The sequence below is a fragment of the Carettochelys insculpta genome, chromosome 24 (assembly GCF_033958435.1).
Source record: "Carettochelys insculpta isolate YL-2023 chromosome 24, ASM3395843v1, whole genome shotgun sequence".
NCBI classification, from domain to species: domain Eukaryota; kingdom Metazoa; phylum Chordata; order Testudines; family Carettochelyidae; genus Carettochelys; species Carettochelys insculpta.
The window spans coordinates 15,178,964-15,755,679 of record NC_134160.1 but is presented as its reverse complement, the minus strand read 5'-3'; the positions used below and the strand labels follow the sequence as shown (position 1 = coordinate 15,755,679).

The following is a 576,716-nucleotide window of genomic DNA, read 5'->3' as shown; positions in this document are numbered from 1 at the left end:
CAGGTTTCCAGCACTTTTTAAAATCAGAATTCTGAACTGAACAATGTTTATTCTGTTTCTGTCCACATTTCTCATGGGGAAAGACAGCCCCACTTTCTGCCCTGTGCTGGAGTATCTAATACTGCACCAGAATTCTGACAGGGGCTGGGATCTGCTCGCTGGGGACTACACAACACTCAATTTACTAGTGAGCTTGTCTCTTGGTTCCACTCTGGTCCTGTGTGGGAGGCTTTATGCAGGTGGAAGTCTCCCAACACACCCTGGAGCTGCTGCTGACGGGGCACTACCAAATGTCCTTTAGGAACGTGTACAAAGGGCAGGAGCCTGGCTGTTGAGAAGGGTCTGCAGCTGGCTCCTGGTGTCTGTATCCACGTGCACCTCTGTTATTGCTAAGGGTGACAGATGTTCGAGCTATTGTTATGGAGACTTGACCTCTGGGACGGTCTGGGCCCCTCCCATGAAGGACTGTCAATGGGCTCCGGAGTAGCCGCTGGTGGGGCTCGCGCCCATGCTGAGGTTCTCACTGGTGGCCATGTTTGCTCTGGGAAGGAATTTTCTCCAGGTCAGATTGGGCAAAGACCTGCAGGAGGGGCTCAACTTCCTCTACAGCAGAGACAGGTAAAATATGGCCCCTGGGCCAGGTCCAGCCCACACGGCTACCAGGCCCAGCCCGCAGCCCAGCAACAGCCTCAGTCGGGCTCCCTGTCTTTCCCATACAATGCAGGCAGCTGTGGATCTATGGGCTTCTCTGAACACTGTGAGCCTGGAGCGGGGGAGATTTTGTGTGCTGTACCCCCAGCACAATCTGGCAGCTCGCATTTGCCACTTTCCAGCCAAGGGGAGATGCCTGTTTGCAGGACAGCCAGTGCACAGCTTACCTCTTGACCCCCTCCGCTGGCCTTGCAGCCTTCAGAGCAGCACACACAGCTGAAGAACCTGCTGGGCTGCTGGCCGGGATCTGTCCAGGCAAGCACCTCCTAGCAGAGCCTGCCTCTGGCATCCCAGCCCCCAATGCCAACTCTGTGCCCCCCTCCTGTCCCTCTACTGCACAGAACCCAAATCCTCATCACCCCCACTCCAGCACCTATACCAACTCTCATCACCCCGGAGCCAGCTGGCGAAATGCTGGGAGCCCTGGTTTCTCAACACTTCTTATGATACAATCTCTCAATTGCTCTGGTGTCTCTATCTGAAGGGCCTTTTCCAGCCATTTGTGACCTCCAGATACTTTCACATTTGGGGCTGAAATTCTCCAGCTCTGGCTGTGCCTGGGAGTGAATTCTGAGTTTTGAACATTCCACAGAAAATAATTTGTTCATTCCTCACCTCCTCATCGTGACATACCCACCCTGCTTTCAGTTACCCCCATCTATACTGCAAGTAAACCTTCCACACCACTTAAGTCCTACTTAAGCCTTCAGGTTAGAGCTTACATGGGATCTAGATGTTCTACAGATTTTCTGTTGGCCCTCTATAGAAGGCTGAGTGAGTCAAGCATCCTGAGCAGTAGCAGCAAGTGAGCATACGATTAAAGAGGGTGTCATTACAGCCAGGGGATTTGTCATCCCAAACTTGAAAATTGGTAAATTTCACTTTTTCAGCTGTTTAAACCTGCAGTTTCATGGTGTCACATAAGAATGGCCATACTGGGTCAGACCAAAGGTCCATCCAGCCCAGTATCCTGTCTGCCGACAGTGGCCAATGCCAGGTGCCCCAGAGAAGGAGAACAGAAGACAGTGATCAAGTGATTTATCTCCTGCCATCCATCTCCTGCCCTTGTACTGAAGGCTAGGGCACCATACTTTACCCCTGGCTAATAGCCATTTATGGACCTAACCTGCAAAAATTTATCAAGCTCTTTTTTAAACCCTAATAGAGTCCTGGCCTTCACAGCCTCCTCGGGCAAGGAGTTCCACAGGTTGACTGTGCGCTGTGTGAAGAAAAATTTCCTTTTATTAGTTTTGAACCTACTACGCATCAATTTCATTGGGTGTCCCCTAGTTCGTGTATTATGGGAAAAGGTAAATAATTTTTCTATGTCCACTTTCTCCACACCATTCATGATTTTATATACCTCTATCATATCGCCCCTCAATCGCCTCTTTTCCAAACTGAAAAGTCCCAGTCTCTCTAGCCTCTCCCCATATGGGACCTGTTCCAAACCCCTAACCATCTTAGTCGCCCTTTTCCGTACCTTTTCTAATGCCAATATATCTTTTTTGAGGTGAGGAGACCACATCTGCACGCAGTACTCAAGATGTGGGCGTACCATAGTTTTATATAGGGGAAGTATGATATCTTTTGTCTTATTCTCTATCCCTTTTTTAATAATTCCTAACATCCTATTTGCTTTACTAACTGCAGCTGCACACTGCGTGGATGTCTTCAGAGAACTATTCACTATAACTCCAAGATCCCTTTCCTGATCTGTCGTAGCTAAATTTGACCCCATCATGTTGTACGTGTAATTTGGGTTATTTTTTCCAATGTGCATTGCCTTACACTTACCCACATTAAATTTCATTTGCCATTTTGCTGCCCAATCACTCAGTTTGCTGAGATCTTTTTGTAGTTCTTCACAATCCCTTTTGCTTTTGACTGTCCTGATCAACTTGGTGTCATCTGCAAACTTTGCCACCTCACTGCTTACCCCATTTTCTAGATCATTGATGAACAAGTTGAAGAGGATCGGTCCCAGGACTGACCCCTGGGGAACACCACTAGTTACCCGCCTCCATTGTGAAAATTTACCATTTATTCCAACCCTTTGTTTTCTGTCTTTTAACCAATTGCTGATCCATGAAAGGATCTTTCCTCCTATCCCATGACTGCTACTAATCCACTCAGCACTGGACAGGGAAAGATGGAAAGAAATAGTGAAAGAAGCATCAGACACACACGGGCACTGATCCCACGGTTATTGATGATGATGATGATGATGATGATGATGATGCGCTCTGTGTTGTAACCATGGGGGCCAGACCCACAAAGAGATGGAGGGGGTCACACACCAGTTGGCTGGGAGGTCATGGAGTTGTCACCCTCACTTCTATGCTGGACTCTGAAGGCTGCAACTGCAGAGCTTCTTGGTAGGAGTGGGTCTGACCTCCCCTGTGCAGCTGGGAGTGCCCCAGTTAGGGTAGTCCTGTCTGACTTGGGAGGGACAATATTTGCTCTCTCTCTGCATAGCTGGAGAAAGTTCTGCACCCCTGCCCCACACTCACTTCTTGTCTCTGTCCTTTCCCTGCCCAATGGTGCTATGAAGCCCCTTTGATGGTGTACTCCCAGCAGCACAGGGGAGAGATGATCCAACTCCACAAGTCTCCTCCAGCTGCAGGAACCTCAGGCTTCTGCCCAGTCTTAGCCAGGGTCCTGCAGCAGATGGAAGATCCCAAGGGTAGGGTTGTCTGCTCACCCCCTAATATCAGAGCAGTTTTCAGGGGAGGGACAGGTACTGTCCCCTGTGCAGTCGGAGTTAGGAAATCGCCTTTGATATGGTGCTCCTAGGAATAAGAAGACATTTGATTTTATGGGGAAGAGTTTATTCCATAGTCCGTGCTGCATTAAATTAGTAGGGACCTAGTCATCATGGCTAGTTCTTTGAAAACCATGTGTTCAATGGGCAGCAGCAGCAGCAGCCAGAACAGCTAACAGATGGTTAGGAGCCATTCAGAAAGGGATTAATAACAAGGCATAAGACAACCTAATGCTGCCACAACATAAAACCTTGAATTTGCATGCAGTTCTGGTTGGCCCTTCTAAAAAATATGTATGAAAATTGGAAGAAGTGCAGAGAATGTACAGCACAAACTATGAGGGGTAAGAAACCACTTCTGTATGAGGAGAGATTAAAAAGAATGAGCCTGTTCAGTTTAGAAAAGAGATGACAAAGGGGGAGTATGCTGGAAATCTACATATAATGATTGGCACAAAATGAATAAGAAAGTGTTATTTCCAGCTTCCCATGACACAAGAACCAGGGCTCACCCAATGAAATGAATAGGCAGCAGGTTTAAAACAAACTCTTCCAAATAGGGTACAGTCCCCCTGTGGAACTCACTACCAGGGGAGACTACAACTATAATGGGGTTCAAAAAATAGTTCTTGTAGTCCATCTGTGCTCCAGGTGTCCCTAAAGCTCTGATTGCTAGAAACTGAGCCTCGAGGACAGAGCTGGGGGCTCCCGCTGAACCATCTGTCATAGTCCACTGCTTGAAGCCAGGATACTTTGATAAGTGGACCCAGAACAGCCATTCTTAAGTTCCTGTGAAAATGAAGGAAGGGCCACCACGATTCCAATTCACTGAAACAATTCACACTGATGCCCAGTATCCTGAATAGAATCACAGAATACTAGAACAGGAAGGAACCTCAAGAAGCCATCAAGTCCAGTCCCCTGCAGCAGGACCAGCCATAACCTCCCTAGTCAATTTGTTCCAGTGTTTAACCACCCTAACAGTTAGGAAGTTTTTCCTAATGTCCAACCTTATACCTCCCTTGTTGCAGTTTAAGCCCATTGCTTCTTGTCCTATCATCAGATATTAAGGAGAAAAATTTTTCTCCCTCCTCCTTGTCCCTTTTAGGTACTTGAACTGGGGCATGGGGCCCACCTGGAGCTGTGGGGAACAAGGCTATTCCTGCAGCAGAAGTAAAAGAGTTAATGATTTCTTACACTGGAGAGGCACTTTGTCTTAGAAATGCAGAATGATCATCCCAAAGCCTGGAGATCTAATGTGACATTTCCGAGTGGGACACTAATACAGTGAAACATTTCAAAGAATCACAGAATTCTAGGCCTGGGAGGGATCTCAGGAGGTCATCTAGTCCAGCCCCCTGCCTAAAGTAGGATCAACTCCATCTAAATCGTCCCAGCCAGGACCATGTCAAGCTGGGACTTTAAAACCTCTAGGGATGGAGATTCCACCACTTCTCTTGGTGACGCATTCCAGTCCTTCAGCTCCCTCCCGGTGAAATACTTTTTTCCTCATATCCAACCTACATCTCTCCCTCTGTAACTTCAGATCATTGCTCCTTGTTCTGTCATCTGTCACCATCAAGAACAGTCTCTCTCCATCCCCATTAGGGCCCCTTTTCAAAAAGTTTGAAAACTGCTGTCAAATAGCCCCTCAGTCTTCTCTTCAGCAAACTATGTAAGACCAAATCTCTCAGCCTCTCCTTGCAGGTCATGTGTTCCAGGCCCCTAATCATTTTTGTTGCCCTCCCCTGAACCCTCTCCAATGCATCCACATCATTTCTATACTGGGGGCCAGTGTACTGGATGCAATACTCCAAATGAGGCCTCACCAGAGCCAAGTACAGGGAAATAATAACTTCTCCAGATCTGCTGGAAATGCTTCTCCTAATGGACTCTAGCATGCCATTAGCCTTCTTGGCTACAAGAGCACATTGTTGACTCATATCCAGCCTCTTCATCCACTATAATCCCCAGGTCCTTTTCTGCTGCACTTCTACTTAGCCAGTCAGTCCCCAGCCTATAACAATGCTTGGGATTCTTCCATCCCAAGTGCAGGATTCTGCACTTGTCCTTGTTGAACCTCATCAAATTACTTTTGGCACCTCCAATGTGTCTAGGACACTCTGGACCCTATCCCTACACTCCAATGTATTTACCTGACCCCCTAGCTTAGTGTCATCTGCAAATTTGCTGAGGATGCAATCCATCCCCTCATCCAGGTCATTATTACAGATGTTGAATAGTTACTGGCCCTAGAACCGATCCTTGGGGCACTCCACTTGAAACCGACTGCCAGCTGGACACTGAGACATTGACCACTACTCGTTGGGCCCATCTGTAAAGCCAGTTTTCTATCCTTCTTACAGTCCATGTATCCAGTCCGTATTTCCTTAACTTATGGGCAAGAATATTGTGGGAGACTGTATCAAAAGCTTTGCTAAAGTCAAGGTGTATTACATCCATTGACTTCCCCATGTCCACAGAGCTAATCAGATTGGTCAGGCATGACTTGCCCTTGGTGAATCTATGTTGATTATTCTTGATCACTTCCAAGTGATCACCTCTTCCAAGTGCTCCAAAATAGATTCCTCAAGGATTCCCTTCATGATTTTTCCAGGGACTGAGGTGAGGCTGACCAGTCTGTAGTTCCCTGGATTGTCCTTCTTTCCTTTTTTAAACATGGGCACTACATTTGTCTTTTTCTGATAATCTGGGATCTCTCCTGATCTCCACTAGTTTTCAAAGATAATAGCCAAAGCTCTGCAATGATATCTGCCAATTCCCTCAGTACCCTTGGATGCATTAAATCTGGACCCATGGATTTGTGTACCATTAGCTTTGCTAAATAGCTCTTAACCTGTTCTTCCCACACCGAGGGCTGCCCACCTCCTTCCCATACTGCATTTCCTAGAGCTGTAGTTAGGGAGCTGACCTTATCTGTGAAGATTGAGGCAAAAAAGCATTGAGAACTTCAGCCTTTTACACATCATCTGTCACCAGGTTATCTCCCTCATCCAGTAATGGCCCCCCATCCTCCTGAGAACCCTCTTATTGTTAACATGCCTGTAGAAGCCCTTCTTGTTGCCCTTCACACTCTTTGCTGGCTGCAGTTCCAATTGTGCTTTCACTTTCCTGATTACCCCTGGCATTCTCCAGCCATATATTTATACACCTTACTTTACTCATCTGTCCAAGTTTCCACTTCTTATATGCATCCTTTTTTGAGATTAAGCTTGCCAAGGATTTCCCTTGTAAGCCAAACTAGTTGCCTACCATATTTGTTTTTCTTACTGCACATCAGGATGATTTGTTCCTGTGCCTTCCATAAGACCTCTTTAAAATACTGCCAGTTCTCCTGAACTTCTTTCCCCTTCTTATTAGCTTCCCAGGGGATCCCGCCCATCAGTTCTCTCAGGGAGTCAAAGTCTGCTCTTGTGAAATCAAGGTTCTGTATGTTACCGCTCACCTTTCTTCCTTTTGTCAAAATCCTGAAATCCACCATCTCATGGTCACTGCAGCCCAGGTTGCCACCCACTTCTATTTCTCCTGCTATCTCTTCCCTTTTTGTGAGTTTGACTTATTAAAGTGCTTTTCAATTAAACTCATTGCAGTTTCCTTTCCAGGAGCATCTTCCCGTTTATGATGCAGCATTTGTGGCCATAAAGATTCATTGTCCTTTGTCTGCTACATATCTGCGGCATTTGGAGTGCATTTATACTGTGAGATGTGATTAAGGGCCTGGGGTGGATTTTAATTCACTGGGGATTTCTCCAGTTAAAGGAAATGAAAACATGTTGCAGGCAAGTATGCGCCTGTTCATTATTACAGTGGCAATTAATTTTAAAATGGTTCAGGAATGCTTGCTGAGCGCAGTCAGAAATGTTATCATTGCCATCAGACGGGACCCAAGAAGGGAATTCAACCAAGCGAATGTCAGGGCTGAGTGAGCCTGGCCTGGTGTTTCTAGAACCAGGCTCAGGTGAGATTGTCTCAAGCTGTGCAGAATTGGGTGACTCCACATAGTAAGCAATGGCAGCTCGAAGAAGCGAAGATGGCAGGGCTGGCGGCCAACTTGCCAGTCAGTGTATTTTATTTGTTTTTAAAAAGAAAAGCTTTGTGCATGTGCACACACCCCGCCCCCCCCCCCCCCCCACACACGGAGCTTTAGAAAGGGTTTGGGCTTCTTCTTGAGAAGCTGCTTGCAGCCCCCTTTGGGGGGAGTGAGGATACACAGAATTTCTGGACATTTCAAAACTTTAAAATACAACTCTGAAAAAATTTGGACCAGCCCTAGAGCAGGGGTTTCAAACTGGCCTGCGGGGGCAGGGAAAAGCAGAGGAGGCTGTAAAAGTGTTGAAACATTTCTGACAAAGTGGGTCTTTGCCCACAAAAGCTTATGCTCCAAATTATGTTAGTCTATAACGTGCCAGAGGACTTCTTGTTGTTCTTGAAACATTTCTTGACTTTTGTCCTCTTAAAAAGTCAATTTATTCCCCTAAATTCACCCTCATGTGGCAGAGCACAGTGTGTGGGTCTCTGTGTGTGTAGGTGTGTGTCTCTTCACATGTTGCATCTGCTCTGCTTCTCCTCTGCCACTTCATGCCATAAACCCCTAGAAATGGAAAGGCTGTAAGAGCACACAGGGAACATGGGAGCCTAGAACAAAAGCTAAGTGAGATTCACATTGCCCCAAGCGTCCCCAGGGAGGGATGACTCTGGAAGCCATTGTTCTGGGGGCATACAAGCCTCCTGGCCTAGGACTCTGGTGTGTGTTCACAGAACAGTTGAGCAGGATCCAAGCCCCTAGGTAGATACTGGTTAGCTAAGCCTGCCTGAGCCATACACACTTGTGTCCAAGCTGTAACTGGGGTTATATCAAGGGTCCTCAAACTTTTCTACTTTGTGTGTGTAATGCCAACAGACCTGGGTTGCCAGTCTCAGCGATAGAACCTGTGAGCACTGGGTCTAAAGCCCTGTACTCTACCACATGAGCTAAAGGCCAGCAGGCTCTCAGTCAAGGCTGTAGAGCAGGGACTTCACTCACCCCAGATGAGATCTCAGTGCCTCTGGGTACTACATGCTTCCCTGGGCTGAGGAAGCCCATCCCGAGCTTCTGGGACCTTCCAGTAGTTCTTGCCAGCCAATGCACCAGTTGTAATGCTGACAGACCCCAGGGACAGAACCTGTGAGTATAGGGTCTAAAGCCCTGTACTCCATCACATGAGCTAAAGGCCAGCTGGCTCTCAGCTAAGGCTGTAGAGCAGAGACTTCACTCATCCCAGATAGGGTCTCAGTGCCTCTAGGCACTACATGTGTATCCCCCCAAGTCCCAGCTGCACTCCCTCCCAAGAGGGCTGAGACCCCCATGGGGAAGAAAATGCAGACAGGAGTAAAGGGGGCAAGGCTGGGGAAGGGATCAGAGCAGAGTCAAGGGTGGAGGCCAAGACCAGCTGCTGGGACCCCAGGCACAAGGCACAAGGAACCAGGGAATGAAACTGGCAGCCAGGGCCAGGGTCAGGAATGGAGCTGGGTGGTGCTTCTTCCCTGGCCCCCACAGGGGCTGGGCCAGGTCTCAGCCACACATCCCAAACAGGGGGATAGGGGGATCATTTGGGAACCTCTGTATTATAGCCATTTTACAGCTGGGGAAACTGATGCACAGAGCAGTGACATGACTTGCCCAATGTCAGCCAACAGGCCATCTGAGAAGCAGCTCTAACCACTACTCAAGACTACCTTGGAAGAGTCTCACAGCGTTCCAAGGGCTGGAAAAGTCCCTGTGCAGGATGTCCAAAGGTAAGGAAAAGTTGGCAGAAAACCTGCCATGTCTGCCTGCAGCAGCTACCCATGGGCGGGGCCTCTCACACGTTAGGGACACGCTGCAGCAGGTACTCCACTCGACAGCAAGGTGGCCGTGTGCAGGTGGGTGGGGAGCTGCTTGCTGCTGGCAGCACAAAGCCTTCTCCAATGCCGATGGGTCCAGCCACTCAGCAGCCACCGCAGAACCCTGCCCAGGCAGGTCCAGCGCACTACTGAGGTCTGTTTGGCTGTACCTTGGAATCCACCAGGAGACCAGCACCTGCTCCTGGCTTGCTGCATGGCCACAGGCCAGGCCTGCTCCACATTCGCCCATGTGTGTGATGAAGCTAAGAAGAGCCACCTGGCCCTGGTGGGCGCTGTGAGGCCATGCGTGAAAAATGCTGCCTACCACCCGAGTGTTACTACCGGTTAACTAGACACTCCTTGGCAGGAGGGGCAGCCTGGCTGTGCTCAGGGACCAATGACTAACAACTGTGTACCTGGGGTTTGCAGAGCACGGGGCTGCAAGCCGCCCTGGCCAGCAGAGCCCACTGGGGCTAGCAGCTCCTGTCTGCATGGGGCGCAGCTGAGCACAGACAAGGGACCTGGCTGTGAAGGGAGACGGGAGAGCACAGGATGTGGATTCAGGCGCTCCTCATCTCTCCTGCTGGGCCAAGCAGCCTGCTGCTGGGACCCTCTGCCGCCATAACACCCCAGCCTTTCCCATGCCACCAGCAGCTATGCCATGGCCTGACACAGACTTAGGTGCCTCCCAGGCTCCAGCAATGCCCTGGCTGCAGCTCAGCCTGGTCAGTACAGCCGGAGCTTTTCACCTGCTCCCAGTCTGTTCTTCTGGCTGGCCCCTGCCTCATGCTTGGCTGCCCCTGGCTTTGGCCCCAGCTGCCTCTCCCCCCGCCTCCTCTGGCCCCATCACTATGGCTAGAAGGAAACATTGATGACTCTGGGCCCATGTGTACTGAAGCTACCAGGCCACTAGGCAGCAGCAAGGCCCCTTTCTGACCTTCCTGTTCCTGCTCAGACCCCTGGAGATACTGAGCCAGGCTGGATCCCGGCAAAGCACGTGCTGCACCGGCTGGCTCTGAATTCATGTGAGGGAGTGCTGAGCAGGTGCTGCTCAGATCCGCGCCACTCTTGGGAAGATGAATGAGTGTTACCGAGATCCCTGGGCCTATCTAACAACTCTGAAATAGACCCGGATGGTGGGGGCTTGAAAACCTCGAGCACTACTTGCCATCTGGAGTTAACAGCAGAGAATTGGGGAGGCTTCAGGCTGCTTGGCAGAGTGGCCTAATGAGTAGGGTGCTGCCCTAGGAGACAAGGGATGGCGATTCTATACCCTCTTCTGTAACAAACTGGGTACACTGGCTTCTCTCTCTGTAATGGTGCGTCTACACTAGCCGGCTCCTTCGAAGTATCTGGCACAACGTTGAAATAGTACGCTTCGCGTCTACACGTGCCGTGAGCTTTCAATGTTGAAATCGACTTTAGGCGGCGAGACATTGAGATCACTACTCCTATCCAAAGATGGGAATAGCGCCCTACTTTGATGTTCAACGTCGAAGTAGGGCGTGTGTAGACAATCCACATCCTGCTACGTCAAAATAGTGGGGTCCTCCGGGGTGGTCATCAGCTGAGGGGTTGAAAGACGCTCTGTCCAGCTCCTGTGGGGCTCTATGGCCACCGCGTGCAGCAACCCTTAGCCCAGGGCTTCTGGCTACTGCTGCTGCTGCAGCTGGGGGGTCCATGCTGCATGCACGGGGTCTGCAACAGGTTGTCAGTTCTGCGGATCTCATGCTGTGCAGGCCAATTGTGTCTGGGAGGGGCCCTTTAAGAGAGCGTCTTGGGGCTTTGCAGACCAAAAACTACAAGAACTTTACCAAATATTCATAAGCCTGAATTACCCACGAGGAGGAGTAAAAAAACAAATAGACAGGGCCAGACGCATACCCAGAGACCAGCTACTCCAAGATCGGCCCAAAAAAGCCAAGAACAGAACACCACTGGTCATCACCTACAGCCCCCAACTCAGACCACTGCAATGAATTATTAAAGACCTACAACTTATTCTTAATCAGGATGCCACACTCCAGAAGGCCCTGGGTGACAGGCCTGTTCTCTCTTACAGACACCCTCCCAACCTCATGAGGATCCTTACTAACAGCCACAGTCTATACCCCAGGAACACCAGTCCTGGAACCTTTCCCTGCAACAAAGCCCGCTGCCAGCTTTGTCCACATATCTTCTCTGGAAATACCATCACTGGACCTAACCAGGTTACTCACAGAATCACGGGCACTTTCTCATGCTCCTCTACTAACATCATATATGCCATCATGTGCCAACAATGCCCAGATGCTTTGTATATTGGACAGACTTCTAACTCCCTTAGACAAAGGGTCAACTGGCACAAAACAGACATCAAAACACTCCAGATCCACAAACCGGTTAGTCAACATTTTAATGGAATGGGGCATTCTGTCAATGACCTCAAGGTATGTGTGTTACTGAAGAGAAATTATCGCTCCGTTTTAGAAAGAGAAGTGGATGAGCTGACATTTATATTCAAATTCGGCATATTAACACATGGTTTAAATCGTGATGGGAACTTTGAGTCACTATAGGGGCTCGTCTGCATACTTGGCTCAATCTAATTCTTGATCTTCCCCCCCACCCCTCCACTCTCTGATTTGCTCACCTTGATTATCTTTTTCTGATTTGTCCTCCTTGCTTGCTGTTTTTGGTTCTCTGTGTCTTAAATATTGAGCCTGTTCTGGTCTGGCTATGGTCTGAAGAAGTGGGTCTGTCCCACGAAAGCTCACCTAATAAACTATTTTGCTAGTCTTTAAAGTGCTACTTGACTGCTTTTTGTTTTGACTCTGAAATTTCAGCGTCACTAACAAGTAGGTTTCTTGTTGCTGCCGATTTGGACAGCAGCGGGGTTAGTACGGGTGGGGATGAAACAAGTTAATGTAAAGGAAATGCTATTAAAGTGATATTTATAGACAAATAATAAAACTGCGTTCAGCCTTTAAGCCATAAAAACAAGCCTGATTTTGACTCATCACACTGACAGCTCTTTTTTTAAATAAAAACCTCAAGCCAAAATCATGTACTAAAATCTTTTCACACAAATGAACGCTCAGTAAAAATGAATTTTGTGCTATTTTCTTGGCGGTCTGCTGTCGACAACATCCTCAAAAGGAAGAGAACTGGATGTTGCTTTGGAGAAAGACATTGCATATTTTGAGGAGACTGGTAATTTACAGAAAACGTGATGGATCCTGTGGAGAGGAAAGACAGAGCCTGGAGCCCTGGACCCGCTGCAAGATTTGCAGCCTGACCGAGGAGCTAGGAACCAAAGTCAGCACATGTATTAAAGCAAATGTTTACAATATGCAACAGTGCCGGATTCCAGCATGACCTTACCTGATACCGTGCTGCAGTTAATATGAAGACTAACATGGCAACAGGTTCAAGTTTATGCTGATGCTTAAGTCCTGCCCTGTGGATGAGAACAATAACAAAACCCACAGCTGATCTCAATATCGCTGCTGTATAATCCAAAGTAGGTTAGTTCTGTAGAAGCTCACATACTTGAGCTCAAGTATTTGAGCTTTGGGGCAAGTCTCATTTCGAGGTTAATGGAAAGACTAAGGTGTCTCACGTTACTCTCAGTGTTTCAAAGATAGACTCGCACTCCAGCAAGCTGTCAAAGGTTCATGATTCAAAACTGAGCTCTTTGAAAATAAATGAATTTCAATGGGTGTGCTCAGTCTCCAAAGATATAACATAAATCTCAGGCTAAAAGTATATTTTCCTGACTTGGCATTTTCAAAAGCTGCAAATATGACTTGGTATCATAAATCAGATAACAAGATGCTTTAGAAATCCCAGCAAACTCAGCTGTTCCATCAGGAACTAAGGAAATGTCTTCCACGTAGTCTCTCAGAGGTAAGAGTAGCTGATATTGCAAAGAGTTAGGCCGACACCAAACCCCAGTTCTGTAGTTTTTATCTGAGGGTTTGGTTCCGGCCTCTCTGTAATTCCAAGATCTAAATAAAATGTACATTTCTGGTTTGTTGTCTGCACTTCCAGTCTCTGCCAGCTCCAGTGATGGGTTTGTAACCCAAGAGCTATAATCTCTTACAGTCCAAGCTGAATATTTAACTCATTAGCCCCCTTCCCAGTGATTTGTAGGTAAACAACTGCAATGTCTTCTTCACTCAGTTTGGTAGCATCATAAAATCATAGAATCTCAGGGCTGGAAGGGACCTCAGGAGGTCATCAAGTTCAGACCCAACACCCCCCCCACCCCGCCCCGCAGAGCAGGATCAACCCCAACTAAATCATCCTGGCCATGACTCTGTCAAGCCGGGACTTACACGCCTCTAGAGATGGAGATTCCACCACCTCTCTCGATAACACATTCCAGTGCTTCACCATCCTCCTGGGAAAATAGTTTTTCCTAATATCCAACCTACATCTCCCCTACTGTAACTTGAGACCATTGCTCCTTGTTTTGTCATCCGTCACCACTGAGAACAGCCTCTCTCCATCCTCTTTAGAGCCCCCTAGTAGGAAGAGAAAGGAAAGTGAGTTAGAGTGTAACTAGTACTTGAGAACTGGGTAGTATTTCTTTAACTAATGTGTGAGCTTCTAGTGATCTCACAATCTCTTTTTAGCATCACACTTTCATCCTCTTTCCAAACATTCCTTAATGGCCTTCATTACGGCGCAATGGGCTATTATTATTCCTGGGTGACTGGTGGGGAACTGAGAGGCCTTGCCCAAGGTCACAGGAGATCAGTGGCAGAAGCAGCTTGAAAAATAGACACCAGGTCTCTCAGGGACCACCAAGTGCCTTCACCAACACCATCCTACCAGGAGGCAGTTCCTGCTTCACTTTCCCACCCTCCATGCTCTGCTGGCTGAGCTGAGCCAACCTGGGCACAAAAGTGGCTGAGGAAGAGGCCCTGGTGTGGGTTAGAGGCAGGGGATGAGGAGCATGGCTACTACCCTGAAGGTATGGACAAGGGGTGTTCTAACCCCATCTGTGTGCCTGGGATTGTGCAGTGTGTCCTGGTGCTCCTGTGGCTACAGCCCTGTCCTACACAGCCTACCACCACTACCTGGGACAGTGGCTCAGAGCAGATAAAGGTGGAGGGGCCCATTTCATCACATGGACCTGCAGAACCAACCGCTAATGACCCTTTTCCCTTTCTTCTTCATCTCCTCCTAGCACCTGGGGCGGCTCCCTGGCCCTGCAAGCAGCTGCCTGTCCTGCTCCCTGCTGTTGCTGATCCAGCCTCCATGCGGGTGCCATTCCCACAGCTCCCACTGGCCAGTGAGTGAGCTCTCAGGGAAGGGGTATGGAGGCAACCTGCCCCCTCACGCTGTCATTGGACAGTGTGCCCCTTACCCCACCTCCCAGCCTGTTTCCCAAACTTTTCCCTTGCTCCCTTGGCCTCATGATGCTGAAGCTGACTCTGCTTGGCAACTGGTGATGGTGTGTCTGTCCATCGCCTGCAGCCAATGGGAGGTGCAGGAGTGGGGCTTGCATGGCGGTGTGGGGCCTGCAGTGCTGCCTGGCCATCACTGTCCTCTGTGGCTCTGCCAGCAGCAGCAGGGGTCGGGGGCTGCTTATGGGGAGCTGAACTGCCCCTAGCAAACGTGCTCCACAGCACGGACCTGCCAGTCTTATGACAGATAGGCTACGTCTACACGTGCCCCAAACTTCGAAATGGCCATGCAAATGAGCTGATGGGAATAAGGGGACTTCGAAGTAGGCGGGGTCCTTTCGAAAAGGAGCCCCGTCTGGACGAGACACGCGGCGGCGAGGCGCGTCAATTTCAAAGTGCCGCTGCCGCCCGCATGCTAATGAAGCGCTGAATATGCATTTCAGCGCTTCATTAGTAAACTTCGAAATGGCCATTTGCGTGGCCATTTCGAAGTTTGGGGCACGTGTAGACACGGCCATAAAGTCCAATCCCTGGGAGGCTCCCGTGGGCAGTAGGACTGAGCAATACTGGGGGAGGCACATGTGAACCTCTCCTGCGTGGCAGGGCTCTGCTGGGCTCTTTGAAATGTCCTGGGCCTCTGCGCAATGACCTCTTTGCCCCCCTCCCCTATTGCCAGGCCTCTCTACAGGCCAGCCTCCCTGGGCAGAATACAACTCCCCCAGTGCTAGTTTCCTCTTTCCAATAGGGCTGGCAGAGCACCCAGGAATCCCATGGCTGCAGTGAGTCATGGGAGATGTAGTCCAACGGGGGAGCCTGGCCCAAGACAGAAAGGCAACATGAGACACCCAAAGTACAACTGCCATGAGGCAACATGGGGACATATTTGAATTGACATTTTCAGGTTTAAGGCTTTCGTTTTTCAATAAAAAGCTGTGACTCCTCCATAGAAAGGAGGGGCTATTTGTAGCCACCCATAGGCAGACTGAATCCTGGGACCTCTGGAGCTCAATGCAGGAGCCTCTATAGTCTGAGCTAAAAGCTGGCTGGCTCCCAGCTAAGGCTGTAAAGGAGACTCAGTCTTGTCCTCTGTCAGTGGTCCAGGTGAATCACAGTCAGTCACGCATGGTGGTGGGAGTTACATAGTCACGAAAAAATGTATTTGGGAAAAACTCAATTTTCCATTACCAAAGTTTTGATGACTTTTTTTGAGCAGCCTCAGGTCTAAGTATGTCTCTGCCTGTCGCCTGGGATAAGTCTGCGCCTCCATTTCCTATCTGACTGTCTAGTTGATTTACTGGCAGCTTTTTGAGCCAAGTGTTGTCTTTCTCCATGTGTGCATCGCTCACTGCAGTGGACACTGACCACAGCTGGGGAACCCAGGACCACCTGTAATATTAATAAGAATCCAACTGAATTTACAAAAATGGACATTTTAAAACACAAAAGGCCAAACACTGAACTAGTTCCTTCATTTTGATTTGCCCTTCACTTACCAGGACTTAACTTCTCCCTGGAACTTGTCCCCAGCTACCAGGAGTCATAGGGAGATATCCAGATCTCCAGACATATCGGGCAAAGAGCTCTCTGCCTGCAGCACACCATTAAAAGGGACTTTCTAAGTTCACCATCCTTCCACTGCACAAGACAAATGAGGATAGCAATGCAAGCAGACTTATGCGCAGCAAACCATATGCTGGGGGGCTAAAACCCCGGAGAGGGGACTTCATGATTCTCTTTTCATATTATACAAACAAAGATGGGCCCACTCCCAAGCCCCTCCTCTCCTATTCATCCAAACCATGGGAATGTTCAGCTCCAGACCTTGATGCTAGAGTTTGTCGCTAGTTAAAAGGAAGAATTAATATTGCAGTGGTCTGGCTGGGGCTTTCAGGATAAATACAGAGCTATAAGGTTGTTGGGTCAGAGCCAAGGAAGGTGCATTGGCTGGGGCAATATGCAGCATTACCAGGTTGAGCACCTGGTGCAGGCATGAAGGAATCTCATTCTTGGGGCCTATTTTGTCCTCTGCAGCTTGATTTGGAAACAGCATGGATAGTCTTGGTGCAGCTGGAGAGCATCACAGTCCAAGGGCTTAATTCTGAGAAATGTGGACATTGTAGAAGTGCTTAATGACTTGGTGTTCACCAAAAAGCTTGGCGGTGATTGGTTGCCTACCATAGTGAATGCTCGTGAAAATGGGGTGGGTTCAGAAGCTAAGTTACGAAAAGAACAAGTTAAAAATTACTTAGACAAGTTAGATGTCTTCTCTTCACCAGGGCCTGATGAAATGCAACACAGAAAACTCAAGGAGTTGACCGAGGAGCTATCAGAGCCATTAGTGATTATCTTTGAAAAGTCATGGAATAGGGGAGAGATTCCAGAAGACTGGAAAAGGGTGAATATGGTGCCCATATGTAAAATGGAAAATAAGGACAAACCAGGCAATTACAGACCAGTCAGCTCAACTTCTGCATGGAAGAGAATGGAGCAAATAATTAAGGAATCCATCTGCAAACATCTAGAAGATAGTAAAGTGATAATTAACAGTCAAGAGGGATTTCTAAAGAACAAATCATGGCAGAACAATCTGATAGCTTTCTTTGACAAGATAACAAGCTTTGTGGTAAGGGGGGAAGCAGTCGATGTGGTATATCTTGGCGTTAGTAAGGCACTTGATGCAGTCTTGCATGACCCTCTCATTAACAAACTAGGGAAATACAACTTAGAAAGGGCTGCTATAAGGTGGGTGCATAACTGATTGGATGCCCATTCCAAGTGAGTACTTATCAATGTTTCACAGTCATGCCAGAAGGGCATAATGAGTGGGGTTACACAGAGTTTAGTTCGGTGACCTGTTCTGTTCAATATCTTCGTCAGCAATTTTGGTAATAGCACAGAGAGCACACCTTTAAAGTTTGCAGATGACACTGAGCTGGGAGTAGCTGCAAGTGATTTTGAGGATAAGGTTATAATTCAAAATTGTCTGGATATACTGGAAAAATCATCTGAGAGAAACAGGATGAAATTCAGCAGGAACAAATGCAAAGTACTCCCATTCAGAAAGAATATTTAGTTGCACACATTCAAAATGGGAACTGACGAATGTTCCATCTAACCTTTTCAAAATGTGTAGAATTTTCCCATCCAAGTGCAGAATAATCTTTGCTATGTGCACCTTGATGTGTACCACTGTGCACCACCAGTAGAAACAAAAACCTAGCTGTGGATGCTCTGATAATCAGCTAGGGGACGTTTGAATCTCTCCTGAGCAGACTCATGAATGCAGAGTATAGGATAAAATTCTGAAGTAGGCCATGATATTTGCTAAGAACCATTGTTCCAAAATGGAGTCTGGTAAGCTCCCTCCCCCTTCCCCCCCTCAACCCCAGCCATATGGGGAGGGCATCCCAGCTAGTGTAAATAACTCCTTAGGCAGCCAAATTCCAGGAAGGGACCCTGCACAGAGGGGGATCAGACTGCTGTTAAAGGGTGATTGACAAGATTCTTTTGCTACCTTCTGGTTTAATCCTGCATTGCCCACTTGCTTTCATTCTGTAGAGATAACATGAATGCTCATGTCCATGCAAAGATTACATCAGGATGCCAGACAAGACATCACTGCTTTACACATCAGTGTGTTACAGACAAGAAGATATCGCCACTTTACAGCACGGTGTTGACGACTGCACTCTTCAAAGGACGAGCTGTGTATAGGTAAAATGCTCTGTTAACTGCATGTGGAAACTCTAACTGCCAGATTGTTCATTAATTCATCTGAAGTGCTCATTGATTGTTCATTGATTATGCTCATTTCCTTACTGTCTGCTTCTATTCTTTCCTCTGCCGATCAGCTCTCTATATAACCGCTCATAACTTGATGCCTGTCAGTGCATTCTGAAACTCAGCCAAATTCAGAATCACTCTGCCAGCTGGTTGCAATAAACCTTTGTTGTTTCACATGCAGTATCCAAAATTTATTCCAACACTGATCTTACAGGGAAGATGAAAAATGATAACCTAGGAATGAGTACTGCAGAAAGGGATCTAGGGAACATAGTGGACCACAACTTAATTATGAGTCAACAGTGTGATGCTGCTGTTCAAAAAAAATGGAAGCATCATTCTGGGCTTTAGCAGAAGTGTTGTAAGCAAGGCACAAGAGGCAATTCTTCTGCACTGCTTAAACCTCAGCTGGAGCATTGTGTCCTGCTCTGGGCATCACATTTCAGGAAAGATACGGACAAAGTGGAGAAGGTCCAGAGAAGAGCAACAAATACATTTGATTGAAGGTCAAGAAAACATGACCTATGAGGGAAAGATTGAAATAATTGGGATTATTTAATCTGGAAAAGAGTAGACTGGGAGTGGACATAAGAGCTCTCAAGTACCTGACCAACCTGATGGCCATAGAGCCAGTTACCTTGTCATAGAAGGCAATGGGGAAGGCAGTGAGTGTGATAAACCTTGACTCTAGCAAAGCTTTTGATACAGTCTCCCACAGTATTCTTTTCTGTAAGTTAAAGAAGTATGGATTGGCTAAAGGGACAGAAAGGTGAATAGAAAGCTGACTAGATCCACAGGTTTATCAGGTAATGATCAACATCCGGTTGGCAGCCGATATCAAGAGTAGTGCCCCAAGGGTCAGTTTTGTCCATCAGAACAGGAGCAGCTATCAGGGAGTTTGCCTGGGAAAGCACCCAAGAGGAGCTCAGGTGTATGTGGCATTTGGGGGGGCTGCATTGTGAGCTGGTGGGTTGAATTTCTGTCTGTGTGTCTTAGTGTTTGCTTGATTTTGCAGAGAGGGGTAGTTTGAATAGCTGCCTGTGTGCCTGAGCATCTGTTTTGCAGAGAGGGGCAGTTGGAAAGTGTGTTTGGCAGTTTGGCAAGTTTGTAAGGTGTGAATTGGGAGGACTTCCTTCCTTCCAGGTGGGCCTTCAAGGGCTGATTAGGTTGGAGGCAAAGGCTTGGAGCTGGGCCTAACCAGCGAGCAGCTTTATAAGAAGGCAGCCACAGCAAACCGTGTGAGCAGTGAACAGGAGCAGCTAACAGGGAGTTTGCCTGGGAGCTCACATTATGGGAGAGTCCCATATCTGTTTTCCCTTTCTTATACATTGTTTCTCTTGTGCCCTTCAAGGCATCACTAGAAACATCTAAGAGATGGCTCTGAAAAGGGAAAAAATGGACAGTGACATGACTAGTGAAAAGTCTGTTGTTGTGACCTGCACAGAATGTGCCGTGTTTGTCTTCCTCCCAGATGATAGAAAGAATTTTCTATGTAGTAAGTGCAAACTGGTAGCCATTTTGGAAGAGACAGTTAGAGGACTTGAGGCGCAAATATCAACCCTCAGATCCATCAGGGAGGGTGAAGACTTTCTGGCTAGAAGGCACCATATAATACTGCAGGAACAGCAGGCTGCTCAAAACAAGGAGAAGAACTGAAAGCATGTTACCTCCAGGAGAAGAAAACCCGTTCAGGTCTCTCGAATTCCAGTGGAGTTAAGTAACCATTTTTAAGCCTCTCTCCACAGGTGATACGGCAGAGATACCTGGGACTGAGACCTCACAGGGATTGGATTTGAAAGAGTACCCATGGTTTCTAAGGCATGGGATGTGCAGTCCTAGGGAGGGGAGTTCTATGACCACCACCCCAAGAGAAGACACGTGATGGTCGGAGGCTCCCTCCTAAGAGGGATGGAGTCATCCTTCTGCCTTCTGGACCTGAATCCCGGCAAGTTTGCTGCTTGCCAGGGGCTAAAATCTGGGATATTTCAGAGTCTCTGCCAAAAATAATTAAACCTGTACACTATTACCCCTTCCTACTTCTCCAAGTAGGAGCCAATGATACAGTGAAGAGCAACTTTGACAAGATCACAGTGGATTATATAACTCTAGGAAGGAAGATCAAGGAATATGGAGCACAAGTGGTGTACTCGTCAGTTCTCCCTGTGGAAGGAGGGGGTCCAGGTAGGGATCATCGAATCACAGAGGTAAACGCGTGGTTGCGTAGGTGGTGTAGCAGAGAAGGATTTGGTTTCTTTGACCATGGGATTCTCTTTTGTGAACAGGGATTGCTGGAAAGAGAGGGGATCCACCTAACGAAGAGAGGAAAGAGCAGGCTTGCAAACCTAGTGAGGAGGGTGTCAAACTAGGCTCGTCAGGGGAAGGGGACACAAGCCCTGAGGTAAGTGGGGAAGGAGAAGGGAACAATCAAGTAGATTTCCTGGGTGGAGAGGAGAAAGTGGGCCAATCAGCCACTTCCCTAAGATGCTTGTACACAAATGCCAGAAGCCTGGGGAACAAACAGGAAGAATCTTCTGGCTCAGTCAAAGAAGTACGAGGCGGTTGGAATAACAGAGACTTGGTGGGACGATTTGCATAACTGGAGCACAATCATGGCAGGTTCTAAATTGTTCAGGAGGGACAGACAGACAGGGGAGAAGAGGAGGAGGGGTTGCGCTCTGTGTGAGGGAGCCGTGTGATTGCTCAGAGCTCCAGTATGAGGAGGGAGAAAAGCCATTTGAGTGTCTTTGGGTTACGCTTAGAGGTGGAAGTAACAGAGGTGATGTTGTGGTTGGTGTCTGCTATAGACCTCCAGATCAGGGAGATGAGATAGATGAGGATTTCTTTAGACAACTAAGTGAAGCTTCCAAATCACAGGCCCTAGTTCTCATGGGAGACTTGAATCATCTGGACATTTGTTGGGAGACCAATACAACAGCACACAGACAATCCAGGAAGTTTTTGGAGAATGTTGGGGATAACTTCTTGGTACAAGTGCTGAAGGAACTGACCAGGGGCCGTGCACCACTTGACCTGCTGCTCACAAATAGGGACGAACTAGTAGGAGAAATAGAAGTGGGAGGAAACCTGGGCTGCAGTGACCATGCAATAGTAGATTTCAGGATCCGGACAAAAGGAATAAGTGGGAGCAGTAACATACAGACCCTTGATCTCAAAAGAGCAGACCTCACCTCCCACAGAGAACTAATGAGCATGATCCCTTGGGAAATGAAGATGAACGGGAAAAGTATTCAAGAGAAATGGCAGTATTTTAAAGAAGTCTTACTCAAAGCACAGGAACAAACCATCCCACTGCAGAGTAAGAAATGCAAACATGGTAGGCAACCAGCTTAGCTTAACCGGGAAATCCTTAGTCAGCTTAAACTCAAAAAGGATGCATACAAGAAAGGGAAATGTGGACAGTTGACTAAGAAGGAGTATAAACGTACAGCTGGAGAATGCTGGGGAGTAATCAGGAAATCGAAAGCACAATTGGAACTGCAGCTGGCAAGGGATGTGAAGGGTAACAAGAAGGGTTTCTACAGGCATGTTAACAATAACTGGGTTATCACAGAAGGTGTAGGGCTGTTACTGGATGAGAACGGTAACCTGGTGGCCGATGATGTAGGAAAAGCTGAAGTACTCAATGATTTTTTTGCCTCAGTCTTCACAAAGTCAACTCCCATGCTCAGGTGGTAGACAATGCAGTATGCAAAGATGGATGGCAGCCATCTGTAGGGAAAGAACAAGTTATGAGCTATCTAGAAAAACTAGATGTACACAAATCCATGGGTCTAGATTTAATGCACCCAAGGGTACTAAGGGAATTGGCAGAGGTCATTGCTGAGTCATTGCCCATTATCCTTGAAGACTGTTGGAGATCGGGAGAGATTTGGGATGACTGGAAAAAGGCAAAAGTAGTACCCATCTTTAAAAAAGGAAAGGACAATCCAGGGAAATATAGACCGGTCAGCCTTACCTCAATCCTTGGAAAAATAATAGCGTGGATCCTCAAGGAATCCATTTTGGAACACTTGGAAGAAGGAAAGTGATCAAAAGTAGTCAACATGGATTCACCAAGGGCAAGTCCTGCCTGACCAATCTGATTAGCTTCTGTGACGAGGTAACAGGCTCTGTGGACATGGGAAAGTCAGTGTATATGATATACCTTGACTTCAGCAAAGCCTTTGATACGGTCTCCCACAACATTCTTGTCCATAAGTTAAGGAAATATGGATTGGATCCTTGGACTATAAAATGGATAAAAAGCTGGCTTCACAATCGGGCCCAAAGTGTAGTGGTCAATGGCTCAATATCTGGATGGCGGTTGGTTTCAAGCAGAGTGCTGCGAGGAATAACAACAAGCTGTACACTCACACCAAAATGCAAGTCTACAGAGCCTGCATCCTCAGCACCCTCCTTTATGGCAGCGAGACTTGGACCCTGTATGCCCTCCAGGAAAAGAGGCTGAACATCTTCCACTTGCGCTGCCTCAGGCGCATCCTTGGAATTTCATGGAAGGACAGAGTGACCAACGCCGCCGTCCTCGAGCAAGCTGGAATCCCAACCATGCACACCCGGCTCAGGCAGCGTCGGCTCTGCTGGCTTGGCCACATCCACAGGACGAATGATGGAAGGATTCCAAAAGACATCCTGTATGGTGAGCTAGCCTCTGGCAAAAGACCTCCCGGACGCCCCCAGTTATGCTACAAAGATGTCTGCAAGAGAGACCTCAGAGAGGTAGACATTGAGCTGGACAACTGGGAAGAACTAGCAGACGACCACAGCAGATGGTGGCAGGGGTTACACAAGGGCCTTCAGAAGGGCGAGATGAGGATCAGACAGCTAGCAGAGGAGAAGCAAGTGCACAGAAAGCACACTAAGGACTTGCCAGGCACCCACCACATCTGCAAAAGATGCAGCAAGGACTGTCACTCTCGTGTGGGTCTTCATAGTCACAGTAGATGCTGTAAATGAAGTCCTCAATTGAAACTATAAAGGGCGCGATCCATAGTCTATGCAGCCTGAAGGATGCCTACTACTGCTGCAAGGCTCGGTTCTGGGGCTGGTGTTGTTCAAAATCTTTATTAATGACCTGGATGAGGGACTGGATTGCACCCTCAGCAAGTTTGCGGATGACACAAAGCTCAGGGGAGAGGTAGACATGTTGGAGGGTAGAGATAGAATCCAGAGTGACCTGAATAAGTTTGAGGATTGGACCAAAAGAAATCTGATGTGTTCAACAAGGAGAAGTGTAGAGTCCTGCACCTGGGGTGGAAGAATCCCAAGCATTGTTGTAGGCTGGGGACTGACTGGCTAGGCAGCAGTACAGCCGAAAGGGACCTAGGCGTTATAGTGGATGAAAGGCTAAATATGAGTAAACAGTGTGCCCTTGTAGTCAAGAAGGCTAACAGCATAGTAGGGTGCATTTGGAAGAGTATTTTGAGCAGTTCTAGAGAAGTTGTTATTCCTCCCTATTCGGCACTGGTGAGGCAACATCTGGAATATTGTGTCCAGTTTTGGGCCCCCCAATATAAAAAGGATGTGGACGTGCTGGAGCAGGTTCAGCGGAGGGCAACAAAAATGATTAAGGGGCTGGAGCACAAGACCTATGAGGAGAGGCTGAGGGATTTGGGCTTGTTTAGTTTACAGAAGAGATGACTGAGGGATGATTTAATAGCAGCCTCCAACTTCCTAAAGCAGAGTTCTAAAGAGGATGGTGAGAAACTGTTCTCAGTGAACAAGAAAAAGTTTTGTGGCACCTTTTAGACTAACAGATATTTTGAAGCATAAGCTTTCGTGGGCAAAGACCCACTTCATCAGATGCATGAGTGGGAGAAGGTGGTTTGAGAGGGGTATTTAAAGAGTGGGGTCCCAGAAAAAGGGAGGGCCAGAGCTGACAAGGTCTATTCAGCAAGGTGGAAATGGCCTGTTATCAATAGTACATATCAAAATAGGAAAAAACAAGTCAGATCAGACAAGGGGATATGAGCCATTGTCAGAGCCTAAAGGGAAGATATGAACATCCAGGGCAGAGAAGCTGTTTTTGTAAGGTGTGAGTCACTCCCAGTCTGTGTTTAATCCTTGGTAAATGGAGTCACATTTGCAAATAAATTGCATCTCAGAGATTTCTCTCTCCATTTGATTTTTGAAATGTCTTTGTTTCAGGACTGCCACCCTTAAATCTGCTACTGAGTGTTCAGGGAGATTGAAGCGTTCCCCCACAGGCTTCTGTACATTACCATTCCTGATGTCTGATTTATGTCCATTTATTCTTTTACGTAGAGACTGTCCAGTTTGGCCAATTTAAATTGCAATGGGGCATTGCTGGCACATGATGGCATATATTATATTAGAAGATGTACTAGTCTATACACTATCAAAACAAAAAGCAGTCAAGTAGCACTTTAAAGACTAGCAAAATAGTTTATTCCTGAAGCAGAGCTCTAAAGAGGATGGTGAGAAACTGTTCTCAGTGCACAAGAAAAAGTCTTGTGGCACCTTTTAGACTGACAGATATTTTGAAGCATAAGCTTCGTGGGCAAAGACCCACTTCATGAGATGCATGAGTCGAGAAGGTGGTTTCATAAACTATTTTGCTAGTCTTTAAAGTGCTACTTGACTGCTTTTTGTTTTTATATTAGAAGATGTGCATGTAAAGGACCCCCTCATGGTATGGTTGATGTTAGGTCCTGTGATGATGTCACTGGTGTAGATATGTGAGCAGAGTTGGCAGCGAGAACCGTTGCAGGGGCTGGTTCCAGGCCTTGAGCCACTGGTTTGTGATTTGTTCTCAGTGGTGTCAGATGGCAGAACAAGGAGTAATGGTCTGAAATTAGAGGGACAGGTGTAGGTTGGATATTAGGAAAAACTGCTTCTCCAGGAGGGTGGTGAACCATTGGAATGCGTTGCCTGGAGAGGTGGCTGATTCTCCATCACTCGAGGTTTTTAAGTCCCAGCTTGACAAAGTCCTGGCTGGGATGACTTAGTGTGGGTTGATCCTGCTTGAAGCAGGGGACTGGACTAGATGACCTCTTGAGGTCCCTATCAGCCCTATGATTCTATGATTCTCAAAATTGACTTGGATGAAGGGATGTATTGTACCCTCAGCAAGTTGACAGATGACACTAAGCTGTGTGGAGAGGTAGACATGCTGGAGGATACGGATAGGATCCAGAGTGACGGACAAATTGGAGGATTGGTCCAAAAGAAATCTAATGAGGTTCAACAAGGGCAAGTGCAGAGTTCTGCACTTGGGACCAAAGAATCCCAAGTACTGCTACAGGCTGGGGACCAAGGCTACCAGTGCACTAACAAGTTTTCTCAGCAAAACTAGTGGAGCATCCACACACAAAATGTGTTTTGTCAATAGTTTGTCGACAAAACTCAACACTTCGGCCGAGAGGCAGAATGCTGCTGGCAATGAGGCATAACACTGCCGTCAACCAGCTCTGTCTACAAAAAAGCTGTGTTGACACTCTGGTGGGCCTTCTCTCAACAGACATGGTTTCCACAACAACAGGCAGCCCTGTCTGCTGTGCTTCTGGGTGCCTGTTTTGTCGAGAGAGAAGCCAGGCAGTCTTAGGTTTTTGAAAGCTCCAGGACCAGACGGCATTCACCCAAGGGTTCTGAAAGAACTCAAATGTGAAATTGTGGAGTTATTAACAGTGGTTTGTAACCTATCCTTTAAATCCACTTTGGTACCAAATGACTGGAAGACGGCCAATATAACACCAATATTTAAAAAAGGCTCTAGAGGAGACCCTGGCAATTATAGACCGATAAGTTTAACATCAGTACCAGGCAAATTAGTAGAAACACTAGTAAAGAATAAAATTGCAAGGCACGTAGAAGAGCACGAATTGTTGGGCAAAAGTCAGCATGGTTTCTGCAGAGGGAAGTCGCGTCTAACTAATCTATTAGAATTCTTTGAAGGGGTTAATAAACATGCAGACAAGGGGCACCCAGTGGACATAATATACCTAGATTTCCAGAAAGCCTTTGACACGGTCCCACACCAAAGGCTTTTATGTAAATTAGGTGGTCATGGGATAGGAGGAAAGATCCTTTCATGGATCGGGAATTGGTTAAAAGACAGAAAACAAAGGGTGGGAATAAATTGTAAATTTTCACAATGGAGGAGGGTAACTAGTGGTGTTCCCCAGGGATCAGTCCTGGGACCGATCCTGTTCAACTTGTTCATCAATGATCTAGAAAATGAGGTAAGCAGTGAGGTGGCAAAGTTTGCAGATGACACCAAGTTGTTCAGGACAGTCAAAACCAAAAGGGATTGTGAAGAACTACAAAAAGATCTCAGCAAACTGAGTGATTGGGCAACAAAATGGCAAATGAAATTTAATGTGGGTAAGTGTAAGGTAATGCATGTTGGAAAAAATAACCCAAATTACACGTACTACATGATGGGGTCAAATTTAGCTACGACAGATCAGGAAAGGGATCTTGGAGTTATAGTGGATAGTTCTCTGAAGTCATCCACGCAGTGTGCAGCGGCAGTTAGTAAGGCAAATAGGAAGTTAGGAATTATTAAAAAAGGGATCGATAATAAGACAAAAGATATCATACTTCCCCTATATAAAACTATGGTACGCCCACATCTTGAGTACTGCGTGCAGATGTGGTCTCCTCACCTCAAAAAAGATATATTGGCATTAGAAAAGGTTCAGAAAAGGGCGACTAAGATGATTAGGGGCTTGGAACGGGTCCCATGTGGGGAGAGGCTAGAGAGACTGGGACTTTTCAGTTTGGAAAAGAGGCGATTGAGGGGCGATATGATAGAGGTATATAAAATCATGAATGGTGTGGAGAAAGTGAACATAGAAAAATTATTTACCTTTTCCCATAATACAAGAACTAGGGGACACCAAATGAAATTGACGGGTAGTAGGTTCAAAACTAATAAAAGGAAATTTTTCTTCACACAGCGCACAGTCAACCTGTGGAACTCCTTGCCCGAGGAGGCTGTGAAGGCCAGGACTCTATTAGGGTTTAAAAAAGAGCTTGATAAATTTTTGCAGGTTAGGTCCATAAATGGCTATTAGCCAGGGGTAAAGTATGGCGCCCTAGCCTTCAGAACAAGGGCGGGAGATGGATGGCAGGAGATAAATCACTTGATCATTGTCTTCTGTTCTCTTTCTCTGGGGCACCTGGCATTGGCCACCGTCGGCAGATGGGATGCTGGGCTGGATGGACCTTTGGTCTGACCCAGTATGGCCATTCTTATGTTCTTATGTTCTTATCATGTTCCCTCTCAGCCTTCCCTTTTCCAAACTAAACAAACCCAGTTCTTTTAATCCTCCCTCATAGGTCATATTTTCTAGACCTTTAATCATTTCAGTTGCTTTCCTCTGGACCCTTTCCATTTTCTCTACTTCTTTCCTAAAATGCCCAGAACTGGACACAGTATTCCAGCTGAGGCTCAACCAGGGCAGAATAGAGTGGAAGCATTAATTCTCATGCTTTGGTCAGAACACTCTGGTTAATGCAACCCGCAATCATGCCTTTTTTTCCTCCCTTCTTTGCAACAGTGTCACACTGTTGACTCATACTTAGTTTGTGACCTCTAAATCCCTTTCTACTGTATTCCTTCCTAGGGAGTCCCTTCACATGCTGTGTGTGAAACTGATTGTTCCTCCCTAAGTGGAGTACTTTGGATTTGTCCTTATTGAACTTCATCCTGTTTACCTCAGACCATTCCTCCAGTTTGTCCAGATTATTTTGAATTCTGATCCTGTCCTCCAAAGCAGTTGCAACCCCTCCCAACTTGGTATCATCTGCTAACTTAATAAGCGTACTCTCTAAATCATTGTTGAAGATATTGAACAGAACTGGCCCCAAAACTGACCTTTGCAGAACCCCACTTGTTATTCCTGTCCAGCCTGACTATGAACCATTAATAACTACTCTCTGTGTACAGTTATCCAGCCAGTTAAGCACCCACATATGCATGTGTGTGTTATATACTGTTACACACACACACATATACACTATACATTTATATTTCAAATCTGGAATTTAAATATAGTTGCAGCCTTCATTTATAAAGCTACAGACTGACCAGATTCAATACAGGAGTCAAATTACAGAAACTACAAATTCCTGGGAGATGCACCGGCTGGAACACCCCACTCTGAGGCACACCTGGGGCCACCATGGATGGGGGCTGCTTTGTCCTGGCTGGGGGCACTCCCAGGCTAGGCTGCCGCAGATGGTGGTTGCTCTGGCCACACTGGAGCACATTCCACCTGCAGCAGTGCCACAGGAAGGGACACTCCAGCTGGACCAGAGCAGCAGAGGTCCCCGGTGTGCTGTGAGCAGGGCACCCCAGCCACCCTCCCCATTGCTTTAGTCAGTTAACTGGTTAAACTTAGCCTTTAACCAGTTAACCAATTACACGGGATTTTCCATCCCTAGTCCGGCTGAGAGGGAGGTGCAGGAGTGAGCTAGGGGAGGGGTGTCTGGCTGGCAGGAGGGTACAGGAGCAAGGGAAAAGGAGAGCTGGGTGTCGGGGATGCAGGAGCCAACCAGGACTGGGAGAGCTGGGTGGTGGAGCGGGAGGAGAGGGATGGGGTTGCAGGATCTGACCATGAGGGGGGGAGCTCACTTGGCTCTGCACTCCCTTGCCGCTCCCACGTACTGCCCTCCACTGCTCCTATTGGGCAAAGTCTGCCCAGTAGGGATAGTGGGAAACTCTCCCATGAGCAATTTCCAGCTCTGCATTCTCCCAGCCAGGGGGAGGGTGAGCAGCAGTGCACAGCACCATGCTTCTTCTCCATACACCAGATCCGGCCCACGAGGCTTGGGCCCCTGCCCCCATGTCGATACTGTTTTTGAATGAAAAGGTGTTGATGCTTTGTTGGCAGGGTCATTGTGCTTGTTGACTGGCTAAAGCACAGGCCACCTGCACAAAGCATCCAATTGTCAGGGAGTGACTATTTAAAAAAAACCAAACAATCAGAATGCTGACTTGTGCAAGTGTCAGTGGGGTGATGAAATCAGTGAGTAACTAAGTGATTCTGGAAAGCAGTGGAGCAAAGGGTACAATATTTTCTTTAAAAGACCCTGACTTGAGTAAAAGTTGAAGTTTCACAAAAATAAATCACTTGAGTAAGGTACAGCTACTGAAAACCTCTACTTAAGAAATGTACCTAAGTATTTCTACTTCAGACAGGGAGCCGTGTTAGTCTGTAGCTTCGAGAACAACAAGAAGTATTGTGGTACCCTATAGACTAACAGATATTTTGGAGCATAAGCTTTTGTGGGCAAAGACCTGCTTTAAGACCCGCTTTTGCTCATGAAATTTATGCTCCGAAATATCTGCTAGTCTGTAAGGTGCCACAAGACTTCTTGTTGTTCTATTTCTACTTTGTTACTTTCCACCTCTGTGTATACCCATCAAACTTAATTACTGAACACTACAACAATTAGCTCTAACCTCAGCAAGGATAAATGGTCACATGTCCTAACCACTGACTAGAGCACCCTGGCTATTCAGCGAGGTGTGGTTAAACTGTTGACTTCAACAGGATAAGTCAGCTCTGTTGTACTCAAACCCCGCTGATAGAAACCTAGCTATAGGCTGGGGAGGGCAGAGGGAGGCTGGCTTTTATTTTAAACACACCCCAAGTCTCAAACATTCTAGGACAGCCCTTTCAGGGATTTTCTCTAAAGATGACCTCTTGCACAAACGCGGAAGAGCTAGCTGGGTTCCCACAAACTTTTTATTTATTTAAAAGGTGAGCAGATCATGGTGTTCCACCCAAACTTTTACTTATTTATAGCTACAGAAACCTTGTAAGAGAAACACAGGTAGTCACAAAAACTCTTTTTAATAGATAGTTACATTTCCAACTGCCAAGTTTGACATTGCATATATGACCCCTCACCATTTTCTAACTTAATCACTTTAGGTATCTTACAAACAGTCTTTTTCCTAAGCAGGGTTCTGTAACTTAGCAAGCATCTTCTGATTTGGTCATTTTCTTTAAAACACTGTGAGGATCTTGACTGAATGGCACTGCATTTACCAAGGTCACTGCTCACGCTAAATGTTCCTGAGTTAAGCATGGACACTGCCTATGCCTAGCAGAAGTGATGGCAATAATAGCGTTAGGGTTGCCAGATTTTTGGAAAACTTATGCTACCTCCCATAAATTTGCAAAAAAACAGGTGGGTGGAGGGGAGCCCCCCACAGACACATGGTGGGGAGCCGGCTGAGCACCAGGCCTTGGCTGGCAGCCCCAGCTGTGGGATTCCCAGACAGAGGGTGAGGAGATTTCGAAACCTCGCAGCTGAGAGCCATCTCGGGTGCAGCGCCCCAGCTGGTGGGGAATGGGGGACCCTGCAACCCTGTGGCTGGGAGCCAGCTGGGGCACCAAGACTCCGCCAGCAGCCCCAGCTGTGGGAACCCCAGCAGGGGTGGGGAATTTCCCTGACAAGTCCCACATTCCCCATTCACACAAAAATGTCCAGCAGGGTATTTTTGTGTAAATGCAGAACACAGGACTTGCCGAGGAAATCTAGGACTGTCCTCTTATTGCAGGACATCCAGCAAGCCTAGTTTAATGAGCTTTTCAAACACAGTTCAGCACACAGGTTCTTCAGCTTGCATTGTGTACCTTCCAAAGTCCATGTCACTCAATCACGGTGCCTTTGGACACCGTCTATGACACACCCCTCAGAATCTTCAAAAAGCTTTTTCCTAAGGCAGTGATAAAGGACAGCGCAAACAGCAACATGTACAATAGACCATAAGACCTTTTTTTATGCTGATGACATGGTGTAGCAGGGTCTCTGCCCCGTGTCGCTCCCAAGGTGCTGCTCTCAGGGCTCCACAGCCTAGTCCAAATTCACAGGCCCAGACAACCAAGGTCAATACGCATCACCCTGCAGTTAGGGAAGTGCAGCCTAATGGCCAAAGTCCATACACCTTGCCCCCGCAGTCAGGGCAGTGCAGCGTAACAGCCAAGGTCCAGCCTCCACAGCCTAGTCAAAGTTCTCTGGATTCTCTGCCTATGGGGGCCTCTGCAGCCAAGTCACAGTCTGCAGACCCCATGGCCCAGCCCCAGTCTGCAGACCTCAGCGTCCAAGTCACTGCACACAGACCCAGAGCCTAGTCACCATTCCTCTTTCTGGGGGGGTTACGGGGGGGGGTAGGGGAGCTCAGGCCCACCCTTTCCACCGAACTCTAGCCCAGAGCCCTGTCGATGTGGGTGTGTCACCCACAGCCACCAGCTCAGCAGGGATCCCACACCACAACACGCTGAGCTCCAGGATTCCCTCCCGGTCCTCTGCCCTGGGCTGCTTCCTACCCCCTCTGCGAGTGGGAGCGTTGCTCCAGCTGTGGTTGCACCTCCCCAGAGTGTTGTTACAGCTGCTGCTGCTGTTGTTGCTCTGTTCCTTGGGCAGCTGCTGCTGCTGTCACCTCTGCTGTGGCTGTTGCTGCTTCAGCTCCCTGGGCAGCTGCTTCCCAGCTTTCATCAGGAGCTCCTTCCACACTGCTGGCCAGCCCCAGCTGCCAGGCTCCCCTGACTTTTATGCTTGGGCTGCAGCCTGAGCATGGCTAGCAGAACATTTGGGGTGGGGTCTTTTCCACCCTGGCCCCCACACCCCTGCTCAGTGAGGGGTTGGTACACCCTGTCACACATAGCACTGGCTCAGCTAGTTCCACGTCAAGCCTCTTCCTAAATTCTTAATAGCTGCCATCCCTGGCATTCTCTTCAAGAACTTGTATCGGTGTTGAGCAAAACCAAAAGTGGTCCCAATTCATCTTTGTTGCACTAAGGTCCTCCAGAAGACATCCTCAAGCTGTTAAAAGATTTTCAGAAAAAGAAAGAGCATAAGTCCCCCCACTGCTTGTTTTCAGATTCCCCAAGCACAGGTTGGTTCTAACCCCCATTACACCCCAGTCTCGACCATCACTTGCTAATCGTTCATTTACCTCTTTGACATCTTTTCTGGTCACCTTGTTCTTTCGTGATTCCTGCAAGCTGCAATCACCTTCTTCCACAGGATAGATAACAAGAGGCTGCCTAGCTCATCAGGCTGCCTCAAGAGTCATTGGGTTTAGGCGTTGGGTTCTGGTGTATCCCTCAGTGACTGTGCCAAAGGACTCCCCTTACCTACTACCTCTTCCTCAGAACTGTCACTGATATAGTGAGCAGTTGAAGGCCTTGGTGCTAAAACAAAGCCCAGACTTCTGATCAGAGTAGACATAGAGTCCAAATAGTTTCAGCTTTTCTATGATTTCTGAAACATGCATTCTTGGAACAAAATGGCCTCTTTTTGTATGGCACTGCAGTTCCAGAGGTGATGTAGATACATCTCTGTTTTAACTATCTTCTCATTGGAGTTTTTAAATATTGTCAAGTCATTTTATGTATCATTGTATTAAGCCCTGTTCTATAGAAATTTAATTATATTTTGTAGAACAGTTCCTAGAAGTAGGTAAGGCATGGGTGTCCAACCTTTTGGCTTGCCTGGGCCACATTGAGTGAAGAGGAATTGTCTTGGGCCGCATATAAAATATATAATATAGTTAATGTATATAAATCACATAATAATGTTAAAAGTTTATGATCTTGTGGGGCCATATTACTAGCTGTCCAGGGCCGCATGCGGCCCGCAGGCCGCGGGTTGGACACGCCTGAGGTAAGGTAAAGACAAAACTCTCTGTACCCCTTCTTTTTCGATTGCTTAATTGATTGTCCTGTTGAGTGAATGAGGTGTGAATGGAATGGCGTGGGAGACAAGCACCTCCAGGTATGGAGAAGGTAGATCCAAGCCCAGTGAGAAGAACAATGGAGCCTGTGAAGTGGGCCCATTGAAAGAAGACTGGACACATGGACGCCTTGGGAGTCACCAGCAAGTGCCTGCCTTTGGAAGCACCACCCAGAAGAAGCTGCTAAATGCGTATTCTTAAAACTGCTCTCCACGAAGACATGAGAGGAACCGTCCAATACAATGGCACATTATCAGATGCTTTTACCATCAGGAGCGGCGTTAAACAAGGATGCGTCCTTGCTTCAACATTGTTCGGGATCTTCTTCGCACTCCTCCTTAAACGCCTTTGGATCTTCAACAGAAGGCATCTTTTTGCACACAAGATCTGATGGGAAACTGTTTAATCTTGCAAGGCTGAAAGCTAAATCTAAGGTGCTGGAAGTCCTCATCAGAGATATGCTGTTCGCAGATGACACTGCTGTTGTGTCACACACAGAAGACCAGCTTCAGAAGCTGCTGGATCGGTTCTCCAAAGCATGCAAGGACTTTGGGCTCTCCATCAGCCTAAAGAAGACAAATGTACTTGCTCAGGACGTTGCTGTTTCTCCATCAATCAGCACTGACAACTATACGTTAGAGGTCGTCCACCAGTTCGTTTACCTCGGGTCCACCATCACTGACATCCTGTCCTTGGAGACTGAGCTGAATAGGAGGATCAGTAAAGCAGCCACAACCCTGTCCAGACTCAACGAGAGAGTGTGGAACAAGCAGCTGTACACTCACACCAAAATGCAAGTCTACAGAGCCTGCATCCTCAGCACCCTCGTTTACAGCAGTGAGACTTGGACCCTGTATGCCCGCCAGTTTAGTGACAGGTCCCAGAGGTGCGATACCGCAAAGGATGAAAGACAAAGACGAACATAGACAGCAGGGGGCCAACAGTTCTATAGTCTGAAGGCCCTGAGTTTATTATTCTCACAGCTTTTATAACCAAGTGAGAGCACATTATTATGAGAAAAGCAGTCAGCTACAATCAGCTACAATAACTGGCTCAGCACTTCTATCTCTAAAAAAGCCACATCAACCCTCCCAGTCCTTGAACATGAACTCTCAAAAACACCTAATCAAAACAACACAGCTCCCGGCGGCTTGCCTACACGAGAGCAGGTGTTCCGTCTAGATGCCAAGATCCCAGCCAGGCCCGGGAAACATGTAGGAGGGAGAAGGCAAAACTCCTTCACGCCAGGAAAAGAGGCTGAACGTCTTCCACTTGCGCTGCCTCAGGCGCATCCTTGGAATATCATGGAAGGACAGAGTGTCCAACACTACTGTCCTTGGGCAAGCTGGAATCCCAACTATGCACACCCTCCTCAGGCAGCGGCGGATCCGCTGGCTTGGCCACGTCCACAGGATGAATGATAGAAGGATCCCAAAAGACATCCTGTATGGCGAGCTAGCCTCTGGCAAAAAACCTCCCGGACGCCCCCAGCTGCACTACAAAGATGTTTGCAAGAGAGACCTCAGGTAAACAGACATCAAGCCAGGCAGCTGGGAGGAGCTGGCAGACGATCGCAGTAGGTGGAGGCAGGAACTGTACAAGGGCCTTCAGAAGGGTGAGCTGAGGATCAGACAGCTAGCAAAGGAGAAGTGAGCCCACAGAAAGCACAGCAAGGACCTGCCAGTCACCCATTACATATGCAACAGAGGCAGCAAGGACTGTCACTCTCGTGAGGGTCTTCACAGTCACAGCCAACGCTGCAAATGAGGATGCCAAACGGAACTACAAAGGGCGCGTTCCATAGTCTATATAGACTGAGGGATGCTGCTACTACTAAAACTGCTCTCCCAGATGATGCATCTGCATGAGCTGGCTGACTTGTGGCAGCCCGCCTGAGAGAGAGGACTGTATAAATGAAGGCATCTTGCACAGGCACCCTGGGTTTTGTCTTGTCATCACTGGAGCCCCGATTCGGATCGGCAGAAGCCCAGCTCCACCCCTCCCCCATTGAACTCACCTGGTCAGTGCAGTTATGGGGAGCAACTATTGATAACAGCAACAAGACAGGAGTGTGTTTGTGTGTGTATGTATGAATGGGAATGGGATATATCATATGCATATGATAAGCGTTGATTGCTATATGTGTATTACCAATAAATGTGGCATTTTGCCTTTTCCCCTGAAAAGATCCTGTGCAGTACTTTTCAGTACAACACTGATACACTGATTGGTAGAGGGAGGTAAGGGGAGCTCTTGGAGGGGTCATATGACCCACTTCTGGGTTGGTCACGCTGCCCCCAAAACTAGCCCTATTCAGTTGAACCCACTCTCAGAGAGACCCTTTGGAGGCAAATCCCCTCCTTACTGGTAGAAGGCAGAGTTCTTATAGGGGTCACATAACCCACTTCTGGGTGGGGCAACCTGCCTTAGAACTGCACCTCCATTGGTCAAATCTGCTCCGTGCATGGTCATATGGGATCTAAACCCATTTTGATTGATAGAGGGTGGTGGGATGAGATCTTAGAGAGATCACATGACCCATTTCTGGGTGGGGCAGCCTACCCCAGAACTGCACCCCATTGGTCAAATCTGCTCTTAGGGTGGTCCTGCATGGACAAAACCCCTATCTATTGGTTGAGGGTGGTGGAGAGGGGTCACTTGGCACCATTTCCTTCTAGTAATGTGTCCAGCTTGACTCCAGAAGTATTACGCCCACCCCCAGGGGCAGGACTTCCATTGACATGTGGGTGTGGATAAGGGGTCAGTGGGCTGGGCTAAAGTTTTATTGATGGTAGATGCCTTATACTACTCTGGTGGCTTGGTGTGGTAAGGTGTGTCATCATGGAAGCCACAATAAGGCAGGACTCCCGAAAAACCTTGTGAGAAAAATCAGAGTACCTGTCTGAGACCTTTATGGAAATGTCCAGACAGGACTGGCACTCTGTCCCCAGCAACATTAACAAGCTGCTGTAAGGGTACTAGGCTGCATAGGCTTAGATTCACCCCAACCTAACTGCAATCTATTTGTAGCATTGTAAAAAAGAATACTCACCAGACGTGCCCTCTCCAGCATCAAGGTTTGGCTCTAAAAACTCCTGGGATGAGGGGACTGGCTCCAAAGTTAAAAATAGCTCCTGGCTATTTGCAGGATCAGCTTCTCCACTTACCAGCTAATTGGTTTCTTCCTCCTCTTCCTCATGCACCTCCTTGCTTTTGCCAGAGGATTGCTGTGCAGTTTCTCTGGAGGAATCCAGACAGTCTTTTGCGGCTGTGGTTGGGTCACTCCCTAGAATCCCACCCAGCTCTTCATAAAATCGGCATGTTTGGGGAGATGACCCAGACCATCCATTTGCTTCTTTTGGTATGCCTGCCTGAGCTCCTTTATTTTCACCTGGCACTGGTGAGCATCCCTGGAGTACCTTTTTTGCTGCATACCCTATGAGATCTTGTATAAATGCCTGCATTTCTTTTTCTGGTTCATAGCTGCATCAGGACAGATTCATCCGCCCCAACAGAAATGAAGCCCTGGATCTCCTAAAGACCTCTTTTACAACCCTGAGAACTCACAGCCAGAAGTGTTGCTGACGTGTGCTCCAGAGGTGTGCTGCCTGGCCGGATAGCTACGTTAGCTGCAAAGGAAATGAATTCAAAATTCCTGGCCTGCTGCCTTGTTCCTGCTCACACAAGCCGGGTCTACACGTGCACGCTACTTCGAAGTAGCGGCACTAACTTCGAAATAGCGCCCGTCACGGCTACACGTGTTCAGTGCTATTTCGATGTGAACATCGATGTTAGCCGGTGAGACGTCGAAGCCGCTAACCCCAGGAGGGGATAGGAATAGCGCCCTACTTCGACGTTCAACGTCGAAGTAGGGACCGTGTAGTTGTTGCGCGTCCCACAACATCGAAATTGCGGGGTCCTCCATGGCGGCCATCAGTTGAGGGGTTGAGAGACGCTCTCTACAGCCCCTGAGCTCAATGGTGGCCGTGTGGAGCGGCCCCTTAAAGGTCCGCTCCCCCTCCCTTTCCTGTGCAGGAAGTTGAGAGAATGTGCAAGTGGCAGCCCAGGCACGTGGCCAGCCTGCACGTCTCTGAGGCACCAATGTCTGCCACCCCAGCTGCGATGGCCGCCTGGCAGCCCCCCTCAGTGCCCCCAGGGGACCCCCCCCAACGGGACCCAGGGCAGCCAGGGCTCACGGGCTGGCAGCCAGGGCGGCAAGCGGCAGTGGGGCCCCTCCTGGACAGAGGCCGAGCTTCGGGACCTGCTGGGGCTCTGGAGCGAGGAGGAGGTGCTCCAGGTAATGGGGAGCAAGAGGCGGAACGCGGATGCGTTCGCTCAGCTGGCCGAGGGCCTGGCCGCCCGGGGTCACCCTGCCCGCACTCCGGACCATGTCCAGAGTAAAGTCAAAGAGCTGTGGCAGGGTTACGCCCGGGCCCGGGATGCGGCTGGCCGATCTGGGGTCGCCCCCGTCACTTGCCCCTTTTACAGGGAGCTCAGGGACATCCTGGGCCCCCGGCACACCTCCTCCCCTCTGGCCACTCTTGATACCTTGGCTGAGGAGCCCCAGCAGGCCCCGGAACCAGAGTCCATCCCGGAGGTAAGCCCCGCACCCCGGGGGCCCCCCCAGAGCCCACCACCGGGGCACCAGAGCAGGAGGAGGAGAAGGAGGAGGGGGACTCCTCCTCTACTGACACCGGGCTCCAGATCCTCCTCCTGCCATCCCAGAGCAGCAGCCAGGCGTCCACCCCCCGGCTGTCCCCCGACCGTGGGAGTGGCCCTACAGGTATGTACCCCCCCGGTGTACACCCCCGGGGCTGAGGGGCGGGGGTAATAGATATGTGGCCAGGGCCCTCCACATGCCCAGATGGCCATGGCCCCAAGGACAGCACTGCCATGTCCCTCACAGGAGTGCATCAGCCCCTGCACCGCGCCCCCCCCAGCACGACAGTGCCATGCCCCATCCCCGGGGCTGGGGGGAGCGGAACCTCTAGGGTCCCCTGGGAGGAGGGGGTGGGACACCCTGCAGCAGCAGCAGCAGCCGCATCAGTAGCAGCATGTGATGGAGTGGGGGGAGTGCAAATGCGAGTCTCAGGCTAGATATGGGCAACAAGCTGAATAGCTCCCAGTGGCTAAGGGTGATCCTGGGGCTACAACTGGCAGGTTACACCTCTGCCCTGAACAAAGAGGAGGGAGGAGCCGAGCTGGGTTTGAATCGGGGGCGGGGCCGCAGGTAGAGGCTAGGGGAAGGGAGAGCTGGAAGGCAGCCAGCCTGAAGAGGGGGAAAGCTACACCCCAGAGGGGAACCCCTTGGGGTCTTCTCCCCAGGACGGGTTGGAAGGACTGTCTCTGACTGCTGTACTGTCACTTATGGGAGAAACTGGGCATCTGTTGCCTAAGAAGCCTCCTGTTGTACCTGCTGAGTGAGAGTCACTCCCGCCGGGGGACGGGGTGCAGTGCAGGGGGACTCCTGAACCCCATCACAGCAGCATCTCCCGGGGACGGGGATGGGGAACCTGCAGCACAGGGGTGGGGGGATAAGGGCCACGGCTCGGGGCCCACACTAACGCCTGTCTCCACTCTTCTTCCCCCCTCCTGTGTTCCGCAGCTGCACCATCGGAAGGACCGGAGAGCGCCGGCGAGGCTTCAGTGGTCCCGGAATCCCCTCCGGGGCCATCGCTCCAGGCCAGCCCCTCGGCGGAGGACCGACCAGCCCCACGGCGGGCAAGACGGCGGACCCAGCACCACCACCCGACGGCGACGGACCCCCCAGCTGCTGGCCCTCCACCGCCGGCAGCTGGAGGTCGTGGAGCAGCGCCTGCGGGTGGAGCAACACCGCCTCCATCTCCAGGAGCGGGCGCTGGCCTGGCGCCAAGAGGCATGGGGGACCTACATGGAGACCTTCAACCGGCTAGTGGACTACCTGGTCCCCCATGCCGCGCCGGCCGCCACTGCGCCCGCCCTGACTGCTCCACCCGCCGCGCCACCCGCTGCTCCGCTCGTCGCCGCGCCGTCCGCCATCACCCCGCCACCCGCCACCGAGGGCCGTTCCGCCGAGGGAGACCTGGGGCCAGCTGAGACTCGCCGGACGTATCTGCCGGTCCGTTTGGCCTCCAGCCAGCCCCGGACAGGGCTGTGGCTGAGGCAGGGCTCCCAGCCGCCCACCCCCAGTGCTGGACTATAGGGGCGTGGGGCCCAGGACGTGGCCCCCCCCTGCTTGTATATAGTTTGGACTTATTCATTTGTGCCCCCCGTTTGCCCCCCCCCATGTAAATAGTTCTCCCCTTCCTTGCAATCCTTGGGTTTTTTTTTGTAAATACATGCATACTTTTTTATTTTTCACTTATAATAGTTAGAAGTTCTTGTATATAGTTTGGTATTAGTTAAAAGAACAGTTAAAAGAAAACCAGTTTGATTTCACAAACAAGTGCGTGCTTTTATTTGTCCAGGAAAAGTGTGGGCGGGGGTGTGCTGTTGGGTGCTCTGTGGTGTGGGTGTAGGGGCAGGGAGTGTTGTGGAGGAAGGGGGGGGGGCGCAGTGGGGGGCCTGGCAGAGTTCACCCCGCGGCCTCATCGAAGTGGGCCCGCAGGGCCTCCCGGACCCGGGTCCCTTCGGGGTCCATCTGGCGACTGGGGGCAGCAGGTGGCTGCACGTCGGCCCTGCCGGCCTCCACAGCCCAGCCCTGAAAAAAGGCCTCCCCCTTGCTCTCCACCAGATTGTGTAGGGCCCTGCACGCACCCACAATCTGGGGGATGTTGGTGGGGCCCACATCCAGGTGGGTGAGGAGACATCTCCAGCGCCCTTTGAGGCGGCCAAATGAGCGCTCCACCACCTGGCGTGCGTGGTTCAGGCACTGGTTGAAGCGCTCCTGGCTGGCAGAGAGATGGCCCGTGTATGGGTGCATGAGCCAGGGCTGGAGGGGGGTATGCCGCATCTGCGATGACGCAGAGGGGCATGGTGGTGTCCCCCACAGGGACCTCCCGCTGGGGGATGTAGGTCCCCGCCTCCAGCCGGCGGCACAGGCCCAAGTTCCAGAAAACCCGGGCATCGTGGGTGCTGCCAGGCCAGCCCACATAAACGTCCTGGAAACGGCCCCAGCTGTCCACCAAGGCCTGGAGGACCACTGAGTGGTAGCCCTTGCGGTTGATGTCGCATCCTCCACTGTGTTGCAGGGCACGGATGGGGATGTGGGTCCCATCCAGAGCCCCGAAGCAATTGGGGAAGCCCAGCGTGGCAAAGCCCGTGATGGTGGCATCTGGGTCCCCCAGCCTCACGAGCCTGTGGAGGAGCATGGCGTTGATGGCGAGCACAACCTGCAGGGGAAGCACATGGGAGAGCACCAATGAGGGGTGAGCAGGGGGTGCGTGGCCCTGCCCTGCCAGGGCCCCCCTGCCCGCCCCTCCCCTCCCCTGCCCTGCCCTCCCCTCCCCTCCCCTGCCAGGGCCCCCCTCCCCTCCCCTGCCCTCCCAGAGCTGCCTCCCCTTCCCCCCGTGGGTCCTCTTACCTCCATGAGGACAGCCCCGACAGTGGCCTTGCCGACGCCAAACTGGTGTCCCACGGATCGGTAGCTGTCTGGAGTGGTCAGCTTCCAGACAGCGATGCCAACCTGTTTCTCCACTGGCAGGGCACGCCGCATGGCGGTGTCCTGGTGCCTGAGTGCGGGGGTGAGCCACTGGCACAGCTCCATAAATGTCTGCTGGCTCATCCTGAAGTTCCTGAGCCAGCGGTCGTCGTCCCACTCCTCAAGCACCAGCCGCTCCCACCAGTCGGTGCTGGTGGGGTAGCTCCACAGACGGCGGCGTGTGAGGCGGGGGGTGGGGTCGGGGTGCTGCATGGTTGGGGGTTGAGTCCTGCTCCCCTGCAGGCCACTCCTCCTCCGGTGTGGCAAGGAGGTGCTCAGCTGCCTCCCGCATGGCATGGATCAGGGCGAGCCCTGCTCCTGCAGGGAGGGCTGGGTGGACCTCTGGCTGCTGCTGCTGCTGCTGCTGCTGCTGCTGCTGCTGCTGGGGGTCCATGCCTGCGTCGCTCGAGGTCTGTGTGCCTATGGCTCTGCAGACCGCGTGCTGTGCAGGCTGAGTGTGTCTGGGAGGGGCCCTTTAAGGGAGCGGCTAGCTGTTGCCCCGGAAGCGCTAGTCCGCCCTGTGACCCTGGCTGCAGCTGTGCCTGGCACCCCTATTTCGATGTGTGCTACTTTGGCGTGTAGACGTTCCCTCGTGGCACCTATTTCGATGTGGTGCTGCGCAACATTGATGTTGAACATCAACGTTGCCAGCCCTGGAGGACGTGTAGAAGTTATTCATCGAAATAGCCTATTTCAATGTCGCCACATCGAAATAGGCTACTTTGATGTAGGGTTCACGTGTAGACGTAGCCACAGAGAGCAGCTGAGGTGAAAATGGTGGCCAAAATGGACAGATTGGTGCATTGTGGGATACATCAGGAGGCCAATAAAACCAAATTTTAATAATGCTGTGTCTATACTAGCCTGAGGTCAATGTTGCAAATTTGATTTTGGCATTGCTCCTCTTGCAAAAGCAGGAGTGTAACAGTCAACCTTAGGACCCCTTAAAATTGACCTGTAGTGCTTTATAAATTGGACCTAGGTCCCTTAAAATCAAATTAATCCCTAAGTGTAGACCAAGTCTAAGAGTATAAAAGCTCAGATCATTTTGGGCATTAAAAAGCCCTTGTCATATTCCCCGAAAGGTGAGAATTAAAGCTAATCAAAACTTGTTCAGACTGTTTGATGGGGATCCAATGCCTTATGGGCACTGGAAGGTGCAACTCTAATAATGCTTCTAAAATGGATGCAGGATCTGAGTTCCAGAGTTGTTTCACTGCCAGCAAATCCCAGTGCTGATGGACTGATTCTTCCCTCTTACTTCCTGCTGGGGCAACACTTCAACGTGTTTTAATGATGGGGAGGAGAAGCAAGGAGTAAAGAATGGCACAGTCCCAGCCTCCTGCCCTTTAGCTGGTGCAGAGGGGAGCCCCTTCCATCCCACAGTGCTACACAACAGTCTCAGCCAGTCACCAGTCTGCCCCACAGACACCCTAAGTCTGACGCTGCCCACACGGCTCAGAGCGGTTAATTTGCTTTTTCCAGACTTGTGGCAATTAAACCTTTGCAGTGCCTGGCACGATTGGGCATGACTGAGCCAGCCAGACAGGCCACCTCTCTGGGCACCTTTGCACTCCCTGGAGCTCACCCTGCCTCTGCTACCACACTTGCCAAGGCCTTTCTCTTCTTCCTCTGACATGTGCCCTTCCTTTTCCTGGGTCTGTGCTGTGCCTCACTTCTGGCTGCCCTGCTCCTCTCTGACCTGCCTGCGTATCTCATCTCTGCTGTCCCACCAGGCAGCAGCAACTTCCTTTCCTCCCACGTCACTCTCAGCATGTGGTCCACGGGTGACAGCCACACAGTGGTCATCTCTGGGGACTGAACTGAAACCTCCGGAGCTAACTCGTGAGCCACTTCAGCTTCAGGTCAAGGACCAAAGTCAATGGAAGCACCTGCCAATACTGGAGGGGAGGGGCACAGTGAGAGCAGCTGGCTTCAGCATAGTTACTGAGCATGCTCAGTTGGGCAGACACATGATCACATGCTCTGCTCCCTCCCCAATGCATCACATCTGGAGCTCCACATGATCACACCTGACATTCAGGCTGCAAAAATAGGAAGTTGAGAAGCCCAGTGGAGGACTGTGCTAGGCACTGTACAGAGAAAAAATAAAGGCAGACTCTACCCAGCAGAGCTCCCAGGCTAGAACGGCCACGGTCCACGCAGACAGTGGGGGATGTGGGAGGGTTGGAAGGGAGGAGCAACAACAAACCCAGGTCTAAACTAGAGATTTCTGCTGACAGAGCTGTGTCAGTTGCGGGTTCGATAACATGTGAGCTGTGACTGACAGAGATGCGCCAGCAAAACCCCCCAGTGTAAGAGCAGTCATGGCAAAGCCAGACTATTACTGGGACAGCCTACTGTTCCTGAGGTGGGCACAGTAGATCTACTGGTAAAAGTGCAGTTATATCAAAGCAAGAAAGCAGTCCAGTAGCACTTTAAAGACTAACAAAATAATTTATTAGGTGATGAGCTTTCGTGGGACAGACCCACTTCTTCAGATCACAGCCGTATGAGAACAGACTCAATATTTAAGGCACAAAGAACCAAAAATAGTAATCAAGGTTGACAAATCAGAGCCCTGGACTTTGTCAACCTTGATTACTATTTTTGGTTCTCTGTGCCTTCAATATTGAGTCTGTTCTGGTCTGGCTCTGGTCTGAAGCAGTGGGTCTGTCCCACGAAAGCTCATTACCTAATAAGTTATTTTGTTAGTCTTTAAAGTGTCACTGGACTGCTTTCTTGTTTTGATAGTATATATACTAGCATGGCTACAGCTACACCAGGAGCACTTTGCCTGCATAGTGTTGTGGTATTATTTATTTGTATTACCCTACCACCTAACCACCCACTGAGCTAGGTGCTGTACAAACACAGAACAGCCAGATGGTCCCTGCTCAAAGGAGCTCACAGTCTGAGCCCTCCTGTGTTCTTATATTGGTAAAATGCCATAGTGGGCCAAACATTGTAGGCTGTGCTCCCCAGGTACATCCTGACCCAGGGGATGGCTGAGCCCATTGTCCCTCCATCCTGGGCTCCCTTTCACACTGGGCTGCTCTTGCTAAGTCACATACTGCTGGCAGGCCCTGCACTTTTACAACCACCCTGAGTCAGACCCAGCTGAGTTACTTAACTGCTTTTCCCTGTTACCCATGAACTTACCATATGAAGGCTTCAGCCAATTTCCCCGTGCTCCATAGCTAAGGGCCCCAGGTCTGTACCATCCTGCCCTAGTCAGGAGGCTGACCAGTGCCAGTCTATTACTCAGTCTGCCCTTCCCTTGAGTGAGCCAATGGGAAAAAAGAAAGATTTCTGAATTAAAGCAGTGGCCTGCTGAGAGACAGGGTCTTTGTTCTGGGCTGAAGCTGAGAGACACAGATAAGATGCTTACCGTGAAGCAGGATGAATGAATCCAGTAAATATCATGGCTGTCTCCTAATCAGCACAAAGATATGCAAGTAGAAAGGAAATGTTTAGTTAGTTATTTTGGATTTGGTGTGGAACTTCTCAGGCTGGTTGATCATTTTCCCTCGTGCTCTGTAACTTCTAAGCTGAATCTCAGGAAGGAATTTTCTGTGCTTTTTGATTTTAGTTGTTTTTAATTACCCTCAGCAGCCATAAGCAGTATGCTTATTTACTTTGTTGTTATTTCTTCATCTTTTGTAAATAAATTATATTTTTAAGGCAATGGTTTAAGTTCTGTGTCCTAAAGAAGTGTCTGTGTAAGTGTCTGCCTAGACCCAAGGGTCAGCTATCAGATTATAGCTTAATTTCTTATCTTTGTTTCCAAGTCTCTCTGACAGCAGAGGGAAGCTTGGGTGCTACCCCACAGGGAGATATCCAAGTTTGTCTTCCTGGGCTTTAAGGGGCACTTTTCCACTCGGTGGTGGTGGTGGTGCTTACCTCCCAGGGTCAAGGAATCTGTGATCTTGGGGAGCTTTTTGAAGCAGATCCTATACAGGCAAGATATTGTTAAGATTTCCTGTGGGCCCCCACCTTCTGCATTCAGAGTGTCAGAGTGGGGATCAGTCCTGAAACACTGTTATTGGTAAAACCACAAACAGGTTTCATAACTTCAGTAACGTTGAGTTTGAGCAATTGTAAAAGAGAGACATGAAGGACAGAGATGATTACCAAAGAAAACCAAAACAGCACACAATCTAAGCTCTATAACTAAACAGGATGTGCATGGAGCAGTGTTTCACCCTGACAGATGGTACAAGCAGGTCACAGCTCTTCACTGCATAGCCTGGAATTCTGCTCCAGCCCAGGTCCACCTTCCACCTCTGAGGCTTTGTCCATGTCGCCCAAGTAATGTGGCTGTGGGGGAAAAGAGGCCAAGAACTCATGCCAATTCCCCCTTTTTATAGCTTCCTCCAGCTTGCTGGAAAGATATTTGCTGGTGACAAGGGGGTCTGCCCCATTGGCCAAGCATTTGTCATTACCTACACTCTCTCTCTGAGCAGTCTCCATTGTATGGCAAGTGTGATGAATTTGTATACTTTTCAATGGGCCATCAGCACACCTGGCTGCTCCATTGTTGCACCTGAAAGGCTGGTTGTGGTTGTTCCCACCCTCACACCATATTTCAGTCACGGAGGTATAGCAAAACTTCATACCTTCCCCTGTGGTGGCAGCACATCCAGCCAGACTTTAACCTTCAGTCGATCAAGATTTTAAAAATGATGCCTCACAAGGCATACCTTGTACAGAACATCTCACAGTTGTGCAACAGTGGTGAATGTGGGGGCTCCAGGGGGCTCCTTTGAGGCACAGAGTGCCATACATGACATATGAGTTCATTTCCTTTCTAAAACCTATTTTTGCAGTGATGAGGGTGGCTCTGGACATTGCTCTGAAAGCAGCTCTGTGCACTCGGAGCACTGAAAAGTGGGATGCTGTCATTTTTCCAGCGTTGGTCATGTGTGTAGAGACCGCCTCTAGAGCCAGCAAGTTCACTTCACCTCTCATTCTGCCATTACTCTGCTTACTTTGACTCAAAGATAACTGAAGAGTCCAGGTTTAGTGTGATGAGCTCTTCCGCTGTTGTCAACAGGAAGCACAGGATGAAAAGTGAGTTATTTTATTTAACCCAAGCAAAAGAAATGAAATAGGTGAGTAGCAACAAAGGACTAATCTACTTTTCAAAGAAATGGCCTTCCCCTCCTGCAGCCACAGAACTGCTGTATGTCACAGATGTTCTGAAGCCAAAAAGCCACTTTTCACAGAATCAAACAAAGCTAGAGGGATTCTTTTCAGGAACTCCTGTAGATAGAGCTATAGCCTCTCTGTGCACTTCCTCAGCCAAACATTTAACATCAGATACTTTAGGGAGAGAAAAAAATCCAGATTGACTGATTGCTGTGTGCAAACTCTTCAATAAACAAACAGAAGGGAAGAAGGAAACGGCTGCTGTGGGTAATACACAGGAGATGTGAACAAAGACCTGTGCAGTGTGGCTGTTGTTTCTAAGAGTGGGTTAATGTGAAACAGAGGCAATTAGAGAAAATGAAAGGATGGAATAGAAACAAACCCAGTAGGATGAAATAAATCACAACAAAGTTATTTTTATGCCCTCAGAAAAGTTTTCCTCAGCACCTTCTTAGTTTCCAGAGGTAAATTGATTTACAAAGACATCTCAAAAACAACAAGAAATCCTGGGACACCTTATAGACTAACAGGTATTTTGGAACATCAGCTTTCGTGGGCGAAGACTGATGAAGTGAGTCTTGGCCCACGAAACTTATGATCCAAAATATCTGTTAGTCTATAAGGTGCCACGGGACTTCTTGTTGTTTTTGAAGATGCAGACTGACCCAGCCACCTCTCTGAGAAAGACATCTCAGTGGCTTGTTTTTTTTAATTCTAGCTAATCTAGCTAGATATTTTCGGTACTCACACAGGCCCCTTTATTATCCTATCACAGCCTTGCACAATCCACATAATTCCCCTCTGAGGCAGGGAAAGGCTGTTATCCCCATTGCACGTACGGGGAACTGAGGCACAGAAAGGCAAAGGGACTTGCTTAGGGTTCCATAGGATATCTATAGCAGAACAGACTAGCACCCTTAATTACAGGGTAGTAACCTGACCACCATGCACTTGGTGTGTGGGCGTGAATGTCAGTTTCACCCTGCAGGCCAATGTCTCTCCTACTCAAGTCAGTGGCAGAATTGTGCTGTGTTCCTAGTCCAGGGCAGAACAAGAGCACTCCAAAAAGTTGATCTTTGTTCCCATAGTCTGTAGTCAGATACTTCCCAGAGCTTTGGAAGAGGAGGGGCACATGCCTGCAGGGTAGCAGAGATCAAACACTGAGCAGAGCATAAAGGCATGCATTGTGGTATACTGGCAGAAGTGTCTACACTGGCTCTTTGTCAACAATAAACTGGGACGAGGGGGAATCTCTCTTAGAATCATAGAATCCTAGGGCTGGAAGGGACCTCTGGAAGTCATTGAGTCCAGCTTCAAGCAGGATCGACCCCAACTAAGTCATCCCAGCCAGAAGTTTGTCAAGCTGGAACTTAAAAACCTCTAAGGATGGAGATTCCACCACCTCATTAGGCAACACATTCCAGGATTTCACCACCCTCTTGGAGAAATAGTGTTTCCTAATATCCAACCTACTCCCCTCCTGTAACTTCAGACCACTGCTCATTGTTCTGCCATCTACCACCCCTGAGAACAGTTTCTTTCCATCTTCTTTCGAGCTCCCCTTCAGAAAATTGAAAGTTGCTATTAAATCGCCCCTCAGTCTTCTCTTCTGCACACTAAACAAGCCCAAATCCTTCAACCTCTCCTCATAGATCATGTGCTCCAGACACTTAATCATTTCCGTTGCCCTCCACGGAACCTGCTCCAGCACATCCGCATCCTTTCTCTCATAGGGGTGGAGGTTTTGTTTTGTTTTCTTTTCTTTTCTTTTTTTGCCACAGCTTCGCTTTTTCCCCAACAAAAGGGGCATTGCAGAGTGTACACTCACACTGTTTTGTCACCAAAAGGCAGTTTTTGGCAACACTTACCCTGGGTCACATCCCCTGCTTCCTGGTCCCTCACACTGGCTCTGTCCGGCTGAAGCGGAGAACATTTCATGGCTGCCAGGCACACTGGGCGACACCTGCAGAAGCTCCTGGTCCTCATCTACCTCAACTGCCCCATCTACAGTTTCATCTCCCAGGTCAGGTCCTCCATGTGCAGCCTCTGTGTCCTCCAAAGTACCACGGGGCTCTTGGCATTGGAGGTGGGAACACCCCTGAGAGAGCACCCAGCTCCTTATAGCACAGGAGCGTCAGGTCACGTCACAGGCCATAGGTTTGCCTCTGTTCTTTCATCTTTGCTCTGCACCGCAGCGTGTCCTGCTCATGCCCCTTTTCACACAAGCATCAAGAGGTGTGCCTGTGGGTGCCCCCATTCCTACAGGTGCTCCCACTGGCACTGAACAGATGGCTCTCCCCACACACTGATCAGCTCCAACAGCTCCACAATGGTCCAAGCAGGGGAGTGTTGATGTGATGGTCAGGCATGAGCCCCTGGGAAGATGCCATGAGACCATTGCATGTGGAGCCAGCCTGCAGGGCTGAGGGGAGTCCAGGTGCTTAGGCTGATTTGTGAGGTCGGCTCTGTGTGGTGTACCTCATGCATTGCCCATGTGGTTGAAGCCAGACAGTCACTCTCCTCTCCAATGAACTCACACAGAAAAGTCAGCCAGCAGGAAGTGGGATTTCTTCTCACTGGGCTTGCATGGGGGTGAGGCCAGGTGTCTGGTCACTGGGCTGCAGGGCAGTGGAATTCAAACTGCTGAGCAGAGCGGCTAGCTGAGAATTGTGGGCCACTCCCTGGAGGCCAGAATCAGTGACAAAACACCTTGAGATGTCTACACTGCATGTTTGTCAGCAAGACAGGGAGGGGAAAAAACAAAAAGTCCCTCGTGGAGCTGAAAGATTTTTTGTTGACAGAAAAGGTCATTTTTTCCAGAGAAAAGTCATGCGGGAGTGTGAACATTCCTGCAGCTTTGTCACCAAAAAGCTCTTTTCCTTCACAAAAACTTAGCAGTATGGACAAAGCCTAAAACACAGGGGAGGTGTGCTGGGTGGAACTCACCCCCAGGGCCCAGAAGAGAGCAAGGAATGTTGCAAGAAAAACATTTTATAGGAGGGTCTAAGTTGAAGGAGGATCCTGCCTGTTCAAATGTTCTGCTGTCTCCTCTGTGTGTCAGGCTACCCCAGCCCAGACTCCTTCAGTCTTACACCCCACCTGTGCATTGGGGTCTCTCATTCCTCTAATTTTAGCTGGGGAACCATGCCAACGTGCTTAGAAAACTTACATAGGCTTAGTTTGTCACAGGTACATAGGCATCTAACTCCTACAGGGTTGAGGGTCTGCACTTTGGGGTGATCTGAGACCATGATCTCCATCTCTCTCCCCTGACACCAGAAGGATGCAGAATGACATCTATCCGGACCTTTGTTCTGTTGGCAGGGGAAACGTTGTTATATTTTGTTCTCATAGAAACATTGTTTTGTATATGAATGCTTACTGATGTTCCCATGAGGTTCAATATTGTATTTAGCATTGTTAGTGAATCCTCCTTAATTTTCTCATGAAATTCAGCATTGTTTTGTTACTGAAATCCTGTTCATGTTCTATACAACTGAATAACTCTACCTCCCTGTAACTTACATTCTGTTAATAATCTGTTGGTACTTTACCTCCTGATTAATAGGGAATTACCAGAGCGGAATGTCATATGAGCCGTAGAAATTCAGTTTGAGCTGGAGGAATGGATAAAGGGAGTATGAGAAACTCTCCCCTGGTTTGTTGGGAGGGGTGGTGAACAAAGGAGGAGAGAGGTATAAGTATTGCTCACTGCTTGTTGCAAGGTGTGCAGGCTTTGAGGAGAGATCCCCCTGCACCTTACTCGGCATGCCAAATAAAGATTCTTCTTCCACTCTCGGTGTGTTATTGGGCCAGCGTTGCACACCGGGCACTAACTGCCACTGTGCCACCTTAAGAAGGAGGCAACAGTTCTCTGCTTCGACACAGTGGTGGCACCACCATCAGCATAGAAGCCCTGACCCCACCCAGGACCATGGTTCAGTGCTGACCCAGAGGGAACAGGGTCATCTACTGAGTCACCATGGGAAAGACTGGCAAGTGATGGGCTTAGAAGTGTGTAATTGGCCCTTCTAGGGTAAGACGGGGATGGGCATGGACGGACAAAGACCAGGGCTGTCACAGCAGATAGGAGATCAACACAGCTGTGCAGTACTGGTAGCTGGCTGGATTCAAACTGCCGACTGAGCGATATGTGATTTCCATATTCCCCATTTGCTGGGAGCAGCAAACAGGAGCAGCTAACAGGGAGTTTGCCTGGGAAAGTATCCACAAGAAGCTCAGGTGAGTGTGGGTTTGGCAGGGCCGCATTGTGAGCTGGTGTCTGTGTGTCTGAGCATTTGTTTTGCAAAGAGGGGCAGTTTGAAAGTTTGCAAAGTGTGACTTGGGAGTGCTTTGCTCCAGGTGGGCCTTCAAGGGCTGATTAGGTTGGAGGCAAGGCTTTTGGCTGGGTCTAGCCAGCCAGCAGCCTTGTAAGAGGGCAGCCACAGTGAACAAACACTGTGAACACTATAACAGCAACAAAGGGTCCTGTGGCACCTTATAGACTACCAGAAAAGTTTTGAGCATGAGCTTTCGTGAGCACAGACTCACTTCATCAGATGCTGGTCATGGAAATCTGCAGGGCCAGGTAGAGAAGGAGAACAGAAGACAATGATCAAGTGATTTATCTCCTGCCATCCATCTCCTGCCCTTGTTATGAAGGCTAGGGGCACCATACTTTATCCCTGGCTAATAGCCATTTATGGACCTAACCTGCAAAAATTTATCAAGCTCTTTTTTAAACCCTAATAGAGTCCTGGCCTTCACAGCCTCCTCGGGCAAGGAGTTCCACAGGTTGACTGTGCGCTGTGTGAAGAAAAATTTCCTTTTATTAGTTTTGAACCTACTACCCATCAATTTCATTTGGTGTCCCCTAGTTCTTGTATTATGGGAAAAGGTAAATAATTTTTCTATATTCACTTTCTCCACACCATTCATGATTTTATATACCTCTATCATATCGCCCCTCAATCGCCTCTTTTCCAAACTGAAAAGTCCCAGTCTCTCTCACCATATAGGAACTAACGATACAGCCAAGAGCAACCTTGATGAGATCACTGCAGATTACATAACCCTAGAAAGAAATATCAATATCCATAGAGCACAAGTGGTCTTCTTGTCCATCCTCCCTGTAGAAGGAAGGGGTCCGAGTAGGGATCATCGAATCGCCAAGGTAAATGTGTGGATGCGTAGGTGGTGTCACAGGGAAGGATTTGGTTTCTTCGACCATGGCATTCTATTTTATGAACAAGGATTGCTGGGCAGAAATGGGATCCAGCTAATGAAGAGAGGGAAGAGCATCTTTGTGGGCAGGCTTGCAAACCTAGTGAAGAGGGCTTTAAACTAGGTTCGTTGGGGGATGGTGACACAAGCCCTGTGTAGCAACCCAGGATAGTAATGTATCTTTTAGTGGAAACTTTGTATTACCATGTATTGTTGTATCACCATGTATTACCTTATATCTTTTTAATGGACCACAGACTTTTGTATTACCCTTTAGATTGGTTATTGTATGCTACTTTGTACCTTTGTATTACCCTTTGCATTGGTCATTTTATATTCATAGACACGTTGTTCTGGATTCCATATTGTATTAAAAACTGCATCTTAACTTTGTGTTTGCCTGTAAACCTTGTGCTGTCTGTGTGAGAGTGGTTGTGTGTGAGAGCCTCCTGGCAGTGTGAATGTGGATGCTTAAATAGTTACCCTCTGGAGCCAGCTTGTCTGGACAACAAAGACGTGGTGGCTAAAGAACAAAGAGAACTGGACTCTCCAGCAATGACCCACCCTGAGAGGAAGATTAAGTGCCATCTGTAGGTGATGAGTCACACAGAAACCTGGGCAGTGGGAAAGGATCAAACCCATCTGCCATTGACAGGTGACTCATTGTGCCTGGGGCAGTGGGACAGAATCAGGACTGTGCACCACTGCAGGGTTGGGTTCCTCTTCTCATCTTGTCAACATCGGAGCATTGATCTGGATCAACAGAACCTGGCTGCACACTCACCTCTAATCCATCTGGCCAGTGGATTAGAGTGAGCAACCTTTGGTAACTATAAACAACCACAAGATGGGGTGTGTGTGTGTGTGTGCGCGCGCGCGCGCCTCTGAATAAACTATGTATATTATATGCATACAATATAATGGCATTGTATTCTCAATAAACGCAGCATTCTTGCCTTGTCCCTCTAAAAAGATCCCATGTGCTTCTTATAAGCATAATGTTTGTGGTGAAGAAATGCGAAAGGGGGAGCAGCAGGTGCTGTTGTTTTTTGGGAACCAATAATAAGGAGTGCGTGGAAAGTGTTTAGCCACGGTGATAAAAATTTACACTGCAGAAGTGTTTTGGAAAATGTTTATACTGCAGTAATATTTTGGGAAGTTTAAGTGATTGATCGCAAAAGGTTTGCAAATCCCCATTTGTAGCCTGGCTGGGTAAAGAGGGGAGGGGAATTAGATTTCTCACCACAGGAATTGTCTTGTTAAGGAATACACCCCACCAGTCATAGCATGGCAGAGTGAAAGAGAGGGAATTAGTATTCCATTCTGCCCTAATAGTGTGGGGAGAAAAGGTTGTATACCCTTGATTGTAGTCAGGCTGAGCCCAGAGAAGGGATTGAAGTTTAGTGTCTTCGATCTACTGCCTACCTTGTAGGAGTCCTAAGGGGAAAAGACACACAATTGTACTGTCGAAGGACAAAAATTGCTGTTTAGGAGGTTGGATACATTAAAAAAATGTTCAAAAGAAAGCAGTCTTTTAAAAAGGCTTCCCAAGAAAAGACTGAAAATTGGCCTTTGTAAGGAATATTACCCCTTTTTGACAACTACAAAAATTTGGACATCACCCCTTGTCTCATCAGGCACTGGCTGATTTCCCCACAATTTCAGATTTGGAGGATAAATTGGCCACATATTTACTGATATATAAACCATCTACCCCAATGAAAAAGATGCAGCTGCAGTCTGGCTGTTATGGAAAGCCTGTAGTGAGTTGTTTAAGGATTAGCTAATGGCAGAAATAAAAATTCAAATGTACACAAGGAAAGGAACCAAGAAATGTGCAGGCTATTTAAGACACTTTCCCTTCAAAATTGGTCGTGGAGCAAGGCCTGTATCCATGTAAAGGAAAAGTTCAGCTAAAAAGGCAGGATCAGGCCCAGACAACAAATAAAGGGAACTGTTTGCTAAAAGCCCAGGGTGGAGCTATAGTAACAGGAGAAAGAGACACAGTGAAATTCAATGTAAAATTCAAATTCCTGGAATAACACTTAAAATAGTGATAGCTAAAAAAGATGTATTTTGTGGGGAATTACCAAGTGATTTATGGAAAGAGAAATAAGTTATCTCTGCACAGTCTGGAGGGAATTAAGCAGTTAAACGTTGTAAAAATGTTATAAAAAAGAATTGTTGGTTTCTTTGCATCCATTGGGTCCTTTTCCAAAGGAATGTCTGCAAATAAGCAAGGCAAAAAGAGACCATAATTTAAATCTGGATAATTTAGTCAAATTTGTTTTAAAAAATTAGGGGGCTTCTATTGGACCTTAACTGCCCCATATGTATAAAAGGAAACATAAACTATGTACAGTGATGTAAAATAAGTTAAAGTAATACAAGAGATATTAAGAAAAAGAAATGACTGTAATATCTGTGTGTACATATAAGTATATTGTATAAATATGTGAGGTTTTTAGAACCTAACCACCACTGATGTGTTGTAGGTTTATAAAGTCTGTTATAGGCTTAAAATAAATTGGCTTTCATTTTTTTAAAAAATAATGTCATTTCAAAGTTGCAAAACTGACAAGACACTTTTTGCCAGACACAGGTAGCTCGTGTTGCTTGACTTTTGGCTTAACTGTTAGTCTTCAGTATTTAATTCTTATGCTATCTTAACGGTTTTCTTTTTAGACCAAGTTGTGGCTGATACAAGTGGCAGCCAGAAAACCCTGAATTTCTTGTTTTTGGGGAAAAAAAAAGCAAATAAAAGCTGTTGTAAAGGAATAAAAAAAGGCATTGTTAGGAAAACTGAGCCTTAATGTGGCTTTGAGTTATCAGACTGTCACTTTGATAAAAGTATGTGAAAACTCTGTATGCATAACCGAAAGAGTTACAGCTTATGTAAAAATGTATGGCTAATGTTATGGAAGTTTAACTGTGAAAGGAATGTGCATTTTTCTATCATATATTCAACATCTTTTATAGAAGGAGTATAAAAAGAGCAAGCAAAACATGCTGCTTAATGAAAATCTTTTAGGGCTCTGAGAAGGAGCCAAAATAAACCTTGCTTTCCTTCTCAAACCACTATGTATTGTGGAAAAACTGCCCATAAGCAGCACAACAAAGGGTTGCAAATAAGGAATACTCCTCGTTCAGCAAAAAAAAAAGAAAACTGCAGAATAAAAGGGGAAAAGTTAATTCTAAGTAGAAAAAAACCTGTATTTACAGTGCTAAAAACTAAAAGCAAATACAAAAGGGGGTTTGCTTCTATGAACAAAACCCTTATTTCTATTTAATTCACCCCCAAGTTAAAATAACCTGCTTAAATTAAAACTTATGCAAAGATTTCAAGAGGGTATTGAACACACTGGCCCCAATAATAAATTGTCTAAATAATAGCTATGGCATGGCAAAATATTTATAAACACCCACTTCTAAAAAAATCCAATGCTAATAATACTGTATAACACTGAAATAAATAATATTTAACATTCCTAAGTAACCCTGTAACAAAGTGCAATGTATATGATTTGGTGAAAGAAAGCCTTAAGGAATGTTGAAAATGGTAACTGAAAACACCCCGGTGTTAAAAAGGACAGTGTGGGGGAGCTAATTATAGTAATAATGCTTCTCAATTATCAGTAAATAAACTCAAAGATTAGTACAACAGAGAAACTATTACAAACACAACCTGCTGGATAAAAAGAAAACAGAGGCACACCACCTCAAAATTTTTGAATAATTGACCAGTGTGATAATTCACCCAAAAGCAACTTAAAGAGTAAAAACCATTAAAACCTTGCCTACCCACAGAGCAAAAACAAATAAGTCCTCCGCTTTCCCCCAAATTGGCGAAGACATTTGTACTGCCAAAGGAGTATTTTAAAACATAATCTTCCCCCAAAAGGGGCGGAAAAATGTTATTTTTGTCTTTCAGAAAATCAAAAGAAACTAGTTCAAGCTGAAGAGCTACCCAGAAAACCATGGATCTGCTGTTGCAACAAAACTTGTGTTTTATATGTTTAATGTTTGTCTCTTGTGGTGTTTGCTTTATTGCTAGCATTGTTGTGTAATGTATCTAATATATATGTTCTCTGCTAATTATGTTGCATAACTGAGATATGCTATGATAAAAGGAGTTATTTGTGCTGTCAAATTATTATCTATTGTATGGCAAAATATGTTAATACTGGCAAACAACATTAATTTTGGTTTAGCTATATAATTAGATTTATTAAAAATAAATTAGCCAACTAATGTCACTGTACAAATTCAAAGACAGAGTTTGGTAACTTTACATCAAGTGTGTAAAGGGTGGTGTCCCAGCTCTAAACGCATATTGACTATTGTGTTTCACACACATTGTATTAATGTTATCCTAAATTTCCCTTGTGGGATTGTGTTTCATGTGCTGTTGAATGAGAATATACCTCAAATTAAAACCCCAAACAGAAGTCATGAATCAATACATAGCCCTAAAGAAAACATGTGAAATTTAAATGTGACCCACTGAAGTGACTTGAGGGGTCAAGGAGTGGGAATGTGGCACCCTGGATAGTAATATATCTTTTAGTGGAAACTTTGTATTATTATGTGTCATTGTATCACCCTGTATTACCCTATATCTTTTTAATGGACCACAGACTTTTGTAATACTGTTTAGATTTGTCATTTTATACTACTTTGTACCTTTGTGTTACTCTTTACATTGGTTATTTCTATATTCATAGGCACTTTGTACCAGATTCCATATTGTATTTAAAATTCCTTCTTAACTTTGCATTAACCTGTAAACCTTGTGCTGTCTGTGTGAGATCCACCTGGAAGTGTCAATGTAGATGCTTAAGAGAGTTACCATGTGGAGCCAGCTTGTCTGGCCAGCAAAGATGTGGTGGCTAAAGAACAAGGAGAACTGAACTCTCCAGCAATGACCCACCCTGAGAGGAAGATTAAGTGCCATCTGTAGGTGATGAGTCACACAGAAACCTGGGCAGTGGGAAAGGATCAAACCCATCTGCCATTGACAGGTGACTCATTGTGCCTGGGGCAGTGGGACAGAATCAGGACTGTGCACCACTGCAGGGTTGGGTTCCTCTTCTCATCTTGTCAACATCGGAGCATTGATCCGGATCAACAGAACCTGGCTGCACACTCACCTCTAATCCATCTGGCCAGTGGATTAGAGTGAGCAACCTTTGGTAACTATAAACAACCACAAGATGGGGTGTGTGTGTGTGTGTGTGTGTGTGCGCGCACGTGCCTCTGAATAAACTATGTATATTATATGCATACAATATAATGGCATTGTATTCTCAATAAACGCAGCATTCTTGCCTTGTCCCTCTAAAAAGATCCCATGTGCTTCTTATAAGCATAACACCTGACGTAAGAGGGGAAGGAGGAGGGAACCGCAAAGTAGGATTCCTGGGTGAAGAGAAGAAGGTGGGCCAATCAGCCACTTTTCTATGGTGCTTGTACACAAATGCAAGAGCCTTGGAAACAAACAGGAAGAATTAGAGGCCCTGGCACAGTCAAAGAAGTATGAGTTGATTGCAATATCCGAGACTTGGTGGGATGATTCGCATAACTGGAGCACTGTCATGGAAGGGTATAAACTGCTTAGGAAGGACAGGTGAGGAGAAAAGGAGGAGGAGTTTCATTCCATGTGAGGGAGCAGAATGATTGCTCAGAGCTACAGTATAAGGAGGGAGAAAATCCAGTTGAGTGTCTTTGGGTTAAGCTTAGAGGTGGAAATAACTGAGTTGATGTTGTAGTTGGTATCTGCTATAGACCACCAGATCAGGGAGATGAGGTTGATGAGAATTTCTTCAAACAGCTAAGTGAACCTTCCAAATCACAGGCCTGGTTCTCATCCTGGTTAAAGATCCAGACATTTGTTGGGAGACCAATACATCAGCACACAGACAATCGAGGTAGTTTTTGGAGAAAGTTGGGGATAACTTCCTGGTACAAGTGCTGATGGAACCAACCAGGGGCCATGCACCACTTGAACTGCTGCTCACAAATAGAGATGAATTAATAGGAGAAATAGAAGCGTGTGGCAAGCTGAGCAGCAGTGACAATGTGATGGTGGATTTTAGGACCCAGACAAAAGGAAGAAAGGTGAGCAGTAACATACAGACCCTTGATTTCAGAAGAGCAGACTTCAACTCCCTAAGAGAACTGGTGTACAGGATCCTTTGGGAAATGAAGATGAAGGGGAAAAGAGTTCAGGATAACTGGCAATATTTTAAAGAAGTCTTATTGAAGGCACAGGAACAAACAATCCCGCTAACTATTCAGAAATGCAAATCTGGTAGGCAACCAGGTGGGCTTAACAGGAAAATCCTTGGTCAGCTTCAACTCAGAAAGGAAAGTGGAAACACGTACAGTTGACTAAGGAGGAATATAAATATATGGCTGGAGAATGCTGAGGAGTAATCAGGAAAGCAAAAGCACAATTGGAACTGTAGCTGCCAAAGGATGTGAAGGGCAACAAGAAGGGTTTCTACAGGCATGTTAACAATAAGAGGGTTATCAGGGGCCATTACTGGATGAGAGCAGTAACCTAGTGGCAGATGATGTAAGAAGAACTGAAATACTCAATGCTTTTTTTAACTCAGTCTTCACAGAGAAGGACAGCTCCCACACTATGGTGCTAGACAGTGCAATATGGGAAGGTGGAGAGCAGCTCTCCCTGGGGAAGGAACAAGTTAAGAGCTAACTGGAAAAACTAAATGTACACAAATTGATGGGTCTGGATTTAATGCACCCAAGGGTACTGAGGGAATTGGCAGATGTCATTACCGAGTCTTTGGCCATTATCTCTGAATACTCTTGAAGATTGGGAGAGGTCCCGGATGACTGGAAAAGGGCAAATGTAGTGACTATCTTTAAAAAAGGAGGACAATCCAAGGAACTAGAGATCTTACCTCAGCCTTACCTCAGTTTCTGGGAAAATAATGGAAAGGATCCTCAAGGAATCCATTTTGGAGCACTTGGAAGAGGGGAAAGTGATCAAAAGTAGTCAACATGGATTTAAAAAGGGAAAGTTGTGCCTGACCAATCTGATTAGCTTCTATGATGAGGTAACAGGCTGTACAGACATGAGGAAGTCAATGGATGTGATATATGTTGACTTCAGCAAAGCTTTCAACACAGTCTCCATAAGTTAAGGAAGTATGGATTGGATACGTGGACTATAAAATGGATAGAAAGCTGGTTTGACAGTTGGGCCCAACGGATAGTGGTCAATGGCTCAATATCTGAATGGTGGTCAGTTTCAAGTGGAGTGTCCCAAGACTCGGTTCTGGGGCCAGTGTTCTTCAATATCTCTATTAATGACCTGGATGAGGGACTGGATTGCACCCTCAGCAATTTTGCAGATGACACCAAGCTAGAGGGTGAGGTGGATATGTTGGAGGGTAGAGATAGGATCCAGAGTGACCTGGATAATTTGGAAGATTGGGCCAAATGAAACTTGATGCAGTTCAACAAGGAGAAGCGGGGAGTCCTGCACTTGGGACAGAAGAATCCCAAGTGTTGTTACAGGCTGAGGTTCGACTGGCTAAGTAGCAGTACAGCGGAAAGGGATTATGGGGTTATGGTGGATGAAAGGTTGGATATGAGTAAACAGTGTGCCTTTGTAGCCACAAAGGCTAACAGCATGTTAGAGTGCTTTAGGAGGAGGATTTCGAGCAGATCTAGAGAAGTGGTTGTTCCCCTCTTCAGCACTGGTGAGTCCACATCTGGAATATTGTGTCCAGTTTTGGGCCCCCCAGTACAGAAAGGATGTGGATGTGCTGGAATAGGTTCAATGGAGGTCATTGAAAATGATTAAAGGGCTGGAGCACATTATCTATGAGGAGAGGCTGTGGTATTTGGGTTTGCTTAGTTTACAGAACAGAAGACTCGGAGGTGTTTTAATAGCAGCCTTCAACTTCTTGAAGGGGAGCTCTGAAGAGGATGGAGAGAAACTGTTCTCAGTGGTGACAGATGACAGAACAAGGAGCAAAGGTCTGAAGTTACAGAAGGAGATGAGTAGGCTGGATATCAAGAAAAACTACTTCACCAGGAGGGTGGTGAAGCTCTGGAATGTGTTACCTGTAGAGGTGGTGGAATCTCCATCCCCAGGTTTTTAAGTCCTGGCTTGACAAGGTCCTGGCTGGGATGACGTAGTTGGGGTTGATCCTGCTTGAAGCAGGGGCTGGACTCAATGACCTCCTGAGGTCCCTTCCAGCCCTAGGATTCTAGGATTCTATTATTTGCTGGTGTGCTCACAAGTCATGGCATGATATGCATATGCAACATATGCCCTGCCTTGTGCACACACACACATCTGATGACAACTTCCCTCATGGTGTCTGACCCAAACAAGATTCCCCACCCCTGCACTATTGGGTTAGGGAGGGTTGGATCGGTTGCTTGGCAAAGATCTGTAATGCAGTACAACAAGGGAGATACTGGGAGTTAAGGCTTGTACATAGCAAGGTGGCAAGGATGTAGGGAACATGTTATAGATAATCGTCAGGCACCAGAATACCTCTATATCCATCATCTTGCATGTGATATCTGAGTTGTGCACATTGACTCGCCTCCCACATGGGCATGAATCAGCAGTCAATGCAGTTAAGCTGGGCTGAGTGAGCAGAGAAGTAGATGCAGCTACAGTCCTAGAAGAGATTCTTGACTTCCTTCTTGATTTCCCCTCTCTCCGGTTCTTACCTGTTTGATACTTTCCGGCTTCTCTGGGGCTCTTGTTTTCGCTGACAGCCTGGCAGCCCCCAGCCACACCTCTTCTGGGAGTATGGAGCACCCCACATACAACTTGACCAGGGGCGCAGTAAGTCTGTCATCCCACTTCGGTCTCTCCCAGCTATGTCGGTGTGTGCTGCAGCCAGCCAGATATATCTTGGATCTCACAGCCTTAAAGTGTCCACAGGGTGACCCCAACACACTCCCAAGTCCCTAATCTTCCCCAAAAGCAGGTGTCCTGAACTTTGTGCTGCCCTGGAGAGGAACAAGAATATAACGTTTGATCCTTTAAGGGACCAGTGAGCACACAACTTGCTACTCCAAATGGAGTTACCCCGTCACTTCAGCTGGAATGTGCCAGATTAGATAAAACACAACTATCAAAGAGACACTCCACGTGGGCACAAGGCAGGAGGCATGAAAGGAAAACATGGTTACAGAAGAAAAATAAAACACCCATTGGTACCATTCCTCACTGAAAAAAACATCCACTGGTGCTGTGCCTCACCTAACAAAAACACCCTCTGGTACCGTGATTCATGTAACAAAAAAACCCACTGGTATCATTCCTCAAGTAACAAAAACACCCACTGGTGCCACGCCTCTTGTAACAAAAAAAACCATTGGTGCCATGTCTCAACTAACAAAAGCACCCACTGGTGCCACGCCTCACCTAACAAAAAACACAGACTGATGCCATGACTCATGTAACAAAAAAACCTGCTGGTGTCATTCCTCGTGTAAAAAAAACACCCACTGGTGCCATGCCTCACCAAACAAAAACACCCACTGCTGATATGCCTCACCTAACAAAAACACCCACTGCTGATATGCCTCACCTAACAAAAACACCCACAGGTGTGGTGCCTCATGTAACAAAAACACCCACAGGTGTCATGTCTCACCTAAAAAAAACACCCACTGGTGTCATTCCTCATGAAAAAAAAAATTGGTGCTGTGCCTCATGTAACAAAAAAAACCACTGGACCTGTGCCTCACCTAACAGAAACAACCACTGATGTCATTCCTCACCTGACAAAAACATCCACTTGCACCATGCCTCATGTAACAAAAACACCTCCTGGTGCTGTGCTTCATGTAACAAAAATATCCACTAGTGTCATTCCTCACCTAACAAGAACACCCACTGGTGCTGTGCCTCATGTAATACAAACATCCAGTGGTGTCATCCCCCATGGAACAAAGACACCCACTGGTGCCATCCCCCATGGAACAAAAACACCCACTGGTGCTGTGCCTCATGTAACAAAACCACCGACTGGTGCCATGCCTCACCCAACAAAAACACCCACTGTTGCCGTGCCTCACCTGAAAAAAAACACTGACTTGCACTGCACCTCACCCAACAAAAACACCCACAGGTGCTGTGCCTCACCTAAAAAAACACCCACTGGTGCCATGCAATATGTAACAAAACCACCCACTGGTGCCATGCCTCAGATAAGAAAAACACCCACTGGTGCTGTGCCTCATGGAACAAAAACACCCACTGGTGCCATGCCTCACCTAACAAAAACACCCACTTGTGCCATGCCTCACCTAACAAAAACACCCACTGGAGCCGTGCCTCATGGAACAAAAACACCCACGGGTGCCGTGCCTCACCTAACAAAAAAACCCAATTGTGCCGTGCCTCACCTAACAAAAACACCCACTGGTGCCATGCAATATGTAACAAAACCACCCACTGGTGCCATGCAATATGTAACAAAACCACCCACTGGTGCCATGCCTCAGATAAGAAAAACACCCACTGGTGCTGTGCCTCATGGAACAAAAACACCCACGGGTGCCATGCCTCACCTAACAAAAACACCCACTTGTGCCATGCCTCATCTAACAAAAACACCCACTGGAGCCGTGCCTCATGGAACAAAAACACCCACGGGTGCCGTGCCTCACCTAACAAAAAAACCCAATTGTGCCGTGCCTCACCTAACAAAAACACCCACTGGTGCTATGCTTCACCTAACATAAGCACCCACTGGTGCCATGCCTCACCTAACAAAAGAACCCGCTGGTGCCGTGCCTCACCTAACAAAAACACACACTGGTCCTGTGCCTCACCTAACATACTAGAGCAGATTCAACACAGAGTTGTCTTACCACATGGTTTCAGCAGCATCACTGACCCAACTCTAGAGGAGAACCTTACGGCTTCCCCAGAATGCAGTGTCTGCTCATATGCAGAGAACATGATGGGCAGAGAGCAGAGGAGTTTTGCGGCATCTGACCCATCTTTACGTAACCCTTCTCCATGGGGGCCTCATCCTCTTCAGAGTCACTCTCAGAGGTGCTGGGTAAGGGTAGATTAGGTCCACAGTGCCCACTGCCTGTGTTGTGTAGTGGATGTGGCCTTGAACTTTCTTTTCATCCTGGTCTTGTGTCATAGTCCATCTCAGAAGGGTCACTAACCAATTCTCCCAGGGGCAGCAGGAGGTTTCTATGTGTTGTCTTCATTGGCCCTGACCCAACCTCAGGTTTAATCTTCTAGACAGACAGGTCCCTAAGTCTTTCCACCACCAGGTACGGTGTTGCCTTCCATCTATCAGCAATCTTGTGTTTGCCAGCAACACCTGGATTTTGCAGCAGAAGTCTGTCCCCAGGTTGGAGCTCCTGCAGGCGCACTCTTGCATCATACCGGTGTTTGTTACGATCTGTGTTCTTGCAGGCAGGTGCTGTAGCCAAACGGTAGGCATCCTGCAGCTTTTCCCTTAGTCAGGAAACATACTGTAGATGCATCGAAGGGTCCTATGGCACCTTATAGACTAACAGAAAAGTTTAGAGCATGAGCTTTCGTGAGTTAACTCACTTCTTCAGATGCTGGTCTGCAAAGTATTTTTCACCTTCAGTCCATTCGGTATGATGTCCATTTGTTTGCATTTGGAGAGAAAGATGATGTCTGTCTGAATTTGTGCAAGCTTCCTCGTGAGATTGATAGATTTCCATTCCATATGGCTAAATGCAGTGCCTTGCATGTTGTCAAGTATCTGAAGCATCTGAAGAAGTGAGTTAACTCACGAAAGCTCATGCTCTAAACTTTTCTGTTAGTCTATAAGGTGCCACAGGACCCTTCGTTGCTGCTACAGATCCAGACTAACACGGCTACCCCTCTGATACTGTAGATGTGTCTCATAGCTTTCTCCATCCTCTGACACCCCAAAGCATAGGTCTATGGGTAGTCTGGGTTCTCGTCCAAACATCAGCAAATACAGGGTGGCTCCGGTAGCATTGTTCTTCGTGGCATCGTAGGCATGCACCAAAAAGGCAACATGTTGACTCCAGGATGCCTTCTGCTCCGGGTGCAGCGTCCCCAGCATATCCAACAGAGTTCGGTTAAATCGTTCTGGCTGAGGGTCACCTTGTGGGTGGTAAGGGGTTGTCCTGGACTTTTTTATTCCTGCCACCTTCAGCACCTCCTTCAGGAGGCGACTTTCAAAGTCTCGCCCCTGGTCAGAGTGTATCGGAGTTGGGAGTCCAAACACTGAAAAGTACTTTTCCCACAATATTCATGCTACAGTGGTGGCTTTCTGGTCATGCATGAGGTAGACCTGAGTGTACCGGGTATAGTGGTCAGTCACTACTAAGATATTTCCAATATTCTTCCTATCCAGTTCTAGAGACAAAAAAATCGATGCATGCCAATTCCAAGGGTTTGCTGGTCGTGATGTTCTATAGATAGGCTTCTCTAGTGGGTAGAGTCTTCCTTTGCACACATTGCGCACGTCTCACATTTCCTGCATACACCTCAGCCATCTGGGGCCAATAGAACCTATTGCGGATAAGCTCAAGGGTTCTTTCCATTCCCAAATGCCCAAAATCATCATGCAGGGCCCTTATGGCCAGGGCTCTGTATTCTGTTGGCAATACCCGTTGTGTTCGTCGATTTTGCAATGGATCTACTGTGACCCAGTGCAGCACACCTTGTATCATTCTGAGTTTGCTCCACTCCCTCAACAGTAGTTTACTTCCAGGAGTGGAGGGAACGATGGTCATAGGGTTTTCCCCCTGTCTTTTTGCAAGTAGGGTGTCACGGATATCAGCTCTTTTTGCAATTAGACTCTTTGCCAGTCCACCGCATTGAGCCTGGGCAATGGAGACCGGTCCAACACAACGTAGTTCACGGAGGCCGATGGCACACTCTCAGGTGGTAAACCCAGAGTTTCTGCAATACAACTCTCAGGGGCCTCAGACTTGCAATAACTTCCACTGCAAACGGCTCTCACTCCATTTAAAGTAATCTCAGCAGTTTCTGATGGTTGTGGGCACTGCGACAATGCATCTTCATCGATGTTGCTTCTCCCAGATCGGTACTGTATGCTGAACTCATAGCTGGCCAATGCAGCCACCCATCTCTGCCCACTAGTGTCCAGCTTAGCACTGGTCAACACATACATCAATGGATTGTTGTCTGTCCATACCTGGAACTTAGCACCATGCAGGTAGTCACAAAACTTCTCAGTGATGACCCACTTCAAGGCCAAGAACTTGAGCTTGTGGATGGGGTAACGAGTCTTGCTGTCAGACAATCCTCAGCTGGCAAAGGCCACAGGTCTATGTTTGCCGTCCACTTCTTGGTATAAAACCGCCCCTAAACCTTCCAAACTGGCATCAGTATGTAAAATGAAGGGTTTGTTGGAGTCAGCAAACACTGGTACTGACGCATGAGTTAGGCAGTTAATGATCTCTCAAAAAGCTCTCTCACACCTCTCATCCCATTGTGATCCAAAAGGCTCTAGAGGACCATGGCGCTTCTGCTCTGGAAGCCTTGGGGGCCTCCACTTACCCCGGTCTTAGTCTTGCTCTTGCCAAGTGGGTATCCGCGGGTGAGATTGTTCAGAGGCTTGACAATGGTAGCACAATTCTTCACAAATCTACAGTAATATCCACTAAAACCTAGAAAGCTTTTAAGCTCCCAGTAATTGTTGGGACGTGGCCAGGTGACAAGTGCCTTTATTTTATCTGGGTCAGTACTCACACCTTCCTGGGACACAATGTGACCCACATACTTCATGTTCTACAGAACTGGCACTTGTCAATAGAAAGCTTCAATCCATGGCCTCCAACCGGTCAAGGACCTTAAGAAGTCTTTCCTCATGCTCCTCCAATGTTCTTCCAAATACGATCAGGTCATCCAAATAAACCAAGACTTGCAGTAAGTTCATGTCTCCCACAACTTTCTCCATAAGATGCTGGAATGTGGCTGGTGCCCCAGAAATACCCTGAGGCATGCATTCGAACTGGTAGAACCCTAATGGGCAGATGAAAGCTGTCTTCTCTTTATCTTCTGCTCCCAGAGGAATCTGATAATATCCACTTTGAAGGTCTAAACCGAAAACCACTGGCTTCCCAGCAGGCAATCTAAATCATCTTGAATCCGCGGAGTAGTGTACTGGTCAACCATGGTATGGCTGTTTTTGGTGCGGTAGTCAATACACATCTGAATTTTCCCATTCTTTTTAGGGACCACCACAATGGGTGAAGCGTATGGGCTGCGGGATTCTGTAATGATGCCATTCTCTACCAGCTCTTGAAGATGCTGTCGGACATCTTCCACCTCAGAAAGGGATATCTTCCTAGATCTCTCCAGGAAAGGTCGAGCATCATGCAGTCTGATGTTATGCTCGATCCCTTTTGCACATCCCACATCCCACTCATGGGCTACGTCTACACTAGCCAAAAACTTCGCAATGGCCATGCAAAGGGCCATTTCGAAGTTTACTAATGAAGCGCTGAAATACACATTCAGCGCCTCATTAGCACGCGGGCGGCCGCAGCACTTCGAAATTGACGCGACTTGCTGCTGTGCGGCTCGTCCAGATGGGGCTCCTTTTCGAAAGGACCCCGGCTACTTTGAAGTCCCCTTATTCCCATCTGCTCATAGGAATAAGGGGACTTCGAAGTAGGTGGGGTCCTTTCGAAAAGGAGCCGCGTCAATTTCAAAGTGCTGTGGCTGCCCTCATGCTAATGAGGTGTTGAATATGTATTTCAGTACTTCATTAGTAAACTTCGAAATGGCCATTTGCATGGCCATTTCGAAGTTTTTGGCTAGTGTAGACACGGCCATGGAGTGAGAATACCTTCGATCTCTCGCAAAGCTTCTTCCTTAGCCACGTCTTCCACTCCTCAGACAGTGGTGAATTTCCCAAGTCAAATCTCTCTGGATCTATCATTGGGGCCTGAGTGCCACACTGAGGCCTGACCACCGATTCGGGCTCAAAAAGATCTGCTATCTTTTGTCCTTGTTTCACAACAACGTCATGATTTGTTTCATTAGCAATCAGTATAGTAGCCTTTTCCTGTGCTTCAGTGGGTAAAACTATGACTCCACGGGGAGCCAGCAGTCCGTCAGGGAGACCTCCTTGAATGGGCTGCTCTGCCATGGCTAGAGTTCCTCCTCAGCTTTTCAGCCAGGTACTCCCGGTGAGCACCTCTTGCTCTGTCCTTGCAGGCACTACTAAAGGAGTTGGGCCTGCATACATCAGAGCTCCCATTGGTAGTTCAGGTGACTCCTGTTTAGCATCCTTGATCTTCTTGTACGCTCCAGCACAAAGTGTATGAATCATCAGAGTGGTCAGGTATTGGTCCCCGGCCTGTCATCTGCAATATTCCACCATTACCTTAATGAGACTGGAATTGGTCCCTGTTAGTACGGACACATCAGAGGTACCCTTGGGGTCAGGGCATATTAAGGCAGCTGTGTCTACCTCCTCTTTTACACCTGCCACCTCTTCTGGGAACTCTAGGTGCACTTTGATATATCCTGCGTAGGGGTATTCATTCATGCTGAGTCCACTCAGACCAAGACCCATCAGTGGTTGAATAGGCAGGTGCCCAAGCATTCGTTGGTAGAATGACTTGAATATAATAGTCACCCGAGATCCTGTATCCAGCACAGCTCTACATTCCATCCTTTCTATCTTCACAGTGACCTCTGCTCGTGGCCCTATCAGTCCTCGTGGGATTGCAGTGGGTCTGGCTCTTCTAGGGGAGCCTTCAGTTCCTGTGAGCTTAGGCAGCTCCTTTCCCAAACTCTGTGGCCGTTTCCCAACTAATCCTCAGCTTCCCATAAACTAAGCCGGGATTTTCCTCATTTTGGCAATTGGCAGCACTGTGCCCATCCTGACCACAACTGTAGCAGAAAAACTGTCCTCTCCTCCTCTGCCTGGGTGGGATGGTGGCTCCAGATACCGATGTCTCCATCACCACAGCCTGAGGCTCCTCATCCCTGCCAATCCTAGCCTGGTCAATGATGCTTTGCAACTCAGCCATCTGAACTCTCAGGACCTGAACTTGTTGAACCAGGTCTTCTCTGGTGTTCACCATCAGCACACTGGCTGTTGGTAGGTGTGCTGGGCTGGCTGGCTCAGGCATCTGGGCTTCCCAGAACTCACTGGCAGCCTCTCTCGCTTCCTCTTCTCTGATCTCTTTAATCAGCTGGGAATAGCTTGGTGGGTGCTCCTGTCGTTCTCTTAACCCGAGATGAAGTAGAATTGGACTGTAATACTGAGTTCCTCTTACAGTTTGAGCAAGTCTGGCCTGGTCCATCTGCTCCACAGTAACTGCTTCCCTAATGACAGCTCTCTATAGCAGTCTCCCCAGCCTGTGTATATAGGACGAAACCTTCTCTCCCTGGTGCTGTTTAGCATTAAGGAAGATACAGTAACTGTCTTCAGGGCTCTCTACACTCCCACAGGCATGAGTGAGGGCCTCTAGGCAATCCTTTGCACTGGCCTCAGGTTTAGTGAGCCTCAAGGTGCGATTCACATCTAATGCTGGGCCCCTGAGACTCTCTATTAAGCATCTTCACTTCTCTCTGTCTGGTACGCCCACTGCTCTAGCATTTCAGTAGTGTGTTCAAGCCAGGGTTCAAACTCCTCTTCCCCGGGAAATAATCTTAGCTTACAATAGAAGCTCTCCATAACATGGGGTAGCACACAATTTCCCAATGTCTGCCCCAGGGCTTCTGCCCAGGCATCAGCTGAGGCTGCCACCCTTGAGCTAGAGGCTTCTGGGCCAAGGCCCAACAACCCTGATAGATTAGCCACGATACAAACAGTAACTTCCTCAAATACAAAGCACATTTCATTCCCCCTGAGCAAATCACTCAACATGTGCTTGTGAGGGGTGCTGACCCAGGATCCTGGACGAGCACCCAAAAATGTAACCCTTCTGCCAGAGGAATTGGCATCATCCAGGGCCAGGTTCAACATCTATGGGTTCCTTTTCATCCATCTCACACAGAACCGGCTCAAGCCCCCACCCAGTAGCCTAAGAACATCACACACCCCGGATGCCTCGGAGGGGCAATGCTTCCCCACTTGCAAGCACAGAGTCTGAGTGTAGAAAAGAACTTTTAATAATAGAGGCAGAAAAGTCAATTAGCATAAGCTTGGGAAAATTATCACATAACCCTTCCTCAAGTAACCGTCCCAGCTCAAATGCATTGAGCAATGTCCTTGGCCTCTCAGGCTCACTAGTCCAATACTGTAAACGGCCAATCCACACACCCAACTTTCTCCACACCCCCCAATTCAAATGTCCCACTAACAACTTGGTCCAGTCCATGCGGGCACTGACTTCTTATGCTGATGCATTCCCTCATGGAACCTGAGACAATGCCACCTTTGTGTTGGTCCAGCATTCTTCTTGCTCCTACCAGCCATCCACTGGTCGCGCCATCCGTTTGCTGCTCCTCCCACCAGCCGCCCGCCGGTCATGCCATATGCTGCTCTCCCACCAGCTGCGCCGTCTGTCTGTCCACAGCTCCTCCTACCGGCCACCCACCAGTTGTACCATCCGTCCTTCCGCCCGCAGATTCTCCTTTCAGCTGCCCACTAGTCACACTGTCTGTCCGCCCACGGCTCCTCCTACTGGCCACCCCACAGTCATGCCATCTGTCCACCTCCATGGGTCTGGCCTGAGGCAAAACCCTGTGATTTCAGTTTTTGGTGGCCTCAGCTGCTACCCTGCAATTTCAGCTCTTAGTATCTACCAAAATGAAGTCTCACAAAAACACTAGCATCCGGCTCTATCTTTTAACAGGTGGGGAGGGCTAATCAAACCAAGCTTATAGCTATATGGCAAAGGCACTCAGCTAGCAGGCTCAACCGATATCCCTCCCCTTCTGCTTTACAATGCTTTAAACCAGGAAGCCCTGTGTAATCCATGTCTTATGTAGTTATATCGACTGCCCTGTCCCCCACAATGGCGTGGAGCATTGGTGAGATTTCACAACTCTTATACTGAGTGTTAGCATAAATTGTGATTTCACAACGTGTTTACATTAGACAACACCTCATTGCTTCCTTGCTACCCATCAGTCTTTGTTTGCAAGGTATCACACATGCACACCTTTGCATTCTCATACAAATGACCTCTTGGAGACACATTCCTCCCAGTCTTCAGCAGCATTGAGTTCCTGCTGGCACATTCCTTACATCTACATATTTCTATCCCCTTTGGTGAAGCATATCCAGCAGGAAGCAAGGTGACAGGCCATGTGGTGGAAGGAAACTCCAAGCTGCTTCTTCTCTAAGATGTAGATTTGTGCCCCTGCCCCCTTTCCTGCCCCAGAAGGGCCACCTAGGAGTCAATGTCCTACCAGTGTTGTTTATGTTTGGCTGAGGCTTCAGCTTGCCCTTTGTCTCTGCAGAACTGCTTTGGCCAGTCCCCAAACTTAGGTAAAAAGGGCACTTTGAGTCATGCTCTCTGCTTGGTTTTTAACTTCATCAAAACACAGGTGTGTGCATTTTGCCATGGCAACAATGATCAGCATATTATGAATTTTTCCATGGTGCCTCACAATGCTCATGCCTTGTACAAATATTATTATGACTGTGTGTCAGTTGTGAACATGGGTCCATTCTGCCACAGCCCTACTTTAGAAATACTCCCTTTGACTTCAGTGGGACAACTCAAGGGCTCTGGCCATGCTGGTGAGAGTGTATGGCAGGTCCTCTTCCAGGCCCAATCTGCCAAGGGTGTGAATCTGTTCTAGCCCCAGTTATTTCTCATGCTAAAAAAGCTGTTTACACACCATAAAGACAGAAATCACATTGGTAGGGGCCTTTGTTTTAAACTTTTTAAATTTAAGTTTTCCCAGGAATTTATCCATATTTATTACAGCCGCAACAAACACAGGTAAAAATCAATGTAAAAACTATTCATTTTTCTGAGTAAATTTAAAGATTTATTTGGTGAACAGAAAGCCAAGACAAGGAAAAAGAATTCTGTAGATTAATGTTTTGAATTCTGCTCATCAGTGTGCTTTGCTGCAGAACTAAAACGCAACTCAAAACACAATGCTGCCTCTGAGTATAAGGCCTGATCTACACTAGGGGATAAAATCGAATGTAAGGGTCTTAAGTTGATTTTATAAAGCACCATGCATCACCACAATACTCAATAAGTCAGTTTTAAGGGGCTCTTAAGGTCGACTTTTGTACTCTCAATTTCACTGGGAGTAATGCCAAAAATAGATTTTTCAGTGTCGACTTCTGCTAGTGCAACAGCAGCGTTATTATAATCAATTTAATCAGCCTCCAAAAGTATTCCCCAATGCCCCAAATGTACCTTTTCTAGTCAATGCTTTGCCTCCCAGAAGCAGGGCTCATCAGCCCAGGAAGTTTGACTTCATTTCCTTTCCTTTCGGACTAGTGTGGTGAGCAGAACTCAGGAGCACAGCCCAGAAGCATCCCTAGCCATGAGTTCCCAGGGTCACAAAAGAGCCCCAGCATGGAGCCATCAGGAAAGCCAGGACCTCAGTGCTGTGTGTGTTTGGGGTGGGGGTGGGGGGTTGGGGGACTAATCTGTGCTTATTAAACTGCGAACCAGACAAATAAATGCACAATTTATGGGAAGATTTCCCAGGGCATTCTGCAGAAAGGTTACACCAGGGATGTTCTACAGTGCTGGGTGAAAATCCAACCCACTCTTCCCCACACCACATGGCTGCCAGGCTGAGTGGACCGTGCTTCCAGACAGAAGCATGCTCTGTCCTGTGTGAGGGTCAGTGCTAGAGAGGGCTTACCCTTGTGGCTCCCTCCCAGAGCTAGCAAGATACACAACAGTCACCATGCTAAGCCCTAAAGAGGAGATTCCCTGCAACATTTAACAATGTATGGCTTACGGAGCTGCCCCTCCGAAGCCACCAGGCAGCTGGCGGGGTAGCTCCCTTTCCCCACCACGTGGCTGCTGAGCTGTGCAAACCATGTTTCCAGACAGTGGCATGCCCTGTCCTGTGCAGGGTTCAGTGCCTGAGGGGGCTTTGCCCCTGCACAGGACTTGGCAGGAGAGGCTGAGAAACTTGTTCTGTGTATTATACATTTTACAGGGCTGCCGTCCCCCACCCCTAGGATGCCAGGTGGCTGTTACATTTTTAAGCAGTTCCTGCTGGAACTGTACTCAAGGACACCTGCCTCTGCCCTCTGTGGTGTTCTGCACTGGATATTTGTTAAAGAGTGTTGTCTTCTGTCCCTTGTTTGAAAAGGTATCCCACACCCAACTGGTCTTAGGGTTAAAGACAGTTTCCTGTGCAGGGCCACACTTCCTTCCCAAAGCGTGTGACTCAGGGGACAATTTCCTCTAAAGGAATGGAGCTTGTGGGCTCTCTCTCTTCCTTCCTTCTTCCACACTGGCAGCTGAGCTAAGGTGCCTTTACCAGAAGAAGTAAGGGAATCCATGCTGTTTGCAGGCTAAAGAATTCTTGACTGGGGCCTACGGGTGCCAACAGGTGCCTAATGACCTGAATGCTCCATGTTTCCTCAATTTTACTATCCTCTACTACTTCCCCAGCTTTGCCAGATGTCTACTTCTGATGGGCTCCTCGCATCATGTTGAAGACATACGTGTAATGAACTGACAACAAACGACAACAGTCTCAAGGGTTCATCTTTCCTCAACTTTTCGATCATCTAACACTTCCTTAACTTTTCCTTCTCTTCTCTTTTCTTTAGTCTTGGATTCTATAATGAGCCTTGAAGTAATTACAGTGCTTGAGCCACTACTACTGTTTAAGGTTATTAAATTATTAAGATTATTAAACTCGCTACTTGAAACCTGGCTCCTTCAGCCCAAATTAAAATCTCAGGCTCTCTGTCTTTTGACTTGTATTGATGTTTCTACATCTCTTTGGCTCATGAAGCGGGCACTTTAGACAAAGATGTATTTAAAGCAGCTGATATTTTCATTTCTGGGTTGAAATATTTCAGGCCATTCTCCTCTGTTAAACTCCCATGAAAAAGTGTTTTCCTGGGTTTCCTCATCTTCTCTTTTCTTAAGTCTGGGATTCTACAATGATTCTAGAAGTAATTACAGTGCTTGAACCTTGTCATGGTGCCTTCTCCCACTCTAACCACTAAACATCAATGCCCTCCCAGTGTTGGGGAGAGAACCCAGGATCCTGGCTACCAGGCCTTCCACCCCCTAACCTACTAGACCCTGTTCCCAGAGCAGGGAGAAACCCAGTAAGTATCACCAGAGCAGCCGCCTGCCCAGATCGCTATGGCCCTGGGTTCCACAGCCTGAGCAACAGAGAAGCAGGGAGGGGCAGGCAACAGGGGAAGGGCCTTTGGGTCTGGCCTGGAGTGTCAAGAACTATGGGGGTGGGCTGGGCCCATGGAGACCATTAACGGAACAGTTATAGTCCCCCTTCCTGAGCCCCCTACAACCCAGTGCCAGAAATCCCACAATCCAGATAAAAGGGTGCCTCATGAAGGCCTTCTGTCTCACAGAATGTTTGAGAGTAGAGTACATGTCATTGCCTCTTCTTTCTTTGTGAAGATAGCGCTCCATGTGGTCCCTACAGATGCTTTCTTTGGTATCTACGCCAGCTGCAAGTGGCACTTGAGTATCACGGGCTTCACCAGGGGAAGAGATTATTGGGCCAGAAGTAGTTTCCTCTGGATTTACTTGAAGTAATTACAGTACTTGAGCCAGTACTGTACTCTGGGCAGATTGGCACATCAATAGCCAGCTCTGATAGTGACAATCATCAAAGCATTCTATGCAGGGGCAGGCTTCAGAAAAATGGCCATTTGTTTTCAACAGCAGGGAGGAGTGAGAGAAATGCACTCTGGGATCATGACATTGCACACCCAAAACCACATCTGGTGACTTTTTTCCCCACAAGACACTAGCACAGAAACCCAAAATGCAATGGGGCTGCAGGAACTGTGGGATAGTCACGCATAACGCACTGCTGCTGCAGTCGAACTTAGTATTAGAGGGTTGGCCATGTTAGTCTGTATCCACCTAGACTAATCGATATATTGCAGCATATGCTTTCGTGGACGAAGCTCCAATAAGTCTGTTAGTCGAACTTAGAAAATTTAGTGCGGACATCCTTTGTGAGCAGGTGCGGACATTCAGCTTTGACTTTATCAAATCTAAGTATTACAAAGTTGAGTTTCCCAAATTCAACTTTACTCCCAAGTGCAGACACAGCCATAGAGAACAGTGGATCCAGTCCCAAAGAAAACTTTCATTTGACTAAGCAGTTTACCGTGATAGACTTGGAACTAGTGTTCCCTGCAGGCTAAGCACTTGGGCAGCTGCCCAGGAAAGAGTCAGGTGCTGCCCAGCTGATTAGCAGAGAGCCCACAGCTACCTGCAGCCAGTAGTGTGTGTTTCTATTGGTGATGCACATAACAAAATTTAGTCTGCCCATGGATGGAAAAAAGTTAGAGGGAGCCCTGCTTGGAATTATTTGACTAGAAATATTTCCATTTAATAGCTGGACCATGCTTTTTGCAGTGCAGACTACTCATGCTTTCCATCTGTTTTTTTTTTCTTTTTTTAATTTTGAATATTTCCGTGTGTTCAGAGAATCGTAGAACAATAGAGCTGAAAGAGACCTGAAAAAGCCATCGAGTCCAGCCCCCTGCTCTAAGCAGGACCAAACCTATCAGATCAGCCCTGCCAGGGCTTTGTTGAGGCAAGACTTAAACACCTCCAGGGATGGAGATTCCACTACTTCCTTGGGTAGACCATTCCAATGCTTCACCACCCTCCTAGTGGAAAAGATTTTCCTAATGTCCAACCTGGACCTTCCCAACTGCAGCTTGAGACCATTGTTCCGTATTCTGCCATCCATGACCACTGTGAACAGTCTCTCTCCAGCCTCTTTGCAACCTCCCTTCAGTAAGTTGAAGGCTGTTATCAAGTCCCCCCTCAGTCTTCTCTTTTGCAGACTAAACTGTCCCAATTCCCTCAACCTTTCTTCATAAGTCATATGCTCCAGCCCCATAATTATTTTGGTCGCCCTCTGCTGGACCCTCTCCAGTGTATCCACATCCTTCCTATAATTGGGGGCCCAGAACTGGGCACAGTACTCCAGATGTGACCTCACCAAAGCCGAATAAAGAGGAATAATCACTTCTCTGGATCTACTGGCAATGCTCCTCTTGATGCAACCTAATACGCCATTAGCTTTCTTGGCTACAATGGCACACTGTTGACTCATGTCCAGCTTCTTGTCCACTACAACTCCCAGGTCCTTTTCTGCAGAACTACTACCGATCCAGTCAGACCCCAGCCTGTAAAAATGCTTGGGATTCTTCCAGCCCAAGTGCAGGACTCTGCACTTGTCCTTATTGAACCTCATCAGATTTCTTGCAGCCCAGTCTTCCAATTTGTCTGTCAGTCTGGACCCTGTCCCTACCCTCCAGCGTATCTATCTCTCCCTCTGGCTTAGTGTCATCTGAAAACTTGATGAGGGTGCAATCCAACCCCTCATCCAGGTCATTGATAAATATATTGAACAGAACAGGACCCAGAACCAAACCCTGGGGCACTCCACTAGAAACCAACTGCCAGCCTGACATGGAGCCGTTGATCGCTACCCGCCGGGCCCGACCTTCTAGCCAGCTTTCTATCCATCTTACCATCCATTTATCCAATCCACATTCCTTTAACTTGCTGACAAGAATATTGTGGGTGACCGTATCAAAAGCTTTGCTAAAGTCAAGATAAATCACATCCATTGATATTCCCCTATCCACAGAGCCAGTTATCTCATCATAGAAACTAATCAGATTGGTCAGGCATGACTTGCCCTTCATGAATCCATGCTGACTATTCCTGATCACTCTCCCATCCTCCGAGTGCCTCAAAATGACTTCCTTGAGGAGCCCCTCCATGATTTTTCCAGGGACTGATGTAAGACTGACTGGCCTATAGTTCCCTGGATCATCCTTCTTTCCTTTTTTAAAGATGGGCACTACATTTGCCTTTTTCCAATCATCCGGAATCTCTCCCAATCTCCATGACTTTTCAAAGATAATGGTCAAAGGCTCGTCAACAACATTCGCCAACTTCCTCAGAACCCTAGGATGAATTAGGTCCGGACCCATGGATTTATGTACGTTTAGCTTTTTTAGATAGCTCCTAACCTGTTCTTTCCCCACCAAAGGCTGTCCACCTTCATCCCACAATGCATCACTTATCGCATTAGTCTGGGAGCTGTCCTTGTCCGTGAAGACAGAGGCAAAGAAAGCATTAAATACTTCAGCTTTCCCTACATCATCTGTCACTGGGTCACCTCCCTCATCCAGTAGGGGCCCCATGCCCTCTCTGATCGTCCTCTTCTTGCTAACATGCCTGTAGAAACTTTTCTTGTTATCCTTCACATTCCTCACAAGTTGCAATTCCAGTTGCACTTTCACCTTCCTGATAACTGCCCTACATTCTTGAGCTACACCTTTATATCCCTCCCTAGACATATGTCCAAGTTTCCACTTTTTGTAAGCTCCCTTTTTGTGTCTAAGTTTTCCAAGGATTTCCCCATTAAGCCAGTCTGGTCTCCTACCATATTTACTTCTCTTGCTGAGCATCAGGATGGTTTCTTTCTCCGCCGTCAATAGGGCTTCCTTAAAATACTGCCAGTTTTCATGGACTCCTTTTCCCTTCATGGTAGCATCCCAGGGGATTCTGCCCATCAGGTTCCTGAAGGAGTCAAAGTCTGCTTTTCTGAATTCCAAGGTGTGTAATTTGCTGCTCTCTTTCCTTCCTTTGGTCAGGATCCTGAAGTCTACCATCTCATGATCACTGCTTCCCAGGTTGTCACCCACCTCTACCTTCCCTATTAGTTCCTCCCTGTTTGTAAGCAGCAGGTTGAGCTGTGCACGACCTCTAGTCGGGTCCTTCAGCACTTCTACCAAGAAGTGATCCCCAACATTCTCCAGAAATTTCCTGGACTGCTTATGTATCGCCGTATTGGTCTCCCAACAGATGTCAGAGTAATTGAAGTCCCCCACAATAACAAGAGCCCGCGATCCAGAAACTTCTCTCAGTTGTCCAAAAAAAGCCTCATCTACCTCATCATCCCAATTTGGCGGCCTGTAGCAGACACCAACCACCACATCTCCAGTGCTGCCTACACCACTAAGCTTGACCCATAGATTCTCAACAGGCTTTTCTCCTTCTATGTACTGGAGTTCCAAGCAGTCACAGTGCTCTCTTACATACAGTGCAACTCCTCCTCCTTTTCTCCCTTGCCTGTTCTTCCTGAACAGTTTATACTCTTTCATGACAGTGCTCCAGTCATGCGAGTCGACCCACCAAGTCTCTGTTATCTCAATCAAGTCATAGTTCTCGGACTGGGCCAGGGCTTCTAATTCCTCCTGCTTGTTACCCAGGCTTCTGGCATTGGTGTACAAACACCTTAGATAACCAGTTGATCTCCCCACCCTCACTGCTCGAACCACGTGTCCACTTTTGTTGTACATTCCTCTTTGCATTTCTTCCCGGCCTCCAAGTTCCTTTCTACCCACAGGGTTTCGGTCACCTTCCCCCAGTGAACCTAGTTTAAAGCTCTCCTCACTAAGTTTGCAAGCCTACTTGCGAAAATGCTCCTTCCTCTCTTGGTTAGGTGGACCTCCTCTCTTCCCGATAATTCTTGTGCCCGGAACAGCGTCCTATGACCCAAGAATCCAAAGCCCTCTCTCCGACACCACCTGCGTAACCATGCATTTACTTCTTCAATTTGATGATCCTTACCTAGCCCTTTACGTGTTGAAACGTTCTGATCCAGATTTTCATTTTCTTCCCATTTTAGTGCTTCAAAACTTTGCTGTCTGCTAACAGCTTGAAATGTGCACATGGTGGGCATGAGGTTCATCCATACGTTCAGGTGAGCACCTACCTCAGAGCCTGCCTGCCCATATATTCTAGACCAGCAGTTCTCAAATAGGATCTATGAACCCCTGGGTTCCACAAGGGTAGAGTCCAATGTGGATACAAATTTTTACCGATGGATGTGCATGTCCATGGATATTAATGAGTATCCATGGAAGAGCAGAGTTTTCCTGTGAGCTGCAGTGGTGAAAGGAGAATAATGTGCAGCCACCACTCTCAGGAGCCAGTGCTCCAGACTGTCAGCTCTTCTGGGGCAGCTGTACTGCCCCCAGCCCTGCCCCTGCCCCGTCCCTTCCATGGCACTGTCTGTGTCTCCTATCCAGGGGCCTGGTTGCTGCCCTAGTGCGTGGGGCTGGGGACAGTACTGATGTGCCAGAGAAGCAGCCAACATAGGGCACTGACTTCTGGGAGTCACAGCCCCATGTTCTGTTCCTTTCCCCACTGGGGTGCCCAAGAGAGACTGGTGGTTCTGCAGGTACTGATTTATCTTTGTGGAGATCCACGTCTGCAGGGATCTATGTGAAGATTACTCCAGGTGGCTGTGAGTCATGCTGGTGCCCCGGCACTGCTGATCTACTCTACCCTTCTCCATCCCTTCTGGTGCCTCCAGCTTGCCAGGGAACAGCTGCTCAGCAGTGTGCAGGAGGTGCTAGGAGGGAGTGGAAGGAGTGGGATGGGGTGTGCTTAGGACAGGGGGTGGATAGGAGGTGAGCAGGAGTGGAGCAGGAACTGGAAGAGGTGGAGTGGTTGTGGGGACTTGCAGAAGGGTGTGGGGGCAGGACCTGGAGCTGAGCGCAGGTTGAGCATCCCTGGGAAAATTAGAAGACAGCTTGGGAGTCCATGAGAAATTTAAATCAAAATGGGAGTCCTTGGCTGGCTGAAGTTTGAGAATTGCTGTGACAGACAAATGCGTAGCCTCACTGTAACAGGCAGCCTGCATAGACACACAGACTATGTCTTCATATCAGAATATACCTCTCAGGCAATACATTGCATTTTCCTAATTAAATAAGTTTTTATATTTGAATGATACAAAAGTAAGGTGAAAATCAGAAAACACAGGAATGCTACTTTTTGTAAAACCTGGGAATTTTTTTTTAGTAAAAGTTAGTTTAAGCTAAAAGGAAACGGCTTACATATTGTCTGTCACCTAAATGCGGCTGCCCCTGGGGTGGGGCACAGCACCTGCTAAATAATGGAATTGAAAATTATTTTAGGACAGTAAGTGTGGAGTTAGACCTGGAGGTCTGGTATAACTATCAGTGGCTGCAGAACTTCTGCACATTCATGGAACTTTGTGGTTTGCTGTACCCCACCCTGAAGCCCACCTATGAGACATGCTTTGACTGTTCAAACTCAAGTGGCAACTGCTCTGTGGAAGTTTTCAATGCTTGCCAACTACTGGTCAGTGGGAAATCAATTCGGGGTGGGCAGATCTACAGTGGGGGCTGTGGTGATCCAGGTACCCAAGGCAATCTGTGCCTGTCTGCCGTGGAAAACCATGACTCTGGGAAATGTGCAGGACACAGTGGATGGATTTGCTGCCATGGAGATTCCTAACTGTGGTGGGGTGATAAATGGAATGCACATCCCAATCCTGGCCCTGGGTCACCTAGCCTCAGTGTACATAAACTGCAAGGGGCAATTCTCTATGGCGTTGCAGGTGTCGATGGAGCACAAAGGTCATTTTACCAACATCTATGTGGTATGGTGGGAAAGGTGCATGATGCATGCATTTTCAGAAATTCAGAAAGCTCCAGGATGGGACTTTCTTTCCAGACCAGAAAAATCAAGATTGGTGATGTGGAGATGCCCGTAGTGATACTGGGCAATCCAGCTGACCCTCTGCTCCTTTGGCTCATGGACACATACACAGGCACCCTGGACTGCAGCAAAGAGCATTTCAGCTATAGGCTGGTGGTGGTGGAATGTGCCTTTGGCCCTTTAAAAGCCAGATTCAGGTGCCTTTTGATCTCTTTGGACCTCTGTGACACCAACATCCCTGCTGTGGTTTCAGGTTGCTGTATTCTCCACAATATTTACAAAGCAAAAGGGAGGGGTGAAATTTAATGCCAGCCTGGATAGCAGATGCCCTAGGCAGTGTTTATGAACAGGCAGACACAAGGGCAATCAGCAATGCACAGCAGATGCTACAAAAGTTATGGATGCTTTGGAAAATAGCTCTGTGAATGAGCAAACAGCCACGTCAATCTGCTTCATTTACCTATTATGATTTTTTTTTTTTTATTTAAGGGAATGAGGGCTAAGGGGTGGGAAGAAGAAAGAGAATCCTGCCATCAATTGTGGGGGAATGTGAGCCTTCTGAAGCGTGGAGAGGTCCTAGGGATGGACAGTGAAACTGTTCTTCCCCCTTGCATTTGGGGCCCCTGATGAGGGGCAGTTGAGCAACATCGAGGGAAGGTTTGGCAAGGAGGAGGCTGTATAACTGTGCATTCTATGGTGGGTGGCCCTCTGAAGTTCCAGCATGGGCTGGAGGATGTCGGTCTGTTCCTTGACAGCCAACAGGAGCTCTGCTAAATCCTGGTTCCTGTGCTGAAACATGCTTTGCCGCCACTACTGGGTATACTTTCTATCAGCAGGAGCTTGGCCTTGCTCCTTCTGGCCCTCTTGCAACTGCTGCACGAGGAGGTTAGAACATAAGAACATAAGAACATAAGAATGGCCATACTGGGTCAGACCAAAGGTCTATCGAGCCCAGCATCCCATCTGCCGACGGTGGCCAATGCCAGGTGCCCCAGAGAAGGAGAACAGAAGACAATGATCAAGTGATTTATCTCCTGCCATCCATCTCCTGCCCTTGTTATGAAGGCTAGGGCACCATACTTTATCCCTGGCTAATAGCCATTTATGGACCTAACCTGCAAAAATTTATCAAGCTCTTTTTTAAACCCTAATAGAGTCCTGGCCTTCACAGCCTCCTCGGGCAAGGAGTTCCACAGGTTGACTGTGCGCTGTGTGAAGAAAAATTTCCTTTTATTAGTTTTGAACCTACTACCTGTCAATTTCATTTGGTGTCCCCTAGTTCTTGTATTATGGGAAAAGGTAAATAATTTTTCTATATTCACTTTCTCCACACCATTCATGATTTTATATACCTCTATCATATCGCCCCTCAATCGCCTTTTTTCCAAACTGAAAAGTCCCAGTCTCTCTAGCCTCTCCCCATATGGGACCCTTTCCAAGCCCCTAATCATCTTAGTCGCCCTTTTCTGAACCTTTTCTAATGCCAATATATCTTTTTTGAGGTGAGGAGACCACATCTGCACGCAGTACTCGAGATGTGGGCGTACCATAGTTTTATATAGGGGAAGTATGATATCTTTCGTCTTATTATCGATCCCTTTTTTAATAATTCCTAACATCCTATTTGCCTTACTAACTGCCGCTGCACACTGCGTGGATGTCTTCAGAGAACTATCCACTATAACTCCAAGATCCCTTTCCTGATCTGTCGTAGCTAAATTTGACCCCATCATGTAGTACGTGTAATTTGGGTTATTTTTTCCAACATGCATTACCTTACACTTACCCACATTAAATTTCATTTGCCATTTTGCTGCCCAATCACTCAGTTTGCTGAGATCTTTTTGTAGTTCTTCACAATCCCTTTTGCTTTTGACTGTCCTGAACAACTTGGTGTCATCTGCAAACTTTGCCACCTCACTGCTTACCTCATTTTCTAGATCATTGATCTAGGTTCTGCTTTGTTTGTTTCCTTCTGTGCATCACACTGATCTTTTCACCCCCGTTCACCCTGCCTGTTGAAGACACGTAAGGCCATCATTTTGATGCAATTTTTGAAGGTGATACACCACACAGACCCACACAATGAATGGGTGTCTGTTTGACAATCACTGAAACTTTTGTTTTATGAGTCCGCTTTTGGCTTCTTAAGGATGGCAGTGAATCAACCTCTGCAGAACAGAAGTTACAGCTCCTCCAGACCATTTCATTTCAGACATGGTAAGTGAAGTGGGCACGGGGTATTGAGAGAAAGTCCTGTAAAATGTAAAGTGCAGGAAAAAAAAAAAACTTTCTCCATGTCTTTTTCCTGTGTAGGGAAAAAGCCTTTTAAACCAGGACAACCCCATGCTGGACCTGCTGGTGTCCAAGAGCAGGGTCCACACAGCCAGAAGCCACATGGTGGGAGAAGGAGTTGAGCCTGCTGGCCATGTGACAGGTTGGGGGGCACACCTGTGGATTATAAAGCCCCCTCCCCCCAAAAAAAATTCTCAGCATCTCCTCCTAAATCCTGTTCAGAGGAGAATACTTTTAAAGCAGTGAAAGCCCACACTGGACGTGATGGCTACGTCTACACGTGCCCCAAACTTCGAAATGGCCATGCAAATGGCCATTTCGAAGTTTACTAATGAAGCGCTGACATGCATATTCAGCGCTTCATTAGCATGCGGGCGGCAGCGGCGCTTCGAAATTGACGAGCCTTGCCGCCGCGCGGCGCATCCAGACGGGGCTCCTTTTCGAAAGCACGCCACCTTCTTCGAAGTCCCCTTATTCCCGTGAGCTCATGGGAATAAGGGGACTTCGAAGAAGGTGGCGTCCTTTCGAAAAGGAGCCCCGTCTGGCCGCGCCGCGCGGCGGCAAGGCTCGTCAATTTCGAAGCGCCGCTGCCGCCCGCATGCTAATGAAGCGCTGAATATGCATGTCAGCGCTTCATTAGTAAACTTCGAAATGGCCATTTGCATGGCCATTTCAAAGTTTGGGGCACATGTAGACACAGCCGATGATGTCCAGAAGCAGGGTCCACATAGCTCACCAGCCATGTGGTGGGGCACAGAACTCAAGTCCACCATCTGTGTGGCAGGCTGGAGGCAGGGCCCAGCCCTGTAAAATGTGAAGTGTAGGAAAAAAATCTCTCGATATCTCTTCCTAAATCCTATATAGGATTACGCAGGCATTGTCGAGGATTATCCGGCCCTCTGACTACTATCCCATGCTTCTCATCCATGTGGGCACTAGTGATACTGCCAGGTGTGATGCTGAGCAGGTCAAGAGTGACTTCAGGGCTCTGGGGGCACGGGTCAGGGGGTTTGGGGTGCAGGAGGTATTCTCTTCAATCCTGCCTGTCAGGGGTAGGGGCCCAGGCAGAGACTGGTGTATCCTAGAGGTGAATGCTTGGTTGCGTAGATGGTGTCACCAGGAAGGCTTTGGTTTCCTTGACCACGGGATCCTTTTCCAAGAAGGACTGCTAGGCAGAGATGGCGTTCACCTTTCCAGGAGAGGGAAGACCATATTCGGACACAGGCTGGCTATCCTAGTGAGGAGGGCTTTAAACTAGGTTCGATGGGGGCAGGGGAGCAAAGCCCGCAGGTAAGTGGACAGCATGAATACAAGGGAGATAAATTTGAAATGGGAGGGCAGTTCTGGGAAATTTCAATGGCCAGGGAGCAGTGCAATAATGTTAAAGGGACGTACATTCATGAAATATTCATGGCATTTCCTGTGCTTCTTCTAGGTTGCAGAAAGAGGCATCAGCCTCCTAATAATAACAGTGAAAAAGAAAATATGCTCATACTCTGTGGGCACAGGGCTGGACAATTTGCAAGAATGCAGTGCCATGATGCCATATTACTTACTGGTACTGGCATGGCTAGGTGTGCTACTATGGATGCTTGTGGGAGGATTGCTTAGTGGTTAGAGAATTGGCTTTGTGAGCTCCAGGTGTTGTGCTCAATACTTGAGGGGGCCTTTCCAGTGTCTGGGGCAGGTTAGATTTAAAAAAAAAATCAGTGAGGGCTGGTGATAGGCCCTGCTGTGAGTATAGGGGACTTAAGGACCCTTCCAGCTCTATGAGATACGTATACATGGCTTTTCTCTATTAAAAAGGGTGCCAGAACTCAAGTCTGAGGATTCGTCATAGGGATTATAATGTTCAGTTTTAATACCTTGGTCCCCACACTGTTGCAAGGTGGCAGGGGCTCCTGTCCCACTCCTCACACTGCTGCACTGCTGGTGGTAAAATTTTTTCTAGTATTCTAATGGAAAAACAGTGCTGGAACTCAGTTCCAGAATGTTCCACCAGAAAAAAAACTTGTACGTATGTATCTCCATGTTTCAAATCAGGTGTCCCCAAAAACCTTGTGAGAAAAATAAAAGAGTACCTGTGTGAGTCTTATGGAGATCTCCAACCAGGATAAGCACTCCATCCCCAGAAATATTAATAAGCTCTTCTAGGGGCTCCAGGCTGCGGACGCATAGATCCACCTCCCGCAACTCACTTTGAGCAGTTTAAAAAATATACTCACCAGAAGAGCCCTCTGTAGTACTGCTGGACTCTGGACCATCCTGCAATGAGGAGACTGGCGCCCGGTTGATGAAGAGTTCCTGGCTGCTGGCAGAATCAGCTTCCTCAGCCGTCTGCTGAATTTCTCACTGACTGGCATCTTCCTCTATGGGCTTCCATCTCCTCACCTTCGCTGCTCTCACCAGAGAGCTGAGCACTGTCTCTGAGGAGTCCATGCAATTCTTGGTGACCTTGGTTGGGTTCTTCCCCAGAATTGCACTGAGCTGCTCATAAAAGCGGCATGTTTTGGGAGATGACCCAGATCACCCATTGGTTTCTTTCACCTTGTGATAATTCTGCCAGAGTGCCTTGATTCTGACTCGGCATTGCTGAGCATCCCTAGCATACTCTTTCTCCATCCTGCTGTTTGCAGGGGGGTGGACTAGATGACCTCCTGTGGTTCCTTCCAGCCCTAGAATTCTATGATTCTATGATCATGCCCTCGGAAATCTTACCATAAATGTCTTAATGTCTTTTGCTGGCTTGCAGTTTGCTCAGCACAGATTCATCACCCCATACATAAATGAGATCCTGGACCTCCTGGTGGCTCTGTGCTGGAGCTCTTTTGGAACCCTGAGAACTCCAATCAGAACTAGAACCCAGAAAACTCATGATGGCTAGATATGATTGTTCCTGAGGTGTTCTCCTGAAATGTGCTATCCACTTTGGTCAGAAAGAAAATGAATTTAAATTCCCGGGCTTCCTGTTATCTACTTCCTGTGCATCTGGAGAGCAGCAGAGGTGAAAGCGGCCAGAACAGACACATTTGGGGAATTGTGGGATACCTCTGTAGGCCAATAAAATCAATTTAAAATAACACTGTTTCCACACTAGCATTAATTCTCCCTTTTAATCAAAACTTGGTGTTACTGTGCCTGGAAGGGGGAGGGCAAGAAACTCAGCTTTAGCACACCTTAAAAATTCACCTAATGGCATTTGCAGTGAAGACAGCCACATTGTAAAATTGAGCTAAGTGCCTTAAAATTGACTTTCTGCTCTAGTGTAGACAAAGCCTTAGGGAGCAGAAGAATAAGAAGGGACACGATAAGATCTATAAAATTACACACACATGTGCAACAAACAACAAAATAGAAGAACACTATCAAGGTTGCAAAGTCAAGCACCCCAAGTTAGGGAATTGGCTTTCTGTCGCCTTTGCAGCCATAGTTCAGTCCCCTTCTGCAGGTGCAGTTTATGTTAACATGACCACATGCTGTTTTTTCCACAGGACCCTCCCTCACTCCATGCACAGGAGGGACGTGTTCTGTCATGAGCAGCTAGTCGTCGTCTTGGTCAGTGTGTGGCAGGGTTCCCTCTTATCTTTTCCATCCATGGGCAGAATAAATTGTGTTATGTGCACCAAAGCATATGCAGATGTGTGCCTCCAATAGAAACACATGTTGCCCACTGCCGATATGTCTACACAATGAAATAATTCTGGAAGTTATTATTCCAACATAATAATAATAACAATAATAATAATCATCATAACCATCTAGAGTTCTTATTCCAAAATAAACTATTATGGAATAACATACACACAACAGGAACACCCCAAAATAAGCAAAACTTATTCCGAAATAGCGTGTCCACACACAATAGAGACTATTTCAGATCAGAGCCCCTGGAAACACTGCTTCCAGGGGCTCTAATCTGAAGTACCACGTCCACACATCAGTGTTATTTTGGAATAATCTATTCCAGAATATTTTATCTCAAAATAGCCTCTATTCCCTGTCTATACAGCCCCTATTCTGAAATATCTATTTCGGAATAGGCGCTATTCCTCATAGAATGAGGTCTTCAGAGTTCAAAATAGGCCACTGGTCATTTCAAAATTATTTCCTTATTCCTGCTGTTATTCTGAAATAAATTGCTTTGTAGACACATCCTGTGGGTGCTTTGCTAATCAGCTGGGTGGCTCTGTTAGCCCGAGACAGATAGAATTACGAAAGTTACCAAATTTGTCAGAAGATGGGCTGGTCTGCAAGGCTCTACCCCCTCCACTTCTATCATCGGTTAATGTATAGTTATAACAAGGTAATAGGGTAAAGATAACAGTGTTTTATTGACTATGATACAATACAGTAATAGAAAATAGGACTCCCTAGAATATACAAAAATAGACTGAGTAACGGCTTGGTTGTTAGCTCAATCAACCCTTGAAAGAAAATTACAAGGTAAGGATGGATCGGACAATATCATTTCCTCAGGTGACAGGATAGTTCAAGAATTAGCCTTTAGGGATGTTCCGGGCTGCAGACAGGAGCGGTCAAGCGAGGACGTGGTCTTCTTCTGTCTTCTTTCTCCTTTCTTCTTTCTTCTGCTCTTGACTCGCCGTCCTGTGTGTGGAATGCCTAAAGAAAATGACTTGCCAGGGTGCGTGTGGGTGCGCATATAAATTGTCTCTAACTCAAAAATAAGATAACGTAAATATCAAAGTAGACTGACTTATGAGGCCTAGCAATCTTCAGATTGCTGCCCTAGCTATCAGCTGGCCTCTCTCTCTAGCTCTCTCTGTCAGACTGGCCTATGAGGCCTAGCAGCCTGCAGCTGTTGCTCTAGCTACCAGCCCTGACAAGGGGCCCTAGAGAGTGCACTGCAGGAAGCTACCACACTGAGGAAAAAGGCCCTGAAGGGCGGCTCTGCCCCTTTATATACACTCTTGTCTCCAGGCGGATTAAAATCACTCCCCACCCTAATTTTTGCGCCTTAATCTTCCCACCTTGCTTGGGGGAAGGAGACAAGCTCATGGCCAGATTTCAAAATGGAAACCACACAGGGAATCCATTTTGAAACAGAATGGAAAATGGATTTCTATATAAAGAAATTACACAAAGCTGTAACATTCCAACTTAACTCTAACATCTCCTAAATCTATGCTAGGTGGCTGCCCAAGCACTCATCTTACAGGGAACACTGGTGTGTGGCCCCAGCCCCACAGACTGTGCACTATTCGTACCTGCTCTGTAGACAGTACTATTCACTTCCTTACAGGCTTTTTATTGCGCCCAGCTGCTGCACAATAGCTTTATGTTCACATTGCTCCAGTGAGGGGAGGGCATGGTGTAATCCTCATTTTATAGCTGGGGAACTAAGTAAGGGCCATTGGGATCTAGGTCTGTGGGCCTTAACTGCCACTGAAATTATTGGGATATAGGAACCGGAACACCTTTAAGGGCCTGCACCAGAGAAATTAGCATCAAAGGAATCAACCAGTGCTGGGACACTTAGCACCTGACCTTTCGCCCTGTCCTGCATTTCATGTGTTCAGTGCACAGCTCCCATAGAGTTCAGCTGCAGCTGTCCTTGTCCCTGGGGATTCAAACTGGCACCTCCAAAATGAGCAGCACACTATGAGGCTGGGTTCCCACTAAGAGCATTTTGCTGGGGCAGTTACAAGGCTATCCTACACTGACAGTAACAAAGCATTTCCAGCATGGATGCAGCTTAGCTGTACCAGAGAAACAATTCCTCTACAAGCAGATCTCATTTACACCCTGGAATGAAACAAGATTATCAGTAAAAATGTGGTTTAGCCAGTGTAACTGGAGCTGCACAAGGGGAGTCTGCCAGCACCGCCAGGGACCAGAGTTCATCCTGCCCTTGACACAACTATTGTGACATGAGTCTGCAGTGTAGACAAGACCAGCTGTGAAGAGTTTGGTTTAGGTGACATACCTAGCACCATGTAGGAGCTCAGTGGCAGATGCAGGGGTAGAATCGCATTCTCCAGGATGGCTTTTCACAGCCTTTGCCATAAGACTGTCCTTCCTTCTCCTGCAGTCCACGCCTCCTTCCCCGCATACTTCCCAAATTCTGCAACAAGCCAGGCAGGATCCCACAGAGCACTTCTTCATGGGATGATACTGAATCATCCCCAAAGCAAATCCATCTTGTTCACTGAATGAGTCAGGGCAGGGTCTGTGTGCGTGTAATTGATGACATTAGGGCTATGATTTTGTCATGGATATTTTCAGTAAAAGTCACAGACAGGAGCCAGGCAAAAATAAAAATTCATGGAAGCTGTGACCTGTCCTTGACTTCTACTAAAAAGATCTCTGACAAAATGGGGATCTGCAAGTCTCCCCACTGCCTGAAGTAGGGCAGCTACACGGAGGCTAGGAGCCAACTGCAGCAGGAGGCAGGTCCACAGGCCCCCATGACCCATGATGGACAGGAGCTCAGAGGTTTCTCCACCTCTGGCTATTCTGGAGCTGCCAGTTTCCCCACAACCTGCTGTGGCTTGCAGCACTGGAGGCCACCCGAGACTGCAGGGGTTCCCCTGAGTTTCTGGTCCCCATGGGTAATAGGAGACCCTGCAGCTCTTGACCACTGCATGCTGAAGTCACAGAGGTTCCTGGAAATCATGGATTCTGTTGGGTCCATGACCTCCATAACTAAATTGTAGCATTAGTCATAGTGTATATACACACGGGGTCAAATTCTCAATGAGCCCCCACCTAACTTCTAATGGTTAAATCTGCAACCTCAAAGATGTTCTTTTAGCAAAGTTTTTGGGTGTGAAATTGCCTAGACTTAAAATAAAAAGGCATACTGAAAAGGCCCCAGAAATTCCACCCTGTGGTATTGCCCCAGAGCAGCTGACCTTTAGGTCTCAGCACACCTTTGGCACAGCTGCTTTACCTCCTCAGCTGGAATGAATGGAGTCACATGACAGAAGCTCTGGATGGAAGCTGGCTTTTGATGGTACATTTGCAGGATCCCTGGAGCCTGGGTTTACAGACACAGGCTGATCGCTTGTGCTGCAGTGCTGAAAATGGCTGTGAAGGTGCTCAGGCCTGGAGCGTGAAGCCTATCCCCCTCCATAGGTTTCAGAGTCTAAGGCTCAACCAGAGCTCAAACAGCAGCTGGAGTCTCTACAGCCAGGCCCTGAGACTCACTGACATGGTCTCCGGCTTGCTGTAGAGTTGCTCTTTGAGGGTTGGTGGCTCAGTTGAAGGCACAGTTTTGTTTCTCTTTTCAGGTGAAGGTGAGGAAATCCAGGCCAAGCTTTGCATCTCCTCCAGGCAGCAGGAAGGACAGGCCCTCAGAGAGGCAGGGCTGCAAGGGAAACATTTGTGTGTGCTTTGGAACTTCATGTTCCTAGAAGATGCCTCCCTAAGAAGGGCTCTTCTTGGACTCCTGAAAGCCTCTTCAGTCTATTGATAAAGTCAGATGGGAAACTGAGGCAGCAAATTTGCTTGTTCTGGTTCTGTCATGTCCCGGACATGTCAGACAAAGGAGGTACAACCTGTAGTGATCTGCTGCTGCAGTCTTCTGTGTGAGAAAAGGTGAGTGGGGAGAGATGGATTAAGCCAGAAACCAGGTATGATTTTTTCAGTATTACCCGTATCTAGAGAGGAATCTGGGAACAGATATGGAGGAGAAAGAGAATGTTTAGTTAGACGAGATCAGGGTTTTTTTTAATTTTAGGTTTTGTTTGTGGGACTTCTCAGACTGATTTATGTACACCCCTCGCCCCTGAACGCTAACCTTTAAACTGGATCCCAGGGAAATAATTCTCTGTGCTTTAATCTACTTTTTTAAATTGTTCTATAACACCTAGCAACTAGGTATACTTATCAAGTATGTCTTTGTTTTGTTTTTTAAGACTATGATTTGATTCCTGTATACTAGAGGGCAGGAGGTTCTGTGTGTATATGCTTGTGACTGAGAAGTCAGCTAATTTTAAGAAATTGCAGTTTGTTGTAAAGCTCTCTCCTCAGGGAGGGTTAAGAGCTTGGGGTTACTCCAGAGGGGGACATTCCAAATGTGTTTTCCTGGGTTCTCAAAGGGGATTTTGCACTTGGGTGGTGGCAGCATGTTGCTCAGTATTAGGGAAAATGTGACCCTGGGGTGTTGCTTTTTTAAGCAGGAGCCTTTAGTGGAAGGGTACTTAAAAATTCTTGCAGGCTCCCACCCTCTGCACTTGAAGTGCCAGAGTAGGAAACAGCCTTCATGAAGGAATTGGGGGTTATTAAGTTCCTGACAGGGCCTCAGTTGGTTATTGGTGCATTAATTAGTCTTAAAAGGCTTCCCTAGTCTGCAGGGAACCATGATTTAAGTAGCCTAGGATTTACAGACCTCCCCTCTACATCTCTCCCACTGGAAAGAGGAAAGAAAGGCTGGCCCATTTGAAAGGGGACTGGAAGGAAAAGGCAGTGACAAATGTAGGAATTACCTGACTGGGGAAGGGCTAAAACTATCTCATATCACCCAAGTCCCCCGCAGTGGTCCATGGAAAGTCTCTTCCATCACTGGATGGAGTGTCCAAAGGTCTGTGGTTTCTCATCAGCTCAGCTTTCCATACCCCAGAGGTCAGCAATCTTTCCGAGGCAGAGTGCCAAAATTTGACCCTTTTGACCTCTATGAACAGTCCAAGTGCCAGTGATACTTTAAAAGTCACTAAACAGTCCTACTTACAACAGCTTCATTAACAAATTAAGAGGCAGAACTTTACTGTTTAGGTGGTGGTTGGTAGCATTAGCTGGTCATTTGCTAACCCACAAGTGCAGTGTGACCATCTGTCATGTTTTTGGCGGGATGGTCCCATATTTGGGATGCCAAAAAGGCATCCCTACTTATTTTAGAAAAGGGACTAATTGTCCCTTATTTTCCACCAGCAGCTGCTGGCTGGAGAGCAGGGATCCTGCAGGTTAGCCAACTTTCCCCTTCCCTGGGGCTTGGGTAAGCAAGGGGGAGTATGGGCAGCTGCCTCATCCCTGCCATTTCCCTGGGGCGCAGGGAAGATGGGGAGGAAGTGCTGTGGCTGTCCCTTCCCTGCTGCTTCCTCAGCGCTCCTGGGAGCGCTGTGGGCTGTTAAGCCTGGAGGTTGGGGAGGGTGGGCAGCTGCCAACTCCTTTCCTGCTCCCTGGGGCTTAGAGGAGGTGGGAGGAGCTGCCCCTCCCCCCATATCTCCCTGTTCCATATTTGGGACAGGGAGATATGGTCACCCTACACAGGTGGTATGGCTTTGAGCAAGCTCCCGGCTGCATGTGTGAGGAGTGGTAGGGCTGAGCTTCCACCTCATGTGCCCATGAAAATTGGCTTTTGTGTCACTCTTGCTGACCTCTGCTTTACTGTATCATGAGAAGTGCCTTTACATTCCAAAAGGTCAGTCCAGACCTGAAGTGGGGAGAATGTGCCATGACATGCCAGTGGCTGGCCATTTTGACTGTTGTAAGAGTCAGGACTTGGTGGTATGGATTTTCTGGTGGTAAGAATTTTTGCCCAAGTACTTCATTTTGGAATCATTATAAACTATTCCTAGTGTTTTTTCTTGTTCAATCTGCGGCTGAGTGCCCTAGTGTGAGTAACACCTGCCATCATCATTTTCAAATGCAAATGTTGGAGCTGATTACATCATGTCACTGCAGTCCAACACACCTCTCTGGCATGCAGAGACTATGGCACATGGCAGTATGATGCTGCTGCAGCCAGGTCTCCTACATTTACAAGGTGCATCACTCTCACTGGAGCATTTGATTAACTTCCACATAGTTGGAGGAGGAAGCACAACATTCTCAGGTGCAGTTTTGGAGAAGAGAGACTTAGGATTGTCATTGCATATCCTTCCACACTCCAGCAGCTCAAGGGATGGTGTATCTGAATCCAAAGCACTTTTACACACCCATGGCTGAAGTGGTGCTCCCTTCCCATAGATTCATCTGTTGTTGGTAGTAAGGAGTTGAGTTTTGGTGTTGATGTGGTGCCTTTACTGATTTCCATTGCCCATGATTTCTGCTCACTGACACAGTGACACAATTTGATTGTCAATAGCATGTAACTATGAATTTGATTGCCTATTCCATGACATTGCCACGTTGATGTTACCCAGCAGAGAGTATCCAGCTCACAGAATTTGAGGAGCGACTTGATAGCCATTTTCAAATATTTCAATAGCACTTATAAGGAGGATGACCAATTTTTCTCCATGTCCACTGAACGTAAAACAAGAATTAATGAGCTTACTCCATAACAAGGGAGATTTAGGATAGATATTAGGAAATCTTTTTAACTGTAATGGTAGTTGAACTCTGGAACAGGCTTCCAAGGAAAACTGTGGAATCCCCATACTTGGAACTTTTTAAGACTAGTTGGACGAAAATGTGTCCTGATGGTTTAGGTTAACTCAACCCTGTCAAAGCACAGGGGACTGGGCTGGATGACTTTCTGAGGCCCCATTCAGTCCTATATTTCTATGAAATACAGATTATCCCCTTTCCCCCTTTTTTTTTTATGTGGTGCATTTGACAACATTTTGTGCAATTGATCAGTTTCACTTTTTCTCCAGTATAGATGATTTATTCTGTTGACTGTGTGAATCTTTCACCCACCAGCAGGAGTTGGCAAACATTTTTAACAGGAAAATGTGACTACAAAGGCACAAAAAAATTGCAGGAGAGTCAGGGCAGGGGCTGTGCCTGGACTGATCTTTAATTTTTTTTAATTAAAATACTTAAATTGAGGGTCCCCCTTTAATGTAACAAAAAAAAAGCAGTCATGTAGCACTTAACAGACTAACAAAATAATTTATTAGGTAATGAGCTTTTGTGGGGCAGACCCACTTCTTCAGCTCTGAAGATAGTGCTGTACTAGAAATGCTATTATATTATTTCCAGAGCTGAAGAAGTGGGTCTTCCCCATGAAAGCTCATTACCTAATAAATTATTTTGTTAGTCTTTAAAATGCTACGATTGCTTTTTTGTTCTGTTAAGATACGACTAACACGGCTACCTCTCTGTTACTATTCCCCTTTAATAGGGACATCAATCACAAGAACTACATATACCAGTATACAGTGCATTGTAGTATTAAGAAGCTGAATCTGGAGTCCGGAAGAGCATGGCATGCTGGGATATGTAGTCCCACCTGGTTCTATCTGTAATAACACTTCGGGACAGATACACTGCAATCAGCTGTGCGTTGTTTGGCTCAGAAACAATGGGCTTATATTTCACATACTGAGTGTACGGTATTAGCATCCTATACTATATATAATTCTTTATACATTTCCTTATCAGTGATGCAGATTAAGTCTACTTCTTTGGTTTTACAAAATAGGCTACTTATGAACTGATTATTTCTCACTCACACCAGAGTTGTTTTGAGGGATCAGTTTGTAGGGGCTTTGGGACAGGGATTGTAACTTCTTATATAGAAGTGATCCTGACTGGAGTTTTGACTAAATTTAACAAAGCACAGAGCTAAAAAAACTTAGCTCTGTAACTATCCTGTGGGTAAACCAAAGGCCTCTGGGTCAGGTCTTAGTTACACTGGTGGGAGACTGGCTAGGATCTGCTTTTCTCTAGCCTGGATATCCCATCCTAGGTAGGAAGAAGTACTGTCTAATGATTAAAATACATGAGTGAAAGCTAGGAGATCTAGGATCTATTCCTAGCTTTGCCACACACTCAGGCCCTGACTCGGCAAAGACTTCCACACATTTAACATGGCTCTCATGAGGAGTCCCATGGAAACCAATAGGAATGCTTAATAATGATAATGCCGTGCCTCAGTCATGAACCTGGACTTTAGTGCTGCACAAACACTGAACAAACAGATGCGTTCTAATCCCAACATGTGTATCATCCATGCATTTGTAGTAAGAAAGTTAAGTACAGTACATACAAAATATTTGTTCAGCCGGGATCTTTGCAACCCTAGTGATTTTGGCCCAGACCTGCAAATGTATTTAGGTGCTAACTCCTATTGATTTCAATTGAAAGTTGGTGCCTAAATACTTCCCAGCATCTGGATCTTTCTTTCTTTGTGCCCTATAAAATAGGGATACTATTACTCATCCACAGCATGGAGGTATCATGTAGCTTAATTAATGAATGCAATTAAAACACTTTGAGATTCCGTGAGCAGGTCCCGTTTTATACCTGGCCTCTGGTACAAGGGTTTATTATCTCTGTCTTTATTCCTACTACACAGAGGACTACAGAAAGGAACTTTATCATCTGAAGTAGTGCAAACTGCAATATCCACATTGTTGTACAATACTTCATTTTTTTCTTTTGTTTTTCTTTAAATAAGAGCTCAGTCTTTGCTGGAGAGAATTGATATTTGTTTGCATGTGATCATTTATGACACTCTGCAAACATGGATCTCTTGGAACTGAAGAGGATCAGTCTGGTTTATACATTGGTAATCCAAGTGTCAGGACCCCCTGAAAAATCATGAGATTAAGGAGAGAGTTCTTTGTATTTACCTTCTGGTTCCCGATTCTTTAAGCTGGGCTCAGGTTATGTTTTCAGAGTTTCCTCTACAACTATGAGGGATAGCAACTCAGTTCTTGTATGTTGAAAACTGAAATTTTTGTCTAATAATGCCCTTCCTGGAACAAAAATAACAAGAAGTCCTGTGGCACCTTAAAGACTAACAGATATTTTAGAGTATAAGCTTTCCTGGGCAAAGACCCGCTTTGTCAGAGGCATGAGTGTTCTCGAAGATACTGGCTAACAGGGCTATCTCTCTGATACTTGTCACCAAAATATTGTGTGTGTTGGGTGGACCAGCTTAGAATATTTGTATGGAGGAAGGGTGTGTATCCAATGGGGAACCTACTTGGGAGTGTGTATGGGGCGGGGGGCTGTATAGGGTGTAGATGACCCCATCTGGGGGATGTGTATGGGGTGGGGAGGCCAATGGGGTGAGGAGCATGGGAAATCCATTTGGGATGGAGCACTCAGTCCTGGTGTGTGCTGGCACTGGGAACTTGGGGCATGTGCATACAGCATCGGGGTATGGGGAGGACGAGCGCTCCAGGGGCACGTTCTGTCCGGGGTGCCTTGGAGCTGGGCGTGCACTGATCCCCGCGCCCTGGCCGGCATGTGGAGCACCTGCCTTCGGGCTGTGCCTCTGCTTAACCCAGAGCGATGCGCAGAGCGAGCTGGCGGGCTGCGGAGCGGGCCCGTGCCGCGGGCTAGCGGAGCCCCGATGCAAGAGCTAACGCTGCGCGAGCGGCGCCCGGCCCCAACCTGGAGCCGGGATCCGGAGCGGCAAGCAGGGCCGGCCGAGCCATCCCATGATGCACCGCGCCGCCCCAGTCCCCAGTGGGCCGCCATGTTGTCGGAGTGAAAGGCAGGGGGAGAGGCAGCCAGCGAGAGGCCTGGGGGGGGCTGAGATCCAGTTTCATCCTACCGCTCCACCCGTGAGTATCTGGACCGGACCGCGACTGAGCTGGGCCTTGCGCCCCAGGCGACCCGACGGTGGGGCCATATTGGGGTTAAGGACTCGAGGAGGGGGTTGATGGGCCCCGAAAGACAGCCGGGCGCTGTGGCTGAGTAGCTCCTCTCGCGCTGTTCCCTGTACATGTTTTGGAGTCAGAGCAAGGCCCCTATTGTTATCAAAGGAAGGGGGGAGGGGGAGTGGGGAGGTGCAGGGTCCCCATAATATTCCCTAAACCCCTCCAGCCCCTCCCCCACAAACTCCATTAACCCTTATCCTTGGTTCCCTGTGAAGTTGGGGTAATCTCCTGGGGGAGAAGGAAATAGTCATTGTGGGGGTGCCGGGGGTGGGTTCAAGCTATTGCGGTTTTAAAAATAACCAAGGCGGGGGTCTTCTTAACATGTAATTCATCGCGTGCGTTTTAACTTGGCTTTACGGCGTCGTCGGCGGGGGGGAGGGGGCCTTCACTAAATGTGATAAATAGCGTCCAAGCCGTGTACACAGTTCAGATTCCTATCAGCAGGAATTGCTGGGATCTCTGTGTGTTGAGCTGTACATTCGTGTATGTGTAATGTGTGTATCAGCTATAACTAGGATTTCTGGGGGTGTGTGCATTCAATTCTCAAGAAAAGTTGTGATCCATTTGTATTGTCATAAATTTTCCCAGTATTCCTATGGTTTGGGCTTTAGCTTTGTAATAGTGGGGTGTTTTGGTTTGGGTGGTTTTCTTTGCTAAGCCTTGTTATGTTTTTTTGTGTAAGAGTGTGTGAGTGAGAGCGAAGGGAATAAAATACGGTACTTTCTGATGTGCTATTAAGTGTACATATGCTGTTCTCTCTTCATTTTGCCTCTTCCTGTAGTATTTGTTTTGGATAATTTTTAATTAAAAATACATATCTATATATTTTTTTTGAAAAGAACAACATTGGAGCTTGTTCTTTACCCCAAACCAAGAGACATTCATGGTTTTTATTTTTTCTGTTTAGTGCTTAATAACTTTGTTCCAAGTAGAAATTTTATTAAGCAGACCATAAGTAACGGATTTCCTTTTTATTGAGGGGGTGGATAGTTTATCATTTTTCTTATGATGTGTTTTAATGGTGTTTTAAGAAGTTTAGTTATCAATTTACCCACTTCCTTCTGTCTACTTACATGCTAATGAAAATATGAACTTTTACATTTGTGTAGGCCAAATGCTTCTTAAACAATGGGTAGGCAGCTTTAATTGGAAAAATAGAGCTCTGTACAGATGCCTAATTTAATTTTACAAAATACGTTTCCTTTAAGATCTAACCTTTTAAAATATTACAAACTCTTTAAAAATCAGAGTACTTGGAGAACAGTTGAGTTCTAAATTTGTTGCAGTTAAGCTACATATAGAGTACAGCTGTTTTTTTCCAAAGGCCACCACTTTTTGTAGTGATAATTTGTTTAGCAGTGTACCCACAGTTACCCTTGCTTACAGACAACAAATTACATGCTGTCTAAACTGTGTTATTTTGCTATAACACAACTTTTTGTTTGCTCCTATGTGTAAAGGGAAAGAAACTTATCTTAATAGTTATTTGATGTTGGCAGTCTCTTTTTGTGAAGTCCAGTAGGAGGCTGTTTATTTTGTAAATGAGCAGCTCAAGAGAAGCTCTTTACATGGAAAATACAGAAGGAATTTGAAAAGTATGAAAAGATCCAGTAGCCATAAGACACTGGCAGTGATATGACTTGCAGCTGTTTGCTAGTTGACCAGTATGTGTTGTGTAGGTGACTTAAACGTATTCTGAAGCTCTCTGTATGCTTTGAATGATGGTATGGTATTCAGCTGCCTGCTGCATTTACCACGTATCTGTTAAAGATATATCTCAGAACTAAACTTGAACTTCCCATCATGCTCTCCCCCCCCTCCCCCGATCTCTTTCAAAATGTCTTCTGTGCCAAGATTTCTTTTCTGACTCGGTTGCTTTCTCTGTTAAAGGAAAGAGGAGGTTCCTGAGTGCACAAACAGTTGTAAAGAATGTGCTAATCCTGTTGTTAAATCCTGATTGTCATTTTCTGGCATGAGAATAGTATTTTCTAAGACTTCCTTCTTTCTGGTGAGGTTTGAGAGAGTAAGTGATAGCCCCTCAAGTTATGGGAGCAAGAAACCTTAATCACCACCCATTAACTTCGGGAGTAACGATGAAATCTCTGAGGTATTTTATGCAAATATAAATATGTAGCAGACTGATGCTTGAGGAGGAGCAAGTCTGAGACGTAGAAAAGGACAGGTCCCTTCTATATTTAATGCTTTGAAATTCAGGAGGTGGTTGAATTCTTTCATGTTATGCGGTGCATCACTTATGTGGTATAGTTTAAGAGAAACCCCTCGATTGGGCCACAACTGCCAAAACCTTAAAGTTTACTTCTTAATTATGTGCTATTATCTGTCATGTAGACATCTGTAGACAGCAAAATTTTGTGAATAAGGACATTAATTTGGACACTCATGCTGCAGTGATTTACGCACATTTACCTTTGTTCTGTGAGTAGTCTCATTGGTTTCATTGGAGATATGCAAATAATTGTGTGTATATGTGACTAAGTGAATCTGTGAAGATTGGGAACGGAGTGGGGGAGGGGTGTGAGTATGTTTTTAAGATTGCCTCACAGTATACTTTGCCATTTATTCCAACAGGAATTAGTTTAGTTTTAGTTATCCATAATATTACTCCAGAATACCTATGTACTTTCCCATTGTCATCACAGTTATAAGTTCCTTAGAAGAAATTGATGATAGAGAGAATCCTTTTTACCTCTTCTGTAAGAGAGATTGATTGATTTAATTTTTACTTGCTTTGCATGTGAGGGTATGTGTAGAATTAATAGGAAAGCTAAAAAGTATATCCTGGTAAAAGAGTGTCTTGTGAAAGATTATAAGGCTTTAGTGATGAGACCTGATTATAGTGTGTTATATTTAATATCTGAGAAGTGGAATGATACTGCCTAGTTTTGTGGTCAGATTTAGACAGCTCTTTCAACATGTAAAGTGGTGTGCATAAGTGCAAAGTTACTTGTTTACATATCTCTAGAAAAATAAAAGAAACTACATTTGTAAACTTAAGGAGAGGGGGAAAATCCTAATATTGAAATTATTATATTCAAATTCCACTAGCAGGTGAATAAGAGAGAAACACTGCACATTGGTAGGGGAATGCTGGGTGATTTTGAACAAATTAAGATGTCTCTTTGTTGCCATCTTGCATTCTACTGCAGTTACAAAGTTGTTCCTGGAAGTCAGTTGTAGGATTTGACTATAGTCAAAAAGTGGTGTGATGAAAAGAGGAGATAAAAGCTCCCTAAAGAGCTGCTTGCTGGTTTGGGCCATTTTCAGTCAAGATATATTAGGGAGAGCCTTATCATGAATGTGGACATAGTTTTCCTTCCATTTGTGATGGACTAACAGCAGAATTTGCCCATCTTAGTGGATGTTCTTGGTGGCTTTGCATTTGGGTGATTGAGAGCAATGGTAATAATTGACACACAGGTTCTAAATAGACCTCTGAATTCTAATCATTAGTGGAGCTTGAATTTCTTGCAACTTTAAAAAGCATATGCAAGCAGGTATGTAGTGGGAATTACGTAAAGGAGTGGGGGAAAAAAAACAGTTCTCCATCAAGGTGTATAAAATCTTATGTGATATCACTGTCCCTGTTGAATTGTTGGTATTTTTGCTTTCACAAAACTAAAAAGATTTACCACAACAGCAAAAAATCAGCATTTCATAGTCCATCAGAATATTTTGGGGATAGTGATTTATTAGTTGATTAGCAAGAGCTTTATAGGATGGATTCTCTTTTCTTCCTTTGTTAGAAAGTTTCTACAATCCGAGTTGAGGATTGGTGTTTTTTTTTTGTTTTGTTTTTTTTTGGTATTTCCCCTCTTCCATCAGTAACTGAATTGAGGCTGTTGGCTGATCTAGATCTGGAACATTCTGTTGGTGTCTCAGTCACTAAGGCTACATCTACACGAGAAGCCTCTGTTGACAGAAGTCACTGTTGGAAGGGATTTCCTGGCAAAACCTCTGTCAACAGATAGCGTCTACCCATAAAAGCAGATTGAAAGCGCAATCTGCTCTGTTGACAGAGAGCAGCCAGACTGCCTGACCTTTTCTCAACAGAATGGCTGACTGGAAGCTCTGCAAACAGGGCTTCCCAGTGAACCTTGCTGATTCTAACTTTGGTGTAAGTCTGACCACAAAACCACAGAAGGGTCCTGGAGCATCCACATGACTGTTTTATTGACAGAACATTGTTGAGAGAGGTGTGTTATACCTGAACAGGGAGAGGAGGTATGCTGCCAGTGGATGCACCGGGCTTTGTCAACAAACTGTCCACAGAACATATTTTGTGCGTAGCTGCTCCATGGCTTTTCCTGACAAAAGTCCAATTTTGCTGGGAAAAGCCTCTCATGGAGACATAGCCTAAGAGGTTAGCTGTTCTTTCTTCAGGGAATCTCCCATGAGTATGTGGGTATACCTTGTGGTCTCATGACCCAAACAAGCTTTTGAGTTTGCAAGAGAGTGCTAGTCTTATTCCTACCACTATTCCTAAAGTGACACACATGCAAAGCAGGGGCACGTGAGGTGCTTGTTGATGTTACACAGCATTCTCTTTGAAAGTCTGTATTCAATCAAAGAGGTTGTGATGGTTCAGTAGGGACACCCTGCAAATTCTAGGTATGCAAATGCAATGAGCAAAATGATCCTATCCTAGAAGCCCCTTTGAGTTATGACAGTCTTGTGGCCCACTGAGAAGAAGGGCTGTTCATATGGCCCACTCATTATCCTGGGTTGCCCATTGCTGGCTTAGACTGAGAGAAAATGTTAGTGTCCTGAGTAGTGTTCCCTGTAAGATCAGTGCTTGGGCAGCTGCCCAGGAGAGATTCAGGTGCCACCCCAGCTGATTAGCAGAATGCCCACAGAGGGCATCATATGTTTCTATTGGTGGTGCACATTTCCAGATGCCTTGGTGCACAAAAGAAAACGTATTCTGTCCATGGATGTTAAAAATTAGAGGGAACACTGGTCCTGACCATGAAAAAAATTTCATGTGCGCAGCTTGGTGGTTTGATTCCAAGATAATAGGCACATATAAATGTATTAGATATACTGGCCACATCCAAGAGAATAAACAATCATTTTGACTAATATCAAAACAAAAAAGCAGTCAAGTAGCACTTCAGAGACTAACAAAATAATTTATTAGGTGAGCTTTCGTGGGACAGACCCACTTCTTCAGACCACAGCCATACCAGAACAAACTCAATATTTAAGGCACAGAGAACCAAAAATAGTATATAGATTAGCATGGCTTTCTCTATTACTATTTGACTGTTGTGTCTGTTTGATATTTTACTAGCACAAAGTTTGTTAAATTTTTAACTTTGATCTATGGGTCAGATGTGACTAACAGAAAAGCATACACCCATCAGAAGAAGTAAAGATTTTTTTTCTTGATACAGGCAATGTGTGCTTAATCAGTTATTAAAATTATTAAACATTGAAAAACCTTTGTCTCCCTAGGTGTTGGTGGAATGAGCGTTGCGTGTGTTTTGAAAAGAAAAGCAGTGCTCTGGCAGGACTCGTTCAGCCCCCACCTGAAGCAGCACACACAAGACACAGCTAATCCCAACATGCCTGTTGTTTTGACATCTGGAACAGGATCCCAGGCTCAACCACAGCCAGCTGCAAATCAAGCACTTGCAGCAGGGACACACTCTAGTCCTGTCCCTGGATCCATAGGAGTCGCAGGCCGCTCTCAAGACGACGCTATGGTGGATTACTTCTTTCAGAGGCAGCATGGTGAGCAGCTTGGGGGAGGAGGAAGTGGTGGAGGCGGCTATAATAACAGCAAACATCGCTGGCCTACTGGGGATAACATTCATGCAGAACATCAGGTAATACAAAAAGAAAGTTTAAATATTTCACACTGAATACATGAACAAATCAGGCTTAGGGTAGCTGCTTTTAATGAACTTTCTTAAAGCTTAAGATGGTTATTGTGTGGCTTGGATGATATAACCCAGACTTCCTTTCTTTTCAGAATTTTAATACTAGTTATAAATGAAATGTTTTCTCACTTCTGATCCTATTGAACTGGAAATCCCACTCCACTCTATGATGGTAGTTAAAATGAATCTGATGGCAAAATTAATCACTCCTCTTTATTGTTGTGTGTGGGGTTTTTTTTTTTTTTTTTTGGTATATGTGAACCAGTTTAGCATTGTCTGTTGCTTTTTACCCTAAGCTGTGGTAAAATTGTTTTTTAATGGTATTACAAAACTCTGTCCTTTTTAAAGCATGGTGGAAATGTCACTCTTTAAATGCACGCAGGTCTGTTACTTGTCTGCAGCACAAGGAGAAGTGAGGGAAAGGAGGGCTGAGCATTGTTAACTGAACAAGAAAGAAATTGCCTAAGAAACAATTGTTTTCCTGAATGCTAGGAACAGAACTCTGTTTTCACATGTATTTAACATCCTAAAGAATAGTGTGATACTGCTACTGTGCCTATAAATAAGAAAAGGAAGACAGAATTTAATTGTTAGCTGTAATGTTTATCTTTTCCAGCCGAAAATGGTTTAAATCACAGCTTAAATTACCCTATCTTAGACAAGTGCATATACCACTGCTTAGCAATCTGTTGTGACATATAGGTAAGTCTTTAACTACATGGAGGAGCAAGGCAAGGGAGCTAGAAACGTCATTTAGAGGTAAGCACATTTTTTGAAACCAGTGGTTCCCAGAAATCTATTGAAAACAGCAGGAACAAGATTTCTGTAACCTCAATAAAATCTCAGCATTACTTACATAACTATTTGGATTTCTGTCAAAGTAGAAAAAGGATAGTGTTTTAAACTATGATTGATTGTTTAAATCCACTGTTTAAAGGAACACAGCCAACTAGTAGCATGCCCAAAATTTGATTTAATATTCAATTTATTATAATTTGGTGACACCAGCTGCACTCCAAAGAACTAGTTCATTTAAAACTGAACCATTTTATCACAAAGTATGAAACACAAATCAGAAGTGTTACCCCTAGCCCTTTCTTCCCACAAAAGTGTTCTGCTTTTTCTGCAGGACTGTTTAACAGGTAAACACTCCTGAGAATTATGCAACTTCAGTAATAGAAGCACACGTATAAACAAGGAAGTAAACAAAAAACTATATTAATTTCATTTCCCTCAGCAGTACAGGATAAAATCCAGAATATGAGAAATGTTGTTGTCAGATCTCTTCTAAACTCATTTAAAAAAGAAAAGCCTAATTTTCCTCATGTAGTACAGTGTTTAGCTAAAAAGTGCTTGAAGAAAAATGATGTTGGACTCCAGTGTAGAATAACTGACTGTCATTATTCTTCTTAGGAAAACCCTTTGACAGTAGAAGTTGTAGTCCAGTTTTATTAGTTGAAAGATTTAACTAAATCTTGGACTTAGGTGAGAGAGGTCAGGGCATGCTGCTTACGTACTTTTTACGTATTTTGCGATCTCTAATTTTTGCTGCTGCTAAGTGACAACCTGTAGGTACCAGACAGGGGCTTGGCATAGGTTGGGGTGACCTGGGGACATTTTCTGTGAGGATGGTTTTGTTGTGCTGAAATGCACAAATGGGCAAAATTATCAATCCTTGCATCTCCTCAGAAGGAAGCATTGCCACCAGGGGGTAGAAAACTTGAACGTATTTAAAAAAAAAAAAAAAAATTCTGCAGTTTCTGTGTGTCTGCAGTCTTTACTGCATTCTTTAGTACTGCAATCTTTACTGCATTCCTTTAAACTCTTTTTAGCTTTTATTTAAAAATATAAATTTGACAAGTTTTCAAAGATGCGTCTCAATGACATCAAATGTATTGTGGCTCTCTCTTTTCAGAAAACTCTTGAGTTAAATAATAGAACATGTGACAGTACTGGAAAATGTCACTTGAAAAGCTCATTGGGGCTGTTTAATTCTTTTAAAGCATTTAAGTGCAGGATTTTTGTGGTTTTTTTACATCCCAGACATGAAGATGTTAAATGCAAAAACAGTCTGATATTAAGGCTGCAATTTGGTGTCAAAATGTCAAGAAATACACGACAGTATCAGTTTAGTGGTTTTGCAAGTACCTGGCATTTATTTTTATTTTCCATGATTATAGTGTAGCTTCATGGATTGTTATTGTGACCTACATGCTTTATAATACTCACCTTAACACACTTTATGGCTGTAATGATTTTAGTTCCTAATCTGGTGTCAGCTGTACACATTTATTTATTTTGCATTCAGCATATGCTTTTTGAATTACATTAAATTAAAGAGCAGTTTTAAGGTCGTTATAGAACAGGACGTTGATTTGGGTTGGCTTGTTTTGCACCAACCCCCACAAAACTTTTTGAAAACTTTTAAATTGTAAATATAAATTTTCATTTTCTTCCCGTTTAGCCCTGACCTTCTGAGATGCTGCATATGGGTACAGGTGTCTGACAACATGCATGTGTAGGATCTGTGCTGTGGTCCTATATGTATCACCTTGGGTCATGGATCATTCACTTTTAAGGAGATGGAAGTAGACCAGTGTTCCCTCTAACTTTTTTCCATCCATGTGCAGAATAAATTATATGTTCGCTATGGCATATGCCACATACAGATGTGCACCACCAGTAGAAACACATGCTCCAGGCTGTGGGTGATGTGGGTATTATGCTAATCAGCTGGGTGGTATTTGGATCTCTCCTAGATGGCTGTCCATGCACTCAGCTTACAGGGAACAGTGAAAGAGACTATCTGGGATCTAGGCTGGGGTATTAAGTCAGTTTGTAGACAACTTAAAAAATAGGAACAGGCGGCTAATGAACAGCAAAGGGTTAATGTGAATAGTGTTTAAAAACCAAATTTCCACTGAACAAGTAAAACTCCAAGTTTATATAGCAGGGCTGCAGAATTTTTTTTGGGTTTCAAGGCCACTGACCCACAGAAAAATTAGTTGGGGAGAAGGTATATAAAATTGAGAAGCCAAAAAAAATAATGCTCACTGATGTGGCCCCTCACTCCCCTCCAGTACCACTGGCGGGGGGGTTCAGGGTTTCCCCTAGGCCAGGGTGGGACCAAAAGTGGGTGGTGGGGAGGCTTCAGCATGGAGTGTGCAGGATAGGACTGCCAAGGAGCAGGTGTAGGGTGTGGGAGGGAGGGCATGGGAGTTGCCTGAGATTGAGGGATCTGGGTGGGAGGTAAGGTGCATGAGTGGGCTGGGGACAGAGGTGAGGGGGTCAGGAGAAGGTTGAGAGTGGGGGTCTGGGTGGGAGGGAGGGTAGAGGAACAGGCTGAGGGTGGGGCTTGGGGCAAGAGTGGGCTAGTGGTTGGAGAGTCTGGGTGATGGGGAGAGGTACGTGCTGCCATCCATTCTCCCAGCTGAGGGAAGGGGAATAGCAATGTAGAGACATACTTTCTGCAGAGGCTTTTCTCCAGCCTCTCCCAGGCATCACTCTTCTTTTGCTCTGATTGGTTGGAATTAGTCAGAGCAATGGGAGGTGGTGCTTGGGAGAGGTGGGGAGAAAAGCCTCTCCAAGGAGCTGTGAGCTGCCTTCCCTCCAGCTAATTGAGGGGGAACAGGAGCAGCAGCTGCTTCCTGCTCCTGCTATGCAGAGCTTCTCAGCCAGGGCTGGCCCCAGCTTGTCAGATCCTGCCCACCCCCACCCACTGTGGACCAGTTGCTGGGCAGGGGAGCCCTGGGTCTTGGGGGTCCAATCCAGACAAGCTGTGGTCTGGGTCCAGGCCACATTCCAGGGAGTCTCCACTCCTGTTATATTTTCCCCCTCTTTTAAGTTGCTATAGTGTGTGTTTACGGCCTGAGTCTGCAACATTAAATCTCACTGCAGTCAGTGGGAGTGGTAGGATGCAGAGCACCCTAAGGATCAGGCTCTCAGATTTATAGTGTTTTGGTCCCTGCTTTAACTCAAGTGGCATCTGGCTCAATTTGGTCTGTGGAGCCATATCTGCAAGTGGTATGGAGGGACTTGTGTTGTTGTGGAGGGCAGAGCTGAACATCATGTGGGGAAAATTAGTGGTAGCAAAAGGTCATAGAGGTTAATTATATGTTAATGCAGTTTAGTGTGAAATGTCCAGGGTTTAGGAGATTATAGCTAAATGTGGGAAGATCTTTATATTTTTATAAAGGGTTGCTTCCTAATCTGTGTTTCTTTGGCTTGGTGTCAACTGTTCAGATGTAATGTATTGTCAGCACTTTGAGGCTGGAATCTCACTGTCTCTGACACTAAAGACATTCCTGCAAATCCAGTAAATAACATTTCAGCCTGTAGTACAACAATAGTTTGTATAACACGTGTGTTAACATAAATGTTACTTGCTCTTCATTGTTTACCATGTTTTTATTTTTTCACCTGTCTCTTCTTTCCTCCTTGGGGTGACAACTGGTAAGAATTTGACAGGTGTAACTGAAGAACACGTTTCTGTATGTGCCAAAAGAAGTAGACAGTGTCATCCTAATCCCAAACTGTCTTCAAAATTGGAGGATAAATGACTTGTCTGCTGAATTGCTGTACATTAAACCCTCTATTTAATGGACTAGTGGGGGGAGGGGTGTCTGCTAATGCTGAAAGTCTGTTAAATCCGAACGGTTTACTCTGTTCATCACAACACCCCCTGCAAATAAATGCTGGTGACTCATCAGAGCTTCTGGAGCTGCCAGAGCCACCTCTGCCGCGGCTGTTGCTGGAGTCACCGCACTCTTCTCCCATCGGGGTGGGACATGTACGCGTGGGCAGGCAGCACTCATGTATGTGCCCCACCGCTAGTGGACGGTGCATGTGCCAGCTTCAGCAATGGTCTTGACGGCCACTCTAGCAGCCCCTCCAGCTGTGGTGGTGGGCTCGGTGAGTCTCTGGCAGTTACTTTTTCTTGGGGTGGTAGTTGGGGTGGCAGACAGTATCCTTTATTTCCGAAGTTCGCTAAATCAGGGTCTGTTGAACTGAGTGTTTTGTGTGTGTCTTTTTTGACCTTTTCTCTCTCCCCCTCAGGGAAAAAAAACTGGTTTTTTTTTTTTTTTGGTTTAATAAATTTTATCAATCAATATTCCATTCTCATCTGGGTAACTGTAGAGCACGTGTTGTATTTTATAAATCCAGTGCTGCTGTTGTATACCAATACTGACATAACTGATTTTGGAGGGTTCTTTGATTTTCCAGCACCTGGTAGCTGTGGTACTCACATGTTTATCTCATAGAATCGTAGAACAATAGACCTGGAAGAGACTTAAAAAAGCCATCAAGTCCAGCCCCCTGCCCTAGGCAGGATCAAACCCATCAGATCAGCCCAGCCAGGGCTTTGTCGAGACGAGACTTAAACGCCTCTAGGGATGGAGACTCCACTATTTCCCTGGATAGACCATTCCAATGGTAAACACATACTCCCCTCCTTCTCCTTCATTATTAGTAACCCATACCCATTCATGCCAATCAATAGCCAAGGCTTCAGCAGCAGCAGAGATTGTGCCGAAGACAGGTGTGGGAATGGAACCAGGCATGTTGGTGGAGCTGGAGTGGAGCTGTGGCTGGAATTGGAGCTTTTCTGGGGGCTTGAGTGGAACTGCAGCTGGGGCCAGAGGGAATGCAGTGGAGCCTGGCTGGAGATAGAGCTGGGAGCTGGACAGGTTTGGGGGGAGCAGTGAGGCCGGAGTGAGGGTGGCTGTCTTCAGCCCTGCTTTGTGGCACCCTAAATGTTCCTCAGCAACCCACCAGTGCAGCGGTTTCCAACCTTTTCCAGACAGGGACTCATTTTGACAATTCGGGAAGACTTGGTGACCGAAGGCAATTCAAACATAGGGTGGAGGGGGGAAGCAGGACCCTAACTAGCTAATTTTGTGCCTGAGGCAAGAATATAAAATTGAGCCCCCTCATACTTATATAGTCACAGTAATTTAATAGAAAAAGGAAAATACATTAATAATAATACTGTTTATTATAGTTTATTATTATTATAATTGATCTGAGTTGTGGTGGCGGAAAGGTCCTCACCCCTAAACTGCTCCACTCCCATGCTCCCCTAGCTTAAATCCCACACAGAGGCTGGAGGGCCTAGGGGGAGATGCAAATAAAAAATGCAAACTGTCAGATCAGCCACATAGAACAGAAGGGGGGACAAAAAGGCGGGCATAGAGAAGAGCGGGGGCAGAGACTACTTACTGCAAGTCTATTAAGTGGCTTGCTGCGGATGACTATGAATACCAAAGGTGGAGAAACTGTCTTTGGAATGCATAATTGCTTCTTTATTGATAGAGATAGCTGCTTGATGTGGCATTCTTAAGGAGGTGCAAATGGCTTCAAGAGCCGCAAAAGGGTCGCCAGCAGCTCAGAGCCGCAACAAATTTAATTGTGACCCATGTTTGGTTGCCGACCCATAGTTTGGGAGTCCCTGTACTAGTTGTACTTCCCCCATGGTTTGGGGACCAATGCTCTAGAGGTTAACTTCGTAAAAACATGAAGGTTTAGAAGTATCTGCAAAATAATTTTTTTTCTTTAAAGTTTAATTGAGGCCATTTATTTTACAACAAGAACTACCCTGGTAAAATGTTTAATCTGTAAGTAAGAAAGGATGAAAGTTCAGTGCGTATTCTGTGTCCATTTACTTTTAGGCTGTCTGCGCAGATTGCTGTTGTGATGGTGGTTTTTACTATTATGCCACTTCTGCAGAAAAAACTGAATTGAGACCAGTAATTCATTTCACATAAGACACTTAACAGTTACCAGATATGAGTTCTGGTGACTAACAGCCTAGGCCAAAAGAAATTTGCCTGCCCTGCACCACCATGCTCAAACTGCTGGTGACTGACCCAATCTGCTGGGGCCGCTGCTGCGCAAGCCACACCAGGACGTGCCGCGAGCTGTGCCTCGAGCTGCACAGGCTGCAGCTGGTGGGACCACAGCAGCCTGTGGCCGTGGGCTGGAGCTGTTGCCACTGCTGCTGTGTCCCACCAAGTGTTGGGGAACATGTGTGGGGCAGGCAGAGGATGCTTTATGTGCATGACTCTGAGGAGCTGCATTTTGCCACACCGTGGTGTCCAGTCTGTCACATGTGGCAAATGGAAAGCATATTGGACACTGCAGGCCTAAGCTTTATTTGATGCTGAAGGACTACATATCTTATTACATATCTTTGCAATTACCAAGTCCCACTAGAAAACAAGACACTTGACTTAGAGGAGAGTTATCTTCGGCACTTCATAAAACTAAGAAAAGCTGCTTTTTTCCTTGCACACAGACGTTGCAGGAAAATGAGGCATTGACTGACTTTTCCACATTTCATTCAAGTGTCATCGTTCCTTAAAATACAGTAATATCCCCTTGTATTTACTGTAATTTAGAAAACTTGTACCCAAAATGCAGTTTGTTAGTAATAGAGAAGTCTGTCATAGTTTGAAGATGAGAACAATCTTTAGGGATTTAGTTTGAGGGCACCCGTAATAAGCTAATAACCCTGGCAGCATGCTACTCTTCCTAGTTAACTCCTCAGCTCTGAGGAGATATCCATGCATTCAATAGGAGAATTGTAGTGAGAGTAACAGAGCAAGGACTGGAGTTCATTTCTGGTTTTGTCTGTCTGTCTGAAGTTGTAGGTGTCTGAATGGGGAAACATTGAATTTCTTAATCAGTACTGTACATGTAGTTGGGTAAAATCTAGTTCTCCTGATTCATCACCTTTCCCTAAATCCACGTTTAAAATAAGCAGCCTGTCTTCTAAATTTCCATTTCATTCTGGGGATGACAAACATTATCAAGTTTGCCTATGGAGGGAATCCTCTCCTATTTTTGTAAAATGACCTGGGAAGCCAAGCAGACACAGGTTCCGGTCTTGCTTAACAGGAAGTCCTGCTTAGCTGTACTTTTTTTCTGCCAGAGACACTCAGGCCAGGTCTACACTGGACCTGAAAGTCTATTTTAAATATGGCAATTGCATATTGTGGCAGGACCTCCCTGGGTCTCACACCTCTTCCTTCAGCTGGAGGGGTTTAGCAGAGGCAGGTGCAGCCTATATGGGCCTGCTGGTTAGTCCTTTTCCCTCCTTTTTCACAGCCAGGGCTTCAGCCTCGCTGGGAGAGGGGAGCCCAGGCGCTCTCCCATTGACCTATCCCTTTCCCCCTTTCTGTCTTTTGTAAATGTTATTTTCTCTCCTTCTCTGTCTCCTCTCCTCTTCCCTACCGTGTCCCCCACCTCTCTCTCTGTGTCTCTGCCCTGACTGGGGCTGCCTTTTAAACCCTGCTGCCACTCTCTGTTGCCTCCACCTGGGAGTTTCACTGGCCGTTGCTCATCTTCCCCTAGCCCAGGCTGCTACAGACTTTGTGGAGTAAAGTGACTAGAATTTGGGGAATATTGTGTGACATAGCTGGTTTTATTTTTATGTATTAAAAATATTCTTAATTCATAAACTCTTTCCCTTTCTGGATGTTTGTGGAAAATGACATAATTCAGGCATTGTTTTTCTGGCAGGGTTATGTATTGGATAATGGGAAGAAGGATTGATGTGAAAGTAACAGTTGTTTGGAGTGAATGAGGTACAAAATACTCAGATCTGTTGTTTTCAAAAATAAACTATCATTCATAGATATTTGTATTACCAGAAGAGATGTGTCATGTAGAAGAGCGTGGGCAATATTTTCCCTTACAAGTGCATGAAATCCTTGTCATTAGGATATGCATTTTCCTCTCCCATGTTTTTCCCAAGGGTGGATTGCCTGAGGAAAGGTTGTGAAGGAAGAGAGAATGTTGGGCAACAGAAATATCTGCTACTGTATGGGCTAATGGTAAAGGGCCAGTTGCTCATTAAAACTCCCACTGCAGTTGTCACATGTTCTTCTAGTATATTTTTGCACCATTTGCATTTTCAGATATAGTGGAACCTTAGACTTATGAACATTTCAGAGTAACTAACAATTTCCATGTCTGAAATATTCATAACTGAACAAAATGCCACTAATGTGCCGAAGAAAAATGCTGCTTTAACTATCTTCATTTACATGAAATAATCAGAGAAAGTTTCCGTACCATGTCAAATCCTTTTGATAAACATTCACTTTATTTTTTTAATCACTTGCATTTAACACTGCTGTATTTGTGGGTATGTGGTTTTTGTTTTTGCTCTCTGCTTCTACTTGCGGTGATGAGGTGTGTGGGTCAGTTTGCAGGTTTTGTGTTTGTAACTCTGAGGTTCTGCTGTAGTTAGAAGACCTTGCACCGCCTGTGGAAAAAGATTGACTGCTGGTGGACAGGGTGTGAGGAGTGCTGGGAGTCTTCATCACTCCTCCCACCAGGACCCTACTTGAGAGAATCCTAAAAGACCCCCATCCACTGCCACTACATTGAGAACTTGGGGAAAAAAACTGGATCAGGGTAAGGTATTTGAGGTGACCAACAAATGGGATGCCAGCAAACTGTTCCTCCACAAGGAAAGCTTCACAGACTGGTGGTTTGTGCACCAGGCCCAGCTCAACTGCATCCCTCTAAATGGGGCCATCTGTCACAGAGACTGTGACAAGCAGTGCAGGAGGTTCAGGTTCAGCAATGAGACCCTGTGGGGCTGCCAGGTCTTCTCCAGGGCCTGGCAGCTCCGCCACAATGTTGTACAGAACTGGCTCATTAAAGCCCTCCTGCTGACCCTGGGCAGCCTCGCTGTCTACTCGGTTGTTCCAGGAACCAACAGCCCATTGAGATCAGACGTTGTTGTTACAAATGAGCATGCAGTGGAGGTCCTCATGTTTGATGTCTCCATCCCATTCAAGAATTGGATCCTAGCCTTCCATGAGCCTGGAAAGAGGAAGATTGTCAAATACAACCTCCTGGAGGACACCCTGAGGGCCCAGGGATACACCTCGGAGATACACAACCTGTTGGTGTGGGGCCTGGGTATGTAAGACTCTTGAAATGAGGCAGTACTGGAAATCTGTGGCATTGGATGGTGCTGTGCCCAGCTCATAAGGCAGCTGATGATCTCTGATGCTATCAGGTGATCCCAAGACATCTATACCAATTGCATCATGGGCCACCACTGTACCAGGAACAGTAACAGAGATCATCCCGAAAAGATGTGACAGAGTCACCACCAGCCTCCCCTAATGCTTCAGTCTACCCATCTACCTGCATCGCATCACCATAGGGCCACTGAAGAGAAACACCGATGAGAGACAGAGACCAGCAATAAGAGACAAAGTCAGGGACTGCTTCTGCTGACAACCTGTGGACTTTACTTTTAAGAGACTCCTGAGGCCTCCCATCCAGGAGGGATGTACTCAGAGGCACCACCCTCTTCTTTCTGTGGTTGCCTTTTTTTCTTTCCACAAGTGCCAGAGGAGACCATTGATGAGGGGCATGGTCAGGGAGAGCTCCCACCTCCTTTCCTGATGGGCTAAGGACTCTACACTTAACTCATGGAGTCATCCACTGAGGAGGGGCACAGCCAGGGGCATCACCCACTTCGTCTCCCTGCAGGCTTTGCTTCTCCCCCAGATGTTGGATGAGACCACTGAGAAGAAACGCTTCCTCCACTATGGACTGTGTTTTATTGTTTCAGATATTCCTCTGAATCAAAGAGGACAGAAGACCAACCACATTGCGGAGCACGCACCACTCATATGACTGTGTACTCTGCCAAGGACTAAGACCCTCTTCATTTTACAGGTGGCTTCCCTGAAACGGTGGTTTCAGTACCCACCTATCTTCATCTGGGACAAGGAGAGTTGCATTTATGGGATTTAGTGTACTTTTGCTTCCTTGTTCTCTCATCCAACCTTGCTTTGTGGATTTCTTTGACTTTTGTGTTTTAACTTGCGGATGATGTACCTTGTCTTTTAAAACATTCATTCAATAAAACTCTTTATCTGTGTGTTGCAGAATCACTTCCTTGTCATTCTGTCTGTGCTGGTATTGCCTTTGTGCATTTTTCAAAATTCTTGTTCTGCCTCTCAGCAATCTTTTTTTTTTTTTTCTCTCCAATGCACCACAGATAGTCTAATTCAATCCCTCTCTTTTAGTTTCTGTGCAATTCCTCTCTGCTCTTCCGCTTCCTGGATTGCCGTGTTTGTCAGGTTTGCTCCACTTGCCTCCATCTGAGCTACTGATAGTGTAGGAATAGATAATTTTTGGGAGTAAGAGGAGGAACACCAAGCTCTGGTTATTAGTTCCATTATATTAATACTCCACCTATCTGAATTTTAGTACCCCACTGAAGTTGGAGCTTCAGTTTTGGATTGCAGTGCCATAGGACCTGCTTTCCCATTGGGTTGGAAATTTCAAGGGCCCATGACTAAATTTCAGGCTTTGCTCTTAACAAGTGGGAATGGTGCTAGAGGTAGTTTAATGCCGGAAAAAAGGAGAAGAATCTTGGTGGGTTCTGTGGTGACTGTCGTGGAACATGAAGTTATACAGACTGCTTCATGACAGGCAAAGTGGATAACTTTTCCTGAGGGCTCTGTTTGAAGGGAATGTTGTGAGCATGAAGACTGATAAATCCTGCAATGGATATTTGAATGATAATATTGGAGGACTAGTTGTGTGTGCTTCTGTGGGTGTAACTTGTCTGCCCAAAAGTTAATTCTAAGATAGGAGGATTTGATTTTATGAAATAGGTTCAGCGGTAACTGCTCAGGATTGGGGAAACATAAGATTAGAATTAATAGTCATTTTGACCCCCCAGTTCATGGTTTGTGGTAGCATGGAGATAATTGCAACATAATACTGAAGTGCCATGGTCCAGCACACAGGCTGACTTGGTCATGAAAGGAAAGCGTGTGCCATACTGAGCAGTGTGAATTTTATTGTGGAAAGCTATCTTGCTTTTATGGTTGCAGTTGGTCTGAATTCCTCTTCTCTTGGTCCTCTGTTAAGTGCAAGTCCAGTCACATTGTGTGGGAGAGCTAACCGCTGTAAATGGCAAGCCAGGCATTTCTACCTGGAACTGGGGACGACTGCCCTTGTAACCAAGATAGGAGATTTTATGAAATGTTAGGATTTTAAAATTAAGGAATCATTCTCTTACAATGTTGAGAATGAGCCTTTACAGCCTGCCATGGAGGTAGGGAGTTCGTGGACTGGGGTTTTGTGGGGTAGAGGTGAAAATTTACACACTTATGAAGTTCCATCTGCCATTTATAAATGCTAATGACATTTTGTAAGAACTCTGAAATCTCTTTGCCGAGCTCCTGAGTCTGCAAACTCTTGCCCTGGTTGGTACATATTAAAATCAAACTACAAATAGCTGGGCTTATCAGAAGCAGCAGAAATGTAGCACTTTAACGACTTAACAGAATGATTTATTCAGTGATGAGCTTTCATGGGACAGACCCACTTCGCCAGATCACTTTAACTTCCACTACAGTTGGAGTACAGACTAACATGGCTACCTCTCCTTATCAAAGTTCAATATAAATTGATAGTTTTCAGTAAATATCAATTTCATCTGATACATCGTAATTGATGAAAAATTATGCATTGATAACTCCCTGTCCCTTGTCCTTTCAGGGCTTGGGTGTAACTGTTCCTGCTGGTGTGCAGCTAGTCTTCTGCACCTTTGCTGTCATGGCCTCACTCACTGATTAGGGTTGCGGGACTACCCTGGGCAGCATGTGTTCAGCAACAGGGTGGGGATTCCCTGTGCCTGGGGTTCATCCTCTTACTTGCAGCCGTCACTGAGGGCCTTTGGTTTGCCAGCAGAGGACCACAGCCTCCCTGCATCTGGGTCCTGGGTGTCTTGGGATATTGCAGTCCCAATGTCAGTGCTGTCCTACTTCTAACCCCAGTCCTGCTTCTCATAATTTCCCACAGTTGTAAAAATACAAATAGTTAACAAATGGGAAAAAAAAATTACACCAAGACTCATGTAGGCTATGGAGAGGAGCTCCTTTGTTCTTCACAAAGTAGGCGCTTTGGAACAGAGCAAGACAAGAGCCACTTGATGTTCAAATCAAGGGAAGAAAGTGTCGGGGTGGGTAGGCCACTGTCTTAGAAAACCATCATCCGGCACAGTCTGTCAAGGTCTCACATGGAACCTGTAAGGAAAAAGCAAAAGAGGAGGACATCAGACAATGTGGAGAGGATCTAGTGAGATTGAAGGACAACAACTGGGGTACTCGTGGAGTCAGCTAGAAGTTTTGTCTTGAAACAGAGTGAAGTGTAGGAGACTTGTAGGTGACTTATGCTCCATGCGGAATACAAGAGTTAAAATCAAGTAAGTCAAGCCCTTTTGCTCTCCATTTCTTAACTTCGCAGTTTGGCACAACAGTGGAGACAGCAGGCAGATTCTGGCCTCCTGAGCAGGTTAAATCTTCTTTTGAGTGAGTTGAAAATTCTTATGCACAACACAAATACTGAGGTGGTACGTGGATGTGTACTTCCAGTACAAAAGCCTAGCTTTAAATTTGTATTTTAAACAGTTCATAGGTGTGGAAGAAGAAGAAAAATATTAAAAGAAGTGATAATAAGGAGCAATGTGTAATATGTTAATATAAAATCAAATAAAAAGAAAATTTTAATGCTGCCTTTGTAGTACAGTAGACCCTTGAACTGCATGACTTTGAGTTGTCCTTGACTCGCATTAATGCAAGCCAAGCACAACTCAAAGCCCTTCTGTGGCTGTCTGCCCACCAGGCTCCCCCAGCTGGGGGAAGCCAGGCAGGCAGACACCTGTGCCTCTGTGGGATACCAGGGAGAAGCAGTGCCTTGCTCCCAGAGTGGCGGGCAGCAGTGAAATAGGCTGCCACCTGGTTCCCTGCTCCCTACCACTCTGGGAGCCAGGAAACTGACTGCCCCATCAGGGCTGGTCAGTTTCCTGGCTGCTGTCAGCGGTGGGGAGACATGAATCAGGCTGCTGTTTTGGTTTCTAGCTTGCTTTCCTTCCACCTTCCCCACCACTTTTGGGACCCACGTGCTAGTCAGTTTCCTGGGTCCTGCAAGTTGAGGGCAGAGCTGGGAACCAAGCCACAGCTTGGTTTCCACTCCCCCCCCTTCCCCCCCACAACTGTGTGAGCCCTGGGGGGCTGGTCAGTTTCCTGGTTCCTGCAAATCTAGGGGAGCTGGGAACCAAGCTGCCGTCTGGTTCCCATCTCCTCTGACTTTTGCAAAATTTGAGTTAGGTGGGGGTTGTGAGGAACGCACCTACTGCATAGCTCAGTCTGCTGTACATCCTTCGTAACAACTCAGGCTAGTAAACATACCAAAATGGAACATACTGAAAAAAGCTATGTAAATTAATCAAAGATATGGCCTTTAAGTAAAACATAGAAATATGAACCAGAACCCCAATTTAACAGTCTATTCTCATAGACAGTTAACTCTTCAGAATCTCCATCACTAAAGCTGTTCTCAAAAAATAAAATAAAATAAAATAAAAAAACTGCCAAAATACTAGCATGCTACAGACTTTTGCAACTATCCCTCCTGCATGCATATTATCCACACACAACTCAGCTTTAAGATGCTAAACAAATCTGAGTCAACTAGAAATAGTAATGCTCTCCTTGAAAATATCAATATGGCATTTACTAGCGGCAACTCTGCCAGGTAGCAAAGATCTGGCTTTAATGCTAATGTTCTTCCCCAATAAATTCTAAAACATTATGGAATCATTTGGTCAAAAAAATAAACAGGATCTGTGGTACATGTTTTTAATGATTTACCATGTATACATTATAACACAGGATTTTAAAAAGTTAAGATCAGACTATTCAGGTATCCATGAAACTCCAAAAATTGTTGAAAGAAGCCTTTTCTCTGTTGTGTTAAGTTATGAACACCTATGTAAACGGTGTGTGTAATGCAGTCATGCAAATTTCATGAGCTAGTCTTTGGCTCCAGTATTCATTCACTAAAGCATGAATTGTGCAGAGACAGAGCATCTCCCATGGTGGTTGATGATGATAAGAGCGTGTCTCATTGACTCTTGCTGTAGCTGTGATGAGAGTAAGTCAGGACATGCCAAACAACCTCCCCATCCCGCCATACAGATGCCAGCACCCATCCACTCTCTCTTTCCCCCACCTAACATAATCAGCTCTCCTCCACCCTCTGCTCCAGCCTAGCCAGAGCCTGGGAGAGAGTCTGCCTGTTGGAATTTCAGGCACCAGTAGCCTCAAACTCATTTCTCAGTCCCCATCCCCATCTCACCCCAAACCTACCTGCGCCATGCAGTTTCTTCCTATGTCCCCCACCTTTCCTGAGCTGGAGGCTGGGAAAAAGTGCTGCGGCGGGAGAAGGGAGCACAAGCAGCTGGTTGCTGTAATGAATAAACTCTTTCCTCTTCACTCCCAGCTGGCTGGTTGACTACCACAGCCCAGCTGAGAAACAAAGCACCCCAAACTCTTCTCCTTATGGGTTGGGAGACACACTCTGTTCTCCTGATCAGGGAGCTTCTACAGCTGTGGGAGAAGTGTCCTTCCCACAGCCAGGCAGCTTCCTGTATGGCAGCCCAGCTCCTGGAGGGGGCTCATAAAGCAGTTGCATGGCTGCCCTGTTGCTCTGGTTACAGGGAGCACTGGTCACTACCCCCGTCCCTCTGACATCTGTGCCCTTAGCCTGGGATGCCACCTTCCCCTCCCCACTAACACCCATGCCCTCACTGGCATTTACAGCCACACCGATCTGAAACCAAAGTGTGAGCGATTGGTGTGGGGCCCTGGGCAATTGCCTTGCTTGTTACTCTCCCTCCTCCCACTGCATACTGGCACTGGCTCTTATATGCAGAAAAACAGTTTTTGTGGCATACGTGGGCCATAGAATTTGTATAGCATCTTGGGATACTGGGGCTCAGAAGCTAAAAATTGAGAACCTCTTCTCTAGAACTTCAGGATCCTCCCTTCAGCAAGACTTATCTATTGCAGTGTTTCCCAAAGAGTGGTACCTGAAAAGATTTCAGGGGGTATGCAGCATAAAATAAATTATCAAAAATCAGGAGATAAGCATTGGGATAGCATTGGGAGATGGGCTACGCTGGTAAGGCAGAATTCCCGAAAGGGGACGTGAATGTTTTAAGTTTGGGAAACACTCGTCTATTGAATCAGAAGATGGGTAAGTAAGTTCTTAAGCACTTTAGAGGATTCCAGGGCAACTGTTCAATAAAGCTGTGTCTACTGTGCAGGATTTTTCAGAAATAATGTATTTCAATGTTCTGAAAAGAGCTTTCACACTATAGAACCCAGTTTGTAATAAAAGCAATGCATTTTGGGCATGTATCCCATTGTGCCTTGCTAGGCATTGTGGGAAATTGTCCTGTGAACCCCCTTCTCCTCCTGATTCCCTGCTGTCTGCTCCCTCCACACCTGCCCCCCAATTTCCTTCTCCTTTGCATGCCATTTCAAAGTGCTACACCAGCATGTTCAAGGAAGCGCATCCGTGGATCCTGCATTACAACAAGGTATAGACCCAGTAACCACTGGTCCTTAGGGTGGTCGATCAGGTAACATTGGCAACATGCACTTCAGTGAGTGTAATAATGGACTTTGTTAACAACTGTTCGGAGGAGGAGGAGGATCAAGATGATGCAGATCAGACCTGCAGCCTCCTCACATCCCACGTTCTCAGAATGCAGAAGGTTGTTCTTGCTTTGTCACACAGTCTAGGCACAGTGGACTGTTGCTTCTGGGCCAGGGAGACCAACGTGGAGTGGCAGAATCACATTGTCTTGCAGGCTTGGGATGAAGACCAGTGGCAACAGAATTTTAGGAATTGTAAAGCCACCTTCTTTGAGCTGTGTGTTGAGCTGACACCAGAACTGCAGTGCAGGGACACCCAAATGAGAGCTGCTCTGTCTGTGGAGAAGTGTGGTGCTGTTGCTCTTTAGAAGCTGGGTACCCCTGATTGCCACTGGGAAGTGTACTGTTGGGGCAGTGCTGATACAGGTGTGCAGGACAATCAGTTGTGTTTTGCTATGCTGGATTGTGACTCTGGGGGACGTAGCTGAGACTGTGGCTGCTTTCACAGAAATGGTATTCGGTAATCGATGGGATCCATATTCCAATCCTCACCCCCTCCGCCTTGCCTCAGGGTATATCAACCGTAAGGGTACTTACCAGCAGTGGTCCATGTCACTCGTGGATCACTGTGGGCGTTTTATAGACATAAATGTGGCATGGTCTGGAAAGGTGCATGACGCACAGTACTGAAAGTTGCAGGAGGGCACTTTCTTTCCAGATTGCACAATAAGTTTGGGAAGAGTGTGTATGGAAGTGTCCATTGTGATCCTGGGGAGGCCCTGGCTCATGAAGCCTTGCACAGGGCAACAAGGCGTGGCTCAAGTACAAGCTCAGCAGATGCTGTATGGTCCGGTTGGCAATGAAAATAGCAAGAGCCATTTTTTTGGGTTTGGTAAAAAACTCAAGAATTCAAGAGCCACAATGCATGTAAATACAAGATGGTCCTTAATAAATAATGTGAAACCATACTTCTTGTAATCCCTATTTTAAGAATAGTGCATGCACAATGATTTTTCATATGATACATGTTTACTGCAAGACATTCACAAATGTTTTACATAGTTTCCTTACACTTTACATGTGTGTTTGCACCACTGTCTTCCTGACTTTAACTCCTGAACCTTCTTTCTCTTTGGAGGATGTTAGAGGAGTTATCCAGCATTTTGAGATCACATATTGTTTACAATTTAGATAAGAAGATGAGTTGTTCATTTTTTTTGGGCTTTTAGACATATTCACCATTTATTGAAAATAATCAGGAGGTTTTTTTGCTTTTTTTTTTTTTTTTTTACAATTATCGCATCGGGAGCCACAAAGAAGTCCTTAAAGAGCTGCACGTGGTTCTGGAGCTACAGTTTGGAGACCACTGCACATAGTGGTTGAGTATGGATTTGGATGCATGAAGGGGAGGTGACAGACGTTACATAAGAGGCTTTGCCTGCTTCAGGACCATTTCCCTGTGGTGCTGGCCACATGTTGTTGTTGCCTCCACAATCTGTGTGAGAGCAAGGGTGATGTGTTTGCACAAGGCTGATGTGCAGTGGCAGAACATCTGGCCAGTGTGTTTGAGCAGCTGGACGCTGATGCTATCAGGGCATCCCATAGGGTGGCAGTTAATATCAGGAAGGCCCTTAGGAACCAATATGACAAGGAGAAATGCTAAGATTATTAGGGAGTTCCTGGCTATGTGGCCCTGGCTGGGTGACATCCTTCCCCTCCTCCCTCTCGGCTGTCTACCTGTGTTAACTGTAAGAATAAATGTACTGAACACACCTTAATTTTTTCTTTATTTAAATGGTTATTCATAATGGCGCAATAAAGTATAAGGGTGGGAGGCAATGGAAAATGAGGAGAGAGGGGAAAATACACCTGAGTTTTCCTTCTTGTGTGCAAATAGGACACACAGCAATGGATAAGGGTGGGGGGTATTGGAAAATGAGCAGGGAGAGACGGGATCACAGGTGTTTCAGGGACCAGCTCTCTCACCTGGTTCATAGCTGGGGAGAGGTGTGGAGTGATCAGAGTACTGCGGGAGGGAGGTGGGTAGCATACCAGGACAGACACTGGGGTGCTAGGAAGGGTCATGGAGCAGAATTATGCTGTTGCATACAGGAAAGCCTTTGCCGGTGAAGGTACTCATTGTTCTGAGCCACGAGACTCTGTGTGATAGTGGCCTGCTCATCTAGAGCATGCTCAGATTTGCCTGTGGTCTCCTCTTTACTTCTGTGCCCTGCCCTCTTAGTTTGTTTATAGTCTTTCTACCTTTCTGTCTTGCCAATCTTCACTCCATGTATTTGACACCTCTTGGCTAGTGTTGTTCACAAGGTCCTTCAGGAGCTCCTCCCTGGCCTGCTTCATATGCCTCCTTAGATTGGCCAGTCAGCTATCAAGGTTGCCAGAGGAAGATGATTGTAGAGCTGGAAGTGGGGCTGTTAAAATCAGAGAGAGAAGAAGGACACATTAGTCCACTAAATGCAGAACAATGCCTGTGTTACAGGAGACCTTGGGGTCCCCAGAAATGGCAGGGTTGGGGGTAAAGGGAGGATGATGGGGGATTTGACTGGTGTTAGTGGTTGCTCCATAACATGTATAGCACACACACCCTCACTTGTCCATAGGTTGCTATATCTCTGTGGGATAGCTTGCTGCTGAAAGTTGACAGGAAGAGGAGGCAGCACCTCCTTAAGACCAGTGAGCTTAGAATTGTAATGTACACTCTGGCAGTTATGTCTGCTCTGGTCCCACCATGGTAGCTGAAGGAGTGGATTGGCAAGGTCACTTACCACGGGGGAGGGGAGATCCTTGCTGTCCCCTGGAATCTTCAGAAGAAGAATCAAAGGTATCTTGGAAGATCCTTTGGAAATATCTCAGATCATGTTTAGATGGAAATATGGAAACCTAAATGGATCACTAAAATCTTCCATAGGAAGCTTCCAGAAGCACCTCTAAGTGTTGAGGTGCACCCCCTGCCCCACACACGTGTAGAGCAACCACCTTCCTTTGTAGTGCTTGAACAAACGGTCATTGTGGTGCTCCTTGTGTGTGCTCTGCGTTGGGTTCCTGGAAGCTGACTTTATCATCCTATGAGCTCAACAGATCCTTGCTGATCAGTGGGGTCTGGGAACCAGGAGATTCCCTGCTCTTTTGCTAAGCTGGCACTGCATAGGGACACTTATCATGGCAAACACATGAGAATTGTTTTTAATAAAATTAATAAATGCTTAAATATTATTTTTAATAATGAAATGTTATTGTAATAGAATTTTCTCATGGAACACTTTATTTTCACTTCATTTGGGAAATACTGGCTTATAGTGGATACTCACCTGGCCACCGTGGGATGCCTCTGAGGAGGCCAATGAAGTCATAATTGGCTCTGCTTAGTACACTGAGCCAATATCAGAATTGTAAGGTGGGGGGGATGGGGGAGATGAAAGTTGTTCATTTTGGTGGAGTTAGTATTCTGAGTTAAATGCCCTGTTATTCCAGAATAATAGGCTTTGCAGTGCATACGCAAGGAGTTTTTTACGGTGTGGGGGAAGAGATTTTTAAACAAAAACAAAAAAAACCCTAGTGTAGACAAGCCCATAGTGCAGGGGTGAGCAAACTTTTTATGTCAGGGCTCCACTTTTCTTCACTGAAATTAGCAGACCACCCCCATCTGAGGTAGGACCACAGGAGGGGATGTGGAGGAGGGAGAGTACTTGGGAAAAGGGTGCTGGAGGGTTCCAGGGCGTGCCCCAAAGTGGAAGTGACACCCAGGGAGAGGACCCTGGCAGGGCATGCAGGTGACTCCAGGTGCCTCACAGGAGGGGGTAATTTGAAGGGGTTTGGGCAGGGAAACTCTAGGTACTCATCTGCATCACCACCTCCAGGTGTTGTCCTTGCTCGTGCAGGGAGGTGGTGATCCCACGCTGTGCTGTGTGTGGGCAGGGTGGTGCATTTCTCTCCTCCGCCTCCCCCAGCCCTCAGTGCACCAGCACTTACCCTTCATTGGGATCTTGGAGTGGGGGAAGGTGTCCTGGGTGCCAGCACATACTGCGGACCAGATTGATAGGGCGCCGTTTGTATTGATCACCACACTCCCTAAGCAACAGTCACAGGGGAGGGAGGGGAGGCTGAGGGAGCCAGCACAAATCACAGGGGAGCAAGCGGAATCTGGGGGAGGAGGGGAGGATGACTGATCATACTGTGCCCCCTCACAAAATTTCATGCCTCCTGCCGTAATGGGAATATGCGTATGTGTCGCAAAGAGAGAATACCATCAGCAACAGTGCAAGCCTAAACAAATGGCTCAGTGGGTCTTCCATTACAGAGATTATGGCCTCAGAGGGCTCAAGAGACCAACTTCCCCATATCTTCAACAGTTCCTCATTCCAGTCCCAGCTCTCGACTAAACATAAGTTTTGATTGGAGTTCAGGAGTAGCAGACCAATGATTCAACACCTCCTGACTCCTGCATGCCTTTTTGGTAGCAGTCTTGAATGCTTTTTCAACACTTGAACTGTGATAACAGACCAGCGGGTGTTCAACAATGTCCCTTTTTGCCATATGATAGTTTGCATTCTTCCTTGAGTGTCCCCGTGGGTGCTCCATGATAGGTGTCGGGCTCACCCCGGCGCCGCAGATTGGATCTTTCCAGCAGTTTCTGCCGGACTGCGCATGCGCCGGTGCGCGCCGCTCCCTTGCGCGCTCCCGGCCACGTGCGCGATCCGGTCCCCGCCAGTTCCTTCTTAACCGCCATCGGCTGCAGACGGAATCCGCTCAGGCTGCGGCCAGAGTCAGCGTATTTAATGTTCTTAGTGTTTTCAGAGTTTCTTTTCAGTCTTTCAGTTACCTTGTTTTTTTCTCTTACTGCAAAAAAAAAAAAAAAAAAAGTATATAACAGCATAGGCAGAAAGCCTTAGTAACCAGAGGAGCAGCGGAGGCCCAGGGACGTAAGGCCATTAGGCCTCCTGCCACGGCAGGCTGGGTCTGAGAGAGGGGAACAAGCACAGAGAAGGTGCTAAGTACCCTATTAACAACTCAGAGACTCACCACAATGTCCTCTTCAGGATTCAAGAAGTGTGTGTCATGCCGCGAAGCTATGCCGGCCTCCGATGGGCACAGTCAATGTATTAGGTGCCTGGGGGAATCTCACGTCACCCAGAAATGCTCCTTCTGCGCAAAGCTCACGGCCAGAGCCGGGAAGGACAGCAAAATGCGGCTAAAAATGCTACTCTTTGATAAGGCCCTCCAGCCAGACGTGCCGGAGTGGCCTCAACAAGACGGACCCACAGGGCCCCATAAAAGGAAGGCGGCGTCCCTCACCCCATCAGTGCAAAAACGGAGCAAGCTCTCTCCAACCCGATCTCTGCTGGCAGCCACAGCGAGCGGGATGGGTGCAGCACATAGCCCCCAGCCACAATTACAAACAAGCGGCGGCGCAGAAGCGCACGTGGCAGAGGCTGAGCCTCCGATGATTAAACAGCCGGCCTGCACCGCGGTCAGAGCGGCGGCCAGGCAAGCGCCGGAACCGGCGGCACCGCAGCTAGCAGCACAGACCCCCGGGGTGCCGACGGTGCAGGGCTCGCAGGCACGCGGCCTGCGGGCGCCGGGGGAGACCACCCGTGTGGCACCGCAGTTAAGCGTGCCGAGCGCGGCGCCAACAGCGGGGCCGAGATCCCCGGCGCGGAGAGGGGCGGAGTTAGCCCCAGAGGGGAGGGGAAAGGCGGCAGAGAAAACCCGGCACCGCAGCTCTTCTCCAGACAGGGCTGCAGGGTTGCTCTCTCTAAGCCCTCCCCTTATGCTGCGAACTCCAACAAGGAGGCAGGGGTCTCCCCCAGTCTACCCTGAGCCTCCCTCCCCGTTCCTCCAGCCAGCGTCACCATGGCTTGGGCCACCCTCACCTTTTCTGGGATTTGACCCCCTGGAGTACTACCACAAATCAGTTTCACCACTTTCTCAATCACCCAGACAATCTCGTTCCCCCAGACGCTGGGGATATGCTCCTTGAGAGTGGTCCAGGTCTCCATCCCAGGAACCGTGCCCACGTTGCCATGGTCACCCCATCATGCTGGGAATAGACAGCACACCCCCAGGGACAGGTCGCCCCAGACGGTTCACTATCCCCGAGGGCAATCGCGGACGGGGACAGAAACGCAGCTATCTCAGGGGGAATTGGCTATGGAACCCTGAGATTTTCCCTCGCAAGCCTCCAGCGAGAGGATGTATCATCGTCAACAGGACCCCGAGGGCTCAAGGGAGGCTTACCCCAGTGGTTCCTCTCTGTCCACCCCCCGGACGATCTCAAACAGTTCCAAGAGCTGTTTAAAAGGGTGGCCTTTATGCAAGGCATCCCAACAGCAGAGGTGCAGGAGAAGCACCATAAACTCCTCAAAAACCTGAGACCTCCGGCCTCTTCTAAAATAGTTATTCCGCTCAACGAAGCAATTATGGAGTCTGCTACCACGATATGGCAGACCACAGCGTCCGCTCCACCTATAAACGAGAGCGGATAAGAAATACTTTGTACCGGCAAAGGGCATGGAGTTCCTGTTTAGTCACCCACAATCAACTTCACTGGTGGTGGAATCGTCTCAACAGAGGTCAAAAACTTCCCAGTACAAGGCAGGGGGAACGGACAAAGATGCCAAGAAGCCAGAGCTATTTGGCAGAAAGGTCTACTCCTCCTCTACCCTACTGTTGAGAGTGGCAAATTATGCAGCACACCTAGCGAACCATAATTTTGACAATTACTCCAGACTAACTTCTCTCATGGACTCGCTTCCAGAGGATAAGAAGCTGGTGCTGAAGGCCATCGTGCAGGAAGGCTACGCAGCCTCGAGCACAGGAGTTCAGATTGCCCTGGACGTAGCAGATACGGCGGCACGCTCAACAGCTACGGCAGTGGTCATGCACAGGGAATCCTGGCTTCAGACATCGGGTATCCCGAGGGATCTGCACGCGAAGATTGTCGATCTCCCCTTTGACACACAGAAGTTGTTTGCTGAATCAGCTGATTCGGTCCTTCATTCCAGTAAAGACTCAAGGGCCACTCTCAGAACCTTGGGGATTTATACCCCTCCATACAGGAAGAAAAAGTATTACCCTCAGCAAAGACGATACCCGTATTAACCCCAGTGTGCTCAGTACCAAAGGGGCTACGAAAAAGGGCGGCATCAACGGCACCAACAGTATAGAACTCCCAGGCGACGTTCCCAACAGAGCCGTGCCTCCTCGGGGCAGGGCCGAAGGCAACAAGTTTGACGGACAGATCGAGGGCTGCACTATCGCTACCATCGCGCAATGTCATCCAAAGCTAATGTTCCATCATCGCCTCCGACTGTTCTGCGCCCAGTGGCAAAAGATCACCACAGACAAATGGGTACTGGAGATCATAGCCACGGGATACACGATCCCCTTCCAGTCGCTCCTACCGCCACGACCTCCACCCAGGCCCCATCTCACGGACACCTCCCACGAAGCAAGACTCAAGCAGGAGGTGGACCATCTTATGCTTATAGGGGCAGTGGAAAGAGTGCCGGAGCAACTCCAAGGGAAAGGGTTTTATTTAAGATACTTCCTCACAGAGCAAAAAAACAGGAGGCTGGAGGCCCATCTTAGATCTTCGAGGCCTCAACCGGTACTTGCGCAAAAAACACTTTCGGATGATCACAGTCGCCTCTGTTCTCACGGCACTGGACAATGGAGATTGGTTCACAGCCCTCGACTTACAAGACGCGTATTTCCATATAACAATCCACCCGGCTCACGGACGCTTTCTCCGGTTTATGGTCGGCAAAGAACATATTTCCAATACAAGGTTCTGCCGTTCGGCCTCTCCTCGGCCCCCAGAGTCTTTACCAAGACCCTGGCAGTGGTGTCAGCCTACCTGCACAGACAGGGGGTGTTTATATTCCCATATCTGGACGACTGCCTACTGAAAGTGGCTTCGAAGGAAGAGGTACTATGCATGATATGCGTTACAGCAAGCACGTTCTCTTCGTTGGGCCTGGTCATCAACCTGGCGAAGTCAAAGATCGACCCCACACAGGACATAGAGTTCATAGGGGCACGCATAAACTCTATCACAGCAAGGGTTTATCTACCGGATGCCCGCTTTCGCGCCATTGGTTCCCTCGTACAGGTCATCACCTTCAGCCCCATGGTGCCGGTTCTAATGTGCTTACAGCTGCTAGGCCACATGGCAGCAGCAACATTTGTAGTACAGAACGCCAGATTGCATATGCGCAGCATGCAGCATTGGCTGGCGAGCGTCTACAAACTGGCAGCACACACTGTCCGCAGGGTGGTGTTGCCCACGACAGAAGTGCGCAGATCCTTGCGATTGTGGGTGAACCCCAAGAACATGCTAACGGGTACCCTTTCATCAACCACAAACCTCTATCTTCCTCACCACCGACGCCTCCCACATAGGGTGGGGAGCACACATGGGCGAAAAGGTAACGCAGGGACTGTGGTCCCCTACGGAACAGTCGCTGCATATAAATATACTGGAGCTCAGAGCAGTGTTCAACTCCTGCAAACACTTTCGAGACTATATACAAGGCAAAGTAGTCGGGATCAATACAGACAATACCTCCACCATGTTTTATATAAATCGACAAGGAGGAGCTCGGTCCCGTGCCTTATGTGCGGAAGCAGTCCGGCTGTGGAACTGGTGCATCGCCAACAATATAACCTTGAAAGCCTCGTATTTACCAGGCGCTCACAATGTGAAGGCAGACCAGCTGAGCAGGCGCTTTGCACTCACACACGAGTGGCAGATCCGTCCTGGTCTGCTACGACCGCTTTTTCACGCATGGGGGTTTCCCCAGATAGACCTGTTTGCCACTCAACACAACAAGAAGTGCCCTCAATACTGCTCCAGGGCAGGACTGGGACGGGAGTCCCTGGGGGACGCATTCGCGATCTCGTGGAAGGGCCCCCTGCTCTACGCATTTCCTCCCACAGTGCTCATCCACAGGGTCTTGCAGAAAGCTAGGAGAGAGAGAGCCCGCATGATCCTAGTAGTCCCAACTTGGGATCGACAGCAATGGTTGCCCTTGCTTCTGTGCACGTGGGACCGCCCACTGATGCCCCTTCCGGTGGTGCCAGTCCTGCTCACGCAAGCCCAGGGGTCCATAGTGCACCCACACCCCCGAGGCCTGCGACTGCAAGCATGGTTAATCCATGGCTCAGCTCCCTAGAGAGTACATGTACGGAGGGAGTGTAACAAGTCCTAGAAAGTAGCCGAAGGACTTCTTCCAGGAAGACCTACAAGCAGAAATGGACTTGATTCGCTGCATGGTGCTCTACCAAGCAATTAGCTCCTCTTGATGTGCCTATATCTGTAATATTAGGATATTTACTGGACCTCAAGAGAGGCGGACTTTCCCTATCCTCGTTAAAGGTCCACCTTGCCGCTATATCGGCTTTCCGGCATGAAGAGGAAGGGCCCACGGTGTTTGCCCATCCCATGCTTACCAGGTTCCTGAAGGGGCTGGTAAACCTGTACCCCCCTCGGAAAACGCTTCCACCTTTGTGGAGCTTGGACCTGGTGCTTAACGCGCTAACGGGACCACCGTTTGAACCCTTACCCACAGTTTCCCTCTGTCTCCTTACGATAAAGATGACCTTCCTTCTTGCAATCACGTCAGCTCGCAGGGTAAGCGAGTTCGCGGCAGTTATGGCAGCGCCACCCTACACAGTATTTTCGAAGGAGGCGGTAACCTTACGGCTGCATCCAGCCTTTGTTCCGAAAGTTTCTTCAGAGTTTCATATTAACGAACCTATAATCTTACCCTCGTTTTATCCAAAGCCTCATAACTCCAACAAAGAGGCACACCTACACCTCCTGGATGTGAGGAGGGCGCTGGCTTTCTATATAGACAGGACTAAGTCCTTCCGGAAAACGGATAGACTCCTAGTCTCTCTCGCTCCCAGATCAAAAGGAGAAGGTCTCTCTTCGCAGAGAATCTCGAAGCACATCGTATCCTGTATAAAAATGTGCTACCAACTTAGACTCCTTTACTGGCCCTGCCTAGGGCTCACTCCACCAGGGCGGTGGCGGCATCAAAAGCCTTTTTCAAGGGCATTGCGTTAAAAGACATCTGCAGAGCGGCGACCTGGTCGTTCTACGACACCTTCGCCAAGCATTATGCCCTACACAGGGTATTCCAAGAGGATTACCCGTCTTTCGACAGCGGTCCTTTCGGGCGCAAGCTGCACATAACCCGATTTACCCACCTCCTTTCTTGGGTTACTGCTGGGTAGTCGCCTATCGTGGAGCACCCACGGGGACACTCGAGGAAGAAAGAGAAGTTACTCACCGTAGTAACGATGGTTCTTCGAGATGTGTCCCTGTGGGTGCTCCACCACCCGCCCATCCTCCCCGCTTCAGATCTCTGTTTAGTATTTTTCATGGGCATCCGAGGCGGTTGGTCAAAGAACTGGCAGGGACCAGGTAGTGCACGTGGCCGGGAGCGCGCAAAGGAGCGGCGCGTGCCGGCGCATGCCTGGTCCGGCAGAAACTGCTGGAAAGATCCAATATGCGGCGCCGGGGCGAGTCCGACACTTATCATGGAGCACCCTCGGGGACACATCTTGAAGAACCATCGTTACTACAGTGAGTAACTTCTCTTTCTTATTCCATCCAAAATCCACTTCTCAAATAAGATGTGGGATATCTTTTACAGCCAGGAGCTGTAGGCTCCTTGCTTCTTCAATACCCAAGGAAGGTGTTTTTACTCAACGTATTTCTTCATCCCCAAAAAGGGTCTATTTGGGACTTACTTGATTTCTGCCATTTCAGCTACTTTATTTGTAAACCCAAGATTTGCATGGGAACACTGAAAAAAAGACATTTGTTTATAGCTCTGAACGTGAAAGATGCTTTTTTTCAAGTGGTCATTTGTCCTTCTCCCTGAGGCTTTCTCAGGTTCTGAGTCTGCTCCAACCACTTGCGTTATAGAATATTCTATTTCAGCATTATTCTTACCTCTGGGGTCTTGACAAATAGGCCATCTGATTTCTCCCTTTCATGTGTGGAATGAATGCTATGTGCTGGGGAGAGGGGCAGGCTTTGCGTGCTGTTGCTGCTCCCCCTCCATCTCTCAGCTCCTATTGGCCAGAAACCAGCCAGTGGAAGCTGAGAGATTTTGCAGGGTGGAGGGAGCAACATGCAAAGTGTCTTACTTCCAGCAGCATCCAGAGCAGAGAGCTACATGGAACAGAAGCTGTTTAAAGTGGTAGCTGGCTGCTCTGTGCCCAAGGTGCTCCGTGTGCCAGATCCAGTGGCTTGGTGGGGCTGGATGTAGTGTGCAGACTGTATCTTGCCCACCGTTGGCTTAGGGGGAGAGGGAGGCCTTGCAGTTTAGAGGGAACTTAAGTCTCAATCTAGCTGTTTTGTTGTGGTAGCCGTTATCACATCCTGTGGTTTTGCTCTTTTCCCCTATCTCAGTGATTGGCTGTTTATTGTCATATGATGCCAAGAGGCCCATTTGTCAACTTTGACAATAGTTAAATCTCCTTACTGAAGGCCAGCATGCACACTTACAAATCCATTCTCATCCCCTGCACAGGCTTTGGATTTCATAAAGGCATCCTTAAATTCCATCACTCCCAGGGTTTATTTGCTGAAAGAAAGATTTCAGGGTAAGAAGACTGTCATAGACCCAATCATGGCCAGCCCAAAAAGCTTGTCAAGACTGGTCTCTCATAGGCCACACACTCTTGTGAACTTTAATCCTGCTATTTGCAAGATTCTGTATTCATTGGCTACAAATGTGGCTTCAAACTGTGTACCTGCAATATCAATGGTCCAGGTGACTTTCCACTCAAGTGGTATCATATCATCTATGTAATGGTGGAATAATTCCTGTTACGTTTATGTTGGCATTTGTTTCCTTGCCTCCACATCAGACATGGTTATCTTAATGGGTGATTTCCTCTTGTGTTCAGGCTCTTGCCAGGACAAACATACAGCATAAGGAATCTGGCACTCAGGATATCCAATCAGTGTTCTAGAGCTACGTGCAGTTTGAAGGGCTTGCAAATACTTTTCCTGCTTGTTCAAGGTTGCTGTGCTCTCATAATGCCAGCCAACATCATAAATGTCTTTGAAGGAGAGGGGGATCTGCTCCACTGCGTGCAGAAGCGGTCAGTCTGTGGAACTGGTGAATCAGCAATATGCCTTCTTCCCAGGAAACTAGAATGTACCAAGCACATGCTTTCAGGCACTGCAGTCAATCAGATAAAGAATCTTCACAACTTTGTGGTAAACAATATTTTTCACTCTATAGTAGACCACCAACTTACACAATTTCATCTTTGATTTGGACCCATGGTACAGAGGCTCTAGAAGAATTCCACAGAGACTTTAACAATCTACACCCCACCATCAACTTATGCCTCGATTACAACATGCAAGAGATACATTACCTGGACACTACAGTACTAATCAAGGATGGTCTGATCAGTACCACACTGTACTGAAAACTTACTGATCGCTATACTTAGCGACACCCTTCCAGTTTCCATCCTGCACACGTGACTAGGTCCATTGTTTACAGTCAGGCTCTTAGGTACAATCGCATTTGCTCTGCTCCAACTGACAGAGAGCAAAAACTACAGGAACTTTACCAAATATTCATAAACCTGAATTACCCACCAGGAGAAGTAAAAAAACAAATCGACAGGGCCAGACGAATACTCAGAGACCAGCTAGTCCAAGATGAGCCCAAAAAAGTCAAGAACAGAACACCACTGGTCATCACCTACAGCCCCCAACTCAGACCACTGCAATGAATTATTAAAGACCTACAACCTATCCTTAATCAGGATGCCACACTCCAAGAGGCCCTGGGTGACAGGCCTGTTCTCTCCTACAGACAACCTCCCAACCTCGTGAGGATTCCCACTAACAGCCACAGTCTGTACCCCAGGAATACCAGTCCTGGAACCTTTCCCTGCAACAAAGCCCGCTGCCAGCTTTGTCCACGTATCTTCTCTGGAAATACCATCACTGGACCTAACCAGGTTACTCACAGAGTCACGGGCACTTTCTCATGCTCCTGTACTAACATCATATATGCCATCATGTGCCAACAATGCCCAGATGCTTTGTATATTGGACAGACTTCTAACTCCCTTAGACAAAGGGTCAACGGGCACAAAACAGACATCAAAACACTCCAGATCCACAAACCGGTTAGTCAACATTTTAATGGAATGGGGCATTCTGTCAATGACCTCAAGGTATGTGTGTTACTGAAAAGGAACTATCGCACCGTTTTGGAAAGAGAAACATCTGAGCTGGCTTTTATATTCAAATTCGGCACATTAACACATGGTTTAAATTGTGATGGGAACTTTGAGTCACTATAGGGGCTCGTCTGCATACTTGGCTCAATCTAATTCTTGATCTTCCCCCCCTCCACTCTCTGATTTGCTCACCTTGATTATCTTTTCCTGATTTGTCCTCCTTGCTTACTGTTTTTGGTTCTCTGTGCCTTAAATATTGAGTCTGTTTTGGTCTGGCTATGGTCTGAAGAAGTGGGTCTGTTCCACGAAAGCTCACCTAATGAACCATTTTGCTAGTCTTTAAAGTGCTACTTGAGTGCTTTTTGTTTTGATTTTGACTTACATGTTTCTTGTAATAACGTGAGTCCAAAAATCATGAGTGACGGGGAGCTGGGAACCAGATGTTTGTCTGGCTCCCGGCCCCCCTCTGCGTGCATGAGTTGGGAAACTGACCAGCGCTGCTGTGCCTGCCTCCCAGCTGCCTGGCACTCAGGGGAGTCAGGAAACTGACCAGCGCAGCTGTGCCTGGCTTTGGGCTCCGGGCAGAGTCAGGAGGGAGACCCAAAGACAGTAGGGCCCCTCCCCACTCAGTATCAACTTTCATGAAATTTGACTTAACTCATGGCTGTCCAGTAATGTAACCTGTGTGTGAGTCAAGGGTCTACTGTGTAGGGCAGTATACGTGTATTCTCCAAATGTGTTCTGTGGCACACTGCTGTGGAAATTTTACCATCATTAAGAGGATTTTTATTTAGTAAAGTATATCTTTTATCAATTAATTAGATCTTCAGAATTATTTTTTGTTTATATTTTCCTCGATACCTTAGTAATTTCTGTATTTCTCAATAAGAGTGCGCTCATATTGAGCCTCAGTTTTGATGACATTTGTGTGCGCTTAATGCTAGCTTGATGTGATTTCACAGCACTTGGCTTGATAAGAAGAGTTGATTTCACAGCGTTCAGTTTGAAAAGTTTATTTCACAGCAAGAGCAGAGGCTTGCTTTTCCTTTTAGTAACACATGAAACAACAGCTACAATCTATATTTTATTGGCTATGTATATATAATTTTGCGAAGAAATAGGGTTCTGTTTCTTTGGGTGTGTGGGGCACCTCAGATTCCCTACCTGCGTATGCAGTTTGAGAGTGGTATATGTGTATCTGAAAGTGAAGGGAAAACACCTGCTTTAATGGCACTCTGAAGTGGGTCACAATGATATTTATGAAGTACCTGTACTACATTATATTTAATTGGTGTGTATCACATCTACCTGGAATATTTTTACTCTGATTTTGTTCTCTTTTTAAATTCATATACCTTTTACCACATTTAAACACTAGAAATTCAGTTCCTTTACTTTTTATCTATTGTTGGTTTAAATTTCTGAATCCTGTTTTCTTGAAGAAACTCACCCACTCTAATTGAGAAATTTTTGAGGAGATATTCCATCAGAGGAATCTGGTGGATTTTCAGAATAATGAGCCTGCAAAAAAGACCAACCTACATAACAGACAGTATCATGATAGTTACTTGGGTTGGTGATCTTGGTGTTCCTCTGCTTGAATGTGTTATGTGCTGGATCAGATTGTCAAATGAAGCCATGGCTCCAAGCAAGCTGAAACATCTCTCCATAAACCACCTAACTTACTAATAAAAGGATGTCAAATACTTTAAACAATTGCAAGAACAAAATACAAAACATAGCTGTGTCATGAGACCATCAGTGAAGGTATCAGATCATGCACAAGAGTGCAGCTTCTGTGTTGCCAGTTTGATTGACTGATGGCTAAAGCGAAAAAGCCTCATACTGTTGCTGAAACTTTTATTCTGCCAAACCTGTCAAGAAATTACCCCATTGTGGTAGGTCCAGAAGCAGTAAAGGAGGTACCAAGAGTTCCCCTTTCTAATAATACCAGCAACAGATGCATTGAAGACCTGCCGAAGGAAACAGAAACAACACTGACAGAGAAAATCAGAGTCAGGAAGACTTCCCCTGAAAATTAACAAATCTACAGACATCAACAGTTGTGCACAGCTAACTACAGTTGTTCTGCTTGCTGAGAACAACATCTTGAGGGAGCATAATTTATTCCGCAAGGAACTTCCACAGAGAATAGTGGGGTGAGGACCTGTGCAGAGTGACATAAATATTTCAGAATAAATGGAATTTCATGGAAGAAATGCATGAGCATATGCACAGATGCATCAGTGACATAGAATGTAAAAAGGCTTTGTGTCCAAACTACAACATGAAAATCTCGAGGTTTAAATCACTCACTGCTGTCCACAAAGGAAGGCACTTCTATCAAATAGCTTGCCAACTGACCTGAGATCCACACTAAATGACATTGTGAAAATGGTCAATTTAATCAAATCGATTGCTTCAGTCATGCCTTTTTTTTCTATTTTATGTGAAGAAATATGAGCAAAACATCAATCCTTTCTCCTTCGTACTGAAGTTTGCTGGCTTTCAAGAGGGACAGTTTTGTCAAGAGTTTATGATTGAGGAAAGAGCTGAAGCAATTTATGCACAGTGTGATCCAGCATGTGAATCTATAGCAAGTTAAATACCGGTTGGGAAAACTGGCCTACTTGGCTAATGTATTTGAGCACCAAAATGAACTGAATCGCAAGCTGCAAGGACTCAATGAATCGTAGAATCATGGCATTGGAAGAGACTTCAGGAGGTTATGAAGTCCCACCTTCTGCTCAGAGCAGGACCAGTCCCAACTGTGAGAACATACTGATGCGCACAGACAAGTTAAACAGCTTATCAAAAATTAAACTTTGGAGAGAAGTAGGTCATGGTTTACCTCTAGGGGTGTGTCTACAAAATTATTTCAGAATAATGTCTGCTATTCCGAAATAACTTTGTGGGTGTCTACACAGCAAAATCACTATTTCAAAATTATTTTGAAATAGTGGATGGCTTGTTTTGAATTCTCTAAACCTCATTCTATAAGGAATATTGCCTATTCTGAAATAGTTATTTTGGAATATGGCTCTGTAGAGACAGGGGCTACATCTACCCTAGAGAGAGATTTTGGAAGAAGCCCTTCTGGAAGATCTCTTCTGAAAGAAAGTTTTTCGAAAGTGTGTGTCCACACACAAAAAAGCAGATCAAAGGAGTGACCTGCTGTTTTGACAGAGAGCATCCATCCAGGCCCCGCTCTTTCAAAAGAACAGGCCAGGGATCGAAAAATCAGGCCCCATGAGGACTGCTTTTTTGAAGGCGGAGGGTGGAAAGGCCTGCGGTGCATCTACACGTTTTCTTTCTAAAGAAGCTTTCGAAAGGAAGAGCAATTTCATAAGGAGCACCACATTCTTTCGATTTACTTTCCAAAGAACACTTTTTGTGTGTAGATTCTCTGCGGGATCTTTTGAAAGCTTACTTCAAAATAATGCTGCTGTGTTAGACATAGCTCAAAAGTGCTTCCAGGGGCTGTAATCCGAAATGGGCTCCATTGTGTGTGGATGCATTATTTTGGAAGAAGTTTGTTTGTTCCAGGGCTTCCTTATGTAGACACGTTATTTTGGAATAGCTTATTCTGGAGGTATTATTCCAAAATAAGCTATTCCAGAACAATTCTGTATATTGTGGACATATCACAGATGTTCAAGCGAGCTTCTAGCTCAGACCAAGATGGAAGGCCACTTGTGGAGCAATGTTTAAATTTGCTTAGGGCATGTTTGACACTTATTTCAGATCATTGAGCAGTTTCATTGGACTTGGAATCCTTTTGTGTCATGTCCAGAAACATCAACAATTAGTTTATCTTTGAAAGAAAAGGAAGAACTTTCGGATATCGGGAATGATTGTACACTTGAGCTCAAATTTAAAGAGATTCCATTGGCTCCATCTTGGCTACAAGTGAGAAATGAATAACCATTGATTTCAACTCAAATGGTAATTGTTCTACTGCCATTTTTGACCACCTACTTTTGTGCACTTTGTTTCTCTTCATTATCACTTACAGAAAATGAGACGAGATCATGTTTAAAAAATGTGGCTCAGGAACTCTATGTAGCTCTTTTCAGCATTGAACTGAATATTAAACAGTTTTGTTCATTAAAACAAGCTCATATTTCACATTAAAATTCTAGTAGAAAACGTAAAGTCAGATTGTTTCCATTAATGTTGTAATATATATATGTTGCAAGAAATAGCACTTATTTCAAATGAAATATTTTGTGACTTTTTTTAAATTTTGGTATGCCATGAAAATGTTGGGATCTTAAGTGTGCTGTGAGATGAAAAAAGTCTGGGAAACACTGCTACAGGGAACCCACACTAGAGAGACCTGGTAACCTTCCAAACAAACAGAGAGAGAGCAACATGCACTGTTCCAGAGGAGTCCAGGGTCTCCACTCACAAGCCTGATGCTTTACTACTTTCATGATCAGATCATCTGAACTATGCCCTCCTTCCACTGCAAGTCCCGTCTTGAGTTGCGTGCAAGTTTCTTCATTGCCCCTAGGTGGCCTAGACAGCTTTGGTTTCTGAACCTCCTGTCTCACCAAGGGCACCAGTCATTATTCTTTAATTTCCTGGCCTTCTGACCAAGGGGAACAGCAAGATCAGGCACTGCAAACCCACATTTGCTTCATCTCTGAGACTGGTTTTTGAGTGAGCATAGTCATTAGAGCAGTCGCAGTCTGTCTGAAAACTGTACAGTGCATACAGGTTGCACCTCCTAAAACCAGCGTTCTCTGGTCTGGTTAACTGGACCGGAGAGCCAGGGCCAAGGGCAACAGCTTTGGCAACCCTGCAGGGTAGTAGCGTGGTGCTGGGGTCAGAGTCCAGGTGCAGGCCCTGCAGCAACTGGGTAAACAGCCCAGTGGGGGAGAGGCAAGGCAGGGTGCCTGCTGCAGTCTTAGAAGCCCATGGCAAGGGACCTCCTTTGGTCTGGCAAATTCTCTTGTTCAGGACCACTCAGGACTTGACCATGCTGGACCAGGGAGGTGCATCCTGTAACTGGAAATGTTACCTAGCCAAGGTGAACCAAGTCTTTGTTTGGGTGCATCAAAGATGTATTCTTTCTGAAACTCATGGATATTCCTTTAATTCAGGAGAACCTATCCTTAAACGCAGCAAATCTGACTGTCAGTTTCTAAAGGGTCCACTTGGCCTCAGTCACTCCATCCCCGCTGCCTTCACAGGGCTACTTGATTAGCACTGCATGCATACAGACATGTTACCTGCAGTGCATTACACTTGATAATCATTGAGGAAATTGTTAGTTTCTAGTACCTGGTTGTCTGAAGTGTCTGATTAGATTGTTTGCTTCATCAGGGTCAACAATCGCCAGTCTCTTTTTCCAGTAGTTCTGTTAAACTCAGTGGTTATGTCTACACTACAGCTGTCCTTTGAAAGAAGTTCTCCTGGAAGATCTCTTCCAGAAAAACTTATTTTAAAAAATCATGTTCACACACACAAAGTGGATTGATTTTTTCCCCCCCGCCCCACCCCGGAAGAATCAATCCTGTCTTTCCACACAGCCCCAGCTCTTCTGAAGATGGGCCAGGGATCGAAAAATTAAGCGGCATGACAAGTGCTTTTTCGGAAAAATGGCCCCCCGGGCATCTACACGTGGCACCACCCCCCCGTCCTCATAATCTTCAAATAATCTTTTGGAAAAAGGTGTCCTTTCTTATCTGGGAGAGGAAGAGGGCTGCCGGAAAAAGTGCTGCGTTCTTCTTCTTTAACATCGAAAGAGAGCATTTTGTGTGCTTTTTTTTTTTTTTTTTTTTTTTTTGAAAGAGTCCTGACTTTATTGAAAAAACTCTCCTATGGTACATGTAGCCAGTGAGACTGCTTGTGAATTAAATTAAGGGTCCAACATTGCTAATGTACATGTGATCTGTTGGTATAGTTGGATTTTTGAAATAAACTATGTTCATATTGTAGATTTATGTGTAGTTCAGATGTAAATATTTGTGATGATGCTTCCTGGAGTTCAGTCACTGCATATTGAATTCTGCATTTTGTATTTTTGCACCAGAGTTAGTTTTAAATAAAGAATATTTTTGGCAGGTGATCATGAGCTAGAAGAAAAAAATCAGTATTTTGTTCTCAAAATATGTTTTGGAAAAGATTCTGTAAATTTTGTATTGCTAATAACTGCCCATAGAGACATACTGAAATATAGAGCCATGCCTAATGATAGACTTATAGTAAGGCTGAGTATATGTTGTCTTGCTTTTTTCATTTTTCTGTTTTTAAATCTTTTATTCTGTGTTTTTGTTTGCAGTTCTTTTTTCTTACCATTTCCTCCTCCTCTACCTTTTTTTCCTTCAACTCCTCAGTTGTTCCTACTTTCACTGTTTCCTTCTGTGCCTCTCCCCCTACTCTGGCTTTTTGAGTTGTACATTGAGTCAAGGGAAGATGGTATGTCTTGTGCACCTCTGCATTCCTCTCCCAGCCCCCTCCTGCTGCAGTTCCATCCTTCTAGAGATGGGATTATTGGTGTTTTGGGGGTTTATATCCCCAGGCCACTCCTGCACTCCACCTCCTTCCAAGCGTCTCAACCCTGCTCCTCCTTCCCATTCAAACCCAATAGCGTCACTCCCAGCCTGCTCCTCCATCTTACCTCCTGCCCAGCCCCGGCACCCTCAGCCCCCACAGCTGGCGGTCCTTTCCTGCACACTGACCACCTTGTTTTGACCCCCACATCAGAGCCTGGGCGCTCTCACAAAATCTACTAAACCCAGGCCTCCAAAAGAGTTAATCTGGCCCTGTAAGCTCTGAGCCTCAGCGCCTTCCCCTGCCCCTGTACTTGAGGGGAATGTCTTTTTTTCCTCCTGCTTCTCAGTTGGGGGCCGTATCTGTGAGGGTTTTTTTCTGCTTTTCACATGGGAGCTGGGTCACTGAGGGTTTTCTTTTGCGGGGTTGGTGTTTGGGGTAGCTTTGTGTGTGTGGCCCCTGACTGATTTTTCTGTGGGTCAGTTGCCTCTGACCCAAAAAAGATTCCACATCCCTGCTGAACGAGTTGGCTACTTCATCTTGGAGTTGGGTTTCTTAAGGTTGCTGCTGCTGTCCATTTTCTACTTCTTAAAATTAAGCCTGGAAAAAAGGAGGGTAATTCAGAGTCAGTGATGATTCTGGATTCTCATAAGGAGTTGGGCATGAGATAAATGTAAAGTAGAAGTCTTGGAGCTGAAGTTTGGAGACATTCTTAACACCTTGTAAAAGTGCTTGTGCTGTCAGTGTTTTTCAGTTCACATTTATTACTTCAGGGAGATCTTTTGTATTCTGGAAAGGCTCTTATTTCTGATCCTAGTTTTTGTCACTGACACTGTGGTTTGGGGCAGGTCTCATCCTCTGAGGACCTCCACATCTGTGTGCTATATGAAGAGTGATTCTCACCTCTGCGAAGCACTTGAAGTTATATAGATGAAACATCCTACATGCTAAGAATTATTTGATACTGGAAGATTCACCCGGACCCTTAACTCATAGTATTCCTTCATTTAAATCACTTTTCTGGGGATGAGGTGGTCGGTATGCAAGCTGCCCCAGGAAGAGAGGACAGTCCACCTCTCTCATTGCAGCAGCTTGGGGCTAGGTAAGAAAAACGTCAGTGTCTGCTGCAGTGGGTACAGCTAGGAGGGTGGGGATTGCTGGGGTGCAGACACAGACTCTCTGAAATGTATAGTACCTAGCTGGTCTAGTGGGCCTATAGTTGTCCCTGCCACCATCCTTGGCCCCCCTCTTCCCCCTCCCCTGCCGTGGTCATTCTGCACTGTAAGTGCCCCTCCTACCAGACCCCCCCCCCCTTTCCATTTTACCCCAGTGCCCTGGGACATCCAAATGCTTACCTTGCTTAAAGTTATGATATGAGGAAGCTGCATGCCAAATTGGTGGTTCTAGCTCGTTCTGTTTAGGAGTTCTTGAACAAAATGACTCATGGACATACAGACACACACAAAAGATCTAAAATATATAGTTGACTACAAACATTGTTTTCTTTCTGAATATTTCTCGTGTTGAAAGCCCTTAATTTTACACAATGCAAAACATTTTAAATAGTTTGTTTTCAGAGGTGAGGTTTTATTTATAATGTACATTTTCAAGATTTTGATTGGAAAATTCACCAAGCTGCTGAAGAAACGTTTGTAACTTATTCCTGAAGGCTTGCTATAAGCTTGGAGGAGTACAAGGATGTTCTGAACATCTGGTATTTTTAAAGAAATTAACATTGTCTGCCTATCCCTCACAGGAGGAACGTGTGACTCTAATCTGTGTCAGAGGGGTAGCCGAGTTAGTCTGTATCTTCCGAAGCAACAAGACGATCCGTGGAACCTTGTAGACTAACATATTTTGGAGCATGAACTTTTGGGGGCAAAAAACCTGCTTCTAATCTGTGTGGCTCAGATAAACTTTAATAGGGAACTATTGTAAGCTTAGATGTAGAGGAGGTGTTTAATGCTGATGATTTTATGCTATGTATAAACCTGTTTTCAATGTCGGTGCACTACTTCAGAATTTTTATTCTTTGTGGTTTAATATTATGGAATATTGATTCTACCCTGTCTTCCAATGGAGATCACATTAATCTCTTGATTTTTTTTTTTTTTTCATTTGCTTGTGCACAGAGATATTAATACAGCTCTGTATGTAATATTAATCTCTCCTGTAGCAGGGGAAATCACTTTTATTCCCCATAAGAGTTGGTTATTTCAAAGTTGCTTAATTTTACTTTTGAATGCATGTGTAGAATTGGTAGAAAATATACTCTTGATTTTAAGAGTTTTAAATTGTTGATACTTTTCTCCTAAACAGACTTGCAGTGTGCTTTAATAAAGAGAAAGATTTGCTGGTATTTTATGATGGAAAAAATAAATTATAAATTGATTACCTTTTTATTTGTAATTGGAATAAAATATAGTCAGTACCTCACATTTTTCTCCTCTGTTTGTACTAGGTGCGCTCAATGGATGAACTGAATCATGACTTTCAAGCACTAGCTCTGGAGGGAAGGGCTATGGGAGAGGTAAGTGAAACATTTCTAGAATAGGAGGTGTACGTGCGTGTGCGTGTGTCATTCTTCACAAGTGAAAGCCTGACTCTCTTCTCAAAGGTACATCAACTAGTCCTCCCCCCGAGGAAGTCCTGCATCCTGGGTATTGCAGGAAGCCAGTTGGGGAGGTACTTGAGCCTAGAAAGAGGAACATCTAAGCTCTTCAGATTTATTTATTACTCTCATCAAGTAATAAAAAAGCGTCTCATCTAAAATGAAGCTTGCTACGTTTATTTGATGAACTGTCTGTAATAGTAGGGAACTGGAGTTGATCACCCCCTAACATCACCTATGACCAGTGTTCCTAGTGTGTCTTGTTGTGAGGTAACACACTTCTTCCATGTTCCTTTTCAGGTATACAGGTAATTAGTAGCCTGCGTTATTTACGGCTCTTTTTCTCTGCAATTGTTCTTTGTTTCTTACTGTGTGAAGCTTTCTGCTGACTGCCCTGATTTTTGTAAAAAGAGTGCCACTGCTGTTTTGCAAAAGACATTTGCCCAGTATTCTGTTGTTCTTTATTCATACCACTTATACAGGATCAGTATCTTAGGTGTAATGTATATTTAATTTCTGAAAGAAATTCATGTTGCTTATTCCTCAGTTTTTAATGTCTTTGTCTCTGCTTTCTGACTGAACAGCTCAGCTATTTGGGGTACTCTCCCCCACTCTCCTTGGTTTGCAGTAAAGGAGTATTATTACTAAAGAAAGCTTTTAAAATGTGCACCTGGCACCTGATCATGATATGTGTACACCTTGCTGTGTGAAGGTCCACAGCCTGCATAGATATACTATGTGATACAGTACAGCGGGAAAGGTGATTCCCATCTAGTTGATTCCCTCTGGTCCACCTCTAACAGTCAGCCTTCTCTCAGCCCTTGAAAAAGCATGGAGGGGATCCTCAAGGAAGCCATTTTGAAACACCTGGAAGAGGGGAATGTGATCAAGAGTAGTTAACATGGATTCACCAACAGCACTTCATGCCTGACCAGTCTGATTAGCTTCTATGATGAGATAACTGGCTCTGTGGATAGGGGGAAGTCAGCGGCTGTAGGATACCTTGACTTCAGCACAGCTGTTGATAGTCTCCCACAACATTCTTGCCCGTAAGTTAAGGAAGCAAATATTGAATACGTGGACCATAAGATGAATAGAAAACTGGCTTAACAGATGGGCCCAAAGGGTAGTGGTAAATGGCTCAATATTTGTTGCCAGTTGGTTTCAAGTGAAGTGCCCCAAGGATTGGTTCCAGGGCCAGTACTTATCAATATCTTTATTAATGACCTAGATGAAGGAATGGGTTGCACCCTCAGCAAATTTGCAGATGACACTAAGGTACAGGGTCAGGTAGATACACTGGAAGGTAGGGATAGGGTCCAGAGTGAACTAGACAAATTGGAGGATTGGGCCAAAATACATCTGATGAGGTTCAACAAGGACAAGTGCAGAGTCCTGCACTTGGGAAGGAAGAATCCCAAGGACTGTTACAAGCTGGGGACTGACTGGCTAAGTAGAAGTACAGCAGAAAAGGACCTGGGGATTACAGTGGATGAGAGGCTGGGTATGAGTCAACAGTGTGCCCTTATAGCCAAGAAGGCTAATGGCATAGTGGGGTGCATTAGGCAAAGCATTTCCAGCAGATGTGAAGAAATTATTCTTTGATTGCTCATATGCATTCCAAGTGGGGTGTGCACCGGCATATGCCCAGTTGCCAGAAGCTTTTTGCCCTACCCAGTAGCCGTAAGGTTGGTTCTTCTTCGAGTGTCCCCGTGGGTGCTCCACATTAGGTGTCGGGCTCGCCCGGCGCCGCAGATCGGATCCTCCAAGCAGTTTCTGCCGGACCGCGCATGCGCCGGTGCGCGCCGCTCCCCCGCGTGCTCCCGGCCATGTGCGCGATCCGGTCCCCGCCAGTTCCTCTTAACCGCCGTCGGCTGCAGACGGAATCCAACTAGGCTAAGGCCAAGTAGTGTATTCAACGGCTTTATCTGTTTTTTCTTAAAGTTTTTCAGGCACTTAGGCTACTATAAGCTTGCCGGTTGTTATTTTGTAAAAAAAAAAAACAACAACGAACAAGCTAGGAGAGGGACAGCTGAGCCAGTCCCAGTAACAAGCGCCGGAGGCCAGGAGCTAGGGCTATCAGCCCTCCTGCTAAGGCAGGCCATCGGACGGGGAAAACGGCACAAAGAAGGTGCTAAGTACCCACTTAAAAACACAAAGACTCACCAACAATGTCCTCTTCAGGCTTTAAAAAAAAAAAAAGAATGCTGCTTCTTGACAAGCCCCTCCAGCCAGAAGCGCCGGAGCGGCCGCAGCAGGAGGGACCCTCCGGGGCCCTTAAAAGGAAAGCTGCCTCCCTCACTCCATCAGCGCAGAAACGGAGGAAAGTATCTCCAGCCCGATCCCTGCCGGCAGCAACAGCGAGCGGGACGGGAGGAGCAAGCAGCCCCCAGCCGCAGCAACAGCTGATCGGCGGCGGCACGGAGAGCCACGTGGAAGCGGCTCAGCCTCCAATACTCAGCCAGCCGCCCCGCACCGCAGGCAGGGCGGCGGCTAAGCAAACGCCGGTACTGGCGGCACCGCAGGCAGCGGCACCGACCCCCGGGGAACCGGCGGTGCAGAGCGCGCAGGCACGCAGCCTGCCGGCACCGGAGGACACCGCACATGCGGCATCGCCCTCGAGCGTGCCGAGATCGGTGCGGACGGGGCCGGAATCCCCTGTATGCTCCCCAGCCCGATCCCTGCCGGCAGCAACAGCGAGCGGGACGGGAGGAGCGAGCAGCCTCCAGCCGCAGCAACAGCTGATCGGCGGCGGCATGGAGAGCCACGTGGAAGCAGCTCAGCCTCCGATAATCAGCCAGCCGCCCCGCACCGCAGGCAGGGCGGCGGCTAAACAAGCGCTGGTACCAGCGGCACCGCAGGCAGCGGCACCGACCCCTGGGGAACCGGCGGTGCAGAGCGCGCAGGCACGTAGCCTGCCGGCACTGGAGGACACCGCACGTGCGGCACCGCCCTTGAGCGTGCCGAGCTCGGTGCGGACGCCGGAATGCCCTGTATGCCCCCCAGCCCGATCCCTGCCGGCAGCAACAACGAGCGGGACGGGAGGAGCGAGCAGCCCCCAGCCGCAGCAACAGCTGATCGGCGGCGGCACGGAGAGCCACGTGCAAGCGGCTCACCCTTCGATAATCAGCCAGCCGCCCCGCACCGCAGGCAGGGCGGCGGCTAAACAAGCGCCGGTACCACCGACCCCCGGAAAACCAGCGGTGCAGAGCGCGCAGGCACGCAGCCTGCCGGCACCGAAGGACACCGCACATGCGGCACCGACTTCGAGTGTGCCGAGCTCGGTGCGGACGGGGCCGGGATCCCCTGTATGTCAGGGGCGGAGTTACCTCCTCAAGGGAGGGGGAAGACTGCACACAAGAGGAGGCATTGCAGCCCCTCTCCGCACAGGGCTGTGTAGTTGCTTTCTCACAGCCCTCCGCTATGTTGCAGACTCCAACTAGAAGGCAGGGGTCCCCCCCCCCTTGGCCTACCCGGAGCCCCCTTCTCCATTTCTGCAACCAGCCTCACCCTGGCTGGGACCACCTCCACCCTTCCTGGGATTTGAACCGCTGGACTATTAGGCAAAGTCGCTCTCTCCAGGGTCTCGACGGTCTCCCTCCCCCAGACGCAAAGGGTATGCACCAAGGGAGTGGTCTAGGTCACCTTCCCAAGACCAGTGCTTATACTGCCGTGGTCGCCCCTACCACGCAGGGCATAGACACCATCGGCAATCTACTAGGGAAAGATCCCTACGAACGATCTCGTACCCCCAAGGGCAATTGTGACCGGGGACAGAGACTTAAGCATCTCAGGGGGGACTGGTTATGGAACCCCGAGATTTTTCCTCGCACACCTCTAGTGAGAGGGTGTACCATCATCAGCAGGAACCGGAAGGGTCCAGAAAGACGTACCCCAGCGGTTCCTCGCTTTCCTCCCCGGATGAGGCTACGGCCCCGGGGGGCGTCCATCCTCCGGACGATCTCAAACAGTTCCAAGAGCTGTTTTACGAGGGTGGCCTTCACGCAAGGCTTCCAGACAGCAAAGGTGCAAGAGCAACACCATAAGCTCCTCAAAAATCTGAGACCTCCGGCCTCCTCCAAAATAGCAATACCGCTGATGACGCAATCTTGGAGCCTGCCACTATGATATGGCAGACTCCTGCGACTATTCCGCCTGTCCACAAAAGAGCGGGGGGAAAAAAAAAAAAAAAAAAAAAATACTTTGTGCCCACGAAGGGCATGGAGTTCCTGTTCAGCCACCCACAACCAAATTCTTTGGTGGCGGAGTCGTCGCAACGTGGGGGAATAAACAAACATGCCAAAAAGCTAGAGCTGTTGGGCAGAAAGGTCTACTCCTCCTCCACGCTACTGTTGCCAATGGCAAATTACGCAGCGCATCTAGCGAACCATAATTTCAACAACCACATTAGGTTGACCTCCCTCATGGACTCGCTTCCAGAGGGCACGAAACCAGTGCTCAAGGCCATCATCCGACCATTTTATAACCAGTGGCAAAGGATCACCACAGACACATGGGTGCTGGAGATCATAGCCACGGGGTACGCCATCCCCTCCCAGTTGCTCCCACCGCCATGACCTCCACCCGGGGCCCCACCTCCAGGAGACCTCCCATGTAGCGAGGCTCAAGCAGGAGGTAGACCATCTCATGCTCGTAGGGGCAGTGGAAAGAGTGCCGGAGCAACTGCAAGGGAGAGGGTTCTACTCGAGGTACTTCCTCACGGGGAGGTCCATCTTAGATTTTCGAGGCCTCACCGGTACCTGCGCAAGCAACGTTTTCGGATGATCACAAACGCCTCCATCCTTACGGCACTAGACGATGGAGATTGGTTCGCAGCCCTCGACTTACAAGGTCCTACCGTTTGGGCTCTCCTCAGCCCCCAGAGTCTTCACCAAGACCTTGGCAGTGGTGTCAGCCTACCTGCACAGACAGGGGGTATTTATATTCCAGTATCTGAATGACTGCCTACTCAAAGGGGCCTCGAAGGAGGAGGTACTACGCATAATATGTGTCACAGCAGGCACGTTCTCTTCGCTCGGCCTGCTTATCAATCTGACAAAATCAAAGACAGACCCCACACAGGACATAGAGTTCGTAGGGGCACGCATAAATTCTATTACAGCGAGGGCGTATCTACCAGAGACTCGCTTTCGGGCCATCGGCTCCCTCGCGCAAGGCTTCACCTTCAGCCCTATGGTGCCGGTTCTGACGTGCTTACAGCCGCTGGGCCACATGGCAGCAGCAACGTTTCGTAGAACAGAACGCCAGGTTACACATGCGCAGCATGCAGCATTGGCTGGCGAGCGTATACAAACCGGCAGCACACACTGTTCACAGGATGGCGTCGCCCACAACGGAGGTGCGCAAATCCCTGCAATGGTGGGTAAACCCAGAGAACCTGCTAACAAGGGTACCCTTCCACCAACCACACGTATTGGTTTTCTTACTACAGATGCCCCCCTCATAGGGTGGGGAGCACACATGGGCGAAGAGGTGACGCAAGGGCTGTGGTCCTCTATGGAGCAGTCACTGCACACAAATATACTGGAGCTCAAAGCAGTGTTCAACGCCTGCAGACACTTTCGAGACCAACTGAAAGGCAAGGTAGTCGGGATCAGTACAGACGATACCTCCACCATGTTTTATATAAATCGGCAAGGAGGAGCTCGGTCCCGTGCCTTATGTGTAGAAGCAGTCCGGTTGTGGAACTGCTGCATCGCCAACAATGTAACCTTGAAAGCCTCGTACTTACCAGGGGCTCGCAATGTGAAGGCAGACCAGCTGAGCAGGCGTTTCGCACTCACGCACGAGTGGCAGATCCGTCCCGATCTGCTGCAACCGATTTTTCCACGCATGGGGTTTTTCCCCAGATAGACCCTGTTTGCTACTCAGCACAACAAGAAGTGCCCACGATTCTGCTCCAAGGCAGGACTGGGACGGGGGTCCCTGAGGGATGCCTTCGCGATCTCCTGGAGGGGCCCCCTGCTTTACGCTTTCCCTCCCACAGTGCTCATCCACAAAGTGTTGCAGAAAGCCAGGAGGGAAGGAACCTGAATGATCCCGATAGTCCCAACGTGGGATCGACAGCAATGGTTCCCCCTATTCCTGCGCATGTCGGACCGGCCACCGAGGTCCCCTCCGGTGGCGCGGGATCTGCTCACGCAAGCCCAGGGGTCCATAGTGCATCCGCACCCCCAAAGCCTGCGACTACAAACGTGGTTAATCCATGGCTCAGCTCCCTAGAGAGCACATGTACGGAGGAAGTGCAGCAAGTCCTAGAAAGTAGCAGGAGGACTTCCACCAGGAAGACCTTCAAGCAGAAATGGACTCGCTTTACGGCATGGTGTTCTACCAAACAGCTAGCCCCCTTTCGGTGCCTATGGCTGTGATATTAGAGTATTTACTGGACCTCAAGAGAGGAGGACTCTCGCTATCCTCGTTTCAGGTCCACCTGGCCGCCATTTTGGTGTTCAGACACGAAGAGGAAGGGCACACGGTGTTCGCCCATCCCATGGTTACCAGGTTCTTCAAAGGGCTGGTAAGCCTATACCCCCCTCAGAAACCGCTTCCACCTCTGTGGAACTCGGACCTGGTGCTTAATGCGAAAAGGGGACCACCGTTTGAGCCTTTGGCCACGGTTTCCCTCCACCTCCTTATGATGAAGACGACCTTTCTTCTCGCAATCACGTCAGCTCGCAGGGTGAGCGAGCTTGAGGCAGTTATGGCAACGCCGCCCTGCGCTGTTTTTCCAAGGAGGCGGTAACCATACGGCTGCATCCAGCCTTTGTTCCTAAAGTTTCTTTCTGAGTTTCATACTAACGAACCTATTGTTTACCCTTGTTTATCCAAAGCCTCATAACTCTAACAAAGAGGTGCGCCTACACCTCCTGGACGTGAGCAGGCGCTAGCTTTCTATATGGACAGGACCAAGTCCTTCCGGAGAACGGATAGGCTCCTAGTCTCTATCGCTCCCAAATCAAAAGGAGAATGTCTCTCTTCGCAGAGAATCTCTAAGCACATCGTATCTTGCATAAAAATGTGCTACAAACTCAAAAAGACTCCTTTACTGGCCACGCCCAGGGCTCATTCCACTAGGGCGGTGGCAGCATCAACAGTCTTTTTTCAAGGGCGTTGCGCTAAAAGACATTTGCAGAGTGGCGACCTGGTCATCCTGTGACACCTTCGCCAAACATTACGCCCTTCACAGGGTATTCCAAGAGGATACCCGTCTCTTGGCAGCGGTCCTCTCGGGGACAAGCTGCACATAATCCGATTACCCACCTCCTTTCTTGGGTTACTGCTGGGTAGTCACCTAATGTGGAGCACCCACGGGGACACTCGAAGAAGAAAGAAAGGTTACTCACCGTAGTAACAGTGGTTCTTCGAGATGTGTCCCCGTGGGTGCTCCACTACCCGCCCATCCTCCCCGCTCCGGATCTCTGTTTAGTGTTTCGCAGGAGCATCCGAGGCGGTTGGTCAAGGAACTGGCGGGGACCGGATCGCGCACATGGCCGGGAGCGCGCGGGGGAGCGGCGCGCACCGGCGCATGCGCGGTCCGGCAGAAACTGCTTGGAGGATCCGATCTGCGGCGCCGGGCGAGCCCGACACCTAATGTGGAGCACCCACGGAGACACATCTCGAAGAACCACCGTTACTACGGTGAGTAACCTTTCTTTCTGCGGCCCCTGGAGTGGTGCCTGTATGGTGACCAATATATGCATTGCTCAACCCACCCCCTGCTCAGTTCCTTCTTGTGGTGCTGGAGCTCTTTTCTTTTGTAGTTCAGCTGGTAGCCATCACTTGTAAATTAGTAATTGTTGTGTAAATACTTACTTAGTTATCAGTGAGCTGAGATGGGACTTTAACCCCTCTCGAAGCTCGGGTGGCAGAGGATGCCTGACTCCCCAGGTTTTATAACCTGTTCAAAATGTGGCAAATGAATGCCCAAGAGTGATGCTCATAGAACTTGTTTGAGTTGCCTCAGTGAGGCACACCTTCGTGAATGTTGCACCATCTGTAAGGCCTTCAAACCTAGGACTGTAAAGGACAGCGTGCAATGTTTAAAAGGTCTACTAATGGAAGTGGCCTTGTGCCTAGACGTTTCCCCTGTGGGAGCTCAGAGCGGTGCGTCGTCAGTGTTGTCAGAAAGCTCCCAGTGTTGGGACCAGGGGTCAGCGCCTCGTGCTACAAGGCGACACAGAAGCCAATCCCCACGCCTCACAAGAAAAAGAGGCATGAACGGGGCCTGTCCCTTGAAAAGGTCAAGCACCGAGAACCCTCCACTGTGTCTGCCAGATCACATCATGAGTTGGATCATGACGTGTATGCATCAACACCGGCCCGAGGTGGGAGCCCATGCTCTCGGAGGCTGCTCTCAATGCTGGAGGCATTCATTTCAGCACAGGACCTTTACGGATCATGGTGCTGAGACTGACGCCAGGCCAGGAGTCCTCATTGCCACCAGAGGGACCATCTGAGGCGCAGGCGCCAATGCAGACCACTGGGCAGGAGTCATTCTTTATGGTGCCATTGAAGTTCCTGGCACCAGACCAGCTTCCACATGGCAGACTGACGGTGTACCTTCAGTGCACCTTGTCACATGGGGCTAGGGAGACAGGAGCCTGCACAAATCACAGGCCCCATGGCACCGCCTTGGTCATCAGCGTCAGAGCCTGACTTTTTTTATTACTCCAGCTCAGTCAGGAGCTTGAGATCATCACACTGCAGCAGACGTCAGCTTCAGAGTCACCACCCTGGGGACAAGGATTGGCAGGTGTCTTTTCAAGGCGCACCTTGGTTGCCCTTTTGGACCCCATGGGTAGTCCATGAAATGCAAGGGCAGGCAGTGGGACTCGCTACTAAGGTTCCCGGCACTCCCCAGATGCTGAGGGTGCCTCCGCTGGAACAATCACAAAGGCCGACCGTGTTGGAGGCCCCTTCGGTGAGCTCAGCACCATCACAGGCAGCACCAACGCAACTTTGGGCACCCCTGTTGCAGGCATCAGGACCCATGCACCGGTGCCATCTCAGTTGCCGAACTACCCTGACGTGCCCATAATGCAGCACGCATTATCATTGGGAGCTCTACTCCAGCCATGGAGGATGGCACCGAAGACATGGTGTTGGGGACTCAAACAGGGGAAGTGGAACCCCTCTTGCCAGTGGCCATGGAAGGTGTAGGGGTGTTGTCCTTGTGCTCCCCAGAATGAGGCTTAGGTCAGATCCTCAGCATCCCCAGTTATGGAGGATGGTAGGGCAAACCAGTAATTGCTACGCAGGGTGGCCCAGATCCTGGGTATACAAGCAGAGGAAGTCTGGGATGAAACAAACACGGTGACAGATATCCTCTAAGCATCGCGGCCCACAAAGGTAGCACTGCCTATTAAAACAATTGCCAATACAGCAAAGACAGTGTGGCAGACCCCGGCATCCACCCTACCCGTGGCCAGAAGGAACAAGCGCTGGTACTTTGTTGCTGCCCAGGGCAAAGAGCACATTTTTACCCTCTCTTCTCCTGACTCCCTTGTTGTTGATGAAGTGAATCATAGGGAGAGATGGGGGGTTTCAAGGCCCTTCCCCTAGAAACAGAGAGGCCGAACACCTGGACTTGTATGGTAGAAAGGTTTACTCCATGGGACGCCTACAGTTAAGGTTGCTAACCAGCAGGCTCTGGTTAGCAGGTACACATACAACACAGCCAGTTCCTTATCCTGGTTCTTAGAGCTGGTTACACCGGAGAGTAAACCTGACTTCAGTGCAGTGGTGAATGAGCATCTGCTCATATCCAGGGCAGCACTGCAGGTGGCAGGTGGACGCAGCAGATGGTGCCACTAGGGTCGTGGCCTCTGGGCTAGCTGTGCATGGGGGGGGCATGGTTACAAGTCTCGGGGCTCCCCTCCGAGGTCCAACAGACTATTCAGGACCTTCCCTTTGAGGGGCCATCCCTGTTTTCAGAAAAGACAGACAAAAGGCTTTGCAGCCTGAAAGACTCGAGGGCCACCTTATCCTCGCTCGGGCTGCACACCAACGTGACCTAATGTTGGCATTTCACTCCTAGGCCTCAGTTCAGACAGTTCCTTCAACAACAATGGGGTAACAGAAGATGGGGCTGCGCTAATAGGAGACGTCATGGCCAACAGACTCAGGGCCAGAGTCATCAAAAACCCCCACCGGGGCCTAAACAGCAGTTTTGATTGTGCGGTCAGGAGCAACACACCAGTCACCACCTCAGTTCCAGCTCAGCTTTTATTTTCATTCTGCCTATCCCCCTTTTACCATGCCTGGTGCAACATAATTTCAGACCAGTGGGCCCTGTGCACAGTAGAAAGGGGATACGCTATCCAATTTTCTTTGTACCCCTCTTCCAACCTTCCCTCCTCATCGCTCTTCAGGGACCTCTCTCACAAAATTCTGCTCGGGCAGGAGATACAGTTCCTCCTCCAATGTAGGGCTATGGTGGAGGTTCCCCATCACTTTTGGGGACAGGGGTTTTATTGCCATTATTTCCTAATCCCATCTTGGACCTGCGTAACCTAAACAGATTTGTAAAAAAGATAAGATTTTGTATGATATCTCTGGTCCTAATCATTCCGTTGCTGGAACGGGGGGACTGGTTTGTCTCTTCTGACTTACAGGATGCATATTTCCACATAGCAATTTATCTGCCCCATAGATGGTTCCCGCATTTTGTGGTGGAAAGGACCATTATCAGTTCACAGTCCCTCCGTTCAGTCTGTCCTCTGCCCTGAGGGTCTTCCCCAAATGCATGGCACTGATGGCAGCCTTTCTGTTCAGGCAGTGGGTGTACCTTTCCATACCTGGACAATTTGCTGCTCAGGGATTGCTCACAGCGCCAGGTAGCACAGTATGTGCAGCTGATACAACAAACATTCAACACTCTTGGTCTCATGGTAAACGAGGTGAAGTCAGTGTTGACCCCCACCCATGTAATGGAGTTTGTGAGGGCTCTACTAGATGCAGGGCAGGCCAGAGCCTTTCTGCCACAAAGCAGGTTTCAGGCCCTGGCATCTATTATCCACAGATTGATCCAAGTTTCCCGCCACGACGTCCAGAGGCTGCCCCAGGTTGCTGAGTCACATGGCGGCATGCATGTTTGTAGTCCAGCACACCAGACTGCAAATGCTTCCTTTCCAACTGTGGCTCGCCTCGGTGTACTGGCCTGTCAGGGACAACATAGACATGTTGGTGACAGTCCCTCCTCAAGTGCTATTAACACTACACTGGTGGCTGGACGCTCAATTGGTTGGCGTGAGAGTGCTTTTCAACCTCCCACAACCCTCCCTCTCTGTAGTCACGTATACCTCAGACTTAGGCTGGGGGAGCATCTGGGAGAGCACCAGACCCAGGCCCTGTGGAGCAAGGAGGTGGCCTGGCTCCACATAAATGTTTCAGAACTCAGGGCCATCAGGCTCATATGTGAGTTGTTTCAAAACAGTTTAAAGAGTCAGTGTGTTGCTGTGAGCATGGACAATACCACAGCAGTGTACTATATAACCAAGCAAGGGGGCGCATGCTCCTTTCCCTTGTCATGAGGCCCTCAGGCTCTGGGAGTTTTGCATTCAACATCAAATTCTCCTGGAAGTGTATTACCTACTGGGGGCCCACAACTCCCTGGTGGACCATCTCGGCAGGTCTGTCATGGACCACGAGCGGTCACTATGCCTGGACATGCTGTATTTAATTATCCAGAAGTGGGGGTGTCCCCATGTAGGCTTACTTGGCTCCCATCTCAACGTGAAGAGCCAGACATTCTGCTCATACCAGATTGAGAGCCAGGGCTCCTGGATACATGTGTTCAGCATTCACTGGTCAGGCCCTCTGCTTTACGCCTTCCCTCCGGTGCTACTCATCCACCAAACCCTACTCAAAATTTGGTCAGACAGGACGTCAGTCATCCTAGTGGCCCCATTGTGGGCTCGACAGCACTGGTACTCGACCCTCTTAGAGCTGTCCATCTGTGACCCGGTTGCACTCCCATTATGCCTGGACCTCTTGGCACAAGAGGAGGGGAGCCTGTAGCACCCCCTGCTTTCAAGCACTATATCTCATAGTGCGGAAGCTCCATGGCTGAAAGCAGTGGAGCTCTTATGCTTGGGACTGGAGAAAGACGAGCTGTTGAACAGCAGGAAGCCCTCCACAAGGGCAACATATGTAGCCAAATGGAAAAGATTTTCTCTCTGGTCAGCTCAGAAGGGGTTATGCCTGGGGCATACTCTGATACCGGTTATTCTGGACTATTTGTTGTTCTTGAGTCAGGGAGGGTTATCACTGTCCTCTATCAAGGTGCATTTAATAGCTGTCTCAGCCTTTCACCCTGGGCTGGGCCCTTCTCAGACCTTGTGGTAAAGAGGTTTATGAAGGGCATGGAAAGGCTCAGGCCGCAGATGCGTCCCCCTCTGCCGGTGTGGGACCTCAGTCTGGTATTGTCAAGACTCGTGGAGGCATATTTCGAACCCCTTGCTTCCTGTTTCCTTCTATTTCTTAGTTACAAAACAGCATTCTTGGTAGTCATTACTTCTTTGCCAGGAGGGTGTCAAACTAAGGGCCCTGACCGTGGACCGGCTGTACACGATGTTTCACAATGACAAGGTCAGGATGAGACCCTACCCTGTGTTCCTGCCGAAGGTGATCTCCTTCTTTCATGTTAACCAAGACGTTTCCCTACCGGTCTTTTACTTGAAGCCTCATGCCTCCCCTAGGGAGGAGAGGCTGCATACTTGGGATATTCTGAGGGTGCTGGCCGCCTGTATGGACAGGACCAAACCTTTTAGGAAGTCGCAACAGCTGTTTGTGGCAGTGGCAGACAGGATGAAGGGCCCCCCAGTCTCCTCCCAGCGGATCTCCTGGATAGTGGCCTGCATTAAGGAATGCTATAAGCTGGTGGGGTTCCCCCTCCCCGAATCAGAGCTCACTGTATCAGAGCTCAAGCTTCCTCAGCAACATATCTGGTCCAGGTCCCTATCCAGGATATCTGCAGGGCAGCCACCTAGTCTTCCATACACACATTCATGTCCCATTAGGCGTTGACACAGCATGGTAGAGATGCCACTAGAGTAGGCAGGGCTATGCTACATTCAATCTGGGGCACTGACTCCACCTCCTAGGCATTGACTTGTATTCACCCAGCTTTGGAATGAACATGAGCCATCACTGGAAGAAGAAAAGACAATTACCTGTTCTGTAACTTAAAGAACAACAAGAAGTCTTGTGGCACCTTATAGACTAACAGATATTTTGGAGCATAAGCTTTTGTGGGCAAAGACCCGCTTCATCAGATGCATGAGTGGGGAGGTGGTTTCAGAGGGGTGTTTAAAGAGTGAGGTCCTAGTAAGAGGGAGGGCCAGAGCTGACAAGGTCTATTCAGCAAGGTGGAAATGGCCCAGTATCAACAGTACTTATCAAAAGAGGTAAAAACAAGTCAGATCAGACAGGGGGTTGTGAGCCTTTGTCAGAGTCTAATGGGGAGACATTAGCACCCAGAGCAGAGAAACTGCCTTTGTAAACTGTGAGCCACTCCCAGTCTCGGTTTAATCCATGGTTAATGGAGTCAAATTTGCAAATAAATTGCAGCTCAGAGATTTCTCTCTCCATTTGATTTTTGAAAATGTTTTTGTTTGCTTCAAAAAAATTTTCAAAAATCAAATGGAGAAAGAAATCTCTGAGCTGCAATTTATTTGCAAATTTGACTCCATTAACCATGGATTAAACAGAGACTGGGAGTGGCTCGCAGCTTACAAAGGCAGTTTCTCTGCTCTGAGTGCTAATGTCTCCCCATTAGACTCTGACAAAGGCTCACAACCCCCTGTCTGATCTGACTTGTTTTTACCTCTTTTGATAAGTACTGTTGATACTGGGCCATTTCCACCTTGCTGAATAGACCTTGTCAGCTCTGGCCCTCCCTCTTACTGGGACCCCACTCTTTAAATACCCCTCTGAAACCACCTCCCCACTCATGCATGTGACGAAGCGGGTCTTTGCCCATGAAAGCTTGTGCTCCAAAATATCTGTTAGTTTATAAGGTGCCACAAGACTTCTTGTTCTCGAAGCTACAGACTAACATGGCTACCTCTCTGATACTTGTTCTGTAACTGGTGTTCTTTGACACGTGTTGCTCATGTCCATTCCAAAACCCTCCCACTTTGGCTGCTGCTGGAGTAGCTGGCAAGAAGGAACTGAGATGGGAGTGGGTTGGGCAGTGCATATACTGTTTGCCATATCAGCGCCACTTCAGAGGGCAGTGCACTGGCCCTATGGCTACTGGCTAGGACAAAAAGTTTCTGGCAACTAGGCGTACTCCAGCACACATCTAACTTGAAACGGACATGAACAATACATCTCAAAAAGCACCAATTATGGAACAGATCTTTTCCCCTCTAGTCGGCACTGGCAAGTCCACAGCTCTGTGCACGTATGTTCTCCTGTACCCACCTAGTGTGCCAGTAAAATGTGCTTGTGTGCCACTCTTGGCATGCATGCTGGGCGTTGCCAGCCTCTGACTGAAGCAAATGATGGGATGTTCTCTGTTACTTATTCTTGCACCCAGCTTATATGTAGCTTTTTTAGGAGAATTGCTACTTTTGATTAGCTGCTTTTCTTTCTTGTGGTAAATTTGATTATAATTTTCCTGCTTTGACAGAAAATCTGGAACTAAATGCAGATCAAATCTGTCCCTCTGTTTTTTTTCTCCCATCCCTCCTGTAGTCAGATTCTTTGGAATCTAGAGAACATGAATTCACATTCAGTGAGTGTTGAGAGAGAGAAATCCAGGAGGTGTGGTTTGGCTTTAAAGCAGTATGGATGTGTTGACTTCCTTCTCCCTTTTCTACAACAGTTTTGCATCTGTGCATGCTATTTGCATTAACTTATTTGTCTGTTCTCAATTTTAATCATGCTGAAAAGGGGCAAGCTCGAAAACAGCACAGTACTTTCCACGTTAGTGGTTTCAACTGTCCATTGGTTTATCAAAGGCCCAAAACATACTGATGGTCTTACAATGTGTGTAGATTCTTAAAATCAACTGTGAAATTATGCTAGCCAAAGACAGTTGTAGCAGTGAATGATTAACTAAAACAAATAAATATTTGCATGTGAATGAAGGTTAAACACCTTGCTTTTGAGGTGTTAGAACTCCTGCCTTTAAACCTAAAACTAGAAAACACACAGCTTTCAGGTGGGGAGGTGCTAAATCAAAAATTGCTTTCATCTGTTAAAGTCTTTGCAACTTGAATTTAAAAAATATCTGTGCAGTTGTTATGGATGATTCCAATCTGAATGGTGCTGAAGAAAATCCATCAAAAGTTACAAGTGTCACCTTGGAAAAAACATAATCTCCTTTATTTAGCACTCATATAATCCTTGTGATCCAGCCCTTTGAAAGATCATTGTAACCATTGGGTCTACATACCCATAGCTCAGATAGTAGGGTTAAAGCCTTAGTTTTCAGTTAAAGTATGGACAGGAAAATGTCTCAATGGGGGGGCAGTGTTAGGTTATCCAGACTTTAGTGGCTGAAGATGGTAGAAGAAAGATGATAAAAGACCCATGTCAGTAAGGGCTCTGAAGACGTGACTTGGAACTGCTGCTCCCTCTCGTGTGTGATATGAAAAAGTCTTAGACTGGACATGAAGTCATACATAGATTTATTTTAGTGTGTCATTAATTAAGATGTTTATATTTGGTGAAGTGCGCAGACACTTTTTGAGAATATATTGTAAAGGCCAAGGAAACACCTATTTGATATCTGATAATAATAGTCAATTGACTAAAATCTAAAGACAATCCTATGTATATTTATGCAACAAACTCTTAATTTGGTGCTTAAATTTTTGAAAAAATAGGTTAGTGATTTTCATGCTAACCTTCCAAGTGGTGCTTCTTTTATTTTTACCCACATGAAAAGGTCTCTGTAAAATACCAATTTACACTCTTACAACGTCTTATTTGGTCTTCACAGCTAGGGATGTTAGGGAGATTCCTAAACCTGATCCTTTCTTTTTAGGTGACATATTGAAGAATTGTCTAGATTAAGGTATAATTAGATGAAGCTTTGGAACAAATTGATGAACTTAACAGTAACATGTCACCGAGACCAGATGGCACTCGCCCAAGAGTTCTGAAAGAACTCAAATGTGAAACTGTGGAACTATTAACTGTGATTTGCAACCTGTCCTTTAAATCAGCTTCTGTACCTAATGACTGGAAGATAGCTAATGTAATACCAATATTTAAAAAGGGTTCTGGAGGTGATCCTGGCAATTATAGACTGGTAAGTCTAACATCAGTACAGGTGAAATTAGTTCATAGAATCATAGAATTCTAGGGCTGGAAGGGACCTCAGGAGGTCATCTAGTCTAGTCCCCTGCCTAAAGTAGGATCAACCCCATCTAAATAATCCCAGACATGACTGTGTCAAGCCAGGACTTAAAAACTTCTGGGGATGAAGATTCTACCACCTCTCTTGGTAACACATTCCAGTCCTTCACCACCCTCCCGGTAAAAACAGTTTTTGCAAATATCCAACCTACACCTCTCCCTCTGTAACTTCAGACTATTGCTCCTTGTTCTGTCATCTGCCACCATTGAGAACAATCTCTCTCCATCCTCTTTAGAACCCCCTTTCGAAAAGTTGAAGACTGCTATCAAATCACCCCTCAGTCTTCTCTTCTGCATACTAAATAAGCCCAGATCTCTCAGCCTCTCCTCATAGGTCATGTGCTTCAGACCCCTAATAATTTTTGTTGCTGTCCACTGAACCCTCTCCAGTATGTCCACGGCCTTTCTATAGTGGGGGTCCCAGAACTGGACGCAATACTCCAGATGAGGCTTCACCAGAGCCGAGCAGAGGGTAATAACAACTTCTCTAAGTCTTCTGGAAATGCTTTTCCTTATGCACCCCAATATGCCATTAGCCTTCTTGGCTATAAGGGCACACTGTTGACTCATATCCAGCCTCTCATCCACTGTAATCCCCAGGTCCTTTTCTGCTGTACTTCTACTTAGCCAGTTGGTCCCCAGCCTGTAACAGTTCTTGGGATTCTTCCTTCCCAAGTGCAGGACTCTGCACTTGTCCTTGTTGAACCTCATCAGATTTATTTTGGCCCAATCCTCCAATTTGTCTAGTTCACTCTGGACCCTATCCCTACCTTCCAGGGTATCTACCTGACCCTGTACCTTAGTGTCATCTGCAAATTTGCTGAGGGTGCAACCCATTCCCTCATCTAGGTCATTAATAAAGATATTGATAAGTACTGGCCGTGGAACCAATCCTTGGGGCACTCCACTTGAAACCAACTGGCAACCAGATATTGAGCCATTTACCACTACCCTTTGGGCCTATCTGTTAAGCCAGTTTTCTATTCATCTTACGGTCCATGTATTCAATATTTGCTTCCTTAACTTGTGGGCAAGAATGTTGTGGGAGATTGTATCAACAGCTTTGCTGAAGTCAAGGTATATCACGTCCATTAACTTCCTCATGTCCACAGTGCCAGTTACCTCATCATAGACGCTCATCAGATTGGTTAGGCACGACTTGTCCTTGGTGAATTCATGTTGACTACTCTTGATCACTTTCCCCTCTTCTAAGTGCTCCAAAATAGATTCCTTAGGGATTCTCTCCATAAGTTTTCTGGGGACTGAGGTGAGGCTGACCAGTCTATAGTTCCCTGGATTCTTCTTTCCTTTTTTAAACATGGGTACTACATTTGCCTTTTTCCAGTTATCTGGAACCTCTCCTGATCTCCACTAGTTTTCAAAGACAATAGCCAAAGGCTCTGCAACAACATCTGCCAATTCCTTCAGTACCCTTGGATGCATTAAATCCGGACCCATGGATTTGTGTATGTCCAGCTTTTCTAAATAGCTTTTAACCCATTCTTTCCCCACGAAGGGCTGCCCACCCCCTTCCCATAGTGCTGTGCCTAGCACTGTAGTCGGGGAGCTGACCTTGTCCATGAAGACTAAGGCAAAGCATTGAGTACTTCAGTCTTTTCCACATAACCTGTCACCAGGTTACCTCCCTCATCCAATAATGGCCCCAAATCTTCCCTGATAACCCTCTTTTTATTAACATACGTGTAACAGCCCTTCTTGTTGCCCTTCACATTCCTTGCTAGTTGCAGTTCCATTTGTGCTTTCACTTTCCTGATTACCCCCTGGCATTCTCCAGCTATGTTTTTATACTCCTCCTTACTCATCTGTCCAAGTTTCTACTTCTTATATGCATCCTTTTTGAGTTTAAGCTCATCAAGGATTTCCCTTGTAAGCCAAGCTGGTTGCCTACCATATTTGCTCTTCTTACTGCGCATTGGGGTGGTTTTGTTCCTGTGCCTTCAATAAGACCTCTTTTTAAAATATTGCCAGTTCTCCCAAACGGCTTTCCCCTTCATATTAGCTTCCCGGGGGATCCCGCCCATCGGTTCTCTGAGGGAGTTGAAATCTGCTCTTCTCAAATGAAGGGTCTGTATTTTACTGCTAACCTTTCTGCCTTTTGGCAGAATCCTAAAATCTACCATCTCATAATCCACTGCAGCCCAGCTTGCCACCCACTTCTATTTCTCCTATTTCTTCCCTGTTTGTGAGCAGCAGGTCAAGCTGCGCATGGCTCCTGGCCTGTTCCTTGCACCAGGATGTTATCCGCAACAGTCTCCAAAAACTTCCTGGGTTGTTTGTGTGCTGTTGTAGTCGTTCCCAACAAATGTGTGGATGATTAAATTTTCCCAGGAGAACCAGCACCTGTGATTTGGAGCTTCTGTTAGTTGTTTGAAGACAATGTCATCTACTTGATTTGTTGGGCTGTAGCAGACACCAAACACTACATCGCCTCTGTTGCTTTTGCTTCTAAGCTTAACCCGAAGGCACTCGACTGTCTCTTTTCCCTCCATAAACTGGAGCTCTGAGGAGTCATATTGCGCTCTCAAATTGCAACTCCTCCCCCTTTTCTCCTCTGCCTGTCCTTCCTGAAGAGTTTATACCCTTCCATGACAGTGCTGCAGTTATGAGAGTCACCCCGCCAAGTCTCCGTTATTCCAATCAGCTTATACTACTTAGACTGTGCCAGGGCCTCTAATTCCTCTGTTTTGGTTTCCCAGGCTTCTTGTATTCATGTATTAACACCTTAGGTAATAAGCTGATTGGCCTACTTTCTGCTTTCAAAGGAGTGGTCCTCCATTGCACCTTTTTCCTTCCCCACTTACCTCAGGGCTTAGGTCACCATCCCCCAACAAACCTGGTTTAAAGCCTTCCTCACTAGGTTTGTGAGCCTGCCCACAAAGATGCTCTTTCCTCTCTTTGTTAGTGGATCTCATTGCTTCCTAGCAATCCTTGCTCTCGAAACAGAAACCAAATGTCGAAGAAACCAAATCTCTTTCTCCGACACCACCTGTGCAACGACACATTTATTTCCTTGATTCGACGATCTCTAACTGGACCTCTTCCTTCGATGGAGAGAATGGATGAGAATACCATTTGTGCTCCATATTTGTTGATCTTTCTTCCCAGAGTTACATAATCTGCAGTGACCACTCAAGGTTGTTCTTTGCTGTGCATTGGTTCCTACATGGAGAAGTAGGAAGGGGTAATAATCTACAGTTTTGATGATTTCTGGAAGTCTTTCTGTCAGATCCTGGATTCTAGCTCCTGGTAAGCAGCAGACTTCCCCAGATTCCAGGTCTGGATGGCGGATGGATGATTCAGTCCCTTTTAGGAGGAAGTCCCGGACCACCACCTGTTTTTTTTTCTGTTGGGGGAGGTGGTCGTAGGACTGCCAGCCCTACAACTACTCATCCCATGCCTTCCAGCCAGTGGGGTTGTCTTCTGATCCCTTCTCTGAGAGGTCTCTGCTGCAGCATTCTCCACTGTAGCACCCATGCAGAGAGCTTGAAAGTGGTTGCTTACCTCTACAGGAATTGAAGATATCTGAATTGGCCTTTGTCTCCTGGAGGTTACGTGCTTCCAGTTTTCTTCCTCAGTTTCTACTGTCCTCATTGGTTGCTCAGCCTGCTGTGCCTGCAGTACTAAATGATGCCCTCTGTCAAGGAAGTCTTTACCCTCTCTCATGGACCAAAGGGTTGATATTTGCACCTCAGTTCCTCTAACGTTTTCTTCCAAGATGGTGACCAGCTTGCACTTGATACGTATGAAATCCCTTCTGTCTTCCTGGAGGAAAACAAACATAGCACATGTGGTGCAGGTCACAGCAGCTGACTTGTCAATAGACTTGTCACTATCCATTTTTCCCCCCTTTCTTCAGAGAATTCACTCAGAGGTTGTTAGAGCTGATTTGAAGGGCAGAAGAGAAACAAAACTATAAAAAAAAAAAAAATCAAATAATAAGACGGGGCTCCCCACAAGTCTGACTCCCAGGCAAGCTCCCCTGTTAGCAGCCCCCTGTTTCTAGCTTCCTGCTGGTCACTAGCCTCTGAGTTGTGAAGCCTTCTTTCCTTTGGTCCCTCATACTCCTGGTGAGTCACAGGGGGAGGGGTGCGCATGCATGCTCTCTCGCTCGCTGTCTCTCTGCCACAGTAACTGGAATTCAGATTTAAAAACTCAAATTCGCACAGTCGGCCTAGCAATCAGATGCACCCACAAGTAACTGAGATCAATCAGTAACTGAAATTCAAATTCAAACAACCATACAAACAAACGCAGTACTACAGTAAAGAACAAAATTGACAGACATCTAGATAAATACAGTTCATTGGGTGGAGAAGTTAACATGATTTCTGTAAAAGGAAATCATGCTTTACTAATGTACTAGAGTTCTTTGAAGGCATCAGTAAGCATGTGGATAAGGGAGCTTTCATGGATATAGTGTACTTAGATTTCCAGAAAGACTTTGACAGGCTCCCTCACCAACGGCTCTTAAGTAAAGTAAGTTGTCATGGGATAGCAGGGAAGATCCTTTCATGGATTGATAATTGGTTAAAAGACAAGAAAGAAAGGGTAGGAATAAATAGTAAGTCTTCAGATTGGAGAGTAGGAACTACTGGTGTCCCCTAAGGGTCTGTACTGGGATCAGTCCTATGCAACGTATTTATAAATGATCTGGAGAAAGAGGTGAACAGGTGGCAAAATTTGCAGATGATACTAGACTGCTCAAGATAGTTCAGATCAAAGCAGACTGTGAAGGGCTTCCAAAAGATCTCACAAAGCTAAGTGGTTGGGCAACAAAATGGCAAATGAAATTTAATTAGAAAAAATAGTCCCAAAAATGATGGGGACTGCTTTAGGTATAACTAGTCAAGAGAGATCTTGCAGTCGTTTTGGATAATTATCTGTAAACATCTACTGAATGTACAGCAGCAGTCCAAAAAGCACATGGACGGGTATGAATCATTAAGCATGGATAGAGAATAAGACTGAGAATATCTTACTCTTCTTCGAGTGGTCCCTGTGGGTGCTCCACAATAGGTGTTGGGCTCGCCCAGCGCCGCAGATTGGAAATCTTCCAGCAGTTTCTCCTGGATCGCGCATGTGCCGGCACGGGCCGCTCCCCCGCGCGCCCCTGGCCACATGCGCGATCCGGTCCCCACCAGTTCCTGCTCAACCGCCATCGGCTGCAGATGGAATCTGTTCAGGCTAAGGCCAGAGTCAGATTAGATAGTTGTTTTCTACAAGTAATTTGTTGTTTTTGGTTACTAAAAAAAAGAGAGAGAGAAAGCAAGGACAAAGAATAGCAGCAAAAAAAAAAAAAAAAAAGAGAGGAGCGGAGAAGAGAAGAGCGGACGTGAAGGCCATTTAGGCTGCCCGCTGCCCCACAGGCCGGTGATCGCTATTTGGGGTGGAAAGGCACAGATTAAGTGCTAAGTACCCTATTAACAGTAAAGGAATCACCGCAATGGCCTCTTCAGGCTTTAAAAAGTGTGAGTCATGCCGCGAAGCTATGCCGGCCTCCGATGGGCATAGTGAATGTATCCGCTGCCTGGGGGAATCACACGTTACTCAGACGTGTTCTCACTGTGCTAAGCTCACAGCCAGGGCCAGGAAGGACAGAGAGATGAGGCTTAAAATACTCTTGTTCGATAACGCTCTCCAGCCGGACTTGCTGGAGAAGCCTCACCCAGAAGGGCCCTCTGGGTTGCATAAGAGGAAGGCAGCTTCTCTGACCCCCTTGGTGCAGAAACGGAGGAAACTCTCCCCGGCTCGATCCTTGCCGGCGGGTTCAGCAAGCAGCACGAGCGGCGCACACAGCCCCCAGCCACGTACTCAGGCAAGCGGCAGCACGGCAGTGCACGTGGCAGAGGCTGAGCCTCCGCTTACACAACAGCCAGCACGCACGGCGCCTAGAGCGTCAGCGAGGCAAGCGCCGGACCTGGTGGCACCACCGCAGGCGGCACCAGCCCCCGCAGCATCAACAGTGCAGGGGCACCAGGCACGGAGCCTGCAGGCGCCGGAGGAAGCTACCCGCGCGGCACCACAGCTGTTTGTGGCGAGTGCAGCGCCGACAGCGGGGCCGAGATCCCCGGCACGGGAGGGGGCGGTGCCAGCCTCGCAGGGGAGGGGCAAGGCGTAATCAAAAACCTGGCACCGCAGCTGATCTCCGGACAGGGCTGCGCTGCTGTTAGCACCAAGCCCTCCCCCTGTGATACACACGCCACACCGAAGGCCTGTGTCTCCACCGGTTCATCCAGAACCACCACCTCCGTTCCTCCAACCAATGTCACCATGGCTTGGGCCACCTTCACCATTTCTGGGAGTGGATCCCCTGGAGTACTATCACAAGCCAGTTTCACCTCTGTGTCGTCGCGGAGGTCTCGCTCTCCCAGACGTCGGGGGTACACACTCCGTGGGTGGTCCAGGTCTCCATCCCCAGACCCTTGCCCATGCTACTATGGTCGTCCTCATCATGCCGGACACAGACACCGCAGGCCTACATCCAGGGGCAGGTCCCCCCTGGCCGCTCAATACCCCTGTAGACATTCTCGATCGGGAACGGAAACACAGCTGTCTCAAGGGGAGTTAGTTTTAGAACCCTGAGACTTTCCTTCACAATCCTCCAGGGAGCAAGTGTATCATTGACCGCAGGAGCCTGAGGGTTCGAGGGAGGTTTACCCCAGTGGTTCCTCCTCATCCTCCCCAGAAGAGGCCATGGCCCCCGGGGATGTGTCCCCCCCCGGATGACCTTAAACAATTTCAGGAGCTATTTAAAAGGGTAGCTTTCACGCAAGACACTCAAACGGCAGAGGTGCAGGAGAAACCTCACAAACGCCTCAAAAATTTGAGACCCCCAGCTCCATCCAAAATTGCTATTCTGCTGGACGAAGCCATTATGGAGTCAGCCACTACCATATGTCAGACTCTGGCCTCTATCCCGCCTATGAACAAAAGAGCGGATAAGAAGTACTTCGTCCTGGCAAAGAGCATGGAGTTCCTCTTTAGTCACCCACAACCAAAGTCTTTGGTGGTCGAATCGTCCCAGCAGAGGTCGAAGGCTTCTCAGTATAAATCGGGGGGATTGGACAAAGATGCTAAGAAGCTAGAGCTGTTTGGCAGGAAGGTATATTCCTCTTCTACCCTGCTATTGAGAGTGGCAAATTATGCGGCACACCTAGCAAACCATAATTTTGATAATTACTCCAGACTTACTCCCCTTGTGGATTCACTTCCGGAAGACAAAAAGCCGGTGTTAAAGGCGATTGTTCAAGAGGGCTACGCAGCATCGCGGACGGGAGTCCAGATTGCCCTGGACGTGGCGGACACGGCGGCACGTTCAGCGGCTACAGCAGTGGTCATGCCATAGAGAATCCTGGCTCCAGATGTCTGGTATCCCTAGGGACCTACAGCCGAAGATCGTGGACCTTCCCTTTGATACACAAAAGCTGTTTGCAGACTCAACCGACTCGGTCCTCCACTCCAGTAAGGACTGGAGAGCTACACTTAGAACCGTGGGCATTTATACTCCCCCATACAGGAATAAAAAATTTTATCCTCAGCAAAGACGCTACGCTTACCAACCACAGCGTGCTCAATATCAACGGGGCTACGACCAAGGGCGCTATCTACAGCAGCAACAGTACAGAACTCCCAGGCGACGTTCTCAACAAAGCCGTATGCCCTCGGGACAGGCCCAAAGGCAACAAGTTTGATGGGTATGTTGGGGGCTGCACTATCAATACCATCGCTCAATGCCACTCTCATCTCATGTTCTATCATCGCCTCAGACCGTTCACTCCCAATGGCAAAAGATCACCACAGACAAATGGGTGCTGGAGATCATAGCCACGGGTTACACGATCCCCTTCCAGTCGCTCCCACCAACGAAGCCTCCCACCAGGCCTTACCTCAGGGACGCTTCCCATGAGGCGAGGCTCAAGCAGGAGGTGGATCACCTTATGTTCATGGGGCGGTGGAAAGAGTGCCGGAAGAACTCCAGGGGAAAGGTTTTTATTCACACTACTTGCTAACAGAGAAGAAAACAGGAGGCTGGAGGCCCATCTTAGATCTTCGGGGCCTCAACCGTTACTTGCGTAAGCAACATTTTTGGATGATCACAGTTGCCTCGATACTCATGGCACTGGACAGCGGAGACTGGTTTGCAGCCCTCGACTTACAAGATGCTTACTTTCATGTAACAATCCACCCGGCACACAGACGCTTCCTCCGCTTCACGGTCGGCAAGGAGCACTTCCAGTACAGGATTCTTCCATTCGGCCTCTCTTCAGCCCCCAGAGTCTTTACCAAAACCCTGGCAGTGGTGTCAGCCTACCTGCACAGACGGGGGGTGGTTATTTTCCCGTATCTGGACGACTGCCTGCTGAAAGGGGCCTTGAAGGCAGAGGTCTTACGCATGATACGTGTCACAGCGGACACGTTTTCTTTGCTGGGCCTAGTTATCAACCTCGCAAAGTCAAAGACTGAACCCACACAAGATATAGAGTTCATAGGGGCACGCGTAAACTCTGTCACAGCAAGGGTGTACCTACACGACGTCGGCTTCCGCGCCATCAGTTCGCTGGTGCAAGTCATCACATACAGCCCCACAGTGCCGGTCTTAACATGCTTACAGCTGCTGGGCCACATGGCGTCAGCGACCTTTGTGGTACAGAATGCCAGGTTACACATGCGAAGCCTGCAGCATTGGCTGGCGAGCGTTTACAAACCGGCATCCCATACTGTCCCCAGAGTGGTGTCACCCACGACAGAGGTGCGCAGATCCCTGGCGTGGTGGGAAAACCCCAAGAATCTGCTAGTGGGGGTGCCCTTTCACCAACCACAAATTTCTGTTTTCTTACTGCCGACGCCTCCAACATAGGATGGGGAGCGCACATTGGCGACAAGGTGATGCAAGGGCTATGGTCCCCTGCGGAACAGACACTGCACATAAACATACTGGAGCTCAGAGCAGTGTTCCATGCCTGTAAACATTTTCGAGATTACCTACATGGCAAAATAGTCGGGATCAATACCGACAATACCTCCACTATGTTTTACATCAATCGACAAGGAGGAGCACGATCCCATGCCCTATGTGCGGAAGCAGTCCGATTGTGGAACTGGTGCATCTCCAACAACATAACGTTGAAAGCCTCGTACTTGCCGCGTGGTCACAACGTGAAAGCAGATCAGCTGAGCAGGCGCTTCGCACTTACGCACAAATGGCAGATCCGCTCCGATCTGCTACGGTGCATTTTTCATAGATGGGGGTTTCCCCAGATCAATCTGTTTGCCACCCAGTACAACAAGAAGTGTCCCCAGTACTGCTCTGGTGCAGGAGTGGGGCGGAGGTCCCTGGGGGACGCATTCATGATTTCATGGAGGGCCCCCCTACTTTACGCGTTTCCCCCCATAGCGCTTATCCACAAGGTTCTGCAGAAAGCCAGAAGGGAGAGAGCTCACATGATACTCATAGTCCCAACTTGGGATTGACAGCAATGGTTTCCCTTGCTTCTGCGCATGTCGGACTGCCCACCGCTTCCGCTACCGGTGGCGCCAGACTTACTCACGCAGACTCAGAGGTCCATAGTACACCTGCACCCTCAGGGTCTGCGTCTACAAGCATGGCTAATCCATGGCTCAGCTCCTTAGAGAGCATGTGTACGTACGGAGGGAGTACAACAAGTCCTGGAATGTAGCCAAAGGACCTCCACCAGGAGGACTTACAAGCAGAAATGGACTCGATTTACAGCCTGGTGTTCCGCCAAGCAGTTAGCTCCCCTTGACGTTCCTATACCTGTAATACTAGAATACTTATTGGACCTCAAAAGAGGCGGGCTTTCTCTATCCTCGCTAAAGGTCCACCTTGCCGCTATATCAGCCTTTCGGCATACAGAGGGAGGGCCCACTGTATTCGTCCATCCTATCGTTACAAGGTTCTTGAAGGGGCTGGTAAACCTGTACCCTCCTCGGAAACCGCTTCCACCATCGTGGAATTTGGACTTGGTGCTCAGCATGCTGTTGGGTCCGCCTTTTGAACCATTAGCCACAGTTCCCCCACGTCTCCTTACGATGAAAACAACCTTCCTCCTTGCAATTACGTCAGCCCGCAGGGTGAGTGAGGTCGCAGCAGTGATGGCAATGCCACCCTGCACAGTATTCTCAAAGGAGGCGGTAACCTTAAGGCTGCACCCAGGCTTTGTTCCAAAAGTTTCTTCGGAGTTCCATCTTAACGAACCAATGGTTCTACCCTCGTTTTACCCGAAGCCTCACAGCTCCAGCAAGGAGGCACGCCTGCATCTCCTGGATGTGAGGAGGGCGTTGGCCTTCTACATAGACAGAACTCAGTCCTTCTGGAAAACGGACAGGCTTCTAGTCTCTCTCGCTCCCAGGTCAAAAGGAGAAGGTCTCTCTCCACAGAGAATCTCAAAGCACATTGTGTCCTGTATAAAAATGTGCTACGAGCTTTGAAAGACTCCTTTGCTGGCCCCGCACAGGGCTCACTCTACCAGGGCGGTGGCGGTGTCAACAGCCTTCTTCAAGGGCATCGCATTAAAAGACATCTGTAGAGCGGCGACCTGGTCATCGTACGACACCTTCGCCAAGCATTATGCCCTACATCGGGTATTCGAAGAGGATACCCGTCTGTTGACAGCAGTCCTCTCCGGGGCAAGCTGCACATAAACCGATTACCCACCTCCTTACTTGGGTTACTGCTGGGTAGTCACCTATTGTGGAGCACCCACGGGGACCGCTCGAAGCAGAAAGAGAAGTTACTCACCTGTAGTAACGATGGTTCTTCGAGATGTGTCCCTGTGGGTGCTCCACCACCCGCCCATCCTCCCCACTTCAGATCTCTGTCTAGTGTTTTTCAGGAGCATTTGAGGCGGTTGGTCAAGGAAGTGGCAGGGACTGGATTGCGCACGTGGCCGGTGGCGCGCGGGGGAGCGGCCCGCGCTGGCGCATGCGCGATCCAGGATAAACTGCTGGGAGATTTCCAATCTGCGGCGCCGGGCGAGCCCAACACCTATTGTGGAGCACCCATGGGGACACATTTCGAAGAACGATCGTTACTACAGGTGAGTAACTTCTCTTTGTCTCTATATAAATTCTTGAGTATGGCATACAGATGTGATTGCCTTATGTTTAAAAAAAAATTCTTGGTATTGGAAAAAGTTCCAAAAAGCTACTTAGGATTTAGAATGAGTACCATATGGAGGGAGAGTAAAAAGACTGGGACCTTACATCTCAGAAGAGAGGAAACTAAGAAGAGGGGGTGTGACAGAGGACTATAAAATCATGACTGGTGTGAATAAGGGAGTTGTTTGCTTTTTTCCACAAGAACAGGGGACCACCAAATGAAGTTAATAGTTAGCAGGTTTAAAACAAACAAGCTTTACTTCACACAATGGAACTTGAGAACTTAACCCGTGCATAAGTTTGTGATCTACTATATAATTATGATTTGACGAGGAAATTCCCAAGCTGTTTGCTGTGCTGGATGTTGCTAGAAAATAATTTTGCTTGGCTAATTCTTTTGGCTTGTTTAATTAGTTAACTAGGTTTAGAATCTATCACTCAAGTATACTGCAACTTTCTGTATTGTAAGTGAAATCTAGAGTAGCTGGTTGCGAGTGATTAGTGTCATTTTCTTATTACACAGTACATATATTTTCTGTAGGAACACCAGGGTGGTGCCATAAGTCTGTTCCCTATTTTATTTCGGCATAACTCAGCTTTTCCAAAGGGACCCCATTTTTTACTTGTTTTCTTAAAAAACGGGGAATTCATTGGGGCTTAATCCAAAATTAAGTGCACTCTAGGCAAAGTCAGTCTTAGCTTTTTCTGTACCTTGATTTAAATCATAGATTTTTTTTGTGATTTTTAAATCATGCTTTAAATCAGTGATTGAAATCAGCTGACCCTGAAAAACCTAAAATAAATCTTACTCCGCATAAAAGTTTTCCACAGAGTAAATTTCTATCTCATTTACCCCCTTTTTCAATGAAAGAGAAATATGTACAGCTGTGCTCCTCCCCCCCAAGTGGATAATAAACTAAAGTGATTTTAATTAAGTATGAAGAGTAGGATTTAAGTAGTAAAGAGTGACAAGACAGATTAAAGTAAGTTACCAAGCAAAATAAAACAAAAATGTATCAGCTAAGCGTAATATTCTAAGAAACTAGGTACCTGTACGTACTTACCCTAACAGTAGTTTTCGTCATCTTTCTCACAAACTTGATTGCCTCCTAGTTTGGGCCTGATCCTCCCTCCGTTCGGTCTTAGTTGTTTCCAGCAGTCATCTTTGTGGTAAACAGGGGATGTCTTGGTGTTTCCCAGCTGCCATCTCCACTATTGTTTTTTGCTTGTAAATAGGTCTTGCTGAAAGTGGGACACTCTTGTGTTGTTTCGACCCTTTCACACACTCATGGAAAAATACCACATTCAGAATGGGATCCAGTGGCAGCTGGCTGGGGAGGGAGAGGAAAATGATTTTCTGGAAATGTGATTGTATAATCTTCACTAATGAAATATTGTTAAAGCACATTTTAAGCTAAGGCCTTGTAGTTGGCAAATGAGCGCTAAATGGCTTCATAACCACTTCAGTGCTCTTTCACAGGTTCAGTGTTCTACTATTTCTGGCAGGCTTTTACACTTGTAAGTTAACTAAATCCTTTCTTGAGGAAGCAGAGCCACAAAACAGTGATAAGAAGAGGTGGGTGGATGTTAAGAGCCAGTGGTGCCCCAAATTTTCAGACTCCTTAAGCAGCTATACATTCTGTATGTGGCTGGGCATGGCTTTGGATTCAGGGGAGCAGGTGGGAGGCATAGCTGGTGGTGAGCAGTGCAAGCTCTTTCCAGAGGACCCTGGAGGAGGAGAATGTGGTTTTGCAGTCAGTGGCTGGAGAGAAGCGACACTTTGAAGCAGAACCACAGCTTCTCTCCCATAGATGGCTGCACAGTTGCTCTCTGCTCCTCCAGACTTGTGCTGCTCGCTACCTGCTGAAAAGCCCAGGGAGGGTGCAGCCCGTGAGCAAAAGGTGACCATTTGGGAGATGGGTCTAACAGCAGGAGTAGGCATATATAGGTCATTGAGAGGGATAGCAGATGGGGGATGCCCAGAAGTCCCTTTCAGGATCTCTACTTACCTCCTCATCCTCCTGTAATTAAACCTGCATTTTCTCAAGCACCTATATTCAAAGTTAAATAAAAATCTGTTTCTACTATTTTTCATTGCAAATATATGGTATTTCAGCTGCACTATGGGTTAAGTAGGCTTTTGTGGGCTGGCCTCAGAATCTACCATTTATAACATTTTCTGTGGGGAAAAATGTGTTCCAAGTTCCAGAAGTTTGTTTATAAGCCAGTTGTTTGGAACACGGCCCGTTTATATTTTGGCAGCTTCCTATGTACACTTCAGTTGATTACAAGTTCTATGGGTCATATGCCCCAATTTGCATAAATCATGTGTTTTTATGAATATTCATATAAATATTTCCATAAAATGGGTGTGCAACATCACACTCTTACTGCAGTCAACTTCAATCCCCCTCTCCACCCTCATGACCCAAATTATTGACCTTTAACACTTTTTTCCTTTTCAGTCTTGTAACTGTGGATAGAGACAGAGAGAGAGTTCTGTTAGCTGATGGCCGGGGGTGAGATACCACGTGTGCCCTCACTTCATCCGAGTCTTTAACTGCTAGGACAGACAGTCCCTTCGCAGCGGGCAGCCAGGGGTGGCTGACAGATGCCCCAAGGATTTATCACCCGAGTCTTTAACTGCTAGGACAGAAAGCCCCTTTGCAACAGGCAGCCAGGAAGGCTGACGGGTACCCCAAAGGTTGTACTGAGCCTCCTTCACCTGAGTCTTTGACTGCTAGGACAGACAGTCCCTTTGCAGCGGGCAGCCAGGGAGGCTGACTGGTGCCCCAAGAGTCTGCCTCATGGAGGCAGCACAACCCAGTGCTCAGCTCTCAGTATGCCTCTCCAGTGACCAAGGTAATATAGCCGAAAACCGGCTGGGATCTTTTATTTGTGTTCGGTTTGCACAGTAACAGGAGGAGTCAGGTTAAAACTTAAACAGTTACTATTTATTTGATAAGAAAGCTTAACTCTTATGGTTACAAGGCTTATATTTTCACTTCTTAGTTACAAGTAGCTCTCATATAACAAAAGTAATTTAATTCATAGATCTATTATTAAATGCACACAAAAGCAAAACACATAGCAGGTCTTATTCTTACCCCTGTGTTACCCGACTTTGGCGTGGCCAGCGTCTGTCACTCAATCCCTCGGGAAGAAGAGTATGAGGAGGGCGTCCCCTGAGACCTCGGGAGGCAAAGACCTTTCTGACCGGCAGGTATACGTAATTGGAGCTCAGTTAGAGGGGGCTGCCGGACCCTTCTTTATACCTCTTGGGTCATGTACACTCTTCCTTATCTTAAAGATGTCAGTTGTGTTAGATTGTCTCGTGATGCTAGGGACTTAATTCACACCTGCGAGATGGAGATAATTTCGGCATTCTTTTCTTATGGGCGTGAGATTCCTCTCCTGGGATGATGTGTAGGTGTATCAATCACCAGTACTAGCTAAGGGCAGCTTGAGGCCCTGGTCGTATGCTAGCCCATTATCTTTTGTTGTCTGGTTTCAGTCCGATCAGGGTCATGATGAGGCAGTCTGTCTGCGTTCTGAGGCGTCAAAGACTGTTCTTGAGATTAGCGTATCTGTGCTCTCAGGCATTCCAAGACTGGGCTGTTTCCTTTGGTCCTTTGTGCTCTGAAGCACCTAAGAGGGGCAAGATGGAGTAAAGCAGGGGGAATTCTGTCTGGCAACATCGTGTTAGTCTGTGTTCTACCAAAACAAAAAAAGCAGTCATGTAGTTCTTTAAAGACTAACGACATTGCACTACAGTAGTTGTTTGAGGTGAATTGAAAAATACTATCTCTTGATCATCAGTTTTGCAGTATCTGTTGTAAGCAAAAGAAAAAGCGAACAATGTATACTTTGTATTCCGTGTTGTAATTGATAATTGTAATTGATGGAGTGATCTTTGCACTTTCTCCTAAAGCTGGAGATTTATGTTAGTGGGAGGCTTCATCAGTAGGGAGAGCCAATCTCTGAGAACACCACAGCACCTCTCCCCACAACAGTAACTACGTCTGTTCTGTTTTTAATTATATTTGAGGTTGTTTGCCTTACTCTGTGCTGCTTCATTTTAATAAAAACGAGGACATTTAGGAAGCTTATTGAGAGTCATTTACATGCAAAAGAAGTCGGCGCCCATTTTGATTTATCCTTCTCCCCATCTATTTGGCTGAAGAATCTCTTACAGGAGATCTTGAAGGAACAGTTAGTAAGGGAGGAGAACTAGAACGGTACAAAGACACACAAGCCCCTAGTGGGAAACAGACATCTGTTTTCACAATAGCAGGTATATTAATGTAGTAGGGGACATTGCTTAATTGCAGCTAAAGCAGGCAAGTAACTCAAAATATCAGTGGTTAATAACACTGTTAAACAATACAATGCCAGTTAACATTTATTAAATAATTTGTTTTTCTGGATCTTATCCATTGCCTTCAAACTCACTCTTGCTTTCGCTATTCTAGTTGCTATTTCCTTCTTACAGTTTAGCTCATGTTATGTTGCTTCCAGATATGTGAACTTCTCCGTGTTGTTTAGTTCGATCCCATCTACGCTGATCTTCCTTCATATTTCTTAATCTCCAAATACCGTTGTTTGTACTGATGTTCATAATCAGTCCATATCACTTCCCTTCCTCGTTTAGCACCTATCTGTTCACTAGTTTCTCTTAATCTTTTTCAATGATATCTGTATCATCTGCAAGCCTCAAGTTGTTAATTCTCATCCCATACAACAGTATCCCTTCTACCTCTGCCTTGATCTTATCCATTGCTTGCTCTAGGTGCGTGATGAATGTACTCAGCGGTATCAGATCTCCTTGTCTTGTACCTCTACTCGTTCTAAACCAGCTTCCCAACTCTCTGCACGTTCTCATCACTGCCTTTGCATTGTTGTTAATATCCTTCGATAACTGTGTGAATCTGCTATCCACTCCATATGACTCCAACACTGCCCAGATCACTTTCTGATCTATAACGTCAAATGCCTTCTGAAAATCAACAAAACAAGAGTAGATGTCCTTGTTCTTTCATTGAGCTTTCTCCACTATCAAGCTTAGTGCCAATATCTCTTGTATGGTACTTCTGTCTTTCCTGAATCTTGCTTACTTGTCTGCTAGATGTTCTTCTATCTGCAGTCTGTCTCTCCATCAGCATCAGCACCTTGCCTAGATGGCGTGTTAGGGCAATCGTTCTGTGGTTCTTGCACTCCAACGCACTTCCTTTCTTGTGTATTGTCGCTAGCACGGATCTTGTCCATTCCTTATATGCCTTCCTTTCTTACCGTGCTATATAACAGAGTTGGTGTATTTCCTGAATCATACTTTTTCCGCCATATTTGATCATCTCCCCAGTGATCTTATCATTTCCAGGGCTCTTGTTGTTTGGTCATTTCACTGCTCATCCCTTGTTCACGAGCACCCCATCGTTCTCATCTTTGATTGCCATCTGCTTCGGCTGCCTCTTCCTATTAATATTCCTAATAATTTTATACACCTTCCTAGTCTTACATTCACCGTAATACCTCTCTGTATCTTTACACTGTTCCTCTAACCATTTCAGCTTATCCTTTGTCCGCTTTCCTTACCTGGTTGCATTGCACTCTGTATTGCTGTTTTGCACCCCCCCGCCCCCCCCACCGAAACATCCCTTCTGATCTTCAGCACTCTCTTCTCTTGGACCAACCTCAGTGTCTCCTGTGTAATTCACTTCTTACTGATTTTCTCTTCTTCCAGAACATTCTGCACAATTGCCCCTTCTATTACTGTGGCTATCTCTTTGACTCTCTTATCTAGGTCTTTCTCTGTGGCCACATTCCTAATCTTCTCTTCCAGCGCTGCTTTGTATGCATTCCCTCTTTCTTCCTCACTTAGCTTAGCCATGTCTCTTCTTACATTGTGTCTTAAACCTTCTCTTGAGTTTCACCTTGAAGTTTGCGATCATTAAACTGTGGTCCAAGTCTATATCTGTTCCATGGAAAGCTCCACACTGCTGTACTGATGTTACCCATCTTCTTACCAAGATCATATCTATCATATTCTAGGACTTCGTGTCATTCGATCACCATGTCTGCTTCATACATTTCTTTTATTGGAATCTCATGTTGCAGATCACCATGTCATGCTCCATAGCAAACTCTAATAGTTTCTTACCTCGTTCATTTCTTTCTCCATATCCAAACTTTCCCATGACACTCTCTCAACCTTTATCTGTTCTGACCTTCGCGTTCCAATCTCATCTGATAATCAACACATTTCTCTTTGGTATCTCTTCTAGCGTCTTTGTCAAGTCTTTTATAGAACAGCTGGATCTCTCCTTCCGTTCTGTCTGATGTGGGTGCATATACCTGAACAACCGAGATGTTGAATGTTTTTTCTTCAAATTCTCGCTACCATCATTCTTGCACTCAGCAGTTTGTATCCTAACAATGCTCCTCTACCTTTTTTTTTCCTTCCTAAGAAGGAATCCAACTTCTGCCTTATGGTTTGTTTTGTTCTCTGACCAAATAACTTTGCAACCACACATTTCTCCCAATGCCATCCAACGCATCTTTGCCAGTCCAAGTTTATCGTGTTGGTATCTCTCCATCTCCTTTTGAAGCAGCTCTAACTTTCCAGTCTCCTACAGTGTTAGAACGGTCAACATTTCAATTGATAACATATGTTACTTGTAATTTTCCTTTTGGTAGCCAATTTACTGACCCAACCCTGATCGCTTGATTGGTGCCCTGGACCTAGTTGATCCAGGCAACATCTGAGCTGGCCTCTTTTATCAGTTAGTCCTGTTGGCGTCCTAACCCTGATCACTTGATTGGTGCTCTGGACCTTGTTTATCCAGGTGACATCCGAGCTGGCCTTTTTTATCAGTTAGTTGTGCTGGCATCAGATTTCATTTGCATTCTTATTTCACAATCAGTGCATCGACACTAATCTGGCCAACTTCCTTCTTTATCCAGGGGTGGGATTCCATGGTCCACAGTTCAGATCCGCTCCTCTCTGAGACACTTTAATTGGGACCATGGGGTGAAGTTGCCCCACCCCACTGTCCTGCATCACCACTGGACGCTTCTGTCTCCTTGTCCTGCACAAAGGTGATGAGCCATGCACAGGTGAGGTGGGCGGAGGAGGTAACCATGTGAGTGGACAGGAAGCAGAGCAGCAAGCTCTGGAATGGCTTCTGCACTCCCTGCTGTGTGGCCAGGCGGCAGCAGGAGCCCTTCTCTGCTCGAGCACTCGCTGCCCAGAGCTGTCCCTGGTGGCAGACAACGGGGAACGCAGGAGCCTGTCCCCACCAGGGGGGTGGTTGCAGCAGAGATTTCAGCAGCTGCTTCCACAGTGTTCAGCTCCAGTTGGAGACTTCCAGGAACAACAGCTACTCCTTCAGTCGGGTAAAGAGGGTTGCATGATGGGAGGAAAGAGAAGCCTCTTCTGGGAGTGGGAGAAAAGCGGACCAATGGGCGGACGGGGGTGTGGGGGAAGGCCCCTGAACTCCTTCTCACTGTGGGTGCTGGGAAAAGGAAGGGGGCAAGGGGACAGCCACAACTTGGGCAAGTCCCTCCAGCTCTGTTCCAGTCTGGGTGCTGGGGAAAGAGGATTATAAAGAGGAGGTAGAAGAATTATTCCCCTTGGCCTCTGAGGTTAGGATGAGGAGCAATGGATTTAAATTGCAGCAAGGGAGGTTTAGATTGGACGTTAGGAAAAACTTAAACACTGGACTAACTTGCTTAGGGTAGATGTGGAATCTCCATTGCTGGAGATACTTAAATGAAGGTTATATAGACATCTATCAGGGGTGGTCTAGAGACAGTGCTTGGTCCTGCTATGAGGGCAGGGGAATGGACTTGATGACCTCTGAAGGTTCCTTTAGTCCTAATGTTCTATGATTCAATGAAAAGGCAGGAGGGGTAGTGACAGGCAGCTGCAAGGTTTTTTTTCCAACTTTTTGTGATAGCTTTCTTCTTCATGGATGTGTTGATGGTACCTATGTTAGAAGCCTATTCTTTAATTTTATAGCTTGCTGTTTTCTGTGTGTATTGCCAGGCCAGTCTTCAGTTTGAGTACTACAGCTCTGAATAGCTTGGGGGCTGGATGACTTTTAACATCATCTCTCGTAGTGTTAAATGCCACATTCTAACGATTTTACACATGTTGAACAAAACCAGATGCTATAATGTCCATGTGAAGGCAGGACTGTTCTTCAGTGTTCTGATGTTTTGGTGTGCTTTGTCAATATGAGACAACTTTGTACAGAAAAGCACTACATAGTCAGAGAGAAGGTTCTTGGAGTGATAGTCACTTAAAAATATTTGTATCAGAATTTTGTATACCCCTAGCTTCTGATTCCCTTTAAAAGTACAAAACAAACAAACCATTTTGGGATGTAAAGTAGTAAGACAAGATGGACTGATTTAAATGGGCAATTAAATGCTTTCTGAATCTCCAAGCATTTACTTGATTTAAATCAGTGTCAAGGAACTTTTACATATGTACTTATTTTCTAAGCAAAAAGGCATTCTCATTTGTAGATATAACTAATAAAATGTGTTGATTTACAAGAAAGTAGTACCTTTAATAGTAGATATCTTTATATCCTATTATTGCCTAGGAGGGTATGCTAGAAGTGAATGCATTTATTTTAAACAAATCCATAGAATCGTAGGGCTGGAAGGGACCTCAGGGGGTCATCTAGTCCAGCCCCCTACTTTCTAGCATGATCAATCCCAACTAAGTCATCCCACCCAGGACCTTGTCAAGCTGGAACTTAAAAACCTCTAGGGATGGAGAATCCACCACCTCTGTAGGCAACACATTCCAGTGGTTCACCACCCTCCTGGTAAAGTAGATTTTCCTAGTATCCGACCTACTCCTCTCCTTCTGTAACTTCAGACCATTGCTCCTTGTTCTGCCATCTGTCACCACTGAGAACAATTTCTCTCCATCCTCTTTAGAGCACCCTTTCAGGAAGTTGAAGGCTGCTCTTAAATCACCCCTCAGTCTTCTCTTCTGTAAACTAAATAAGCCCAAATCCATCAGCCTCTCCTCGTAGGTCATGTGCTCCAGCCCCTTAATTTTTGTTGCCCTCCGCTGATCCTGCTCCAGCACATCCACATCCTTTTTATACTAGGAGGCCCAAAACTGGACATAATATTCCACATGTGGCCTCACCAGTGCTGAATAGAGGGGAACAAGCACTTCTTTAAATCTGCTTACAATGCTCCTCCTAATGCACCCGAGTATGCTGTTAGCCTTCTTGTCTACAAGGGCACATTGTTCACTCATATCCAGCCTTTCATCCACCATAACCCCTAGGGGTCCCTTTCTCCTGTACTGCTGCTTAGCCAGTTGGTCCCCAGCCTATAACAGTGCTTGGGATTCTTCCTCCCCACGTGCAGGACTCTACACTTCTTGTTGAACTGCATCAGATTTCTTTTGTCCCAATCCACAGATTTATCCTGGTCACTCTGTATCCTGTCTTTACCCTGCAATGTATCTGCCTCCCCCCCAGCTTAGTGTCATCTGCAAACTTGCTGAGGGTGCAATCCAGTCCCTCATCCAGGTCATTAATAAAGATGTTGAACAACACTGGCTCTAGAACTGAGCCTTGGGGCACTCCACTTGAAACCAGCTGTCATCCAGATATTAAGCCATTGACCACTACACGTTGGGCCTGACCATCAAGCCAGCTTTTTATCCATCTTATATTCCATGTATTCAATCCATACTTTCTCAGCTTATGGGCAAGAATGTTGTGGGAGATTGTATCTACAGCTTTGCTGAGGTCGGGGTATATCACATCCACTGACTTCCCTATGTCCGTAGAGCCTGTTACCTCATCATGGAAGTTAATCAGATTGGTCAGCCATGACTTGCCTTTGGTGCATCCATGTTGACTACTCTTGATTACTTCCCCTCTTCCAAGTGCTTCAAAATGGGTTCTTTGAGGATCCCCTCCATTAGTTTCCCAGGGATTGAGGTAAGTCTGACACTTTATCATGTAATATTTTCAGATTCTGACTGATGCTTTAGTATATTAGGAAATGGTTAATGTGAAATCATAAGTATTTACAGTTTGAGAGCTCAGTCTTTCAGAACTCTAAATAGGGAGCAGTTATAAAATAGGAGCATGAGACTGTCCGGGTGGGTTCAGTGGACGATTTTCATGAGGCTCATGATGACATTTCCTGCAGTCAGAGGCCAGATGTTAAGTCTCTGGTGACTTTGCCAGACTCTTGCATCCAGTAGGATAGCTCTGCCCGCTCCATTCTCGGCCCCGCCCCTGGGGTTAAGCCCTTAATAAAAGGGAGATTTACGTTAGGCAGTAGGAGAATTCAACCTTGATTACTATTTTTGGTTCTCTATGCCTTAAACATTGATTCTGTTCTGGTATGGTTATGGTCTGAAGAAATGGGTCTGTCCCACAAAAGCTCACCTAATAAATTATTTTGTTAGTCTTCAAAGTGCTACTTGACTGCTTTTTTGTTTTGATAGTATATAGACTAGCACGGCTCCCTCTGTTACTTTCAAACTGTAAGGGTAGCTAAGCACTGGAACAAATTATGCCAGGTGGCTGTAGGGCCTCTGCTATTGCAGATTTTTAAGAACAGGCTAGATCAGGTGTCAGCAACTTCTTGGAGGCAAAGTGCTGAAATTTAACCATTTGACTTCTGTGTATTGTCTGAGTGCTGGCGATACTTTTTAAAGTCACTAACAGTGCTGTTTCCAACAGCTGCATAAATAAATAAATACACAGAACTTTACCATTTAGTTGGTGGTCTTCTGTTAATCTAGAGGTGCAGAACTTTACCATTAACTGGGCTTCTGTTAATCTACAGGTGGAATGGCTTTTAGCAAGCTCACGGCTGCATGTCGGAGAAGTGCAGGGCTGAGTTCCTGTGTCATGTGCTAGTGAAAGTAAACTCACGTGCTACTCTTGGCACCTGTATCAGGGTTTGCTGACCTCTGGACTAGATGAACACCTCTCAGGAATGGCTAGCTTAGGGGTTCTCAACGTTTACATTTCTGAAGCCTCTTCTCCCCCACACCTGCATAGTGTAAAAAACTCCAAGACCCACCTGTGCCATAGCAGTTGTTTTTCAGCCACAACTCAGCTTCCCCCTCCCGCCCCACCCCTCCTGTGGGAGCTCAAGCTTTGGCTTTTTGTCTTGGGCCCCAGCTGGTCTAATATTAATGCTGCTTGTCAGACTCCAGAAACTTGCTCACAGCCCTTAGAACGTCATGGACCTCTGCTTGAGAACTGCTGGTCGAGATCAGTTGTTTTCAGCCAGTGGTTCTCATCCGGGGCCCCATGGGGAGTGGCAAGTAAATTTCAGGGGGTCCATCAGGCAGGGCCAGTTTTAGACTCATTGAGACCCAGGGAAGAAAATGAAGCCCCGCCACATGGGGGTGAGCTCCAGGACCCAGAGCCCCTCAATCCAAGAATGAAGCCACATTTAGCTTTGTGGAAGCCTCAGTTGTATGGTGCACCAGACTGTTGCCGTGCTTGCTAATATGGCCCTGGTTTTTATGTGCATAAAACTAGTGGGCGCAGGTGGTCTATGGGGGTTTTTATAGCAGAGGGTAGGGGGACAGAAGGGGGATCTCGTGGGAGGGGTGGAGATTGAGAATTCCTGGTCTAGATGATACTCCATCCTATCTAAGTGCAGGGAACTGGAGTTACATAACTTGTCAACTTGTCCAGACCTATATTTCTATGATTCTGTGGCTAATGATCGTTTGCTGTAGTGTTTCAAAAACAGTTCTCTAGGATGCCATAGAAGTGGTGTTCTTACTCCCAGTCTTTAATTTGACAGTCGTACCATTGTGTTTACATGGAATTCTATTTATTCATAAAAATTCCTAGTGTAAACATCTCCCTTTCTACTTGTTCTCTCGAATGGGTTTGCTTTACTTGAGATTTGGAAGGCGTTTATGAAATCTATTAAAGTTTATTGTAGACAGTTGAAGTTTGCACTGCTCCACAGCATTGAAAAGATAGTAGAAAGTTTAGAAAATCAAACATGAAAATGAACATTCTATTTTTGTCCTAAATTTAATTTATCTTCCATTAGAAGGATGAAATAATAAACATTAACTAAAAATTTAACCCCCTGAACGTGGCCATTTACAATACTCATCTCCAGAAAACAACAGATGAGGCTATAATCCCGTTTGTTTCAGAGGATGAGAATGTTGTGATGAGAATACTTTTAGGAGTATTTAAAATAACCAAAAAATTATATGAAAGCAACCACTGTCTGGCATTTGCTATTAAACACACAGTGCTGCTTTGCTGATCCTTATATGTTAGTATTTTAGATTAAATCTTTATTTTTATAGCAGATTTTGCTGAGGTGGTAAATAGAGGATTTGATGAAGTCCATAGTGAAATAAACGCATTGAAAATCTATTATCTGGGAGCTCATGAAGGGAACATGGTCTCATACATAATTGTATTTGTTGCAAGACTGGGGAGAAAAGATATAATTTGCATGAAGGGGTAGAAGGAGAAAATGTCTGGCAGAATTTACAGCAGTGCATGCCTTCAACAAAAGAGCAAGTGCAGTGCTATCATGTAATCTCAGCATCCTAGATGTTATCTATATTTATATCCCGTTTGGGTGCCATTCTGATACATGGCCTCTTGTTATCTGAGAGAGAGGCTATGTCTGCACTACACGATAAACTCGAATTTAAGGCAGTTAGGTCAATATTACCATGTGACTGTCTTCACTTTAAATATCGTTACCTTGATTGAGGGAACACTAATATTGAGATTACATTATCGTCATTATCTGACAGGTGTAGCTTCAAGCCCAAATTCAAAAGTTGGATTAAAGGCCAGTGTGGAAGTGCCATGTCTTAAAATCGAATTTATTAGCCTCCAGAGGTGTCTTGTGTGTATCCTGCAAGGCCCCTCAGTGCTCCATTCTGGCCACTGCTCTCCAGGTGTGCCAGAATTAGTAACAGGAAGATGTGAAATTCAAATAGTGATCAGGAAGCCTGTGGCTGTGGGATCATGTTTGTGTGAGAGCCTAAGAAATGTCTTTTTCTTTGCTGTTAGCGCTGTAAGTGCATCTACCCATTACAGATAGCCCCAGCATGAAGTTCATGGTTCTGTCTCTATACTCACCCCCGCCTCCCGCACCGCCTGGTGCCAGCCGCTGACCTACCGCACCACATGGAAGGAAGGCTGTTGTGGGGGTTGTGTTTGCATAAGAGCCTGAGAAACTTCTTTTCAGCAGTTTACATTTCTGCACAGACCCCCTCCTCCCTCCCACACAGTCAGGGTCTTTCCTGTGCTGAGCCACATCACGTGGGTAGCCCCCGACCCAATAAAAGGATGTGCCTGCCATTTGGTGCTGACCATGCCACCAGGCAGCACCATGTGCTGCCGCTGGAGGGTGGGGGAGAGAAAGTCTCCCCCAGCGGCTAAGATAGTCAGGGGGAGTACTTCAGGAGGTCTCCCACTGTTTCCTCCCCCCCACCCTCCCGATGCCGCTAGCATGGCACCAGTGGTGCTTGCTGCCACTGGAGGGAAGTCTCCCCCAATGGCTAAGATATTGGGGGCTTGCTGCCATGGGGCGTCGGGGGGGTCCTCCCCCAGTGGCTAAGATAGTCCGGGGGAAGTACTTCAACTGGCCTCCTACTGAACCCCCACCTCCTGCCATGTCTCTAACATGAGACCAGTGGTGCTTGTTGCTGCCAGGGGGAAGTCTCCCCCAGTGGCTAAGATAGTCGGGTGGAGCATTTCAACTGGCTGTCCACTGAATATCCTTCCCCCGCCCCAAGCATGGCACCAGTGCTGCTTGCTGCTGGCAAAGGGAAGTCTCTCTTGACAGCTAAGATAGTCGGGGCACTACTTCAACTACTTAAACATTTTGACCAGCTCTGAAGCCACTGACTACAGCAACCCCGCTGCCAAAAGTGTTTTTGGGGGCTTTGCTGTCCATTGCAGACACCTGCTAGTTTGATATTTCTGTTATATCATCTTTTTGCTAACATCTTCTATCTGTCTTCATGCTTTGGACCACCCTTACCCCCCAAAAAAACCCACAATGGTGAGGGCAAGTTGAGATTCCTGTTTCCATTATAAGTTCAGTGTGTGATATTTCACTGCAATCCCCTGTATTGGCAATAACTGCGCAGTGAAGAGGAAAGTCAAACATCTTTTTCCCCTAGACTTTTCTATCCTATTTCTTCTAACTTTGAGAATACAGTCATAGAATCATAGACTCGTAGAACACTAGGACTGGAAGGGACCTCGAGAGGCCATCGAGTCCAGCCCCCTGCCCCAATGGCAGGACCAAGTACTGTCTAAACCATCCCTGATGGATGTCTATCTAACCTGTTCTTAAATATCTCCAGCGATGGAGATTCCACAACCTCCCTTGGCAATTTATTCCACTGTTTGACCGCCCAGACAGTTAAGAACTTTTTCCTAATGTCCAACTTAAACCTCCCTTGCTGCAGTTTAAGCCTGTTGCCTCTTGTTCTATCCTCAGAGGCCAAGAAGAACAAGTTGTCTCCTTCCTTATGGCTCCCTTTTAGATACCTGAAAACCGCTATCATGTCTCCCCTCAATCTCCTCTTTTCTAAACTAAACAAGCCCAATTCTTTCAACCTTTTTTTGTAGGTCACATTCTCTAGACCTTTTAATCATTCTTGTTGCTCTTTTCTGGACCCTCTCTAGTTTTTCTACATCTTTTTTGAACTGCAGTGCCCAGAACTGGACACAGTACTCCAGCTGAGGCCTAACCAGTGCAGAGTAGAGCAGAAGAATGACTTCTCATGTCTTGTTCACAACACACCTGTTAATGCATCCCAGAATCATGTTTGCTTTTTTTTGCAACAGCATCACACTGTTGATTCATATTTAGCTTGTGGTCCACTATAATCCCTAGATCCCTTTCTGCTGTAAAGTCAGGGTCCCTGCATTATTTTGAGGGATAGGTTGCAGTCTTGGGGGGCGGGGGGGGACATTCAGTGGATGGCCATTTGAGAACACAATCTGTGCACAGAAACCTAAAAGTGCACTGGAAAGCCAAAGACCCTCCCCTCAGCAACTCTTTTTTCAAAAACTTTCCTATCTTTTCTTTCTTCAGGCTTTTCAGGGTCCCTGTATTATTTTTAGGGATCAGATACAGTCATGGGAGGGGAAATGCTCAGCAGATGGCCAGTTGAGAATTCAGATACAGAAGAAAGAGATTTCTGTAATGCTTTTTGCCTTTGGATGCCCCACATTTCTTTTCTTCCAATGGGAAAAATGGACGTTTGCTTAACACGGGAGGGGAATGAGGAAAATGCAATGTGGGAAGATGATTTCAAAGACTAGCGAGCATACCCTGAATGCTATGGGGATGAGGGAACTGTGGGATTGGTTTCCACAATGCACTACTGCAACAGTCAGTGTTTGCCAACTGAGTGTGGCAGCACTAAGTTGACTTTGTGAGGAGGACGTGAGGAGGTGAGGGTAGTCAAAATCGAATTTATAAATTCCAGAATTACAAAATCGATACTAAGAAGTTTGAATATATCTTGTAGTGCAGACACAGCCGGAGAAACTGAAGTTCATCTTGGTTCCTGTGTGGTGGACTAATTTTCCTGTAAGGAAATTGCAATCTTGTCATAGGGTCTTGGAACCCATAGATCTCTGTGCAGCAGCCCTGAGCACTGCATGCCATGTGTCATTGCTGCCAGTTGGGCAACATGGTCATGTAACCGCATGCGTCATATTTTGGACCTTGAGAGCTCCTTGCAAGTTAGGTCATGACCATCACTGGCTACACTCTCCATTTTTTATATCCTCTGATTTATGTGTGTGATCTGGTTGGTATATTTTCCATCTCCAGTGCCATAGTGCTTCCATTTCCTCCCTGGACCACACCACTTCTTTGAAGCGTTTGTTCAACAGTGGTGAATCTTGTACAATACGTCCTGCTGCCCCCTTGTGTTTTTCCCATGGAAACATAGAGATAAAGACTTGTGTTTATAAAACAGCAGTGCTGCTAGTTTCTGTTTTGTTCCTTACTTCATTTAAATTTGTTCTGTGCCTGCTTCTTGTGCAGGCTTTGCCCTCCTGAACTGTTCAGTTCCATTTGACTGTTTTCTTACTTTTTAAGAAATGATTCTGTTGTGGTTGGAGTTTCTTTAATGGTCTCTTTCATTTAGTTGTCTCTCAGTGCATCTTTAGTAATAGGCTTGCCAGGGCACCAAGGCAGTAGTGTTGCTCAGTGTTAAATATTTAACTGCATTGATTGTTGCTGCATAACTGAATATAATCTTTTTAAAATCTTTAATGTGAGGTGCAGTAGACGGAATTCTGCTTTTCAAGGGTGGGGTATTAGTCGTATTATACATACCTGTTTTGCTCTCCTTTGTGTGACGTGTTACTCTTGAGCTACGTCTACACGTGAATGCTACATCGAAATAAGCTATTTCGATGAATAGCGTCTACACGTCCTCCAGGGCTGGTGCCGTTGACGTTGGGCAGCACCACATCGAAGTAGGTGCTGCAGGGGAGCGTCTACACGACAAAGCGGCACACATGGAAATAAGGGTGCCAGGAACAGCTGCAGACAGGGTCACGGGGCGGACTAGCACTTCCAGGGCAACAGCTAGCTGCTCTCTTAAAGGGCCCCTCCCAGACACACTCAGCCTGCACAGCATGCGGTCTGCAGAGCCATAGGCATGCATACCTCAGCGAAGCAGTTATGGACCCGCAGCAGCAGCAGCCAGAGGTCCACCCAGCCGCCCCTGCAGGGGCAGTGCTCACCTTGCTCATGCCATGCAGGAGGCAGCTGATCACCTTTTATTCATGGAAGAGGAGCTGCCCCCAGGGGAGGAGGAAGCAACCCCAGACTTTGCTAACTCCTCCCCACCCCCGGCACACGCTGCCGGCTGTGGAGCTACCCCACGAGCACTGACTGGTGGGAGCGGCTGGTGCTCGGCGAGTGGGACGATGACCGCTGGCTCCAGAACTTTCATATGAGCCGGCAGACATTCCTGGAGCTTTGCCAGTGGCTCACCCCCGCACTAAGGCACCAGGACACCACCATGCGGCGTGCCCTCAGCGTGGAGAAATGGGTCGGCATCGCTGTCTGGAAGCTGGCCACTCCAGACAGCTACCGATCCATGGGACAGCAGTTTGGCGTCGGCAAGGCCACCGTTGGGGCTGTCCTCATGGAGGTAAGAGGACCCATGGGGAGGGGAGCCCTGGGGGGAGGAGGGCCAGACACACCCTGCACACCCCTCACTGGTGCTCTCCCATGTCCTTCCCCTGCAGATCGTTTGCGCCATCAATGCCCTGCTCCTCCACAGGCTCGTGCGGCTTGGGGACCCGGATGCCGCCATCGCCGGGTTTGCCACCCTGGGCTTCCCAAATTGCTTCGGGGCTCTGGATGGGACCCATATCCCCATCCGAGCTCCGGAGCACAGCGGAGAACGCTTCCTGAACAGGAAGGGCTACCATTCTGTGGTCCTCCAGGCCTTGGTGGACAGCCGGGGCTGCTTCCTGGACATTTATGTTGGCTGGCCTGGCAGCACCCATGACGCCTGGGTATTCAGGAATTCGAGCCTGTGCTGCTGGCTGGAGGCGGGGACCTACATCCCCCAGCAGGAGATCCCTTTGGGGGACACCACAATGCCCCTCTGCGTCGTCGCAGACGCGGCGTACTCCCTCCGGCCCTGGCTCATGCACCCTTACACAGGCTATCTCACAGCCAGCCAGGGGCGCTTCAACACGCGCCTGAACCATGTGCGCCAGGTGGTTGAGCGCACTTTTGGCTGCCTCAAAGGGCGCTGGAGGTGTGTCCTCACCCGCCTTGATGCGGGCCCACCAACATCCCCCAGATTGTGGGCGCGTGCAGCGCACTCCACAACCTGGTGGAGAGCAAGGGCGAGGCATTCTTTCAGGGCTGGGCTGTGGAGGCTGGCAGGGCTGACGTGCAGCCACCCGCTGCCCCCAGTTGGCAGGTGGACCCCGAGGGGACCCGGGTCCGGGAGGCCCTGTGGGCCCATTTTGACCAGGCCATGGGGTGAACGCTGGCAGGCCCCCCACTGCACCCCCCCATTCTCCACAACACTCCCTGCCCCCACGCCCACACCACAGAGCACCCAAGAGCACACCCCCCCCCACTTTTCTTGCAAATAAAAATAGACCTGTTTTTCTTGAAACCACAAAACAGTGAATTCTTTTATTATTACTACAAATGTGTATATATATATATTATATGATGAACAGTGGAACACAAGGAAGGGGAGAACTATTTACATGGGGGGGCAGGTATCATAAAATACCAGGGGTCTAATACAAACTATATACAAAATAATGGGGATATGTACAAAGGGGGAGGGGGGAGCCACGTCTTGGGCCCCGCACCCCCTACTGTGCAGCGCTTGGGGTTGGTGGCCGCAGCCCTGGCTGAGGCTGGCTGGGGGCCGGGCGAACTGGCAGATAGGGCCGGCGTGTGTCAGCAGGCCCCAGGTCCCCCTTGGCAGAAGGCCCCTCGGTGGCGGATGACCCCTCGGTAGTGGACAACGGGTGGAGTGGCAGGTGGAGCGGGCAGAGTGGCGGGCGGTGCGGCATGGGGGGCCAGGTACTCTGCAATGCGCTCAAAAGTGTGCATAAAGGCCCCCCATGCCTCCTGGCGCCAGGCCAGCGCCCGCTCCTGCAGTTGCAGGCACTGCTCGTCCACACGCAGGCGCTGCTCTGATACTTCCAGCTGTCGCCGGAGGGTTGCCAGCAGCTGGAGGTCCGTTGCCAGCCCCGCCCTGGGGCTGGTCAGTGCTCCGCCGAGGGTCTGGCCTGCAGCAATGGCCCTGGTGGGCTCTCGGGCACCACGGAGACCTCGCTGGCGCTCTCCGGGCCCTCTGATGGTGCAGCTGTGGAACACAGGGGAAGAAGAGTGGAGACAGCCGTTAGTGTGGCCCCCGAGCCGTGGCCCTTGTCCCCCCACCCCTCTGGTGCTGATTCCCCATCCCCGTCCCTGGGAGATGCTGCTGCTGCTGGGTGTCCCACCTCCTCCCCCCGGGGGACCTTAGGTTCCACTCCCCCCATCCCCAGGGATGGGGCATGGCACTGTCGTGCTGGGGGGGCAGGGGCTGATGCACTCTTCTGAGGGACATGCCACTGCTGTCTTGGGACCATGGTCATCTGGGCATGTGGAGGGCCCTGGTCATGTCTCTTGTCCCCACCCCTCAATCCCGGGGGTGTGCACCTGGGGGGTACATACCTGACGGTCCGCTCCCACGGTCGGGGGAGACCTTGTGGGCGGACACCCTGCTGGAGCTCCGTGATGGCAGCACGATCCAGAGCCCCCCGTCGCTGGAGGAGGATTCCTCCTTCTCCTCCTCCTCCTCCGGCATCCCAGGGGTGGGCTGGGGCGGGGGGGACGACTGGGGTGCAGGGCTTGCCTCCGGGGCAGACTCCACCTCAAGGGCCTGCTGGGGCTCATCAGCCGAGGTGTCAAGAGTGGCCGGCGGGGAGGAGGTATGCCGGGGGCCCAGGATTTCCCTGAGCTCCCTGTAAAAGGGGCAAGTGGCGGGGGCGGCCCCAGATCGGCTGGCCGCATCCCGGGCCCGGGCGTAACCCTGCCGCAGCTCCTTGACCTTACTCCTGATGTGGTCAGGAGTGCGGGCAGGCTGACCCCGGCCAGCCAGGCCCTCGGCCAGCCAAGCGAACGCATCCGCGTTCCGCCTCTTGCTCCCCATTACCTGGCGCACCTCCTCCTCGCTCCAGAGCTCCAGCAGGTCCTAGATCTGGGCGTCTGTCCAGGAGGGGCCCCACTGCCTCTTCCAGGGCTGGCTGCCAGGCTGGGAGCCCTGGCTCCCCTTGGGCTGTTGCCCTGGAGGTGCTTGGGGGGCTGGTGGGTGGCCATCGCAGCGGGGGGTGTGTGTCTTTGGGCTTCAGGGAGGCGTGCAGGCTGGCTGCGTGTTACTGCTGCCGCCTGCATGCTCTCTCAGCTTCTTGCACAGGAAGGCAGGGGGTGGGGAGCTTTCAGGGGCTGCTGCACACGGCGACCATAGAGCGCAGGGGCTGGAGAGAGCGTCTCTCAACCCCTCAGCTGATGGCCGCCATGACGGATCCTGCTATTTTGATGTTGCAGGACGCGGATTGGCTACACGTGCCCTACTTCGACGTTCAACGTTGAAGTAGGGCGCTATTCCCATCTCCTCATGGGGATAGCAACTTCGACGTCTCACCGCCTTACGTCGATGTCAACTGCGAAACAGCGCTCGCCACGTGTAGACGTGGCAGGCGCTATGTCGAAGTTGGCGTGGCTACTTAGAAGTTGCCGGCACTTGTAGACGTGGCTTTGATATCTAAATCCATGAATCTTTACGTATCGTTTTCATGGAGAACCTAATGTTTTACAGTGTGTATCTGAATCACACAGGACTTCAGGTTAAAACATATACTAAACAAAAGTTGTGTATTTGCTATTTTTAACTCCCCGACCCCCATAGGTTTAAAAGCTGCTTATGCTTGCTTCCTCAAATGTATCTTCATCTCCTTCCCGCCCGGATATTTACGTGAATATTGGCTCTGTAATCCTGTAACACTGAGAGTTAACACACATCTGTTAATTTTATAACCTGGAACTGCTCTGCACTTTGAACATATGGGACAGATTGACTAATCCTGCGAAAAATTCAGTTTATACTGTGCAGTAATCCAAACCAGAGATTCTTGAGTATGTTTGTTACTCTCCAAGATTCTTCGTTCTGCCCAGAATTCAGCAGACGAGAAGTGTAATAAATAAACATGCTATGAATATGCTGTTCTTTCTCTGTTTCTGACTTGCACCACCACACCTACTGAGCCCAAGGATTTAATTTAAAGGTTGTACTGTTAATATCTATAGCATTTAAGTAGCTGTTGAAATTCCTCTTGGCATATGTGGTTGCCATAAATCAGATGTTTTCTGTATGGAACTGGTATTTTCACAAAGCATCTGTTAAGCCAGACATATGTTTGTGAAGTGTCTCCTTTTTGCTGTCACTCAGCTTTCCTGCAATTGATTAAACTGAAGGTGGTTTTCTGTCATGCTGCCCCTAAATGAAAAAGAAGAGTTAAGCCCCTTTTCAGAATAACATATGCAGTAGCTTAGAACTGTTCTCTCACATCACTGTTTACAAATATTCTCCAAAGAATCACCCTGAACTCTCAGGGATTGCTCTGGGAGTTGAGGGTGCTTATGGGAACAGATCTGCAGTATTTGCATGTGAGAAATTTAAATTCTTGTTCCCCACCACTGGAGTGAAGATTGTATAGGTAACGATACAATCCAGATGAAGTTCTGTATCATTAAAACACGCTCTTCTGTTGAGAACATATCTTTTCAACTGACATTTGTTACAAATGGCTCTTGTGTACAGAAATGTGTAAATTCTGATGTGGGGTGTGTGTGCTGTGTTTGTATTTTATGCATAAAGTATGGATGTATGTAAGATCCCTCCTATTGTTATGAGTTACTTTATGCTTCCATGGGGTGTCACAATTGCTTTATTGCTCTCATCTTGGGATAATGTAAGCAGTCAGATTGTAAAGCACCTATCAGCTTGTTTTAACATGGTGGGGATTTTTTTGTTTGTTTTTTGTTCTGTGAAGAAAATGTTCATCGTTTACGCTTGCACTTTTATGCTAACTTTTAAACGTATTTGTTCTTTTTTATTTGCAGCAGCTGTTGCCAGGTAAAAAATTTTGGGAAACTGACGATTCAAGCAAAGACGGACCAAAAGGGATATTTCTGGGAGATCAGTGGAGAGACAGTGCTTGGGGAACATCAGGTAGCTGAATATTACTTATTTAATATAACTGGAATTGAACACAGAAATATGTAGCTATCTTCCTCAGCAGGCTGGCTAATCCTGAATGTCACAGCTGCCAAACATGTCAAAAACCTGGTCATCTCATACCAGTCCCTTGTAACATACTAAAGCTGATCTTTATGAAAAGCTGAAATCCTAAAAGAAACAGTAGAAATACACAGGGCTTGCAATAATTCTAATAGTTACAAAGTTCATGTTCTGGTTTGGTTTTCACTAAACAGTGGATCCCAACCCACCACTGTGTTGCAGGAACTTTCTACAACTGTCACTGTGTCCTGGGGCACATTTATCCATCAGCTCTGCACTCTGGAGATTGCAGTCTGGTCTATGGGATCTCTCAGCTCCTGAGGTTTGGCCTTTCTCATGTGATGAAGAAGTGTGAGGCCAAAAATGAGTGGCAGTTACCTTGTGCACCAGGTTGCAATGCCCAGAGCTGGGAACTGAGTCCTGGGGGACAGGAGCTACCACTATGGAGTGAGAGGTGGGCTTGCTCTCCAGCCCCTCTCCTGACTTCCCACCTACTACAGAATATTCCCTCTTCACTGGGATAGGATAAGATTACAGTGTTCATATGTAATTGTGGACCTCAAAAAAAAAACAAAACAAAAAAACAAAAAAAATCCCACAATTCTGTTCGTTATGGCTTAGAAAAATGTTTGGGATCCTCCGTTCTAGTCCATATTGTTGGAATCATTCTTAAACTGCTGTTTGCCACTTGTTTTGGGTTGTATACTAGGGAAGTTAGTGTTCGGCTTAACTGTTAAGTCTAACCCTTAATAGCCATCCTTATTGTTTTTGGTTAAATGGTCAAGGCTGGAGCAGCAAACAGTCCTTATCCACAGGGGTTTGGGGTGAGCTCTGCTCTTCATCAGAGATATTTTAATAATGAATTCACTAATGGGAAGGCCTTGCAGGTATCCTTAAACTGTCAAAATGGTGTCACTTTTGTTTGAAATTATCCATATAACCTGCCCACTCTACAAAGCTTATCTTGTGACTTTCTAGTAACGTTTGTAATTGGGTTGAAAGCCAAGACCCTGTTTCTGTTGCATGTACAGTGCCTGGCACAGTGGGATCCTGGAGCGTGACTCGGGCTAAAATTTTAAGTAGTACTGCTACTAATGCAGTAATTATTATCTTAAATATATGTATGTGCACTTTTTATAGATCATTCTGTTTCCCAACCAATAATGGTTCAGAGAAGACCTGGCCAAGGTTTTCATGTGAGTAGTGATGTCAACTCAGTGCTGTCACCACGGTCAGAGAGTGGAGGACTTGGAGTTAGCATGGTGGAGTATGTGTTGAGCTCATCTCCTGGGGATTCCTGCCTCAGAAAAGGAGGATTTGTAAGTGTGCCTGACTCTGAAATCTGGGTTTCCGTGATTTGATTTCTGTACATTTGTTGCTGTTTTTCATTTCCTTTATAAAAGAGAGAGATTCAACCTCGGTGTTATGGTCTATATCTGCCATCCTGTCAAAATGGGTAAGCCATCAGCTTGGTGGTGGTTCATGGTGGTGGTAAGTGGTAGGATGTGGTTGTAAGTGGTAGGGTGTGGGAGGAGTAAGTTAACAGTGGGAATTAGGTGACCAGCACACACTGGTCTTGTTGGTGAACTCACCCAGCATGTTGAGATTCTACACTCCTGGCTAGAAAGGGCAAAAATACTTAATGAATATTTGTGGTCTTTAGTACCTTGAAAGCAGGGGTGGCTAACCAGTTAGGGACTAAGAGCTACGGACAAGGTGCAAAGAGCCTCAGCTATTTATATAGATAGATAATATGTGGCTCCATCCCCCCCAGCCAGCCACTGCCCCCAATTGTAAATGAATGCTCCTGAGCCAAGCACCCCAGTCCCCCGCTCTAACTCAGTGCCCTTCCCCTCCCCCAGAGCCAGGCACCCCCAGGTCCCTGCCTGCTCTAACTCAACGCCAGTGACTCACCAGAGCTGCCACTGTTGCTGCTGCCGCCCACTTCTCCCACCAAACACCAAGGTGTTTGTGCAGAGTGGTGGACACCATTCCCAGCATGCGGCTCCAAGGAGAGGCCACATTTAATGGCTCAAAGAGCATTGGCCATCCCTGCTGTAAAGCATTCTTTGCTATGAGGTTGTTCTGGTTCTCAAAAGTGTTCCAGAAATCACTGGGCATTCACACGTGGCACCTTACTTAGTGAGAATTTGCTCCAGGACTGTTCTCTTTTCTGTTGCCAGTGTTTTGCTCCACGCTGTTGGTTTCTGGCAAAGAAGGGAGTAGAGCAGCCAGCACATGTTGTCTGTTAACTTAGACCTTCCTTACTTGCATGAAGGGAGAAGGGTATAATCAACTCCAGCCTGGTGCAGCAGCCTTCCCAGTTGCCTCCTCCACAGAGTGCTGAACGTCCCCACCTGTGGTGGTCCTGTGGGGCTAGAACAACCCCCTGCCCAAGGCAGGCAGAGGGCTGCTCCAGCCTATACTGATGAACGTGTAATATCCCTAAAACACAGTTTTTTCAGTCTTCCCTCAGAAGTCATGTATTCTAGACTTTTAATCATTGTTGTTGTTGTTTTTCTGGACTTGCTTCAATTTGTCCATGAATTTACTGAATTGTCGTGCCGAGAATCAGAGCCTTGGGACTGGGAGGTTGCCAGATATTCTGGATCATGGAGAGGTAGACCTAGCAATGCATAACACTAAAGAAGGACAAGTTCTTCATGTGATTGCTCATGTCATTCCAAATTGGGTTTGTGCGGGCTCATGCCCAGTCTCCAGAAGCTTTTTGCCCTAGCCAGTAGCCATAGGGTTGGTGCGACATCCCCTGGAGTGGTGTCAACATGGTGTCCAATATATGCATTGCCTGATCCACCCTCAGTTCCTTCTCGCCTACTGCAAGTTGTTGGAGCTCTTGCTTTCTCTGCTCAAATCTTTAGTTGGGCGATGCATATATCGGTCCCCATATCAGCGCCACTCCAGGGGCCGCAGTGTCAACCCTATGGTTACTGACTAGGGCAAAAAGCTTCTGGAAGAACACCAGTTACAGAACACTTCTTATCAGATACTAAGAAACAGACAAATATGTATGCAGCGTACTTAATTACCCAGCAACAGTAGTATTGTACGCTGTAAACTTATACAGTATTTCCTGTATTTATTTATATTCACTTTCACTATACTGTACTTACAGAAAATGTAACTAAAATTTACTTATGGCTAAAATGCAGGTTATTTGAGAGTTCTGGATGATAGAATGCCAGGTAGGAAAGAGTTCAATGTAATTTGGAACTGACAGAAAAGAAACTTTTGAAGTTTGTGGATGATAACAAGCTGGAAGGGGTTGCAGGTACTTTGGAGGACAGGATTATAAATTCAGTAATCATAGAATCATAGAACACTAGGACCGGAAGGGGCCTCGAGAGGCCATCGAGTCCAGTCCCCTGCCCCGACGGCAGGACCGACCACTATCTACACCCTCCCTGATAGACATCTATCTAATCTGTTCTTAAATATCTCCAGTGAGGGAGATTCCACAACCTCCCTTGGCAACTTATTCCAGTACTTGACCACCCTGACAGTTATGAACTTTTTCCTAATGTCCAACATAAACTTCCCTTGCTGCAGCTTAAGTCCATTGCCTCTTGTTCTCTCCTCAGAGGCCAAGAAGAACAAGTTTTCTCCCTCCTCCTTATGACGCCCTTTAAGATTTCTGAAAACCGCTATCATGTCCCCCCTCAATCTTCTCTTTTCCAAGCTAAACAAGCCCAATTCTTTCAGCCTTTCTTCATAAGTCATGTTCTCCATACCTTTTATCATTCTAGTTGCTCTTCTCTGGACCTTCTCTAATTTCTCCACATCTTTCTTGAATTGGGGTGCCCAGAACTGGACACAATATTCCAGCTGAGGCCTAACCAGTGCAGAGTAGAGTGGTAGAATGATTTCTTGTGTCTTGTTCACAACACACCTGCTAATGCATCCCAGAATCATGTTTGCTTTTTTTGCAACAGCATCATGACTCATATTTAACTTGTGATCTACTAGAACCCCATGATCCCTTTCTGCTGTACTCCTTCCTAGACAGTCTTTTCCCATTCTGTATGTGTGAAACAGATTATTCCTTCCTAAGTGCAGCACCTTACATTTATCTTTATTAAACTTCATCCTGTTTACTTCAGACCATTTCTCCAATTTATCTAGATCATTCTGAATTATGACCCGATCCTCCAAGGTAGTTGCAACCCCTCCCAGCTTGGTATCATCTGCAAACTTAATAAGCGTACTTTCTATGGCACAAGCCAAATCATTAATGAAGATATTGAACAGAACTGGTCCCAAAACAGACCCCTGTGGAACCCCACTAGTTATGCTTTTCCAGCAGGATTGAGCACCATTAACAACTACTCTCTGGGTACGATTAGCCAGCCAGTTATGCACCCACCTTATTGCAGCCCCATTTAAGTTGGACTTGCCTAGTTTGTCGATAAGAATATTATGCGAGACCGTATCAAATGCTTTACTGAAGTCTAGGTATACCACATCCACTGCTTCTCCCTTATCTACGAGTCTCGTTATCGTGTCAAAAAAAGCTATCAGGTTGGTTTGACATGATTTGTTTTTTACAAAACCATGCTGGCTGTTCCCTATCACTTTACTACCTTCCAAGTGCTTGCAGATGACTTCCTTAACTACCTGCTCCATTACCTTTCCTGGCACAGAAGTTAAGCTGACTGGCCTGTAATTTCCTGGGTTGTTCTTGTTCCCCTTTTTGTAGATGGGCACTACATTTGCCCTCTTCCAGTCTTCTGGAATCTCTCCTGTCTCCCATGACTTTCCAAAAATGAGAGCTAACGGCTCAGCTACCTCTTCTATCAGCTCCTTGAGGATTCTAGGATGCATTTCATCAGGCCCTGGTGACTTGCAGATATCTAATTTTTCCAAATGGCTTTTAACTTGTTCTTTTTTTATTTCAAAAACTAACTCTACCCCTTTTCTACCAGCATTCACTATGTCAGGCATTCCTTCAGACTTCTCAGTGAAGACCGAAACAAAGAAGTCATTAAGCATCTCTGCCATTTCCAAGTTCCCCGTTACTGTTTCTCCCTCCTCACTGAGCAATGGCCCTACCCTGTCCTTGGTCTTCCTCTCGTTTCTAATATATTTGTAAAAGGCCTTCTTGTTACCCTTTATGCCTGTAGGTAGTTGGAGCTCATTTTGTGCCTTAGCCTTTCTAATTTTATTCCTGCATTCCTGTGTTATTTGCCTATGTTCATTCTTTGTAATTTGTCCTAGTTTCCATTTTTTATAGGATTCCTTTTTTAGTTTGAGATCATGCAGGATCTCCTTGTTAAGCCAAGGCGGTCTTTGCCCATATTTACTATCTTTCCTGCATAGGGGAATAGCTTGTTTTGGGGCCCTTAATAATATCTCTTTGAAAAACTGCCAACTCTCCTCAGTTGTTTGTCCCCTCAGTTTTTCCTCCCATGGGATCTTACCTACCAGCTCTCTGAGTTTACCAAAATCTGCCTACCTGAAATCCATCATCTCTATTTTGCTGTTTTCCCTCCTACCAGTCCTTAGAATTGTGAATTCTATGATTTCATGATCACTTTCACCCAAGCAGCCTACCACTTTCAAATTCTCGACCAAGTCCTCCTGATTTGTTAAAATCACATCCAGAACAGTTTCTCCCCTGGTGGCTTTTTCAACTTTTTGGAATAAAAAATTGTCTCCAACGCAGTCTAAGAATTTATTGGATAGTCTGTGCCCCGCTGTATTAGTGTCCCAGCATATATCTGGATAGGTAAAGTCCCCCATCACCACCACATCCTGGGCTCTGGATGATTTTGTTAGTTGTTTAAAAAAAGCATCATCCACCTCTTCCACCTGGTTAGGTGGCCTGTAGTAGACTCCTAACAGGACATCACCCTTGTTTTTTACCCCTCTTAAACTAACCCACAGACTCTCAACACGTCCATCTCCTATGTCCATCTCCACCTCAGTCCAAGTGTGTACATCTTTTATATATAAGGCAACACCTCCCCCCTTTTTTTCCCTGTCTATCTTTCCTAACCAGGCTGTAGCCTTCACTACCAACATTCCAATCATGTGTATTATCCCACCAAGTTTCTGTGATGCCAATGATATCATAGTTGTAATTTTTTATTAGCACTTCCAGTTCTTCCTGCTTATTACCCATACTTCTTGCATTGGTATATAGGCATCTTAGATATTGATTTGAACTTCCCCCCAGTTTTTTCCTGGCCCTCTTTTTACTCTGACATTGTTGCCCATGCTCCCTCCTACTTCCGACCCATCTCCCAGGTTTCCATGTTCTCCACTTACCAGCGGGCTTTGCTCCCCTGTCCCCGGCAAACCTAGTTTAAAGCCCTCCTCACCAGGTTAGCAAGTCTGTGTCCGAATATGGTCTTCCCCTCCTCGAAAGGTGAACGCCATCTCTGCCTAGCAGTCCTTCCTGAAATAGCATCCCGTGGTCGAAGAAACCGAAGCCTTCCCGGCGACACCATCCACGCAGCCAGGCATTCACCTCTAGGATGCACCTGTCTCTGCCTGGGCCCCTACCCGCAACAGGAAGGATTGAAGAGAATACCACCTGCGCCCCAGACCCCTTCACCCGTGCCCCCAGAGCCCTGTAGTCACTCTTGACCTGCTCAGCATTACACCTCACAGTATCATTAGTGCCCACATGGATGAGAAGCATGGGATAGTAGTCTGAGGGCCGGACAATCCTCGACAATGCCTCTGTAACATCTCGGATACGGGCCCCAGGCAGGCAGCATACCTCCCGAGCCGACGTGTCAGGGTGACAGATGGGTGTCTCCGACCCCCACTACTCTGCATTTCCTTCTTGCAGTGGTGGCAGACTTCTCAGCCTCGGGGTATGAGGCTTCTCCTCTTCTGTACTGGGCGACTCATCTCCTGTAGCAAGTACAGCATTACGGTTTTCCAGTACCACAGTGGGAGTGTTCTGTGCGGGGGTTGGAACACTTCCTGCTGCCAGAAGTAACCTGCTGCCAGAAGTAACCTGCTGCCAGTGCCCGCCCTGGTCTACCTCTTTCTCCACCAGTGGTTTATCAGCCTTCCTGTACACTGGGACAGTCACCTCAGCAGACCCCAGATGAATATTATCTAGGAACTGCTCATGGATTCGGATACTCCTTAACCTGGACACCTCCTCCTGTAACTCTCCCACCTGCTGCCTGAGAGATTCCACCAGCAGGCACCTATCACACTGAACGGTCCCCCCAGCCTGGATATCAATAACTGGGACTTGCAAGGCACAGTCCTTGCAAGGCCACACCAGGGTCTGGATAGAGGCATCCATGGTAAGGCAGTCTGTCTGGCTACAGGCACAGGTGGAGGAGCCAGCAGTAGTGGTGGCACAGGTGTTGCGGGTCTTCCTGACCATTGTAGGCCTCCCTTCTGCCAAACTCCCTCTTAAAACTCCCCTGTCTGCAGCTCCCTGTCCGCTTCGCTCCCCTGGTCGCTCCTGCCTCTGGCTTTTAAGCCTGCTGGCCTCTCTCAGGCCCCCTCCCCCTATGAGTCACACAGGGGAAGGCTGATCAAGGAAGCAAATGCAAAGTACAGTAAACTCTTGTTTAACTGGTTTCTTAATATCTGATCTCGTTTTTCTTTAGTATCCTGCATTGCTAAGTATACCTCACTATTATCCAGAATGTTTGAATATTCAGTGACCCTGCCAGTCCCAGGGCTGCCAAATATGAAAGTGTTTGCAGTAGTAGGTGTCTGGTAAATTTGTTGAGGCCTGGCTAATTCAGAAGAAAGAAGGGTTTTTTTTTAATGCATTCCCTTATAATCTCAAATTTGTTAATGCTACACCATAGTATGTTATGTGTTATTTTTAAAGGAAGATTACACTTAAGATATTTAAGACATAGAGAAGATGAAGCAATTCCTTTTATTGGACAAAGTCAGTATGTGAACACTAGTCTTTCTTAGCAACAGAAGTTGGTCCAATAAGGGATATTACCTCAGCCACCTTGTCTCTCTCATGTCCTGGCACTGACATGGTTGCAACAACACTGCATACATCAATATCCTCAATGCACTGTTATAAATGTACAGAATCACTATCCATACTTAATGTGGAACACAGAAAAGGATGAGGTTCAGTCCTGAAACCAGTAGGCTTGGTTTGGTCGTATTTGGGTGAGTAAAGGTTACAGGATTGGACTCCATGTATATCCATAACTAAACTGTCCTTTCCTAGCTCAGTGGTTATGCTAATTATAGCAGAAGCTTTATCATCTTGGTTCCTCAGGGATGTTGGATAATAAAATGTTCCAGAGAATCAAGCTGGTGCTGCCAACCAGTCCCTCTCTGCCCCCCTCCTCGTTTTTCACCCTCTCCCCACGAGGCAGCTGGCCTGCTCTGCCAGCCCTGGATGGGCAGCTGCCCCTGTGACATGACATGCCAGTTCACCAAATGTGCCAGTTTTCCGGGTGCCAGGCAACCGAGCTTCTTACTGTAGTAACAGTGCTATCTTACCAAATGGTGGCCGCAGAACAACTTTACTTTCTAAACACAATATGTGAGTTTAAAAGGTTCTCCCAATAAATAATTTGTAATAAGAGAGGATAGAAACTTCAATTTTCATGAGGTTCAGGTTCTACTGGTGTAATACATGAACTACTTCCCCCTGCTCCATTTGTAGCAGTAGACTCTTAATGAGTGCAACTTTCTTTAGTGATAGTGTGTAGTTTTTTATATCCACCTTCTTGGATTCATAATTACATTAAAAGAGCACCCACTGTATGTAATCTAGTAAATGCTTTAAGAATTGAAAGTAGTTCAGTTGGTAAGGCCTGTAGGAATCTCCTCTACCAGTTTTGTGTTTTTTATAGTCTCATGTTCTACTTTCTCTGTTGGCTGTTTGAAGACATCTCTCCCATCTCTGGGCTCAAACATGTGAAACCTAAAGCATGGCCATTGCAAATATGTAAGCATGGAAGTAATTTTACTTATGTCACAAGTCCCAGTGGGCAGATTTTTCAAAAGCATGTGTCCAGTTTTAGGTTCTTAAAAGCCTAAGTCTTATTGAAAGTCAGTGTGATTAATACTGCTACGTACCTGAAGTCACTTTTGAAAATACAATGAGAATGTTCTTGAAAATGTTACCCATTAAATTAAATTTTTAAAGTGTTAGCACAATTAGGCCCTGACATAGAGGAAACTGTTGTATATAATCTTGTAAAATATACAAAATAGAGAAGGGAAATGTACTCATTTCCTAATTGCTTGCTGTTATGATAATATTGAGTTACCTGTTATTGTTATGAGTGAAAATTACTTTTTAAGGAGGTATGTCCCTTTAGCGTTTGCAATTTATACAGCTAAAAATCTCTTGGACTTGCTTTCAGAATCAATATATTGAAATTAGCTGTTATATTTTTTTTCTAGGGTCCAAGGGATGCAGAAAATGATGAAAATGATAAAGGCGATAAGAAAAATAAGGGCACGTTTGATGCAGATAAATTAGGAGATCTAAAAGAGGAGGGAGATGTGATGGATAAGACCAATGGTTTACCTGTACAAAATGGGATTGATCCAGATGTCAAAGATTTCAGGTATATGGTCTCATACTTAAGAATTTGTTTCTGTTGCATTTAGTTTGTTGTGTCTCTATAGCACATAGCACAACAGAGTCCTGAAACAGTAATGCGTGCTGTAATGGCAGTGCCCAAAAGACTGGGTTTTGGTGCAAGGATGTGTGCATGTGGAAAGAACATGCACATTGACAGGACATCTTGGGAATCTTTCCATGTACTGAAGAAATTATCACAGATGTTAGGGACACAGAAAACCTGTTAGTTTTAGAGTAGGTCTGTGCTGCAGGGACAGGTCTATCTAAGCTATGCAATGCAAGTCACATTATTAACATAACACAAATGGACATAGCTTTGATCTGCTTACCATGGGACCCCCACTGTGCTGGTTTGACAGAAAAAACTGTCCCGTTGACTCTCTTTATCTTGTTCTGGTGGAGTACAGGAGTCAGTGGGAAAGCAGTTGGCAGTCAATTTATTTTGTCTGTATTACATGTAGTAAACTGATACTCTCCCTCTATCCTTCCACCCCTGGATCAATTGGTGTGAGGACAATCTAGCACATAGTGAAGACTTTCCCCTTGTCTACCCTGGGGATGACTGGTTCTGTATTATATATTGGTTTCTAAAAATTTCATGCAACATCACAAAAACATCAGTTAATTCCCTCTAGGGATTGTGGGCCATAGTCTGACTTTTAAAAATTATATTTGTAGTCATCAGTCTGCTGGAATCAGGGCTGTTAAGTTGTGTGCTTGTTGCTGGACTATTGCTGTAGCATGTTCTCTGTCAAAAAATGTGAAAACTGCTTTAGAATAAAATAAAAAATTAGGGGCTGTGAGAAAAACATTCATTATAACAATTGGTCATATACCATTCTTTTAAGATTACTATGAGCCACTCCACATTTCAGTCCAGTCCTTGTACAGTAAGGTCGCAACATTGATGAGGGTTCGATGTTCAGAACCCTTGTGAATGTTGACTTTTGCAAGTGGGGGAGCGGGTGTGGCCTCAGCGTCCCAGGGAAGTGGCGACAGCTGCCGGCGCTCATGGCCCTGGAGCCTCATGATTGTGGGGACCTTATTGTGTACTGTAATTTGAATATCATGACATGAGCTTTAGGAATGTTGTAAGGGGTAAGTTATAGAGCAGCAACATTAATTTGTTGGAAAAATTACCTCACAGGTCTGCAAAGATGACACACCTTTTGAAAAAATTCTGATTCTAGCAGTTTTTCGAATTTGACTTGACTGGCTTCTCCTGATCTCAAAATGAACCATTGGAAGGAGTTGATTTCAGAGGGCAGAACATCTGAAATTGGTTAAGATGGCACCAAAGTGATTTTTTTTTTTTTGGTTGGTAAGAAGATATTCAGGAAAAGTGTCTGTTGAAGTAAGTCAAGTTGTGGAATTAGTGACCTTCTTTTCTTGGGTTCCTTATAACTACAAATGGAAGTCACAAAGTGAGCAAAATGAAGAGAAGCCAATTTTGTCATTTATGAATGATGAATTAAATATCAGTAGCAGCAGCACAGGAGTGGAATTACATCTGCATTTCACTTTGTGGGAGAGGAGCGTCACTTCAGATTGTATCAGTGCACCTTCCATGAACCCATTTCTCTATAGATGTTCACATGTGTCTCCCCTGATTGGATCTGCTAAGGGAGTATGGGAAATCTACAATGCCCTTTTTAGCTCTGTCTTAGAGAGATGATTCATGATTACAAGAGAGCTGTCTTCTCCAAGAGATTTCCAGCCAAGTCATAGCACCTTTTTCTTTTCTGTGCTTACCCAGTGAATTACTATAAACCTTTTCCAAATTTGATTTGCTGAACATCCAGCTGTAAGACAAACCTAGAATAGTTGGAGTTTGAGAAGTTGTTGCACTTGTCTCTAGTTCTCTAGATCAGTAGTTCAGCTCCATGGTATAGAGCAGCTAATTAAAAACTATTTTGTGGTTTTAATAGCTCAGATTATCTAAGAATTGATAATTAAGTGAGCCTGGATCTATGCTTCTCATAGGTGACTTAGCACATGGAAATTTATGCCACTTGGATTCTCGTCTGGTCTGGTCTGGTGTGGAGTTTGGCATGGCTCTGGAACTGCTCTTTTAGGCACCCTGCAGCTGTTTGGCAGCCCAGAAGAATCAGATTTCCCAGTGCCCATGCACAGCTCTCAGTGCCACTAAGCTAGGACTGCACTTGATGGTGTTTCAGTGGGCTGCTTATGCCAATTTGGCACTCTGAAGAAACTGTGCGGGAGCTCAGAGTCAAAGCCAACCTTGCTTTGGTGCTGTTTTTCTCTGTTTTGTATTATGCTATAAATAGAATGATCAGTTACAGTTCTACAAAGAAGTAAAATACTTACTGTGTTTGAGATCCTAATCTGAAGGGAAGATGTTTTTATGGAAGGGGAAAGGGGGGGGGCTTCTATAGAAATGATAGGAGACAGTAGATTAACAAATGTCTGTAGTATTATACAGGATTTGAACGATCACTTTGGCTGGTCTACATGAGCCCCTTCCTTTTGGAAGGGGCATGAAATGAGCAGGTTCAAAAGATAATAATGAGGCACTGCCATGAATGTGTAGCACCTCATTAGAATAATGACAGCCATGGCAATTTGAAAGTGCGGCTTTTTGAATCGTGTGCCGCCAATGGAGATGGGGACCTAATAGGAAGAAGGGGCTTTAGAAAACTGGGGGGTCCTTTCGGAAGGTCCCCATCTCCACAGGCGGCGCGCAATTCGAAAAGCCACACTTTCAAATCACCGCGGCCGTCATTATGCTGATGGAAGTGCCTCATTAACATCTTTCGAACCCTCTCATTAACGTGCCCCTTTTGAAAGGAAGGGGCTTGTGTAGACACAGGGTTTGTCTTTTTCACTTCACCATTTCTAAATGGGGTCCCATTAAATTTACATTCTGAATTTCCATAATGCGACATATCGGTTTCTCAATAAAGAGGTCTTGGGTTTTATTCCAGTTTTGGCCTGTTTGAAGTATCTTGGAGGTTAAATGTGGGAATGGTTATTAAAATCTTTTCTGTTGCTGACAATTGTTAATGAGATGATACCCACCAAATTGTGCAGTAGCAACAACTAGTTAACAGCTGTCATAAAATTGTGTGATCATCTTGTACAAAGACACTGCAATATAAAATGGTTCTACATAAAATTATTAAATACAGCCAAGTTGATTTCAGTTACTGTCTGTCAAATGAAAAAATGACACCATTGTTAGGAGGAGTCCTAAGTGACTGGGAAGGCATCTGAAACACAGGAGATATTTATTTATTTTATGACTTCTCACATGACAGTGAGATGTCTTCATCTGTGTAGCTCTTTAGGTAACATAAATGTTGATCTGACCTCATTGATTTAATTTGTCTGTACAAGCGAAACTGTTTCAGAAGAAATATGTTGGAAGCATACTTGGTTGCATGTTTATCTTGATGACATGTAGCTGTTTTTTTCCAGGGCTTTTAACTTAAACAGTGTCTGCCAGTAATTCTGGTTGGCATCAGGATAAGCTGGTCGTGATGCTTGGTGATATGACGTTAATGTTCCCAACAGGGTGTCATAATCGATGTTTTAGTGACACTTCTTTTCTTTTTGTATAGCCGTACACCTGGTAATTGCCAGAACTCTGCAAATGAAGTTGATCTTCTGGGTCCAAACCAAAATGGATCTGAGGGCTTAGCCCAGCTGACTAGTACTAATGGTGCCAAGCCTGTGGAAGATTTTTCCAACATGGAATCTCAGAGTGTTCCCCTGGACCCGATGGAACATGTTGGCATGGAGCCTCTTCAGTTTGACTACTCTGGCACTCAAGTACCTGTGGACTCAGCAACAGCAACTGTGGGACTCTTTGACTACAATTCTCAACAACAGGTAAATGATTCACACTGATACTTCCCCTCTTTCCTTACCCAGCCCTTCCAGTAGAGACATCTAACGCATTGGTTTGAGTTGACCATACTTCATTACTTGATTGAGAGTTGACTCACTTAGCTTATCAGGAACATTGTTCAGTAATGAGAGAGGCTGTATGGAGAGGACTCCTACTAAGGTGAGCCAGGTGCAGGAGACGTACTTGATCAGTGGCCAACTGAAAATGGTAAATAGCATATGTCAAAAAGCATTAACTACATTTAATGTCAATACAGTAAACCCTTGAGATACACGCAACCATGTTGCACATGTCTCAGGTTAACACAACTGCCGCCCCTGACAGGAGCGGGAAACTGATCCTGTCAGGGCGGCAGCTGAGAGTGAGGCTGCCATCCCTGACAGGAGCAGGGAAACTCCTGGTCCTGGGAGTGGAGGGGAGCTGAGAACCAGGTGGTAGTCTGGCTCCCGGCTCCCTTCCACTTGCATAGCCAGGAAACTGACCAGAGCAGTAGCCTTGCTCAGTTTCTTGGCTCCAAGTAGTTTAGGAGAGCTGGGAGCCAGGCTGCCTCTGATTCCCGGCTCCCCTCCCCAGCTGGAGCCAGGAAACTGACCAAGGCTGCTGTCCTGGTCAGTTTTCCGGCTTTGCAAGGGGAGGGGAGTTGTGAGCCAGGCTGCTGCCTGGTCTCCCCCATGCTTTTGGGACAGGTCCCTTAAGTGTCAGGGAGCTGGGAACCAAGGGGCAGCCTGATTCCTGGCTTCGCCACTCTGGTGGTCTGGTCAGTTTCCTGGCTTCTGCAAGCCTGCAGCTTGTTACCCATCTCCCCCCAAACTTGCACGAAAATTTGAGTTACGCGGGAGTTGTGAGGGTTTTCTGTGTAATGACTGATTGCTTATTGCAAGCAGTATTGACTTGAAATAGAAACTAACGCATTTCTTCTATTAAAGAAAGAGATAAACCACTGCTAAATTATTGTGGCTCCATACAATTCAAATTTGAAAAAAGTGCTTTCAAGTAACAAACCAGCAAAGGCAAAGAAACTGACTGAAGTCTTCTGTTGCCTTTGTATATAGATACTGTGACACTGATTTAAGATATCTCCAATACAAAATTCCTGTAGGGTAGTTGAAGAAAAGTGTGTCAGTGTGCGGCTCCTTGCTTTTTCTAGATATGGATTAAGACAAAAGAAAATCAGGATCCAAAGTGGTTTCTGGGGATCTCCATTATTCTTTTTTCCTTAGCATGGAAGTGTCTTCAACTTCCTTCCTCTGAGGCAGCCCTCTCTGTTGCTCCCTGGGCAGACTAGTTCTTGTTCTACATTCTGGCCACTTTTTAATTCTGGGCCTAGATTCCAGGGTTCACTCTTAATCTGTTTATGTTCTTGCTTGTTTGCAGAACCATAAACTTTTGTTCCTTTGCTTTTGTTGATATTAAAGTCCTCAGAAACGTTACAGCTTTTAAAAAAGTTGTTGTGACTGGTTGCAAGACTTTGAGTCTAGTTCATAAGAGATGTGTTGGTGTGCCTAGCAGATAGTCAGTAGAAAGGCGGTACTATTTGGTAACCCATATGCTGTGTAATTTAGTAGCCCTTAATGTGGTCGTCTTAACTGAAGTTTCTTTGTACAAGATGTTTTTAGGGTTCACAAGAACAAGATGGCATTAATAAAGCAGTAAAGTAAATATCTAGTTTACTATACAAGAAGTTAAAATGATCAAACCAACTATTTTATTTTTAAAATGTTACTTTAGGTTTTTTGTGTAAAAGTTTTGATGCGAAGAATTGCCTCCGAAAAGCGTTTTATGATGAAACTGATCCACTTGAAAACCAGTGTTCGTAATGGAAATATTCACACAATCCTAACTGTGGGCCTATGTTGAATCTTAAGATTGTTTTTTCAAGATATGGTTATGGTCAGAGAGGTTCTTGCAGAAATTTGACATCTGCATAATTAGTGTTAGAGTCTCCTTCAATGTCTTGCATATAAAATGGGACTCATTTACAAGAGAAATCAAGTTATATTTTTTTCTGTCAGTCCTACCGGCTCTGTCATGTGAAAATCCGTTCTTAGCTTCTCTTTTGTACCTAACCACTAAAAGTACAATCCTGGGAGCAGAGCCCCACTGAAAAGCTTGTTACTACGTGAAGCAAATGATGATACAGTTTTCTGTGGTTACATCTGTAAATAGTTTTAAACAGTACACTAAGCAGATAACACTTACATGAAACTAATGTGCCAGTACAGAGAACCTTTTTAGGAATGTATGCAATTTAACTAATTCAGTGCTGAATTACATACTGCTCTCTTGCTGCACACCTTGACACTCATGACAGTTCTATACTGCTTTTTAAAACTACTTGGATTTCACTGGAATGTGAGGATGCACAAGCAAGCTAGACAACAGGTAGTGTATGTCCATTGAAACTATCTGGCACACTCAGCTCAGCTACTCAGATCAAGGCAAAGATATCGTGAATAACCAGATGAGAAACTCTGAGGTGGAAACTATTACTTCTATATTTCACCTTTACTTTTGTGTTGATTGCAGCCTCATCTGTTTATATACACCTATAATAACCTTAAGTTACACTGTTTGAAAACTTATACAACATTTAATGTAAGGCTTTCACTACTGTGGTTCTTTGCTCTTAATTGTAACTTGGCACTACTTAACGTGTCAATATAAAATGCAGTATCCTTGGCATAATGAGTTGAGCAGCCAGTGTTTCCTCCATCTGCTCAAAAATGGTTTCTGGTGCTATTATCTATTTCTGGTGCTATTGTCTATTCTAAATTGAAGTAGAATAAGCAAAACTGGTAGCTGTATAAAATGGAGGTTATGATTATGTTTTGACTTGTAGTGAAATCGGGCTTTCATCTTAATGTTTCTAGAAGGAAATATCTTGATCAAATGGACCTCATTTGTATAGCATCTTTTATAGAGCATCAGAAGAGATGCCACATATTACAAAGGGATTACAAATCAGTGTGGCTAAAAGCATTATTAAGAAGGGAAAGTCTTTACCAAGCATAATCTGATTAGAAATGTCAGATGTTTATATTGCAAAAGAAACTGGATTGCACAAATCTGAACTTTATAACATTGGCATTCTGAATAATATAAGCTTTTAATGGCTGAGTTTGTAGCAGGTTTTTCTCGTACGTCCTCTTCACAGTGTGGTATGTGACACTAACTTTATATGTAGGTGAAATTCTAAGGCTATGTCTACGCTAGAGAATTTATTTATTTTTTTGACAAAACAGGTGTTTTGTCGACAACCTGTGGAGCAGCCACACTAAAAATGCATTCTGTCGGAATACTGTCAACAGAACTCCACACTGTTGTTGATGGCTTTGTGCATCTCCCCCTCAAGGCAGAATGCCTTTTCCGACAATCTCTCAACAAAAAAGCTGTGCGGATTCACTGTGCGGCCCTGTGTCGACACACAGGGCTCCTGGGTCACCAGGAAGCCCCTTCTGCTGTGCTTCCGATCAGCCATTCTTCCTCGAGTGTCCCCGTGGGTGCTCTACGATAGGTGTCGGGCTCGCCCCGGCGCCGCAGATCGGATCTTTCCAGAAGTTTCTGCCGGACTGCGCATACGCCGGTGCGCGCCGCTCCCTTGCGCGCTCCCGGCCACATGCGCGATCCGGTCCCCACCAGTTCCTCCTTAACCGCCATCGGCTGCAGACGGAATCCTCTCAGGCTGCGGCCAGAGTCAGCGTATTTAATGTTTTAAGTGTTTTTAGAGTTTCTTTTCAGTCTTTAAGTTAGCTTATTGTTTTTCTTATTGCAAAAAAAAAAAAAAAAAGTATATAAAAGCCTTAGTAACAAGAGGAGTAGCGGAGGCCCAGGGACGTGAGGCCATTAGGCCTCCTGCTGCAGCAGGCTGGGTCTGAGAGGGGAACAAGCACAGAGAAGGTGCTAAGTACCCTATTAACAACTCAAAGACTCACCGCAATGTCCTCTTCAGGATTCAAGAAGTGTGAGTCATGCCGCAAAGTTATGCCGGCCTCGGATGGGCACAGTCAGTGTATTAGGTGCCTGGGGGAATCTCACGTCACCCAGAAATGCTCCTTCTGCGCAAAGCTCACGGCTAGAGCAAGGAAGGACAGAGAAATGAGGCTAAAAATGCTGCTCTTTGACAAGGCCCTCCAGCCAGACGAGCTGGAGCAGCCCCAACAAGAGGGACCCGCAGGGGCCCATAAAAGGAGGTGGCTTCCCTCACCCCATCAGTGCAGAAACGGAGGAAGCTCTCTCCAACCCGATCCCTGCCAGCAGCCACAGCGAGCGGGACGGGTGCAGCACATAGTCCCCAACCGCAATCACAGACAAGCGGCAGCGGCGCGGAAGCGCATGTGGCAGAGGCTGAGCCTCCGATAATCAAACAGCCAGCCCGCACTGCGGTCAGAGGGGCAGCCAGGCAAGCGCCGGAACTGGCGGCACCGCAGCTAGCGGCACAGACCCCCGGGGCGCGCCGATGGTGCAGAGCTCGCGGGCACGCGGCCTGCAGGCACCGGGGGAGACCACCCACGCGGCACCGCAGCGAAGCGTGCCGAGCGCGGTGCTAACAGCGGGGCTGAGATCCCTGGCGTGGAAAGGGGCGGAGTCAGCCCCAGAGGGGAGGGGAAAGGCAGCAGAGAAAACCCGGCACTGCAGCCCTTCTCCAGACAGGGCTGCAGGGCTGCTCTCTCTAAGTCCTCCCCTTATGCTGCGAACTCCAACAAGGAGGCAGGGGTCTCCCCCAGTCTACCCTGAGCCTCCCTCCCCGTTCCTCCAGCCAGCGTCACCATGGCTCGGGCCACCCTCACCTTTTCTGGGATTTGACCCCCTGGAGTACTACCACAAATCAGTCTCACCATTGTCTCAATCACCTAGATGATCTCGCTCCCCCAGACTCTGGGGGTATGCGCCTCAAGAGTGGTCCAGGTCTCCATCCCAGGAACTGTGCCCGCATTGCCATGGTCGCCCCATCATGCTGGGCATAGACAGCACACCCCCAGGGACAGGTCCCCCCAGACAGCTCACTATCCCCGAGGGCAATCGCGGACGGGGACGGAAACGCAAAATATCTCGGGGGGAGTTGATTCTGGAACCCCGAGATTTCCCCTCGCAAGCCTCCAGCAAGAAGATGTATCACCATCAACAGGACCCAGAGGGATCCAGAGAGGCTTACCCCAGTGGTTCCTCTCTATCCTTCCCCGATGAGGCTACGGCCCCGGGGGATGTCCACCCCCCGGACGATCTCAAACAGTTCCAAGAGCTGTTTAAAAGGGTAGCCTTTACGCAAGGCATCCCAACAGCAGAGGTGCAGGAGAAGCACAATAAGCTCCTCAAAAACCTGAGACCTCCGGCCTCTTCCAAAATAGCTATTCCGCTCAATGAAGCAATTATGGAGTCCGCTACCACGATATGGCAGACCCCTGCGTCCGCTCCGCCTATAAACGAGAGCGGATAAAAAATACTTCGTACCAGCAAAGGGCACGGAGTTCCTGTTCAGTCACCTACAACCAAATTCTCTGGTGGTGGAATCATCTCAACAGAGGTCGAAAACTTCTCAGTACAAGACAGGGGGAACGGACAAAGATGCCAAGAAGCTAGAGTTATTTGGCAGAAAGGTGGTCTCCTCCTCTACCCTACTGTTGAGAGTGGCAAATTACGCAGCACACCTAGCGAACCATAACTTTGACAATTACTCCAGGCTGACTTCCCTCATGGACTCGCTTCCAGAGGATAAGAAGCCAGTGCTGAAGGCCATCGTGCAGGAAGGCTACGCAGCCTCGAGGACAGGAGTTCAGATCGCCCGGGACATAGCAGATACGGCGGCACGCTCAACGGCTACGGCAGTGGTCATGCGCAGGGAATCCTGGCTTCAGACATCTGGTATCCCGAGGGATCTGCAGGCGAAGATTGTCGATCTCCCCTTTGACACGCAGAAGTTGTTTGCTGAATCAGCTGATTCGGTCCTTCATTCCAGTAAGGACTCAAGGGCTACTCTCAGAACCTTGGGGATTTATACCCCTCCATACAGGAAGAAAAAGTATTACCCTCAGCAAAGACGATACCCATATCAACCCCAGCGTGCTCACTACCAAAGGGGCTACGAGCAAGGGCGGCATCAACAGCACCAACAGTACAGAACTCCCATGCGACGTTCCCAACAGAGCCGTGCCTCCTCGGGGCAGGGCCGAAGGCAACAAGTTTGACGGACAGATTGAGGGCTGCACTATCACTACCATCGCGCAATGTCATCCAAAGCTAATGTTCCATCATCGCCTCCGACCATTCTACGCCCAGTGGCAAAAGATCACCACAGACAAATGGGTACTGGAGATCATAGCCACGGGTTACGCGATCCCCTTCCAGTCACTCCCACCGCCACGACCTCCACCCAGGTCCCATCTAAAGGACGCCTCCCACGAAGCGAGACTCAAGCAGGAGGTGGACCATCTTATGCTTATAGGGGCAGTGGAAAGAGTGCCGGAGCAACTCCAAGGGAAAGGGTTCTGTTCAAGATACTTCCTTACAGAGAAAAAAACAGGAGGCTGGAGGCCCATCCTAGATCTTCGAGGCCTCAATCGGTACTTGCGCAAACAACGCTTTCGGATGATCACAGTCGCCTCTATACTTACGGCACTGGATGATAGAGATTGGTTCTCAGCCCTCGACTTACAAGACGCGTATTTCCATATAACAATCCACCCGGCTCACAGACGTTTTCTCCGGTTTATAGTCGGCAAAGAACATTTCCAATACAAGGTTCTGCCGTTCGGCCTCTCCTCGGCCCCCAGAGTCTTTACCAAGACCCTGGCAGTGGTGTCAGCCTACCTGCACAGACAGGGGGTGTTTATATTCCCATATCTGGACGACTGCCTACTGAAAGGGGCCTCGAAGGAAGAGGTACTATGCATGATATGCGTTACAGCAAGCACGTTCTCTTCGCTGGGCCTGGTCATCAACCTGGCGAAGTCAAAGATCGACCCCACACAGGACATAGAGTTCATAGGGGCACGCATAAACTCCATCACAGCAAGGGTTTATCTACCGGATGCCCGCTTTCGCGCCATTGGTTCCCTCGTACAAGTTATCACCTTCAGCCCGACGGTGCTGGTTCTAACGTGCTTACAGCTGCTAGGCCATATGGCAGCAGCAACGTTGGTAGTACAGAACTCCGGATTGCATATGCGCAGCATGCAGCATTGGCTGGCGAGCGTCTACAAACCGGCAGCACACACCGTCCGCAGGGTGGTGTTGCCCACGACAGAGGTGCGCAGATCCCTGCAATGGTGGGTGAACCCCAAGAACATGCTAACAGGGGTACCCTTTCATCAACCACAAATATCTATCTTTCTCACCACCGACGCCTCCCACATAGGGTGGGGAGCACACATGGGCGAAAAGGTGACGCAGGGACTGTGGTCCCCTACGGAACAGTCGCTGCATATAAATATACTGGAGCTCAGAGCAGTGTTCAACTCCTGCAAACACTTTCGAGACTATATACAAGGCAAAGTAGTCGGGATCAATACAGACAATACCTCCACCATGTTTTATATAAATCGACAAGGAGGAGCTCGGTCCCGTGCCTTATGTGCGGAAGCAGTCCGGCTGTGGAACTGGTGGATCACCAACAATATAACTTTGAAAGCCTCGTATTTACCAGGCGCTCACAACGTGCAGGCAGACCAGTTGAGCAGGCGCTTCGCACTCACACACGAGTGGCAGATCCGTTCTGATCTGCTACAACCAATTTTTCATGCATGGGGGTTTCCCCAGGTAGACCTGTTTGCCACTCATCGCAACAAGAAGTGCCCACAATACTGCTCCAGGGCAGGACTGGGACGGGGGTCCCTGGAGGACGCATTCGCAATCTCGTGGAAGGGCCCCCTGCTTTACGCATTTCCTCCCACAGTGCTCATCCACAAGGTCTTGCAGAAAGCCAGGAGAGAGAAAGCCCGCATGATCCTAGTAGTCCCAACTTGGGATCGACAACAATGGTTCCCCTTACTCCTGCGCATGTCGGACCACCCACCGATGCCCCTTCCGGTGGCACCAGACCTGCTCACGCAAGCCCAGGGGTCTATAGTGCACCCACACCCCCCAGGCCTGTGACTGCAAGCATGGTTAATCGATGGCTCATCTCCCTAGAGAGCACATGTACGGAGGGAGTGCAACAAGTCCTAGAAAGTAGCAGAAGGACTTCCACCAGGAAGACCTACAAGCAGAAATGGACTCGATTCACTGCATGGTGTTCTACCAAGCAGTTAGCTCCCCTTGCTGTGCCTATACCTGTAATATTAGAATACTTACTAGACTTCAAGAGAGGCGGCCTCTCCCTATCCTCGTTGAAGGTCCACCTTGCCACTACATCGGCTTTCCGACATGAAGAGGAAGGGCCTACGGTGTTCGCCCATCCCATCGTTACCAGGTTCCTGAAGGGGCTGGTAAACCTGTACCCCCCCCTCGGAAACCGCTTCCACCTTCGTGGAGCTTGGACCTGGTGCTTAACACGCTAACATGACCACCGTTTGAACCCTTACCCACAGTTTCCCTCTGTCTCCTTACGATAAAGACGACCTTCCTTCTTGCAATCACGTCAGCTCGCAGGGTGAGCGAGCTCGCGGCAGTTATGGCAGCGCCACCCTGCACAGTATTTTCGAAGGAGGCGCTAACCTTACGGCTGCATCCAGCCTTTGTTCCGAAAGTTTCTTCAGAGTTTCATATTAACGAACCTATAGTCTTACCCTCATTTTATCCAAAACCTCATAACTCAAACAAAGAGGCGCGCCTACACCTCCTGGACGTGAGGAGGACGCTGGCTTTTTATATAGACAGGACTAAGTCCTTCCGAAAAACGGATAGACTCCTAGTCTCTCTCGCTCTCAGGTCAAAAGGAGAAGGTCTCTCTTCGCAGAGAATCTCGAAGCACATCGTATCCTGTATAAAAATGTGCTACGAACTTAGAGTCCTTTACTGGCCCCGCCTAGGGCACACTCCACCAGGGCGGTGGCGGCATCAACAGCCTTTTTCAAGGGCATTGCGTTAAAAGACATCTGCAGAGTGGCGACCTGGTCATCCTATGACACCTTCGCCAAACATTACGCCCTTCACAGGGTATTCCAAGAGGATACCCGTCTCTCGACAGCGGTCCTTTCGGGGGCAAGCTACACATAACCCGATTACCCACCTCCTTTCTTGGGTTACTGCTGGGTAGTCACCTATCGTGGAGCACCCACGGGGACACTCAAGGAAGAAAGAGAACTTACTCACTGTAGTAATGATGGTTCTTCGAGATGTGTCCCCTTGGGTGCTCCACCACCCGCCCATCCTCCCCGCTTCGGATCTCTGGGAGCGCGCAAGGGAGCGCCGCGCGCCGACGCATGCGCGGGCCGGCAGAAGCTGCTGGAAAGATCTGATCTGCAGCGCCGGGGCGAGCCTGACACCTATCGTGGAGCACCCACGGGGACACATCTCGAAGAACCATCGTTACTACGGTGAGTAACTTCTCTTTCTGTCAACGGATTGCTATTGTGTAGACATAGCCTAAGAGTTTTAGCACTTGAAAAACAATATCTCAGACATATTGCCAAACCCTGTTCAGACTAGGGATGTTACAGTTTTAATGATGCATTGGTAAGCCTCACCCTGTGGGACAGTCACAGGTGTGGGTGATCCAGCAAGGCCAGAGTAAGAGTTGCCTGTGTAGGAGTAGTCCATGGCAGCCTGGGGGATGGTGGGCTGTGGGGCACAGCCCTGTTCCATGGTGCACTGCACTTGAAGGTGCTCCAACTCCCCAGTGCACATTCTCCCTTCTCCCCCAATTGGTTCACATTCCTAGTTCAGACATGTCTTCACCTAGAGCTGTATCCTGGCATATGAATGTGATTTACCATATGCTAAATTATTGTGCACTTAGCTATTTTTATAAGTGAAACACTGTTCCTTAGAGCCTCACTATATAATTGAAAAGGTGAAAATGTACTTTTGGGTGAAGGAGACACAAATTAATATCAATTTGGGAACCAAAGGAGTAGATCGAGTAGTCTTTAAATTAAAATGAAAACTTGGCAGCAGTAACCCTTTCGTTTTGGGTTTTCTCTTTGATCTTCTGTTTCAGTTAAGGTGTCTGGAGTATAGTTCTTCACTGCCAATAGATGGAGACATGCACTGAGTCTTACACATATCTACTGAGTATATGGGCTTTGCTGGCTCCCAGAGCACAGTTGTTTTTAATCATACAAGTAGAGAATCAGCTGGCCAAGAAAGACCTTAATAAAGAAAAGAATGGAGCAGGCCTTGGATCCCTATGGGAATTTCTAGTCACAGACAGCAGCGTGTAGCAGCCTCTACACCACAAACTTCAGTTAGGATAGAAACATCCTTCCTCCAGATATCCACAAGGAGTGGAGTTAAGGGCCTGTGGCCTATGCAGAAGAGATTTCACCCCCCCACCAAAAAAAAAAAAAGACTTCTCCTCATGTTGTCTTCACCACAGGCTGCCAAAGAGCCTTAGTCTGCTTTCTTTAGGCACAGCTCTCCAGAGTGCCAGGTGCTTCAAGGCCTCAAGCCAGTCATGCACATTTCTTCCAGCTTCGGCAGTGGGATTTTCTCAGGTACTTGGTACCATCTCTGCCTTCTCTTGGATTCCTCTTCTAAGAAATCTTGTTGAACTCCTCATGTAGGAAGACTGCCAGTACACCTGATGCCTAAAGTGATATTTGCTGCTTCTGTCTCCTAACCACTTAGGCTTCCATAATGTTCACACATAGTGACGGTAGAAATATTTATCCATATCTGCCTGAAAATATCTTCTCTTTGATTAATATGGTCCACAGAAACAGTACCATGCAATTTCCACGTGCTTTCGGTTTGGTTATAGCATCAGTAGTCCTGTCTGACACGGCCTCATGCAGTTTCTTCCAGTTGAGCATATCCACAGCCAGTATAATTAAAATCTTCATTCTTATATTACAGACCATATTAAATGTTCTTTGAAGAAAAAAACACGCTTTCCAGAGAGTGGTAGATTCTGCCTAATGATCACAAATTCCAGATCCCTGGCAAACTTTAAATATTGATAGCCGTGAGGCGATCTTGCCAGCCTCCATGCAGGAGGCATGACTTTTCTGCCTTGTGATTTCAGTGTCGCTAAGGATTGAATTAGGATACTTAACTAGAGAGGGGGTATTTCTTGAGATTACTTAAGGTATGGGGAATATCTGTCTGAATTAAATGTATAATTCTGGATCACATGGGAGACATTCCTGTGATTGGAGATAGTCGTAGTTTTTGGAAGGCTACTCTAGTGGATAGGAAATCAGTGCCTCTTGCAGGAGTTCTGACCTTGTGGAGTTGGAATAAAATCAGTGCACTAACATAGAATTTAATGTTAGATTTGTAAAAACTTCCTTTTCTAGGATATTCTGTGAACATACTACGGAGATTTGACCTTTATGCTAGGATGCTCTTCTCCACTTACAGAGAAACCTTCCTGAAGAAAATCAAGGTTGTTTCAGTGTTTCGTCCTGGTAGATACAGTATGGACTTTCATGAACCAGTGAAACAAGCTCTTCGTTGACTTCTCTTTTGTGGTCCATGACAGCAAAACTCATTTTGTCCAAGTATTCATTTTAAACTTGTCTGGTCCTGGATGGAGGATTGGTTTAACAATCACAGACCTCTGTGAGAGACATCCAAGGGTCATCCTGCCTGAGAGCAGAGACTCTTAAACCAGAAAGGTCTAAATAGTAATACTGCTGCTCCCTCCCTCCCTCTGTCCTTTATATTGTCCTGGGAAGCAATGGAAAAGGTGGGAAAATATGAGGCACCTTGCCCAGATTTATAAAAGGCTGTTCACCTGACCTCGTTCATCCTGACATGTGCAGGGTCTGAAGGGATCTTTATTTGCTGTTTACAGATGAAAACAGTTTAATCACCAGCCCATCCAGTTGACTTATGATGAGAGAGAGATTTCTGAATATTGGAGGCACTCTTTTAATCTGATTTCTGCCGTGTACATGTTGGTGTTAATCACCTGCTCGATGGGCAGTTTGCAGAGAGAGCAGAAGCTGCTGTGTACCACAAGAAGGCAAACACTCCAATAGTGTCAATTATGTTCTTCCTGCTTTTAATTCATTGACTTTTGCAACCAGGACAGGTCTGTTGTCCATGCTCTGAAGTTTTAATTGTTTCTGTTCTAGCTAGCGCTGGAACTCATTCTTTGGATTAAATTAGGAATTTTCCTTGAAAACCCCTTGAAATAAAGTAGAAGTTGTCTGAGTGGAAAACTCCATACCACGTGTGAAATTATTTGCAGCCGTTGGTGGTAGAAAATAACTAAGGAAATTTTGGAGGTAGCACACTCCCCTGCTGCCAGTGACTAATAGGTATTATTCTGTCCCCTAGCTGTAAGCAAACTGGAATGGTCAACATAACTGATCAGTGGAACATGAAGACTGTACCTCATTGTAAATTAACATTCTTTGAATACTGTCCCCGCGGGAGCTCCGCTCTAGGTGTCGGTGTGTCCTTGCGCTGGCACTCAGATATTCTTTTGTAACCATGGTTTCCTGAGCTGCACGTGTGCAGTAGCGCCTCCTTGTGCTATCTGGTGTGTGCACAGCACAGCACTCCTCAGTTCCTTGTCTAGCATCCTTGGCTGTAAACGAAGCTTCAACCTGTCTGAACAACACTCAAATTTGATAGATAGTTATTAGTTAGCCTTCCTATCCAAATTACTCTCCCTGTTAGAGTTTCAAAAGTTAGTTCAAAAAAGGAGAGAGGTTTTTTAGTAGCGTTAGAATTTTTGCTGTGTTACCGCCATGCTGAATTCCCCAGGCTCTAAGCAGTGCACAGCATGCAGGGAAGCCATGCTGGTCTCCAGTGGCCATGCATCCTGCAGTAAATTTCTGGGTGAGGACTGTCGGAGTCCATCCCGCACTCACTGTTCCAGGTTTGTGGCGAGGGCTACAAAGGACTGAGCCAACAGTCTGGAGGGACCTTTTGTATAGGTACATTTTTCAACCAGCAGCCCTGGAGCAGCCACCTGCTAAAGACTCAGCATGGGAGACCAAGATTACGGACTCTAAACATCCCTCTGCCTCCATGAGGACCCATCCTGTGGTGACGGACCCATCTTCAGCACATTCCTGGCCTCTGGTGCCATCTTTAAGGGCTGAGTCAGCAGAAATGCTGGCTGTGGCCTCCCCAGCACCGTCCTTGTTTGGCACCACCAAAGAGTGCTTTCGGAACCATCCATAAGCACTTGCACCCCTGACACTGTTGGCACCACTGACTTTGGCTGCCTTGACCCCAGGGCACAAAAGGTCTTTGAAGAACAAGACCCCACCCTGCATGCTGGACGCGGAGTTTAAGAAGCACCATTCTAAATCAAGTATCAGAGGGGTAGCCGTGTTAGTCTGGATCTGTAGCAGCAACGAAGGGTCCTGTGGCACCTTATAGACTAACAGAAAAGTTTTGAGCATGAGCTTTTGTGAGCACAGACTGATGAAGTGAGTCTGTGCTCACGAAAGCTCATGCTCAAAACTTTTCTGTTAGTCTATAAGGTGCCACGGGACCCTTCGTTGCTGTTACATTCTAAATCACTGCACCACTCACAGCAGTCATAGAACACAGCACCACATAAAATCAGGGCTGACAAATCACCGCACTCCTGTGCAGTGTTGGTAGTGACACTGAGATGCTGCACCTCAGGACCCTCCTGCTCCCCACTGTGGCATGATGTTGAAGCAGTGACTAACCAACTCGTCACCAAAAGCTTACCCAGTACTGAGTCTGGCACTGCTCAGCTCGCCTCACTGGGCCTCCCCAGTACCATCCACCTCCCCACTCCTGTCCGAAAGATCAGGGTTTTCATGTACATCAGGAAGAAGACCACCTCTTGCCCTAGGAAAGGGTGGTTCCAATGCCCCTTTTTCCTCCCAAAACTCCAGCCCCATGTACTATGCTACTATGGCACACCCACAACTGCTTCCACCATGGTTTGCACGCCATTATTCCCATCACCACAACTTGGCACTGCAGTGGTCATCATGGCAGTTGTGGACACCCCGCTTTCATGTTCCATTGCCACTGTCCATGGCATCTGGGAATCATTCTCCCTCACCACAGCCTTTTACTTTGGCACCGTATGTGCTGTCCCAATGTTCCAGCACTGAGGATTCCTTGTCGGAGGGTTAACAGGAATCCCCTCTGCACCTCTCCTTGTCCTTGCCAGATGATGTGGTGCTCTCGGTGTCATCTCCACCCACTGTTGATGCCAAAGCCTTCCATGATCTCCTTCTGATGGGTGGCCCTGGCATAGGAAAAGGTGCTGGTCAAACAATACAGGCTCCTTTGCATCCTGCAGCCACCTTCTTCCTCTAGAGTGGAAATGCTGATGGACGAGGCCATCATGGAAGCCACCAATGTTATTTGGCAAACACCAGCTTCCATTCCACCGCTCCCCCCCCGCCCCCACCCCCAAATAAGAGGGCTGACAAAAGATACTTTGTGGCTTCCAAGGATTCAGAGTTTCTATTTACCCACCCACAGTCAAACTCACTCATGGTGAATGCTGTTAGAAACAAAACCAGATCTTTCCATTCTACACACCACCACCACCCCCCCTCAGGAAAAGTCAAGCAAAGAATGGGATATTATGGGTTGTAAAGTTTATTAATCTGGCATGCTATTGGTGTAGGCAGCCAACTAAGTGGCCATGCTGGCCGATTATGACCACCTAAACTGCTTGAAACTCAAGAGTTGGTCCCAGCACTGCCAGAACAACAACACCTGGCCCTCAGTGTTACCCGCTAGGGGCATATCATCACTTGCATGGCGCTACAGTCTGCAATGGATATTGCAGACAGAGGAGCTTAGGTCATGGCCTATGCTGTGGTGATAAGGACCTACATCAAAATGTGGAGGACCTCTGCTTTTATAGGCAGCACCCATTTGCTGAAAAAACTGATGAGGTCCTTCATTCTATGAAGGATTGGCACACCACACTTCATATGCAGAGCATGTATACGCCTCCGGTCAGGTTGGTTCTCTACTCACTGTTTCCAGCACCAATGTTTTGAGCCCTGCCAATGGCACAGATTTCAGCGGCAACAACCCAATAAATAGCCCCAGCAGCAGTCCTCAGCATCTCGCCCTCAACCACCCAGACAACAGTTTTGAGGGTGTGGTGGAGAGTCTGAGACGTCTTTCTGGACTAACCAATACTCAGTCTGCGAGTTACTCATTTCATCAGCGCCTCCATTACCTTGGACAAGTTGGTAAGGGGTATGCCATCCCATTCACTGCTGTCCCCCTTATTGACCATCCCACCCCTTCCCTCTTCAGGGCCCCCTCTCACAAGCATCTCATCACCACAGAGGTTCGGCACGTCCTCTGTTTGGGAGCCGTCAAACCGGTTCCCATGGAGTTTCAGGGCAGGGAGTTTTATTCCACATAGTTCCTAACTCAAAAGAAGACTGGAGGATGGAGACCTATCCTCAGACTTAGGAGGTTCAACAAATATGTCCTCTGCCAACGCTTCAAAATGGTACCTCTCACAACCGTTATCCTGGCTCTCAGCTCTTGACCTACAAGATGCCTAATTCCACATCATCATCCATCCAGTGCACAGACTCTTCCTCTAGTTCACAGCGGGGCCCCACCATTATCAGTATCGGGTCCTTCCATTTGGCCTCTCCATCATGACCCAAATGTTCTCTAGGACTCTGGCTGTGGAGGCTGCCCATCCACATCAGCATGGTGTTGTCATATTCCCCTGCCTGGATGATTGCCTTCTAAAGGACTGTCGTTCACAGAGGCCTTGTGCGTGGTGCAGATCACATGGACCTCTTGTTGAGTCTTGGCTTCCACATAAACAACAAGAAGTCTAAGCTTCAACCCACACAGTCTCTAGAGTTCATAGGAGCTCAGATAAACACCATCACCATCAGAATCGCACTGACCATCCAAAGGTTCCAGGCTGTGCGTGACCTCATCTTGGTGGTATATCTGTCTTGCCCACCACCACTGTGGGTGCCTGCCTTAAGCTGCTGGGGCATGTGCCCAGTAACACATATGTGGTCAAATTGTCCAGGCTTTGTATGCACTGCCTTCAGTCATGGCTGGCCATCTGCTATACCCTGGCCAGGGTCCCACTCTCCAAAACTGTGACCACCCCGGCATGCATTCTGGCCTTGCTCCAGTGGTGGACATAGCTGGGCAACATCCTTGCCGGGGTGCATTTCCACCAGACTCCACCATCAGTCACCCTTGCTATGGATGCCTCCCTTCTGGGTTGTGAGGCCCATTGAGTTCTCACACAGTGCTGGGCATGTGGTCCTTCAATGAGCAAGCACTTCACGTCAACCTACTAGAGTTCTGAGTGGTTCATTATGCTTGCAAGCATTTCTAAAGGTACCTGGCACACACTTCTGTCAACATCCTTAAGGACAATACTACCATTATGTATTAAATCAGTCTTCAGGGTGGGGTCTGATCCCTATCCCTGAATACAGAAGCCATACAGCTGTGGACTTGGTGCATTTGGCATCATGTCACCCCTGTTGCTACATATCTCCCTGGAGTGCCGAACGTGATGGCAGATGTTCTCAATCACTCGTTCAGCAGCCACCACAAGTGGGAGATCAATACGGCAGCCCTCAACCACATGTTCCAACTCTGAGGCCAACCATACATAGGCCTATTTGTGACCCAGGTCTACAGGAAGTGTCATCACTACTGCACCACCAAGTGGATCTCCACCTCTTTTCACACTTATGTGATTCACCTTAGGGAGCTGCTGGGAGTTGTCACCGCCCACTCAACCCAGGATGTGTTCCCTACTGCCGCCTTTCTCAAGAACGTACCCCTTATGGATATCTGTAAGGAAGCCATGTGGTCTTCCAGTAACACATTTGCCCAACACTACATTCTCTTATATTCCATTGCTTCCTCCATCCAAGTGGGTCAAGCAGTGTTATCTACTGTAGTAGTTACTGAGCTTTAAATGCACCTCTGAACCTTGACTATTGCTTTATAGTCACCCAGAGTGGAGAACCCATGGGGACAAGACTCAAAGAAGAAGTTACTCACCTTGTGCAATAACGGTGGTTCTTTGAGATGTGTGTTCCCCTAGCCCCCATAGGTAGTCTTATTTGTATGAACCTAAGTAAGTTAGTTTCATTGGGGAAGTTTTAAAATGAACTTTCTGAAGTGCCTTCTCATATGCAATGCAAACTTATGGCATCTGTTGATACTTATGTTCATATATACTGCTCTTGCACTTGTATCCATGTCCCCTGCATTGCACAGCCCTGAAACAGTTTTCAGTATCACATATTATCATTCAACCTGTTATGCATCATCTTGAAGCCATTCCAGCATGAATAATCATGTCAGTAACCGTCATTCACCTCTATGTGGATGACTTCTGGGTCAAGTTATAATGGATGGCAAAGACATCCATTTTGAGATTGTGCTGGTTTTGGGAACCAGATACCTAAGTATTGATCAGAAAGAGAAATATATGGCCAAGAGAAACTGACTGTTGATTGTAAGAACAGGCTAGGTGGTGGTGGTAGTTGTGTCCCTCCCCACTTTCCATTCACGTAGCCAGAATGAAACATAGTGGACTGAATAAATTGATCCCAAATAGTCACAGGAGATTGGAAAATTGAGAAATCAGTGAGTGGGTGGATATGTTGTAGTTTAAGGTGCCACAGGAAGGCATGCGGGGTAATACCTTTTATTGGATCAACTTGTTTTAGGTGAAAGAGACAACAGGAAGGTAGACAGCAGAATCATGGATATTTGTTCTGTAAGAAGATACACCAGCACGGTGTCATACATTTTTCCACACTGGTCCATCAGGAAGGTGCTGCATAGAATTAGCTGATCCTTGGGATCCTTCATTCCCACACATTTCTCAATCTCAGATTGGGCAAGAAGTCCTTGCTGCCTTGAACCCATGCCTGTCAATAGAAATATGATTCACCTGCCAACCACAGGTGACTTATTGACAAAAAGACCCTACTTGTTATGAAGATCCTGTTCTCTTCAGGCTTAGATCATCACTGTTGAAAGGATGCATCTTGGAAGAAACGTCTTTTGAGTAAAGGTATGTGTTCCACCTCTACCCATGATTATAGGCTTTGAAGAACCAGTTTTACTGTGTAATGGATAAACCATGAATTTGATTTACTTCTCTATAGCCAACACACTGGAGTTGCTTCAGAATGGTCTAGACATAGGAATCTTACTGGTGCATTTATGAGCTTCCATGGCACACAGATGTACTTAAACAAGGTGTAACTATATTTTGGCATGGGGGTTGACAAAAGCTGAAACTTGTATTCAGACTAGCTCTTCTTCTTTGGATCTGAAAATATTGTATTAAATATGCATGCTGTTCCTTAGTTTGGACTTACAAAAGGACTTACAGAAAGTGGCAGAAGACGACTATCCCTTAGGCTATTTTTCTCATATTCCTATTTGCAGTTTACTGAGCAAGGAGAAAAAGAGTTGAAAGCCCTTCTCTGTGAAGATTTCTATCAACAATACACATTTTAATAGTTTTGAGTTTTGTGCTATAGGTAACTATATCCATCTGCCTGAATCCAGCTGGATTATTTTTGTCAATCCACCCTGATTTAATATTTTATGAAGAAGCTAGGACTCACTATCTGAAGCTTAGCCTACACTAAAAAGTTAGGTTCACCCAGCTACATTGCTCAGGGGTATGAAAAGTGGACATGCCCAAGTGGTGTAGTTAAGCTGACCTAATCTCCATCATAGGCATTTCTAGATCTAGAATTGTTCTGTCAACCTAGCTACTGCCATTCAAGTAGGTGGGATTAAATATATCAGTGAGTGAATCCTGACCATCAGTGTGCGTAATTTCTATACTAAAGTGCTGCAGTGACGTAGCTGCAATATGTGAAGTGTAGACGAGCCATATAAGGATGGAAGGGGGCGGCAAAATGCATAACATCCAAATCCGTTCTTATCGAATAGCTAAAGCTTCTAGTCGGCAAAGCTTGCTTCAGTGCAGCAACCCGGTTTCTCTGTTTTCACAATACATTACGCTAGGAAGTTATGTGTAAGCACCTGTACTAGTTATTCCAGGCAGCTACCTGGTGCCACTGTCCTGTGCCACAAGGGTGCTGTAGGCAGCAAAGAGGCATTAGTCTTACCCTTTTGTGTGTCACTGCACTCCTTTGGGAGGCCCCAAAAATCTGGACTGGCCCTCAAAGCTGGAGACAAACTTCCCCCTTTTTTCTTCAGGATTTTCTGTGCTAGCTGTTATAGCTTCCTTCAAGGTTATTGCTCCCTTTGGCACTTCCAGTGTTTTTGCAAATAGCACAAGGTTTCTGTTTCTCAAGTTGTGTAATTTTTATATTACACTTAAATAGTACTGTGTACTGCTTTCAGAGATTAAGCTGAGCTGTGAGAACTGGCAACCCTTTTGCAGGGATGCTATCACCACAACCTCCCAGCGTCTGCTTTCTGTCTACTACTGTCAGAGAAGAACTATGCGCACCTAGTGTCTGGGCTCATTTAGAAGGTCTGAGAGAAAACTAATATTTAAGGAAAGCTTTCTCTTTCAAGTGATGTTGGGGCTCCTTAACTTCTGAGCGTGGCCCATATTTTACAGAAGTGCTTGTATCTGCCCTCCCATTCTCTTTCATGTAGCCAGTCTCCACTAACATAACCTCTCTGGCAGCAGAGGTTACTTACAAGTATTTAGTATATTTAATACAACATTATGGCTGGAAACAACCTTGTGAGTTACATGCTCTCTGTGATGGATAGGTTGCAGTTAGGGGGAACCTATAGATCACAAAAAAATTTCTTTTTAAAGGAAGTTGATGAGTGAAGCTGTCAGGGAATGCAATGGTATAAAACCATAAAAGAGTCTAGGCCTTGGGGGGAAACATTCACAATAGACTGAAACTGGAATGAGAATATTTTGAGATAGATTATGTAGATGATGAATGTAAAACACTTCTGAACATCTGTTATACATGTTTCCATATCCTGAAGAGTGTCCAAGCTCTTACAATACTAAACTAGTTGTCAGTATTGCTTCTAAAGGGTATTTAGAGAATATTGCTCTAGTTCATGAGTAAAGAACTAAAACACTTCCTTTGTCCCTTCAGTTGTTTCAGAGACCGAATGCACTTGCTGTTCAGCAACTGACGGCAGCACAGCAGCAACAATATGCATTGGCGGCTGCCCATCAGCCGCACATAGGTAAGTCCTACATTTAATGCCCTGGCTTTATTAGATTCCTGCTGATGGTTGCTGTTACCTGCTTAAAGATGTCTTCAGAATTGCCGATGGTAGTAAGTCTTGAGCGGTTTTTAAAGTGTGTTCTGAATTACGGAAAATTGACATACAGATTTCAGAAGCAGGCCATATTTGAAGATTACTTTTGCAAAATTCTAGTAATATCTTGCTATAATTTGTAAAGCTTTAAAAAATTCCTCCTTCCTGGTGATGACATTTGCCCTCTATGAGAATAATGTTCAGTTATGAAAGTTTTCCAGGTATGTTACTCTGAACCAGACATTAATTGGGGTAACTGGGACAGTAGAATGAAGGAAGGTAAACATTTTAGTACAGACTACAGAAATTTACGTTCATATTTATGTATTACTGTGAGTTAGTTTTGAATTAACTTTGCCACAAGTTGGAGTTTCAGGCTATTCTGGGTGAGATTTAGAAGTTTAAACATGTTACCATGAACCCACTGACCAGGGCTTACCCATTAAAAATTTCTCAGTGTCAAGTAGTTAAATTGTAGATCTTCCTAATTGAATTTAATTTAGTTATAAAGTGCTATAGCAAATTATGAAGACACTGTTTCTTGTGTACCTTGCATGTTAATCTGCAGATTTGTTACAGTTTTGCTATAGATCCTTGTCATCCATTTGCCTAATTAATTAGGTTTAAGAGAATTTTTATGAAAATGCTTTTATGTCTCTAAAGAGCTTTAAGCTCCTATGATAAAAAAGGCTCAAATTAATTTTGAGTGAAAACTTAGTTTGAGTGTGTATTAATATCCACCAATATAATTAATTGGTAATTGCTCTTTATTTTCTCATTGTCTTTTCTTGTTGACTATTTTCCAAGCTCGTTAAAGGATGTTACATCTTATGGAGTCAAAGTCCATATAAATATGCATGATAACTCTGCTACAAATTTTACATTTGATTGTCTCTATAAGATCCAATAAACTTACTCTTTGCTGTATGCCAGGAACTACATGTGAAAAATGCATAATTTGTCTTCTGAAAGTAGCTGCCAGCCTTCCGTACTCTTAAATCAGAGCAGCTCAAGCCTGTTTATCCTGTTTGGTTATAGCCAGGATGAGTAGCTGAATAGGGCTTCAGTTCTAGTTAAGTTTGTTTTTACTGACAGGTATGTTTTCAGCAGGTTTAGCTCCCGCTGCCTTTGTCCCCAATCCATACATCATCAGTGCTGCTCCACCAGGAACAGATCCATATGCAGCAGGACTTGCAGCAGCTGCAACTTTAGGTGAGAAACTTGGCGATATTTGCAAAGCAGTTGAAATTTTCTGTGCCTAAAATGTTTTGTCACTGTTAGTAGGCTTTATGTGATCTGTTAGCACATTTTGAGCTTTTCTGGAAAAAAATAAAATTGATTGTCTGTGTGATATGTAAGGGTTTTATAAAACTCATAGTAGAATTTGTATTTGTTTGGAAAGACTTGTCTCTGTAGATGAATATCTAAATTAGAGGCTTGAAATACGTAACATTCAGTATGGATTCTGTTTTTCAGTTAAGGTTAAGAACAGAAATCCTGAATGGGAGGTGACATTTCACAGTGACAATTGTGTAATTGGCATTGTGTGGTTATGCACATGCTTGTCCTATGTGACACCTAACATCAAAATGCTGTTGAGGCCTTTAAAACAGGTATTGAGTAAAGTTTTCCAGCCAAGAAAGTGCTAAGTAAAATGTTTTACTGAAGTTAAAACCTGGTTATCCGACATAATCAGGAGCCAACCGCTAGTCGGATACTTGAAAGTCTAGGATAATTGGGTGGGGTGGTGGGCGCTGTCAGAGAGTGAGAGGCTGGAGGGGGGGACCTGCTTGGGCCCCTTATGAAATGCTGGTGCCCAGCTCCTTGGGGGAGGCTGCAGGATACTGGCTGAGACCCAGGTAGTCCTGGGGCCACGGCTACAGCTGGCCCTGGGGTGCTGAGCCCCAGCCAGCCAGGTGGGGTGCTGGCTACCCCAGTGCCATCTCCCTGGGCTGGCTTCCTGGCTGGGCAGCCTGTGTCACCTGCGGGAGCAGCCATCCCCCCCCGAGCTGTCCCCGGGCAAGAAGCCCCAGATGGCTTGGGCAGGCAACCACTGTCAGATAACATGGAGTGTTGGATAACCAAGCTTTTCCTGTATTGTTAATTTGAAATTTGCTATGATGAATATGGCAAATTTTATGCTTTTTTTCCCTTTTCTGGAGGATCGCATCTCAACTTTATACTTTCCAGTCTCTTAGTTACTTTGTTTTAGTCCTTGCATGTCAAAAGATCTCTCACCTGTGCTAAGGCTTTTTCTCTGACTATAAAGTGCTCTAGATGGGAGTCCCACAGTGGGAAATATGAAAAATGCATTTCATGTTGATAAGTGCTTTATTTTGAGGAGAGGCAACTCAGAAGCTCCAGCTGCGGGATTGGCTGGGGGAGGGGGCTGCTGAACTGGCTGAGTGCCGGCTCTTCTTCTTTTCTAAAGCACTGATGTTGATACTCCTGGGAAAATTCTGTGGGGGAAAAAAATTAATAAAAAATTCTGTGCACTATACTTGACAATTCTACTGAATTCTGCCTATTTTGTCAAAATAACAGAATATATTACACTAGTTTTAATTATTTTAATAATGTATTTACAATACAGCAATGGACAGTGGTAATGGGGAGCAATGAAAGAAATCCCAGACCTTCTCTCTCAAACAGTAATGTAGCTAGGATTGACCTTGATTTCACATTATTAGTCAACATATATGTGCAGCCATATGCTCAGTGTTATATCACAGGCAACTGAAGAGCAAGTGAGGTCTGGGGAATCAGACTCACAGTTTATATTGGCTACTGACCATCTGCAGAAAGATCAGCAACAGACAGTTGGTGGAGCATATTTTGATGGGAAAAGTGAAGCTTCACTGCTCATAAGACCAGTCTGCCAATGTAAAGGAGCCTCAAAGCTTTCACATGTTTTATACTCTTGGGGGAAATCCAGTAAGAACAATGGGATCAATTCACTATGCAGGCTGGTACATTCTTTTCTTCCTGAGGGGAAAGAGCCTGCCTCATGCCTATCTCCCTTAGACATACCCTGAACCTTGCCCCTTCACACCAGGTGGGCCACCATACAGGGACAGAGTCTCTCTCTCACTTGCTCATACGTACACATACCTGCCCAACTCCTCTCCCCACCCTGCAATGATGATTTATGTCTATGTTGGTCACTTTGCACACCCTAACCTATGTGCCCGCGCTGCCAGGGAAGGGTATGTTAAAGCTCTTGCAACTTTCCTTTGCTTCTCTGTCACTCGTTTTCCTGAAGGGGAGGGAAAGAAGGTTGTGGCGGCGGGGGGGGGGGATCATGAATTTTGAATACTTGCAGTAGTTCAGAATTCTCCCAGGAGTAATGAACTTTTATTCCAAAAGTCACGAGGTTCTGGCCCAAGTTGTGAGATTCCTGTGAACACTTCCAATATCTGGTTTAATTCTTTTACTTGAGCCATCTGTTGAGTAGATTCTAAACAAAATCTCTAGTTTTAGATTAGGACATTGCTTACTCAAGGAAGGTTGCACAACCCCAGAACATTTCATTCTTACACAGTCAGAGTTAGATTGTACTTAGTACAAGCAAGTTTTTATGGTATAGGAAAGAAAGTTTGATATATGATTCTTTGTAATATTTTTACCAACCATTACAAAATTGTTAATTAGCCATTAAGCTTTGGGGCCAATGCGAACCTAATGTCCAGCTATGATGAGATGCTTGAGTGGTAGGTATAAGAGAGAAAGGCAAGGGGAGGCAGTGTCTTCCCTGGGTCTTATTGCTCAGCCAGTCCCCTGCTCCTGTCCCTCTCCTGAAGGTTCCTGCAGTCTCCAGCACCAGGCTGTTGCAGTTCTGTGAGTGTTCCCACAGAGTGAATCTACTTAAGTTAAAAGTGAAATGCCTTCTAGCTTGCCAGACCGAAAAGCATAACATTGGCCTGTAAAAGAACCATTAAGTGGTAATGAAACCATTTAACAGGCATGTGCCAATCAGGAGGTATACGCTGTCAGTTTGTGAGCTTACTGACAAAAACAATTGTGCATTACTATAATAGTTTAAAATTTGCTTTAAATATTTCATTGCTTTTTTGCTGAAGACTATAAAATCACATCACTATAAAAGTCCATGCATCTATTTTTAGATGCAGAATCTGTGTATTCAGCTTTAGTCTTAAATGCTTGGATCTTCAGATATCCTTATCTAAAATACATGTTAATTTTAATTACTGTAGCACAAAAACTTACTTCTGAAGTCTTTCTGTTCATTCCTACTCTCCTTTTCTGTCCCCGCCCCATTGAAACTTATTCAGGAGCGAACTTCTTACAGCAGCCTTAAGCTCCAGTAAACTAAACGTAGTTGGGGCTAGAAGTGGACTATGCTCCACAATCTGAGCTTTCATTCCCCTCCCCACAAAGGGGTGGGGGGGGAAACAAACAAACAAAAAAAAAAACCCAAAAACCAAAGAACAAAACCCAAACCACTTTCCCCTCCTCAGTAAGAGGGGGGAGAGAGCATTTTAAAAAATGTAAATTCTATACATTATATCCCTGGGACCCAAGCTCTGGGGTCTGTGAATTGCCATGTTCGTCTCACTGGAGTGTTAACTCAGAAACCTAAAGCTAGCACTACAAACTAGCTCTCTGACAGAGGCTGGCAAAAGGGGCATTTGTATATGGGCCTGGGGTGGCTGCTGCTGCTGCCGCCACCATGGCCACTGATCTAGCCCTGTCTGGGTCCCTGGCTGTTTTGAATAGCATTGTTGTAGCAATGTGGTAGGACTGCAGAGAGCCTCTGAGCTGGAATCCACAGAGCTGTAGTGTGAAGGGGAGGGTGGGGTCTGGAGATTGCAACTGTATGTGAGAAAGCAGGGAGGAAGGGAAGAGGAGGAGGGAGCCAAGCTCTGCGGTGCATCCCTGCACGGGTCTGCAGGGCCAAGGGAGGTGGAGGAGCCAGGCTAGAAAAGGAAGAGGATGGAGGATTGGGGGCAGAGATAGTCAGTGACAACTAGGAGAAGGGAGCCAACTGGGGAGGCGCAGGACTGCTGGGGGCTCAGGTGGGCTGGGAAGCAGCAGAGAGGGGAAGGGACCAAGCTGGGCACAGGAACTCTGGGGGCCACGCTGAGCAAGAGGTTGCTGGGAGGCAGAGAAGGGAAGGTGCTGAGCTGGGTACAGAGTTGCGGGGGGACGGAGCTAGGACAGGAGAGGCAGAGCGGTGAAGGAAGGTGGGAGGGGCACTTCCAGGCAGGTGTTGGGGGAGTGGAATTGTGATCAGCTGGGGCAAGGAATTCTCTGATTGAGGGTTACATTCAGAGTTTCCTGATGCCCAGCATCACACACACACAGCCTGATTCTCTTGGACTTCCTCAGAGGTGAACCGGTCCCAGTTGGGCCTTTGTTTATGCCTGATATGTTCCAAGTGGTGGGGGACTTAATCACCATGATGAACTCCCCAGCAGAGACTGCGGCCTCTGTCCCTCGATGCATCTGCAGGGGGTAAGTGCCTGGTCACTCAAGCTGCGTCTACACGTGCACGCTACTTCGAAGTAGCGGCACCAACTTCGACGTTAGGCGGCGAGACGTCGAAGTCGCTAACCTCATGAGGAGATAGGAATAGCGCCCTACTTCGACGTTCAACGTTGAAGTAGGGACTGTGTAGACGATCCGCGTCCCGCAAGGTCGAAATTGCTGGGTCCTACATGGCGGCCATCAGCTGGGGGGTTGAGAGATGCTCTCTCTCCAGCCCCTGCGGGGCTCTATGGTCACCGTGGGCAGCAGCCCTTAGCCCAGGGCTTCTGGCTGCTTCTGCGCCAGCTGGGGATCTATGCTGCAGGCACAGGGTCTGCAACCAGTTGTCAGCTCTGTGTATCTTGTGTTGTTTAGTGCAACTGTGTCTGGGAGGGGCCCTTTAAGGGAGCGGCTTGCTGTTGAGTCCGCCCTGTGACCCTGTCTGCAGCTGTGCCTGGCATCCCTATTTCGATGTGTGCTGCTTTGACGTGTAGACGTTCCCTCGCTGCGCCTATTTCGATGTTGGGCTGAGCAACGTCGAAGTTGAACATCGACGTTGCTGGCCCTGGAGGACGTGTAGACGTTATTCATCGAAATAGACTATTTCGATGTCGCAACATCGAAATAAGCTATTTCGATGTTGGCTGCACGTGTAGACGTAGCCTCAGAGAGCCAGCACCACTCGGAATCCTGACCCAGCCATTGGCAGTCGTGTCGATCACAGTCACGGCATCAATCTCAGTCTCACTCACTGCCTGACTGCTCCCATTTGAGGGTCTCTGTGGCTGACAGCTCCAGTTCTGCACTTTTGAAACGCTCTTACCACTGCAAGGATGTTTGGCACCATGTCTGATCAGGCCTGCCCCCATCTTGATGCTTTTGCAGTTTGGGCTCCAAAATTCAATCACCTTGGCCCCGTCTAGTGGCAGGTTTGGACGTGCCTCGGCACCAGTCTGGCTCCATTCACTGGGATCCCTGTGGACTGGGTTCTCTGCTACTGCCTTTTTCAGTGCGCTGGACTTCACCTCATCAGTGCTCCTACTCCTTGCACCTGTCCAGTTCCTGGCTCAGGTCTCCAACTCGGCACTGGACCAGCTCTTGGCACTACATGTTCTGCACTGGTCCTGCTCTCAACACTGGTTTGGCTCCCCATGCTGTGTTTTGCCTTGGCCCCTGTCCACTTCTTGGCACCACTTCTCAGCCCAGCACCAATTTCACTCTCCTCACTGGTCTCGACCCCCTCATCAGTCTCATTGGCGCTCATGCTCTTGGCTCAGCATTGACCACACACCACCACCAAGTCTGGCAGGGTTGACCCCACCATGGCCGTCCCACTCAGCCTGGCTTGCCTCCTCTCTGGGGGACCTTAGTTGTGTCCGACTGCTCCAGCCCAGCAGACCCGTGCTTGCACAGAGACTTGAGCACTCCCCAGTGGTCTCCACCCCAGTTGTAGTTCTGGATGCCTTGGACACCCTCCCGGCATAGGGCACTGTTGCTTGTTTTCAGCCTCACTCTCAGGCTGCTTCTCTGGCCCCTGAGGCTGCCATCAGCTGCCCCCTCTGGACCCTTAGCTTCCACTCTTCTGGAGGATACACCCCGCACTCTGCCTGATCACTCCGAGGCTTCTGGGCCCCTGTTGGTCTTCTCCAGCTCCTGTCTGTAAGAGGAACGTCCCACTGCCTCAGTCTTGAAGCCTCTGTCCACAGATTTCTGAGCACTCCAGGATCTCGTTCAGTGGGCAGCTACCAGCATCACCCTCCTGTGGAGAAAGTCACTGACTTGAATAATCCATGCATGACATCCTTGCCTCAGCGGGACCATCACATATGGCCCTTCTGTTTAACAAAACCACCCTGTCCTCTGTCTCCACCATTTGGCAAACACCTGCCTCCATCCCTTCCACTGCCCGAGGGGTGGAGCACAAATACTTTGTGCCTGTCAAAGGTTTTGAATACCTCTACACCGACCCTGCTCCTTGGTGGTAGCCACTGTCAGTGAAAAGGAGCTCTGGCCCCAAAATCCAAGGATGCTAAATGTCTGGACCTATTCAGGAGAAAGGTGTACTCCACAGGGGGCTTGCTGCTCAGGATGGCTAACCAGCTACCTATCCTGAGCCATTACAACTATGACCGATGAGCTTCTGACTCATATTTAAGGACTTGCTTCCTGAGAACTCGAGGGAGATGTTCTCTCTTCTTCTTCGAGTGTCCCCGTGGGTGTTCCACATTAGGTGTCCTGGCCACGTGCGCGATCCGGTCCCCGCCAGTTCCTCTTAACCGCCGTCGGCTGCAGACGGAATCCGAGTAGGCTACGGCCAAGTTAGCGTATTCAATGGTTTTAACTGCTTTTCTTTAAAGTTTTCAAGTTCTTAGCCAGTTGTTATTTTCAAAAAAAACAAAAAAACAAACAAGAAACAACAAGCGGGACGGCATTCAGTCCAGTCCTAGTAACAAGCGGAGCACCGTAGGCCAGGAGCCTAGGGCCATTAGCCCTCCTGCCGCGGCAGGCTATCAGAGAGGGGGAAAACAGCACAGAGAAGGTGCTAAGTACCCATTAACAATTGAAAGACTCACCAACAATGTCCTCTTCAGGATTCAAGAAATGTGAGTCCTGCCGAGAGGCAATGCCAGCGTCTGATGGGCACAGTCTCTGTATAAGGTGCCTGGGGAAGTCCCATGTCACGCAGAAATGCTCCTTCTGTGCAAAATTAACAGCCAGAGCAAGGAAGGACAGGGAGATACAGCTTAAAATGCTGCTCTTCGACAAGGCCCTCCAGCCAGATGTGCTGGAGCGGCCGCAGCAGGAGGGACCCTCCGGGGCCCATAAAAGGAAAGCCGCCTCCCTCACCCCATCAGCACAAAAACGGAGGAAAGTCTCCCCAGCCCAATCCCTGCCGGCAGCAACAGCGAGCGAGACGGGAGGAGCGCACAGCCCCCAGCCGCAGCAAAAGCTGATCGGCGGCGGCACGGAGAGCCACGTGGAGGCGGCTCAGCCTCCGATAATCAAACAACCGCCCCGCACCGCAGGCAGGGCGGCGGCTAAACAAGCGCCGGTACCGGCGGCACCGCAAGCAGCGGCACCGACCCCCGGGGAACTGGCGGTGCAGAGCGCGCAGCCATGCGGCCTGCAGGCACCAGAGGACACCATCCGTGCGGCACCGCCCATGAGCGTGCTGAGCACGGCGCGGACGGGGCCGAGATCCCCTGCACGTCAGGGGGCGTAGCTACCCCCTCAAGGGAGAGGGGGAAGGCTGCACACAAAACAAGGCACCGCAGCCCCTCTCCAGACAGGGCTGCAGAGTTGCTATCTCTCAGCCCTCCGCTTATGCTGCAGACTCCAACCAGAAGGCAGGGGTCCCCCCTAGCCTACCCGGAGCCCCGTCTACATTTTTACAACCAGCTTCGCCCTGGCTGGGACCACCTTCACCCTTCCTGGGGTTTGAGCCGCTGGAATACTATCACAAATCGCTCTCTCCAGTGTCCCAGGTCTCTCGACGATCTCGCTCCCCCAGACGCAGAGGATATGCACCAAGGGAGTGGTCTAGGTCACCTTCCCAAGAACAGTGCCTATGCTGCCATGGTCGCCCCTATCACGCGGGCCATAGACACCACCGGCAATCTACCAGGGAAAGATCCCCTCAGACGGTCCCATATCCCCGAGGGCAATCGCGAACGGGGTCAGAGACTCAAGTATCTCAGGGGGAACTGGTTATGGAACCCCGAGATTTTCCCTTGCAAGCTTCCAGCGAGCGGATGTACCATCACCAGCAGGAACCGGAAGGGTCCAGAGAGGTGTATCCTAGTGGTTCCTCGCTCTCCTCCCCGGATGAGGCTACGGCCCCGGGAGACGTCCATCCTCCGGATGATCTCAAACAGTTTCAAGAGCTGTTTAAGAGGGTGGCCTTCACGCAAGACATTGAGACAGCAGAGGTGCAAGAGAAACACCAGAAGCTCCTCAAAAATCTGAGACCTCCGGCCTCCTCCAAAATAGCAATACCGCTTGATGAAGCAATCTTGGAGTCCGCCACTATGATATGGCAGACCCCTGTGACTATTCCGCCTGTCCACAAGAGAGCGGATAAGAAATACTTCGTGCCGGCGAAGGGCATGGAGTTCCTGTTCAGCCACCCACAACCAAATTCCTTGGTGGTGGAGTCATCGCAACAAAGATCAAAGACATCTCAATTCAAGACAGGGGGAACAGACAAAGATGCCAAGAAGCTAGAGCTGTTCGGCAGAAAGGTCGTCTCCTCCTCCACTCTACTGTTGCGAATGGCAAATTACGCAGTGCATTTAGCGAACCATAATTTCGACAACTACACTAGGTTAACCTCCCTCATGAACTCGCTTCCAGAGGACAAGAAACCGATGCTCAAGGCCATCGTGCAAGAAGGCTACGCGACCTCGAGGACGGGAGTTCAGATCACCCTGGATGTTGCAGACACAGCAGCACGCTCCACAGCTACGGCAGTGGTGATGCGAAGGGAGTCCTGGCTCCAGACTTCGGGTATACCGAGGGATCTGCAGGCAAAGATAGTCGATCTTCCCTTCGACTCGCAGAAGCTGTTTGCTGAATCAACTGACTCGGTCCTTCATTCCAGTAAAGATTCAAGAGCCACACTTAGAACCCTGGGGATTTACACCCCTCCATACAGAAAGAAAAAGTACTACCCTCAACAAAGACGGTACCGGTACCAGTACCAGCAACAGCGTCCCCAGTACCCCAGGGGTTACGAGCAAGGGCGACATCAACAGCACCAGCAGTACAGAACTCCCAGGCGACTTTCCCAACAGAGCCTTGCCTCCTCAGGGCAGGGCCAAAGGCCACAAGTTTGACACACAGATCCAGGGTTGCGCCATCACTACCATCACACAAGGTCATCCGAAGCGGTTATTCCACCATTGCCTCCGACAATTCTACGACCAGTGGCAAAGGATCACCACAGACAAATGGGTGCTGGAGATCATAGCCACGGGGTACGCCATCCCCTTCCAGTCGCTCCCACCACCACGACCTCCACCCAGGCCCCACCTCCAGGAGGCCTCCCACGTAGCGAGGCTCAAGCAGGAGGTAGACCATCTCATGCTCATAGGGGCAGTGGAAAGACTGCCGGAGCAACTGCAAGGGAAAGGGTTCTACTCGAGGTACTTCCTCACGGAGAAAAAGACAGGAGGGTGGAGGCCCATCTTAGATCTTCGAGGCCTCAACCGGTACCTGCGCAAGCAACGCTTTCGGATGATCACAATCGCCTCCATCCTTATGGCACTAGACGATGGAGATTGGTTCGCAGCCCTCGACTTACAAGACGCGTATTTTCACATAACTATCCATCCGGCTCACCGATGATTCCTCTGGTTCATGGTAGGCAAAGAACATTTTAAATACAAGGTCCTACTGTTTGGCCTCTCCTCGGCCCCCAGGGTCTTCACCAAGACCTTGGCAGTGGTGTCAGCCTACCTGCACAGACAGGGGGTATTTATATTCCCGTATCTGGACGACTGCCTACTCAAAGGGGCCTCGAAGGAGGAGGTACTATGCATGATACGCGTCACAGCAGGCACGTTCTCTTCGCTCGGCCTAGTTATCAATCTGGCAAAATCAAAGATAGACCCCACACAGGACATAGAGTTCATAGGGGCAGGCATAAATTCTATTACAGCGAGAGTGTATCTACCAGAGACACGCTTTCGGGCCATCGGCTCCCTCGTGCAAGTCATCACCTTCAGCCCTAGGGTGCCGGTTCTGACGTGCTTACAGCTGCTGGGCCACATGGCAGCAGCGACATTCGTAGTACAGAACGCCAGGTTACACATGCGCAGCATGCAGCACTGGCTGGCGAGCGTATACAAACCGGCAGCACACAGCGTTCACAGGGTGGTGTCGCCCACAACAGAGGTGCGCAAATCCCTGCAATGGTGGGTAAACCCCAAGAACTTGCTAACAGGGGCACCCTTCCACCAACCACAAATATCGGTTTTTCTCACTACAGATGCCTCCCTCATAGGGTGGGGAGTACACATGGGCGAAGAGGTGACGCAAGAGCTGTGGTCCTCCACGGAGCAGTCACTGCACATAAATTTTCTGGAGCTCAGAGCAGTGTTCAACGCCTGCCGACACTTTCGAGACCATATACAAGGCAAAGTAGTCGGCATCAGTACAGACAATACCGCCACCATGTTTTATATAAATCGGCAAGGAGGAGCTCGGTCCCGTGCCTTATGTGCGGAAGCAGTCCGGTTGTGGAACTGGTGCATCGCCAACAATATAACCTCGAAAGCCTCGTATTTACCAGGCGCTCACAATGTGAAGGCAGACCAGCTGAGCAGGCATTTCGCACTCACGCACGAGTGGCAGATCCGTCCCGATCTGCTACGACCGATTTTTCACACATGGGGTTTTCCCCAGATAGACCTGTTTGCTACTCAAGACAACAAGAAGTGCCCACGATTCTGCTCCAGGGCAGGACTGGGATGGGGATCTCTGGGGGACACATTCGCGATCTCCTGGAGGGGCCCCCTGCTTTACGCTTTTCTTCCCACAGTGCTGATCCACAAAGTCTTGCAGAAAGCTAGGAGGGAAGGAGCCCAAATGATCCTGATAGTCCCAACGTGGGATTGACAGCAATGGTTCCCCCTACTCCTGCGCATGTCGTACCGTCCACCGATGCCCCTTCCGGTGGCGCCGGATCTGCTCACGCAAGCCCAGGAGTCCATAGTGCATCCGCACCCCCAAGGCCTGTGACTACCAGCATGGTTAATCCATGGCTCAGCTCCCTAGAGAGCACATGTACGGAGGAAGTGCAACAAGTCCTAGAAAGTAGCAGGAGGACTTCCACCAGGAAGACCTACAAGCAGAAATGGACTCGCTTCACGGCATGGTGTTCTACCAAACAGCTAGCCCCCCTTTCGGTGCCTATACCTGTAATATTAGAGTATTTACTGGACCTCAAGAGAGGAGGACTCTCACGATCCTCGTTAAAGGTCCACCTTGCCGCCATTTCGGCGTTCAGACAGGAAGAGGAAGGGCACACGGTGTTCGCCCATCCCATGGTTACCAGGTTCCTCAAAGGGTTGGTAAACCTATACCCCCCTCGGAAACCGCTTCCACCTTTGTGGATCTTGGACCTGGTGCTTAATGCACTAAGGGGACCACCGTTCAAGCCTTTGGCCACGGTTTCCCTCCGCCTCCTTATGATACAGACAACCTTTCTTCTCGCAATCACGTCAGCTCGCAGGGTGAGCGAGCTTGCGGCAGTTATGGCAACGCCACCCTGCACTGTTTTTTCCAAGGAGGTGGTAAGCGTACGGCTGCATCCAGCCTTTGTTCCTAAAGATTCTTCTGAGTTTCATATTAACGAGCCTATTGTTTTACCCTCGTTTTATCCAAAGCCTCATAACTCTAACAAAGAGGCGCGCCTACACCTCCTGGACGTGAGGAGGGCGCTAGCCTTCTATATAGACAGGACCAAGTCCTTCCGGAAAATGGATAAACTCCTAGTCTCTCTTGCTCCCAAATCGAAAGGAGAAGGTCTCTCTTCACAGAGAATCTCGAAGCACATCGTATCCTGCATAATAATGTGCTACGAACTCAAAAAGACTCCTTTACTGGCCACGCCCAGGGCTCATTCCACTAGGGCGGTGGCGGCTTCAACAGCCTTTTTCAAGGGCGTTGCGCTAAAAGACATTTGCAGAGCGGCGACCTGGTCATCCTATGACACCTTCACCAAACATTACGCCCTTCACAGGGTATTCCAAGAGGATACCTGTCTCTCGACAGCGGTCCTCTCGGGGACAAGCTGCACATAATCCGATTACCCACCTCCTTTCTTGGGTTACTGCTGGGTAGTCACCTAATGTGGAGCACCCACGGGGACACTCGAAGAAGAAAGAAAGGTTACTCACCGTAGTAACGGTGGTTCTTCGAGATGTGCCCCCGTGAGTGCTCCACTACCCGCCCATCCTCCCCGCTTCGGATCTCTGTTTAGTGTTTTGCAGGAGCATCCGAGGCGGTTGGTCAAGGAACTGTCGGGGACCGGATCGCGCACGTGGCCAGGAGCGCGCAAGGGAGCGGCGCGCACCGGCGCATGCGCGGTCCGGCAGAAACTGCTTGGAAGATCCGATCTGCGGCGCCGGGCGAGCCCGATACCTAATGTGGAGCCCCCACGGGGACACATCTCGAAGAACCACCGTTACTACAGTGAGTAACCTTTCTTTCCTCCTGCAGGAGGATAAAGCAGTGTCTAGTATCTCCCTGCATGCCTCCTTGGATGTGGTGCATGTTCGGCCGAGGCTGTCGCTTCAGTCATCACCATGCACTGGGTGGCTTGGCGGCATCCCTCTGGCCTCCTGCCAGAGGTCTAACAAAGTATCCAGGACCTCCCTTTCAATTGCCTGAGACTGTTTACAGAACAGACCAGCTCCTTTCTCCATTGTCTCAAGGATTCCTAGAGCACTATGAAGTCTTTGGGCGTGCACACCCCAGCAACACAGCGAAAGCTGTTTAAGCCACAGACACAGTCCAAGCCATTCCAGCCTTGCAGGTGTTTGACTTTTATCATCACAAGCATTGCTGTCCTCAGTCTGAGTCCAGCCATGGCCCATCAAAACACTCCTCCAGGGCCAAGCATTCGTTTTAATGTTATGCCTGAGATCTGAGTGCAAGTGCTACCGGATCCCTCCCTTTCGTTCTTTAACAGACCTTGCCCATTTCTCCCAGCCTGGTTGGCCATTGCATTGGATCAGTGGATCCTCAAGGATGGTTGCTTCGGGATACGTCATGCCATTTCATCCTCCCTCCCTCCCCAATCCCCTTGTCCCCCTTCCAGGACCCATCTCACAATCAGCTCCTTCTCCAGGAGATGCAGGTCCTCCTTTCCCTGGGGATAGAGGAAGAGGTTCCTTCTCAATGCAGGGGCCAAGGGTTCTATTCCGGCTGTTTCCTAGTCCTGAAGGCAAAGTGGGGTCTCCAGCCCATCCTGGTCCCCAGATAATTCAACAAGTTTGTTGTTTCCAGCAAGTTCTGTATGGTTTCTCTGGGCATCATTATTCCTTTCTTGAATCTGGGGGACTGGTACGCTGCTCTTGAAGGATGCTTATTTCCATATCTTGATTCAGTCTTCCTGTTGGCTTTGCTTTAGTGTGGGCCACCTGTACCTGTGGTTCACGGTCCTTCCCTTTGGACTCTTCATGGCCCCTGGAGTGTTCATCAGATGCAAGGTGATGGTGGTCGTCCTCTACAGGGGTTTCCAGGTCTACTTGTACATGGATGATTGGCTTCTGTGGGGTCACTCATTCCGGCAGGTGCACACTCGGGTTTCTTTCATCAGGGAACCCTGGACAGGCTGGGTCTCTTGCTCAGTCTGGCAAAGTCCTCATTAATCCTATCTCAACATATAGAGTGTATCGGAGTAGTCCTTGATGCTGTCCCAACAAGGCCATTTTTTTCCGACCATCATTTGCAGCCTGTTGCTCAGCTTATACACTCCCTGTCCATGTGCCCAGTCATCACAGTTTGGATGTGCCTCCACCTGCTGGGCCACATGCTGGTGTGCACAGATGTAGTCCTGTTTGCCTGGCTGTGCCTTCACCCTCTTCAGGCATGGTTGGCTTTGGTGTATTGGCTAGGACCAAATGGACATTGCCATCATGGTTCTATGACACGTTTCTGACACCCTCTGCTGGTGGCTAAGTTCCCGAAACATGTTCATTGGCATTCCCTTTCACATATCCCCATCCTACTGTGTCAAAGACACATCTGCTGTGGGCTGGGGGGGCCCATCTCAGGTGTCTCACTGTTCAGGCAGTGTAGTCAGTGGAGGAATTCTCTCTCCACATCAGTGTGCATGAGCTTTGGGCAGTTCATCCAGTTTGTCAGGCCTTCTTACCTCATCTCCTGACTTCTGCGTAGTGGTCCTGGTGGACAACACCATGGCCATGTGATACATCAACCCTCGAGGGGCTGGGATGTTCTCTCCACTCTCTTCAGAGGCTCTGTGCCTCCAGGAGCTTTGCATAGTCCACTTCATTCACCTGGCGGCGTCCTGTCTCCCAGGGGTACAGAACCAACTGGCAGATTGCCTCAGTCTTTAGTTCCTCGTTCACGAGTGGTCAATCTGTGTGGACGTCCTCCACTCTGTCTTCCAATAGTTGGGCGTTCTCCAGCTGAACCTCTTTGCGTCCCATAGCAACTACAAGCATCCCCAGTTCTGTTCTTTCTGAGGCCTCAGTCTCAGTTCCTTAGCAGACATGGTTCTAATACCATGGAACTCTGGGCTGCTTTGTGCCTTCTCCCCCACTTTGCCTCATGCCCAAGGTGTTCCTCAAGGTTTGTAGGGACTGGGTGGTCGTTATCCTGATAGCCCACGCTTGGGGTCATCAGCACTGGTACCCCATGCTGATGGAGCTCTCAAAGCTTCCACCCATTCAGCATCCTCTGCTTCCAGACCTTATCACACAGAACCATCTGGACCTTAAGTCTTTTCACCTCATGATGTGGCAGCTTTGAGGCTAAATCCTGTTGAGCAGGGGTGCACAGAACAAGTGCATCACGTCCTTCTCAAAGGCTGCAAGCAGTCTACGTGGTGGTCTTACCTAGCTAAGTGAATGTGCTTCTCCTGGTGTCATCAGCTTGACCTTATACCCATGTCTTCCTCTGTCCCATAGGCGCTTAAGTACCTTGTTTCCCTGAAGCAGCAAGGCCTTGCTGCTGCTGCTTCTCTCAAGGTCCCTGTGGTAGCTATCTTGGCCTCCCGCCCCACAGAGGGCAGGTGATCTGTTTCTGCAGTCCCCGTGGTGGCGTGCTTTCTCAAATTCTGGTTTGGTCCTAGGACCTTAACCTAGTGATCCAGGTTCTTACGGGTCTCCCCTTCGAACCTCTGGGTATGTAAGTGTTTCCTTCTCTACCTCTCTTGGAAAGTGACCTCCCTGGTGGCCTTTGCCTCTGTCAGAAGGGTGTCTGAGCCTCATGTTGGAGCTCTTGTACACTGTGTTCCTTAAGGACAAGGTCCAACTCTGCCCTAACCCAGATTTACTACCCAAAGTAGTCTCTGGCTTCCATACTAGCCAAGACGTTTTTCTTCTTGTTTTTTATCCTAAACCCCACAGCTCCCTGCGGCTGCACTCTCTCAGTTGATCCTGATGCTTGTCTTTACACTGAATGGGTCAAGCCCTTCCAGAAGACCTGACAGTTTTGTGGCTGTTGCCGATCAAATGAAAGGACTTCTGGTTTTGTCGCAATGCATCTCTCCCTGGATCACATGCTGTATATGTGTGTGCTGCGACCTCTCTAAGGTTACAGTGCACTCTAGGTGAGCCCAGGCTTTCTCGACTGCCTTCCTGGCATATGTCCCTCTCCAGAAAATGAGGCTGCAACGTGGTCCTCCATACACACTTTTACATCTCACCGTGCTATTATGAAGCAGGCTAGACAGGACGCGGGCTTCAGGGCCACTGGCCATGAGTCAGCCATGCACTGACTCTGGCCCCTCCTCCTGGCTCGTGCATTGCCTCAAATAGCTATGAGCAGGCACTCGAAGAAGAAAAACCACTTAATCACCACTGTAGCTGTTGTTCTTCGAGACATGTTACTATATCTCTTTGAAACCCCCCCGTCCCACTGTCAGCGTATATGGCAAAAAAGCACTGAGGGTAGTCGGGTCAGCCTGGTCACACATGGGCCTTTGCACTATTGCCACACCTGGGGTCTCCGCAGCCAACCCAAGGGGTAGCAGCTAGGGAAAAACTTGCTGACAGTTGGGCATGTAGCACACATGCACCTAACTCAGATAGCAACACAGCTTGGAAAATGCCAGTTAAAGCAGTGAGTGACCATTTTCCCCCACCCCTGTTCTAGCCTAATGCATAGCCTCACTTCAGTGGCCAGCTTCACCTGTGCACACAGAGGTGCACTTTCACAATACAGATGTCTCATGCAATGTATTATAGTTACCTAATAAAAGAAGTTATTTTTATGTATCTAAATGATAAAAAGGAGAGTGAAAATTGAAAAAAAAAACTTTTTGTAAAACCTGGATAAAAATTCAACTAAACTGAAAACAAAGACACTTAATAATTTTATTCCTTTTAGTTGCTCATTCAAAAGAAGGGAGGATTTGTAGTGATGTATAGCTAAGGTTTGCACTGCCAGTTGAAGGCTAGTGTATCATTTTTCCAGGGCTGTAATCCAGTGACGTTTTCGCCCCAGCAAGCAGTAATTGTTTTTTAGAGTATTAATTTGAATGGAGATACAGGCTGAAAATTAGTGAAGATGTACTGATGGCAGTATCACTTTTGATGCAAAAAATGTGAGAATTGGTGACAAATTTGAAGAGATGCAAAATAGTTTTTGGTGCCTAGAAATTGGGATTCCCTGATGGTCATCAGCATTCTGTTTGCAATTATTCTTCAGCCCCTTCTGTAAACCAAGTGCTAATATGTGTATTTGTCAGAATAAGATAGTCAAAATGATAAACTATCTATGCCTAGTTTTAAGCATTTGTAGATTATTTTAAATTTTCACAGCTGCAGAAGATTATGGGGACATCAGACAATTCAGTGACAGTAGATATTAAATTAAAAAACTTAAAGCAGGGGCGGGGAGCCTCCGACTGCAGCTTGCCTGATTTCTGAGCCTCACACGCCGGATCGGGTAAGCTGCAGTCTGGATGCAGACGGTGGACTCTGCTGGGGACCAGGAAGCTGCTCTGGCCTCTGCTGCTGCTGTTTTCCCAACCAGGAGGAGCAGCAGTGGTCTGGGCAGCCAGCACAGAGGCTTCCTACTGCTGCTTTGAGTGGCCAGAATTCCAGACAGTCAGAGCCGTGGAGGGCAGCACCTGGGAGCAGGAGGGAGGGGGCTTATAGCCATGTGTGTGCAGGGTGCTGCAAAGGTAAGTCACCCATCTCACCTATGCGCTGCACTCCCTCCCATCCAGACCTCCACTGCCACCTCCCTGCACCCTGCCTCCCACCCCGACTCCCCATCTGCAATCTGCTCTTGACCCCTCCCTCCCAGACCTCTCATCCTGATCTCTCCCACCCACACCCCTCAAGCTCCTCCTGCCCAGACTTCCCACCCACACCATGCTTCTGCCCCTTCCATCTCAGACCCTACACCCCCAACCCTCCTGCATCCCCCCCCCACACCCTGCTCCTGCACCCTTCAGTGTTTTCAACTTGTTTTTCTTATTTTTTCTAGCTGTAAATTTTGCTATTGCAGAAATAATATTTGTCTGGTTTTTGTGTGTGTGGTGAAATCTTTTAGATTTTTATTAGGAAGTCCTGATAATCCTTACAAGCTATTAATATGCATTTGCAAACTTATTAATATTTTGAATATTCAAACTGTAGAATTGTAGGACTGGAAAGGACCTCAAAAGGGCTTCTAGTCCAGTGTTTCCCAAACTTAAAACATTTGCGTACCCCTTTCAGCACTTCGGCTTTATTGACGTACACCCTCTCCCAGGGCCGTCCCAGTGTTTATTTCTTGAGTTTTAGTGATTTTATTTTCTGCTGTGTACCCCTTGAGAGCCTTTCATGTACCACCAGACCATTGGTACATTCACCACACTTTGGGAAGCACTGTAGTCTAGTCCACTTGTTTGCCATTGGGACTGGACTAAATATTACCTAGACCATGCCTGGTAAGTGTTTGTCTAAGCTACTCTTAAAAAAACTCCAGTAGTGGAGATGCCACAGACTCCCATGGCACTTTATTCCAGTGGTTAATCATCCTGAGAGTTGGAAAGTTTTTAAAAAAAAATTTCCTACCTAAGCCTCCTTTGCTGTAATTAAAGCCCAGTGTTGCTTGTCTTATCCGCAGCAGTTAACAAGAACAATTTTTCTCTTCCCTCCTTGTAGGAATTTTCTGTGTATTTAAAAACTTAGATTCCCACACAGTCTTCTCTTCCTCAGCTTCACAATAAACAAGCAGTCCTGTAGCACCTTAAAGATTAACATTTATTTCTCAGGTAATTGGCTTTTCTGGGTAAGACCGACATCTTCTTACCTACAAAAGCTCTTTACCTAATAAATAATGTTGTTAGTCTTCAAGGTGCTACAGGACTGCTTGTTTTCTTTAAACCTGTCCTCCTAGGTCATGGTTTTTCTAGACCTTTAATCATTTTAGGCTGGTCTAGATTTCCTCCAGTTTGTCCATATCTTTCCTGAAATGTGATGCCCAGAACTTAAAACAGTAGTCCACTTGAGGGCTTATTAGTGCGCAGTATAGTAGAAAAATTGCTTCTTGTGTCTTCTACTGGTACATCCCAGAATGTTTCCTCCCCTCTGCCTCCCTGCAATAGTGTAATACTTCTGACTTGTGGTTAGCTTGTGATCCACTGGGACTCCCAGATCCCTTTCTATAGTATTTCTTTCAAGGCAATAATTTTCCATTTTGTGTGTGTGCAGTTAATCGTTCCTTTCTAAGTGTCTTGCTGAATTTCTTCCTGTTTATTTCAGATCATTTCTCCAATTCGTCCAGGTCACACTGAATTTTAACTCTATCTCCCAAAGCACTGGGAGCCCTTCGCAGTTTGGTATGACCTGCAAACTTCATAAGTGTACTCTCTATGCCATTATTTAAATCACTGATGAAGATATTGAATGGAACTAGGCCCAGGACCAATCCCTAGGTGAACCCAGTTGATATGCCCCTCCCATTGTACATTAGAACACAATTCCTAGAGAGAAGTTATCAATCAGTTATGTATCCACTTGATCATAGTTTCATCTAGGTTGTGTTTCCCTGGTTTTTTTTTACAAGAAGGTCAAGTTAGACTCAAAACCTTTACTAAAGGTGTACCACATTTACCATTTCCAGCCATCCACAAGGTTTGTTACCTTGTCAGATAAAGCTGTCTGGCTGGTTTGACATGATTTGTTCTTCATAAATCCATGCTCACTTTTAGGTGTTTGCAAATTGTTTGCTTATTTCCTCCATTTTCTTTCCAGGTGCTGAAGTTAAGCTGACTGGTCTGTAATTCCTGTGTTGTCACTATTCCCCCTTTAATAAATTGTCACTATATTTACCCTTTTCCAGTCCTCTGGAATCCCTCATCTTCCACGATTTATTGAAGATAATAGCTAATGACTCAGATAATGCCTCAGTCAGCTCCTCAAGTATTCTAGGGTGTATTTCATCAGGCTCTAGGGACTTGAAGCATCTAAATTCCCTATTTTAGCTTCAGATCCTACCTCATTTTCATGGTGTTCACTATGTTAGATGTCCGGTGGTTGTTAAGGTTTTTGGTCAAAACCTGAAACAAAAATATTGCTCAGCACTTTGTCCATTTCTGTATTTTCTGTTGTTGTGTTTTCCTCCTTGAGTAATTGATATTCCTCCTGCTTCTAATGTTTTTGTAGAAGGTTTCCTTGTTACTTCTGCCTCCAGCTAGTTTAATTTCATTTTGAACCTTGGCCTTTCTAATTTTATCCCTACCTGCTTGTTGGTGTTAATTTTCGTCCTTTTCACTTTGATCTAGTTTCCACTGTTTGTTTCAGATCATTGAAGACCTCCTCATTAAGCAATGGGTTGTTTCTAATTGGTCTTGTGCCTTTAAAAATGTCTCCTGGAAAAATTACCAGCTCTCTTGAGTTGTTTCTTCCCTTAAACTTGCTTCACAAGAGCTCTTACCTGCCAAATTCCTGAGTTTGCCAACCTTTTTGTTGAAATCTATTATCTTTGTTGTGCTGTTTTCCCACAATTTCTTACAATCATGATCTCTTATAATTTCATGATCAGTTTCACCTAAGCCATCTCAAATTCTCAATCAACTACTCCCTATTTATCAAATGCTAATCTAAAACAGCCTCTCCCCTGGTATCAGAGGGGTAGCCGTGTTAGTCTGGATCTGTAGCAGCAACGAAGGGTCCTGTGGCACCTTATAGACTAACATAAAAGTTTAGAGCATGAGCTTTTGTGAGTTAACGAATCTGAAGAAGTGAGTTAACTCACGAAAGCTCATGCTCTAAACTTTTCTCCCCGGTAGATTTCTGCACCATGGGGAATAAAAAATTATCTCCAATACATTTCAGAAATTTATTGGATAATTTATCTGCTAGGAAAATAACACAGACATCAATGTAGAATAGTAACAGAGAAATTCAACATGCAAGGCACTACATTTAGACATCAATGTAGTTGAAGTCCTGTATTGTGAGTCCTTATATTCAGATTCACGTGAATGGTGTGATTATGATGAGCCATATAGAAGTGGTAGCTACACTGAAGGGAACATTTTTTATGGTGATGTTTCTTTCTGTTCAGTTTAGTATTATTTCTTAGAGTGTGTACATGTTGAAAGGAATTTTTTCATGTGCATAAACTATTCAGTATGTGTGGCGCACAGTAAAAGTACTTGACTTCAAATGAACTCATATGTTCTTTCTTGATGGGATCTTCTATTAGTTAGTTTCTTGAGATGAAGAATAACTGAGTTTTACAGGGCTGGTCATGGTGACATGCTTGACCTAACTGAGAGAGCTCCTCAGTAATGAGTGCCTCACCATGTGCACAGACAGGCTTAAGCCAGACTCGTAGGAATGTTCAGAATGCTTTGTTTAAAAGACCTGATGGCAAATTTCAATAACCTGTACACCCTGACCCCCCCACTCCCCCTTTCTTTTTAAATACACAGTGTTGTTGCTGTTCAAATGAGCAACCCCAGCCTGAGTCAGAGAGTCCAGACCGTGTAGTAGGAGATAGTTAGAGCTCAGGTTAATAGAAATGATAAATCTTTTACTTTGGAATAGAGATGCCCCATCTTTGTCCAAATACAGATTGCCACGACAACGTGCTGGGAGCCTGATGGCTATCCTGTTTGCATAAGATGAAATGGATCAGAGCTGCCTCTTTTCAGTATAGAAGTGTGGTTCCAGCATGCCACATGTGACTGGCTTTGATTAGACACCAGCAGGCACTGATGCATTTTGATCTGAGCACTCTTGTTGCTTATATGAAGATGGGCAGCAGCATGCTGGGTCTGTTCAATGGGGTGTCCTCCTGTGTTCGTGTACAATGAAAATTAATTGGGCTAAAAGGTATTTGAAAATGTAAAATCTGATGTTGCCTGGAAGCAGATCTGCTGAGTGGGAAATATAGCCACTTTTGCCATCAACTGAGTTCTGTCACAGACTGAATTTTTAATGTATGAAACAAACTGGTCTTGATGATGGGAGCAGATCATTGCTCATTCTGATTTACCTTCTGGCATTGGTGCCAAGGCTGTTCATATGGTGATTCTTACTGTGCAGAAGTACTTTGGAGGCTGTGGTGGTAGAGAGCTTACCTAGTATAATGACTGATGTTACACAGATCCTATGTAGACAGACAAATTTAGAATGATTTGATAAGGACAGCACATAACCAGTGCCACCTTCTGTGTAATTTTACCTTGTAGCATAAGTCGGGCTCTTCATCTGTAACACTTGTTTGTACAGATTGGTACCAGGGTGCTGTGAAATGTTTAGATTTCAGAGTTCTGTTTTTGAAGCAAGTATATATAATTGACAGGTCTCCTGCTTAATGGCCTCATTTGTATCTTCTTTGTCTTTTCCTTCCCTCCCCCTTCTGTGCTACACTTATGCTTGGAATAGTTTTCCTCTTGTCTGATCCAAATACTCACCCTCTCATCATTCAGTATTTGTTAAATTTGCTTCATATGTAAATATTTTTTAATGATCTACGAAAGACAAAATTTGTTCTTAATTGCAGTATTTTGCAGTTGAACCTTTACCAGAGCCATTCTCTCAGGGGTCTGCAACCTGTGGCTCTGGAGCCATATGCATGCAGCTCTTTAAGGACTTCTTTGTGGCTCCCGATGCTATAATTGCAAAGTAAAGAAGAAAACCTCCTGACTGGTCTCAGTAAATGGTGAACATATGAAAGCCCCACAATGAACCACTCATATCTAAACTGCAAACAATGTGATCTCAAAACATTGGACAACTCTGTCTGACATGTTCCAGAGAGAGGGGGGGGTTCAGGAGTGAAAGTCGGGAAGACAGTGGTGCAAACGTACATGCAAAACATGAGGAAATAGAATATGTAACAAGTTTGTGAACGTCCTGTAGTAACCATGTATTGTATTACAAATCATTGTGTGTACACTATTCTTAAAATAGGGGTTACAAAAAGTAAGGTTTGATGTTATTTATTAAGGACTGTCTTCTCTTCATATGCATTGCAGCTCTTGAATTACTGAGTTTTTTACTGAATAGGAGAAAACGGCTCTAGTTGTGCCTGAATGCATTGCTTGTCCATCTCACAGTCTAAGGAGGTAGACTGTGAGCTGACTATATGCCAGTTCCAGCTAGTTAGATGCTTTTGAATGGACTGAAATCTTATTTACTACTTCTGCTTCTTCTGCTATTTTCTCTGGAGTCTGAACCTTGACAGAAATATTTGATTACTCCTGGTGTAAGCTGCATATTCATCTGCAAGAAGATGAGAATTCTGTCTGTACATAGGAAATACTCCTCCCTGCTGCAGCATAGGTCAGAATATAAGAATGGCCATACTGGGTCAAACCAAAGGTCTGGCTAGCCCAGTATCCTTGACAGAGCCCAATGCCAAGTGCCCCAGAGGGAATGAACGGAACAGGTAATCAAGTGTTCCATCCCATCGCCTGTTCCCTGCTTCTAACAAACAGAAGCATGGGACACCATTCTGTATGCGTGATATTAAAAATTAGGCTTGTATCTCATTCAGACAAGAGCATTCCAATCTACCGTTGTGTTCATTGCAGCAGTAGTTTGCTCCTCAGATAGGTTTTGCACTGGTTTTGAAAAAGTAGAAATTAGATTTTTGTTAGCCGCCTTTTGATTTCTCCAAAGACATAAAATTATTATTGCTTCCAAATACCATTCTATTGGATGGGATGTACTGTACTACCCGTTAAACCTCTCTAATCCGGAACTCTCTCATGTGGCAACATCTGTGATCCAGCATGATTTTAGTTAGCTGGATGACCTTTATCATAGATGTGGCTACTTTTTCTGTGGTCCTAAAAAGTTTGTTTCCATCCACAGGTCCTGGCTTTCAGTGTTCTGTGCTGTTATTTAGCTGTAATTTACCCCTAAATGTCTTCTAAGAGCCCAGTAAGCTGTGGAAATGTTGTTAATGCTGCTGTATGATATTGACCTCCTGTGGTCTGGCAAATTCTCTTGTCTGGCACCAGTCAGGATTATAGAGAAGTTCAACCTGTAGTAAATGCCACATATAGATTTCTCCATCTGATCATACATCAGTCTTTGGATAAATGTTTAAGAACTGAGTCTAAACCAGGCCTTATCTAAAATAACTCAAAGGCCTGCAATTTGACATGCCCCATGAAAACACTCAGTTCTATAGATCATTTATGATAAAAATATATTCTCTTAAATGTGGTATGCAGCATGGAAAAAGGGGATCTGTGCCCTTTTATCCTCCTTTTATCATTTATGTGGTATATAGAAAACACCTGGAAAGATTTTGTTCGTTAGTTTTGAATTCTTGTTTTTTAATTGGAAATTCAGGTGCTCATTAATGTGGAAAATTTTCCCTGCTGGCTGGAGAGCTAAAAGACAGATACCACCAGAGTCATGAAAGCAGAAGCTCTAGCCTATAGCTTTAGAGTTACATTTTGGAGAAAGGTCATCTTTGCTGAAGGTTCCTCAGCCCCACCTTCAGTTTTGGCATTGGAGTCACAATAAAAATCACTTGAAATTCCTGCTAAATATTTACATGCCCACTATATATAAAGCAAAATAACAAGCAAAAGAAAAAAGGTAAGTCTCTATTTGTATGTTTTGATAAAAGAAATAAAAATTGGCACAGGCTTAATCAGTAGTTAAACTAGACCCGGGCAAACTAACCTCAATTAAATGCCATATTCTCCAGATGCAAAGTGGATAAACTCCATTTACTCTGGACAATAGTCCTGAGCCCAGTGGTTTTAAAATCCTTTCTGGTTGTTTCTGGTTAAAATGCTTTTGGCTTTGTTGAATCAAGTGTGATGGGTGAAGGTTATTTTGATGATCAGGTCTTGTTTATTAAAGAAGTTGACTGAATCTTCTTTTGGTATTTTAGGCCCTGCAGTTGTCCCTCATCAGTATTATGGAGTTACTCCCTGGGGTGTTTATCCGGCCAGTCTTTTCCAACAGCAAGCTGCAGCAGCTGCTGCTGCAACTAATTCAGCAAATCAGCAAACCACTCAACAGACCCAACAGGGACAACAACAGGTAAGTGGCAGCATTTTCCAGGTAGTGTTAGTACCTGGGATTTACATAAGGATTCTCATATGTTTAAAGACTTGCTATTACTTTTGACAACACTTGAACATATACATGACTTGGCTGATTTCAAAAGACCTTGGTTTCTCTTAAAATAGAAGGGAAACTATTATCTGTAAACTAAGGAAGGGGAATCATATATGTTTTTCCCACCATGTTTGGAGTTTTCTGTATGCAGACTGGAAATAATGGTCTGGATTTGACAGAAAATAATGTACCAAACAGACCAGTCCAGAGTGAGAGAAGAAAACTTAAAAAATAGCTTCTTTCTGCTTCACGTATCTGGCTGAACTTATGTTGGAAGCTGTAACTAGTAGAAGAGTAGAATAGAAATGTTACCTCTTACGTGTTACTCTTCTCACATATAAAGGTACTAGGGGACAGCTGTTGGCAAGTATAAACAAGGTACTTTTAAGAGGTAAGTATAGGGCAACAAAAAAAAAATCAGTTAAGAATTAAAATTTTGCAAAGCAGGTCTGATGGGGGAAAAGGCATTTGTTTGAAAAAACTGCATTTAAAATATTTCATTACATGGCAATAACCATAGCTCTGTAGCTATTAACTATCTGAAGCTATAACAGTTTTAATATGAAAGAAGCAGCTTAATCTCACATTTTTTTCCCCATACTGATGCATTTCCCAATTCGTACTCAACACATTGGACAAGAAAGGAGAAGCTTTCTTCCTGTGCAAATGTGGATTACTTCAAAATGTGTCCAATTTTTAAAAAAAATTAACATTGTTAGACTTGTGTAGTAACTGTCCCCTCTTCATTCACTGTAAGATTTAGGGCAGAAAAAAAGGACTAACATTCCCATTTCCCAGTATCTGAAGCAAAAGACCAGTAAGGTTTGTTTCTTCTCTACCCTCACATTTTCAGCTGGCATTAATGCTGCAAATCAGGAAGGCTCTTGCATGCTTTTTTGCAGAAATTCTAACAGTGACCTAGAGCCAAATCCATTCTGAAAACAGGATTCCAAGGAATTCAAATATAGAACAAATTTTAAGATCTTTCACAACAATATTAGCACTAAATTTGGTTGTATAGATTGTAATCTCTGTGGGGCAGTGACTCTGTCTGTGTATGTCTGTGTAGCATCAGACAGAAAGGTGCCCTGAACTTGATGGGGACTTAAAAGTGCAAAATAAGAGTGGCTGTACTGGGCGAGACCAAAGGTCCATCTTGCCCAGTATCCTCTCTTCCGACATAGGCCAATGCCAGATGCTGCAGAGGAAGAGAACAGACTGGGTGATTGAGTGATCCCTCTTCTGTGATACATTTCCATCTAACAACCAGAGGCTAAGGACCCCATTCCTACCCATCCTAGCTAATAGGTATTGATGTACCTCCATGAATTTATCTAGTTCTTTTATGAACCCTGATAAATTCCTGGTCTGCACAACATCCTCTGGCAATGAGTTTCACACATTGACTACACACTGTGTGAAGAAAAACTTGCTTTTGTTTGTGTTAAAGCTGCTGCCTATTAATTTCATTTAGTGACCCCTGTTCTTTTGTTATGGGGAACAAGTATATAACTTTTCCTTACTCACTTTTTCCATGCCAGTCATGATTGTATAGACCTCTATCATATCCCCTTTAGTGTCCTTTTTCTAAGCTGAAAATTCCCAGTCTTTTTGATCTCTTCATATAGCACCCATTCCAAAGTCCAGATCATTTGCTGCCCTATTCTGAACTTTTTCCAATGCCAACATATCTTTTTTGAGATGAGATGACCACATCTGGATGCAGTATTCAAGATGTGGGAGTACCATGGATTTATATAGAGGCAATAAGATATTCTTTTTGTTATTCTCTATTCCTTTTATACATGTGCAGTTATTTTTCCCAGTTGTGGCTCATGTGAATTAAAAGCTGTTTTTGCTGATGGTAGTTCGCCATGCTTGTAAATCCTCCGCAGAAGAGCTCATTTGGCTTGATGTAAATTTTGTGACTAAAATAAAGATTTTGTCACAATTATTTTTAGTAAAAGTTACAGACAGATCACGAACGTCCATGAATTTTTATTTATTGTCTGTTACGTGTCTGTAACATTTACTGAAAATAATGGGGGAAGGGAGAGGTGCTAGCCTGGAGATGACTGAAGCTGTAATATGATGGGGGTGTCTGGGCACAGCTAAGGAAATCAATCTAGAGTATGTTTGCTTAAAACCAGGCCACTTACAGCCCAAGTTTGGGATTTCCTTTTCACTAAGGCAGAGCCAGCCAGCCAGCCAGCCAGCCTTAGTTCACTATAGCTGTTGAAACCCTCTAGATTGGAGATGGGTTGTGAAAATCTATTAACCACACTTTTCTTTCTGCTAGTGCAACAAGTCTGTATTAGTGTCTAATTTTTTTTGGTCAGCAGATGTTTGTGATCTGTTGTGAAATGTTTGTAATTGTGTGTGGCACAAAGTAGCAACATTTAATAGACAACTCAAGTGGGTGCACACTGTTACTGTTCACGGACAAAGACAGCTCCCGGACTAATGCGATAAGTGGTGCATTGTGGGATGAAGGTGGACAACCTTTGGTGGAGAAAGAACAGGTTAGGAGCTATCTAAAAAGGCTGAATGTACATAAATCGATGGGCCCGGACCTAATTCATCCTAGGGTTCTGAGGGAGTTGGCGAATGTTGTTGATGAGCCCTTGGCCATTATTTTCGAAAAGTCATGGAGATCGGGAGAGATCCCGGATGATTGGAAAAAGGCAAATGGTAGTGCCCATCTTTAAAAAAGGGAAGAACGATGATCCAGGGAACTATAGGCCAGTCAGTCTTACATCAGTCCCTGGAAAAATCATGGAGGGGCTCCTCAAGGAAGTCATTTTGAGGCACTTAGAGGAGGGGAGAGTGATCAGGAATAGTCAGCATGGATTCATGAAGGGCAAGTCATGCCTGACCAATCTGATTAATTTCTACAATGAGATAACTGGCTCTGTGGATAGGGGAAAATCAATGGATGTGATTTATCTTGACTTTAACGGTCTCCCACAATATTCTTGTCGGCAAGTTAAAGGAATGTGGATTGGATAAATGGATGGTAAGATGGATAGAAAGCTGTCTAGAAGGTCGGGCCCGGAGGTTAGTGATCAACGGCTCAATATCGGGATGGCAGTCAGTTTCTAGTGGAGTGCCCCAAGGTTTGGTTCTGGGTCCTGTTCTGTTCAACATAATTATCAATGACCTGGATGAGGGATTGGATCGCACCCTCATGAAGTTTGCAGGTGACACTAAGCTAGGGGGAGAGGTAGATATGCTGGAGGGTAAGGACAGCGTCCAGACTAATTTAGACAAATTGGAAGACTGGGCTGCAAGAAATCTGATGAGGTTCAATAAGGGCAAGTGCAGAGTCCTGCACTTGGGCTGGAAGAATCCCAAGCATTGTTACAGGCTGGGGTCTGACTGGCTCGGTAGTAGTTCTACAGAAAAGGATCTGGGATTTGTAGTGGATGAGAAGCGGGACATGAGTCAACAGTGTGCCGTTGTAGCCAAGAAAGCTAATGGCATAATAGGTTGCATGAAGAGGAGCATTGCCAGTAGATCCAGAAAAGTGATTATTCCTCTTTATTCAGCTTTGGTGAGGCTGCATCTGAAGTACTGTGCTCAGTTCTGGGCCCCCAATTATAGGAAGGATGTGGATACACTGGAGAGGGTCCAGCGGAGGGCGACCGAAATAATTATGGGGCTGGAGCATATGACTTATGAAGAAAGGTTGAGGGAATTGGGACAGTTTAGTCTGCAGAAGAGAAGACTGAGGGGGGACTTGATAACAGCCTTCAACTTTCTGAAGGGAGGTTGCAAAGAGGCGGAGAGAGGCTGTTCACAGTGGTCACGGATGGCAGAACATGGAACAATGGTCTCAAGTTGTGGTTGGAAAGGTCCAGGTTGAACATTAGGAAAAACTTTTTCACTAGGAGGGTCTACCCAGGGAAGTAGTGGAGTCTTCATCCCTGTAGTTCTTTTCAACTTTCCCTTACGGTACTTGTTGTTCATCCCTGGAGGTGTTTAAATCTCGCCTTGACAAAGCGCTGGCGGGGCTGATCTGTTGGGTTTGGTCCTGCTTAGGGCAGGGGGCTGGACTCGATGGCTTTTTTAGGTCTCTTCCAGCTCTATTGTTCTATGATTCTGTGATGATAAGTTTTCACATATAAACAGCAGAGCATTAGTGCATCACATGCTTTAACTGCAAGGGCTACCATATCAAAGACATTATGTGATCTTGTTGTTTAAGGGGTCTTTGTTCCATAGATGGGAAAAACTCAAGCCAAGCCAAGCCAAGCCAAGCCACCTTATCTTTCTAGCCTATAGGAACTAAAATGAACATTTCATTATTTCTGCTCATATTGGTAGGATTTAAGAGTATTTTCTGTACATATCAGTAGCCAGATATGTTATCTTCAGGAGGACAGATGGCAATGATTTTCTTAAAAATTTGGTTAGAATGTTGTAAGTTAGAATTGAATGAAAAGGTCAGAAGGTGAAATTTTTCTGAGAGGTCCAGTAAATTTGACAGGGATATCTTTAGGTATCATAAAAGCATTCATACCCACTTTAACATCAAGTCTTCTGAGTTTAACACTTGAATGTGTATAAAATTTTGTAACTGAGAAGAAATTGTCACACATCTGTCATACCACCTAGGCAGCTGTGCACTTAACCAGAGAGACAAGATGGATGAGGTAATATCTTTTATTGGACCAACTTCTCTTGGTGACAGAGGAAAGCTTTAAGCTTAAACAGGATGGCTCCACAGGAGATCTGAAAGCTTCAGTGAAAGCTTGTCTCTCCCCCACCCACGCCAGGCCCCCATTTCTCTAATATTCTTGTTTGTATCCATGGCTACAGCAATACTGCATCCAATTCTTAGCTCAAGTGTTTGTGAAAGTGTATAGAAATGTTTTCAGTTATTTTGACTTTTATACTAGTTTCAAAGCAGACAGACTAGTCAACAGTCTTGTTTCTTGTGCAGGTTCTCCGTGGAGGAGCCAGTCAGCGTCCTTTGACCCCAAATCAAAACCAGCAGGGACAGCAGACTGATCCACTTGTGGCAGCTGCAGCAGTAAACTCTGCTCTTGCTTTTGGACAAGGCCTGGCAGCAGGGATGCCAGGTATGGGCTCTGTCTATTCCACTTATGCTAATACACTCACTAGATAAACTGCCACTAGTTTTGTTTGATCCAGCCATGCTTTTAGACTGTTTAAATCGCTTTATCAAAGGTGAAAAGAAAAGAAATGTGTCCTGTACTGCTTTACTTACTCAGAGGCTACAGGTTTAATTTTTTGTGATGTCAAAAGAGAACACATTTAATACTGTCAGCTGTGTGCTGAAGGCTGGCTAGCGTGGTGAGGTGCTGGAGACCAGGAGTTGGCAACCTGCAGCTCTTTAAGGACCACTTGTGGCTCTGGGTGCTGCCACTGCTGACTCGCCATTAAACCAGTTCAGTTTAGTTCCATTCTTTCAATGGGGGCAGTGCAGGGAGCTGCCTGTGCTGCACATGTGGCGAAATGAGTGGCGGCAGGATGGGGGGGGCAGCTGAGCCTTCCACTGCCAGAGCTTCGCGGCCATACCTGCCCCGGTGGAGCTGCCCACTCACACTAAGGAGGAGGCGGAGGCAGGGAGCAGCTTCCCTCCCCATGGGGTCAGCGCCTCCTCCCAGGCAGTACGGTGCCTCCCAGCTCCTCATCACTCCGCAGCAGCTGCTGGAGCCTGGAACTGCACCTAGCAGTGCAAGGTCAGCTCCTCCAGGATTCGGCCCAGCTCCCCGCTTGAGCCTGGGGCCCAGTGAGTCCGGTGCCGGTGCTGCTGGGTGGGGAGCAGCTGGGAAGGTTTCAGGCACTTTCTGGCCTGAGAAGTTTGTGGGGGACAGGGACCCAGACTGTTTGTCGGGGGAGAACCAAGGGTGGGCAAGTAACATCCAGATTCAATGGGCGGGTTGCAGCAGGCCGGCGGAGGTGGGTTAACCGGAGGGGGGAGCGATTTGGTGCTGATAGGGGTTAAGCCTGGGGGTGGGGAGTAAAGTTTGGGGATAGGGCGCAGATTTGGGGGCTGGAGATGGGAGTAGCTTGATTTTCAAACTGGTACAAATTGTGTGCGTGCTGTTCTTAAAACAGATTACAGAAAGTACAGTTTGACATTATTTATTGAGGACTGTCTCTTATTCACATGCATTGCAGCTCTTGCACTGTTGATTTTGTAACAATTTGAAAAAATGGCTCTTCTCACTATTTCAGTTGCATACCCTGTGACCTATGCACATTGGGTCTGGGCAACGCATCCATACAGTGCAATAGGATAGAGGGTGCCAGTCCACCCCATGTGGCAGTGCTCTGGAGTCTGTGCTGTTGCCTGGTCCTCGGGGGCTTCAGGCAGCCACAGGGCAGGATTCCAGGACTGTTGCACAGCCCCAAAAGATCCAGGACTCCTGCCAGGTGCCACACAGCTGGGGTCTGCGGCACATAGCTGGCCCCATGGGGTTGGGATCAGGGTTTGAGGCTGTTGTCTGACACCATAAGTTCCAGGTGTGCCACCTGCAAAGTCTGGAACAAGCAGCTGGCTGGTCCTGCCACACCAGGAGTCTGGGTTTGAGGTCCAGGCAGCCACTGCCACCTGGCCCCTTCAGCCCACAATGCTAAATAGTTAACTATTGGTACATGCAATGTTACTGGTTTATTTAAAGAGGTATAGTTGCTCCCTCTGGTCGTCATTGTGGACACAGTTATATTGGTAGAAAAGGTGCTATGTACCTGTATAGCTTTTTCCTTAGGGAAGGGGAATAAATGGTACAATAAACCCTCGATTTATGTGGGGATTGTGTTCTTGTAACCCCTGCATAAAACAAATTTTGTGCAACTTGGAGGAGCCAAGAAAGTTGCCTGGCTCCAGAGAACGGAGGGGAACGGGGAACCAGGTGGCAGCCTGGCTCCTCTCCTCTTACAGAGCTGCCGCCTGGTTCCCAGCTCCCCTCCACTCACTAACCAGGGCAGAGGGGAAACCTCTCCTGTCAGTGGTGGTAGCTGAGTCAGCTGCTGCCCCTGACAGGAACTGGTTAACTGACCAATGCAGTGGTGTTGGTTAGTTTCCCCACAGCGCAATTGTGTTGACCTGAAATATGCACAACCATATCTCGGGGTCTGCTGTACTGTTAGTACTGATGTGCAAACGGAGGACTTCTGAGTTTACACATGCAGTGTCCACACTGGGGGGATTACCGTGCAGCACTTTTACACCTCCTTAATCTGAACTGTGGGTGGCGTGCGCATGCCCTGAAAAGCAGAACTTAACAAAGTTTTTCGAGTGATCCCAGTAGCAGATGCTCCCCTGTTCAGCACCAGTGAGACACTGAACGCTTCCTGCGTGAGCTTGATGACTACACCTACCAGTTCAGTGCGGGACGAGGACAGTCTTTTTGCTTGTGACACTCCCCATCATTCCTATACTGGGACTTCACAGCAACCAAGACCGATAGCGGTACCTGCGAACTGGCCTTACTAGGATCCTTGCACAGCATAGAGGTTACAGTAACCAAAGCCTATACCACCCGTGCTACATCTCCTGCTCCATTTCAGCACCTTGATAAGGAGGGCTCAAGAAACAGAATCCCAGCCTCCGACACAAACCTTGCATCCTCATCATGGAAGGATACAATAATGCCTTCACCACCTACAGCAGGAGATCATTTCAGATCCTTTCAGGAATTATACAAGAGAGTGGAGGACTCTTTAGAAATCTCCCTTCTAAACCTACCTGAAACCTGGCATGCCTTAACAGGCATTCTGTGTGCCTCCCTCTTGGCTAAGGTGGCAATCCCTATGACCCGGCCATAATGGCTGCGGCTAGGCATATGTGGCAAATTCCAGCCACTATACAGCCCACTTGCAAGAGGTCTGACGAGAAGTAATATGTGGCACCACAGGGAGCAGGCTTTCTTTTTACATGTCCTGCCCCAAATTCTCTGATGGTAGACGCCACTAACCATAGAGGCTGTCATCACTGTGCCCACACTATAGCGTATGACAGGAATTTGAAAAAATAGGACCTTTCTTCTTCGAGTGTCCCCGTGGGTGCTCCACATTAGGTGTCGGGCACGCCCGGCGCCGCAGATCAGATCTTCCAAGCAGTTTCTGCTGGACCGCGCATGCGCCGGTGCGCGCCGCTCCCTTGCGCGCTCCTGGCCACGTGCGCGATCCGCTCCCCGCCAGTTCCTCTTAACCGCCGTCGGCTGCAGACGGAATCCGACTAGGCTGTGGCCAAGTTAGCGTATTCAATGGTTTTAACTGTTTTTCTTTAAAGTTTTCAAGTTCTTAGGCTACTGTTAAGTTAGCCAGTTGTTATTTTCAAAAAAAAAAAAAAAAAAAAAAACAAGAAACAACAAGCGGGACGGCATTCAGTCCAGTCCTAGTAACAAGCGGAGCACTGTAGGCCAGGAGCCTAGGGCCATAAGCCCTCCTGCCGCGGCAGGCTATCGGAGAGGGGGAAAAACAGCACAGAGAAGGTACTAAGTACCCATTAACAATTGAAAGACTCACCAACAATGTCCTCTTCAGGATTCAAGAAATGTGAGTCCTGCCGAGAGGCAATGCCAGCGTCTGATGGGCACAGTCTCTGTATAAGGTGCCTGGGGGAGTCCCATGTCACACAGAAATGCTCCTTCTGTGCAAAATTAACAGCCAGAGCAAGGGAGGACAGGGAGATGCAGCTTAAAATGCTGCTCTTCGACAAGGCCCTCCAGCCAGATGTGCCGGAGCGGCCACAGCAGGAGGGACCCTACGGGGCCCATAAAAGGAAAGCCGCCTCCCTCACCCCATCAGCACAAAAACGGAGGAAAGTCTCCCCAGCCCGATCCCTGCCGGCAGCAACAGCGAGCGAGACGGGAGGAGCGCACAGCCCCCAGCCGCAGCAAAAGCTGATCGGCGGCGGCACGGAGAGCCACGTGGAGGCGGCTCAGCCTCCGATAATCAAACAACCGCCCCGCACCGCAGGCAGGGCGGCGGCTAAACAAGCGCCGGTAACCGCAAGCAGCGGCACCGACCCCCGGGGAACTGGCGGTGCAGAGCGCGCAGCCATGCGGCCTGCAGGCACCAGAGGACACCATCCGTGCGGCACCGCCCATGAGCGTGCTGAGCACGGCGCGGACGGGGCCGAGATCCCCTGCACGTCAGGGGGCGTAGCTACCCCCTCAAGGGAGAGGGGGAAGGCTGCACACAAAACAAGGCACCGCAGCCCCTCTCCAGACAGGGCTGCAGAGTTGCTATCTCTCAGCCCTCCGCTTATGCTGCAGACTCCAACCAGAAGGCAGGGGTCCCCCCTAGCCTACCCGGAGCCCCGTCTACATTTTTACAACCAGCTTCGCCCTGGCTGGGACCACCTTCACCCTTCCTGGGGTTTGAGCCGCTGGAATACTATCACAAATCGCTCTCTCCAGTGTCCCAGGTCTCTCGACGATCTCGCTCCCCCAGACGCAGAGGATATGCACCAAGGGAGTGGTCTAGGTCACCTTCCCAAGAACAGTGCCTATGCTGCCATGGTCGCCCCTATCACGCGGGCCATAGACACCACCGGCAATCTACCAGGGAAAGATCCCCTCAGACGGTCCCATATCCCCGAGGGCAATCGCGAACGGGGTCAGAGACTCAAGTATCTCAGGGGGAACTGGTTATGGAACCCCGAGATTTTCCCTTGCAAGCTTCCAGCGAGCGGATGTACCATCACCAGCAGGAACCGGAAGGGTCCAGAGAGGTGTATCCTAGTGGTTCCTCGCTCTCCTCCCCGGATGAGGCTACGGCCCCGGGAGACGTCCATCCTCCGGATGATCTCAAACAGTTTCAAGAGCTGTTTAAGAGGGTGGCCTTCACGCAAGACATTGAGACAGCAGAGGTGCAAGAGAAACACCAGAAGCTCCTCAAAAATCTGAGACCTCCGGCCTCCTCCAAAATAGCAATACCGCTTGATGAAGCAATCTTGGAGTCCGCCACTATGATATGGCAGACCCCTGTGACTATTCCGCCTGTCCACAAGAGAGCGGATAAGAAATACTTCGTGCCGGCGAAGGGCATGGAGTTCCTGTTCAGCCACCCACAACCAAATTCCTTGGTGGTGGAGTCATCGCAACAAAGATCAAAGACATCTCAATTCAAGACAGGGGGAACAGACAAAGATGCCAAGAAGCTAGAGCTGTTCGGCAGAAAGGTCGTCTCCTCCTCCACTCTACTGTTGCGAATGGCAAATTACGCAGTGCATTTAGCGAACCATAATTTCGACAACTACACTAGGTTAACCTCCCTCATGAACTCGCTTCCAGAGGACAAGAAACCGATGCTCAAGGCCATCGTGCAAGAAGGCTACGCGGCCTCGAGGACGGGAGTTCAGATCACCCTGGATGTTGCAGACACAGCAGCACGCTCCACAGCTACGGCAGTGGTGATGCGAAGGGAGTCCTGGCTCCAGACTTCGGGTATACCGAGGGATCTGCAGGCAAAGATAGTCGATCTTCCCTTCGACTCGCAGAAGCTGTTTGCTGAATCAACTGACTCGGTCCTTCATTCCAGTAAAGATTCAAGAGCCACACTTAGAACCCTGGGGATTTACACCCCTCCATACAGAAAGAAAAAGTACTACCCTCAACAAAGACGGTACCGGTACCAGTACCAGCAACAGCGTCCCCAGTACCCCAGGGGTTACGAGCAAGGGCGACATCAACAGCACCAGCAGTACAGAACTCCCAGGCGACTTTCCCAACAGAGCCTTGCCTCCTCAGGGCAGGGCCAAAGGCCACAAGTTTGACACACAGATCCAGGGTTGCGCCATCACTACCATCACACAAGGTCATCCGAAGCGGTTATTCCACCATTGCCTCCGACAATTCTACGACCAGTGGCAAAGGATCACCACAGACAAATGGGTGCTGGAGATCATAGCCACGGGGTACGCCATCCCCTTCCAGTCGCTCCCACCACCACGACCTCCACCCAGGCCCCACCTCCAGGAGGCCTCCCACGTAGCGAGGCTCAAGCAGGAGGTAGACCATCTCATGCTCATAGGGGCAGTGGAAAGACTGCCGGAGCAACTGCAAGGGAAAGGGTTCTACTCGAGGTACTTCCTCACGGAGAAAAAGACAGGAGGGTGGAGGCCCATCTTAGATCTTCGAGGCCTCAACCGGTACCTGCGCAAGCAACGCTTTCGGATGATCACAATCGCCTCCATCCTTATGGCACTAGACGATGGAGATTGGTTCGCAGCCCTCGACTTACAAGACGCGTATTTTCACATAACTATCCATCCGGCTCACCGATGATTCCTCTGGTTCATGGTAGGCAAAGAACATTTTAAATACAAGGTCCTACTGTTTGGCCTCTCCTCGGCCCCCAGGGTCTTCACCAAGACCTTGGCAGTGGTGTCAGCCTACCTGCACAGACAGGGGGTATTTATATTCCCGTATCTGGACGACTGCCTACTCAAAGGGGCCTCGAAGGAGGAGGTACTACGCATGATACGCATCACAGCAGGCACGTTCTCTTCGCTCGGCCTAGTTATCAATCTGGCAAAATAAAGATAGACCCCACACAGGACATAGAGTTCATAGGGGCAGGCATAAATTCTATTACAGCGAGAGTGTATCTACCAGAGACACGCTTTCGGGCCATCGGCTCCCTCGTGCAAGTCATCACCTTCAGCCCTAGGGTGCCGGTTCTGACGTGCTTACAGCTGCTGGGCCACATGGCAGCAGCGACATTCGTAGTACAGAACGCCAGGTTACACATGCGCAGCATGCAGCACTGGCTGGCGAGCGTATACAAACCGGCAGCACACAGCGTTCACAGGGTGGTGTCGCCCACAACAGAGGTGCGCAAATCCCTGCAATGGTGGGTAAACCCCAAGAACTTGCTAACAGGGGCACCCTTCCACCAACCACAAATATCGGTTTTTCTCACTACAGATGCCTCCCTCATAGGGTGGGGAGTACACATGGGCGAAGAGGTGACGCAAGAGCTGTGGTCCTCCACGGAGCAGTCACTGCACATAAATTTTCTGGAGCTCAGAGCAGTGTTCAACGCCTGCCGACACTTTCAAGACCATATACAAGGCAAAGTAGTCGGCATCAGTACAGACAATACCGCCACCATGTTTTATATAAATCGGCAAGGAGGAGCTCGGTCCCGTGCCTTATGTGCGGAAGCAGTCCGGTTGTGGAACTGGTGCATCGCCAACAATATAACCTCGAAAGCCTCGTATTTACCAGGCGCTCACAATGTGAAGGCAGACCAGCTGAGCAGGCATTTCGCACTCACGCACGAGTGGCAGATCCGTCCCGATCTGCTACGACCGATTTTTCACACATGGGGTTTTCCCCAGACAGACCTGTTTGCTACTCAAGACAACAAGAAGTGCCCACGATTCTGCTCCAGGGCAGGACTGGGACGACGCATTCGCGATCTCCTGGAGGGGCCCCCTGCTTTACGCATTTCCTCCCACAGTGCTGATCCACAAAGTCTTACAGAAAGCCAGGAGGGAAGGAGCCCAAATGATCCAGATAGTCCCAATGTGGGATCGACAGCAATGGTTCCCCCTACTCCTGCGCATGTCGGACCGTCCACCGATGCCCCTTCCGGTGGCGCCGGATCTGCTCACGCAAGCCCAGGGGTCCATAGTGCATCCGCACCCCCAAGGCCTGTGACTACAAGCATGGTTAATCCATGGCTCAGCTCCCTAGAGAGCACATGTACGGAGGAAGTGCAACAAGTCCTAGCAAGTAGCAGGAGGACTTTCCGCCAGGAAGACCTACAAGCAGAAATGGACTCGCTTCACGGCATGGTGTTCTACCAAACAGCTAGCCCCCCTTTCGGTGCCTATACCTGTAATATTAGAGTATTTACTGGACCTCAAGAGAGGAGGACTCTCACTATCCTCGTTAAAGGTCCATCTTGCTGCCATTTTGGCGTTCAGACACGAAGAGGAAGGGCACACGGTGTTCGCCCATCCCATGGTTACCAGGTTCCTCAAAGGGTTGGTAAACCTATACCCCCCTCGGAAGCTGCTTCCACCTTCGTGGATCTTGGACCTGGTGCTTAATGCGCTAACGGAACCACCATTCGAGCCTTTGGCCATGGTTTCCCTCCGCCTCCTTACGATACAGACGACCTTTCTTCTCGCAATCGCGTCAGCTCGCAGGGTGAGCGAGCTTGCGGTAGTTATGGCAACGCCACCCTGCACTGTTTTTTCCAAGGAGGCGGTAAGCATACGGCTGCATCCAGCCTTTGTTCCTAAAGTTTCTTCTGAGTTTCATATTAACGAGCCTATTGTTTTACTCTTGTTTTATCCAAAGCCTCATAACTCTAACAAAGAGGCGCGCCTACACCTCCTGGACGTGAGGAGGGCGCTAGCCTTCTATATAGACAGGACCAAGTCCTTCCGGAAAATGGATAGACTCCTAGTCTCTCTTGCTCCCAAATCGAAAGGAGAAGGTCTCTCTTCGCAGAGAATCTCGAAGCACATCGTATCCTGCATAAAAATGTGCTACGAACTCAAAAAGACTCCTTTACTGGCCACGCCCAGGGCTCATTCCACTAGGGCGGTGGCGGCTTCAACAGCCTTTTTCAAGGGCGTTGCGCTAAAAGACATTTGCAGAGCGGCGACCTGGTCATCCTATGACACCTTCACCAAACATTACGCCCTTCACAGGGTATTCCAAGAGGATACCCAGCTCTCGACAGCGGTCCTCTCAGGGACAAGCTGCACATAATCCGATTACCCACTTCTTATCTTGGGTTACTGCTGGGTAGTCACCTAATGTGGAGCACCCACGGGGACACTCGAAGAAGAAAGAAAGGTTACTCACCGTAGTAACGGTGGTTCTTCGAGATGTCCCCCCGTGGGTGCTCCACTACCCGCCCATCCTCCCCGCTTCGGATCTCTGTTTAGTGTTTTGCAGGAGCATCCGAGGCGGTTGGTCAAGGAACTGTCGGGGACCGGATCGCGCACGTGGCCAGGAGCGCGCAAGGGAGCGGCGCGCACCGGCGCATGTGCGGTCCGGCAGAGACTGCTTGGAAGATCCGATCTGCGGCGCCGGGTGAGCCCAACACCTCATGTGGAGCACCCACGGGGACACATCTCGAAGAACCACCGTTACTACGGTGAGTAACCTTTCTTTTTGTGAGGAAGGCCTATTTCTTCATCGAGTAGTGTCCCCATGGGTGCTCCACTCTGGGTGTCAGTGTGGCCTTTCACCAGTGCTCAGAGATGCTGTGATAGCCATGGTTTTCCCTCATCATGCATTTGCAGTAGTGTCTCCTTGTTCTAGCTGGTGCATGTGAGGCGCAGGACCCCTCAGTTCCTTGGCTGTAGACAAGCTTCGTCCTCTCTGCAAAGCAAGTTAGACAGTCAGTAGTTTGTTACTGTAGCCTTCCTGTCCAAGTTACCTTCCCTGTTGGAGTGAATGTTAGTTCGCTCACTCACTCACTCTCTCTCTCTCTCTCTCTCTCTCTCTTTCTCTCTCTCTCTCTCTGTGTGTGGTTTAGTAGCGTTGCAATTCTTTTTTTGCTGTGTCACTGCTATGCCGGGTTCCCCAGGCTTTAAGCGGTGCGCTACGTGCAGAGAAGCCATGCTGGCCTCTGCTGGCTATGCATTCTGCATTAAATGCTAGGGTGAGGGACACCAGCTCCTGTACCCACTGTTCCAGCCTCACGACGAGGGCTGGAAAGGACGGAGCCAACAGGCTCAAAACGTATTTATACAAGAAGTCCCTCCAACCAGTGGCGTCCTCAGCACAGGAGACCAAAGGTACAGACTTGAAACGTCCCTCTGCCTCAGTTGGCACCCCTCCTGTGGCATCAGATCCATCTTTGGCACATTCCTGGCTTCCGGTGCGATCTTCATGTTTCATGCCAGTAGAAAAACCTGCTGTGTCCTCCCCAGCACCATCTTTGCCGGCACTGCAGAAGAGAGCACTGTTGGAGCCAAGCTGGAAGCACTTGGTGCCTCCAATGCTGTTGGCACCACTGGCTTCAGCTACCTCAATCGAGGGGCACAAAAGGTCTCATAAGACCAAGACACCACCCTCCACGCTGGAAGCAAAGCATAAGCAGCACTGCTCCAAGTCATTGTACAGCGCTGCTCACAACAGTCCCTGGACATGGCACCGCATAGCACCAAGGCTGCAACATCGCAGGAGGAGGTGACATCACTTCACACCCATGAAGTGTTGGAAACGGCACCAAGGCAACACTGGGGCACCGCACCACTAGAAGAGCCAGCACCAGAGCATAGCACAGTGTCAAAGCAGTGATGAACCAACTCACCGCTGTCAGTACACCAGCACCAATTCTGGCGCTACTCAACTCTCCACACCGTGCCTCCCTGGTACAGTCCACGTCCCCATGCCTGTCCCAGAGATTGGGACTCTCAGGCACATTGGGAACCAGACCTCAGATGCTGGAGATTCCAACTGTTGGAGTATATTTTCCTCCCAACACTCGAGCACCATGCATGCAACCCGGCAAGACATGCCACCTGCTACGGCATACCTGCAACCACCTCCACCGTGTTTCACGCATCATTATCCCTATCACCACAATTCAGCACTGTAGTGGTGATTGTAGCAAGCACTATCACTCCACTCTTTTGAACCCTCCTCATCCTCGCCACATGATACAGTGCTGTCGGTGTTGCCTCCTTCTGCGGATGACACCAAAGTTTTTCAGAACCTCTTCTGTTGGATGGCCCTGGCACAGGAAGAGGACTTGCAAGAGGTGCCAGTCAAACAGCACAGGCTCCTTCACACCCTGCAGCCAACTTCTTCATTGTGAGTGGCAGTGCTAGTGGATGAGGCATTATGGACCCCACCAACGTTATTGGGCAAATGCTGTCTTCTATCACCCCTATGAAAAAAAGGGGCTGACAAATACTTTGTGGCCTCCAAAAATGCAGAGTTTCTTTTTATCCACCCATAGCCGAACTCGCTAGTCGCGAATGCTGTCCAAAACAAAACCAAATTTCCACTCCACTCCCCAGGATAAATCAAGTGAAAAATGGGATATTAAGGGTGGATGATGGGATCTCCTTCCTTGCCCATCCTGTTACCAAACTTTTTCTGATGAGCCTGCAAAACACCTTTCCATCAGTATGTCCTCCGGTCCCTATCTGGGACCTTAACCCCATTCTCAAGTGCCTCACGAAACCATTTGAACCCCTGGCAACATGTTCCTGGCTCCATTTGTCAGTGAAGGTCTCATTTTAGTCACCATCACATCAGTCAGGAGAGTTGGGGAGCTCTCATGTCTCAACCTCCTTATAGTGCGTTTACCAGGGATAGGGTCACCCTTTGCCCTCATTGTAAGTTTGTTCCCAAGGTTCCCTTTCCATTTCACCTTCGTGAACCTGTTCACTTATCAACGTTTTTCCCGAAGCCTCACTCTGATCCTGCGCATGTGGCGAGGCACACCCTGGTTGTCCGTCGGGCATTGGCGTTTTACATTGAGTGCACGAAATCTTGGTGTAAATCCCCAAGGTTGTTCCCGGCCTTTGCAGAATGGTCCAAAGGCCAACCAGTCTCATCCCAGCAGCTGTCTAAGTGGATTTCCTTAGGTATCCACACGTTAAGCACTTCATCAGTGAGAACTCTCGGCCGCTGTCACTGCCCACTCCACCTGGGCTGTACCCTCCACTACCACCTTCCTCAAGAACATACGTTCCCTTATGGATATATGCCAGGCAGCTGTGTGGTCTTCCAGCTCCACATTTGCACAGCACTGTGCTTTCTCATCTTCCATCGCTTCCTTCACTCAAGCGAGACAAGCAGTTCTGTCGGCTGTGATTGTTACTGAGCTCCAAACCCACCTCCAAAGTGCAACTGCTGCTTTATCGTCACCGTGAGGACACTACTTGAAAAAGAGGAGGAAGTTATTCATCTTCTGCTATAACGGTGGTTCTTTGAGATGTGTCCCCCAATGGGTGCTCTGCTTCCCTCCCTTCTTCCCCTGCTTTGGAGCATCCTGCTCTATTTGTGGGATAGAGAAGGAACAGAGGGGTCCAGCACCACGCGTGCACCAGATAACATGAGGAGGTACTACTGGTTCATGCGAGGCATGAGAAAACCATGGATATAGAAGAATCTCTGAGCACCAGCACTAGGGCTGTGTCTACACTTGCGTTCCTCTCTCAAAAGAGGGAAATTGAAAATGCAAATAAGGTGCACATTTGCATATCTGGTGTCTTATTTGCATATTCTTCTGAAAGAAGAAAAGCGGTGTAGTCACAGCTCTTTTGAAAGGAATCCCTGTCTTCTAAAGAACCCTTCTTCCCTTTTTTTATGGGAAGGGTTCTTTCAAAGATGGGGATTCCTTTTGAAAGAGCCATGTCTACACTGCAAACGAGGCGCCAGATACGTAAAACTGCACCTCATTTGCATGTCTCTTTCAAAAGAGGAATGCAAGTGTAGACACAGCCTAGGATGCACTGACACCCTGAGTGGAGCACCCCCAAGGTCACGCATCTCGAAGAACCATCTTCACTGCAGGCGGTGAGTAACTTCCTCTTCTCTCAGCCTCTCTGCAAATTATATTGCCAACGCTACCTCCCTGTTGGCAAAATATACGAATGATTTCTTTGCTCAGATGACAGGCGTTATTGAGCAGTTGCCTGATACAAAAAAGGAACAGTTTAAGCATAATCTCAGTGAGGGTGCAGTGTTATCATGAATGGCACTGCAGGCTGCCCTCCACTCAGCAGACCCTGCTACACGGTCCATTTCTGTGGCGGTAGTTGTGAAGAGTGTGTCATGGCTACAATTATCCCAATTCCTAAAAGAGGTCCAGGCCACAGTTGAGGGCCTCCCCATCAAGGGCTCCAAACTTTTCACCGAGTCCACTGATGCTGCACTCCCAATCCACCCTCAAATGCTTGAAGTACGTCTCTCTCTACCAAAGAGGAAATACGGGAGATATTTCAGTCAAAGGTACAAACCTATACCTTTCACACAGCTACAGAGGTACTTGGACCAGTAGGCAGAAACAGGGACAACACAGACACTGTCAACAGATGAATCACTTTACACCCTCTTCTACATCAAGACAGAACCACTTTTGAAGGATTGGTTGAGAGAAACTTGGCCCTGAAATCTCCAGGGCAGCACTCGTAAGCAAAGACATTTGGAAACAGGTTGACACGTTTCTGCCATGTGTGGAATAACATCACCACGGACAGATGGATGCTGGAGATAGTGCAAACTGGCTGCTGCATCCCTTTTACACCTAATCCCTTGCCTACTCCCCCAACAGGTTCCTCTTCAAAGACCTATCTCAGGAGGAGGCCCTCACCAAGGATTTCCAGTATCTAATACAAGTAGGAGCCATAAAGCCTATGCCAAAAGAACACAGAGGAAAATCACAGAATCACAGGGCTGGAAGGGACCTCCGGAGGTCATCTAGTCCAGCCCCCTGCTTCAAGCAGGATCAACCCCTACTCAGTCATCCCAGCCAGGACCTTGTCCAGCCGGGACTTAAAAACCTCAAGGGACGGAGAATCTGCCACCTCTCTAAGCAACACATTCCAATGCTTCACCATCCGCCTGGTGAAGAAGTTTTTCCTAATATCTAACCTACACCTTTCTCTCTTCAACTTCTGACCATTACTCCTTGTTCTGCCATCTGACACCACTGAGAACAGTTTCTCACCCTCCTCTTTAGAGCTCCCCTTCAGGAAGTTGAAGGCTGCTATTAAATCACCTCTAAGTCTTCTCTTCTGTAAACTTAAACAAGCCCAAATCCCTCAGCCTATCCTCATAGGTCTTGTGCTTCTACTCTCACTGCTTCCTTAACCCAAAAAGACACGGGACTTGAGATCTATCCTTGACCTGCACAATCTCAATTGCTTCAAAATGGTGTCTCTTGCCACAATATTTCCTACCCTGGAGAAGGGAGATTGCTTGGCTACCCTCGACCTCCAGGACTCTTACATCCCACACACAGATGATTTCCATGATTTGCAGTGTGCAGCCAAATTTTCATTTTGCTGTACTCCCATTTGGTTTATCCTCTGTACCTCGAGTTTTTCCAAGGTCCTAGCAGTGGTGGCAGAACACCTAGGGTTTATGGGAATAACCATTTTCACATATCTCAATGATTGCCTTCTGGAAGAGCCTTTCTATACAGCCACAGAAAGTGTGATTGCTGTAACCAGAACCCTCTTTGACAAGCTCGGACTCCAGTGCCATCTTCAAAGTTGAAGTTCATAGGGGCCTACGTAGACTGTACAACAGCCACAGCCACCACAGAGAACATTGTCAGTCTAATTCATCACATACAGAGCAGTCCCCAGATAACGACGAAATCCTGCCTTCAAGTTCTCAGCCACGTGGCAGCTGCAACATTCATAATCGTGAATGCACACTTTGCATGAGACCCCTTCAGATGTGGCTACATACAGTATTCAGACCCCACTTTCACCACCCAGGCAAAACGCTATTGGTGCCGCTCAAGAACAAGGAATCACTATCTTGGTGGACAGTACCCGACAACTTACACAAGGGAGTACCATTCTTAAAACCATCTCCTCCATGCACAGTGACAACAGATGCATCCCTCACCTTGCAAAACACGATGTGCAAGGCCAGTGGTCTCACAAGGAATCCAGTTTACATATCAGCTTCCTGGAACTCTTAGCAGTTCACAGAACATGCCAACAATTCTTGCATTTACTGGCAAACAGAACAATACAGATACTAACAGACTGTATAATGACCATATTTTATATAAACAGACATGGCAGAGCATGACCATACACCCTGTGTATGGAGGCAACGCATCCCACGCAACATTACTCTGACAGCGATTTATCTACCGGGCAAGAACAACACTATCACAGATGATATCAGCAGATGCTTCACCAACAAATACAAATGGGAAATCAGTTCCAGTTTCCTAAAAACATTGTTCAAATAAAGGGGAGACCCCAGCATAGACCTATTTGCCACCAGCATCAACACCAATGCCCAACCTGCTGTTGCAGACCAGGTCTGAGACCACAATCTCCAGGATATGCATTCTCAATAAGCTGAAACACTTCCCTGCTCAACGCATTTCCACCATTACCTCTAATCCAATGAGTCCTCCTGAAAACGGGGGCGGGGGCAAAATAACAGTAATAGCCCCAAACTGGCCAAGACAAACCTGGTATCCTTACCTACTGAGGATGGTGGTAGCTCCTCCTTGGCGATTCCTTCCAGTCTCCTGCCTGCTTCTCAAAGGCTCGACTCTTCACTTGCCCAGTGTTGACAATTGACATCTCAGAGCACGGCTAATTGTTGGCTGACATCAATGGAGAACTGTTCAACCGGTACAGCAGTTACTTATAAATTCCTGTAGGCAATCTACAAGGAAAACATATGTTGAGGAATGGCATTGTTTCACCAACTGGTGCAAAACAGGAAATTTCTCCCACCTCATTTGATATTCCACACATTCTACAGTAGCTATTATATCTCAGACAGTTGCAGTTTTCACTTAGCTCCATACTGGTACACCTGGCTGCTATTACAGCATTGCAGCCACCGGTGGATGACTGCTCTCTACACCCCATTATCAAAAAGTTCCCCAGGGCTTTGCAAAATACGTATCTACCAATTAAAGACCCCATACCAGCCTGGGATCTGAGCCTTGTATTAATGGCACTCCTGAGACAGTCATTCAAACCCATGGCAATATGCCCCCCGTCTGTGAAGTAGCTATCACGTCTGCACATAAGAGCTGTGTCTACACGTGTCAGGCGCTATTTCGAAGTTAACTTCGACGTTAGGCGGCGAGACGTCGAAGTCGCTAACCTCATGAGGGGATCGGAATAGCGCCCTACTTCGACGTTCAACGTCGAAGTAGGGACCGTGTAGACGATCCGCGTCCCGCAACGTCGAAATTGCCGGGTCCTCCATGGCGGCCATCAGCTGGGGGGTTGAGAGATGCTCTCTCTCCAGCCCCTGCGGGGCTCTATGGTCACTGTGGGCAGCAGCCCTTAGCCCAGGGCTTCTGGCTGCTGCTGCAGCAGCTGGGGATCCATGCTGCAGGCACAGGGTTTGCAACCAGTTGTAGGCTCTGTGTATCTTGTGGTGTTTAGTGCAACTGTGTCTGGGAGGGGCCCTTTAAGGGAGCGGCTTGCTGTTGAGTCCGCCCTGTGACCCTGTCTGCAGCTGTTCCTGGCACCCTTATTTCGATGTGTGCTACTTTGGCGTGTAGACGTACCCTCGCAGCGCCTATTTCGATGTGGTGCCGTGCAACGTCGAAGTTGAACATCGACGTTGCCAGCCCTGGAGGATGTGTAGACGGTATTCATTGAAATAGCCTATTTCGATGTTGGCTTCACGTGTAGATGTAGCCAAGGTGGGGGAAATGGGAGTTCTTATATCAGAATCACTGTATTTGATATTTCACAAAAATAATACCATACCTCACCCCCACCCCAAATTCCTCCCTAAAGTACCTACTTAATTTCACTGTAATGAACCTTTATACTTAGCTGTTTCCTTCCCTAAACCCCATGAAAATGAAGCATTCATGCACACATGAGCATCTGTACATAGAGTTAAACAACACTACGCCATTGAAAATTACTTGTCCGCAGACATCTAGTTTGGCCACAGAATTCTATCTACCATAACATCAATTGAACCTCCCTCCACCAACTAGGGAGACTGCTCCATAATCACCTAGGCGGAGCACTCACAGGGACAGCCATCTCAAAGAACCTCAGTTAATGCACAAGGTGAGTAACTCTTTATTGACCTATTTACATTTGAAAATGTCCTGTAGCTGTAATCAAATCTTCTCTTAGCACAATGGATTTGAAATGTCAGTGGCTCCTAGTGGTAGATGGCTTAGTTGCATAAGTTAATTTATCTCTATTCTCAGGTTATCCTGTTCTGGCTCCCGCCGCATACTATGACCAAACAGGTGCCCTGGTTGTTAATGCAGGGGCAAGGAACGGTTTGGGGGCCCCTGTGCGTCTGGTAGCCCCTGCGCCTGTCATCATCAGTTCCTCAGCAGCACAAGCTGGTAAGTTCCACATGGAAAGAAATGTGTGTGAAAATCTGTCCCATCCGTGTTGAAGGTAGGGACGATTCTGTGGTCGCTGTTTGTGCTGGCAATGATGACACACTTGCCCTCACTGAGATCCATTACAGGGATTGCTGCTGAAAACTTTCTCTGTACTCTTTGGGCTGAGCCTCAAGATATGTAACTGAAGAGTGAGCATAAATAGATTATTGTGCCAGGTGGCAGAATTCCCATATTACCAACCATGTCTGGTGGCACCAACTAAAATTAATATTCTTCTTCGAGTGTCCCCGTGGGTGCTCCACCATAGGTGACGGCTTGGCCGGCGCCGCAGATCGGATCTTCCAAGCAGTTTCTGCCGGACCGCGCATGCGCCGGTACGCGCCGCTCCCTGGCGCGCTCCTGGCCATGTGCGCGATCCGGTCCCCGCCAGTTCCTCTCAACCGCCGTCGGCTGCAGACGGAATCCGACTAGGCTAAAGCCACATAGCGTATTCAACGACTTTATTTGTTTTTCTCTTTAAAGTTTTTCAGTTCTTAGGATACCATAAGTAACCGGTTGTTATTTTGCAAAAAAAAAAAACAAAAAAAAACAAACAAGCTACTCCAGACAGGGCTGTGGAGCTCTTCTCTCACAGCCCTCCGCTCATGTTGCAGACTCCAACCAGAAGGCAGGGGCCCCCCCTAGCCTACCCGGAGCCCATGGCTGGCACCCCCCTCGCCCTTCCTGGGATTTGAATCGCTGGACTATTATGCAAAATCGCTCTCTCCAGTGTCTCAACAATCCCCCTCTCCCAGACACACAGGGTACGTGCAAAGGGAATGGTCAAGGTCACCTTCCCAGGAACAGTGCCTATACTACCATGGTCGTCCCTTCCACGCGGGGCATGGACACCATCGGCAATCTACCAGGGGGAGATCCCCACATATTACCTCGTACCCCCGAGGGCAATCGCGATCGGGGACGGAGACTCAAGCATCCCAGGGGGGGCTGGCCGTGGACCCACGAGATTTTCCCTCGCAAACCTCCAGCGAGAGGGCGCACCATCACCATCAAGAACCGGAAGGGTCCAAAGAAATGTACCCCAGCGGTTCCTCGTTTTCCTCCCCGGATGAGGCCACGGCTTTAGGGGACGTCCATCCCAAGGACGATCTCAAACAGTTTCAGGAGCTGTTTAAGAGGGTAGCTTTCACGCAAGGCATCCAGACAGCACAAGTGCAAGAGAAACATCATAAGCTCCTTAAAAATTTGAGCTCCCCGGCCTCCTCCAGAGTAGCAATCCTGCTTGATGAAGCGATCTTGGAGTCCGCCACTACCATATGGCAGACCCCGGCAACTATTCCGCCTGTCCAAAAGAGAGCGGATAAGAAATACTTCGTGCCGGCGAAGGGCATGGAGTTCTTGTTTAGCCACCCCCAGCCAAACTCCTTGGTGGTGGAGTCCTCGCAGCAAAGATTAAAAACATCTCAATTTAAAACAGGGGGAATGGACAGAGATGCCAAGAAGCTAGAGCTGTTCGGCAGAAAGGTCTACTCCTCCTCCACTTTAACCTTGCGAATGGCAAATTATGCAGCGCACTTGGCGAACCATAATTTCGACAACTATGCCAGATTAACTTCCCTCATGGACTCGCTTCCAGAGGACAAAAAGCCGGTCCTCAAGGCCATAGTGCAAGAGGGCTACGCGGCTGCGAGGATGGAAGTTCAGATTGCTTTGGACGTTGCGGACACGGCAGCACGTTCCACAGCAACTGCAGTGGTGATGCGACGGGAGTCCTGGCTCCAGACCTCGGGCATACCGAGAGATCTGCAGGCGAAGATAATCGACCTTCCCTTCGACTTGCAGAAGCTGTTTGCTGAATCAACTGACTCGGTCCTTCATTCCAGTAAAGACTCAAGAGCCACACTCAGGACCCTGGGGATTTACACCCCTCCATACTCAAAGAAAAGGTACTACCCACAGCAAAGGCGGTACCAATACCAGCAACAGCGCCCCCAGTATCACAGGGGTTACGAGCAAGGGCGGCATCAGCAGCACCAGCAGTACAGAACCCCCAGGCGACGCTCACAACAGGGCCGTACGTCCTCGGGGCGGGGCCAAAGGCCACAAGTTTGACATACAAATCCAGGGCTGCGCCATCACCACCATTGCACAAGATCATCCGAAACGACTTTTTCACCATCGCCTCCGACCATTCTACGACCAGTGGCAAAGGATCACCACAGACAAATGGGTGCTGGAGATCATAGCCACGGGGTACGCCATCCCCTTCCAGTCGCTCCCGCCGCCGCGACCCCCGCCCAAGCCCCACCCCCAGGAGGCCTCCCATGTAGCCAGGCTCAGGCAGGAGGTGGCCCACCTAGAGTTCATAGGGGCGGTGGAAAAGGTGCCGGAGCAACTGCAAGGGAAAGGGTTCTACTCTCGGTATTTCCTGACGGAGAAAAAAACAGGAGGCTGGAGGCCCATCTTAGACCTTCGTGGCCTCAACAGGTATCTGCGCAAGCAACGTTTTCGGATGATCACTATTGCCTCCATCCTTACAGCACTGGACGATGGAGACTGGTTCGCAGCCCTCGATCTACAAGACGCGTACTTCCACATAACCATTCATCCGGCTCACCGACGTTTTCTCCGGTTCATGGTGGGCAACGAACACTTCCAATACAAGGTCCTGCCGTTTGGCCTTTCCTCGGCCCCCAGAGTCTTCACCAAGACCTTGGCAGTGGTGTCAGCCTACCTGCACAGACAGGGGGTGTTTATTTTCCCGTATCTGGACGACTGCCTGCTCAAAGGGACCTCGAAAAGGGAGGTTCTCCGCATGATACGCGTCACAGCAAACACGTTCTCCGCACTTGGCCTGGTTATCAATATGGCAAAATCAAAGATAGACCCCTCACAGGACATAGAGTTCATAGGGGCTCGCATAAACTCAGTCTCGGCGAGAGTATACCTTCCAGAGGCTCGCTTTCGAGCCATCGGTTCCCTCGTGCAGGTCATCACCTTCAGCCCTACGGTGCCGGTCTTGACGTGCTTGCAGCTGCTGGGCCACATGGCAGCGGCTACGTTTGTGGTACAGAACGCCAGGTTGCACATGCGCGGCATGCAACATTGGCTGGCAAGTGTATACAAGCCGGCAGTACACACCGTTCACAGGGTGGTGTCGCCCCCACCTGGGGTGCGCGAATCCCTGCAATGGTGGGTAAACCCCGGGAACTTGCTAACAGGGGTACCCTTCCATCAGCCGCAAATATCGGTTTTCCTCACTACGGATGCCTCCCTCATAGGGTGGGGAGCGCACATGGGCGAAGAGGTGGCTCAAGGACTGTGGTCACCCACGGAACAGTCTCTGCATATCAATGTTTTAGAGCTCAGAGCAGTGTTCAACGCCTGCAAACACTTTCGAGACCGTATACAAGGCAAAGTCGTCGGGATCAGTACAGACAATACCTCCACCATGTTTTACATAAACAGGCAAGGAGGAGCTCGATCCCGTACCTTATGCGCGGAAGCAATCCGCCTATGGAACTGGTGCATCGCCCACGATATAATCCTGAGAGCCTCCTACTTGCCGGGCACGCACAACGTGAAGGCAGACCAGTTGAGCAGACGTTTTGCGCTCACCCACGAGTGGCAGATCCGTCCCGATCTACTACGGCCTATTTTCCACGCATGGGGGTTTCCCCAAATAGATCTGTTTGCCACTCAGCACAACAAACAGTGCCCACGATTCTCCTCCAGAGCAGGGCTGGGCCGGGGGTCCCTGGGGGACGCGTTCGCGATCCCGTGGGGAGGCCCCCTGCTTTACGCGTTTCCCCCCGCAGTGCTGATCCACAAGGTTCTGCAAAAAGTCAGGAGAGACAAGGCTCGGATGATCCTGATAGTCCCAACATGGGATCGCCAACCATGGTTCCCCCTACTCCTGCGCCTGTCGGACCGCCCACCGATGCCTCTTCCGGTGGCGCCGGACCTGCTCACGCAAGCCCAGGGGTCCATAGTGCATCCGCACCCCCAAAGCCTGCGACTGCAAGCGTGGCTAATCCATGGCTCAGCTCCCTAGAGAGCACATGCACAGTGGAAGTACAGCAAGTCCTAGAAAGTAGCAGGAGGACTTCCACTAGGAAAACCTACAAACAAAAATGGACTCGCTTCATGGCTTGGTGTTCTACCAAGCAGCTGGCCCCCCTTTCGGTGCCTATACCTACAATTCTAGAGTATTTACTGGACCTCAAGAGAGCAGGACTCTCGCTATCCTCGTTAAAGGTCCACCTTGCCGCCATCTCGGCGTTCAGACATGAGGAGGGAGGGCACACGGTGTTCGCCCACCCTATGGTTACCAGGTTCCTCAAAGGGTTGGTAAACCTATACCCCCCTCGGAAACCGATTCCACCTTCGTGGAGCTTGGACCTGGTGCTTACCACACTCATGGGACCACCGTTCGAGCCCTTGGCCACGGTTCCCCTTCGCCTCCTTACAGTAAAGACGACCTTTCTTCTTGCAATTACGTCAGCCCGTCGGGTGAGCGAGCTTGCGGCAGTCATGGCAACGCCACCCTGCACTGTCTTTTCCAAGGAGGCGGTAACCATACGGCTGCATCCAGCCTTTGTTCCCAAAGTTTCTTCCGAGTTTCACATCAATGAACCTATTGTTCTACCCTCGTTCTATCCAAAGCCTCATAACTCCAGCGAAGAGGCGCGCCTACACCTCCTGGATGTGAGGAGGGCGCTAGCCTTCTACGTAGACAGGACCAAGTCCTTCCGAAAATCGGATAGACTCCTGGTCTCCCTCGCTCCCAAATCTAAAGGAGAAGGTCTCTCATCGCAGAGAATCTCAAAGCACATTGTATCCTGCATAAAAATGTGCTACGAGCTCAGAAAGACTCCTTTGTCGGCCACTCCCAGGGCTCATTCCACCAGGGCGGTGGCAGCATCAACAGCCTTTTTCAAGGGCGTTGCATTGAAAGACATTTGCAGAGCGGCGACCTGGTCATCCTACGACACGTTCGCCAAACATTACGCCCTTCACAGGGTATTCCAAGAGGATACCCGTCTCTCTGCAGCGGTCCTCTCGGGGACCAGCTGCACATAATCCGATTACCCACCACCTATCTGGGTTACTGCTGGGTAGTCACCTATGGTGGAGCACCCACGGGGACACTCGAAGAAGAAAGAGAAGTTACTCACCGTAGTAACGGTGGTTCTTCGAGATGTGTCCCCGTGGGTGCTCCACTTCCCGCCCATCCTCCCCGCTTCGGATCTCTGTTAGTGTTTTGCAGGGGCAACCGAGGCGGTTGGTCGAGGAACTGGCGGGGACCGGATCGCGCACATGGCCAGGAGCGCGCCAGGGAGCGGCGCGTACCGGCGCATGCGCGGTCCGGCAGAAACTGCTTGGAAGATCCGATCTGCGGCGCCGGCCAAGCCGTCACCTATGGTGGAGCACCCACGGGGACACATCTCGAAGAACCACCGTTACTACGGTGAGTAACTTCTCTTTTTGCGACAGTTTCCATTAAAATTGTTTTACCATGCTCCTAGCTCACCTATTTGGACTGAAATTTCCCAGGCTTATTTTTGGAGTACTGTGCGTGAGTTTATTAGGATTTTTTAAGAGGCACTTGGAGCCAGATTCCTTTAGACACCTTTAAATGATTGGTGAGTGGCAGGAAAAACACCCTAATCTTAAAATAAAAAACTCCTTTGTAAAGGAGACAATTAATGTTGTTTTAACAACCTTTGCTATTGTTATTAATATCTGAGATGATTAGAAATCATTCATTTTGACTTTCAGATTCTTGGTATAGCATGTTTTCAGTTTCAGGCACCTCGGGAATATTACTTGTTTTTAAAGTTGTTTTTATTGGATGTGTTTAATTGGTTGGACATGTTTATTGGCCTTCAGTTTTTACAAACTTCAAAAGAAATTGAAGATGACAGTTGTCCCTTTAAATTGTAGCTTGGAAGCAGCTCCTGTCTGCTTTTGGCTACCTCTTGCTTAACACTCTACAAATGGTGAGTATTTTGAAAAAGACAGACCAAATACAGTGACCAGTTGTCACAGATGAGGAGACACTGCAGCATATCAGCCAATGAGCAAGGCACTTACAAACAATCTGGAAAAAAATTTGGTAGCACAACCAAAGTGATTACAAAACTGTAGCTGTGTAAGAAGATGCAGAAGATCAGCACATGCTGCTCAAGTGGAAAGTAGATGTGCATTTTGCCAACCCTTTGCACAGAGGTGAAATCACCCCGAGAGTAGAGTAGTTAAAATCAGCATTAAATAAATGGGACCTGCTACTTCTGAGCCCCCAAAATGGATTGTTTTAGATTGTATTGTTTAATTGCTTTTCTACAGCGGTTGCAGCAGCTGCAGCTTCAGCCAATGGTGCAGCTGGTGGTCTGGCAGGAACAACAAATGGACCATTTCGCCCTTTAGGAACCCAGCAGCCTCAGCCCCAACCTCAGCAGCAGCCCACCAACAACATGGCATCCAGCTCATTTTATGGCAACAACTCTCTGAGCAGCAATTCCCAGAGCAGCTCGCTTTTCTCTCAGGGCTCTGCCCAGGCTGCCAACACTTCCCTTGGCTTTGGAAGCAGCAGCTCTCTTGGCGCCACGCTGGGATCTGCGCTGGGTGGTTTTGGAACAGCAGGTAAGCATGTTCGTTGGTTTGTTGAAGGAGAGGGAACAGATAAGAACACAGCTGAATGTGCTTGTGGAATGATTGATTATAGAAAGCCCAGGCTGATACAGCCTTTCTGTTTTGGGGCTTATACCCACAGATCAGCTGGGCAAGATAGCAATTTCCTATTATAGACAGGTTTTAATTGTGTGTTATGGGGTTTCTCTGACTTCTGAAGCTTCTGGTATTGTCCCATTCTGGCTACGTCTACACTAGCCACAAACTTCGAAATGGCCATGCAAATGGCCATTTCGAAGTTTACTAGTGAACTGCTGAAATACATATTCAGCGCCTCATTAGAATGCGGACAGCTGCGGCACTTCGAAATTGACGCGGCTCGCTGCTGCACAGCTTGTCCAGACGGGGCTCCTTTTCAAAAGGACCCCAGCTACTTTGAAGACCCCTTATTCTTATCTGCTCATAGGAATAAGGGGAGTTTGAGGTAGCTGGGGTCTAGGAATAAGGGGTCTTCGAAGTAGCCGGGGTCCTTTTGAAAAGGAGCCCTGTCTGGACGAGCTGTGTGGCGGCGAGCCGCATCAATTTCGAAGTGCCGCAGCTGACCGCATTCTAATGAGGCGCTGAATATGTATTTCAGCACTTCATTAGTAAACTTCGAAATCGCCATTTGCATGGCCATTTCGAAGATTTTGGCTAGTGCAGACATGGCTTCTCAGGAAGGAGTTTGAACTGAATGGAGGCTTGATCTGATCCAGTCTGGCAACTGCTTTGTTGGTATTGTAATGTTCTTTATGGGAAGTTCTTAATCATCCTTTTGCTCACAAGGCTAAGCACTCCTTTGGCTGAACCACGGATGTGTCCATCCACAGCCTCTGTGCCTGATGGTGCAAATAGGCTCATTCAGGGGTGACACACACCCTCTTCACCTGAGGCTGAGCAAGTGTTGAGCCCTACTAGCTCCAAAAGCCATCAGTGTCTTCCTGTAAAGTCTTTTTTCCTGGGTAGTGTAGTAGAGATACTAGAACAACAAATTCCACTGAACAAACTGGTCATGGGGTCAGGCAGCCCCTTGGCATTGATAATAGTTTTGAGGACTGATTGTGCCGGGGGATGCCTACATGCAATTCCCATTAACTTAAAAAAGAGGAGGAGCTCTGTGCCAAGCAGTTAAAGTGGATACCGAAGTGTTTTTCTGTTTATCATACACTTCTTAAAACTTATACCGCCATGAATGGTTTGTAAATTTAATTTAGTTTTACTCTCTCTCATTTCAGTTGCAAATTCTAACACTGGCAGCGGCTCCCGTCGAGACTCCCTTACAGGGAGCAGCGACCTTTACAAGAGGACATCCAGCAGTTTGACACCTATTGGACACAGTTTTTATAACGGCCTTGGATTTTCTTCTTCTCCTGGGCCTGTCGGTATGCCTCTTCCCAGTCAAGGGCCTGGCCATTCACAGACACCACCTCCTTCCTTATCTTCCCATGGATCCTCTTCAAGCTTAAACCTGGGTAAGGAATATTATCTCAACAGGGAAATAATTGCCATGGTGGGTTACTAGTGAACTCTTTCTCCAGGATGAGAATCAAACCACTGTGTAATTATTTAAGTAAGATGAGCACACTCTGGGCACTGTCCACATCTGGTACTTTTATGGCAGACCTCTGACTTTCACATACCAGGCAGACAGAACTCTTGAACTGGGAGTCAGAAGACCTAGATTCTTCAAATGAACACACACACATGCACATTAGCAAATCTCTTCAATATTTGGAACAGATCTCCCATTTCAGTATCCGAGACTTGAAATTAAGAGAGCACCTTCCACAAGTCTATCATGCATATCTTGTACTTATAATTTAGTTCTGTGTACACCTGTGTTTAGCACATTCCTGGTCTAAATGTACATTGTATTTAATAGCATATCTGTATAGTAGATAAGGCTTTTAGCACAGAGGCGTTATGGTACAGTAGCCATGAACGGGAGGTTTGAGTTTTGATATGAGAGAGGAGTCTGTAAGAGCTCTGGAAATCTGTGGATATCAGCATCTATAGATATAAATGCAGATATCTGCAGCTTGTTTTTGCAGATATGGATCTGGATACAAATTTAGAATCATGCAGGGCTCTAGGAGTCTCTATAAAACGGAGAGTTCCAGAAGTTGAATGTATTTGGAAAGGTGGTCAGTTCAGAGCTTAATATTGCAACTAGTTTCTGTTGGGGGAGAGGAAGAAACTCTCATCTCAGTGAAGATTTAAAAGACAGCTGGCCCAGTTATAAGAGGTTATTTAACCACCTGTTCCTAGACAATTTGCAAAAGGGGGATTGAAGAAGCTTGATATAGAATAAAGTTGTACCAATGTGTCATTTAAAGAAAAAAATGTTACTGCAAGCAACTTTGGATGAGGTTAAGCATTCAGTCAGCAATTCTAGCAGCTATATGGAGAACAAATGGTTCCCAGATTGTTCTTGATTTTGCCCTGGTCTGTGTTACAGCATTGGGTCAATAAGGCAGGTTGTCCTAATTGTCACTGTCTACATTATAGGGTGGCTTCTGCTGATGTCAGTGCCTCCCTAATCCAAAAGAGGTGTGGAGCTCTGGAATTGACGAGAAAGGCACTCAGTTTGGGCTGTCACCCTTGGACAGGTGAAGGGCCCAAGCTAGAATCTGTTTGCTCACTGCCTAGACGCTGCACCAGTGCTCCTTCAGTCTTCCTTACCTGTGCAGAATCGTTTTTTTTACATGCACTGGGTCATGTGTAATGTGCACCGCCATTAGAAACACAAAACTTACATGTAGGCCATCTGCTAGTCAGCTGGGTAGCCACACAAGCACCCATCTTACAGGGAGTACCACTCCCCCATCTGTGCTTAGTTGCTGCCAGGTTTCCTGCCAGGAGCCCAGCTGCACTGAGGCTCCCAGTTGCCAAGCTCTAAGCATGGAGCTGCCTGCGGGAGCTGAGGCAGCTGCAGTGATCCCAGCAGGGAGCCAAGAGCCCTGCAAGCTGCCAAGTTCTCCTACACGCCTCATATACACACATTCCTAAATCAGTGGAAATTTTCTAAGTGAAGATGTGCATCATTGATGGAAAGCAAGTAATTACTACAGTAACTGTATATGGACCTAACATAGGTGAATTTAAGTTTGTGGTATAGACATGCCCTGAAACTGGTATATTTTCTGTTACTGAGTGTTACACAAACCAGAACAATTAATCCCAGCTCTTTCAGGTGTCTAATTATATCATAGCTGTGAAATACAGATTGTATTTAACCAAGCTGCCTCTTTCTGGCATTGTAATCTTGTGAACTGTTTAGGCAATAGGGATGTTAAATTCCGTTTAATATACATTTGTTATATTATTCCGAATTAACTACCCAGATTAAATCTCTATGAGCTGTTTTTATTCCAGAATAAGAATGTCAACATGGGAATTTAATTAGGACTAGCTGTTCAGCTTGAAATTCACTCCCAACTTTAAGCTGAATTAACTTCTCAGCGTAGACAAGTCCATGAGCTTTGATGGGTGTTAGTGTCATGTGTTGTGCTGCAGTTAGTGGCCCACTTCAAGACTCTGCAATAGATTCTACAAAATAACACTTGTGGTGTGTGATCTGTCCGATGGCGTGGGATTACTGCTGGGTATCCTGCCCTTTCTTGCAGCTTCTGAGACAGTTTGGTTTGAAAATCCTTTTGTTTTTAAACAGAATCCAGGTTCCCTCTAGTGGACAGTTGCTGCAAATCACTCACAAGCCCAAGTTCAGTGTGTCTTGGTGCAATCATATCTGGCTGTTTCTTAGAGAGCCTTCTTTTCACGGCCCTTCTGCTGGGAATAGCTTTCAGTCCAGCAGCCTGGGGACCCTGTATGTGGAACAATTCCCAAGCTCTGTCTCCGAGAACATTAGAGCAGCCTGGCTGCAGCAGCCAATGTGCTGCTCCACATGTCTGTGCCTTTCCCTGCATAGCTCCTGAGCACCTTGAATTCACCACCTCAGTACCTCTCTGGATGACTGTTGACTAAAACCAAGTCCCTCACCATGTGCATGTAGGCAGTGGGAGAAACCCAACAAAAAGGTCACTGCCCAGAGTGGTGAGAGTGCTGCCTGGTTCACCACAGGCTATGTTGGGTTGGCTGCTTCTGCCTCCTATGTCTCCACTACCCAAAGTCAGGGTAGTGAATCTCATCTTGCACTCCCCATCGGTCAGTTCCCTCTTACCCGGGCTAGGTATTCTGAAAGAGCCATGTCTTCTTTCTTCATTCCCAAAATGAGCAAGCCTCAGACAGGCCTCCTGCCCTGCTCAAGAAGGCAAAACCATCCTAGACCTGTAATTTATATGACAGGGCATGCCCCATTTATCCTTCTCTGCTGTATGTAATATGTATTTAGGATCCTGGATGCAGATGCTGCTTTCAGAGGCCGTCTGATACAAGCTCCACTGAATTGCTTCAGACTTTCTGGGGAGCTGCTTGCAAAGCTTTTCAAGGGTCTTCAGAGTAGACCAGGATAATGCCACTTCAGGTTCCTTGAGGGACTCTTTAGAACCCTACTGGGGGATTTTTGCCCTTCCTGTACTAAATTAGGTTCCACAACAGCTCTGACCAATAGGCTCTTTCATGTTACACCTGCATCAGAAGCTATTCTATCAGATGGAATCTGCATGACTATATTCAACTTTTCTTCAACAAAACTGAGAACAAGAGCTGGAAATTCTGATTATGCACTATCCTAGCAAGAAGGCTTGAGAGATGTCAGCCTGGTCTTTTCATGGGCTCCAGTGTTACCCACAAAATCTAGGGCTTCTTACTGTTATCAGAGAGCCCCTCTCTCATACAATCTTCTAATCCCACTTGTACTGTTGAACCCTTTGAAAAGACCAACAGTTGCAGTTACCTCTGTTCAGGAACAGCTTATCAAACCAATTGTCCTTGTTCTTCTTTAAAGTGGAAATAAAGATTTTTTAATTCATGGCTTATTTTTAGCCTCCAAAAAGATGTGAGGTTTTAGACTGTTCTCTGATTTGCCCTTTTTCAGTATCTCCAACAGAAGAACAGACTTCCAAATAGGAATCTCAATCCTTGTGATTGAAAATTGGGGGTGTGGTCTGGGTGTACGATCTTTACCCCTTTGTAACTGTACCTGAGAGAGGCAATAATGGTGGTGGTTATGGTTCTCCATAGTGAGTCAGCTTTACCACTTTGAAGCTATTTTATTCAGGCCATCAGTGCTAAGTCATTCACAATGTCATTTTGGTTCTGGTCTCATAGCACACAACAGAGTGTATATTTGTCATTCCTGAGGCCTGGTCCACACTATGGGGAAAAAAGTCAATTCCAGGTACGCAATTGTAGCTATGCCATTAGCATAGCTAGAATCAACATATCAGACTCTACTTTCTGTCCTATTGTAGACTGAGGCTGTTTGAGCTCGCTCTTTACTCCACATAATAGCGTAGAGTACCAGGGTCGACAGCCGAGGCCAGAGAGATTGATTTTGCCATGTCTTCACATGCAGCAAAATCAAACTCCAGAAGATCGATTGTGGCACGTCGAATGCCCAGAAAATATAGACATACCCCGAGACAGCCTCCTGGTAAATTCCTAGTGTGTAAAAAGTAACCACATTGTTTCAAATGGGTTGTTTCAGGTTGGTTTGTTAATGAGCGGAAAGAAGAAGCTTTCATACACGAGTGCTCATTGCGTGTTGGACCATGTCATAGTGATGTGTTCTAAAGAGTTTTCTGAAATTCACACTCATCCTTTCTGGGCCCTGAACTTACCAGGCTTCAGAATGTGGTGCATATGGTAATATGCACAGATTCAGTTGGAGGTGGACTTCAACTTGGAGACATCTAATTCTAAACAGTTAGAATGTCCTGAGGGATTCAGTGAAGAGTTTTCAGCGTCCAAGCTCAGTATGAAAATCATCTGTTTCAAGCTTCTCCCTGAGAAGTAGCTCTCAGAGCTTCCCAACATGTATATTTATCAAATGCCACTTCAGGTGGAAAATGACCTATGTAGTGACAGGTTTCGGGGGGAGCTCTGGTAAAATAGAAATTGCCTGGACTTGCCAGTAGTCAGAACTGCCATTGTCTCACTTCCTCCCAGACTTGCTGCTTTGCTAGCCTCTGTTCACATAGAAAATAAGGCACATGGTTGGCACAGGAATCTTTCCAGGGGTGTGCAGCATGGGGAATTTTTTGTCCCCTCCAAAAGAAGCTGGACAAACAAGATTCTTCCCAAAGGACTGGGAATCCAGTGACACTGTTTTCAGTTACGTGACTCCTATGGGATGCTTCCTGTCAGCAGCCTCTTTGCTGACTTCCATGGGAAAGTGCAGTTAATCTCGTTCCTGGAACTGGCCAACTGTAAACCTGGCAAAAGAAGGCTTGCCCATCCTGTGGGCTGGCCTATAGAGGTAGGGGTTCGTGGGTGCTTCTGTGGCTGTGGGGTCATGTTTGTATGAGAGCCTGAGAAATGTCTCCTTTTTTGCTATTAGCACTGTGAGCACATCTACCCATTACAGTAGCCCCAGAACGGAGTTCATGGTTCTGTCTCGCTCACCCTCTTTTTTGGGTTCTTCCTTGTCAGAGGTGCCTTATTGGATCTCTGCCCCCTTACTCTCATCACATGCTGGGTTCTGCTTGGATAAGAGTGACTTTTTCTGACCACACAGAAAAAATCTTGTTCGTCAAGCTGAATTGCAATAGCTGTCCACTAGAGGGAGCCTGAGCCCTGTATTTTTCAAGGAGTGGTCCATGAGTACTTAGGTCCCTGACACAATTTAGGAAGGCCACAAGCAGGTCCCTGGTATCGGAAAGGCTGAGAAACAATGCCATGTATAAAGGGGAAGTGTCTTCAGAGAAGCTGAGCAGGTGGCAGAACTGAGTGAGTTCAAAACACGTGATGGAACCTTTGTGAGAAATTATGGTTATGGATAAAGAAATGATGTTTGTGGGGAAGGCGTTAGTGATTTCCCATCAACCCCTGAATTTAGGATAAATCCTGAGCTCTTCCCCACAGCCACCATAGACACCATCCTAACAGAGGGGTGATTATTGCAGTATTTTTGAAAGCTTAACATCTTTTCAAGAATTATTTTTTGCTGACCACAGTTTCCCAGTGAAACATTATGTGAAGGTGGGCAGTAGGACTCCTGTTACGGATAAAAAGAAGATCACAAACTGAAAGACAGTAGTGAAAAATAACTAAATCTGTTTCCTTTTTACATTTGCCAACTCATACTGAATTTCACTGTTGCCTTGTGGACAATTTCACAGCAACAAAGGAGAACGAAACCTGAGGAAAATTAGAACGATGTAAATGATGTAATTGTAGAATGACACAAGTTTGATGGGGAGACTTGGAGCAGATGTATTGGAAATGCTTCTAATGCAACTGAGGATCCCTTTAAAGCTGTTGAAGTAGCTTTGGGAGTCTGCCTCATCATTGGAAAGACAATCCAAGATGGTCTTGTCATTTTAAAAGGCTATGAATTCCTGTTGCGTTAGCAAGGGCTGCCAGTAGTAGAAATAGATGTTACCTTTTTGCACTTTTCCATATTATTGCATGACATAGTCGTTAAAAGGAACGTGTGTGCAGCTTGGGCTTTGGATGGGCTAGGCGAGTGAGGGTGGGATGCAGATACGTACGGCCTTGTGGCAGTTGGGAAGGACATGGAATTGACAGCATACCAGATATTTAGACTCCCTTGAGAGTTGCCAAGAAACCCGATTTAGCTGGACGAGGAATAGCACAGAAGCAGTCTCACGCAGAGCTCCTGTTTGGAGCCCAGTCGTTCAGTTGCTCACGTTTGGCCTTTGAAACATCCTCATTTTTGTGACCCACAGGAGGGCTCACAAACGGCAGTGGCCGCTACATCTCTGCTGCCCCTGGAGCTGAAGCCAAGTACCGCAGCGCAAGCAGTGCTTCTAGCCTCTTCAGCCCCAGCAGCACACTGTTCCCCTCCTCTCGCCTGCGCTACGGCATGTCTGATGTCATGCCCTCTGGCCGAAGCAGGCTGCTTGAAGATTTCCGCAATAACCGATACCCTAACCTACAGCTCAGGGAGATTGCCGGACACATCATGGAGTTTTCCCAGGATCAGCATGGATCCAGGTGGGATTCAAAACTATACATGGTATGACACTTTTAGGACAAGTCCCTTCTTGATCAGCGTGGTGTAGAGTGGACATCAGAAGCTAGGAGGCACCACACAGTAATGGAAACTGCACTCAGATTGTCTCACTCTCCTGCTCCTTCTAGTAGATGCTCTGCCACCAGTGTTTGCTCCCAAGGTCTTTGTATGGAAATAGGGGTATTCTCATTACGTAGTTAATCTGCTTGCTGTGCCAGTAATGCTTCATGGTCCCAGTGTTGAAAGAGCTGTCCAAGCAGGAAGCCTTCCAGTAAGCCTGCATCAGGATGTGCTTTGCTGTGCTGTGGGGCAACTCTTGGGATATTTATGCTTGTGCCATCACCTAGAGTTTGAAACAGGCGCTGTATAGAACTCAGTGTATTTTGAGCAAGCAAACTGGGGATTTGGAAGAGGGATGTAACATGTTAACTGGTAGGTATTCTGCTTACTGGTTAACTAACCTTATCCAATAACCCCTGTCCAGCTGCTCTTCACCCCCACCATGCTGGGCCAGCCAGAGCAGCCCCAGCCCTCTTCTTTAATCTGTTCAACATTTAAATGATAAAATTTTAACTGTTTAAACCATGGGCCAGCAACCATCCCAAGCAGAGTGCTGAAATGTGATCTTTTGACCTCTGAACCAGAGGGGTCAGTTCCAGACCTGAGGCTCCCCTCTTCAGCATTCAGCCTGTGACGTGTGGGGGGCATAGAGCCCCGAGCCTCGTGGGCCAGATGCAAGCAAGCCAGGGCCCGGTCTGGCTTATGAGCATTTCCTGGGAGGAGACAGGAAGCAGCTTTGCTGCCACTGCCACCACCTGTGTCTCTGCTGCCTCCACTCTGCTTCCCCCCGCACTGGCTGGGGGAACGACAGCACAGCGCTGCCTGGAGAAAGGCTTTCCCTGGTGCTCTGATTGTCTGGAGTTCCTGCCAATCAGAGCGGGGTAGGGGTGGACAGTGTCTGGGAGTGTGGGAGGAAAGTCTCCCCAGGGCACTTTTCTCCCCGGTGATGTTCCCTGGGGTGGGGGGCTGTGGGGAGGTACCCTGCACCTTCACCTGGCTTGCTCCTGCCCAGACCACCACACTCTGCTCCTACATCCCCTTCTGCCCAGATGCCTGCCATCCCCACCCTGCTCCTGCCCAGACCCCCACCCTCAACCTGTTTCTGCACCCTCCCTCCCACCCAGACCCCTCACTTCCAGCCCACTCCTGAATCCCCAAGTTCAGGCCCACTCCTGCACCCTCCCTCCCATCCAGATCCCAAACACCCACCCCCAGGCCACAGAGTAGTGGGAGAGAAACCAGCTAGGATACACCATTCCTGCAGCAGGTTCTTCGGGGCTGTGCAGCAGGGGCTCTGGTACCAGCCCCGTGCCCTGCAGGGGGCCTCCAGCCCCAGCTTCACACTTCAAAGGGGACTCCAGCCCCATGCTGCTGCAGGGGCCTTGTGGAAGGGGCACCAGCCCAGCCACAGCTCCTTCCTCCAGCCCTCTTCCCTGCTGCATGGGGGAGACAGGGAGGGGCTGAGCCCCCACCATGTGCTGTTTAAATTGGCTGCGTGCCATCAGTTGCCAACCCCTGGTTTAAGTGGTTAACTTTTTAATGACTATTTACATCACTTTGAGATGAGTTAGGAGAATGAGTCCAGTGAGGGAGTATGTGCCAGTGACCCTTTGAACTATAACCTCACACCACTCCTGTTCCTCAGATTTATTCAGCTGAAACTGGAGCGTGCCACCCCTGCTGAGCGCCAGCTGGTGTTCAATGAAATCCTGCAGGCAGCTTACCAGCTGATGGTCGACGTGTTTGGCAATTACGTCATACAGAAGTTCTTCGAAGTGAGTTTTCATTCCCTTCTTTGTTAGTCCCTGTGGGACAGAACCTAACCCTGGGGCACTGGAGGGGAGCTCTGCAGAAACCCAGCCACCAATTGCAAGGGTAGGAGATGATGCAACCCTGATGGGGTGTGTGTGTGTCTCTCTCTCTCCAGATGCTCCTAAGTTCTTGTCAGTTTCCAGGGGTATAAGTTGACCCTGCTGAGCTGTCCATATTCAGCATGCCTGGGAACAGAGTATAAACCTTTCCAGTAAGCTGCCTCTTAACAAAGCTGGTTTGCTTCCTTCTTGACTGTAGTTAGACAGGAGGAGGAGGAGCTTGAAAGCTGTGTATCTTGAAAGCCTGTTTTGCTCACCAACAGAAGAGTTTGGGATTTTCAAAGGAGTCTAAGAGGGAAAGTGCCTAGCTCTCAGTGAATTTTCACTGGGAGTTGGGTGGTACTCGTTTAGGCTGTTCTTAGGTCACCCATATTCTCGCCTCTCTTTTTCAAGCACGTACGCTCCAGGACATGGGAAGTTGTCACAGGCTAAGGAAGAAAATGTCATCAGAGCTCCCTCCTACTGTATTTACCCCACCTCATTAGCTAGTTTTCTAAGTTGTGTATTTAACTACACTGTTGTTGAAGTACAGGCAGCAAAGCATATTTATTTCTGCCCCGCCTTCTCACTTCAGCTTGCTTCCAGGCTCATGGAATGCATGGTCTTTCCAGGAACTCTTCTGGTGTCACTGCTAATGAGTTTGTGTGGTGCGTTCTGTCCCTTTGTTCCTTGAATTTCATTGAACACAGTCACTTGCCTGTGTCGTTGTTACACACCCAGCAGCCAGGCGAGTTCTTTGAGGGACACAGCGTGCTTGCCTTGGCTTTGAAATGCTAAGCCAGACACATTGCAATCTCCTTGCTGCCGCTCCTGCCCCAGTCTGTTCCTGGGCTACCCCAGCATTTGGGCCATGTTAGAACAACAGTGTGTGTCTTCATTTCTAGTTTGGCAGCCTGGATCAAAAGTTGGCCTTGGCAGAGCGTATCCGTGGGCACGTTCTGTCCCTGGCTTTGCAGATGTACGGCTGCAGAGTTATCCAAAAGGCACTTGAGTTTATCCCCCCAGACCAGCAGGTAATTGTAAGTTTCCATTTTAACTTCCTTCTTGATGTTGAATGTTTCTTGCTGTTTGGTAATTGAGTTATAATACCTTGTAGCATTGTTTTTGTCTGTCAGTGATTTTCCTTTGAGTTGGTTTGTGATGTCTCATTTACATGACAAGTGTGTGATGTGGTTCCACTGTGGACACAGAGTGCCATCAGACTATGCAATCTCACCCTTAAATCCCTCTGATCAAACAGTTCCCAAGTTGTGCCGCTTTTTTAGCACATGGAAGGACCTGTCTGCATTAGTGTCCAGAATCAGATTCCCTCCTTTCAACATCAGCTGTCTACGTGACACTTTGTTGTATATTTGGGGAGGATATTTTATCCTTCTAAGACTTTAGCCCAAGAGACCAAAGAATGGACACCTAAGGGAAGTTGCTCAGATTTTGCTGCAAATAGACTGACAAAGGTCCCATCTCCTCCAGGATTTCATTAATAACATATATTTGAAATGAGAACTGCAGTGCAAGAGCCAAAGAGTTTTGCTAATCAAAATTTGTCTCTTTCATAGGTTTATTAAAGCCCATTTCAGTTTTAATTTAGAAGTATATACCCTGAGTCAGGCCTAAGGCACTTCTTCAGCACAGCAATAGGTGTGGTGGTGGTTGTGTCGTAGGAATGTCAGTGTGAGGGCTCAGAGAAGTTGCTGTCAGTCTAAGGCTGCATCTCCACTACAAGATAAATTCGAATTTAAGGCAGTTCAGTATAACCATGTAACTGTCTTCACTGTAAATGCCAGTGTAAATATAGATCTAGGGAACACTAATATCAGTATCACAATATTGTCAGTAACTGCTGGGTGGAGCGTCAAGTTTGAATTTAAATGTTCGATCAAAGGCCAGCGTGCAAGCTCCATGACTTAAAGTCGAGTTTATTAGCCTCCAGAGGTGTCCCGTATGTACCCCACAATGCCCCTCAGTGCTCTGCTCTGGCCACTGCTCTCCAGGTGCCTGTGGGGTCGTGTGTATGAGAGCCTGAGAAATGTCTGTCTGTCTTTATCATCAGTGCTGTGAGCGCATCTACCCATTAGAATAGCCACAGCACAGAGTTCATGGTTCTAACTCTACACTTAGTTGTTTTTTTGTGCTACCTGGCGCAGCGGCTGCCACACCATGTGGCAACAAGGCTGTTGTGGTGGTCATGCTTACATAAGAGGCCAAGAAACTTTTCAGCAGTTTCTGTTTGTGTGTATACCACCCCACCCCCGGTGCCATGCAGTCGGGGTCTTTCCTGCACTCAACCACATCATGTGGCAAGCCCCCGACGCAATAAAAGGACAGGCCTACCATTCGGTGCTGACCATGCTGCCAGGGAGCACCATGTCCTGCTTGTGCACAGGCTCCAAGGGTAGGAAACAATTTCAGGGGCTTGCTGCCACATGAGGAGACTACTTCAGCTGCTCTCCCCCCCACAGCCTCCATATACATTCAGGGGCTTGCTGCTGCTGGGGCGGGGGGGGGTCTCCCTCAGTGGCTAAGATATGGGAGGTCTGGCTGCCACAAGCAGGGAATGCTTCGACTGGCTCTCCACTGGAAGACTCCCCCCCTCCCCCCAACCCCAGCAAGGACCTGAGGGGTTTTCTGCTGCTGGGGAGAAGTCTCCCCAGGTGGCTGAGACATTCAGGGGTTTGCTGTCACCCAGGGGACCTCTTAAACTGTCTCAGCAGCCACAGACAACCCCCACCCCCAAATATGCATTCGAGGGCTTTGCTGCCACCAGGGTGAAGTTTCCATCCATGGCTAAGACTTTCAGGGCCTTTCGGCCACACAGGGTGACTACTTCAGCTGGCCCCCCATTTAAACTCGCTCAGCTCCCCAGCAAGGACCTGGTGGGGGGGTTGCCACTAGTTGGGAGGAGTCTGCCCCTGCAGCTAAGTAACAGAGAGCCAGCCATGCTAGTCTATGTACTATCAAAACGAAAAAGCAGTAAAATAGCACTTTGAAGACTAACAAAATAATTTATTAGGTGAGCTTTTGTGGGACAGCCCCACTTCTTCAGACTATAGATTTTCAGAAATGGGGGAACATTTCAGCCAGCTCTGCAACCACAGCCCCACCACCACCCACTGCCAAAAATATTTTCGAGGAGTTGCTGCCCATTACAGACACCTGCTGCTTTTTGCAAAATTTTTGATATTTCAATTATAAAATATTTTTCCTAACCCTTCATATTCTCTACCTTCATGGTTTGGCCCCCCAAAAACACAGGAAACAGTGGGTGGAGGCCAGTTGGGATTCCTGTTTCTGTTATAAGTTCAGTATATGAGATTTCACTGCCAGCAGGTTTTGGAAAGACAATGTAGCAAGTTTATATGTCATAGAACTGAAAGGGACCTCATTAGATCATCCAGTCTAGTTCTCTGTATTCACAACATTCCACTGCCAAGTTTTTCTGGGGCTTGCTGCCATCTCCCTTCTTGGCAAATTCTGTGCAGTGAAGAGGGAAGCCAAAAATCTTTTTTTTAACCCCAGCCTGTTCTAACTTTGCTCCCCTTCATGCAGGAAGACTGGGTGGAGGGCCAGTTGAGAAGACAGACTATGCACAGAAGCTGTATAGTGGACTGGGAACACAAAGACCCTCTCCTCAGCAACTCTCTTTTTTTCCAAATGTTTGCTCTCTTTTCTTTGTTCACACTTTTCACAATCCCTGTGTAATTTTCAGGGATCAGATGCAATCGTGGGAAGGGGGGACAGTCAGTGGATGGCCAGCTGAGAAGACATACACTTGCTGATTTTTATGAAATCCTTGATAATTCAGTTACAGAATGAGGAGATTTCTGTTAACTTTGCCATCTTTGTTGATGGCCTGCTTTTCCTACCTTCTGACTGGAAAAATGGATGTTTGCTTAACACGGGAGGGGAATGAGGGCAGTGCAATGTGGGAAGATGATGTCAAAGACCAGCAAGCATACCCAGAATGCTACAGGGACGAGGAAACTGTGGGATAGGTTCCCACAATTCAGTGCTGCAACAATCGATGTTTGCCGATTGAGTGTGGCAGCAATAAGTTGATTTTGTGAAGAGCACTTGGGAAGGTGAGGATTGTCGAATTTGAATTTATAAAGTCCAGTGTTACAAAATCAATATTAATAAATTTGAACTTATCTCGTAGTGTACACGTAGCCTAAGTCTTTGCTGAATTAATATGTCATTATGGTGTTCATAGAGTCTTTGATTCTGAAAGCTGTATCTCTTGGATCATTTGTAAAAAAATTAAATCCCAGCCGTCCTTTGCCTTACAAGTTTCAGAGAGGCCTGTGTTAGTCTGGCTCATCAAAAACAATGAGGATTCCCGGGGACACCTTAAAGACTAATACATTTATTTAAACATAAGCTTTTGTGGGCTTCATGCATCTGATGAAGTAGGCTCCAGTCCGTGAGATCTTACATCCAAATAAATTTGCTAGTCTTTAAGGCAAGAATCAGCTCCTCTGTCACCTATACTCCTGTAATTAGATTAATCTTCTCTAAGTTCCACTCTGTTCTGTACTATTAGCCTTGCTATGCTCCGAATAATCACTGGCACCTTCTGTGCCGGTGATGGCGGCATTGCACTGACAAATAAAGTATTTCTCCAGTAATTTCACTTGAGATTTTTTTGCATAAAAGTTCTCTGTTCTGTATTATTCATATGAATGCTAACTGCAGGGCATATGAATGTTTGTGACAGGATGTTTGTCAGTTGTTCCTTAACTAGATAACTGTTTCACCCAACTTTATAATCAGACATAGCTTTTAATATCTGCGTAGCACAGGAGACTTACTGCATGGCCTAATCACTGCATCATCAGCTTTTGGAGCATTTTCATTGCAGTCATGATGAGACACACCTGAGTTCTTCCTGGAGGACTTACACTTCAGATTTAGCATGGGTGTCCTTTGCGGTTTTGACTATTAATGAAAATTCCGCATGGATCTTTGTCAGCTATGAACACTGGGGGTGCTTTGTGTTTGTATCTGTCTTTCTTCCCTATAGAACGAGATGGTCCGGGAGTTAGATGGCCATGTACTGAAGTGTGTGAAGGACCAGAATGGTAATCACGTGGTGCAGAAGTGTATTGAATGTGTACAGCCTCAGTCCCTGCAGTTTATCATTGATGCATTTAAGGGGCAGGTAAGTTCTTGAGAAGATGCAAATGAAATGTTGAGCCTCATTATGTGTATTATTTAGGATCAGTGTGAAGAGAAACTTCGTTGCTCTAACTCAGTTAGACCTTTCGGTTCTCAGCATTAGCATTTTGTTTCCTGCAAACACCATTGGGATGAATTTAGCAATATAATACGGCTGGGCATCTTTTCAGACACAAGCTTTGAACTTTTGCAAGCAGATAGATCACATAAAGTAGCCGTGCAAAAATCTAGTTCCCTCAAACAAGTAAAAAATCAGCCTCCTATAATACCACCACCTCGCTCACATAAAACAGTTTGCAAGGAAGGAAACTGAGGCATGGAGCAGTGTGGCTTGCTCAAAGTCACCCAGTAGGCCAGTGGTGCAAGGCTGTTGCCTGTCTCTGGAACTCCCTTCAGGAGGCTCTTGCCTACTGCTGAACCCGTAGGCAGTGGGGGGACGGGAATGCTAAGGAGGAACCCTGGGGCAGAAGCAGAAGAGACCACGAAGGTCTCTGGAAATCATGGATTCCATGAGTTCCATGATGCATATGTAGCTTTATGATCATCTGGAGCACAAGACCTGTGAGGATAGGCTGAGGGGTTTGGGCTTGTTTAGTTTACAGAAGAGAAGACTTAGAGGTGATTTAATAGCACCTTCAATTTCCTGAAAGGGAGTTCTAAAAAGGAGGGTGAGAAACTGTTCTCAGTCGTGTCAGATGGCAGAACAAGGAGTAATGATCTGAAGTTGAAGAGGGAGAGGTATAGGTTGTATATTAGGAAAAACTACTTCACCAGGCGGGTGGTGAAGCATTGGAATGCGTTGTCTAGAGAGGTGGTGGATTCTCCATCCCTTGAGGTTTTTAAGTCCTGGCTTGACAAGGTCCTGGCTGGGATAACTTAGTGGGGGTTGATCCTGCTTGAAGCAGGGGGCTGGACTAGATGACCTCCGGAGGTCCCTTCCAGCCCTGTGATTCTGTGACTTACACAGTTTGGCTTGATGGATCAAGCAAGAAACTGGGACTCAGAAGACCTGAGTACTAGGAATAGTTCAGTCATAATTTTGGTTCTGCGTGTGGAACAGATTCAGTGACTAAGATGAGGCTGTTTTTACTGTCACTTTTCCATTGTGAAGATGGTTTGGCTTCCAAAAGTGGGACTAATGCAGCAGTGCCTGTGCTGACTTGTATCTCGTGAATCCAGGTGTTCGCATTGTCTACACATCCGTATGGCTGCCGTGTGATTCAGCGGATCCTAGAGCATTGTCTGCCTGAGCAGACTCTTCCCATCTTGGAGGAGCTCCATCAACACACCGAGCAACTTGTGCAGGTAGTGGACAGGAATTAGGAGGGAGGGTGCGGTGCAGCCTGTTTCGGTTGCCGCTTTGTATTATGGAAGTTCTGGGATCAGGCATGGCTGGTGCTGTAGTCATGCAGTAAGGACAGTCCCTTTTTCAAGGAGGTTACTAGGGCAAGGTATTGTGGGCTACATTCCATTACAAGGGGAGGAGAGAGAAGACAAGGGTAGCAGCGTAAAAGGAGCACAAGATTGCAAGGGTTGTAATCTAAGTATATGTCTAGACTTGTGATTCTCAGCCAGGGTACTTAGAGGTCTTCCAGGATCATCAGCTGATCTAGATATTTGCCTAATTTTATAATGGACTACATAGAAAATGCTGGCAAAGTCAGTGCGAAGTAAAATTTCATGCAATGATTTGTTTATCCTACATACACTATATGCTAAAATGCAAGTACAGCATTTATATTTCAGTTGAGTTACAGTTATATTAAAATGAGAATTTCAGCAATTGTTCCGAATAGGATGCTGTGGCACTTCTGTGTTTGTGTCTGATTTTGTAATGGTCATTTGTAAATGAGGTGAAACTTGGGGGGTGCACCAGACATATCAGACTCCTGAAAGGGGTCTGAAAAGCGTGTGGTCTAGCCGAGGGGTCAGCAGCCCTTCCGAGGCAGAGTGCCAAAATGTGACCTTTTGACCTCTGTGTTCGGTCCCAGTGCTGGTGATACTTTTTAAAGTCACTAATAGTCCTCCTTATAACAGCTCCGTTAATAAATAAATTAAGCTGCGGTGCTTTACCATTTAGGTGGTGGTTGGTAGCAGTATCTGGTCTTTTGTTAATCCAGTTTGAGCAAGCTCCTGACTGCATGAGTGAGGAAGGGCGGGGCTGAGCTCCCATTTTGCATGCCAATGAAAATCAGCTCAGATGCCCTCTTGGCACGTGTGCCGGGGGTGTTGCTGACCCATGAGCTAGATAGTACGGGGGAGAGCATTTCTCTGCATGGGTAGACAGATGTGCACTAGCTTGGCTCAAGCTAGCATGTTAAAAATAGCAGTGTGCCTCTGGCAGCATGGACTGCGGCTCAGGCTGGCCATCTGAGCATGGCCCTAGGGGATCAGGCACGTTTGTACTCAGCTGCCTAGCCTGAGCCACCATTTGTGCTGCTGACAAAGCCCCATGCAGAGCGAGGGCATGTCTGCTTGCCCATGCTGGGAAGCCCCCTCCCAGTTGTTGTGCAGGTGCATCTTACATGTACAGATTGAAAGCGTCAATGCTTCTTAGCCCTTTGGAAAGTGAAGAAAAACTGTTGACTCACAGGTGAGCTGTGCATCGCGCCATTCTTATTGTACACTGCAGCAGGGGCCGGTGGCATGTCTCAAGAAGGGATGTGAAGTGGGAGCAGGGCGTTTCTGTATTCTGCGGCTTGGAGGCTGAGGACATTTGAAATGGTTTCTTTGCATAAATTAATGGTGTTCCCACATATCATGCTCAAAAATCCGCTATCTTGGATTGATATTGGCAAGTTCATGTTTTACATACTAACTCTGTCTAGCAGTAAAATGATTATATCTTTTAGGCCAACAGTGGGGAGCCTATGGCCTGTAAACAGGATCTGTACCCTGGCAAGCCTCAAGGCTCCTCCATCCCCTCTGCCCTCCCATCACAGTGGTACAAGCCAGCGCTGGGGCTCCAGCCATGCTGCAAGTCTCCCTGCCTCTGTCCCCTCCCCGTGGAGCTCGAGCACTAGTGCCAGCTTTCCTAGCAGCGAGGGGGGGAATCGCAGAGCTTGACTGCAAACCGGATCAAAGGAAGCCAGGGGCAGGATCTGTCCCCAGGGGGGCTGTACACAAGGGGGCTCCTGTGCCCTGAGTGTGGGGGGGGTGATTCCCCCCCCCAAGGTCTTTCCATAGTGTGTTGGCCCCCCGACTTGTGGTGTGTGTTTTTTGGGTCAGTGGTTGCTGACCAAACGAGGTTCCCCATCCCTGACTTAAGCTAATGATGAACTAAATAGGGTGTAGTTAAACTAAGGTTCAGAGTACTCACTCGTACAGACAAGTGGATTAGTGTTAAGGGTTTCTGTACTCTTGGTTACAGGATCAATATGGGAACTATGTTATCCAGCATGTACTAGAACATGGTCGGCCTGAGGACAAAAGCAAGATTGTTGCAGAAATTAGAGGCAACGTGCTCGTGTTGAGTCAACATAAATTCGCCAGGTTTGCATTTGCTTCATAAAGTCCAAACCCTGGACAAATGCTGTTTTCCTCTCTGTGCTGGCATGCCAGAAGATGGCAGTAGCAACGTGATGGCAGGATGGTGTAATTTACCGTTCTTTGCCAGAAAATCAGCAGTACACAAATGGGGAAAAGTGCGTGACCCTCGTTAGGTGGCTTTGTTTATAGCAAGGAGGTGAATGTTCAGATGTTATCCTCTTTCAAGCTCCAGTATTTAACCATGAAGAGTAGAACTCAGCTCATTCCAAATCTCTTAACACTGCGCCTGCATCAACTTGTTGGGGGCTCTCGTGAGCAGCAGCCCAAGAGCATTTCGCTATCACTAGACTCCTGTGCCCGTCCCCAGGATTTGGCTGTTTTACAATAGAAATTCTTCCCCACCTTATAACACCTTTCGCTGAGGAGCTTCTGTTCTTTTCATATACTAATTAAGCTTCACAGGCCCGCGTGGGGAAAATTTGTATTGATAACCTCCAGGTGCCTCAGTTTCCCCATCTGTAAAATGATTATCGGTCATACCAACATCACTCTACACTTCAAATCTTACACTCTAGCTTTCAGTCTAGGGATGCTCAGGTTAATTTGGATGAAATAAGACTTGAGGTGACCCTTTGCTCAGAGCTCTTGTAGAATACAAGATTTGATATAGTGCAGTAAACATTTTTTGCATGCACATCTGTGCTTCCTACTTTTGCTCAGGAAGCATCTCAGCTCACACCATGAAACCCTGGAAATCTTGCCCCATTCCTTGTGTTTGTGAGTTTTCCAACTAGAAGGGATGTGGCTGAGCATTTAAATATGAGTTTGTGTGACCCCTTTGTGCTTTGTCCTTAAATAGAAACCAGAGTTCTTTGGTCAAGAATCCAAAATGATTTTCCATAGCAGCACTTCGTGGCCTTCATAAAGGCTATTCCTTGTTAGAAACCCAAGATCATCACTCTGGGGGCTTGAGAGAGAAAGCTAAGTTGGGATATCAGTGGAGATCTGTTGCCATCTTCTTGTGTTGCAGCAACGTTGTGGAGAAATGTGTTACTCACGCCTCCCGCACAGAGCGAGCCATGCTGATTGATGAGGTGTGCACTATGAACGACGGCCCCCACAGTGCCTTATACACCATGATGAAAGATCAGTATGCCAACTACGTGGTACAGAAAATGATCGATGTGGCAGAACCAGCTCAACGGAAGATTGTCATGCATAAGGTAAGTAGTTGCCAACAAGAGAATTTGTGCTTAGGAATCGTAATAGGTTTTAGAGTGTGTAGCAGGAAGATCTAAGTGCATAGAACTTTAAACCTCTTCAGAGTGCATATGCCAGTAAGGTTTTCAAGTCATTGAACTGCTTAGAGCCAAGCATTGAGATTTCCTCGTGTTACACTCTAATACAAATGTATTGATCTGAAGCAGGAAGAATGAGGAATTCACTGTGAGACTCCTCCTGAGAAGGCATAATTTGTGGTGAGCTGTGCATGTCTCTGACCCTGGCATTTTCAACAATCAGAAGTTTGGAGGCAGTTCTGATAGTGTAGGAGCGTTCTCTGAAAGCTTGTGTCTCAAGCATGGATCTCTCTCTATCTGTAGAGTGACTCAGACTTGTCTCCTCTTGAGGACTGCCGTTGGTTTATCCATCCTAGCAGGCACACCATTTACATGCTCAGAAGTCAAACTCATCAAGTATCTTTATCAGTCTTTTCTGGGAACATGGGGATTTGTAACAAAAGCATTGATACAATTTTGGCTGTAATAAAGCCAGCTGAACGTGTTGGAATTGAGGTATGTTTCAGAGGTCTGGCGATGACGACGCACTTGCCCTCACTGAGAACACCGTTCAATAATGAGACTCTTACTGTGTACTCAGAGAAGCTGAGCCAGACTTGTAGAGACTGCTGAATCCTTGAGCCAGAATTCTGAACAGGATGTTTGCCATTTTATACAGAATTATTAGCATAGCAGTTGAAGTAGACCTACATTACGTTTTTATAAGATACATTTATGCTATAGAGTATGTTGGTGTTATCCTTTTGGAATATGCAGCATACATGGCATTTAAAAAGCTAGTGGCAGATGAAAAATTACTTCTAAACAAATGTCCTTGTTAGCAAGAACACCTTAGATTAATCAAATAGAAAACTTAATTTTGCTTCCCGTCTTCAGTGACCCTGTTTTCTTTCTGCAGTTTTCAGGGGACACTTGAATCAGTTTTACTTTTGTTCATCAGTTTTGAATCAGTTTCAGATTCTTGGGGATTACTACACTGTTGCATTGTTCGAGTTTCCAAAGTTGCAAGATTACATTTGGTTGTTTTTTTTTTTAAAGTAAGGAAAGTATTTTTGTCTTAAACATTTCAATATTCCCAATCTTGGATTCAAAATAATGAGATTTTTAAAATTAGAGCATTGGGCTTTTAATTTGCATTCTGGTTTTGAACCTTTAACAGGTGTGTTCTCAGCTTTTTTCTACAGCCACAGGGATGTAAAAAACTTCCCCTAAATCTGAGATTCTCACACAACTCTGACTGAAGCTAGACTAATAATAAAATTATTAGAGCTGCCAACACGGGACTATTAAAACGAAATACTGGGGTGTTCAGTCAATCCCAAAGAAGTTGGGTACCAAATTCCTATAGACTCCTTTGAAAATTGCAGCTAGACGTTAGGTCATGTGATTGGACGGTGTTACTTTAAAATAAAAGGAACATGTATATAATTTATTCACCATAGTTTACTCAAGAAAGTTAACTAATATATTATTTGTGGAATAATGACCATTAAAACAATCTAAAAAGCAAAGGCGAAAATTCTAAACAAGCTTTAATTATATACTTCCAAACTGGAGGCAGTAATCTGGAGTAAAGTAATTGTACTCTAGAAGTGGGAGGTTGTACCGTCGTATAATTCTGCAGTAGCTGTACTGTCACTTGGGAGGGGAGGTGCCTTGTGCTTCCTTCTGTAAACTCAGTTCCTTTCCTTTGATCAGGATAAGCAGCTAAAGAGGTTTCTGTATGACTCTGTCATGGGCAGAGTTCAAGGTAATGGCTGTACAAGTAACACTGGCTAAACATGACTTTTTAAAATGTGATGTCTTTTGATGGGTTTGTTTAAAATAGTGGACTTGTCAATTGTTATAATGGCAGTTTTCTGCAGCCTGTTTGTTCATGTGATGGCATTATTTTATAAAAGCAATAAATTAATGTTAACAAACAAGAAAATTGCCAGACCATTAGACCATATACTTTTACCAGATTTGACAACAGAAACTCAGATGAGCATCATAGGTGTAGGCTGCTGAGGAGGACGACAAAAAGAAATACTGTTGCTGAGAGCATGTTTCCTTGAGCTAGTTTTCAGATTTTCCAGTAGAACCTGATTTGCAAATGTTAGCATGAGGAAGGGAAAGGATGTGGGTGTGTGCGCTTACAAGACAGATTATTGGGTCCTTGAGGTTAAATGGACTCTCATCCCTGGGAAAATAATGGAGGGGATCCTCAGGGAATCCATTTTGGAGTACTTGGAAGAGGGGAAAGTGATCAAAAGTAGCCAACATGGATTCACCGGGGGCAAGTCCTGCCTGACCAATCTGATCAGGCTCTGTGGACCTGGGGAGGTCAGTGGATGTGATATACCTTGACTTCAGCAAAGCTTTTGATACAGTCTCCCACAAAATTTTTGCTCATGAGTTAAGGAGATATGGCTTGGATCCTTGGAGTATAAGATGAATATAAAGCTGTCTTGACTGTCGGGTCCAACAGGTAGTGGTCAGTGGCTCAGTATCTGGATGGAGGTCAGTTTCAAGTGGAGTGCTGCAAGGCTTGGTTCTGGGGCCAGTGTTGTTGAACATCTTTATTAATGACCTGAATGAGGGACTGGGTTGCACCCTCAGCAAGTTTGCAGATGACACAAAACTAGGGGGAGAGGTAGATACGTTGGAGGGTAGAGAGAGAATCCAGAGTGACCTGGATAAATTGGAGGACTGGGCCAAAAGAAATCTGATGCGGTTCAACAAGGAAAAGTGTAGAGTCCTGCACCTGGGGTGGAAGAATCCCAAGCAATGTAATAGGCTGGGGACCAACTGGCTCAGCAGCAGTACAACGGAAAGAGACGTACGGGTTATGGTGGATGAAAGGAGGGATATGAGTAAACAGTGTGCCCTTGTAGCCAAGAAGGTTAACAGCATACTAGGGTGCATTAGGAGGAACATTTCGAGCAGATCTAGAGAAGTAGTTATTCCCCTCTGTTGGGCACTAGTGAGGCCACGTCTGGAATATTGTGTCCAGTTTTGGGGCCCCCAGTATAAAAAGTGTGTGGATGTGCTGGATTCAGCGGAGGGCAGCAAAAATGATTAAGGGGCTGGAGCACAAGACCTCTGAGGACAGTCTGATGGATTTGGGCTTGTTTAGTTTACAGAAGAGAAGACTTAGAGGTGATTTAATAGCAGCCTTCAACTTGTTGAAGGGGAGCTCTAAAGAGGAGGGTGAAAAACTGCTCTCAGTGGTGTCAGATGGCAGAACAAGGAGTAATGGTCTGAAGAGGTGTAGGTTAGATATTCAGAAAAACTACTTCACCAGGAGGGTGGTGAAGCATTGGAATGTGTTGCCTAGCGAGTTGGTAGATTCTCCTTCCCTCAAGGTTTTTAAGTGCCAGCTTGATAAAGTCCTGGCTGGGATGACTTAGTTGGGGTTGATCCTGCTTGAAGCAGGGGGCTAGACTAGATGAGCTCCTGAGGTCCCTTCCAGCCCTATGATTCTATGAAATCAGCAGGGGCCTGAATTAAAGGAAGAAGGGATGGGGATTTCCTACCTTATGGAAATGGAACAATAATGCATTTTTCTTATATGGGGAAGGAGGAGAGGAAAGGGAGAATATATTTATACATTAATTTTCAATGTATTTACTCATCATTCCTATAGTTTCAACTATGAAATTGAAATCACCTTCTAGTGACATTTTTGAAGAAATGCACAAGCTCTGTGGACCTGTCCTATGAATTGCTGTCGTGATTCGTCCTTCTCCTAGGACTTGTCTACATGGAAAATTTGAGTGGCAGAACATCAGCAAGGCCTCTGTGTGGATGCTGTATTTCAGGCTGCCAGGAGGGTGTGGAAGGGCACTCCTGCAGGGCTCCCTCATGGGGTTGCCAAGTTCTCCTGCCCAGGCCAGGTTCCCCGCTGCGGCAGGGCTGCCAACAGGGTTCGGTGTCCCAGCCAGCTCCCCGCCACATCAGAGCTGCTGGCCGGGCTCCTCACCCCAAGCGGCTCCATGCTGTAGGGCTCCCTACACAGCCAGACTCTCCTCCAACTCCCCGCTGTGGGGCTCCTGGTGGTGGAGCTCCCTGACGTGGGTTGCCCCTGAGGCTCCCCAAAGAAGAGCTCTTTGCCACCAGCAGGGCTCTGCTGTTCCCCACGCAGCGGGCGCGCTCTGGCTGAGGTGCTGTCTGGCCCAGCAACAGCCATTGTCCTGCTGGATGAGAGAGTTTCAACCTGTAAAAGATTTATTATCCAGCACCCCTGAGGAACACCCGGCTCTCCTCCTTGTTTGTTAAAAGGCCACTAAAATGCATTAAGGAAGTAATGTTACTTTTCCATGTTGGCTGTTGAGCTGGTTGCCACAAGGATGTTAAATAGGCACAAATGGGAGGCGAGTTGTGGCTGGGTGATGGGAGTGGGAGGCAAGGTGATTTTACGCTGTGATCATGCGCTCTGGGAAAACGTGGGTGCCCCTTGATTTAGTGGTTCTTTCCCAGTATCAAGCATTTGTTTAATGCGAGTACCTCCTCACTACAGTCTGAACACTGGTTCGCTTGCTGAGGTTAATACCTTACCACTTGTTTTACCTGTGTGGCCAGAAGCCCCATGAGGCATTAAAACAGAAATAACTTGATGTGGATCATTTACTTGATTCAGAGTTATTGAGGTGATAACAACAAATAACACGTTAATATCTCCCAGATTCTCTGGTCATCTGAGCCCTTGCACTGGTAGCAAAGATTGTCTCCCTGAAGGAATCCAGAAATCCCCCAGGGCTAATCTGGATGTGTTTGTGATTTCTAAACTTCCATAAACCTTTTTATCTCCTAGATCCGGCCTCACATTGCCACCCTGCGCAAGTACACGTATGGCAAGCACATTTTGGCCAAGCTGGAGAAATACTACATGAAAAACGGCGTTGACTTGGGGCCAATTTGTGGACCACCAAATGGTATAATTTGAGACAATGAATTGCAGAGAAACTCACTGGCCATCAGGCATTTAAAACCAGCAACCAACAATATTCCAATATACAGTTAGAAAATGTTTTATGGTTGCTAAACTACTAAAAATACAAATACAAATAAGCCTTTGTAAATTTCTTTAATTTTATTATGCATAACATGTACTAATTATTTTTTTTAATTAACGAATTGCCCTGCTGTTTTACTGGTGTATAGAATACTTGTACATAGGTATCAAATGTACATGGGAGGCCACATTTTTTGTTCACTGTTGTATCTATATTCCAAATGTGGAAACTTTCAGGGTGGTTGGTTTGAAGAAAAAAATGTTTTTAATTCATCCGCCTCACAGGTGACTTTTTTGCAAATACCTGTTTTTCTCCTTTTATTCAAAACTCCGCAAGAAGTTTGAATTTTAGTTAAATGGCACAAAACCTGCATTTAACACTGTTTATAAATATTACAAATTCAGCTTGCTAAAGCTTAAGTTTAAAAAAATGAAAAGTTTTTGAAACTTTTTAATTGCTTTTTCTGTTTTATTTTTGGAGTATAACATGCTAAAGAAGGTAGCTTAGCAGTCAGTTTTGAATGAAAACATATGCACCAAGAACGTTTTCAACGCAAGAAGAGAGGTGCATTTGTTTACTGCCTACTCGGTTTGTTCTGTTAACACTGAAAGACACAATTTGATTATTTAGCATGAGGAAAAAAAATCCAACTCAGCTTTGGTCTTGCGTCTATAAATATATAGTGTATACTTGGTGTAGACTTTACATATATAAAAATTTGTAGTATTTTCTTGTTTTGATGTCTAATCTGTATCTATAATGTACCCTAGTAGTGGAACATACTTTTGATTGTACAATTGTACATTTGTAAACCTCTGTAATGTAAATGTGGAGAAGTTTGAATCAACATAAACCCGTTTTTGGTAAGAAAAAAATTAGCAAAACCTGTGCATTTCAGTGTATATTCACACCTTTTATGGTCGTAGCATATAGTGTTGTATATTGTAAATTGTAATTTCAACCAGAAGTAAATTTTTTCTTTTGAAGGAAATGTTCTCTTTATACAGCCTAGTTAATGTTTAAAAAAATGCTTGGTTTTATTTGTCACCTAGTCAAACAGTAGCAATCCTTTCTAAATGTTATACAGAATGATTCAGTTCAAAAGTGTTTTTTTGAATCTTAAAGTAATGTTTTGCTTATTTTGTGACAGTAAAAAGAAGTGCAGAAGTACAGAATCCCCTAGATTTCCTTACGATCAGAGTCCCTTTTCACCTTGTAAAGTGTGAATCACCTTCCCTTTTTGTACAGAAGATGAACTGTATTTTGCATTTTGTCTACTTGTAAGTGAATGTAACATACTGTCAATTTCCTTGTTTGAATATAGAATTGTAACACTACACGGTGTACATTTACAGAGCCTTGTGTATATTTCCAATGAACTTTTTTGCAAGCACACTTGTAACCATATGTGTATAATTAACAAACCTGTGTATGCTTATGCCTGGGCGACTATTTTTTGTAACTCTTGTGTAGATTGTCTCTAAACAATGTGTGATCTTTATTTTGAAAAATACAGAACTTTGGAATCTGGGTTTGTGCTTTATTTGAACATTTTCAATATAGTGCCACCAGGACAAACTTTCTTATTGCCTTTGCCTCTTTCTTTCTGCTCTTAAGGATTTCTCATGCAGGTAGAATCTCTCTCATCTGGCATCCTCTGAACCTGACCGGTACCAGATGTAAGAATTTGCCAGACAACAGGAGGTCAGTATTTTCTAGCACATTATCAACACTTCCACTGCTCACTGGGCTCTTAGAAGACATTTGGGGGTAAATTACAGCTAAGTAAAAGCACAGAGCACTGAGATCCAGCACTGGTGTCTGGAAACAAACTTAATGAGACTGCGGGAAACTTGACCACAACGGTAAGCGGTCATCCAACTTCCTGAAATTGTGCTGGACCTCAGATGTTGCCAGACCAGAAAGTGTGGGACTAAAGAGGTTCAGCTGGTATTTTTGTGTGTATCATGGCTTGCAGTAATAAAAAGAACGCAGGAGATCGTATGTCAGCAAGTTTTTATGCATGTTCTGAACTTTAAGGTTAGGACAAGTCTCATTAAATACAAAGAGACTCACACTAGGCTCACAAACCAGTGTCTGCAGTGAGGTCTAAGGAGAAAATCCTCATAGATATTTAGGCTGTTTACTTCTAGGAAGTTCAGTGCCAAAATTATTGTTAGATTCTGATTTCAGTGACTCTGTTTCCTCCAAATTCAGCCCCACATTGTCACACAATGACATTTTCCAATTTAATTATTCAGGTGTTAAAATAACACTCCATGTCTGGTCCATTAACAGTAGACCTTTACCCAACAGCATCAATTTACATTCCCCTCACTCCCCCCAACCCCAGTGAATTGGCAGTGTCTCAGATGTTTTTGACATGTTCTTTTAAATCTTAGATCAAGTGTAACTTTTCCACTTTTTTCCCAAGATGGTTGAGTTAATGTCTCTGCATGCAATCAACAGTGGTGTCACACTGTCGAATGCAGTCAGCTCACTTCATAATAAAGTACCTGCCATGCTTGTGCACTATCCTCTCACAGAAATGCAAAGCCTTTCGTACCACTTCAGTGCTTATTGTACCATAATAGTACTTGACGCTTGGTCCCTTTCATGCTTTACTGGTATGAAGTAATATTTTGCAGCACTCCTCTGAGCAGGGAAAGCATTGCTGCTCTTTTACTGAGGCTGGGCGAATAGGAGGCCATTTTCAGTAGCTTTCAGCTGACTTTAGACAAACTAGTGCTACAGCCACTATTTGAGGCAAGGAAAAGGGAGAGGAGAGTCTGGCACCTCTGCAAATCAGCTGTCAAATGTCTCAAATGTGGCCATTCAGTGTCTGCTTTTATTTAGAATGACTGGGCTTTAGGCTGTGATTTTCAGAGGTGGCAAACATGGGTAGCTTCTTTTGGCTTTAAACTGAGATTAGTAATTTAATCTCTCTGTAAGACTAGGCCTGGCTGCCGAGGTGGGCACAAAATTTGGGCCTAAAGTAGCTTGACCATGTCAATGGCAAAACCTTCATCAGGAAGGAGGTGTAGAGACCTGCTTCTAATTTTATCCCTTAGCTGCCTTTTCTCAAGAGTTCACTGAAAGGTGCTTCTCTCTTGGTGCTGTTTGTGGGGCTGGCTAGAGAGTACACAAGCTACTGGCCTCAAAGCAGAATGATTCCATATTAGCCATCTTCCAAATGAGGCGCACACTTTTGTACTGTGTGGTATGTGCAGCTGGCCAGATGCACCAGGGCACTGCTGCATTAGTGCAGTATCCTGTGTTTTTAAAAGGCTTGGCTACTTTCCTAAATCAGTGCGTTCTAATACCTGCTCAAAGATCAAAGGCAGCATGGGAATCCAGAGACATGATCATTGTGATGTCCATAGAGATGAGACATAGGTCACTACCACCCACAAAGCTTAGGAGCCTAAATTCTTTTCCTGCAGCAGGGCGGGGACAGCACCTGAGCACCAGCTGTGGTTTGCAGCTGAATTTCACTACTAGGCACAGATTTGTAATGGTAAAGATGACTAATCCTTGGACCTGACTTCCAAGGGAAGAGAGAGAATCATAGAATTCTAGGGCTGGAAGGGATCTCAGGAGGTCATTGAGTCCAGCCCCCTGCTTCAAGCAGGACAACTCCAACTACATCATCCCAACCAGGACTTTGTCAAGCTGGGACTTAAAAACCTCTAGGGATGGAGATTGTCACCTTGCTCAGTAATGCATTTCAGTGCTTCACTACCCCCCTGGTGAAACAGGTTTTCGTAATATCCAACCTACACCTCCCAAACTAACTTCAGACCATTGATCCTTGTTCTGCCATCTGTCACAGCTGAGAACAGTTTTTCTCCATCCACTTTAGAGCCCCCTTCAGTAAGTTGAAGGCTGATGTTATATCACCTCAGTCTTCTCTTCTGTAAACTAAACAAACCCAAATCCCTCAGCTTGTCCTTGAAGGTCATGAGCTCCAACCCCTTAATAATTTTCTTTGCCCTCGGCGGGACCCCCTCCAATCCATCCACATCCTTTCTTTACTTGGGGGCCCAGTATTGGATACACTACTGCAGATGTGGCCTAAGCAGTGCAAAATAGAGGGGAATAATAGTTTCTCTAGATCTGCTCGGAGTGCTTCTCCTAAAGCATCCCAATATGCAATTAGCCTTCTTGGCCACAAGGGCACACTCTTGATTCATATCCAGCCTCTCATCCACTATAATCCCTAGGTTCTTTTCTACTACATTGCTACTTAGCCAGTCAGTCCCCAGCCTGTAACAGTGCTTGGGATTCTTCTGTCCCAAGTGCAGGACTCTGCACTTCTCCTTGTTGAACCTCATCAAATTTCTTTTGGCCCAATCCTCCAATTTGTCTAGGTCATTCTGGAGCCTATCCCTACCCTGCTTCATGACCTCAATCTGCTTTTTGTATATAGTGTCCCCATGGTTTAGTGTCATCCTCCAATTTGCTGAGGGTGCAATCCATCCCCTCATCCAGGTCATTAATAAAGGTATTGAACAATACTGGCCCCAGAACTGATCCCTGTGGCATTCCATTTGAAACTGACTGTCAACCAGACATTGAGTCGTTTATCACTACCTGCTGGGCCCGTCCATCAAGCCAGTTTTCAATCCATTTTACAGTCCATGTATCCAATCCATACTTCTTTAATTTATAAGCAAGAACATTGTAGGAAACTATCAGAAGCTTTACTAAAGTCAAGGTATATCACATCTATTAAGTTCCCCATGGCCACAGAACCAGTTACTTCATCATAAACGCTAGTCAGATTGGTCAGGCACGACTTGCCCTTGGTGAATCCATGCTGACTTCTCTGATCACTTTCCCCTCTTCCAAATGCTTCAAAATGATTTTTAATCTATGATTTTTTCAGGGCCTGAGGTAAGGCTGACCGGTCTATAGTTCCCTGGATTCCTTTTTTAAAGATGGCCCCTACCTTTGCCTTTTTCTAATCCTCCGGGACATCTTCTGATCTCCACGTTTCCAAAGATCATAGCCAAAGGTTCTGCAATGACATTTGCCAATTCCCTCAGTACGCTTGGGTGCATTAAATGTGGACCCATGGATTTGTGTACCTCTAGCTTTTCTAAGCGCTCTTAACCCATTTGTTCCCCACCGAGGGCTGCCCACCTCCTTCCCATACTGGATTGCCTAGTGCTGTAGTCTGGGACCTGACCTTGTCCGTGAAGACAGAGGCAAATAAAGCATTGAGTACTTCCACCTTTCCCACATCATCTGTCACCAGATTACCTGCCTCATCCAGTAATGGCCCCACACCCTCCCTGATCACCCTCTTATGGTTAACATGTCTGTAAAAACCCTTCTTACCCCTTGCCAGCTGCAGTTCCAACTGTGCTTTTGCTTTGCTGATTACCCCCGACATTCTCCAGCCATATATTTATTTTCCTCCTTAGTCACCAGCCCAAGTTTCCACCTCCTATACGCATCCTTTTTGAGTTTAAGATCACTAAGGACTTCCCTTGTAAGCCAAGCTGGTTGCCTACCAGCTTTGCTTTTGTCACCACTTTGGGATGGTTTGTTCCTGTACCTTCAATAAAGACTTCTTTAAAATACTGCCAGTTCTCCTGAACGCCTTTCCCCTTCATATTTGCTTCCCAGGGGATCCTGCCCATCAGTTCTCTCAGGGAGTTGAAGTCTGCTCTTCTGAAATCAAGGGTCTGTATTTTACTGCTCACCTTCCTTCCTTTTGTCAGGATCATTAAATCTACCAGCTCGTGATTGCTGCAGCCCAGGTTGCCACCCACATTTATTTTGCCCACTAGTTCTTCCCTGTTTATGAGCAGCAGGTCAAGCTGTGCACAATCCCTGGTTAGTGCCTTCAGCACTTAAACAAAGAGGTTATCCCCAATATTCTCCAAAAACTTCCTGGATTGTCTGTGTTCTGCTCTATTGGTCTCCCAAGAAATGTCCGGATGATTAAAGTTTCCCATAAGAGCCAGGGCCTGTGATTTGGAAGCTTCTCTTAGTTGTCTGCAGAAATCCTCATCATCCTGAACTGGTGGTCTATAGCAGACACCAATTACAGCATCACCTCTGTTGTTTCCTCCTCTAAGCTTAATCCAGGCACTCAACTAGCTTTCTCCCTCCATATACTGGAGAGCTGAGCAGTCGTACTGCTCTCTTACATACAACGCCTCACCTCCTCCTTGTCTCCCCTGCCTGTCCTTCCTGAACAGTTCATATCCTTCCATGACTCTGCTCCAGTTGTGTGAGTCATCCAAGTCGCTGTTATTCCAATCACCTCACACTCCTTTGATTGTGCCAGGGCCTCTAATTCCACCTGTTTGTTTCCCAGGCAGTTTGTATTTGTGTACAAATACCTTAGATAATTAGCCTACTTTCTCCTTTTGACACAGGGCTCCTTTTTTATTGTAACCCTGCTCCACCACCTTCGAGACATTCTGGAGCCTGCCTTCCACAGGCATTTACAGGCACCACCACCAGCCCTTCAGGTGCCTGAAGGCCCATTCCACCACATTGCGGGCCTGGTTCAGGTGGGTGTTAAAAAACTCCCGGGTAGGGTCAGCGTGGCTGGTGTAGGGCCGCATCAGCCAGGGCTGCGGGGGTAGGCAGCATCCACCACCAGGGAGAGGAGCATAATGATGTTCCTGACTGGGAGGTCCCTCGGTGGGTCATATGTCCAGGCCGCCATGTGGTGGCAAAGCCCAGAGTTCCAAAAAATATGGGTGTCATGTGTCCAGCCCACCCACCCCATGTAAATGTCCATGGAGCGTCCCCTTGGGTCCACCAGCACCTGGAGCACCACCAAGTGGCAGCCTTTTCTACTGATGTAGCTGCTGGTGCTGCGTTCTGGCCACGAATGGGGATGTGCAGCCAATCCAAGGCACCATACCAGTTTGGGAAGCTGAGTGCTGCGAATCCTGCAATGGTTGTGGCCACATCCCCCACACACACGACCTAGTGCAGCAGCATCACATTGATGGTGTGCACGACCTGCATGGGAGGGAGGGCAGGCGTGGGCTGTCATGAAGGCGTGACGATTCGTGAGTGGCTCTGAGTGTGTCTGTGCAATCTAGCTAGGTGTGGGCTCCCTGCAGTTGGCCCAGTAACCAAATCTGCCAACAGTTCTTGGGGTGTCCGTTGCTTCTCAAGGAATAACTTGAATCTGTGGCCCCTTGTGTCAGCCACATGGGGGAGCTGCAGCCCAAAGAACATGTCGCCCTGGTCCAGCGCCCATCCTTACAGCCTGCTACGTCCACACGCAGCCCCTGGCCAGGAGGTGCCGCGGAACAGAGAGATGGACCCGCGGGTGATGCACTGTTCAGAGGCCTGCGTCTCCTTCAGGCTCGCCAAAGCTGCCAGCAGAAGGGAACCAAAATCACCTTATACAATCCAGCACCTTCATAGCCCCTGGAAATTATTTTTAGTGGCTGTGGCTTTTCATCACCTCCTGGCACACTGGGCTAATCACTGCTCAGGCAGCCTCACAAGCCGTGCTGAGCTGGGGCCTCCTGTGCATTGCTGGAGCCTGGCCATTCACTCACAAGAACACCTACCCCCCCAACTGTTTCTTCCTCACAGGGTTTTAATAGTCACCAATGGCCAGTGGGCATTTGCCTGGTTAATTGTCCCACGTTGCATATTCTTGGAATCCAGAGGGTTCATTCCATTGCTTCCTTCATTAGAGTTTAAGGCCAGAAGGGACCATGCAAACATCCAGTCTGAGCTTCTGGAAATTAAACTGTTAACCAGTTACCTTTGCATGAAGCCCAAGTACCTGTGGTTTGCTTAAAGCACAAAATCACAGATTCAGAGAACACTAGAACTGGAAGGGACCTCAAGAGATCATCAAGTCCTGTCCCCTGCCCTCATGGCCGGAACGATCACCATCTGTATCACCCTGGCAGGTGTTTATCTCACGTGTTCTTAAGACTCTCCAGTGATGGAGCTTCCACAACCTCGCTAGGAATTTATTCCAGTGTTTACCCACCCTGACAGGAAGTTTTCCTAATGTCCCACCTAACCCTCCCTTGCTGCAATTTAAGCCCATTGTGCCTCGTCCTGTCCTCCAAGGAGAACAATTTATCTCCCTCCTTTTTATAATAGTGTTTTAGGTACTTGAAATTTGTTGCCAAGTCCCTTCTTAGCCTTCTCTTGTCTAGGAGGAACACACCCAGTTCTTCTGTCTGCCCTCGTAAGCCAGGTTCCTGCCACCTTTTCCCAGCCACAGGCAGAACAGATGTCATGTGCCAAGGCATGTGTGGCTCTGCACCGCCAGCAGCAGAACATGCTAGCAGCTGTGGGTGCTCTGCTAATCAGCTGGGCAGCCCCTGAATCTCTCCTGGGCGGCCGCCCCGGTGCACAGCCTACAGGGAGCAGTAGGCGGAGCTCATGTTTTCTGGATCTTTAAGCATTTTTGTTGCTCTTCTCTGGACCTTTTCCACTTTCCCCACATCTTTCCTGAAACGTGGTGCCCAGAACGGGATGCAGTTCTCCAGCTGAGACCTGAGCAGTGCACAGTAGAGTGGAACAATGATGTCCTATGTCTTGCTTACCCCACTCCAATTAATACAGCCCAGACTGAAGGCCATGTCCTCCAGCACTCGGAGAGTCACCTGGCAGCTAACCGGCATCTGCTCTGCTGCCAGCCTCTCAGCTGGGGCTGGGGAGGCTGGGCTGCCTGGCTGGGACCAGTGGCAGCAGGGCTGGTGGAGTGGGGCCAGGACCCTCCTCCAGTATCTGGCACAGATGATTATCCAGCACTCCCATTCCCCAGAGGTGCTAGAGAATAAAATTTACACTGTATTTGCTTTTTTTTCACAGCATCACTCTGGTGACTCATAATTAGCTTGTGGTCCATTCTGGCCCCCCAGATCTCTTTCTGCAGCTCTCCTTCCTAGGGAGCCCTGCCCCTCCTGTATGTGTGACACTGACGGTTCTCCTCTCCAAGTAGAGCACTTTCCACTTCTTCTTATCACCTTTCATCCTACTACCTCCGTAAGGCGCTACAGGACTGCTTCTTTGGTTTCTATTTACCTCCTGTTACCAGCCTCCTCCCGAAAGGCAGGCAGCCTGGATTCAAAGCCATCTAGAGATGCTGACTCCACCATGTCCCATTAGAGTTTGCTCTGTTAAACAGTGGTGACTTATTTGCATCTGCCTGGCTTCGGCATCCAGCCAGGGGCCTGGCTCTGCCATTCCCTGCTAGATTAACGTGACCTCTAGGACCCAGGGCTCCCTCCCCAGCAAGATGTTTGAGAGGTGAGACCCCAAACAGATTGAGCTCTTTAAGTATCTCATTATGAGGCATTTTCTCCAGCCTTCAAGTCATTTCTGTGGCTCCTCTCTGCACTCTCCATGCATCACCCTCCTCTTCAAAATGGAGCCAGCAGTTGGGGTTGTAGTATTCCCAGCTGGCTCACTAGTGGTGGCACAGGGGTGGGAGCTTGTGTGCTCCTGCTCAGGGCTCCCTGTGCACACAGGCAAGGATTGCAGAGGTCCTTTCTCTCTGGGCTGTGCACTGGAAGCCATGTAGAGCTGCTGCTGGCCCCTCAGTCCTTCTCACAGTCACCTGCTTTGTAGGGTACAGTCCCCCTTCCACAGGTAGGACCATGGTTCTAGATGTACAACTTTACATTGGACTGTAGAAAAGGCTTTGTGTTTAAGTGGGCCCCACTTCCAAAGAGATCCAGATTGCTGTGTGTGGCACCCTGTCCTCTCCATTATCACACACCACTTTCCCGGGCACCCACAGGTTTTTTTCAGCAGCACTTTGATAGCTCCAGTTCATTAGTTCTGCATCACTGATGGAGGATCATCCTGACCCCTGCAGAGTTCCTCTGGAACACACCCTGTCAATGACCACCCCCATTGCCAGCTGCTTTGTGAGAGCTGTAAGTTTTAGCCAATTTTGAAATCATAGAATCATAGAATCCTAGGGCTGGAAGGGAGCTCAGGAGACGTGTAGTCCAGCCCCCTGCCCCAAATAGGACCAACCCCAACTAAATCATCCCAGCCAGGACTTTGTTAAGCCAGGACTTAAAAATCTCTAGGGATGAAGATTCCACCACCTCCGTAGGTAACACATTCCAGTGCTTCACCACCCACATAGGGAAATAGCTTTTCCTAATATACAACCTACATTTCTTCCTCTGTAACTTGAGACCATTGCTCGTTGTTCTGCCATCCATCACTAATGAGAACAGTCTGTCTCCATCATCCTTAGACCCCTGCTTCAGGAAGCTGAAGGTTGCTATCAAATCGCCCTTACCCTTCTCTTCTGCAAACTAAATAAGCCCAGATCCCACAGCCTCTTCTCATAGGTCATGTGCTCCAGCCCCCTAATCATTTTCATTGCCCTCTGCTGGACCCTCTCCAATGCGTCCACATCCTGTCTATAAACAAAATCTATTTACCCTGTGCCCTAGGGATACTGTCTGGGGCTAATTCTTTAATCAGACTGTTGTGTAGTACTGAATTAACTACTACTACTACTTATTCCTTGTAGTCCAAGTGGAGCATAGGTCAGCTATGTCACCTTCACTTCACTCTGTTTTGGGAAAACATCTAGTTGGCTCCAGGGGTACCCCAGTTGTTGTCCTTCAATCTCAGTAAACCTTCTCCATGTTGTCTGAGGTCTTCTTCTTTTGCACTTTCCTCGCAGGTTCCTTTTGAGAGCTTGACGGATTATGCTGGATGGTGGTTTTCCATGAGTGTGGTGTAGCCATTAACACCCTCTTCTCTTGAGTTCAATGTCAATTGGTTCTTGTCCTGCTCTGTTCCAAAGCTCCTCATTTGTGGGAAAGTCTTGCCATTTGATGTGAAGGATGTATTTCAGGCATCTGTTTATGAAAGTAGCTTGTAATTCAAAGACATTTTAGTACGCCAGGTCTTGCATCCATTTGAGAGCACACTCTTCACATCTATTTTGAGATATGTTATAGAGCTCTTTTAAGTTTCTCTGTCCTGCAGCTTGTTCACCTTGTTGTGCAAGGTTTTCCACAGAGTTCGTCTTGTCCCATTTTTAGCCTTTTAAACTTCTTTGTTGGCTTCTGAATACAGTCTCTGAGCTTCCACTTTGGCTGTTCTTGTTTTGCTGGTGCTGACTGTGCTTCTCTTTCCTTCCTTCACTTTTCTCGGAGTTTCTGCTGTGGTCCATTCTTTGTGATGCCTTGTCCTCTTTCCCAATGTTTTATCACAGGTTTCTTTCCAGGCTGTTTTGGTGTCTTCCCCCATTTGTTCCAGGGTAGCATCTTTCAGGATGAGGTTTGCCAGAAGCACACGTCGGTTGGACAGCTCCACTCAGAAACTGGCTCTTGTCTCAAATTATTCAGCTGCTCTGTGTAGAATCTCAATCCCAGCTTGGTCACTTTTGTGGTGTACCTCTTGAGCTTGAACTTGAGTTATCTCATGACCAAATGGTGGTCTGAACCTACATCTGCGCCTCTTCTCGCATTGACATTAGACATATCACACTTATCTCATAGAAGTGGAAGGGACCTGGAGAGGTCACCAAGTCCTGCATCGATCTTCTGAAGGAACTACTAGTACAGATATGATCAATCTCGTTTTCTGACTGATGGTCTGGTGAAACTCATGTGACCTTATGGATCTTTTTGTGTGGAAAAACACTACCACCTATCACCAAGCCCTTGAAGGAACAAAAGTCACTGAAACACTCTCCATTTTCATTCATGTTGCCTAGGCCTTCTTTTCCCATGGTCTGTTCTTTGCCTGTATTTATGCTTCTCATTTTTGCATTGAAGTCGCCCATCAAAATCAACATATCCTTCTTTGCTTTCTGGTTCACCACACTTTGTAGTTTCTCATAGACATCTGTGTTACATTGCTCAATTGCTTCATTGGTTGGTGCAGAATCTGGCTGTGATGATGTGTGATGATACCGCTGTCCACTCCATTAAAGCACCAGATACCTCTCCCTTGATAACATCAAGCCCTCACCTTCTGTTTGGGGTGCGCCCTCTTCTCCATGTCCTGATAGATGAGGGTTTCACCTGTTGCCAGGTGTAGCTGCCCTGATTGTGTCCATCTTGTCTCACACAAGCCCCAAAGTACAAGCTTGTACTGTTTCATCTCCACTGCAATCTGTGGTGTCTTCCCCACTTAATACATGGTCGAAACATTCCATGTACCAAACTGAGTGGTTGTCCAGGGAGAGAGAAGGGTCATCTGCAGGACAGCTTCCTTTCGGCTTTCCCTGCCATGCTTCATACTCCATAGCCGTGTCTACATGTGCACGCTACTTCGAAGTAGCGGCACTAACTTCGAAATAGCGCCCGTCACGGCTACACGCGTCAGGTGCTATTTCGAAGTTAACTTCAACGTTAGGTGGCGAGACGTCGAAGTCGCTATCCTCATCAGGAGATGGGGATAGCACCCTACTTCGACGTTCAACGTCGAAGTAGGGACCATGTAGTCATTGCGCGTCCCGCAACTTCGAAATAGCGGGGTCCGCCATGGCGGCCATCAGCTGAGGGGTTGAGAGACGCGCTCTCTCCAGCCCCTGTGGGGCTCTATGGTCACCGTGTGCAGCAGCCCTTAGCCCAGAGTTTCTGGCTGCTGCTGCGGCAGCTGGGGATCCATGCTGCAGGCACAGGGTCTGCAACCAGTTGTCGGCTCTGTGGATCTTGTGTTGTTTAGTGCAACTGTGTCTGGGAGGGGCCCTTTAAGGGAGCGGCTTGCTGTTGAGTCCACCCTGTGACCCTGTCTGCAGCTGTTCCTGGCACCCTTATTTCGATGTGTGCTACTTTGGCGTGTAGATGTTCCCTCGCAGCGCCTATTTCGATGTGGTGCTGCCCAACATCGAAGTTGAACATCGATGTTGCCAGCCCTGGAGGACGTGTAGACGTTATTCATTGAAATAGCCTATTTCAATGTTGCTACATAGAAATAAGCTACTTTGACGTAGGCTTCACGTGTAGACGTAGCCCATGTGAGCAGATCGCCAGCTCCTCCCAAGACTTGTGTAGTTGTGGGTTTCTTTGTAGATGTTTCCGTAACTTGTGTTTTTTCACAGATAGGGAAGAGGTGATCCATATTTGTCTGGTCTCTACCCTTTGACCTGTTCAGTTTGGGTGACCCTTCCTGGAGCAGTAGCTCCCACTGGCCTAGCTTTCTGGGTGCTCGAGACACATAAGCCACCTCACCGTGACAAGGAATGGACCCCTCGCAAAAATTAAGCCACTTACAAAAGTCTAAGATGAATCCCTGTGCGACGTGCACATGTGGCGTTGTCAAGAGCAATCATGTCAAAGCAACCAACTCTCCCCCTTTGGGAAGTTAACATACCATGTGTGGAAAGGGGTAGATGGGAAATATCTTGACTTCATAAGGCTTTTGATGCTGGCTCACGTGACCTGTTCTGATGTAAACAAGGCTAATGGTACCTCCATGAACCAGTGCTAAGGGAGGTGCTCAACCAGCTGGAAAAATCGTACTTTGAGAATAGTTACCAAGCATTCACACTCAAGCCAGCTGGGCATGTGGACGAGACCCTCTCAGAGTTCTGTAGTGGGTCTGATTCCATTCTCCAGCGTCATAAATGGTTTGGCTGGTGGTTAGGGAGTTTGCGTGTATACTGTGCAGACGATACTGAGTTGGGAGGGCAAAGGTGTCATTTTGAGGGGTGTGGAGAGTCATACATACCAGGATGCTGCTTTAGTTTCTTCTTCCCCTGTCTATTGGGGAGCGAGGGGAAAATGCACAATGTGTGTGTATTCCCCTCACTTCCAGCAGGTGAAAGGAGGGGGCAGAGTCACATAAGCTGTGTACTTTCCCTTCGCTCCCTGACAATCAGGGGACCAGGAAGAAGAACAAATAATGTCCCAGTACATGTGGCTGCAGCACCTCCTGCCCTGCCAAACCAGTGCCCTTGTGGGCAGCGCTGCGAGGGCTTTGGAGACCAGGAGTAAAATTCAACAGGACCGCAACAAACTGGAGAAACGATCTGTAATTAAATGGTGAAATTCAAGCAGCACGTATGCAAAGTGCGCCACTGAGGAAGACACAGTCTGTTGCCCATGTGGGAAATGCCTGCCTAGGAAGGCGCGCTGCAGACAGGGGCCGGGAGTTAAAGTGACTCTCTAGTGTGACACTGCAAAAAGCAAGGGGCAGGACGGTTGTTCTGGGCTGTATTAGCTCGAGTGTTGTGGGCAAGACAGGGGGATCTCGCAGACTGCTCAGCGCTGCTAAGGCCATAAGTAGACTTTGTGCCTTGCGCCCAGCTCTGGGCACTGCATCGTGGGCCAGGCTGCAGACGGTCCAGAGGAGAAAAGACAAGTCGGGGGGGGGGATAAAAGGTTATTGCGCTGCCGGGGGGGGGTTAATAAATTGTTCTCCTTAGCCCTTAAGCACAGAAGAAGTAAGGGACTGAACCGCACCCAGGGAGGGTTAGATTGGACGTCTGCTCACTTCTAGCCCATGCCTGCCTCCTGTAGCCTAGGACAATGAGAAGCTGTAGCGCCTTTGCCACTTCACCTGTCTGCTGTGCCACAGGGGCTGTGTCTCACAGGCTGATTCCAAGGCAGCCAGTTGCCTTGGGGGCAATTCCCTCCCTCTCTCCCTGCTGGTCCATTTTGAGGGCCAGGAAGGGAACGGGGGTGGGGTGGGGGCAAGAGGAGGCAGGTGAGTGCAGACTGTGATGTGTATTTAGGGACCGCTAGGGAGAGGGAATGTTGCCTGGCGGTTAGGGCAGGTGCTTGTGAGTGAGGCCTCAGAAATCAGCAGCTTGGCTTAGAATTGTGGGGGGAGGGTTAGGGTTTTAATTAGTAAGCATTGAGTGTGTGTATCTCCATCAGGGCCTTTTGTGGGTCATGTTTTCCAGCATTTACCTTGTACTGCAAAGATCGACAACTTCATTTTTGACCTCAAAATCATTGCAGTGAAACTCACCTGATCACCTGACTCCAGGAGCTGGAACTTTCTGAAACCCTCATTAGCAATTCACAAAGCCTCTGACTAGGCAACACCCTCCTGATGCCTTATGACAAAAAGCATTTAACAAAAGTGAAGCAACACATTCATTACACTGAACTGCAGCTACGTCTGGGCTGCTGTGAGATCAGTTTACACTGCCCAGCCAGCGAGAACCAGTGGGGAAGAGCATTCTGTCAGTGACACGGAGGCAGGAGAGGGGCCAAGCAGGAGGCATTGGCAGGCATCACTTAAGCCAGGATTCCCCAAAACCTCGAGGAGACGGGAACTTCCTCCCTCCCCCATTTCACAGCTGGGGAAAGTGAGGTGCAGTGTAGGTGGTGACATAGAATCCTGGAATACTAGAACCGGAGGGACTCCAAGAGGTCAAGTCCAGTCCCTGCCCTCATGGCAGGACCATATACCATGGGCACATTCTTGAAGCAGCCCAGTGGAGCTGGGAGGCCTGGATGACCACTTTGAGCCGCTCTGCGTAGTTTAAAGTGCAAAGCTTGATGTTAAAAAACCAGCCAGTTTTCCAACCGAAAACCTGCCTTGGAAAAGCTCTGGTTTTCCACAGCATCTCGGTGGTTTAGTGAACAGCAGCAGGTCCCATCACGCCGACGGCAGCTATTTGGACCCTTGCAAAAGTGACTCAAAATCCACATTTTTTTGCCACGAATGCTTTCTGACGTCTGACTGCTGCATTCCCACCACTGGGGGATGGGGGCAGGGGTGCTCTTGCCCTTGTGCTGCCAATGCAGGCGGCAGCCCCAGGGGGTCCCTGCTGCCCAGCAGCAGCCTTTGACATGTGCCTCTCTCACTATGCCATGCAGCTCAGTCGTTCCCTCATAGTGCTAGCTGCTGTACAGTGAAGAACACAAAACTGGGCCCTGCCCCAAAACATCACGGACTAAGCAGCTGCAAGGAGTTTTACACTCCTTTGTCAATGCTATACAAGTCCTCTCAGCACTGGTGAAATTATAATAAGACCTGGCTTTATTATCAGCCCCACACTAAGCACATTGAAAAGGCGTGCAGCCACATTAACTCCATTTTGTTGATGGGTAAACTGAGGCACAGAACTGAAGAAAATTTCCTGCGGTTACCAAGCAAGCTAGTGGCAGACTCAGCAAAAGAGCCCAGCTTTGCTGAGTCTCAGTGCAGACCCCTGTCCACTAGGCTGCCCTGCCTCCCTTGCTGCACTGCTGTCTGTCCTCTTGGGAATACATCTTCTCGCTGTGCCCTCTAAAGTGGAAGTTCAGCATAGGAGAAAATGGCCAGTGAGCAGGAAACTGGGGTTACAAGGAGTAAAGGGACTTCAGAGTAGCCTGGGCACTTCAAAGTACCGGCGGGTTAGCCGCAGCTGCATGCAAGCGGACACGTCAAAGTTTGCCACTACAAAGTTGCTGTGAGGGAGAATTAGCTTAATGAAGTGCTGCATATGCACTGCAGCACTTCATTAGTAATCTCCCGACACCCTACTTACCATGCTCCCTTTGAAGTTGGGAGCTAGTGTAGACACAGCCTGAGCGTATTAGGCTTAGATGGCGTGTTTGGTTTATTTTAACTAAGTAATTTACTTTGATCTGTCTGTCACCACTTGCAACCACTTAAATCCTACAATAAAAATCACTTTTTGTTATCAAACCCAGTGTAAATAATTGTTATCTGAAGGGAAACAACAGCAGTGCATACTCTCTTTCATTGATAAAGGGGGCAAACTTTATAAGCTTTCTCAGTGTAAAAGTTTTATGCAGAGTAAGATTGATTTACTGGGGTTGGTCCCTATCTGGGGCTGTGCTTCTGGGTGCTGCCAAGTCCCTGTGTCTGAGCCCTCCCAGAGGTGTGAGGTTATCAATGACTGTGTTGCACTGCTGGGGGAGAGGGGCTGTTACCCCAACGCTGTGCCTTTGCTGGGGTAGACCAGAGCTTTTGGCCAAGCAGGACAGGGTGGTGGGTTGCCCAGAGGGTAAGTAGGTGGGCTCAATGGTATGATCAGCACATCAGGTGACAGTGACAAGTGGATCTCTGTGATCTAACCCGTCACATAGACCTCTATCGTTTGAGCTGAAGGAGCAAGTGTATGATCTGTTAGCAGTAGTAAGCTATTATCCTCTATTGGCCCAGCCTGTGAAAGGAGGTGTGACATGTGGTCATAGTGTTGTGCATATGTACCTTTATTATTGCTGACAGAGAAGCCACAGCTCAGAAGCCAAACGCAAAGGCCCCCAGCACTTGAACATCTGCCAGCAGTAGTTGTGGTAGTGCAGCTTTTTTTCTCCTTACAACACTTGATGGCAGCAAAGCTATGGACCTGAGTCTTCACCTGCCCCACACAAGACGGCAATGCCCTGGGCCAGGGCAAAGGAAAGTGCATCCCTTACATGTCCCCTCTGAGGGCCTTTGCTGATGGAGCTGTGCACCTGCCCGGGCAGAGCCATCCAGGGTCATCGGCCATGTGGGTGGAACCCTGCAGGTCTCATTCTGAGGGACATATTCAAAGACAGGTGCTGACTCCATGGGTGCGCCAGGTCTCAAGGCATTCTGTGCTGCTCGTGTTGCCCTCAGGGCCGGGAGTTTGTAGATAACAGGGGTGATTAAGGCCATGTCTACACTAGACCAGAAAACCAATTTTAAGGCCCTTGGCTCGATTTCCAATGTGGCTGTCTTCACTGCAAATGCCCTTAGGTCGATTTTAATGGGCACTGAGGTCGACATTCTTGCCCCACCCCTCTGACGCAGTGTAACTGCAGGTTCAAATTTAAAAGGTCGAATTAGTGCTAGTGTGGAAACAGTGTGACTTTAAATAGACTTTGTCAGCCTCCAGAGGTATCCCACAACGCCCTGAATGCGTCTGTTCTGGCCTTTTTCACCTCCGCTGCTCTCCAGGGCTATAGCTACACTATACCAGAACTTCAAAATGGACATTCTCTGCTGATAGGAATAAGGGGATTTCAAAGTTGCTGGGATCCTTTTGAAAAGGACTCCATCTGGATGAGCTGCACAGCAGTGAGCAGCAGCAATTTTGAAGTGCCTCTGCTGCTGGCATTCTAATGAGGTGCTGAATATGTATTTCAGTGCTTCATTAGTAAACTTTGAAATGGCCATTTGCATGGCCATTTTGAAGTTTTGGAATAGTGTGGACACGGCCCAGGTGTGCAGGAAGTAGGAAATAAGAAGGCCGGCAATTTCAATTTTTCATTTTCTTTCTGGCCAGCATGACAATCGCATCTAGCCATGATTTCTCAGGGACTCAAAACAGCCCAATCATGGAGCCATCAGGAAAGCCAGGATCTCATTTCTGTATGGGTGGATGAATCTGACTAACGAAACACCAGGGATGCCCAGCACTGCCGGGTAAGAATCAAGTCCCCCCCGCCTCCACATACCACATGGCTGCTGGGTTGTGTGTACCATGTCTGCAGGCAGTGGCATGTACTGCCCTGCGTGGGGTTCCTGGGCTAGAGAACAACAAGAAGTCTTGTGGCACCTTATAGACTAACAGATATTTTGGAGCATAAGACTTCGTGGGCAAAGACCCGCTTCGTCAGATGCATGAGTGGGGGCAGGGTTTCAGAAGGGTATTTAAAGAGTGGGGTCCCAGTAAAAGGACAGGATTTAGCAGGAAAGCCCAAGAAAAGTGGTGTGTACACCCAGTCTCAGCTGACTGAACCACTTCAACAGATTGGTCAGCTAGTTTTCTCTGCTTCATATTGGTAAGGGGCAGTCCCCCACCCCCAGCGACCATGCAGTGGTTACACTTCTATGTGGTCACTGTTGGGACTGTGCTTCATTGTTTCTTTTTAAAGAACAGTCACTTTAAAAAATAACCTTACCAAATGTGTTCTGAGAGCACCCAGCTGGCTGTATTCTGTCAACAGGTTGCTCAACCAGTTTCGCCTGGTGAAAAAACACCAAACAGGTAGGCTTCAGAAGCTGAAGCCCATGATACTCAAGTGGAACAAAGGGGCTCCATGCAACTAGGAAAAGACTTCATATTATTCCCAAGGAAAGAAGATACAATGCAAAAGTGGCCGTGTATTGGCGGTGTTTCTGGCTGAAGGAGCCAGATTTGAAGTTGGGAGAGAGAGAGAGAGAAATGGAGAGAGAGCGGAACTGAGGAACACTCCAGGGAGGCCATTGCACTGACATCTCCCACATGAGGTGAGGAGACGGTTAGAAGTATTTGCTCCAGACTCGTTATGACTCCCCAGGACCAAATAGAAAAGAAGGAAAGAATCCCAGAGCACATGGGTGTCTAATGGCTGCTGGAAGGAACCATTCCCCTGTCAGAAGTAGTAGTGGTTCAAGAAGAGAAGGAAAAGTTAAGGAAACATTAGAAGATAGAAAAGTTGAAGAAAGAATGAAGTGATTCCCTCACCTTTTCTAGCAAAGAGGGAGAGCCCACAAGCTCCATTCCCTCATAGAAAATCTACCATGAGCCACACGATTTGGGAAGGGAGCGTACTGGTGCCTGAGAGGGGGGCCAGCCCCATAACATTTCTGTGGCCTGGGGCCAGGCCCCTGGTACATGGTGCCTTGTGTGGGGGCAGGCAGGGCAGCTCCAGAAGCTGTTGAGCAATCTGTTGATATGGTTCAATCAGTTGTGTGCCTGGGCCGAGGGCAGCCCTGTGAAAGGTCTGTGTCGGGGGCAGCCCCCCCCGGCACGTGGTGTAAATTCCAGAGATCGAAGCTTTGAAGAATGAGCTCTGGAAAATGTGAAGTGGCCAAAACAAGTTTCTCACAGGGAAGAAGCCTTCTCCCCACACAGGCCAGGACATGCTGCTGTGTGGAAACCCGGTCCACACTGCTCAGTTGCCAATGGGTGAGGTGGGGCAGGGGCTAGTCCACAGCTGTGTGGTGCCTGGCAGCAGGACGGTGCCCCTTACAAATGTGAAATGCAGAAAAGTTTTGTGGCCTCTCCTGCTAAATCCTGTGCAGGGAAGACCCTTCACCCTGCCAGGGCAGGACAAGCTGCTGTCTGCAAGGATGGTCCCCACAGCCCAGCCACCACACGGTGTGGTAGGACAGGGGCTAGCCATGTGGTGTGGGGAGGGGGCTTGTCTGCAAGCCGCAAAACTAGTTCAACAACCTGCTGAAAAGGTTCAGTCAGCTGGGTGCGCCCAGAAGGCATCTGGGAACAAAGTCCATAATGTGAACGACTCAAACCATTTCACTCACCAGGGAAAGAGACATGAAAGATGGCTGTTTGCTTTCAACGGGAGGGGAATAAGGGCAATGCAGTCTGGGAAGATGACCTCACATGCCCACAACCATTTGCGGGGCATTTTTTCCCATCACACACCAGCAAAAGAAACCCAGACTACCCCAGTGCTGAGGAAACTGGGATAGGTTCCCACAATGCACTGCTGCAACAGTCAAACTATGGCGATTTAGTGGGGATGCACTAAGTCGACTTTCTGGGCAGGTGCAGACACTCAACTTTGGCTTCATGAAATCGACTTTAATAAATTCGAGTTTATGTCGTAGTGTAGATGTAGCCTAAGATAACAACAAGGCTTGTCAGAGGATCCTGAAGGCGTTCCTAGGCATGCCAGTTAAGCGATAGGAAAGAAAGGGTGGAAATAAACGGTCCCTTTAAGGGCTTGTACTGTGACCAGAGCTGTTCAATGTATTCAGGAAGGAGCTGCAGACGGGGATGAGCTGTGAGGGGGCAGTTTGCAGATGATACAAAATTACTCAAGGTAGTGAAGCCCAAAGCAGAGTCACAGCGCGAGCTCACCAAAATGGACGACTCGGCAACAAAATGGTGGATGACATTCAGTGTTAAATGCACAGTACTGCACATGGCAAAACAGAATCCCAGTGAGACACAGACAGTGACGATGCCTAAATTAGCTGTTACCCTCAGGAAAGAGCTCTTGGAGTCCTCTGCAGACCATAAGAACCCTTCTCACTGTGTCATCCTGAGCTCCTTCTCCAGCTTCAGAAGACTTAAAAATGATCTCCAGTCACCAACGGGACAGACACAGCTGAGTAATGTAGCTGTCCTTCCTGGGCACCAAAACAATACCAGGGGACCTACACGTAAACGTGGTTGCTAACAGTTTCATCCAGAAAGCTACTGTGAGACATAAGGTCTTCACGCTGGGACGTTACTTTAGACGGCTTGTTGGAGGCTGCAATAATTTTACTAGACTGTAATTCAAGATAAGGTAATTGTGTAGTTTAAATCAACTGACTCATCATGAAAATCTATGTGCCTTTCTCCCCCGATTCATTGCATAGGAGTTGGGCCCCACGCTCAGATTTTGCATCTGTGATTTTCTAGGCAGCTGAGGGCCAGGCACTGCCATGCCCAGGCCCCAGGCTGGTGATGTCTAGGCACCTCTGGCTCTCACCCAGGGGCCTGGTCATGCCAAGAACCCTGTTCTAGAATCAGCATGGGGAAACCATCTGGGAACCACTGCCCATCAGCTACTGCCACCCTCACTGCCTTCATGGTGTGCCACATCCACCTCTGCGGGGCCGAGAAGAAGGTCATGAGCAGCTGTGAACAAAGGGCCCATTGGTCAAAGAATGTGCCCCAAAAACCACCCTGAGATTTGCAATACCTGGAGTCACTGGCGGGTGGGCGGGGGCGGCTTGGGTCATGTTTGCAATACTCGGTGATGGCCCAAGACATTATTTTTAGTGGAAAGGAAAGGAGGTGAAAATGTGAAAGCTGGGGGGGGAGGGGGGAGCACAGTGTGCACATCCTCTTGGCAGCAGGTTGCTCTAGACCAAGGTGGCCCCAGGATGCTGCATTCGGGGACAGTGCTCAGCAATCTGAAGGTACCATATGCAGAACACAAAGCCTTCCTGGCATCCTGGGGCTGTAGGCCGGAGCCCCTGGCCCTCAGCCCAGCCCTAGGCGCTCCCCTGATTTACTAGTTGTTGGCGTGGCTCATTGCTCTGTTGTTAAGGGGCTTGAGCCATGAAGGGTGGCCTGGCCACGGGGTTTCAGGACGGTGGGTGGGGAGGATCTGTGTCAGCCCTGTCTCCGGTTGGCGTGCGGCTTAGCGCTGCCCTGGAGGAGGCTTTAGCAGCCTCCTCCACTGGCAGCGCTCAACCTCCTGGCTGGTATCAGACTCAGAGAGAGATCATTAGCTGTGCAGAGGGCTGCAAAATGAATGGGGGCAGAGGTGGGGGAAGGGAATCCTTTCCACAGCCCCAGGGAGAAGAGCAATGGCTCCATTCCTGAAAACGTCATTAATCCTCATAGTGTAATGAGCTGCACCAGGCCTCTGCAAGCTCTGCCGTGACTGTGTGAAGCTACCCACAGACACCACCTCAGCCGCTTGCTGAGCAGGAGGCACACGAGGCTTTCCAGAGGTTATCTGCACCCACTCCACACATTCCTGTCTGGGCTAAAGGGGTTTAGGGAAGGGCCCCCTGCAAAATGGATTGGGCTTTATCAGATGGAAGTGTGTGCCCTGCTCCAGCCAGCCTGGGCATAGCGCAATCCCCCTCCTCCCCTCCAGCAACTTTCCACCCCACAGCTGCAAGGGCAGGTGCCCAGGTGAGGTGCCATAATTACCTAGTGCAAGTACAGGATAAACATGCACCGTGCTGGGCTTCCTCGTCCCCTCCGCCCACGGGCCAGCCCTGCTTTGGGATTATTAACTTACTATCAGCAGAGGAGAGCATGCTAGCACCCCTCTCCGGCAATGGGAGCAGAGCGCCTTCACGGGCTGGGAACGCAGCAGTCTGACCTGCACTGGTGCACATGGTACTGCTAGCTAAGGGAGAGCCTAGTAACTGCTCTGTACTCACACTGCAGCTGGGGATGCTGGGTTCTGAGTCTGTCTCCCAGCCAGGTGGCTGTTGCACTGAGCCGGGGGGGGTAAGTGCACCTTTCCGGGCAGTTGCACGTTTAATCCTTTGATGTTTATAAAGTGCTTGGAGAACCAGCTCCCTCACTGGGGTGGCTGGAGACCCCCCTGCTGAACTTCTCAGCCAAGTTGGGGTTGAAGGGGAAAATGTACTCGAGAGCCAGATTTCCAGCCCGCAGAGGGCGAGCTCTTGAAAAAACTTGGCCACTTATTTTGGTGCCTTTGGAAAGTTCTGTCCCAGGTGATCTTGTGTTCACAGAAAGCCTCCCCCGGGCGGGATCTGCCTCGTTCCTTCACTGCTGTGAGGACACACTACTGGCACCTTCCTTAAAGGAAGCAAGAGCCCTTTCAGGGAGGGATCCACACATCCCACTAGGTAGGAGCATGTCATGGGCACAGGTCCAAGAGGCTGCACCTCACACCCTCATGTCAGTGTGGCACAGGCCTGCCTGTGCTCCTGCCCAGGAGCTGTTACCATCATGTGCAGAGATGCTGGAGCATGAAAGTAAATGGCAGGTGTGCAGCAGGGAGGAGGTGGCCCACTGTTCTCAGAGCCTCAATGCTGCCAAGATACTGTGCTCCTCCCCAGAGGGGTTAACCCAGCCATGGGGCCCTGCCACTGTTTAAACCCCAGACCAGTCCACCCCTCAGTCTAAACCACCTCTGCTCCTTTCCTCTGCACAGCCGGGCCCTGCAGCATGCTGGGCTGACAGCCCGTGGCCTGAGACGAGGTGGACCCAGGTTTTTGAGTAAGTGGCTTGAAGCTTGCCTGGCTGAGCTCTGCAGCTGGGCAGCACTGTGCTGGGAGAAGACACCATGCTTTGATAACTGTGTTCGACGACCTAGAGGGTTTGTATGCAACATGCAGAGCTGCGCTAGGGCGAGTGGGAACCTGGATGCTGGGGTCCTAGTCCGGCTCTGCCCAAGAGTGGCTGTATGACCTTGGATGTGATATGACCCCTTGCCTCTCTGAGTCCTCTTTAGACTGAAGCCAGTGTCCCTGCTTCGAGCTCTGCCAGCCCACAGAACTCACCAAGCATCAGCTAGTCCAAGCAATTAGCATTCTGGATTCTCTTCCTTTGCCCGCTGCTGCCCAAGCTATTACAGCACCTAGGACGACACATGCACCTGCTGTTCCACCTGGGACTCCAGGCTCTGCCACCTCTCTTCCCAGCATGCTTTGCTAACAGATTGACATATAACCCTTTCTTTCCCTGCCGAACATGGACCTTCTGTGTGCCTTGGCTCTGTGCTCCAGGGAAGGAGAAAGAGGCCAGGGACTGCCGCCTGGGCACTTCATCTGCCTTAGCCTGCTGACCGCAGAGAGAAGGGGAGCCCCAAGGCCAGGTAAACGTGTGGGTGGAGGGATCAGGTCAGTGCTGGAATGGATGGAGCCCTGCTCTGAAAGGCTATTGGAATTTTACGGCTCCCATGCTCCATGCCCTGGCTCAGTGCTTCCAGGATTCCCTGCTCCCTATCCTTCCTGGTCTCTGAAACTGTCCATAGGCAGACTCAAAACTGGGACCTCTGGAGTTCAGTGCAGGAGCCTGTATGGGTTGAGCTGAAAACCAGCTGCCTCTCAGCTCAGACTGTAGAGGAAACTCATTCTTTCTCTGTGGAAGTGGTCTAGGTGCCACTCTATGGGACAGTGAGCCACACTCCTTGGTGGGTGGGTTACATCTGCGCCCAGCTCTGCCTTGCTCTCTACAGCCCAGTGGGGGTGCACTGGCTGCTCTCTTGAGACTGCGTCCGCCCTACATTTCCACCATTCCATAATGCTCTTGTTATCTAGGTTTCCACACGTGGTTCTCAAACGTCAGTTCCCAAAGCTTGGTTCCTATCTGAGGATGGTCAGGTTCCCAGAGGCTGAGAACCTGCAGCTCCCATTGACTCCAGCAGGAGCTGGGGGGGGTTGCTCCACCTTTGCAGACCAAGGTAAAGAGCCTCCAAGTTCCCAACACACCTTCTCCCCAGGTCTCCACTGATCACCTCCCTGCTTCTGGAGAGTTCATTTAACAAAGCTTTGCATGAAGATCCCATTTTCTTTTCTATGGTAATGGAAGGATATCTTTAGGCTTTTCACAGGAAGTGTGTGAAATCCATTCCAAGGAATTAGCTGTTTCTTTTACACAGCTCATTTATATCCCTTCCTTGTGCTACCAGCTTATCATATATCGCCACATCCCTTCTGGAACTAAATCAAATTTTCTTCTCTTTAAACAAAGATACTGCAGACCACCTGACAACGATAAAACTAGGCACTTGTTAGCCTAGGTGCCCCAAGGGCTGTGCGCAGAGGAATGAATGCATTGTTACAGCTCTCACATCCCCTAGCTATTAGCTCCATTTTACAGATGGGAAAAGGGAGGGGCAGGGACATCTTTGAACTTGTAGTTAAGGCACCAAACTGGACTTTGGGAGAGTTTAATGCAATGCTCAGTTCTGCCACAGATGCTGTTTGATTTGGGACGAGTCATGTGATTGCTTTGTACCTCAGTTTCCCCATCTATAAAATGGGAATGATAATATTTCTTCCCCCCACCCCAAAGTGTTTGTGTGTGTTGAAGGTGGGGTTTGAGGTGAATGTGAATTTAGCATCACACTAGAATCTTTTAATTGGATTGAAAAAGGAGCCTGAGGGAAATTCTGGTAGGCAGATGCCAGGCAGCTGTGCACACAAGCACTGTTATAACAGTGAAGGTTTTGTCTGTGAAAGATGTGTGACATCTCTGGTGGCTTTTAACTGAGAGCCTGTGAATTTTCCCTGCATCCATTGGGCTGCTGCTGTCCAAGCTGGAGATTGTCAGGGCACACGTCTGAGACCAGTTTGGGGAAAGACTCTCTTTTATAGGACCAACTTCTGTTGATGAGCGAGACAGCTCAGAGGCTCCACCAAGCTCTCCTTGAGGAGCCACTTGTGACATGCTGGTATATGGTGGCTGGGGATGGCCAAGCGGCCCCTAACAAAGAATGGCCAGTAGTGGCCAGTTGCTGTTATGCACCAAATGTGTTAGCTGCCAGCTGTGGGTGCTCTGATAATCAGCTGGGCAGCACCTGAATCTCTCTGGGGGTCCCTTCCAAGAGCTCAGCTTACAGGGAACCCTGCTGTGCAGCCTACTCCATGTTACACACATACATGCTACATGCAGCTGTGATCACAGTGGGAGAGGAAACCCACTCTGTGTTGAGCTTACTGAGAATAAACCGCAATTTGTCTCCCTTCCCCAGCTGGCTAGAGAAGTGCCGAGGTGAAGTTCAGCCTTGTGGGTAGGCAGACTCATGCTAGTTTGCTAAAACCAGCAACACAGACAGTGCAGCACCCCTGTTGTTTGTATCAGAGAGGTGGATGGATTAGCCTGTATCTTCAAAAACAACAAGAAGTCCTGTGGTACCTGGTAGACTAACAGATGTTTTGGAGCATAAGATTTCGTGGGCAAAGACCTGCTTCATCAGATGCACGAGTGGCCACTGATGTATCTGATGAAGTGGGTCTTTGCCCACGAAAGCGTATGCTCCAAAATATCTGTTACTCTATAAGGTGCCACAGGACTTCTTGTTGTCACTGCTGTTTACAGTGTGTTAGCTGAGCAAGCACAATCTGCCCAGTACACGTCTGGGCTTGGAAAGAGCTTGGTTACAGATTTCACACCCAGACCTCTGGGACGAAGAGGAGAATGCTCAGGAGGCGCTTTGCTAGGGCTTCCCAAGACCCCTGGCAAAGGACAGCTTGATATTCTTAAGGTACAAAGTGACTGCACCTCTGCAGGGCACCCAGCCCTGTTTCTTACTTGCCAGATGACCCCTGAGCCCCACTTGTGCTCCCATGGGGCCGCCACTGACATATGTACTGGATTCTGACAGCCACATGCACCCTGCTAGGGAACACTCCCCTGCCCTCCCTGGGGGGGCTGACCCCACCCACCCACTCCAGCACTCTCTTTTTGATTATCCAGCCCAACTCTGGCAGCCCCTGGCAGCCATTCAAGACCCAGCGGCACCAGCTCCCTCTCCGGACGCAGACACAACTACATGTGGTTTACTGTGCAAGGTTCTCATCCTGCTGGAGCAGGGCCTAGGCATCCTTCTTCCCACGTAGGCTCCTGCAGATTGGTTCTGGTCATGCTTCAATAACCCTAGTCACAGAAGTAAAGAACTCCACAGCCTTAGCCTGCCTGGTGCTGAGCCCCCAACTTGGGCTTGGCTAATGCACACCGTCCAGAAAGGCAGCCAGCCTGGGCGTGAAGGCAAGAGATGCAGGAGCCAACATTGCCAATGGGCGTTTGCTCCGCTGCTTCCTCCAGCTCACTGTTAAGAATCGGTGCCTTCCTCCCACTGGAATTTGCCTGGCTTCAGCTCCCAGTCATTGGCCCTTGGCTAGAGTTAAAAACCAAAGAGATGGGATGGAGCGCCTTGGACTCCAAACCCTCTCTAGCTTCTGCTGGCTCCGCTCCAGGCTCCGGAAGGCCAGGCAGCGGCAACAGCAGGACTGAGGCCCTCGTCTCCAGTGTTTTGAAGAATGGGAAAAACAACGTGAAGGGGACCAGTAGAGGGCAGTGCTGAGTGTGAGGCTGTGTCGCGTGCCTACCTCTCGTCGGTGCTGGAAGTAGGAGTGCAGCTGCCCCCGCATCCTGCATTGATTTCCATCACATGCAGGGGAGTCTCTCAGCGCCCCACTGTACTCCTGGTGGAGGTGCCACTACATGGGAGAGTGACCCACCCCCTAGGTGTGTGGGTTACACCTACATGCCTGCGCTGTGTGTGAGTGTAGGGCTGTGTGTGTATGCCTGCAGGGTGTTTGTGTTGGGCTCTGTGTGTGTGCATGTGTGTGTGTAGGGCTCTCTGTGTGTGTAGGGCTGTGTGTGCATAGTTGGTGGAACACGCCTGTGGGATGTATATATAGGGCCATGTGTGCATGCCTGTGCAGGTTGTGTGTGTAGGGCTGTGTGTGTGTGTGTGTGTGTGTGTTTAGGGCTATGTGTGCATACATGCAGGGTGTGTGTGTAGGGCTCTGTGTGTGTGTGTGTACCTGGGGGTGTGTGAATTTAGAGCTATGTGTGCATACTTGTGTGTGTGTGTGTGTACCTGTGGGGTGTGTGTATTTAGAGCTATGTGTGCATACCTGCAGGGTGTGTGTGTAGGGCTGTGTGTGTGCGTGCGTGTACCTGGGGGGGTGTATTTAGAGCTATGTGTGCATACCTGTGTGTGTGTGTGTGTACCTGTGGGGTGTGTGTATTTAGAGCTATGTGTGCATACCTGCAGGGTGTGTGTGTAGGGCTGTGTGTGCATGTGCGTGTACCTGGGGGGGTGTATTTAGAGCTATGTGTGCATACCTGTGTGTGTGTGTGTACCTGTGGGGTGTGTGTGTTTAGCACTATGTGTGTATACCTGTGGGGTGTGTGTGTTTAGCGCTATGTGTGCGTTCCTGCGGGGGGGTGTGCGTGCAGGGCCGTGTGCAGGCCTCGCGGGGTGTGATACACCTTGTGCCCGTTGTGTTGCTCCCTGGGGCTGCTCCCCTGCGGCCCCAGGACCCCTGTCAGCACAGCCCGGGGCGGGGTCCGGACACCGCTGGCTGCCCAGGCCGGGGAGAGGCGGCGGCGCAGCCTACGGTAGGGGGCATTGCAATCTCTCCGTCCTCCCGCGCTCCCCTCCCCGCCTGCCAGGGAGGGATGGAGGCGGATCAGGAGCGCACGTTTCCTGCCGAGGGACGGCTCTGATGCTCGCAGGCAGAGCCGGGGGCCGGCGGGCAGGAAGGAGACAGCGCGACCGGGAGCCGGACAGCCCGGCTGGCCTCTGCGCAGCGCCCGCAGCCCCAGCCCCGCCGGCAGCAGCCGCGCGCCCGCCCCGGTGCGCCGGGAACAAAGGAGAGTCGCCCCCTGCCCCGCCGCCCGGCAGGACGATGCCTCGGCTGGCGCTGCTGCTGCTCCTGGCCGGCCACGCTGCGCTGGTGAGTGACCCCGGGGCCTTTGGGCTTCGTGGCGGCGAATGGCCCCGGGCTGCGGGGGAGGCGCCGCCGCGGAAAGTTGGGGGTCGCGGCGCGGCGCGGGTGGAACAAGTGGCCTGGCGGGGGCGGGGGCGCGGGCAGGTCCCCGGGGAGCCGGGCTGGGGCGGGGGATCCTGGCGCCGCGGCCTTGGCGCTGCCGGGGGCGGGGGCGGAAAGTTGCCGGCTCTGGCCCACCGGGCGGCGCAACGCGGCGCTGCTGCCGGAGCGCTGGGCCCTGCCGGCCCGGGCAGCCGCCGGGTGGGCTCCGCCCTGCCCCGGACCCCGGCGCGGCGGCTCGGGGCGGGGCCGGGGGCTGCCGGCGCAGCAGGTGGTGCGGGGAAGGGGGCGGCGGGAGCTTCTGCACCGCCCGGCCCGGGCTGCAGCCGCGGTGCCCCCCCCCCCCCGGAGAAGGACACCGTCCCCCCCACCGCTCCCGCAGGTCCCCGGCCCGGCGCGGGTGACAGGCGCCCCCAGGCTGCCCCCGCGGGGGGAGCGACCGACCGCGGCGCTTCCCTCTGCTCCCCCCGCCCCGCCTGGCTCCTGGCCAGGAAACGGGCCCGGGCCCGGGCCCGGGACAGCCTCCTGGGCACGGACAGGCTGAGGTCCGGCTCGGGGAGAGCGTCAGCCTCCGCCCCCGGGGAGACCTGGGGCCTTAGGGACCAGAGCCACGTTTGGGGCTCCTCGGATGTCCCTGGAGCAGGGAGGCGGCGGATCCCACCCCTCTGTCTCCAGAGAGGCACATGCCACTTTCCCCCCCATGACGCCAGTGCCCCAGACGTTGCACGGGCAGGGAGGGGCTGTAGGCACCGTGCAGCAGCCACCTGCCCGCCCTACAGCCCGGGGGATGCTCCTGCTGCGTCTCAATACCAAACCCATTCAGCTGAAGAGCCCGCCTCGCTATTGACCGGTGGCAGACTTGGTTTAACTAACAGCTCTGTTAGGTCACTGTATCTGCGCTGGCGGGAGGGCCCCGGGAGCCCCCACTCCGGTGTGTGGGTGGTGCAAGGAGATGGCTGGAACTGGGCTCAGCTCTCAGAGGAGCCCTGTTAGGGGGCTGGCGTTGGACGGAAGGGCCAAGCGTTGGGTCCTTCTTCAGCATTGCGCGGTGGGTTTTTTCAGCTCACTCAGAGGCTGGTTGTAAACGATCTCACCACCGTTCTGCTTCACCCTCCTCCCTGGCTCCAGCTTCCTGTATGGTTCTTTAACGCTGGCCAAGCTCAGGTCTGATGGCTGTGGCTCTCAAACAAAACCCTGACGTGCCCCCCTTGTTACCCACCTCAGCCTGCCTTGGGAGACTGAGCTCTTTGCCAGGGCTTGGAGTGCCTCTCATGCCCAAGAAGAGACAGGGCTTGGCAGCCGGCTGTAATGGTCTCTTTCTACGTGGGCCCCTCTGGCTGACTAGCACAGTCAAGTGACACAGTTGTGGGCTAGTGAGCCTGGCCCAGAGTGCTGCGTGAGCATGTGTGCTGCAGCCACGGCCCTCGGCAGCCGTGTGCTTGGTGCTGTCTCCCTGCGGGTTGCACCCGATGCTCCCCGCCAGCTCTCTTCAGCCTCTGATAGCTCAGCAATTCCTTTGGGGGCAGCCCCCTGCTGCAGGGTGAGATCACAAACTGGTCAGTTCCTATGGAAGCAGCTCACCTGTCTGGGCTCGCTGGGCAATTGGTAGGGTTTTTGGATTTCGCGGGAATTATGGGCTAGATCCCAGGGAATCATGGGCTAGGGGAATATGATTGCATCCAGTCTGGAGCAGTTGTGGGAGCCATGGGACGTGTGCCCCCCAGGCATGAGGCCTGGCGGTTGACTCACAAGTGCACCAGTGGCACAGCCATGTGCAGGGGTGCACAGATTCCTGATAGCTGCTGTCCAGAGACTGCACCATGTTAAGCACAGAAGTGGTCCCCGGCTCCCTAAATCCTGGCCTGCGTTGTGCAATGGTGGAAGGGCTGAGTCAAGGCTCCAGGTTCGGACTGTCTGGGGTGACTCAAAGCTCGTGGGTCACCGAGGATGTTGGGAGGTGGGGGTGGGATGTGGTGTCTTGAATCAGCAGCATTGCACTGAATCCAAACGTCGCCATCCTGTTGTGACACAGTGTTGGGAGGGGCCTACGTCTGGCTGGCTCTGAGACAGCCTTGTGGAGCCATGGCCCCGAAGTTCTGCTCTGTGGGGTAGTAGCAGGTCGGGTGTCTCTTCCTCATCCCAGCACAGCATGTTCCTGCCAGATCCCCAGCTGGCCTGCGGTCGCCAGCTTGTGTCTATTGTTTGTGCGCGTTGGGAGCGTGGAGAGGAATGGCTGAGCGCAGCTGCTTTGGGTTTGCTCCCTGCAGGGTGGGTGGCGGTGCGGGGCTGTGTAACAAAGTGGCAGTGTGCTGGGTTCCAAACGCCGTTGCTCGCTGCTGCAGGTGCAGGAATGACTCTTGGAGGCGGGGAGTGAAGATCGGGCCCGTTCGGGGCCTTGGGTGAGAAACCTCCCTTGGGTCCTTCTCCGGGTGTCACAAACAGGTCCCCCTACAACTCTCCTCATCCCAGCCCCTCCTTGGCCCCAGGTCAGGGCTGGTTGGAGAGAGCTGAAGAGGCACCAGAGTGGAGTACAGAATGGAGTCTAATTCACAGCTGTAGGCAAGGGAGCTCAGTCTCCAAACGGGTGAGGCTTGGCCTGCCAGAGCCTTCATGTTGCCCGGAGATGATCTCCAGAGCCCGGCTTGCCCACCCCTGTCCCACTTTACTTCCCCGGCTTAACCACTGACCCCTGAACTCTGTTGATCTCACCAGGCTAGTCAGAGACAGTGCAGTGGTTGTGGGCTACAGAAACACAGGTGAAACCCGGCCAGGGTTGGGTAGTGGGGCCCCGAGGAGACATGGTATGGGGTGTCCATTAGTCTGTGTGTGGGTGGGCAAAGGACCAGCAGCCTGACTTGGTCTGGAGCTGCAGGATCATGGGCATATATGATGGCGGAAGGGTTTATGATTGACTTTTCTTAGCCAGTCTGGAGCCCTCTTAGTCATGCTTCTGCAGATGCCTATGGGAGTGACCGACCCTCCATGCCCTGGAGACAATGCAACCCAGGGACTGTTAGTAACGAGGGATGGGTCTCTCCCTCCCCTCTCCGCAGGGTTGACTTGAATGCTCATGTTGGACTTATCAGCATTTACTTCTGTGTGCTGGTGGCTAGTCCACTCCTGGCCTTGTTTGCACCCTCCCTGTGAGTCTGACTGGTGCCAGGTGCTGGGAGCAGGGGGACAGGCGTCGGGTGAGATGCACCTGTTCCCAGGGACTTTGCCAGGATCCCTCCATGGCTGGGAATGTGGGTGTTTATGGGATGCCAGATTTCTTAGGCCTCTGGGTTGGAGTGATGAGAAGTATCCACAGATGTCCAGCTGCCTCTCCCCATGCCATCCAGGGCAGTGTGAAGGTCCGTAGGACACTCAGCTGCACCCCGGGGGCTCTGATTTACCACCCTTGCCCTCTACTTCAGTCTCCTCCTCCTTTTCCCCAGGCCCAAGGCCTGTTGCTGGCTCAGGGGTGAGTGTTGCCAATGCCTTCCTAGAGAGCCGAAGGAGCCTGGGCACTGTGTCATTGCTCAGGTGAGATGATGCCAAATGAGGTATCTGGGCTGAAAGCCAAGATCTGCACTCGACTGCTGTGCATGTGTCTGGAGGGGACAGGGCCAATGGCAGCTGTGCTGGTGGATGCACGGGGGTAGAGACGAGATGGGAGGAGGTGTGGGCTGTGGCTGTGGTAATGGAGGGGTGGGCTTGCTACCACCATGTGGGCAGGGGAGTGTGCTGGCACAAACTCTCCACTTTTCCTGCTGTGCTTTTAAATTACTGAGGATGAATCAATTCAGCTGGGAAGCCCTTCCTGCTGAGGGCTGTGCTGGGAGGATGTGGCTTGGCCATGTGCTTAGCACAGTGCCACTCTGGAAGTAACCCCTACGCATCTCCAGCCCTAAAGAAATCATAATGAGGAGTGGACAATCGGCAAAGGCCAGGGCTGACTTGTTGGCATGCGGCCAGCTCAAATCCTCTCTTTCCTTTTGTTAGGTGCGTGGAGGGAAAGTGAAGGCTCTGAATCTATGCAGGAGAGGTCTGTCTGCCTCTTCCCACCTTTGCGCTGAACCCCGAGGCCCCGTGTCATAACCCCTTCATTCAGCGCTTGGGTACAAAGCAACCGTTTGTTGTCAGATGGGCCTTCAGGAAATTGGATTGGAAAGGTCACTGCTCTGTGGCCAGGCTCCCCTGGCTGTTGCTCCCACCAGTTTGCTCCCTTGGGCCATATCCAGTGAAAATGGTTATCTCCTTAATAGGTTTCAACTCCAGAATGTTGACTCTGTAGAAGCGAGTTTAATCAAGCCCTGCTCTGGGGCCATTACTGGTGCAGGGAGTATACGGGAACCAATTGCTTCACCTTTGAGAGGAGAGGCAGCTCCTGGCATCTGTGATTCACTTCTCATCTGGCCTTCTGTCGTGCACATGCTTCCAGAGGGAAGTTTCCATTTGAAGCAAAGCTAATTCTTCCTGGCCGGGCTTCCAATCTTCTCCTGCAGGTTCCCGTCCCAGCCAAGGGAACTCTTGGTTTATTTCAGTTTGGTTCTTCCAGCCAAGTTGTTGTCTCTCCATGGTCCCTGGTGCTGCTTCAGAGAGGAAGGTTTAATGGTGCCTGCTGGAGGTGTGTCTGTAGACAGAATCTGGGGCTCCTCCAAGCTTCCCTGTCCCCTTGGTGGCTATGACTGTCTGAGAACCCCTCACATCCCACTCACATCCCCCCTTCCAGGGCTTGTCTATATCAGGTCAAAATCTCAGGTACATCAAAGCAGGATGCTTCTGTATTGACGTATGTATGGTGGGGCCATGCCAGCACTTTCTCCACAGTGTGTGTACTGTGAGGGGGTGGGAACTCTGCTCCTGGATGGACTTTGGGAAGACAGACAGACCCCGGAACAGCCCAGTGGTTAAGATGTTTGCCTGGAATGTGGGAGACCGAAGTTTAGTCCTTCTCCCAAATTAGGTAACTCCGGAACTAGAAGTTGGGTCTCCCACATCTTAGGGTAGAGCCCAATCCGTATACTGTACAGAGCGGAGTTGTGTGGGGTGTCTCTCGCTGCTTCATTTGTCACAAAAAAGGTGGACAGTTCTCTAGTTTGTCCCCAGGCAGCCTGGGAAAATGATGGAAATCCCACAAGTATTCGCAGGTCAGGAAAGCTGTTTCCCATCTAGGTCTAGAAATGTGTCCACACACATTGTGAATTACAAACCACTTCTTTATTCCCGTGCAAGTTTACCTGTAGGCCAGTCTGAACCTCTCGCTTCCAGCTGTAGAAATTCAGCATCAGCACCTGTCGAAGGCAAGGAGTCAAAATGGAATGTAAGAAGCCCCCTCTTGTTCCCACCTTGAAAGCTGTAATGCATCTTGACCCACCCCCCACCCAGAAGGACAGCATCACAATTTCAGTCCGTTCTCAAAACATGATGGTTTGGATTGCGTTAATTTCCCTCCTCTACCAGCTCTTTCCCTGATATGTCAAGCAGCTGAGATATCCTTGAACTACCTGAACCTCTCTTCCAACTCCACTGATGACAGACCTTCTAAGGAATTTTAAATGATTGCGTGAGATCTCAAACCAAGGTCTTGACCACTTTCAGGCATTAAATCTTCCCTGGCACACTTCCCAGCTGTGGGCCGCATTCCAATGCGAGCAATGACATTCTTTTTGCTGAAATTTCCCCTGCACTTTAAAATGGAAACATTTTATTGTTCACTTCCCTCTCCTGAAAATAGCCACTACATAATGTTGCTGAGTACCGGTAAAGAGCCGCCTTGCTCCTTTCCAGAGAGGGCTGCATTTCTGTAGTAGGTGAAGGGAGTTTTACACCTACAGGAGACACTTCTGCTCTCACAAAGACCAGTGCCAGGTCACTGACTACAGGGGAGTTCCATTGGCATATGGCAAAGCGCTGAACAGAAGGCCTTGCAGTCTAGCAAATGCCATCACTATTATTCATGATGTTTCTAAATGCCACAACAGGGTGAACCTCTCTAATCCGGCTCCCTTGGGACCAGCCGGGTGCCAGATGCGAGAATTTGCCAGACCATGGGAGGTCAAAGTTGTCTAGCATTTCCTCTGCTTACTGGGCTCTTAGAAGATATGTGGGGGTAAATTACAGCTAAACAACAGCACAGCACACTGAGAGCCAGGACTGGTGTCTGGAGACAAACTTTATGGGACTACAGGAAACTTGGCCAAACCCGTGGTAAATGGTCATCCAGCTAACCGAAATCATGCCAGATTATGGATGTTGCCAGATGAGAGAGTTCCGGCCGAGAGAGGTTCAACCTGTAGTAGTGAGCAGAGGGAGAGCCTGTTAGTGCCCTGGCCATGGGAAGGAGCACTGTCCAGGGCTGGGAGTTGGCAGTTCTGAGCCCCAGGTAGGGCTCTGAGAGCATGTGGAGCCTAATGGTTGGAGCAGAGAGGAGCTAGGTGTTAGGATTCCTGGGTTCTGTTCCTGACTCCACCACTTACATGCCCTGGGGCTGTGTGGGGAAAAGTCCCTGCCCTTCTGTGCCTTGGTTTCCACATGTGTAACATGGGGCTAATGCTTCCCTTGTAAGAGCTTTGAGATCCTTAGGCAGAAAGGGCTGTGGGAGTGACTGAGCACTCTGCTTGGTGATGACATTTCAGCTGGATACACGGAGCCCTCCTGCCAGTCTTTCCTCCTCATTTTCCCTGCCCAGAGCAGGGCTCAGAGTTGATCTGAATCCCCTTCCAGATGCAGCCTCAGCGACCCCCTCCCTTCCCTCAGTGTGCAGACTCTGTCCCTACCAGCTCAGCAGTGCACCTGGAAAACAGCCTGAGCAATCTGGTGCTGAGGGTTGTCTGCTGCTCCTAGCCTGTGGCAGACACAAGCTGTTCCAGCTGTGACTGACGGAGCTGCAGTGACTGGGAGTTGGGCCTTCTTGCCTGGACCAGGGAGGGATTTGCACAGTGCTCTGTGCAGTTCAGTTCCTTCCTAGCTCCATCAGCATTGCATTATAAATAGCTGGTTGACTGGGGAAGTTGGGAATCCCCAGAATCTCCGAGCCAGGACAAAGAGGGGTGGGGAGCAGGGCCAGTGTGGGAATAGAACCTGGAGTCATCCCTCCCTGCTCTGCCCTCACTCCCATCACAGAGCCAATCCCCAGCTCTCTTCCTTTCTTCTTTGGGGCTCCCAAAACTGGAATTGGGAGCTGTGGTTTGCTGACTCCAGTACAGAGCTGGGGTGTCCTGCCCCCTGGCATCCGACTTGTGCAGCGAGGGGTCAGGACGCTTGCCAGGCCTTGCAAGAGAAGGCGTGGTTAGGGGGAGTGTAACCCACACATCCAGGTGAGGGTCCTTGTCCCTTAGAGAGAGCAAGAATGGGTCTCTTTTTCAGCCATACCTGAGAGTCAGCTGGCTTTTTGCTCACACTGTAGTGGCTCCTGCACTAAGTTCCAGAGATCCCGGGTTCGAGTCCACCTCTAGGACTCAGTCACCAAGTGGAGACTCGTCCGGGATTTCAGCTGGGTCTCTGAAGCTTGGGAGGTGCTTTAAAAGAGGCTAATTAGGTTTACTGGAGCGTGTGTCAGGGCAGGTTTTGTCCCCTGAGAATGTGCTTGATCCCTGACTGGCAGGAACCCTCTCAGAGCCAGGGCCCTTCCACAGCCTCTTCACGCTTTAACCTTCTTTTCAGTTTGCTGACAAATCTGCCAGGTCTTGCCAACAGAAGTTCCTAAGGCACTGGACTGAGGTCACCAATCAGCCATTTTTGAGCCACTGTGAAATGGGTCTGGGTTCAGCCCAGCCATTCCCAGTGCTCTGAGCCCTTCAGTCCCCCAGCAAAGGATGTGCTGATGTTTGCCAAGTGGTGGTGGGGAAGTTTGAGTAGTTTGTTGCATTTGAGTGGCACCTCCAGGAGCAGTCTCTGGTCTGCACTGCACTTGCCAGTGGGATGCAGGGTCCTGGCTCTTTCTTTCCAGCCATTCTTCAGGAAAAGAAGCTAGAAGTCCATTAACACTTGCCTCCTGCTGCTCTTCTATGTAAGCAATTGTTGTGGGTGTCATGGTGGAGAAGTGGTGAGTCTGGGGGCAACTGAGGGCAGGCGAGTGAGATCTCAGGGTGTGTCCCCACGAGGATCCTCCAACAACACAGAGCTCTGCTGTCTCCTGACCTTCAGGGTGTTGAATCCCATAGGGGTAAGGGAAGGAGCTGGGAGCTTGTCACTGAATCTGAGACTGTAGCTCAGAGGATGTGGGCAGGAAAGGGACATCCACCAGGGACTGCCAGAGAGCATGGGCGGACGCTGTTGCTGGGGGAGCTCTATTGATCACTTTGCATCCAATCAGGTGAAATCTTCTGGCTTGGTTTTGACCATTTTCCCTGCAATTAGCTTACATAGGTTGAACCTCTCTAGTCTGGCACTCACTGGTCTGGCAACATCCGTAATCTGGCATGATTTTAGTTAGCCAGACGAGCGTTTACCAGGGGTATGGCCAAGTTTCCCACAGTCCCATAAAGTTTGTTTCCTGCCACCGGTCCTGGCTCTCAGTGTTCTGTGCTGTTAGTAATGCTGCTAGACAATATTGACCTCCTGTGGTCTGGCGAATTCTCTCGTTTGGCACTGGTCCAGCCCAAGGTTGCCGGACTAGAGGGGTTCAACCTGTATTTTGAAATGAAAAGTTATTTTGACCGAGAATTGGACTTTTTAATTTCAACAATTTCAAAGCCTTTTTCCAAATCTAAAACCTCACTGAAAGACTCCTGCCCTGCCCCCCCTCATTTTGAGTCCCAACAAGTTGGGAGTTTCTGGTGAAAACATTTTGTCAGGTTATTCCTGTCTGGCTCTGATCAGTCTCCATGTCTCCAGACAGTCATTTCCCATGTTGTGTGCGTGAAGCTGGTTGTTCGTTCCCCAGAGGAGTATTTTGCACTTGTCTTTATTGACTTTTACTGAAGCTGCCTCCTTCCTTGCTTCCAAGGGAGACAACAAGCTTCTGTTTGCTGCATAGGTTCCCTGACCCCTCTGCCTTCTTTCATCAAAGGCAGAGGAGAAGAAGGTGGTTTGTGAGGTCCTTTTACAAAGACACTGGTAGTGCGACCCTGGGGAAACTCACATGAGCTTTTCCAAACTCACTGGGCTGGGAGCTGCAGGGCTCAGCCTGTCTTGAGATGTGGCGGCGTGCTTTTTAAGGAGTCTTGAATTATTCATGTGTAGCTGTGAGGAAGCAGAAGGAGCAGGCTGGGGATGGCCCAGGGGAAGATGTATTATTTACGAGGCAGTAATATTTTTATTCAGGTCTCTGTAGGCTTAGAGCCAAGACCCTCCTTCTCCTTCACACTTGGACAATTCTAACGTGTTAACAAACTTCATGCCTTTTCCCCAAAGATGAGTCTTTGCGTGGGGAATGAGTAATTCTGCCCCCAAAGATCTCTTAGGCATTCTTCAGAAAGTTAGAAGTACCTGGGAAGAGAAGCTTGGAATGAAAGGACCACTATACCCTCGTAGGAGAGGTGTCCCCATGACAATTTAGGGACTGTGTGTGAGATTTAATAGCTGTGAGGCCTAGTTCTCATCTGGGACTGGTTTTATGCTGGTGTAGCTGCATGGTCTGCTGTGGAGTTCCTCCTGCTTGACAGATGGCAGATCAGGGCTGGGTTTGAATGCTGCAGTGCCGATTACATTTCTGATTGACTCTCATGGATCCTATTACAGTAAACTTTTTTGTAGCCGGCATTCTCTCATTCCGAACTAAATAACCGGCATTTTAACCCAAAGTAAATTTTAGTTAGGTTTTTCATAAGTACAGTCTAGTGAAAGTAAATACAAGTAAATGCAGTATAAGTTTACAGCATACAGTACTGCTGTTGTTGGTAAATAAAGTACTCTGCATACATTTGTGTTTGTTTCTTAATATCTAATCTTGTTTTTCTTTAGTGTTATGCATTGCTAGGTGCACCTCTCTATTAGCCAGAATACTTGGATATCCAGCAACCTCCAGGTGCTGGGGCTGCTGGATATGAGAGAGTTCACTGTATCGGCATGGGCCAGTGGTGTGTTCGGTTCCCTTCTTGGCACTGACCTGGGGCCAGTTGCTTCCTCCGTCTTTGCCTCCAGACCCAGCCGCACCCTTTAGTGAGTCTGTGTGCTCGACGGGGCAGGGAGTCTCCCAGTGTTGCTGCAGCGCCTGCCCCTTTGGCTGGGGCCCTCTAGCTGTACCTCTCTGCTACGCAGAATAGTTGGATATCTGGGAACAATTTGAAATGTAAAGAATTGTTCCTAGCACTGTGGGCAGAGCCACTGAGATGAAGTCGAGAACAAGAAGAAGTCTTGTGGAACCTTATAGACTAAAAGATATTTTGGACCATGAGCTTTTGTGGGCAAAGATCCACTTCATCAGATGCATGAGTTGAGGGGGGTGGTTTCAGAGGGGTATTTGAAGAGTGGGGTCCCAGTAAGAGGGAAGGCCAGAGTTGACAAGGTCTATTCAGCAAAGTGGAAATGGGTTGAAGTCCTGGCTCTCACATGAGCAGCTTCTCCAGGGTTTCACATGCATGCAGATCAGAGAGGGCCCCACAGAGATGGCTCTGGTTCCCAAGGCCTCTGGCAGTAGCTTCCAAGGTAGATGAGTGGATGAGAGCCTGGCACTCCTCTGAAAACCACAATCCTGCAATCCTGGCATACATTTGCACTGGCCCTGCCGATTACGCCCATTGCTGGTGGCCAAGTTGGAAGGGGGGCTGGTGGGGGAGGGGGTATGTTACTACAATGGGATGTGTCCTGAGAAGCCAGGAACCAGACCCCCGGGCCTGGCACTGCTCTTGTTGGGGGCCGCTCTCCTGACTCTGCTCCGGGTTTGCTCTGCCACTTGTGACTGCCTCCTGGGTACCCTTCCCACGGCCCCCAGCTGGGCTCTGTCCCCTTGCAGTGTTTGGCATCGGCTGCAGACTGGGCCAGCCAGGGTCTTAAGGATCAGCTTGTCAGTGTAATTACTGAGTGCACAGATTAACTGTAATCTTTCCATAGGTTTCTGCTATTTGCTTACCTGTATCCAGGAGAGACTGGCTTTAGCCTGAGGGGCAGAGACCAGGCCAGAGAGCTGCCTTGTTCTGGAGAGGCAATGCACCTGCAGAGGCCTGGGAGCAGAGGGGTGGTGTCTGCAGGCTGTACTCCCTCAGGCTGCCTCGGCCCACCCCACCCTGCCTCCCGTAAGCTCACCACAGGGTCTGTCTCACGGCCAGGGCCATCTTCAGCGTGTGCAGCCAGCGACTCCTGAACACAAGGTCTGACTTTGACATGCTCTCCTGGAGGGGCAGGCTCACCTGGGACAAGGACCCCCAGGGCTGCTCAGTGACCTGTTGTGTGGCATGCAGGGCCTTGGTCACAGGCCCTGACCTCCCAGCTCCGCCACTCAGCTGGTGTGGCATTGGCCATGTGTTGCTGATGCTGTGTCTTTCTAAGTGGCTGGTTCCTGCTACAGGTTCTTTGGCAGCTGCAGGTGACGACAGGAGTTTGGTCACCTTTTGTGTGTTGCCTGGTGCTCCCGCTGAAGCCCCAGGACCCTGCAGGGAGCCGGCCCAGGTCTGTCTGGCTAATGCCATGCACCTGAAATCCCTGGGAATGGGACAGTTGGTGGGGCAGCGCCCGGGCCAGCCAGCAGGGTTGTGTATGCTGCAGCACAGCACATTAGCTGTCAGAGATGAAAGGTGCGCGCAGACCCTCCTTTCTCGTGCTCCAGGCCCGTCTTGCTCAGGCTGGCCTGGCGGGATTGTCCGCTGCCGCTGCCTTTGTCGCCACCTTGCCTTGCTTCGCACTTTCCTTCTCAGGTGTGCTGGCGCACTGCCAGCCTGTCCAGAGCCCATCATGGGCCCGAGACCCCAGGGCTCAGGGACAGACGCCTTAGCCCTGGGGCTTGGCTCAGCAGCGACGGGGAGGAAGGAGCGGAAAATGAGTTTCCAGTCATGTCTCTCCTTCAGTCGTATAACATTCCTCTGGGCTGCAGCCCTGTTTGAAAGGCTGCGGTAGGTGCATGTGTCTGCCACGGCTCCAGGATGGAAACCCAGAGCCCAGGCCTCCCTCCTTGTTGTGAGGTTTGTAGGAGCGAGCTGGGCCCTCACTGCTGTGGGCAGAGTGGCAGGAAGGCTGCTGCGGGAGGGTCGTTCAGCCAAGGGACAGGAGCAGGGCCAAAGAGTTCCCAGAGTTTCCCTTGGGCCAAGAGGAGGGCTTGCACCGGTGTCTGTGTGGCCCCTGATTGGCTGGACCCTGGGCTTGGGAGGGCCCGGGGCAAAAAGAATAATCCCCTGTTACAGGGGTGGCCAACCAGTTAGAGACCAAGGGCCAAAGTAGCTGTGGGTAGAGAGCAAAGAGCCATGTGTTGTCTGTCTGTCTGTAGACAGATAAAATAAATGCACATTAGGGTGACCGTCCGTCCCCTGTTGGGCAGGAGGGCCCCATATTTGCAACACCAAAAAGGCGTCCTGACTTATTTTCTAACAGGGACGAAGTGTCGCATATTTGGGCTCCCCCCCCCCGCCCCCCGACCTTTTCCGCTGGCAGATACGCAGGAGCAGCTGCTGGTGGGAGTCACTTCCCAAGCCCTGGGGGAGCGTGGGCAGCTGCTGCCTCCCTGCCGCTTCCCCAGGGCTCCGGGGCAGGGCCGGGGTCTGCCACTACCCTGGGGCTCCTGGGGAGCACCAGTGGCTCCCGCCTCCTTCTCAGCTTCCTGGGCTTGGTGGAGCTGGGAGGAGCTGCCCCTCCCCCACATAGCCCCTGTCCCGTATTTGGGAAAGGGACATATGGGTGCCCTATATGTAATACATGGCTGAATCCCCTCCCCTCCCCCAGAGCCAGGCACCCGCAGCCCCCACACCTGCACCCCCACTCTAACCCGATCCCCTCCCCTTCCCTCCCCCAGAACCAGGAACCCACAGTCCCCACACCTGCACCCCCACTCTAACCCAATCCCCTCCCCTCCCCCAGAGCCAGGCACCTGCAGCCCCCGCACCCGCACCCCCACTCTAACCCAATCCCCTCCCCTTCCCCAGAGCCAGGCACCCGCAGCCCCCACACCTGCACCCCCACTCTAACCCAATCCCCTCCCCTCCCCCAGAGCCAGGCACCTGCAGCCCCCACACCCGCACCCCCACTCTAACCCAATCCCCTCCCCTCCCCCAGAGCCAGGAACCTGCAGCCCCCACACCAGCACCCCCACTCTAACCCAGTCCCCTCCACTACCCCCCCGTATTTGGGATAGGGACATATGGGTGCCCTATATGTAATACATGGCTCAATCCCCTCCCCTCCCCTCCCCCAGAGCCAGGCACCCACAGCCCCTCTCCTCCCCAGCTCTAATTCAATCTCCCTCCTGCAGAGCCAGGCACCTGCAGCCCCCCAGAACTCTAGCCCAATTCTTGGGACTCCCCAGAGCCACTGTCACTGGCGCAGCCATGTGCTTCTCCTGCAGGCACTGGGGCGTGTGCGCAGAGTGCTGCTGAGCAGTCCGGGTGCGTGGCTCCAACCAGGAGACACATTTCATTGATCAAAGAAGCGGCTGTGGCTTCTGGCTGTGCCCTTTTGAGGGCTTATGGGGAAGTCAGGATGGGGTTCCCCAGAAAGGGTCACCCAAGGGCAGGCTTTGACCAAGGCTCCTTCAGCAGATTGTGGTCAGCCTCGTACTGTAACTAAGGGGCTAATCCTACTGAGGGGTGGGGTGGGTTGGGGGTTGGATAGGGGTTTCTCTGCATCCCCTGCAGCTCTGGACTGCTCCAGGAACCGCCTTGGGGTGCAATCAGGTACCTTGCCTAGCAGTGCCCCTGGATTATTAAAATGTCATTTGAACTTGTTCAGCAGTTGGGGTTTGCTTTGTGTGCTGAACTCATCAGTTTGCCTTTTCCAAATGCCACATCTGTGCAGAAGGATCCTCGGGTGCTGACCTTTAGTGGGCAGATACATTTCATCCTGCCACACACAGAGAGCAGCGTGGTGGGGCTCTGTTTCACCCACTGGTGTCAGTGAAGATGCTAGAAGATTTTGAGGGCCTGGACACAGCAAAAAGCATATGGCTGAGATCTAAACCACATGGTACCAAATGGGGTTGTCAGGCTGAGACTTAGCAGGAGGAGATTCTGTCCGCACTGGCCTTTGCTGTTAGACTCAGCAGAGTGATCAGTGACTGGACATGGAGTCTGACCTCCCTTCCCTGCAGGCCGGAGCTGAGCTGAAGCACGTGGCTGAGTCCCCATGGGGAAGGCTGCACAGCTGCAGTCTGTCTTGTGCCTGATATGGACATTGGGGCCTGAAGGCTCCCACTGGGCCAGTCCAGCATGGCTCCGTCCCAGTGCTAATTTGAAAACTGGGAGCAAAGAAAGTCACTGGTGGAAATAAGGACAATAGACTCGCAGAGTCCCTCTCCAACAGGGTCAGGGCCCTCTTAAATCCAGCTGTTTCCACCCTCTCCCCTGCCCAGGACTCCTGCAGCATCTGCTCACAATGTGGATTAAGTGTAATTTAGTTTATCTGGCTCCTGATTCGTTCAAATGTACTCCATTTAGTTGAGGACATGAGACTTAATCTGGCTTTAAAATTTTAGCTAACGTCAGTGTGCAAATGGGAGGGGCTTTGGGCTGGGGGATGGGTTGGACGGGCAGCTGGTCTCGTAACACAATACTGAAAAACTTCTCTCTCTTCCTGGTGATATGGGACTTCTCAAGCTAAAGGGGTGCAGGGCATGGGAACAAATGAAAAGTCTGATTCTTCACTAACTACAGCAAAGCTCATATTGATTTACGTCAAAAGAAGTTATTATTCTCCTCTCTTTGGCAATGGTGAGGCCTCATCTGGAGTATCGCGTCCAGTTCTGGGCCCCCCCGGTACAGAAAGGATGTGGATGCATTGGAGCAGGTCCAGCAGAGGGCAATAGAAATAATTAGGGGGCTGGAAGATGTGACCTATGAGGAGAGACTGAGGGATTTGGGCTTATGTAGTTTGCAGAAGAGAAGAGTAAGCGGGGATTTGATATCTGCCTTCAGTTTGCTGAAGGGGGGCTCTAAAGAGGATGGAGAGAGACTGTTCTCAGTATTGACGGATGGCAGAACAAGGAACGATGGTCTGAAACTACAGTGGGGGAGGGGGAGGTTGGATATTAGGAAAAGCTACTTCACCAGGAGGGTGGTGAAGCACTGGAAAGTGTTACCGAGACAGGTGGTGGAATCTCCATCCCTAGAGGTTTTTAAGCCCCAGCATGACAAAGTCCTGGCTGGGATGATTTAGTTGGGGTTGATCCTGCTTTAGGCAAGGGGCTGAACTCAATGACCTCCTGAGGTCCCTGGCAGCCCTCGGATTCTATGCTTCTACGATAGCAGTGCAGGATCATAGCTAAGATCTTTCACCAGACCCTACTTACCTCTCTGTAGTTTTAAAGTATCACGTGAGTGTTCGATCTCCCATATCAGAGATGCTACTGTGATGCAACACAGTCCAACAACTTAGCAAAGGGCAGTCCTGCTGCATAGCTCTGAACTCCTGTTTAACACAAATGAGTTCTCATTTACACCCTTTTTACATCCATTTATAACACCCCCTGTTCCTGCAAGACAGGTGGGATTTTAAGGCCCCAGAACTCTGTTTGTGTTTAGTAAATACACAATGGCATCCAAAGAACTGCTACAAGCAGGTTGAGTTTGCAAAGTGAAGAACTGTGCAAGTTGGGAAATGCCACTGTTAGTGTGACCACTGCAGTTCTAGCTAGATTCTGCTCTCGGTGGGCATGCACAGATCACAGAACCCCAGCTCATTCAGCTCACTGGACAGATGGTGGACATGAAAGGGCAGCTATTCGCTATTTCCCTCGCGCCCCCACCCACGCAATGTTCATTGCATGTTGTCCAAAATCCTTCTCCGAAGGCAGAATTATTAATTTCCTCCTGGGCTTTTCTATGGGGCTTTCATCACATCCACTCAATGCTTTGCAAACAGGAATGCATTTATCTTCCCAACACCTCTGTGAGGAGGTTTTATTATCCCTGTTTTACACATGGGGAATTGAGGCCCAGAGATTAAAGCTAAAAGTGTTAATTAGCTTTGGGTGCCCGCTGCTGAGATGTTAGACCTGCTTTTTTAGAGTATTTAGCATTTTATAGCACTACATGTGTTTGGAGCAGAGCTCTCCGTTGCAATTGTGAGTACTCAGCACTTCTGCAAATTGGACCTCACCTCTCTCAAGTTGGGTTCCCAGTAAATGAGGGACTGATTAGGCTCCTGAGAAAACAATGGCGTAACTGACTTGCTGAGCCGGGGATGGGAACTCGGTGGCAGAGGCAGAGAGAGAATCCAATTCTCCATGGCAATATTCAGTTGTCTGAACCGTGAAACCTGAGGCAGGGGCCCTACAGACAACAGCGTTCACTGCATAACCTTGGTTCATTCCTAGGGAATGCTTTGTCCTGTGCACCCAACAAGCAGTGTCCTGTGGACGGATACAGGATGTGATCATGTCATTAGCCACAGTATCGTAACGCAGATGCACAAGGGGGCTGCATGCAGGCAGCCTGAGTAATAGTAATACCGGCATTTTCCAGCTTGTGGGTGTGCGACTTTGCGACCCTCATGTTCTTTTAATGGTGTATTTTAGACGTAATTTCCTAAGCTAAATGAAACCTGATAAAATTGGTGGGAGGGGCGTGGGGCGGAATCCCCGATATGTAATGAATGACATGGAACTCTGCTGGCTCCTGTCATGGACAGAGGGGTTGGGCTCCTTAGAGACACAGCACAATACTCGGCTACTTGTAGCAGTAGAAGGCTGTTATCTTTTGTACCATCCTTCTTCTAGAGTGGGCTGGAGAGACACACTGCGCCAGTGGGGTTCCCAGCTATCTGCTGGCAGTGGAGGAAGGTCGGGACACAGGAATAAAGCATTCTATGACTGCATCTCAAAGAGAGTGTTCTCTGTTAATTACAGACCCTCCTGCCCCTCTCTGCCTGAATCCCACCCCTGCGCTAGTTCAGCTGGGGGCTTCCTTTCCCTGGATTCCTTTGAAGCTCTCAGCCTGGCACTCTTAGTCATTGACCCGTCTTTAGGGGAAGCTGGGCTGGGAGGGGAGAGAGAGGCCGTGAAAACAGAGCACGTTTGTGGAAACACATAGATCTTCCTCTGTTAATTAAATAGACATTTATATAGAGCCACTCATGCAAAGATCCAGCATGCTTTGGCAGCCCTCAGAGCAGGACAGTGTATGTAGGCATGGTGCCCTTTGTATCAGCCAGCAGAACACACCAGCAATGCAGCGAAGCTGCACGCGTTTAAGCTGGAAAGGAAGAACCGTTCTGTCCCCAGCTGCAAGTGCAAAAGTGAGCGAACAGCCGATTGGGAGCGGTCAAACGTGTGAGAGCAGTGCTAGCTCCGTCCTTTAGCACTGGGGGCTCAGGGCTGAAATATAGCAGCTGTGGCAACGTGGCACCTCCTGCATGTCAGCACAAGATTGCGTCAGTTCTACAGGAGGGGAAAATGACCTGCTTAGGCCATTAACACCAGGATAAAAACAACAAGAAGTTCAGTGGCACCTTATAGACTAATAGATTTTTGGAGAATAAGCTTTTGGGGGTAAAGACCTGCTTTGGCAGATGCACGTTAGTCTGTAAGGTGCCACAGGACTTCTCATTGTTTCTGTGGATACAGACTAATACGGCTACTCTGATTCTTAACACCAGGTCCTGCATCAGGCAACTGCTTTCCTAGAGCTTGTAAAACTTACTGGCTGAGGGGGGACCACAAGGGCCATCTAGAATCAGAACCACAGAACTGGAAGGACCCTCAGGGTCAAGCACTGTGTAGACCATCTCTGACAAGTGTTTGTCTAACCTGTCCTTAAAATATTTCCATTATGAAGATTCCCCAGCTTCCTTGGACAATTCATTCCAGTGTTTAACCACCCTGACAGGAGATTTTTTTTTTTCCTTAATGTTCAACCCAAACCTCCTTGCTGCAATTTAAGTTCATTGCTTCCTGTCCCATCATCAGAGGTAAAGGAGAATAATTTTCTCCCTCTTCCTTGGGTACTTGCAGCTGGGGAGATAGGTTATATCCTCAGGGTGGTTCAGTGTAGACAAGGCTTAATTTGTGTTTTCTTAGTTTGTTAATGAGAAGGTCATGTGAGACTGTGTCAGATGCCTTACTAAAGTCTAGGTATACCACATCTACTACTTACCCGCCAGGCTTATTATCTTCTCAAAGAAAGCTATCAGGTAGTTTTGATATGATTTGTTCATTACAAATCTTTGCTGACTGTTACTTATCACCTCATTATTTTCTAGATATTTGCAAATAGATTCCTTAACTAATTGCTCCATTATCTTTCCTGGTACAGAAGTTAAGTTGACTGCTCTGTAATTCCCTGGATTGTCTTTATGTCCTTTTTTATAGATTTGCCCTTTCCCAGTGTTCTGATATATATGTATATTCTGCACCACCACCCTTTTAAAAAAAACCAAAAAAAGCTATTTTACACCAGGTCCTTAAATAGCCCCCTCAGGGATTGAGCTCAGAACCCCACATTTAGCAGGCCCATACTCAAACCACTGAGCTATCCCTCCCCATTTTCTATTGCTTTTTAAAGTAACAGAGGGAAAGCCGTGCTAGTCTATATGTCATCAGAACAAAAAAGCAGTCCAGTAGCACTTTAAAGACTAACAAAATAATTTATTAAATGATGAGCTTTTGTGGGACAGACCCACTTTTCAGATCATAGCCATACCAGAATAGATTGGCCCACGAAATATTGGCCCATGAAATATTGGCCCACGAAATATTGGCCCACGAAAGCTCATCACCTAATAAATTATTTTGTTAGTCTTTAAAGTGCTACTAGACTGCTTTTTTGTTTTCACTTTTTAAAGATCACTGCTAATGGCTCAGCTAGCTCCTCAATCAGCTGCTTGAGTGTCCAAGGATGCATTTCATCAGACTTGGTGACGTGAAGACATCTAGTCTAATTCCATGCCAAGAGGTAGAATTTGCTGTGTCTAAATCAGGGATTGGTAAGTTTTTGGCCTGAGGGACACATCTTGGTATAGAAATCGTATGGGGGGCCCTGAATGTTCATAAAATTGGGGTATAGAAGGGGTAAGGGCTCTGGCTGGGGGTGCAGACTTTGGGATGGGGCCTGGGATGAGGGGCTTGGGTACAGGAGGGTGCCCCAGGGTGGGACTGAGAGATTTGAAGGGTGTGAGAGGATTCTCTGCTGGGACAAGGGATTGGGGTGCAGAAGAGGACATGGGGGTGAATGGGCTGTGGGACTGGGCTGTGACTGAGGGGTTTAGGGTACAGGAGAGTGCTCCAGGCTGGGATGGAGGTTTGGGGGATTAGAGGGGTATCAGGGCTGCGGAAGGCAGTTGGGGATCAAGGGGAGGAGGGGTTAGTGGTGGCGCTTACCTGAATCAGCACCTGGAAGTAGCGACCCATCCCTACTCATGCTCCCATGTGACTCTGCACTGCCTCATCTGCAGGCATTGCCCCTGCAGTTCCCATTCCCAGTGGGAGCTGCAGAGCTGGTGCTAGAGGTGGAGCTCCCTGGCTGAGCCTCCTCCCAGGTGCTGTTGCATGTGCGGAGCAAGACAAGGCAAACCCTGGACCCTGCTCCCTGGCTGGAGCACTGGAGCAGGGCAAGCTCCAAACCCTGGTCCCTGGTGGTATTTTGAGGCCCAGATTAAAACCATCCAGCTTTGTTTGAAAACCTCAAGTGAAGGAGCAAGGTGTCTCCTGTCTAGTCTGTCAAGCTGTGAAACTTGGATGGCTCCATCATCCTAGAGCTGAACACCTCTCGCTTCTCTCTATATTTACACCCATCCCAGGCTGTGAGGTGAGGCAGGCTCTTATCTCCACTTTACTGATGGGAAACTGAGGCATGTGGGCCTGCATCACAGAGGGATTGTGTGCCATAGAAAGGATTTAAACTGAGCTCTCCCACATCCTAGGTTAGTGGCCTGGCTCCTGACCATCCTGATTGTCTTTTGCTGGTTAACAGATCATGTCTGCTCTCACCCTGAGGTTGAGGCTCACAAGCCCAGCAAGGTTCCCGCACGAAGGCATTGTTGTATCATACAGTATCTTTCCTGCTGGCCAACCAGGTTGCATGCTACTTGCTCTGTGTGTGCGTGTGCATCGCTGCCATCCCCTCAGTGTCTGAGCGAATCATTTGAAGATAAAAATAACAATCACAATCTCTCACTTTTTTCCTCCCCAGCCTGTAGGAGAAGTAGCTCCATTCATTTACGGGGCGCCTGCCTCTTGTGCGCACAGTCCACTCCCACTGATTGCCAGCTATCATGGGTGGCTGTGGCCTTGTAGGTGTGTTTCTGGCAGCCAGGGCTGGTCCCAAGGAGGTGTTTGTGTACTGGGACAGATGCCACGAACTTGGTGGTGGATTCCGTGAGACCCACAGCAGGGAACCAAGAGGCTGGGGCCTGAGCTGTGGAGCAGCCAGGCTGCAGTGTCTTGTATGGTGCTGCGGCAATTTCAGGGGTCTAAAGGTTCCTTCTAGAGTGAACTGCAATAGGATGGGGCAGGATCCTCAGGGCTGGGTGCAGGTTTGTTGCCACTAGTATTTGGATATCAGTAGTGTGATAGAACCTAGGGCTGCACCCAGCTGAATATCAGAGGGCAGATGCCCTTGCTGGTGTGTGTGTGTGTGTGTGCGCACTACGCAGGAGGCTGGTTTCCTCTTTCTGCCAGCATAACCCGGCCCAGCTGCTGCTCTGCACCCAAGGTCTGGTGTGAACTCAGCATCTCTTCTCTAGATTCCATTGCAGTGCTATGGCCTCTTGCTCCACTCCTGCTGCTGCACCCAGCCAGGAATGGGGGGAGCCCCTTCCCCACTCCCACCTCACTTCAACTCTCCTCCAAAGTGCAGCTGGAAATAGCTTTACATTTTCAAGCCAGCCCATAAATATTAGACAGTTCCTGCATCCAGCCCATTGAAGGGATATAACTGTTTGATGGCTTTTTAGCTGGTGTCTGTCCTGGGGCTGTTAGCTTTATAACGAGATCTCAACAGGAAACTGTCCTGGTTCCACACTATAAAGATGAATGAAAATAAGCTGACTGGAGGCAGCGGGGAGGGAGGTGGGGGTTCTGCAAACATCCTTGTATTTCCCTGGTGTGTGGCTCCCAAGCGAGAGGAGTGTCACATGGGCCGTGTCTACACTAGCCCCAAACTTCGAAATGGCCGTGGGAATGGCCATTTCGAAGTTTACTAATGAAGCGCTGAAATACATATTCAGCGCCTCATTAGCACGCGGGCGGCCGCGGCACTTCGAAATTGACGCGGCTCACCGCCACGCAGCTCATCCCGACAGGGCTCCTTTTCGAAAGGACCCCACCTACTTCGAAGTCCCCTTGTTCCCATCTGCTCATAAGAATAAGGGGACTTCGAAGTAGCCGGGGTCCTTTCAAAATGGAGCCCCGTTGGGACGAGCCGCACGGCGGTGAACCGCGTCAATTTTGAAGTGCTGCGGCCGCCCGCGTGCTAATGAGGCGCGGAATATGTATTTCAGCGCTTCATTAGTAAACTTCGAAATGGCCATTCCCACGGCCATTTCGAAGTTTGGGGCTAGTGTAGACACGGCCCATGTGACACTCCTCTCGCTTGGGAGCCACACACCAGGGAAATACACCATTTACACCAATACAGCCACACACCAGGGAAATACACCAGCCACACACCATTTACATGGCCATTTCGAAGTTTGGGGCTTGTGTAGACATAGCCCTGGAGAACTAGCCCAAAGTTCTCCCTGGGGAAAGAGCCCTGCTGCATGGTCACACTGGGTGTCCAAACCTAATGATCCAAGTCCCAGGAAATCTTGACTGGCTTCTCATGTTCTGTTCTATTCTATTCTTCCCTCTTTCTTCTGAGCCTTTGTGTGTGTGTGTGTGTGTGTGTGTGTGTGTGTGTAGGGGGGGGGTTCCCATATTCCAGATTTTTTTCTGCCAACACAAGGGCTAGAATCATTTTGTTTAAATGCAAGCTGAGAATCTCACATAATCACATGACTCCAGGAGCTGGGGCTTTAAAGAAAAACACCAGTGAATGGGAGTCCTATGATACAATGCTGGCAAGACTGAGGAGGGGATGGCTGGGCAGTTGTAAATTGAAAGAGACTAGAAGCAAGATCTCACTTAGCCCTGGAGCTTGTCTTGTTGCCTGTTGTTTGTCCCATGGTAACATTGGAAACCCTAGGGAAGATTGGGCCCCCATGACATGAGAACAAAGACTTACGAAGCTGGCAAAATGTGACAGTCTGGAGAGTGAAATGCATACAGCCGGGCCCCTGCACCTCAGCTCTGCCTGGAAAGCCAGCTGATGGAGGGCTCTGGTCTCCCCATCCCTGTCAGTTTTCCCCACTTGGCAGAGGCTGTCTGTGAGGGGCCCTCGTGGGCTGTGGTTTGCATGGAGCACTCCCCTGGCTGTGACCAAACTGGGCTGAGAATCCCCCACATCATGTTGTGTGGCAGCCACCCAACAGGAAAGGCTGTCAGCTCACTACCAGGCCAGTGGAGGCTGGAGCTGAAGGGAGGACCGGGAAGTGAGGCTCACACTTCCAGGGGGTGGGATGTAGGCAGAGTTCACCTCAGAGAGTTGCTGAATTGGGCAGGGCCTGCTGGCTGTGCTGAGGCATTGGTGGCCTGTGGATGCCCCTCTGTTTTCTGCTGGTCCTTACTGGAGACGGAGGGAGGGCAGCCCACAGTGCTCAAATGCATCCAAGGCCTTGGCTCCAGTCCAGTGGAAAAACCCAGAGTTGCCAGCTATTTGTTGATGAACAGGAGTATTTCATACGTCCCCAGCAGCGCTTTACTGTGCTGTGGGGAGCCTTGTTGGAGCAAACGTTCCCTTATTTGGAGCTAGGAGTGGGCAGCCCAAGCAGAGCAGAGGAATGAGCTGGTGGCCTGGTCACTGGGGTCCTCAGCAAAGTCAGCAGCCCAAGAGCTAATCTGTACCTCTAGCCACTGAAGAAGGCAGGTCTTGGGACTGAGGCCCTGGCCTAGGTTCAAGGACCCAATTACTGGCCCAGGACAAGTCATCTAACTGCTCTGTGCCTCAGTTTCCCATTTGTAACATTTCCCATCTCGTTGCCTGGTCTGTTGCTAAGGTAAGCTCTTTGAGGCAAGGTCTGTCTCACTACGTATGGCACCTTGCCAAATGGGGGTCCTGAATTTGGCAGAGGTCTCTGAGGCCTTGTCTCCACTATGTCCCCTGTGCATGGAGCCCCTGGCAGTGGCCTGTTTGCTATCCCCTAACGCTGTCCTGCTTTTAATACACTGGATCTACTGGAGAGGCAATAAATCTATCTCTTAGCTCGCTCCCGTTGATGCCGGTACCCCACCAAAATGAGAAGAGTAGCCGGCATTGACAGAAGACTGTCACCCACTGACCTTACTGCGCGCAAGGTGCTGCGGTGGCTGTGCTGGCTTGCGTAGCTGAAGTAGCTTGAGGATGCAGGGTGCAGACAAGGCCTAAGAGTGAGCGTGATGTGTGCAACAGGTCTATCATTTGCCTCGTCCTGGAGGCACAGACACTGCGTGAGCTCTGTGGCATGGTGAGGCAGTGCAGGGAGCCCGGCTGCGCCAGGGTTCGTGGTGTGTTGGAGGGGTTAGCACTGGGGCCAGAGCAGGCTGGATGAAGTAAAACTGGGCTGGAGTTTGTTGCACTTGGCAATTCCTTGGCTGGTGGCTGCAGACAAGGGTGAAGGGCCTGGTCTGTGTGAACCGCAGTGGCTCAGCGAGGGAAGGGCTGGTTCATGGCTCTGAGGTTTTGGTGACTCACCCACTGGCCCTCGCTGCGCATATGCCAGGTCGAGTCATGGCTTCCCTGCCCTCTGGCCTGTCGGGCAGCCTGAGGAACGGGGTTTCGTGACTGGCTGTCAGAAGCTGGGCAGTGCAGAGGTCAGGCTCTTTGGGCAGCATTCTCAGTCAGGGGGCGGGGCCCTGGGGGGGCTGCAGGCAGGTTTCAGGGTCCACTAAAATAAACCAGAGAGCAGGGCCTGTGTTAGACTCACTGGAGCCTGGGGCTGAAGCTGAAGCACTCTCAGCTTAGCTTCGCTGGGCCTTGTGCTTGGAGCCCCAGGCAGTGGCCAGCTTGCTGTCCCCTAGCACCAGCCCTGGCCCTGGATCTACTGGCATATCTGGGACCTTTTGAATCGAGGCTGCCAGGCTGAAAGAATCCTCATGCAGTGCCCCCCCATGGCCGCCCCACGCTGTGGGGTGCGAAGGGTCCTGGGCACTTCCCCTGGGGCGTGGCCAGCCAGATGTAGAAACACAACCAGTCTCAGGTAAAGGGATCGGTGTCCAGATGGGGCTTGAGTTAGGGGCAACACTTGAGCTGTAACTCAGGGTAGCTTAGCAGTGATGACAGGCCCTGGGAGGGGTCCCTGTGGACCAGGGTGTCTCCTCCCCTGCTCCTCTAGTCACCTCTCCCCCTGCCCGTCTTCCAGTGACAGAATTGCCCAGAGCTCTGTCAAGCCTCACCCTCTGTGCAGGGCTGTCTCTGCTCAGGGCCACTGGGACTAGGCACAGCTGGGGCCTGAGGCACTGCTGCCCTTACATCGGTGCCAAGCAGGTAGGGCTGGTTCCCGTCCGGGCATGGGGTCTCTTCCCCCTGGCCTGCTGTGAATGGTGACACGAGGGGTGTGGCAACGGAGACCCAGTCCCCCCTCTTGAGTGGCTCAGAGCCCTCCGTGGAGCTGCAGGGCCCGCGGCTGTGCAGGCCTTCTCAGCCTGCTGCCCTGCCCGCGCGCAGCATGTGGCTCCTGCTCACTGGGGGGCACTGGACGCACGCCAGCTGGGGTTGCAGACTTGGTCTCCTACCACCGCCCATCTGCCAGCTGGGCTCTGTGGAGGGCGCCAGTTACTGCAGTGGCTTGTTTGCTGGCCAAATGTCACCTTCTTTTCCGTCTCTTCTCTGAGCGAAGATCAAGCTGCACCTGGAATGCGAGGCCACCCTTCCCCCAGTCCTTGGGGTCCCAGGCTGGCCCAGCCCGGGTGCCTCTGCTCTGTGCTCTGCCAGTAGCGGTTCAGGACAGCCTGGGTGGGGGACAGGGGTGGGTTCTGTGTGCATTTGCTTGGGCTGCTCTCTGCTAGTCTGACCACGTTTATTCAAACACACTTTGCAGCCCCGACGAGAGGAGCTTGTGGCTGGTGGGGTGGGTGGGGGAGTGCGAGGGGAGGAGGAGGAGGAATTCCCTGGCACAATCAAGATTCTGTCTTTCCTGCCTTACACATAGTAAAACTGAACCCGCGGCAAGAGACGTTTCAGAACAATATTCCATTCAAAACCTGTGCCCAGGCCCCCGGCCAGCAGCCAGTTCCCGGGCGTGGCCGGCGTTCTTGGAGGGGGTCGGCAAGGCTCAGGGGCCATTCTCGTGCTGTGGGGAAAGGAGATGATTGACAGCAGAGAGTTTCAACCACATTCTAGCAAGAAAACTTGACAGATTTGCCTCCTTCTCTTGCAGAGCTCTTCTCTCGTGTCTGGCCTGCAGGGTTCCCCCTCTCTTCCCCAGCTTGAGAATCTGTGGGGTAAACTCTTGGGGCTTGGATCATATGGGGGCGTACAGCTCTTAGCACAAGGGGGCCCTGGCCTGTGGCTGCAGCTCCGAGGAGTCAGTGCAAGCCAAACACTAGCGATTCTGGGAAGCAATCCTACGTGAGGGCCGGGTTGGAAGTCCAGATGCGTGGCTCACGCAGTGAGGGTGCTGTGTAAATGTTCCCACCCAGAGCAGTCTCCTTCAGCACAGGGGATGCCCCTAGTTTGTCACCCAGCGCTGCAGAGTACTGTGGCTCTGGAGGTTCCCAGGTCAATCCAAGCTGGCTGCCGTCCCTCCCGCTCATGGTTAGCTACACACCAGCATGTGCTGCTTGACTGGTCACAAGGAGCAGCTCAAGGAAATGCTGTGCTCCAAGCAGGAAGCAGCTGCTTCCTCCCCAGCTGTCTGGAGGGTCCAGCCAGAGGTCTGTTCAGATGGGGATGGGGGTGGCTGTCGTGAAGCCGGTCCCATGCCCCCGGCCTTTGCCCAGTGGGGGTTAGCGTGCTGATTGCAGAGATGGAGTCCCTGCGATCTCAGAGCAGACACGGAGTGAGCATTAAACCTCACACTCACCTGTTTGGCCGGAAGATGTTCGCTCCATCTCAGAGAGGGGGTGACTGAGGCCTGGAGCATGCAGTCACTTGTCCAGAGGGAGCTGGTTTTAGGGCCCCAACCTATGGCCACTGGAGCTGCCACTCTCTCTACACAGGTGCACGGCACAGGTGGGCCTGCAGTCCTAAGGGCATTTTCCCTTGGCATTGCAGGGCTCCCATGGCATCACCACCCTCTCTCTTCTGTGGCCCTTCCCACCATGCACCTGTGACCACCCCTTCCCATTAGGTCCCCCTGCCACTGCAAGGGGCCTTGGGAAAAAGCCCTCACCCAGCCTCTCTTCTCATTTGCTGCTGGACGCTACCCTGCTCCCTGTCCTAACTCAGCAACCCTCCCCCATGCCCTTTGTGACCTGCTCCACCTGAAGGGCCCGAGCCATCCCCCTCCCTGTAGGGCGGTGTGAATTTCTCCACCAAAGCTGTCCTCAGCTGCACCACCTGGGTGCCTGGTGTCCGTTTACACATCTGACTGCTTGCGGCAACCCCCTCCTGCAGCCCTGAGGCTCTCTGCACCTGACCTGGCCCATAGATTCCATAGAGTTCATGGCCATCAGGGAAAACCCTCTGCCTTCTGCCTAACACCGGCCGGTAGTGTCACCCACCTACGTCTGTGGCAAGCTCAGCAACTCGAATCAGACTAACTCTTTCCCCCAGAAGGGAGACAGCTGCTGTGTGCACAAGCAGGCAGCAGGAGAGGCCAAGGGGCCATTGGTGGCCAAAGCACCTGCAGCTGCAGCCTCCGTGGCGGGTGCCAGCAGGCCAGCCAGGCCCCATGCTGCAGAGGGGGGCACCTTCCCCCGCTGCCTCTCAAGATCCGGAGGAAAAGTCCTTCCTGACCCCAAATCGGGGGTGAGCATGGCCCTGAGTGTGTCAGACCCCAGGCTAGAGGAGTCTTTGGGCCACTGCAGCGCACTGCCCTGGCTCCGGGCACAGAGATCCCAAGGCACTGTGAGCCATTCCCAGAAGGCGCTGCCCACAGGCTCCTGGGCCTCCGTCAGCTCTGCACCGCTATTGAAGGCTTTCTTGCCTGTCACTGCAGCTCCCTTTGAAGTTGCCCTTGTTTTCCCTGCCTACCCTCAGTCTGGCTGAGGTGGCGGGGCTCAGCAGGCAAAGGGAGGCCGTGCGCACATGCAGGAAGGGCCGCAGGGGAGGGAGGGAGGGAGGGAGGCAGGAGGTGTGGATGAAATAGGCCAGGACTGGGAGCCGAGAGGGCTTGGGCACAGCACGGCACACTTGGACTGGTGGGAGATGAAAGGAGCTCTGCTTTGCTGGGGGGGGCAGACGGGAGCTGGGGGTGTTTGCTGACAGTTGCTGCTGCTGGGCTCCGTCAGGGTGAACCCAGTGTGTGCAGGCTGAGGCCTGGGGCTGCATGTGCCACCAGTCCGCAGATGTGCAGGAGCAGGGATGAGCTGGGGTAGAACGAGTTTGTCAGGTCTCAGACCGATTCCTACTGGCCTGTGGGAAGTCACATCCATTGTAGCTGGTGCTCAATAAGCTCACAAGAACTATGTCAGCAGGGAAGCCAAGAACTGGCCAGGTTAAGGAGACTGAACTCCTTTCTCCACCCCCACTACCACCGTCCTTGCTGTCATTGCTCTGAGTATGGAGAGGCAGTGTTTCCTAGTGCAGAGGGCATTGGATGGGATGCCAGAGACCTGGGTTCCTAGCCCTGCTACTTACCTGTTAGATGACCATGGGCAAATCGCTTCACAGCTCTGTGCTTCAGTTTCCCCATCTGGAAAATAGGGTTAATGACCTTGACATCTCCTTCATAAAATCCTTTGAGAACCACTGATGAAAATTTGCTACTTCAAAGATTAATGAATAATTATTAGAGGTCTCTTGGGCCATCACTCAGGCACTTTTTTAAAATCCCTCCATGCAGCCTGTGCCCTCGAGGATGCGACATTGTGGAACTTTTTGGGGTGCAACCAAATCCCTCCCTTTGGTGCTGGCTCAAAGGGGCCTGCCCATGGCCAGCCACTGGCACTAGGCTGTTCACTGGGGCTACGTCTACACGTGCAGCCAACATCGAAATAGCTTATTTCGATGTTGCGACATCGAAATAGTCTATTTCGATGAATAACGTCTACACGTCCTCCAGGGCCGGCAACGTCGATGTTCAACTTCGACGTTGCTCAGCCCAACATCGAAATAGGCGCAGCGAGGGAACGTCTACACGTCAAAGTAGCACACATCGAAATAGGGATGCCAGGCACAGCTGCAGACAGGGTCACAGGGCGGACTCAACAGCCAGCCACTCCCTTAAAGGGCCCCTCCCAGACACAGTTGCACTAAACAACACAAGATACACAGAGCTGACAACTGGTTGCAGACCCTGTGCCTGCAGCATAGATCCCCAGCTGCCGCAGAAGCAGCCAGAAGCCCTGGCTAAGGGCTGCTGCCCACGGTGACCATAGAGCCCCGCAGGGGCTGGAGAGAGAGCATCTCTCAACCCCCCAGCTGATGGCCGCCATGGAGGACCCAGCAATTTCGACGTTGCGGGACGCGGATCGTCTACACGGTCCCTACTTCGACGTTGAACATCGAAGTAGGGCGCTATTCCTATCTCCTCATGAGGTTAGCGACTTTGACGTCTCGCCGCCTAACGTCGAAGTTAACTTCGAAATAACGCCCGACGCGTGTAGACGCGATGGGCGCTATTTCGAAGTTGGTGCCGCTACTTCGAAGTAGCGTGCACGTGTAGACGCAGCTTGGAAGTGCTGCGGGACCAGCAGGAAGCATGGGGCAGTCCTGGACCCAACCCTGACAACACAATGCACAAAGCTCAGGCCCCAGGAAACATCAGCCTAACTGCTCTCTGAGGGATGTCTCTGGCCTTTGTTCCAGTGTGCTTACACTGGCTTCTCTCTCTGTGATCACCTGGGCAGTACTCCAGCCAGGGCAAACTACCCCACCCTGCCTGCCCCATCTCTTCCTCAGCCCTGATTTCTGCTGCACCCAGGTGATTTCTGCTCCCATCCCTGCTGGCAGGAAGGACTGATTGTGCAACTCTCCAGCTTATCTTCCATCCATCCATCTGTGCATCCCGACTGATACAGGCACAAAAACATATAAACTCTGTGCCCCAACAAACTGTCTCCATTCACCCCCAGGAAAGCAGCATCAGCGCTATCGTCCAATGACGCTCATGAGCGCTAATTGAGGCCTAATTACTGATGACTGCTGATAGCAGCCAATTGTCCCATTTAGTTTTCTGCTGCTGGGCTGTCCTGAACAGGTGTTCAGAATCCACAAACTTGACTTATTTTCCCATGTTAACAGTTCATACCAATGGCACTTCCATGGCCCAGTCCTTGGAAGAGTGCAGAGCTCCTCGGTTAAAATGCTCGCCACCTGTGCAGAGCACTTTTCAGACATAAACCAGTCCATGCAGCGCCTGCAGGTTAAGGCAGGTCAGTCGTGCAAGTCCCAGTTCCTGATAGGGAAACCGAGACACAGAGAAGGTAAAATCAAATTGAGGCAGTGACAGGAAGTGGACTAGAAGCCAGGTGTCCTGACACCCAGTCCCCTTCTTGCCGGCCTCTCAGCATCAAATGCAGGGGGCTGTAGTTCATTGTGGGCCTTATATATATATGTGTTTCCTTTTTGTCCTTCCAGTGTACCAAAATTGGAGGTGCACTAAGGACCTTGGCTGCTCAAAATGAGATCGGGTAACTTTGCTTTGTGCTGACTGGTTTCTGTTCCACCCCTTGGCTCCTGCCTCAGGGAGATTGCTCCAGGGCAGTGGTTCCCAGCCTTTTCAGTAGCTGTTCAATGAGACAATTCTGTGGCACACCCACTTTCTCCAGCTGAATCAATTGCTCATAAAATGTCACATTTACTTATGCTTACTATGGTTACGGTCTTACTGGAGAGGTTTGCTTCATAGCAGTGCATACAACAAGCTAAACACGGATCTAGTGCATTAGTGTTTCCAATCCACCACAGAATACACCGCCATGGACAGCGAGCACAAACACATTTTCACAGTCTGCTCAGAGCCCTGCTAGGGATGTCGAGTGAACGAGTAACCACTGAAAATTTCATTGGCTACTTGATTACTTGCAGTTGGGGCAGGTGGGTCCAGAAAGTAGGCTCCCTTCCCTGCATCCTGTCTCCAGCTGGCTCCCCGCTCCCTCCCTCCCTCCTCCTTGCCACAGCAGGGAGTGGGGATGGACCCCCACCGGTTCATTCGGGCTGGGAAGCAGCATTTCAGCTGCCCCCCAGTGCAACTGGGGTCCTGTGGGGTCGGCATTTCCCTTCAGGGTGGCTCTGCAAAGAGCCACCATAGGCAGGGGAGGGGTGGGTTGATAAGCCCTGTGCCAGCTGGGACTCAGGCAGCCTTGTTCCTTGAGTCCCAGCTGTCATGGGGTTGTCAGTTCTCCTCCCCTCCTTCCCCCTGCCCTTGCAGTGGCTCTGCAAAGCACTGCAGTGACCTGGACAGTTCTCATGGCATACCAGTGTGCCACGGCACACTGGTTGAAAACCTCTGTTCTAAGGGACAACAGAAGGTGTGGAGTCTCCAGTCCCTTGGGATGCAGCTGATTTCTATCTCTGGCTGGCAGATTTGGCTGTGATGTGTGGGAGTTTGTTAGCTATAGTCTTATTCTTATCCACTAGGTACCACTACCCAGTGGATGGAAAGAATTAATTCTCTGCCAGGGAGAAATGAGGCCAAGGTATTTGGGTATGCTTGGGCTGGAATCCACAGGGCTGAATGTAAGTTCTGATGGCCAGATATCAATGAACAAACACAGCAAAGGTAACACGAACACAGCATGGTTAGAGCAAGCAACAAAGGGAACAGACAGGTGTGACCAGATGATACCGCGGGTGCTGAGAACGATGGAGAGATACTGAGACAAATAGTGAGCGTGGATCTGGGGCCATGGTCCTACCAACTTGACCTGGGTTTTAAGCGTACCTTACCCATGTTAACCTAAGGACTCTTGGATGATGTATTCCAGAGGACTAATAAACATTGCCTTCTTTGAGAGGGACACTGGGTGTTGCTGCAAAAGCTGATAGAGATAATTTTCCCTGTGAAGGGAAAGTCTCTCCTTGGAAGCTGCTGTCAGCTGGACTCACTGCAGGGAGCTGTGGAAAGAAACTGCGTTTTTGGCGGCTGAAGTCCCTTGAAGCTGTTATGGACCTGCCTTGTGGAACAGGGTGGATCTCTGGGCATCCAGGTTACTCTCTGGAGACTGTTTAAAGGCTGGGATGTAGCCCAGGTCGTACGCCCGCCAGGAAAAGAGGCTGAACGTCTTCCACTTGCGCTGCCTCAGGCACATCCTTGGAATATTGTGGAAGGACAGAGTGTCCAACACTACCGTCCTTGAGGAAGCTGAAATCCCAACTATGCACACCCTCCTCAGGCAGCGTCGGCTCCGCTGGCTTGGCCACGTCCACAGGATGAATGATGGAAGGATCCCAAAAGACATCGTGTATGGCGAGCTAGCCTCTGGCAAAAGACCTCCTGGACGCCCCCAGCTGCGCTACAAAGATGTTTGCAAGAGAGACCTCAGGGAAGTAGACATCAAGACAGACAGCTGCGAGGAGCTGGCAGATGATCACAGCAGATGGAGGCAGGAACTATACAAGGGCCTTCAGAAGGGTGAGTTGAGGATCAGACAGCTAGCAAAGGAGAAGCGAGCCCACAGAAAGCACAGCAAGGACCTGCCAGTCACCCATTACATATGCAACAGATGCAGCAAGGACTGTCACTCTCGTGAGGGTCTTCACAGTCACAGCCGACGCTGCAAATAAGGATGCCAAACGGAACTACGAAGGGCGCGTTCCATAGTCTACGAAGACTGAAGGATGCTACTACTACTACTACTACTACTACTAGCCCAGGTCGGTCATGTGGTCAGGAGGAGATTTGGCTGGAGGGGCCCATCTTGCCTGGTGAAGCAGGAAGGTGCTAAGTTGCTTTGTTCATTCCCCTAGGAGCTCTGAGTCCAGTGGGGACATTCAGCATCTCTGCTGCCCAGTGGAAGTCCCAGCCGAGTGCTGTGGGGGAGGTGTTTGTGTGAATGAGAGAAACAGAACCCCTGTTATCGGTGTAATTTGGCACCCGCGCCCTGGGCTCCTGACAAGCACAATAACAGGCTGTTTGCAGCACCCGGCCTCCTTAATTGGTTGTTTCTGTTTGTGGTGGAGCTGAAAGGAGCCGAGCCTTCCCGTTTATGTGGAGATAATTGTTTGGGTGCAGAGCGGGAGTTGTGCTGCTTGGAAAGCAGCAATTAGGAGCCTGGGAGAGGGCTGCATGCAGGCTGGTGGCACACTCATTCTCTCTCTGGCTCCTCATCAGTCATTCTTCCCTTGCGTTTCCCACCACTGCCAACACCTGCGCAGGCAGGAGAGCCAGCATGGATGGGCTGCAGGTGTCCAGGTGGTAGGGGGGGCACAAGCCAGCCTAGCTTGTCTGCCTCCGGGCTGGGGGGATTGCAGGGGAAGCAACTGAGGCCGTGGCCTGTGGGAGCTGGAAGAAGGGAAGAGAAACACACTTTGCCTTACTGCTGAAGCTGCAGCAGAGTTGGCTGTCTGCAATGGAAACCTTAGTCTCCTTTGCCCTAGCGAGGCCACCGTGGGAGGGTAGAAGGCAGCATGAGAAAAATTCCCACTTGCCTCGTATGGGGTCGATGATTCATGTCACATACATGATGGCAGTCCCTAGAGGCCTGTTTGAGATCATGGCCCCATTGCCACAGCACCTAGTGAGAGACAACACCTGCTCCAAAGAGCCTGCACAGTGAGAGACAAAGGATCGGAGAGAGGAAGTATCATGTTCTCCATTGTAACTGTGGCACAGGGAGGTTAAGTGATTTGCCCAGGTTGACACAGGGTGTCTGTGGAACAGCTGGGAATTGCTCTGAGCTCTTGGGTGTGTGTGAGGCATGAGAGCTAGGGGGAGCTCTGAACACAGGGTGTCTATGGAGGAAATGAAGGCACTGCAAAGGAGCTAGGGGAGGTTCTCCTTGCTGCCTGCTAGGAGAAAGGACTGGCTCCGTCCAGCCCCTCTGTCCCCAGCCCCCTCCTCTGCTTGTCCTTCATTTCCACGCCTCTTGTCCTCTCCTTGGTCCCCCTTAGCCCTCCCATCTGAATTACTCTTGTTGCCATGGGAACGGTGTCACTGATGCAAGAGATGCTTGGTGACATTCCCAGGTGCTGTGTGGAGCCGGCGTCGCTAATCGCTTGAAACATTGCACCCCGAGGTGTGAAATGGGGGAGCTTGTGCAAAGATGAGCTCATGTGTGTGTGTTGGGGGGGGTGGTTCTATCCCTCCAGCCCACAGTGTGTCCCGGAGGATATGGGAGGGTGCTCACCTGGGAACTGGGCTGGCACTTTGGGAACTCGGCAGATCTGGGCCCCGTTTCCCACTAGCATCCTGCACTGAGAATAGCTCATGCCCCACTGCTGCGGCAGCTCTGGGTCTCATATCGTTTCCCCCACGCCGAGCCCTTAGCTTGCATTGCTGTGTTACCTTCCGGGAGGCAGCAGGCTCCGTTCCTGTATTTGCATTCCTCTGGCTGTCAGCAGACAAGCGGTCACTCCAAGTCACTGCAGGCCCAAGTCGCCTCAGTGAATCCCTTCCCCATGTTCCAAAGGAGCCGCAGGGCCCATCCAGGACTAAAACTGAAGGGGTGGGTGAGGGCCAGTCTTGCAGGTGTGTATATTGTGGGTGTGGCTGTTTCAGGTGTTTATTGGGTATGCTAGGTGTGAGGCATGTATGCATTTGTGATTGTCTTTCACATGTGTGTATTGTGTATTTTGGGTGCATTGGGTGTGTGGTTTATGGGTGTGTGTGGGTCTCGTGTGTGTACAGTGTATATTTTGCATGCATTCTGTGTGTGTAGCATGTGTGTATTTTGTGTTGTGTTTAACATCTTGCCCCCAACCGAAGCTCTGAAAACATTTCACACTCCCTTGTGAAACCAGCTTTTCATTTGCTGACCCATCCCTGGGCTGGGAGCTCACTTTGCTGTCACCTGTTTGCCTTGAGACGACAGAGCGTCAGGCTGGAGTGTGCTTTGGAGTCATGTTTCTGAATCATTGTCTGCCGGGCTGTGAGCTGGTTAATTCAGCTTGCTGTCCCATGCTTGCCCACTCATTTTGCCTTCCTCTGGGAACTCGCTTTTCCTTAATGATGTGGGGCCCTTCTCTCTTCTTGCCCAGCATATGGGCTGGATATAGGGTGAGCTGTACCTCATTCCGGGCTGGGGTGGCACTTGTCTGTGAGGGCCTAGCTGGGAGATCTGACAGCTCCAGGTTACATCTCTTAATGATTAGGCTGAGGGGGCCTTTGCGGCCAGTCCTGATTGGCCGTGGCACATGTCCCTTGTCCTCCTCATCGACTGTTCCCAGGGAGTGTGTGGAAGACAGCCGTTGCATGCAGGATACTCTGTGACAATGGGCAAGGGACTCCTCAGCATCTCTTTTATATTGCTGGCCCAAGACCCAAAGAGATGCTGTGTCTGTCCCCTAGGCCCTAAAGACTCCAACCAGATGTCTCCAGCTCTTACAGGCACAACACCCTGTAATACCTGGGAATACTCAACAGACATAACACTCGCATCTGACAAAGTGGATCTTTGCCCACCAAAGCTTATGCTCCAAAAAATTGGTTTGTCTATAAGGTGCCACAGGACTTCTTGTTGTTTTTATGATACAGACTCACTCGGCTCCCCCGGAGCCATGCTGCTGCAGCTGCAAGAGGTGGGCAAATGGTTTGTGCCAAATCTCTGTGTTCCTCGTGGCTGAGCCACTTCCCTAGGTGGGGACCAGTGTTCCCTGTAAGCTGAGCACTTGGGCAGCCGTGCAGGACAGATTCAGGTGCCACCCAGCTGATTAGCAGAGTGCTCGCAGCCAGCAGCGTGTTTCTTCTGGCAGTGCACATCTGCACATGCCTTGGTGCAGATAACATTTATTTTCCCCATGGATGTTGAAAGTGAGAGGGAACCTGGCGGTGGTGTTTCTGTTCTAGTCAATGGCCATGGAAGACAGAGATTCTGGCTTTTTCACCCGCTAGACAAATCACTGGTGGAGATCAGAACCCACAACTGTAAAATCCGCAAGTAAAGCCCAAGGTTGTCATGTCAACCGCTTTGTTCTGGATTTGAACGATAGCCATTGTTGCACGCAGCAGCCTTTATGGTGCAGATCCAACTTCCCAGGGGAGCACACCAAGGGGAAGGGATGAGGACACTGTGCCTGGGCCAGGAGCCAGGTAACCTCCCATCTCTCTGATTGGCCTTGACTCCCTTTTGCTGCCTGCCACAAGGCTGCTTCAGGGCTCCCTTTCAGTGGAGAGCCTGTGGCCTCTGTGGTTAGGATGCAGGGCTGGGAGTCAGGCCTGGTTTCTCATCCTGGCTTTGTCACCAGTCCCTGTATCTCATTCCCCCTGTAGTGGAAGTGGGATCTCGCTTCCTCCCCAAGTCAGAGGGGGCCAGCCTGCCTCGCTGCAGGTCGTCATTGCCCCCTGCTCTGGTGAGGAGTGAGCTGATGCCAGAGTCACTGAGCTTGGTCTGGCTGGAGGCAGAAAAACACCAGCTGGTAAACAGTTCAGCCCATGCCCTGGCTCGGGGGGTGGGGCGAGCACAGAATTGGGCCAGGCCCCGCACCAAACAGCTAATGGAGGGGGAGTCTGCCCCCCACGAAGGGCGAGGGGTGGGAAGTGGAGCTCAGGCCTGCTCCATGGCACCCTGTGCCTCAGCCTTTCATCCCAGGGAACCCGGGGGAACATCCATCCCCAATGGCTGGGGCCCAACTGAGCCATCAGATCCAGCCATTATCCTTCTAACCCTCTGCTTCGGGGGTCGGGGGTAAGAATGATCTGGCTCCACCCACCAGGGACATGGGAGTGTCCTTCCCCTTCTGGGTCGGGGAAGGGGGCAGCCCACCTCATTACACCCCTCAGAGGCAGAGAGCTACTATCGAGTGCTGGTGAGTGTGCACCCACCCTAACTCCTCCTATTCGACGTAATGAGGACTGCGTGTGTCTTAAGCATTACAAGGCTGACAGCCAATGGTGACTCCCCATTACGTCACCATTGGGCCCCTGGAAAAGGAGGCTCTGAGTTACGTCCTGGCTGTTTCTGTGAAGTTCCAAGTAGCTGTGGTGTGTAGCACAGGGAGAAGTGAGAATTCTTTCACTGGCCACAGCCTGTTACCCTCCTGGCCCAGTAGAGACTGCGGGGGGCTAAATTCATTAACATTTTTAAGGGGTAGGCATTGTGTGGTTCCCTGATGGAAGTTGCTAGGACAGGGTGGAGTGTGGCTGGGGAGTGGGATTGCAAAGAAACAGTGTGTGTTGTGCCCGTGTGATCCCCAAAGAGCACAGCAAGAAATGGCTCCTTTGTGCCTTAACAGTAATGCGGGTGAGGAAGAGCCTGCCGCTCGGACTCTGCGTGCAGCAACCTGGCTTCAGACACACTCAAATCAGAGCAGACATTGAAATGTGAACTTCTATGGAGGGAAAGCAGCGGGAGTGGAGCGGCTGCGACCAAATCAAACAATAATAGCCCCTCTGCGGTGCATGCCTCATTCAGCGCCCCAGTCCTTCTCCACTGAGTGTTTGTGTAGGGCCTGTGGGGGCTCTCACTCTGGGCTAGGAGTGCATTCCTAACCAGAGAAGTGACTCTGTCCGATTGACATTGTGGGCTTCCGTATTTAGCTCCAGCACAGATTTGGGAAAAAGCGTTTTTCACTATTTACAAATCCCAAGGGAACCTTAACAGCTGCCCGTGATTGCAACCCAGCCTGGAATCTGAGGTCCTATCTGGGGGCATTCTATGTGGAAAGGCATGAGGGTACCGGGTGGCGGAGGGGGGAAGTATACTCTCATGGTGTTTGAGAAAAGGACACAGAGATGGGACTCCTGATCACCCCACTCGCTCACTGCCTGACTTGTGCAAGTTGCTCAGTTTCTCCGTGGCTCAGTCTATAGAATGGGGAAGTTGAAACCAGCCTCCCTCCTCTGTAGGGAGGATTAGTTTGGAGATGTGCGTATAACGTGCTTTGAAATTTGTGGACAAAGGATCGCTCTGTGGTAAAATGATCTTCATTATGCGGTTGGAATTTAACTGACACGCATGTCGGTAGGTGAATCAGAAGAGAATTCAGCTTCCAGAGCTGTATGGATTCCCCAGGGCTGATGCAGAGAAATATCTGTGCCAATGAAATCAGCAGCTCCAGGACTCAGAGACGCTGAAGTGTTGAGTGAGGAGGAGTTGTGGTAACAGCTATTTTCCTGGCCATACCCGCATTATAACCGCTCTTTTGGCAGCATGATGGGTTCCATCCGCCCCCCCCGCCGACTTCACCCAGGAACTCCCTGTAAGGGGCAGTTAGAAACCCTGGCAGAGCTGGGAGTAGCTTGGAAGCTGTACAGCCAGTCTGCTCAGGCAGGGGCAGGACATCTGTAGGGCTAGCACCAGCAGCCTCCTAACCAGTCCTAGGGTCATGCAAGGTTGTGCTGTAGCCTGCAGGTCCAAGGGGTGCTGAATCCCAATATGCCAATCCTGGTATGCTGTAAGTGGTGCGTTCCTGCAGCTGAGGGGCTGGGCGCACAGGGAGCACCGGGGAGGGGGGAACTATATGTTTTCATCAGGTGGGGGCCGAATGAGGGATGCCTGGTGAGGAGGCTGGGATGTGCGCTCAGGCTTCTCCATGGAAGACACTCTTGGGTGTGAAGCAGGAGGAGCTGTGGGTGGGCCCCCACTGCAGATTTCAGAATACTGCTCCCCCCATGACTATACATTGACTATAACTCGACTTCAGCAAAGCTTTTGATATGGTCTCCCTCAGCACTCTTGCCAGCAAGTGAAAGAAGTGTGTCCTGCGTGAGTGGCTATAGAATGGCTAGAAAGCTGGCTGGATCATCAGACTCAAGGGCTCTCATGTATCAAGTAAATACTCCAGGGCACAATGCTAGGGCCAGTTTTGTTCAGCACCTTCATTAATGATGAGGATGAGGGGAAGGATGGCTCCCCCAGCAAGCTCGCAGATGACACTAAGCTGTGGGGAGAGGTAGGGATGGGGTCCAGAGTGACCTAGAAAAATTGGAGGATTGGGTGAACAGAAATCTGATGAGATTCAACAAGGACAAGTGCAGAGTCTTGCACTTAGGATGGAGGAATACCGAGCACTGTTACAGGCTGGGAACTGGCTGGCTAAGTGGCAGTTCTACAGGAAAGGACCTGGGGATTGCAATGGGTAAGTCAACAGTGTGCCTTTGTAGCCCAGAAGGCTAATGGCATATTGAGGTGCATTAATAGGAGCATTGCCAGCAGGTCTAGAGAAGTTATTTATTCCCCTTTATTTGGCACAGGTGAGACCACATCTGGAGTATTATGTCCAGTTTTGGGCCTTCTGCTACAAAAAGGATGTGGATAAATTAGAGAGAGTCCACCAGAGAGCAAAATGATTTGGGGGCTGGAGCACATGACCTATGAGGAGAGGCTGGAGGATTTGGGCTTATTCAGTCTGCAGAAAAGAAGACTGAGGGGGCATTTGATAGTGGCCTTCAGCTGCCTGAAGGAGGCATCCAAATAAGATGGAGAGAGGCTGTTCTCTGGGGCGGCAGATGACAGAACAGGGAGCAATGGTCTCACATTATGATCGGGGAGGTCTAAATTGGATATTAGGAAAAAATACTTCCCCAGGAGGGTGGTGAAGCACTGGAATGTGTTGCCTAGAGAGGTGGTGGAATCTCTATCCCTTGAGGTTTTAAATCCCAGCTTGACACAGGCCTTGCTGGGATGATTCAGTTGGGGTTGGTCTGGCTTTGAATGAGGGATGGGACTGGAGGACCTTCCGAGGTCCTTTCCAATCTTAGTCTTTTCTGATTTTATGCTCTGAGTCTATGGCTGTCACATTGTATCTGGGAGAGTCTTTCCAGGCCTCCGCCCATGGAGCCTGGCCTCAAAGGCTGGGATTTTCCATGCTGTATCCAGGCAAGGACATGGGCATTTCTCTGCCTCCCCTCCCTACCTTTCAGCGGTGGAGTACTTAGGTCTGAGAAGCCGATGGATTGTGATAAATGTGCGCTGCAAAGGGGACAGGCTGTCCACTTATAGTCTAATACTGTGCTCCAGAACCTCTGCTCTGTTCTCCCCGGGCTGGGAGCGGCACAGTTGGCCACTTGTAGCGAGAAGGTTGCGGGAGGAGCTGTCTCAAGGCTTTGGCTGGTGGACTTGGAGACGGGTTATTTATTTGCAGTGTGTTTCACCAGGAAGAGTTCTGTGGCGCCTGGTTCAGAGCGGAGGGTGCATGTTTGTGTGCCTGTGTGCTCGTATGGAAGGCTGCTGTTGATTTCCCCCAGGGAAGCTCAGTTCAGATGCCTGTCTGCGTTTGGAGAGGCTCTGGCTTTTTCTGCCTGGTTTCCAGACAGAGAAATGAGGCAGGAGGGCAGGATGCCGGCCCAGTGTCTGAGTGAGTCATTTGGTGTATTACCCAATTTTCCCCTGACCGTGACCTTTGAAGTCCCTGAGCTTTGCTCTGAATTCTGACCTAGAGCTCCTAATCTGATCATTTCTCCCTCCCCTAAGCCTTTTGCATTGCCTCTCTTCCAGAGCAGAAGGGTGCAAATGGGTATTTCCTTAGCCTTTCCTTGCTGTGACTCTCATTCCTGTAAAAAAGGCTCCTGATATTCAGATATTGGCAGCTACCCAATGGGCCACGTCAATTACCTTGGTGGTGTGATCCTAGCAGTGAGTCTGGTTATTGTGTGTGAAGCTGAGCTGCAGAGTTAGTGCTGCATCATGCACTGAAAATTGTCTGCACCCTGTGTACTAATTTCCCTGCTCTGAGCAAGTGATGGTTGTTGGGCTGTTGCCTGTCCCAGTATAGAGTCTCCCCACCCCCACCTTACATACTGCCCTTTGGTTATTGTCCGTGGAGCAGCATCTGACCCCAGTCCTGTTCCTACTGCCTGGTGAGTCTGGCTAGTCAGGTACCAGTGGCAACAGAAATGAGTTAGGTTTTCAGAATCTGCCGGCAAGTATAAATATTTTGGAGTGCAGCAAAATCTCCCAGGGGTTTGCCACTAAATATAGTTCTCTGCCGCATGAAGGCATTGTGACGAGTGTGGAGACACGGTGCTAACTCCAGAGGAGCAAAGGTGGGTTTAGCTCTTCTCCAGTGGAATTGTGGGCTGCTCACAGGGTGCAAGCGTAAATTAGAGCAGACCCTGAGATGCTGCAATTTACTGCAGCCTCCCAAGACTCCACCCAGAATCTCTGTTGCAGGATGCATAATGGAGAACCCCTGCCCACTCATGCTAAGTACGTGAGCATCCTGCCCAGTGATGCTCTCTGCTCCTGAAGCATCCCCTGCCACTTGAATCCCAGCCTGCTCCAAAGGACTTTGCTAACACAGCAAGGTTCTGACATGCAGTCCCCCTGCTGTTCTGCTCCTGGGGAGAACATGGACATGTGGATCTGACTGTGCGTCTCGGATGCACGCACCCAGCTCTGACAGTGCACTTGAAACCTGACCCACAATACGCCCTACCCCTGAAACTCCATTCTGACCTCTGCCTTTCTTTCATTCCTTCCTGTGATCCAAACTTCTTGATCCTGTCCTGCGGCACCCATCACTCTTTGGGGTTGGAATCCTCTTGGCTAAATCCCGCTCAGCCATGACAGGTAGAAACTCTTGCTTTTCTGTCCTGGGCTTTGCCTGCTGCATATGCCAGCATCAGTAAATTTACTGACAGTGAGTTTTTCGAAAACAGACATAAAAAATTTATAGCCATTGAAAGTCAGCGGAGAAATTGAGATCGCTGTAAAAATAAGAAGAACCGTTAAAAAATTGTTTTTTCTCCTTTTATTCTGGTGTAAATTTCCCACCCCTCTGAGCACTGGTATAAATTCCCCACCCCTCTGAGCACTCTGATGCAGCCTGGATTCACAGAATTCTTTTTTTTTTTTTTTTAATTCCAGCATGATTGAAAAGAGTGGATTCTGTTTTTGAAAACAAGCCCACTGTGACCAGAGGCAGAAACCATTACAAATCCCCCAACTTGCTTTGGAAACTTAATTTTGTGGATTGCATGAGCACTTTCGAAATGTAATCTAGGTTTAAAATTACGAGGCACCAGAAAGGGTCATTGCAAAACCAAAAAAGCCCATGGCCAGCAAGCAAAAATGAAACTGGTTGGTCCTGCAGAGTGGCTAAGCATGGCTAGCGTCTCTGTATACGAAAGGTGTGCATGCTTGACATTCATTGAGAAGGTCGGACAGACAGAGTAAACTCAGGCACATGTTCACAGTTGCGCCCCTATAAGTGACAAGCTGCTGCCAGAAGAGAATTTTCCACAAAGGGCCCATGGCATTGGAATCTGCTTTCCCTGTTTTGTCTGCCTTAGCCTGGATTTGTTAACTTTGTAGGTATGCTCCAAAGTCCTTCTTTTTTAAGCAGTTGAGGACGGGGATGTCTTTATAAATGACATGCTATAGCTCAGCCACAAGATATGGACTGGGTGCAGAAATCCATGTGTAGAATTCTGTGGTCTGTGCCAAGCAGGAGTACTAAAGGGGGCATCACAATGGTCTCTGCTGGCCATATGCTCTGTGACTTGCCCTCTCTGCTTTCACTCAGGATCCATGCTTGGGACCAGAGGTGTTAACAATGATCTAGTCTAGATGTTGGGCCCCTGTTCCAAATTCCTTAAGAATCAAAGTGTGTTGCCTTGTTAAAGGACTCCTCTCTGCTGCGTCCGCTCAGATCAACTTGGGGTTCTCTCTTATTGAAACATGGAGATACGCATATCTCATAGAGCTAGGAGGAACCTCAAGAGGTCAATGAGTCCAGTCCCCAGCAGGACTGAACACCAGCCCTGATGTTTTTTTTCTGTTCTAATCTGACTTGCCCCAGACCCTTGAAAAGCCTCTCAAGCGTTAAGCTCCCAACCCTGGGCTTACAAGGCCAATGCTCTCACCACTGAGCTATCCCTCTCCCCCAAGCAATGCAGGTCACAGCAGTAGCCTCAAGGTCTTGCGCAATACAGGGCTGGCTGTGTGTGCAGTAACTGGGCTGAGGGAGGATCCCAATATGCGTAGTTGTTTGTTTTGCAGATGGCAGCTCCTAGGAACTCAGGACTATGTTGTGGTAGGCACAGAATAAACGGAGCAAAGAAATTTTCCCTGTCCCAATGAGACTGGATGGAAAGAGACAGATGGGAGAACCCAAGAAGACCATGACACTACTGGTCAGCAAGATAGGCAGGTCTCAGTGTTATGCAGCCTGGTTGCTGTTAGGATATTGGTGTGTGTCACAGCAGAGGAGAGTTTGCAGGGGGAGGGAGAGGTGGATTTTCAGAAATTTACAGGGAGTGTCTCCCGTGCATGAGAGAGAGAGCAGAAAGGAATCATGTGACATTTTAAGAAGTGGGGATGGACTTTGGAATGATAGGCAGAGTGGAGGTGGGAGTTGACAGCTGGATAGTGAATGAGAGATAGATGGGAATAGGCAATGAAGGTGATGATTCCAGCCATAGGTGCTGACTGTGGGGGGGCTCTGGTGCTGGAGCATCCACAGGGATAAGTTAGTGGGTGCTGAGCATTCACCAGCAGCCAAGCTTCCCCCTCTGCCCTTACCCACAGCACCTCCCACCTGCTGGCAGCCATGAACAGCTGGTTCATGGCATTCATGAAGCTCTGGGAGGGAGGGGGAAGAGCAGAGGCAGGTAAGAGGTGGAGCAGGGGGAGAAGAAGTGGGGTGAGATCTTGGGGGTGGAGTCTAGGGGGAGGGAAGGGGTTGACCACCCCTCAACCCCTTGGCTAGAGGAAAAGTCAATGCCTGTGATTCCAGCCAGTGATTTCTGAAAACCCCAGTGGGAGGGAGATCGGCCAGTGGTGACAATGTATTCCGTAGATTGTGCCTGTGGCTATGTTCCTGCACTTTGGTTCAGGAGTCAGCTGGGGAAGAGAGCTCCCCTTGTTGCAAGGTTGAGGACCAGCTGTGTGGAGTACCTTATGGTCAAGTAAGTCTAGCTGTGTAGACGTTCGTTCCAGGAGTCACGATCTTCTGGGAGAAAGTAGACAGGAAAGCTTATGTCAGCTACTTAAATGTCATGTGGATCCAAAAGAGGAACTCTAAAGGGAAGGCAGACGGTCTCTAGAGGAAACTGATGAGCAGAATTGGGTGACATAGTGAAAACTTTTTCATCATGTTTGCAGTTCTTGCTTTAAGGGAGATTTCACACCTCTTAGATGTTATCAAAACAAAAAGTAGTCAAGTAGCACTTTAAAGACTAGCAAAATAGTTTATTAGGTGAGCTTTGCTAGTCTTTAAAGTGCTACTTGACTGCTTTTTGTTTTGATAGTGTATAGACTAGCATGGCTTACTCTCTGTTACTCTCAGATGTTATGTTATTTTGCAATATTTTGTTGAAAGAAATGGGTGATGGGGGTGTGTGGAGAGCCATAGTCACAATTTATGTTGCAAGTTGATCTTGGTCTTAGTGAAGTCTAGAAAATGTCCTCTTGAGAAGGTAAATGGCTCATTTTGACCTGACAATGGAAACAAAGGAAAACACCTCCCCTTCTTCCACCTGCTTTTGCCAAATTAGGCTATTTTCCCAGGTTATAAAGAAAATAAATCAAAGGGTCTGAGTTTCATCCATATTCAGTTGCGGCTATTTCAGTTTTGCCAAGCCCAGGCAGTCAAAAATCATCAGTCGGGTCCAGCAATGTCGTGAGTCTTTAAGAAAAGATGAATCCTGTTGGTTTCTGAGCTCTTTGAAGTCACATTTTCAAGCTGTTCCCACAACATGGTAGACTAGAAACTTGCTTTTTAATAGCATAAAATCTGAGATGTGCATGAAACACCCCTTTCTCTGGCAAATATGGCTTTAACCAAACCCCACAGTACTGCTGTAAACTCATGAAAGATGGAACCAACTGGTTGTTTGGCCTGATTCTGCCTGGCAGCCCAGGATGGGAGATGGGTTAGGCATATGGTACAACAAAGAAACCACTTGGGATTTCAATGAGGAATTTGCAAATCAAGCTCCCAGGATCCAGCCTTCCCCTGAAATGGTTAAGAGGGAAATCATCTGTACTTGCTAGCAAGAGGCTTAATTAAAAGAAAACTTGGGTGACTTCTATATTGTTTGTGAGGAAAACCGGTCACCCCATGGCGTCCCTTGACTCATGTGGACCAGTTGCACACAGAGGAATGAGCTCTTTGAGAAGGGGAGAGCAGGATTTTGTACAGCTGTCCATCTGTAATAGCAAGCCAGATGTGGTATTTATTAAGCCCTTGTAATTCGGTGCCGCTCCTTCGGATGCTTTCAGAATCAGGAGCGGTGTCAAACAAGGATGCGTGCTTGCTCCGACATTGTTCGGGATCTTCTTCGCACTCCTCCTGAAGCATGCCTTTGGATCTTCAACAGAGGGCATCTTGCTGCACACAAGATCTGATGGGAAACTGTTTAATCTTGCAAGGCTGAAAGCTAAGTCTAAGGTGCGGGAAGTCCTCATCAGAGACATGCTGTTCGCAGACGATGCTGCTGTAGTGTCTCACACAGAAGACCAGCTTCAAAAACTGCTGGATCAGTTCTCCAAAGCGTGCAAGGACTTTGGGCTTACCATCAGCCTAAAGAAGACAAATGTACTCGGTCAGGATGTTGCTGAATCCCCATCAATCAGCATTGACAACTATACGTTAGAGGTTGTCCACTAGTTCGTTTACCTCGGGTCCACCATCACTGACACCCTGTCGTTGGACACTGAGCTAAATAGGAGGATGGGAAAAGCGGCCACAACTCTGTCCAGACTCAGCAAGAGAGTGTGGAATAACAACAAGCTGTACACTCACACCAAAATGCAAGTCTACAGAGCCTGCATCCTCAGCACCCTCCTTTATGGCAGTGAGACTTGGACCCTGTATGCCCGCCAGGAAAAGAGGCTGAACGTCTTCCACTTGCACTGCCTCAGGTGCATCCTTGGAATATTGTGGAAGGACAGAGTGACCAACACCACCATCCTAGAGCAAGCTGGAATCCCAACCATGCACACCCTCCTCAGGCAGCGTCGGCTCCGCTGGCTTGGCCACGTCCACAGGATGAATGATGGAAGGATTCCAAAAGACATCCTGTACGGTGAGCTAGCCTCTGGCAAAAGACCTCCCGGACGCCCCCAGTTATGCTACAAAGATGTCTGCAAGAGAGACCTCAGAGAGGTAGACATCGAGCTGGACAACTGGGAAGAACTAGCAGACGACTGCAGCAGATGGAGGCAGGGGTTACACAAGGGCCTTCAGAAGGGCGAGATGAGGATCAGACAGCTAGCAGAGGAGAAGCGAGCGCACAGAAAGCACACTAAGGACTTGCCAGACACCCACCACATCTGCAAGAGATGCAGCAAGGACTGTCACTCTCGTGTGGGTCTTCACAGTCACGGTAGACGCTGTAAATGAAGTCCTCAATTGAAACAATAAAGGGCGCGATCCATAGTCTGCGTAGACTGAAGGATGCCTAATTCGGTGCCACCCACATGGTCTGAATTTTGCCTCCTGTAGGAATTTGGCTCCCCCTCAAACTGCAAAACTGTGTAGCGAATGAAGAAAAAACCCTTTCTTTCTTTCTTTCTTTCTTTCTTTCTTTCTTTCTTTCTTTCTAACTGGGCTGTGGAATGCTTCCATTTGGATGCAGTGGCAGAAGTCCCCAACTCAGCCAGAGCCTCGGAGGACTGTAATGTAGGAAGGAGTTTACAGGCACACAGGGCTTCCAAGAGCTTTTGAGTAAATCTGAACATCTGAATCCCTATTTGTCTTGGTCAGTTATGTCTCTGGTGAGGCTGACTGGCCCAGGGCAGGACAGTTGCTACTGAGCAGTGCTGCCTGGTGACTCGATGGTTCCCAGAGCCACACAAGAGCAGCCTTTGCTGTGCCTTCCAAAAGGAGAGGCCAGTGCAGCCAGTGTGAGGTCAGAGGCTCTACTCGTACCCCAGATCTTCCTCTCCAGCTAGGGTTGCTGCCATCTGTCCCTAGTGCACTGAAGTGCCAGAACCAGATCGCTTTCAGGTTGCATGAGGAGGCATTGCCCTGTATGCACGCAGCCCCCACCCTCGAATCTTAGCTCCCTTGGGATCCGACACTGTCCCTGCCCTGAAGCCTGGCCCTGCCTCAGCTTTGGGGCTGGGTTAAATACTTGGTAGCATCTCATCCCATTGCAGAGGTGTGTGTGTGTGTGTGTGTGTGTCTGTCTGTCTTGAGTATAGCAGTACCGCCTGGGCAGCCACACAGCACTGGCTAAGCTTCCTGCCATGCTCACAGGTCAGTGGGGTGGATTCACAAGGGTGGATTCTAATTGCCAGGTCGGGCGGCAGGAAGAGATGCCCAGCAAGTCACTACACAAATGTCCAAGGCCACACGAGGCCTCAGGCTTTGGCCAGCTCTGGGGTGTGTGTGTGTGTTAATGTCGGGGTCTCACAGGGGCTGTGATGGAGCTGAGGAGGGATGTGGGGGTGGGAGATGGGATCAGAGAGTGGCTCCACTGTTCACTCTCTGCTCCCAAGCAGAAGGGCTTGTCTACACCGGCAGCTGTAAAGCACTGTCAGGTACAGTGCCGCTCCCAGGGTGCGGCAGTGGTATTGCTGGTGTGTGCCCACCCTCTCAGTGCCAGCCCAGCAGAGCAGGCACACTTGTGGCAATTGCAGTGGCTTTCAGAGCAGCGCACTCTGGGCAGCTCTGCTACAGAGCCTCTTCCTGTTCTGCTGCTGTGGTTTGCGAGAAGGCAGAGCGGGGTCATGAGGTGTCCTGGGTCCTGTCCCAGTGCTCTGTGGTGCATCGCTTCAAATCCCAGCAACTGCTGTGCCGGCGTCTGCAGTTGGCACCATCTCTCAATGGCTTATATGCCGCACTCTGTGCCTCTGCAGGCTGCGGGAATGGACCCTGACCTGTTGAAGAAAATGCTGATAGGTCTCACCAACATGTCACGAAGGGCAGTTGAGTTTTTCCTTCAGCTGCGCAGTGAGGAGGAGGAGTCAGGCACGCAGCGTGCCATGCATTGTGCATGTGACATGACATGTCTGGTGGCACCCACGGAAGTGCCGACCACAGTGGAATGCTGCTCTTGGGCTCGGGAGACAAGCACTTAGTGTTGGGGTCACAGCACCATGCGAGTCTGGGCGGAGGAGCAGCAGCTTTTGGATGAGGAAAGCCACTTCCGAGGCACTGTGTGGTGCCTCCACTCTTTGGCACAAGGGCCCGTGGATGAGAGCTGCCTTGCTGGTGGCTGCAGTGTAGAAGCTGGCTCCTCCAGACAGCTACTGATGGGTTCCCAGTCAGTTTGGAGTGAGAAAGGTGACGTTGGACATGTGCAGGGCCATCCATTGCAATCTCTCCTGAAAGACTGGGATTCTGGGCAATGTGCATGGAATTGTGGCTGGCTTTGCACAGGTGGGCTTCTCTCCCTGCGGGGAGGGGTGAGGGGGATCGATGGCGTGCACATTCCAGTTCTGGCTCCACTCCACCTAGCCTCCGAGTGCGTTGACTAGAAGGGGTGTTTCTCCAGGGTTCTCCAGCTGCCTGAGGCTCACCGTGGGCATTTCACGGACATTTACACCCCTGGCCCGGAGAGGTGCGTGACACGTGCCTCATTTGGCAGCAGCAATCAGGAACCTTCCTCCTGGACCAGAAGGTCACTGTGGAGGAAGTCAAAATGCCCATCTTGATCCTGGGAGCCGCTACCTGCCCCTGGATGCTGTGGCCCTTGAAGCCGGGCCCGTGAAGCCATGCACTGGGTGCCTTGGCAGCAGCAGTTCAGCAGCAGGTAGAACAGGGGCACAGCGACTGTGGCGTATGCATCGGGCTGTTTAAAAGGCTGCTGGCAATGTTTGTCTGGGAAGCTGGACCTGGCAGATGACAACATCCCTCTGCTTATAGCCGCCAGAGTGCGTGTGGGGGAAAGGGGAAAGCTTCACTCAGGGCTGGACTGCTGAGATGGAACAGCCTGAGAGCAGGGCTGTTAGAGGAGCACAGCACCCAGCCAAAAGGATCAGGGACACATCGGGGCAGCAATCTGATGCTGCAAGCCAGCCATATTTGTCAACACGCACGGGAGGGCAGCGGCTGTGACACTAGTGGGGGACGCTGGCTGCTCTGTGCGATGCACTGAGTGCAGAAGTGCCTGCTGCTTTCCTGGGTGTGCTCGCTTATTGTCGTGTGTTGGGATGCAGAGTCCTTTCATGCCCCAGAAGTGCACGCTTTAAAAAGTGCCAACGTAGAACACACCTGCAGCACAATACGGTGCCGTTCGTGGGGGGAAGGGAAGGGGGAGATGAGGCTGTGGCAAGTTTGCAGATTTGCATGTATCCAGGTCTCCAAACTAGTCACTCGGCCTGGTGTGCTGCAGTCCACAGGGCTAACCTGCAGGGGGGTGGGGGGCATTGGTGCCAGGGCTGCGCGGCGAGGGGGCAAGTGTGGAGTGCAGGAGGTGCCAGCTGGGGACAGGACAGTGGCCAGTGGTGCACCTGGGGTGCAGCTAGGGCACACCTCCGCAGGTGCAGCGCTGAGCTCGCTGGTGTAGGCTTGGCCAAGCTAAGCACCGACACAGCACCCTGCTGTCTCCTGTGACTATGGCCGGTGGAGGTGTTGGGCCCGTCGCTGTGCGCTGGGGACGTGACTCCCATGCGTTGCTCAGTAGGACTCGGTTTCTTTTGCTCTGGTATAATTCGGAGGACGCTGTAGTCATTGGGTCAAGATTCTAGCCCTGGGAGAGGCCCTGGGCTCTGTGGGGAGAGGCTGCAGTCAGCCCCGCTCTGTACTGCAGCCTGGTTCCTCAAGGACATGGGGGCAGGAGTGTCTCCCAGCTGCCTCTCTCCAGCCCCCATCATCCTGCAGGCTCTTCACATGTCAGGCCTTGGCACCTGCCACTGGCAACTGGGCTCCACACAAGCCGCCTTCCAGCTGGGCAGGAAGAAAGTGGCATTGTGTCTTTTCCTCCCCACTGCTCTCAGGTCCAGATCTGCGGGAACCATCCTAGCTTTTGCCTGCCCTGTCTCTCTGTGCTACACACGTGTCTGCACCGCACTGTGTGAAACACACCTGCGCTGTGACTCATGCACTCCCCCGTTCCTCTTCACCTACCTGTGTGAAACACACTCCTCCTGCACCTTCCCCCGTGCTCCTCTCCCTTACTGCCCACATGAGACACACACAACTGCTCCTGTACCTTGCCCTGGGCACCTCCTGTACCCACCTCCCTGTGTGACACAAACACACACTGCTCCATTCCTGCACCTGCCCCTTGGCAGTACCCCTCCTCCCCCAGGCTGGCTGTTGGCTGTGTTGGAGGTTTCACGCAGCTGAAGCTGCTAGAGGTGCTGTTCATTCCTTCTGTAAACACAGCCCCAGCAGGCAGGGAACTCGTTGTGTTCATTAATAATCTCCCATGGGATGGCTGGTGGCTGTGTGTGCAAAGTCCTGGTGCAGGCCAGGCCAGAGCTGTGAAAGCAGATTACCCCTCGACACAACGAGTCCCCAGCTTGGAAAGGCAGCCCTGTTCTGGTGTTGTTTATAACTGAGGTCAGGGTCCTAATCTGCCAGGCGCTGGACGGGAGAGGCCTGGCCCCTTCCTGAAGGGCTCACGTTCCCAGCAGATCAAGGAAGCATCAAGAGTCCTGTGCATGGAGTGGGGAACTGCAGGCCAGAGAGATGGAGGAAGGTGCCTCCTGGCTCATGCTGCAGCTCACAGCTGTAGCACTCCAGTGAAGGGTGGACTGTGGCTACAGGAGATCTGCTTTGGCAGCGTTAATCTGCTGTGTGGGAGGCGGCAGCGGGGACGGTGGGCGAAGCTCTGCTATTGACGTAGTGTGCACCAGGGTCAGGCTGGTGTAACTGTATCACTTGCGGGAGTGGATTTTCACGCCCATGCAATAAAGGTGCGCTGGCGTCAGTGTGTTGTGTACAGGTGGCCTAAAGCATGAGCGGAGAACTGGCCTCACATCTCCTCAGACCATGTCTGTGGCATAAACTGGCTTTGGTGTAACTACATTGCTTATGGGTGTGAAAGATCCACCCCCAAGTGACACAGTTGCACTGACCTAACCCCTGGTGTAGACAGTGCTCCATCAGCGGGAGGCTGCTCCCAGCACCCCAGGGCCTGTCTTGTGTGGTGCTGGGTTGACCATGCTGCCGGAAGATGCTCTTCTATCGACCCAGGTTACTGCCCCGCAGCTGCCGGCTGCACGTTTTGAGCATAGATGTGCCTGGAGTGCCAGGCCAGGCCTCGACAGCAAGGACCCCATCCTCTCGGAAGGTGTGTCGTGTGAGATATTGCTTTGGTCTTTCAAGCCGGCCCTGGGGAAGCCCCGGACCATGGTCTGGATTTGGACCATGTCTTGCCTGGATCTGGAGCCCCATACTCAGGGCTCCCCGCCTCAGCATCCGCCTGCGGCAGGGTTGGGGGTGCAGAGCCCCAAACCCCGGGGGCTGGATCATGCACACCGGGGCGGGATGCAGACTGCAGGCTCTGCTGGGGGGCAAGGGGTCCAGAAGCAGCTCCGGGGTCCACAGGCTCTGGCTGCTGTGCCCGGGCTGGGGGAAGGGGAGGGGGAGTGCCGGCCGCCTGGGCAGCGCGGCCGGGAGCCTTCATACCCCTGCCAGAATTCTGGCCAATCAGCGCCTCGGAGGGCAGTGCCTGGGAATGGAGGGAGGGGGAGCAGAGCCACCAGCGGCTGGGGATGAGCAGGTAAGTGCAGCCTGTCGCCTTGAGCCCATGTCCCTGTACGCTGCTCCTGTCCCCCTCCCAGCCAGGCCCTCCCTCCCACCCTTAGTCTCCACCCCCCAGCCTGCTCCTGCCCCCCTGCGCCCCCCTCCTGCCCACATCCCCCACCCACAGCCTGCTCTTGTACCCCTTTCTGGCTCCACTCACCCACCCCCACCCTGCTCCTGCCCAGACCCCGAACTCTGGCCCCCTACACTCAGGGACCACAGCAGTGAGTGTTTTTGTGTGGCACTGTCTGCTTTGTCTATGGCCTGCAAGAGGTTCCCCACCCCTGTTTGCAACCTTCAGAGTATCAGACCTAACCTAGCTGGGGAAGGGGCGACTGTCACGAACCTCATTTCAGCTGCAGTGGTAGCTTGGCCTCTCACAAATCAGAGTTTGGGGGAGGTCTGCGGCTTGGCTTTTGGCGGTGCAGTTTTTGCACTGGTTGACAGGCCTGGCAGCCCTGGAGAGGGAAAGTTGCTAGCCACCGGGCTGAGACTGCAGGGGTAGCAACAGGGCAAAATTGCTCTTCTTCTTCGAGTGTCCCCGTGGGTGCTCCACAATAGGTGTCGGGCTCGCCCGGCGCCGCAGATCGGATCTTCCAAGCAGTTTCTGCCGGACAGCGCATGCGCCGGCGCGTGCCGCACCCTTGCGCTCTCCTGGCCATGTGCGCGATCCGGTCCCCGCCAGTTCCTCTTAACCGCCGTCGGCTGCAGACGGAATCCGAACTAGGCTAAGGCCAAGTAGCATATTCAATGACTTTAACTGTTTTTCTTTAAAGTTTTTCAAGTACTTAGGCTACTGCAAGTTAGCCGGTTGTTATTTTTGCAAAAAAAAAACCAAAAGCAACAAACAAACTACAAGCCGGACAGCTTCAATCCAGTCCCAGTAACAAGCGCCGGAGGCCAGGAGCATAGGGCCATCAGCCCTCCTGCTTTGGCAGGCCATCGGAAGGGGAAAACAGCACAGAGAAGGTGCTAAGTACCCGTTTAACAACTGAAAGACTCACCAACAATGTCCTCTTCAGGATTTAAAAAATGTGAGTCCTGCCGAGAGGCGATGCCAGCGTCCGATGGGCACAGTCTATGCATAAGGTGCCTTGGGGAGTCCCATGTTGCACAGAAATGCTCCTTCTGTGCTAAATTAACAGCCAGAGCAAGGAGAGACAGGGAGATGCGGCTTAAAATGCTGCTTTTTGATAAGGCCCTCCAGCCAGACGTGCCAGAGCGGCCGCAGCAGGAGGGACCCTCCGGGGCCCATAAAAGGAAAGCTGCCTCCCTCACCCCATCAGCGCAAAAACGGAGGAAAGCCTCCCCAGCCCGATCCCTGCCGGCAGCAACAGTGAGCGGGACGGGAGGAGCGAGCAGCCCCCAGCCGCAGCAACAGCTGATCGGCGGCGGCACGGAGAGCCACGTGGAAGCGGCTCAGCCTCCGATAATCAGCCAGCCGCCCTGCACCGCAGGCAGGGCGGCGGCTAAACAAGCGCCGGTACCGGTGGCACCGCAGGTAGCGGCACCGACCCCCGGGGAACCGGCGGTGCAGAGCGCGCAGGCACACAGCCTGCAGGCACCGAAGGACACCGCACGTGCGGCACCGCCTTCGAGCGTGCCGAGCACGGTGCGGACGGGGCCGGGATCCCCTGTGCGTCAGGGGGCGGAGTTACCTCCTCCAGGGAGGGGGAAGGCTGCACACAAGAGGAGGCATTGCAGCCCCTCTCCGGACAGGGCTGTGGAGTTGCTTTCTCACAGCCCTCCGCTTATGTTGCAGACTCCAACCAGAAGGCAGGGGTCCCCGCTAGCCTACCCGGAGCCCCCTTCTCCATTTTTGCAACTAGCCTCACCCTGGCTGGGACCACCTTCACCCTTCCTGGGGTTTGAACTGCTGGACTATTATGCAAAATCGCTCTCTCCAGTGTCTCGACGATCTCCCTCCCCCAGACGCAGAGGGTATGCACCAAGGGAGTGGTCTAGGTCACCCTCCCAAGAACAGTGCCTATACTGCCATGGTCGCCCCTACCACGCGGGGCATAGACACCATCGGCAATCTACTAGGGAAAGATCCCCACAGATGATCTCGTACCCCCGAGGGCAATTGCGACCGGGGACAGAGACTCAAGCATCTCAAGGGGGACTGGTTATGGAACCCCGAGATTTTCCCTCGCAAACCTCTAGTGAGAGGGTGTACCATCACCAGCAGGAACCGGAAGGGTCCAGAGAGACGTACCCCAGCGGTTCCTTGCTCTCCTCCCCGGACGAGGCTACGGCCCCGGGGGACGTCCATCCTCCGGACGATCTCAAACAGTTTCAAGAGCTGTTTAAGAGGGTGGCCTTCACGCAAGGCATCCAGACAGCAGAGGTGCAAGAGAAACACCATAAACTCCTCAAAAATTTGAGACCTCCGGCCTCCTCCAGAGTAGCAATACCGCTTGATGAAGTGATCTTAGAGTCTGCCACTACGATATGGCAGACCCCTGCGACTATTCCGCCTGTCCAAAAGAGAGCGGAGAAGAAATACTTCGTGCCGGCGAAGGGCATGGAGTTCCTGTTCAGCCACCCACAGCCAAATTCCTTGGTGGTGGAGTCGTCGCAACAAAGATCAAAGACATCTCAATTCAGGACAGGGGGAACAGACAAAGATGCCAAGAAGCTAGAGCTGTTCGGCAGAAAGGTCTACTCCTCCTCCACTTTAACGTTGCGAATGGCAAATTACGCAGCGCACTTAGCGAACCATAATTTTGACAACTATTCCAGGTTAAACTCCCTCATGGACTCGCTTCCAGAGGACAAAAAGCCGGTGCTCAAGGCCATAGTGTGAGAAGGCTACGCGGCCTCGAGGACGGGAGTTCAGATCGCCCTAGACGTTGCGGACACAGCAGCATGTTCCACAGCAACGGCAGTGGTGATGCGAAGGGAGTCCTGGCTCCAGACTTCGGGTATACCGAGGGATCTGCAGGGCAAAGATCGTCGATCTTCCCTTCGACTCGCAGAAGCTGTTTGCTGAATCAACTGACTCGGTCCTTCATTCCAGTAAAGATTCAAGAGCCACACTCAGGACCCTGGGGATTTACACCCCTCCATACACAAAGAAAAGGTACTACCCTCAACAAAGACGGTACCAGTACCAGCAACAGCGCCCCCAGTACCACAGGGGTTACGAGCAAGGGCGACATCAACAGCACCAGCAGTACAGAACTCCCAGGCGACGTTCACAACAGAGCCGTGTGTCCTCGGGGCGGGGCCAAAGGCCACAAGTTTGACATACAGATCCAGGGCTGCGCCATCACTACCATCGCACAAGGTCATCCGAAGCGACTATTCCACCATCGCCTCCGACCATTCTACGACCAGTGGCAAAGGATCACCACAGACAAATGGGTGCTGGAGATCATAGCCACGGGGTACGTCATCCCCTTCCAGTCGCTCCCACCGTCACGACCTCCACCCAAGCCCCACCTCCAGGAGGCCTCCCATGTAGCGAGGCTCAGGCAGGAGGTGGACCATCTCATGCTCATAGGGGCAGTGGAAAGAGTGCCGGAGCAACTGCAAGGGAAAGGGTTCTACTCGAGGTACTTCCTCACGGAGAAAAAGACAGGAGGCTGGAGGCCCATCTTAGACCTTCGCGGCCTCAACAGGTACCTGCGCAAGCAACGTTTTCAGATGACCACAATCGCCTCCATCCTTACAGCACTGGACGATGGAGACTGGTTCGCAGCCCTCGATTTACAAGATGCGTACTTCCACATAACCATCCATCCGGCTCACCGGCGATTCCTCTGGTTCATGGTAGGCAACGAACACTTCCAATAGAAGGTCCTACCGTTTGGCCTCTCCTCGGCCCCCAGAGTCTTCACCAAGACCTTGGCAGTGGTGTCAGCCTACCTGCACAGACAGGGGGTATTTATTTTCCCGTATCTGGACGACTGCCTGCTCAAAGGGGCCTCGAAGGGGGAGGTTCTGCGCATGATACGCGTCACAGCAAACACGTTCTCTTCACTCGGCCTGGTTATCAATCTTTCAAAATCGAAAATAGACCCCACACAGGACATAGAGTTCATAGGGGCTCGCATAAACTCGGTTACAGCGAGAGTATATCTACCAGAGGCTCGCTTTCGGGCCATCGGTTCCCTCGTGCAGGTCATCACCTTCGGCCCTACGGTGCCGGTCTTGATGTGCTTGCAGCTGCTAGGCCACATGGCAGCGGCGACGTTCGTAGTACAGAATGCCAGGTTACACATGCGCAGCATGCAGCACTGGCTGGCGAGTGTATACAAACCGGCAGTACACACCGTTCACAGGGTGGTGTCGCCCACAGCCGGGGTGCGCAAATCCCTACAATGGTGGGTAAACCCCAGGAACCTGCTAACAGGGGTACCCTTCCACCAGCCGCAGATATCGGTTTTTCTCACTACAGATGCCTCCCTCATAGGGTGGGGAGCGCACATGGGCGAAGAGGTGACTCAAGGACTGTGGTCACCCACGGAACAGTCACTACACATAAATATACTGGAGCTCAGAGCAGTGTTCAACGCCTGCAAACACTTTCGAGACCGTATACAAGGCAAAGTCGTCGGGATCAGTACAGACAATACCTCCACCATGTTTTATATAAACAGGCAAGGAGGAGCTCGATCCCGTGCCTTATGCGCGGAAGCAATCCGCTTATGGAACTGGTGCATCGCCAACAATATAATCTTGAAAGCCTCATACTTGCCGGGTGCGCACAATGTGAAGGCAGACCAGCTGAGCAGGCGTTTTGCACTCACACACGAGTGGCAGATCCGTCCCGATCTGCTACGGCCAATTTTCCACGCATGGGGTTTTCCCCAAATAGACCTGTTTGCCACTCAGCACAACAAGAAGTGCCCACGATTCTGCTCCAAGGCAGGACTGGGATGGGGGTCCCTGGGGGATGCGTTCGCGATCCCGTGGAGGGGCCCCCTGCTTTATGCGTTTCCTCCCACAGTGCTGATCCACAAAGTCTTGCAGAAAGCCAGGAGGGAAAGGGCCCGGATGATCCTAATAGTCCCAACGTGGGATCGACAACAATGGTTCCCCCTACTGCTGCCCATGTCGGACCGTCCACCGATGCCTCTTCCGGTGGCGCCGGATCTGCTCACGCAAGCCCAGGGGTCCATAGTGCACCCGCACCCCCAAAGCCTGCGACTGCAAGTGTGGTTAATCCATGGCTCAGCTCCCTAGAGAGCACATGCACAGTGGAAGTACAGCAAGTCCTAGAAAGTAGCAGGAGGACTTCCACCAGGAAGACCTACAAGCAAAAATGGACTCGCTTCACGGCTTGGTGTTCTACCAAACAGCTGGCCCCCGTTTTGGTGCCTATACCTACAATACTAGAGTATTTACTGGACCTCAAGAGAGGAGGACTCTTGCTATCCTCGTTGAAGGTCCACCTTGCCGCCATCTCGGCGTTCAGACATGAGGAGGAAGGGCACACGGTGTTCGCCCACCCTATGGTTACCAGGTTCCTCAAAGGGTTGGTAAACCTATACCCCCCTCGGAAACTGATTCCACCTTCGTGGAACTTGGACCTGGTGCTTACCACGCTAATGGGACCACCGTTCGAGCCCTTGGCCACGGTTCCCCTCCGCCTCCTTACAATAAAGACGACCTTTCTTCTCGCAATTACGTCAGCTCGTAGGGTGAGCGAGCTCGCGGCAGTCATGGCAACGCCACCCTGCACTGTTTTTTCCAAGGAGGCGGTAACCATACGGCTGCATCCAGCCTTTGTTCCCAAAGTTTCTTCCGAGTTTCACATTAACGAACCTATTGTTCTACCCTCGTTTTATCCAAAGCCTCATAACTCCAACGAAGAGGCGCGCCTACACCTCCTGGACGTGAGGAGGGCGCTAGCCTTCTACGTAGACAGGACCAAGTCCTTCTGGAAAACGTATAGACTCCTAGTCTCCCTCGCTCCCAAATCGAAAGGAGAAGGTCTCTCCTCGCAGAGAATCTCAAAGCACATTGTATCCTGCATAAAAATGTGCTATGAGCTCAAAAAGACTCCTTTATCGGCCACTCCCAGGGCTCATTCCACTAGGGCGGTGGCGGCATCAACAGCCTTTTTCAAGGGCGTTGCGTTAAAAGACATTTGCAGAGCGGCGACCTGGTCATCCTGTGACACCTTCGCCAAACATTACGCCCTTCACAGGGTATTCCAAGAGGATACCTGTCTCTCGACAGCGGTCCTCTCGGGGACAACCTGCACATAATCCGATTACCCACCTCCTATCTTGGGTTACTGCTGGGTAGTCACCTACTGTGCAGCACCCACGGGGACATTCGAAGAAGAAAGAGAAGTTACTCACCGTAGTAACGGTGGTTCTTCGAGATGTGTCCCCGTGGGTGCTCCACTACCCGCCCATCCTCCCCGCTTCGGATCTCTGTTAGTGTTTTGCAGGGGCACCCGAGGCGGTTGGTCGAGGAACTGTCGGGGACCGGATCGCGCACGTGGCCAGGAGCGCGCAAGGGAGCGGCGCGCACCGGCGCATGCGCGGTCTGGCAGAAACTGCTTGGAAGATCCAATCTGCGGCGCCGGGCGAGCCCGACACCTCATGTGGAGCACCCACGGGGACACATCTCGAAGAACCACCATTACTACGGTGAGTAACTTCTCTTTTCCAGTTGTGCAGTGATCACACCTGGCTGAAGGTGACTGCAACAGCTCTGCTTAATTCTGTGTCTGGTTCCATCTCCCTCTCAGTTGCTGGCTGCACGTGCAGTTTCACAGTGCCTTACTCAGGCCATCTGTCTGGGAAGCTCAGCCCTGCAAGAAACAGTCCCAGTATCACAACAGTAAGCCCCACGTCTGTGTTGGAGGGAGGCTAGGATTGGGCCTGGGTGGACAAGGGCAATAAACAGTAACTCATGGAACTCAGAGCTCCATCCTGTGAGGCTGAATCCCCAGCTCCAAGCCCACTGGGAAGCTGGAATTCCCTGGGCAGAGCAGCTGGAATTTTCAGGAGGTCGCAGAGGTCTCATGCAATGGCAGAATCTGTGAACTCCAAGATGTAGTCCTGTCCCAATCCTGACTCATTCATTCCTGGGCTGTCTGCTGAGGCTGCTGCCATGAAGGCCACTGTGTGTGGTCACATTGTCCTCTGTGAGCTTGGGTGATGTGTGTCATGTGGGCACGTCAGATCTGTACTGGCCTCCGTGTGATCAGGGCCAGTCTCTGCCAGGGATTAGACTGGACACCAGACAGGCATTGAGGTCGGCTGTAAGGTGACTGGGCTCAGCCCTGTACTCTAGAGTTTCCTGTCCCTGAGGCCTCAAGCTTCTGTGACTGCACAGAATTGGAATGAAGTGAAAGGGGAGCTGGGTGTGTTTGCTGGGTGTGTTTCACTCCTTGTTCCCGGAGAGGCAGGGCAGAGGAGGCTGGGTGCTTTCCCCTCGTGGGTAGGAGAGAAGGGACCCACTTCCTTGGAACTCTGGGAAAGAGGTAGAGAAGATGCACCCCCTGAACCGGCCATTTCCAAAGCCTGTTGCAGGCGCATGGCACTCCCAGCTGTGTGGAAGCTCAGCACCTCTGAAGAGGCAGCAGAGTCTGCCCCTCCAGGGTGAGTGAAAGGAGGCTTCTACTATGACTGGCGACAGCTGGCTGAGGAGAGCAGGAGATGGCACCTCAGTTTGCCACCTAGTCGGGTGACTCTGCATCTGATAAGTTTGCCAACTCTCTGGGACTGCCCTGGAGTCAATTAAAGAGTAATTTTTAATTAGCACCTGGCATATGATGAAACCTCCAGGAATCCATCTACCCAAAATTGGCTACCCTGATGTCTGACAATGGGGATGTGTTTATCATTTGCAGATTGCAGCCCCCTGGCCACACGGGATTGGGTTTCAGGAAGCAGGTAATATGTCTTTGAACTTGTTTGATTGTGTTTGGTTTGGTTAAATGTCCTGATCTCTGCTGCGCCACACCAGGGAGCTGCTCTCTGCAGTTGAAATGGTTTCTTTTCCTCACACTACAGACTTTTGTTCCCCATTGAGCCGACAAGAGCTCCTTCCCTCCCGCTCGAGAGGAGCATATGGAGGTGTTTGTGGGTGGTAAAGTGTTTTCCAAACCAAGAGCCAAATTAAGTTTGGACCAGACGCTATGGGCTCGATTCCCAGTGGAGCTCAGTGCCCACCAGGCACCTAACTTGCTGAGAAGCTCTGAAAACTCAGCTCCTTGTTTTAGTTTTTATGCTGGAGTTCAGCTCCTGTCTTGGGGAACCCCTGGATGTCGGTCACTGGGCATAGCTGCAGCTTGCCAACATGGAGCAGCAAGCTGCTGGGAAGACTTGAAGAGCGCACGCTGAAGCTCCTGCAGCGTAACCATTCCAGCACCCTCACCAGCAAGAGGATGGCTAGCTCAGATACATGCTGCTGTGCAGATATCTGCAGCTGCCATGGAAATCAGTTGGGCCTGGGGGCTTGCAGTGTCTTTAGAAAAGCAGACCCACTACTTGTACTATTCACTGTCTTGCTAACCACCTAGGGCCCAGCCCCAGACCAGAATCCTAATAGGAGAGGAAGGATGATGGGGGACTCTGGAGATGTTGCCTTAATTTATGCGTGTCGTGGACCCTCTGTGTGACCTTGGTCTAATCACTTGATGTCATAGGGTTCTCCATCTGTCCGATGGGGTAGTAGCAGCTCCCTTGCTCCCCAGTGGATAAATGCAATATATTGTGAGGGGCTCAAATACTACCATAGCGGAGGCTATGTATGTACCTCCCAAAATATTTTATTTACACTGTTTACCAATCCTCTCCATCCTTTGTAGAAGAAATCATTCCATATTCACCAGGGGCTTCCTAGCTACTTCCTCTGAGTCAAAAGGGGGATCAGGAAATTACTCCAAACTGGGCAAACTCAAGGTTCCTCTAGAGTTCCAGCTGGAAAAGTTACTTGCTGCTGGCAGTTCCACCACAGGTTGAACCTCTCTAGTTCATCACTCCATCATCTGTCAACTGGCATGATTTCAGTGAGCTGGACGACCACTTATCGTGGTGTGACCAAGTTTCCTGCAGTCCCATAAAGTTTGTTTCTAGCCACCAGTCCTGGCTGTCAGTGTTCTGTGCAGTTATTTAGCTGTAATTTATCCTTAAGTGTCTTGTAAGAGCCCAGTGAGCAGAGCGATTGTGGGTTATGCTGCTAGACAATGTTGACTTCCCGTGCTCCGGCACATTCCCTTGCTCGGCACCAGTCAGGTCTCAGGGATGCTGGACTGGAGAGGTTCAACCTGTAGTACAGAATGATCAACCCGTGGGACTTGTGGCGGCTTTTGGGGAAATGTTTTTAGCTGGGTTTTGAGAGCAGGCTGGAAACGTTCCTGGCCGTTACTACATGCATGCCTGGTAATATGAGGGTAACAGAGACTTGCATTGGAGGGATTAAGCTTCCAGCTGACGGGGGTCAGGAAGAATCATTTCCCCAAAGAGAACACTGTGCAGTTGGCTGGGAGACATTAATTTTTTGCAGGGGGCGATGACATAATTGCCAGGTGGAGCCCAGTTCTGAACTCCTGGGAAGGGTGAGGCCTCAGGTGGAAGGCGTGGTGACTGGGTGGGCAGCCACCCCTCAACACCCCTGCAAAGTATGACCCCCACCCCTCAGCTCTTCACCACTACCCTTCAGCACCGCTTGGGGCTCCAGTGGTGGTTTAAAGGCACTGGAGGTCTTCAGGCTGCCACTGCGGCTTTTTGACTTACCGTGTCCCAGGACAGCTGCCCCCTTTGCCACCTTCCCCCACCCCTGTCAGCAGGCCGGATTTTTGCCACCCTTTTCTCTGAAGCTCTAGGCTTTGGGACTGGAGCCCAGACAGTTGCTAGGCTATTTGTTCATCTGGCAGGCAGTATCCGTGTCCAAACCTAAAGGCAGCTGGATTTCAATCCAAGTGAACCTATTCCTCACTGAAAGGGTTGCACAGTTCTAAGCAGCCCCTCTGATCTGTATTTGTAGCTCACTGTATGGCTAGTCCAGTGGTGGTCCGGACAGTCAGGAGATCTGGGATCTAGTTCCAATTCTGCTACTGACCTGCTGTGTGACTGTGAGCAATTTGCTTCCCCTCTTTTTGTGTCAGTTTCCTCATTGTGATGTGGTGCCCCTTAGAGATGTTTGTCCAGCCCTTTGGGAACTTCAGAAGGGGTAAGGTGGGCTGGTTGGAAGTTTTCCAACTGAACCTTTTCCCATCCAAAAATCCTAATTCATCAACATCAGAACACTCCCCAGGAGCTCAGAAGTTTTGCCAACATTTAATTTAGGGTAAAACATTGAAACATTTTGATAAGGTAAAATGTTTTGTTTGGCTCTTACCATAAGGGAAGATTTAATTTTTCATTTCAAAATGGTCTTTTTGTTTTCAAATGCATTTCATCGTGGAGTATAAATATTTTTTTAAATTATTATGAATTGTAATGTAAAATAAACAAAATACCACCCCCCACTGAAACAAAATGCTTTGATTGCCCTGAAACCATTTGATTTTCAGTTTGTTTTGTGAGAAATTAAAACTTTTATTTCTGGCTCATGGTTGGGCTTAATTTCCTGCTCCTGGAAAAAGCTGTATATGTAAAGAAGCAAGTTGACTCCTTGGCTGTTAATGTCCCAGAATTGCTGGCACACGCTAATGGTCACCCATGCAAAAAATCTTCTGTAAATGAGAAAGTGCATGCGTGCATGCACACTGATACCGTGCAAATTATCTTTTGAATGGCTCCCAAACGTTCCTGCTTCTGTAGCCTTCCCTTCAGGGTGCTAGTAAGGAATTGTTTCTTTTTTACAAATGGGGAAACTGAGGTGCTTGGCGATTAAGGGCCTGCTTTTCCGAATCGGAGAATCCCAGCGCTGGGAGAGCCCTCAGGAGATCCTTGAGTCCAGCCCCCTGCCCAGAGCAGGATCAGATGTACTGCTGGGCAGCAGCAGCTCCCATTGACTACACTGGTTGTTCTTGATCTTTTGCCTTTCCAGAAAAGCAGGGCTTGAGTTTGTTTGAGGCCACAGAGCAAGTCAGGACCTGTCTCAGGAGCAGAGTTCAGATGTTCCCAGTTCCTGTGTTGGAGCAGCTAGATCCAGTCAGCCCCTGGCTGCAGCCAGAGCTTGGAGCTTGCTGCAATAGCTGTGTCTTTGTGTACGGCGCACAGAGGGACACTTAAGCTGTGTCTACACGTGCACGCTACTTCGAAGTAGCGGCACTAACTTCGAAATAGCGCCCGTCGCGGCTACACGCGTCGGGCGCTATTTCGAAGTTAACTTCGACGTTAGGCGGCGAGACGTCGAAGTCGCTAACCTCATGAGGGGATCGGAATAGCGCCCTACTTCGACGTTCAACGTCGAAGTAGGGACCGTGTAGATGATCCGCGTCCCGCAACGTCGAAATTGCTGGGTCCTCCATGGTGGCCATCAGCTGGGGGGGTTGAGAGATGCTCTCTCTCCAGCCCCTGCGGGGCTCTATGGTCACCGTGGGCAGCAGCCCTTAGCCCAGGGCTTCTGGCTGCTGCTGCTGCAGCTGGGGGATCCATGCTGCAGGCACAGGGTCTGCAACCAGTTGTCGGCTCTGTGTATCTTGTGTTGTTTAGTGCAACTGTGTCTGGGAGGGGCCCTTTAAGGGAGCGGCTTGCTGTTGAGTCCGCCCTGTGACACTGTCTGCAGCTGTGCCTGGCACCCTTATTTCAATGTGTGCTACTTTGGCGTGTAGACGTACCCTCGCAGCGCCTATTTCGATGTGGTGCCGCGCAACGTCGAAGTTGAACATCGACGTTGCCAGCCCTGGAGGACGTGTAGACGTTATTCATCGAAATAGCCTATTTCGATGTTGCTACATCGAAATAAGCTATTTCGATGTTGGCTTCACGTGTAGACGTAGCCTTAGGTTGCTGCAGTGTGTGAATATCCGGCTGTGTGGGTTTGAATGCAGAGGGCTGCCTGCAGTTGGGATCTCAGCTGCATTAATAATAATATATGGAGATACACATCTCATAGAGCTGAAAGGGACCTCAGGAGCTCCTGGAGTCCAGTTGCCTGCCTTTTTAGCAGGACCAAGCACCCTTCCCCACCTTTTTTTTTTTTTAAGAATGCCTTGGCCCCAGATCCCTAAATGGGTCCCTTAGGAGCTGAGCTCACAACCCTGCCTTTAGTAGGTTAATGCTCAAACCACACAGCTATCCCCTCTGGCTGGCTGTTAGCATGTGGGGAGTGACCCATGGTCTGTGCTAATTGGAGTTGTCCTCAGGACCTAGTTCAGGCCAGATCTTGGCTTCACTGGTCTTTTATTGGGGCAGGATCTGGCCCATTTTGTGCCTATCCCCCATTCTCACTCTGTGTACTTACGCTGGGAGCTGATCTGGAATAGGTACAGCGCTGTCAGACCATGCTCCATATTACCATTTCCCCACATGGGTAAAATCTCCTCCTGTGGGCTTGAATCCCTGATCACACACCACTTGCCAGCCAAAGGGATCTACGGCACAGCCAGAGCTCTTGTGAACTTGGTCAGTGAATGCACCCCTTGATGCTCCCCGGGAAAGCAGGCTGGGGAAAGTAGGTCACGTGGGCAGGCTTTCTCCTACATGTGTAAATCACATCTGTTTATGGTCACTGGTGGGACAGCAGATCAGGCGTCTCTCAGAGATGCTGCCCACTCCCTGCTCTGTCTTTGGGTGCAAGGGGTTTGCTGTCTGGCCGTCTCTGGTGGGTGGGCCCCAGGCTTTTCAGTGCCTGTTTGCTAGGGTCTAGTAGTAGATGTCTGAGGATTACTAGCCAGGTGTAGTGTGCGGTGTGCAGTAAACATGGCTTTGGGGTGGTGTCACATTCAAATTGTTTGTCAGAAAAGCTGGAAGGGCTGAGGAGTAATTCCCTTCTAAGTATTGACCGGCTACTATTGACCAAGCATCATTAGTGCTAGGGAGGGGAGCCAGGACTCCTGGGTTCTATTTATGGCTGTGGTATTTGCGCTGTGTGGTCTTGGGCAGCTCGCTGAATAGTACAGCTAGGTAAATTGTTTTGACTGAAATTTCTTTCTTTTTTTTTTTTTTTGTAGAAAAAATGCAAATTCAGGAGGAACAAAACTGTTTGCCAATATATGCCAATTTGGCAAATTATATTGGTCTAAAAAACAAGATAAAACAAAGTGGTCCTTAATACAATCCGAAAAAGTCTAAACATTTTGTTGTGACATATTAGAAGTGAAATGTTTCATCTTTGTGGTTTGTGATTACCTTTTTGTTTTATCACAAGGAAAAATAAATAGCTCAGCACTGAAACAAGAAGTTATTCAACTGGCAATTTTCTGAAAAGTTTGAAAAGTTTCATTTTCCTGTCAACCCCAAACAAAATCCCTTTTTGATTTTTTTTCAACATTGGAACCTGCCCAAATCCATTATTTGTGCAGCTCTACTTACAGACAAGTGGAGGCTCTTGGTCCTTGACTTACCATATAACTCGGATGTCCACCAGTGTACTCTTTAATTTCCCATCTGTGTGTGGAATAATTTTTGTTACATGCAGCAAGGCATGTGTGGGTGTGCACCACCAGTAGAAAAGCATGCTGTCAGTTATGAATGTTGTGGGTGCTTTGCTAATCACCTTGGGTCACATTTGAATGTCTCCTGAATGGCCATCCAAGTGCTCAGTTTGCTGGGAACACTGCCCACTTCTCTTACAACAGATGCCCTTTTTGGGATGGAATGCTGGGCAGAGGTTACAAAATCTTGACTTCCATTTTCTGAGTTGAATGGGACCTTCTACCAATTTATGTAGATACTTAAACTCCCAGCCACAGAGCATCTTCCAGATATGTCAGATAGCAATAACAACAGCTGTCCTCCTTCGGCCAGGAAGAATTAGAGCAAACTTGCCTCTGCTTTTCATGCTACCCATGTTAGCAGGCCACCTCGATAGTGTGAGAATACATTTGTGAACACTTAGGATAGATGGCTTCTCCCCTGAAACGTAGAAGGGCAGTTTGGGTTCCATGGAGCTCTTGGTGGGCACAGAGCCAGAGTCAGTTTCCCCAGTTGTTGATGTGGATCTTCCCCAGGCAACAGGGAAAAGAAAATCTTTTTAAACAAAGCATCATGGCTGTAAAACCACAGAGCTTGGCAGGGGATTCCGCCGCAGATGCGCTAGCAGGATTAATTCTTGGAAATGGGCTAGTTTTTCATGTTGATGGCGCCCCTTTAACTGAGAGTAGGGTTACTCAACAGAGCTAATTCATACAGGAGTCTCTCAGTACCAGAAGGCTCCAGCCTACTAACATGTTTGAATTTGGCAAGTGCAGCATCCTAATCAACATTCATTAAAATTTTCATGACAGCCTTTCGGGGGAGGGGAAAACTTCTTCCAGCCAATGCTACATGAGCTGCCAACAGCATGTCTGGGTATCAGGGACAGACGTTCGCAAGGCTCCCTCCTTGGCTAATCACTTGTGATTAAGCCTGAAGAGGAGCAGGGAAAGGCCTGTCCAGCCAGGGCCCTCCTTCCATACCTCACTGTCAGTTTTGGGGAAACTGCAACTGCGGAAGGAAAATCTGTATTAATCTGCAAGCATCAGAGAAGCCTCTGGGAGCTGCTAATACATTCCAGATTAATCATTATTAGGAGCTTCATTATCCATCACTCAGTGAGAGAACAGATTGGGAGGGGCAAGGGGCCTCAAATAATTGAACTGCAACAGTTTTAGGAGCAGATATTAGAGAGTTATTGCAGCATTCTTTGCCAAAGTGAATGAAAGCTTTTCCTTTAACACTTGTTAAATATGCTGCTAATTAAGCCTGCCTCCCGTCTCACTCTTCCTCATTTAGTCACGTAGTTTTGTACGTTTCTTTCCGTTGGCAGCAGCACGGCTGTGCACCGTAAGTGGATTCAGTGGTGTGAGCAAATGTTAATGGAACTTGCCACAAACCCATTGTGAAAGGGTTAAATTTGGGATGCTGGAATGGTTCACATGCACCCAGTACACCTGCCAAGCCTACCTGTGCACCTGCTTGTATGTGGGAAGTTGTGGCTATAGTGGGCTTGTTCTGGGTGACAGAACTGTTGCAAGCACTGCGGAAACCATACCTCTGTAATCCTGTAGAAACATCCCTGGCTGGGTCTGAGCAAGGGTGGTTTTCCAGCTAGTGCTCTGGCCTAGGCTTCAGGAGAGAAGAGTTCAGGGCAGAGTGGGTTGATTTAAATCAAGTTTCCCACTGATACTTCACCAAACAATGGTGCAGATCTGATCACTAAAGAATGTTAATTTACAGCACCAAGAGGGCATACTTTGTACGAGCTTTTGGATTACGTGATTTATTTATTTACTCATTACCTGTGTCAAGCTGCCAACGCTCCAGCAGTACCTTAGCAATGGTAAGAACTAAATCACGCACACAAACACAATACCACTTGTATTTTATTAAACTAAATCTGAAATGTTTCATGAATGTTGAAGTTGCAAATATGAAACGATCTCCTGTGTTGCAGGTTGACACTGGCCTTGTACTCTCTTTTTTTTTAAATCAATTTTGGTTAACTCTACACAGCAGTCAAGTACCGGAGGGGTAGCCGTGTTAGTCTGGATCTGTAACAGCAACGAAGGGTCCTGTGGCACCTTATTGACTAACAGAAAAGCTCTGAGCATGAGCTTTCGTGAGCACAGACTCACTTCATCAGATGCATCTGATGAAGTGAGTCTGTGCTCACGAAAGCTCATGCTCAGAGCTTTTCTGTTAGTCTGTAAGGTGCCACAGGACCCTTCGTTGCTCTATACAGCAGTCTCATTTCAAAATATACAATTCTGGAAGAGATTTTCTGGAATAGCTTATTTCACAATAATGCTGCTATACATAAAATGCATTTTGAAATACTTCTCAGCGACTTCAAAATAGAGCGTCAACAGGCAATAGAGCCTATTTTGCAATAGAGCCATTGGATACACTATGGCTTATTTCGAAATAGGCTCTACTTCCTATCTAAACAGCCCCTGTTTCATAGTAGCTATTTCAAAACAGGTGCTATTCCTCATGGAATGAGGAATTTTGAAACTTCTGGTTTCGAAATGCACACCACCTGTGTAGCTAGGGCCCAAAACAATCAGTGATTGGTCAAAATCACAGTCTGTTTCTGGTGGTTGGCCAATGGTGGGTGGGGTGGGATAAAAGACTTTGTGACTTGTTAGTCTTGCTGGCCCATTGTCAGGGGAATGGGATAGCTCAGTGGTTTGCGCATTGGCCTGCTTAAACCCAGGCATTGTGAGCTCAATCCTTGAGGAGACTCTTTAGAGGTCTGGGGCAAAGAGGTTTTTTAAAAAAAATCTGTGGGGGATGGTGCTTGCTCTCACCAAAAGGGTAGGGAACTAGATTCAATGACCTCCTGAGGTCCCTTCTAGCTCTGAGTTGTGTATCTCTGTATATGTTCAATGGCCTTTTCTTCAGCAGTCGGGGACTTCCCAGGCTCTGCACTAACTGCTGCATGTGCTGGGCAGTGCATTTCCATCACTTCCGACCTGCAGGGCCCTTTCTTCCAAATCCTTCTCTCCTCAGGTCTCTGAGCTGTCCCAGGCTCCCTTGCTTCTCACCAACTGCCACTCTTCTCCGTTCCCATGTGCCAATTGCCCCTTCCCAGAGGGCCTGGAGTTACACTTTCTTCCGCTGAGTTCTGCCTGGCGAGGGTGGCGGGGGGATGCTGCGGCATTTGGCTCTGCAGTGCCTGCATGGCTGAGAGCCCACCCCGTCAAACTGAGGGTGACGGCGTGTTGCAGACCCGATCGGAGCATCCACATTCAGCATGAAAGGACCCAGTCCAAGGGCTGTGTGGAGAGGCCCAAGGGCAGATGTCTCTGCTGCTCTCTTAGCAGGTGTTTTATGGACCACTCCTGTTCCTGGGCTTCCGGTGGAATTTACAGGGGTGTGGATGGAGGTGTTGGGGAGAAGACAGGGAGTGCTCTGAGGGGCAGCAGGTGTCAGAGAAGGGGCTTTGGAGAGTCCCATTCTGCCTTCTAGTGCCTGGACCATGGAGCTCCGACATAGTGCTGGCCGTGTCCCAGTGCCAGCCCGGAGCAGGGCAGGAGGCAGCACACACTGCGCCTGTGGTGTGAGCCGGGGCAGGTCCTGCTGTTGCCCTGCGGTGTGGCAAGAGATAAAGCTTGTGTGAGTGGAGGGGGGCTGCCAAAGGCCCCACCTCACTTATGGGACACAGCAATGGCCTGTGCTGATCAGGCCAAGTTGGGGTAGGGGTGCCTGTGGGGGGAGGGGACAGAGGTTTCTGAACTCCATCTGCAACCCAGGTGCCACCTACGTACTCCAAAAAGAGGTCTCTCTCCAGACTGCTCAGCTCTCCATAATGCAGCCGTCTCCCTTCTCCCATGCGTCCATCCACCCTGATGGAGCTCGCAGCGGTGGCCTTGTGACCATTAGGTTTCATAGTGAAGACTCCATGAAGATGACTGGGGCAGGTCGTGCCCTTCACAGCCAGTATGTCAGTCTGTCCATAGACTCAGGCAGATATCAGTGGGCCTGATAGCACTTGGCTCAGCGCCTGAAGGTTTTCAGTACAATCATGTGGGCTAAAGACCTTTAAATGGGAATTTAAATTCTGGGGCAGGAGATGTAGCCACGGTGGTGGAAAGCCTCTGTTTGCCACGCCACGTCAAGCTAGCCTTGTTTGATCTTTGGTACCACTGTGAGACCCACAGGGTCTAAGGACTAGGGAAGTCTCTAATGCGACTGCAAAAACCATATGGGGTATGAATGTCTTTCAGGCAGTAGGTGTGCAGGAGTTTGTAACTTGGGTGCCTTGGGTCCTTCCTGTTATGATCAATAACTTGTATTACCCCAGTGCCCTGCCCAAGCTTGACACCCATCGTGCTAGGTGCTGTACAAACACACTGGCCATGTCTACACAAGCCAAAAACTTTGAAATGGCCATGCAAATGGCCATTTCGAAGTTTACTAATGAAGCGCTGAAATACATATTCAGCGCCTCATTAGCTTGCGGGCAGCCATGGCGCTTCGAAATTGACGTGGCTCGCCCAGATGGGGCTCCTTTTCGAAAGGACCCCACCTACTTCGAAGTCCCCTTATTCCTGTGAGCAGATGGGCCACTCACATGCATGGCCATTTCGAAGTTGTTGGCTAGTGTAGACATAGCCTCTTGCTTCAGCTCAGTGGATTCAAGGGGGGTTGATTGACACTTGCCTGATTAGTGGTAATTTTGGGGGGTATCTGTTTTTCTCTGGAGTCCATAGAGGGGAGCTGAGGAAGGGGGAAGGATTCAGGAATGGGCTTGATTGGGGTGGGGAGAGACAGAGTGTGTAGCCCAGTTCAGACTTCTTAGTGCACATAGTAAGAGAAGGCAGAGCTCTTGCAGTAGTTCACGCTGTGGTCCTGGTTTACACGATGTACTCATTGTAGTCTCCTCACCCCCTGCCAGGTGCGCAGCGAGCCTGATGCAGAATCTCTGCCTGTTGGCTTCCTCTGAACCCCTGAGCACCCATGGTGACCCAGCTGGATGCTTTCTGACCTCAATCGTACTGCTGAGCTGGGCCATTGGCCCCTTGCTGTCCAGAGCAGCCCCCAATTCTTTCACCCCTCACTTTACTTTCCACCCCCTATTCAGCTGCTGCCTCTCCGCAGCCGAGGGCCTCCCTGCTGAGATGGCAAGCAGACAGCCCCAGCCATTGTTGGAACACAGGCTTTGTCTACGGGAGTCCAAGATTCCAGACAACTCCATCTGGCTTTCAGTTCCCTCTGGCCATTCTCTCTGCTCCTTTTGACGCTCTGTGGCTTGATAGCTTGGCAAACCCCTTGGGGTAGAAAGACAGGGAAGGTGGCAGGTAGCAGGGGGGTGGCCAAGATACCAGGAGGGTATTAGGGGAGTCAGTGCTGGTGAACGGTGTAGTTCCTGTAGATCTGCAGCCCTTTTTTCTGTACAGGGCCCCGGACTCACAAGGAAGTCAGATGGAGACCACACACAAGCGAACCCCCCACCCCCAGATCTCACTTAACTCAGCAGCAGGAGTCAGGCCCAGATTATGGCTATGTCTACACTAGAGCAGAAAGACAATTTCAAGGCACTTGGCTCGATTTTACAATGTGACTGTCTTCACTGCAAATACCATTAGGTCGATTTTAACAGGCCCTAAGGTTGACATTCATGTGTCAACCATCCGGTGCAGTATAACGTCAAGCTTGAATTTAAAGGGTCAGATGAATGCTATTGTGGAAACAGTGTTTCTTTAAATCAATTTTATTGGCCTCCAGAGGTATCCCACAATGCCCACGTTCTGTCCACTTTCACCTCCCCTGCTCTCCAGGTGCTCAGGAAGTAGGAAACAGGAAGCCCAGCATTTTAAATTCATTTCTTTCTGATCAGCATGGCAATTGCATCTAGCCATGAAAGAGAGCCCCAGCTATGAGCCATCAGGAGAACCAGGGTCTCAGTTTGGCTCGTGGGCCAGCCCCCGCCCCACCACACCACGTGGTGGCTTGGGTGTTTGGATCAGACAGCAGAATGGCGTGTCCTGCCCTGCACAGTGTGAAGGCTTCTTCTCTGCACAGGATTTAGCAGGAGAGGATGAGAAGCTTCTTTTCTGTGCTTCATATTTGTGTGGGGCACCCCTCTACCCCCCAGACGCCATACAGTCAGGGGTCTAGCCCCCACTGCACCACATGGCTAGCCCCCTACCCCAGGTGCCTTGAAGCTGGCATGCCAGCCACTGCCCCACCGCACCTCATGGAGGCAGAGCTGTGGGGGTCATCCTTGCAGACAGCAGCATGTCCTGCCCTGCGCAGGGTGAAGGCTTCTTCTCTGCACAGCATTTAGCAGCAGAGGCCGAGAAACTTCTTTTCTGCACTTCACATATGTATGGGGCACCCCGCTCCCGCACAGGCGCCACGTGGCTTGTGGCTAGCCCCACCCGACTGCCCCATGTGTGGGCTGTGCAGACCATGCTTCCAGACAGCAGCATGTCCTGGCCTGTGTGGGGTGAAGGCTTCTGTGCTTCACATTTTCTGGGGGCTGACCAAGTGCCCGGGGGCTGGTTCCTCCCAACGGCAAAGATTTTTGGGGGCTGGCTGGCCCCTGTTAGGCAATACGCGCTGGGGGGGATGGCTAATAAGAAACCAGGTGACTGCACCATGTCAACAGGAGTCTCAGCTGGCCCCTGCCCACTGAGTTTATTTGATTGGGCCGGCTCCACCTGTACCTGTTGTCAGGGCTGGCCCCCAACCTAGGCTTGCAAGCGATAGAGCATGTGATCTGATTTTCATCCACTGCTATCGCAAACCATACTGCCTTGTGAAAGGTGTTCTTTCACTGGGGGAAAACTAGCTGAGGTACCTGTTGCCATGGCACTGTCAGCTGGGTGCTTCAGCTTTTGAACATCACCACCTGTTTGGCTTTCTGTCCCTGGGGATTCCCTCCTGTCCTTCTCTGTGAATCGTGTTAGCTCTTTGCCCTACTCACATGGATCTGGATTCTGCCACAGTTTGGTGTTCTTTCACCAGGGGAAAACTAGTTGTGCAACCTGTTGACATGGTTCAGTCACGGTTTTCTTTCCCCTGGGATTCACTACTTCTCCTTCTTTCCTTCTGAAAAATGGCCGTTTGCTTTCCACAGGGGGGCTGAGGGCAATGCAGCCTGGGCAGATGACAACATACACACAACTTCTTGTGGAGAATTTTTTCCCTACAATACATCATTAAAAACCCCAGAATGCTTTGGGACTGAGGGAACTGTGGGATAGGTTCCCACAATGCACTGCCGCATCAGTCAAACTCTGGCGATTTAATGGGGACCCCCTAAGTTGCCTTTGTGGGCAGGCGCGGGCACTCCACTTCGACTCTATAAAACCCAGTGTTACAAAGTAAATGTGACTTTATTTCATAGCATAGATGTAGCCTAACTCTTCTGCAGGCCTGAGGCTGTTAGATTATATGGGCTGCGGGGTGAGGGTGCAAGGAGGGGTTCAGAACGCAGGAGGGTTGAGGTAGGGGTGAGTGCAGGAGGAGGTGAGGGCTCTACCTGAGGCTGTTAGATTATATGGGCTGCGGGGTGAGGGTGCAAGGAGGGGTTCAGAACGCAGGAGGGTTGAGGTAGGGGTGAGTGCAGGAGGAGGTGAGGGCTCTACCTGAGGCTGTTAGATTATATGGGCTGCGGGGTGCGGGTGCAAGGAGGGGTTCAGAACGCAGGAGGGTTGAGGTAGGGGTGAGTGCAGGAGGAGGTGAGGGCTCTACCTGAGGCTGTTAGATTATATGGGCTGCGGGGTGCGGGTGCAAGGAGGGGTTCAGAACGCAGGAGGGTTGAGGTAGGGGTGAGTGCAGGAGGAGGTGAGGGCTCTACCTGAGGCTGTTAGATTATATGGGCTGCGGGGTGCGGGTGCAAGGAGGGGTTCAGAACGCAGGAGGGTTGAGGTAGGGGTGAGTGCAGGAGGAGGTGAGGGCTCTACCTGAGGCTGTTAGATTATATGGGCTGCGGGGTGCGGGTGCAAGGAGGGGTTCAGAACGCAGGAGGGTTGAGGTAGGGGTGAGTGCAGGAGGAGGTGAGGGCTCTACCTGAGGCTGTGGGCTCTGGGGTGGGGCTGGGGATGAGGCATTTGTAGTGCCAGATGGCGCATGGGTGTAGTGCCTGCAGCCCAGGGTCCCAGGCTCAAGGGCCTGGCGGAAGAGATCTAGACTTTTGGAAGCTGGAGATCATTTTGCAGTGGTCCCTCTTTATCCCAGGGCCTTGGGCTGCAGGTCCTGGAGCCTCTTTCATAACCCGGCCCTGTCCACGCTGCTCTCTGTCTCTGCTGCTCTGGAAGCGGGGTGAGACTGTTACCACACTCCTGCCAGGTGGCTAAGCGGTGTGGCCAGGGAGCAGCACCAGCTGAGGCCACCTGGCTGGGCTTCCCCATTCTCCACTGCTGGTGGAGAGGGCAGGCCCCTGCTGTCAGTGCTGGCCTTCTGGCCTCTCTAGTGCCCCTCTCCCCCAGCCCCGGCTAGCAGATGACTGGGCCCTCCCACCTCCTGGAAATGCACGTGACCCCTCGTAACCTCTCTTCCCCACACCTTGCTTCTGGCCATAGCAGCTCCCAGCTCAAGGTCTCCAGGCTGTTAGTGCACATTACCTCCAACGTGGGACTGGTTAGCATCACTACCCGGGTTCGTAGATGGAGGAGCTGTGCACCAAGAAGCTTAGTGATGGAAACTCTGCATCACAGTGGGTAATCCCAGAAGACGTACTCCCTCGCCCTACACAGCTGTGGTTCTCAGCTTCGCCAGGCGACTGGGCCCCTTTCGGGTGGCTGATTGGTCGGGTGTATCCCCAAGCTTCACCTCACTGGAAAACAGCTTCTGTACAAAATCCAAGGCCCTCCCCGCCCTCTTACTGGAAAGCTGCTGTCTCACTTTTACCAGATAGTTATCAAAGAAATCAGTGATTCTCAGGCCGTTTGGCCTTCAGTCCACGTCGGGTAATGCAGACCTTTCCACAGCCCACCAGCCAGCCACCCATGCTGATAAATGCATGTGCTTACCTCTAAATACCTGAAATAATAAATCATTCATATTAGTCTGCTGGAACAGAAAAGCTGTAACACCGGTGGGGGGGAGGGCATGGCACAGGGTTGGAGAGCCAGGGTTGGGTCCCCACTGCGGGGGTGCAAGTGCTGAGCCCTCAGCCCATCAGCAAGTGGTCGTGGAGCACCAGTGGTCCATGGAGTGCACGTTGGGAACCCCTGGAATCTACTTCCTTTGCCGTGTGTAGAGCAGTAGGAACAAGCCATTGTCTGGGTGGTATTTTACTTGGTACCAGCTTCGCCAGTGCTTTTGATGCAGCCTGTTGTTCACCAAGGCAGATATTTAGCAGGGCCAAAGACCTTTGCATACCTCTGGGGGAGAACACTGCTGCACAGTGGGTTAGCAGCCTTCCCACACCCCACTGCTCCCCAAAGCTGATCGGAGAGCACCTCCTTTGCAGAGCACCTGGAGCACCTGTGACAGGCAGAGCGATAGAAGCTTCCATGAGCTGAACCAGCCCTTTGGCTGAGAAGCCAGCCCCCATCCCCCTCCGTGGAGGTCTCAACAGGCTGTCGAGATTCTGCAGCTGGCCAGGATCTGTGTGGGAAGCGGGGGCTTTTTCAGTTACGAGCCTGGCCTGCCCAAGCATAACAGTCTCAGCTCAGGAGCCTGCCAACCTGCACTGAACAGAAGTCCCTCTGTCAGATTGCCAGGGGCCACTTGGCTGGGCTGCTGGAGAGGTGACTGCTGGAGTGGATGCCTGTTACAGTCACAATAAGAAGTTGTGGGGTTTTCCTGCCATTTCCTTTTCCTGGATCAATTTAGTTACAAGTATCAGAGAGGGAGCCGAGTTAGTCGGTATCTTCAAAAACAAGAAGAAGTCCTGTGGCACCTTATAGACTAACATATTTTGGAGCAGAAGCTTTCATGAGCAAAGACCCGCTTCATCAGATGCATGACTGGGGGGTTCAGAGGAGAGTTTAAATCCCCCACTCATGTATCTGACAAAGCACGTCTTTGCTCATGAAAGCTTATGCTCCAACATATCTGTCATTTTAAAGCAATCCAAAGATGGCAAGAGGAATATTGTAACTGCACTAGCTGGGAACTGATTGTGACTGGGGCAGGAGTGGGACCAGAAAGCTAATGTTTTCTTTTTTTCAACTATTCCGAAAAAGGATGGCTGACTAGCGGAGGATGAACGGTTCATGTTTGTTTGTTTTAAATGAGTGTGTGGGGCCAGATTCTCCATGAGCCCAGTTCTCTTCCATGCAATAGTGCTAGCCTGGTTTGTACCACCTGAGAACCTGTCCCACTGCCTTTGGAGGCAGAAGGTGCTTGAGGTGCAGAGCCAACCCAAGGTGCAATCCTGTTTGGAGATGCCCACCCGTGGGGGCCTGCAGAATGAGATCTGAAAGCCAGAGACCCTTACTTTTGTCTCGAGCAGGAGGGGAAGTCCTTAGGAAGGAACCAGGAGTGGGAGAACAATGCAATAAGGCCTTTTGTAAGGAAGGGGCTGTCAGGGATTTTATTCTGTTCCCAGCAACTTCCTAAAGGAAGGGAACAGGATGGAAAAGCGCTTTACAGAATTCGCTCACATTGTTTCACTGGTTCCAGCTAACGTGGTCCATTTAATTTGCAGTTAACCTGTCATAGTGGCTTATTCAATAACTTTTGTATGGCCCACATCACCACACTACTTTGGGGCCTCCTGATTGTTAATGGAGCTGATCCTCAAGCCCATCCCTTGGTTGGAGGAAGTATCCTCCTCTTTTTAAAGGTGGATAAAGGTGGCAGTTTAAAGATAAACTGCCAGCAAATGGATCAAGTGACTTGCCCAAGATCAGACAAGGATCTATAGCAGAGCTGAGAACTGATCCTGCCCTTCCCCAGTCCCCTGAATCTGTGTAGCTTCTGAACCACAAGCCCCACCTGCCTTCCCCAGGTGGCAAATGGCCCCTGTTATTTGACTAGTGTTACTAAGGTTGTCGCTAAAGGCCGGCACTTTTGATGACAACATACTTCCACCCGCTACCCGGACGTTTATGCTGTCGGCAGGGGAGCATCCCTTTTGACAAAGAGCCATTTTCACGGCCATTTGCCACAGCAAAACTTTTGTCTGTTGGGAGGGGAGCTTTTAAAAGCCCCTGTGCACAGCAGCATTTTGGCATTTAATTGGTGGAGTAAGACAAAGCCTAACTGAGGGTCTCCCTATGCTGCGATCAGAGCTGTGCTGTGGCATGTGTGGACATCCTCAAGCTCCGGAACAGCAGTAACACCAGCCTGCGGCAGCATGAGCTGTCCCTAGAACCCCGGGAAGACAGGACCCCTCTGACCTCGCGCTCGGAGTTATACCCTGCTGGGTGTGGATACAAATGGTGCTTCCATCCAGCTCTGTCAGTGACTGGTTGCAGTGTGGCCAGGGTGTCAGTAGCTGGCCAGGCCTACCTGGAGCCAGGGAGGATTTAACTTAGTGCTTGTGAGTCATGCGATAGCCAGTGTCTGCAGAAATGAGGTTTTCTTCCTCTTGCTGTGGGGTAGCGGTTGGGGGAAGGTTAAAGCCCCAAGTCCATTGGTGTCCTATGGGGAAGATGAGAAGTCATGTGGGTGGAAAGCAGAACGTTAAGGAGGTCTGTACTGAAGCTTGGAAAGCTGCGGCTTAGTGAAGACATGTTATCCTGGGCAGGGAGCTCTAAGGGCTTGTCTTCACTGCAGAGTTCACCTGGCTTCTTACTGAGTGTTTCCTGAACCCCTGGCCCATCCATAAACAAAACCGTCTCGCACAACTGTGCGGGTGCATTACACTTGAGCGAGCTGGCACAGCTGGGTGAGACCCGGGGCTTACCCCAAGTTGGTCAGCCACCGTACTGTGCAGTGAGGATGCAGGCAACCCTGTTCAAGTGCTGATAGTCCTTTTGTGTGAAGAACAGACAAGTTCTCCCCCTGGGAAAGAATCCTAGAGCAGCTGAGTCTATTGCAGTGTTGAAAACCATGGGATGTACCCCAGAAACCTGAGTGGCACATGCCAGAGAGAGCACAGCCACTTGGACGGGGCTTTGCACTGTGTCTGCTCGTGCCTGGGCAATGCTAACCTGGCCATTCAGAGCCAGGAGCTGATCACTCAGGCTTACCCTGTGGGATACGCCTGCCCTCGGTGTTGCTTCATGCTCTCCGGAGGCAAGGAGCTCAGAGAAAGGAGAGTCTGGAGAACAGTGAACCTTAGATCTGAGGCTCCATTAGAGTGGACGATTCCTGCTGGACTGTGGATGGGTGGAAGCCTGATCCATTGGACAGGCCAGTGGCTGGGAAAAGGGACCTGGGTACTAGCCTGACCTCGAGTGAGTCGTTTTCTCTCTGTGCCTGTGTTTTCTGTTGGTAAATGGGACTAATGATACATCCCTTACTTTGTAACCAGCTCCGAGACCTACAGCTAAGGGGGAGAGGTGCCGAGAGTTGCATAGACTCTAGACAGAGAAAAATTACCTGTCACACACTGCTGATTGTCACGTCCTTACCTTCCAAAACCAAAGAACTCAGGCCTTTTCCTTAGCTCTCTCAAGCCAGTTTTCCCGGCAAGAGGAAATTTACACGAGTCCATAAAGCTTCATATCAAATCACAGAACTGGAAGGGACCTCAAGAGGTCATCAAGTCCAGTCCCCTGTACTTGTGGCTGGACCTCTCACCATCCCTGACAGGCACTCACAACCCTGGCTTTAGTAGGTCAATGCTCTGAGCTATCCCTCCCCTGCTGTCAGATCAGCGAGGCAGCCCACTGTGCGTCCCCTTGCTTCTGCGCCAAACAGAGCCGAGCATTCCACTGGGACCAAACAAGTTACCGTTCCCTGCAGGAGTGAGTTGCTTTAAGCAAGCGGGCAGCCATTAATGGGGATCTGTGTGCGCCAAGGCAGGAGGAATTGTGCCCACCAGAGAATGGCTGTCTGGGGAAGGTAACTCTTGAAGGTGAGAGTGGGCTGTGCCTCATCTCCCTCCTCTGGAGAAGGCCCTATGATGATTGTGTGCATTGACGGGGTGTTGTCAGCTGTGCGGTTGGGGTGTTTGTCCTGGGTGCTTTCCCAGCTCTGCACAGACTTTGATGGTGCCACCCAGAATGGTGAAAAGCTGGAGGCTGATGTGTTGTTACCTTGGTGGCGCGTCTGTCCTTGGAGCTTCATTGTTATTAGTTGATAGCGCAGCATGGCAATTTAGTGGACCTTCATATTGCTCATAAAGAAAGGTCACGGCATGATCCAGGGACAAAGGCACTTGGGCAGTGCATGGCTATCCAGACACCCTGACTCTGTGGGTAGAGGTGTGCTGACACACACGTGCCTTGTGGCAAGGACTGGCTTGGGCAGTGGCAGGAGATTTGCTGCCTGCTTGGCTGAACAAAGAATGAAGGTGAAATACCCCATATGTATAGACAACCACCTAACATCCACAATTCACCCACTACCTTACGTATTTCATGACAGCTGCTTGTTACTTCCTCTCCCGTCTGGTATCTTGAGCAAAACATCAAAACAACCCTATTTGTTGGTTCATTAAACTCTCTTATCTTGTACAAGATTGGGATGTATTTATGTAAATCTCTAGTGCTTGGTATCCTAGCAACAACTTTGCAAAGTTCATGTACTGGCCAGTGAACTTGCAAGCATCTGCTTTAAAACAGGCCTGACTTTGGTTCACAGCCTCTGGGTCAGGCATCTAATCTTGCCCCAGGCCCAGTGCCCCTAGATCTTTCTCTCTCCCACCCCTGTGAAGGCTGAGGAGGAATGGGAGTGTCTAAAGGGGACTCCCAAGCCTGAACCGTGAAGAATGGGGATGATGTAGGATCTCAGGCTGCATACATAGTAACATAGTAATAGTAACAGAGAGATAGCCGTACTCGTCTATATGCTATCAAAACAAAACAGCAGTTCAGTAGCACTTTAAAGACTAACAAAATAATTTATTAGGCAGTGAGCTTTCGTGGGCCAGATCCACTTCTTCAGACCTAGCTGATCACCGAATAAATTATTTTGTTAGACTTTAAAGTGCTACTGGACTGCTTTTTTGTTTTGGTGGGCTGCATACATAGAATCATTTCCCTCACCATGGCATGCGGCCACCTCTGGGGTAAGATGTGGCAGCTATGTAGGACACAGCAATGCTACTCGCCAATGTTGGGTAACCAGTGGAGAATCATCCTATGCCCATTTGGAGTTGCAGGAGTAATTTTATGGGCTCAGAAAAGAATATACACAGCACGTAGGATGATGGTTTCCTGGGCCGTGACTGGGGAGCCATTGTGCTGTTGCTGTCCAGATAATATTGACAATGTGCCCCAGCTGTGATGAGTGTGGGAAAACTTGAGAGCCAGCCATCTCTGCTCTGATGGGCACTTTCATTCTCATTTCACAGCACTACAGCTAGAGAGAGTCACACACCCCACTGCACTTGCTCCAAGACACTTTAAATGCCCCCATGTGAATGACTGTGTCTCTTCCCATGCCTGCCTCTTGTATATCCTGGTTTGTTAGTGACCCATGTAAATAATACCTGGCTGCAACGGCCATCATAGCAAACCACTGTTAGGGACATCCAGAACTAAAGCATGAGCCACTGTATCTCGGAGAAATAAATTCCCTAGCTCGGAGCTGTGGCAGAGCCATATCTTCTATGGGACCAGCACAGATGGGGACATGTAACACAGTGAAAAGTGGGGGACATTTGTCTTTTGCGACTCCATCTGCTTCTTGTTCTCGGGCTAAATGCAGAAAACATGAGCTACACAAGCACAGTTGGTGGAACATGGCGTGAGTCACCACACCCTGCTTAGAGCGGGGAAGGGTGCCTGTAATACCTTTAACATGGAGCTGTCAATTCTTGGCTGTTCCTGTTCTCCTTCCTAGGGACTCTTGGGTCCCTCGCACCTGGGGAATTGCTTTCAGATTTCCTCGTTTTCTGTAATGTTACTGGACGCCAGCCAGCTCTTTGATCATAGCCATGGTGGTCTGTGTATTCACACACTGCCTTGGAATTATTAGCTGGTGTACAGAGGCCTCCTGACACAATACTGTCATTGTGGTTGGAATTAGGGAAGATAGAGCTGGGGGCTTTTGAATACGTATATGTGGGGAATGAGCAAATGAAGGGAGTAAGGAGTGGGGCTCTGCTTTGCTCCCTGGCTCCAGTTCTCCGCCTATGGTCTGGTCTGATGTTATAAGCCACAGGTGCCTCTCGACCTCTTCTGTGTCCTGATGCCGTTTTCCATCCATCCCCTCGTTGGGACCCTCGGCTCATTTGTTCTGCTGTGTGGGAAGGGCAGAGTGGCCGCAGGATGCTAAGCAGTGGCAGGCTCAGTTGAGCTGCTGAGGATCACTCAGGGTATGTCTGTACTGCCACTAAAAGCCTGCTGCTGGTGTGTGCGTGCTGAGCAAGGCCCAGCTAAAGGGCTGTGTAAGTACGGTGTAAGCCTGGCCTGGAACCCCAGGGTCGAGGGCCCTGGTGGGTGGGAGAGGCCCAGAGCTTGGGCTGGGGCTTCAGCTGGAAGGTCTGCACTGCAGCTGAACAACACCTTTGCTTGAACCCTGGGAGCCGGAGTCAGCTGGCATGGGTGTGGCACAGTCTCTTGGGATTGATTGTTAGGGGCCACCCTGCCAGCTGGGTCTGCGCTGAACCCAGCTCTGGCAGCGGTATTAGGGGTGCCCCGTTTGGGATGAGACCTACACACTGAGATCCCGATGATTCATTATGTGCTCCACGTGGGTCCTTTCCACAGGTAACCCTCAGCGCTGCTGTCACGGTTCGTAATTTCTCACTCCTGAGCATTTCTTCTGCCGGGCACAGGTCGATTCATCACTGGCTGCTCTAAGTCATGGGAGGCAGGTGGGGGGCAGCCTGTGGTCTGGGTCCAGCCCCGGCTTGCCTTGATCTCTGTTCCGCCACTCCCTCCTGGCAGTGGCATAACTGCATTGTCTCTCCAGTCACAGCAGGGCAGGGGTGTGCATAGATGGAGCACCAGAGCTGGCTCCCTGCTGCAGGGGGTGGCCCTGAGCCTTGTGGGCCCAATCAGGGCAAGCTGGGCCAGATCTGCTCGAGGCGGGAGAGAAAGTAGCACTGCGTGCTGCAGGGAAGCACTCCTGCAGACTCCACCCCCACCACTCCCATTGGCTGGGAATCGCGGTCAATGGGAGCAGTAAGCTGTGGTGCTTGCAGGGAGTGCTTCCCTGCAGTGTGCAGAGCTGCACAGAGCCACCTGTACCCCTCTGTCTGCTCCAGGTAGGTGCCTGCCCCATTTCCTGCCCTGCTGGATGTAGTTCTGTCCCTCCCATTGGCAGGGCCTGGGAGGGGGTTGTGACCTGGGGTAGTAGTTCAGGAGGGGGTGCAGGGAGCTGAGCTGTGACTGGGGTAGGGGTTGGAGTGCAGGGTTTGGGGGGGGGCTGTGACCTGGGGGAGAGGTGTGGGAGGGGGTGCAGGGTCTGAGAAGGGCTATGGGTGCAGGAGTGGGGTGCAGATGTTTGGGTTATGTGGGGTATGGGTGCAGGAAGGCAGAAGAGAGCTGGTGGGAGGGAGAGACTGGGGTGCCATCATTGGATATGCATTGCTGGAATTACATTTTTTCATGTGCATTACTTTGCATTTCTCATCGCTGAATCCCATCTGCTCTCGAGTTTCCCAATCACCCAGTTTTGTGAGATCCCTTTGCAACTTTCAGCCATCAGCTTTGGGCATAACTATGCTCACTCATGTTGTATCATCTGCAAATTTTGCCATCTTGTTCATAGAGTCCTAGGGCTGGCAGGGACCTCAGAAGGTCATCAGAGGGCCCAAAGCAGGACCAACCCCAGCTAAATCAGCCCAGCTAGGGCTGTGTCAAGGCAGGACTTAAAAACCTCTAGGGATGGAGATTCTACAACCTCTCTGGGTAACGTATTCCAGTGCTTCACCACGCTCCTGGGGAAATAGTTTTTCCTAATATCCAACCGACACCTCCTGCTCTGTAACTTGAGCTCATTGTTCCTCATTCTCATTGTTTATTCCCTGTTTACAATGCCTTTTATGAATAAGGTGAACAGCAACCCCCGCCCCATCCCTGTCCCAGGGCAGAGCCTTGGAGCACACCACTCTTTAATCCCACCTTCCCACATCGTTTAAGTGGAGTACCTCCAGACTCCAAAGAGAAATTTCTGAGCAACAATTCATCTGCAAATTCGACGCCCTCAGCTCAGGCTTAAACAAAGACTGTGAATGGCTGGCTAAATACAAAAGCCGCTTCCCCTCCCTTGGTGTTCACACCTCCAGATCAACTGCTGGTAGTAAGCCTCACCCTTGCTGACTGAGCTAACCTTGTTATCCCCACCCTTGCTCTGGCTTATTTATACCTGGCCCTGCAGATTTCCAAGACCAGCATCTGATGCAGTGAGTCTGTGCTCACGAAAGCTCATGCTCAAAACTTTTCTGTTAGTCTGTAAGGTGCCACAGGACCCTTCGTTGCTGTACCTGCAGATGGTTTCCTGATCATCTAACGTCCCTTGAATGACAAGTGGTTTGTTATTTTAATCACCTTGCCTCCTTCTGTGTCTGAACAAACTCCCTGCCCCAATACAAAGCTGTGCTAGCTCCCTGCAGTTAAGAACTGCCTCTAGGGCCAGGGTGAAAATAACTTAAGTTTCTCCTCGGTACTACCCTGTCACAACCAGCCCCTCCTGGGGAGGGCTGAGGTTGGGGTTGGGGGGAGGGAGGTGTATAAGAAATGTGGGGGGGGCGGGGCTCAGGGCAGATGGGGGTGCAGGAGTCCGGGTTGAAAGGTAGGGGGCTGGGTATGTGGGGGGGAGGTGCAGGAGTCACTGCAGGGGATAGGGGGTGATGGGGAGAGTGTGTGTGTGGGGGCCCTGGTGCCAGGTTAACTTACCTGGCTGGGGCCAGGCTAACTCAGCCATAGCTGGATGAGGGGCCAAGCCAGGGTCGCAGCGGCTGGATGAGCACTGATTTCGCCCCACCCCCACTGCAGCAGGAGCTGAACTGGGGCCAAGGCACCGTGGCCAGATGGGGGCCTCTGCCAGTCCCTCCCAGTAGCCCAGCTGGGAGCACGTATGCCCCCCCTGCAGCACACTCCCAGCCATTCCCTTTCTCTGCTGCCTGCCTCACCAAGATGCTGGCACCAGCTCCAGCCGGCTCTCGCCAGAGCACAGTGCCTTACTTTCACCTCTGCTCCGGGTGCGCACTTCAGGGTGAAATTCCGGGGGTCAAACTTGGGGGTGCTGCAGCCCCTCAATGGCGCCCCTGCTCTCTAGTTGCCTTGCCTGATGGCAGGGGGCGAATCACACAGGTCCCTTAAAGGGCCACCTCACTGGCAGCACAGTCTCTGCGAAGGAGCTGGCAGTGGCGCTGTCCGAAACCCTTCTCAGTGGCAGCACGGAAATGCAAGTTCCAGCCTGTGGGTCTGATCCAAAGCCCATTGGGGTCTGGGGGAAAGACTCACTTGGGCCTCGGTGATGGCTGTCTCTGGCCTGTTTGAGCGTATGGAGCTGGCCGGCCCAGCAGGAGACAGCTGGAAGATGGGAAAAGAGGAGAGGAGGCCTTCCCAGCTCCCCGACAATCGCTCTCAGGCTGGGCGAGTCCTTCAGAGGACATGTCCTCTCGGGGGCTGGCAGAGCTCCTGCCTTGCCGCCTGGCCTGCTGGTAGTCTGTTCCCTCTCTGGGGATGATGCTCCAGCTGGTTGTGGAAAGTGACGTTAAGCCTCTGTGGTAATTCCCTTTAATCCTTGCAGGCAGGCTCTGGCTGCCAATGGGGAAGTGCCGGCCCCTTGCACCTCGCTGTGGGTGAGCCGTCAGCTGGCCAGCAGGTTAAATGCCTGTGGCCCCTCTCCGCCAGACTCTGACATCAGTAGCACTTGGACGGGGGGATGGGACAGTGACTAAATGGGCCCTGGGAAGTCTCTGCTTAGCCGGGAGGATGTGGGAGCAGAAGGGGAGAAATGCCCATTCAAGGGCCTTGGCAAAGGTCAGGCCTCCTCCGTCACCCAGGGAGCCCGGCAAAGGTCAGGCCTCCTCCGTCACCCAGGGAGCCCTGCTGCTTGCAAATGGGCAAAGGATGCCTCATTGCCACCTTCACTGGTGAGAGTTAACAACTCCAAGGTAAGGACGCTTAGTTGGCTATGGGGGCCTTGTAGCTGAGGTGCTGGCCTGGGTGTCACATGCTGTGGGGTTTGAGTCCCGGGTCTGCCCCACACATCCTGTTTGACTCCCTAGGAATGAGACTCCCCTTCAGGAGCCACAGCGCCGCGCCGCGGGAGGAGGTGAAATGGCTCATGGAGAGGCTTTCAGTTACCTCAGCCCTAGCCAGGCCTGTCGGTGATTTGCGGCACAAGCCCAGATGGCTGTGGAGGATGGCCTGTGTCCCTCTCACCTGTAGAGCTCGGCCACGGACCAGGAGCTCGCCCTGCTCTTCTGTGGGGTCAGAATAAGGGACAGAATCTCAGACTCGGGCCTTTTCCCTGCATTGTGGGAGATGCTCTGGGGAGAAGCTCCCGACCCTGCAGTGAGTGGAGGTTGCCAGGCAATGGCCTTCTGTTTCTGGCTGGAAGGCTCTCTTGAAAAGGGACCCTGGTGGCTCCAGCCAGCAGTGCCGACTGGGCCCTTGAATGTCAGACTGGCGCACAGCAGGGGCATGGGCTGAGGCTGGTGCCCTCGCAGCTCTTGCTCCATGAAGCTCACAAGGGGGCCTCCAGTTCCTGCAGCCCCTTGGCGTCCGGAGGGCTCCATGCACTGCCCCCAGCCTGAGTGCCAGCTCCGCTGCTCCCATTGGCCAGGAGCTGCAACCAATGGGAGCTGTGGGTGCAGCGCCTGTGGGTGCGAGGGCAGTGTGGGGAGCCTTCCTCGCTGCCCATACCCCTAGGGGTGGCAGGGACCTGGTGGCTGCTCTTTGGGAGCTGCAGGAAGTGCCACTGGGACCCTGTGTCCCATGCTGCACCCCAACTCCCTGCCCCAGCCCTGAGTTGCCTCCTGCACTCCAAACCTCTCCTCCCAGTCCCACCTGAGCACCTGCACCCTCTTTGCCACATCACCCAACCTGCTGTCCCAGCCTGGAGCCCTCTCCTGCACCTCAAACCTCTCATTTCTGTCTCTACCTGCAGCTGCACACCCAGCACAGAACCCTTACTCCACCCCTCACCCCAACACCTGGCCCCAGCCTGGAGCCCTCTCCTGCACCCCAAAGCCTGCACCCCCAGCCAGAGCCCTCACCCCCTGGCACTTTCCAGCCCCTCACGGAAGCCTGGTGACAGTCAGTGTGAGCAACAGGGGAGGGGAGGGGAGGTATGGAGCAGGCACGAGGCAGAGCCTTGGAGGAGGGCAGGGCAGGGCAGGGCAGGGGTGTTCAGTTTTGTGTGACTAGAATGGCAACAGCCCCAGGTAAGCTCAAAACACTGGACACAACCATGCATGGGTCTGGATTGAATTCTGGGCCTTCAGTGCCCAGCAGGCATTGCGGGGGGTGGGTTCAAGGGGAAGAGACAGGCTACAGGGGACATGCAACGAGTACCCAATCCTGACAGGGGTCTTCAGCTACCCCAGTGCTCTCAGTGACTAACAGTCATAGAATCATAGAATCACAGAGCTGGAAGGGACCTCAGGAGGTCATCTAGTCCAGCTCCCTGCCCCAAGCAGGATCAACCCCAACTAAGTCATCCCAGCCAGGACTATGTCAAGCCGGGACTTAGAAACCTCTAGGGATGGAGATTCCACCACCTCCCTAGGCAACGCATTCCAATGCTTCACCATCCACCTGGGGAAGCAGTTTTTCCTAATATCCAACATACACCTCTCCTTCTGTAACTTCAGACCATTACCCCTTGTTCTGCCATCTGTCACCACTGACAACAGTTTCTCTCCATTCTCTTTAGAGCTCCCCTTCAGGAAGTTGAAGGCTGCTATTAAATCACCCCTCAGTCTTCTCTTCTGCAAACTAAATAAGTCCAAATCCCTCAGCCTCTCCTCATAGGTCATGTGCTCCAGCTCCTTAATCATTTTCATTGCCCTCTGCTGAACCTGCTCCAGCACATCCACATCCTTTCTGTACTGGAGGGCCCAAAACTGGATGCAATACTCCAGATGTGCCCTCACCAGTGCAGAATAGAGGGGAACAACCACCTCTCTAGATCTGGTCAAAATGCTTCTCCTAATGCACCACAATAATAAACCCCCAAAGGGGCAGTTGTGTCGGCCCCGCTGTCCTTCCAGGCCTCTTTTCTAGGGGTGGTTTGGACAAAAATGAAGAAAATAAATTCATAATTATTGGAAGTTTTCTGTGGGAAAGTTTGGAGTTTTTGTGAAGACACAAAACCAACATCAAGTGCTCCCAGGCCTAGAACACCAGCCAGCACCTTGATCTCCAGTGGTTAGAGCAGAGCTATCCCACCAGGGAAGAACAAGCTACACCAGTATAGCTGTGGCCACCCTCAGGGATGTGCTGGTGAAGCAAGTGTGGTATAAATCGTCCCCTTGCCCTGCAATCCACATGGCTGCAGCACGTTTCACTGCGTGCAGGTCTGACCCCAAGGTTTTACAAAGCTGCCCATCACCATGGTATCTGAGCACCTCCCATGTATGATCAGTAATAGGCAAAGTCCCACGCTGGCTTCCTTGAATCCTTAGCGCTTTTCCCTTTTTCAGGTTGAAAAAAGTTGCTCTGCTTGGAGCGGGGGTTGGCTGGGGGTTGTTTGTGGGTTTATTATTGGTTGGGTTGGGTGGGTCTGGGGGTGACGGTGCATTGGGTTCATTGTTGTGGGGAACAGGCCTGGTCAAAGGGGAGGTTTTCCACTGTTTCCCCAGACTCTGAACTTGCTGGATCCCTTTGGGAAGTTGGTTCCACAGCTGGATCCCCTCCATGGGGAAGGCTTTTTTCCTCACTACATCCTGGGCTATGCAATCGCCGACCTAACTCTGTTTTCATTGATGCCGTTGGATTTCAGTGAGAGCAGTCAGGCCAATGCTACTTGTTCTAGACACTCACTGGCTGTTAGAGCAGAGTGTTCCCAACTGCAGAGTTAAATCTGGGGTCAAGCTGTGGGCAGAGAGAGGCATAGGAATTGAGTCATATCCCTTTAAATAGCGATGCACCCTGTGCTCTGGAAGCCATCTGAAGCCAACCAGTGCAGTAGTATGTCTACAGCTTGGCCTGGCCTGGTTGGGTGCAGCTGGTCACCCCAGGTAGCTGGTATCCAGCTGGGTGGTTTCCAGATATTGGTTTTGCCATGTGCTGTACTCCCACCATGGGGAACTGAGACACAGCCAGTTCCCCACATTGAAACAGGCTACGGACACCCTGCCTCTTGCCAGGGGATTTCAGTGACCACAAGCAGCTGGGACCTGAGGCTCATATTTGATCTGCAGTAGCATGTGCAGCAGCATGGCACTTCCTGGCCCTGGCACAGTGTTTGCTTATGGTGAAGCACTGGGTGCTGGAGAACTCCACTGTGTAATTGTAAAAGGGGAGGGAGGGAGCAATGAGGTAAATAAATGCTCATCCCCTTGGGTAAAACACAAGCTCTGAAAGTGGCCGAGCTGTGCCCTGCGAGCTCCTTGCACTCTTGAGCCGTGAATCACCACCTCGCAGACTCTTATGGCCTCTCTCAGCACGGTTGCAGGGCTGACTACATCTGTACCTGGGGAGAACTGGGGACAGGTGAGCCAAATGGGCTGGGAAGGCCCATGAAGGGCTGGTACAATAGGCATGTTGGAAGAATGCTGAGCACGAGTGACATGGGGATCCAGCAGAGGGAGGGATGGGACAGAAACACCCCAAAGTTTGCTCCTGTTCTTCATCCTCCAGGAACACAGAATCCTGTTGTTAGCATTACAGGAACACCCAAGGGACCACCAACCATGAGCCAGTCCCTGCCCTAAACAGTTTATAATGGAACTAAAGCACAGAGAAAGACAAGGTAGCCTGCAGAGTGGGGATGAGCAGCTGCCTTTACTCATTTCTAACCAAGATCTCACTCCTGCAGACCACACGGCTGCCCTGCGTTGTGTGGGAACAGTTTAGTGGTAGAAGCTTCAAATGTAAAATACAGACTTTCCAGAGCTGTGAGCCCCTGCAGCACAAGTCTCCTCCCAGCAGAGAAGATAGAGTCTCCTGCTACCAGCACGTGCAGATCTATCTGATGCACTGCAGGCTGCTCTCCGTGAACTATAAAGAGCCCAGCAGGATTTTTATACGAGTTGGGGGTTTTCTTAAACTAAAATTTCCCTCTCTTTCCAAGTGTTTTACTTAGCTGTTGACCTCCGTCCCAGAGGTAGCTGCACTTTCATGGTTCTAGGCCAAGCTGACCAACATGTGGCCCGCGGGATAGAATCTGGCCCACAGAGCCTTTTCATCCAGCTTGTGAAGCTGGCAGTGGCGCAGTTTTGATAGCTGTCTGTGGGGTGCAGGGTTGGCAACCTGCAGCTCCGGAGCCTCATGTGGCTCTTTAAGGAGCCATTTGCGACTCTGGACACTGCTGCCACTGGCTCCTCTGGCTCCCTGCCCTGCAATAGTGGAACTCAAGTTAATTGGTTTAGCGGCCGGCAGGAGGGATCCAGCTATTAAACCAATTCAACTGAGTTCTGTTATTTCAGCGCAGCAGGGCAGGGAGTTGCCTGTGCTGCAGGTGAGGGAGAGAGTAGGAGAGCTGGGGGAAGCCATGCAGCTGCGTGGAGGAGGAGTAGCTGGGGGAGCAATGGCAGTGCGTGAAGCTCATCCTCTGAGATAGGTTGATCGTGGGCTTGGGGCTGAGAGCTGTTAAGCCTGGGGGTGGATATGAGGTTGAGAGGGATTAAACCTGGGGATGGGTGAGTGGTTTGGGGCTGAGAGGAGTTAAGCCTGGGAGTGGGGGTGGGGATTTGGGGCTCTTTTGTGTTTGACCCCCAGAGCACGTAAAAAATTGCCAGTGACCCCCCATGAAAAAAGATTGGCTACCCCTGTTCTTGACATAGCCTGTTAAAGTGGGATCCTTCAGCCCTAAACTGCTACATAACTGCAAGGAAGCAATTACATAATTTAGACTACAGTAGGCATTTTTTTCCTTCTGGCCTCAATCTTTGACCCTTTTTAAAACTTTTATTATGAAATAACCCCAAAACCTTTGGTTAAAATTTCTTATGCTGGGTCAAAGGCCAGAAGTGAATCTCTTAGGATTGTTTGAAGTCCATTGTCCCGGTCTTTCACAGTGGCAAATTTCAGGGAAAATGAAGCCACTTCTGACTTTAAAAAAAACAGAGGCTTTTGGATAGTGACTCAGAAGCTAGCCTGCCGTATATAAAATGTTACTGCATCTTATTATTTGTTAATCAGACTATCTTTTTAGTCACCTCCTTAGTGGACAACTGTCCAGCTAACATCAGTTTTGTAGGCTAAAATTGTGTGTGTGCAAACAGAATCAGAAAAATAGCTAGGCTTTACATTTTCAAGTACTTCTGGCATTAACTAGATACTCTTTGACTCTCTGGGAGGTGGAGGAATTGGTAATACAAAAGCTCCATTTTGCAGTGGGGATACTGAGGCATGAAATTTGACAGCTGCATTTCCAAAAGTGGTCTCTGTTTCTGAGTGGCTTGTTTTTCTGAGCACCCAACTTGAGACACCTGATTTCCAGAACTGCTGAGCACCTCTGATTCTTATTGTTGGAACAAAGCACCCCTGAGAACCCAGCCATCAGTATCTCAAACTGCACCTTCCACGGTTCAGTCTGATGCAGCTTCACAGACATTCGGTTCCATCTAATGAGCCGTCATAGATGTGTTGCCAGTGTAGTCCAAAAATTCACAGTTAGAGGCCACTTGTGAAAATTTAACCAAATTTGACTGTGCTATAGCTCTCAGCTCAATCCCTTAGTTTGCTCTCTTTTTCTCTTCCTGTGGATGCACAACATGTATGACCGTACATAGGGCTCAGTGTGCAAACCTACATTGGAAAGGCAAATTACTAGTTAAAAAGAAGATGTCTTAAAATGAGGCATAGGTAGGGAGTGCCAAGAAAAGAACTGTAAGTGCTTCTGGGACCCATTTTAAGCATGGACAGCCCAAAGCATTCAAAAAAATCAGGCCCTAAAATCATGAGATCAGCTTAAAGATAATGAGGTTGATAAAAATGACAGTACATTTGGGTTCTTTCTATTTGCCTTCTGGGTTCTAAGCCTTTAGGGGACATGGCATGTTTTCAAGCTTTTCCTCCACAATCACAAAAAAAAGAGGTGTGGGGGAGACATTCTCAAGTTATCGCCTGGCTCCAAGAGCTGGAGCTTTGGGAAAACCAATTATGAGGTATAGGGTAGTATTGTGAGAGATGGCACCACTTCCAGATATTCTCCCTCACTAGTGCTGAGGGACCCTCGGAACGTTCAAAGTCCAGCTTCAAGCTCGTGAAGATTCTCCATCCCTGGCAGTTTTAAAATCAAGATGGGAGGAATGGTCTTCTAACGGATCCACCCTAGCAACGGTTCAGGGGACAGTCTGTGGTCTCTGTTATGCAGAGGGTTAGTGGTGCCTTCTGGCATTAAAAATCCATGAAAACCTGGCTGCCTGGAACCTGTTGTGTTGAGGCTGGGAAGTGGCCTGAGAGCCAGCCAGCTTGGCCAGTCCTTCTGGTATCCCCTGCACCTGAGCCAACCAGAAGGAGCAGAAGTGGTGACAGTCTCCCTCTGCCTGCCCCCCTGTGTTTCAGTCAGGAGAAAGGGGGGGAGAAAGATGAACCCCAGCACCCTGGACTGGAACCTCTGAACTTACTTAGGGTGGAGACTGAATTCGGGGACAGAATCTCGCCTCTGGGCCTCACCGTTGTAACTGGCCAGATAAAATACCCAGATCTATATCACCCCCAGTGTTTGGATCTTGATGCTGATTTTATACATCTAATCTCTGAATGAAGGGTGTGCATGAAAACCATGGGTGTGAGCTTATGGGACTCCAGATCTGGGTTTTGTGGCTTGGGGAGATTTCATAGCTACTTGAACTTTCCCCTGCTTAATGCAAATCAAATAAAATGAAAATAAAGTAAAAGTTGGGGTTGAAGTGAGAACTTCAGGAGGATGGGGTCACAGGCACTGATTTTTATCCTAATGGCTCTGCCACAGCCTGCCTGGCAGGGACTTCTCCCTTGTTCAAGAACAACAAATAGTCCTGTGGCACCTTATAGACTAACAGGTATTTTGGAGCATAAGCTTTCATGGGCAAAGACCCGCTTCATCAGACCTACTCTGTCCCTCGTTCAAGGTTCACTAGCAAAGTTATTGCTGAGAAATCAAGATACATCAAATATAACCTCCCCAGGCAGGGATACCAGCCCCTGGATACAGGATGTGACTTAAAACCCTGGGAGTTAAGGAGTTTTTAAACGGCTCTCAGTCTGCTGCTCCGGTCTGGTGGCTGTATAGACTCTGCAAGCGCGCCCTGTGAAATTCCCAGCATTGGCAGAGAGCCTGAGAGCATTTTCAACTCCCAAGCAGCTGACCCACTTCCATTCATGCTGAAAAACTCCCAAGGTTTCTTTCTGCCTTTCGCATGTTCCTGCAGTGGCGGCTTGAGGGCAAACACGTATATGACTCGTGTGAAGGATGGCGATGGGGCAGCATGCATCTTACATGTTGGACATACAGATAAGGTATTGAGTCAGATATGAGCTTGTTATGTTGTGCACGTGTCTGTTTTCCACCAGGGGCATTCTGGAACAATTTGCAGCAATGCTGAATCTGGGGACCAAGTCACTCCACTGATTACAGGAGGTGGTAGTGGGTATGAATATGGCCTGTAATAACAACACCTAGCACTGTAGTTCTCCAAGCACTTTACAGAAGAAGGTACTACTATTTTCCCCATTTTACAGATGAGGAAACTGAATCACGGGAGGTGCCATGACTTGGATAAAGTAACCAGAAAACCAGTGGCAGGGAGACAGCCCTGGTGTCCCATGTCTCCAACCAGTACACCGAGCCACATAATTACATTAGCTAGATGCTGCATGGGCTAGTTCCTGCTTCCTGACAGAACTCCCTTTGACTTCAAAGGGAACATGCTTGAAGCCTGGGTTGGATTAGTGGGGACCAGACTGGATCACCCCTGATCCACCCAGCCTCATATCCTGCCTTTCAGAGCAGCCAGCAGCACATGTTTCAGCAGTAGATACAAAAAAACCCCAATGTGCGCAGTTATGGAATAACCTGCCCATAGGGGCAACAGCTGTCTACCCCCAGGCTGGCAGGGGCTGGTTTATAATCCAGAAGCACGGCTATAATAGCTCCGTTTTTCGCCTGTTGGATGTATCTGTGTAGCTGTGCGTGCTCTCAATAACTCGTCAACAGCTCCTCATTTTATGAATACGTCTGAACTCCCGGCATCACTGGTGCCTGGCAGCAATGAGTCCCACAGGTTGCTTATATGCTGTCTTTAAAAATAATCCTCGGCTCTACATACATCTGTCTCTGTATTTAAAAAAACAGGCAGGCTAAAGGGATTTGGATCAAAGAGGATCACAAACCGTGGGACTGTTCTGCATAACCAAGTGGGCCAGGAAGATTGGTAATGTGCCCCAGTGGAGGGCGCAGGGTGGGATTGTGCTTTGTGGTGATTACAGGTGCCAGGGCTCATGGGCTCCAGGCCTCTGGCACAGGTGTTGGGAAGCATCTGCACACCTTTATGTCACTGCCTAGCTCTGTCTCTCTCGTTTTACTACCTGTTCTGCTTCCTACGTGATTGTGTGTGTGTGTGTGCGTGCTCTCCCAGTGCCAGAATTACATGTGCTGCACACACAGCCCAGGTCACACCTCTGTCAGACAGGCACAATCTGAGCACCAGATTGGGAACCTGGAAACTTCTGCACTGGAACAGGTGGCTTAGTCATAGAATTGCTTTGTGCAGGTTGCGTCCCCGTTCTGTGCCTCAGTTTCTCCATTAGTGAACCGGAGGCAGTGATCCTCACCCACCTGGACCACTTGCTTTCTGAGCTGCATGTGTGACCGCTTGATAATTCACTCAGACCATTCTTCTCGGCTCTGGGTTGGATCTGAAAAGGAGTTACAAGCAGGTGCCTGGCACAGAGTGGTAGGGACTGGCTTTCCTAGCTACTCAGCTCCCCAGCGATGCAATTGGAACGGCTGGTGCTGCATTCTTGGGAAAGTCTGGCCCATCGTTAGTGCTCGAAAGGCAACAAAATGTATTGAAAATTTCATTTCTCCTGTGGTTTCTGAGCCTTGAATAATGTGCCCTGAAATGAATTGGCAGAATCATCCTTCCCTATTTCACATCAAGATGCAGCAACCTGACAAAGCTCTCTCAGAAATAATGATGACATCCAGCACTTCTAGCAGCAGAGAACCAAGTGACTGACAAACAAGCTAAGAACTGTCACCCCCATTTTACAGATGGGGAAACTGAGGCACAGGGACATGTAACTCACCCAGCAGGCCAGTGGCTGAGCCAGGAATTAAGTCCACATCTTCTGAGTCCTTGGTCAGCATCCTGTCCACAAAAACACACTTCTCATCTCTGCTAACCCCCCTGCAGTTCATTAGTTAGTCCCTGTAGCTATGTGTGATGAGATCAAGCTGGAATCCTGCAGGCTTATTTTGCTATGTAAAAGACGTCTGTACCAGAGCGATGGAATGTTAGCCCTTAATCCTCCCCAGGGAAGTCCTCCTGCTAGCACGCCCCCATAAAAGCCATCAAATGCAAAACCACAGAAAACGTTATTCCCCTCCGCCCCACCTCCCAGGAGGCTCTCTCTGCTGGACACTGTGTGGCGATAGGGGCTGAGTGTAATCTCTTCAATAACATCATTAATCTCTTTGCTATCCCCTGCCTAGCCGTCCACACAGCAAGTGCGAGGAGGCCTTATGCTCAGTGTACAGTGTGTTCCCCATCTGCCGAGAGCATTGTGTGCTGAGACAGGCAGCGTGATTTAATGGAGAGCTGCACAGGACTGGCCCCGCTCTGTCCTACTGCATGACCACAGGCAGCTCCCCAGGCCCCTCACCTAGCTGCAGAGAGCCAGGCACACATCAGCATGGCTCCGGCCCAGCAGGGTGCAGTTAGGAGGTGGATGGGTGGGTGGCTGTCAGTTATGTTAGTGGATGATGAGCAGAGGCTGGGGTGAGGGCCACAGTGAGCTGAGCTTGGCTTGAGGCTCCCGGCCCAACCTCCCTGCTCACCCAGCTGGCATGTGCGAGTCGGGCAGACAGCCCTGAACGGGGGACGTGCTAGCCATGCGTGGGGAGGGCAGCCGGCCCTGCAGTCGGTGCATGAGGGGGTGCGTGCAACCTCCCGAGCGGCTCACTACCTCGTTAGCACCTCAGGAATCCCCCCCACCCCCACCCCCACCCCAGGCTTGCCTGCTGCAGGGGCTCTGGGAGGGACAACACCCCCTCTGCATTCTGTGTGCACTGCACCCCTCCAGCCCGCTTTCCTTGGTGGCACTGGCTGGCGCTCCGGCCCTTCCCGTGCCTGTGGGCGCTGTGCTGTTGCCATTGTTTCCTCCACCCCCACACAGCCGAGCGCTTAGGGTGTGTCTGTGCTGCGCTGACTGGGGCTAAGGGGCTGTTTATTGCAGTGCAGGTTTTCAGGCTGCAGCCTAAGCTCTGGGTCCCTCCTGTCCTGCAGGGCCTGGGCCAAGCCTGGGTCAGCGGGAAGAGCCAGCCGTGGGTCTCTAACTGGGTGTAGACCTGCCCTTAGAGCCCTGACTGAACCCTCCCAAGCTCTCGCAGGCTCCATGGGTTTCCTCGAGCCTCTGCTCCCTTCGGTTTTCAGCATGTCAGCTGCAATTGTTTCTAAACATGGTCCACGTGTCCTATGCACCTCCCACTCCAGACTCCCGCTCGCTCGGGGCTTAGGAGCAGCCGGCAATGCTGAGCTGGATTGGCCTGCCTTGCACGTGAAGGCTCCCAGCTCAGATGCTCTCTGCTGACATTGATTAGCCAGGGGCTGCTCAGGCAGCACTGACTGTTAGCATCTGGCAAAGCGCTGGAGTCTCTCGTCTTTCCTGTCTGCCCTGGCTGTCGAGGAACCTGCTTGTTAACCAAGTTCTGTCAGTTTGGGCCTCTGCAAGTGTGGATCACGAACTCCCGCACTCAGGGTAACAAACAGAGGAGCGAGTGTCTTGCCTGACCACACAGGTGGGAGCAGAACCCAGAATTCATAAGTCCCCTGCTCTAGCCATTTAACAACACTTCCCTTGAGCCCAGGAATCACAGTGCCTAGGTCTATGCTCTAACTGCTAAGCCATACTGCCCCTGCAGCTGGGTCTGCAGGGAGCAACCCCTCCCATTCCCAGGTTCTGCATCTCTCCTGGGATCTGGTTGACTTTTCCATGTGGGGGAGGGGAAGGAGGAGAAGGGAGACACCCCCTTTGCCTTGACACTCCCAGAGCTTCTCTCCCCAGTATGGCTTGGCCTGTGCTCTCACCCCATCTGAGGAGCCAGAAGCACACCCACGCTTTGGAGGGACTCTGAGGCCTCCAGGCAGCTTGTAAGTAATGTTCCTTAATGAGCCTGTGAGGAGGAAAGCCATTCTCTGGTGGGTACTTATAAAGCGCTGAGGCTGGCAGGAGATGGGGGTGTCAGATGTGTGGCACGTATGGGGCCAGCAGTGCTAAAATCTCCATTCATAAGGATATAATTAAGCGCAGCCTCCTTAATTGGATTGATACCTGCAGTATTTTAATGCCAGCACGTTCTGACTTGGCAACTGCAATGTAGGTCAGCGTCAGGTGACACATTGCCCCTACCAGCAGCACGGGCCAGCTCACGTGTGTTCCCTCCCCAGTGCAGATTAAGTTGCCCCTTTTAGTTCAGGGACCTGGCCTAGATTCCCCCGGCTGCCCACACCTGAGAGCTAAATAACCTGCTGCTGTCTCTTCTTCCTCCAGACGTGGCTAAGGGCTGGGCCATGTGCTCTGCCTGAAATGGGAGGGGATAGTGGCCAGCGACTCAGCATATGGCACTGAGACAGCCAGGCAGACGCATCAGACCTAGCTCAGCTATTTATTTATTTATTTGGGGCAAAGCAAGGCTGGGTGAGTACTCACCTCGTGTCTTCCAATCCGAGGACAGGAAGGGACCTCAGGAGGTCATCCAGTCCAGCCCAAAGCAGGATCAAACCCAACTGAATCATCCCAGCCAAGGCTTTGTCAAGCTGGGACTTAAAAATCTTTTGAGATGGAGAGTCCACCACCTCTCTGGGTAGCGCATTCCAGGGCTTCACCACCCTCCTGGGAAAAGAGTTTTTCCTAATATCCAAACTAGAGCTCTCCTTTGTAACTTGAGACCATTGTGCCTTGTTTTGCCTCCTGTAGCTCCTGAGAACAGCCTCTCTCCATCCTTTTAAGAGCTCCCCCTCAGGAAGTTGAAGGCTGCTATCAAATCGCCCCTCACTCTTCTCTTCTGTAAACTAAATAACCCGAGATTCCTCAGCCTCTCCTCACAGGTCATGTGCTCCAGCCCCCTAATCATTTTTGTTGCCCTTTGCTGGACCCACTCCAATGCATCCACATTCTTTCTATACAGGAGACCCCCGCTTTGCGCAGACTCGACTTAGGCATTTTTATTTTAACATGGGGCAAGTCTGGGAGGATCCTACTGTCTTGTACCCGCCCTTGCTGCTTACCCCCGTGCTGGCAGCCGGCTCAGGGGCTCCTTAGGAGGCAGGTCCTGTCTTGCGGCTGCCCAGCACTGCGATGCTGAGGGTGGACGGGGCAGGCATAGCTGGAGCTGCCCAGGGCCAAGCCATGCCATGGCTGGAGCTTCCTAGGGCTGAGCCACACTACAGCTGGAGTTGCCCAGGGCCAAGCCACACCATGTCTGGAGCTGCTGCTGCCCGAGCAGCCCTGGGGCCACGCTGTGCATGGCTGGCAGCTGGAACAGGAGATGCCCTGCCCCGCCCTGCCCTTATCCCAGCCCCCACCCGCCCACAGGAGGAGCCAGAGCCGCCGGCTGGAGCAGAGGCTCCTGTCGCCCGCTTTCTTCAGCCAGGGGAATTCCAGGGGTCTCCCCAACCTGCACCCCCCAATTTACACAAAAGTTGATTTACATCGAGATTGCCCAGGACTCACCCACCATGTAAATCAGGGGTTTACTGTACTGGGGGGCCCAGAACTGGATGCAATACTCCAGATGAGGCTTCACCAGAGCCGAGTAGAGGGGAATAATAACTTCTCTAGATGTGCTGGAAATGCTTCTCCTAATGCACCCCAATATGCCATTAGCCTTCTTGGCTACAAGGGCACACTGCTGACTCTTATCCAGCCTCTCAGCCACTGTAATCCCCAGGTCCTTTTCTGCTGCCCTGTTGCTTAGCCAGTCGGTCCCCAGCCTATAACAGTACTTGCCGTTCTTCCATCCTAAGTGCAGGACTCTGCCCTTGTCCTTGTCCTTGAGTCACCCTCTGCTGAGCAGCAGCACGTCCTGGGGTCTTGCAGGAGGGTTCTCTTTGTAGGGGAAATCATTGCAATGGAATTGGGGGATTTCTTAGGGTACAGATTTTATTTACATGGTACTTGTCAGTCCTAACTCACTCGCAGCCCAGGCCTGTAGCAGCTTCCCACCAGAACTGACACCAGTGTAGCGTGGCTGAGAAGACTAAGGCAAGGCTCCGATTAGGCTGTGGCTGTGTCTCCACTGCAATGCTAGCACGTGAGTGCAGGTCGTGTAAAACACTCGAGCCCGCTTTGATCTAACTAGCTCAGCCAAGTGGTGGCAGCATGAGCTTCAGGGCAGGTTAGCTGCCAGAGTAATTATCCTGGGTCCCAGACAGGCTCGACAGCTGGTGCTGAAGCTCACCGCTGCACAGCTCTGAGACCCGAGCTGGCTAGATTAAAGTTAGCTCGGGCAGGACTGCATCGGCTGCATGCACACCCAGCGACTGCAGTCTAGACCGGGGTAGGCAAACTGCGGCCCACTGGAGCTCCACCCCGTCTGCTCCTGTCCCCTGCAAACCTCTCATGCACTGGGGCCCTGGGGCCCCACACTTCCTACTCCTCGCCACCTCCCAGCCCGTTTGGAGCACCACGAATCGGCTGATTTGTGCTGTGTCCCTGACCCCTCCCTGTCCTTCCCGGAACTGGAAGGCGGCCAGTCAGCTGCTGGCAGCTGCTCAACTTCTGGGAGAGCAGCTCCAATAAGGCAATTTGTGGGGCTTCCAAACTGCTGGGAGGGAGGGAGAGGGGTCAGAAGTGTGGGGCTGCAGCGTGTGAGAGGCATGTGGGGAAGGAGGGCAGAGGGGGGTCCGCAGGCTGCAGGTGGAGCCCCAGTGCATCACTGGCTGCTGCGGCCACTGGGAGGAAGGACCAATCATGTGGCCCACTCACTCTGCTTGGTTGCCCATCACGCTCTGTGTAACAGCTCCACTGGCATGCCTAGACCTGACGTGACCTGGCTGTATTTGTGGGCACTCAGGGGGAATGGCAGCAGCGAAACCTCCAGCCCATCATGCACCTTGTGTCTTGGGCGTGTGTGTTCGTACTGCATGGCCATGTTGACATGGTGTCTGGAGGGAATGGAGGTGTCTGAGGTGCACACTCTGTGTGTGTGTGTGCGCGCGCGCGTGCCTGGTATGGCTATATCCATGGTGCCGCTAGGACCTGTGGGTTCATCTGTGTACTTAGCACCTGTATTTTGTGAGGGTTGGTGTGTGCGTGGTGCGATTGTATCATGCTGTGCTGTAGCTGTGCACATAACCCCTACGCTGCATGTACGTTGGTGTGCGTGTGGTGTGGCTGTGTCGGGTTGTGCTTTGTGTGTGTGTGTGTGTGTCCGTGTACATAATGCCTGAGTTGTGCGTATGTTGGGGTGTGCATGGTATGGAGGTGTGTGTGTTCGTGGGGGGTCTGTATATCTGCCTGTATGAAAACCTGGACCAATCTCTGACCTGCTGTGTGAAGCTTTCCAGTAGCCATAGTTATCCTGTGCCGCTCGCGGACCCTTCTCTTCCCCGACTGGGACCTGTGGAACCGCACGGAACTGTGTCCAACACGCGGAGCCATCAGAGTGATTCATCTCCCTCCAAATCCCCTTTAAACCTCCAGCTCATCAGCAGGGGGAGAAGCCTCCCGTGGGACCCATTGGAGCTGTTATTACCCTTGCACGGAGCACGGGACACTGGGCCTGGGGGAGGATGTGAAAGAGGGGAGCCCAAAGGGTCACTTGCCAGGCCAAGTGAGTTGGAGAGGCTTTGGTGAATGCCCAGCAGGGCTCTGGGCAGCCACATTAATTCTCCTACTGCTTGGTGACAGCAGATGATACAAGAACACAGCCAGAGCAGATGCTGCCGAGATGCTGGTATGTTGCTTCTGTCTTGGGAAGCATTGAGGCATCCTCCCTCCCTCCCTCCCTCTTCTTGCACTGACTGGGGACTAGAGATAGAGTTGGGAGGTCAACTCCCCCGGAACAGAACATTGCCCTTGGACTTGACTGGCCCTCTGGGATCCCACAGCACGGGGCCAGCCTGGAGGGCACCCTGACAGGGCTGTCTGTCTTCTGCTGTGGGGGAGACTGAGGCATGGAGCAGTTGTCTCCCCCAGAAGTCTGGAGTCAGACTAGGACGCAGGGTTTCCCATCAGTGTTCCCTCAAAATTTTCCCATCCATGTGCAGGATAAATTTTGTTTTGTTCACTGAGGCGGAGCATTAGCGAGAGTGAGAGAGAGAGAGAGTGTGTGTGAGGGCGAGTGTTTGCCACTGTGTATGTGACCACTGTGCATATCTGGGTGTGCATGTGAACACAGTAGTACGATGGTATGTATGTCAGTGTGTGACTGTTTTACACGACAGTGCCTAGATTGTGCGCACGTGGCTGTGTGTACATCATTGTGTGGGTTGTGTGTATGCACTTGACTGTGAGCGTATGACAAAGTGTGTGGGGAGCGTGACTGTACATGCTAGTGTGGGTGTGTACATGACTGTGTGTTTCTGTCATTGCCATGGCGGGGCAGGGGCAGGTGTCCTCCATCTCCTGTTGCTGTGAAGCTGATTAGCTCTGCTGACCCACGGTTCTGTACCTGCCCTGCAAACCTCCCTGTGATTGCGCAGCTGCAGACCCCTCTCCCGTCCCTGGCTGATGTGAGCTCTGAGGAGCCAAAGACAGAGTGTGGCCCCTTCGGAGCTGGCAGCAAAGCCTGGGCAGAGGAGCACGTCCGACTGTGCAGCAGATTCCCCCTGAATGCAGTGAAGGGCGGCCGCATGCCCTGCAGTAGGCAGAAGCAAGCTGCCAAGGGCAACCCTGGGGTACCGTGCCAGCAGCTGGAGCACGGCAGCTCCTGCGGGTGCCTTTTCTAGTGGATGGCAGGGAGCGTTTGTGAGCCCCCAGACAGTGCACTGGCCCTGCCGCCCCAGGCTCTTCAGCGCAGAGAGACGAGCCCACAGCCCTGTGCTGCTTGGGGGGAAACTGAGGCACAGGGCCGCGGTTTGGCCACAGACACACAACAGGTTTTCACAGCCCGCGGCAGTGAGCACCTGTGTTACTCGCTGCCCACCCAGGGCACCAGCAGTTCCTGGAGCCAGAGCAGGCTCCACCTGTGGCGAGTGAAGATAAATGAGCTGCTGGGTCTCCTGCTCATCCCCCCGCCTGTAAGGCCCCTAATTGGTGTGGCAGCGGGGGCCCAGGAGTCCTTGCTCTAGTCTGAGCCCCAGACAGCCAGGGAGGGTTTGCCATGCTGGCACAACCCTTCGGGCTCCAGGTAGGGGCCTCTTCCTGCCCTCTCTCTGCTTAGCTAGTGACCTGTCCCCCCCCAGTATGCCCATGGGGGGACCTGGCTCCCCCAGGCTCCTTGGGCCTTTCAGGAGCCCCCTGATTACAAGCCACTGCAAGACAACTCTTGCCAGTCTCCCAGCTGGTCTGCAGGGCCCTCCTTGACGGGCCCTGGGAAATCGGCTTGGCCTGGGGTGGACAAGGTGGAGGGATTTCTCCCCTGCGCCATTGAGCTGCCTGCCAGAGAGCTCTGCTGCCCTGTGCCCCTGCTGCAGCTGCTTCTACACATGGGGGTGAGAGCCGCTGCACCCTCCACCCCACAGTGCTGCCCGGATGTTCTGGGGCCTCCAGCATCAGCTGGGCAGCCAGGACTCCTGGGTTCTATTCCCAACTTCTCCAGGACCGATAAGTCTTGCCCCTCTGTGCCTCAGTTTCCCCAATCTGTGATGCTGAGGTAGGCTGAGGCTAGATTCATTAATGTTTCTGGGGTGCTTTGAGTCCTTGGATTCAGGCGCTGGAGAAGCCTGGCATCCCGGTTAGTGCTGTTAATTATGAATGCACTCTCAGCCCATTAGTGCAGTCCCACAGCCAGTCTGTGACAGCTGGCGCGTGGGGGATGGGCTCATCCCGCTCTGTACCATGGCCGGTACTGTGGATTCCTGTCTGCCCAGCCAGTCTACCCAGTGACGGGCCCCCTCAGTCAGCTGCCCTCAGGTGGCTCTGCTCCTTACCGCTGAGCAGATTACTCCCAGCTGCAGAGTCTGGACTCCTTGGGCAGGAGCCCAGGCGTAGTCCTTCAATTCAGGGCTGCCTGTCAAATTCAGGCTCTGAGCAGCAGCTTCTGTAAGGAGCAGGTGGGACCCAGACTGGTCAGAAAAGCCTTTGGGCAGGTGGGTGTTGGTAGGAAATGAGGACAAGAGTTTTGCTGCTTCCTGGTATTTGCCATTCTCCAATGCCTGCAGCATTCTGCTAGGCACAGGCAGCTACTCCCGTGCTGGGGGGAGAGACCCACGGCTGGTATCTGTGTGGGTCCCCTGTGTCTCCCTTACCCCGTCCCGGCCTTTGGGCTGTTCGCTGCAGCCCCATGGCCCCTGGTCCTGTCCCAAGCAGCCACCCACACCAACTGGGAAAACCGGAGGGTCTTTAGAGGGTGAAATTAATGTAACTCCTCACTAACCCCACTGCACACACGCTGCATGATTCATCTCTCTTGGCTCTCCCGTCTCCTGGCTCCAGGGATGGCTGTGGCAGAGTTTTCCTGTCATCTTTTCCCATAGTGCTGCAGCTGCGTCTGAGAAACCAAGGCCGAGTGAAGGGAACATCGACCCCCAATGCCCCCGCTTTCCTAGCACTAAGACAGGGGCATGGGCATGGGGGCCCCCATTCCAGCCCAGGGACTTACACATCTCTGTACCACCATGCTGAGCGCTTGACACCCTTTAATGTAGTCAGCTTCTCAGCACTGCCTTGGGATAGAGACTTGGTAATATGTTTTTCTGAGGGGGACCTCAGGTAGGGCAAGGCCAAGTGGTTTGCTCAAGGTCATACAGGAAGTTTGTAGCAGTATAGAAAATAGACCCACTGACCACTTGGCCCTTCTTTTCCGCATGGGAACTCCACTGCTGGCACTTTTAGTTTGTCCTGGAGAGATCAGAAAAATTCCAGTCCATCTACTGGAGCAGACGTGGGCTCCAGGCTCTGCTCATCCACCGACAGCCTGGACTCACCACTGCCTCATTCTGCATCTCCTTTTCTCCCCCTCTGACATAGGGATGAGGAAATTCACCCTTTTTCCTCGAGGGCTTTGAGGCCGGGGGTGCGAACACCGTCTGGGAGCTCTGTGGGGGGTTTCCAGTCAGGAAGGCCTGGCTCTGGTGTGTGTACGGCTGGTGGGGGGGCAAACCGAGAACTGGAGAACTTGTGGAGATAAATAAACCCAAAGAGGGCAAGGCTGAGGTGTGGGAAGGGGTTGGGGCGGGGGGCTGGGGGGCGGCAGGAGGAACTGGCTCTGCTGCTGCTAGTTCTGCCTCCTCTGTGGCTAGAGACAGGGTTCCGGTCCGCTGGGCTGTCAATCTGGTACCTTGTTCCAGCCACCGTGAAGCTCCCAGTCACACACATGAAAAGCAAAGATAAATATGAAATCCAGCCAGCGCCAGCTCCAGCCAGCTTCCTCCGCAAGGTCCCCGCTGTTCCGCTTCAGCTGTTTATTCCTTGGTGGAATTAAATACCTGCCGTGCTTATGTTAATATCACAGGCTGCCCCTGGGAAGGGGGGAAACAGCGACTGGGGAGTTCCCAGGTTGTCTGGGATTAACTCTTGCTGTGATTTGGGGCCAGCTCTCGGCATGACCAGGGACATAGGTTCTTTAATGCAAGAGAGAAATGAGCCTCGTTTATTAGCCACAGAGCTAATGTGACCTATAGGGAGGGCTGGGGGGAGGGAGCACTTTCCTGCTACAGCTGTGGATCGAGCTAGGAAGGGGTGGGCAGGCAGTGAGGAAAGGGGGCTACCAAGTGACACTGGAAAAGTAGCCTCTGCCCCTGCAAGTTGCTGCTCGGCAGAAGATGGGACTGGGCTGGACTCTTGCAGTCCTTCACTGCTTGCAGTTGGGGTCCCTCATGTCCCCAGAGATCAGGGTCTTCTCTCGCCATCTCGCACTGTGGGTTCAGTGCTGAGCACCCCTGAGGGCCCATGGAATCAGCCACACCCCGGCTCACCATACAGAGTCCCTGTGTTTGGGCGTGGGGTGCTGGGAGGGGTGAGTGTCTCCTTCTGCTCCCCAAGGCCAGCAGCACTCTGGGATTGCTGCCCTGCATGTACCCATCTGAACGTGGCATGAGCCGGGCTCCATACGGATAACAAGCCTGGTGAGAGCTCGTGGCACTGTGCCTCCTCGAAGCACTTTGGGAACCAGCCTTGTGCACCCCCTGTGCGACATGATGGTCTAGTGAATGTAGAAGCTGCACTCTCACAGTCCTGAGCCTACACTGAGCTGCTGCCTCCCCAGGGGGATGTGTGCAGTTGGAAGAGAGAAGGAAAGAGCAAGGCATTAGCCTGGCTTCTCTTGCCTCTGCCACAGACTCCCGGGGTGACCTTGGACAAGTCATAAGAAGAACATAAGAACGGCCATACGGGGTCAGACCAAAGCTCCATCTAGCCCAGTATCCTGTCTGCCGACAGTAGCCAATGCCAGGTGCCCCAGAGGAGGTGAACCGAACACAACGATCAAGTGATTTGTCTCCTGCCGTCCATCTCCCGCCTTCGACAAAAGGCCAGGCACCATACCTCACCCCTTGCTAATAGCCATCTATGGACCTAACGTCCAAATATTTATGGAGCTCTTTTTTAAACTCTGTTAGAGTCCCGGCCTTCACAGCGTCCTCTGGTAAGGAGTTCCACAGGTTGACTGTGCGCTGTGTGAAGAAAAACTTTCTTTTATTAGTTTTGAACCTGCTACCCATTAATTTCATTTGGTGTCATCTAGTTCTTATGTTATGGGAACAAGTAAATAACTTTTCTGTATTCACTGTCTCCACACCATTCATGATTTTATACACCTCTATCGTATCGCCCCTCAGTCTCCTCTTTTCTAGACTGAAAAGTCCCAGTCTCTCTAGCCTCTCCTCATATGGGAGCGGTTCCAAACCCTTAATGTCTCTGTTCCTCTGCTCCCCACTTGTCCAGTGGAGATAACAGGCCTGCCTTCCTCAACCCAGGGGCTGGGAGGGGCTCAGATGCCATGGGGAGGGGGCTGGATTAGCCCCTTAGGCAGAGGCACATAGAGCTGTGATGGCTGCAAGTGCCTCAATGACTCGTGCATCCTCTTTGTCTTTGGACAAAGCCACGTTGGGGCCCCAGCTTCTGCAGGAGCTTCTGCAGCTGCTCATGGGCACATGGGGTCTGCTGAGATCTCAGGCCTCGCTCACCAAAGGGAGTTCGTTTTCTCCCCATTAGGCTCTGGCTGCGGAAGCACCTCCGCTGAAGCCAGCTTCCCCCTGCGCCTGCCCCAGTTGGGCTGTCAGAGTGGGTCTGTCCCCGGCTGAGCTCGTGGCTGAGATGTGTCCTCTCAAGACATGGCGCTAACTACAGCTCACTGCCTGCTTGAGGGGCAGTGCTCCCTGTGAGCTGAGCACTTTCATGGCTGCCTGGGAGAGATTCAGGTCCGCTCAGCTGGTTATCAGAGTGTCCATTGCCAGCAGTGTGTGTTTCCATTCGTGGTGCACATCCCCACATGCCTTGGTGCGCATAACAAAATTTATTCTGCCCATAGAAGGAAGAAATTAGAGGCATCCCTGCTTGGGAGTCTGGCACCTTCCTGCCACCCCTGGACTTGGGGACTCCAAGTGCACGCAGATGGGGCCAGCTCTCGCCCTGAGGGTGCTGCTGGTGGGCTGGTGCCTGGTGCTCAGCTCCTCTGTGCGTTTGATGGCCTGGGTGTTTCTCTGGCTTGCGGAGGGGTTTCAAGCTGTGGACTTGGTTCAGTGGAAGCATTCTGAATCGTAACAGAAGTGCCCTCTTCTTAGCCTGCGAGGACATGGACTTGTTTCCCCCGCTCCCTGTCTGACCCCCTGGGGTAGCTGGAGCCCTGGTGCAAAGGGACAGACTGTTAAAAGTCAAATGTAGGTGGAAGTGATTAGACCAGGAAGTCAGGAGGACTGGAACCTGGCCTGAGCTCAGCTTTCAAGTCACCTAGTGGCTGTGGGCAAGTCACATCCCTGCTCTGTGCCTCAGTTTCCCCGCATGTGTGATAGGGACGATACTGTTTCCCTCCCTCCCTCCCTCGCCTCATGAGAGGAGAAAGATGAAGGCTGGCCCAGCAGTTGGGGGCAGGCCTCACCCAGAGAATCACCCCAGCGTCACCTGACTGGAGAGGAGAAAACACCTGTACATGGAGGTAGATAGCAGGCTGGGAGTGCCTCTTGGTGGTCCTCACACCACGTGACCAAAGCCAGACACTCCCAAGACTGAGGCTTTTCCTTTTGCAAGCCTAACACCAACAGGTGGAATTGAACTTGAGAACCTCTGGAGCGTAGGGCCTGAGCCTCTACCACATGAGCAGACAGCTGGCTGGGAAGTAAGGCAGCTGAGCAGACTTGTTATTCTCTATGTACATGGTCTCTGTGCCACTACATGGGCCGGGTGTGTGGGTGACACAAAGACACAAGCCACGGATGGTTTCTTAGGTTCCTGGTGCACTTGCTGCAGGCTAGCAGCAAACTAGCTCAGAGCTTGCAGAGATACATTTGCAAATTGACCCCCACCCCCCCAGCTCAGAAGTGGGCCAGGGTTGCAGTCATAGAACCGTTGAATCTGAGGGCTGGAAGAGACCATCGAGTCCAGCCCCCAAGCCCTGGATCCCAAATCCTCCATCATTCTGAGGTGGGGGTGGGTGGAGAGAGAGTTGGATCTGATGTGGGCAGCTACCAGCATCAGCAGTTCACTGGCAGGTCCCATGCAGGAGGTGCCCCCTCTCTACAGCCAGATGTGAGATGCTTGGAGAGCCTGGTTGGCAGCTTTCCGCTAACACGCAGACAGCTTCTCTGCCAGCCCCTGAACATGCCACTTCTATGCAAACCCCATTCCGAGCTCTCAGGTGCCTTGAGGACACTGGGCTTTTTGGCTTTTACCGAGTAGCTGAACCGTTGCTGTCTGGTTGGCTGTGACTGTTCCTGCAAAGGCAGGATTTTAATGGCTTGTTTAGTTGCATGGGATTATAGGGCTTTGTTCTGGGGCAGTAAGCAATTGCAAGTGCTTGGTATAAATACTTGTAGAAAACTTTCCGCATGACAGTCCCCATTGCCCCACACTCCCATCCCCTCTGCACAAACCCTTCCTCCCTTTCTCATCTTCACTTTGCACTTGCAGCTGGCACAGTGGGTCGCTCTGCTCTCCCCGGCTCAGAAGAGATACGTTGTAAAGGGAAATGGTACCTAGATGAGCAACACAAAAGTTGAGGCCAACGGAGCAGCTTCCATCTGAACAGAGATTAAAAAGACTGGGACCGGGACTGGTCTGCTCAGAAGAGGTGGCTAGGGGGGATGTGATCAAGAAGTGTAAAATCACGTGAAGGGGAAAGGAAGTGTTATTTACCCCTTAATGGAACAGCTGAACCAGGGGCTGGTCCATGAAATGAACAGGCTGCAGGTTGGCAATAACCAAGGAAGTATTTCTTCATCTCTTGCCCAATCAGCCTGTGGAACTCCTTGCCCAGGACGTTGTGAAGCCCTAAAGTAAACTGAGTTTTAAAAAAGAATTAGCCAACTTTCTGGAGGATGGGTCCATCAAGAGTGACTAGACAGGATGCTCAGGGATACAGCCCTAGGCCCTGGCGGGCTCTGGCCCTCTGACTGCCAGAAGGTGGGACATAACTCCCCTCCCCTGTTCCATCCACTTCATCTGAACCATTTGGCATTGGCCACTGCCAGGAGACAGGACAATGAGCTACACATACCATTGGTCTGACCTGCTATGGCCGTCTTATGCCAAAAGGCTTGAGTTTACTCTAATGAATGGGGCAGATTCTGCTAACGTCAGGGTAGATATTGGCTTTTTTTTCCTGCTGCCAAGTTTGTTTATTAATTTTTCAATGGTGCCTTTCAATTTGCTGGTGACGTTAGTCCTGCCAGATAGATGCCTTCATTGCTTATCACACTGGCAGGTTTTAGAGGATGCTTCATCTTTTGTGGCCTCTTGCAACATTTACTTTATTGGCACAGGAGGGATTCAACTGTTGCCTTTCCTAATGTACCAGTCACTGCTCCTGAACCTAAACGCGAGTCGTTTTGTTCAAATTCTGCAGAAAACTCAGTAATTCAAGAGCCTCAATACACGTGATGGACCTTAATGAATAACGTCAAACCAGACTTTTCATAACCCCCTATTTTACGTGCACACACAATGATTTGTAATGCGATATGTGTCTGCTGTAGGATGTTCACCAACTTTTTACATATTCTGTGTCCCACACTTCATGTGTGTGTTTGTGCCACTGTCTTCCTGATCTTCATTCCCAAACCCACTTTAATTCTGCTGATTTTACTTCATGTTTAATTTCAGTTTACTTTCTTAAAATGTGCATAGCCCTTCCCAGCAGGAACACCGCCAGCTTCCTTTTCCTTTTCCTTTTCCAAATCAGGACTTTATTAGCAACGTGATCAAAACACGGATACAGTATCATATCCTACAATGCACTGCACATATGAAACGTTTCGAGACACCAATGTTTCGTGATCACATTTTGTTTCCTATTTAGAGCTGAGTTGTACATTGTTGGACTTTTAGCTGTTCACCATTTGTCAAATAACCTGCAGGGTTTTGGCTTTTTTTGTTTTTTTACTTTGCAATTACAGCAGCGGGAGCTACAAAGATGTCTTTAAAGAGCCGCACGTGGCTTCAGAGCCACAGGTTGCAGGCCCTGACCTAAACCCTCACACCCTGTTCTTCTGTGCTGTTAACCAGTTGCTGCGTTTTACCCAGAGGTGGCTGCTTTTCAAGTAATCCTGTAGGTGGTAAAAGTGCTTTGTGCACCCTTTGCTTAGCGCCTTCCAGGAACAGCCCAGTGGCGGTACGGGAGTTGAATTGGCAGGCTGTTTCTGATTCAGGTGAAGGCCAGAAGCAATATGCTCCATCCACCCACCAGGTGCATGTGGCAGGCACGAATTCCATGTGCTCCTTCTGTTATGGCGTTTTCCGCTTCCAGATTAGCAGTTCTGGGCAGTATTTATCTGGACTTCTGGCCTCTCTTCTTTTTATCACTAACAACACAAACTGCTCCCCAGGGCGCTTTACAGAAGCACAGAGAAGAGGGTGACAGTGAGAACACAGCACGGGGTTGTCCAGGAGAGTCACAGCTTTGATTGGTTATGGTTTCCAAATGAGTAATGGCAGCAGGTAAATAATGAGCCTCTGAGCAAGGAAGAAAAAGAGGAGATGCTGTTATAAATAGTAACAGAGAGGGAGCCGTGCTAGTCTATACACTATCAAAACAAAAAGCAGTCAAGTAGCACTTTAAAGACTAGCAAAATGGTTTATTAGGTGAGCTTTCGGGGGACAGACCCACTTCTTCAGACCATAGCCAGACCAGAACAGACTCAATATTTGGTTCTCTGTGCCTTAAATGTTGACTCTGTTCTGGTCTGGCTATGGTCTGAAGAAGTGGGTGTGTCCCATGAAAGCTCACCTAATAAATTATTTTGTTAGTCTTTAAAGTGTTACTTGACTGCTTTTTTGCTGTTATAAATAGTGACACTCTGGCTGTGCTCTGGTGGGCCCTGGAGACAGGTAAAACAGGTGTCATACCCAACAAATTCCCACGGCTTCATCAGATTGCCAGTGCCTGCCCTGGGCATCTGTCACCACCCTGATTGGCCAAGCTATTGAGGCGCTGAGAACCTGGGAGTCAGACTGACCTGCACCCAGGTGCTTGGCCTGTGTGGGAACGGATCTTGCTGGTGCCCTGGGCAGAGTACCATAAACAATTCCCTGATCTTTATGGTTCAGTGGCAACCTTGGCCAGGAGGCCAGGCCCTGTCCCAGCCTGCAGCAGACCCTCATGCTGGTCCCAGATCTGTTACCAACCTACTGTAAGCAAGTGACCCGCCCCCTCTGCCAGTTTAGATGGGCAGGCTCTGAGTGTCTGGCCTGCCAGAGGCTCCTGGTGTGCAGTGCGGGGAGGCAGAGGGAGCTGGAGAGGAAGAGCTGCCGTACTCACTGGCAGCGGCTGGTTTTCCCCTTTCCTCAGCAGCCTAGCACCTTGCTGCGGTCTCTCTATTTTCAAAGTGCTAATGGCTCTGGTATCTCAATAACACTTGGCATTTGCATGTGTTTAAAGTGCTGCTCTGTCACTAATTAGCTCTCACAGCAGTCCTAGGGAGTGTCTTCTGCATTGAACAGAGCAGGAAACTGAGAGGCAAAGGGACTTATCCAACACCATGAGCAAATCAGTGGCAGAGACAGAAATGGGGCCTCCATTGTCTTTGGCTTGGGTTGGTCCTGCTGGTCCCCCACTGGAACTCATGGGCTGCACCACCCTGGTCTCGCACACCCCACCCCCAGTGCAGGAAGTAAGGCAGGTGATGTCAGGGGCAGTCTTCTTGTGGAGTCAGTGGGGCATCTGGGAGGGGTGCTGCCTGGGGGGCCACTGTTGGATAGGGTGCAGCACAGAGTCCCTGGGCTCATGGCTGGTGTGCAAGGAGGGAGGTGCCTTTTTTCTGCTGCTCAGGCAGGGGCCACATCACTGAGTTGCAGGGTGGGGGGGGTGTCTGGTTTTTTTCCTTCTCACTTTTGTGTGGCCCCCAATGGATTTTTCCCTGAGTCAGTGGCCACAGACCCAGAGGCAGTTCCCCATGCCTGATCTAGACCATCCCTGACAGGTGTCTGCCTAACCTGCTCTCCGAAACCTCCCGTGATGGAGGTTCCACAGCCTCCCCCGGTGATTCATACCTGCCTGACAGCCAGGAGATTTCCCTACTGTCCAGACTAAACCTCCCCTGCTGTAATTTGTGCCCATTGCTTCTTGTCCCTTCTGAGAGCGACAAGGTGGGTGGGGCAGTGTCTTTCACTGGCCCAGCTTGTGCTGGTGGAAGGGACAAGCTGGTGAGCTCCTCTGGGGGGCAGAAGCAGAGAATGAGCTACGGACGAGGCAGGGCGGGGCGGGATGGCTGGTGAAGCAGAAGGGCTAATGCATGTCGGGAGGGGGGCGTGCCTTGGAATGACAGGTGAGGGATTAGGCCGTCCTGTGCGGAGAGCTGGAATTGGGCAGTTAGGGTAGTGGGTGACGGGAGGCAAGGTGTGTTTGAGGTGGGGAGTGCTAGTCACTGGAGCAGCGGAACTACAGCCGCAGGTTTCACCTGTTTGGGAGGGGCTGGGGCTGTTCTGAGTTTGAGAGCCCTGGGACGAGCATCCTTCTGCGGTGCCTTTGGTGGCCAATGAGGGACAGGTTCATCCTGGTGGTTGGCACTAACTAGCCTTGGGGGCTGGTCTGGCAGGGGCCAAGGATTGTACCGAGCTGTGAAGACCGAACTCTGCCCTCACCCCTTTGGGGGCTTATTGTGGGCAGCAGTGTGGAGCCCAGCTGCCCTCAGTGCTGATGCTGTACTGTGGGTAAGCAGAGACCTGCACTTGGAGATGGGACTCCATGGTTGCACTCCAGGCTCTGCCACTGACTCACTCTGAAGCCTTGGGCACTGTGCCTTGCTGTGAGGCTGAGGCTGATCTTTACCAACCTTTGCAAAGCCCTTTTGGGTACGTCCAGGCTGCGCACTTCATGTGGTGCATGCCCTCCTACCACAGGCTGTGTAGATGGTGAGACACAGCTGAAGTGTGTCAGGACATGCCTGAATCCTTAGGGGATATACCCCATGTGCCTCAGCACACCCAACAAGTGCCACCCACAGCTAAGCGGGTGCTTTTGACAGCATGGTGTCCTGCTGCAGAAACCTCTCGCTGGTGCAGTGAAACTCTCGGCCATGTGGACACAGGCTGCTCTTCGCGGCACATTCCCTGCACACTGCCACCAGGGCTGTGCAGTGGTGACATAGCTTCTGGGACACAAAGTGCTGTATAAGTGCTGTTTATTATCCAGACCAAATTCACGTGAAAGAAAATCTTAGACCTCAGGCAAGGTGCACCGAGTGTTTGAAGGGGTTCAGTGCTGACTAGATACAGACTGCAGGGGGAAGAGAGGCCAGGGACAGAGATTGCATGTCCCGTTTCTGGCTTTGGGTGCCCCTGCCCTGCCCAAACTAGACAATTCTCTGTCCAACGGCTATCCTGGAATCCCACAGAAAAGGAAACCTGCTGCTGTGCGAACTCTTCATTCACTTGCACTGGTCAGTTTCCTCATTGCTCACCAGGCTGCAACAGTTCAGCTGAAATCAACCAGTGAGGTTGAATGTGGGGAGCTGATGTCAGTGAGATTCCAAGCCAAGGCCAGGTCTTTACTAGCAAAGGTTTGCTAAGATTCCTATGCTGTCATTGCTATCTAGTACCAGCAAACCCCCTTCACCCCCCACCCCCGTGGCAAAGAGTTCTTCCTGCGTCACATAGATCGGTTTGGCAAGAAAAATATGCTACACTGGCTGGAATACTCCAGTGCTGTGATAAGTGACACTAGGTCTTTTGCTGGTATGGAAATGTTGCCAAAAACCAATGAATGAACAACCTGTAAGTGACACCGCTGTACTGGTGAAAGATTTTAGTGTAGACCTGGCCTGTGAAACCCGGGTCCTGCTCCTGAGAGCTAACCAGAGCTGTTGCACCCTCTGCTACCCCTGCTAACTATAAACCCTTCTCCATTTCTGAGCTGCGATGTCAGTGTTAGACTGCCTGCTCTGTGGGGCAGGGACTGTCACACTTCCTCTGATGTGCTGCCAGGAGTGTTGCTGGGGCTTTAATTAACAAACAGCAGATGAGAAGTCCAATCAGAGAGGGGGAGGGGATGGATCATTTCGATTCATACCTGCTGTCTCGCCCAGCTGGGAACAACGGCACCAGTGTCTCATCCAGACAAATCAAATGATCCTCCTCTTCTTTTCTTTCCCTTTTTGGCCACTGGAGAGCCATGAGGAAACTGCCTCTTGGAGCCCACCAGACAGCGGATCGCCTTTCCTCAGTTGGGCTCATTGTCATTTGATACACAGCAGTGGCCTTTTCTCTGGCTGCTGCGCCTCTTGTGTCCTGGATTTGCCTTGGTGCAGGCTCTGCGGAGAAGAATGTTGTGGTTGTTTCACGGATGTGTAAATTTCAGCTTGGCCGTGTTTGCAGATCAAGGGCCCAGGCGCAGTGCCACTTCCTGGAACCTTCCCTGCCATTCACCTCCTCCAACTCTTTCTGGAAGAATACCTCCAACAATGCCAGGTCAGTGACGCATTTAACATGCGAGCGGAGCCTGACGTGGCTCCTACCCCGCGCCAGCAAAGCGGTGTTAGCTCAGTACACAGTGGGCTGCTTTGCTACCTGAAGAGCATCTTTTAAGCTGGGTGATTGGCTGTCGGAGGTGGGTGCGGGGGAGGAATCTTCACAGCTGAGGCTGAGCGAGTGAATGTTTCTCTGTCTCTGCAGGTGGCCTTAGGGCACTGGGTGGCTTGTGGCCGGGGGGAATGTAACTGGGAGCCAAACACCTCTGACCTGGGGGATTTGAGTTTACATTGGACCTCAAGTGCTAGCAGAAAAACATCTCTTTAGAAAGGGCGTTGGGGGTCTAGAGCCAGGATGACTGTCAACATTGAAACAGCCAGTAAGAAACCACACTCAACATCTGGCGCGCGTGGCGTGGCGTGGGCTGCCTTCTTGAGTCTGCAACAGGATCACACTGGTGCCTCTGGAGCTGCTCGTGCTGCAGCAGAAATTGCTGCTGCTCCTCAGAGCCCTGAAGGCAGTGGTGAGAGCTACAAGGATCACATCTTTGTTGCTCCACTGCTTCTGGAGGCAGGTGTGAGCTGCAGAGGCAGACACTGCAGCTTGTCAAAACTATGCAAAGCCCCAAGAACTCCAAAGGCAAGAGGAACTTAAGGATTCAGCAGGAGTATAACAGACCTCTGATGTGCCAGTCCGGCTACAGACATTTGCATAAGCAATCTGACTGGTTAACAGTGTTTCAGTCCAGTGTTGCAGGCCACCTGACCGACACAACAGCACAATGTTTTATAAGCAATCCTGAGTCACAATTCCTTTATCTGGGAACCAGTTCAGACTTCCCAAGGGCTGTATGAGTTGAGGAATACAGCAGATCCTCCCTCAATGCACTAGATTTACCGCTGGCATGAAACAGACAAGGGTGTGAGCATCTGTGTGCTTTCTCTGGAAAGAGTGGCAGCTAATTTGTGCCTCTCTCCGGTAGTGAGGATGGTGCATCAGGAATGAGGGGACAGAGCAGCACCTGTGATCTCTAAGGACAGTGTTTCCCAAATGGTGTTCTGCGGAAGGAACCGTGGGGTCTGCAAAGTGAAAATAAGTGTTCCTCAGGAAAATTCTTCTGCGGCTCCCTGCCCTGCCGCCGCTGAAGCAGTGGAATGAAATTGAATTGGTTTAACACCTGGCAGGGTGACGGGAAGGATCCAGTTCTTAAACCAATGGAACTTTGTTCTGTTATTTCAGTGGCAGCAGGGCAGGGAGATACAGAGAGCCCCTCACTCACCCCACTGCCTGAGTGGCTCCCCCCGCTAGTGGAACACCTCCCTAGCCAGCACCACAGATAGGTTAGTCCTGGGGGCCAGTTAACGTGGGTTAACCCTGGGAATAGGGGGTGTTTGGGGCTGAGAGGGGTTAAGCCTGGGAATGGCAGGGGGCTGTTTGGGGCTGAGGGGGTAAAGCTTGTGGATAGTGGGGGCAGATAGTGGGGCTGAGACAAGTAAAGCCTGGAGATGGGGGGCAGGTTTGGGGGCTAACGGGGGTAGAGCCTGGGAATGATGTTCCACAAAATTCTTTCAAGTTTAAAAGGGTTCCGTGGCCAAATAAAATGGGGGAAACTGTCTCAGGAGGCTGTCTGCCCCCTGAAGTGTGCCCTGTTTTGTTTCAGACACTGGGCTGCAGGCTGAGCGGGTGTCAGTGGGTGTAGCTCCGTCCTTGTCCATGGGCTGGGCCAGCAGAAGGTCTGGCCCGTGGCACGTACCCATCAGGGAAGCCGCATTCGCCTTCACACGCTCACACTGGATTGGGGAACGTGAGCATCTGCCAGTGAAGTATGGACAGCGTGGCCAGCTGCTTGCCAAAGCCTCCCTGGGGTAGTTCAGCCTGCGAGGTGAGGCCCGACTCCAGCTCCAGCTGCCCTGGCCCCGAGAAAGGCCGTGGCACTGCAGGCGTGAAGCCTGGCTCTCACTGAGGAGAGCAGAGGCCGATTCTGTCCCCCGGAGGGAGAGACTCGGAGGAATCTCAAAAAGCCTTTCCACCTACATCCATCTTTCAGGGCAGCAGCTCAGACTCTGCTTCTGGGCATCCCTGTGAAGAGAATCTCTGCTCCCTGGCAGCTCCCCCTTCCCAGAACAGCCCTAAAGAGCTTCTCAAGCTGCCTGCCTCCCCCTCTGCAGGATGACCATCACCTCCCACTGCATGAGCTGGCAGGAAGAAGCAGCTCCATTCCCTTCGGCCTGTGTTGGTAGCTGACAAGTTCCTTGCTAAGGTGCCTTATCTCGGCACTTCTGCCCCACAACTGCAGGCCCATCTGCTTCACAGGGGAAGCCCCTGGCTGTGAACACTTTGGCCACCAGGGGAGGCAAAGCACTGGAGAGTATTCTCTGTAGATTAGAACAACCAGCGCTGGCTGGGGAGGGGACTGGGTTTCCTTTGTCCTTAAAAGCTCTCGCCCGGCGATTGAACCCGGGGTGAAAGCATAGGCCTCTTCCTTTTGAGCTGAAGGAGCGGCTCCACAGAGTGAAGTGTCTTGACCAAGGTTGCCCCCACACCAGTTGCAGAGCCAGACATAGACTGCAGTGTTTGTGTCCCAGTGTGCTATCCCCCTAGGCCGTATTACCTATGTTCTCCTCTGCTCAACTTGACCTCTGTGATCTTACTTTCTCCTTCTGTGCATCATACTCACCAATCGCTCTGGTTGGTTTTGCTCCCTTTAGACACTTGCAATTAGCAAACATCAGAGAACTGTTTGCAGTTTGGTCAACCCCAGAGATCATAGATCGTGATTCAGGTCCCATCAAAATCATGAAACTGAAAAAACCAGAGGTCTTTCAGGGCTTTTCCAGTGCACTCAGGTCACATTCTCAGGGTTTTCTCTGCAACTGCGAAGGCAAGAAGCATATTCTTTTGAAGATATTGTGAGAGTTTCATGTTATCACATGCCTCCAGGAGATGGGGATTTTCCTAAGGCCCCCCTCATTGCTGTACTTGCAGTAGAACCACAAGCATTAGCAACACTGTCTTAAAAACCCAAACCAAGATTGCAGCCACATAACACATGCAGCAAAGAATCTCTGCTGCCCCCTCTTCATCGTGCTGATCTTTGTCTGGGGAGCTCAGTGTCAGAACACATTGCTAATCACACAGCCACCCAGCCTCTCCCAAACCTGAGGTATTAATGTACCTTCCATGGGCACTGAAGGTGCTCCATCCATCTCTGTTGAGGCTGATAAATTCATCCCTGTGTGCACACGTTGCCCAGGCTGGGGCCTCTCTCAGTAGCTCTGCTTCAGGAGTGTTGTCATAGGAAGGGTTTTTTTCTCACTTATGATGAAATATCACATCCTCCCTCCCTGCCAGTGTCCCCCACACTCCCCTGCACTTTTCTGCCTTCCGCCCTGTCCCCTCCTCTAATCTCCAGCCAGAGGCTGTTCCTGGGAATGGCAAAGTTCCTTCCCTCTGCAGACGCCCTCCCAAGGTCCCCCTCCGCAGACCGTGGCCAGTGCGTCTGCAGAATGTTCCTGGACCCTGAATGTGGGTTTCCCCTGAGGAATCAAACTCGGCTCTTGGATTTGGAGTCTGCAGCATGTGTCTTGCCAAATTCCAGAACCCCCTAATCGCCCTGCCGGCTGCTTTGTTTCAAGGGGTTTGAATTAAAAGCATCCCAAGGCAATTATCATCAAATAAACAGAACCCGGGGAAGAGGGGGAGAAATCCAGGCTGAGCCCACGTGTGTCTCTTCTCGTCATGGGTGTGAATTTTTACAGCTGAGTTATAAATACACTGCCACCCCAGTTGAGTGCTACATTTATACAGAAGCCAAGAGCTGTGTTTTAACCCTTTGTTAGGACTGGGCAGTGGTGTAATTACACATCTCTGCCATGAGGCCATGTGTGGCTGGGCTGTGCAGAAGTGGGGCAGGAGAGCGGCTTATTCTGGGTGTGGGTGTGACTGGAAGTGGGGATGTTGGATTGAGGGGATAGAATCCTAGCACTGGAAGGGACCTCAGGAGGTCATCTAGTCCAGCCCCCTGCCCAAAGCAGGATCAGCCGCAACTAAATCGTCCCAGGCAGGACTTTGTCAAGCTGGGACTTAAAATCTCTGGTGGTGGAGATTCCACCACCGCTCTTGGTAACGCATTCCAGTGCTTCACCACCCTCCTGGGGAAATAGTTCTTCCTAATATCCAACCTAGACCTCTCCTTCTGTAACTTGATACCATCGTTCCTTGTCCTGCCATCCCTCAACACTGAGAACAGCCTCTCTCCATCCTCTTTAGATCTCCCCTTCAGGAGTTGAAGGCTGCTAACAAATCACCCCTCAGTCTTCTCTTCTGCAAACTAAATAACCCAAATCCCTCAGCCTCTCCTCATAGGTCATGTGCTCCAGCCCCTTAATAACTTTTGTTGCCCTCCGCTGAACCCGCTCCTGTGCATCCACATTCTTTCTATACTGGGAGGCCCAGAACTGGATGCATTATTCCAGATGTGGCCTCACCAGTGCCAAGTAGAGGGAAATAACTTCTCTAGATCTGCTGGAAATGCTTCTCCTAATGCACCCCAATATGCCGTTAGCCTAGTCAGTTACAAGGGCACACTGCTGACTCGTATCCAGCCTCTCATCCACTGTAATCCCCAGCTCCTTTTCTGCTGCACCACTGCTTAGCCAGTCGGTCCCCAGCCTGTAACAGTACATGGGATGAAGAGTGTGCAGGCTCCTGCACTGTGTGTGCCAAAGACCCGAGTGCACCATGGGGACACAATGCACTCTGGCCAGAGGCGTCACACCCTCCGCAGGCCAGTGTCAGTGGCACCCTTGGCTCAGGGAACCCTAACCCTTTCCAGAGCAGCTGGTGTGACAGAGGCCTGCCCATTCCCAATGTGACCAAACCTGTGGAGGGCTCTGCTGGCTTCAGGTGCTGAGGAGATCCTGCTCCTATCTCCCTTAGCTGGTGGGACAAGAGGAGACCCCAGGAGCTGGACTGGCTTAGGAGCTTGGGCCTGGGGTTTGGGACCTCTTCTCCCTGCTGGATGCTAGTATTGAAGCCCAGGCCTTCAGGAGAAGAGGTGCCCCAGAGGGTCAGGGTTAGGGGGAAAGGTGGCTCTCATGAGAGCTCCCATCTATGCCAGCCTCACGCATTTATCCCCCTCTGCTGTCTCAGGACAACATTGGCCTGACCAGAGGTTGCCTTGATCCCCCTCCTCTTGTCTTGCTGTCCCCTTAAGTTCAGTTCCGAGGACCTCCCAGCGCCTGGGTGCTGAGGATTTGCATCACTCCAAGGAACCAGCTTCTCCACGCGTGTGATCTGTAGGTGGGGGAAGGGTTTGCACGAGCCATGGAGTCGGGAGATGCAGCTGCATTGTGCAGCCAGCCCAAGGGGCTCCTGTCCTTTTGCCACAACCGAAGGTGCAACTCCCCTTCCTGACACAAGCAGCCTAAACTCCTTACTGGGGCCTGGGGGCAGTTGGGCCTCCCGGGTCTCTGCAGAGGCTTGTTTGCCTGAGGAAGTGGGTCTGTCGCACAAGAGCTCATCACCGAATAAATCAGTGTGTTAGTCTTCAAAGTGTGACATTTCTGCTGCTTTGTTTCACCTGGGCTGTGGTTTCCATAGGGGCAGCTGCCTGTGGTGCTTTATGGGGTGAGTGACCATTGATCCCATGTGGAACCGTGAACTCAGCTGGCGCCCACCCAAGCAGGCTCCTCAGCTCGGCGCTCCCTTGGCTTCCCGGCACAGCCATCCCCCGTGAGTGAGGCAGCAGCAATGGCCCTTTCCTGCTCCAGACCGGAGAGAGTCCCTCAGGCTGGGCTGTCTTGCGTGTCGCCCGCCGCCTTGCCTGGGGCCACCCCACACCTTCCTCGCCCGATGTCACTGCCTGGAGGTGCTTGAGTGTTCTGCTTTAAAAGGGACATGACCCCTCCTGCTCAGACCCCCACCCTCACCCCTCCTGTTCCTACCCCCGCCCTGCACGCCCTCCCGCCCAGCCCTCCCACCCACAACCCCCTCATGCACACCGCCAACCTCCCAACCCCCTCAGCTTGCCCTTGTGCACTCCTTCCTGCCCAGACCCCACACCCCAACCCCCTTCCTGGCAGCTCCCCCCTGTGCTGCCCCCCTCTTTTTTGGCTCCATCCCAGAGCCTGGAAAATCTCCTAGGCCTGCTCCGCCGAGGCCCTGGGCTGGCGTGTGGGGAACGTGAGGGGTGGCGCTGGTCTTTGTCCGGTCAGGGACCATGTCGGGGGGCACTATTTGAAATGGTTTTTGAGGGTCCCTGCCCCAGCCTTGGGCTGCCTCAGAACGTGGGATCAGGCACGCACAAGGTGCGCCCATCTATGTCAGTGCTGGGCCATTGGCCTGGCAGGATGCTAGTGGTACCTCTTTCAGTCGAGACAGAAAACGAACACTGCAGCTACCCAGGGAGCCCGACGGATTGCTCAGCACTTTTCCCAGGAACTCAGGGCGGCATGGAGAGAGCGGGAAGAAAGTGTGTGAACCTCCGGCTCCGATCCCGAGTCCGCTTCCCTGATTTTGTTTTGCAGGAGGCCTCTGAGCCTTCTAGGGCCGGGTAGGCACTGGCACACCCCATAGACTGCCTGTGTCCCCAAGAGTTACAGTCCTGCCCTACCATCACAGTTAGCCATGTGACTTCTCCCTTCCATCTGAAATGGCTCTGGCCATTTCTGCATGGCTGTTCCACCCCAGAAGTGGCTGCATTTCAGTAGGAAGTTAAGCAGCTCTGGTATGCGTCACCGGTCACGGGTTTTGGGGTGAACTGCAGAATCTTTTAATAAGAGCAGGCAGGAAACAGAGATGCATGGCAAGGGCTGAAGACACAAGCTTCCTTACTGAGCGTATGTGTCCTAAGCTTGGCCAGCACTATGGCTGCATGACTCTGGGAGGCAGCAGGGAACCCACACCCCTGATGGAATTAGCTCTCCCTGGAGAGACCAGACCCTGTGATCTAACTCACTGGAGTAGGGGTGGCCCCGAGTGCTGGCTGGGAACTGCCCCTTGCCATGGAGCAGCTGAAGCGGACTAGGTTAAAGTGAGCTCCAATGTGCCTGTACGTGCTGCTGCCACGCCTCCCAGGGCTTGCCAAGGCTGGCACAAAGTCGTCTATGGGCGAGCAGGGCATTGAACCCAGGTCTGCAGCTACAGCTGTGATCACTGGGCCGTGTGCCTGGTGAGCAGGGCCCAGCAGAGAGGGGATTTCTGGTGGTGTCCTATTGCTGTGTCCTGCTCTTTCCCTCGCTGATGGCTTGGGCGCAATGCCTGGCCCACTGTTCGTTTTGTGCTAGTGGAGGGATGCAGCTGCTTCAGCCCTGGGAACTGAGAAGTCCAGCTCAGCTGCCTGGCCCTGCTACACCTTCTTCCCTGCCTGCACTCGGTCCAGTCTGCCCATGTGTCTGTCTGGTGCCCTCGGCACTGAGCTCCTTTCTGTAACCACCCACAAGTGGCCTTTCACCTGGGACCTTTGGAGCTCAGTGCAGGAGCCTCTGTAGTTTGAGCTACAAGCTGGCTGGTGCTCAGCTAAGGCTGCAGCAGAGACTGGTTCTTGCTGTAGGTGCTGCGGTACGTGGGACGGTGAGCCGGACCCTAGGTGTGTGGGTTGCATTTGGATGCTGAGGGCCTTTCTCAGCCCTGGTCAGGAGCTCAGTGGCTCCTAGAGGGAGGCTTCAGGGGGTGAGGCCTGTCAGTTGCCCTTGGGGAGGAGCTAGGCCAGGGGAAGTGGTTGCTGGGGAATTGGCCAGGGCAGGTTGGACAGGTGGGAACATTGGGGTGGAGGCTGGGGCATTTCTGAGCTCCTGGAGAGCGCGTGTCAGTGTCAGAGCTGCCTGGGTCCTAACAGGCATGTTGACGTGCAGCCTTTCCTGATATCTATGCCAGGACTCACTCACAAGGGTCTGTGGTGAGATAACACCAGGCAGCTGCAGGCGCCTTGTCCTTCACACCTTTCACTGTGCGTTCCCTGATCCCCCTCCGCGGTAGAGCTGGGTGAGCTGCAGCACAGAGGAGGGAGTGACTTGGTGTAGGGAGCACAGCGAGCCAAGCCAAGGACCCAGTAGTCCCGGTCCCCATTCCCATGCTCCGACCACCAGCCATGCTGCAGAGGAGCTGGAACTGAGCTGAAGGACAGAGAGTGGGTTTGCATCTGTGACACACCGATGGGCAGTCAGCTGGCAGCTCCTCCGTGGAACCGTGAGCACAGGCGCCGACTTGGCGCAGTTCGCCCCCACCCTGACACCCGTCTTTCCTGCTGCATGAAGGAGAGCTTGGCGCATGTTCACTGGGAGCTGCAGTTCCTTTTCGGGCTCCTCCCAAACCTGCTCCTACTGTTCTGGCTGCACCTTTCTCCCCTCTTAATTTACATGTCTCCTCATCAACCTCCAGCTCCTCCTGGCACAGACCACAGTAGCCAGCCCCACAACCCACCAGGAGGAGGTAGCTGAGGGGTGCTCTGCAATTGAGAGGCTATTTCCAATGTATCCAGGCTGATACATTGCCCTGGGCCCTGTTCCCTGGCTGCCTAGACACCTTTGAGGAGCAGTGGGCGATGTCAGGTTCTCCAGTCCCCTTCAGTTCCCTCCTTGTGACCCTGTTGCTGCTTTTTTCCATTGCTGTCAGTTTGTGGTGCCTGGAACCCCTTTGGCTGCTGCAGCCGTGAGTCAGCTGGCCTTCCAAATACCTCCTCTGTCATGGCAGCACTGAGCAGTGCAGGGGATGCAAAACCAGACCAGAGGACTCTTCTGAGTTTGGGTTGCAGGCGTTTGCATTTCCATTTTAATCTGGACTAATCCCTCCTGAGTTCCAGGCTGCCGGTGATTGCACCAGCCTCCCCATAATGAGCGCTGTCCCGCCGCCTGTGCAGGCGTCGAGAGGTCTTTAAGACCAGGTCTGAGCTGGGTCTTGAGAGACCCCTCACCTCTTGGGCTGTCTGGCAGCCTCTGCCAGGACGTCGGTGGGGCAGGGCAGTGACACTCTGGCAGGTGGGGGACAAGGGGTTTCCTGTGGCTTGGCACCACAGCAGACGGGACGTGCTTCGCTCCAACAGGCTGAGGGGGGCGGGGGCCTGGGCAAGTGGCTGGTGCTGTGCTGGGTGCTCTTCAGAAAGGTTCTGTCTGCGATTTCTCTCGCTTTCTCTGATTTCTGCTGTCGAAATTAGTGTGTGGCAAGGAGAGATTTGGCCCAGGGCCCCACCCAGCCCCATCTGTCCACCTCAAGCCAGAGCTACATCACCCCTGCCCTTTCAGCTCTGGCCCCCTGCCCCTCAGTCCTCAAACTACCCACTCCTGGGCTCCCCACACCCTGCTCTGCTAGTGCCCTTCCGTCCTGGCCTGCTGGCCCTCGGTACGCCTGGCCTGGGCTCCCCACACCCTGCTCCACTAGTGCCCTTCCGTCCTGGCCTGCCGGCCCTCGGTACGCCTGGCCTGGGCTCCCCACAACCTGCTCTGCTAGTGCCCTTCCGTCCTGGCCTGCCGGCCCTCGGTACACCTGGCCTGGGCTCCCCACTATCTGCTCTGCTAGTGCCCTTCCGTCCTGGCCTGCTGGCCCTCGGTAGACCTGGCCTGGGCTCCCCAGCATTGGAGGATCTCAAAGCATTTTAGAAACAGAGCTCAGGGTCAGTGTTCCCTGTGACCTGAGCACTTGGACAGCTGCCTAGGGGAGATTCAGGTACCACCCCACTGATCAGCATAGTGCCCACAGCCAGCCAGGGTAGGCATCGTATGTCTATTGGTGGTGCACATGTGCACAGCCTTGGTGCATATAACAAAATGTATTTCACCCGGATGGAAGAAATTAGATGGGCGCTGCACAGGATCCTTAGCTGCACAGCCCCGGCAGAGAGACTAGAGTCCAGGGAGGGGAGGTAGCTTGCCCAAGGTCACCCAGGGACTCAGGTTCTGGGGTGGATGGAGCTGATTCCTTTGCTGCAGTAACTTCCAGCAACATACTGCCAAGAGCCCTGACCCCAGCTCTCCAGTGTTGAAAAGGGAATGAACCCAGCACTTACGTATCAGGTCACAGTGGCTGGGTGACCTGTCTGAACTCACAAAGCAAGGGAATGGCAGTGCTGGGAATAGAATCCAGGAGTCCTGTGCGCCAACTAGTAGGCATGCTTCCCACCCAAGCGCCTGAGTCTGTCTGTATCCATTGAATTAGCTTCCCTGCTCCCTGTCTGCTCCCGGCATACCGTGCACGCAGTGCCAAGCCAGGCTGTGGCCGGGTACAAGTCTGACTGGAGTGTACTTGTTCCTGCTTTGCACAGGAAAGGAGCAAAAAGCCCCAAGGCGAAGAGCTGCCAGGTCTCCTTTCTGCCTGAGAACCGTCCCGCTCCTCTCTCGGGATTACCTCTTCCTGGGAAGCCTGGCCTGCTGAACAGCCTACCTCAAAGCCGAGTATAAAACCCCTGTGTGAACAGGCTGCAGCCTCACAAGTCAGGCAGGGTCTCTGCTATCGAGATGCCAAGCAACTCTGCAAAAATGTGCGCCTCAGCGGGTGAATGCGCTGGGACTGGACAAGCAGCAGGGGCCCACCCTACGCAGGCCTGAGCTGCTCATGCTGAAGAGCCTGCAGGGGAGACACCTGATCCCTGGCAGCGCAGCTGGCATGCACCTGCCCCAGAGGCTCACAGTCAGATTGCCAAGGCAGCAAAGGGTCCCATCCATGGAGGCCAGAACCTGCAGAGATTAGGCAATTTGGCCCCGAGATGCTGGTGCCACAGCCTGGCCCGGAGGAGAGCTGGAGGGCTGCTCGGCCCCTCTATTGACAAAACAACCAGAAGCACAGCAGACAGGGCTGCCCAGTTCTTGGATAGTCCCATGAGTCCGAGCCACGCCATTCTCGAAGCCTGTGAGCAAAGTGCCCTGCAATGGTGGAGTCCTTGCTGGGTCGCCGTGGATTCTCCTGGTTGCGTGTTCCTTTCCCGCTGCGCCCCATGTCCTGGCGGAGATGAGCACAGAGAAGGATGCAGCTGCCTGCTCTGCTTTTGTTGCCTTTGGAGCTCTCTGTTCAGCATGGAGCTAATAGCATTTGAGCTCCTCCTGGCTCTGGTTTTTTCTCCTCCCAGTGGGCCCCACTAGCCTCTGGAGAATACTAATGTGCTTCATTTCGGCCTCACCTTCCAGCGGGAAGAGCAGGTCCCAGCGTCAATGGCTGCTTTGTTAGAAAGCTGCACATTTGCCAAGGGCGTTTGGCTCTCGGGGCTGTGGTGGGGTCCTCACGGAAACAGATCTCTTCCTGAGAGGCAGTTCAGGCTAATGAGCTGGTGTAAATACCTCCCGCCTCCTCCCATGGTGAATGGATCGACCTTAACGACAGTTGCAACTACATTCCTGGGCAGAGAATTATCTCGCTAAATTTCAGTTGGCTATACTACTTCTTTTCACTTCCTGTCCTAAGCTGCTGCTGCATGTTAACCAGTTGGCTGTGCTCTGCTCCAGAAGTGGCTGCGTTTCACAGACAGGTAGCATGGTTTCCTGGTGGCACTGGGCCTGGATAGTTCCTGAGTTTGCTGTAAGTTTTAGTTACAGCCTTGGTCAGATCGCTTCTCTGGCCCTCAGCTCCCCCTATGTAATCTGGGGATCATAGGGGTTCACTCCTCCTGCCTTTATCTGTCTTGCTGATTTGGGGTGGGGGTCTGGCTTCACCACAGAGTTAACACTACCACTTCCTCTCCAGGCAGCCTAGCTCAAGTGGGAGAAGGTATAGTTGCCTGCAGGCAGACTTGAACCAGAGACCTCGGGAATGTAGTGCAGGAGCTGCTACACTATGGTTTGAGCTAAAAGCAAATCACCGCTCAGCTCAGCCTGCAGACTCTCAGTCTTGCTCTGTGTAACTGGTCTGGGTGCCCCTTCATGGGACGGTGACCTACGTCCCGAGGGCTATGCCTAGATTGCAGGGATTTGTTGCCAGAAATTTTGTCAGAAGGTATCTCCCAATATAACTTCCGTTGAGAGAGTGCGGCCAGACTGCCAAGCGAATCGCTGGAGCGCTCTGCTCTGTCGACAGAGGGCCCCACAGAGTGTCCAGAGTGGCTTTCCCTCGACAGAGGTGTTATGCCTTACAGGAAGTGGGGTACAGCTGTTGAGAAAAGTTTGGTGGTCTGTCTACTTACTGACAGCAGAAAGCCTGGGGAGCCTGGACGCTCCGCAGGGTTGGTCAGCAGCAACAAAACCCTCTCGTGTAGACATAGCCCAGGTCTGTGGGTTACATAGACACATGAGGAAGTAACACTAGACCTGCTGTGCCCATGGGAAGCTGTTGCACTCCTCTATCCCAGCCTGCTGTGTTACCCTCAGAATTGGGGGGGGGACATCCCAATGTTCTTAGCACTACTGGATTGTCTCCCAGTTGGCTGTGGGGAGAGTTTCTGCAGAGGTGTGTTCTTTCTGAGTGTGGGGGCGGAAGTGGCAAGGAGGCTCTGGTGGATTAGCAGCTCTTCGGTGCTGTTAGCCTGCACCCCCACAAAGGTGGTCATGTTAACAGCAGATGGAGCTGCAGCTTGTGCCCCGTGGCCTGGCCAATGAGTTAAGTGCACCACGAGCCTTGAGTGAAGGGTGTTTGTGTGTCAACAGGCCCTGAGTTGCAATGTAGGTTAACCCTGCAGTGAAGAGAGATCCTTAGTGCATGTACAGCGCCTAGCACAATGGGATCTCAGTTGGAGCCTCAAGATGCTACGAGAATATAAGCAGAATTCCTGTACTGGGGCCATTTTGGCCTAGCAATTGCCACCGTCACAGAGCAAATGCAACGGTACTCAAACCAACAAGGAGTAGCCAGGTGCATTGAACAGCACCTCTGAGCAGATCCTGTAGTCTCTGCCTCCCACCCAGCAACAATCCATGTCGAAGCCAGTGCAGGAGAGCCCTGAAGGCTTGACATCCAGTCTGGCCTCTTAAAGCCCGGGTCTATCACGGCGTAGTAATAGAAGCACTCTCACCAGGCGGGGGCTGTCTCTGCGCTTACAGCAGGGAGGGACAGGCAGTGTGTGATTTTTAAATGCTGCCACTTAGCCAGGTCCCACTGTAATGAGGGTATCAGGGAAGTGGTTACAGATACAGCAACCATCCCCCTTTGTGTGAAGGTATTTTAAAAAGACTCCTTTGTTTCTGGCTGCTTGGAAAGCTGCTTCTGTGCTCTCAGCCCAGAGCCTGTGTGAAAGGTGAGAAAAGCTCAAGGCAGGTTCACACTTTACGCTGAAGAAGTGGGTCTGCCCCAGGAAAGCTCATCACCGAATAAATCATTTTGTTGGTCTTTAAAGTACCACAGAACTGCTGGTTGGTTTTATTAGAATACAGACTAACATGCCCAGCTCTCTGTTACTGGACAAGTGAATTAGATCAATTCAATGGTGAGTGAAGTTCTCGCTTAGATTTCAACCCCCACCCCGCCCCACGAGCTGTGAGCCATTCACAGCTGTGCAAATGAAACCAGTGGACCAACTTCTGTGCTCAGCCTGTCACCGACTAATTTTCTGTCCCTGAGAGCAGGATGATTAAGCTGCCAATAAAATCTGCTCTCCTGCTTCTCCTCTGAGAAGCACGATGGAATGGACAATAGAGTGGCAGGGAGGCAGGGTGGGTGTGACTGGGCGTGTGAGTGTTTTAATCCGCTGGGGTTCACGTAGGGCTTTGCCAGGTGATAACAGCAGTGGACTCCAGCTTTATAAAAGTAAATGGCTACTCTAGAAAGCACTCATGGAGCTGACCCTTTAGCTCCCGCTTTTGGTCCCAGGTTTGATTTTGGCTGATGCTACATCCCGTTGCTTCATCAAACGAACCCCAGTGCTAAATCAGCAGTGAAAAATGTTAAGGAAAAGCATCATTTAGCCATCTGAGAGCTCGCATAAATGGCTTGAGGTTGGCTCTTGTAGCTACCCGGCCAAGGGCAAAACCTCCTGGACCCGCAGTGTCCAATACACTCCTCGTTTGCCACATGGGGTGATTTGGACACCACGATGTGAGAAATGTGGTTCCTTAGAGCCACACACAGTGCGCCCTCTGCCCTCTCCTTGCATGCGCCCCGCCACTTGGTGGAACAAGCACATGGTGGCAGTGGCAGTGGCAGCTCTGGCTGGAGCTGCAGGGCTCCAGGTGTGGGGGCTGGTGTGGCTCCAGCTGCAGGGCCCAGCATGGCCCAGCTCCCAGTGCGGTTCCAGCAGCAGGGCCTGGCGTGGCTCCAGCTGTGGCTCCCAGCGCAGTTCCAGCCAAGGGACCCGACACAAGTACAAGTGCAGGGCCTGGCATGGCTCCAGCCCAGCCCAGCAGTTCCAGTGTCAGGGACTCTGGTGAGCCACTGGCAGGTTTTTCTTGGGGCCTGGTGGGTATTTTGAGCTGGGGTGAAGGTTGTGGAAATCCTTTTATTTGTGCTGGACACCAGTGGCCCGGAATATACCTACACGGCTCCCCATTCTGTGGGTAGAAACCTTGGTCTGCCCATTGGCTTGTCACGAATCCCTGGCCAGCCTGGGGTTTGCAAGTGTTGTTACTACACACCATGCCCACTGGAGCCTTGAGGCTAACACCCAGGAGAGAGCTCATGCTCTCCTGGTCCCAGTCTGATCCTTAAAGTTACATCGATGGTACGGCTGCACCAGTGGTGTCCAATAGGAATTCAGAGATCGCTACACTCGTCATTATCGTCTTTCCTTATTCACCACATTCGCACCCACCCCAGCTCTAAAGAAATGCCCTGCACCCCCAGCCCAGGGGTCAGTAACGTTTCTGAGGCGGAGTGCTGAAATTTGACCTTTTGATTGAATGCCGGGGATATGTTGCAAAGTCACTAACAGTCCTACTTACGCCAGCTTCGTTAGTAAATAAAGGAGGCTGCAGCGCGTTCTGGTTTGGCACGTGAGCTTGCCATTGCTTTTTTTGGTTCGCCATGTGCAAATGTCAGCACTTTCAATGTGGAGAGCAGATCTGTGTATGGAAGTCAAAGTCAAGGGTGCACCAGTGTTCACATACCACATTGACATGTGCCACAATCTGAGAAGTAAATTGTCTAGCTCTGTTAGTGGGTGGCTAGTAAATAAACAGCTGTTTGCACAATTGCTTGCTTAATTTGCACAAGTGACCCTGGTAAATACGTGTGGATTTAATGGATTTTATATGCACGGGTCTCCCTCTTCTGCAAAGGTGAAGGAAGGCCAGTGTGTCCTGATGTAGCGCACGTGTAACAGACTGGACGAATGGGGTGGGGCTCTGGGTGTTTGAGGGCACCCTGTGCTGCATGGCCACAGCACATCTAGGCTCTGATCCTGGTGCTCAAAGAGTTGGGCAGCTATGATCCCCAGCCAGCTCCAGTGCTTGGGCAGCTGGGCAGAGTGGTTCCCAGCGAGTCTTGGGCAGCTGGGCAGCTGGGCAGCATGGTCCCCTCATGCCCTACACCCCCATGCCCTGACTTCCCCACCCCTCTGCCCTGCATCCCCCATTACCCACGGGGGATCTACTGCAGGGGCTCCGGCCCTGGCCCTGCGCCCCATTGTGGCCCTGAGGCAGGGGCTTGGGCTCTGGCTCCGGCCCCACAGCAGGGCCTGGGCTCCCACCCCATGCTCCAGAGGGGGCCCCATGGCAGGGGTTTGGGAGCCTCTGGCCCTGGTGCCACGCTCTGACGGGGACCTTGCAGCAGGGGCTGAGATGCCCGCTCTGCCCTGCACTCTGGGAGACCCTGCAGCAGGGGCTTGGGATCCAGCCCCTGCACCACACTCCAAGAGCCCCATTTACCACAGTGCATTCTCCTATTCGCCTCCCGTGGCGAGTGGAGACCACGCTGGGCACTGGCTCCACACAGCAAAGTTATTTCAAAATGAACCTTTGCTAGTGGCTACACAATGTAAGTGCTGTGTTGGAACAGCCTCGTTCCTCGGCAGAGCGCCAGTTTTGACCTATTTTGAAATGGCTATTTCAAAACGGGCTGGGCAGATAGGGAACAGAGCCTATTTCGAAAGTAGCCATAGTGAGTCCAATGGCTCTGTTTTGAAATAACCTCTGTTGTGTGTAGATGCTATTTCGAAATGCATTTGGTGTGTAGCAGCGTTATTTCAGGATAAGCTATTTGGCCATGTCTACGCTGGCCCCTCCCTTTTGAAAGGGGCACAGAAACGTGGTGGGTCAAAAAGGAAAATGGGGCCCTGGTTTGCATATTCAGCACCTCATTTGCATAACGATGGCCACTGGCCGTTCCAGAAGTGCTGTTTTCTAAAGCCAAAATGGCCATGTAGATGGGGTTCCTTCGAAAGGAAGCCCTGGTTTCGAATGCACCCTTATTCCCAATTTTTTCAGGAAGGGTACCTTAGGAAGTGGGGCTTACTTGCAAAGGAACCCCATCTACATGGTGGTTTTGGCTTTGGAAAACAGCACTTCTGGAATGGCGAGTGGCCATCATTATGCAAATGAGACATTGGGTATGCAAATCAGCACCTCATTTGCATTTTCAATCTGCCGCATTTGCGTGCCCCTTTCAAAAGGGAGGGGCCAGTGTAGACATAACCTTCCAGAATAGCTTATTTGGAAATAAGGCTGCTATGTGGACATACCCTTAGGCTACATTTAGCTTGTGTTGTCATTTCAAAATAATTTACGCAGTTTGCATTTTGTATCCCAAAATAGCACCCGCAGTCTAAACATAGCCTTAGAAAGTTTGGGATCGTCACCTTAACTGTTAGAAGTATGGGGTTTATGACATACAGCCAAGAAATTCCATTGTGTAGAGGACAGCTGTGCACCTAAAACAGTCCAGCAAACCACTCAGTTAATTGATTCTAGTATATACTGAGCGATGGTGTACGAGCAGTTAGGGTTTTAATATGTGGTCTTATTCGGGCACTGCTCTTGGGTTTGCAATACACTCACTCAGTTCCACACAGCAGCAGGGGGTGGGGAGAAGGAGCTTTATTTTAATGTCTTAATCTCTGTAACCAGTGGAGCAAAGGAGATTTGCCACAGGCCAGGTCCCCTGCTGGGGTAAAGCAGCAAATTTAGGTGGGATGACACTGATTATACCAGCCCAGGCTCTGGCCGCAGGGATTCTGAGCCTGCTGACTTCCTTGTTGGGAAAGGATAGAAGCAAAGCTCCTTAGGATCACTTCACAGCTATGAATACAAATGGTCTCGCTCTGCAGGCCTCAGCTGGTCATGGAAGGGAATTAGTCACAACATTACCCCTGCCCCGTCCCCTCAGGGCTGAGCCCTCCTGCAAATCCAAACCCGGGTGGGGGCAGCTCAGGCCCTTCTCCAGTGGCTCTGCTTTGCCTTTCCTTCTGAAGAGCTCCGGTGTCCTTCAAACTGGGGGAAACCCAAAGAGCGGTGCCTGAAGGCTGCCTCCCAGGTTTGGCTCAGCTGAACAGACCCAGGCCGTGCCAGTGTGCAGCAAGGAGGGGGTGGCCGAGCCCTACTGGGCAAGTGCAGAGCCTAGCGCCTGGGGCTGGGCTGTGGTAGGGTGGGTCCAGGGGCTCTGCTGGCAGCTCAGCAGAGGGCGCTGCTCTACCCAGGTATGCAATGGATGGAGGTTTCCGAATGGGGCACAAAAGAGAGGTTCCCGAGGCCACATTGTCACCGTTGCTATTGATCTCCTTGTGCTTCTCACGAGCCTCTGCGGGAGGAAGCTCAGCTCAGCCCCTCCACAGTCTGGTTTCCACTCCCTGTCTCATGCTCTGGAGGCAGAGCAGTGCTGCATCAGCATAATGGCGGCCGCATGAATTTCAAAGTGCAGACTTCGGGTTGCAGCTTGACAGTGAAGATGGGGGCAGCTTCGAAGTAAGTGCCCCCCTTTGACATGCCCTCTCTCTGATCTAGTTCTGTGGGAGTAAGGGCATGTCGAAGGGGGGCGCTTTTTCCGAAGCTGCCCCCATCTGCACTGCACACTCGCTCTTGCTTTCGCTATTCGAGTCACTATTTCCTTCTTACAGCCTGGATCATACGTCATGTTGCTCCCCAGATATGTGAACTTCTCCACGTTCTCTAGTTCTATCTCATCTACACCGATCTTCTGTCCTATTTCCTTATCTGCAAATACCATTGTCTTCATTTTATTGATGTTCATAATCAGTCCGTACGACTTCCTATCATGTGACCAGATTTTTATATTGGGTCTGGAAGCCATTTTAATGCCCAGTGTGGCTATTGGCCCCACATATTGTGCTATGGGGGGTCATGTGAAGTGTTTAATGAAAGCTGATGATGCCCTGAATCTATGTGTGCTATTCACATGTCTGGGTCATGTATGTAGGTAAAGTTATAGATTTTAGCTCTGTCACTGTGTTAGAAAATAGTAACAGAGAGGAAGCCGTGCTAGTCTATACACTATCAAAACAAAAAGCAGTCAAGTAGCACTTTAAAGACTAGCAAAATGGTTTATTAGGTGAGCTTTCGGGGGACAGACCCACTTCTTCAGACCATAGCCAGACCAGAACAGGCTCAATATTTAAGGCACAGAGAACCAAAAACAGTAAGCAAGGAGATCCTTGATTATCTTTTTCTGATTTGTCCTCCTTGCTTACTGTTTTTGGTTCTCTGTGCCTTAAATATTGAGCCTGTTCTGGTCTGGCTATGGTCTGAAGAAGTGGGTCTGTCCCACGAAAGCTCACCTAATAAACCATTTTGCTAGTCTTTAAAGTGCTACTTGACTGCTCTTTGTTCTGAATTTGGGTGTTATGGATCTGGGCTGGTACAGCAGCTGGGAAGTCTATGGGTTTCTTCGTATGTCTTCTGGCTGGTCAGTGGGGCTGGCAGAGGTGCTATGGTGGCTGGTTGGATTTGCCATAGTGAGAAGGAAATCCCAGGCTGGGGCTGTAAGTGGCCTGGTTTTTAAGCAGAGGTACCCTGGATTGATTTCTCTAGCAGTGCCCAGGTACCCCATCCTATCACACTTCCCTTCCTTGTTTACCACTCACCTCATTTCGCACCAATCTGCTGTCTGCTAACAGTCCCCCCTTGTCTCTGGGGCTGTGTGACCCAGCACGGGCAGCAAGCCGAGGGAGGCCAGCGAAGGATGGGCTGGGGGAACTTGCTGCAGGAGCAGAGGGTGGAGGGCAGAGGTTTTTCCAAGGCCTGTCTGCGTTGCCAAGGCAACACACACTGCACAGTCCCAGGAGCGAGTGGTAAATCTCTGGAGCGGAAATGCAATTGGACAGGCCAGGTGGAGCGAGGGAGCGTGAGGGAAGGCGAGCGAAGGGCTGACCGTGGCAATGGCAGAGGAGGGATGGGAAGGGGGAAGCAGAGCAAGGTGGGGTTACAAATGAAAGAGGTGGACAAAGAGCGAGAGAAGGGTGTGGGGCGAGAGGATGGAGCAGGGGAGCCAGGATGAAGAAGCGAGAGTGGAAGAAGGAGAATATGGACGATGACTTGGATGAGGGGTTGGATTGCACCCTCAGCAAGTTTGCAGATGACGCTAAGCTAGGGGGAGAGGTAGATACACTGGAGGGTAAGGACAGGGTCCAGACTGACTTAGACAAATTGGAAGACTGGGCTGCAAGAAATCTGATGAGGTTCAATAAGGACAAGTGCAGAATCCTGCAAGGCTGGGGTCTGACTGGCTCGGTAGTAGCTCTGCAGAAAAGGGCCTGGGAGTTGTAGTAGATGAGAAGCTGGACATGAGTCAACAGTGTGCTGTTGTAGCCAAGAAAGCTAATGGCATATTAGGTTGCATCAAGAGGAGTGTTGCCAGATCCAGAGAAGTGATTATTCCTCTTTATTCAGCTTTGGTGAGGCCGCATCTGGAGTACTGTGCTCAGTTCTGGGCCCCCTGTTGTAGGAAGGATGTGGATACACTGGAGAGGGTCCAGTGGAGGGCGACCGAAATAATTAGGAGGCTGGAGCATATGACCTATAAAGAAAGGTTGAGGCAATTGGGAATGTTTAGTCTGCAGAAGAGAAGACTGAGGGGGGACTTGATAACAGCCTTCAACTTGCTGAAGGGAGGCTGCAAAGAGGCTGAAGAGAGAGGCTGTTCACAGGGGTCACGGATGGCAGAACACAGAACAATGGTCTCAAGTTGTGGTTGGAAAGGTCCAGGTTGAACATTAGGAAAAACTTTTTCACTAGGAGGGTGGTGAAGCGTTGGAATGGTCTACCCAGGGAAGTAGTGGAGTCTCCATCCCTGGAGGTGTTTAAGTCTCGCCTTGACAAAGCCCTGGCAGGGCTGATCTGATGGGTTTGGCCCTGCTTAGGGCAGGGGGCTGGACTCGATGGCTTTTTTAGGTCTCTTCCAGCTCTATGGTTCTATGATTCTGTGTGTTGATAGATTAATTGTGGTTCCTTGGTGGCTGCTCTGCACTCAGGTGGAGGATCCAGAAGGATAAAGGGTTTGTCTGGGCTGTCTCACAGAAATCAGTGGGAGATTTCTGAAGAGCTCCTTGGCTCTGAAGGCTGATGGGGAAACTCTCTCCAGCTTCTGTTTGCTGTGCCAAGGTTCTGCAGACAAAGCAATTGAGCTAGTCACTTATTCCCAGAGAAGCCAGCCACAGTGGATGGAAGGTGGGTGGGGGTTGGGAAATTGTGTCAAGACAGTAAAAGGGGAAAGAGAAAGAGATGCAGCTCCCCATGGAGGCCTGGCGCTCGGGGCAAGCCTCCAGGCCAGCTCCAGAGCCGAGACCAGATCTCCAGACAAGTCTGATGCAATTGGTGCCAATGCTGAGGACTGCTGGGCTGGGCTCGTTTGTAACTCTTGTGTTTTATGAGCAGCAGCAGGTTCTTCTTATTTTTTCCCCATTCCCCTCCGGTCGCAAACCAGGCAGCAATCCAGATAAGGTGTTATCAGCCATCTATGGCAGCTGGCTTATTATTTCTCAACGCAGCCTTGTTCTGTGCTAGTTACTGTGCAGCAGGGTAAACGCTGGTGCCAATCTACTGAAGAATCTCGATAAAAATGATGGTGGTGATAGGCAATCCTAGGCCAGAGCCTCTTCTCTTCCTGCCATACTTTATTTGGCTAGGGTACAAGAATGTACAGTGGAGTTAATCTGTCTCACCTGGATCTCTATGGGCACAAGGTGAGCTAGGGAATTGTCACCCCCATTTTACAGAGGGGAAATAGAGGCACAGATTTGCTCAGCGGTTCTCAGACTGAAAGTGGGTTGTGACCCCTTTTTAATGACATCGCCAGTCTTGGTTTAGACTTGCTGGAGTACCAAGCCAGGGCCAGGGCCAGAGCCATCACCTAAGCCCCACAGCATGAGCCAATGCCTGAGGGTTCAGCCCTGGGTGGTGGGGCTCAAGTTTTAAGCTCCAGGCTGAGGCTGAAGCTTTGGGATTTGACACCACACCCCAGGATGGTGGGGATCAGGTTTTGGCTCAGGCGGCGGTCCCACCTTCTCAGGTCATGGAGTAATTTTTGCTTCCAGAAGGGGTCATGGTGAAATCAAGTTTCAATCATGATCCTATCCAAGTTCATGCACTCAGTAAGTGGCTTAACCAGCCTTTGATCACAGCTTAGGAGTGCTACTTATCTGCTAGAAGTGGTTCTCAGCCAGGGTGTGTGTACCCCTGGGGATAAGCAACAGGGATGTTAATGGTTAACTGGTTAACAGGAAAGGGACAGAGCAGCCTTGAACTGGATGGCCTGGGGCGCTCCATCCTGGCCAAAGCAGCCACTGGTGACGGTGGCAGGAATCTGGGCTTGTCTGGTTCAGCTGACCTGCCCCATCTAATTGGTTAATTGGTTAGCCTACCAGTTAACCAATTAAATGGGGTAGTGGCACTGCCCTCCGCTCCCATTGGCCAGGAACTGACGAATCAGTGCTCAAGGCAGGGGCAACGTGGTGCTTCAGAGCCCACTTGCCTAGGAGCTGGGCCTCTGGCCACTCAGGCAGTGCAGTGGAGGGTCAGAACAAGGGAGGGATGAGCAGTGGTTTTCCAGTACAGCTCACTCACCTGCTTTAGCAGCTGCCAAGGACCCTAGGGCTGAGCCTTGCGCTGTTCTAGGAGGTAAGGCAGCTCAACTAGAGCTTTCCTTAGTTTTGCAACAGCCTATGGAAATTGCCCTAGCAATTCACACTAGCCAGTTCACACTGCAGTTTCGTGCAGTGACGTGGTTGCATGGCTCTGCAAACATATTCTGTAATGTAAATGCAGGCTGAACCTCTGTACTCTGGAACTCTCTCATCTGGCAAGCTCCATAATCTGGCATAATTTTAGTGATCTGGAGGACCACTTATCATGGGTGTGGCCAAGTTTCCTGTGGTCCCATAAAGTTTGTTTGCAGCCCCCACTCCTGACTCTCAGTGTTCTGTGCTGTTACTTCGCTGTAATTTACCCCTAAATGTCTTCTAAGAGCCCAATAAGCAGTGGAAGTGTTGGTAATGTGTTAGAAAATATTGACCTCCTGTCATCTGGCAAATTCTCCCATCTGGCACATAGTCAGGTCCCGAGGGTGCCGGATGAGAGAGGTTCAACCTGGACAGTATTTACATTCCATTGATCTATTTTATAATTATATGATAAAAATGAGGAAGGCAGCAATCATCAGGGGCCAGGTGCTGGGACACTTTTGTATTTTTCCTTGATTTTGAAAGCAAGTGCTAGAACTTAGGAGTACGCAAAATGAATTGGACGCCTGATGGTAGTCTGGAAAAGTTGAGAGTCACTTTTCTGCCTTAACTGAGTTGTGTGTGGATCTGACTAGATTTATTTGAGCATGTGTGGATGTCTGTGTGAGTGTTCACACTCTGTGTGTGCATCCATGTATTTGTCCGTTTATGTGTTGTGTGACACCCTTACATGGTTAACAAGCAGTCCCGCAGCACATCAAAAACTAAAATTGATTGTCATAAGCTTTTATGGGTAAAGCCACTTCTCCAGGTTATCGGCCAATTATCTGAGGAAGCGGACCTGACCCACAAAAGCTGATGATTTGTAATTTATCAGTCTTCAGGGTGCAACAGGACTGCTTGTTATTTGTGAAGCTACAGACTGACATGGCTACCCCCTGAGACTATTTACCCTTACTGGCTGCTGGGGCCAGTTTCTTCCTCGCTTCTGGATGACCCATATGGAGGATAAGAGCCTACTATTGCTGCAGTTCAATGGTCACTCCTCTGCAACAAGTGATTCATCCCTGTGGCAACCTTGCAAATGGAGCATCCCCCAGGTCAACCTCTGAGAAGATGCTTGGAATGAATATCCAACTAGAGCATTTTATGTCCCTCCGTGGTGATCTTGTTATGTGGCTGAAATTTTTCCCCATCCCACTCCCATTGCTGGCTATATAGTAGCATACCCATGCCTGGGGTTTTTTTGGGCTTCTATTCTAATAATGTGTCCAGCTCCCTAGGGTCCGGCTCCCTGGAAGTGCTTTGCATGGGTCCGGGGACCTGACACCCAGGTTTGCAGCCTGAGCAGCACAGCCAGGCCTGAAGCACATTTTCTGTTTCAAGAGAAATCTTGGTGGGCTTGAAACTTTCCATTTTGAAGTGGATTGGGGGTAAGGGGAGAAATGCAAACTTGATATGAATGAATCTCCCCGCCAAAAAAAAAACAAAAAACAAAAAACAAAAAAAAAAACAACCCAAAAACAAATCAGTGGGATCAATCAAAACCTCAGTTCAATAAAAGCAAAGCTTGATGTTCTGACTGCGACCTTGTTTTTAACGTTTTGAGGAAAATGCACTTTTTTTAAAGTAGTGTGGAAGTGGAAAATCTAAATATTTTTGCTCTCTTTCTGGGGTTCAAAATAAAATTTCATCAACAATTTTCCCAAATTTCCTAGTTTTCCTTTCAATGCACTGGCACTTTTGTCAAAACAAAGGTTGTCGGGACTTTCCCACCAGCTCTGCCTGCAAACAACCCGGGGGCCAGTGCCTCGACCCTTTGAAAGCTCTAGGTGGGACTGGTAAAATTACATTGACAGAGTTTGAAAAATCATAGAAGCTGATGCACACACTCTGTCTCCATGCGGATTAACGGCTCTGGGATAAATACAAGTCGTTTCTCAGTAAATGTTAATTATTTTGCTTTCATAAAACAACCGGTCCATTAAGCCAAAACGTAGCCTTGTTGTTCCGGTGATTGATCGTTTTTTCAGCGCAATAAAAAACAAACAAACAAACAACAACAAAAAACCCAACAAGGTGCTGTTGGCGCTGGCATGAGCTAAATAATGTCTCAGATCACATGCGAGACCCTCCCCCCAGCCTGGCTCTGCCAGTACAACTCCTTCCTGTCCAGCCCCCCTCCTGGTGCTCCAGCCTTCAGCACTGCCAATGAACTGCGCTCTTGGCCTGTCTCCCCCACCAGCTGTGCCACACACGTGAGTCTTGACCAGGAACCCATCCTGAAGATGCAGTCCTGCCCCCACCAAAGATCCTACTACAAAGGCCTCGCCCCCACATCCCTACTATAGTACTTTGTCCGCAACCTGCTTCTCCAGTCCTGCTTTCCCAGCCTCCAGCTCTGCCAGGCCCCAGTGCCCATCCATTCGGACCTGGCCCAGCTCCCAAGCAGAGGCCAGCCAGTTGCAACAGAAAGCCAGTGGTTTTCTGGGCTCTCCCCTCTCAGCCAGTGTGCGTTCTCATTCCTGTCCCTCACTCTGAGCATAGGATACCCATTGCAGAAGGTTGCGCCTTGTCTTTTTCAGGTATAAAAGTTTGCTGAGAGCAGAGAGCTGGAAGCCAGGGCTCCTGGGGCTGTTTCCTGCCTCTGGCACCTCAGGAAGACATAAATCAAGTCATTTTGCCGCTCTGTCCCTCAGTTTCCCCATCTTTAAAGTGGAGTGAATGGTGCTGACTTAGGGTCAGGGAGGGGATGTGATGCTTCCTGGGGTACCCAGGCTGAGAGGCACCTTGTTGCTGCCTGTCCTGAGTGTGAGGACGCCTTGCTGGAGCCCAGTGGGGTCAGCTCCACGATGCCCTTCCCCTAGGCAACACTCCCTTCAGGCTTTGCAGGCCTGACTTCCTCTGCCCAGGTTAGCAAGAGGAGCGCAAGTCCAGCTGCGGAGCCTGTCCTTGGAGCATCCACCCACTGCTCCCTTGGCGCACTGTGTTCACAGCCCCCATCTACCAAAGGAGCTGGCCACCCTGGCAGCCCAGCTCCACCCACGGCCTGCTTGCGAGACTGCACAGGAGAGCCCAGACGGTGCGTCACGTCCCGGGGGCTCTGGTGGGCAGTGAGAGGAGAGCCAGGGCTCAGGGACTCACCTTTTCCATGGGCCTCCATGTTGCTGAGCAGCAAACACTTGTAGGCCAGATGTTCCTCCGAGCTCAGGGTCAGGTCTTCACGTGATCACCGCCTACCATTGGGCCCACAGTGCCCTCAGCACCCACCATGTGGCGCTCCTGTGGGAAGTCCAGCCCCAGCCTCTCCAGCGGGGCCCCTAAGTCAAAGGGCATTTGAACCTGTGCCCCTATGGAGCTCACTGGGCGGAAGTCAGGAGAGTGGCTGCAGAGCTTGGGAGATGGAGCGTTCTCCACTTCACACACTGGCCAGGCCCTGGGGGCTGGAAGAGGATGTTTGGCGGCAGGAATACTGGGAGGACTGGCACCGGAGGCTGGAATAGGCCGTTTGGAGGCAGGGATGCTGGGGTGAGGGGCTCTGGGAGGTGGAAGAGGCCGTTTGGAGGCAGGGATGCTGGGGTGAGGGGCTCTGGTGGTTGGAAGAGGCCGTTTGAAGGCAGGGATGCTCGGGTGAGGGGCTCTGGTGGTGGAAGAGGCCGTTTGGCGGCAGGGATGCTGGGGTGAGGGGCTGTGGGGGCTGGAAGAAGTCATTTGGAGGCAGAGATGCTGGGGTGAGGGGCTCTGGGGTCTGGAAGAGGCCGTTTGGAGGCAGGGATGCTGGCGTGAGGGGCTCTGGGGACGGGAAGAGGCTGTTTGGAGGCAGGGATGCTGCAGTGAGGGGCTCTGGGGGCGGGAAGAAGCCGTTTGGAGGCAGGGATGCTGGGGTGAGGGGTACCAGGGGCTGGAACAAGCCATTTGGAGGCAGGGATGCTGGAGTGAGGGGCACCGGGGGCTGGAAGAGGCGGTTTGGAGGCAGAAATGCTGGGGTGTGGGGCTCTGGGGGCTGGAAGAGGCCGTTTGGAGGCAGGGATGCTCGGGTGAGGGGCTCTGGGGGCTGGAAGAGGCCGTTTGTTGGCAGGGATGCTGGGGTGAGGGGCTCTGGGAGGTGGAAGAGGCCATTTGGAGGCAGGGATGCTGGGGTGAGGGGCTCCGGGGGCTGGAAGAGGCCGTTTGGAGGCAGAGATGCTGGGGTGAGGGGCTCTGGTGACTGGAAGAGGCCGTTTGGAGGCAGGGATGCTGGGGTGAGGGGCTCTGGTGGCTAGAAGAGTCCGTTTGGAGGCGGGGATGCTGGGGAGAGGGGCACCGGGGGCTGAAAGAGGCAGTTTGGAGGCAGGGATTCTGGGGTGAAGGGCTCAGGTGGTTGGAAGAGGCCGTTTGGAGGCAGGGATGCTGGGGTCAGGGGCACCATGGGCTGGAAGAGGCTGTTTGGAGGCAGAGATGCTGGGGTGAGGGGTACCGGGGGCTGGAAGATGCTGTTTGCAGGCAGGGATGCTGGGGTGTGGGACTCTGGGGGCTGGAAGAAGTCATTTGGAGGCAGGGATGCTGGTGTGAGGGGCTCCGGGGGCTGGAAGAGGCAGTTTGGAGGCAGGGATGCTGGGGTGAGGGGCTCTGGGGGCTGGAAGAGGCCGTTTGGAGGCAGGGATGCTGGTGTGAGGCGCTCTGGGGGCTGGAAGAGGCCGTTTGGAGGCAGGGATGCTGGGGTGAGGGGCTGTGATGGCTGGAAGAGGCCGTTTGGAGGCAGGGATGCTGGGGTGAGGGGCTCTGGGGGCTGGAAGAGGCCATTTGGAGGCAGAGATGCTGGGGTGAGGGGCTCTGGGGGCTGGAAGAGGCCGTTTGGAGGCAGGGATGCTGGGGTGAGGGGCTCTGGGGGCTGGAAGAATCTGTTTGGAGGCAGAGATGCTGGGGTGAGGGGCTCTGAGGGCTGGAAGAAGCCGTTTGGAGGCAGAGATGCTGGGGTGAGGAGCTCTGGTGGTTGGAAGAGGCCATTTGGAGGCAGAGATGCTGGGGTGAGGGGCTCTGGGGGCTGGAAGAGGCCGTTTGGAGGCAGGGATGCTGGGGTGAGGGGCTCTGGGGGCTGGAAGAATCTGTTTGGAGGCAGAGATGCTGGGGTGAGGGGCTCTGAGGGCTGGAAGAAGCCGTTTGGAGGCAGAGATGCTGGGGTGAGGAGCTCTGGTGGTTGGAAGAGGCCGTTTGGAGTCAGGGATGCTGGGGTGAGGGGCTCTGGGGGCTGGAAGAGGCAATTTGGAGGCAGGGCTGCTGGGGTGAGGGACTCTAGGGGATGGAAGAGGGCGTTTGGAGGCAGGGATGCTGGTGTGAGGGGCTCTGGGAGGTGAAAGAGGCCGTTTGGAGGCGGGGATGCTGGGGTGAGGGGCACCGGGGGTTGGAAGAGGCAGTTTGGAGGCAGGGATTCTGGGGTGAAGGGCTCAGGTGGTTGGAAGAGGCCGTTTGGAGGCAGGGATGCTGGGGTCAGGGGCACCATGGGCTGGAAGAGGCTGTTTGGAGGCAGAGATGCTGGGGTGAGGGGTACCGGGGGCTGGAAGATGCTGTTTGCAGGCAGGGATGCTGGGGTGTGGGACTCTGGGGGCTGGAAGAAGTCATTTGGAGGCAGGGATGCTGGTGTGAGGGGCTCTGGGGGCTGGAAGAGGCAGTTTGGAGGCAGGGATGCTGGGGTGAGGGGCTCTGGGGGCTGGAAGAGGCCGTTTGGAGGCAGGGATGCTGGTGTGAGGCGCTCTGGGGGCTGGGAGAGGCCGTTTGGAGGCAGGGATGCTGGGGTGAGGGGCTCTGATGGCTGGAAGAGGCCGTTTGGAGGCAGGGATGCTGGGGTGAGGGGCTCTGGGGGCTGGAAGAGGCCATTTGGAGGCAGAGATGCTGGGGTGAGGGGCTCTGGGGGCTGGAAGAGGCCGTTTGGAGGCAGGGATGCTGGGGTGAGGGGCTCTGGGGGCTGGAAGAATCTGTTTGGAGGCAGAGATGCTGGGGTGAGGGGCTCTGAGGGCTGGAAGAAGCCGTTTGGAGGCAGAGATGCTGGGGTGAGGAGCTCAGGTGGTTGGAAGAGGCCATTTGGAGGCAGAGATGCTGGGGTGAGGGGCTCTGGGGGCTGGAAGAGGCCGTTTGGAGGCAGGGATGCTGGGGTGAGGGGCTCTGGGGGCTGGAAGAATCTGTTTGGAGGCAGAGATGCTGGGGTGAGGGGCTCTGAGGGCTGGAAGAAGCCGTTTGGAGGCAGACATGCTGGGGTGAGGAGCTCTGGTGGTTGGAAGAGGCCGTTTGGAGTCAGGGATGCTGGGGTGAGGGGCTCTGGGGGCTGGAAGAGGCAATTTGGAGGCAGGGCTGCTGGGGTGAGGGACTCTAGGGGATGGAAGAGGGCGTTTGGAGGCAGGGATGCTGGTGTGAGGGGCTCTGGTGGCTAGAAGAGTCCGTTTGGAGGCGGGGATGCTGGGGAGAGGGGCACCGGGGGCTGAAAGAGGCAGTTTGGAGGCAGGGATGCTGGGGTGAGGGGCTCTGGTGGCTAGAAGAGTCCGTTTGGAGGCGGGGATGCTGGGGAGAGGGGCACCGGGGGCTGAAAGAGGCAGTTTGGAGGCAGGGATTCTGGGGTGAAGGGCTCAGGTGGTTGGAAGAGGCCGTTTGGAGGCAGGGATGCTGGGGTCAGGGGCACCATGGGCTGGAAGAGGCTGTTTGGAGGCAGAGATGCTGGGGTGAGGGGTACCGGGGGCTGGAAGATGCTGTTTGCAGGCAGGGATGCTGGGGTGTGGGACTCTGGGGGCTGGAAGAAGTCATTTGGAGGCAGGGATGCTGGTGTGAGGGGCTCTGGGGGCTGGAAGAGGCAGTTTGGAGGCAGGGATGCTGGGGTGAGGGGCTCTGGGGGCTGGAAGAGGCCGTTTGGAGGCAGGGATGCTGGTGTGAGGCGCTCTGGGGGCTGGAAGAGGCCGTTTGGAGGCAGGGATGCTGGGGTGAGGGGCTGTGATGGCTGGAAGAGGCCGTTTGGAGGCAGGGATGCTGGGGTGAGGGGCTCTGGGGGCTGGAAGAGGCCATTTGGAGGCAGAGATGCTGGGGTGAGGGGCTCTGGGGGCTGGAAGAGGCCGTTTGGAGGCAGGGATGCTGGGGTGAGGGGCTCTGGGGGCTGGAAGAATCTGTTTGGAGGCAGAGATGCTGGGGTGAGGGGCTCTGAGGGCTGGAAGAAGCCGTTTGGAGGCAGAGATGCTGAGGTGAGGAGCTCTGGTGGTTGGAAGAGGCCATTTGGAGGCAGAGATGCTGGGGTGAGGGGCTCTGGGGGCTGGAAGAGGCCGTTTGGAGGCAGGGATGCTGGGGTGAGGGGCTCTGGGGGCTGGAAGAATCTGTTTGGAGGCAGAGATGCTGGGGTGAGGGGCTCTGAGGGCTGGAAGAAGCCGTTTGGAGGCAGAGATGCTGGGGTGAGGAGCTCTGGTGGTTGGAAGAGGCCGTTTGGAGTCAGGGATGCTGGGGTGAGGGGCTCTGGGGGCTGGAAGAGGCAATTTGGAGGCAGGGCTGCTGGGGTGAGGGACTCTAGGGGATGGAAGAGGGCGTTTGGAGGCAGGGATGCTGGTGTGAGGGGCTCTGGGAGGTGAAAGAGGCCGTTTGGAGGCGGGGATGCTGGGGTGAGGGGCACCGGGGGTTGGAAGAGGCAGTTTGGAGGCAGGGATTCTGGGGTGAAGGGCTCAGGTGGTTGGAAGAGGCCGTTTGGAGGCAGGGATGCTGGGGTCAGGGGCACCATGGGCTGGAAGAGGCTGTTTGGAGGCAGAGATGCTGGGGTGAGGGGTACCGGGGGCTGGAAGATGCTGTTTGCAGGCAGGGATGCTGGGGTGTGGGACTCTGGGGGCTGGAAGAAGTCATTTGGAGGCAGGGATGCTGGTGTGAGGGGCTCTGGGGGCTGGAAGAGGCAGTTTGGAGGCAGGGATGCTGGGGTGAGGGGCTCTGGGGGCTGGAAGAGGCCGTTTGGAGGCAGGGATGCTGGTGTGAGGCGCTCTGGGGGCTGGAAGAGGCCATTTGGAGGCAGGGATGCTGGGGTGAGGGGCTCTGATGGCTGGAAGAGGCCGTTTGGAGGCAGGGATGCTGGGGTGAGGGGCTCTGGGGGCTGGAAGAGGCCATTTGGAGGCAGAGATGCTGGGGTGAGGGGCTCTGGGGGCTGGAAGAGGCCGTTTGGAGGCAGGGATGCTGGGGTGAGGGGCTCTGGGGGCTGGAAGAATCTGTTTGGAGGCAGAGATGCTGGGGTGAGGGGCTCTGAGGGCTGGAAGAAGCCGTTTGGAGGCAGAGATGCTGGGGTGAGGAGCTCTGGTGGTTGGAAGAGGCCATTTGGAGGCAGAGATGCTGGGGTGAGGGGCTCTGATGGCTGGAAGAAGCCGTTTGGAGGCAGAGATGCTGGGGTGAGGAGCTCTGGTGGTTGGAAGAGGCCATTTGGAGGCAGAGATGCTGGGGTGAGGGGCTCTGGGGGCTGGAAGAGGCCGTTTGGAGGCAGGGATGCTGGGGTGAGGGGCTCTGGGGGCTGGAAGAATCTGTTTGGAGGCAGAGATGCTGGGGTGAGGGGCTCTGAGGGCTGGAAGAAGCCGTTTGGAGGCAGACATGCTGGGGTGAGGAGCTCTGGTGGTTGGAAGAGGCCGTTTGGAGTCAGGGATGCTGGGGTGAGGGGCTCTGGGGGCTGGAAGAGGCAATTTGGAGGCAGGGCTGCTGGGGTGAGGGACTCTAGGGGATGGAAGAGGGCGTTTGGAGGCAGGGATGCTGGTGTGAGGGTCTCTGGGAGGTGAAAGAGGCCGTTTGGAGGCGGGGATGCTGGGGTGAGGGGCACCGGGGGTTGGAAGAGGCCATTTGGAGTCAGGGATGCCGGGGTGAGGGGGCTCAGGTGGTTGGAAGAGGCCGTTTGGAGGCAGGGATGCTGGGGTGAGGGGTTTGGAGGCTGGAAGAAGCTGTTTGGAGGCAGAGATGCTGGGTGAGGGGCTCTGGTGTCTGGAAGATGCCATATCGAGGCAGGGATGCTGGGGTGAGAGGCTCTGGGGGCTGGAAGAGGCCGTTTGGAGGCAGAGATGCTGTGGTGAGGGGCAACGGCCTGGAAGAGGCCGTTTGGAGGCAGGGATGCGGTGGTGAGGGGCTCTGGGGGCTGGAAGAGGCCATTTGGAGGCAGGGATGCTGGGGTGAGGGGCTCTGGGGGCGGGAAGAAGCCGTTTGGAGGCAGGGATGATGGGGTAAAGGGCTCTGGTGGCTGGAAGAGGCACTTTGGAGGCAGGGATGCTGGGGTGAGGGGCTCTGGTGGCTGGAAGAAGCCATTTTGAGGCAGGGATGCTGGGGTGAGGGGCTCTGGGGGCTGGAAGAGGCTGTTTGGAGGCAGGGATGCTGGTGTGAGGCGCTCTGGGGGCTGGAAGAGGCCGTTTGGAGGCAGGGATGCTGGGGTGAGGGGCTCTGATGGCTGGAAGAGGCCGTTTGGAGGCAGGGATGCTGGGGTGAGGGGCTCTGGGGGCTGGAAGAGGCCGTTTGGAGGCAGAGATGCTGGGGTGAGGGGCTCTGGGGGCTGGAAGAGACCGTTTGGAGGCAGGGATGCTGGGGTGAGGGGCTCTGGGGGCTGGAAGAATCTGTTTGGAGGCAGAGATGCTGGGGTGAGGGGCTCTGAGGGCTGGAAGAAGCCGTTTGGAGGCAGAGATGCTGGGGTGAGGAGCTCTGGTGGTTGGAAGAGGCCGTTTGGAGTCAGGGATGCTGGGGTGAGGGGCTCTGGGGGCTGGAAGAGGCAGTTTGGAGGCAGGGATGCTGGGGTGAGGGACTCTAGGGGATGGAAGAGGGCGTTTGGAGGCAGGGATGCTGGTGTGAGGGGCTCTGGGAGGTGAAAGAGGCCGTTTGGAGGCAGGGATGCTGGGGTGAGGGGCACCGGGGGTTGGAAGAGGCCGTTTGGAGTCAGGGATGCCGGGGTGAGGGGGCTCAGGTGGTTGGAAGAGGCCGTTTGGAGGCAGGGATGCTGGGGTGAGGGGTTTGGAGGCTGGAAGAATCTGTTTGGAGGCAGAGATGCTGGGGTGAGGGGCTCTGAGGGCTGGAAGAAGCCGTTTGGAGGCAGAGATGCTGGGGTGAGGAGCTCTGGTGGTTGGAAGAGGCCGTTTGGAGTCAGGGATGCTGGGGTGAGGGGCTCTGGGGGCTGGAAGAGGCCGTTTGGAGGCAGGGATGCTGGGGTGAGGGGCTCTGGGGGCTGGAAGAGGCCGTTTGGAGGCAGGGATGCTGGGGTGAGGGGCTCTGGGGGCTGGAAGAGGCCGTTTTGAGGCAGGGATGCTGGGTTGAGGGGCTCTGGTGCTGGAAGAATCTGTTTGGAGGCAGAGATGCTGGGGTGAGGGGCTCTGAGGGCTGGAAGAAGCCGTTTGGAGGCAGAGATGCTGGGGTGAGGAGCTCTGGTGGTTGGAAGAGGCCGCTTGGAGGCAGAGATGCGCGGGTGAGGGGCTGTGGTGGTGGAATAGGCCGTTTGGAGTCAGGGATGCTGGGGTGAGGGGCTCTGGGGGCTGGAAGAGGCCGTTTGGAGTCAGGGATGCTGGGGTGAGGGGCTCTGGGGGCTGGAAGAGGGCGTTTGGAGGCAGGGATGCTGGTGTGAGGGGCTCTGGGAGGTGAAAGAGGCCGTTTGGAGGCAGGGATGCTGGGGTGAGGGGCTCTGGTGGCTGGAAGAGGCCGTTTGGAGGCAGGGATGCTGGGGTGAGGGGCTCTGGGGGCGGGAAGAAGCCGTTTGGAGGCAGGGATGATGGGGTAAAGGGCTCTGGTGGCTGAAAGAGGCCGTTTGGAGTCAGGGATGCCGGGGTGAGGGGGCTCAGGTGGTTGGAAGAGGCCGTTGGGAGGCAGGGATGCTGGGGTGAGGGGTTTGGAGGCTGGAAGAAGCTGTTTGGAGGCAGAGATGCTGAGTGAGGGCCTCTGGTGTCTGGAAGATGCCATATCGAGGCAGGGATGCTGGGGTGAGAGGCTCTGGGGACTGGAAGAGGCCGTTTGGAGGCCGAGATGCTGTGGTGAGGGGCAACGGCCTGGAAGAGGCCGCTTGGAGGCAGGGATGCGGTGGTGAGGGGCACTGGGGGCTGGAAGAGGCCGTTTGGAGGCAGGGATGCTGGGGTGAGGGGCTCTGGGGGCTGGAAGAGGCCGTTTGGAGGCAGGGATGCTGGGGTGAGGGGCTCTGGGGGCGGGAAGAAGCCGTTTGGAGGCAGGGATGATGGGGTAAAGGGCTCTGGTGGCTGGAAGAGGCTGTTTGGAGGCAGGGATGCTGGGGTGAGGGGCTCTGGTGGCTGGAAGAAGCCATTTCGAGGCAGGGATGCTGGGGTGAGGGGCTCTGGGGGCTGGAAGAGGCCGTTTGGAGGCAGGGATGCTGGGGTGAGGGGCTCTGGGGGCTGGAAGAGGCTGTTTGGAGGCAGGGATGCTGGTGTGAGGCGCTCTGGGGGCTGGAAGAGGCCGTTTGGAGGCTGGGATGCTGGGGTGAGGGGCACCATTGCCTGGAAGAGGCAGTTTGGAGGCAGGGATGCTGGGTTGAGGGGCTCTGGGGGCTGGAAGAGGCCGTTTGGAGGTTGGGATGCTGGGGTGAGGGGTCTGGGGGCTGGAAGAGGCCGTTTGGAGGCAGGGATGCTGGGAAGAGGGGCACCGGGGGCTGGAAGAGGCCGTTTGGAGGCAGGGATGCTGGGAAGAGGGGCACCGGGGCTGGAAGAGGCCGTTTGGAGGCAGGGATGCTGGGGTGAGGGGCTCTGGTGGCTGGAAGAGGCCGTTTGGAGGCGGGGATGCTGGGAAGAGGGGCACCGGGGGCTGGAAGAGGCCGTTTGGAGGCAGGGATGCTGGTGTGAGGGGCACCAGGGGCTGGAAGAAGCCGTTTGGAGGTAGGGATGGTGGGGTGAGGGGCACCGGGGGCTGGAAGACGTAGTTTGGAGGCAGGGATGCTGGGGTGAGGGGCACCGGGGGCTGGAAGAAGCCGTTTGGAGGCGGGGATGCTGGGAAGAGGGGCACCGGGGGCTGGAAGAGGCCGTTTGGATGCAGGGATGCTGGGGTGAGGGGCACCGGGGGCTGGAAGAGGCCGTTTGGAGGTGGGGATGCTGGGGTGAGGGGCTCTTGGGGCTGGAAGAGGCCGTTTGGAGGTGGGGATGCTGGGGTGCGTTGCACCGGTGGCTGGAAGAAGCTGTTTGGAGGAAGAGATGCTGGGTGAGGGGCTCTGGGAGCTGGAAGAGGCCGTTTGGAGGTGGGGATGCTAGGGAGAGTGGCACCGGGGGCTGGAAGAGGCCGTTTGGAGGCAGAGATACTGGGGTGCGTGGCACCGGGGGCTGGAAGAGGCCGTTTGGAGGCAGAGATACTGGGGTGCGTGGCACCGGTGGCTGGAAGAGGCTGTTTGGAGGAAGAGATGCTGGGGTGAGGGGCTCTGGGGGCTGGAAGTGGCAGTTTGGAGGCAGGGATGCTGGGGTGAGGGGCACCAGGGGCTGGAAGAAGCCATTTGGAGGTAGGGATGGTGGGGTGAGGCGCTCTGGGGGCTGGAAGATGCAGTTTGGAGGCAGGGATGCTGGGGTGAGGGGCTCTGGTGGCTGGAAGAGGCCGTTTGGAGGCAGGGATGCTGGGGTGAGGGGCTGTGGGGGATGGAAGAGTCCGTTTGGAGGTAGGGATGGTGGGGTGAGGGGCTCTTGGGGCTGGAAGAGGCCGTTTGGAGGCAGAGATACTGGGGTGCATTGCACCAGTGGCTGGAAGAGGCCGTTTGGAGGTGGGGATGCTGGGGTGAGGGTCTCCGGGTGCTGGAAGAGGCCGTTTGGAGGCAGAGATACTGCGGTGCGTTGCTCCGGGTGCTGGAAGAGGCCGTTTGGAGGAAGAGATGCTGGGTGAGGGGCTCTGGGGGCTGGAAGAGGCCGTTTGGAGGCAGGGAGGCTGGGGTGAGGGGCACTGGGGACATTGCTGACTCTGGTTTGAAGCGATTGGTGTCATCTCCAGGGTTTGCAGTTTGGCTCGGTGGTGCTCAGCCCCACTGTGCAGATTCTGCCAGTGCCCCTTGTTGGGGGGGCGGGGGGGTGGGGTGACTTGCTGATTCTCAGTCCAGCTGGGGGTGAGTCAAGTTTCTGTGCCCCTGAACCCCCACCCTTTAACCCTCTCGCTGCCCCTCCCACGGTGCACCCTGTGGCCCCCAGATAGCTCAGCAGGAGCGGGTAGCACTGATGGGAGCTAAACCGCCAAGCACCATCTTGGCCTGCAGCCGCCATGTAACACCAGTGTGCCGGACTGCCCCATGCTGCCCGCCCTGCCACCCCACTGGGGCAGACACACAGCATCCGCCGGCCGCCTGTGAGGCCCCATCCCCAGCTGACAAAGCCCCTTGCTGCAGCCAGGGTGCCCCATGCCCTCACTGGTGTGGGGATACCCACAGTGACCATCCAGCGAGTGACTGACCAATCACAGCTGCCTCCTCCGGCGCTTGGGAGGCAGACTGGCAGTTTGGGTCCATGCCAGCCTCCTCTGCCTGCTGGCCTTGCTGAGCCTGGTTTATAAATAGCTTTGCTGTAGCCTGGGGAAGAAGAATGTTTAAACCACCTTGTAAACAAGCTCTCGGCTCCCAGGGAAGGCCAGGGAGAGGCTCAAAGGAGACTGGGTTGAAGGGAGTGAGTGGCGAGGGGGCAGCTCTGCCCCTGTCTCAGTGCACCAGACGCTTTGCCTGGCAGCTGGCGAGCGCATCCTGCCCTTCCAGCTGCCCCCCACTGAGCACCCCAGCCCTGCCTATTGCTCCTGTATGCCAGTGCCCGCGCGTGTGCCCGAGCCTGGCTTCCTGGCATTAGCTCTGGTTCCCCTGCTTCCTAGTGATTCATTGTGCCCCTCTACTGGCACTGTCCACCTCCCCGACTCCTACTGATCCCCTCTGCTGTTGTGCATTGCGGGCGCTCCCTTGCACCAGCTTCATCCCCACTCCCGCCCCCCTTGGCTATGCCCACAGTCCTGCGTTAGCTCTGCCCCCAACCCAAACACAGCTCACCCCCTTGTCCCATGAGTTCAGCTCAGTCCATCGCTCTCGGAGTGCACCACCTTTCTGTCCAGCACCACCTTTCTGTCCCCTTCTCCCCCGCAGCCCCTTCTCCCACACTGTTAACCGTGGAGCTCCTGGGTCGTCTGTGGCTGTGAACTGCCAGATGGGGATAACCTCTGGATTGTCCGGGGCCGGCTGTGTGACCCTGCTGGGGCAAACACCCTCAGGCTCGGGGACTGGAGAGGCCTGAAAGGAAAGCAGGAGTGCAGAAGGTGAAGTTGGTGCTGGAGACCACCTTCTGCAGTCAGGTGGCATGCCACAGCCTGGTGCAAGGGGTTGCTCTGCCTTGCCTGAGACATACAGGTAACTGGTGGCCTCTCAGTAGAGGCCCCAGGGCAGCTTTCACAAGAAGGAGGGTGTTGTGACTCATTGCCAGTCCTGAGAGCTATGTTCCCTCTCTAGTTTTCAAAGGCATGTGATTTTCTTCATGTCCTGCCCTGACCAGTGGTGATGTGCTACTCAGTGCTGTTAAATCAAAGTGGGATTCCACTCCAGAGATGGCTGCATCTGAGCCATCCTCAGGGGGATGTAAACCAGAATTTCAGCCTTCAGGAGGATGGACTTAAAGGACCCAACCTGGACTACATTCGTCCTTGGAGCAGCTCTTTGGACTTCAGTGACAGGTGCTTAGATCCTATGGGGACAGGTGCGAACAAGAACTGAACTTGAGCCGTGACCAGAGATTTAGGCCAGAAAGTTCTGGTTTTTGGATACTGATTCGGAATCTAGCTGTCCCAGGCTCTTGCCCTTCATGAACTGTGCTGCGTGTTTGTCGCCCGCTTCTCAGGTTACTGATGAGATGGCAATGAGCTGTGCACTGCTTAAATAAATAGGGCTGTAGAAGCAGAGACGCTGCCCGAGGTGCTGCTGTCAGGAAAGGGAGTGTCAAACCCAAGTGTGTAATGCACCAAACCGTTGCCCAGGGTGAACTCTCTCTCCATAGCCAGACTGGCCAGTAGAGGCCCCTGCTGTGGGACTTCGGAGCATGAAGTTTGAGTGTGTGCCTCGGTTTCCCCATGTGGGTAGCAGTCTGCCCTACCTCACAGAAGTATTGTCAGGATAAATAAAGACTGACAAGGGCCTAGATACAACGATGACGGGTGCAGTATAAGCACCATCAATAAATAGAAAATACTGCATCTTTTGCCTTGGCAGGGCAGGACTGAAGTAGCTCTAAATTGGCATGCACCACCCTCAGCTGCAGGGAAATTTTAGATCTTTGCCATTCTGCGCTAACAGATGAAACTGAGTTCCTGGCAATAATCAATCTGGTATCGCCTTGCCCATTCCACAGGAATCATCAGGGTTATTCCCAGGGCCCTGGTCTCTAGCCACCTGCTGTGGTTTGGCCCCCGGCAATTCATCCTGGAGTTCAAACAGGATGCAGGATTCAGCCTGATGCTGTTTGCATTGTTGCTGGGCTCTGTCAGACAGGTCCCCGCAAGAGACTGCTGTGTTTCAATGCTGGTTTAAAACGGATCATGTAAGGCCTTCAGTTTGAAAGCCAGGAGGTTGTGATCATTACGTCACAGTTAATGGTCCGTAATTCTTTTTGCGAAATACAGAGAGCAGACCTGAGTTAGTTACTCTGGATTTATAAGGGCAAAGTGGGAGCTGAGCTCCATATTTGTGCCCAACAAGATTTAGGAACCTGCCCCCCGCCCCAAGTTTAAATCCCAGGCCTGTTTGGAACATCTGTCCTGTCTCACCTCGCCCTGACGTACGGGGTCATTGTCCTAATTCCTGCCCTAAGTCCTGTTCCCACATGGTGTTTACATTCCAGCTGCACAGCAGTGTGGCAGGCGAGGTCTGGTTCCTTTAGCACAGCTGCAGGGGAAAGAGGGTCCTGCTGTGTTCACTGCCAGTTGCTCGTTTGCTCTGTGCTTAGCAGCAGTGCCCCAGTATGCTGCCCTGGATACTGGAAGTCTGATCTGGATGCTGGGACAAGCCATGGAGAGGGTGTATCTGCTCCAGAAATATTCCCAGGTGGTATAAACCAGGTTCTGTCTGCTGAGCCATCCCAGCTGTTTTGGCAGGATTTAAAGCCTTCTCCCCCCGGCACCCTCCAGTGAGGGAGCCCCCACTTGGCACCATGCTTGAATTAACTAACCACAGGGGAAATCTGGCTTATTTCCTGTGTGACCTCTCTACCCTACTGCACCCTCTCCCTTGGCTGTTTCCCATGACTGGAAGGGAGACCAGGTAGGATCAGTTTGAGAAACTCACTCAAAGAAACTAAGAACTGCTCTATAACCCAATGTGCCTCTGGGGCCCTGGAGGGATCTGAAACACTTCTCAGAGAGCTGGAAGGGACCTTGAGAGGTCATCAAGTCTGGTCCCCTGCCTTCACAGCAGGACCTAGCACCATCCCTGGCAGATTTATTTTGTTGACTCTAATCTGCCCCAGACCCTTGGAAAACCCCCTCAAGATCACAACCCTGGGTTTACAAGGCCAGGTGCTCTAACCACTGAGCTATCCCTCTCCCCAACAGAGGTATTTTTCCTCTGTCAGTTTTCCTGCAACCTTGATCCTGATAGGCAGAGTAAAACTCTCCAGGGGAGGCTTTTTCCTGGCATTTCCATCCCTGGCTGGACACAGGAAAGACTGGGGACTGGGAATCCAGCTCCCAGAATGGCCAGCTCCAGAATACAGGGGTGTGGGAGGGAATGGGGTGTCCAAAACAGCCTCTGAGAATAGGTGTGTTCAACTTTCAGTCCGGGGGCGCTCATGACCCTTGAGGTTCTACATGATGGTTCTGAGGGTCAATGGGTTTGGAAGAGGCAGGGGCAGGGCTCATTCAGTGGCTTGAGCATTGGCCGGCTAAACCCAGGGTTACACACACACACACACACACACACACCTTATAGAACTGGAAGGGACCTCGGGAGGTCATCGAGTCCAGTCCTCTGCCCTCTTGGCAGGACCAAGCACCATCCCCTTTTTTTTTAAATCTATTTGTGCCACATCCCTAAATGGTCCCCTCAATGATTGCTCTCACACCCTGGATTTAGCAGGCCAGCGCGCAAACCACTGAGGGTTGTGAGTTCAATCCTTGAGGAGGCCATTTAGGGGTCTGGGACAAATAGATTAAACAAAAAAAAAAAGTGTGTCAGGGTGGTGTTTGGCCCTGCCAAGATGGCCAGGGACTGGACTCAATGACCTCCTGAGGTCCCTATGAGCTGTGTGTCTCCATGGCTACGTCTACACTAGCCAAAAACTTTGAAATGGCCATTTCGAAGTTACCTAATGAAGCGCTGAAATACATATTCAGCGCCTCATTAGCATGCGGGCTGCCGCGGCACTTCAAAATTGACGCGTCTCATCCAGATGGGGCTCCTTTTCGAAAGGACCCCGGCTACGTCGAAGTCCCCTTATTCCCATATGCCCATAGGAATAAGGGAACTTTAAGTAGCTGGGGTCCTTTCAAAAAGGAGCCCCGTCTGGATGAGCCGCGTCAATTTCGAAGTGCCGCGGCTGCCCGCATGCTAATGAGGCGCTGAATATGTATTTCAGCGCTTCATTAGGAAACTTCGAAATGGCAATGGCCATTTCGAAGTTTTTGGCTAGTGTAGACACGATGTGTTATAAGGATGGCTACAAAGCTATTTGATGGTGAATTGAAAAAGTGTCTCCTTTGGCTTTTAAATGCACGTCTAAGTGAGCCCTGGCACCGTGGGGAGGCAGATCCAGGCTGTCCTTCCCCAGTGACCTCCTGTGCACACCAGCTCTGAGCAGCTGCTGCATGGTCTGTGCTGGAGCTGCGGTCGGTCTGCATCTCAAAGCAGGGGACAGGGTGCTGACTGGTGGTTTTCTGCACCTTTAAAAAATGTCACTGATGCAATGGGCAGAAGAGGCCCAAAGTATCAACTCATGCCCTTGGACCTTTCGAACATAACACATTTGAGCCTCAGGCTGAGAAAGTTCATGGTGAGTTCTCTAAAGCTGGCACCAAGGATGATAGTAATACTCTTGTCTACTGCTTGTCTTCTTTAGCAGTCAGAGCACTTTATAAAGGAAGTCAGCCTCATTGTAACCATTTTACAGAAAGAAAAACTGAGATACTTGTCAGGGACATGACTCAGCAGGCCAATGGCAACACCAGCAATTGAAGCCCCAGCTCCTGAGTCTCAGGTTAATTGTCCCAACATTATCCAGTTGCAGATCCTGCTATTTTTAAAACAAAACTCTCCCCACCCATGTTGCAAACTCATTATTTGGAGACAAGGAGTTTACCCTCACCCCGCCCCCAGTATTTGATGTTCATTGCCAGCTACAAGCAAGCACTGAAAATAAACCCCAGCCAGGTACTGGTAAAATCATTGGACTTGCTCCAAATAACTAGATTTTAAATAATAGCTTCATTTTATTAATTTTCTGGTTTCTTTAGGAATCACATTTTCAAGCTTTTGTCCACAGCTGTGAGGACAAAAAAAACCCCTTCAACTTAAATTTAAAAAAAAAAAAATCAGAACATGGATTCATACATAATCCTGTGACTCCAGGAGCTGGAGCTTTAACTAAAACCCTGACTATTGGGAGCATTCGCAGCTCTGCCTCTGTGAAGCTGTTTGCTCACTTCTTGCATTCTGGGCAGCGCAAGCGCTAAAATGAGTCTGGTCAGTTTCACATTTGTTGCAAGATCCTTTTGCTTTTCCATTCTCACGCCCTATGACAAGGTCATAACATTTGGGTTGCAAATAAATGATAGAGGAACTTTTGTTGATTTAAAGGGACTCAATTCCTTTTATCTGAATTGTTGGGGGAAAACATCATCGGGCAACTTTTTAACAGAAAATTAATAAACGCTACATCTCGGGGCCAGCTTTGCTCTGTTATTGGGTAAGATGGTGGATTCACACCTCTGCTGGTGAGGAGACAAACTCTGGGTAGTTCCTAGCTGGCTTCAGTTGAAGGCAAATTTCACCCCCCTGCTAGTACCACCTCTCCCCTTAACCTGAGTCCCGCTGGGAGCTGGGGGGTAAGGGTAGAACCAGTGTGGAGTTTGTGGGTCTGGGAGCAAAATCCCCTGCTGATTTGTGGTGCAAACCTTCAAGGAATATCAGCAGTGAAATCCCCTCTGGTATCTCCAGCCTATAGACAGGTGGTTCCCAGGTCAGCGAACCTCTGGGTCTGATCAGTAATTTACCCGTCCTTAGCTTGCATGGTAAAATAGAGAGTGGGAATGGAGAATCCATGGTCAACACCTCCAGAAACCCCCACTGCATTTCTATTCTTTGATTCAGAGGGGTTGGTCTGTAGCTTCACAAATAAGAAGCAGTCCTGTAACACTCTAAAGACTAACCCTTTTACTAGGTAGTGAGCTCTTGGGGGTAAAACCCACTTCCTCAGATAACTCTTTGCTTGTTATATATGGTCTGGCCATTTATTTCAGCAGTTCCCAACCTTTTCAGTAACATGGCACACTTCAATGAGCCAAACAATTCCACGGCACACCCACATTTTTCAGCTGAATCGATTGCTCATAAACGCCACATTTACTTGCATTTACTCTGGTACATCACATTTACTTTCGATGGTTGCATCTACGCCACAGAGTTTTGTCGACAAAACTCACGGAGCGTCCACGCTGCAAATGAGTTCTGTCGAGAAAGTGTGGACGGAACACAGCAGTTTTCTCGGGAGAGTTAAGTCACTCCTGTACGAGGCAGAACGCCTCTGTTGACAGAGAGGGCTTCCAGTTCACCAGGCAGCCCTGTTTGCAGAGCTTACGGGTAGCTGTTCTGTTGACAGGAGGCGGGGACGGGTGGGAGCTTTCTGTCGACAGAAGTGTGTGTGTGTGTGTGTGTGTGTGTGTGTGTTCTGTCGACGGAGGTTCTGTTGGGAAATATGTCCCTATAGTAACTTCTGTCGACAAAAGTCTAGTGTAGCCCCAGCCTGTGGTTTACAACACAGCAGTGTACACAACAGGCTAAACAAGGATCGAGTGCATCAATGTTTCCAGTCCAGCTCAGAATACACTGCCATGGACAGTGAGCACAGGCACATTTTCCCCGTCTGCTCAATGCCTTGCTAGGGATGTTGAGTAAACAAGTAACCACTGGCAGTAGCTCCCCTCCCCACTAGCCCACTGGAGCCAGGAGGTGGCATTTAAACCATGTCCCAGCTTGAACAGGCTCCCGCCTGCCCTCCCACTTGCCACAGCCGGGAGTCGGGGCAGCTCCCCACCAGCTCATTCGGGACGAGAAGCAGCATTTCACTTAATGGACTGCAGGGTCATCATTTCCCCGCAGCGAGCCACAGCAAAGGGAAATTGATCACATTTCACAGCATGCTTGGGCAGTTCTCCTGGCACACAGGTTGAAAGCCACTGCTCTGTTTGATGCTCCTTGTAGGTCTCTCCCTTCCCCCTATGCCCAGCCTCCTGCAGGGAGCTGCTGGGAATCACTGGTGCTTTGCAACATTTTTTTTCCTCATTTCTTAAGGTCTATATGAGGAAGTGTCAGTGATCTGTGTGTGCAGAGCACCTGTGAGCACCCTGGTGTGTGCTGCCAATGTCCCAGATGCAGCCCATCCAAGAAATGAACAGCTGCCTTTCCAGCACTGGATTTCTAATGAAAGAAGTTTCGGGGCTCAGGTGTTAACTGTCAGCCTTACCTCAATCCCTGGGAAAATAATGGAGGGAATCCTCAAGGAATCCATTTTGGAGCACTTGGAAGAGGTAGTAGGCATCCTTCAGTCTGCATAGACTATGGATCGCTCCCTTTAAAGTTTCAACTGAGGACTTTATTTACAGCGTCTATTGTGACTATGAAGACCCACACGAGAGTGACAGTCCTTGCTGCATCTCTTGCAGATGTAGTGGGTGTCTGGCAAGTCCTTATCATGCTTTCTGTGTGCTTCCTTCTCCTCTGCTAGCTGTCTGATCTTCAACTCGCCCTTCTGAAGGCCCTTGTGTAACCCCTGCCTCCATCTGCTGCGTTCGTCTGCTAGTTCTTTCCAGTTGTCCAGCCCGATGTCTACCTCTCTGAGGTCTCTCTTGCAGACATCTTTGTAGCATAACTGGGGGCGTCCGGGAGGTCTTTTGCCAGAGGCTAGCTCACCATACAGGATGTCTTTTGGAATCCTTCCATCATTCATCCTGTGGACGTGGCCAAGCCAGCGGAGTCGACGCTGCCTGAGGAGGGTGTGCATGGTTGGGATTCCAGCTTGCTCTAGGATGGTGGTGTTGGTCACTCTGTCCTTCCATGATATTCCAAGGATGCGCCTGAGGCAGCGCAAGTGGAAGACGTTCAGCCTCTTTTCCTGGCGGGCGTACAGGGTCCAAGTCTCACTGCCATAAAGGAGGGTGCTGAGGATGCAGGCTCTGTAGACTTGCATTTTGGTGTGAGTGTACAGCTTGTTGTTATTCCACACTCTTGCTGAGTCTGGACAGAGTTGTGGCTGCTTTTCTGATCCTCCTATTTAGCTCAGTGTCCAACGACAGGGTGTCAGTGATGGTGGACCCAAGGTAAACGAACTCGTGGACAACCTCTAACGTATAGTTCTCAATGCTGATTGATGGGGGTTCAGCAACATCCTGACCGAGTACGTTCGTCTTCTTTAGGCTGATGGTAAGCCCAAAGTCCTTGCACGCTTTGGAGAACTGATCCAGCAGTTTTTGAAGCTGGTCTTCTGTGTGAGACACTACAGCAGCATCGTCTGCGAACAGCATGTCTCTGATGAGGACTTCTCGCACCTTACACTTAGCTTTCAGCCTTGCAAGGTTAAACAGTTTCCCATCAGATCTTGTGTGCGGCAAGATGCCCTCTGTTGAAGATCCAAAGGCGTGCTTCAGGAGGAGTGCAAAGAAGATCCCGAACAATGTCGGAGCAAGCACGCATCCTTGTTTGACACCTCTCCTGATTCTGAAAGCATCTGATAATGTGCCATCACATTGGATGGTTCCTCTCATGTCTTCGTGGAATGACTGGATCATCTTGAGTAACCGTGGAGGACAGCCTATCTTGTGGAGCAGTTTGAACAGACCATCCCTGCTGAGCAAGTCAAAAGCCTTGGTCAAGTCGATGAAGGCTATGTAGAGTGGCTTTCTCTACTCCCTGCACTTCTCCTGCAGCTGCCTTAGAGAGAAGACCATGTCAACGGTAGACCTCTCTGCGCGGAATCCGCACTGCGATTCGGGGTACACTCTCTCAGCAATCTTCTGGAGTCTGCCAAGGATGATGCGAGTGAACAGTTTACCAGTGACGCTTCGGAGGGAGTTTCCACGGTAGTTGTTCCAGTCCCTTCTGTCTCCTTTGTTCTTATACAACGTTACAATGTTAGCGTCGCGCATATCCTGTGGAACCTCACCTTCTTTCCAGCACAGGCACAGTAGCTCCCGTAGGGGTTCCAGGAGTGTGTCCGCGGCACACTTGATTACCTCTGGTGGTATACCATCCTGACCAGGGGCCTTTCCTGCTGCAATGCTGTCGATGGCTCTCTTCAGTTCATCCACAGTCAGTTCTTGACCCAGTTCGTCCATTACTGGTAGGAGCTCGATGGCATCAAGGGCTGCGTCAACCACAATGTTCTCGCGTGAGTACAGCTCGGTGTAGTGCTCAACCCAGCGCTCCATCTGTTTGGCTTTGTCAGCGATGACTTCACCAGATTTGGATTTCAGAGGTGCCATCTTGTTCTGGGTGGGTCCTAATGCCTTCTTCATGCCCTCGTACATTCCTCTGAGATTACCAAAGTCGGCACAGGTCTGGATGCTGCTGCATAGCTGGAGCCAGTGGTTGTTGGCACAGCGCCTGGCTGTCTGCTGTACTGTTGTTCTGGCCTCTCTAAGCGCTTGCTGGGTACTCTGGCTCGGTGAGCGTTTGTACTCCAGGAGTGCAGCGTGCTTCTTTTCAATGACTGGAATCATCTCATCAGAGTTAGCTTCGAACCAGTTGTTCGTGTTTCTAGCTCTTCTTCCAAACACCGACAAGGCCATGTTGTAAACTGTATCCCTCAGATGTTGCCATTTGGATGTCACATCGGTGCCCCCAGGGCCACTGCGCAGATTTTCCTGGAGGGTCTCTCTGAACTTTTCAGCTTTCTCCTAGTTTGCCATCTTTCTGGCATCAATGAGGGGCCTTCCAGCAGGTTTAGAGCGGTACAGCTTCTTGGGTCTCAGCTTGAGCTTGGAGCAAACTAGCGAGTGATCTGTATCACAGTCAGCACTATGATAGCTGTGTGTCAGAAAGATGTTTTTGAGGTTATTACACCTAGTGATGACCACGTCTAGTTGATGCCAGTGCTTCGAGTGTGGGTGTCTCCACGACACTCTGTGCTGTGGCTTAGTTAGGAAGAATGTGTTTGTGATGCACAGATTGTGGTACGTGCACAGTTCAAGGAGACGCTGTCCATTGTCATTCATTTTTCCCACACTGAAGTGTCCTGAGCAGGAAGGCCATGAGGCCCAATCAGCTCCAACTCTAGCATTGAAGTCACCCAAGATGTACAGTTGTTCACGAGCAGGTATTTGCGCTACAGCAGCACTAAGCACGTCATAGAACTTGTCTTTTACTTCTGGTGTGGCGTACAGGGCTGGAGCATAAGCGCTGATCAGGTGGACAGGACCGGTGCAAGTTTGAAGCGTGATCCGAAGAAGTCTTTCTGATCCACCCATGACTAATTCCACCATTTGTAGAAGGGTGTTTCTGACAGCAAAGCCAACACCATGCTCTCTGGGTTCTTCTTGGGCTTTACTCTGCCAGAAAAAGGTGTAGTCCTTTTCCTTTAGAGATCCCGAATCTGCGAGTCGCATCTCTTGCAGTGCAGCGATATCAACTCTGAGCCTCTTCAGTTCCTCGTTGATGACAGCGGTCTTGCGGGTGTCACTGATGATGGCCTGAAGATCTTCAGTCAAGCCAGTCAGCATGGTCTGCACATTCCAGCAAGCAATCTTAAATTGTTGATGTTTCTCATTTCTTGTTGATTTTCTTATTGGTTTGCCTGGTGCCCAAGTTTCAGTCACTTGTCAGGTTCAGGAACCTTAAGCCTCACGCACCCAGCGAGGCAGGTGAACTGTGGAGGGACAGTACCCTATTGGCTGGGGGCTGCCCAGCTTGAGGCAGGCGGTGACTGTCCAGTGAGATGCAAGGGTCTCTCCCACCGTCGAAGGCAACCCCTGGCGCTCGTTCTCTACACCAATCGAGCAAGAGCTTATAACCGGTATCTGTTGCCTCCTGTGTTGACGCAACGCTGTTCAGCAATGCCGGAGTACCTTTCCGGGCGTGAGCCTGGGCATTTTTTATGGAGACTCTGGGCTGCCCAGACACCAGTGTCCCCCTCTCGGCTTTACTGATATAGTCCAAAGGAGAGGATAGCCTCCACGTCTGGTACCAGCTCAGCTTCAGGAGTTGCCGGGACAGTGCCAGAAGTTGACACCGATCCGCCTTCGGACTCCAGTGGGGTGTGGAAAATGTGGTTAAGGATCCCACTACTTCATACCTCCCTGTCACCATGAGTCACCATAGCTCCCTGTGGAGCAATGACCTCATATCCCCGGGACCCTCCTCCCCACCTTTTGCCCCCCCCAGCTACCATCATCATAGGACCCTCCCCAACCCACTACCCCCATCTGCTCCCATGTCTGCCCTCCTCACTGCACTGTCCCCTCTCCCCACAGCTGCTCTCAGTGCCCCCAGGTCCACCTTCCCCCATCACTCTTCAGGCTCTTTTCTTCAGAGACTCCTTTTCCTGGTAGTGCTGCCTTGCAGGGCACAGGTGGAACACCATACCTGAAAAGGACAACAAACACGGGGCTCCTCCCTCGGCGAACTCCCAGAGGCAAACTCCCTTCCCTGTTAGCTGCTGCCCCTTGTTCGCTGGGAGCTCCCTTCTTATAGAGAGAGCTGCTGGCTGGTCAGGCCTGGCTCAAAGCCTTGCCTCCAGTCTATTCAGCCCTTGAAGGCTCAGCTGGCAGGGAACTCCCCCAATTCACACCTTGCAAACTGCTCTTCTCTGCACAGCACAAGCTCAGGCACCCACCCAGGCAGCTGATCAAGTGATCAAAAGTAGCCAACATGGATTCACCAGGGGCAAGTCCTGCCTGACTAATCTGATTAGCTTCTAAGATGAGGTAAGAGGCTCTGTGGACATGGGGAAGTCAGTGAATGTGATATATCTTGACTTCAGCAAAGCTTTTGATACAGTCTCCCACAACATTCTTGTCTGTAAGTTAAGGAAATATGGATTGGATCCTTGGACTATAAGATGGATAGAAAGCTGGCTTGATGGTCGGGCCCAACGAATAGTGGTCAATGGCTCAATATCTGGATGGAGGTCAGTTTCAAGTGGAGTGCCACAAGGCTCGGTTCTGGGTCCGGTGTTATTCAACATCTTTATTAATGACCTGAATGAGGGACTGGATTGCACTCTCAGCACGTTTGCAGATGACACAAAACTAGGGGGAGAGGTAGATATGTTGGAGGGTAGAGAGAGAATCCAGAGTGACCTGGATAAATTGGAGGACTGGGCCAAAAGAAATTTGATGCAGTTCAACAAGGAGAAGTGTAGAGTCCTGCACCTGGGATGGAAGAATCCAAAGCAATGTTACGGGCTGGGGACCGACTGGCTCAGTAGCAGTACGATGGAAAGGGACCTAGGGGTTATGATGGATGAAAGTCTGAATATGAGTAAACAGTGTGCCCTTGTAGCCAAGAAGGCTAACAGCATACTAGGGTGCATTAGGAGGAGCATTTTGAGCAGATCTAGAGAAGTAGTTATTCCCCTCTATTTGGCACTGGTGAGGCCACATCTAGAATACTGTGTCCAGTTTGGGGCTCCCCAATATAAAAAGGATGTGGATGTACTGGAGCAAGTTCAGTGGCGGGCAACAAAAATGAGTAAGGGGCTGGAGCACAAGACCTATGAGGAGAGGCTGAGGGATTTGGGCTTGTTTAGTTTACAGAAGAGAAGACTTAAGGGTGATTTAATAGCAGCCTTCAACTTACTGAAGGAGAGCTCTAAAAAAGAGAGTGACAAATTGTTCTCAGTGGTGCCAGATTGCTGAACAAGGAGCAATGGTCTGAAGTTGAAGAGGGAGAGGTGTAGGTTAGATGTTAGGAAAAACTACTTCACCAGGAGGGTGGCGAAGCACTCGAATGTGTTGCCTAGAGAGGTGGTGGATTCTCCATCCCTCGAGGTTTTTAAGTCCCGGCTGGACAAGGTCCTGGCTGGGATGACTTAGTTGGGGTTGATCCTGCTTGAAGCAGGGAGCTGGACTAGATGACCTCCTGAGGTCCCTTCCAGCCCTATGATTCTGTGATTCTGTATTTAGGTGTCAGCTCACAAACAATTTTGTTGCACTCCTCACTGGTGCAGCAAGCCCAGAGGTGCCAGGGTGATGCACTGCCAAGCATAGGGGTATCAGGGCTCAGCCCTGCCATAAATCAGGCACTGGCCTTTCCAGGAAATGGGAGTCTTCCTCACTCCCCTGGCAAGAGCGCACAGTGGTGGCTGGTAATCTGGTTGTGGTCAGTTCTTCTCTCTCTTTTGTGCCATTAGACCTGTGGCACTAAGTTCTCTTTGCAGATGCACACTTGAGGCTACACATTGCACGAGGATTGGTGTGAAACTGATGCCCGTGTAGCACGAGGCTTTTGCCCCACATGCGCAGCACCTGAGCTTTGGGCAGACTCTCTGCACAACCATCCGTTCACCTCCAGAATCTTCTGCCTTTTCTTTTCCAAAGGCTCTAACCACTGGGGGTTGTGACAAGGGTCAGTGCCGTGCTCTCTTGTTTGGTATCTAGTGCTCATTGGGTGTTTGTGTGTGTCACAGCCACAGGCGTATGTGTGTGTGCCTGTCCGTGCGTGTGTGCGTGGGTGTGGTATGTAACTCAAATGCAAAAAAGCATCTCACAGTGTCAGATCCCAGTGCTTCTTACCCAGGAGTCACTGGAAGCTGATTTCAAAGGCAGTATGGCTGTGCTTTCTGAGGAACAAAGATATAAAATAAAAGGAGCATCCATCCTAAAGCAGAGGCTGGAGCAAGATCCTGTCTGCAGCCAGCTCATGGGCCCCTGTGCACCCTCCTGGGGCCCCTGGAAATGGGGGCTTGGGAAACCATTGTAGCCCTGACAGGTACTTATTGTGTCGAATCCCTTGTAAAAGCAGCTCGCAAAGCCCCTTGCCAAGGTAAGCGGAAGCTGTGAGGTCCAGGAGTTGGTTGTAAGAGAGGTGAAGGAGTCAATTGGGCTCTCTTTATGTCTGCAACCCTTTAGGTTTCCTTGCGGTGAACCCCACCAAACAGGGACTCCAGTGCAGACTGCAATATAATTGTCAGGACACTGTTGGTGAATATGGTTACTGAGGGGAATCTACCTAGTCTTGTAGTGCCCTTACTCTGCTCCGACCCCAACCATCCCACCCTCAACAACAGCAGCTAGAGGTCCCACCAAAGACCCGAAGTGATGCTTCTCAGGGTACCCAGGGCCGGGAGGCATCATGCCCTTAGCAGGCAGGCGTCTTTACTGTGCTCACTGTGGGTCAGCTCCCCAATTCCATCCCCCGTGGGCAAGAGAAGCACTGTCGCTGTCACCCGACGCAGAGCCCGGCTGTCTCTCTGTGGGCTGGCAACAGGCGCATCCAGCTCTTGAGCCCTCCAAGGTATGTCTGGGGTAGGACTTGCAGCACAGCCAAGGCTGGCATGGGTCAGCTGACGTGGGTTCACGACATAGCCATTCAGGCTTCGCGGGGGCCCAAACCATGAGACACCTCCCCCACAGCTCCTCAGGGGCCCCATGCCGAATGTCTGTCATGACTTTTCAGCTTCAGAAGCACAGGCCAGCCATGGGGGTTGTATCCCTGTGTAGACAAACCCACAGTGTGTCCTGGAAGCGTCCAGCCCTTGGTCCACTGTGGGCTCACAGTGTTAACAATTCGCTGCTCCCAAAGGAACAGGGCAGGACAACATGCTGTACCAGCTCCACCTCAGGGCATTGCTCCACTTAAGTCCCAGCCCAGCGATGGCTTGGAGTGAAATCCAGTGTAAGTTTATTTAACAGAGCACACGAGATTGAAGGGGCAGCAAGTAGGTGTGTTGGGAACAAAAGGTCATGTAAGATGCATCCTAGTGTCAAGACTTAGGGAGGGTTTGCACTTACGATGCTCCAGTTATGCTGCTATGACACTTAGGAGAAGAAGCTCTTATGTCAATGAGGGCATAAAACCAGCCCCACTGGGTCAGACCGAAGGTCTGTCCAGCCTGGTGTCCTGTCTTCTGCCAGCAGCCAGTGCCAGGTGCCCCAGAGGGAGTGAGCACAACAGGTGATCATCGAGTGATCCCTCCCCTGTCGCCCATTCCCAGCTTCTGGCAAACAGGCCAGGCTGCTGTCCCTGCCCAGCCTGGCTAATAGTCATCGATGGACCTGACCTCCAGGAATTGTTTATCTAGTTCTTTTTTGAATCCTGTCATAGTCTTGGTCTTCATAACATCCTCTGGCAGGGAGCTCTACAGAGCGACTGCGTGCTTCCGTCTGTTTCTTTTCAACCTGCTGCCTGTTAATTTCATTTGGGGACCACTAGTTCTTGGGTTATGAGACAGAGTAAATAACCCTTCCTTATTCAGTGCCAGAGAGGTGGCCCTCTCAGTCTGTACTCCAACAAAACCAACCAGCAGTCCTGTAATGCTTTAAAGACTAACAAAATGATTTATTTGGTGATGAGCTTTTGTGGGATTTAGGTGGGGTGATCACAGCTCCATTCACTATTCAAGATGCAGCCTTGCTGTGGATTTAGACAGAGGCAATATGGTATTCTCTGTCTTCTCTCTCCCTTTCTTAATGATTGAACAGTGCCAGAGAGGTCGCCCTGTTCATCTGTATTCCAACAAAACCAACCAGCAGTCCTGCAGCACTTTAAAGACTATCAAAGTGATTTATTAGGTGATGAGCTTTCGTGGGACAGACCCATTCCAGAAGTCTTAGTGCTGCACGACTACTGTTTTGTTTCCTAACGATTGTCATAGCCGTTTGCTGTTCTGAGGGGTGCTGCGCATTAATAGGGGAGTGTCTGTTATCTGCATAGGTAATCCAGCTGCTGGGGTAGAAAGGAGACACAGTGCTATCTGCAAAGGGACAGAGGGGTGTGGTGTGGTGTATGTCTGTTATACCTGCACAGCCTGCAGCATAGACCCGGCTTTATTGAACAAGCTACTCTTCTCCCTGTCCTTAAAGCGCTGAACCATAGAATCCTAGGCTGGCAGGGACCTTAGGTGGTCACCCAGTTCAGCCCCCTGCTTCAAGCAGGAGCAGCCCCCACTATATCATCCCAGCCAGGAGTACATCAAGCTGGGACTTAAAATCTTTCCCGTGCTTTATAGCCAGCTAGATGAGACAAGCAGCTGTCAGTTTGCCTTCTAGGCAAAGGATTCAGTCTGTCTTTTTGCATTCCAACCTATACCACAGGGATCCTTTGTCTTTATTCATAAATAGGGCACCCACGTGCTGTTTGCTTTTCCCTGTAGCTTTCCTGACTTGCATAGTTTCCTGATCTCTCAATTCACACCTGGCTTAGCATGCAAATAGGCATGCGGTGTATGAGATAGTCAATGCACAAGTGGCCAGACGGGGAGATTAGTTACTTACTGCCTGAAAGGAATCTTTCCGGGGTCTGCCACCTTCTGGTGACCTGGCTTAACTCCAAGGCTTTAAAAACGTATTTTTAGTGCATATACGGGGTTCCTTAAATATTAGTTTGCAGTAACGATGCTGACTGGTTAGCAACTGGCTCTCAGTAGAGACCTCACATGTCTGCCCTTAAACTGACGGCAGGTACTGGACAGAGCAGAACTGTGTGCCTGTGAGCTAGCAAGGCAACGCAAGCTTGGGTGAGGCTGCACCAGCCTGCAGACCCTCCTGTCCCTGGGGTGGTTTGGGGTGGCCACCACAGGCCCCATGTTTTGGGGGCCCTGCAACAGTTGTGCTCAGCTTCACTGAAACACTGGGCTGGGAGAGGGCAACAGGGCAGAGCAGAGCAGGCTTCCTTGTTACTCCAGCTCCTGCCACCCTGGTTATTGCGGGTGGGGGCCAACTCCTGCTGCCACCCTGTGCCAGGCTCCCACCCACCCCCCATCCCTCAGCTTGTATTGCTGAGGGGATGGAGCAGAGGCAGGGCGGGGCCTGCAGTGGGGGGCCCAGGCCCCACATTCCCCCTACTCCATGGGGACAGCCCTGACTACCAGGCTCCACACCCTCCAGACATCTTCAGCTGATTACCCAAAGTCGCCTGCTACGTGTGTGTGATAGAGGAAGGAAATGCACTTATTGCACCTGAGCTTGACCGAGACGACCCCTCCCCTCCCCATATGCATCTGAGGGAGACGGGTCTTTTTGGATTGAGCAGCCGGCTTGCAATCTGGAGCTGGTTTCTGCTCCCTGGTACTGTACTAGGCTGGGCTGGAGGGACTCCTGAGATTCTCTTAGCTGGTGGTCGGGGTGGGTACCTGCTGCAGGTGGCAGAGGCCTGAGTCTTCCAGGTTGGATCTAGGCAAGCTGGGGCTGGATCAGCCACATGGGTTTTGCTTTGCTGAGGGGAGGAACCAGCTCCACATGTTGCCTCTCCTCTGCCCCCCGCCCCCCCAGCTGGGGGACCAGCTGCACCAGGAATCACGCACCTGGAGGCTTTTCACTGCTGCTCCCATCGGCCCTGTCCTGTACCCTCCCCTCCCGCAAGACCTGCCACCCCCAGTCCACTCCTGCATCCCACCCCTGCCCAAGCCCCCACCTCCTGCAGCCTGCTCCTGCACACTGCCTCCTGCCCTGAGCCCCCATTCCCACCCTTCTCCAGCACCCCCTTCCATCCAGACCCCCACTTCCTGCACCCCCATCCTACTTCCTGGCAGCCCCCTCCCCCACACAGAACCCTTCAATTTTGCCCCCCCCCCACCATCTTAGGCAGCCTCCTAGGATTATTAGCCCCAGGCCCCTAGAAGAGTTAATCCGGCCTGGGGGAAGCCCTGACCTTGGCTGGGGGCATGAGGGAAGGGAGGTGTCTCAGTCGCTGAGAACTGGAACTGGGGGAGGGCTGTTTCGGTTTTTTTGCTTTTCACTTTTGTGTGGATAGTGGAATGATTGGTCTGTGGGTCATTGGTCCCCAACCCCCAAAATGTTCCCTGCCGTCATCCCAGGTGATCCATATTCCAGACAGAGCTGAATATCTGAGCTGGCTGGTGGGAGGCAAAAGAGAAACATGAAATGGTTGGAGGAAACCTCTTGACATCAAAGTGGTGCGTTCGCTCTTCAGAAAGCAGGAGGTACATATCTCAGTCTTCAGGATGGAGAAGGTAGTTACCATGGTTACTGTTGTCATGTCAATGGCTACTGGAATAGGGCCGAATAGCATTCAGACATGATTCATTCTCCCATCTACCTGTGTTTAAAGACTGAGTGATTGATTTGTAAGTCTCTCTTGGCCTCTAGCTTAGAGCACTGTATTGAATCGACATACTCTGTGGTTAACATCTCTTTGCAACAGCGGTAAATTTCATTTCCAACCCAACCTTGTGGGATGAGAATTGGCTGGTTTCTTTCTTTGAATGCACTGAGAAACTCTGATGAAGAAAATTTATTGTCCAAGAGGTAGCTCTGAGGTGACCCAGACCAATAATATACAACCTCCAATCCTTCCTTCCTTTTTAGTGAGTAGCTAGTGCCAGGGCCAGGCCCTCAGCTGGTGTTAGGCAGCACAGTGCCATGGAATTCAGTGCAGCTCTGCCCACTGAAGGTCAGACCTCGGTGACTTTTGCACAGAAGTGTCCATTTCAACACAGTGGCTGTGTGCAGACTGTGTGTGTGTAAATGTAATAAAAATGCATATAAAAGTCCTCTAGAATTTATCTGGATGTCTTTGAAATTAACCAGAGTTCTGTAGAACTGCACTAAACACCTGTAGGGTGTAATAGAGAAGGAAACCCTTCTGTAGGGGTCTGGTTGTTGTTCTTTTCTAACTACCTTTTGGATTCTAGAGCAGGGCTAGAGCTGTCTCATTTGTTCAGTAGGATGGGCCAGAAGTCTTTTCTCCTATTCCATTCTGTAGGGCTCTGTCCCAGAGGGAGGTAAGAGCATGGGGCAGTGTTGGAATGGGTGTTTGTGTGCTGTGGGGGTGTAGCTAGCAGAGGGGCAGGGCCATGGGTGTGGGATATGAGGGGACAGCTGGAGCAGTGTGAATGGAGAGGACTCAGTGTGGAGGAAGCTGTGAACAGGGGTGTGTGGGGAGTTGGCATGAAAGGATACAGTGGTTGATCAGGGACCTGTGCTTTCACCAGGCTGTTGGCTCCGTCCCTGCAGTCTTTCCTGGCCTCCTTGACGGGGAGGAGTCCTTGTCTAGTGATTGGAGCAGGACTCCTGCAATGGCATCATTTGTGGGGGGCCAGGGGAAACAGTAGCCCCTCCCCTGTCCCCAGAGTTCATACTTGGGTTCTGCTTGAGGGAATGCCCTAGCTTCAGAGGCAGTTCTTAACTGCCACAGAATTTGAGTTGCTTACATCATTGCCTTTGGAGCAGGGAGTCTGTTATGAAATGAAGTGATTAGGAATAACAAAAAGCTGGTCGTTCAGGTAATTGAGGGATCATTAGATCATCACGAAAACATTGTCAGCTACTCCACTGAGAAGATGGTGGGGAAGAGTCCGAAGAGTGGTGGGATTTCCATTTGCACCAATGAAATATTGAGAATCTTTAGGAAAGGAAAAGATAATAAGACAGAAAATATATTGCCCATGTATAAAGTCATGGTACACCCACATCTTGAATCCTGCCTGCAGATCTGGTCACCCCATCTAAAAGACATATCTTGCATTTGGAAAAGGAACCAACAGGGCAACCGAAATAATTTGGCGAAAGGAACGATTTCCATATGGGGAGAGATTAACAGGACTGGGACTTTTCAGCTTGGAAAAAAAGTGACTAAGGGGTGAGGGGGGATATGTTAGAGGTGTAAATAATCACGAATGGTGTGGAAAACCAGAACAGGGGGATGTTATTTACTCCTTCACTAACATAGCACAAGAAGGAGCTGGGTGCTCTCCTCAGGGGTGACCCCACTCCAATGCCAAGAGCCCCGTGGTACTTTGGAGGACTCAGAGGCTGCACATGGAGGACCTGACCTGGGAGATGAAATTGTAGATGGGGAGGTTGAGGTAGATGAGGACCAGGAGCTTCTGCTGGTGTCACCCGGCGTGCCCAGCAGCCAGGAATTGTTCTCCGCTTCAGCCGGAAGGAGCCAGTGCGAGGGACCAGGAGGCAGGGGATGAGTCCCAGACTAAGCGGCTGTGGCTTGTGGCGTGCAGGGTGGAGGGCCTGGAAAGTGAGAGGCTGGCTGTGTCTGTGAGCTGCGTGGAGCCCATTGAAGCTGATCGACATGGCTGAGCAGGATGCTGCTGCTTGCCGGGGTCTCAGTGGAACCCTGCAGAGGCTATCCATGCTTTGGAGATGTGCCTTGTAAATGCTCTGCCGCAGGTTCCCGTGGCAGTGCAGCTTTGTCCCCTCCCCACTTGCAGAACACTGGCCCATTCCGGGACATCAGTGGGCTGCATATGGAGTGGTGTGAAAGCCACCAGGCTGGAGGAACTGAGCACTGGTTTCCCTCGTTACCCTGAGCCAGGAGATCTCTGCTTGGGCAAAACCCCCCGTAGAGATGCCTGGTATCATTTACAGCCATGTCCCCACAAAGGGAATTTTCTGTCCCCAGCTGGAATGTCTTGTCTGTCTGTATTTACAGCCACCAGCCACCCCCACCCCTCGCTGCCCAGGCATGGGAGATGTGTTCCTTGCCAGGGTCAGTGGGACAGTGAGTGCAAATGGTGGAGAGGGCGTTTGTGGAGGAAAGGTTCCAGCATTGGCCTGGATGCTAATAAACACCTTTTTGTGCCTTGTGCTGAGACCTTGGTGGCTGCACCACAGATCTTGTCAGAGAGGATGCAACAGATAAGAAGCGCCCGAAAAGAACCAGCAGGGATAACCCGAACCATCGTGAGCGACACTTGGAAAGGGAGATACAACCCCACGACAAGCCAGGCCTTTGCCAGGCTGGCCGCAGAGCGCACTAGCAGACCGATGGGGAACAAGTGGAGCTCTGCAAGTGTTTAGTCAAGCTGCAAATAGCAGCTGTTTTGAACTGGCTGTTTCGAAACAGGTTGAAATAGGTGCTGTTCAGACACGGAATTGAGCCTGTTTCGAAGTAAGCCGTAATGCATCCAAGTCTCTGTTTCAAAGCAGGCCCTGTGTGTGTAGCAGTGTTATATTCTGGAATAGCTGACCTTTGAATTAAGGTTGTTGTATAGATGTACCCTGGGAGTCCTCATTTTCCCATGCACGCCACCCCTCTCCCAACTTGGATTATGATACCTCCCATGACGCACATTTGTGAAGTGTAACTATTTGCCAGTATTTCCCTTACTAGCTGTCTGGGGCGCTAGATTGTATCTGAGTGCATTGTTGCTGGTGTACAAAGGCACACTTTCAGAACAGTTCTACACTTTCATTTACTGCTCTACAGTCTCACAGACCAATCTCTGTGATCCCAGGTGCAGGCTTCAAAGGCATGTTCCTGGGTACGTGTTGCATTGGGTGAGGGCCGGGTCCCTGATATGAAGAGCAGTCCTTGGCGCTCCTCTGACAGCTCGAGTGTCTGGCTGCTCACTCTCTGCAGCCAAGCGCAGTACCTCAGTGCTCCATCCCGGGGCAAGCAATCCCCCTAGATTCACACAAGCAAAGTGCAACATGTGGCCATAACCAGGTGTGTGCCATGCTGGCGCCTTGGGCCAGTGCAGTGCTCCCAGGGAGAGGTGCGCTGGTGTGGTACTCAGCACATTGTTCTCAGGGCCTCATTGCGTGCCAGCTGGCATCAGCCAACCCATAGGTGGATTCCTGTAGGCTGGGGAGAGAACCTACTGCCCAAGTCACAGCAGCTGGTCAGGGAATATGTTCAGGAGAGAGCATGATGTAAGAAATTCACGGCTCTGCCAGACTGTAGCATCTAAAACATGACAAGGCAACGCTTTGAAACAGATCCTGGTTTAGCTACAATGGGGACATGGTGGAGAGGATGGGTTTCCACCCCTGCAAGACACACACCCATAGACACACCGGGACATGCTGCAAGGAATGCAAGGTTCTTATTTGTTAACAGAAGCAGATGGAGCCCCAGCCAAAATCAGGGCCCCATTGTACTAGGTGTTGCACACACAGCAGGAGACAGTTCCTGCTGAGAAGAGTCTGCAGTCTACAGAGGTTAGGTGGAGAAGGCAAAGTGATTGTCCCAAGGGGACACAGTGGAGCAGTGGTGGAGCCCAGAATAAACCCAAGGTCTCCAGAGACTTGATCATCTGGAACAAACAGCGTCTTTGGGCAGTTGCTTTTACAGAGGTGTTCTCTAGGTGCTAGTTGCATGTCTGAAATAAGTTGGTGGCACCAGCGAAAGGAACTCCTGGCACCGGTTAAATGAACTACTAAGAACCTCTTCCTGATCCCTCTGAAGTCCCCAGCAAACCTCCTCCTGAGGTTTTCTGTCCACTAGTACTCAGGAAACTCACCTGCCTTCTCGGAAGCATTGTTGCACAATGAATGTATAAGGTGCTTCGAGAACCTCTAGGGAAATGGCCCCTGAAAACGAGCAGGTGCAATACAGTAGCTCGTAACTGAAGAGTTCCTCTGTGCTCCACGTCTTTGTTCCCCTTTAGTTACCACTGCGTGCAGCATGAGAATGTCACGTCTCATGCAGCCTGTGCCCTGGTGTGCCAAGAAGCGGCAAAGCCCCAGGACCCTCATGGTGTCGGGTTTCAGCATGGCTCTGGTGCATGACAGCCGCAACCTGCACGGGACCGGGACGGGAGCAGGCAGTCCCATGCCCTGGCGGACGGTATCACAGCATGCTGGGCAGGGGATAATGAACCAGCGAGTTGGCCTGTGATGAATTTCATGGCTGTGTCTAGGAAGAGAGCCAGGATATGGATCTGTTTCCTAAAGGGCTTTGCCAGTGTCCAGGCTGCCAGTCCGGATCACTTCAGCCCCAGCTTTCCCTGCAGCTGGCCTCTGGGGCCATGCCAGCAGTGTGCTCAGGCTGGCGCTGGGGCAGGACATGCCAGTGAACCAGTGAGGCTGCCATGCTCGGCTGTGAATCCTGGCTGGGTTAGCCAAGTGGCTTTGCCGGAAGGGCTGGTCATGCCACTGCCCCTCATGGATGGCTCTTGGGGGATATTTACTGTTAGCTACAGGCACAGGGAAGCTCTCCAGAGCTCTGGGCTGTCCCTGGGGCCCGTGGAGCAGAGGGGCTGGGGAAGTCTCAGGGGAAATGAGCTGCTGGGTGGTCTGCAGGGGATCGCCTGCCTTCCCAAGGCATATGGGGCTCCCCACTTCTTACATGGCCTCCTGCTCTCTGCTCAGCTTCCTGACCCTGCCTGGCCTGGCCTTCCACCTTCTCCCCTTTCCACAGTCACACATCCACAGCTCTGCAGCAAGAGCACTAGCTGACCTGGGCATCACAGCCCGGCTGCACCTGACGTATTTTGAATGGGCTGTAGCTGCTGGAAGGAGGAGACAAGCCACGCCGAGGGTGCAGGGGTCAGCTGGCTCCCCACTGCTCATTGCCCACAAGTGCAGAACATCAACTCTGGAGCTTTGGCCAGGCTGGTTTGTAGCGTCTTGTTGCTGCCAGCAGCTGGGCCCTGTCACAGCTCTAATCTCAGCCCCAGATGTCGTGTGCTCAGAGCCACAGAATGGCAGTCTGGGCCACTGTTACCCTGAGAACTGGGCCTTTGCTCGGAGGGGTCGGCAGAATGAGGGCACATTATGGCATTCCCCCACCCCACCCACTCCAGGGCTCACAGAGGCATTTTTTCTTGGGGCATCTGCACTTGCACCTGTAGGGAACACCCATGGGAGAGAAGCTGGGAGAGCAGGAGTGGGAAGGGGCAGCTGGAGGAAGCCGCTGATGGTTTTTCACTCCCTCCCCCAGTGAAACCAACAGCTTTTGCAGAATGATGGCTGTGAGGGTGAGAGGGGGTTGAGAACAGATCTGGGTGTTCGGTTTCTTGAACTGATTCTTTTCCTGCACAGAGACACCAGACAAGCACAGAGCAAAGGGGGTGGCAGTGTCACTTCCTCCATCCCTTGGTGCCATGCTGGGAGTGCCTGGAGTATAGCGAGAGTCACGTGGGGCTGGGGTGATCAAAACACTTTGTCTTTCCATCCAAGGATATCCGAGCGTCCTCTGAACATCCACAAACCCTGCAAGGAGCAATCCTCCTCCCTGCACTCCATCTCCAGTATTCTATCACACCCTGGGAAACTGAGTCACCAAAGGGCTATCAGAGCCCGATTGTCGGAGGTGCTAAGCACCTGGCTGGAGTGGCGGGTGCTTGTCTCTTCTGGAAATCAGGCTCTAAGGGATTTGCCCTAGCTTGCTTTGTGAATCAGTGCAGAGCTCAAATGTCGTTGTTCTGCCTGCCAAACACTGTGCAGGGGCTGCCAGTCAGTTTGGGACGGGCAAGTGGGTTACTCCCACACCTCTGAGAACTTAAAGGGATGCCACCTTCCAAAAGAGCTGACAGCAGTGGAACCAATGTGAGGGCACAGCATTATTCTGCCTGGCAGGTCACATCTACACGCCTCTGTGAGCTTACTACTGCAGCTGGTTTTAGTTAACACCTCTGGTTTTAGCACTGAATACGCCTGTGGGTAGCAAAGCCTTATATATTTACCTGCTGCCTTTATTAATCTTACTTGGAAAACAGGAGCTTGAAAATTCCCTCTCTCCAGCAGGACGGGGCTGCAGTTATTTATTTTCAGCATGTAGTCAGACCCCTGGGGTTTATCCAACGTGGCAGGAAAACACGGAAGGACTGGGGGAACGTCAAGGCTGTAGGACTCTGAGGGCGTGTGTTTAGATAAGTACAAGAGCATATGTCTCACGGAACTCTAACAGCCCACCCCGTGCACCCGCAGGGAGGAGAGGTTGACTTTCTTTTTTGATCAAGTAGTATCATTAGGTTTTGTGCATCACTGACAGAATGGTAAATGCTGAGTTTGTTTGTACTGAGGCTGGTTAATTGCCATGACAGTTTTGCAGGGCTTAATATTACGTAGGTATAAAATGTATTGGTCTACCTCCGTTAGCATCACAAAGCTGGTAATGGGAAAAGAAATATTTCCCTTGCTCAGCAGCAAATGTTACTCCAAACACAGGTAGGCTGGTAGGCTTACAGTGGCAGGCACTGGCTACGTCTACACGTGAAGCCTACATCGAAGTAGCCTATTTCGATGTGGCGACATCGAAATAGGCTATTTCGATGAATAACGTCTACACGTCCTCCAGGGCTGGCAACGTCGATGTTCAACATCGACGTTGCGCAGCACCACATCGAAATAGGCGCAGCGAGGGAACGTCTACACGCCACAGTAGCACACATCGAAATAAGGGTGCCAGGCACAGCTGCAGACAGGGTCACACGGCGGACTCAACAGCCAGCTGCTCCCTTAAAGGGCCCCTCCCAGACACACTTGCACTAAACACCACAAGATCCACAGAGCCGACAACGAGTTGCAGACCCTGTGCATGCAGCATGAATCCCCGCTGCAGCAGCAGCAGCCAGAAGCCCTGGGCTAAGGGCTGCTGCACACGGTGACCATAGAGCCCCGCAGGGGCTGGAGAGAGAGCATCTCTCAACCCCCCAGCTGATGGCTGCCATGGAGGACCCCACAATTTCGACGTTGCAGGACGCGGATTGTCTACACGGTCCCTACTTCGACGTTGAACGTCGAAGTAGGGCGCTATTCCGATCCCCTCATGGGGTTAGCGACTTCGACGTCTCGCCGCCTAACATCGAAGTTAACTTCGAAATAGCGCCCGACGCGTGTAGCCACGACGGGCGCTATTTCGAAGTTAGTGCCGCTACTTCGAAGTAGCATGCACGTGTAGACACAGCTACTATGGCTTAGCTGGCTAAAGCACCTGCTTTGTAGACAGAGATCCTGGGTTTGTTGCCTAGTGATGTCTGCCTGTTTGGCCTTTTTATTTCAGTAGGAGGGTAGTGAAGCACTGGAATGTGTTACATAGAGAGGTGGTGGAATCGCCATCCCTAGGGGGTTTTAAGTCTCAGCTTGATAACATCCTGGCTGGGTGATTTAGTTGGGGTTGATCCTGCTTTGGGCAGGGGGCTGGACTCGATGACCTCCTGAGGTCTCTTCTAGCCCTGGGATTCTGTGATTGTCTGTCTGTCTGTCTGTCTAATCTAATCTATTCTTTAAAAAATTAAGAAAACATGGGGGGAAATTGAAGCCAAATGGGATGGGGACAGGAAGTTTGCTGCAGACATGGAAGAAGTTCTTGATTGGCAGCCTGAGGGCGAGGATTAGAAACATTCCTGATATGGGCACATCTGGTTCTGGGCTTGTTAACTTCAGGGCAGAATGTTACCTCTCCCCAGGGGACCATCCAAGGCCTGAGTTTAGCAGGAGAATCGAATTTCAGTTTCAGAGCATGGTTCTCACTTTAGACAGCAAAGGCAGAACTCAGTTCCTGATTCTATTAGGGGATGAGCTCAAAAAACGCGCTCTGAGATGCTCCCTAAAATCTGCATGTTGATCTTTAAAGAGATTTAGGTACCCAACCGCCACTATAGGTGCCTAAGCTCAGAAGGTAAATCCTGAGAGCCCCTGTTCAGCCGCTACCCAGCCCGTAGACACCTCTCTCAGTTGGTGGTCACTCAATAAAGAGTAGGATGTCTTCATGTCACCCTCCTGTTTGTGAGTCTGTTGATGGCTGATCAGCCTGATTCTGGAGCCACAGATCTTATCACGGAAGGGGGAGGTGCTGGTAGCTGTTGGAGGAGTACAGGGCAGTTTTTGATGCTCTTTTCTTCTTCTCTGGCTCTCTTTGTCTGCTCTGTGGTGGGATGTCTCAAATTGCACCAACTCATCACAGATTACTGCTGTCCGCTAAGGATAGTCCTGGGCAGGGTCCTCCCAAGTATCAGCACTAAGGCTGCACTTTTTCATGTGTGCCTTCAGTATGTCCCTATATCGCTTCCTCCAACTCAGAAAACAGAATCTGTTTTGGGAGTCGCTTATTGGACATCTGAACCACGTGACCAGTCCAACAACATTGTTAATGAGTGATAATGGCTTCAATGTAGTCATATTCGATTCTTCCAGGATGCTACTGTTTGTGCATCTAGTCTCCCAAGAGACATTTAGGATTCTCCTGAGGCAGCATGGATGATATTGTTCAAGTGCCTTCAAATGATGCTTATGTGTTGTCCAGGTTTCACATGCATGCAGTAGCTTTGGAACAACCACTGCATGATATACAAGGAGCTTTGTCTTGGGATTGATGTCCTGGTTCTCAAAGACCCTTTGTCTCAGGAGAGCAAAAACAAGTTGCACAGCTCAGACGATGCTGGATTTCCTCATCAATGTCAACTTTAGCAGAAGGATGACTTCCAACATATGCAGTTCTCCACTGGCTTCAGTAAAAGGTGCATGAACTTATCCCATCAGCAAGGGCTGGTGGAACACTTTGGTCTTTCTGACATTCAGCGCAAGGCCGAGATTCTTGTATGCTTCAGTGAAGGTGCTTAAGATGCTCTGAAGGGCTATGGGAGAAAGAGCAGCAGCCATGTTGTCATCTGCGTACTGGAGCTCCATGATTGAAGTCGTGGAAGTCTTGCTTTTAGCCTTCAGGCTCCTGAGATTGAAAGCTTCCTGTTCATTCTATAGACCTTCTCCCCCACTCTGGAAGCTTGCCACCAGTGAGGTGAAGGGTCATGGCAATGCGAATACTGAACAGCGATGGGCAATGACGCAGCCCTGTTTGACTCCCGTTTTGGTCTCAAAGGGCTCGTTTGGGATCTGTTGTTACTCAGTACTGTGTCAGTCATCTTGTCTTGAAGCAGCCTCGAGATGCTAATGAATTTTTTGGGGCAGCCAATGTTTGAGAGGATGGTTTACAGGGCGCTACAATTGATTGAGGCAAACACTTTGGTCAGGTTGATGAAACTCACGTATAAGGCTTGGTTTTGTACTGTCCTCTGTGTACTACTCATTTGCTAGAACTGCAGAGAAGGTAGAAGATTTGCCACTTCTCCCTGCTGTTTTGCTTTAGTCCAAATGGCTGGTGTTCTGTGGACCGTGTGCTGGATAATGACATGTGAGGACTCCATACTTGGAAACAAAACTGGCCATCTCTTAGGAGAACTATTTGCAGAGCTGTTGCAAATGCAGCCATGTGCACACAGACTGACTCCCTGGTGCTCCCTCCAAAGTTTTCTACCTGGCAAACTGTGCTTTTCCATCGAAATACCCATACAGCACGTTCAAGCAGAGAGGCCCGAGTTCTTAGAACTTCAAACCCTGGGTTTTAATCCTGTGTCTGATGTGATTCATCTAGTTGTTGTGCCTGGATTCTTTCCATGCCTCTTCATGATGCCAGCTTTTTGCTTCATACAAAGTTGAGGCTATACATAACAAAGAAGAATCATTCAGAAACAGAGCCTCCTGCGCCAAACTGCATTCTGCTTGTTAAAATATTGGTGTCCACCTTTCAGAGTTCCTAAACCTTACTGCCATTGGTGGAGCACCATGATGTGCATTGTTCTTAATTCTTCTTTACTCCCCAGAGACTTTGGGCATCTGGGGTGTTTGCTAGGGAAATACCGACTGTTCTGGAATGTGTCCAAACCTGAAATTGATTGTAAAAGCAAAGCGCTGTGAGGCTTGAAAGGGGCCATTATCCTTGTCCATAATTTCCCTGTTTGTCACTGTTGCTGCGCTTCAAGTTCCACTCCAGGCCAGAAGAAAGCCAGTCTCAAACAGGCTGTAGCATCTGCAGCCCCATGCACAGGGGGCGGCTCTGGAAATCTCACGGGAGAGGCTGTTTCAAACCCTGCATGCGAAGTCCAGAGGAGCATTTGGCTGCTCTGCTGGGAGGAAGGTGGCTGTGATGGCTAACATACAAGCAAGCTTGGCAGATGTGATCTTTATTTTGCTCTAATAGATAATATTGATGTTCATTTTTAAGCTTTTTCAAAATTACTTTTATCGATTTTCAGTTTTCACAGTTGCAGGACCTATGTGGGGGCAGTCACGCTATATTTAATGACAGATGAGATTCAAAAAGCAAAAACTTTATCACTGTTAAAACACAAACTGGCAACTGTGTGTGTCAAAATATACAAGGTAAATATATGACGTAAATACCTCCATAATGAACCTACTGTGTTGTGTTCTGAAGAAACATTTGCCTTGCTTTCCCGGTCTGATTATTTCAGTTATTAGGGATGGAAATATTTTTCATCCCTTTCTCACTTCATCACCTTGAAACTGATGTTTACTGACATCTACTGAAAAAAATCTCATCCTTCCAAGCCACTAGGAGAAAGGGCCCCATGGCCATGTGTTCTAGTCAAAGCTCTGTCCCAAGACAAACAGAGGTCAGGGATGGTCTAGGTTAGTGGCTCTCAAACTTTTGAGACTACTGCACCTCTTTCAGGAGACTGATTTGTCTTGTGTACACAAGATTCACCTAACCTAAAGCCTGCTTGCTTTCAAAGATCAGACATAAAAATGTACAAGTGTCCCAGTGCGCTGTTACCAAACAATTGCTTACCCTATAATTAGCACATAAATCGACTGGAATATAAATATTGCACTAACCTTTCAGTGTAGTCTATGGAGCAGCATAAACAAGTCATTGTATGAAATTTTAGTTTGCACTGACTTTGCTAGTGCTTTTTATCTAGCCTGCTGTAAAACCAGTCAAATAGCTAGATGAATTGATGTACCCATTGAAACAGCTCCCCGTAACCCCAGGGTTACACATCCCTCTGCTTGAGAACTGCTGGTGTAGGTATAGCTAATCTTCCCACTGCGTAGGGGGCTGGACTAGCTGACCTCTTGATTCTTTGCAGTCATGTCATGCTCTGTGCCTTGGCTTCCCCACGTGTGACTCGAGGTTAATACCTACCTCACAAGGCTGCTCTAAGTTGTATGTTAAGCACACTAAGGTCCCCGATGAAGGGGGCAACGATTTTAGTTTGGACCTTTGAATAGTTTTATGGTGGGTGACTGGAAGGTTTCTAGGCCTAATGTCACCAGAGAGGCCCAGGAGACACTGAGGCATTGTAAGGCTGCATAATAGCAGCACGCCATCTTGATGGTCCAGCCAATCCTCCTTGCACCTTGGGTGTTCCTAGGATGGTGGTGACCACATGGAACCCCACCTGAGAAGAGCGGCAATAAACTCACCTGTTTGCAGAGCCATTGTTAATTGCACATTGCTGGCTGGTGTTTTAGCCCGGGGTTTTGCAGTGGTATCTCCTGGCTGCCCTTAGTGCTGGGGGAGGGGCTTTATGCTGGCACCTGGTTCTGGTGCTGGATCACCTCAGTCTGTTGTGCCAGTGAAATGGATCCATGGCACAAGTGTTGGTTTGCAGGCATCTCTCCTTTGTGGGGCTGGTGGGAGCTGCCCGTGCCACAAAATGTGAAACGGCAGCTCAGCAATTCCTGGAATGAGATCTCCCACTGCTTTCCCATCCCAGGCACAAGCAGCCAGGGAGTCAATGGCTCCAGTTACCTGGGATGGTTCCAGTAGCCCAGGAATGAGCTTCCCAACGGCCTGCCCATCTGGCTGTTGTTATCGGGAGTTTGGGGGCATCAAACAGATAGCATGTGACCTTGTATGGAGCTCTGGGGTCTCCAAGAACTAACCCGCCAGGATCTTCTGCTAACTTGTTACCTCTGTGAAAAGCAGGTGCCTAAGGCAGCTCTTGTGATTTCCTTGAGAGGCGTGTGGTAGGTGTGAAAAGGCCCCTACTCCAGGAGACACGTGATTAGGTGAGGATCACACTTGTCACTCAAAAGAGAAAAGGACGTGTCTGGCTGTCAGGGTGGCAGAGAGGTTCTTGAAGAAGTGACCCTGGAATGGGAGTGCACACAGGAGCAAAGAAAGAACCCCAAAGGTGTTCTTTAAAACAACCCAAATCTCTCATTCTTGGAATTTGCGGGCCAGTTTCATGTTTATAAAATGCTTGCAGTGGGCAGTGCTGGCGCCACTGAAAGACAGAGGGAACCAGTGTCTGTGCCGTGCTCTTACCCCTCTGGACAGGGGTGAATCTCACCTGTCAACTCTTGTAGTCACTACAAGAGAAGCCTGGGAAATCAGCCTAGTGAACCAAAAGGCCCTGGAAGCCACAGCTTGGCCTGGGGGTTTTCACCTTCCCAGTGCTGCAGGAGACACCACAGTAATGCTCATTTCCAGATCATCTTCCAGCTAGTGATCTCAAAGTGTTTTCCCAGCATTAATGAGAACTTGCCACATACCATGAAATGGTTTCCTCTGGTAGCACATACCTAGTGAGTGTATGCACACTGCCCTCTGCTGGGTGGAAGTAGAACTTCAGCACTACGTGTCATAAGCCCTATGCCTCTGCAAGCTGATGAGGATTCCTGTTTAGTTCGGCTGTCGGGTGCCTGTACTTCTGGAGCAGGAAGGCTGCGTTTTATACCTGCGAACTCCATGGGAGTTTCAAGTGGACATGGTATGCAGAGAAATTTCTCACAGTCTATCACTTTACTAAAATATTCTTTGAATGATCCAAAGGGAGAAACTGAGGCACTGAGCAGCTAAATGACTTACCCAGGGACACATGGCATGTCAGTGTCCAGTAAAGCACAGCACCCATGCTCCCACCTGCTCTAAAAGCCAGACAAACAGCGCTGTCCCAGGACACTGGCCTGCCATCCCACGCTCCAGCCCTCTCAGTGGGACCCTTTCAGAGGAGAACTGCAGGAGCCAGAGTTTAACAGGGCTGTCGTAGTCCAAGGGCAGTTAGGGTCAGTTTTAAGGCACTGGTTGGCCAAGGGACAGGAAAGTCCCATGGCCAGGTGGGAGAAAACTGGTGTTGGATTTGGACAGGCCATTACCCTGCGGAGATCGTTAATGATCATAGAATCCTAGGGCTGGAAGGGACCTCAGGAGATCATCTAGTCCAGCCCCCTGCCTAAAGCAAAATCAACCCCAAATAAATCAGCCCAGCCAGGACCTTGTCAAGCCGGGACTTAAAAACTCCCCACGCGCCTCTCCAGTGAGCAGCCAGAGGTGCTCTCCCCAGGAGGGTGGCTAGCAAGCCCTCCTGCCTGGAGCTAGACTGGGCACCATGACAGATGGGGCATGGGGCTGGGGCATGACAGTCAATGAGCCCATTGTGAGCTTGGCAGGGTCTCTGCTACAGCTGCTGGAAACCCAAACAATCCTTCCATGAGCCTTACAGTGAAATCTGAGCAGTCTGCCCCCTCAGCCCCCGGTGCAGAGGGAGAGTTGCCCCCCGCGGACGGGCCGGGGCTCAGATCTCCACTCCTCTGGGGCCTTGATGCTGAATCACACTGGCCCGGGAGGCAGGAGGGCCCATTATCTCCGGAGGGGCGGGTTGCAGGGATGCCTTTGCTGGCAGGAAATCCCTCTGCTGTGAACCAGCTTTCCTCCCCATCCCCCTGGGAGTCTTCGTGAGGTGGATGCAGTTGCAAAGCCTGATCCTGCTCTCCAGGTGTTCGGTCAGGGTGGAGGGCGCTCATCACCTGGAGGGATCATGTCCTGCCTTCAGAAAGGGGCTTTCCCTCGTCAGGCTCAAATCACTCAGGCTCTGGCCAGAAAGCCCGTGCCGGGCTGCACTCAGAACGGTGCCTGGGCCACTTGCCTGCAGAGCGCTTACAGGAAGACTTGCTGTGCCTCTGGGTGCTCCCGGGGGATTTCATCCTCCTACTGTCCAAGTAGCACTGTCTGCCTGGGGGCTGGGGCAGTGGAACTGTGTTGCTCGGGAGCGTGGGATTTTTATAGCCCTGGCTGCCATCAGCCTGCAGCGTCCACCTGGCCAGAAAGAGAAACTAACACTGCAGGTTTAGCTGAGCCGGGAGGGGGAAAGCTGCAGGGAGGCTGTTTCAAGGGGCAGAGTTGTGGGAAGATTCTGCTGCCAGGTTAGCAGATGCAGTGGGACAAGCAGAGGGAGAACTGTGGGAACAGAGATCAGGTGACTCACACACCAGCAGCTGCTTACCTGGTTGCTAGGGCTGCGTGTGAATGGGGCGCGGGCCTGGGCGAGTGGCTACGGAGCTGTCCGACTGCAGGGGTAGTGCTGGCTGTACTCGTGCATTTCCTGCAGTGGTGGCAGCGAGGTGAGTACTCGCACCAACACTTTTGCACATGGCCCTGCGCTCTGCAAATCCAGTCTGCAAGACACTAACCCGGACCCTCCCATAAGCTGGACGGCCCTTTTCTGATCCTAGACACCCTTGGTGTGGGCATGGGGCAGCCTTTTACTCTGTGTCCTCCTGGCTATTGGTCCCTGGCCAATAAGCCTGTGGCTGAGTCTGTTGGCAAGCAGAGACTCAGAGACACACACAAATTTGAGCTGGAGAAGACCATTTAAGACACCTTACCCATCTTCTCAACAGCACCCAGCATGGGCAGCCGTCAGAGAGATGAATTCCACTCCCAGTCACGGGAAGGGGCTGGACGGAAGGGCCTTGGAGCGCTACGGGACCTTTTCAATGGAGGGAAGAAAAGGAAGGCCTGTAAAAGACACCTGTGGGGTCTGGGGCTGTACCCTGACTGCTGCCTGAGTATAGGGCACTGAGCTGTCAGGGCCGTGACCCCCAGGCACTTGACTTGTGGTTTGCGGTACCGCAGAGAGGGACTTGGATAATGCCCCTGCTGCCTAATGTGCAACAGGCTTTTTCTGGGGGGCAATGCCGCAGCGTGGGTCCCTTCCACTGAGCCCTCGGAAAGGGCGCCTGGTGCTCTGTCTGAAGCGTAGCTCCTATAAACTTTATGCCAAGCCTCCACCTCCCCCCCACCTCCTGCTCCCGGGCTCTGTATCCCATCACTTCTCCTCCATATCCCCACTGCACTGTGCCTGCAGCACCAGGGCAGCCCGCAAAGGGAAACTGACCAGCTGTTGTGAGTTTCCCTTTCCACCATCTTCTGTTCACCTACACTTGTGTCCAGCCTGTCCAGCTTTGCTCTGCATCTGTACCACCCCCTGGAATGTTGGTCTTGGTAGGCGCCTCTGGGCCTGCTTGTGATGTTCACCACAACTCCTGAGTTCATACAATTCAAAGCACACCCTCAAAATGCCACAGCCATTTTGCTGGTGCAGTTCCAGAGGGAGCTGTACAATTCAGTCTTGCCCGCACGATGGCGCTCCCCGGATAGCCCTGAGCCGCTCTTTGAAGACAGCCCAGAGGAAGAATTAGACCTGGGCTGTGTCTTTGTGCCTCTGCATTTGGAAAGTCCCTGGCCCATTTGGAGGCTACGGAGCTCAGCAGTGGCTGGCAGTCATGCAGCACACTGATAGCTCCAGAGACCGAGGGGCTATGGGCAAACGGAGACCTTGCATCACGGTTTGAAGAGCCTGAGTGACTTAGGAGTCTAAGTGAATTGGGCATTTAGAAGCCTAAAACCCACTGACTTTCTCTAAGTTTTAGGGTCCTAAGAGCCGTTTTTGCAGATGGTGCTTATGACCCTAAATCAGGCAGGTACTCTGGAAAATTTTACTCCTTGTTATGCCCCCTGCCCTGTGACAAATGGGTAGGTGCCTGCAGCTGCTAACATCTCAGGAGGAGTTGTGTGTGTGTACCCAGAGCAGAGGGGCTGTGGTTGAGTGGCAGGGTAGCCTAGTCATCCCAGGGCCCCAGCCATGGCCTCAGGAGTCCCGGATTCTATTTCCAGCTGATTCTCCTCCTCCTCCCACCCGTTGCCTGTTGCAGCATGTCACTCATCAGCACAGGGACTGTCTCTGACTCTGGGTGTGTGTGGCACCTGGTTCAATGGGGCCCTGACACTGCTATTGCTAATAATTTCCCTATGTGACTCTCCCCTCTGCTTGATTCCAGGCACAGCGCTGGCGTAACGAAAATGACGAGAGGCCGGTGGACCTGGAAGGGTCGGGGGATGATGACCCTTTTGCAGATGATGAAATTGACGATCAGTACTCGGGGTCCGGCTCGGGATGTAAGTATAAAGGCCCACAGGGAGGCGATCAGCTGGGCGCTCCCTGGGACCTCTTCCACTGCCTTTACTGCTCAGCCTATGAGGTGATGAGAATCAAGAGCTCCAGAGGAGGGAGTGACTTACACCTCACCTGCCCCCTGTGGAGAATGCCTGGCCTCACAGTTCCATTGCCCTGGGAAGGTGCTCTCTCCCAGCCCCGAGGGGGCTTGTTTCTGCAGCATGAGGTGTGCCCGGCCTTCCCCAGCAAGCCATGTGTTGGCAGGGGGCTGGCACATGTCAGCGTTAGAGGGGTGCTTTGCTCCAGGAAAAGGGGCTCTGCCTTTGTGGTGCATGGAAATGTGTGTCTGGAGCAGCTCCTGGCCACTGGCCCCAGTCTCCGGGCTGGCTGTTACCAACCACATGGCTGTGAGCTGTGTGCTTTGATGCTCACTGTGAGCTTCTCATGCCCTGTAACAGCCTTAGCAGGGAGTCACCAGCAGGCCCCAGGGCTCCCTGGTCTGTCTCCCCCCGCATAAGCCAGCCTATAGGATGAATGGCCCCTGCCATCAAAGCTCACAGCACTCGGGATCCTCCTAGTCCCACAGGGCAGTCACTTGCGGCAGGTTACTGCCCGCAGATCGCAGCATTTGTAGGCAAACAGGAGAGACATTTACAAGCTGAAAGCTGCTAAATGCACACCAATGGGCCCCAGTGTTTATAGAGCAGGCCTGTGTGCGGGGAGCTGTGAGGGGTGTGAACGCCCCTCCCTTGGGCCACACCCCCGTCCCTGCTCCGCCCCCATGGCCCCTCCCCGACCAGCCTCACTGGGCATTACTGGGACAGGGGACAGCCGCAGGGGATCGTCTCCCCCGCTGTAGGGCACTGCACTGCGGCCTCCAGCCCTGCAGAGCCTGCCGGGGGGCTGGAGGCTTTGCAGCCCCCGGGGAGAAGCAGGGCTCAGCGGGCCGGCAAGCCAAGGCAGAGCTCCACCTGGTGAGTGCTGGGGGGTGGGAGGGAGGCCAGGAGGAGGCACTGCCCTGCAGCTGCTGCTGCAGCCAGTGCCTGCCCCCTGCTCCAGCCATCCTCCCACTCCCAGGCTGAGTGCGAGGGCGGGGAGCATCTTTGGGACAAGTTGGGGTGGGGAGGGGTTTGGGGCTGAGGGGGAGGCTGACTGGATGGGGAGGGTGGTGGGGCCTTGCAGCGGGGCTCGGTCTGAACTCCTCAGAAATTCCTGCGTCCAGCCCATAGAAGGTTGCATAATAAGCAAGATCTGTGTGCCTGGCGATCTCTCCTCGTGGGAAGGACCCAACACCTGCAGCATGTCACTTCTCTCCTGGCTGGGAGGTTCCCCGTTCCCTCCTGCCCTGGGCTCCTGCACTGGGCATGAGACTGGTGCACGCAGCAATCGACAAGCACGTCAGAGCCCCAGTACTGAGCTATCCTGGCCAGTTAATCCTCATCTGCGCCCAGCTCACACACGGGGGGCCAGACCAGCCCGCTCTGCACTGGGCAGTGCTCAACAAGGCACAAGCTGGCACCCCCTCTCTAGAGCTGGCACTCAGATCCCCCTCGCCATGTCTGCAGGGCAGCCAGCCCCAAACCCTGAGCACGCTGGGCACCCTGACCCCCGGCCTGCAGCTTGACTCTTGTGCCACTCCCAAGACGCCCCACATTCACATTCACAGCCACGCTTCTGCCTCCGTTGCAGATTTCGAGCAGGAGTCTGGGCTGGAGACGGCGGTGAGGCTCCGCACAGACCCTTTGGTCTCGCTCCCCACCCCGCCGGCCGTGCTGCCCATCACAGCTGTGCAGCCGGTGGCCACGCCCTTTGCAATGCTGCCGGCAGAAGAAACCACCCGGGAGCACGTGACCAGTGTCCTCTACATCCCTCGGGTGACAGAGGCACCAGCAGCAACTCCCAGCTGGAAAGCGACTACCCCCAGTGCCACAGCCAGCGACACCCCACCCCCTCCAACAACAGCTACTGCTGCGAGCCCCACTGCCCCCACTGCCAAGCCCACCACCATCTGGAGGGTCCTGCCCTCCCTCATCACAACAACAGCCACGACACGGGCCACCACGCTGGATGTGCCGACCACAGCTGTGACGGAAACCAGCACAGTCCCGGAGGCTGCCACATCCAGACCCATCACCCCCAGCACTGCCAGGCCCAGGACGGGGTCCACCTCCAGGACCATGGTGGTCACGGAGAAAAGCACCATCTTGCTGCCACCTGCCACCATCTCGGCACCCACGGACACGCCCCAGGTAGGGGACAAGGGCATTTCTACCCTGAGTGGCTGGGGGGGGTCAAACCTTCTGCGCTTCCCTGGGCTTAAGAGCCCAGCCCTGGCCGGAGCTGCAGCATCAAAGCAGCATCCACACAGCTCTGAGCACTGCGCAAGTGAGAGGTGGAGGTGATGCGGGAGGGTGAAAAGTTGGTCCGACCAAAGGCCCAGGCAGCCCAGTGTCCTGTCTGCCGACAGTGGCCAGGGCCAGGTGCCCCTGCGGGGGTGAACGGAACAGGGGATCACCAAGTGAGCCAGCCCTGTTGTCCATTCCCAGGTTCCCGCAGACAGGCCAGGGAGACCCTCCCTGCCTGGCCCGGCTTGTGGCCGTTGCTGGGCGGGTCTTGTTCTGAGTCACTTCCTCCTGGGGGGAGGCAGACCTGAGAGGAGCAGCAGACACACTGAGGCTCAGCAGTTAGGAGACAAGAGACCCTGGAGTGGAGCTCGGCTAAGCCACTGCTGGAAGCAAGGAGCGGGAGGGGATAGGCCAGCACAAGGGGCAGCGGGGCAGAGCCATGTACAGCCCCTCAGTGCAGCCAGCGCCCCGTGTCCTGGGAGTCACTCCCCTGGCTACCCCGGTGTAACAGCCAGGTGTGGACGAGCCTGTGGAGCGTAATGTTGTTGGCATGGGACAGTGCTCCCCGCAGCCACACCCCACGCAGCCAGCAGGGCTCCAGGCCCCATCCCCAGCTCAAGGTAGGGCAGTGGGGGCGGGGTGCTGGCCCACACGCACTCTGCGCTGGGCAAGCTGTCAGGCAGACGGTGAGAACTGCCTTGGCACAGCCCCAGTACGGCCGTGGGGCTGGGTGTGTGGCGGGGGCTTAGCTGTGCCAGAAGCGGGCCAGGAATGGCCCTCTGGGACTGGTCTCATTGCATGCAGGCCGTGGGGGGCTGGGGGGTCTTACTACATTTACTGCCTCCCAGCCAGGTCCAGCAAACCCTTCGCAGAGCAGCAGGCTCTGGGACGCGGGCAGGCCGGCGTTGTGCACGAGGGGGCCTTTGGGAAGGGTGGGGCTGGATCAGACCCTGCAGATGCTGTTCTCCCATGAGTCCCTTGCGCCCACATCCCCCGGCACTCCCTTGGGCTCCGTGCTTGTCCCAGCAGTGGCATGTCACGAGAGCGAGCGCTGCGCAGCCTGTTGCTGGCGTGGCACCAGCAGCACTGCTCAGAAATTGCCACATTCATATAATACTGTAACCTGCATGTCCTGCCCCAGCTCCCAGCCTGGGCCCCTCCGCTGAGGGCTTTGAGAGCAGGATGAAGGCTTGGAATCTGAATGGGCACATGTGTAGCGAATGGCCACTGGAGATTTTCCGGCAGTCCTGCAGGAGGTTGAGTTGGCTGGAGGCTGAAGGCTTAGGCTACTTCCCCCTGATTTCTTCTGGGGTCTGCAGTAGCGGCCCCTGTAAGCTGAGTGCTTAGCCAGGCACCCAGGAGAGGGTCAGGTGCTGCCCAGCTGATTAGCAGAGCACCTGCAGCTGGCAGCACATTTCTACTGGTGGTGCACAGCTGCACATCCCTTGCTGCACACAATAAAATTTATTCCACATACAGAGGGAAACATTAGAGGTGAGTGGGGAAGGGATACTGCGGCCACCAGCCATGTGACCAGCCCTCCTCTGCCCCAGGCCCCACCACTCCCCTGCCCCACCTCTTTCCCGCCTTAGAATCACAGAATCCTCAGGTGGGAAGGGACCTCAGGAGGTCATCGAGTCCAGCCCCCTGCCCAATGCAGGATCAACCCCCATTAAGTCATCCCAGCCAGGGCTGCTTCAAGCCAGGACTTAAAAACCTCTGGGGATGTAGATTCCACCACCTCTCTCTTGCTCCACCCCACCTCGATGCAGCATGCTGGGCTTGTGGGACCGGGCTCAGCCCCCTGCACTCTCTGGCAATCGTGGTCCCAACTTGCTCTGCTCTTCCGACTGTGGCACTCCACTCCCTGCCGGTGAGTGGGTGGCTGCCCCACCCCCTTCCGCAAACAGCATGCCCGGGGGCCAGAACAAAATGGGGCTCTATTGCTCCACTTCCCTCCTCACTGCTGGTCAGTGCTGGGGGGCTGGACCCCAGGTGTAGGCACCAGCCCCCAGACTGCCTAGAGGCTCTGACCCCGCTGGCTGCTGGTTGGCCTCTGGCCTTCTGCCCCGGGTGTTTCCTGCCCCCTCACACATGCTTTGTCCTGCAAAGCGCTGTGCTGGGGGGACAGAGGTTCCCAGGGGAGTTAGGTGCACAACCTGCTCAGCTACATTGGAAGATCCTTTGAGCGCCAACCTGAACCTTTAGACACCTGACCACCTGTGTGAATCTGGCCTCGGCCATCCAAGTGAGCCTTCATGCCAGGAGCATAGGAACGGCCAGACCAATGGCCCATGTAGCCCAGTGTCCTGACAGTGGCCGGAGCCATGTGCTTCAGGGGGAATGAACAGGGCCAGGCACTTCATGGGGGCATCCACCCTTGTTGTTCACCCCTGGATCAGGTGGGCGGAGGGCTGGGGACGCCCAGAGTGAGCCTCCGGGAGCTTATCTCCTTTTCAATCCTGTTATGTTTGTGGTCTTCACAATAGCCCCTGGCCCTGAGTTGCACACCCGGCTGTGCGTCCTGTCAGGAGGTGTCCTCAGGAGTCCCATGTGTCAGATCGGCTGCCCCCTAACTCCACTGGCTCACATCAACACCTTCACCCCTCCAGCCAGGACTGCAGGGCCTTCCTCAGGCCCCGGGAGCCATCGCCTCTGGAACGCGAACGGGCTTTTCGATCTCGCCCGCTGCTCCCTGCTCATGGCCTTGCCTGTCTCTGTACGTTTTCCAGTTTTTCGAGCTGGGGTCCCCAGAGCTGCCCCCAGTGCCAAGGCACAGACGTGCTGGGGACTTACACAGTGGCATTAAGAGCTTTTCTGTCTCATTATTTGCCCCCTTCCCACTCGTCCCTGATTCTCTCAGGCTGTGGCCACACTTGGCCAAAACTTCGAAATGGCCGTGCAAATGGCCATTTTGAAGATCACTAATGAGGCACTGAATTGAATATTCAGTGCCTCATTCGCATTAGGACGCTTCCGGCTGCAGAGCTTTCGAAAAGGAGCCCCGTGTATCTGCGCTGAGCTGTGGGCATTTGAAAGTGGCGCTTTTGAAGCGCCGCAGCTGGAACCGTGCTAATGCTAATGAGGTGCTGAGTATTCAATTCAGTGCCTCATTAGTAATCTTCAAAATGCCTGTTAGCTTGGCTATTTCGAAGACTTGTGCCTGTGCAGACGCAGGCTTAGTGTTCAGGCTGTTGCTGCCGCTCGTGCGGATGTTTTCAGAGCACTCCCCACAACAACACCCAGATCCCCTTGAGCAGCAGCAGCCGGTTTCGACTCCATCATTTTGGATGCAGAGTTGGGATTCTGGTTTCCAATGTACTTTCTGTTGCACTGAGCAGCGCTGCCCAGTCACCCAGTTTAGCGTAACTTTGGAGTCAGCTTTGGACTCACCGTTTTGAGGAACTGGACAGAAGACGGTGCCATATCATTGCGCATGGGGCGAACTCCCCCCAGGGGTGGCCTTGTAAGCATACATTACTCTGCATATTCCAGCAGCTCCCAGAGGCCCCGGCCGAGATCAGGGCCCCCTTATGCCAGACACTGTCCAGACACACTGAGGGAATCTCTCTACCTGCTGCTGAGAGCTGGAAACTAGCCATGAACTTGTCAGCTAGGGACCCCCCCGACAGGTGTTCGGGAGAAGCTGGGATCCAGGGTTTGGTTTGGCCCACGAGGAAGAGGAGCTATGTGCAGGGGCTGCTGTAGGCTGGGCTTCGAGCAGCTCTAAACCACTCCGGGTGTTAGCGCTGCTCCGAGGGGTGAGGTTTGGTTCGGGCCAGTCTGGTTTTAAGGACTGGGTGAGTATTGTTCTCAGCCAAGATGGGGCTGTCTGGTGAGCTGGGAGCTGGGGGGATGTTGCAGGGAAGCTGTAAGATGGGCTGCACTGACCTAGCTGCCCAGAATTTAGTCGAAACCCCATCTCAGGCTGTGCCCAGGAGGTGCCAGGCTGCGGTCGCTGCCTTGGGTGCCAGTGTCTCTCCCTGCATTGGACCAGGAGGGGCGTGGAGAGGAGAGAGGCGTGGAGGAGATCTGGCAGGGAAAGGCTGAGCAAAGCACAAAGCCGGCCCTCCTCACTGCTCCTCCAAGCCTCCAGATGACTGACTCTCTCTCTGCCTCATTCCTTTGCCCAGACCGAGCCGCTGGATGTGGTTGTCTCCACAGCCCTCGACAACGAGCTGGAGGCTCCTGTCAGTGGAGGGCCCAGCGGGGACTTTGAAATCCGGGAGGAGGAAGACACGACCCAGCCGGAGCTGAGTAACGAGGTGCTCCCCCCGCTCACCCCGGCAGCAGGGCCAGGGCTGGGGAAGAACGCCCAGCCCGGCCTCCTGGACAATACGATAGACTCGGGGAACTCGGCAGCGCAGCTCCCCCAGAAGAACATCCTGGAGAGGAAAGAAGTGCTAATAGGTGAGGTGTGAAGGGGACTGAGGGCAGACGCCACTGGGGAAGGGGGAGGAGGCTGGGGCTAGTCTCCCACAGTGAGCCAGTCAGTGCTACCAGCACGTGCACCTGGGGCTCTGGAGGCCATTGAAAGCCCCAGGGTTCTTCCCGCTGCAGGGGCAGTGGTGGAAGCCGGGTGCCCCAGGCCCTTTTAAATCGCCACTTCGCACCCTCTCCCCAGCGGCTCTGGGGCTGGTGCAGACAGGTAAGTGCAGCTTGCAGGGGCGGAGTCTCCTGGGAGTTAGAAACCTCTGCCAAAGGCCCTAGTGACACCTCACCGCCACGAGTCCCCACTGATGGGAGGCAGCTAGGTGGGGAGACAAATGCCTCACGCTGAATCTCTCGGGGGCGTTTCACTGGTGGTTTTGGAGGCCGGGGTCGGGAGACCCCATTCCCAGGAGGTAGTCTGGCTCTCTGACTGACTCTTTTATCTGCTCTCAACTGCAGCTGTCATCGTGGGTGGCGTGGTCGGGGCGCTGTTTGCCACCTTCCTGGTCATGCTGCTCATCTACCGGATGAAAAAGAAGGACGAGGGGAGCTACACGCTGGAGGAGCCAAAGCAGGCGAACGTCACATACCAAAAGCCCGACAAGCAGGAGGAGTTCTATGCATAAAAGGAGCCCAGAGTGCCTCTCTCTCTGTTTCACTGGTTCAACCCTCCTCTCTCCCCACCCTTTCACATCCAATCTCTCTCTCGCTCTCTCTCTGATGGGACTGGGAGTTGAACAAACAAATACGATAACAAAAAAGAAAAAAACCATCTTCAGTTAAAAATATACAAATAAAGCATCACCGATTTAAAACAAACACTGTAACCTTTCTCCAGCCAGCGCAGAGCTCGCAGGGGACAGCAAATGGGCGGCCAAGTTTCAGTGCCTATGTGATCACTCCTCAGAGGAGAGCACGCTTGGGTGGTCATTTTTCTGACGATGGCTGGAGTTTTCTGGGTTTACCAAACAACATGACTGACTCTGAGAGCTGAACACCTGTTACCAGAACTGGGCCGCAGGGTGGGGTGGGGTGGGGTGGGGCGGGGTGGGATGGGTTTCTCTTGTTTGGCAGGGTGGGGGGTTGGTTTCTTACCAAGAATTGCTGCTCCATGGCTCTGTTCGGAAAGAGGGCGTGACTGTCAAATACAATTTCAAGCCTTGAAAAAGCACAATGAGGTGAAACGTCCAATGCTCCAGTTTGCCCTTGGAATGAAAAATGACCAGTGGGCTGGAGCTGAGCTTTTAGATCACCTCTTCAGAGCATTCACGTAGCTGCAGGGAGCCACAGTTTGCAGTCATGTGGCACTCCCTGACCTGACACCACTTCACTTCATCGCTTTGCCGTGCACAGCCAGAGACCTTAAGTGTATAGAAACCATGTTCTGCGAGCTAGCAAGGGCCTTGAGTGAAAGGGACCTTACTTTTGCTGGGTCTTCACTGTGATGAATAAAACTCAGCTAGCGCAGTATTCCTTGTTCTTTGCAAACAACCACACCAATGTTTTTAAGGGAAATGTTTTGGGGGGGCGGCTGAGGGGGATATTGATAAAAACAACAACAAAAGGCTCAGAGCTCTTCTGTGTTCCTTTGAATGTGATCATATTTCACAAACCTCAAGTGACAATGAAGATTTAAACTCAAGGAGGAGGTGGAGCCATTCTCCTCAGAAGTTGTTTGGTGATATCACCTGTCAAATTACAGGTAGCCCAGGAAATAAAGATAAAAAGGGGCAGTGGTAGGTTTTCAAGAGTCGCAGCAGGTCAGTGCAGCTCCAAGATGAATCATTTGTTAAATCCAAGATTGAGATGTTTCCATTGTTCAGTTTGAAAACCCCTGCCTAAACCTTGCAGACTGACTGCCTTCCAATGAGCCGGAAAGGGAAAATGACTAAAACCAACCATGAAACTGACTAATGTGCTTTTAATCATTTGAGGTGCATTGCAGATAGAAAGGGAATATGTGGTATGAGGGCCCAACCCAAAGCCCAAGGATTGGGCCCATAGGGCAGCACATTGAGTGAGCAGTTGTAATTGGCTGGCTTTAATAATCTGAAGGGCTGTTGATGAGGCAGGTAAGGAAACGGGGGTTTTGAAAAGCTGATTTTGATCTTGCCCCTGTTCCTTTGAGGCCCTGATTTTGCTGTTGAATTTAGGAAGTCCTCAGGTGACCTCGCCCAGCTTCTAGTTTGACCCTTTGAAGTTTTCCAACAGCTGACTCCTGGGAAGAGGGTTACCGAGATACCTCAAGCAGCCAAGACAGTGCATGTACCTCCTGATGTGCTTAGGTCAGTCCCACAGAGAGCTAATCTAAACCTGTTGTTACCTATGGAATGTGCTCAGTGAGGGCAATGCAGGTAGCGGGACCAGGAGAGGCTCTGCTATCCCACCTTGCTGTAATGAGCAGCACGGGGGGTGTTCTGCTCCCGGAACCAGGAAAGGTTTCAGAGCAGTCCAGAGAACAAAGTGGCTCAGCTGGGTGGACGGGAGCAAGACCAGCTGGGATCTGGTGAAAGGCGCACGAACGAACCACTGGCCTTGGTGCTGATGTCACAGCAGTCTAAGTCCATTGATGTTAGCAAAGTTATTCCTGACTGATTCCGGCATGACAGAGAGCAGAATCAGGCTGTCCATCATCAAAGGGCCCAGCTGGGGCTGCTGCGGCATAACAGCCACATATTTCAAGGGTTGGTACAAGGCTGGACAGAGGTTTGTTTTCCCCCTTCCGTGGTTGGCTGAGATTTTTCAAAAGGGATTTTGAGTTTTGAGAGGCTTTATTTACAGGGGTGGGTGCTCTGCACCTTCTGAAAACCAAGCCCCTTAAAGTGGCTCAGTTCAGGCACCCCAAAAACTGAGGCAACTAAAAAGCACTAGTCCCCTTTGAAAAATGTGGTCCTAATCTTTTGAGCGTACATGAAAATCTCCAAGCTTAATCGGTTCACTTTTGCTTTTTGCAGCTTCTTCATTAATCTGCTCAATTTTATTTTTGATTTAATAGTCTGAAGTACTGTAATACAACTTTTTTTTTTTGGTTATCCACTCAAGCTTACCCTTAGACCTCTCAGCTGGTATTAAGTTGTAATCCCAATGCTTAAATCTTTTACAGGTTCAGAAGGTAATAATGATCTCAGAATGTGAGTGCTAGAGCAGACTGAGAAATCCTTCTTTGCTTTTGCTTAAATGACTTTAAAGTGCAAAAAGGCACAAACCAATTAAACTAGTGTCTTACTTTATTGTCCAGGAGCTGCTGCTACCCCTCTCTGTGTCAGTGTACGTCCTAGTTTGTAGCACACCCTCCTTAAAAATCAAATGAAAATCTTTCACCAATAATCCCTTCCAACTCCCTCAGCTATCCAGAAGTGAAAGGGTAGGTGTAAGACTCAACAGCTAGGTAGGAATACACATTCCAGATCTGTATCATGTCTTGTCTTACCATGAATGTGGCTTCCCAGATCTTAATTTGCAGGAGGAGTCCATCCAAGGGCTGCCAATAATCAAGTGTGTCCAGGATTTGATCCACAGCTCATTAGAATACGAAGAATGACTCCCACTGACTTTGGCGGGGTTAAGCTTGTGAGACCCAAATTCCATTGGAAGTCAGTGGGAATTGGACGATTTACTCCGCTGGGCACTTTAGAAAAATCCCACTCTCAACACATGATGAAACACAAGTTTCTCCTGTGGGCTTGGTGGGACTCCTGGTGTGAGCCCTGCTCGAGGGGAGGTGGAAAACAGGTGATCTTCCCCAGCTGTTGATCCAGTAATGAAACTGGAAAAGCACTATGGAAATCAACTTGTGGGAGGTACTTAACAAACCCTGGACTTGTGTAGCTAAGGAACAGTGTGCAAATCGACCGGAGTTCCTGAGTGGCCTCACACCCAGTGGGGTCACAGTCAAAAAAGGAACCCTGGAAACGGAAGACTCGACTTCTGTTATTTCAGCCATTCCCCATCCCCTGGACTGGGATCTGCCGGTCTGGCACTGGGCCTGCCGCCTCGTATCCCATGACCCACAGCACAGAGCACATCTTGACAACTGCCGAGAAAGCTTCAGTGAATGCAGGATGCAGCTGTCCTCCAGCCCTGCGGTTCTGAATCCACAACCATGCTTCCGGCTCTGCAATCGCACCCCCCTCCGTGCCCAGGCACTTACAGTCTGTCATCCTCTTAACTGAACTTCTGCCCGGTGGGGCAGTCTTCTGCCAGGTGTCATTCAGAGGCTGAATGCTGCTGGTGCACAGGGGAAGGTGCAGTGAGCTTTTGGCTTAACCCCAACCGGCCAATAGAATATCAGGTGGGATGCAGAACTGTTCTCAGCAGGAGCAGTGGCTTCTAGGCATCTCTCTTCGGATAGCCCACGTGCTAAAGTGTTGCATAATCTTTAACCTCTGTAACTGGAGTTTAACTGACCAGACACCAGGCACAGAAGAATCCCACTCCCGAGCTCAGAGCTGTATTGGCTCAGCAAGGTTTGGACACATTTGTTCAGCCAAGGCTTCCTCCTCAGCCCTGTATGAATAGAATTGAGGGCTGCAGCACTTCAGAAGATCATGTGGCCCCAAAGTCAAGACACAGACAGAATTGATCTATTAAGTTGGGAAGTAACTTTTTCCCCATACTCATGTCCAAACCCTAAGGCCACTCTTCCAATTTGGTCCTTGTCTATGGCCTGGCTTCACAAGAGGGCTGTTGGGTTGTGAGCAGAGCAGCTGCTGTGACTGTAGGCAGAAGGGCTGATGTAGAGAACGGCTGGAAGGTACCTCAGGAGGTCACTGAGTCCAGCTCCCTGCTCAAAGCTGGACGAACCCCAACTATATCATCCCAGCCAGGACTTTGTCAAGCCAGGACTTGAAAACCTCTAGGGCTGGAGATTCGCCCACCTCTCTAGGTCAAAGCGCTGGATTCCCTCTGCAATTTTGCAGGGGCTTTGATTCTGGATCCACTCTGGCAATTGACTCCTGGGACTGCCCCAGATATAGGGGTCCACACACATGGGAATTTAGGAACACTCAGAATCCTCAGCCCTGCCTGAGCTGTTTTTGTAAAGCGCTGTGAGAGATGTGCATGATCTGCTATTACACAACAGCAGAATATAAGGCCAGGTGCTCCGTGGTGGAAATGGACACAATACCACTGCACCCATTTACTCTGGAGCTGGCTGGAGGTCTAACTTGGGCTGTCTTGCCTGTGCCTCATTTCCCCTCGCCTAATGCAATGCAAAACTCTGGGCCTGGTTACCAAAGGGCTAACCCAGAGACAGCTGGCCCATTGCCGAACGTGGGTCCAATGTTTCCTAACCTGGCTGGCCTCACTGAGCTCAGCGCCACTGGCTGCCTCTGCACTGAAGCCACTTCAGATTTACCCCTGTGCACACAGGAGCAGAATCTGGACCAGAATTGTTAATGAGCCCGGCTGCAGACTGCAGCGTTTCCTTGCCGCTGACAGCTCCACGCTCAGTGCTTCTGCTGAATGACGACAGGTCCGTCTGTAGCGCTCCATGTGAGCCGTCAGCATTTGGGCCTAATTCAAAGCTAGCTGCCTTCTGGCCCCAACGCCTGCTCCCTGCCCACTTGGAGGCTTTGTTCCATTTCAAGTGGTTCATTAAAATGAAAAGGGATATTTTTCCCCTGTTATTATAAACGTTCATAGTCTGCAGCACTTTCTGGGCTTCCAGGCTTTGAAGGCTGTTGGCACTGACACATTTATTAGAGTACCTGAGTATTGTGAGGAACAGAGCCAGCTGCTCTGTGGTCGGACACAAATAACAGTTCATTTAAGGTGCAGAGGGACAAGCTGGAGGGCCGAGCTCCTGAAAAAGTGTCTGTATGTGGGACTTGCTACAGATGTAATTTATACCACTGTCTCAGCAAGGGCCTGAGCCAACACCCGGAGAAGGCTCCCATGGACTTCCGGGCGGGTTTGCACAAGAGGCCTAGAGGCAACTCACTACAGTCACAGTGTGAGGCCATTCAGAACCATTTGCAGGGCCATCGTATTTCCTGACTTCCCACTGCCTCCGTGCCCTTTGCCCAGTGCAGACACAGAGGAAGATCACCAAGCTTTTCACTGTCCTCTTCGTCAGTCTCTTCTAACCTCAGGCATCCTGTGCCTCCAGGTGAGAGGACCCCCTAAATATTTATAGAAAAGCCCAGTCTGGATGGGTGTCATTTTGGAAAAGTTTTGCATTATTGAGAACCACTTGACACAGAAGATTGCGGGGAGTTGTGCAAAGTTTTTAAGAGCCTGCCACCATGTCTTGCTCAATGCATTTCCAAAACCTCAAGGACCTGAGCATCAACCACCTCTGGTTTGGCTCTGGGGTCTCAATCATAACCCTCCAGGTGACAATCACGTCAGACGAAAGGAAGAAGCAGACAGATCTCTCCATTTCCTTTGGTACGACTCCTTTTAAAACTCACTTATGAAGCAAAGTATATTATCTAACACTAACAGTCACCACCACATCCCCAGGATAAAATGCCTCCCATTGCTTATTCTGTAAATAAACACAAGCCAACGTGTATGCATTTAAAAACAAAATCCTTGATATTAAAAATTATCCCATCTCTTTCCAGAAGGTTTAAACAATAAATCCTCTTCACTTTCCTTTTGGGGGCTGATTAAAAAGTCCAAGTAGGAGAATGAAAAGTCTTCAGCAGTTGAAATTATAGTGTTTTACTATTTAACAACTAGGGGAGGAAAAATGCATGTAAATATTTTTAATAGGAAACATATCTTAAACAGAACTTTTTTTGTATGTACATAACTCGTCTAGAGTTTAGTACTTAAATTGCTTCATAGTGTCTGTTAAAAATGAAATAAATAAAAATGTTAACTGTTTTTGTTCTGACTCGATGGCCAAAACTTTAAAAATAAAATAATAAATAAATAATAAAAAATAAAAAGACTATAAAATAATCTTTGCCAATGGATCTAGCACTGTAATGGTACTGTCTATTTTTTTTAATAATTTCTGTGCTGTGCCCATTTATAAAGGAAAAATAAAATCACTTAAACATTGATTGCTGGGCGCTTTGTGTTCCATTGCTTATTCTGGTTCCTGAGTGTTTGTTGAGCCAACATGTGCGGAAGGCTAAACAGAAGACTAGAGCTTGTTAGCAGGGCTGCTCCAGTTAGATAACATCAGGCAATTAATGGGCTCCATAGCAACGCTTCAGCCACCTTAGAGTGACAGCCACTCCCCTGCACACGGTCTAGTGGAGTGCAACCCAATTCAGTTTTATGCTGGGCACATCACAGTTCCTTGCTCACCTTGCAGGAGAGGGCCCGCCTAACACCTGGCTATGGTGGCTGAGCCTAGGGCCAGCTGCATGGCTGACAGCTGCTGTGAATACATTTATCATTATATACAGGGATCACTTCGCACACCAGACTGCTGCCACCTCTGGGGTGGAGCGTGGCAGCTGTTTGATGACTCACTGTAACATTAACAATGGGATAAAACGGGAAGGGATGGGGACTGCAGCCTGTGGAAGGTGCAGGAGGCTGTGACTGTAATCGCCAGAGCTGGAATGCGGCGAGGTCTCCCAGGTGGGAGCAGAGGCAGCTGGGCTTCCACATGCAGCTGGTTTTGAAGCCCATGCTTTGTCAGAGCCTTGGATTTATGACTCAGCTAGACGTTGACAGGCCCCCAGCACCACTCAGTCAAACAAACCCCTGTTAAAATGCCCATACCATTGCTTGAAGTGCCCTGGGATTTCCTTGTCATCAAATACGAACCAGGGCCAAGTTTGTCACAGTGGATGGGATCCCAGCCCAGGGCCGTAGCGCTGCAGCCGTGCTTCAGTGCACTGAGGGAAGCTTTCGTTGCCTTTTTAACAACCAGGTGAGACAAATAACGAGCCGTCCTGTACCTAAAAGACTAACACATTTATGTAGTGGGTGAGATGTGAGGAGACCAGGCAGAGACTATAACTCCCCAGTCAGTGAGTATTAGCCTACCGTCTGAGTATCCACACAGCTAAAAGGCAGCAGCCGAGGGCAAGGGCGGGGTGTGGAGATGTGCTGACCACTGGCGAAAGGGCGTGGATGTTGAAATCATGTGTGCGTTACACAAGAGGGCTTATCGTTTGCAGTGACTCTTGCTGCATAACCACACCAGTCACCAGCACCCCCTGCATCTAATATGTTTAGTGCGTTAGGTGCTTTTCATGCAGAACCACGCGAAAGGCTCTCTCCCAGGGAATCACAGCAGGGCTCCATTACCAGTCCCAACCAAACGCGACCAGCTATGCTCCAGACGCTGCAGTCGGAGGATGGGTGAGGTGATGCAATGCAGTTGCTAACTGATTTGACTTCAGGACCTGAACCTGGGCTTTCATCTCTAATAAACCCAAGTCGTCGCTGGCAGTTAAGGCTGGAGCAAGATTTGGCAGCAAGTGTACGGTCTGCTTCACAAAGGAGACAGCTGGCCATCTGCTCACTGGTTTCCTCCCATGCTGTAGGCATCCAAACTCCCGGGGTGCCTCCGTATCCACTGGACAAGGCGGCTGAGGTGATGCTGCCTGGCTGGCATGAGCCCAGGTGCCCATGCCTTCTGGCTGCCAGCCAGAAGAGGAGGTCAAGCTTTTTGCACCAGAATTGCTAAGGTGATGCACTCTCCCACTCCTGTTTTATATTAGCGGCAGAAAACCCTTTTCCCCTTTGAGCGCTCTGCTAAGCAAGTGTCCCATGCTGGCTCAGGAACAGGTGCCAGTCTGCTCACTGTCTCCCTTACTGCTGTCTGGTGGCAGACCACTGCTGCCTCCAGGCCATGACTCAGCATCTAGCAGTGGCACTCTGACACTTCAGAGGCTGGTGAGCCTCCCTCACCACTGGTCCAGCTATGCGGTATGGGCAGTCATGGCATCTTCCCTGACTACAGCAGTTTATGCTGCATGTCATGAGCATGTGTTATCCACATCAGCACCCCAGACAGTTTCCCATCCCACTGAAAGCCCCTCGGGCTGTGTCTACCCTGCAAGCCAAGGGCTGACTGCAGCCTGTGTAGACACAGCTGAGCTAGCTCTGAGCTGGCCCTGCCTGCCAAGGACCCTGAGTGCACACACGAGCAAACCAGGCCATGATGCCACCTCTGCTGCGGCGGCATCACTGCTAGTGCTAGCTCCCGGAGCTCACCTGGGCTAGCTATGCCTGCCTGTGCCGCTGCAGTCCCATTCCAACTGCAGCCGAGGCTGCCACTTAATGAGCTGGGGTCATGGAATCACACCCCACCTGCTGGGGGTTGGAAGAGCCCTCTGGAGGCCATCCAGTCCCACTGTCCCATTCAGAGCAGGACCAACCCCAACTAAGTCATCCCAGCCAGTAATTTGTCAAACCGAGACTTAAACACCTCTAGGGATGGAGACTCCACGGCCTGTCTCGGTAACGCACGCCAGTGCTTCACCACCCTCCTGGGGAAATAGTTTTTCCTAATACCCAGCCTAACCCTCCACCTTCATCACTGCAACGTGAGACGCTTGTGCCTGAGTCTGCTGTCCACCACCACTGAGAACAGCGTCACTCCATCCTCTTTGGAACCCCCTTCAGGAAGCTGCAGGCTGCTAGCAAACCATCCCGCACTCTTCTCTTTTGCAGACTCAGTTAGCCCAAATCCCTCAGACTCTCCTCATAGGTCAGGTGCTCCACTGCTATCGTCCTCCACTGGCCTCTCTGGGTCATGCTCCAGCCATGCTGCATAAAGAGATGAAGCCATTTATTGGGGCCACCCATTCAATTTTCCAAGCTGTGCTCCGCACACCCACAGTGCCGTGTGAATGACTTCCTGTTGCAGGCAGGCAGCCTACCCACAGGCTTGGCAGCAGCAGTTGGGCTGCTGCCATTAACTGCTAAGTGAACAAATTGCTTTCACTCAGATATGGGACATTGAGGCTGAAGGTTTGAACACAAAACTAATTATTCCCTTTCTCAGTGGCTGGGTGATCTTGACCATGAGAAAACTACAGAAATGGGCTTCTGTGCTGTGATGCTACAGGAATGTAATTAACAACACTGCTAAGAAATGAATTGCTCAGCTGACACTGTGACCTGTTCTGGTTGTGCTGGGTAAACTTTTCTGGAGCACTTAAGGTCCAGCTGCTCTGAGATTGTTCGACTCCTAGCGGCAGATAAGAGCCTGAATACTTTTGAGGCTCTGGGGCTGAGTGACTGAGTCAAAGGCACTTGGGTACTTCTCAGACTGTTCCTCCAGGCCACAAGGGCATTCCAGAGCAGAAATCCAGTGAGCTCAAGCCTGATGGCTCGACTGGTCAGTGGCATGAACGCACAGCCATAGGGAAAGGGACTGCAAAAACTGATGGCTTATCTTAGAATTATTTGATAGCTTTATCCTTTACCCTCTGGTTAGTCTCCTTCTAACTAGTGGAAGTGAAGTGGCTCAGGTACTGCACTTCTCATCGCCTGTGCTAGTGAAAGTGAATGGTGGCTAACTCAAACCTGATGAAAGGAACAAGAATTTGTATGTTGTTAACCTGTGGAACACACTGCCACAGGATATCAGGGAGGCTAAGAGCTTAGTAGAGGCAGAAAGAAGGTTAGGTATTTACATGGGTAGCAAGAAGAGCCACTGCTACAATAACAACGGTGAAAGCCAAATCAGCAAACAACAAAATCCCCAGAGATATGGAAGGTTTCTAAATCTTCCTGCTTCAGGTCAAAAGCCAATGTCTTATTAATGAGGGTCAGGAAGCAACTTTCCCAGTGGATGTCCCTTGTGGAGGGGGGCGGCGGAATGCTGCTCGGAGTCTCATTCTGCATTGCCCTGCACGTTGGGCTGTCATTGACACCCATGGGCATATGTTGCATTTGGGGTAAGTGTCTGCACAAAACATAGGACATCAGAGGGGTGCCGGAATGGGGAGCCAGCCGAGCTCCAGGGTCTTGGAGGGGAAGTGGAGGTGTGGGGAGAAGGGTGTCATGGGGCAGGCATTCAAGGGGAAGGTGCAGCATCGGAAGCATGATTCAGGCACCTGTGGCCTCCCACCGCCACCGCTTCTGCTGCTCTTGGTAGAGACGCTGCACCTTTGTCTCTTGATTAGGGAACAGCACCAACACAGGGCAACGCTATGGCTGTGCTGCCATTGATCAGTGACAGCCAAGTGAGCAGACAAGAGCACCAGCCTGGGTGTCTCTCCTATCACATGGAAGCCCTAATCCTGCCACACCCACCCCACAAGCCAAGCAAAGGCCATTAACAGGTGCAGCCTAGTGCAGCCGCTCCCAGAGCCCTTTCCACAGGCAGGAAATAGCTCTTGCTAGAGAAGGTCAGGTCCTAGCCCTGTGCAGAAAGGCAGGGCCTGGGCTGCCTGATTTGGACCACTGGATCTGGGACTGGCTGGCCCTCAAACCTACTTGTGGGGTTACCTGCTCATAAGGCCAGCCACACCCATTTTCCTGCTCTGCATGACACTGTTTCGAGAGCACAGATATTCAAGGCCTCTGTTAAAGCAGTCAATGTGCTCCCATATTTTGACTATAATGAACCCTTTGGGACTAGCCTCTTACAGGGCTGCTCCACTTAAGACTGCTGCTGCAGCTCCTGGCTTGAAGTAACAATAGCAAATACCTGATTTCCATCAGCACCTCCGTGTCACAGAGGTCTCAGCCTCCGGGCAGTGATAGATCCCCCTCTGAACTGTCTCAAGAGCCACCAGCTACTTCCACATAAGGCAAGTTGCCCACCTCAGAGCTTGGCTTCTGGGCCCCGGGGGGGGGGGGTGTTTCGCCCCAATGAGCCAGGGCTGTAACACAGACTGACCCATCCCTACGCCTCGTTGCAGAACACAACCAAATGTTGCAATGTTTCCTGCAGAACGAAATTTTGGAAAACTTTCATTTGGGGAGTCAAATGAAACATTCATTCCCACAAATTGAATGGCTTGTTCTGATTTTGACCTTCTAATTTATGAGCTCAAAGAACAAACATTTTGAAGGGTACATTGTGGAGAAAAAAACAGCAAAAAAAATCACAGTCCCTTTGGATAAGGTCTAAATGCAATTTGATCAAACTCGACACATTCCCATGGAAAGATTCCAACAGGGTCTGCCTTGTGGCCGTAATGCTCAGAGAACAGCAGCCTGGTAACAGCAAATGGCTTAGCTTCACCTCAGTCCCTGGCAAAATCATGGAGGGGATCCTTAAGGGATCCATTTTGAAACACTTGGAGGAGAGGAAGGTGACAAGAAACAGTCAACACAGATTCACCAAGGGCAAGTCATACCTGACCAGCCCAATTGCCTTCTGTGATGTGATAACTCGCACTGGATATGGGAAAGCAGTGGATGTGATGCACCTTGACTTTAGCAAAGCTTTTGATACCATCCAAGTGAAAGAAGTATGGCCTGGATGAAAGGACTGTAAGGTGGCTAGAAAGCTGGCTAGATTGTCGGGATCAAATGCTAGTGATCAATGGCTCAGCAGTAGCTGGTATCAAGTGCAATGCTGCAGGGGATGGCCTGGGCCCACTATTGTTCAACAACTTCATTAATGATGTGGATGAGAGGCTGGATCGCAGCCACAGCAAATTCAGGCCGATGCTAAGCTGATGGGAGAGGTAAGTATGTTGGAAGGTAGGGATAGGGTCCAGAGTGACCTACACAAATTGGAGGTATGAACCAAAAGAAATCTGATGAAGTTCACCAGAGCCCTGCACTTAGAATGGACGTACAGGCTGGGGACCAACTGGCTACGCATCAGTTCTGCAGAAAAGAACCTGGGATTTACAGTGGAAGAGAAGCTGAATGAGTCAACAGTGTACAGCCAAGGACAGTGAAAATGACTGGGGGGGCTGGAGTACATGGCCTATGAGAAGATGCTGAGGGATCTGGGCTTGTTTAGTCTGCGGAAGAGAAGAATGAGGGGGGAATATCATCTGTATCTTCAACTACCTGAAGGGAGATTCTAAAGAGGATGGAGGGAGGCTGTTCTCAGTGGTGACAGAGAACAGAAAAAGCAATGGTCTCAGGTTACAGAGGGGGAGGTCTAGGTTGGTGATGCTCTGGAATGTGTTACCTAGGGAGGTGGTAGAGGACACAAGATGAAATTAATGGGCAGCAGGTTTAAAACAAATACAAGGAAGTTCTTCACACAGTACACAGTCAACCTGTGGAACTCCCTGCCAGAGGAAGCTGTGCAGACTAGGACTATAACAGAGTTTAAAAAAGAGCTAGATAAATTCATGGAGGTCAGGTCCATTAATAGCTACAGCCCCTTGATTTCAGGAGCGCAGACTTCAACTCCACGAGAGAACAGATGAGCAGGATCCCTTGGGAAACGAAGATGAAGGGGAAAAGAGTTCAAGAGAACTGGCAGTGTTTTAAAGAAGTCTTAGTGAAGGCACAGGAACAAACCATCCCACTTCATAGTAAGAAATACAAACATGATAGGCAACCAGCTTGGTGTAGCGGGGAAATCCTTAGTCAGCTTAAACTCAAAAAGGATGCATAGAAGAAATGGAAATGTGGACAGTTGACTAAGGAGGAGTATAAACATACAGCTGGAGAATGCTGGGCAGTAATCAGAAAAGCAAAAGCACAATTGGAACTGCAGCTGGCAAGGGATGTGAAGAGTAACAAGAAAGATTTCTGCAGGCATGTTAACAATAAATGGGTTATCGGCGAAGGTGTGGAACCGTTACTGGATGAGGGAGGTAACCTAGTGACAGATGATGTAGGGAAAGCTGAAGTACTCAATACTTTTTTTGCCTCAGTCTTAATGGAGAAAATCAACTTCCACATGATGGTCCTAGATGATGCGGTATGGGAAGGTGGAGGGCAGCCATCTGTGGGGAAGGAACAATTTCTGAGCTATCTGGAAAAACTAGATGTACACTAATTCATGGGTCTGAATTTAATGCACCCGAGGGTACTGAGGGAATTGGCAGAGGTCATTGCTGAACCTTTGGCCATTATCTTTGAAGACTCTTGGAGATCGGGGGAGATACTGGATGACTCGAAAAAGGCAAATGCAGTGTCCATCTTTCAAAAAGGAAAAAAGGACAATCCAGGGAACTATAGACCCGTCATCCTTACCTCAATCCCTGGGAAAATAATGGAGCAAATCCTCAAGGAATCCATTTTGGAGCACTTGGAAGAGGGGAAAGTGATCAAAAGTAGCCAACATGGATTCACTGGGGCAAGTCCTATGTGACTAATCTGATTGGCTTCTCTGATGAAGTAAAAAGCTCTATGGACATGGGGAAGTCAGTGGATGTGATATACCTTGGCTTCAGCAAAGCTTTTGATACAGTCTCCCACAACATTCTTGTCCATAAGTTAAGGAAATATGGATTGGATCCTTGGACTAGTTAGATAGAAATCTGGCTTGGTGGCCGGGCCCAATGGGTAGCGGTCAATGGCTCAATATCTGGATGGTGGTTGGTTTTGAGTGGAGTGCTGCAAGGCTCGGTTCTGGGGCTGGTGTTGCTCAACATCTTCAGACCAGAAGAAGTGGGTCTGTCCCACGAAAGCTCACCTAATAAACTATTTTGCTAATCTTTAAAGTACTACTTGACTGCTTTTTGTTTTGATAGTGTATAGAGTTCCTCTCTGCTACTATTCAAAAATGATTAAGGGTCTGGAGCACAAGACCTGTGAGGACAGGCTGAGGGATTTGGTCTTGTTTAGTTTACAGAAGAAAAGACTTATGGGTGATTTAATAGCAGCCTTCAACTTCCTGAAGGGGAGCTCTAAAGAGGAGGGTGAGAAACTGTTCTCAGTGGTGTCCAATGGCATAAGAACATAAGAACATAAGAACATAAGAATGGCCATACTGGGTCAGACCAAAGGTCCATCAAGCCCAGCATCCCATCTGCCGACGGTGGCCAATGCCAGGTGCCCCAGAGAAGGAGAACAGAAGACAATGATCAAGTGATTTATCTCCTGCCATCCATCTCCTGCCCTTGTTATGAAGGCTAGGGCACCATACTTTATCCCTGGCTAATAGCCATTTATGGACCTAACCTGCAAAAATTTATCAAGCTCTTTTTTAAACCCTAATAGAGTCCTGGCCTTCACAGCCTCCTCGGGCAAGGAGTTCCACAGGTTGACTGTGTGCTGTGTGAAGAAAAATTTCCTTTTATTAGTTTTGAACCTACTACCCATCAATTTCATTTGGTGTCCCCTAGTTCTTGTATTATGGGAAAAGGTAAATAATTTTTCTATATTCACTTTCTCCACACCATTCATGATTTTATATACCTCTATCATATCGCCCCTCAATCGCCTTTTTTCCAAACTGAAAAGTCCCAGTCTCTCTAGCCTCTCCCCATATGGGACCCTTTCCAAGCCCTTAATCATCTTAGTCGCCCTTTTCTGAACCTTTTCTAATGCCAATATATCTTTTTTGAGATGAGGAGACCACATCTGCACGCAGTACTCGAGATGTGGGTGTACCATAGTTTTATATAGGGGAAGTATGATATCTTTTGTCTTATTATCGATCCCTTTTTTAATAATTCCTAACATCCTATTTGCCTTACTAACTGCCGCTGCACACTGCGTGGATGTCTTCAGAGAACTATCCACTATAACTCCAAGATCCCTTTCCTGATCTGTCGTAGCTAAATTTGACCCCATCATGTAGTACGTGTAATTTGGGTTATTTTTTCCAACATGCATTACCTTACACTTACCCACATTAAATTTCATTTGCCATTTTGCTGCCCAATCACTCAGTTTGCTGAGATCTTTTTGTAGTTCTTCACAATCCCTTTTGCTTTTGACTGTCCTGAACAACTTGGTGTCATCTGCAAACTTTGCCACCTCACTGCTTACCTCATTTTCTAGATCATTGATGAACAAGTTGAAGAGGATCGGTCCCAGGACTGAGCCCTGGGGAACACCACTAGTTACCCCCCTCCATTGTGAAAATTTACCATTTATTCCCACCCTTTGTCTTCTGTCTTTTAACCAATTCCCGATCCATGAAAGGACCTTTCCTCCTATCCCATGACCACCTAATTTACATAAAAGCCTTTGGTGTGGGACCGTGTCAAAGGCTTTCTGGAAATCTAGGTATATTATGTCCACTGGGTGCCCCTTGTCCGCATGTTTATTAACCCCTTCAAAGAATTCTAATAGATTAGACAGACACGACTTCCCTCTGCAGAAACCATGCTGACTTTTGCCCAACAATTCGTGCTCTTCTATGTGCCTTGCAATTTTACTCTTTACTAGTGTTTCTACTAATTTGCCTGCTACTGATGTTAAACTTATCGGTCTATAATTGCCAGGGTCTCCTCTAGAGCCTTTTTTAAATATTGGTGTTATATTGGCCGTCTTCCAGTCATTTGGTACCAAAGTGGATTTAAAGGATAGGTTACAAACCACTGTTAATAACTCCGCAATTTCACATTTGAGTTCTTTCAGAACCCTTGGGTGAATGCCGTCTGGTCCTGGAGACTTGCTACTATTCAGCTTATCAATTAATTCCAAAACCTCCTCTAATGTCACTTCAATCTGAGTGAGTTCCTCAGATTTGTTGCCTAAAAAGGCTGGCTCAGATTTAGGAACCTCTGTAACATCTTCAGCCGTGAAGACTGAAGCAAAGAAATCATTTAATCGCTCCGCAATGGCACTGTCTTCCTTGATCGCTCCTTTTATATCTTTATCATCCAAGGGCCCCACTGCTTTTTTAGCAGGCTTCCTGCTTCTAATGTATTTAAAAAACATTTTACTATTGTTTTTTGAATTTTTGGCTAGCTGTTCCTCAAACTCTTTTTTGGCTTTTCTTACTACATTATGACAGTTAATTTGGGAGTGTTTATGTTCCTTTCTATTTTCCTCACTAGGATTTGACTTCCACTTTTTAAAAGCTGCCCTTTTCTCTCTCACTGCCTTTTTAACATGGCTGTTTAGCCATGGTGGTTCTTTGTTAGGTCTCTTACTGTGTTTTTTTATTTGGGGTATACATTTAAGTTGGGCCTCTAGTATGGTGTCTTTAAACAGTTTCCATGCAGCTTCCAGGGATTTTAGTTTGATTACTCTACCTTTTAGTTTCTGTTTAACTAGCTTCCTCATTTTAGTGTAATTCCCCTTTTTGAAATTAAATGCCAGAGTGTTTGACCGCTGCGGTGTTCTTCCCAACACAGGAATATTAAAAGTTATTATATTGTGGTCACTATTTCCAAGCGGTCCAGTAACAGTTACCTCTTGGACCAGATCCTGCGTTCCAGTCAAGACTAGATCGAGAATCGACTCTCCCCTTGTGGGTTCCTGTACTAGCTGCTCCAAGAAGCAGTCATTTAAGGCATCAAGAAATCTAATCTCTGAATCCCGTCCTGAGGTGACATGCACCCAATCAATATGGGGATAATTGAAATCTCCTATTATTACTGTGTTTTTTATTTTGATAGCCTCTCTAATCTCCCTCATCATTTCAGCATCACTATCACTGTCCTGGTTAGGTGGTCGGTAATATATTCCTAATGCCATATTCATATTAGAGGAATGAATTGTTATCCATAATGATTCTATGGAACATTTTGATTCCTTTAGGATTTTTACTTCATTTGATTCTATATTATCCTTCACATATAGTACCACTCCGCCACCCGCACGACCTGTTCTGTCTTTCCGATATAATTTATATCCCGGTATGATAGTGTCCCACTGATTTTCCTCATTCCACCATGTTTCTGAGATGCCTATTATGTCAACTTCCTCCTTTGATATGAGGTACTCCAGTTCACACATCTTATTAGACAGACTCCTAGCATTAGTGTAAAAGCATGTTAGAAAACTACCACTATTTATATGTCCGCCTTTCACAGACGCGTTGGATTTTTTTATGCACGATTGTTTCACATCTGATCTTGCCCATATATTATTTCCCACGTTCCCTATCTGACTAACTTCTAGGGAATCCCTGTCTATGGAGCCTCGTGTAAGAGAAGTCTCCGTCCGATCCAGGTGCTCCCCCGCACCAATCGGCTTTCCCCCACCTCTTAGTTTAAAAACTGCTCTATGACCTTTTTCATGTTTAATGCCAGCAGTCTGGATCCACCTTGATTTAGGTGGAGCCCATCATTCCTGTATAGGCTCCCCCTACCCCAAAAGTGTCCCCAGTTCCTAATAAATCTAAACCCCTCTTCCCTACACCATCGTCTCATCCACGCATTGAGACTCTGAAGTTCTGCCTGTCTATCTGGCCCTGCGCGTGGAACTGGAAGCATTTCAGAGAATGCCACCATAGATGTTCTGGATTTCAGTCTCTTTCCTAGTAACCTAAATTTGGCCTCCAGAACATCTCTTCTACCCTTCCCTATGTCATTGGTACCAACATGTACCACGACGACCGGCTCCTCCCCAGCACTGCCCATAAGTCTGTCTAGATGCCTCGAGAGATCCGCAACCTTCGCACCAGGCAGGCAAGTCACCATACGGTTCTCCCGGTCATCACAAACCCAACTATCTATATTTCTAATGATCGAATCCCCCACTACTAAAACCTGCTTCTTCCTAACAGCTGGCGCTCCCTCCCCTGGAGAAGTATCCTCGGCATGAGAGGATACATCACCCCCCTCTGGAAGGAGGGTCCCAACTATGGGATGGTTTCCCTCTGCTCCCCTTGACTGCTCTCCTTCCCTGAGCCTTTCATCCTCCGTAACAGCCTCAGGACTGTCAGATTGGAGGTGGGACAGCCCTACTATGTCCCGGAAAGTCTCATCCACAAACACCTCTGCCTTCCTTAGCTCCTCCAGTTCAGCCACCCTGGCCTCCAAAGCACGCACTGGGTCTCTGAGGGCCAGGAGCTCCTTGCATCGAGCGCACACATACGCCACCCGCCCACAGGGTAGGTAGTCATACATACTGCACTCGACACAATAAACAGGATAGCCCCCACTCTGCTGCTGGGCTTCTGCCTCCATTTCCTACTCTAGTTATATATGAGGGTTAATTAAATGTTTCAGATAGAGTTTGTTATAAAGGATTTAATTTAAGGGCTACAGAAGTCACTGGCTCCCTCCAAGCTCCCCCTCTAAACTCCCCTCTCCAGACTCCCTCCTGTTAGCACGCACCCTGTTCGCGAGCACCCGGTCGCAAAGCTCCCTGGTCGCTTACTAGCAGGGTTTAAGTGCTCAGCCTCCCTGATAGCTCCTCCCTCTGCCTACAGCTCAGCCAATCAGCACATGGTGTTTCAATTCAAACCTAATCAGCTTCCAACTGCCTGCCTGCCTGCCTGAGCACACAGCCTTTCAAACAAACAAACACTCAGCTCAGCACTCCAAACAAACAAACTCCAAACAAACAAACACACAAGCCCAAAACCTCCAAATATAAGCAGCCACTTACCCCAAGGTGCTTTAGTTTGCTCCTTCCTTCTCCTCCTCCAGGAGAGCCTCTCCAAACTCCCTCCTGTTAGCACGCACCCTGTTCGCGAGCACCCGGTCGCAAAGGCAGAACAAGGAGTAATGGTCTGAAGTTGAAGAGGAAGAGGTGTAGGTTAGATATTAGGAAAAACTACTTCACCAGGAGGGTGGTGAAGCATTGGAATGTGTTGCCTAGACAGGTGGTGGATTCTCCATCCCTAGAGGTTTTTAAGTCCCAGCTTGACAAGGTCCTGGTTGGGATGACTTAGTGGGGGTTTATCCTGCTTGAAGGAGGGAGCTGGACTAGATGACCTCCTGAGGTCCCTTCCAACCCTATGATTCTGTGATTCTGTGGATGGGTAAGGAATGGTGTCCCTGGCCTCTGTTTGTCAGAAGCTGGAGATGGATGGCAGGAGAGAGATTGCCTGATCATTGCCTGTTCGGTTCAGTCCCTCTGGGGCACCTGGCATTAGCCGCTGTCAGCTGACAGGATACTTGGCTGGATGGACCTTTGGTCTGACCCCATGTGTCCGTTCTTATGTTCTAATCTGCTTCCCTAGTGGTTTTTAAGTTCTGGCTTGACAAAGCTCTGGCTAGGATTGTTTAGTTGGGGGTTGATCCTGCTCTGGCAGGTGTCTGGACTTGATGACCTTCTGAGGTCCCTTCTCGATGAAGGATTCTGTGATTCTTGAGAAATCACTGGTTGGAAAGATTTACTTTATGTTGGTCCTGCATTGCGCTGAGGAGGTTGGCCTAGATGACCTCCTGAGGTCTTTCCCTACCCTGATCTTTTATGATTCTGTGACTTTATCACTCCTCTCGCTGAAACATCTGCAGGAAACTGAACTGGCCTTTTGTGTATTCTTAGCTTGCAGGGGGTTAATTATTTTAGCTTTGACCTCATAGCGCCGGAGGCTGAAATCAGATGTCAATAGAGCAGCTATAGAATAGGTAAGGACAGAGCAAGTAGCTGCCATACGGAGCATTATGGGAGGTGTAGGTCAAGGGCCTCTTGGTCCTATTGTCCTGTGTAGGATGGGCTCCCTTACTAAACTCCTCCTCCCACCCTGCCGCACGGATGCCTCTCAATTATTTGAAAATCTGCAAATTAGCTCTTTGACCAATTTGCAGCATAACTTTTCTATACAACTTATTTACAAATGTGCAAATTAAAATATAAATTTGCATAATCAGATTGGAAATAAAGCATACATTTTTAACATTGGGGTTAATTATACATTGGAACAATTTACCAAGGGTTGTGGTCCGGTCGGTCCGAAGGGAGGTGCAGAGCCCAGTGCCAACCCCACCCAAGTGCCTCAGGTGTGGGACCTGGGGCAATTCCACCATTCTGCAGGCCCTGCCCTGTGCCCCAGCCTGGCTTGGGCAGGTGGGGGGTAGCCGGCGGGGGGGGGGGGGGGGGGCGGGGGTCACCTCCCTTTGGCTTCTGCTCTTCCACGCCATGTACTCACCATGCAGCGCAAGTGGCAGCTTTCTCCTTGGTACCGCACCCGCCAGGCCGCTGAGGCCTGCTTTTCTGCAGGTGGCAGAGAGCAGAGGCCGCTTCCCACTGCTGCGAGTAGTGGGGCTCAGCAAGTCAGGAGGCCTCAGCAGAACAGAGCAGGCTGCCCCTCACACCACGTGGTGATTGTGTGTGGGGGCAAAAGGGGGCCGGGTGGTGACCTTCTGCTGCTGCCACTACCCGTCCTCACTGCCCACACACTGCCCCAGCTAACCCTCCCCACTCCTGTCTGTAGGATGGCTGGAGCAGCTGCCACTGGGCCCCCAAAAGCACGGGGTCTGGGCCAGGTGCCCCACCTCGTCCTATGGACAGGACAGCTCTGGTCGTGGGAGATGTGCCCTCACCAGGGACAGTTTTTAGATGACGCCTGAGTATTTTTCTGAATGCTCAGCTCTGGGAGCACTTTGGGGAATGTTCTCACCCATGTTATACAGGCTGGTGGGGAGGAGGCCACAACTGCTGATAAGGGGCCACTGCAAGAAGTGGTGAAAGGCCCAGGGCTGCACTCTGCCATAATCTTAATGGAGGAGGTGCAGGGTGTGAGATAAAGGTTGAGTGAAGAAGGGAGCTCAGGGTAGGGGGCTGGGGACCAAGAGGGTGGGTGTTTGGGTGGAGGGGGTTGTGACCTGGGACAGTGGATTGGGGTGCAGGGTGTGATGGCTTGGCAGGCTGGATCCAGCCTGTGGACTGTATTGTGCCCCCCGCCTTCCCCAGTCTAGATGAGCACAGTGGTTCCCTTCGGGCTGTGGGAATCTATGAGTCTGTGAGTGTCATATATGGAGTGCAACACTAACTCAGAAGCGTCAATGTTTGTATTTTACTCGTCACTCAGCCTGGCCAGTGACACTAGTCTGAGCTACTTCTAAATGAGCTGCATTGTGCTCACAGGTTCACATGCATGAACACAACGAGCTGCAATATTTGGACTGTGACTCATGCAAGGAGAATGGTACTGCTTGAACAATAATACCTAGCGCTTGGTGTAGCATTTGGTCAAAAGAGCTTGTGTAAGTAGCACTAGCCCATGTGACGGGTGGGGAAACCGAGGTGAAGAGGGGCACGCTGATACCAGACGCCCAGGCATTTATGTCCCAGTGCCACGTGCTAACTACTAGACAACGTGCGTTAGCTTTGATTTGATGGAGAAATGAAGAGTGAGCTTTGAACAGTAAAACAATGCCTACACTTTTCTGTGGATGCTACTTTTTGTTACAATATCTCTCTACCACATCCTTCCTGGGGGCTTAACGTAAACCTTGCCCTTTAACAACAAAAAGTCTAGTGGCACCTTATAGACGAACAGATATTTTGGAGCATAAGCTTTCGTGGGCAAAGACCTGCTTCATCGGATGCATCTTGCATGAAAGCTCATGCTCCAAAATGTCTGTTTGTCTATAAGGTGCCACTAGACTTTTTGTTGTTCTCAAAGCTACAGACTAACATGGCTACCTCTCTGATACTTGCCTTTTAACGGTCACTTTGGATCAAATGCACTGTTGGGATCCTACCTCAATAGAGCAGTGTGGTGGTTTGAAATGAAAGCAAGCTAAATGAATAAGTGCAATCTTCAACTGAAAAGCTGCAAGCTGTTCTGCAACTTTTCCAGGAAGCCACTGCTGGGAGGGGTAGGGATTGGAGGCAGCTTCTCCTTTGAACGTCTCTCATTTGAGCGTCTGCAGAGCCCCTGAACAGCCCGTGTTGGTTTCCTTTCCTTGTTATTTTGGACAGCAAGAGTTCCCAGATGTAACCCTGGGCTTCAGGGGGCTGAGCTGAGAACTTGCAGCTGTCGGTAAAGACTTCAGAGTAGTTCAGTGGTTAAGCACTGCTGGAACTAAAGGGTCCTCAAGTGAGCTGATGAATGTTGGGTGGGGAATGTTTTATTCAGGCTCTGTACTGCAACCACTTCCCGAATGCCCTTATTCCTGCACAACATATCACAGCCCCTCTGTGTTGGGGCTGGGTGGAGCAGTGGAAACTGATCTGAGAATCTTCCTGGAACACAAGGGAATTCTTTTTTTAAGATTATAAAAGCAAATAGAAAATGACAAGAAGTTAAAGCAGAAGTTCATGTAGAACTTGCCAGCTCAGATCAGACCAGGGGTGAGGTTAGTCTAACAGCCACTTTCTGACAATGGCTAGTGTGCAGTGATGGGACAATCTGCCCCCTAGGAAAGAGTCCCCCCAAGTGCAAATAGCGAGAGCCCGGTTCCAACCCTCCCTTCCCCCACCCAAACACTAGCACATTTTTAAAAATCTTTACTCTGTATCTGCATGTTGTCCACACAAATGTCACTTTTGGAATCTGTCCCAACGATACCGCGTGGCAATGAGTTCCATAGCGTCAATGGGGGGCAGAGTGGAGGGGAGAGGAAGGCTATTTTTTTTAAATCTGGTCTCATGTACTGTTTCAAATTCCCCAGCACGTGATGACAGGGCGAAGCTCAGGGCTCTGAAAACACAAGCCTCTTGACATTTGAGTTAAAGCAAAAGCTCCATTCCCTCACATGAGCGGCTAGGTGTGTTCCAGCGAAGCTGAGCACTTGGGCAGCCACCCAGAAAAGATTCAGGCACTGCCCAGCTCATTCGCAGAGCACCCACAGCTGGCAGCATGTTTTTCTGTTGGTGGTGTGCAGCCTCACATGCCTCAGTGCACATAACACACACGGATGAAAATCATTAGAGGGAAGAATGGTAGCTAGCTGCAGACCTGCAGCCATCAGAGGTCATGGCAAACACACACAAGCAGGGTGGATCCTGCCCATGGGAGGGCACTGACAGCAGCAGATTTGATACTGTCCTTAACCAAACTTTGTCTCTCTGCTTAACTGTAGGAAACTTCTGCCTGGCACCAGACCCTCACCCCCACCCCCGCCTGCCCATTACAAATTTAACGAAACACCCTTGTGTTTTGACACTTCTTCCCTCTCCTGCAGGATAAGGAAGCTCGTGCACTTGGCTTGCACAGGAAATCCCCGACACCTTATGGTCTCAACCTTTGTGTGCCCTGAATGTTTTGCATGGACTCCTGCCCACCTCACATACTTGGGGGCAACTTGTGTGGGAAAATCTCATCTCCTTGTGGTTGTTTTGCCACCCAGGAGCTGCAGTCCCATGAGACAGAGCAGATCTCAGAGCCAAACAGAACATCAGTGCTTAATAATTATTATTAGTATAATAAACTATGACTACACATGCTAATAATTAACTCCCTTGAATTAGTTCTGCCTCCTAACGAGCTCCCTGGAAACCTTTTAAAACACAAATCCCAATAAACACAAACACTTGGCACTCCCACACAAAGATTGGTGCCTGCTCCAAGCCCCTGGTCCTGCTGGATCGGTGACATCGGAATTATTTCTATAGCAACAGGCTGTGCTGTCAGACACAGCTTCGGTTTCTGGGCAGGAGCGCAGGGGCATGCTGAGCTGCGAAGCAGAGAGTGCTTATGCATTAAAGCCTTCAACAATAGCAAGAGGAACACACTGCAGAATACCACCAAAGCGAATTTCTTGCTGTTTCACATGGTCTCTTATGTCACTGCAACCTGTAGCAAACAGAGACCCACCAGCAAAGTGTGTGCAGCTCAAATGGGCTTATTTCCAGGCTTGCTGAGTAGTGAGCTCAAACTGTCAGGTGAAGTCTGGGCTCTGGAGACTCCTGTTGCTAAACTCTCTGGGTATGTCCACACTGCAGTCAGACATGCGACTGCAGCCAAGCCTGCCTTATCTACTCAGTGAAGATATGCCAGGACCCTCAGACCTGGCTGCCCAAGCCTGCCCAGGGACTCTGGGTATGTACCTGCATTGTTCACGTAAGCTAAAGCTTATGCTGCGTCTTCATGTCTGTTTTTAGCTATGCCTGCTAGATTAAAGCTCGTTTAGGTATGACAGCACACTGTTCCCCCTCCTCCCCCACCCTGCTTCACCCCCACCTGGGAATGATGCACAGACAGAACTCTTTGTGGCTAAGCAAAGGAAAATTGACCCAGACCCTTTCACCTGGAATGGCCCCTTGAAATATGTATTAATGACTTATGCTAAGCAATGCGTTCCACCTTGCACTTACCTGTGACCCTGACTCCCTTTCCCAGAGCACAAGAAGGTTACTTTACCTGCAGGAGGTGGTCCAATAAAAGATATTGCTTTCTCTTTCTTGTCTCTCCACTAAATAGGGGCAGAAAGCAGAATGTGTGTGTGTGTGTGTGTGTGTGTGTAAGTAAAAGCACCTTTGGCTTCTACTGGACAGGCCACCTCATGTGTAACATGAGGCCACATCTGGAATACTGTGTTCAATTCTGGGTCCCCGCTATGAGAAGGATGTGAGCTCATTGGAGAGAGAGTCCAGCAGAGGACAACAAAAATGATTGTTGGCTGGAGCACAATATTCATGAGGAGAGGTTGAGGGAACTGGACTTATTTAGTCTATAGAAGAGCAGGCAGGACGAAGCACCATCTAGATCATCCCTGATAGATTTCTATCAGACCTGCTCTTAAGTATCTCCAGTTATGGAGATTCCACAACCTCCTTAGGTAATTTATTCCAGTGTTTATCCACCCTGACAGGAAGTCTTTTCTAATGTCCAACTTAAACCATCCTTGCTGCAGTTTAAGCCCATTGTGCCTTGCCCTGTCCTCAGAGGCCAAGGAGAACAATTTTTCTCCCTCCTCCTTGTAACCCTCTTTTAGGTACTTGAAAACTGCCATCATGTACCCTCTAAGTCTTCTGTTTTCTAAACTAAACAAGCCCAGTTCTTTCGGTCTTCCCTCATAGCTCATGTTCGCTAGACCTTTAATCATTCTTGTTGCTCTTCTCTGGACCTTCTCCAGTTTCTTCACATCTTTTTTGAAATGTGGTGCCCAGACCTGGGCACAATGCTCCAACTGAGGCCTAATCAGAGCAGAGTAGAGCAGAAGAATGATTTTTTCGTGTCTTGCTCACAGCTCACCTGCTAATGCATCCCAGAATCATGCTTTCTTTTTTTGCAACAGCATGGCACTGTTGACTCATATTTAGCTTGTGGTCCACTATGATCTCTAGATCCCTTTCTGCAGTACTCCTTCCTAAACAGTCACTTCCCATTCTGTATATGTGGAGTATTGAGTAAGCATTTGTCTTTATTAAAATATTTGGCTGTTCTTGTTCTGTTTGCTGACTGCTGGTCACCTTCTCCTGCCACCTTCCTCTCTGCTGGGACCTTTTCATGTCAGTCTTCATAATTTTCCACTCTTTGCAGGAGGGGCTGAAACACTGCCCCCTCTCAAGTCATTCCAACTTTGACTGAGCATTTAAAATTACAAAAGGGTCCTAGAGGAACGTAGTTAGCTTTTTCTCTGAAGAGAGGTATGAACTGTTAAACCTATGCATGGACCCCATAGAGAGAATCTATACCCACCCTGCTGGAAAAACCTGTCCCCACTCCGCTTACTGTCACAAGGCTCTGGCATTGTGCCTCTGTCTTAACCAGGTCTTTTCAAATAAGACCGACCCCACTTATTTGGGACAGTCCTGCTTCTCTGTATTCGCACAATAATGAAACATTGAAAAAGCGTTTCATTACCCCTATTACCCTGCATTCAGTACTAAGGTGATCTGTAATCCAATACCAGACAAGGTTTATTCACATTAGCTACACTGCTCTATCTGCTAGGGCTTGTCTATGCTAAGTGGAAGATGTCCAGTCAGGTTCTATCTTCTGGAGTTTGATTTTGCGCATATGGTGAAGATGTGGCAAAACTGATCTCTCTGGGGCCAGCAGTTGACTCCTGTACTCCGCTCTGTTGCGTGGAGTACGGGAGGTCAAAGCAAGAGTATAGAGGCTAGGCCTTCACTAGGCAAATAAATTGATTCTGATACATTGATTCTAGCTATGAAACTCCCACAGCTACAACTGCATATTTGAAATCGACATTTTCGTAGTACAGACTTACCCCTAGATATCTAGGCAGAGCAGGTGTTTTCATGTAAATAGGGTTTGCTCCTTTCCCCCTTCCAACAAGATGTTGTCACTTTAGTGTGTGCTGACGATATTTGAAAAGGGCTCTAGAGGTCATCCTGGCAATTACAGACTGGTCTAACATCAGTACCAGGCAAATTGGTTAAAACTATAACAAAGAATAGAATTGTCAGTCACATAGATGAACATCATTTGTTGGGGAAAAGTCAGCATGGTTTCTGAGAAGGGAAATCATGCCTTACTAATCTACTAGCATTCTTTGAGGGGGACAACAAGCATGTAGACAAGGAGCATCCAGTGGATATAGTGTATTTAGATTTCCAGAAAGCCTTTGAAAAGATCCCTCACCAAAGGCTCTTAAGTAAAGTAAGATGCTATGGGATAAGAGGGAAGGTCCTCTCATGAACAGGAAGTAGGAAACACAGGAAAGACAGGAAACAAAGGGTAGAAATAAATGGTCAGTTTTCAGAACAGAGAGAGGAAATTAGTGGTATCTCACTAGGGTCTGTACTGGGACCAATTCTATTCAACTTATTTATAAATGATCTGGAGAAAGGGGTAAACAGTGAAATGGCAAAATTTGCAGGTGATGCTAAACTGCCCAAGACAAAGCAGAACAAAGCAGATTGTAAAAATCTTTGACAAGATCTCACAAAACTAGGTGATTGGGAAACAAAATGGCAAATGATTTTTAATGTTGATAAATGCAAAGTAATGCACATTGGACATAATAATCCCAACTATACATACAAAATGATGGGGACTAATTTATCCATAATCACTCAAGAGAGAGATCTTGGAGTCATTGTGGATCAGTCTCTGAAAACATCCACTCAATGTGCAGTAGCAGTCAAAAAAGCAAACAGAATGTTAGGAATCTTTAAAAAAGGGACAGAGAATAAGACACAGAATATCTTATTGCCTCTATATATATGGCTGGTGCACCATCATCTTGAATACTGCGGACAGATGTGGTTGCCACAGCTCAAAAAGATATATTGGCACTGGAAAAACGTTTAAAAAAGGGCAACACAAACAATTAAAGGTTTAGAATGGGTCCCATATAAAGAGAGATTAAAAAGACTGAGCCTTTTCATCTTAGAAAACAGGAGACTAAAGCAGGGCTATGACAGAGGTCTATAAAATCATGCCAGGAATGGAGAAAGTGAATAAGAAGCAATTATTTACATGTTCCCCCAGCATAAGACCCAAGGGTCATTGCATGAAATTAATAGGTAGCTGGTTTAAAACAAACAAAATGAAGCCTTTTTCTTCACAAAGTACTAAGTTAACCTGTGGGACTCCTGCCAGGAGATGTTATGAAGCTCAGGAATTTAACAGGGTTAAAAAAAGAATCTGATAAATTCATGGCAGTTAGGTCTGTTACTACGTATTAGCCAGGATGGGTAGGAATAGATTCCCTCGTCTCTGTTTGTCAGAGGCTGGAAATGGTTGACAGGAGAGGAATCACTCAATGATCACCTGTTTTGTTCACTCCCTCTGGGCATCTGGCACTGGCCACTGTTGGCATACAGGATATTGGGCTAGATGGACCTTTTCTTGGCTCTGGTATGGTCCTTCTTATGTTCTTAGCTGTCAGAGGAATTAATTCAGATCCTTCTTACATGAGGAAAGGCTCGACATTTAAGTCTGAGGCTGGGATGGGGCTTGGCATACCCTGTGTTACCCGCTGCCAGCAGTGAAAGATAGCTTTCTTGTGTGTCAGCTCCCTCACCCCCCAGCCTGCCAGCTCATTGCACCCTCTCTTTTGGGCCATGCCAGCCCTTGCTTTGCCTTGCAGGTTAGTGAGAGGAGCACCCAGTCCTGGAGCCTCCTCTGTAGCATTCTCCTGAGACAGACAGTCCCCGAGAGCTCTGTGGTCCTCAATGGGACAGCTCCTGTCAGCATTAGGGATGTTAAAACACTTAACTGGTTAACCATTTTAACCTAGGTCCTGCTGCCTGGCCTACCACCATGACCATTGGGCCCTTTGGTGGCCTCCACTGGAGTTATCTGGCAAGGACCAGTTAGCTGGTAAGCATACGAGTAAACTTCATGTGTACCAGTGTGCTTACCAGCTGTCCCTAGTCACCATGTAAGAGTCAGCATAGGACTAACACACTGCCTAGCTCCAACCATGGAGATAATAAAATCGGGAACAACTTCGTTATCAAAGGTAACAATAATCACGTGATAATTCAAGTGGCCGTTGAAGAGAAGGTTGGAAATACAGGGTTACACAGTAGAACAAAATCATAACAAACGTCTCAAAACTAAATGTAACTCCCAGGTTACATCCTGTCCAAAGCTCTTAGCCCAATTTCATTCACATCTCATTTTCATGACTGAAAACATGCTCTGTGTTTCCTCCCGGATCCTGGGTGAGGGGCTGTCTTCTTTGCCTCCTAGAAAGACTTCCACAGTTGATTGACCTCACATAGAGCCGTGGCTGGTTGTTCTGCATGCGGCTTCACTGCTGACTTCATGTCTCTTTGTTAATGCCTGACTTCGTATGCAAACACCCCTCCATACTGTTAGGCTGCTTACATGCATTGACTTACATCAAAGCAGATGGTACGCAAGTATCCCATCAGGCTGCTGAAGTGGCTTGCACAGTAATGTGACTACAATTGATGGATAAGGGGAAGAAGAAAGTTATTAGGGGACATGGGTCCAGTTATACGTTGTGCTGAAGGTTCCCTTCTATACTATGGGAATAATGTCATTTTTTCCCCTCCCTCTGGCTATGCAGAGTGTGGGGGTTTCTGGACAGGTGCTGTGTCTGACTGAGGGACACAGTGCCTTCCACAATGAAGTCCTCTGCTAAATTCTTCAAAAGCACCTAAATGACTCAGGAATCTAAGTCCCATTTCCAGAAGCGACCCAGTGTCTGTCTTGACAGCAGTCAAACTCCTGCGGCTGACTCATACCATTTGACTCAGGCTTGTGGGTCTGAGGTTGTGTAGAATCATAAGGCTGGAAGAGACCTTAAGAGGTCATCGAGTCCAATCCCCTGCTGAAAGTAGGACCAACCCCAACTAAATCACCCCAGTTGTGGCTTTGTCAGCCTGGGACTTAAAGATCTCTGGGGAAGGAGATTCTATGAACCCCCTTGGCAACCCATTCCACAGCCTCACCACTCTTCTGGTGAAATAGTTTTTCCTAATAGCCACACTACACTTTCCTCCTGCTGGGCTTGGGCAGGATCCTGGTATCTAGGACTTGAAAGCTCTTGCTCCAGCCCAAGGCCAGACATGTGTACAGCAATGAAACAGCCCTGCAGCCTGAGCCCTGGGATCCCAAGTCAGCTGGCACAGGCCAATCACATGTTTGTCTTTACTATCTATCCAGACCATGGGTATGTGTAAAATGCAATGCAAACCCCAAGATGAACAGAACAGGAGTTAGTGCAATCTGGGTGGGTTACCAAGGGCTTCAATATCCACACTTATTTGTGACCCCAGTTAGGAATTGTTGGACCCTGGTCCCCACCCATGGGAATCCTGTATCTACACTGCATTCTGCGATTGTGAATCAGCCTTAGTAGCCCACACCCCAGATTGACTAGAGCCCTCCTGCAATGTGTCCCTTGGAGCCCACCATTCATGGTGTAATGTGTGAAAATTTCACTATCCAGAGGAAAAGGAAATTTGGCATGTGGGATTGTGGGATACTTTTGGCAGATGCCCAGAGCACATGGTCATTGGGGCTGTGTCTGTAGCAGCTCATGTCTGTGCAGTGACAGGCAAAGTCCTTGCCTGCATATCTCAAAGCAGACATGAAGGGACCACCTTTGGCAATGAGTAGATTAGACCACAATGGCATTTCTCATTGCCTGACCTCTCTGCTGAGACTGCCACTGCCAGGAGGAGATCAGCTATGACTGGTGATTTTTGTAGCTCCTGGGAACTGGGGCATCTGCTCACCAAACCATTTCATGTGGGGCACGAGAAAGTGAGCTAGACTCAGCCAGTGACAAATGGGTATTGTGCACCTTCTGCTGCTGGGCTCCTTCACCTGAGCCATGTGATTCCCCCAGAGAGCTTCTTTCCTAACATACAATGACAGAGGTGGCCGGGGAAGGTGGCCTTGACATAAAAAAAGAAAGTTGCTATGAAATTAAAACTAGAGAAACAGCCTGAGAGCTTCTTGCTCTAAATTACTCTTCTCCCTAGTGCAGCCAAAAACCTCAGTGGATCACCTCCCTCTAAATTAGCCTTTTCGTTGCCAGCCAGAACCCTCTCTGCAACCTCTCCTCCTAAATTATCCCTTTCTTGAGCCAGTCAAAACCTTGTGCATCACTTCCTATGAAATTACCTTCTGCTCCGCTAGCCACAAGAAATTGCTTCAATCACATTTGAATTGCCAGCTTCTCAACATTTTTAAGTGAAGTGTCTAGCTTCTGGGCTGGTAAGAGATTTCTCTGGCATCTAGGTTTTTGCTTGTTCCATTAGACTGCATGAGGCTCAAGGAAGGATCTTTAAACTAGGAGATTCCAGCCCAGAGTTATAGAATAGATCCTCAGGCTGCTCCTTTAAAACTTTCTCATTTGTCCCATGACAAAAGCCTCTGCTACTCATTTGATTAGAGGGATCCTTTTTGCTTTTGATGGAAACAGTTCAGAGAACTCTGCTCAAATTTGTACCCTATTTTGCTCAACACAAACCTGTGTTTTTCAGCACAAATAAGGTTTGGATGAAAAAGTTTGCTCGGCTCTACTAAGGTATGTAGATTTCAGATTTAAATGTCATAGTAGATCCCCACAGCTGCACAGGTGGGGTTGGCAGCCTGGGGTTTGCTGGGTTCACATGACCATGGTAAAAAATAGCTGTATAGACATTGCAGCTCACTTTGGCGCTCAGGCTTTGAAGCCCACTGCCCTGTCTCACTGTGTAGCTGTAACCTCATCAGACTCTCTGAGCTCTCTTGGGTCCTGGCCCATCAATACACCACCCTCTGAGGAGCCAGGGGCATGTGCATGAATTTAGTGCTCAGGGGTTCATTCTGCTGGCTTGAGCGAGGTGGAATGTTGGAAAGTGCTATGAAAACTACGCCCCCCACCCCAAGTCTACCAAGCAACTTCACTATGACATGTACCACCACCTGCCATAGCACTGGACAATCACAGCCACATGGACACTCAGGTCATCAAGTCCCAGCTCTGCCACTGACTTCCCATGTGACCTTTGGGGAGTCACTTAATCCCTTGGGACCCAGTGACCTATCTGTAAATGTGAGGTTGTGACGATGTCAATTAATGAATGTTTGTGAGGTGCTCTAGTGATGCGGACCATAGAAGAAGTGTAGCCAGACAGCATCCCCCTGCTCTACTCCATCATGTTGCCCCTTTTTGGTGCCTCAGAGCACACAGCACAAGAAACAGCACAGTCTTGGAAAATGTTTTGAGAGAACAGATGCGCTAATCTCAACACTGTCTGTTGGTGCCTCACAAACACAGATGTGCTATGTCAGCATGACCCTGGACTGAAGAATACAGATAAGAGGGGTAACAGTCTAGTCGATGGCCTTGGGGCTTCAAACTGCCCTTGGCTACTACTGATATTGATTGGCCCACACATCGTCCTAGGGAGGGGAACTTTACTGCCCGTGTAAAAATTTGCCCCATTTCTATAAATTTAGTTATCTCTGTCCTTACATGTGTCTCATGTCCTTACAGCCTTGTAAGCGCTGGCGTCACAAAGACGAACCAGTACAATTGGTACCTTGAGATGAGGAAGAACCTACATGCCCCAGGGGGTATAAAGAGGGGCCCGACAGCCTACTGTAGCTGAGCGCCAATCTCCTTCTTCCTGCCGGTCGGGTAAGGGCACTGCCTCCCGAGGAGTTAGGGGACGCTCTCCTCGTCTGTTCTTCCCAAGGGATTCAGTGAGCGACATTGGCTACGCTGGAGCCAAAGGACGCAGGGGTGAGAATTATACCTGCAATGTTTTTTTTTTTGTGCACATTTAATAGTAAGAGCTCTTTAGTCTGAGGCGTCTGGTCCTCAGATGGGTAACTTTCTCTAATTGACATGTCATTTGTATCATCCTACTAGTAGTTAAGCAAATAGAGCAATAACAGTGTAACCACTCAGATTTTATCTAACTTTTCTTGCAACCGTAACCATTAAGACTTTATATAATTCTGTAACCATTAAGATTTTTACTTCTGCTTTGTAATAAATAGTAACCATATTTAAGCTTCAGACCTGACTCCTTCTAGTTGCTGTAACTCGGCCAAACACAAACAAAGAATCTTAGCCGGTTTGGCTATATTCAGCCTGGGCAGTGGTAAGGTACACTAAAAGCTGGGCGCTGAGTCGTGCTGCCTCCACAGAGCAGACTGTTGGGGCACCCGTACCCGGCCATCGGCTGACAAGAAGATAAACAAATACCACTCTGCCAATGCCTCTTGATCTGCTCTGTCTCTGTCTCCTCCATCCTGGTCGTCCCATTGCTCTGTCAATGCAGCTTCACTGAGACCTGCAGTGGTGAATTACTCAGGGAGAGACTGCTTAACCAATGCCATCATGCATTGCAGGTCTGCAGTATGCAGGCCACAGAGGATTGGAATTAGAAGCCACCACAGTCATTTATCAATTGCCAATGTCTTCATGTAGGGCTCTTACTCATGGATTCGCAGTGACAGCTGGTGGTGCATTTTAAACAGAGACAACCCTTGCAGACCTGACCTAAAGCCTTGCAAGCAATGATGAAGAAAAACTGCCTGCCATCAGCCAAGCTTCGCTTAGTTGCAGGAGAGTTCCAGTCTTGGGAATGTGAAAGCACATTCTATCAGTAAAGATGCTGCTTGTTTGTCCTGATCTATGAATACAACTGGTGGTTTCATTTGTTCTCCCAGCAGCAAATCAGTATTTCTGCTTTGTCTTCATTACACGCTTGGTGATTTTCAATGTGAAACACTCTGCAAGACAAGATGAGAGATGCCTCTTGCTGAAGTACCCTCTGCTGCTGAGATGGCAGATGGCAGGCAAGTCCCTGAGTTTTGAAGGGGAAGGGTCCATGGCATTAGGCTCTACACTTGAATTTTGCATCTCTGATTTGTCCTGATTTGGACTGTAACTTTTGTTTTGTGCTTTGATGGTGTTTTATCAATGAACATGACCAACAGCGAACTTTCCCCTAGGCCAGCCAACAGCTCAGTGGCCAGGCTGCTGGCATGTGATAAGGAAGATGGAGGCATAAGACCCCACTTTGTCAGATTTGGACCAGAGGCTTGAACCTAAGTTTCTCACATCCAAGCTGAATACACTAATCACAGGACTATTGGGTATTTTGGGACCTCATTCACAGCTTTCTTTTGTGAAAAATTGCAAAAGGTCTCCCTTGTGCTCCTGTCCAGAAGTAAACCAATCCAGAAAAATCCAGATGGTTTGTGAAATGGAATTCTTGGTTGCTGGCCAGCCCCAAGTTTTGATGGGGTAGCATGAAGGAACGCTCGTCACTGACTGCTAGGTGCTAGAGAAACATATAATCATAGAATCCGAGGGCTGGAAGGAATCTCAGGAGATCATTGAGTCCAGCCCCCTGGCCAAAGCAGGACCAATCCTATCTCAGTCATCCCAGCCAGGACTTCGTCAAGCCTGGACTTAAAATCTCTACAGGTGGAGTTTCTACCACCTCTCCAGGCTATGCATTCCAGTGCTTCATTACCCTCCTGGTGAAGTAGTTTTTCCTAATACCCAATCTACACCTTCCCCTCTGTTACTTGAGACTATTGCACCTTGTTCTGCCATTGGTCATTACTGAGAACAGCCTCTCTCCGTCCTCATTAGAGCCTCCCTTCAGGGAGCTGAAGGCTTATATCAAATCACCCCTCACTCTTCTGCAAACTGAATGAAAATGTCTCTGAGCCTTGCCTCCTTTGACTTCTGAGTTCTGGCCTTGGAGCCCCTGCAGCTGCGGTTCTTGTCTCTGATACAAGCATTTGAAAAAGCCAAATGGAAGGGCATCTGGGCATGGTGCTAAAGCCCCTGAAACACTTCAGGGGCACACACCTGTTACTTGCAGAGGTATGTGTTTTGCAAGAGGCATTCACAAAACCAATTCTTCTGTTCTGACAGCTCAGAAAACAGTGGCAGTTTTGCAAAGAATTCTAAAACTCCTATCAAAATTTTCTTAGATGAACTGTCAGAAAAATAGGGACTGTGGCTGGAACACCACGCTGCTGTCAGGAAATGTGTCACTTTCTTCCAAGCAGCATTTTTCAAACCAGCTGTTTTTGTTTGAAAACTTTTCTCCTTGGCTGAGGCAGCAGCTTGTGCTGCAATGCAGGGCCATGTTGTCAGGATGGACGGAGCTGGGAGCAAAGGGAGATTTGAGGTGCCTCGAGAGAACCACTGGAAGGGTGAGCATGGGCAGGTGGGGTGCTCAGAACAGCTGCGAGGTGCTGCAGAGAAGGACTGGCTCTCTGAAGCCATTTGGGAATGGGAATCCTTTATCTGCTCATAGAATCACAGAATCTAAGGGCTGGAAGGGACCTCAGGAGGTCATCGAGTCCAGCCCCCTGCTTCAAGCAGGATCAACCCCAACTGAGTCATCCCAGCCAGGACTTTGTCAAGCCGGGAATTAAAAACCTCTAGGGATGGAGATTCCACCACTTCTCTAGGTAACACATTCCAGTGCTTCATCACCCTCCTGGTGAAGTAGTTTTTCCTGATATCCAACCTATTCCTCTCCTTCTGTAACTTCAGATCATTGCTCCTTGTTCTGCCATGTCACCACTGAAAACAGTTTCTCTCCATGCTCTTTAGATCTCCCCTTCAAGAAGTTGAAGGCTGCTATTAAATCACCCATAAGTCTTCTCTCCTGTAAACTAAATAAACACAAATCCCTCAGCCTCTCCTCATAGGTCATGTGCTCCAGACGCCTAATCATTTTTCTTGCCGTCCACTGCACCTGCTCCAGCACATCCACATCCTCTCTATACTGTGGGGTCCAAAACCTGACACCATACTCCACATGTAACAACTTCTCTAGATCTGCTCAAAATACCCCTCCTAATGCACCCCAATATGTCATTGGCCTTCTTGGCTACAAGGGCACACTGTTTACTCATATCCAGCCTTTCATCCACCATAACCCCTAGGTCTCTTTCTGCTGTACTGCTGCTTAGCCCATCAGTCCCTAGTCTTTAACAATGTTTGGGAGTCTTCCATCCCAAGTGCAGGACTCTATACGTCTCTTTGTTGAACCACATCAGATTTCTTTTGGCCCAATCTTCCAACCCTGTTAAGACACTGCTTAGCCCCGGGGGCCTTGCTCTTTGTCTGGGCTTCCAGGATGCTTATTTGGCTTAAGTGACCAGATGCCATCAAGCTTCAGTTTTGGAAAAAAATCCCAGTTTTTTAACAATTCACCTTCAGAGCCCCAGCAGCTATTTATATTCTTCTCGTCCACATCTAACAGCTACAAGGATAACTAACAGGAAGTGCTGGGAGCCCGTCTTAATGAGTCTGCCATTAGCAGGCTCCACTGCCTCTTGTTAATTGACAGACTTCAATGCAATTGAGTTTTGGAGACAATGAGTGAGGAATTTCATCTGCCTCTCTGTGCAGCAGAACATGGTCTTCCCACAGCTCTCTGGGGACAGGAGGATCTGAGGTGAGAGCCATTGATGGGAGAATTGAAAGAACCAGGTGTCCAAGTATGTGTTGAACAGGCACAGCTCAGTTTGTGGGTGGGCTTCACAAACAGAGCAGGTATTAGATATTATTGATCTGTCTAAGTGGGTCTGTCTCATGAAAGGTCATCACCCAATAAACTATTTTGTTAGTCTTTAAAGTGTCACAGGACTGGTGGTTTGTGTTGTAAGAACACAGGCTAACATGGCCCTCCTCTGTGACAGACCAGGTCTTAGTTCTGTACTGGAGCCCTCGGAGGGTCCGTCTCAGGGGCCTGGAACAGGGGGCTTCGAGGCCGAGGAGGAAGCCTGTGCTCTCCCACATTTCACCATCTGTAAGGCGAGTGATGGGGGAGGGGCAGACGAGCGAGTGGTGGGGAAGGCCTTCAGGGAAAGAGGTGACACAAGGGCAGATCCCTGAGGAGACTGGGCAATGTTAGGTCAGTGACTTCAGGGGAGGCGAAGTACAGGGGAAGGTGCCACAGCTCTGTGCTGGGGGCCCCACCCCTTTAGGAAGCTTTCACCACTCCTGCTTGTAAGACAGAAGCCTGACACACACATCATAGGTGCTGTCCGTGTCTAGCAGGCCATGCAGTCTGAAGAGACAAAGGCAGGGAGAGAAAACAGGTGAAATGATTTGCCCAAGGTTACTCAGAAGGTCGGTGGCAAAGCTGAGACCAGCCCTTCCCTGACTACTAGATCACACTGCCTAACAGGTATCTCACAGCCATCAGGCCCATACCCCAGAGTGCTTCAGACCTACTTATCGTCTTGTATATTGTACAACAGCAGCTTTCAGGGGGGCCTGTGGGAGCTGCTGATGGTGCCTGAGAGCAGAACTCAGCAGCACAGGTCAGGATGTGAAAAGAGGTCAGTCTCCAACAGAGGTGGCCCAGGGGATTAAGTGGACCCTGCAGGTGGTAGGGAGTTACCTTGTCAGCATCACGCCCGAGCTAGCTGCACAGGTCTGTGAAAAGTGCCCAGGGAGCCTTCATGACCAAATGGTCACAACATTTGTTTTGATTAGGGTGACCATGGCTACGTCTACACGTGAAGCCAACATCGAAATAGCTTATTTCGATGTAGCAACATCGAAATAGGCTATTTCGATGAATAGCGTCTACACGTCCTCCAGGGCTGGCAACGTCGATGTTCAACTTCAACGTTGCGTGGCACCACATCGAAATAGGCGCTGCGAGGGTACGTCTACACGCCAAAGTAGCACACATTGAAATAAGGGTGCCAGGCACAGCTGCAGACAGGGTCACAGGGCAGACTCAACAGCAAGCCGCTCCCTTAAAGGGCCCCTCCCAGACACAGTTGCACTAAACAACACAAGATACACAGAGCTGACAACTGGTTGCAGACCCTGTGCCTGCAGCATGGATCCCCAGCTGCCGCAGAAGCAGCCAGAAGCCCTGGGCTAAGGGCTGCTGCCCATGGTGACCATAGAGCCCCGCAGGGGCTGGAGAGAGAGCATCTCTCAACCCCCCAGCTGATGGCCGCCATGGAGGACCCAGCAATTTCGACGTTGCGGGACGCGGATCGTCTACACGGTCCCTACTTCGACGTTCAACGTTGAAGTAGGGCGCTATTCCCATCCCCTCATGAGGTTAGCGACTTCGACATCTCGCCACCTAACATCGAAGTTAACTTCGAAATAGCGCCCGACGCGTGTAGCCGTGACGGGCGCTATTTCGAAGTTAGTGCCGCTACTTCGAAGTAGCGTGCACGTGTAGACACAGCTCATATCTCCTTGTCCCAAATACGGTACAGGGACGTATGTGGGGGAGGGGTAGCTCCTCCAAGCCCCAGGGAGCCAGGAAGGAGGTGGCAGCTGCCAGCGCTCCCCGGGATCCCCAGGAAAGCAGCAGCCACAGGGGATCCCTGGAGCCCAGGGAAGCAGCATTCACGGGCAATCCCCTGGAGCCCCAGAGAAGTGGCAACTGCCCAGGCTCCACCTGCTTCCTGGAGGCTCAGAGAAGTGAATCAAGCCAGCAGCTGCTCCTACACAGGTGCTGGCGGAAAAGTTGGGGGGTTGGCCAAATATGGGACAATAAGTCCCTTCTAAAAAATAGGTCGGGATGGTGTCCCAAATATGGGACTCTCCTGCTCAATATGGGATGGATGGTCACCCTAGTTTTGATGGCCATGATGACACAAACTTCTGTATCACAGAACCTGATAGCACAGGGGATGGGTTCCAGACTGATGTGGTGAGTCTGACTTGATGCCTGTTAAGGTTTCCAGTGGTCCATGGGACAAGACTCACCCGCATTTCCAACACCAACTAGGTTGTTCTTGGGCAATTTGCCTCCCCTGATTCAATGCCTCTCACGTTGTGACAAGTGACAAGCTCACTGCTGGCAGTGGTACTGTTGCAAAACAATGGCTACGTTCCTGAGCTCTGTGCTGGGAACACATGAGGCATATTTGCTTTGGATTTATACTGACATCTCAAGAACCCGACTTCTGAAAAAAACCTACAACGTCTGAGTTTACAGAGCAAGAAGTAAAGTGATAAAAATGAATGAATTGGAAATCCAGCGAAAAGATTTGAGATTTAAACCTCCACGTAAAAATCTATGGAGTTGCAAAAACTTGGAGAGGCCGACCGGCAGTCACGCAGCACTTCCAAGACTAACGAAGTTATTTGTTAGGTGACGAGCTTTGGTGGGGCAGACCCACGTCTTCAGATCTACAGACCTTCCAAGTAACCTTGGGCAAAGCATTTCACCTGTTTTCCCTCTTCAGACTGTTAGACCTGGGCAGCACCTACGATGAGTCTGCGTCAGGCTTCCATGTGGAGATCTGAGGAAGTGGGTCTGCCCCACGAAAGCTCATCACCTAATAAATCATTTTGTTAGTCTTTAAAGTGCTACATGACTGCTGGTTTGTTTTATTAGAACACAGATTAACATGGCCACCTCTTCGTTACTACTGGAGAGGAAGGTAATTGAAACAGCAAATAGACTGAGTACCCGCCACATTCAATATGGTTCATGGGGACTTCAAATTAAACAGCTGGACATTTGTATAAGGGAATTAAGAAGCAGGATGTTGCTGTCTTGATAATCTGAAACTATCCAAGTAAACCAACACTTTATTGTGCATAACACCCGTGCTTGATGATATATGATCCTGGACATCAGTAGATCTCCAAGAGCTTTACAAAGGAGGTTTGGATCACTAGCCTCATTGGACAGATGGGGAAATGGGGGCATAAAGCAATGATGAGACTTGCCTAAGGTCACACAGTAGGCCTGTGGCACAGCCAGCAATTGAATGCAGCTCTTCTGAGACCAAGGCCAGTGCTCTAACTACTAGGCCACCTGACAACACCCCTCAGGCCTGGTCTACACTAGGGGATAAATGAGAACTTAAGAAACTTAGGTCAATTTTATCAAGGGTCAGTCTTCATCACAGGGATCATTAGGTCAATTTGAAGGGGCTCTAAGGCTGACTTTCGTAAACCCAATTTCACTGGGAGTAATGCCAAAATCGATTTTTCATTGTCAACCTCGTGCTAGTGCAGACAGCAGCATTATTAACATTGATTTTCTTGGCCTTTGTAAGTGTCCCACAATACTCCCAATGTGTCCTTTCTGGTCATTACATTCACCTCCGCTGCTCTCCAGGGCTGTGTCTACACGTGCCGCCTACTTCGAAGTAGCGCCCATCACGGCTACATGTGTTGGGCGCTATTTCGAAGTTAACATCAAAGTTAGGCGGCGAGACATCGAAGTCGCTAACCCCAAGAGGGGATGGGAATAGCGCCCTACTTCGATGTTCAATGTCGAAGTGGGGAACGTGTAGTCATTGCGCGTCCCGCAACATTGAAATAGTGGGGTCCTCCATGGAGGCCATCAGCTGAGGGGTTGAGAGACGCTGTCTCCAGCCCCTGAGCTCAATGGTGGCCGCATGCAGTGGCCCCTTAAAGCTCCCCGCCCCCTGCCTTCTTGTGCAGGAAGCTGAGAGAGCGTGCAGGCAGCAGCATTGCCACGCGGCCAGCCTGCATGCTCCTCCGCAGCCACAGACACCCCCCCCCAGCTGCAATGGCTGCCCCCCAGCCCCCTAAGCGCCCCCAGGGCACCCTCCCCAAGGGGAGCCAGGGCTTGCAGGCTGACAGCCAGGCCGGGAAGCAGCAGCAGGGCCGCTCCTGGACGGAGGCCGAGCTTCGGGACCTGCTGGGGCTCTGGAGTGAGGAGGTGGTGCTCCATGTAATGGGGAGCAAGAGGCGGAACACGGATGCGTTCGCTCGGCTGGCCGAGGGCCTGGCTGCCCGGGGTCACCCTGCCTGCATTCTGGATCATGTCCGGAGTAAAGTGAAGGAGCTGCGGCAGGGTTACGCCTGGGCCTGGGATGCGGCCGGCCAATCTGGGGCTGCCCCCGTCACTTGCCCCTTTTACAGGGAGCTCAGGGACATCCTGGGCCCCCGGCACACCTCCTCCCCTCTGGCCATGCTTGATACATCGGCCGACGAGCCCCAGCAGGCCCCAGAGGTGGAGTCCGCCCCGGAGGCAAGCCCCGCACTCCGGGGGCCCCCCCAGGAGCCCACCCCTGGGGCACCGGAGGAGGAGGAGGGGGAGTCCTCCTCGAGTGACGGAGAGGCTGCACATCATCATGGCCTTGAGGAGCTCCAGCCGGGCGTCTGCCCACCGGGTGTCCCCTGACCATGGGAGTGGACCATCAGGTATGTACCCGCCCCGGGGCACACCCCCGGGGTTGAGGGGCAGGGGTAATAGATATGACCAGGGCCCTCCACATGCCCAGATGACCATGGCCCCAAGGACAGCAGTGGCATGTCCCTCAGAAGAGTGCATCAGACCCTGCCCCCCAGCACGACAGTGCCATGCCCCATCCCCGGGGCTGGGGGGAGCGGAACCTCTAGGGTCCCCCGGGGGGAAGGGGTGGGACACCCAGCAGCAGCAGCAGCAGCAGCAGCAGCAGCGTCTCCCGGGGACGGGGATGGGGAACCTGCAGCAGAGGAGTGGGGGGACAAGGGCCACGGCTCGGGGCCCACACAACGGCTGTCTCCACTCTTCTTCCCCCTGTCCTGTGTTCCGCAGCTGCACCATCGGAAGGACCGGAGAGCGCTGGAGAGGTGTCAGTGGTCCCAGACAGTCCACCGGGGACATCACTCCAGGCCAGCCCCTCGGCGAAGGACCGACCAGCCCCACGGCAGGGAAGATGGCGGACCCAGCACCACCACCCGACGGCGACGGACCCCCAGCTGCTGGCCATCCACCTTCGGCAGCTGGAGGTCGCCAAGCAGCGGCTGCGGGTGGAGGAGCGCCGCCTCCAGCTGCAGGAGCAGGCGCTGGCCTGGCGCCAGGAGGCATGGGGGGCCTTCATGCGGACCTTAGACCGTATCACCGACTACCTGGCGCCCCATGCTGCGCTGGCTGCCGCTGCGCCCGCCCTGCCTGCTCCACCCGCTGCGCCACCCGCTGCGCCGTCCGCCGTCGCACCGTCACCTGCCACCAAGGGCCCTTCCACCGAGGGGGACCTGGGGCCAGCTGACACCCGCCGGCCATATCTACCGGTCCGCCCGGCCCCCAGCCAGCCGTGGCCAGGTCTGAGGCCGAGGCGTGGGTTGCGGCCGCCCACCCCCAGCGCTGGACATTAGGGGGTGTGGGGCCCAGGACTTGGCCCCCCCACCCTTTGTATATATTCCCCCCAGTTTTATGTTATTTTGTAAATAGTTTTTATATTAGACCCCTGTTGCTATGCTGATCCTAGCCCCCCCATGTACATAGTTTTCCTCTTCTTTGTCTTCCCCTTTCATCTTATCCTTATTTATAATACATATATATATGTTTGATTTTGCCTGTAAATAGTTAGTCTTGATAATAATAATAAGAGTTCTACAGATATTTGATTTGACGAACAAATGTCTGCTTTTATTTACAAGAAAAGTGGGGGGGGTGCCCTTGGGTGCTCTGTGGTGTGGGCGTAGGGGCAGGGAGTGTTGTGGAGGATGGGGGGGCAGTGGGGGGGCCTGCCAGCGTTCACTCCGCGGCTTCGTCGAACTGGGCCCACAGGACCTCCCGGACCAGGGTCCCTTTGGGGTCCACCTGGCGACTGGGGGCAGCGGGTGGCTGCACATCGGCCCTGCCGGCCTCCACAGCCCAGCCCTGAAAGAAGGCTTCCCCCTTGCTCTCCACCAGGTTGTGTAGGGCGCTGCATGCGCCCACAATCTGGGGAATGTTGGTGGGGCCTGCATCAAGGCGGGTGAGGAGACACCTCCAGTGCCCTTTGAGGTGCCCAAATGTGCGTTCCACCACCTCGCGTGCATGGTTCAGGCTCAGGTTGAAGCGCTCCTGGCTGGCTGACAGGTGGCCCGTGTAGGGGTGCATGAGCCAGGGCCGGAGGGGGTATGCCACATCTGCGATGACACAGAGGGGCATGGTGGTGTCCCCCACAGGGATCTCCCGCTGGGGGATGTAGGTCCCCACCTCCAGCCGGCGGCACAGGCCCGAGTTCTGGAGTACCCAGGTGTCATGGGTGCTGCCAGGCCAGCCCACATAAATGTCCAGGAAACGGCCCTGGCTGTCCACCAAGGCCTGGAGGACCACTGAGTGGTAGCCCTTCCTGTTTATGTGGCGTCCTCCACCGTGCTCCGGGGCACGGATGGGGATGTGAGTCCCATCCAGAGCCCCGAAGCAATTGGGGAAGCCCAGGGTGGCAAAGCCCGCGATGGCGGCATCCGGGTCCCCCAGCCTCACGAGCCTGTGGAGGAGCAGGGCGTTGATGGCGCAGACGACCTGCAGGGGAAGCACATGGGAGAGCATCAATGAGGGGTGAGCAGGGTGTGTGTGGCCCTCCCATGCCAGGGCCCCCCTCCCCTCCCCTCCCCTCCCCTCCCCTCTCCTCCCCTGCCAGGGCTGCCTCCCCCTTCCCCCGTGGGTCCTCTTACCTCCATGAGGACAGCCCCGACGGTGGCCTTGCCGACGCCAAACTGCTGGCCCACGGATCGGTACCTGTCTGGAGTGGCCAGCTTGCAGACAGCGATGCCGACCCGTTTCTCCACACTGAGGGCACGCTGCATGGAGGTGTCTTCGTGCCTCAGTGCGGGGGTGAGCCACTGGCAGAGCTCCAGAAATGTCTGCCGGCTCATGCGAAAGTTCCTGAGCCAGTGGTCGTTGTCCCACTCGCTGAGCACCAGCCGCTCCCACCAGTCGGTGCTGGTGGGGTAGCTCCACAGCCGGCGTGTATGAGGCGGGGGGGCGGGGTGCTGCAGGGTTGGGGGTTGAGTCCTCCTCCCCTGCAGGCAGCTCCTCCTCTGTGGCAAGGAGGTGCTCAGCTGCCTCCTGCACGGCATGGAGCAGGGCGAGCACTGCTCCTACAGGGGCGGCTTGGTGGACCTCTCGCTGCTGCTGCTGTTGCTGCTGCTGCTGCTGCTGGGGGTCCATGACTGTGTCGCTTGAGGTGTGCGTGCCTATGGCTCTGCAGACCACGTGCTGTGCAGGCTGCGTGTGTCTGGGAGGGGCCCTTTAAGGGAGCGGCTAGCTGTTGCCCCGGAAGCGCTAGTCTGCCCTGTGACCCTGTCTGCAGCTGTTCCTGGCATCCCTATTTCGATGTGTGCTACTTTGGCGTGTAGATGTTCCCTCGCAGCGCCTATTTCGATGTGGTGCTGCCCAACATCGATGTTCAACGTTGACGTTGCCAGCCCTGGAGGACGTGTAGACGTTATTCATCGAAATAGCCTATTTCGATGTAGCGTGCACGTGTAGACGTAGCCCAGGTGAGCAGGAAGTATGTGACAGGAAGCAGGGATCATCAGCCTGGGAAGTTTGAATTAATTTCTTTTACTTTCTGGCCAGTGTGGCAAGCAGAGCTCAAGAGCACAGCTCAGCAACACCTCTAGTCATGAGTTCTCAGGGTCGCAAAACAGCCCCAGCATGGAGCCACCAGGAGATCCAGGACCTCATTGCTGTGAGGGGGGATGAATCTGTCCTGATGCAGCTCAAAACCAGCAAAAGAAATGCCAACATTGATGCCAGGAAAGGGTGCACCAGGGAGTCTCAGTGGTGCAGCATTAAAATCAAGGAGCTCAGGCAGGCGTACCAAAAGAACAAAGAAGACAACGATCAGTCTGGGTCAACTCCCCAGGCAAGCTGCTTTTATGAATAGCTGGATCTTATTCTGGGGAGACACCCAACGACTTAACCCAAAAAATGCCTGGGCTCCTCAATAAACCCTACTCTGCAGACCTCTGGCAGCAGCAAGGAGGATGAAGCGAGGTCTGAGGTGGTGGATGGGGAAGAGGTGGGTGGCAGCCGTCTGCAGTCCAGTGGAGAAGCTGATCCTGCAAACAGCCAGGAGCTCTTTTTAATGTTTGGAACCAGTCCCCTCACCCCAGGAGGTTTTGGAGGAAAACCTTGATGCTGGAGAGGGCGCGTCTGGTGAATGTGCTTCTTTCTTACTGATAATAGTACCATGCGAGCATGGTGGGGTGGATCTATGCCCATTTCCCCTAGAAGAGCTTATTAATATTTCTGGGACTGGAGTGCTGATCCTGTCCGGACATCTCACTGAAGGTCTCAGACAGGCACTTTTTGAGTCTTCTCACAAGATTTTTGCAGAGACCTGACTTATTCCTGCTTCCGTGGTAAGACCCCTTGTCACACCAACCCATCAGTAAGTAGTCTAGAATCATGGCACTCCAGATCATTCTTGAAAATTTTCCAGCTTTGTACCCACACAGCACAAGCATTCGTTCCTTATCCTTTTTCCTTATTCTGGGGAGGCTGATGTTTCCTTTGGCAACCCAGAACAAGCAAGGGAAGTCTCACAAGTCACCGCAGCGACTTTCAGTGATTTTTGCCATGTAACCCAGCACTGAGCAAAACTCCTGCGGTCTGCCAGCAGTTTTCAAATAATGGCACAGGTTACAGCGCTGCCAGGGGTCAGTGGGATGCCCCACCCACAGCAAGCAGCCACCCTTTAGCCACCAACACCTCACCATGTCTGCAAAGTAGATGTCAGCTGCAGCAGATCTTGAATCCTGCTGGTTAGATTGATTCAGTCTGTGCCATAGGAATCCAAGAGTGATCTTGTTGTGCACATGTTGTTCCACAGAGACAGACAGGCATTCATTCTGTCATGTTCCCCGTGGAGTGCAGGTTCTGGTCCTATGAAACCAGCTGAGACTGGTGGAACTGCACAGTTTGGCAGGCATGGGATGATCAGCTGTGGCTGCCAAACTTCTGCATGTGCAAGGCCACTTTCATGGATCTTTGTGAAGTGCTACCAGAGACATGCTTTGACAGTTGAGAAGCATGTGGCCCTGGGAAATTTACTGACTTGCCCATGCAAGAGATGGGAACAGAACTCAGGACCCTTGATGGCTTACCTCCCACATTAATTACTAGCACCACTGGTGCCTCTCAGCATCGCTAGATTGGAAGGACACCCACAGATCAGGTGCAGCCCAGATTTTTGCCTTTAGGAATCTGGACTCAGCCACGCGGATTGCACCAAGTCAGAGCAGTTCAGACCTTTAAAAATCAGAATCTTTTGATGAATGTGAGGACATTTTCTCATCTTTTTTTTTTTTTTTTTAGATTTCCCCTTCCCAACGTCATCAGAGCAGCTGAGAAAATACTGTCCTTGGGAAACAGGGTTGAAAAACCACTGGAAACATAGAATCATAGAACACTAGGACTGGAAAGGACCTCGAGAGGCCATCGAGTCCAGCCCCCTGCCCTCATGGCAGGACCAAGCACTTTCTAGACCATCCCTGAAAGCCATGTATCTAACCTCTTCTTAAATAGCTCCAGTGATGGAAATTCTACCACGTCCCTTGGCAATTTGTTCCAGTGTTTGATCACCCTGACAGTTAGGAACTTTTTCCTTTTGTCCAACCTGAACCTCCCCTGCTGCAATTTCAGTCCATTGCCTCTTGTTCTATCCTCAGAGGCAAGGAAGAACAAGTTCCCTCCCTCTGCCTTATGACACCCTTTTAAATACCTGAAACTGCTATCATGTCCCCCCTCAATCTTCTCTTTTCTAAACTAAACAAGCCCAGTTCTTTCAGCCTTTCTTCATAGGTCATGTTCTCTAGACCTTTGCTCCTTCTCGTTGGTCTCCTCTGGACCCTCTCCAATTTCTCCACATCCTTCCTGAACTGCGGTGCCCAGAACTGGACACAATACTCCAGCTGAGGCCTAACCAGCGCAGAGTAGAGCGGGAGAATGACTTCTCGTGTTTTGTTCACAACACACCTGTTTATGCATCCTAGAATCATGTTTGCTTTTTTTGCAACAGCATCACACTGTTGACTCATATTTAACTTGTGGTCCACTATAACCCCCAGATCCCTTTCTGCTGTACTCATTCCTAGGCAGTCCTTTCCCATTCTGTATGTGTGACACTGATTGTTCCTTCCGAAGTGGAGCACTTTGCATTTGTCCTTATTAAACTTCATCCTGTTTACCTCAGCCCATTTCTCCAGTTTATCCAGATCCTTTTGAATTATGACCCTATCCTCCAAAGAAGTTGCAACCCCTCCCAGCTTGGTATCATCTGCAAACTTAATAAGTGTACTTTCTATGTCAATATCTAAATCATTAATGAAGATATTGAACAGAACCGGTCCTAAAACAGACCCCTGCGGAACCCCACTAGTTATACTTTTCCAGCAGGATTGAAAGCCATTAATAACTACTCTCTGGGTATGGTAATCCAGCCAGTTGTTCACCCACCTCATAGTAGCCCCATCTAAGTTGTATTTGAGTAGTTTATTGATAAGTATATTATGCGAGACCGTGTCAAATGCTTTACTGAAGTCTAGGTAGACCACATCCACCGCTTCTCCCTTATCCACAAGGCTTGTTATTCTATCAAAGAAAGCTATTAGATTGGTTTGACGTGATCTGTTTTTAACAAAGCCATGCTGGCTGTTCCCTATCACCTTACCACCTTCCAGTTGCTTGCAGATGATTTCTTTAATTACCTGCTCCATTATCTTTCCTGGCACAGAAGTTAAGCTGACTGTCCTGTAGTTTCCCGGGTTATTCTTGTTCCCCTTTTTATAAATGGGTACTATATTTGCCCTTTTCCAGTCTTCTGGAATCTCTCCCATCTCCCACGATTTTTGGTCCAAAAGCATTGTCATTTTCTGAATAGGCCTATGACAAAATACTACCAGACTCCAAATGAAATATGATTTCATGCCCTTGAAGCCTTTGCAACCCCTGAACCACACAGTGCTTTTGGCATCTCTAGTGCACAAGAATCAGGGAGCAACAATAGCTAGTGGAGAAGAATGCTCTGTGGGTTACAGCACCAGTTTGGGATTCAAGTCCTTAATTTACCAGACCTCCTGTGTGTGACCTTTAATGAGTCACTGAGGCTATGTCTACATTAGGCAAAGTAAATCAACCACAGATACGCAATTCTAGCTATGGCAATTGCTTATCTAGAATTGATGTATCTGCACTCGGCTTACCTGGCCATCCCATCGACCATCCTTACTCTTTGCACCTCACAAGGAGAACAGGGGTTGACTGCAACCCCTGTGGCCCCTTTTCATCCTGAGAGATGGGGGTTAGCAGCGGCAGTGAGGCTCTATGGGCAGTGTTTGTCTGCAGCTTCTCTCATGGCTTATCCACCCAATATTGGATTTGCACGGTCGATTGCAATAACTGCATGTTTCCAAATTCTTGAGTCTGAGAGTTTTTCCTTCTAAGCCAAAGTTCTTTTGCACATACAGTACTGAACGATGATGGACCCTGTCGTAGCAATCATCGCCAGATATTTTCATCTGATGATGTAGATTCCCAGGATTTTGGATCAATGTTGAATTTTTTCATGGCATTTTTTACATGTATCTTTGAATCTTGTCTGTGGTCTTCCTCTTGTTCTCAACCCACACAACAGTTCACCAAAGAGGATTTGGGAAGATGTTTGTCACTCATTCTTCTCACATGACCAAGCCATCGCAGTCTTCTGCTATTGAGCATCGCTATGAGGCTGGGTATGCCAGATCTTGACAGGATGTTCCATGTTTGAAACTTAATCTTGCTAGGTGATTTTCATAATTCTGTGGAGCCAGCAAAGATGGAAACTGTTCTTCTTCTGGTTCACGTAGGTAGTCTAAGAGGTCCGTTTCACATGTCCCCACCAGACACACAAAATTGGACCCCAGATTGACCCTGAGCGGGAAGATCTTCTGTATTAGTGTAGACATAGCTTTAATCTGTCTGCCTCTGGTCCCATGTACAGAATGGAGATACTAGAGGTCACACACTTTCCAGCAGTGGTGAGTACCTATTTTAAAGATAGTGAATTGCTCAGGGACTGTGGCAATAAGAGTCACATAAGTATAGAAATTAAGGATTGGCTGCAGCCAGTGAAATATCTTCCAGTAGCACAGCCGTTCCTTGGAGACCAGCAGATCAGCTTATTTTTATGTCTGGTGTAAGTGTTGACAGGCAGACTCAAATGTGGAACCTCTGGAGCTTAGCGTAGGAGCCTCTACAGTCTGAGCTAAAAGTCAGCTGGCTCTCAGCTAAGGCTGCAAAAGAGACTCAGTTCTCTTTGTAAGTGAGCTAGGTGCCACTTGATGGGACAGTGAGCTACACCCTTTAGGTGCCTGGGTGACACTGACATCTTGCAACCAGCTTCACTCTCGCTGACTGACCTGCCAGCCTTTGGCTTATTTTTGCACAAGCACCATTGTTAATGGCAAGAAAGCAGTCTGTTTCCAGAAGCTTTATCAGCACATGTTGGGCTGCTGGGAAAGATGCCTTGATCAATGCTTTTTGTAAACAGGCTCTGGGTCTGATAAGCACGGAAAAGATAGTAATGAGATTCCTTTTGTAAAGCCATGAAACTGCCAGGCTCCCTATAAACAGGGGTGTAAATCAGCAAAGCTGCCGGCATCTGCTAGCCTGATAGAAACATCAGAAGAGACACGTCTAGCCTGCCAACTGGCAGCCCTCCAGGCTGGAGCGCAGCTGCAGAAGGCAGAGGAGGAAATCACTCTGACTCTGGGAAGGCAACTTTTGGATCTGGAATTACAATTTCCGCCCTACTGGGCTTTCCTGACTGACAGTGCTAGAGGTGCTGAGCTTCAGCACAGAGCTTAATTTCACTCAGCCAATGAAGTGGAGAGGTAGCAGCATCCTTTACACCACAGGCCAAAAGGTTGGTCCAAGCCCTGTGTGAAGCTGTGCCTCATGGTGGGCCGTGGACCTGGAGCAGAGGGAGGGGAAGGCACTGGCTTAGCAAGTACCCTGCTGTTGCTGGCATGTAGTTCAGTGTAAAAGACAGTAACAGGTGATGGAGAGAGTGAGGCAGGAGAGGAACGCCTTGGTGCTGAGCAAAACAGGAAAGAAGCAGCCTGGCTCCCCTTTGCTCAGGTTACAGCGGGTTCCCCTCTTGCCCAAGGGAGCTACTCGCCCAGAGCCACACTAGCGAGCTAGGTGTTTCTATATCCAACCTAGACCTCCCCCACCGCAGCTGGATATCATTGCTCCTCTCTCCTCCATCTGTCACCACTGAGATCGGCCTCTCTCTGTCCTCTTTGGAACCCCCCTGTCAGGTAGTTGAAGGCTGCTATCCAGGCTTGCTGATGGGTGGAGGAGGGAGGCAAAGGGGCAAGTTGCCCCTGGGCCTGGCATTTCAAGGGGCCCAGAGGTCCAGCTGCCATTGGTGCTACTTTGGCAATGGTGGCGGCCGGAGCTCTGGGCCCCTTTGAATTACCATGGCTGTGCTGTGCGTGGCTGTGGGGGAGTGCACGTTTGGGTGGGGGAGAGGGGGCCCAGCCCCATGGTGCAGGAGGAGCTGAGGGCTGACTGCCCTTGGCCCTGACCCTTCCACGCTTGGCCCCACCCTTTCTGGGGTATGGAGCTGTGCCCCCACCCACCTTACCCAGGGGTCTGGGGTGACTGTGGGCACCGCTACTGCTATAAACCCCTGCCTCACTCTGCTCTTCTGTAGACTAAAAAGCCCAGGTCCCTCAGCCTCTCTTCTTAACTCATGTGCTCCAGCCCTAATCATGTTTGTCGGCCTCCACTGGATTCGCTCCAGTGCGGCTACATCCTTTCTGTAATGGGGGGCCCAGAGCTGGACGCAATGCTTTTGATGGATCATCATTCTCCTCTCAGATATTGCTTTCAGCACTCACTTATGCATGATGGAAGTAGAAAGCTTTGCTTACTGGCTGTCCTCCAGGCCTCCCTCTCTCCTTATCCTCCACTTCACACACTTTCTGCTTGCTTGACGCCAATCCAAAGACTTTACTTACCGCAGAGTCCAGGCCTCATCTTGTCCTGCAATGACACCAAGTTGCTCTGGACATGGTGGTTTCTGAACAATCCCATACTTGGTGCTTCATTACTCCATGATTGACCGGGGCACTCTGAAAACCAGATGTCTTGTGAAGTTGAAAGGAATTGACTCAGCACATCTTTTGTCAGGTATATTGAAATTTTTACCCTTTTTGGGTGACATTTCCAAAGCAAAGGAGCTCACCGACAACCCTCACTGAACCTGATGACGAAGTCTTATGGGACCAAGCCCAAGCTCCATCTGAGCATGGTCGCACATTAGTAGCAGGGCTTGGAGCCTGCATAGTCTGAGGCTATTTAGTCTTTGTCTTTCTCTCATTCACTAGGTGGGGTCTGTCTGGATTGGATTTGTATTTGCTGGACATCCACTCCTGGTTTGGTAGAAAATGTGGCAATTAAATATTTGCTCACATTAATCAGGACTCCAGGAGTGAGCTGAATGCTCACCTATAATGGCAAAATAAGATAAGCCTCCTGGATACTTAGATGAAACTCAAGAAGTAATCGATTGATTCTGAAGGAGACCCTGATGGGATATAAGCTCTTGCCCCTGTTGTAATTCACAGTATTGGACACTGCAGTTTACTGAACATGGCGGCAGTGGGGCCTCTGTAGTTTTATGGGACCATGACCAATACTTCCCAGGGATGGGATGGGATGGGATGTTAAGGCTCCTACTTGGTCCTTTGCTGCATAGTATAGAAGGAGTTGGGAGCACTGCAGAGAAAACGTGTGAAGGTCCTGAGACAGGACTTTGTCATAAAGCTGCATTGAGTGTCTCCTTCAAACTGCCCAGAAGAAACACTGATATTCTTCTTCCCAGGGATCTTGGCTCAGATTCTCAAACATACCTGACTCTTACTGAAATCATTGGAAATTAGGAATGAAATACCTGAAAGAGTCTGGGTTGCAATTCCTTTTGAAATCAATGGGAGTCTGGCAACTAAATACCGCTGGGGTTCTAGCCCCTAGTCTTGCTTTTGTAAACTAAAATGTTGGATCGATTTCACCACAGATAACCTAGAAGGTTCCTACAGGCCAGGAAAAAGTTATGAATCTGTATTGGAAAATCTCCATGAGCTAGTTATAAATCCTTCATCACTATTTGTCATTTGCAATCATCGTAAGTTTGTGCTGAACTTAGAGATGAGCTCCAACCCAGAAAGGTCTCATTCAAATTTCTTCACAATCTAGGTCCAGGCTTTTGGTTTGCTCCAATCTCTGATTAAGTATAAATCAATTCAGGAACATTAAAGGTTAACTAAACCCCAGTATTATTGGTACAGTGCTCCTTAGGGTTCAGAAGAGAACTAGATATGCTCATAGAGGAGAGGTCCATCGATAGCTGTTAGCCAGGTAGGGTGGGGATAGTGCCCTTACCATGACCCTGACACTAAATTTTCATTGAATAAAAAAGCTCTGAAACTGGCCTTTGAGATAGGTCATTGGAGGAAAGATTTGTGACTCAGTCACAAAGCCAAAGGCAGCCCAAGTATTCTCCAGTAGGACTCAGAACCTGACTCCTAAATTAGCAGTCACCAAAATGTCTAAGTGTTGAAGAGAGCAATGACTCTGTGTTGGGAGCTGCAGGATGCTCAGCACTTTTGCAAAGCAGGCCATCTATGTAGGTGTGTACACAGGATTTTTCCAAAGCTTCTGAAATATACAGTAAACTCTTTCCTATCTGGCATTCTATCATCCGGAATGCTCAAAGAACCAGCATTTTAACTCTAAGTAAATTTTAGTTGCATATTCCATAAGTACAGTATAGTGAAAGTAAATACAAATGAACACAGCAAATATGGGATAAGTTTACAGCATACAATACTGCTGTTTGTAACTAAAGTACTCTGCATACATCTTTGTTTGTTTCTTAATATCTAATCTTGTTTTTCTTTAGTGTTATTCATTGCTAGGTATACATGCAGAATAGCTGAATACCCAGCAACCTCCCAGTCCCGGAGCTGCTGGATATGAATGAGTTTATTATACTTTCTAAGCGTCCTACCAATACAAGCCTATAATTGGTTTCCTATTTTTGACAATCATATCCCAAGTCAATCTGCCTTCCGTGTTGGGCTCAACACTGTGTGTTCATAGAATCATAGATTCCTAGGGTTGGAAGGGACTTCAGGAGGCCATCTAGTCCAGCCCCCTGCCTCAAGCAGGATCAACCCCACACACAGCTCTCTTGCACTCCCACTAGTAAGTTATTGGCCACATAAAGTCCATCTGATATTTTGCAGAAGTCAGTTCATGGCTACACAATCCTCTCAAAACATGTTGAGGTCATTCCGTGTTGTGGAGGATGGCTGGAAACCGTATTTGGATTTAATCTAAAACCAGAAATGGATCAAGAATTTGGAAACTCATGTTTTGAGCAATGTCCTGAAAATGTCCTTCGTCTTCTTTCTGTGGGTGACTCAAAGGTTTTGTTTAATTTCAGCTTTGCTTTGACAGACAACACTAGAGTCGTAAACAGCTCCTGCTCACCACTTTCAACAGAGTTTTGGCTTCACTATTCCCGTCCATGCAGGAAACCAGTGCAAAGCTTGCTCAACTGCTGATCTATGGACTGCTTTGGACACAGCTGTAGAACCCGTTGATCTGAGTGTACAGAAAAAGGGTTTTAACCTCCATGAGACAAACCAGGCACTAAAAAAAAACTCCAGACCACAAATATCTGGTCTGAGTTCCGAGAAGTCGATTATTTTCTTTTTCTGAAGATGACAACAAGGAAAGGCTTTCAATGCTCTTCAGACATATGGCTCTGAGAGTGCCATCATGATTAGTGGAGGCATTGCTTGTGCTGTGCTGAGTTGTATTCATTCACTGTGCTGTAGAACAACAGATGTTTATAATACAAGCGCAACCAGATGAACAGGGAAAGCTGCCTTAGGCCAACATTCCCAACCACAACTCCGATATCCCACATGTGCAATTGAAGGTTGTACTCTGTAATAGTTCAGATGTTACCAGTGTGGTGTCCTGATAGGTCTCCTGCTCTGTTGATGACGATAATCATACAGCTACATGTTTGGCCCCTCTGTGCGCTGTGTTGGCTTATGCAACTAGCTAACACAGCAGGCCCTGGGAGAGCCCCATGACATTACTGGATTTTAAAATGAACATGAGAACTGTGGCAGATCACAGGCTGCATACAGCAAAAGCCTGATGGAGGATGAACATTTTGGGTGTGGGATAAATGCCTTTTTGTTCCCCTCTTAGGCTCGCAGAGGGTGCAGCTCTGCAGGCTGGATAAGCAGCTGGGGCTCGTTAGGAGGCAGCCCGCAACAGAACCTAATCAAGCAGCTGGGACCACGCACTCCCCATCCCCTCCCCATAGATAACAGCTTAGCACCAGGTACATTGCCACCCAGCTTCAGGAGCAGGTCATAATGACAGCATGATGGATAGTGTTGTTTTGATGGTACCACCTTTATCCCCCAAGTTAACGGTTAGATCTAGTTACATTAAGGAGTGTCAGAGTATTAAAATGAGGGAGTTGTACCTGGATGAGTAACTTGTTTATACCTGTGTATAACAGTGTGTGTAACAGGGGCTGTGTCGCGCGACCTAGGGGATGATGGAGCCCCCTTGCCGTCAAACTGAGTCACATCCATTGTGACGGTGTATGCATGTACCAATGTAAACTGTTGAGTCATATTGGAGACTCATGAGGGTGTCGGAGAGCATACATCAACGACAACAAACCTGGCTCCAGTGCCTTCGTACCTCACTTGATTTGTGGTTCTTGGGGGCTCTCGGAGGTCTGTGGTGTCAGCTAATAGCAGGGTCTGCGCTGTTGTCCAAAGAGAGCACACACACACGGCCGAAGCGATTAACATCAAAGGGAGCAGACTGGAAGTCCTAGCACTGGTCCAGTAGAGATGCCTGACTACATAAGCAAGTTGCAAATTGTTTCTGACTTTTCAGCTTGCCACCTCCTGTTGCTTAGTTACCACCTTTTACCTTGTACCTGGGGTTTAATCACTGTCTCGCATGCTGTCAGTTTAGAGCCTGTCCTGAACCTGGCTTGGTATGTCTTATTTTGGGGAGTGTGTTGGCACCAAGATGCTTCTTCATGAGTTGTTCCGTTACTGCCGTGTACATGGGATGCACCTTCCAGCCTAGGTCTAGTACCAATCAGTGTTTCTGCAACATCAGCCCTGGTTGTGCCCAGTGCTATGAGCAGGGTCTGCTTCTTGTTCACAACTTCACTTTGCTGTATATTCACAAAGTCCTGAAGGTTGATGTCTAGAGCTCAGGCCTCACACCAGACCTGTGATGTTTCTCAAGCCATCTTACTATATGTCCATGCTGCAAACTCTACTCTTGTCTGAGCTTGGACACGAGAACTGGCCCATGACAGATGCAATGTTAAAGGCTCTATTTCTTTTCCTGGGGCTACACTCTGTTCTCAGTTACACTGTGTGAAATCTGGAATAAGTCCACTAAAACCAGGAGAGTTACCCTAGATTTACTCCGATATAACTGAGGCCAAAATGTAGCCCCTTGGTCTTTCTCTGGGCTGCTTCTTTTTCCCATCTGCCTCTTGATCATTCCATGGACAGATAAGCAGTGACACGGTTCACCATATTGTTGGGAACGGTAAGAAAACTGCTTGGAAAAATGTGGCCTGTAAGAAAGTTGAGGAATGACCATCTACAGGACAAAACAATCATTTCATCAGAGAAGTTTCTCTGCAACACATACAATTTATCTGAGGAGGACAGCAGCGACCAGGGGTGGCTAATATTCTCCAAGTGAGGCATGGCTCCCCACAGTTCTGCATTGCACTAACACCTCTACACAGCTTACTTGACAGCCCCGGCAGGCAAACTGCAACTATCCCACACTAACCTCAGCTGAGAATATGGATTGAATAAAACACAACAGAGAAGTGGTACCTAATGTCCCTGCAGCCACTCCGTGACAGCTAAGCAGAAATTGTTACCTGTGGATGGATCAAAGGGTGTTTTTATTACAACACTGTAGCTGCTGAAATGGCACATTACATTGGCCTGCACACAAAGGAACTGTTTTCATATGCTTGCCTATACGGTAGGCATAGGGTGACCACACTGAGCTATGGCAAACGGGACACTGGCCTCCATGGATGGGGTGCTGCTGTCCCATGTCAGAGGCTCCTTGGTGATGGAAAAGGAGCTCTGCAAAATAGGGGACAATTTGCCTATTTTTTTAAAAAAAGCCAGGATGCCTTTGAGACAGCTGAAATAGGGGACTGTCCCAGTAAAAACGGGCTGGATGGTCACCTCTCATATGCACTATATATCAACTGGCTGGAGTGGAATAAAAACCACCGAAATTTACAGGTTTCTCAAATTTTACTTTCACTTTCAACTCCAGTTTGCAAGAAGAAGTCCTGTGGCACCTTATAGACTAACAGATACTCAGGAGCATAAGCTTTCATGGGCAAAGACCCACTTCATCAGATGCATGAGTGGGAGGTCCAAAGAGGGGGTGAAGTGGGTCTTTGCCCACAAAAGCTCATGCTCCAAAATATCTTTAGTCTGTAAGGTGCCAGAGGGCATCTTGCTGGTTTTGAAGATACAGACTAATTTGGCTCCCACTCTGATACTCAACTCCAGGTTAGTTAGTGAAACTTTCGGCTTGGAAACCATTTTTTCAGTATCAGTCCATTACAGCTTTGAAAGATAACTAGGGCGACCATATCTCCCTGCCCCACACACAGGACAAGGAGATATGGTGGGAGGGGCGGCTCCTACTGGCTGCACCAAACCTCAGGAAAGAAGCAGCCATGGGTGCTCCAGGCCCTAGAGTCCCAGGGAAGAGGCAGCCACAGGTGCTCATGGCCACGGCGCCCCAGGGAAGCAGACGCTACGTGTGCTCCCAGCCCTGGAGCCCTGGGGAGAGTCAGCTGTGGGCACTCCTGGCCCCAGAGCCCTAGGAACGTGACACCCATGGGTGCTCCCTGCCCCGGAGCCCCAGGGGAACATCAGCCTCAGGCACTTCCAGCCCTGGAGCCCTGGGGAAGCAGCAGCCATGAGTGCTCCTGCCCTGACCCGCAGCCCCCAAGGGCCTAAATATGCAACAATTCATCCCCTTTAAACAGTAAGTTGGGACACCTTTTTGGCATCTCAAATACAGGACTGTCTCACCCAGTATGGGATGGATGGTCACCCTAAAGAAAACTGTTTTTCCTTCAAATGCCTTGAGTGCCCACTTTAACAGCGTGAGCCAAAATCCAGTGAGTGTCTGCGACTGCGCGTCCAGCTTTGCATCGACTAGATCGTGGTCTGAGATCACATTCAGTCTTAGTAAGAGAGGTTCAGATACTATGAAACTACAAATTGCAGCGGCAGTGAAAAAGATGCCGGTGGGTGTAAGCTAATCGTTATAGCTGCAGCTCAACAATCACTGACACTAAAATAACATCTGCAACAAACCTTCAAAAAGGGATCAAAGGGGAATGTTTTGCACCTGTGTCTCCGGCTAATGCCTGGGAGATTTGCTCCAAAC

The 576,716-nt window shown here is 49.6% G+C and overlaps 2 protein-coding genes and 1 non-coding gene across 11 annotated transcripts; all 3 read left to right on the top strand.

The window, feature by feature from the left end:
- Positions 1-94,557: 94,557 nt before the first annotated feature.
- PUM1 (pumilio RNA binding family member 1) lies at positions 94,558-303,600 on the top strand. 9 transcript variants are annotated; one of them, XM_074976100.1, is made up of 22 exons: positions 94,558-94,651; positions 100,223-100,596; positions 139,345-139,413; positions 188,710-188,815; positions 190,025-190,203; positions 198,266-198,432; positions 202,031-202,301; positions 222,456-222,549; positions 223,720-223,836; positions 248,173-248,324; positions 253,348-253,486; positions 270,264-270,407; positions 276,759-277,055; positions 278,318-278,554; positions 284,894-285,161; positions 286,886-287,015; positions 287,996-288,124; positions 292,132-292,269; positions 293,466-293,591; positions 295,657-295,778; positions 296,806-296,998; positions 301,869-303,600. In XM_074976100.1, the coding sequence occupies exons 2-22, from the start codon at positions 100,234-100,236 to the stop codon at positions 301,998-302,000; spliced, it is 3,573 nt and encodes a 1,190-aa protein (XP_074832201.1). In that variant the 5' UTR covers positions 94,558-94,651; positions 100,223-100,233; the 3' UTR covers positions 302,001-303,600. The 9 variants fall into 9 exon arrangements, with proteins under 9 accessions (XP_074832201.1, XP_074832194.1, XP_074832198.1 ...); XM_074976093.1 differs by having other exon boundaries at positions 287,996-288,130; XM_074976097.1 differs by having other exon boundaries at positions 188,707-188,815; positions 223,735-223,836.
- On the top strand, positions 297,583-297,668 carry LOC142001448 (small nucleolar RNA SNORD103/SNORD85). Its single transcript, XR_012642492.1, has one exon. It is a non-coding gene; the product is annotated as a small nucleolar RNA SNORD103/SNORD85 (small nucleolar RNA).
- Positions 303,601-330,435: 26,835 nt separating the features above from the next.
- On the top strand, positions 330,436-520,482 carry SDC3 (syndecan 3). The gene is made up of 5 exons (XM_074976340.1): positions 330,436-330,780; positions 512,579-512,696; positions 514,384-514,943; positions 519,173-519,449; positions 519,930-520,482. Exons 1-5 carry the CDS (start codon positions 330,550-330,552, stop codon positions 520,094-520,096), a joined length of 1,353 nt encoding a protein of 450 aa, XP_074832441.1. The 5' UTR covers positions 330,436-330,549; the 3' UTR covers positions 520,097-520,482.
- Positions 520,483-576,716: the final 56,234 nt, after the last annotated feature.

What these genes read in the sequence shown, in the direction of transcription:
- PUM1 (XM_074976092.1), top strand. Translation starts at nt 100,234, where the DNA reads ATGAGCGTTGCGTGTGTTTTGAAAAGAAAAGCAGTGCTCTGGCAGGAC. An exon ending in GCCTCAGAAAAGGAGGATTT is followed by an intron (nt 190,204 to 198,265) that starts GTAAGTGTGCCT and finishes TTTTTTTTCTAG; the next exon opens with GGTCCAAGGGATGCAGAAAA. An exon ending in ACACCGAGCAACTTGTGCAG is followed by an intron (nt 293,592 to 295,656) that starts GTAGTGGACAGG and finishes TCTTGGTTACAG; the next exon opens with GATCAATATGGGAACTATGT.
- SDC3 (XM_074976340.1), top strand. Translation starts at nt 330,550, where the DNA reads ATGCTCGCAGGCAGAGCCGGGGGCCGGCGGGCAGGAAGGAGACAGCGC. An exon ending in CTCGGGGTCCGGCTCGGGAT is followed by an intron (nt 512,697 to 514,383) that starts GTAAGTATAAAG and finishes CCTCCGTTGCAG; the next exon opens with ATTTCGAGCAGGAGTCTGGG. An exon ending in GAGGAAAGAAGTGCTAATAG is followed by an intron (nt 519,450 to 519,929) that starts GTGAGGTGTGAA and finishes TCTCAACTGCAG; the next exon opens with CTGTCATCGTGGGTGGCGTG.